At 42.1% G+C, this 538,227-nt stretch overlaps 8 protein-coding genes and 4 pseudogenes across 16 annotated transcripts; 6 read left to right on the forward strand and 6 right to left on the reverse strand.

Moving 5' to 3' along the window:
• The first annotated feature begins 25,123 nt into the window (after nucleotides 1-25,123).
• Nucleotides 25,124-51,709, forward strand: LOC135699090 (protein lava lamp-like). Its single transcript, XM_065219267.1, has 6 exons — nucleotides 25,124-25,210; nucleotides 25,668-25,816; nucleotides 25,877-28,083; nucleotides 42,430-50,399; nucleotides 50,470-50,757; nucleotides 50,833-51,709. Exons 2-6 carry the CDS (start codon nucleotides 25,727-25,729, stop codon nucleotides 50,916-50,918), a joined length of 10,641 nt encoding a protein of 3,546 aa, XP_065075339.1. The 5' UTR covers nucleotides 25,124-25,210; nucleotides 25,668-25,726; the 3' UTR covers nucleotides 50,919-51,709.
• A 10,865-nt stretch (nucleotides 51,710-62,574) lies between these two features.
• LOC135699069 (uncharacterized) lies at nucleotides 62,575-63,303 on the reverse strand. The gene has a single exon (XM_065219242.1). The coding sequence runs from the start codon at nucleotides 63,301-63,303 to the stop codon at nucleotides 62,575-62,577; it is 729 nt and encodes a 242-aa protein (XP_065075314.1).
• A 1,138-nt stretch (nucleotides 63,304-64,441) lies between these two features.
• rdgB (retinal degeneration B) lies at nucleotides 64,442-205,433 on the reverse strand. 4 transcript variants are annotated; one of them, XM_065219284.1, is made up of 11 exons: nucleotides 125,374-125,849; nucleotides 124,702-124,987; nucleotides 98,297-98,880; nucleotides 87,072-87,819; nucleotides 86,607-87,004; nucleotides 77,599-77,628; nucleotides 77,321-77,396; nucleotides 74,839-77,042; nucleotides 74,603-74,775; nucleotides 73,926-74,161; nucleotides 64,442-65,610 (listed from the first exon to the last, which is right to left on the reverse strand). In XM_065219284.1, exons 3-10 carry the CDS (start codon nucleotides 98,372-98,374, stop codon nucleotides 74,095-74,097), a joined length of 3,774 nt encoding a protein of 1,257 aa, XP_065075356.1. In that variant the 5' UTR covers nucleotides 98,375-98,880; nucleotides 124,702-124,987; nucleotides 125,374-125,849; the 3' UTR covers nucleotides 64,442-65,610; nucleotides 73,926-74,094. The 4 variants fall into 4 exon arrangements, with proteins under 4 accessions (XP_065075356.1, XP_065075354.1, XP_065075353.1 ...); XM_065219282.1 differs by lacking the exons at nucleotides 124,702-124,987; nucleotides 125,374-125,849 and adding an exon at nucleotides 204,945-205,433; XM_065219281.1 differs by having other exon boundaries at nucleotides 124,702-125,849.
• On the reverse strand, nucleotides 79,937-81,115 carry LOC135699038 (uncharacterized protein K02A2.6-like). Its single transcript, XM_065219218.1, has one exon. It carries the CDS (start codon nucleotides 80,951-80,953, stop codon nucleotides 79,937-79,939), a length of 1,017 nt encoding a protein of 338 aa, XP_065075290.1. The 5' UTR covers nucleotides 80,954-81,115.
• LOC135699070 (uncharacterized) lies at nucleotides 180,383-193,216 on the forward strand. Its single transcript, XM_065219244.1, has 2 exons — nucleotides 180,383-181,455; nucleotides 192,386-193,216. Exons 1-2 carry the CDS (start codon nucleotides 180,530-180,532, stop codon nucleotides 192,516-192,518), a joined length of 1,059 nt encoding a protein of 352 aa, XP_065075316.1. The 5' UTR covers nucleotides 180,383-180,529; the 3' UTR covers nucleotides 192,519-193,216.
• Nucleotides 193,939-212,220, forward strand: LOC135699071 (pre-mRNA-splicing factor ATP-dependent RNA helicase DHX16-like; annotated as a pseudogene).
• Nucleotides 212,221-213,031: 811 nt separating this feature from the next.
• LOC135699072 (cysteine desulfurase-like) lies at nucleotides 213,032-213,712 on the reverse strand. The gene has a single exon (XM_065219245.1). It carries the CDS (start codon nucleotides 213,710-213,712, stop codon nucleotides 213,122-213,124), a length of 591 nt encoding a protein of 196 aa, XP_065075317.1. The 3' UTR covers nucleotides 213,032-213,121.
• A 2,659-nt stretch (nucleotides 213,713-216,371) lies between these two features.
• if (inflated) lies at nucleotides 216,372-405,211 on the reverse strand. 4 transcript variants are annotated; one of them, XM_065219277.1, is made up of 12 exons: nucleotides 405,132-405,211; nucleotides 398,417-399,155; nucleotides 355,686-355,813; nucleotides 316,689-316,786; nucleotides 272,580-272,709; nucleotides 262,240-262,301; nucleotides 233,374-233,422; nucleotides 232,203-232,277; nucleotides 223,205-225,962; nucleotides 222,320-223,035; nucleotides 221,766-222,259; nucleotides 216,372-217,726 (listed from the first exon to the last, which is right to left on the reverse strand). In XM_065219277.1, the coding sequence occupies exons 2-12, from the start codon at nucleotides 398,776-398,778 to the stop codon at nucleotides 217,634-217,636; spliced, it is 4,965 nt and encodes a 1,654-aa protein (XP_065075349.1). In that variant the 5' UTR covers nucleotides 398,779-399,155; nucleotides 405,132-405,211; the 3' UTR covers nucleotides 216,372-217,633. The 4 variants fall into 4 exon arrangements, with proteins under 4 accessions (XP_065075349.1, XP_065075348.1, XP_065075350.1 ...); XM_065219276.1 differs by having other exon boundaries at nucleotides 405,086-405,205; XM_065219278.1 differs by having other exon boundaries at nucleotides 398,417-399,099; nucleotides 405,132-405,193.
• On the forward strand, nucleotides 283,271-284,446 carry LOC135699039 (uncharacterized; annotated as a pseudogene).
• LOC135699040 (uncharacterized) lies at nucleotides 284,586-286,202 on the reverse strand (annotated as a pseudogene).
• LOC135699041 (uncharacterized) lies at nucleotides 357,569-358,512 on the forward strand (annotated as a pseudogene).
• Nucleotides 405,212-429,148: 23,937 nt separating the features above from the next.
• nej (nejire) lies at nucleotides 429,149-504,730 on the forward strand. Of its 3 annotated transcripts, none has more exons than XM_065219268.1 (15): nucleotides 429,149-430,836; nucleotides 448,557-448,822; nucleotides 448,901-452,852; nucleotides 452,930-453,219; nucleotides 453,306-453,463; nucleotides 478,480-478,560; nucleotides 478,630-479,575; nucleotides 479,637-479,873; nucleotides 495,374-495,604; nucleotides 495,663-496,060; nucleotides 496,129-496,558; nucleotides 496,632-497,015; nucleotides 497,088-497,381; nucleotides 497,528-497,815; nucleotides 497,896-504,730. In XM_065219268.1, exons 1-15 carry the CDS (start codon nucleotides 430,779-430,781, stop codon nucleotides 498,583-498,585), a joined length of 8,703 nt encoding a protein of 2,900 aa, XP_065075340.1. In that variant the 5' UTR covers nucleotides 429,149-430,778; the 3' UTR covers nucleotides 498,586-504,730. The 3 variants fall into 3 exon arrangements, with proteins under 3 accessions (XP_065075340.1, XP_065075342.1, XP_065075343.1); XM_065219270.1 differs by having other exon boundaries at nucleotides 479,640-479,873; XM_065219271.1 differs by having other exon boundaries at nucleotides 429,150-430,836; nucleotides 497,528-497,800.
• The last annotated feature ends 33,497 nt before the right edge of the window (nucleotides 504,731-538,227 follow it).

The raw sequence follows: 538,227 nt of genomic DNA on the forward strand, positions 1-538,227 counted from the left end.
AGTTGGTCACTGCTAACGGTTGACTGAGCTGCTGCCTGTCACTTGTCTTTTTTTTTCTGCCATTGCTTGACGGTTTTTTTTTTTGAGTTAGTTCAGTTAAGTGTACACAAATATCGTCTCGTGATTACGTCCTGTCCCGTTTCTTGAAAATCCATCCATCCATCCTTTGCATACACGAAACGTTTAGGCTCTGAACCATTTGGTGATTTTTTTTAACTTTTGGTTAAAATTTGACAGATGGAAAGTTATCGATGAACCCTGCTATCCGAGCGTGGTTACTTCTGACAGACAAGAAGTTAAATTTTGACAACCGTGGGTCGAAAACCGGTCGATCGACAACACGGGGATTTTCGAACATAGAAAATAACTTTGGAAATGTCACTTTTAACCACGAGTTAAATTTAACTCGGCAAATGGTTCACAGCCTGGTACGCAGCTGAAAAGTAATGACGTTTCTACGTGCTACGGGATAGGACACGGAATCCTAAAGAAATTACTTTTCCTTAGCATTTCTTGACCCAGTACGCAGTTCAAAAGAAATCGGTAAAGGAAAGACCGATTACATTAGTATCGTGATCGGCATGAAGGTGGCGCATTCTGAATGAAATTTCACTTTCCTTGCAGAATAATGGTCTGATCAATTATTCCGTAAGGTAATTTTAACGTTTGTTGTAAAAATGATGTTTTGAATGCATTTTGACAACATAAAAACTGATAATTGTTTATTTTAAAATTAGACGACACCCCCCTATGATCTCAACATTTAGCAAAAGACACCTCCCTATAGCCAACCGGTGAACACTCGTGTTTATTTCAGTTACCATGGAGACGTAATTTGTGATTAGCCCCGGTCCCTTTCAAATTGTATCATTATTTATGAACGGCCTTATATTTGAAATGACGTTTCACATTCATCTAGTGATGTTCGATTTTCATTCGAATAATCGTTTAATCGATTAACGAACCGAAAAGTAAATTATTTATAATCGGTTAGATCATGCCGATATAAGCATTAACATCTCCACAGGATCATCACCGATCGTTTCAAACATGTGCTGCACTCTCATTGGTGGAAAAATGGCAGCACAGCGAACAAAAAATAATCGATTAGTTGTTAATCGAGTAATTAAAAAATGGGACATCTCTGATTTTGGTGTGATTGTTTTGATAAAAATTAGCGCAAAATTTCATCTCTTCCGAGGGGGCAGCAAAACTACAAAATTACCTTGAATACGGGGGGTTCTCATTCGATGAAAGGGACCGTGAAAGAAGACACTAAAATAGAAAGTTTTTCTTCCGACAGTTTCATCTTAGTATTCATCTTTGCTATAGCTGTCAAATTTACTTTTGGGAATATTCCTCAAAAATTACTTTTCCGTTTTCTTTTCAGCTGCGTACCAGGCTTTTTCGTAATTTCGTGATAATTACATTACAGTCACATTCCATGAGAGAGGCACCAACAAATCCTGCGTTGGTCAATTGCTGAGTTACGAGAAATTTTAAATATAATCCAGTCCAAATCCACTCGAACCATAATTCAAAGGTTTGTAGCAAACTTTGATATAAGAAATTTTCAACCTGGAATATCCCAATGGGTATTGGATGTTCTGTTAACCTCTCTGAGCCTATCTTGAACCTTTCCAAAATTTTCTTAATTTTTCATAAAGTGACCTATAATATACTTCAATCTGATTCCCTTAATTTGTGAAAGGTTTCCTGAACTTCTTTTATGTTTTAAAGCATTTTTGAGGATCCTTGATTTTTTTTATAGGTTTTCTGGACGTCTTAAAATTACTTTAGTTCCCTACATTTCCTGAATTTATTTTTAGATTTTAACAGAGGTTTCCAAAGCAATTTAAAGGTTTCCTAAACTTTGTTGAAATTCCCTAAACTTTTTTGAAAACCCTCAACTACTTGAACTAATGTTACTTTGAACGTCTTCGAGTAACCTTTCCACGGTTTCTACGCTTCTCTGAAGTCCTCTCAAACTTGTCTGATGTATTTCTTGTATATTTTTGATGTTTCCTTCACTTCATTGAGTATGCGTTCAAATGTATCTGAATTTCTCTTAAGTCCATTGATCTTATTTCAATTCAAGCAGTTTCTCCATTTGCCAGACTTCTGTAGAGTTCACTAAACTCCACTGAAATTCATCCAAATATCTTAAAGGTGATCTTTGAGCCTTTTTTAGATTTCTGCTTCTCTAAATTTCACTGAGTTTCTTTGAAGTCCACCGACTTTCTTCAAAATTAAGGAAATTTATCTAGCATTTTCTAGACCTCCATGGAGTGCTGTTAACTTCTATGAAGCTCTCTGATTTTTTCTGAATTTCTCAGAGAAATTCCTAAATCATCAGGAATAATTTAAGAACTTCTAATACATTAGGAAAACTATTGATAGGTTCAGTGAACTTCGGAGAGGTCTTAGAGATTTCAGAGTTATGAAGGGCTACAAATACTCATATTCTAAATTCAAATTCAAGTGAAATCTGCGAAGTCTCTCTCGTGAAACCCGGGTAGTCGTAACAGCTCTGATTTTTGCAAATATCTGCTGTAAAAAAGCATGCTTTAAGCAAGTCAATTCTTTACTGATATCCTTTTTGGATGTTGTTGGTTAATGTCCGTATAAATCTGCAACTTTTTATCAATCTCTGTATAATGTATGTACTCTGTATGAAGTCTGTATGCATCATCAAATGTCTGTATAAATACAGACATGTCTGTATATCTGGCATCCAGGTTTGAAACAACTTTTCGCAAAGTACACTCATGAAATAAATCACATAACCAGTGGAAAATATCCATGTGAATTTCATATAACTTTGATGTGATCCGATAATTGGAAATTGCACCACTAAATTACATGAACGTTATGTGTCCAATGAAATCTATGATTTCTCATGTAGAATTTCTTATGCTATGTGATATTCAGATAGCAATCATTATTTTTTGTTATTGGAAAAATATTATGTGCGTTCCTAATAGAAACTAAGTGGAAACATTTTTCAGTGTAGTTTTGGAAAAATCATCTTTCTTCTTCTTTCCTTTATTTAAAGTCGGTCCCTGTTGTGTAATGCCAATCACCGACACGCTCCTTCAATGTTACGCAAAAGTGAGTTAAAATCTACTCTCTTTCGGTAAAAATGGAACTGCTCTAAAGTGAGTAAACCTATAGTTACTGCTAGCATTTGTCAAAATCAGAGTAACTCAGTTCTGATTTGCGGTAAAAAAGCATATCTGAGTAAATGTTTCTCAGTTCTTGAAAAATTTACCGTTTTTCAAAATGAGTAATAAATTGATTTGATATTGATAAAATATGAAAAATTTAAAAGATAGAAAAAAAAAACAATTTTATTAAGAGATAAAAGAACATAATATCCTAGAACAAATCTTGGATACATGGGGAAATGGCCATCAAAAGCTTGTAAAATGATTTAATTAGGTGCTTTTATTTTCAAATGCCTCGTTTTCTTACCGTTTCAGTTTACGGATCGAATCCCAATCTACCACTGCAGCCACTTGATCCATTCATTTCTCCTAAATTTTCAAACTTAAAAGAGTAATCGGAAGTTCAATCACCGTCCAGATTTTTCACAATTATTTGACATTAGCACGGTAAGTAAAATTTGTGCACGATTACTCAGAAGTGAGTAAACATTGTTTTTAGACAAACAGAGTAGTAGTTACTCATTTTGCTAAATCCGAGGGGGGCGACACATCTAAATTTCAAGTTTAGATGCTTAACAAATCTCCAACTAGCGAATCAATCTTCGAAAAATCTTCTTTCATTTCTCGCATCTACTTTTTTGCAGGAAATCTTCAGAATCATCGTCAATCTTCTTTCTATCAACTCAGCGTGCACGCAGCTAGCCACAGCAAAACACAATCTTTCCTGCATCGTAGATAGAGTCGTCTCCCTCGGCTAAATCAATGTTACTTGGATTTTGACATTTTGTACAAAAATACCAAACTGATTAGAAGTTACTCACTTTTGATTAACATTGAGCGAGCGTGGACGAACATCGATTGCTATCCATTGACGTCAACCGAATATGCAGGGAGGCAGCTTCCACGTAGAATATCGCACCCATCAACACACATGGGCCGGGGCCTACGGCTTCACTTCTTTTCCGAAGGAATACGTGATCAGAGATTGTTATGCCTTATAAAAATCCCACCGACCCATTGGGGTGAAAATCAGTCACGCTTACCACTACACCAAAGGTGCCGGCACAAAAATCATCCAGGCCCGAAACAAAATAAATGTAAACAAAATTGTTAATCAAAACAAAAACAAATTATTCGCATTCCATTATATCAAGAGCTAATTTTCATTATGTCGAAAGTAACATTCGCACCGATCCGAGAAAAATTAAGTTTTGTTTTGATGACCGAAAAGTTATTCCTATTTCCATTTAAACACATCAAGCTGAACATTGCATTAGGTCCTAAGTAAAATTGATCGATTCTCTTCGTCGACTTGCTCTTTCGTTGATAACTTGAGCACAAAACCTTGTCTTGTTGTTTTTGTCGTATTAGATGCTAGATAAAAGCTTCTTTTATCGAGCTGTGTGCTGAAAATACCTGGGAATGTCTTTACATGGCCGTGGGATTACAAAGAGAAAGTCGACGAAGATAATCTGACAATGTTACTTAGGACCTAATGCAATGTTCAGCTTGATATAATCTCATAGTGATAGCAATGTTTAACATATTAAGCAGGATTTTAATAATACAAAGCAGATCGCTAGCTTTCATGCTAAAAAATACTGGTTTTTGAGTCAAAAGTTATTATACGTCGTTTGGTGGCCCCTAATGTTGCTTAAGTCAAAGTGTATTTACCAGAATATTCGGGAGAATTGTCAATCACGTCTCCTTACGTGCAGCCCATTCATCATTTTAGGACCACCGAAATCATCTGAGCAACAAACAGTTCGACTTATTCACTTTTATAATGAGAAAGCGAAACGACGAACGTACACTTTTGACAAAAAGCAATTTGACTGGTAAATAAATTTAAAAATGGTATGTGAACATCCATACCTCTCTCGCCAAAGTCACGAGTTCAAATCTCACCCCGGACAAGTCACGAATGACCCAAGAGTGTTAAAGTGACCATAACAAAAAAAAAGGATTGTGATCCTATATTCGACAGTATATCAGTATAGCAGTATTAGCTGGTCATTGGCTCCAAATAATCACGAGATAGCCCGCTGGAAGATTCTGAATATCCGTGATGCGTAAATTTGATCAAAGTAGGCCATGAAATGGTGAATTTTGAAATATTGTCCTTGGGTACGAAAGTGACCCAGTTGGCTTCGTACCACTCCAGGACAACATTTGAATAGTGGCACGAAGCTAGATCCGGCCAGAAGATCGTAGGGCCCTCGTGTTGCTTCAACAGAGGAAGCAGACGCTTCTGTAGACACTCCTTGAGGTAGATCTCCCCGTTTACAGTCCCGATAGTCACGAACGGCGCACTCCATTTGCCACATGAGCAGATCTCTTGCCAAATCATGTATTTCTTGGCAAACTTTGAAAGTTTCTGCTTCCTTACTTCCTCCGGAACATCAAACTTGTGCTGGGCGGTGAAGAACAGTAGCCCCGGAAGTCCCCCTTGACGCAAGTCTCATCATCCATGATTAAACAATGAGGCTTCGTCAGCATCTGGGTGTACAGTTTCCGGGCCCGTGACTGTCCCACCGTATTTTGCCGTTCGTCACGACTTGGAGCCTTCTGCACTTTGTACGTATGCAGTCCCTCCCGGATTTGATTCAACTTTTTGACCTCATCCCTGACCGAAGCATTGAGATTCCGCTTACACGCTTTCACGACACGCTTGTGATCCTGATCACTAATAGAACATCCATTTTGACAACATTTTTCTTTCCGTTCGATGCTCAGAGTTTCGTAGTCACGTTTAATCACACAACTCACCGTGGACTGCACGATTCCGAGTTGTTTTCCGATGTCCCGATGAGAGAGTTGAGGATTTTCCGGGTGCTGCACAAAATCAATTCGCGACGTTGCTTCTCAGATGACGCCATTTTTTCCAACTTTCGAAAAAATCACAGCGATTAAAATACAATGTAAACAATACACACTAAACTACTTCTACCCAAATGTTCAAGAAAAAATACCCAATGGGTAATTTTCTACAGCGTTTTTGTTTTCCGTTATGCAATTTGATGTGGGACTCCCTTTACCACAAAATTTTTCGCTGAAAAAATATGAGATGCATATTCCAAGGGGGCCAACTTTGATTTGCCAATATTTATTCAACGAAAAGGGGTCCATAGCAAAAATCGCTAAAGTTGAATCTCATTCTGTGCATAAAGGGTAAAAATTCGATAAAAATTCACCAAAACTAAACCGATTATCGGATTTACTGGAAATTTTCAGGGAATGAAATACTACTAATGAGTTATGATTTACAAAATTTGTTTTATTCAATTTCGTCTCCCATCCCGAATGCCCGTACCTTCCTTTTCACTCCACCCATCAAATTTTGTACAACCGATTTTCCCAGTCTTTTTCTTTTTACCCGAATTGTCTTCAACTCCAGCTCTGTTTTGGGATGTTTGCGAAGTTCCGTCTTCATAATTGCCAACACGTTTCGAGCGTAGTGGCAGGATGCTAGATCAGTTTCCAGTTCCGACGACATGACTGGAACTACTGTATGGATAAATAGATTTACTAAAATATTCTGGTTTTTCGATCATACGGTTCAAAAGTTACAGAACAGTTTCGGTGTGTCATTTTTATCGAATACACCCTTTATGAAAAAGTATAAGAGTTGACCCACATTTTTTTTATATTCACCTCAAAGCCCTCTCCCCTCCCCTAGCTACGTTAGTGCATATAATATAAACATTTTAATTTATTTTTAGAGGGGTGCGACACATCTAAATTGACAATTGGATGCTGCAAAGAATCGTACCGCTTTTTCTTAATATTAGTGTACATTCATTAGATTCCTTTCCTTAGCATACGTTACATCTACTTTTTCAACGCTGCCAACGCTGCTGAAGATGGAAGTAGATGCGAGCAAGGATATGAATGACCAAATAAAAGCGGTTTAAAATGTAAATTCAAGCATTACTGATTTTTGGCTCCGCAAAGTGTCACACACGACTGAGCCTAGTAAATAAACGAACTAGTTAAAAAAAAGTTGAGTTTGACTGCGAATGACGTCCAAACGTTTTTTTTCGATTCGATTTTCGAAGATTGTTAAAAAATAACGTATTGAGTAATCGGCTTCGATTTTTGTTGTGCAGTTAGTAACTGAATGCTAGTGTGACAATGGAAAGTTACGTTCGTTAACATGCAACAAAAAAAAAAAATGAAACCTACTTCCGGAGGAGGAGTTTTGGAAAGCAGTCGAGAAAGATGTGGGTCGGATTCCGCTTCCCGTATAGTGTGTCTTTGGCTGTGAACCATTTGTCGAGTTAAATTTAACTCGTGGTTAAAAGTGACATTTCGAAAGTTATTTCCTATGTTCGAAAATCCCTGTGCTACCGATCGATCGGTTTTCGAGCAGAACTCAGCCACGGCTGTCAAAATTTAACTTCTTGTCGGTCAGAAATAACCACGCTCGGATAGCAGGGTTAATCGATAACTTTCCGTCTGTCAAATTTTAACCAAAAGTTAAAATAATCCACCCAATGGTTCAGAGCCTTTAAGGCCCAAGCGCAATGACAGCGGAAGCGGAACGGCAGCAGCAGCGGAAAAGCCCGATCTGAGTAAGCCTACTTGTCGGATTGAAAACTAGTTAGAATCAAATCGACTTCGGTTAGGCCTCTTGATGTCATTTGTGACAACTGTCAAACTTTCCGTTTCCGTTCCGCTTCCGTCCACATTGCGTTTGGGCCTTTAGAATACAAGGGTTATTTGAACGATGCACTGAGGAATATTGAAATCAATCGCCAACATCGAAAAGGACGTTCAGCGAGTTTTAAAAAAACATCGAACAGGGATCTTTTGAAGTGGTTTGATAACAATCCCGCAGATTTCCATTTTCTTACCGGAGAAAATGGCATCATGAAGATGCTGGCGGCAACAGTCAGTAAGCGAGGAATTAACTATTTCTTTAGGAAGGAGAAGCAAACATCCAACGGAACATCTTCAAGAGCATCACAGCTTCATACGCAGCACAGTCCGGCTACAGACTATGAGTTTCCAATCCGTGAAAAAGCTGTAAAGTTCTACGAGAAAAGGTAACTAGCTTTTATATCCTTTGAATAAGTTTTATAAAACATCATTCTCCTAGGTACGATAGTTCCGAATCCGAACAACATCGAGCGTTGGGGATATGGTGGTGAAAATCAAGTGTCCTTTGTGCACCGCCGCAAGCTACATTTCATGTCGGCCAGAAAAAATCCGGACAATGGAAGTTATCGAACTACGTTGCGCACATAAGAAACGTCCACAAGCTTGAAATAACATCAAAGCCATCAGCAAGCCATCGAAAGCGAGCAATCCTTGAGCTGGAAGATACAGATCTCATCATCTCGGCTGAAGTTCCTCAGAAATCACTAAAGACGAATCCACCGGAAGTGATACATGAAAGTTCATCGAACATGATTCTCGGCCTTTGTACTATCTCCTGACTCCACCGAAAATACCCATAAGATACTGTCAATTTTTGCTACACGAAACGCTTTTAAAACGGTTCTGTTAGCACCAATTGGTTTGCTGCCTCGCTTGCTGCTTTTGCTCGTTCGGCGATAGGTACAATCGAGAAAAAATGTGAGTGGATCACAATTTGCGAGAGTAGATGGATAGATGCCACAGATAAAAACAGATAGTTCACGGTAAATAGATGATCAAAAGATATGTGAGATTTATGATGACAGGGAGATAATCTGGATGTGTCGCACCCCTCGGTTGAGTAGATAGATTTCAAACTTTTCTAGCATCGTACCAGCAACCAGATTTAAAAAAAAATGCTCCGATGCTTCATGGTTCTTCTATTCTCCAGGTGGGCTAATTTTGATTCGCCAATAGAAACTAAGCGAACGTTTCAGCTTCTGGTGGTAAAAAGGGGAACCCTCACAAGAGTGATGAAGGCTGATTAATTTATCCATTGCAGATGCTAGAAATCGTTATCCACGCGGAATATTTTGTTTTCTATAAAAAAATTACAGTGATCCGGCTGGTGCTTCCACATACATTTGTTGAGAAAAATTAAGATTTATAAAACTGTCCCAGCGGTTATGATCTTCCGACTTTTTAATATGCGGCTATTTGTGCTGTAAATCAGTTCAAATCTGTAGACAATCGTAAACTAACACCACTCCCGATGGATGTCATTATGATGTAAACAAACGGTTTGGACGACAATTCAATCTGAACAAGGCATTAGGTCCTAAGTAATATTGATCGATTCTCTCCATCGCCACTAGAAATTACACATTACATTACACTTAAAATAAATGTGATTGTGCATTTGAAAAATCAACTGTTTAAACACTTCGATCAGACGTGTGGAATTTTTTGAGTGTAGGTGGGGTCGTACAGTAAAGGGCCACTCACATCATCAAAAATCCCGACCTGTATTGAAGTTGGCACGGGGTGGTATCGACTAGTTACCTAGTGTACTCCACTAAAGCCCATTCCTTACTCTCTCCACTGCCTGGATCCCGCCGGGACCACGCTGAAGCGACTACTTCGAGGGGGCTGACACTTCTCATACTCTCAGTGCTAGCTGGCGTTGCTAGATCGCTGCTCCTTTCTCCATTCCAAGTGCCTTCCTCTGGACACATTTCATCCACGACATTCTCCACGTTAAGGACAGGCTTCTCCCTTCGCACTGTCTCGCACCTTGGACAGTCGAAGACCACATGCTCCGGCGTTTCATCCACGTTGCCACACTCCGAACAGAGGGGTGACTGACACTGCGTGTCCGAACCGATGCAGGTATTTCCTGAGGCAGCCGTGGCCAGACAGGAACTGCGTCCGGTGGTGGTTGGTCCGTGTTTTCGGTTTACCTAGGTCGAAAGAATCGGTAATAACCGATGTGTCCATCTACCGCTATCCACCGTGTTCCACTCTTATTGCCACTTTGCCAATAGGGATCATTCTGGCGATAGCGCGTACTGCTTCCGATGAGATGGATCTGTACGCACTCACGACTCGCATGGCCATGAGCCGGATCGAACTGGTAGTTTCCTTTGGTTCTGCTTCGTTTCCATTGCTGCAAACCAGGCTGGACCTCAATACCTCAGTATCTAGCCAGAAGACGTCTCTTGATATTGCTAGGAGTTGTTCAGCATGATTCTAGCTATTGTGTTAATGGCCTTCCAATCATTCTCACAGACATATTAGACGTGTTTGTTGAAGTTCAGCCGGTCATCGATCATCATCCCAGGTATTTTAACACGCACGTCGAGGCAAAGACGTGCGTTGGATCAAGGATGAAGCCTTGTGGAGCTCCCGTCGTGATCCTTATCCATCTCTTTCCCATACCTGTCTCGTTGACCAGAACCAGGCTCTGGAAGTAACTCCTCAGAATCCTGCATAGGTGCAGCGCTTTGGCAATGGCTTTTCAGCTTTTTCACGGTGCAACATCGATCTCCTATTCGCTTCTGTTGGGACGCCTTCTCGACTCTCTCGACCATTGTCCGAATTGCATCCACCGTTGATCTTCCTTTCCGGAATCCAAACTGCTTCTCCGACAATCCAAAAGAAAAGCTGATAGGGCTGATTAGGTTGAAGCATTGTCCCTTTCAATTTACGATGTTATTTATCTCCGTTGAATTCGAAAATTCTTGAAAATTGAAAGTCAATCAAAACTTGTATGTATATTATTTACACCGTTATTTACGCCAATCCTTAACATGGCAAAATAAGCTGGAATCATAGCTAGAAATAGCGCTAAAGCTGACACTGAAACGATTTAATGGAATTGAAACACTAAAATGTTGAAAACTATTCAGGGAATTTCAAGGAAATAACACAACCAAAACCAAAAGCTCTCCTTGTAAGATTGTGTTTACGATGTTTGATTTTGATCAATTTGATTACAAATTAATTTTAACTTCCAACAACTTTATTTTAAAATTCAAGGTTCTTATTTTAGCTCAGTTCCAATTTTCTGTAACATTTTAAGTCTTAAGTTCTGCGACCTACCTACGGATAGGCCGCCGACCCATAGATTGAGTAATGCTGAGTTGAAGTGAATTATTTGAATTGTTTTTAAATTTGCTTAGTTGAATTTCCTTGGAGGACATATTTCAAGTTAAACAGCAGTGGCAAATTGAAAGTAGGGTAGGAAGATAAAGTTGAGAACAAGTAGATTAGTATGAACTTTAATACTACAGTTGAGTATGCTGGAAAAACGTGTCTCAATGTTTTTCTTCAGGCTCCTTATCAATCAAGTCTATCTTCAATTCAGTTGCACACCAAATGGACACCCATTTTGCTGCCAGACGAAACAAGTGCCACGTCAAATTATTATCCAACAACCATCCGCCTACTTTCGGCGAAATGATGTCGGGCAAATCTTTCAATTTGCGAGGCGTTTTAAAATCTTTACTTAAGCTCAAGTTTTTTACCGCTCGTCATCTGGTTTGGGTTCCGCTAGCGGCATGCGTTGTGAATTGTGACAAAGCCAGATACACACACGTACCCACCCGCCCGACAAGATCAAGAGGTTGGAATCTGGCATATTTGCACGATCGCTTCTCTATGAGCTAAGCTCAACTGAGCAGAGTGGATCCAATCATAAATGTAACGATTTCTTCCCGTTCAAAAATAGATTGACTGATTTGCATTGTTTGAAATACCATTTGAAAACAAGACGCTTGTGCAGATGACCCGGATTGGCAGTTTTAAAAATAAACATTCCGGAACCACCCCAGCGCAGTGCACACACATTTGGAATTGCGTCGATTTCTTCTCCAACATCGGACAGATGCGAAAATAAACACCGCGACGACGATCGGCGAAACGCATAAAAAAATTCGCGAAGTGATTTTCACGAAAAAAAAATATTATTTATAAATTTAGCAAATATTACCTCATTCTCCGCACTTGTTCCGGTCAGTGGCCGTGGACCGAATTCGGCTGGATATGCGCAGCAACGGGCACTAATAAATAATCTCATCTCACCGGACCCCGCAACGTAGGCGCCGAAAACCGTTGACCGGTGTCTCGTGGGTGCACAAATTAGGTGCAACCACGTGATCCCACTCGTCGCACTGCACCTTAACCACCGAATGCCGGTTCACATCTCGCCGTTAGCTTCTTCGCACCGCGACTCGATGCCGTCATCCAACACAAGAGTGTGGGTTGATTTTTTGGATCGCTCTTCTGAATTTGATCACTATGCGCTTTGATGACAGATGATAACCTTCCATCACTTAACTTTTGTAATCACACTTTTGAAACACCAAATTGCAACTTCCTTATCATTTTTTTTGCACACATTGAAACATTTTAACCTCTCCGCTTCGCGAAAACAGAAACCAAAACAAACATAAAACAATGCACTCTCTATCAGCCGCCGCCGCCGCCACCTTCGTTTGTCATCTTTCACGCGGTTAGAGCTCTGAGCCGCCAGGATTGCTTCGATCTTGTTCGCGCCGCCGTCCTTCGCTCTTCTGCAGAAGGGGGAACGCTTGACGACGACGACGACGCTCGCGAGGAGCCACATTTCTCCCGTAACAAACAATGAAAACACCAACAAACGCGCGCGCAGCTCACGCGGATGAGAAACACAAAACGGCGCTCGCGGGTCGGGAAAAAGTCGTGCAGAAAACGCGCGCGCAATAAACGTCGTCACGAATCCGATTCGAACCGACTCGAACTACCACTGCTGGAAACATCAAGCATTCAAGTGTATTTCCGTCGCCGTTTCCCCGGGTGCCAACAACAGAAGAGGCGTGTAAATATGCTTGTTGTTTGGCGGTAGTGGACTTTTCGAACTTGGTCGTCAGCCAGCTCAGGAGGAGAAGAAGCGCGAAGCGATTCCATTCGTGTGCGCGGGATATGCGACGGCGAGATTTGAGACGTTTTCTCCCCGGTGAGCGAAGTCTGCGAGCGAGAGAGAGAGAGAGAGAGAGATAATTTTACCGGGCGGCTGATTTTTACTGAGCCGGAGGGGAAGTGCTTGAGGCGCCTTAGCGCATGGGCGTCGGTGAGGACGGCACGTGGTGGGTGAGATTTTTTCGGTGAGCTGATGAGTGGATAAAAATGCGCAGCTCGAATTTGCTTGCAACTCCATTGCACATTGCATTCAAGTGATGATCACGCTATTTCAAAGCTACCCAAAATTGAGTAGCATCCACCCAGATCGGGAACCTACCGAAAAATGGGAAAACTAAATTGGGAGTGACGACACGGCAAATCAATAAGACTCATATTTAAGTCCCGTTCACTCAAAATTGCAAAAGCGTGGTTCGATCGTAGAATGAGTAAATTTTTAATTAAATATGAGTTAATGTCACTCATATTTGACTTACTCATATTATATCCAATCATACGTTTTAGCGAATTTGAGTGAACGTAACTCAAATATGAGTCTGATTCATTTGCCGTGTGCACTACATCGATCGGATTCCTGTCGATGATTTTATTTGTCAACTTAGGTTACCCATTTTTGGGTAGATTCAGATTTAAGCCAACCTGGGTGCACTGTAAGCGAAACTAACCCATAGAGTGAGTAACTTTTACTCAGCTGTGCGTCATTTTAACTCGTTCGTATGGAGACATTTTTGAAAGCTAAGGTCACTCAAAGCTTTTAGTAATTTCTCCATTTGAACGAGTAAAAGTTGGTAGTAAATTTGGAGTGTTTTAAAATAGCGTGAACGTATTGCACACAATTACTTGTATGGGGAATATTGCATGAAACAAAAATTAAATATACACCGGGCAACAAAAATTAATTTCCTCCGGGAAACTGAAGGGTGATTATATAAAAAATTAGAGTCCGATTTTGTCAACAAGATTGAAAACTTAGTTTTAACAACCGGTGGAAGCTAACGATTTTACATTGGCTCACTACTTGGCACCTATTGGTCCCAAGCAAATTTATTAACGTATTCGAAATTCTAGTACTACACTATGTTTATTTTGATTCGCTATGAAAGTTTGACAGATCACATGAGGGGTTCGTGGATTTTCTTACATTTTGAGGGGTGCATCGATTAGCTTGGGACCGAAGAGCGTACCAGAGCTGAGCCAAAAAGTTGAGCACGTTTCTTCGGGACCTTCTGGTCTTAGAGTTACCTCACTGGTGTTACTAAAAATGGACCCGTGCCAACACCAGACCACATATTCATTCCAACATTTCTTTAGAGCATGTGTGCAAAATCTTGCGTTCTCCAATGGCCTTTTGGTGTATTATCAAAACTTTCGTGGCCAATGAACAAAGATAGACGACTTATTCTTGACTGTTGGCGAGTAAAACTACGATGCAATAGTTCTTACCCAGATCTTGGAGGAATAAACGTATTCTCCTTTCAGTTTTAAAAGAATTTAAGACATTTATTTCCGTTTGTTTACAAATGAAAATCTTAGTTTAGGGCACGACATGAATTGTTTTCTTCATTCTTATTTTCTTCACGCACTCACCGAATGCTCATCAAGCATCTGGCCGCCCTCCAGATGTTACTGGTTTTCACCTTCTTCACTCTGGGTTCACACAGAAACTCTCCCGTTGATTCCATTTCTTCTGGACTGAATTGTAATATTTCCGCAATACACTTTGTTTGTTTTGCTTCGCTATGAAAGTTTCACAGATAAAATTAGGGATTCGTGGATTTTTCTATGCTTCGAGGGGTGCATCGATTAGCTTGGGACCGAAGAGAGTACCAGAGCTGAGCCAAAATGTTGACCACGTTTCTTCGGGACCTTCTGGACTTAGAGTTACCTCTATGATGCAACCGTTGTCTTCGTGCATCACCGTTGAACTCTTCTGCTCCTCTTTGAAGTGGCGTAGAAGCTGTCTCAACCATACGGTCTCTTGGCAGGCTTCGCTGAGCGCCACGTACTCCACCTCCTTAGAGTATGACGGATATCTGGCGGTGGCTGGCCCACGAGTTTACTCCACCTGCATACGAGAACACGAATCCGGATGTCCGGCAGCCGACTTTTCCGGCCCAATCGGAATCAGCATAGCCCATCAGCCGTTGTTCTGGTTCTCCTCCTAGTCGGAGCACTCGTTTCGCGGCGTTCCAATCTGCTTCTTCCGGAGCGCTGAACTTGCGTCCGTGGATTGTCTGGACGAGTGTTGACAGCAATGACAGCCGATTCCGATATTTCGTTGGATATTCGAAAGCTTCGCCTGAATCGTCCGTTTTCTAAAATCCAGGCCCCATGAGTGACTTCGCCGTCTTGGCATGCTCCATCCTAAACTTCGCAACCAGCTTCTCGATGTAGTTGTGCAACCGAATCCTGTAGACTCCACCAACTCGCTGCACCTACATTCCGAGCAAGTGTCTAACCTCAACAAGACTTGTGAGTTCGAACTCTTCCTTCAGCGAACCGAATAGTCGTTTGACTTCTCATTCGTCTGTTGATCCAATCATCCACATAGACAAGCAGAAACTATCGAATTGTGCCCACAGTGCTTATATACAGGCACGAATCAGCGCCTGATGGTTTGAATCCTTACTTTGATAAAGCTTCGTCCAGTATTCGATGCCAGCAAACATGCTCCTCCTTTCCGGGTACTGCACATCCAGTGGGCTGGTGCATCAAAATCTCCACATCCAATAACCTGTTGTGATACGCGGTTTTCATATCGAGATGACGGATGACCAAATACCTGGTCGAAATCGATCCCATGCTGTACCCCTGGGTGACTAGTCTGGCTTTTGTATCTTGCGTCCTTGGGGGATGTGCACACTTAGATTTTTGCTGAAATGGTCACCACCAAGCAGTTCGGCATTTTATTTTGCTGTATCTCAGTGAAAAACTTGCCGACATTCAGCTAACAAGCATACATTTTGCTACATCTCGGCATTTTTACAGCAATGTCGAGCGAGAGGCAAGCTCTGCCATTCGGGTATCTTAACAGCTTCCTGGAAGTTTGAAGGTTCTTCTACTGCACATGCCGCGACACCTACGGCGTAATCCAACACATAGTCTTTTGGCACTGCTCCACGCTTTTGCTGACTCGATCGGCGTGACTTAGCTGAAACATCTCCGTTTTCTTCATCAGCTTCGTAGAACCATAGAGGTAACTCTAAGACTAGTAGCAACAATCAATACGAAACTAACGATTTTAAATTGGCTCACTACTTGACTAGCCTATTGGTCCCAAGCAAACGATTAACGTATCCCATTCTAGTCGAAATTCTAGTACTACACCTTGTTTGTTTTGATTCGCTATGAAAGTTTGACTGATAAAATGAGGGGTTAGTGGATTTTCCTATGTTTCGAGGGGTGAATCGATTAGCTTGGGACCGAAGATAGTACCAGAGCTGAGCCAAAAAGTTGGGCACGTTTCTTCGGGACCTACTTGTCTTAGAGTTACCTCTATGCTAGTAGGTCCCGAAGAAACGTGGTCCACTTTTTGGCTCAGCTCTGGTACTCTCTTCGGTCCCAAGCTAATCGATTCACCCCTCGAAACATAGAAAAATCCACTAACCTCTCATTTTATCTGTCAAACTTTCATAGTGAATCAAAACAAACATTGTGTAGTACTAGAATTTCGACTAGAATGGGATACGTTAATCGTTTGCTTGGGACCAATAGGCTAGTCAAGTAGTGAGCCGATTTAAAATCGTTAGTTTCGTATTGATTTTTAGTAGAACTCCTCACTATCAGCTTGTAGTGGATAAGATACAGATTTAAGAAAGCTTATTAGTTTTGGTTTGAAGTACAAAATCGAAAAAAAAAATACTTTTGGAAGCATGATGTGTCGAAAGTCGACATTGAAATATTTCGATACTTGACGTTTAACGAAATGCACGAAGTAAAGGGGAAATGAGAAGAGCTAGTGTGAAGGGGATCAAAAGACCGTGTGTTTCATGTTAGAATCAAACAAAGAGAGTGTGAGGTTTGGACCGTATCCCACCGGAATCACCCAACCCTTTTGGAGAGCAGACACAACCTACCTATTCAACTGCACTGCGACGAAAGAGGACGAACGAGATGCTTGCTGATTGAAGCGTCGTTGGGTGGTCAGATTAAAGAGGATGAATAGATTCATCCTGTTCATCCAGTTGACAGCTCTTCGAGGGGTTCATCAATGGATATTGCACTATTGACGAGTGCACGGATGGATTTGAGTTCACTCACTCGACAAAAAGTGACACAACAGCGGGGCCCTGTTTACTAAAAATGAACACATATATGTTCATTTTTAGTAAACAGGGCCCCGCTGTTGTGTCACTTTTTGTCGAGTGAGTGAACTCAAATTCATCCGTGCACTCGTCAATTGTGCACCTCACAGAGAGAATATTCATTATGATCGAGTCAATCGAACTGGGGAAAATGAAATAACTTGTCATTCTGTTGGATTTTCTTTGTGCGATTGGACGCATATTTTGGACGTTCGTATTCATAGCGGAAGGATTCGACCAGCGTCGTTTACGACACAGTTGACTCCGCATCGCTTTCGTCCTTCTTCTCCTTGAAAGGCAACAGCTTGATTTCATTCTCGTCGTTCTCCTCAGGACCGCTGGATGCAGGACACTCCACTGAAATTGTCCCATTGCCAAGCTCAAGGAAGCTGGCGTCTTGGCTCACAGTTATACAGCTTTCGCACCTCAACTTTTCTCCGTTTCACCTCTGGAATGTGTACGAAAACCTCGCTGCCAAACACTTTCAGGTGAACTACTTCGGGCTTACCATTGAACCCATTCCTCCACAGCTTGTATGGCGTTTTCTGGACGGTAAACGGCTCTGCAAATACAGTGGGTGCAATAAGTATTCGTCTAGCTGCATGCTTTTTACAAAATGGATTTTAAAATCATGTTAGGGGCAAAACAAATAAAACTAGTGATCAGATCTGATAGAAAATTATTTCAAAAATCTGTTTTATTTAAAATCAACAGAAATACATCGCTTTTCGATAACACAAGAAATATATAATTATATTTAACTGGCAGTCTAGCGCATAAAGTATTCGTCTACATACGTTTTTATTCAATGCAGTCTTGAGAATAAAAGCAAAAAATGAATATTAATACTTGGTTGGGTTTCCCTTTGAATCTATAACTGCTTGCAACCTTCGCGGCATGGATCTGACCAAATTGGTTGTGACGGAGGATGGAATTTTATCCCATTCTTCTTTCAAAGCTTGTTTCAATTCATTTTTATTTGAAATATGCCTTTTCCTGATTTCATCATGCAGTATCTTCCAAAGATGTTCAATTGGGTTGATGTCTGGGCTCTGTGGGGGCGTTTTAAGTTGTTTTGGAGTATTATATAGCAGCCACAGCTTAGTATTATGAGCTGTGTGCTTTGGATCATTGTCCTGTTGAAAGATGTAGGTTCCTTGTAAGCCCAATTGTTCAGCACTGGCATTCAAATGTTCTTTCAAAATGCTGATATACATCTTATGATCTATAATACCTTCAATAAAATGTAATTTTCCCACACCTGCAGCACTCATACACCCCCACACCATAACAGAACCTCCACCATGTTTCACAGTTGGAACAAGGTTCTGAGGCTGCATCTCAGCATTTTTTTTCCGCCATACCGTGCGTCGGCCATCTGAACCAAATATGTTATATTTGCTTTCATCCGAAAATATGACACGATTCCAAAAAACTTCATCCTTCAAACGGTGTTCCTTGGCAAAATCAAGTCGTTTCTTACGGTTTGCTTCATTCACCCAAAATTTCTTGCGAGCTACTCGGCCATGGTACCCATATTTTTTGCAGGTATTTCTAACTGTACTGGTACATACCTTGATTCCTCTTCGTTCTAACTCACTAGCAAGCTTGGGTGCACTGGTTTTAGGATTTTTCTTGATTTCCCTTACAATAAATCGCTCGTCCTTGTACAACGCCCGAGGACGACCGCTCCGTGGTTTATTTTGGAAGGTTTTTGTTGTGCAGAAGCGATCAATAATCGATTGAACGGTCGAACGGGGTCTACCTATAAGCCTGGATATCACGTACGCTGACTTGCACTCGTTATGAAGACGCAGAATAAGTCTCCGTTCGCTCTGGGTCGTCTCCTTTCCTTTCCGACCCATGTTGCTAGCTTTTCTACTACAGTGACTATACCTTCCTCAGATAGCTTTCAAAATAACAATACGCAGTATCCTGTCATTTAGCACTCCACGCCGAAGTACTACAAAACACGTTAAAAGAGCCCTAATAAACAAATATCATAAACGAACTGTATCCCGAATGGGTAAACTATCCCACAAATCGTGCGGATGATACCCCGAACACGTTGTTAAGCTCTATTTTATGGTTATTTTTATTAGGGAGGTATTGACAGTTTTACAACAAACGAGGTGACAGACGGAGCGGCTCGAAAACTTTGGTGACTAACCTGCTATTGCAATTTTTCAGTGTACCACATGGCAACACCACTACTACTGGATTGTACCAACAATCAATACGAAACTAACGATTTTAAATTGGCTCACCACTTTAGTAGCCTATTGGTCCCAAGCAAACGATTAACGTACCCTATTCTAGTCGAAATTCTAGTACTACGCAATGTTTGTTTTGATTCGCTATGAAAGTTTGACAGATACAATGAGGGGTTATTGGTTTTTCGAGGGGTGAATCATTAGCTTGGGACCGAAGAGAGTACCAGAGCTGAGCCAAAAAGTTGAGCACGTTATTTCGGGACCTTCTAGTCTTAGAGTTACCTCTATGATTGTACCACATGGCAACACTACTACTAGATTGAACTAGCATTTTCACCAAATGTACTAGAATGTTTTGGTTCTATCTCTTTCACTCTACTCAAAACTGAAATGCATTAAAAAATGATAAAATGATACGCACTCTTTGCACACTGTCAAAGAATCATTGTACACAAAATCAACTTTGTTCAAATCAAAACAAAAAAACTAACCCATCTGGTGGATGATGGCACAAGCTTCCAAGAAAATTCTGTTACAGTGAACCACATTATTTAAATGGATTTCTTCGCCAGTTAGTCGTCTGTCACTTCGTTTGTGGTTTTACATTTCAATGCAACGAATACTCTTAATGTGGACGAATACTTTTTGAGCATACAAAACAGTAAGAATTATTCAGTAATCGTACTCTTGTCACCATGAATAGACCTCCGTTATTAATTTTTAATAATTAAGATTTATTGGTTCATTTTCTACTATATGTCAACACTAATGTTTTTCCTTGTCCCCTAAACACTGAAAACGAACCCATTTCTAAGAAATATGCAGGCTAGACGAATACTTTTTGCACCTACTGTAGGTGGTGGTGAATTGTGGTTTAATGCCTTCCGCTCCAGTAGAAGTTTCACACCTGATTGGCGTTGACGGCGACTCTGTAGCTCTTTACTCCTATGAGAAAATCCATTAGCAAACGTCAGACTGTGCGTGAAACATGGCGGACTTTGTACTATCCTTTCACTCCACTGAAAATTCCCATAAGAAACTGTCTAAATTTGCTGGAAGAGCAAATTTTTCGACGGTGCCGTCAACGCCAATTGTTGTTGGATTCGCCACCTCCATCAGAGCGGATGACCTTTGGCTTCCAGCCGTGCAGGGCTTCCACCCATAGAACTTACTTCTTCGCAGTTGTGCTTCAGGAGGTACGTCACCGTAAATCGACTCTAGTCATCGATGATGACGATCACATATCGGTTGCCACTCGGGATGGCGGTCTTCATCGGGCCACACAGGTCGGTGTGCACGATGTCCAGGATTCCAGTCGATTTCCAAGTTCTCTCGATGCTGTGCGTTGGTTACCTTGAGCGAAGTCTCCGCAAGCCTCAGTTGGTACAGGCCGCTGTAACGACTACCAATCGCCACAACGACTGCACTTTTCGTCGTCGAAACTCTTGCTCAATTTCTTCTGTGCCATCCCAACTAACAATTTTAGCTGCAGACTAACTTATACAGCCAAAATTTGCCTTATGTAGCTAGTTTTTGGCTGTACAAGCTGAGCTACAGCTAAAATTGTTTGTTGGGATCTTAGCAACCGAAATCAAACTGGTCGACAGATCGGGCACAAACTTCACTTCACTTATGTATATCTTCATTACATCGTCTTCACCATCTACACCGTAGAGAACACCAAAGCCATAACCTTGGATCTGCGTTTTCTTCCCATCCGCCAAGGTGATCCATCCACCAGCGAACTCCTTCAGCGACGTGAAGAACGAGCGGTCGTATGTCATATGCGCACTCGCGTCGCTGTCGATTATCCAGCACGCATTTTCGTTCCCGACAGTGAACACAACATCTTTGTTGTCACCGTGGGTGCCCTTCGCTTGAGCATTTTTTTAAGGTAGGACTACGTCTGTTATTTCTATATGGGGGTACCCTTTGTGAAAACCAAAAATTGAACATGTAACAAAATTATGAAAGATTTTGAACGTTAATAACTCAGCTGTCCTTGGACCAATTTCAATAACTTTATCACCAATCGATCAGAAATATTCCTACGCATCTGTTAAATTTAAGACTGTATCATTTTTCAAAATGTCACTTTTGAAAATTGCACGAAAATGAAATTATTGCTATGATAATTAAAACTATCACCGTAAAGCGATTTCCCTAACACAGATTTCAAAGTTGAATTCCATCCGGTCTCACCAAACGATGTTTATTCAATCACCGCGTGGTGAGTGGTGGTGTTCCCCAGTACACAACGAAAGGCTATCTGCAAGCAACGAGCTGCAGCCCACATGAGCATCCATAGAAGGAGGAAGAAGCCGCTATTGATCGGAATCAGTAGCCCCTCATGAGTCGCTGTAGGCCATCTATGTCAAGCGCGTCCTACACAAAACATAAGCTCCTGCTGCAGTTAACAAATAAGATTTATCATATAAGACCACGTAGTCCTACGTCACCATTGCGTACCACTCCATAGGGCTGTCCCTTGTAGTTTTTTTTTTCTTTTCTGTATCTCGGTCAAGGGGCAAGACAACTGTACACAGAGTTAATATATTTGCAGTGAGCAAATTTGAGTTACTCATATTTACCCAAAAATAAACAAAGCAGTCTAATATTTTTCATCAAATGATGTTCAAAAAATCGTCGTCTGACAGAATGTTTTGATTTCAAGATGTAGTTTTCATCCATTAAAAGATCCAAGATGGCTCTTGTCCAGGCCAGGGGATGCAAGGGCTCTTTTCTTTTCTATTCTTGCTTTTCATTTGACAGTACTGTGCAATTTACGCTGTCGGAGACCAGCCATTTTGCCCTAGGTTTTCCCCTTCACGACGGGACGCACGTCTTACCTTCACAGCTGCCAAGATACGAAAGAGGCCGGAGCTCAGTGCTGCGCGGTCAAGTGAGCGGATGCGGGGTTGGGCGAACAGCGAGGCGGGCAAGGCACAAGTTGTATAGAGTTGAGTAGGGCTGTGTAGCATGGCTACGGTATATATATAGGGTGGGACCAAATGTAAATAAGCAGAGGATTACAGCTGTAATCATGCGAACTGTCAAATAATAATCACGACCCCACACAAGTACTACAATTCATTTTGAAAGTTTCAACTTTCAAAAGCAGGGAATGGGTAACTTTTGAATTAACAGTTGGTTAACTTTTGTTTTGAAAGTTAATCGCTTTCTACCAAAAAGAACCAATGCAAACTTTTAGTTCTACCAACGGTTTTTTTTTTTAATTCTAGGAACGTTTATTTTTTGTGTGTAGGGATCGATGGCTGTGAAGGGTAATATCTTTGAAGCTTTTGGTGATGTGTTGGTGTTAGTTCTTCCATTTCCGGCTATTTATGGCTACCCTGGAATCAGAAAATAACTGAAGACTCTTCCCAGGAATTCCTGGGAATCGCGAAATGTTTTTATCCAGTGATATAATTTTTGGTAGCTATTTATTAAAATTTGAACTTCGGCAGGATTTCCCCCGGAAATTTTCCGACATTTTCTGAAAGTTTCTTCTAACTTGCCCTTCAAGATTTCGACCGGCTTCTTCGGATGGATTCTTATGATTTCTCTGGGAGGTATCGTCCGCCTTTGTATGGAGGTTTCTTCCAACATTTCCCGGAAGTTTTTAAAACTTGTCCTGGAAGAATCTTCCACATCTTCTCCCGCAAATTTCTTCCATCGTTGAACGGAAGTTCCATCAACTTTCCATTTCAACACTATCTTCAGATTGCCTTCAGAAGTCCTATTGGCTACCGCTGGCAGTGGAAACTATTTTCCATTTCACCCGGACTTCCCATGGGGAACTTTTCTGAATTATTCTGAAAGTTTCATCCGGCTGCCAAAATTTGCATTGGCCTTTTTTTAACTTTTCCAGGAAGACTCTTCCAACTTCACACGGGAATTTCTCAAAAAATGCTTCAGAAGCGTCTACCGGTGTCGTATTCTCAGATTCTTTGCCTGGAAGCTTTCCTGACCTCGCACTAAATATACGTAAAATTATCTCCAGAATTATAAATAAAACTGTTTCCTGGGAACACAAACCAGTTTCCCGGGAGTCGAGAAATTATAAATATGATAAATTTTCCGGGAAAGGGAAATACTCGGTGATTTGGTTTCACGACCAAGGAAGGTGTAAGTTGGCCAAATGTTTTCAGAAGATTATTTTTAGTTCATGAAAATTAATACTCAATCGCTCAAAATCGGTCAAAAAGGATTCTCATCAACAATTACATGCCTGAAATGAGGAAACTCAATATTAATAATAAATATTAATAATCACGGTGTACCGTGATCAGAAACTTCCGTTGTTTCCCCTGGTACTCCTGAAAAAAAGACACGAGTGGAAAATGGTGAACAGGAACGGGTGGAATTTTCATCGTCTGCTGTTGTTGTGATGATCCATATTTAGGAAAAAATTAACATTCTTGAATGCGGTTTTTTTATTTAGCTGTTCATCCCAGGGATTGGCCATCAGAATCCGTACTATGCGGTTCCTAATGCTTGCAGTGCTCGAACGTCATCGGCAGTAAAGCAAAACATCTCTGACTGTTCCGTTAGGTCACCATAAATTTTCCATCGATATTGCCCTTCCATTGTTATTCAGAGTTACTCAAAATAAACTCAGATTTTACTCATGATCAAAAGCTGACTTGCCCCAAGATCTCGGTGCACTTTCACTGTCTTTCTTCGACGCCAGCAGTTTTCTACAGTTGCACCGGATATGGCCGGGCTTCTTACAGAAGTGACACGCTCGCTTCTAGCCATGAACACTTTCCGCAGAACACATTGCTTTCTCACTTTTCGAGGCACTACCACTACCACCGTCCCGTTCCAGCCGCCAATGGTACTCGTCCATCAGCCTGGACTTGTCGACATCCAACGAAATGTCATCATATCTGAACGACTATCGAGAGCCGTAACAAGATTGTCGAACGATGGGGTAAGGCTTCGCAAAAGCATACAAATCTTCGTGTCTTTGTCTAATTCGCTCGAAATAATCGTTCACTTCAAGCAAATGCTGCTTGAGATCACCGCGATCCGGCATATTAATCGCGCACAGTTCCTTCAAGAGGGAATTGATCGTCGATTCGGTGTAACTGGTAGCTCGCCCACGCCTGCTAACACTACCATCCCATAGAGGAAATTTTCCCCTACCTGATATTGGTGTTAGTATGCGTGGGTGAGCTACCAGTTACACCAAACCGACGATCGAGTAATCGAGCAATTAACCACTTCATTCGAGCAGATAAAATGACGCTTACTACCACTCGAACTTTGAAATGAAACATTATTTTAAGATTTTTTCTTCTAGAACCTCGAGAAAAGTAGCCAACATTTGTGCGTTTCACAAAAAATTAGAAATTAGTTGGTCCAGTTTTGTGAAATCGCTGGTAGAAAGTCACGCAAAAACTGCTTGACAAAGTGGTCAAATTGATTATTTATTATAAATTATTATTCGGGTCGCGTGAAACATTTCGAGATTGGATTAAAATTCTGAAACATTTCCTGTTCATAGCCACCCCCACCCTGCAAGGGCGCCCATGCATTGACCATATGATTGTCAACATTGAACCATAACAATGGAAAATAAATCCTACTGGCAACACTGCCCCAGGCGAGCTGTCACTTGCCAAATTCGAAGTGATGATGTGTAATTCTGTGTTTGTTGGATTCGTTAACCACGCAAAATAGCGAATATTCAGCGTTAAAAGTGAGTATTTCCCGGTGAATTGTGCTGTAAAATCGAGATTGGCCATCAAGTCACCGATTGTGGTTAAAATTCTCCGGGAGAAAGTGTTCTCCTGGGAGGAAAATGCGATTTGAAAAGCTGCAATAGGTACCCCCTTCTCCCCGGAGGGTTGACGTCACGGTGGGCATTGCAGTAGCAGCACCAGTTGTTGCAACAAACACCATTTTTTGTGTCGATTACAAGACTCTGATTCAATTTAACATTCCTTGCGAAACGAGGCTTGTGTGCCTCCGTCTGGCGGTGAATTCAAATGGAACGAATGGTGGAATTTATTACGAGATTTTTGAGCTTTCCGAGGAGCGAAAAAGTGAAAGTGATGTTTTGACTCTCTTCCAATATAATGCGATTTGGATCGATCTTGACCTCGATGACTTTATCATTATTCTTCGTATTTTTGTGTGTGTGTTCTGTATTGCAGGAATATGTGTGTTCCATTGTGACTAGAGCAGAAACGATTAAAGTAGCAAAGGAGGAATCATGTCCGGATACGATCCGGGCGGTGGCAATTCCGGGGCAGGGCAGACCCCGGATTTGAGCAGTCTGCAGGAGAATTTCAATCAGCAGCAGGTGAGCCGGATTTCCAAGGATATCGAATAACAGGGATTTATTTAAAATCATTCGTTTCAGGCCAGGATTACCGCTCTGCGAGAGTTGGTCCGTCAGACGGAAAGTGCCCAGGGGAAGAAGACGGCTTCGGCCCAAGAGAAGGTCAAGAACATAGCTCAGCGCCTAACGCAGTACAAAACGAAGGCGACCAAGTCCCGACTGAGTCGTGCGTCGAGTTCGGAAGTTCAGCAGGATCTGCTGACAACCCGGATCAATGAGGAAAGTTTCGACGTCAGCGGAGTGGAATATGAAGAGCAGCAGCACATGTCCCTGCCGGCGATGCCAAGTTCGGTGCCCGTCGTCCGAGCACGGTCGGAGACTCCCGGAAGTGAAAAGTTCAATTTGCTGCGACAGCAGATGGAACAGAATCGACTGAAGATGGCCGCCCGGGAGAGCCACAAGCGAGAGATGGAAGAGAGGGTGATTGAGCTGAAGCATAAACTGGAAAGCACTCAGCAGACGTTGGAAAGATCGGTGGAATTTGGACGATCGACTGGAGATTTGACCTTGCTGACGCCGATGAAGATGGGCAGATTTGAGTTCAACAAGTCCACATCGGATTTGACGCAGCTGGTTGGAAGTGGTGCGAGTTCCAATTTCGACGTCGAACGTCTGAACTATCTGGAGGGCAGAGTCAAAGTTTTGGAGCAAGAATTAACCAACAAAGAGACCGTCCCGGAAAAGGATGAAGTCGTTCGGGAGCTGGAGCGAAAGATTCTGGATCTGGAAGAGGCGCTGAAGGAAAAGGAATGCATCATCGATGCTAGGACCCAAGCCGTTTCACTGATGACTGAAAATCTTTCTCTAAAAGGGAAGAATACGGTCGATCTGCTGGAGGACACCAAGCAGGAAATGTACCGAATGCAAACAAACTTCGTCCAGGCCGAGTCCAACATGAAAGCCGAACTGGATCGGCTACAGGTCGAAGTCGATGAGAAGAATAGCAAAATTTCCAACCTGGAAGAGATGAACAACATCCTGGAAACGGCTCGGTACGATCTGACCGTTGAAAATGCCAGTCTCAAGCAGAAGCTGGAAGACGTTCAGGATTTTAGCACCAAAATCAGCGAACTGAACAAGTTGAACCAGAGTCTGCAGCATCGCATAACCGAGCTGGAAAGCCAAAAATACGACTTCATAACCGACGCTGAAGCCGAACAGGCCAAATTTGGCGAAAGCGACGAAAAGTATCAAGAATTGCTCGACCGGATCCAGGAACTGGAAGAGGAACTCTCCCGCAAAGCCACCCCCGAGGAAGATCTGCTAGAAAAGATTCGTTCCCTCGAGGCAACGATTCAAGCTCAGAAAGAGGAAATCGACAACTACAAACTGCAGCATGCGGAACTGCAGGAAAACCTTCAGGAAAAGACCGTCGAGCTGAACGTCCTGAATGCTAACTTTTCCGTTCTCCAGGAGAAGCTGAAGAATGCCGGTCCGAAACCGCTGTTCCCCAAATCTGCCGAAGAGGAAGCGGAAGTCGAAAACTCCAAGCTCAAACAACAGCTGGACGAAGCCAACAAGAGCATGATCAAATCCAAGTTGAAGATCAAACAGCTCCAGAAGCAGGTCGACTCGTTCAAGAAAACTTCCGCCGTTCATGAGGAAGTCGTTCGATTAACCGACGAGGTGCAAACCCTTGCCCAGCGCCTGGCCGAAGTCGAAGAAGAAAAAGGCAACCTCCAGCTGCATTTGGTCAACTACGATGGATCTCTGCCGGACTCGGAACTGGAAAAGCGAATCAAAATCCTCGAGACCACCTGCCAAAACCAAACGACCGCCATCCAACTGCTGGAGGAGCAAAAGCTCGACATCAACGAAGATCTCAACGCGAGCAAGCACGAGCTGGAAAAGATGCGCGATCAGGTCAAGGAACAGCAGGACCAGGCCGATCAGTCCGGCTCGGTTATCTCCCATCACATGTCGTCGATCGAGACGGAAGAGCAGCTGGAGAAGTGCGTCGCCGATCGGGATGCGTTGGGCGAGCAGATTCAAAAGCTGGAGGAGGAAAAGATCGAACTGCAGCAGAAGCTGGACCAGTACATGGTGGAGAATATCGAGCTGCTGGACCGGATCGAGAAGCTGAGTCTGGAGAAGGTCAGCTCGGCGGAGTCGATCGAGATAGTGGAGGGGCTGACGGCGAAGGAGAAGCAGGAGATCGAGAGCTTCGAGAAGGCCTGCCGGAAGAAACAGCTGGAGGAACCGCTTGGCGGGGTGGATGAAGTTGACAGGTGAGTTGTTGGTTGGCCGAGTGCCAGGCAAAGTAGCGAAAAAAATAATGTTGAATTTTTGATTCGACCTTCTCCGATTTGTATGAAACTTTGCGGCATTGTGATTTTTTTGAAAAATTTCAAGATCCAAAATGGCCGAACTTTAGCAAAAATGTGAATCATTGCCCATAACAAACAATTATGCAAAGTTTAATGCAAACCGGAGTACGTCTAGTCTGATTGATTCGTCATTTGGCGTGGAACTGATCATATTATAGATCGAGGATGGAGATTTTTTAGTAGGCAATGATTATGGTGTTCCTGGCGATCCTATCAACTCTTTATGATTTAGATTATTAAGGGAATAATCCGAAATCTCCAAGGAAATTCCAACATTTTTATAGTTCTGCATTTTGCCAGTATTCTCTGAAATTTTTCAAACTTCTCTGAGGTTCTGCAAAGTTCTCGGAGTTCTGCATACCTTTCTGAAGTTCTATGTTCATCTTGGAAGTACTGCGGATTACTCAGAAGATCTCAGTACTTCTTTGAAAACTTTTCGGAAGTGCTACCTTTCGTAGAGACGTTCGTCACGGAAGTTCTGCAAACTTCTCTGGAGTGGTACAAAGTAAGCTGAAGTTCTGTAAACTTTTCTGAAGTTTCGCAAAGTTTCCTAAAGTTCTGTATTTTTATTTTATTTCAGCGAACTTCTCCTAAGTTCTGCGAACTTATCCAAAGCTTTTCCAACTTCTCTGAAGTTATCTGGTGCTCAGTATTTTTCCCAGAAGATCTGCGTATTACTCTGGATTTCTGCGTACTTCTCCTGAGTTCTACAAACTTTTTTTTTGCCTCGGAAAATACTTTTCTGAATTTCAGCCAACAACGTCATTTTTGCTGAGATCTCAGTAAAATTGATTGGCGACCACTCGGCAGAGATGCGGCAACAAAAACTAAGTGTGCATGAAAGACTCTGAAGCTCAGCAATTTCTCTTTAGTTCCACTGTGATCTACTCAGGAGGTCTGCAAACTTTAATCTTAAGTTCAACGTTTTTCCCTGAAGTTATGTAAACTTTTTCGATTTTATTTGTACTACTCTTTAGCTCTACGAACTCCTGTTAAGTTCTGTTAAATTGCGAACTCTTCTGAAGTTCTGTTAACGTTTTTTTTTAAATTCTGTACGCATTTTTGAATCTCGCCAAACTTTCCTGGAGCTGGAATTCTCCGTTTTTCTTAAGTTCTGTGAACTTTTACTAATTACTGTGTCTTCTGTCCTATGTGCATATAACAGCAGTGAATTTCTCTCAATTCCGGTGGTCATTGCGGGCGACTTTAACGCATGGGCGGTGAAGTGGGGCAGCCACCACACCAACCAGAGAGAGGATGCATCCTACTGGAAGCAATGGCCAAACTGGACGTTGTACTAGCCAAAACCGGCTCGGTCAGTACCTACAGAAGGAATGGTGCAGAATCCGTCATTGCTGTGACGTACTGCAGCCCGTGTTTGGAGGGCAACCTACACTGGAGGGTCGATTAGGGTTACAACCATAGTGACCATCAGGCGATTCGCTACAGCGTGGGCTAGGTGAGAGGCGAGTGGCAGGAGGGAATCCTTCCTGCGCTCGAGGCTGGCCGACGTCGTTCTTTGATGAAGAGGTCTTCGGCGAAGCACTGAGGCGGGAGCGAATAACCCTTGATCTGACGGGGGAAGAACTGATAGCATTGCTGACAAGGGCGTGCGATACAACCATGCCTAGGAGAGCCTATCCCAGGCATGGTCATAGACCGGTGTACTGGTGGAGCGAGTCGATTGCTATTCTCAGGGCGTCTTGCCTCCATGCGAGAAGGAGGATGTAACGAGCTCGTACGACCGAATCTCGAGAGGAACGCCGCGTCGCTCTTCGACCGGCTAAGGCTGTCGTGATAGTAGAGAGTTATGGAAAGACGACTACTTCTGTTGATTTATTTAACTTCAAACTCAAACTCATGGCTACTACGATCTAACATATCTTAATAGAGCTACTACGATCGGTTTGCTCGTTGTTGACACCTCTCCTCAAACTGATCGTGGGAAAACTCCGATACTCGAACAGTGCTTCCGGAACGGCATCGTCGACAAACCTTTCGTCAACAAGTCAGCTTGCTGCTCACCCGTTGGAATGTAGTGAACTTCAAGTTTCTTCGAAGCTACACACTCCCGCACAGAATGTATCTTGACGTCGGCGTGCTTCAAACGCTTCGAAGGTCCGGCTGATTCCATGATAGCAATGGTTGATTGATTATCTTCATATAAAAGTGGCGGCTGCGGTTCGAGCACCCCCAAATCCTTCAAGACCTTGCCGATCCAAATGGCCTCGCACGCTGCGTCTGCTAGAGCGGAACATTCCGCTTCGGTCGACGACAAGGATACGGTGCTCTACTTCCTGGTACTCCAACAGACTGTGACTCCGTACATCTTGAACAGGATTCCCGAAACCGAACGCCTGTCGTTGATATCCGTAGCTCAGTTCGCGTCCGCATAGCCAGTCACTTGCCGGATGGGACCGGTCGACCGGTCGTACACCAGTCCGTGGTCAGCTGTCCCCTGTAGATACCGCAAAATCCGCTTGGCGTGCACCAAGTGATCTTCGGATGGATTGCTCTGGAACTGACTGAAGTAATACACCGCTGCGCTGAGATCTGGTCTGGACGTCTGGCGCCGAGATATGAACCTCTTCAGAGACCCAAGGAACGTGTTCGACGAGAGATCGCTGGCTACCTCGAGATGAACTGCTCGAGTTGAGAGGCACACAAACACCACAATGTACCCCTTGGTGATCTTAATTCCTCGTATGCATGTTGCCTTCAGTTTAAAAGGACCGGCATAGTCTATGCCGACATGTGAAAAGGCTCTTGTGGCTAGCACTCTTGCCGGTGGAAGGGTTCTCATGAGTTGACCAGCAGTCTTGTCTTTGAGTCGCACACATCGCATACATCCCTGCACTACTTTCCGAACTGCGGTCAGAAGAGACGATCCTGCGTGAAAGTTGCCCAAATGCAGATCGCGCACTAGTAGCTCCGTAACTCGATGATTTCGTGGAAGGATTATTGGATGTTTTACTTCGTATGGCTGGGCCGAATTATGTAGACGGCCGCCCACACGCAAGGTTCCCTCTGAATCCATAAAGGGATGCAATGCCGAAAGGATATGCTTAGGTTGGAGACACTTACCCTTCCGCAGCAAATCTAACTCTTGGCCGTATACCTCGTGCTGCACAGCTTGCAACAGATTAGCTTGATATAGCTCGTCCAAAGTCAGCTCTCCAATGTGTCGCTCGCTGGTGCCTTGCTTGAGTACGACAGATTTGAAGTTGTAGATCACACGGTACACGCATGCCAAGGAACGAACCAAAAGTGGAAAGCTGGAACAATTAACGATTAGCTGCTTCTCAACCTCATAGTTGATTATTTTCGTCGTCAGTGTACACAACGGTTTGACCTCCAACGAATCTTCGTCGACAACCTGTGGTGCTGGGCTTCGCTTCCAACAGGATTCATCTTCTTTCAGCCACGGTGCTCCTTGAAACCATAGCTGATTGTTGACAAGTTCATCTGGTGATAGTCCACGCGATGCAACGTCTGCAGGGTTATCCTTGCTAGAAACGTGATTCCAGCAGCTTCGTGGCAGGTAATCCAAAATTGCAGATGTCCGGTTTCCTACAAATGTCTTTCACCTTCGGGGATGCGAAGACTGCCATTGCAGAACGATGCTCGAATATGTCCATGCCCAGTGTTCGATCTGCTGGTGTGGTAAGGCTTCAGTAATCCGACGCATCAACTCCGTGAGTAGCAGCGCTCCGTTCAACTCTAAACGAGGTAGTGACACTTGCTTGATTGGCGCCACCCGAGATTTAGCCGCAATGAGTACCACCGAAACGTTGCCTTGATCGTATGCCTGTTCACCACTTCTTGGAAAAATGCACCGTGGAATTCGGATGGACTCGAGTAGATGAAGATTTTGCTTCACTGCTTGCCATTCTTGCTCGACGGCTGACGGCAACGGGTCGTCCCAGGCGATGTCGGAAAGCCAGAGGTGTTGATAGAGAATTTTGATTTTGACTATTACAGGAGCCAACCATCCGAACGGGTCGAATAATCTGGACGAATCTGATATCATCTGGCGCTTAGTGTTGACACTGTGCGGGGAAAAACTAACCTTGAATGCATATTCATCTGGAGACGGATACCACAGGATGCCCAGTGCCTTCACTGGCTCGTTGTAATCCGAAAGCTTCATATGTACGGGTTGTGCTTCGTCCGAAGAGTGGTTGGATAAAAGATTCTCACAATTAGACGACCACTTCCTTAGTTCAAACCCGGCTGAAGATAAGATTTCGACCACCTGCTGCTTCAGGCGGATTGCTTGTTCCTCGTCGTCTGCTCCGGACAGGAAGTCGTCGACGTAAAAGTCAAGCTTGATCCGTTCCACTGCTTCCGGATAAACGGCTTCGTACGGCTTAGCTGATTCTCTCATGGCTTCGATTGCCAAATACGGGGCTGTTTTCGTTCCGTACGTCATTGTACAAAGGCGATAGTGCTTCAACGGCTTAACCGGTTTCTTCACGGAAGACGATACGAAGATAGTCACGGTCCGCTGGATGTACCAGTACTTGACGGTAGAATTTGGCAACATCCGCAACGAAACTGTGAAGATATCAGCGTTATTGTTTGGTCCGGCCAACAATCTGTCATTGAGCGAAACTCCAGATGATGACACACAAGACGCGTCAAAAACAACGCGCAGTTTTGTTGTTGAGCTGTCTTCCTTGATTACGGGGTGGTGCGGCAAATAGTAGCACTCACCGCTAACCTTCTGAACTTCGGCTACCGGAACCTCCTCCATATGTCCGAGCTCCAAATATTCACGCATGAAGTTAGTGTATTGGTTCTTAAACTCCGGATCCAGATGAAATCGCCTTTCGATACATGTGAGTCGTTTCGTGGCCACAGCGAGAGAATCGCCAAGCGCTGGCTTCGAATTATCAAAGGGTAGTCTGACAATGAAGCGTCCAGTATCATCTCGTGTCAGGGTTGAACTGAAATAATTAGTAACCAGTTGCTCAGAAGGAGTAAGCGATGGTGGCTTAAACATTTCCTCCTGTTCCCAAAATCCATTTCGACGTGCAGGCTGAGAATTGCGTGGTTGCTTTGAATGACAGCTGCAGCGTCGTAGCGGCCTGCTACGATCCATCCGAAAATCGTTCGTTGGGCCACAGTTTGGCCGCTCTCGTTTTTGACTTGATCTCCCTCCAAGAGTGCAAGAAAAACGCCTGCTCCCAGAATGATGTCTATCACGCCTGGTTGATTGAATTCCGGATCCGCCAACCCGTCCAGTTGATTTAGAAGCTTCATGTTATCCACATCGAACGGCTGAGACGGTATTGTGGTAGTCAGTTTGCCAAGAACGTAGGCCTCAATGCTCAAGATTAGGGTGTCCTTGAACCGAGATGCAAGGCGCAATGTCACCACACCGCGTGTCGTTCCGACCTCTTGTTGACCCAGACCGTTGACTACTAGCTTGCCGTTCCGTCGTGGTAGTTGCAATTTCCGGACACAGGATTCTGTCACCAACGACGCTTGAGAATCGGAATCGATGAGAACTCTCGCTGTCATTAAATAGCCATCCACCTTTTGCACCTTGACAACAGCCGTTGGCAGCAACGGGATAGATTTTTGCTTGTTCTCCGGAACTTCCGCCGTCAGTGAGACAATGGCACTTTCTTCCTTTGCAGGGGCCACCGCCGAATCTTCTTGTTGTTCTGCTTCCAGTTGTTCAGCCTTCTTCACCACAGGACACAGCAGCGTATGGTGCCGTTGCTTGCAGTCGGAGTTGTGGTACACAGACTTCGACGAACACGACTTCACCGAATGGAATGGCCGTAAGCAATTGAAACACAGTTTGGCCTTTTGCACTAGTTCACGTTTGTCCTTCACACTCATATTTTTGAATTCTTCACACTGATACGTATTTGTGCTCACTGGAGCACTTCGCGCACTTTTTGTCCGTTGTTGAAGTATACAGCGTCTTCAGCTTCGTCGAGATTGGCACCGATCTTTGTACTTCCTTCTTCGGTTCATTCACTGGTTTCTTCACGAACGCAGAACAAGTTTCGATCACCTCACAGCGCTTTTTGAGAAACGCCAGCAGTTCCTCGAATGTTGGGTTCTCAATCTTCACTACTTCTTGAGACCAACTGGCTCGTGTGTTCTTGTTCAGCTTCTCCAGGTTGATATGGATTAGCCATGGATCTCGGTTTTTGAACTCCTGCCCCAAAGCATCCAGCTATTGCACAATCTCGTCCGATGTTGTAACTAGTCTGCTCAACGACTGCGGCGATGCTGGAGTTACGTTGGGCCATGAATTCGTGAACCAACGAGAACACTGTGAAACGCTTTTTATCGTAGTGGTTGACCAGTGTCTCCCACGCTTTATCGTAATTCACACCCGAGGTTGGTGAACTTGTTGATAGGATAGGAAAAGAGGTATTGCATTTTCAGCGCATCTGTAATGTCAGCCCGATTGTGGATTGTTGACACGTAGAGGTCCTTAAACGTCATCCACTGTTTACGTTCACCATTGAATGGCTGAATCTGGATGGCAGGCAACCGAACTTTCAACTGGGGTGCACCATTCGACACCTGTTCTCCGTCGGGAAGTTTGATTGCAGCAATCGGAAACTTCGACAGATTTTCGACGGTTTTTGCTGTCATTGCCTGATCCAACAATAGCTTCCTCTGTGTCTTGATGAGCAGATGAAGTGCCTCCTTCCAATCGGCCGTATTGGCAACAGTTTGCTGACTCACGGAAGATCCAACTTCATCCAGATGGCTTTCGAAAATATCCTTGGCAATGTAGAACATTCCGAAAAACTCCTCCCTGACCGAATGCACCGATGCGATGGCTACTGGGTCCTCCTGTTTCTCCACGATGGAGCTCTGCGTTTCCCGAAAACTAGCAGCAAGCTCGTTTAGCTGATTCAGTCGGTCCCGAACCTCACTTTGGGACGGATTCCGCTCTTTGATGTTGTCCGCGACTGAAAGCTCTACCTTGATTTGAGCCATGAGGGCGTTCCTCCGGCTAATCAGCTTTTGCAGGTCCGACATTATCCGGCTCGAAGGACCAATGTTTGGGTATTAGCGAACTGTACTTTTTGCGTATTTAAAGCTTGGAATGCCTTTCGGAAATAGAAAATATACTTATTTTTTTACTACGATTTCAAAAACACTGGACGAATGAAAAACTAAATTCATTTGACATTTAAAAAATTGTTTTTCCGGAAATAGAAAATTGTTTCAACCTGTACGAACCGAAACGAAAGGTCGAGACGAACCTGGACTAAAAATTGAAACCCGAGAACACGTTTTTCGGAACGGCGGGATTTTCTATCGGTTGCAACAAATAAAATGTGCAGACAAACTTGTCTTAACGTGTTTATATTTCGACTGTTCGAATACAAGTGTTTTGTTTGTTTTCTCTTCGCTTTGCGCTGGCAGATTTTTGGCGCCAGCAAGGTTAGTTGGTATTGTAGGTACGCTGATTGCTCGGGAGGTAGGGATGTCGTCACAATATCCTCAAACATCCTCCCCGCCTTGAGGTAACACCTCCATCCGGAAGTGGACACAGTTTCTGCACTGGGCGCTGATATTGCGATTTGCCTCGACGCAACGTGACAGTGCGAACTAAGCCATGCTTGTCGGTATGCATTGCGGATACCCGGGCCAATTCCCAAGCGGACGGCGGAGTGTTGTCATTTTTGACCAAGACGAGCTGGTCCAGCTTGATGTTGTCTCGAGTGTTTTTCCACTTTCCTCGTGGCTGCAGAGTTGCGATGTACTCATCACGCCAACGGTTCCAAAGCTCGACGGTATATCTTTGAACTTTCTGCCAATGGTCCAACTGGTTCACCTTGAGGTGCGTGTCATCAGGTTCGGGCAGTAAATTTAGCGGTTGCCCAACCAAGAAGTGCCCCGGAGTTAGGGCTTCGAGACTGTCCGGCGAAGTGAAGATCGGACAGAGAGGTCTCGAGTTGAGACACGCTTCTATTTGGCAGAGTACAGTTGATAGTTCCTCAAATGTCAGCTTCTCGTTTCCAACGACCGGTCGCAGCAACTTTTTCGCGCTTTTGACAGCCGCTTCCCAAATGCCACCTTGATGTGGACTGGATGGCAGGATGAACCTCCAACGAATGCCAAGATTGCTGAAGAACGGTTCGGTGTTCTTGCTGTGAGCTTCAGTTACTTCATAGATTTCCTTCAAGTATCGGTCGGCACCAACCAGGTTTGTTCCGTTGTTCGACCAGATTTCATTGCAGTATCCTCGGCGAGCAATCATCCGCTTGAATGCTGCCAAGAAAGTATCCGTAGACAGGTCACCTGCGACTTCCAAGTGAACTGCCTTGCTCGAGAGGCACACAAAAACGACGATATATCCCTTCGAGCAACGTTCACCGCGAGTTTTGCTACATCGTACCAGTATCGGGCCGGCATAATCGACTCCAACATGGTTAAACGGTCGACAAGCTGTTACGCGCGCCGCTGGTAGACTTCCCATCAATTGCTGCGACATCTTCGCTTTCTGTCGGCAGCACTTGACGCAATTCCGGATCACTTGCTTGATGACATGTTGGCAGCCTTGGATCCAGTAGGTCTGATTGATTGTTGCTGTCAAGACTGTGGAACCCGCGTGACAGTTCCGTAAATGCATCTCTTCCACCAGCAATCTCCTAAGACGATGGTTCTTCGGGAGAATAACTGGGTGCTTGACTTCGAAAGGAAACGACGATTGCTGCAGGCGTCCACCGACTCTGATCGTGCCGGTACCATCAAGGAATGGGTACAAGCCGCAGATCTTGGATTTCGGATGGACTTCGCTCCCCTTTGCCAACGATTTGACTTCTTCTTCGTAGTGTTCGTGCTGGGCCAGTCTGACGAGCTGCAACCTGGCCTCCTGCAATTCGGACGGCAGAATAGGACCAGAACGTTTCTCGTAGCGTGTTAATGCCTTCGATCCCAGGTTGTAGATAAACCGCTTCACACATGCCAACTGTCGGCAGGCTGCGCCGAAGCTCGATCGACTATTGAGGATTTGCTTCTCGATTTCGTACGTCGTTACTGGAACGCTAACAGAAATGTTTAGGAATTGGAATCGCTTACGTACCTCCATTGTAGCTTCATCGTGTTCTTCGGACAAGACACTTCGTTTCCAGATTGCGAAATCCTCCGCTAGCCACAGAGGATGATCGACTAGGTCTGTAGGAGATATCCCACGGGAAGCACAATCCGCCGGATTTTCAGTCGATGCAACATGATTCCAATGCTTACGTGGAAGAATCTAAAGTATCGAAGATGTTCTATTAGCCACGTAAGTGTTCCATTTACGCGGATGTCCTGACAGCCATTGCAGGACTATGGTCGAATCCGTCCAGGCAAACCGGTCTACCTGGAAGCGTTTGAGAGGTTCAGCAACTTGTTTCAGCAGCTTTGCAAGTAATTCAGCTGCGTTGAGCTCGAGACGTGGTAGAGACACCTGACGTACAGGAGCGACCTTGGTTTTCGCTGCAAGTAGACCAACGTGACCTCAGAAGCGTCAGAAAAGCCATGTAATTCGATGTGGTTATCGTAATTCGCTGCCCATCTTGGAATCCTGATCTTCTCCAGGTGGTGTAGGTTTGCCTTCAAATCGACCCACATTTCTTCAACGACAGGAGGTAATGGATCGTGCCAGTTTAGGTCGTACAACCAGCAATGTTGAAATAGAATTTTAGCTCGAACGATGACCGGCGCAAACCACCCGAATGGATCGAACAGCCTGGCGGAATCCGACAATAGTTGGTGCTTCGTATTGGGACCATCAATCTGCAGATTTACCTTGAGTGTGAAGACGTCTATGTCCGGAATCCAATGAATTCCCAGGGCTTTCAGCGAATTCCGTTCATCCGGAAACTGTATCTGTACTGCGGTAATGCTGACTTCAGGTAGCGACTTCAGAACCGCCGCCGAATTGGAACTCCATTTCCGTAATGTAAATCCAGCACTCTCTATGATCTCGTTGATCTCCTTGATCAAACGAATGGCTTCTTCTTCCGATTTTGCTCCCGATGTAAGATCGTCGACGTATGTATTCTTCATGATCCGTTCAGCTGCTTCAGGATACTTCCCTTTGTATTCTTCCGCTGCCGCCTTGAGCGCCGCCATGGCCAGAAATCCAGAGTTCTTGAGTCCATATGTCACCGTGCGAAGCCGGAAGTGTTGTATCGGCTTGTCCGGCGAGCTTCTCCATACCACACGTAGGTAGTCTCGATCGTCAGGGTGCGTAAGTACTTGACGGTACATTTTTACTGCGTCCGCCGTAAATACCACCTCGAAGAACCTGAACTCCATCATGATATCGAATATCTCAGTGTTAATGTTCGGGGCGTCCAGTAACAAATCATTCAGTGAGACTCCAGAAGTCGTGGCACATGATGCATCGAACACAACTCCTTTACGACCCCATGATGCGGCAAATAATATGACTTCGTGCAATTAACCAGAATCTCTGTTTCCGGAATCAGCTCCATATGGCCCAAATCCTGATACTCTTGCATGAATGCAACGTATCTCTCCTTGAAGCTGCTGTCGGTCTCGAACTTCCGTTCCATTGCGCGTAGCCTACGGACTGCTGCGGTCAGCGAATCTCCAAGTTGCTGCTTTGAATCGTTCATTGGCAATCGAACGATAAAGCGTCCATCTTTCGAGCGAGTGTGCGTCGACTTAAAATGATCAACGACCCTTTGCTCCTCTTCTGTCCATTGCTTAGCTTGACGAAGCTCCGGATCTTCCCAGAACAATCGCAGGGTGCGATCGATGTCGAAATCTTGGTGAAGATTGATTGCCGAGTGATGTGTGTGCATACACCATTGCTTCGAGATTCTTCCTGCAACCATCCACCCGAAGATAGAACGTTGTGCTACAGGAATACCGTTTGGATCCTTGACCTGGCCGGCTTGCAGTACGGACAGGAAGACATCCGATCCCAGTATGACCTCAACCGAGCTTGGTTGATTGAAGTGGGGATCCGCCAGTTGCAGACCCTTCAAGTATGGCATGCTTGCCACGTCGAAACGCTGGCACGGCAGGGTTGCCGTGAGCCTTTTAAGAACAAAAGCTTGAGTGGTAAGTTTAGTTTCCTCGTTGAAACGCGATGAAATCACCAGCGTGACAATGCCGGCAGTGGTACCGACGACTTCACCGCTGACACCAGTGATCTCCGCCTCAACCCAAGGCGGTTGGCACACGCTGTCGTGATGAGAGATGCCTGGGAACCACAATCAATTAGCATTCTTACGTCGTGTAGCTTCCCATCACCTCCTCGAAGTTTTGCCCCCACCGTTGGTAGCAGTGCGAATGCAAACGGTCCGTGGTTTTTGGCCACCGTCTGCGCTACGTTGGTAGAGATCGATGCGACCTCCAATTCCGGTTCCGGTTGCGAACTTCCTTGACCATCTTCCTGCTTTTCATCCGGTTTCATGACTTCCCGCTGGCATAGCATTGTATGGTGCCGTTGGTTGCACTGTGAAGTGCGACATACCGACTTCGACTGACACCGCTTCGCTGTGTGGGATGGACGCAGGCAATTGAAGCACAGTTTCGACTTAAGTGCCAATTCCCTACGCGGCGCCACATCCATGGCCTTGAATTGTTCGCAGTGGTAAGTTGGGTGATCCATGCTGCACTTCGCACACGACACATGTGCTGCTTGAGAAGGTGGACCGAGAGACGCGCTCACTGTGGGCGCAGAAAATCATTGACGAAGAAAATCCGAAGTTCGCAGATTTCATCGAGTTCCTGCAAAAACGCTGCGATGCTCTGGAAACTTGTTCGGCGTTTTATAGGAAGCTGGGAGAACCTGCGAAGAAGGAGATTTCGAAGGCAACTGGAGCCGAGAAGAAGTTTCAAGCCTTTCATGCTGGTGCAGCAGATGGATGAGCCAAGGATCCCGTGTTTCGTACTCGTTGCTAAGAGCTTTTAGCTGTCGTATGGTATCATCAGAAGTAGCCACCAGTTTCTTCAATCCGCTTGCGTTGGTGGCTGATGGCTGATCAACGAACTCACGAACGAGGGTAAACACCGTGTATTTTTTCTTATCGTAGTGCGTCACGAGTGATTCCCATGCTTCGTTGTAGTTTGCGTCGCTGATTGGGAAGGAATTCACCATCCGCTTTGCTTCGCCGTCCAAATAGGAAAACAAATACTGCATCTTGACGGAAGCTTTCAGATCCTGCCTGTTGTGGATCGTGCTGACAAACAAATCCTTAAACGAATTCCACGCCGTTCGCTCTCCTCCGAAAATGGGAATGTTTAGTTGCGGTAGTTTAACATTCACTTGGGGTTCCTGATTCCACACCTGACCGCCCGCTGCCGGCTGCTGCGGTGGTTGGTTTTGTCGATTCAGCATTGCCTGCTGCGTTTCCAAAAGTGCCTTGATTGCATCCCGCAGATCACTAGGCGACTCATTCCTTTCACTTTGCTGTGACATCTGGTCTTCATTTTCCCCCAGGTAACCCGTATACAGGTCTTTTACTTGAAAATATACCTCATCAAATCGGAGCCGGTGGTTGCACACCGATGCGACATCCTCCAGATTCGCAATGTTCTCCTCAATCGTCGTTTGAACGGCTTCGAAATTTGCTGCAAGTTCGGTGAGCTTCTCCCGACGTTTATGCACTTCCCCGTACGATGGGTTCCGGGTGTGAAGCGATTGCGCGACGGACAGCTCCCACTTTATTTTCGCGAACATAACCTCTCGCTTCGACAGAAACTTTTGCATATCCGGCGGATCCATTCTCCGGTTCGAAGGACCAAAAAACTATGCACGAACCGAAACGAAAGGTCGAGACGAACCTGGACTAAAAATTGAAACCCGAGAACACGTTTTTCGGAACGGCGGAATTTTCTATCGGTTGCAACAAATAAAATGTGCAGACAAACTTGTCTTAACGTGTTTATGTTTCGACTGTTCGAATACAAGTGTTAGTTGGTATTGTAGGTACGCTGATTGCTCGGGAGGTAGGGATGTCGTCACAAAATCCTCAAACACAACCCGATGGTAAAAATACGGCGCATGCAAAGTCGGGGGGGGGGGGGGGGTGCTTCGATACTGGAACACTAAAGGTTACAAGAATAGGGACACTAGGTGCAGGGATTGTATCCTCAATAAAGCGGACAACGTGGTTCAACCAACAATCAATACGAAACTAACGATTTCAAATTGGCTCACTACTTGACTAGCCTATTGATCCCAGGAAAACGATGAACGTATCCCATTCTAGTCGAAATTCTAGTACTACACAATGTTTGTTTTGATTCGCTATGAAAGTTTGACAGATAAAATGAGGGGTTATTGGATTTTCCTATGTTTCAAGGGGTGAATCGATTAGCTTGGGACCGAAGATAGTACCACAGCTGAGCCAAAAAGTTGAGCACGTTTCTTCGGGACCTTCTAGTCTTAGAGTTACCTCTATGGTTCAACGAAGTCAAGCCGATTGAGGTGAACGGCATCGTGGAAGCTGTTGGCCCAAGGGACGGGTAATTTCGATAGCGGTCCTTGAAGTTAGACGCGACAAAGAAGTAAGCCAAGGACAAGGGGGGGGGGGAGGTCTTGTTGCGAAAAACTATAAGTTGTTCTTATGGAATTCTTCAGTATTTTAAAAAAGCCTCTATTCAAATGATTGGTTTCATGAATTTTTCTTCTTCAAATATTGAAGAGGTTTTCGTTCAAACCATCAAGGTATCCAACAACGATGCCGAATAATAATGTCTGTTTATCAATTTCCAACCACAAGGCGTTCGGCCCGACGGAATTTAGCCAAAATGACCCGGAACCTCTTATTTCACTATAATTGAAATTTCAAGAACAGAACAACGAAAAACTAATTTTGCTTCTATATACCTTTCAGGTTACAGTCTGGGCTTCTAAAAAATATTCATACACGTTAAAAACAAAATTCCAAATATTCCATAGAATAAGCAAATTTTCAAAACATTTAAAATTTTAACACTGCGAGCCCCCATCCTTAACAGTGCATTTTTAACGACATGTAGGTATAGAGTTTCAAAAATGGCAAAACAATCTCAATACTGCACCTTCTCTGTGTGACGACTTCTACGTTCTGGGACGTTTGAGCTATATTCTTCACTAAGACTCCAAAATATCGCAAAAAATCAAAACCACGCTTTTCTCGAAAGTGTCCTGATGCGCATCTAATTTCGGGATTTTCATCATTACTAGCTTTCCTTCAAATAACATCCATCTCGAATTCAAATAATACAATCATTTTCTTCCCACATTCACAGAGATCGTCCCAAGACCGACGAGGACGACGACCAAGAAGACGACAATGACCGCATGGCAAAGCAGCGACGCGAAGAACCAACCGGCGACAGCGAAGGCGAAGATCTGAATTCCAGCTTGGTGAAGCTGCGCGAAGAAAGCAGCGAACTGATGCACAAGATCGAACTGTTCACCAACGAGCGCCGCGAGGTGCTGGAGAAGCTGGAAGCCCTGACGGTCGAGAATCAGGGCCACATGGAAGAGCTAGACCGGTTACGAGACGAACATCAGGATCTGTTGGAGAAGCATTCCGCTATGGAAGTGACCGAGAAGGCGTTGAAGGAGAACTTGGCGCGGGTGGAAAAGGATAAGGCCGGATTGGTTGAGGAACTGGAAGCAGCGAAGACGTTGAAGGTGAAGCTGGAAAGTGAAACGAGTACACCGAGTTCGAGTCAAAGTACACCGTCGAAGACGGTGGCGTCGGCCATCGATAAGAGTTCGTTCGAGCAGGCGTTACGTTCGGTGGATAACGAAGTGACAAACTACAACAGGAACAAGGATAAGAATAAAAAGCTCCAAATTTCGAAGAAGCTTTCTACGGACGCGAAGAATCTGCAAAAGATGGCGAACAGTTTGCTGGAGGAGTACTACAGAAACGTGACGGAGTGCGAAGTGATGAAGACGGAGATCGAACAGCTGAAGGAGAAGGTGCAGCGACTGCCCGAGGTGGATCGATGCGAGGAAGTGAATGCACTGAAGGCACAGATCATGGAAATAACTCATGCACAGATTGAAAAGGTCGAGCAGATTGATCAGTTGAGGGATGAGTTGGACAGAAAGAATGAGGAGATTGAAGAACTTAAACGGGAGATGGAAGCGGTTGCTGCTAGAGAGGCGGAGAGATCGTCCGATGAAGAACCGGAGCTGTTGAAGGTTGAACTGAACTGCAGGAACGACGAGATAAGCGAGTTGAAGAAGGAACTGGAAGTGTTGGGTTTGAAGAAGGCTGGCGAGTTGGAAGAAGTACATACAAAGTTGGTCAAGGCGAATAAGGAGATAGACATCTTGAAGGAACAGGTTGCCGCGCAGCTGTTCGAAACGCACCAGAAGCATGAGAATGAAATTGCGGCGAAGCTTAAAGATATTCAGAACTATGAGAATCAAGCGCAGAAGATGAAGGATCAGCTGGAGGAAATGAGCAGACAAGTGGTAGAGATGGGCGAGAAGTATTCGGAAGATATGAAGCGGCAACTGGAAGACTTGAAGGAGCTAACCCAAAACCAGAACGATGAGATCGAACACAAACAGGAAACTATAGATACGTTGAACAACCAGATCATTGAGTTGTACAAATCGATGGAAGAGAATGCAAACAAAATCATCGAGAAAGAAGACGAGGTGCAGTATCTTCAGGAGCTGCTCGATTCCAAGAAGGACGAAATTCAGATGCTCTACGAGAAGCTGACGGTGGGCAACAAGACGGCGGAAGACTTGCGAGCGCAACTGAATCAAGCGCTGTCCGCTCCCGTGCCAGTTGTGGATGAGTCAAAGCTGAAAGAGCTTGAACACAAGAACCATGAACTGGATGCCAAGAATAAGGAGCAACTGGAAAAACTGAAGAAGTTTGCAGCTAATCTGAAGAAAAAAAATACCCACTGCCAGGATCTGGAGCAGAAACTGGCAACGACTCAGCGGGAACTCGATGAGTTGAAGAACGCAGCTTCCGCAGGACCTTCTGCGGACGATCTCAAGGAAGAGAATGAACAGTTGTCGCAAAAAATGCATCACCTGAACAACGAATTACACAAGCTGCTTCAGCACAAGTATAACCTGGAAGCGGACAAACAAGCGGCCCAGCATGCAGCTTTGGCTCTGAAAGAAAACATTCAAACGAAAGAGCAGCAAGCGAAGGAATTGGAAGCGAAGCTGCAGGAAGTCGAAAATCAGCTAGCGGAACAGTCGAAGACCCTGGAAACGGTTCAGGCAGAAGATGCTTCAAAGGCGATAAAGATCGAAAAGTGCAAGGCAATTATCAAGGAAAAAAACAAGGAGATCCAACGATTGCAGGAACACGAGAGGAAGACATCCTACCTACAAGATGAGATCAAGATAGCGCAGAGTAAGCTGGAAGACTTCCACAAACAAACGATGACGCTCGGCAGGCTGAAGACGGATAAGGAAGAGCTAAACGAGGAACTGAAAGCGCAGTCAGAGCGATGCAAGGCGTTGGCGGAAGAATCGTGCCAAAGTGCAGAGAAGATGCGCAAGTTGGAGGTGGACTTGGAAATAAGTGAGGACGAGAACAGGAAGCTGAAGAGTAAAATTGTAAAGCTGGAACAGGGAATATCGCGGGTGGAAGAGCGAAGGAATTCTCTGGAACGGCAGAAGAAGCTATTGGGAGCGAAACTGGAGGAGAAACAGCAAGAGCTGACGCAGCATGAAGACGAACTTATGCAGCGGTTGGCAAATTTGTCCCAGCACGATGAGGCCATCGAGAACAAGCTGAAGGAGAGGGAGGAAGAACTTCTGGAGCTCGGAGGCAAACTTCGGGACGTAGAATACCAGAGAGATCAGCTTCATTCAAAGGTGAATCAACTGGAAGCGCAGATGACTGCGTTTGAGGAAAGTTCTAAACGTGCTTCCGAGCTGGAGAATGAAAATTACAACTTCGCTCAAGAGATCGGTGCACTTCAGACGGAAGTGAAACGAGTGCTGGCAGATTCCGAAGCGAAGGTTTCGGAGAAGGATTCGGAGATTGATCAGCTGGAGCTGGAGCTTACCAATCAGCTAGCGAAGATTGAAAACGAACGAAAGCAGCTACAGGAGAATTTGGAACGTACCCAAGACGGCAATACGGAACTTCAGGACGAGGTGGTTCGCTTGCAGGAGAACGTGAACTCGCTGGAGCAGTTGCGTTCAGATTTGGAGAAGGAAATTACGTGGTTAAAGATGCAGAACGAGAGTCTCAACCAGGACAATAGCGAACTGCAGACGGAGCTGGAGCACCTGAGGACCCAGTACGACACTCTGGTTCAGAATCACCAGTTTGAAATCAATGCTCTAAAGCAGCAGATTGCCGATATGGAAGCCATCAGGACGCAACTGAGCCAGAACCAGACCGACGATCAGGTGTCTGTGCAGAACGAGATGATCAAGCTGAAGGAACGGCTTGAGCAGAAGGAAGCTGAAGCGGTTCAACTGCAGCAGAGAAACTTACAACTACAGATGGCTGCCAGTGGGCCTGTGGATGATCCGTTTTCGAATTTACAGGCTAGTCCAGGGCATTCAGCGACGGTGGCGTTGGAGGAGAAAATCCGGGAATTGGAGAATGACGCAACGTTGAAGGATTCAAGAATACAAGAGTTGCAGATCGAGAAAGATCTGGTCGATGATAACAATGTAGAATTGAGAAAGCAGATGCAGTTGTTCCAAAAGTCAATGGACCGAGCATTGGACAGTAGCGAAGCGTTCGAAGCTCAACTCGTGCAAAAGAGCTCTGAACTAAAGGAGCTGAGCGAACAGTTGTTCCAAAAAGTTCAACCAAATGTTGCAGCTCCAACCTTTAGTACGTCGCAATTTTTCGGCGCTCCCGGTGATTCCAGCACGGTAACTCTGTTTGATGCCGCTGGCGATGGTTGGGGTTGGGATGAACCTGTAGCCGTGCAACAAGTTCAGAATCAGCAAGTTGCAGCAGTCCCACCGACGGACAACCTTCAAGCTCTTCGCGATCAAATCGAGCAATTTAAGTCGCGAAATGAAGCTGCTTCCAAGGAAATCCAAGAATTACAAGGCAAGTTGGCGTCGACGGTTGATCGGGATGACGAATTCCATCAACTGAAGGACGAAATTGATATTCTGCGAGCGCAGAACGCCACGTTGAGTCAACAAGTGGACGAGAAAGCGACCAAGTTGGAGAACGTTGTGCAGTCACTGCTTGAGGAGCAATTGAAGGCCGAACAACTAGAGGAACAGCTGCAGAACAAGGAATCTGCGGTCGCTGCTCCTTCCGTGGCGTCATTTTTCGCCGATTCGGCCGCGCAGGGTCCCGTTTTTGAAGACTTGATCGTACCGAAGAAGGCCTATCTGTGTACACCAAGTGCATCGGAGGAGCGTGAAGACTGGTCTGTAGAGGAACCGGCAATGGCGATTGCTACGGCAACTTCGCAGCATGCAGTTGGTTTCGTTGATCGCGAGTTGGAGAATCTCCGCGAACAGAACGAGCTCCAGTTTAAGCAAATCCGCGAACAGACCGAGCAACATTCCCAAGCGCAGGTAACTGTGGTGCAACTGCAGCAAGAATTGAGTCAACTCCAGGAACGGTACACGAAATTGGAAGCTCATCTGAACGTCACGCATCAGAAGGAAATGGAAGGCAAGTTGGCCGATATGGCTGACGAATGCCTTCAGCTCAAGGACGAAATTGACATTGTACGGGCGCAAAATGCTTCGCTGAGCTACGAAGTGGACGAGAAGACATCCAAGTTGAAGGAAGTTGGGCAGATGCTGTTTGAGGAACAGATGAAAGTCAATCAACTGGAAGAACAGCTGCAGAGCAAGGAGTCTGTAGCCACTGCACCTTCCGTGGCGTCATTTTTCACCGATTCGGCTGCCCAGGAACCAGTTTTTGAAGACTTGGTCATACCGAAGAAGACCTATTTGTGTACGCCAAGCGCTTCGGAAGAGCGCGAAGATTGGCCAGTGGAGAAACCGGCAATGGCGACTGCCATGGCACCTTCGCAGCATGCCGTTGGAAGATTGGACGATCGCGAGCTGGAGAATATCCGCGAACAGAACGAGCTCCAGCTTAAGCAAATCCGTGAGCAGACCGAGCAACATTCCCAAGCGCAGGCAACTGTGGTGCAATTGCAGCAGGAACTGAGTCAACTTCAGCAACGGTACGCGAAATTGGAAGCTGATCTGAACGTCACGCTAGCCTCGCATCAGAAGGAAATGGAAGGCAAGGTGGCCGCTATGGCTGACGAATGCCTTCAGCTCAAGGACGAAATTGACATTGTACGGGCGCAAAATGCTTCGCTGAGCTACGAAGTGGACGAGAAGACGTCCAAGTTGAAGGAAGTTGGGCAGATGCTGTTTGAGGAACAGATGAAAGTCAATCAACTGGAAGAACAGCTGCAGAGCAAGGAATCTGCGATCGCTGCTCCTTCCGTGGCGTCATTTTTCACCGATTCGGCCGCGCAGGGTCCCGTTTTTGAAGACCTGATCGTACCGAAAAAGACTTATTTGTGTACACCAAGTGCATCGGAGGAGCGTGAAGATTGGTCTGTAGAGGAACCGGCAATGGCGACTGCTATGGCACCTTCGCAGCATGCAGTTAGTTTCGTCGATCGCGAGTTGGAGAATCTCCGCGAACAGAACGAGCTTCAGCTTAAGCAAATCCGTGAACAGACCGAGCAACATTTACAAGCGCAGCAGGAACTGAATCAACTTCAGCAACGATGCGCTGCATTGGAAATGCAGCTGCATCAGCAGCAGATTGACGTGGAAGCCTTGCACAATCAACAGGCCCAACTTAGCAGCCAGCATCAAGAAGAGCAGAAGAAGCTGAAGGACGAATTGAATCAGTTGAAGCAACAGAATCAGTCCCTGGCACAGGACCGAGACGCCTACCTGCAACTTCAGGACGAGCTGGACATTCTGAAAGCTCAGAACAATTCGCTTCTGCAGGAGATGGAAGAGAAAGATGATCGGATCAAGAGGGTTTGTCGCACCCTGACCGAGCAGGAAACTCGAGTTGTCGATCTGGAGGAGCAACTGGCTAGTCGAGAGCATCAGTTCGGTGGTCTACAAGGGCAGCAAGGTCCAGCGAGTGCCGTCTTCGAAGAGATCATCACACCGAACAAGGTCCATGCAGCGGAATCCTCATCTGCCAATATCCAGCTGGAGGACGACTGCTGGGGAGCGGATGAAGCCATATTGGAAGAGAAACATCAGCAAACCTCTAGCGTTGCACTGGAACGTCGTCTCAGCGAAAAAGACGACTACATCCGGCAGCTGGAAATGGAGAAGGAGCGACTGCTTCAGGAGATCGTTGATTTGAAGGTCAAATCAGGAAAGTTACTGAAGAAAGTCAAGGAGTACAAAGCGAAAAGCGACAACTTGCAAAGACGTTCGGCTTCGATGGAAACCAGCGAGTTGGATCTAGCGATCCAGGAAGAGTTAAACTCTCAGATCAAGTCACTGGAGGGAAGATTGAACGAAGTGCAAGCCGAGCGGGAGAAGGAAGCCGTCGAGAAGGATTCGCTTCTGAAGCGAATCGACGTTCTGGTGGCCGCCAACGAACGGTTCATCGAGATGAAGGAACGGCAGGATGTGCAGATGGAGATTCAGCTGGCGAAGATCAAAGAGTTGAACGTAAAATTACAACGCCTGGAAGATTGGGGCGATGAGAGTGAACCGAAGGAGAGCAAGCCGGTGGAACAGATTCAAGGGCAAGGTGGTGAAGAAGTCGGACAGCTGAAGGTTCGTGTTCAGGAATTGCAAAGGGATGTTCAGGACCTGACAGTAGACAATGAGGAACTTCAAGCATTGCTGGATGAAGAGAAGTCCAACGTGGAGATCTTGGAGAAACGAGTGCAGCAGAAGGATCGCGAAATTCAAGAACTGATCGAGAAAATCGATGACCTCTCGCAAGATTCCCGGACGATCAAGTCCAGTCTGGAGAGTCTGAATCAACAAAAGTCAAAGGAAACCGATGATTTGAGTGTGCGCCTGCAGCAACTGATGAGTAAGAACACCGAACTGACGCAACAGATCGAGAAGATGCGCACGGAAAGCCTTTTCCAATCGTCCGAGCAGGAGACGATACTGCAGGAACAACTACAGCAGCTAAGCGCTCAGCTGCAATACAAGGAGGCGGAGATCGTTCATTTGAGCGAACGGATCGAACAGCAAGCGAGGGAAGATCAAACTCAATCACTGGTGCAGGAGATCCTCGTAAAGAATCAGGAAATCACCGCGCTGAAGGGTCGCGTTCAACAACTGCAAACCGATCGGCAAGAGATGGAACATAACCTCACCGTGCAGATAACCAAGGATCTTGCGTCGAGCAGGCCGGATGAGAAGCAGCAAAACCCTCGTATTGGTGAGCTAGAACGGCTCAATCAAGACCTCCGGAACGAGAAATGCCAAATGGAGCAGGAGTTGCAAGTTCTGAACGATCAAGTCCTACGTAGTCTAGAGTTTGAAGATCGCATGAAGAGCACGGTTCTGGAGCTGGATGCCAAGAACATCGAAATCGAAGCCCTCAAGGCATCGCTGGAGATGATGAAGCAGGCTAGTACCGCGGAGAATTCAACCAGTTCGGAACAGTCTACACCGAAGACAGGGACGAAGGGTGAAGATGATCTGCAGAGGCAGATTCAGAAGATGATCAAAGAGCGTGCCGATTTGGAGGCGAACTACCGCATTACGTTGGAGCAAAGGGATGCCCATTGGGCGCACGTCGTTGAGGAACGAGGTGCCCAGGTTGCGGAGAGCTGGAAGCAGCACGTAGATTTGAGGGAAACGGAGTTCTCGGTGATCGAGAAGAGTCTGAAAGAGGAAATCGACCGGTTACAGAGTGAGAGTGGTGCAGCACCACCGGCGCCGGTAGATCCGACGGTGATTCAGAACATGAAGGACGCTCTGGAAGCGCAAGAGCTTGAGATTGTCACCTTGAAGGAGCAGCTAGCGATCCGAAGTGCGGAGTATGCCCGTCTGGCGGCGCAGGTGGATCCGTTTGCGGTGAAGCATGCCAGCAATATGGTTACCAGTGAGCCAAGATCTCAACCACCGATGGTTGACGGAGATAAGGTCCCGCGGTCGGAGTTGGAGCTGGCACTGTACATGATCTACCAGCGGGACATGCGCTGCGAGGAGCTGGAACTGGAGCTGCGGAACCTGTTGACGGAACGGGATTCGTTACAGTTGAGGCTGTCAAATGCGTTGCGGCAGCACGAAGAGTTCAAGCGAAAGCTGACAGCGGCGCCCGGAGGTTTGTAGATTTTTCTTTCAGCTGCATTTATCTGGATTATAAGCCTAATGACCCTTTCTGTCCCCATCAGAACCATCCGGCGATTCGGCTAGTGATGTATCGAAAACGACGACGCCGGAGAAATCACTGCAGCAGATCGTGCAGGAGTCCGGTATCAGTGCGATGGCGGCGGCCACCGCCGGGAGCGACGTGTCGGACTTGAATAACAAACTGTCGGAGTTGCACGCGATTGACCACGGCCGGGACAAGCGGGTGCAGGAGGAACGGGGAGAGCGCCACCGGCAGATGACACTGATACAGCGGGATCTGGCCTACATGCCACTGGAGGCGGCGGCCAAGATTGCCGGAACGAATATCTGTGAGTTTTGCAATGATTACAGTCTAGCAGTACCTGTAAGACCTAATTTGTTTTTTTTTTAAATTTGCCAAACAGCTCAAACCGAATCGTCACCCCAGGAACCGCAGAGCGCCTCATCCGTACTGATCAACTGGATACTGGGTAAGAAGGCGGGCTCCTAAATCCCATGCTCCTCTTGCAAACAAGCTTGATTCCACCAAGATGATTCCTACCACAGCCTAAGTCGTAAGGTTTTCTAGCTCTATAATTATGTCCGTAGTTAAATGTTTGGTCGTAGCGACTATTATGTATGTCTAAGTATGGTAACAAACGAATCGGAACAGCAAACAAGCGCAGGGTACAAGCTAATTATTCATAGCGAACGATTGACCGACACAGACGACGACCCCCCGAACCCGAACGACGTTCGGGTGAAGCACTTTTTCCCTTTGGCAAAAAATCCTTCACCCCCCGATGCATAGAAAATATAAACCCCCCACCCCTTTTGGATCGGTTTGGACTCGCCCCGATCCTCGTGTGCCCTCTCTAACCCATGAAACGAAAGTTTTCTGTTCGATCTTATCTGTCAAATCAAAAGGAGATCGGTTGTAGCTGAGTGCCCGTGTTAAAATTGTAGGGATGAATGTTGAAATGGCGTGTTCGGTGGCGGATGATGAAACGAAGGGCAACGCAAATGGCCAAGTCATTAGATAGTGGAAGTTTATCTTTATTTGTTGAGTTCAGACAGAAATCAGGACGCAGACCTTGGCGTTCGTCGCAGGTCACGGTTAGCAGGTTAGTCGTGTGTATTCTTTGTAAAAATTGCATTTTGTCCTATTAGATTCTTCGATTTCTGTACATAACCTAACAGCACCTAATCCCCTCCCACTACTAATTTGTGATTGTTTGCTTGAATTGTCCCGCATCGAAAATAAGTCCATGTGTATTATTTGCCGAAAGGACGGATTCTAATAATTAAAAGTATGTCTGAAATGTTAGGGCGAATGTGTGATCATTCATCCGAAATCCTTGGGGGGGGATGTGGTTTGCCAATGATGCAGCCATCTTTCGCCTTGTTTAGGTCCTGCGATGACCTGTTGGGTTCAAATCCAGATTTCGCCCCTTCGTAGTGTCTACCTCGAGGAAGTTGAAAGTCTATTGCTACAGTGAGGTAACCACTCAAAACAAATTTCACGTCGAAGCTACGTGAGTATCTTGGTAGCTTTCTTCCAACCCTTGGATGTGTTCCCACTCACGCTCATAGCACCACGATCTCAGAACCGAAGGACATCTTCGATGAATTAGGAAAATATTTTGCCGGCCTGTCTGCTGTCAGTGGCTACGACAGCGATTACGTCCAGCGCGTCAAACCTTCCACAAGCAGCATTCGTGACTTACGAATTCCACCCGATGTTCCTGTCAAAGGGCCTCCTTGACGAACGGCAGCATGCGTTCCGGCAAGGACACGGCTCCTCTACTTACTTTGCAACCCCCGGGAAAGTACTTAAGGAAGCCCAGGACAACGGTACCATGCGGAGTTAGTCTCCCTTGATATTTCAAAGGCGTTCAACAGGACATGGACACCTGGTGTCATCAGGCAGCTCATCGGCTGGGGCCTGGAAGGTCACATCACACATTTTGTACGGAATTTCCTCCTTGATCGTACCTTCCAGGTGACTGTCGGGAACACTCGCTAGGATCCGTTCCCAGATGAAACTGGAGTGCCCCAGGGATCCGTCATAGCGGTAATGCTATTCCTGGCGGCAATGAACGGGGTATTCAGCCGACCTGCCCAAGAACGTGCACGTAATCGTTTATGCCGACGACATACTCATCGTCGTAACGGGACGAACGACTAAGCGGACCAGGAACATAGCTCAAGCAGCAGTCTCCACCGTCAACAGGTGGGTGCTTTCGGTTGGTTTCCAGCTCTCCGCGCCGAAGAATGTACGGTGCCATATCTGACACTCCGGCCATCTGATTCGAGGACCACCGATCCCCATCCAAGATCAACCGATTCCGCTCAAGAAACAGTGCGTATTCTGGGGGTAGTACTGGATCGCACCCTAAGCTTCAACCAGCACTTCAGGATGGTGAAAGAAAACTGTCGCAGCCGCATCAACATAGTCAGGACAATCTCCCGCCCGCATCGCGCCAGCAACCGTGAGATACGCCTTCGTGTCGCTCGGGCTGTTATCGACAGGCGACTTTTCTACGACCTCGAAATAACCTTCTTAACCACCGAGAAGCTCAACCACATCCTCGCTCCGGTATACACTACCTACGTACGCATCGTATCCGGCCTTCTCCCTTCCACGCCTGCAGACACCGCATGTGTGGAAATCGGAATCCTCCCTTTCCGCTATCGATCTGCTGCAGCCATTGCTACGAAAGCCGCTGCCCTCGCTGCTAAGACATCCGGGAACGAAAGGGTCTTTCTCCTCAACGAGGGGAACAGAGCCCTCCGCATTGCAGCCAACCGTGACCTCCTCCCGGTGGCCAGGGTCCACTGGCATGGAGAGAAGAGTTGGCGATCAAACGTCGTCAAAATAAATAAGCGGATTAAGCTCTGTAGCTTTGAGACGTTCTGTTGCAGAGCTTCTCTGGTCGGTTTATCCGGGCACGTTCATCACTTTACGGACCGATCGCGGTCGCGGGCTGGAGTTGGACTCGGAGTGGCAGGACCGAACACTGCAACGAGTCAAAGTCTACCGGAGGAGTGTTCCGTCTTTTCCACTGACGCAGCAATCACTCCGCCAGATCAACCGATCTTCGTGTTAACTGACTCACACAGCGTCATCCAAGCGCTGGAAGCCGAAGTCCCGAGCCACCCCTGGATACAAGCCATTACATGGTACGCCTCACCTTAACCGTCTTTACGTGGATCCCCAGACACTGCGGTGTTCCCGGAAACTAGACTGCAGTGGCGGGATCTGGCGCATCACTTTCCTGAGGAAGATCAAGGAAACCGTACGCCCCTGGCTGGACAGCGCAAAAGTACAAGGACCAGCGGATCATCTCAAGACTCATGGCTTGCAAGAAGTGCCAAAAAACCATTTCGGACTCCGAACGTATTGTTTGTCGCGGTTTTTGTGGTGACACATTTCACGTGATTTGTGCCAAAGTTGATCTCGAACTTCTCGATCAACTTGGATTGTACGAGAAGAATGTCTTCTGGATGTGCGATCACTGTGCGGCGCTTTTTTCAAACGGCCACTTCCGTAATATCGTGAGCCGTGACGTCAATCAGACTTCTGTGGCTCCAAACGCGGTTGAGTAGTTGAGAGAGGACATCGAGAAATTGAATTCGGCTGTTATTGCTCTTGCAACCAAAGTGGAATCGAAGATCCCAGTCAGCTCAACTCCACGTTGGCCTAAAAATGACCGCTTTGATTCCGGTCGTGGCACCCCGAAACGTCGCCGTACTTCATCTAGCACTGACGACAAGCCCATACTGTGTGGTAAGAAAGCACCTATCGACTCGGTCAGAACCGTGGACCTGAACGATGATCTGGTGTGGGTTTACTTATCGGCGTTTCATCCCACTACTACGAACGATGAAATTTCATCTCTTGTCTCTAAGTGTTTGTGTCTGGAAACAGACGAGAAACCTCGGGTTGCCAAGTTGGTTCCCAGAGGAAAAGATCCGTCAACGTTAAACTACGTTTCCTTCAAAGTCGGCGTCAACCAAAACAAACGGGATGTTGCCCTTTCCTGCGATTCGTGGCCGGAGGGCATTCAGTTCCGTGAGTTCGATGATTCCAAAATCAAAATCACCCGTATTGGTCCAGCACAGTGACACCAGTTCCAGGATACTTCCTTTTCAATTACTAACGTGCTGTTGGGCGGATCTGGGACGCAACAACACAGCGCTTCGGAAGCCTCTGATCCCTCCGAACCAGTCGAGCTGTTTGTAGATCTAATCATCAGAAGTCGTCCTGGCACCGGTTTTGGAATCGGTGACGAGGTCTTCCAGCCTGTACTTACAGGCAAGTATCGATACGTTCCAAAACCTTCTTTTTCTGAGCCACCTTCCGCTTCCAGCAGTGAATACTTAACGCAACCATCCGATCCAACCTCGCCTTCTGAAAACGACGTAGTAAGCTCGATGTCTTCTGAACTCTGGATGAACCAATCTGCTTTGCAACCGGGACGCATCGTGGAAAGCTTTATGGAAGCCCCCGGTTCCTCTAACTCAGTCGTGCTAATTCCTGTCAGCGTTCATCATAGTCGTCCTGGCCCTGATTTTAGATGTGGATTGGGGGTCTTCCAACTTGCTAGAACAGGCGAGTACATAATTAATAGCGCAAATAAGATGTCTGATGCCGATCCAAATTTCAGCACCTTGAATGCCGCCGAATCAACTCTCGTACCTCGGAGCCCGAAACGCGCCGTAGAAAGCCTCGTGGAAGCCCCTGATCCCTCCGTCTCAGTCCAGCCATTTGCTGCCGCCGCTCACAGTCGTTCCGGACCTGTAGTCGGATGTGGAGAGGGGGTCTTCCAACCCAGTCACTATGGCGAGTATCCGCATGGTATTGTTAATGTTCATTCGCTGCCTGATGCTTCCGTGATTTCTAGGGAGAACAGACGTTCGATTGTAAGCCGCAAGCAGGACATCGTGATTTTCTTCCAAAACGCCGGCGGAATGAATTCTGATGTTGACGACTACCGGCTTGCTGTATCGGATCGTTGCTATGATGTGATTGTCCTATGCGAGACGTGGCTCGATTCGCGAACGCTTTCCAGCCAGGTGTTCGGATCCGATTATGAGGTTTTTCGTTGCGATCGGAATCCAAACAACAGCCGAAAATCTACTGGTGGTGGCGTTCTTGTGGCTGTCCGTTCCGGATTGGAGGCGAGAGCAATCGAAAATGAATCGTGGAACAGTGTGGAACAGGTTTGGACAGCCATTAAACTGGGCGATCGCACATTATTTTTGTGCGCATTGTACATGCCACCAGATCGAGTTCGTGATCTTGAACTCATCGAGACTCACTGTCAATCAGTCTTCACAGTAATGGAAAGAGCGACTCCAATTGATGAGCTATTCATTTTTGGGGACTTTAACCTAGCAGGCGTTTCGTGGAGACCATCCCATAGCGGCTTCCTCTATCCAGATCCAGAACGTTCTGTATTTCATGCAGGAGCTATCGGCCTTCTCGATAACTATAGCGTAGCAACGCTTTCTCAAATTAACTACGTAGTCAACCAGAACAACCGTAGTTTGGACCTCTGCTTCGTGAGCACTCAGGACAATGCTCCGTTCATTTCCACAGCACCTTGTCCACTAGTTAAGCTTGTTCCGCACCACCCTCCTCTGATTGTCACTGTTGAGGACAATCTCGTTCGTGATTTCGATAGTCTTCCTGCTGCGGTTTCTTATGACTTTCGAAAGGCCGACCATCGAAGCATTGTAGATGTGTTGTCAAACATGGACTGGGAGAACATTCTCGATCATGACGACGTTGAGGCCGCTGCGCAAACTTTTTCTCATGTCTTGGCATATGTCATTGACAGACACGTCCCGAAAAGAATTCAACGCAAAGACTCTCACCCTCCCTGGCAGACGATTGAGCTGCGTAGGTTGAAGTCGATCAAGAGAGCAGCATTGAGAAGATTTACGAAGTATCGCACGCTTCCTCTGAAACATCACTACGTGAGGCTTAATCACGAGTATCAGCGAGCCAGTCGTCGATGCTTTCTGCGATTTCAACGAGGTATTCAGCGTAACCTTAAACTTCACCCGATATTTGTCGCCTTTTTTCTGTCAATTTTGCCAGTGTGTTCACTGATGAGAGACTAAGTGACGACCATGTTTCCCTCGCAGCCAGGAACATCCCACTAAATGGTCAAACGCTGAGTGCAATTGAGATGTCAACGTTGAGATGATTTCTAACGCTGCAACGCAGCTAAAATCGTCCTTCAACCCTGGACCCGATGGAGTTCCGTCCGTGTTTTTGAAGAAACATATTGCTTGCTTGTTAACTCCACTTCACCGTCTATTCCGGATGTCTCTTTCCAGTGGTATATTTCCATCCTTCTGGAAATGTGCACACATGTTGGAAGCAAACGAGCCGTGGATAACTATCGTGGAATTACATCGCTGAGTGCTGTTTCGAAACTATTCGAGCTTGTTATTATGGAACCGTTGCTCTCTCACAGCAAGCAGTATCTGAGTGCTGATCAACACGGGTTTACTGGCGGTCGCTCTACAACCACCAATCTGCTATGCCTACCATCCTTCATTACCGATAGTATGACTGAACGGGTACAGACGGACGTTATATATACCGCGGCATTCGATAAGTTGAATCATGACATTGCGATTGCTAAACTTGACAGGCTTGGGGTGAGCGGTAATCTCTTGAGTTGGTTCCGTTCGTATCTTACTGGTCGCCAACTTATGGTTGCTATAGGAGATTGCAAATCAGCTAGCTTGTTTGCCACATCAGGTATACCGCAGGGAAGCCATCTGGGACCGTTGATTTTTCTACTCTACTTCAACGACGTGAACCTGGTTATCGAAGGACCTCGATTAGCATATGCAGACGACCTCAAAATATTTTTACGAATTTGCTCGATCGCTGACTGCCACAATCTTCAACATCAGCTTAATGTCTTTGCCAGTTGGTGTACTTTAAATCGAATGGTAGTGAACCCAGCAAAGTGCTCTGCCATAACGTTCTCACGAAAAAAGCAACCGATTGTATTCAGCTATGACCTGCTGGGAACGACACTCGAACGCGTGAATCAGGTGAAAGACCTGGGTGTGGTGTTGGATTCACAGCTAACATTCAGGCAACACATTTCTTATGTCATCAATAAGTCGTCTAGGACTTTAGGATTCATCTTCAGGATAGCTAAGAATTTCACCGATGTCTACTGCTTAAAATCTCTTTACTGCTCCCTCGTACAATCGACGCTTGAGTATTGTTCTGCGGTTTGGAATCCGAATTACAACAATGGTGCCGAGAGAATCGAATCTGTTCAACGTCGCTTTCTTCGTTTTGCGCTTCGTAGACTGCGCTTCGGCTGCCCAGCTACGAGAGTCGCTGCCAACTGATAAACCTTGAACCTCTCCGGATTAGAAGGGACACCAACAGAGCTTTGATTATCGCCGACACTCTACAGGGACGAATAGATTGTGAGGCTATCCTAAGGCAAATTGACCTAAACGTGCAACCCCGACCACTCCGTAACAACCTCATGCTGAGACTGCCACTGCGTCGCACGAACTACGGGGCATATGGTGCGATTTGTGGACTACAGCGTGTGTTCAATAGAGTCGCATCTGTATTCGACTTTCACCTCACACGTGATGCGCTTCGTCGGAGATTCTCATCTGTTTTCGCCGGCCGCAGTGACTGACAGAGAAAATTAGTGTATTTCCATTTATGTTTTTTTTTTACATTCTGACCATGTTGCTTTGTTTTTCTTTCTGTGATTATTTGACATGTAATTTTACTATTATTATTTTTATGATTAGTATTATTAACATCATTTGGGCTACAGCCAGCCTGTTGATGTATGGCAACAATAAACAATAAACTCCGGACCGGTCATGGGAGGATTTTTCGGTGGGACACCTTTCCGCAAGGTTTGTTCAATTTGCAGCATTCCCGCCTCGGTGGAACACGTGCTCTGTGTCTGCCCGGAGTTCCAGAAGCTACGCGAACAACAGAAGAAGCAGTTCGTTAGAGAACAACAAAGATCTTGTAGCTATCGCCGATAGATGAACTAGGTGATACGTTAATTGATGAACCTGCTGGTGGAGATCCTGCTGAAAGTGAAGTACGCAAAAGCACGAGCGGCTGGTGGTGTTCAATTTGCTGCAAACCATGCCGAAATCGTTCCAGCAGCTGGTGACAGTGACATTCACGCAGCGGTATGGATATGATTACTCTGAAACCTACGCTCCGGTGGTGAAGATGTCGTCGGTTCGAATGGTGCTGGGATTGGCAAACCAGGAGAATTTGCTGATCCACCAGATGGACGTCCGGACGGCGTTCTTGAACGGTCATCTCTCGGAGAAGATCTACATGCGCCAACCTCCAGGATTTGAGGAGGGGGATCGAGTCTGTAAGCTAAACAAATCCATCTACGGTTTGAAGCAGGAATCGAAGGCGTGGAACGACTATTTTCACGAGTTTGCAACCCGGATCGGCCTTCGCAGGTCCGAGAGTGACAGCTGCCTGTACGTATGTGAGCGTGATGGTGAGAAGGTGTTCCTGCTGCTGTATGTCGATGATATCCTCGTCGTCTCTCGTTCCTTGGGTGTCGTCGGTACCATCAAGAAGCTGCTGAAGTCGGAGTTCTCGATGCAGGACATGGGCGAAGCGAAGATGTTCCTGGGATTGAAGATTAACCGAGACGTGTTGTCGGGACGAATGCGACATAATGACAAAAGGGCTTCCTGCTCCTAGATTTGCAAAACTGCGGATAATGCTGGGAATAATCCATTGAGGCGGGATCGGGGTGTTAGAAGTACAATTGATCACAGCAATCTATGAATATACGATTGTATCAAGTCTAGAAAATAAAACTTTCATTCCTTTGACAACCACCAAACAGTAAAGGTGTATTTAGTTTTCACTCTGTCAAAAGTACGGCCATCAGCGTTCAACAGTACGTCCGATGAACAGAGTCCAAAGTTTACCTCGGGTTCCACAGTCTACGCGAAGCTGTATCAGAATACGAACAAATGGAAATGGGCTTCCGGCACTGTCCTTAAAGCAATTGGAGGAGTCATTTTCAACGTTCTGCTCGATTACCAGTCAGGTCGGAGGAAGCTTATTCGGTCACACGTGAACCAGCTTCGACCTAGATGCGATCATATACTCAAGCCGGTATCAACACCAACTCAATTGGACATCCTGGTGTATGACTTCGAACCCATGTGGCGTACTTCAGCACAGCATAACGCTGCACAACAGAATACGAAATTGATTGAACAGCATCAGGATGACAGTTTAGACCGCGACGAATTCTTCGAGACTGGTGCAACGAACTCCAATCCACCAACAGGTAAGCCATCAACATCGAAATCTCCCAGCCACCCTAATTAAAAATACCACACCTGAAAGATAACTCAAATGATAGAACTGTTACAAACTAACAAGTAAAACGACGGTTCGCGTGTTTTACCGTACTTTGCTATTTATTTTGTCGTCGATTACAAGCAATGTTATTGCCGTTTGCTTGATATAACCACAGTAGCGCTGATAGCGCATCGGGGTAGTAGGGAGCAATCAAGGGGTATTATCGTTAACATCCTTCCCTGTTTGTATGATGCGACCAAGCCGCCATTGAAGTGGAGCCATGTTGTCCTCTCTGATCACTACCTGGATACCCTTCTTGATCAACACCTTATTCTTGCACCGCTTTCCACGAGGTTGAAGTTGGTTCAGGTACTCATTCAACCATCTGTTCCAAAAGTCCTGTTTATGTTTCTGCAGATGTTGCCATCGGAAAAAGGAAGACGTCTTCACTCAGCTGTAGCTTGGTTTTGGTACTGCAGTCAGCTCAAGATCCACTAAGAAATGGGCTGGAGTCAACGCCGAGATATCGTTTGGATCTTCAGAGAGCTGTGCTAGCGGTCTTGAATTTAGTACTCCTTCGATCCTCACCAGTACTGTATTCATCTTCTCGTTTCTCACTCGATTATTCTCCAGCATTCGTATTTCATCAGCTAAACCTTCTCTTTGCACTTGTGCAACTCATGAATTGTAAGCACTCCAACATTTCGATCTGTTTGTTGTCTTTGACGGCAGTTGTTGACAAATCGGTAAATGTAGGTCCAGATTCGCTGAAGCTACCGGAAATTGCTGTAACGTGTAAGCAGCTCACATTCCTGATGAATGGATACAAAGGAACATGTGGCAGCATTGTTGTGTAGCTCTAACTCTTCATACGTGAACGTACCATTGGTGATGTTGTTGTAGATATACTCACTATGCAGCATTGAGCCATACCACCAGATGCTTGCATTCTGCAGTCTAGTAGCTGGAATCCCACGGGAAGCGATATCTGCAGGGTTGTTCTCGGACTCGATATATCGCCATTCCCATTGTTGCGTCAGCTCTTGGATCTCACGAACTCTGGTACCAACGAAAATTCCTAGACCCAGAGCTGGCTTTTCAAGCCAGCAAAGAACTATCTGCGAATAACACCAAAGGACGACCCCCTTTATCTTCATATCCAAATACTTGATGACCGAAGTTACAAGCCTCGCTAACAGCAGCGCACCGATAAGTTCACCTCGGGGAATCGTGAATGGTTTCATCTTCTTCTTGCTGTCGTGTTTTTTTTTTGGTAACGATGCAACGCGGGTCTTGCTGCTCAACAAATGCATTAATGTACTGCCGTTCGTCTTCAGGCATCGTTGATATACGCACGCTCCGTACGCTGCCTTGCTTGCATCCGAGAACCCGTGTATTTCGAATGTAATGGCGTCATCTTCCGCAATTCTGACTCCGATTGTTGTGTGCTCTTCGATTTTAGCTTGTTGTTCTCGGTCCTTGAGAGGAATGCGAGGACGAGGAGTTCTGTGGAGTTTGCACACCACTTATGCAAATGGAAGCCTCCGCGCTGTAGCAATGCAATCAGCTGCTGTTGACATTCCTGAACTTGCTCAATCTCGTCGGCCCCAGACAGGACGGCCCATATAAAAGTCCTTTCGTACCACTTCTGCCGTAATCGGGAAATCCTTATCTTCATCGTCAGCCAGTTGTTTCAGACAAATAGTAGCACAGAATGGAGCACATGATGTACCATACGTGACTGTTTTCAACACTTACGCTTATGCGTGCGATTGTTGGCCAATAGAACTTGAAATTCCTATCCAAATCGCAGACCCAAACCTGGCGAAACATTTTGATAACGTTAGCCTGAACACAAACCGATATTTTCTTGAGCGCATCACAATGGCTACCAACGAATCCTGGAGTACCGGTCCTGCAATCAGCACATCGCTAAGCGACAGGCCTTCCGACTACGCTGACGCCGTAAACACCACGCGTAGTTTTGTGGTTTTGTGGTTTCAATACTGAATGATGGGGTAGACAGAATCCTTCACGTAGCTTCTCGCTGTGCTCCAGCTCAATGTACTCCTTGATAAATGCTGTATACTGCTCCTTCAACTCTGGATGTTGGAAGCCGCCTTTCAAGCTGCACAAACCGCTTCTCCGCCAACGATCTGGAACCGTTAAGTTGTTCAACGGAAGACCGTAACGGAAGTCGCACGACAAAGCGTCCGTTGACTCGACGTTGATTCAGTGATTGATGGCTCACCACACACTTCTTCTTGTTCCCAAAATCTTCGCACAATGCTGTCCAGAGTTTCTTCCCCTTGTCCAAAGGCTGCTACCACTGTTGGCTTCTGAACGCTGGGATACGAGCCACATACGATCCAACCAAGCTCGGTGCTCCTAAGCGTAGGTTAATCCTGTTTTCAGTCGTTCTGTTAGAAGCAGACCATAGAATAGATCCGCTCCGATGAGCATATTCACCTTAGCAGGCACGTGAAACCTTGGATCTGCCAGTTTAACTTGAGGTGGAATATGCCATTGACGTAAGTCGATCCTGCGTCCTGGAAGAATTCCTGTTACTTGTGGCACGACTAGGAATTCCAAAACCCATGCTGCATCATGTTGTGTAGATTTGACTTTCGCAATCGTCTGATAGGTTGCTGCGCATCTCTCACCGTTGATGCCAGCGATAGGGATCATGACTGCCTTACACTTGAGACGCAAAACGTTCAAAGCATGTTCGGACATGACGTTCGACTGCGAGCCGGAATCGAGAAGAACTCTCAAACGCTGATAGGCTTCTCTAGCGTCTTCAACTTCGACGACGGCTGTCGAAAGGATCACGAAATGCACCGCAACCGCTGATGGTACAAGCCCTAGATCTGCACTGACTGACTCGATGTCCTCGTTTAAGGCAGTTAAAACACAACTGTTTTTCCTTGACCTTCTCCACACGCTTGGACATGGGCATCTGCTTCAAGACGTTGCAGTTGTTGACGCTGTGTGAGTCGTCGCAAATTCCACACGTTTCCTCAATTTCCTGTTGTGCTGCATGCACTTTCACGGTAGGCTTCGGTTTGGGAACCAATGACCTTCCATGTTTCCATGTTTCGACAGGCTTTTTCGCTGCATTTGCTTCACAACGTTCGAGAGTGAAACATCTACCTCGAAGAAACTGGATCGTTTCTTTGTATTTCGGGATTTCCTTGTGCTTGATGGTATTTTCCCACTGATTTAGCGTCGCATGATCAAGCTTCGACGTCAGTAGGGAAATCATCAAATTCTCGGAAATTCCCAGCATCTTCTTGTCGTGGAACTCCAAGTCTTCAACGTGCCGGCTGCATTCATCCACAAGCTTTCTTAACTCTGCCGCACTTTCATTCTCCATTTTCGGGAGGTTTATGATTCCATTCGTGTGTAAGTCAAGGATTGTGCGCTTGTTCTCGAAACTCTTGAGGATTTGCTCCGCCGCTTTTCCTTTCAGCGAGTGCGTCAGGTAGTGTAGCTTTGTTGCGTCCGACAAGCCCGGATACTTCAGCATCAAATCTTGAAACAGCTGCTTGAAACGAAACCACCTTTCGTACGTCCCATCAAAAGATGGTAACGGGACGTGAGGTAATCTGGGTACTTAGTTGACGATTGCAGGCTGTCCCAGAGCTATGAATGGCACACAGTTACTCCTGCATTTTCGCGATCACGGCATCCCTTCTCACGGAGAACGTATTCAACCTTGCTCCCAGTTGTTGCTTATGCATTTTCTGATCCTTCTTTTTTTGAGCGATCGGTGAGTGGACGATGTTCGCTCCACCACTGCTGAATGCACCAGGCTCGGGTGATTGGTCTTCTTTATTCTTTTACACTCTCACTAATTGTTTTCTTCCGAATGATCGAAGCAGTTCTGCTTTGTTTACTTGAGCACGTTTCTTCGGGACCTTCGACATTTCGATGCGAATGGTCTGAGGTTTCATTCGATCAGAGGATGATTTTTGTGTAAAGGGTAGATGGACATTTTGGACATTTAATAATCAACACTTCCTTCACTAGTATGTTCTGCTTTTATTGCACACATTTTTTTAACAATTACTTTTTGATACATCAGTTTTCGCTTCTTTACCCTCAGTTTGCCTTTTTTTCTAGCAATAATAATCCACAATAATACTAAATTTCTCTTCCTTTTTTTGTTTGTTTGTTTGCTTATTTGTTACCAGAACCATTTGTATTTTTTTCTCTTTTCTGTTTTGTTTCCGAAAATATGTATATAGTAAAACAGCCATTTAGTTTCTAAGAGTTTCTCTTTTTCCATTGTTGTTTCTGTGTGCCCTCCTCTTGGTCACCAGATCGTTCTGCTCGTGTAATTTACCCTTCTTCCGTTTGTTTCGTCTTACATTATATCTCTCTTGTTTTCACTTTTAATGCTTTCGTTTATTGTGGTTGTAGTTGTCGTTTTTTTACCAATGTGTATGTGTGTGTGTAAAGCATTTCACAATTTTCTACTTTTGTGTTGTTTTCAATGACAACACTTTGTTCTTCAGTTTACTTCTGCTTTGCGCTTCCTGTGAGGAACATCACGTTTGTTTGGTTGTTCTAATGCTTTTTGTTTTACTTTTTTAGTTTAATTCCTGTTTGTTTTCAGGAAAAGCAATGCTTTCTTTAGATTGATATTTTTAGTTTTGGTTCACTTTTTGTTTTTTTTTTTAACAACATCAAAGTATGCTTTTGTATGCGTTTGTGAGATTATTTTCAGAGTTTGCTTCGATCCTACTAGGATTGTCCATTTAGCATTTGTTTAAATTAATTAATTAGTTTTGTTCTTGTTGCTTCGCTCTAACAATGATTCTGCTTTGATTGAGGGAGATCTTCTCGCAAGTAAACACGTTGGGCGTCATGGGTTTAACATACTCGTCGCTTTGGTAGCCACATCGAAAGCATTTACCGGCTTTCCTTAGGATTCAAACTTAGGTTTGAGATGACACTCTTCCGACGTAATAAATTCGATCAAATTCAATATGAGAATCGTAACAGTAATATCAACATGGGTCCGATGAAAAAATCAGTAGACGCAACCTGTATTCAACATCATGTTTGGTTTGTAGGTATTTAGGTAGGTAAATAACGAATAAAACCAAATTCTTTAGTTGGAAATTGAGTGAGTGAGTGTGTGGGTGTCAGTGAATCTGATTTGCTCTTACATTGCCTCTCTATTATCTCATTCAAAAATCAACAACCTTAATAACGTGGCTCGTAATATGAGTGTAACAAATACCTATTTAGAATATCTTTGTTTCTCCCCCGTCGATAATGCTAACATCTGATTTGTTTTTTTTTTTCTGTTTTTTGAACACTAACACTAAATTATTCGAGATTTTCTTTACACAATTGCTACGATATTTTGTTTGTACCCCAACCCATTTTCCATGTAATATCAACAAACACCTATATTCTTCTTATTTTAAACATTCACACAGCTGACTTTTCTTTTCCTTTCTTTTGATATTGAACTTTGACCTCCTTCTTTTTGCAAGGTTTACATTTTGTTTTAACTTGATATAAATTGCTTCACACAGCAGAGCAACAACAAGTGTGTCCGTATTTTTTTCTCTCTGCTGCAAACGGATTTATTCTGTACACAAAAAAGTCAACAGGTGTCCACGTTTACATTTACGACACTGTCGTGTTCCATTTAGGGTATATTTTCCAACGAGATTACTGCATTTTAACTTTGGTTATTTTTCTTCTGCCGAATCGCATCTTAAGATTGGATTTATTTACTTTTGTTTTTGTTTGCTTAACAGTTGAACGTACATCGTTCTTACAACAGGTAAGAGACAGTCTTCTTTGAGCCAGGTACCTTCAAAGGAGAGAAAACGGGGTGGTTAGTCAGTGTGGTGTGATTGAGCGAAGCCCGAATCGTTGTTAACTTAACGGATATGAAAAGCAGATCAACAGTTGGGTTTGGTTTTTAAATTTCCCAGAGCCTAACTAACATTTACAAAGACAATTCTAGTGAAATACCATCCAATGAACACAATCAGTTTTTGCTCATGCTCCATATACCGCTTACTTTTGTAAAAAGGGCTATATTTCGGATCAATTGCAATAGATATATAAAATTGTATACATACTTACACGTTAACAATCCTTAACATACATTGGTTATTATCACTTTACGCCTTATTACATGAGCATGGGCATGATTGACCGCCCGCAGATGCTACTCCGTTATTGCCAGATCAGCTGTAATTACACAGCGAACCAATAGACGTTGCTTGGAATTAGCAATCATCCTCATGGTGTTTGTGGGTTTGAACCCACGGTCTTCTGCTCAGTAAGCAAAATCGATCGCCACTAGGCCACCAAGCTCCTCATTTCACAAAATAATTATGATCAAGGCCTCGTTAATTTGTTGTTACCCTGTGGACGACGAGGGAAGAAAGGATAGCTCCAGTATCGGGACGGACAAGGGAAATTCAGCCCATTCCCCGAAGGATTTCGCGGGAACAAAGAAAGTCGCAGCATCTCTGGAAGATGCAAGCAACAGCAAAGTGCTAACACACCGGCCTTGCCCAAGTCGGCCAACTTAATACTCCAATGGAACGATAACGGCTTCCTGCAGCGGATTGGAGACCTCGAACGTCTATACCAAGCTGATACCCCCTGGGTCATCGCATTGCAGGAGGTAAACAAAGCCTCCGTCGAACAGATGAACCGCTTCCTCTTCGGACGATACAGCTGGACAAAGAAAAGCGGTAGAAATTTCCGACGCTCCGTAACCATTGGGGTACTAAACACGGTACCTTTCCGGGTTATCGACTTGGACTCACAATTACCCATACAACTTACAGAACCAGTCAACATCACCGTTGCCTGCATTTATTTGCAGCGAGACCCTAATGAATCTGTACCACGCATCCACGGACGTCAACGCGCACCACTCAATTTGGGGTTGCCCTCGGTCGGACCTTCGTGGACATATTCGAGAAGGAAGATATGTTAATCTTAAACGATGGTGCTCCAACGTATTTCAACTGGAGATACACATCCGCTATCGAAGTAACAACCGCCAGTCGCCATATCGCTGGTAAAATGCAGTGGAACGTTAGTTAGTTACCTGGACGGTAGTGACCACTACCCCATACAAATTCAACTCTCGGCGACCTTCGTCCCGGCGGTAACACGGGCCGCGATGGCGGTATGAACAAACGGACTGGGAAAGCTACGGCTCCACATTGGAGACTCTACTACTACAGCGGAACCCGGACAGTATCGAGGACCTCTCGGACGCCATATACGAAGCAGCAACGGCCACCAAAGCCCTCCGCTGGTGAAATGAAGATACGAAGAAGGCAGTCAAAACCCGGCGCAAGGCACTTCGACGTGTAAAGCGGCTCCCCATCGGACACCACCACGGACCCTTTGTCACAACCGTGAACTACACAACCAATGCCGACAAGAAATCCGTCATGCCAAGCGATCCTGGATGGAGTTCCTGGAAGGGATGAACGCATCGCAATCCTTGACCGATCTGTGGCAGCGAATCAACGCCCTTAGTGGGAAACGACGCACGACACCACTTCACGTCCAGGTAAATGATTCCACGGTTTCCGATCCGGAAACGGTAGCTGATGAACTCGGTACCTACTTCGCCGAGCTCGCAACCATTGACAAGTATGACAACAAGTTCAAGCAGAAAACCAAGCCATCGACCGCATCCATCGCAGACTTCATAGTACCCCCCGACACCGCCAGTACCGGTATAAACCAAGCTTTCTCTTGGTAGGAACTGCAGCATGCCCTTCGGTGCAGCAACGGGGAGTCGGCGGGACCCGACGAAATCGGATATCCTCTACTCAAGAGGCTACCGGTACCAGGACAGCTACGGATGCTAGACCTTTTCAACAAGCTCTGGCTCACTAACGGGTACCCAGCAGTATGGAAGGAAAGCTTGGTAGTTCCCATCCCGAAAGCCGCGGTAGCCACCCGTGAAGTCAGCAAGTTCCGTTCAATAGCGCTAACATGTTGTATGGTCAATCGAAGACTGAAGCAACACCTCTAAGCTGGAAATTTTCTTGATCACCGACAGCACGCTTTCCGACAAGGTTTCGGAACGTCCACCTATTTCGCAACCCTAGGGGAAGTTCTCAAGAACGTCTACGGCAGTGGTCTGCACACCGAGATATTATCACTCGACATATCGAAGGCCTTCAACAGAACGTGGTCGCCCCTCGTCCTTAAGCAACTAATCTACTGGGGTCTTAACGGACCCATCGTTCACTTCATCCAGAACTTCTTGTCCAACCGCTCATTCCGAGTCGCAGTCGGTAACACCAAATCCCGGCTTTTCCCCGAGGAAACGGGTGTCCCATCGCCGTTATCCTGTTCCTCGTGGCGATGAACAGAGTCTTCCGTCAACCACCAGTACGTACACGGATGAGAGCCCAAGTGGCAGTCTCCGCCGTCGCCAGGTGGGCCAGTAGGCTTTGAATTATCAGTCTCTAAAAGCATCAGGTGTCATGTCTGCCCTTCTCGACACAGAATTAGCGGACCACCGATCAAAATCGACGACCTCCATACATACGAGTACATACCGCTGAAGAAGACCGTCCGAGTTCTGGGAGTTGGATTCCTCAACTTTGAACAGCATTTCACTGCAGTCAAGAAAAATTGCCGCAGTCTAGTGAATCTCATCCGGACCATTTACCGACAGAATAGATCAAACAACCGCAGCATCCGTTTTTACGTGGCCAGTGCAATTACCGACAGTCGCTTTCTATACGGGTTGGAGATGACCTGCATCGCAACGGATAAGCTTTTAGCTACGTTAGCACCAGTCTACAACACCTACGTCAGGATTATCTCTGCTTTCATCTCGAAGACATCCGGAAATTAAGGGATCTTCCTCCTCGACGAGGGGAACAGACTCCTCCGCACGACTGCCAACGAAGATCTCCTCCCAGTGGCCAGGGTCCACTGGCTTGGAGACAAATGCTGGCAAACACCATTACCGAAAATCGAAAGCCGGATTAAGGACAGGTTCAAAGCCGGAGACAATTCCGTGGCTATGAAAAAGACTGTAGCTGAAATGTTAGGAGAAAAATACCCCACGCACACTCACCGATACACGGACGGATCTCGCTGTTAGCAGACACAGTTCTAGTGTTCTCTAGCTCGAAACAAGAAGGGATGAATTTTATTGTCGTCTTCGGTTTACAGTGGAACTGAACAACTGTCAAATGGGAAGTGTTGCCTGATCGGCATTCGCAGTGAAGTAAATGCTGTAAGTCGAACCTGGGGGTTCAACATTCCTCCTCCACATTGATCGGTTTGACACTAATCGCCCTTCGTAGATTCTTCAACCTAACTGTCTGTAATGGTTTGGTCAGTAAGTCTGCTTCCATATATTCAGTAGGGCAGTATTGCAGCTGCACGATGCCTTCCTGAACCAGATCCTTTGCAAAGCTGTACTTCGTATCTATATGCTTGGATTTCTTCTCGTCAAGGCGATGCAGCTTTGATTGTCTTCCTTGACAGGTATCGGGTAATCCAGTTGTTCTCCGACGTCTTCCATAAGCTTGCGAATCCATTGTAATTCTTGGAGGCACTCCGCTAGTGCGATGTATTCGGCCTCGGTACTTGACATAGCGACGCACTTCTGCTTACGACAGCCCCATCCAATAACGCCACCGTGAAACTAGAAGAGGTATCCGGAACTTGATTTGCGGTCGGACACATCACCGGCCCAATCCGCGTCAACAAAGCACTCCAGTTGCGTATTGTCACACCCAAGGCAGAGCTCCAAGTCGATCATGTTCTTAAGATATCGCAATACACGTTTAGCCTCATTCCAATCGCCTTCGGTTGGCGCTTGAACGCGTCGTCCCAAGATCGAGGCTGCAATCGAAATGTCTGGTCTAGTACTCACGGCTACGTACAACAAAGCTCCAATGAGACTTTGATATTGTTCAACGGATTCAAGTCTCTTACTCGTCTCCTCCTTTTGTTGGAGAAAACCAGGATCCATAGGCACTTTCGATGTTTTGGCCTCGCTCATCCCGAATCTTTCCAAAAGACGACTCAAGTACGCCCTTTGATTGACGCGATATTGGCCGGTCTCCTGCCGAACTTGGATCCCGAGGAAAAACTTGAGGTCTCCCGTCACAGTGATTTTAAACTGTCCGTTCAGGGCGTTAGCGATATTAGCCAATTCTTCCTCAGTCACGCAAATTACGATAATATCGTCGACGTAAATCAAAAGGAAAGTGTACGTACCTGCTGTGTCCTTTATGTAGAGGCACGGGTCAGCCTTTGATTGATGGAACCCCATGAACTTCAACACCTTATCGATCCGCTGATTCCAAACACGAGCGGCTTGTTTTAGCCCGTACAAGCTGCGTCGTAGTCGACAAGCTTCGTCCTTGTTTGCGCTTTCGTATCCAGGGGGTTGCCGCATATAAATCTCCTCCTGAAGCTGCCCATAAAGGTAGGCGGTTTTTATGTCGACGTGTTTGGTTAACATTTTCCTCGTACTAGCTAACGTCAACATCGCCCGGAACGTCACCTGTCTTACCACGGGTGCAAATACTAAGTCATAATTAGACCCGTATTTTTGGCAGAAACCTTGCGCTACTAAGCGTGCCTTGAAGCGCACAAGTTCACCATTCTCATCAACCTTGCATTTATAAATCCACTTGCTACCGATGGCCTTGCGATGTAGTGGAAGCTCCGTTAACTCCCAGGCTCCATTCTCACGATGTGACATTATTTCTTCGTCCATTGCAGATTTCCATTCAGCGCATTGCGGACATGACACTGCTTCTCGAAATGACCTTGGCTCTGCTATGTTCTGCATCGCTAGATACACTCTGCCGTTGCTTTCCTTGAACGACGCACTTGTTGCAATTGTGGTTCTTCACTCACTACAGAATTCTCTTCGTCATCGCTTTCCCAAAGACCACGTAGTAGATCGATGCCATGACCTTCGAACAATCCTTCAGGCGATTCGTCATCCTCGTTACCAAAACCGTAGAAATCTTCTGATTCTGTATCTTCTGGAACATTCGGTAGCTTGGAAAAATCCTGCATATTCCATTCGATGCTATCAGTGCAAGTAGGACTAGTCGGTTTTACTAACTGCTGTTGGTTTTCAATCAACTGCTCCTCCTTTGATCCAACTCCAAATTCCAAAAATCGAACGTCACGGCTGATCTTGACTTCCCCGGTACGAGTATCCAGCATTCGGTACGCTTTATGTTCCAATGAGTAGCCAACAAACGTCATTTTAATGGCTTTGACGTCTAGCTTCTTGCGTTTCACGGAGGGAACCAATACGTAACCACTACATCCGAAAAGTTGCAAGCGGTTAAGGTCTGCCTTTCTACCATGCCAGATCTCATACGGTGTTCGTCCTACAGCAGCTGACGGTAAACGATTTTGTAGATTTTGCTTGAATTGCTGGAATATTCGCCACCTTGATCGGACCGGATGATTCGAGGTTTTCGACCACATTGATTGTCGACCATTCGGACGTATTCTCGGATTCTTTCTTGTACGTCAGATTTCTCCTTTAAGAAATAGACGTATGTGAAGCGGCTATGGTCGTCGATCATTGTCATGTAGTAACGACAATCCCCTGGCGTCGCTACATCCATGGGTTCGCATACATCCGTGTGAATAATGTCCAGCACATTCTTCGAAATCTTTTGCGCGGCTTTCGGGAACGACGGACGCGACATTTTTCCCTCGATACAACACTCACACGTTACACGGATACCGCAATCCACTACATCTATATCTGTAACTCGCTTCGCTTGATTTCGTTCAGCACTTCTGGATCTCGATGACCCAAACGACGATGCCACGAATGCTGGCAGTTCTTCGTGTGCTGTTTTCCTTCAGCTTTAAGCACTTTTTCAGCAGTAACGCGCAACCAGTACATGTCACCAATTTTAACACGTACCGCGACGACGGTATTCGCGTACACCAGTCTACATTAGGATCGATTGAATTCGGCACGTAAGCTTGCTTATCGAGATCATGTTGCACTCCAAAGTGGGAACATATAAAACACCTTGCAACGTAAGCTTGATCGATTCTCCGACGTCATTCAAATACTCGATAAGGTAATCACCGATGCCCTCAACGCGAATATTATTACCATCCGCGACGGTTACACTCGAACGCGAACTTTCCAGACGAATAAAAGCCATTTTGTCACCGCACATATGTGATGTGGCACCCGAATCGACCAACCACGAACGCGCATTCTTGTTTACGTTTTCCCGCACCATGAACGTGAACGATTTTGCATCGTTTTCGCGCACTTGTCTCACTTTCTGCTCTGGTTTCTGCAGTTTCTTCTTCCTGCCGCCGTTTTCTTCGCTGCTTTTCTGTGCCAAAAAATCTTTGCAGCTCCACTTTTTGTGGCCAGCTTTAACACAGAAATAACACACAACAGCCGTTTTCATATCGCTACTGACTTTTAGCACTCTGTCTTCCGACAACTTTTCACTTTCATCGATGAGTTTTGATTTGACAAGCTCCATCGTGAGCTCCTCATCCGAGCGACTTTCTAGCGCAGTAGTGAGAGAGTCGAAAGCTTTCGGAAGGCTTCGCAGGATCATTGCCACTTGCATGTATTCCGACAGCCTCTCTCCGGCATTCTCCAAACGTGAATAGAGCTCCTCCATTTCGTAAAGAAACTGCTCCATACTTTCACCTTCTCTAAAGCTTGCACTACAAATCTCCTTCAGCAACGAAACTTTGCCCGTTAGCGTTGCCGTTTGATGGTGGGCCTTCAACGCATCCCTCGTAGTTTTCGCTGTCGTTTTTGCCATAATGAGATTATGCTGGTTGTCCTCAACCAGCAGCGCTATGGTTTGCTCTTGCTTTCGAGCCACTTTCTTGCCATTCTCCGGTGACTGGATTCGGCGGTACACCCGGGTCAACGTAGATCCACGTTCCCTCACGCCTCATCAGCATCTGCACTTTAAACGACCACGACCGATAATTCCGATTGTTCAATCGGATAACGTTCACTTTCGAAAAATCCATTTTCTTGCGCGAAGAATTAACCTCAAATCCGGAATACGTTACGCGCACTTTCTTGTTTCTTTTGGCCCCAAAGCTGAGCACATAACCTGTAAGCAGACACAATTCTTGGAACAGGGGCTCGGAGTTATAATAAAACACTAGCGTTCTCTAGCTCGAAACAAGAAGGAATGAGTTTTATTGTCGTCTTCGGTTTACAGTGAAACTGAACAACTGTCAAATGGGAAGTGTTGCCTGATCGGCATTCGCAGTGAAGTAAATGCTGTAAGTTGAACCTGGGCGTTCAACACTCGCTCTCGGGCCAGGGTCGGTATCGGTCCAGCCGGAAACATCACACCAACCAGCTGCAGCTTACCGCCGCAATGTTCTATCTTCTCTGCTGAAGCTGCTGCCATTTTCATCGCTGCTACAACGCTCTCTAACCGACCGATCTTGGTCCTAACGGATTCGCACAGCGTTATACAAGCCCTGACATCCGAGGCCCCGACTCATCACTGTATATAATTCGTGCTTGGTGTATATTTAAGCGGGGTCGACAAAGGCGCGAGAATCGGTGGCAATCGAACACTACTTCTTTCCGTTAGCAATAGGAAAAAACGCGCGGTTCAAAAACGACACTACTTAAGATTTATTTCACTCTCCCGGTTATCGTAAGATATAAGCGGACGACGTTTATGTAGGTACGTTTGGATTGAGATGTATATTTCGACTGATCTGTTGGTCCAGCACAGAGATCTGATCTCTGCTGGGAGAATCAACATGTCAAACGGATTAGCAAAAGGCCTTTCCGATCGATCATTGCTTCGATAGCCGAAAGCAGTGATAAGCTTATATAATGTGTGTTGCTGTATATATTGATCGACTGTGTAGTGTGATACAGAGGACGGAAATTCAATTGTATGCTAAATCTAGTGTACGAGTATATTCTTGTTAGGGTGGTGCTCTAACAGTGTCCTTATAACTGGATCTCGTCGATGCCATCAGAAGCCGATATCAACAGAAATAATAATAGGCCTTTCGCATTTGCAAAGACCCCCCTTCATTCCTCTTAATCCAACTTGATCTGCATTACATATCTCGGTTTATGATTACCCTCGAAATTACACAGTAAATACTTACCAAGTGACAGAATCCAACCATAGTTCCACTGATCGAAGCAGATAGTCCACGAATCCTCGGTGAAAGAAGCAATGTTGGATGGTGGCCGTGTTGAGATGAGATGTACATAATACAGGTAGAAGCGGCAGGCCGCTCACGGAAGTCGGATGGTTCTCCCATTATTTTTTTTTTAGTGGAGATATGTTTTCCGTTTGAGAAATCCGCTGCGCGCCGGCGAGGCCAGTCCCGCTTCATTGCTGTTTGTTTCGAATGGGGGGGTGGGAGTTTGTTTAGAGATTGCTGGTAAAATTACATGGGACTCGGAGACGGGGTGTGGAGACAATCAGTGACACACATCACATTCGGAATTGTTGCAAGTTTTGTTAGTCTGATGGGTGGGTGGGTGTGACCGTGATTGATTGCTGTATTCCTTCTGCTGGTGAGATCGCTTTCTGTTGGGGGATTTGGTGGTGGAGGTGGGTGCAATGTACTTCTACTATACGCACAACACATGTAGAGGCAGTAGGCAATAACACATAGAGATGAGGAATCGTGTGTCTGGAATCGTGGTTCAAGGGAACAAACATAGAGGCGTGCGTGGTGGTAGTGGTGGTGGTCATGACAGTACGGGGGGAATGACAGAATGTAGTGGCGGCTGCGACGGAGGCTGCGGCCATTACAATTAACCGGGAACAAACCTTCGCCTGCGAATGGATTGGTTCTGGCCGGGTAGATTGAAGCAGCCCCGTGGGATCACCATCCGCGCGTTGCCCTGTGCCGGCCGGGAGCCACCCGGTGTTATCAGGGAAGTCAAATGCGACGCGTAGCCTTCGCTCAACGGGGTCGCCAAGGGTTGCAGCTTTTTGCTCACCTAAAATAGAATCGCCCGTTAATAGGATTAAGGGTCCAGAAAATAAGGGTCGTTCGGACTTACCTTTCCAACGATGAAGATCTGCTTCGGCTTCAGTCCGATGCTGGTGTAGACGCTAATGTCCTTACTGCTGCCGTACGCCAGGTGCACAATCACACCGTGATTTTGAATCAAATTGTTCAAATAGGCCGCCTTGTGCCCCAGCGGATCCGTTGACAGCCCGTCCGCAAACGACACCAATCCATGAGGGAAGTTATGCTGGCTCAGCCAGGACATTACCCGTTGCTGTTGCATGTCCGGTCTTCCGGTGATGTAGATCAGCAGGTAGCCCAGCTCTTGCCAGTGTCGGCAGACGTCAACGGCACCGGCTCGAACTTTAGGATCCTTTCCGGTTACCGAGACCGAAGCCGTAAATGACCCGTCTATGCTGAACACGACGCACTCGGTTCTCGGAGGAACCACCGCCAGGTAGAAATCGACCGAGGTGTGATCGCCTCGCACAACCATTTTCACCGGATAGATTCCGTAGCCGAGGGACCGCTCCTCCGGCAGGACGAAGGAAATTCGACCATTTTTGTCGGTTATTTCCGTTGCCATGAAATTCCATTCGCCTCCGGGGGGATCCTTCATGATGTGGATGTCGACCTTTTCGCCCGCCAGGGTGATCATGTCCAGCGGGCCGTACATGAACCGGGCGACCATTTTCTGCGGTTCGCCGTCCTTGACAATAACGTCGTTCGCCCGGTGGTTGGCCGTCACGTTTTTCAGTTTGACGGAGGTTCGCTTTTTGTTCCACTTTTCCCGAGCTTGTGCCGGCCGGAAGGACGATATCTCCTTGTCATCCGGTCCGACCAGGGTCAAGTTATCGAAACGGCCTATCTGGCGTAGGATGAAGGCGATCACGTCGCTGGACTCCCAGTAGCTTGCATGGAACAGGTGCGGGAGGGCGTGAGCCGGGAAGTTGCTCAGACCGTCCGGGCAGTAGAGAGCGTAGTCCAGACGTTTGGATCCCCACCAGCGCTGTTGGAGTTGGTTGATCGTTGTCAGCGGGACGTTATCGATCATTCCGGAGATGGTACTTTGGATCGAAGCATCCGAGAGACGCCTGGGCGGTGGACCGTCGCTGAAGATCTGCGGACTGGACTGGATCAGTTCCAGAAGGTGGTACGGCTGACCATTTCCGAGTGGATATTTGGCATAGCGCGGAACGTTGACGGGAGGAAGCATCGAAAAGCGAGCACTCAGAAGCGGTTCCAGCCGGGATGCGGTGGGATCAGTCGGGTGGAATAGATTGTAGATTTGCGAGCAGGATGGTTTGTTGGTTCCACAACGGGAATCGCTCAATCGTCGAGCTGCCAGGATAACGGCTAGTGGACTTCCGAACATGAAAAAGTCTCCGACCTCAAAGTCGAACTTGGGAAGCCGGGAATCACTGGTCGACGAGGATCTTCTCCGGGGAGAAGGCGCCGTCAGCAGTTTGTTTGCATCCAGGTCATTCACTTCGACATAGTCCACGATGTGATCCAAGCCGGAAGCTTCGCTTCCGTGCCTCGCATTGCATCGGCCCAGCGCGTCATGGGCCAGCACACCTCCCATCGAGTCCCCGATTAATGCGACCTGTCCGTTGAATCCTTTGCCTTCGTCGCTCTTCAAGAATTCAGCAAATACCATATTCGCACTGGCGACCGATCGGTTCACGGCGTCCTGGAAATCGGGCGAACAGGTCGTCAGTAGCGGGATGGCCCCGACCGGAACATCCGTCAGGTTGGGAATGTCCGACGTCGAAGGCGAAGCATCGAACGAGTACGGGCTTAAGCTGGACAGGATTCCGAGCGCATCGGTGCACACGGACGGGCACGGAACCAGCCGGATTGCCACGTGTCCCACCAGCGAAGGGTAGTGCTGTCTCATCACGGACTCGAACGCCCCTCGGAATGTGGTCACGTCGGACTTTTTCGCCGTCATGTCCGAGGTGGCATCCAGGACACTGCCGGCGTGCATGATCAGCACCAGCACCGTCGTCGGGCAGGATCGTTGCCCCGGGGAACCGGGAGGCGAGTCCCCATTGGTTCGCTCTATACTGGAGGAGGCGCCCAGCGTTGGACGACGGCTGCCCCGCTCGGAGGCCACTCGCTGCAGGTAACTGTGACTGAAGATGGAGTCTTCTTGGTTTCTGGTGGCACTGGGCACCGGAGGGCTGTCGTCTTCCTCGGCCAGCAACTCCAACGAGCTCCACTTGGCCAGGGATGCGTGCTCGGCCATGTCGCCTGCGGGGAGGGGCAAATGACAAAAAATTTAGGTGAATCTACACATCTTTGCTTAAACCATCATGTTTGAGTGTGACACAAACGAGAAATCATCAAACGATGGGAGAAAACGGAAAACATACCACGTGCTTTGAGCGAGGAGGTTGTGTGCCGGAAATAATTATTTGCATGCAACAATGGAGATTTTCGGTTTGTTAAAATAAGTATTCCATGGAGTAGAGTAAGATTGTTGATAAATTGAATTGGAAGCAAAAATGCCGATGGGGACCGTTTCTTACCTAGGCAGTCGAAGAATTCCTCCTCGGAGCCGGACTTGGATTCGACTTCCAGCTTTTCCATTCGCCAATTGGCAACCTGCAAGATTTGTTAGGGAAGGAGGGGAATTAGTTCAAAGTTTAAGTGAAACATTTCGAAACATAAAACAAGAATAGGAAAAGTAAATATCTAATTGAAACAAAGAAACAGATTGAAGAATTACATGCCAAATAAACAAACAAAAATGGGAAAGTTGAAAAGACAAGTACATAGATAACAACAAAGAGGAAACGAAACTTACATTCTTTTGTACTAGTGTGTGGTTTGCAATCTGGTTTTTGGGTGATTTTGTTTTGGTTGGTTGTAGAAGTGGACAAAAATGAAAACGAGACCCAGAAAGATAGAAAGAGACAGGAATAGAGTGAGAAGTGAAAATCATATTTAAGTTGTCAATGTTTTAACGCTACATACTGAAAAGTGCATTTTTTTCTGATCATTTTAAAGTAATAAGGTTTTTCTTAACAGAGGATTTTATCTGCTATCAGAAGGGTTCATCATTTCGCCAGCCGGAGAGGAAGAACTCTACTACGAGGGGTTTGAAAATGATCATTTTCTGTGCAAAGCAGGCTGTTCATTAGGGTGCGTGTGGAGAAGAAATGACCATCAAATTTCAAAAAGATACCCCCACAAAATGTTTATTGCCTCGAAAAAACGAGCGTTAAATTTGAGCTCAATCGCAAAGCGGTCGAAGTTTGACCTTTTTCACTTCCGAAAATTTCCCAAGGACCCCCCCGGTTCATGCAATTTTGAGAGCCGAACCTATTTTTTCGATGCCGAATGGCTTAAAAATACATAAAACGTTGTTTTATGTCGCGAGACCGTCGCACTAAGGTGGCACTTATCCCGTCATCAGGGGCAGGAAATAAAACGCGCACGTAACTATAAATACTAATTTATTACGGCACTACTAAAAACAGTCACGCGACACAAAACAATCTAAAAACATTCTAACTTGCTTGACAACATAATGTTATTGTTTTGCTCTTTCTGTTGCTTCACACGAGTGGCAGCTATGTTGATGCCGTCGGTGAGACCTGCGATAAAGATAGGGCAACTGGCAGTGTTGCCAAATCCATTTTCGTTATGAAGAGCTTTGAGTGGGTTGGTATATTTCCTTTTAATTCCGTTATAATTGCTTATCTTTTGACAGATACGCGTATTTCGTCTACTACTTGCAGACTTCATCAGTGCCAAGTACTCAACACCACTGAAGAATCCATCTTTAATCTACGAGTTATATACTAATCAATAGGTACTAAAAATCAGCAGGTATCCACTGCCATGTCAAAATTTACCTAAACAGGTACCTAAATTCAGTCTCCAACAGGTAGAGGCATGCTACGATGTGTTGTTTTAGGTAGCATGCTAAAGAGTCTCGAGTATCCGTTTCCTTGATCTCTATTAAGCAATGTTGATGGATTATGTTTAAATATTTCTAGACTTTCGGCTACGTCTAGTTTCCAAGGTGAAGATACAGTCCGCAGGATATTAATGTTTTCCTTAGTCAAATTGTGCCCCTTTTTAACGATATGTTCTGCAACCTTGGATTTAAATTCATAATGATGCCCTTTATCCATCTCTTTTTTCTTTTTTTATCCATTTTCGTTGTCTGCAACATCTCCCCTCTTAATAGAGCTAGTAGGGGTCAAACCATCGAGGCTGCCTTCGAAGACGGGAAGAGCGCCGAGGTAGAACTTCTACCGGTTCGGTTTCAGCTGCTTGACGACATCGATGTACTCGTGGTCGCTGGTGAACTACATCTCGGTGACGGCGGCATTGATTGAGGCGTCATCGGATTCGTAGTTGATGCTGAGTAGACTGATGCAAAATTTGACTTTTTCGCTCCACAGTGCTTAAATGGTTTCAAACTGGGTCCTGATTAGCCTCTCAAAGTTACAACTCATTTGGTTAGAAACAGACTTCGCACAAGCCATTTTAAGTTTACATGTAAATTACTATAGGAAATCTCAATTTTTTGTTCATTGTCTTCTAGTCTTTTTCCATATTGAGCTGCGAAAAAGTTCGATCGCAATTATTATAGAAAATTTTCTCAGCTACAACTTTGCTGAAGATCGTTTCTATGTAAAACGAGACAGGAAAAAGTTATTAATTATTTAAGAGATTGGTAAACTTATGACATGATCAAGCAGCTGCTCTGTAGGCAACACTGTATTTTGCAGTGTGACATAGTAGCCATGATTTTTGTGTCCTATTCAACGCCTCAGAAACACCAATGTTGCCTGCTGAGCAGTTGATTGAGTATGATCATAAGACATCAGCGCATTGAACCATTGATAACTTTCGATTCTTGCATTTAATTAAAAAGTGATCTTGAGCAAAGTTGTAGCTGGGAAATTTTTCTACAAGTACAGTTGAAAGCTTTTGAAGCAGACCGATATGGTGAATTATTAAATAGACATGAACAAAAATCCAGGTTTTACCATAGTAATTCCCATACAAACTTCAAATGGTTTGTGCGATCTCAGTTTCTCACCAAATGGGTTCAAATTTTGAGATGTTAGTCAAGATCCGATTTGGAATCGTTTAAGTATTGTGGAGCAAAAATTTCAAATTTTGCATCACTCTAATGCTGAGGCTTGCGATGATGATGATTGGACGGGCTCGTCCAGTGCAAGCGACGACGGTGACTGAGGTAGGTTCCAGGCAGACATCAGGACGTTCAACGGAAATGAACTGTGTGAGCTCACGGCTTGTCTGACTGGTAACTTGGCATTCGAACTCGTGGAATTTCGACTACGCAACTGGTTGACGTGCGAGCGCAGCATCCGAGCATCGGTCCACACGTTATACATTACGTTACCGATTCGCTCGAGAACTATGCCAGGTACCCATTTCCAGGTGTTTTTGGTGTAGACCTTGGCGTAGACAGCATCGTCGCGGTTGAACGATCGTCGCTGCTGTTCTTTCTGCTCTTCTGGAACTGCCATGGGCGCGGGAGGCGGGCGTAACAACTCAAGGCTGGTTCGGATTTTACGGCCGAACATAGCCTCTGACGGCGTCTTGTTTTCTGGTACAGAGTGATTTGGCGTGCTCCTGTACGTGAGGAGAAACGTATCGATTGCTTCATCCATTGTTCTTCTTCCCTCTCGGATCTTCTTGACGGCCCTTTTGAATGTATCCACGAAACGCTCTGCTTGTCCGTTTGATTGTGGATGGAACGGGGCTGTCGTGAGGTGCTCGATGCCGTTCGTAACACAGAATTTGCCAAACTCTGCACTGGTGAATTGTGTTCCGTTGTCCGAGACCAGTGTTACCGGCATCCCCAGTCGAGCGAAGAGTCCACGCAAGATGGCAATTGTGGATATCGATGTAATGCTGCGCGTTTTGACAATCTCAGGCCATTTGGAGTAAGAGTCGACGACGATTAAGAAGTAGTCACCATCGATTGGTCCGGCGTAATCGATGTGAACGCGTTGCCGTGGGTCAACTGTTTTCGGCCACGGCATCGGTGTAGCATGAGGAGGAGACTTCGCAACGGACGCACACTGCGCACAGGCCTTGACGTAACCAACGATGTCTTCGTCGAGTGACGGCCAGTACACGTAGCTCCTGGCAATCGCTTTCATCCGCTGCATACCCGGATGGCCTCGATGAAGCTAGTCCAAGCATCGTTTTTGGTGTTTCGATGGAATTACGAGTCGTTCGGCAAACAGAATGCACCCATCCACTACGGTGAAGGATTCCAGTCTGGCGTGGAATCATTTGATCTCCGGTTCGACTTGCTTAGATTGCGGCCAGCCGTTTTGGATGTATCGGTAGACCTTGCGTAGCAGTGGATCGGCCTGGGTGCTTTGCGCGACGACTCTGAAATTAAGGGGACGAACATTAAGTGAATCCGCGGCTACTGACCTGACATCTTCCTCCAGTGTAACGCTAGCGATGATATAATCCTCTTCTGGCTTCGCATGTTGGCTAATTAGTCGGGACAGTAGGTCGGCATGGCCGAACTTTTCAGTCGGAACGTACTCGATGTCAAAGTCGTACAGAAGTAACGTGAGGGCAAAACGTTGCAACCGGTTAGCCGTATACACCGGGATACCTTTCTTGGAGCCGAAGATTCGAACCAATGGAGCGTGGTCGGTTTGAAGGCGGAAGCGCCGACCAAAGATCATTTTGTGAAACTTCGTAACTGCGAAGATGATAGCTAGACCTTCTCTATCAGGCTGACTATAGTTCTGCTCCGCCTTGGTGAGTGCTCTCGAGGCGTGCTGCACCACCTTGATGGAGCCATCGGAGAATTGATGGCTGATTGTGGCCCCGAGACCGACTGATGAAGCATCGGCGGACACGATGATCTCCTTCTTCGGATTGAAGTGTGTAAGCAGTAGGTCCGAAGTAAGAATCTGCTGGAATCGGTCGAACGCCTGTTGACACTCCGTATTCCAATCAAACTTCGATTCTGTTTTGAGGAGGTTATCAAGGGGATAGCGGAGCGCTCGCATATTAGACACGAACTTGCCATAATAGTTAATCGCGCCAAGGAAGAAGCGTACACCAGATACGTCGGAAGGAGGAGGAAGCTTATAATCGCTTCAACTTTTGCTGGATCCGGTCGAAGTCCGCTAGCGTCGATGATGTGTCCAAGATAACGAATTTGTCGCTTTCCAAATGAACACTTCTCAGCTCTGATCGTAAATCCGAAGTCTTGAATTCGCTGAAGAACGGCTCGGAGATTGCGGACGTGCTCTTGCTGGTTTTCACCGCCCACAACAACGTCATCAAGATAACCGGATGTTCCTGGTAGATCAGCTAGCATCGTGTCGATGAGTTGCTGGAAAACTCCAGGAGCAATTTTCACACCCGGCGGAAGGCGGTTGTAGAGGTAGAGTCCACGGTGCGTGTTGATAGTAAGTAGACTCCGAAATTTTTCATCGACCGGTACCTGCAGGAAAGCGTCCGAAAGATCAATCTGACTGAACACTTGGCAGTTCGCTAGCTTGGCAAATATATCTTCCGGTAGAGGCAACGGGTACTGGTTCGATTGAAGAGCGGAGTTCAAGCCTGTCGAGTAATCTCCGCAGATCCTAATTGCCCCATTCGCCTTGCGCACGACAACTATAGGAGCAGCCCATTCCGAGTAATCGATTGGCGAAATGATCTTCAGCTTCTCCAATCTATCCAATTCCTGGTTAACGGCATCGTACATTGCATATGCAATGGGCCGTTTGGAACAAAACACGGGTTTACAGCTTGTTTTCAGTTCGAACTTAACGGCCGTTTTGATGCACAACCCGAGTGTAAGCTGAACACCTTCGGGAAGGTTGACTTGAGAGTCGACAAGGATGCTGGTGAGGCAGAACTATTGCAGCAAAAATTGTCCATCGGTACTGACCAGAGATCGAAGCTGTCCACGAAGTCGGATCCGAGAAGCTGCAGTGGTTTCTCCGTCACTCGAATCACACCATTTCGTGTTGTTTCACCGATGGTAACGTTGCACACGAACTCGCCTTCAAGCAGCAAGGTATTACCAGAAGCGGTCTTCGCCTTGACCGTCGATGGAACCAGCTCCGGACTTCCGATCTTGTCCCAAATTTGCTTGCTGATGACCGTGATGTCCGAAGCGGTATCGAGTTGCAGCTGAATCGACGTCCCGCATATACTTACGGGCACGAACCTCCGTCGTTGCTGCACGCTGCATACGTCGACGATTACCACCTTGCTATCCACCGAATGCTTCTTTCTTCTCCTCATCGTAGGCTGGCGTGCTTTGTTCGCACTACTACAATAGCCTTCTCGATGTCCAAATTGACCACATTCGGAACACTTGTGCTGCTTGTAGCCGCAGTTGCGAACATAATGTAGTCCGCCATAAAACCAACACGGTGAATCTGGTTTGCATTCACTATTTCGGCATCACTCTCCGATTTCAACCCGCACACGTATATCAAGCACTTAAATTGCTCCTCCGACAACTTACCGAGCTCGAACTCCACACAAGCTTTGTTGATTCGGCAGGCGTACGCAATATGGTCTTCGGTCGGATACCGGGAAATCTGCAAACATCTGTATCGCCGACTGATCACCGACTCCTTTGCACCGAACAAATTTTTCATCTTCTCGACCGTCTGGGAGAAGGAAAAATCTTTGGGAAGCTTGGGAAGAATGAAGCTCACGTACCTTTCGTGTTCAATCGGTCCCAGCTTCCGAAGCAGCAGTCGCACTTTCGCTTGCTCGTCTAATCGAGCTGCGTCCTTCTCGAATAGCTCATCGTATCGAGTGTACCAAGCAGCAAAAGTTATGTTGCTTTCCGGTTCGTAGCGAAAATCCTTGATGTTATTTGAGAAGCAGTTCAGGGAGTCTTATTTGAGTTCATGGAATTGAATTAAGGAAACTTTGTAGAAGTAGGAACCTTCGTCTACCTCTTCTTCTTCTACCCATTTTAAGCTAATTGCTTATCGCATATTAGCTTATTCTGTGCTCTCAACTAAGTATTCTAGATACACTTCCACAGTTATTAAAGGAGTACTTTCGATGCCTGTACCATTTTTGCATTAGTATAATCACAAACGAAGTGACAGACGGAGCGGCTCGAAAACTTTGGTGACTAACCTGCTATTTCAATTTTTCAGTGTACCTCACGGCAACACTATCTACTCATATGTACTAGCTTAAAGTATATAGTTGATGCTATTGGCGTTGACGGCACCGTCGAAAAATTTGCTCTTTCAGCAAATATAGACAGTTTCTTATGGGAATTTTCGGTGGAGTGAAAGGATAGTACAAAGTCCGCCATGTTTCACGCACAGTCTGACGTTTACTTATGGATTTTCTCATAGGAGTAAAGAGCTACAGAGTCGCCGTCAACGCCAATTGGCCTTGACGGCGAATCTATAGCTCTTTACTCCTATGGTAAAATCCGTAAGCAAACGTCAGACTGTGCGTGAAATTTACTTTCAAAAACGAAGAGGTTCGCAAGTGGTGCTGGTGCTGAAGAGTATGAACTGCTGTTGGATGATCAGATTGATTTCGTCCAGGCACTCCGACTGGATGGAACTAAAGAAAAGGACCGGAAAGCACCGGTATCTGAGGCGGAAAGGAAGAAGATGGACATTGAGGAAACGAAGAAATCACTTCCAGTTTTTCCATTCAAGGAGGATCTCATAGCCGCTATAAAAGAAGACCAGATTCTTATTATCGAAGGAGAAACGGGTTCGGGAAAAACGACACAGATTCCACAGTATCTCTATGAAGCTGGGTTTACAAACGACGGCAAGAAGATTGGATGTACTCAGCCTCGTCGCGTGGCAGCGATGTCCGTGGCGGCACGTGTTGCACAGGAAATGGGCGTCAAGTTGGGCAACGAAGTTGGTTATAGTATTCGTTTCGAGGATTGCACATCCGAGAGGACTGTCATTAAATACATGACAGATGGTACGTTGCACAGGGAGTTTCTTTCGGAACCGGACCTAGCTTCGTATAGTGTGATGATTATCGATGAAGCTCACGAGCGTACGTTGCACACGGACATTCTGTTTGGATTGGTGAAGGACATTGCGCGGTTTCGGTTGGATTTGAAACTACTGATTTCCAGTGCCACGTTGGATGCGGAAAAGTTTTCGGATTTCTTCGATGATGCGAACATATTCCGTATTCCTGGTCGTCGTTTTCCGGTACGTAGTTAGATTTGACTTGCTTTGTGTTTTGCTGTAAAATCTAACTTTTTCTCTTCTAGGTTGATGTCTTCTACACCAAAGCACCGGAAGCAGATTATATCGATGCATGTGTGGTGTCGGTTCTACAGATTCATGCCACTCAGCCTCTTGGGAGACATTCTTGTATTTTTAACTGGTAAGTGGGTCTATTTCTATGCGATGTTAAAAAATTACATTTTTTTTTCGTTCCAGGACAAGAGGAAATCGAAGCCTGCCAGGAGATGCTCCAGGATCGCGTCAAGCGGTTGGGTTCCAAACTCAAGGAACTACTCATCCTTCCCATTTATGCCAATCTGCCCTCGGTCATGCAGGCGAAAATTTTCGATCCAACTCCACCTCCGCTCTGAATGGCTTCCACACGAACTCGAGGACGAATGCGAGTTGAATGCAAGAGGCTCCCAAACATACAAACTTTGCTCACGACGTTCTTATGCATAATCTAGTGTGACGTAACGTTGGATCATGCGTAAGAACACCGTGAGAACGAAGGAGTCGACTACATTCTTTCTGCCGCACCTATAGTACCGCACACGGTTCCCGCGCTGACTGTTCCTTACTTTCTCACTCTAATCAAAATTTCCTTCGATGAGTGAGAAAACAGCACCCCGTCAACGCGAGCGAGAACGCGAGTTGCCAGATCATTGCACACAAAACCAACTTGAATTAATTCAAATCAAAAATACTAGCGAACCTGGCGGTGAGCGGCGGAAAGTGGTCTAAAATTCTATTACAGAGAACCACCTTATTTTAATTAATTTCTTCGGAGAAAGTCGTCTGTAACTTCGTTTGTGGTATAATTGTGTGGCAAGTTCAATAATATGCTATGCGTGAACAGTTATCGATAATATTTTGGAACTGGATTAAAACTAACATGGTCTTTATCTGATTCAATTGCCGATTTAACTTTCAATGCCTCTCATGATGCTTCTAAAGTCTCTCCAAGAAAACTAAATTATTCCTAATTAAATTTTTAAAAATTACTCTAAAATGAGAACGTTAGGAGATAAAAGAAACGTTTTTCTACAAAGTTGCTTGAAATCAACTCAGTTACAAACTTTACTAAAAGTTATATGCCTTAATTTTCAAAAATAAAAAAAAGTTAGTTTTTGAATATCTATTCATTTAAGGGCCACCCTAATGTTGACCAGTACCAAAAGAAGGTATTTCTTAAGCACAAAAACTCCACCGACGACACCATCCGTCTGAATACTAAAACAAAAGTATTACCTAGAATACTTTTTTTTTTTAATTTATCTGAAAACCTTATTTTGCAAATATAGACAGACTCTTGAAGCATCATGAGCATACTATAAAAAACATCGTCTGTATCTCTTCACATAAATACATTTTTTATCTAGTTCGTTTCGAGCTCTCCAATCCAGAAGAGAGACCACATCATCTTTTTTGGCTAGCATTGGGCTATTTTGGGACTGGACTGGAAAACTATCATGGTCTTTATCTGATTTAAGTGCCGATATAACGTTCAATACAACATGCTAACAACCAATAAAATTTCTGCGCCGGTAAAACTTCGATACAGATTGACAAATGGCAACAACCGAAAACAAACACCCACCTGCAGATCGAAACTGTGCACCGAGCCCAGCGGCGAGTGCAGTTGTCCCTTGGATCCGCCGGCAAAGTGTTTACCCGTCGACTGACCACCGGTGGTCAGATGGTTGCTTCGCTGACTGTTCAGATTCATCTCGTCTTCATCATCGTCTTCCTCGTCATCGTCGTCTTCCTCCTCGTCGGAGCTGTCGTCCACCACCACCGGGGTCTTCTTAACCTTGGGAGGTTGCTGCAGGATCGGAATCTGGCAGCCACCGAACTGAATGTGCCTTTGCGTCGGTGGTGGCGACGGTGGCGCTATCGTCGGTTTCTTCATCACCTGAGGCGTCGAGTTCTCTTCGGTTTTTTCGATCGAATTGAATTGATTCGACTGACGGCTGTTGTTGTCCGATGCATTTGGATCTAAAAAAGGAAGAACAAGGAGTGTTAATATGCAGTTTGATCGATCCAATTGCGAGCGATGACTTACCTTCATCCTCGTCGTCCTCGTTGCCCATCTTCTTCTGCAGGGCAAGTTGCGTTTGCCGTTCGATTTCACGAATGTCATCCATGGTCAACCCGTGCCATTCGTCCTGCCAAGCCCAAGCTTGTCGATGGGCTCGGACCATGGTTTTTCGCAGCGCCACATCGTGGATGAACTTTTCCAACTTCGTCTGCATGCCCCAGTATCGGAACTCGACCCGGCATAGCTTGTAGGCACACATCAGCGACATGTTCCGCGCCGTCGGTTGACTCTTGTCTCGCACCTCGTCCCAGTACTCGGCCAGCCAGTTTTCCCCCAGCGGTCCCCTGGCGGTCTTCTCCGAGCAGTACATCGTGGGATCTTCCTTCTGGGTGTAGTCCGCCCCGTAAAGCTGATCCTTAACGATATCGATGACATCGACCAACCGATTCCGCAAGTCACTTCCGCTGAGCTTGAACACGTTCTCCTGGTGGCCGTTATCGGGAAAGTAGTACGTTTCAATCTCGAGGGAAAATTTCTCCACGAACGGACAGGTGTAGCGGGTTTTCGTGTACGGATAGGCATTCCAGGCTTCCTCCTCCACGGTGAGGGCACTCTTCGGAAGCAGGCCCTTAATCCACCCGGGCAGGTGACTGCCCACGTGATAGATTTTCCTCGTGTACTGTCCGCTGCCACCGGGGCCGTCCTGGTACGGTTCGTTGACGATGATTTCCACTCCACTTCCGGCGCCTTTGCTTTCATCGCGGCTTTTTTTCTGCACGTTCGAAGGGAAAGAGAGAAGAACTGAGTTTAGAACGTGGGTGTTTCTGGCCTGCTATAAATGTATAAAGTGAGGTTTGCTTGGTGGGTCACGGGTCGAAGGAGAAGGGCAGGAAATGGAAGGCATTATGGGCAGAAAATAAAGAATAAGAATTCTTATTCATTTCGGAAGCATGGTAATTTTTAAAAGATTTAATGTTTTCAAAGATTGGAGACTGAAATGAACTTGAAATCATTTAAAAAGCTTTGCATCTTTCAACATGTCTTATTCGTTTATGGACCCCCTTAACTGCCCAAGCAAAGATGGGACAATTATGCTTTTATTGGCAGTTAAAGTACAGCAAATTATCCAAGTTCTTTTTAGATTATTTTTTTAAATCTTTTAGATCTGAAAAGCATTTCAAATTCGCTAAAATTTCAAGTTTTGTTGACTTATAGACTCATGTATTTGTTTAGGCTTATGATCGATATTGACCAAAATGGGCCGAATTTGAACTTCCATTAATTAAGATTACGAATAGATTTGAAAATTTTCTTGTTATTGAACTTGCAGGAAGGAGTCATAATTTGTGGTTTTATCATAAGTATTTCCATGAGAATTTCTGCTGAATTTTTAGACGCACCTTAAAGGGTATTCAAGGGATAATTCTAAAGTTATAAAGATAGCTTCAAGAAAATTGTAAAGGTTGCTTCCAACCTAGATTCTAAAAACATTCTGATTCCTGGTGTAACCTAAGAATAAATCTAGGGAAATAGGGAGGAGAGTGTATCAATTTAATTCTATGGGGAATTCTGAGGTAGGGTAAATGACGACCTCGATGATACCTCTATCTATTATCGGCAGGGGGTAATCAAAGTATATCATCGCTTAATTTTAACGAAACGAGACTCTGGAAGATGATAAATCTTCATGCAAAAAAAGAGCGCTCAATGACCCCCTGACGATAATAGGTAATGTTTTTGCACAAGCCGTCCTTTATCATTTTATCTTCCTGAGGAGAATTCTATAATCATTCCAAGGGAATTTGAAGAATGGTCATTGTGAATGTTTAGGAGAATTTAGAAAAAAAGTCTGAAGAGAACTTCAACGGAACTAGAATTCCAAGATAACTATGAGGGGAATTCTAATTACAATTAATTGAAAGTACCCCAAATATGTTCTAAGGCTAGTTCCAAGGCAGTTCTGTGTAAAATTCCGGGATAATTCTGAGGAGAACTCGATGGAAATGTTTTGAGAATAATTCCAGGACAGTTTTAAGGAGTATAACTGTGACAGCAAATCAACTCTTCAAAGTCTGTAAAAGAACCACTCTGTATTAAGGGGAACCCCGTCTGGGACTCAAACTCTATAAATCGGCGAGCTCCCTTCAGCAATTCCCAGCCTTTCTAACTAGGGAAACCGCTTTGTGGGGTTTTCAGAGACTGTTCGATCGCACCATCGGCGCCGGGCTCTACTGCATTTGAATATGCAAAGCAAACAGCTATAAATGCCCCCCGGCCATATGGTAGCAAAGCCCGCCATACCGTGGTATTATTTATGTAGTATGGCGGGCTTGGCTACCATCTGGCCGGGGGGCATTTATAGCTGTGTGCTTTGTATATTCAAATGCAGTAGAGCCCGGTGCCGATGGTGCGATCGAACAGAGACGAACCAGCCCACGGCTGAAAGTCTCTTTAATAAAGAAATCTAAGGAGTACTCCAAAGGAATTATGAGAAGAAGGAAATGCCGAGGAAAATTCCAAGAAAATTTTTAGGAGTATTCGAAGAAGGATTCCAAGAGTACTACTAAGCAAATATTAAGGGAATACCAGAGAAAGTACTAAGACAGGGTCATGGGCGTTGTAGGACAAAAGGACGAAGGTCAAAAAGTCGAATCGCAAAAAGTAGAAGGACAAAAGGTCGAATGGACAAATCTAGATAGAGCTGGAATTAAGCGTAACAGCTTTGGTAAACAATGACTTCTCTCGTAGATTTCTAGGAATTCAAGATACGTCCACGCAATCCAATACAACTATGGGGTAGAGGAAGTCTTCCTCTACCCGATGGTGGTGTTGATGTGCGTGGGCGAGCCTTGATTTTGTAGAAATCATCGAGAGAAGTCATTGTTTTACCAAAGCTGTTACGCTTAATTCCAGCTCTATCTAGAAATGGTCTGAACTGGCCACATTGTTGAAGGATAAATGGGTGGCTCAATATTTTTCAATTAAGGTAACAAATAGTTACTAAGCGTGTTACTGCAATTTAAGAGATAAATAACTGCATTTCTCTAGAATATATTCCTTTTTTAACCATGAGCAGTTCTTTGGGAGTATTTTTTTTAAGGTCTTTTAAACTCTGAGCGTAAATTTTCTTAACAATATTTTATAAATTGTGATGTTGGTTTTCTGAACATATGTCCACTTCGACAAAATTTTGACCATTTGTCCATTCGAGCTTTTGTGCCTCTATGTTAAATTTGACTTTTTGTCTCTTCGACCTTTTGTCCTTCTAAGTTCAATTTGACCTTTAGTCTCTTTAAGTTAAATTCGACCTTTTGTCCATTCGTCCTTTTGTCCCTCTAATTTCAATTCGACTTTCTGTCCATTCAACATTTTGTTCCTTCGACCTTTTGTCCCTCTAAGTTCAATTCAACCTTTTGTCCATTTATCCTTTCGTCCCTATAAGTTCAATTCGAACATTTATTCATTCAACCTTTTTCCATCTAATTTCAATTCAACCTGTTGTTAATTCGACATTTTGTCCCTCTAATTTCATTTCGACTTTTTGTCCCCCTAGTTAAATTCGACCAATTCGAACATTTGTCCATTTGACCGCTTGTCCCTCTATGTTAGATTCGACTTTCTGTCCATTCGATTTTTTGTCAACTCGACATTTTGTCCCTCTAAGTTCAATTAGACCTTTTGTCGATTTTACCCTTTGTCCTTTAAGTTCAATTCGACCTTTTATCCCTATAAGTTCAATTCAAACATTTATTCTTTTAAGTTCAATTTGATTTTTTGTCCCTCTAAGGGGCTGTTCATTAACTACGTAGACGGTTTTTTTAGGATCCCCCCTCCCCCTGCGTAGACAATTGTCCATTCAATTTTTTTTTTACATTTGTATGGGCCGTGGATAATTGTCAACACCCCCCTCCCCTAAACTGTCTACGTAGTATATGAACAGTCCCTAATTTCGATTCGACCTTCTGTCCATTCAACTTTTTGTCCCTTGGACCTTTTGTCTCTCTCATTTCGATTCGACCTTCCGTCCATTCGACTTTTTGTCCCTTGGACCTTTTGTCCTTCTAAGTTTAATTCAACTTTTAAGTTCAATTTGAACATTCGTCTATTCGATCTTTTGTCCTTTTATTTTAAATTCAACCTTTAGTAAATTCGTCCTTTTGTCCCTCTAATTTAAATTCGACCTTGTGTCTATTCAACATTTTGTTCCTTCGACCTTTTGTCCCTCTAAGTTTAATTCGATCTTTAGTTCCTATAATTTCAATTCAACCTTTTGTCTATTCACCATTTTGTTCCTTCGACCTTTTGTCCCTCTAAGTTTAATTCAACTTTTAAGTTCAATTCGAACATTTGTCCATTCGATCTTTTGTCCTTTTATTTTAAATTCGACGTTTAGTACATTCGTCCTTTTGTCCCTCTAATTTAAATTCGACCTTCTGTCCATTCTACTTTCTGTCCCTTCGACCTTTTGACCCTCTATGTAAAATTCGACCTTTTGTCCCTTCGATCTTTTATCCATGTATGTACAACTTGACCTTTTGTCCCCTAAGCTCAATTCGAACTTTTGTTCGTTCGACCTTTTGTCCCTCTAAGTTCAGTTCGTCATTTTGCCTCTCTATATTAAAATTCAACCTTTTGTCCCTCCAAGTTCAATTCAACCTTTTCTCCCTCTAAGTGCAATTTGATTTTTCGTCCCTTCGACCTTTTATTCCTATAAGTTCAATTCGAACATTTGTCCATTTGACCTTTTGTCCCTCTAAATCAAATTCGACCTTTTGTCAGTCCTAAGTTCAGTTCCAACATTTGTGCATTCGAAATTGTGTCCCTCTATGTTAAATTCGACCTTTTTTTCCATTCGGCTTGTTTTCCTTTCAACCTTTTGTCCCTCTAAGTTAAATTCGAACGTTTTTCCATTCGATATTTTGTCCCTCAAATTTCAATTCGACCTTCTGTCGATTCGACTTTTTGAGCCTCTAAGTTCAATTCCGGAGTGATTTGAGATTTGGGCGTAATTACATTTGTAAACAAACTCAAAATCACCGATTTCTCACGAATAAAACCTCAATATCAAAAACTAATAACACTAACAGGTAGAGTATTGATCGCTATGTCATTTGGTATAGTATGTTTACGAGATTGAGCTTTTTTTTTCGAGAGAAATCAGTGATTGACGCGTTTGGGGTCTCCCTTAGCTCAGTCGGCAAAGGCGCAGCTACAAAGCAAGACCATGCTGGAGGTGGCTGGGTTCAATTCCCGGTCCGGTCTAGGAATTTTTCGGGTTGGAAAATTTCTCGACTTCCCTGGGCATAGAAGTATGATTGGACTTGCCACACAATTATACCAATGCAAAAATGGTACAGGCATCGAAAGCTCTCAATTAATAACTGTGGAAGTGCATCTAGAACACTAAGTTGAGAACACGCAATAAGCTAATTTGCGATATGCAATAAGCTTGAAAAGCGAAGAAAAAAAAAAAAAAAAAGAAACGCGTTTGTTTACAAAAGCAATTACGCCCAAATCTCAAATCACTCCGGAATTCCACCTTTTGTTAAGTTCAAGCTTATGTACCTCTATGTTAAATTCGACCTTTTATCCCTTTAATTTAAATTCGACCTTCTGTGCATTCGACTTTTTGTCCTTCTAAGTTCAATTCGATCTTTTGTCCATTCGACCCTTTGTCGATTTATGTTCAATTCAACCTTTTGTCCATTCGACTTTTTGTCCTTCTAAGTTCAACTCGACCTTTTGTCCATTAGACTTTTTGTCCCTCTAAGTTCAATTCGACCTTGTGTCCCTTTTATCTCCATAAGTTCAACTCGAACATTTGTTCATTCAACATTTTGTCCCTATATGTTAAATTCGACCTTTTATCCATTCGGTCCTTTTGTCCCTCTAATTTCAATTTGACTTTCTTTCCTTTCGACTTTACCGTCCCTTCGACCTTTTGTCCCTCTAAGTTTAATTCGTACTTTTGTCCCTTCGACCATTTATCCTTTCGAACTTTTGTTCTTTCGACCTTTTATCCCTATATACATTTTTATATATACATTTGTTCATTCGACCTTTTGTCCTTATAAGTTCAAGTCGACCTTTTGTCCATTCTATTTTTAATCCCAATTTGACCTTCTGTCCATTCGACTTTTTTTTTCTCTCAGTTCTATTCGACATTTTGTCTCTTGGACCTTGTATCCCTATAAACTCAATTCGAACATTAGTCCATTCGACCTTTTGTCCCTCTAAGTTCATTTTGACCTCTTATCCTTATAAGTTCAATTCGAACATTTTTTCATTCGACATTTTGTCCCTTTAAGTTAAATTCGACTTTTTGACCATTCGACTCTTTGTCCCTCTAAGTTCTATTCGAACTTTTATCCCTATAAGTTCACTTCAAACATTTTTTCATTCGACCTTTTGTTCTTCTTATTTCAATTCGACCTTCTGTCCATTCGACTTCTTTGTCCCTGTAAGTTCAATTCGACCTTTTTGCCTTCGACCTTTTACTCCTCTGAGTTCAATTCGAACAATTGTCCATTCGACCTTTTGTCCCTCTATGTTAAATTCAACCTTTTGTCCATTCGTTCTCTTGTCCTTCTAATTTCAATTCGGCCTTCTGTTCATTCGACTCTTCGTCCTTTCGACGTTTTGTCCCTCTATGTTAAATTTGACCTTTTGTCCATCTATGTTCAATTCGAGTTTTTGCCCCCTAAGTTTAATTCGAACTTTTGTCCATTCGACCTGTTGTTCCTCACGTTCAATTCGACCTTTTATCGCTTCGATATTTTATTCTTTCGATCTTTTGTCCCTTCGACCATTTTTTCATCTAAGTTCAATTCGACCTTTTGTCATAGATTCGGTCATTAGACGGAATAGAAAATTGAACTTAGAAATTCTTGTAGAAAACAATGAGATCAACGGAATGAGATTTCAGACCTCGGATTTTGAAAATTATGTGAGGAAATTTTAAAGCGGCTATGCCAGTTTTTTACAATATTGATCATTTCAAGATTTCAGATTTTTGGCGTAATTTTGAAGATATCTGATTTAAAAAGAAAATCTTTACTCTTGGATTTGGGCAACACTTTAGGATTTTAACACTTGTTACGTATTAATTTTGAGTACTATTTTGCCGATAGAAAGAGCAAACTTTGTCACACGTTGAGTAAATGCATTGAAGCGTGCAGCTATGAAATTGATGCTGCATGGGCCACGTCACTTGAAAACAGACAAGCAAAGCAAATTATATTGCTAACATCATACAGTATGGAGACTGCTGACAACTCTTCCGCCGAACACGCACACACACACGGCTTCGCAGGAGATCGGACCAGCCACAGCAAGCGAGAAGAAGAAAGACACCCGTGCAAGTAGTGCGCACATTTTGCGTGGAAAAAAAATCCGGTTCAGTTAGTTGTGTGGTTCCCTGCAGTTGCGGACGGCATAAACGCGCATCGTCATCGTTAGGGCGATAGTTTCGGAGGTGATCAAATTGTGCGGGCTGTAGTTTCGGTCGTAAACGGTAGTGCGTTTGATACTCGTTGGGCGAACTATAGCTTCCAGTTGAACTGAGCTAACATAACCGTCGGAAAAGCCATCCTACGGAAAATCAACGCGAGCTGGCAAGCGTCGCCATCGTGCAAACTGTACCAGAACGTGGACATTTTCAGAAAGCCTTCGTAGCTTCACAACGAGTAAAAGCATTGCACCACACAGACTGCACGCATACACGCACTGGGAACGAGCGGTTCACACATCGAGGATTGCGACTACTAGGAGCCAAGCACGGAGGAATCCGACATTCGGCAATCACTGGTATACCATTGGAATAACCGGTAAGGTGGTTACAGCAATATTGATGTAACGTTGAAACTAATGACGTGTTTGACGCTCACACAGATTGGCTTCCACGTCGAGATTTGACCTTGACATTGACGATCAGCACCGCAGCGAGTCGCTGCGTGAAAAGCCAAAGCCTTCGAAAAGAAGTAAGTTACGAAATGGGATGGCCGCCAACCTGGGGCTAATATGGCAATGCGCCTCAGGGCTTTTGTTTTCAGACTTGATTCGTCACCGTTCGCTGCGTGGAAGAGGATCGTAGGAGGGCCCAGCCACACAACGAGTTCATCCAGTGAGAGCAGATCATTACGCTGCGGACGTGGTTCGGTACATGCCGAGAGAATCCGCTGGTGAGAGCTGACGTCTACGGTAGCAACACTCGGCATCAGGAAACGGACGTTCGTCCGGCATTCCACGCGATCGACGTTGCTGGTAGGACCGACAGAAACTCGGAGAGCGTAGTTCCGGTAGTCACACCGGCCAGATCCGGTTTCATCGAAGTCGCAGCCTCAGGCACACACTGGTTTCCCTCGCTTTCACCCGCACCGTTCGTATCGAGGAGAGCTCGTCCTGGTTGAATGCCGAGAACGGCTGTTCACGAAGGAAGTAAGACGTTTGACGACCACGAAGCGTACCCTAGTCAACTAAAGGATATCGGCGTGAAGTTTGGTGGTGTGTTGTGTCGGCGCATCGATGACAGAAGAGGAACCGCGATTCGGGTGCACCCGGTCGATATTGTGTGAGTACTCACCTGAAGAAAATTATTTATAGTGGAAAAGAACAGTAGGTCAAGAGGGGTTGCGTAACAGTGCGATGAAAGGGGGCCAGGACAGGGAATAAGAGACAGGTAGGAGATAATGATGTGGCAGAACATGCAGAAATAAAAGTTTGCCTATGTTGATTATGTACTTTGTTGTGGTGTTCATTTTGCTAGCCGATTCGACCCAAGCTTTCCATACAAGCACAAGTCGTATGCAACACACTTTGAAGTACTGTCTAAAGAATTTTGAAGTTTGAGGAGAATTGTAGAGGAATAATTCTAAGAGGATTCAGTTCAGCTGCGGAGAATTTCAAAGGCATTTGACTAGAAGTTAAAGGTAATTTTGAGAAGTATTTCAAGAAAATTGTAAGGAGAATTTACGGCGAAATCCAGAATTCCAAGGTAGTTTTCAGGGAATTTTAAAGCAAAATTCAGCATTCGAAGGAAACTCGGGGGGAGAATTGCAAGTGAATTAAACCTTCGATAAACTTAATGATGATATGACTACAATCTTGACACCAAGCCTTAAATAATCACCTGCGGGTTGCAAGCGTTGGAAAAATTTCGCTTTCATCACTTCTTCTTCTTAATTTAACGTCGGTCTTTGTTCCGCAATCTAGTGCCAATCACCGACGGACATCGATTGCCATCCATTGGCGGCAATCGAATGTTTAGAAAGGCAGCTTCCACACCTACGTAGGATATCGCACCCATTCATCAACACACATGGCCCGGAACCAACGGCTTTACTTCCCTCCCGAAAGAAGACGTGACCAGATATTTGTATGCCTCAGAAAAATCCCACCGACCTCGGCTGGGATTGAACCCAGACTCATTGGGGTGAGAAAGCAGTCACACTTAACACTACACATACAATTAGTCAGTGTCAAATCGAAAACATCTGCACGGCCAACCAGAACAACTCAGTGACTGAACTCAATTGACCCATACTTGGAAAAACCTGCAGTTACTCATAGCTAATGAGTAACTACAGGTTTTTCCAAATATGAGTAAATTTCGTATGGAAAGAAAATGCTCTGAGTCAATTGAATTCAGTCGCTGAGTTGTTCTGTATGGCCGTGTGCATCAGCCGAAAATGGAGACGCAGCCTTCTTGATGTTTGGAATAAACGCAGCGCCGACATCGCGTCTGACCATCACCTTCTAATCGATGAGATCCGACTACGCATTGCACGGATCCAGCGGAGGGAGGAGAGGCTCGGACGGCGATTCAACACACGCCGACTGGAAGATCAAGCTGTGAAAAGATCCTTCGTTGAAAAACCGAGCGTAGAGAAGCAAAAGCTGCGGTAGAGCGGGCGAAAACCAAAGGAGCCAAGAATGAAGTCCGTCAACGATATTCGGCTCTAGAGAAGGAAGTCAAACGCTCTTCAAGACGGGACAAGCGAGCGTGGGTAGACTCCCTGGCTGACGAAGGGGAGAAAGCCGTCAACTCCGGGGCCCCATCAGTGCAGGAGATTGAAGGAGCTATCCGAAGTATGAAATCCAACAGGGCTCCCGGGGTCGATCGCATATCAGCAGAGATGCCCCAAGCTGATCCAATGCTATCGGCACAAATTTAGCATAAACTATTCTGTAATATCTGGGACACCGCGACTTTTCCGGCCGACTGGATGCAGGGCGTCTTAGTGAAGGTTCCTAAGAAGGGGGATCTTACTATGTGCGACAACTGGTGAGGCATCATGTTACTGTGTGTTGTTCTCAAAGTTCTGTGCAAAATTATCCTGAATACAAGAGAAGAGCGACGGGACTCTCCGGCGGCAGCAGGCAGGATTCCGTGCTGGAAGATCTTGTGTGGACCATTCTGTCACACTCCGCATGATTCAGGAGCAGGTCAACGAGTTCCAAGAGTCCCTCGGTTGTTGATCTTGCATTGCCAGATCAGCTGCAATTACACAGAGAACCAACAGATGATGTTTGGGACTAACATTCATCCTCAATGTGTAAAAACTGGAGATCTAATATTTAGCAATACCAGCGCCGGCCGTGTCCGAATGCAGATCAAATAGGAAATGGGAAGGAATGTGTTGACGTGTTACTCGCTGTGACGGAAACCGAGAAGTCCTCTGCGCTTCCACGAGAAATCACTGGGATGCTGGATGTGGGGAAAGGTTTGCGATTTATAGCAATCTGACCTCAAGGTCAAGGCAAAAGCGGGCAGCCGCCCAGTCCAGGATGGAAATCTTTCACACCACTAGGGGTGTGTAGAATACATAAGTAAGTAAGTAAATCGTTAGTGAGTGTTCATTATTATTCAAATATTCAATTCTTCAAGGAATTGGAAGAACGAAGCTCTCGGCTGCTTTAACGCTGGTCACTGCCTTATCTCAAAGCAACCACCCGAAACTTACTACGATATAAACTGCTGAGTGCTTTAGAGACTTGTTCCTAAAAAAGTGACTTGCTACCAGTACACAAAAGATCCCGTAAAAAGCATTTTAAAGTTTTACACATAAGTCATCATCAAAGGACCCGCACCTCATTCTCGCTTAGTAACGTACAATTTAATCACACCCCAAGCATCGTGCAATGTTCCACACACGCCAACGACTAAAAGAACCATTTTCCCGAAAAAGACGTCATAAGCAGCACCTCCCCCCCTTCCTCCTCCCTGTCCCAATACCACCACAGAAACTTACCGCTATCATGTAGAGCTGCGCTATTCGATACTCCTCCACCGTCAGCGGCAGCGGTATTCGATACTCCTTTATCAACATGGCGCTCAAGCTTTCCTTTCTTCTCTGTGCCCGGTAAGACAAGGACGCGATACCGTTGGGATGGGGGGGGGTAGGGATGAAAGTGCTGGCTTGTTTCCTTAGTTCTTTTCCTGTCGCCGCGCTCTCCTGCTCCTTGTGGTTTCTCTGAGGCCGGGCTTGGTAAGGTGTTGAATTTCCACGCCTTTTAGCTGCGGTTCACGTGCCAGCCCCGTTTCGATTCGTTTCTTGTTTGTTTTGTTTGTTGTCTTCACTGCTCTGTACTCACATCCCAGTACATGGTGCTATATGTACGGTGCAGTAGGACTAATACTCGGTACAAGTATTGCTTCTGCTCCCATTGGGGCATCTTGGTTGCACATGGCTGTTGGCGGTAGCCCATCGGATTTATTGCTGTTGCTGCTGCTGCCGATTGTTTAGCTGATGTCGACTACGACGATGATGATGGTGATGGTGATGATGACCACTCATAATTCGAAACATTTCCTCGATTGGAAGCACCGGCACACCTGTGGACAGAAATAGACACAAACAAAAAAAGAACCGTTAGAGCAAGGACTATTATGAGGGGGGGGCAAGCAGCAGGTGGAACGAAACGGATTTTGTTACGATCCGATGCAACGCTGTCTTAGCAAGCAATTTGAGCTAATTTTAGAATTTTTATTGCAATACTTTGGTGCAGAAACTTTCTCCGCAATGATGGAGTGGATATTAGATGATTGCTATTTATCATTAGGGTTACCATCTGGTATCGTATCGCAGCCATCTTCTTCGTTATTTTTCAAGTGGTTTATTTTGTTTTTAATTATACAGTTGTTTTTCAGTTTATAGATACAGAGAGAATTAAAAAAAAACAGGGATTGTCTGGAAAATATTACTACTACCCGACCAGAAGGGTATAACAATAAAATAACAAGATTAAAACAAGCCTGGTTATGGATAACTGATTATGATATAATCAAGTTCAGGAAGCTGATCACCTAGAAAATAATGTAACAAATCTTTAACAAATTCAAATATATAGGGGAAATGGATGTAATGTCGGCTTAAATGCCCCTAATTTGGGCCCATACATAAATTCAGAAATCGACTAAATTTTCAATAGCGACTAAAAATATCCATTAGTTCCGCCCCGATGACGCGTTCATCCAGATAAAATTGATAAATAGTAGATTTTTATCGATAGGCCTAAACTTAGATCCATAATCCAACATTAGAGGCAATTCCCCTATATATATATTTTTTTTTTGGCATCGGTGTTTTCAATGAATACTCAACCGCCATTCGGAAACTGAGCTAGCAACAATCAACTTCGCATTGGGGATGATTTCCGACATGCCCACAGACCATAACTTCATCATCTCGGTTAGTCTCAGTTCGATTGAGGCTATTCGGTCGATGAAACAAGCTAGGCACTCATCTTATTTCCTTTCAAATGTACCCAGGTAGCAATTCGATACTTAACAAGTGGTGTTCAATAGATTTTAATTCAGCCTTTGTTTGAATAATTGTTGTATATATATCACGTTAACCTTTGTTCAGCTTTTAAACATCTAAATCTGGTGATTTTAATCAGCCAAAAGCTTAACAGTTATATAAATTATAAGCTTTTTAAGGCATTACATAACAGTCTTTTCCAACCCTTGTTCAGCCTTCTGGTTTTATTTAGAAAAAATAAAATAATTGAAGACCGCTTCATATCTTATATATTTTATGGGACTGCAACAAGGTGCTAACTAACTAATTGGATTTAGATATTTATAGTGTTATTATAAGTCTAGAAATTACCTATGCATTTCGGGATTCGAACCGGCAGTTGCTGATTCACAGGCATCAATTATACCTACTGGACCACTCAAGCATATGTGTGGCAAAAGGTATGATCATTAACTTGAAATACGTCAAATTTAAGTTGAATAACAGCAACCGGAAGAGTATTATACAGCAATGCAGAATTGTAAACAACAACAAGTGTGCGATTTATTTCGATGGTCATGTGGACATGCTTGGCATGCACAGTTGTACACGCCAACTGGTCATTTGGTAATAACTTTTCACTCAGATGTTGAAATTTATTTTTCTTTAAAGTAATTGATAGATTAGACTCATAGTTTACTATAGATATGCGAAGATTAGGTAAAGCTTAACATTTGAATCAACACTAATCAATGTAACAATTAAATTCCGAGATGTGTAGTGAGCATTTCTCACCTCATTTTTACAACGCAAAAACAAATACAGTTTACTACTAGCGTTAAAATCTACTTTTTTTTACATATCTATAACAAGCTTACACTCTATTCTGTCTACTGGGTCAAAAAGAACTATGTTCCGTCAACTGTGTGCAAAGTTATAAGCAAATGAGCAGTTCGTGACCAAAACTGTATAGCAGTCAAAACAAATGTTAATACTTCCGACGTCGTCGCAGCCCACTTCTACCTGGAGCTATTCGTAAAAAGCTCATCTACCTTGTCTCTACTGCTGCCGCTGCTTGGGATTAAAAAGGTAGGCATTGAATTTAGAAGAACTAAAATGCCGGAAATGCAACGAGTGACACTGACTACATTTAACAAATCAGCCTATCAAAATAGTTGTAGTGCATTGCTGATTTGTGGAGCAGTGTTAAGCTAAGGCTTGTTCGATCTTTAGATCAGCTAACTATGGGCTTGAATTATGGGGAAACAATTAACTTCACGCACTACTAATCAACTATGTATTCAGCCTGCTGTTAATCAGCTTTGTACACCTTAGATCAACCAATAATCAGCTTCTGTTCTTACTGTTCAGCTTGAATTGTTACTTGGGTAAGGGAGCAGATGAGTTTGCTGGTCGAAAGATCATACAGGATTACCTTTGTATGGGTCCCCTCACATTGCTCAATCCCAGGTAATGAGAAGACAGACTCTCTCGCAAAGGTGGGCGCACAACAAGGTGAGATTTATGATAGAAGAATTTCACATGATGAATTTTTCCCATTAGTACGTCAGAGCTATCTTTTAAGTTGGCAAAACGATTGGACAAGTAACTCTCTTGGGCGGTGGTTACGTTCCATTACTCTAAATGTTTCTTCGAGAGCGCTACTCGCTAGACGCAATCTCTACAGAATAAACGTCGTCGTCGTTGTAGGTGCAGAACCGGATATGATGACATCGAGCACGCAGCTTGATATTGCCCGGGTAATGACGCCTCCAGAGAACGACTGTTGGATACCCTAGTGACCCGAGGTAGACAACCCTTCCGTGAAGTAAGAGATGTATTGGGAACCCGTGATCTTCCCTACATGCAGGCGATTTACGAATTCCTTTGTTTGTTAGAGTTTGATGTGACCATCCCCTTCTTTCCAAAAAAATTCCAGCCATTGTGTCCCAGTCTTATTATCTTCCTGTTTCTGTGCTACTTGCCCCTGCCCAGCCAGGATTTGGTCAACCGTTCGAGAGTAGTATCATAAGGAAGCTTCAGAAACCTGTTTCCTACCTAGTTTCTTCCAATCGAAATTGTTACCCATTAACCCCAAGCCCGCCTCGAGTAATTGGTACCCAATACTTGATTTTTGGCTCCGCAAAGTGTCACACGCGACTGAGCCTAGTAAATAAACGAACTAGTTAAAAAAAAAGATTTTAACGCAACCATATATCATGACCAAACCCCAATAAAAAATCAAATATATTTTTTCTTGTGGTTTTCAAGCATTATATTTTCTATAGACTTCTCTGACGTTTGTGAAATGTGCAAGTAGGGTAGAGAACTACTTCGGCCTAATCGCCCATTTTGGGCCTATCGAACAGAAAACTTCAAATAAATCCATGATTTCAGAGTTAACAAGTCAATTATGCGTTTCGTACGACACTTAAGTTAATAAGCTACCGAACGAAGTCAATGAGAACGCGTGATATGAAGGTTTGCACCCATTATTCCCAAAAACAAAAGAAGCGCTCCGACCGAATCAAATTTTATCTTCATCCGATAGGCCGAATAGAATTCATTGACGTTTCAATACGTTAGGCCGAGTTTAGAATCCGTAGGCCGAGTTTGGCGTCAAGAAGCAGCGTTAGACTTTTGACAATATCTCAACGATTGGTTTCTCTTTATCAATTCTTACGATACGTACGGAAAGGTAAATAAATTTGGAAGCTATCAGTAATAATAACATTGCGTTTGGTACTAAACTGCGCTAGATTAAGAAAGACTAAATGCGGGTTGTGCTTAATAGGCCGGAAATGGGGTAGTTAACACTATTAGTGCAGAACTTTGGTTAAATTATAAGTATTAGTGCAAGAAAACCTTTGAAATTATCCAAATTTCTGCACTAATACTTGTGCAATTCACAAACGTCAGAGAAGTCAGTTTTGTATTTCATTTACACAGTCAATCAATATGAGTTTTTGGTTTACAAAGCGAACTGTAATTAGTTCTACTTCTTACCTCTTCTCTGGCAAGTATTTGAACACTAACACATAAGCGAAGTGAATCATCAATGCGACGAGTCCGCATCGTGCTCTCTTGCCGTGCGGAGCTATTTGATTTTTGCTGAAGGAAGTGTTACTGCTACCTAAAGCTACAACAAATTTAAACAGCACTTTTCAGTGCTAGCTCAATATATCTGTAAATTTCTACCTTGTTCGACTCTTACTCCCTTTCGATCCTTGTTTGGACCCTACCCGAGGTGATCCTGTTTGGATATCGATTTGGAAAATTCCTCTTCGATCCTTCAGATTCTTATCTTAATCTGCTTGGAAGTCGATTTGGATGAACGTTTTACTGCCGCCATGGCGCCTAAACGCAGAAGAAAAGGGCAATCGCTTGTTCCCCCTTCTGATGAAATTTATTTGACCACGAATTATGAGAATGATCCATCATCCAGGCAAAATTCCAGTAAACTTTCCCGGCTTAATGCCACGAAGAAAAAGGTCCCCCTTATTGTGATAACCACTTCCGATTTCCATGCTCTTCGCACGTAACTTTTGAACTTCGTTAAATTCAAGTTTTCACTTCAAATTGGCCGTCGGGATGAACGCCGTGTATTGGCTGAAAGCATGGACGGATTCAAACGCCTTCTTCAGTATCTTACTGAGAAGCAACACAAATTTGAAAGGCGTATCCAATGGTGAATCCCTGGATCAGATCAAAGATGAACTGGCAAAATTACTTGGAGTTGTGCCATTCCAAGTAATGAAAATGAAAATGAAATCCCGTCCTGGCAATTCGCACAGCGGGATTTCTAATGATTTTTATTTAGTACGCTTTAAGGTTCAATTTACTTTGATGCTTTTTCGAAAAATTCAAGAGCAGTTTTAGTCGACGCATTAGTTCAGATTGCAAAATGCTCGCACTATTCGATTCCTTTTGCTATTCGACACAAAATCACGCGAGCTTTTAGCAATCTGAAATAATGCGTCGAAAAAAACTGCTTTTGAATTTTTCGAAAATGCATGAAAGTAAATTGAACCTTAAGTCTAGTGAACTAAACAACCTTAAGGCCTTAGGAAAAGCTAGCCTTATGCGCCATGTCCGGGTGAAGTGGGAACACTTCAGGAAGACTGGAGGAAATTTCCAAAACCTCACCCAGTGCCGTAAGCGCCAGGGATGAGGTCACGGAACTAAAAATTGCTACATGCCAGCTAAATGCAAGAATTGTGGTGATTTCATAAAACCAATTTTTGGAAATGTAAGATCTGTAAAGCGATCCTACAAACTCGTTCTAAGCGACAGGTAGGAAACGCTCGACGTTTCCGGCCAGGTACAATTTTCTCTGCTGTAAACAACGGTCAGCGAGGAACAAATTCTATATTCGTACCCGTAGGTACAAATATCACCCCTGCTTCAAATTCTTCATCTATACCTGCTCCACTCGCTGCTAATAATGTTCAGTGAGTAAATGGAGCCACCTAGGATGCTATTGCAGCGGGTAGAAATCAAAATACTAGCCAACATAATTCTAACGGAAATTTTGGCTTAGGAAGCATTACTGCTCCTAAAATGGAATTTTTACAGAAATCATTAATTGACATGATTACTGATATGCTTAAAACTAACTACATGTTTGATGCTATTCTAACTGGATTAAAATTTGCGAACAATATCGTCATGACTGAAATTCAGTAATGGATTTTAAATCATTAAATATTTTGAATTGGAATGCTCGATTTCTTAAAGATAATGAAGACGAGCTATTTAACCTTTTGAAAGTTCATAACGTGCATATTGCCGTTATAACTGAAACGTTCCTTAAGCCCGATCATAAGGTTAAAAGGGACGCAAATTATTTCATTTATCAAAATGATCGTCTTGATGGAACCTGTGGTGGCGTTGCCATCATTGTTCATAGACGAATTAAACAGAAAATTCTTACATATAGTTGAAGATGCCAAGATTAAAAAAAAACAGACAGTGGTCATTTTATACGATAAATGAGGAGATGAAAGTATAGAGTTGATAGTTCCTTAGAGTACGGCCGTGTGAAAATTGTGTATATAGAGTAGAAAGCGAGCAAGGACAACTTTAAGGAAGGTACGAATCGGGTTAATCATCTCTCTTTACAAACCCCCCCCCCCCGTTGGAGAGGAATGGTGAGGGGTATCCCCCCTCGCCACCACTGGCAAAATTATTGGAATCTTGGCATCTTCAACTATGTAAAATCGTTAACTTCATGCAGAACTAATACAAACATAAATATAGTTAAAGTCAAGAGGTACGTCGTCACTCCACACACCAATCTTGGATCAACTTGTTTGTCAGTGCGCCGCAAATGTGCCGATTGTGCTGGTCATAGAGCAAGCTGCGATTGTTTGTAAAATACCCAACCCGGCAACCCGGTATTTCTGACACCTTGAATGTGTTGGCTTGAAATCACAAGGATAAATCGGTCTAGTGGCAACCAAGGAGAAATGCAATGTCTACATCGGTTGTAGATGATGCTCAAATTCATAGTATTCGTTCGCCAGCCGATTGAGGATGACGCGGGAAGTCGCGGGTGTGCGCAATTTGTCTTGTTTTCATAGGATAATAAAAGTCCTCTAAGGCAGACCAAAAACCTAGCTTTTCGTGATGTGAAAAGCCAAAATGAATGGAACCGGTGGGGAACATTGATGGAGACCGAATATAGAGGGTGATGAATATGACTTCTGTAGTTTGTTTTGTGTGAGTTGCTGCATTATTTGAATTAAGTGAACCGAGAGGTGAACTGCTGGTCTTAGTTCCTCTGGTATATTCAATTAGAGGATGTTCCTGAATATACAGTCAAGCAGCATGTAATGTTGTGAACAGCTACAATGACAGTTGTCCAGCAGTGCTTCCATTTTATTTACAACAATCCAATGCCTTCGAGATTGTGCCGAATCTAATTTCAGCACAATGTGCTGAGTGACTTACCCCTTGGTTAAAGTACATAAAATTATTTCTTCATTTGAAACCAAAGTTTTTGAAACTTTGGGAGTTTCTGTTGAAACAAAATTTGGCCAACTTACGTTTATAGCTGCCTATTTGCCATTCCAATGCGTAGGCTAGCAAAAGAATTTGCTCAAGGGTGACCTTCAGAAACTTACCCGTCATAGGTCTAAATTCACATGATGATTTTAATGCAAAACACCGCTCATGGAAGAAATCCCTCAACTATTGATTTGGTCTTAACTGATTCAACTTTGTAGCCAATTGGTTACCCATGCTGACTTCGGTTCTGATCACCTTCCAGTAACTTTTGAAATATCCTAAGAAATAATTTCTAATCTCAACAGCTCTACTTTTTAATTACCATAGAGCTGATTGGGAACAATATCGAACATCTATGGAATATAGCTTTGATACAAACATTCCTTTGCAAACCAAAGATGATGTTAATTATGCTCTTGCATCTCTGACTACTTCTATAGTTGAAGCAAGAGCTGCCTCAGTATCAAAATGCGAGGTTGCATACGAATCAATTAAAATAGACGACGATCTTCAGCTCTTGATCCGTCTGACAAAATGTCCGTAGGCGGCAATATCAAATACGCTATCCTGCCATGAAAGTTATCTGGCGGGATTGGCAAGAAGCGATTATCTGCCCTGAGGAACGAAACCTTTGAAAATAATGTGTCGAAATTAGACCCGAGTTGCAAACCCTTTTGGAAGCTCACAAAATATAAAAAAAAGAACTCAAAAGCATATTTCCAGAAGGTGGTAAAATTTTGATCACTAATTTGGGACAAGCTCAGAAACTTGCTAAGCCATTCGAGAGTTCCAATCATTTCAGAATCAGGTTGCTCGGGAGCATCTGAATATTTTCTCTCGGGAACAGATGTTTCCATTCGGTATACTTTCCTGATAAATGTTGTTGTTCCAATGTTGAAACCGGATAAAAATCCAGCTGAAGCTTCTAACTACCGTCCAATAAGTTTGCTTTCTTCAATAGGTAAACTTTTTCGAAAGATAATTTTGAACAGAATTATGCTTCACATCAAAACGAAGTCAATTTTTGCAGATGAGTAGTTTGGATTTCGCAACTTACTCATCAACTCTTAAGAGTTACCAATTTAATTCTAGCAAACAAATCTGAAAGCTGCTCAACTGGAGTTGCTCTTCTAGACATAGAAACAGTACAGACAAACAGACATAACACGCGCAAGTTTTGCATCGAACAGGCATTTAATGGTCAATTAAAATGTGTTTTTAGTTGGTAGTACCACCACCTGTGGCGCGCATACTCAATTCCCTTGCGTTTGACGTTTGCACACTACCGCCATCTCTGCAGCGTACTGCCCTTCACAGTATACTCTGATGTCTGTGGAAACAGAATTCGACAGTGTTTGACATGAAGGTAGCTAAATGAAAACGTTGAATATTCCACTCTATGTTATGAAACTAGTTCAAAATTATTTCACTGACAGCACTCTACAGGTATATTTTATCAGAATTCCAAATTCGATCGACTTCCTGTTAGAGCTGGAGTTCCTTGGGGTAGCATTCTAGGGCCTATATTGTATAACATTTTCACCTCTGTCTCCCTGATTTGCCTCAGGGTTGCCATAAATCTTTGTTCGTCGATGACACAGGCGTTTAAGGAAGAAGTCTTCGTGTTATTTGCAGCAGACTGCAGAAAAGTTCTGATATTTTCTCTACTTATTTACAAAAATGGAAGCTTTCTCCCAACGCTTCCAAAACTCAACTTATAATGCTCCCACATAAGCCTAGAGCTTCCTTTTTGAAACCTATTAGTAGGCACGTAGTCACTATGAACGGAGTTCCAATTTCTTGGTCAAACCAAGTGAAATATCTTGGATTAATGCTTGACCATAAATAACCTTTTAAAGATCACATTTAGGGCATTTAAGCCAAATGTAACAAATATATGGAATGATTGTATTCGCTTATAAACGGGAAATCCAAACTTTTCCTGAATAATAAACTTACGTACGTACATAGTTGGGTTGACAGTATATTTCAGTTGGTTGAATAATTGTAATATGATTAGGTGGTGGTGGTGGCCTTAAAAAGTCAACATGGAATTGATAATAATTGAGATTTACCGAGTAGACGGGATTGTCGATTAGCCTGGGGCCGGCAGGCGGTTGCTTTGTATCCTACGACCCTAGCAGAAATGAATGTAGTGAAATTTTATGGAGGAGTATTTACCAACAACCAACAAATTGAACAAACATTGCCTCCGGCAGCGGAGGCAATTGAAGCTATTACTTTGGTTGTAGCAGCTGCTTTCAAGAGGGTACTTGATTGCATTCAATGGAGATGCATGGTAGCTAAACTGCATTGTAGTCAAAGTGATTCAAAGTGGATTTGAACTAATTCATTGGGATTTGTGCTGACAACAAGCGTTATCCCAAACCTACAATTCTTCAAAACATGCAGTATGCAGTCACATTATAGCTAACCCATTTCCATGCTTGAGCCATATCGGCCGGCCGCTCGACGGTGGGACGGTCCGGTATCCGTCGAAACCCCAGCCCGTGTGCAATAAGCTGATTATATTCTTACATAACCTCGTTGTTTTCTCACTCCATCCATCCGGACGTCCGACCAAATGTCAGTCCCTCGTGTGCAAGCCGTTTTTCATCATCATCATCCTCATCGTAGCAGACATTGTCGTTCGTCGCCGTCGTTCGTTATCAATAACAATAACAGCAGAAAATGACGGAGAACCGACGGCAGCCAGTAGGCCATGGAGGCAGACCAGCTGGCTTGTTCCGATATAATACAGTCAGTGGTGACATGGAAGACAACCTTCAACTCTTGTATTTATGTACAGTTCAGCTCCTCGTATGGTCACGCGATCGAGCCACGTGTACTGAATATGGCAGTCAGTATGGAAAACAGGCAACTTTTAAGTTTTCACACTACAAATGTTTATTTGTTCCAGACATGCCAACAGCGAATCCTAGTAGGTACCTAGTCATTAGTGTTGTTGAAGACAGTTGTTCAAATTTCGAAAAAATCAAATTCAACTGCCTCACATTTCCATCACTCGCATCCGCCGTTTGTTTGCACGAACATTTCCCGGCTTGAAAAAATGTTTGCCAAATTTCGCCATTTGTGTCCGGTTTAGATTGCAGTAAATAAATGAAGACTCGGACGTCAGAATGTACAGTTCTTGCTCGCTAATCCGAAACGAATTTAACTCAAATCATTCAAGTGGTTTTAAGTTATGGGTAGTTTTCGGATTATCACGATTGGACTGTACCTCCAGCGTTGATTTTAGAAGATGTTGGACAGATTGCTAGCTCCTAGGTAAATATTGCATACTGTTCGACCGCCACACGGCTGCTGGTGTGGTTTTTGCCGTTCGATGATGGGGGCGAAATGTAAATAAATTTCTCAAATCAAGGAGCAAAAGTAATGGTACTTTTTGGGTTTTTACTAACTGTGCATCTGGTGTAAATATTTATGCCACAATTGAAGGTGATGGATAATTTTTATTTCACTTGCTTGCGCTCGCATTGCTTATGCTAAGTGGAATGTATTACCGTGCAGAGATTTACGCCACAAAAGTGACTGTTATTGAAACTGTTTGATCTAAATAAAGGGTATAAAAAATAAATTTAACGATAAGATTTTCTTATGTTAAATTTACAGAAGCTTCTAAGGCTGTTACACAGGGTGTGTAACTGCCTTAGAAAAAGTTTAATCCTTCAGAATTCATTTGAGACATAACGGTTGGGAAGTGTTATTGTTATGCACCTCTTAACTATTGACAACTTTATAGTTATCGCAACTATTGAGGTGAAAGTGGATCGGTTCAAAATGACTCACTTCATCAATTTTTAGGAATTTTTATAAGATTGATTTATTATTTAAATTTTCCACAAACCATTTTCCAAGTTAAATTTTAGAACCACAATCATAGTGGTCGTTAACTTTGCTCATCAATTACACAAGTATTTAGTATGAAAGCTCATATTTGACTTGCGTATGTTTTTTTTTGGCAAGGAGAAAACTTTTAAAAAGGCCATCGTGCCACCGCTTGACGACTGGGCGCACAGTCGCGGTGACACGGTGTGTAGGATTCTTACCGCACTAAAACCTCCTTGGACGCCTTGCCCTTTTCCCCCGGCCGATTGGGATCATACCGGTGATAACGCATACTGCCTCCATCGAAATGGTTCTGTACGCACTCACGACTCGCATGGCCATGAGCCGGAACGTACTGCTCAATTTCCTTTGGTTCTGCTTCGTTTTCAGCGCTTCAATCCAGGCTGGACACACTAGCCAGAAGACGCCTATTGCTGCTGCTTGGACCGGAATTGTTCGGCATGATTCTGGCTATTGCGTTGATGACCTTCGCCGCCTTCTCGCAAGCAGCTGTTTAAGCTTAGCCGGTCGTCGATCATCACTCCCAGATACTTCAGCACTCGCTTCGAAACAATGGTGTGCACTCCAACGGTGATTTCTGCCCGCTGCACTGCTTTGCAGTTACTGACCAACATCACTTCTGTTTTGTGGTGGGCTATCTGCAGCTTCGCTCCTTGCATCCAGTTACCAATCGTACCTATCGCCTAGGCCGCCAGCATTTCCACTTCTTCCAGCGTCTCACCGGTTACCGTCAAGACGACATCGTTCGCAAAGCCAACAATCTCAACTCCTTTGAACAGCTTGAGCGTCAGCACGCCATTGTACATTCCGTTCCACAGCGTGGGACCTAGAATGGAGCCTTGTGGAACTCCCGCCGTGATTCTAAGCGATTTCTGCCCCGTGTCTGTCGCGTATACCAGGACCCGGTTCTGGAAGTAACTACTTAGAATCCTGCAGAGGTAGCCTGGAACCCTCATTCTATGGAGCGCCTTGGCGATGGCCTCCCAGCTGGCTCTACTGAATGCATTCTTCACATCGATCGTAATCACGGTACAGTATCGATTTCCTCTCCGCTTCTGTTTGGAAGCTTTCTCGGCTCTGTCAATCACTGTCCGAATTGCATCCACCGTCGATCTCCCTTTCCGGAATCCAAACTGCCTCTCCGACAATCCGTGTTCACTCTCCGTGCATTTCGTCATTTCTCCAAGAACGTCTGGATCGCCGCCTTCAACGCCACGTTGGGAATTCCATCCGGGCCGGGAGCTTTATTCGCCTTCAACCCTTTCGCTGCTGCTATGAGTTCCTCGTTGGAGACTTGTTCAACGTTGTCTTCATCTTCCTCGCCATATGGTGTAGGTGGCCAGTTCGTTGGGTCATGCTGTGGGAAAAGTCCCTCCACGGGACACATTTCAACCGGCATCGTTGGACCTCTGATCTTTGCCATCGCGACTCGGTATGCGTTGCCCCAGTGGTTGGCATCGGCGTCGCGGCACAGCTCCTTGAAACTATTTGACTTGCTCAGCTTTATCTTTCGTTTCAGTGCAGCCCTGGCCTCTCGGAACACCACCCTGCGCTCCTCTCTGTAACTTGCGTATATTGTATGTGTGTGTGTGTGTGTGTGTGTGTGTGTGTGTGTGTGTGTGTGTGTGTGTGTGTGTGTGTGTGTGTGTGTGTGTGTGTGTGTGTGTCACCCTTTATTTCTCACCCAGCCGGGGCGTTTGACAAGTACAACTGCGAATAATTTCATCAAATCTCATCCTCCGTAATGGTGCCCTTTATCTTGTGAATACTAGTACTTCCAAAAAGGTTAACTTTTGAGGCAAAACAGGATGTCCTCAACAAGTTAAGGGAACAGGATCCACTAGATATCCACAACAGGTACAGCAAAACATCATATAGACGCCCTTATTCACACTTACTACTCAGGGGGTCAAGAAGAGCCACCGCCGCCAACTAAAGCTTGAACCGGGTACCTGGAACTCCCACGCACGATATACCCGTGGCAATGGTCAGCAGACGATGCCCTGTGCGTATTTAGTATGTAATATGTTTCATTTGGATATACAACATGTTTGCAGTCATGCGTCATCAAAACCATAATTTGCATCACCACAAATACGCTTTTCAACAATCTTTAACTGGAACGTACTCACGAAATCATTGCACCCGGGAACGCATTCCCGATGATTCCACGCATATTTTTCTCTAGTCATTTTTAAACAATTTATCCTCTAGTGATTCCAATCTTTTGGTATTTCAATTCGAAATATTCTGCGAAAATAGTGCGAAAATGGGTTTCAAGAAGCGAAAGAATAATTTGTTGCCAACGCTTTTACGGTGTAATGTAGTTAGTATCAGCTGACAGATGCGAGTAGCGCTTGTACCAACACAAGCGCGCGCTTGGAGAAGAGCAAACATGTATTGGATCCAGGAGGCTGGCAACCCATATCAATCCTATAAGTTTGACAGTAGGCAACATCACGGGCCTTATTTAAATACGGCCCGCCTGACGTACACAGAAATTCAAAACAACCCAAAATTAAGTTCTTTTCACTCATCTCCCATGTTCCGTACGATAAGCCAAATTTGGGTAAACCGGCTCAAAGTAGTTTGCATTTAAGCACGGCAAAAAAAATTACCCATCGCTAAGTTATTTTCAATTTTTTCTACCCAAAATTAAGTTCAATTAACTCAAATTTGGGTATATCGCATATTACTCAATTTTGGCTTCTTGTACGGAACTAGACGGTTGAGTCGAATCTTTCGTTCTATTTTTGACAACAATAGCGAGAGGAAATGAAACGGACACAGGTCAAATAACTCAAATTTGAGTTTAAAAAACCCAAGCGGTGGGTAGTTTTGTTTTTCTGTGTATACATGATGGAAAGGGACGGAAAATCGTGTTAGAAGCAGAAAGACAAGAGCAGATGATAGCATCAAAAGCATGGCCACCAGTCAGGCCCCTGATTGGATCATAGCCAAAACGGGGGCAACTTGACAACTCCAGTACATATATTGCCAGTGTACCCCGACAATTTGGTGCTGGTGGTTCTGTCAAACTCATAAGTTTCAGAAGGGTTATCTGAATAAGGCGAATGCGGAAATGATGTACAATAAATAAAATCCAAGCTTATAATTCATCTCATCCGACGTTAAAATTAACATTAGTGACATATGAAGTCCAGTGATGCCAGCGAAAAATGTCGTTTTGATTTTCAGTCGTATGCACAATTCATAATCAGTTTTTAATCTTTTTGTAGTATCGTGTGTCTTTTAGCAGAACAGAACCAATAGTTCAAACATATGATTAGTAAAACGAAAATATGTGATTTTCATCGAATTAATCGAAACAAATGAAAATTGAGCGAGGATACTAGTGGTGATTTTAACGCTATTGCTATTACCGTTGATGATGAACAAAAAAAAATGTTTTTGCAGTGAGTAAGAGCGTACTTATCACAGTATCCCCTAATCCGACAAATTTGATAATCTGACTGTCAAGTTCATACAAATCAATGTTATCAATGTAAAAAAAGCTCCATAAGAGACCGTGATGTCGGATTAAGGAAAGTCGGAGTGGAGAGATACTGTATACACAGCTAGTACTGCAAAATGTACAATTTGAGGTACTAGCTTAAAGGAGTACAGTGGTGAACTTTGTACGTCTTTCGAAGGCCTTAAATGCATTTAAGCTAAATATGTAATATATCATGCAATTTGCAATTTCAGCAGTTTACGTTACTTACCCAGTAAGAGCAATAATCTGAAGGATAATCAAATTCAAGAGCAAAAAATAACATGATGAACCCAAAGTATTTTGATTGCCATTCGATGAAACTCGGTTCAATTTGTATGGATTTATTTCATTTCACCACGAAAATCATAAATTAGCTCTTTTCATATGGCATTCTTGGCTGTTGTTTATTTATTTATTTATTTATTTATTTTGTCAAGGAATAACGAATAGAAGATTAGGATTTCATGTAGTTAGTCGCAGTTTGATCGTACAGTTAAATAAATCGTTGCATAGAACTTGAAATGTTTCTCGGAACATAGTTTGATGTGGAAAAATAAAAATATCGGTTGCGTTTGAACGTGCGTAATTAAATCAAGTGGATCTGGAATTTAAAAAGATCGCTTGACAGTACATAATTCGTTTATCGAGTTCTGGAAATCATCCACCTTTGCCATTGATAAAAAAAAAATATATTCGAGGATATTCTGTGAAGGTGTCAGCCTATTTAATGGAAGGATTCTGATATATCTGGATATTTTTAAAAATAATTAGATGAATTGAACTATTTTAGAAGTCAACCACCTTTGCCACTGCTAAAGGAAATATTTTTTAAACTAAATTGATTCTCAATTTTCATAACTTGTTTTTTTCTTGGTCCACCATTGTGAAAATAAACCAACATCCATGGATTGAAATGGCAGGACTTCCCTGAGCTTCGTCAGGACTTCCCTGAAGTTCGGAAGGCCTCTCTTGAACATGGAATCTTGGAATTGAAGTTGTCAATTCAGTAGTAAAATTATTATAACAATTTCAATGTTTCCCATTTCGCTAATTTGCAGTGCTTGTTGGTATTGATGCATTTTGATTTTGGGTGTGAAGTCAATATCAACGGAAAAGCATTAACTTTCACCTTAAGATTTCATGGTAATGGTTTTTCTCTCTGTATAACTTCAAAATCATGAAATTATTCTAAATCTTCAAACATTTCCTTACTCAGGGATCTCAAATGTTATTCCGTAGATCTCATTCTATTGTAAAATAATGTCCATGTTCAATCTATCATTTTATAACATTAAGTTCAATACCATCTTTGTTCGATTAAATTTTCTATTCTGCCCATTTCCTTAGAAAATTTAACATAGAAAAATTCAAAAATTCTGAAACTTTTAAAATCTTTACACATTTTTAACTGCCAAAAATATATAATTTGTGGAACATAAGTACGTATACATCGGAAAACAAGATCGACGGGAAACAAATCAAGGAAAAAAATCACAGCTTCAATTTTTTTTTTAATTTGCTTGAAATTCTCCGCAAAGTTCCCATCCAATTCGCTTCATATTCTCGACCAACAATTAAAAAGGTCCGATTAGCTTTTATGAGCAAAACGGTTAGAATTATGTTGGCTAGAATTTTGATTTCGATTTCAACCAGCTGCAATAGGTAGCTTCATTTACTTGCTGAACATTGTTAGCAGCAGGATGAAGAAATTGAAATTTGTGAGTTATTTGTACCTACGGGCACGAATGTATAATTTGTTCCTCGCTGTCGTTTATTAACAGCAGAGGCATTAGTACCTGGTCGGGAACGTTGAGCGTTTCCTACCTGTCACTCAGAACGAGATTGTAGGGCCGCTTCGTGAGTGTTACATTCCCAAAAATTGGATTTGTGGTTTCACCACAATTTAAACATTTGAATTTCTTAGGATCTTCCTTTACAGGACAGTCGTCCTTTGCGTGAGAGGACTAACCAGAATTCGTGCATTTAGCAGGCATGTAGCAATTTTTTGTTCCGTGACCCCATCCCTGGCACTTACGGCACTAGGTGAGGTTTTGGAAATTTCCTCCAGTCTTCCTGAAGTGTTCCCACTTCATCCGGACATAGATCATAAGACTAGCTTTTTCTAAGATCTTAACTGCCCATAATCGCAAGTCAGTCCCACCTGTAAAAACCTGGAAATAAGAAAACAGCGTTCAAAGATTTTACAAGTTTTCTGATTTGACACTTATTATAGAGGGATAAATTTAGAAATATACATTCAATGTGATAGAATGCATCTATATTTACCAAAAAATATTAGATAAAATTTCGTGAAATTTTTATTTGATGGCCAAAATCTGAGTGGGACTGACTTGCGATTACATTTAACACCAATGTATGTTTCTGGATTTGTTCCGCTGGTTCCAGAGCAATGGCCGGAACATATTCTGGTGAGTATGGGTCTTCATCAGACCTGAGCCAAACGTGTCCAACCCAGCATGCGATAAATCAATTCACATTAGAACTCATTAAAAAAAAGATCAATAAGCGTCATGATGAGTGACCAACACCATGTTGGCCACACCCCGACATGTTCCGGGCATTCCCTGGGAACGGATAAATCCTTTTTAAATCAAAATCTATCAAGCGATACATCAAATCACATGAGAATTCAAAGCCATATCCATTGGCGGTCAAACTGAGTATCGTAAGATTTTTTTTTTATATAGTCACTTTAACACACTTGGGTCATTCGTGACTTACCGGGGTGAGATTTGAACTCGTGACTTTGACGTGAGAGGTATGGATGTTAACCGCTACACCGGGGTCGCCCCCATCGTAAGAACTATATTGGCCACATCCTGACATGTTACCCTAGGGAACGTGGACAAAATTTGTCTTGAGACAAATCTCATGATGCGATTAGTTGTCTTACAATTTTAATTCTATAGAAGAAATCCTCAGAACATATCTGCGACGTTATTTTATAGTTTATTTAATGAAATCCTTTTTTTCTAATGAGACTGACTAGCGGTTACTTTTCGTTGTGGGACAATTTGACTTGGTACTGTTTTTCATTTTTCTTGAACAAACCACCTTTTTTCAATAGCATATCTCAAAAAACATATAAAGATAAACTGAATAATGATGATAACTCAAAATTGATAAAAATGCAGATGGGACTGATTTGCGATTACCGGCAGTTAAGGTTGTTTAGACTGAAGTGAACAAAACAAAAAAAATATAAATTCCGTTGCGTGAATCACCAGATTTCATTTTCATTTTGATTACTTGGAGTGGATCAACTCCAAGTAATTTTGCCAGTTCATCTTTGATCTAATCCAGGGATTCACCACATTCACACAAATGTGTGTTCCTTCTCAGTAAGATACTGGAGAAGGCGTTTGAATCCGTTGAAGGTTTCAGCCAATACACGGCGTTCATCCCGACGGCCCATTTGAAGTGAAAACTTAAATTTAACGAAGTTCAAAAGTTCCTTGCGGAGAGCATGGAAATTGGAAGTGGTTCTCACAATGGGGGGGGGGGGGACCTTTTTCTTCTTGGCATTAAACCGGGAAAGTTTACTGGAATTTTGCCTGGATGAAGGATCATTCTCATCATCCGTGTGCATATCAAATTGATTGCTCAGATGAATTTCATCAGAAGGGGAACAAGCGATTGCCCTTTTATTTTGCGTTTAGGCGCCATGGCGGCAGTAAACGTTTCGCTAAATCTACTTCGAAGCAGATTACTACAAGAATCTGAAGGATCGAAGAGGAATTTTATAAATCGATATCCAAGCAGGATCACCTCGGGTAGGACACAAACAAGGATCGAAGACGAATAAGAGTCGAACAAGGTAGACATTTTGCAGGTGTATTGAGCTCTGAAAAGTGCTGTTTGAATGTGTTGTAGTGTTAGGTAGCCGTAACATTTCCAGACGGACGGCACGATGCGGACTGACGCTTTTGTTGTTGTTGTTTTTTTTAAATTTTAATGCATCACTAGAAAGATGAAGAGTTGACCTTGAAATACAATTAAAACTCGAATCAATTAGAGTAAGTAGAGACTAAAAATTTTGAAATATGAAAATTGAATTCAATTAACGATATAGAATGTCACCTAATTTTAAAACTTTGAATTGAATGTTTATTTCGAGGCGATTGTAAATGAAAAACTCTTTCTTCAAATTAAAAACAGAATAACTACTATGCAACATGGCTTCTTTAAAGGCCGTTCAACAACTACGAATTTGCTCGAATTAATTAATTATTCCTTGAATGCAATGGATAACGGAAACCATGTAGAAGTGTTGTATACAGATTTCAGCAAAGCGTTTGATCGAATTGACATACCCATGCTTCTTTTTAAACTTCAAAAAATGGGAATTCATTACGCACTCCTCAAGTGGCTTGAATCATATTTAACTGACCGTCATCAAATAGTAAAATACAAAGGAAAGATATCAAATCCCGTTGATGTCACTTCAGGAGTTCCTCAAGGCTCCCATTTAGGACCACTTTTATTTATTCTCTTCGTCAATGACATATCTTTCATTATTAAGAAATTGAAAGTTTTAATATATGCTGACGACATTAAACTTTTTTTTAGAAATAAAAGATGCCAAAGACATCATCACATTCAAAGAGGAAATTCAAATATTCCATACTTGGTGTCAAAAAAGCCTACTACAATTAAATATAAAAAAATGTAACTCCATTACCATTAGTAGAAAACAAAAGCTACCCGATATAACAGTCACTTTAGGAAACCAGATCGTAGAAAAGTGTGATAGAGTCAGGGATCTAGGTGTTATTTTGGACTCAAAACTTACTTTCACCGATCATTATAACACAATTATTAACAGAGCTAACAACATGCTTGGTTTCATAAAACGTTTCTGCTATAACTTTCACGATCCGTATACAATAAAAACATTGTACATTGCTTATGTAAGATCGATATTAGAATATTGCAGCATAGTTTGGTCACCTTTTTCAATCACACACGAAGAAAGAATAGAATCCGTTCAAAAGCAGTTTCTATTGTATGCACTCCGCAAGTTAGGTTGGACTGTATTTCCTCTGCCATCGTACACAGCTCGGTGTATGCTCATAAATATCCAAACATTAAAAAAGCGTCGTGAATTTGCTATGATTTCTTTCGTAAACGATATCGTATCACACCGAATTGATTCAATAGAACTATTGTCATCCTTAAATTTATATACACCATCTAGGCATTTACGAAACAGAAATATATTTGCTACAAATCGTCATCGTACGAATTATGCCAAATTTGGACCCTTGAACCAAATGATGGATACATATAATAAGCACTGCGATAACATTGACTTTACAATGACAAAAACTAAATTAAAGCAATATTTTAATTCGTCGCATAACGTCAACTAGAAGTAATGTTTTAACTTTTTCTTAAGACATATTATAAAAAATATAAACAAAGACAAAATTGTAAAAATAGCACCTAAGACAACAATTGTAAAACGGTCTACACTGATTGACGACAAATAAATAAATTTATTTTAAAATAAAACTTATAAATCAATAATTTTGTAATTATAATAAAGTTGAGCAAAAAACAACAATCTCGTAGTCCTACGTCAATAATGCGGTCGTGCTTGGGACACAACCCTTAACTTTTTTCTAAGAATTCACTGAAGCTTCCATCCATAATTCTATTTAAAATTTGCTTGAATTCTCTTTGGGATTACCATGCGATTCATCTAAGAAATATCTTTAAACTTTGCTCAGAATTATCTTAGAGTTCACCAATAAATTATTCTGAAGACTCGCTTTGCTTAAAATTATCTAGAAATTCTTTTCGAGATGTCCTTGATTCCATTAAAACACTTCTCAGATTTTTTTAAATTGTACCTCAGAATTGGTATTTGTCACGCATCCTGGAATCCTCTTCACAATCGTCATGGAATTTTCCCACAGAGCTACTTAAAAAATCTACTCTGAACTTACACAATGGGCTTGGAGTTCTAGTTCTTATCTAAAATAACTTGGTGTAAATCCTGGCATACATTCTAATATCTCCTCAAAGACCATTGGAATAACAATCTAAAATTCTCTTAATAATTCTTCAAAATGACTGTATCTTGGAAACCTAGTCCAGTCCACAGATCTTGACATTTTTTCAAGGTCCAAAATCTTATTGTTTATCGGAGAGAGCACGACGAATATATTTTTTTTTGTCATCGAAATTCACGGACTTTTCTCAGTGACTTCGAATTCCCGACGTTCATCTCAGAATTATTTTATAAATACTCTAATTAATTTTTAATTTTACTTAACAAAATTAAACATATATTTTATCAATAATTTGGATTAAAGTTTTCTTTAATTAATTAAAAAAACATTTTTTTTTCAGTGTATATTTTTTACACGTTTTAAAATCAATTCTCTTGAACAATTCCACGCCAAATAACGAATCGGAGAAACTCGACCTTCTCCGAAAATTTGCGTAATTGTTGGTTATGATTCACATTTTTCATGGTGCTTTTAAAACTGCCTAAGCGATTACTGAATTTCTTTAAAGTTCTCTAGCATGCCCTGGATGTATCAGTTTTTCTTAAGAACCCGCAACATTATTGAAATTAATTGATTTGCCTTGAAATTTCGACAATTTTCCTTAAGTATTATAACCGTTATAAACGCTCACTAATTTTCCTTGAACTTATCTTTGCTTACCTGAAGTTCTCTAAACTTGTTTCATAATCCGGAAAATTCCTTTTGGTTTGTTTTTTCCGTCGATCTTGTTTTCCGTGCTGAGCACCAATGCTACCGACGTGCCATGAAGGCAGCTCCCACACCTGGACCCTACCTATCGACCCATCAACTCATGAACCGGGGACCAACGGCTTTACTTCCCATCCGAAGGAAGGCGTGATCAGAGATGTTATGCCTCAGAACATCCCGGCGGCGCCGACAGGGATTGAACCCAGGCCTGTTGGGGTGAGAGGTAATCACTTTTACCACTACACCACCGGCGCCGTTGATCCGGAAAATTGTCTGATATATATTCATAATTCCATGACGCTTCTGACGTTTTCGGATCAATCAAAGAATTCTCGGAATACACCATAATTTCACGAAACTCCTTGTAAGTCACTGAATATTTGCTTAAGTTTATGGGATTATTATGAAGTTATCTGATCGTCCTCGAAGTACTCGGAACTTCGCTGAAAATCATGAAACTATCTAAAAATATTTATATGTTTTAGAAGTCCTCTAGAATTTCTTGAAGATATCACTGCTTGCTAAAAGTTCTCGCATTTTTTTTAATCAATGGTACCTCGTTGATGTTCTCTAATCAACTTAGCTAAATTTTCACATATTCTTTTAAGTTCTTGAAATCTTCATGATATAACACCTTTAAAACACTCTCACGTTTTCAGGATGTTCACATAATTTTGATCACGTCCAAGAAATTCTCTCGGAGCTTTGCTGAAGTTTATGGAAATTCCCTGACTTTCTCGAAACATCTTTAAGGTTTCTACAATTTCCTTGAAATTATTTGAACTACCCTTTGATTCTCTGATCTGTCTTGATGTTCTCGAAGCTTCCCTAAAGCTCTTAATTCTAATGAATTTTCCTGAAATTCTCTGGACTTCTGTGAAGTTCCTGAAATATTTCTGAAGTTTTCATAAATTTTCTGAAGGTCTCTGTACTTCCCTAAAATTCTCGGAACATCATGTAACTATCCTGAATTTTTCTAAATTCACGATTATAGATTTTTAAACTGACCCAAAAGTCTGGACTAAAGTTATGGGAACTGCTCTTAAGATCTGAAATTTGCCAAAGATCTCTGGATCTAGCTTTTCTGAGGTGGTTAGAACTTCTTTAAAAATTGCACAATACCCCTTAAGTTTTCTATAATTCTCAAGTTCTCTGAAATTCTAGGAACTTCATAAAAGTTCCGGAAAATTTGCGGATGCTAAAAGAACCGCTTTGAGGTTCGTAAAGCTTCCAGTAAGTTCCCCATATTTTCAGCTTGTTAACCTCCCCTTATGTTCACTGAAATTCTCAGCATTTCCTTTCATTCCTTAGAACTTCTCCAAAGCTTCTACAATTGTTGTGAAGTTAATGGGACTGCAATGAAGATCTGTAATCTTCCATAAAGTTAATTACGAACATGAAATAAATCATTTATTTTTTATCCTTAATTCTGGCACTTTGAAAATTTTCAATATCTTGAACTTGTGCACGGAATACGAAACTACAAGACATTGAATATTTTTAGATCTTGGACTTACTCAAATTACGTAAGTTCTTTTTTTTAACTTTATTAAAGTGAGAAATTAAGTAAGTGTTAAACTTCAACATTCAATGGGTTTGATTGTAAAGCTGTTTCAACTGATTTCCATGTCTTAAAAACGTTGTTTTTGATCTGCCAAAAAAATCATATGCGTTAAAATATTTAAAAAATAGCTTTCTTATTATAAGCCTGGAATTTATCCGTTAAAGTTCTGGAAAAAAAACCTGGAAAACTCAGGTATTTTTTTTTAGAAAAATGAGTAGACACCCTGTAGATAGAGAAAGACGATTAAACGTCACAAATCTCCTTCGAATTGTTCGAAAATTAGAACAAAATGTAGGCATCGATTGGACTATCAGATCCTACACAGTGCAAGAAGAATGATCAATCTTGAAATAAATTCACGTTAAAAAAAGTTGAAAATAGTGATTGATTACAAGAAAAAGTGACTTTAGTGAATTGGCTTGAAAAAAAATGACCAAGTCACTTAAAAGTGACTTGCTACCAACCCTGTATTTTTGGCCTGCTAGAATGAAAAAAGTACCCCACTGTACGACGTCGCCGATAAGTAGACAATCGTTAGTGAGATAGAACTGAAAAAAATGAGTTTCGTGGTAAAATATGGCATATCCTTAATAAGACATCATTTCATTTGAATAGCTTCAACAATCGTCGTTGGTTCTGTAATTTAATATTGTGTATGGGGCTCCGTTGTCGAGGCCAATCGTTTTTGCTTACTTAGCAGAAGACTGTGGGTTCTATCCCAGGTCTCTTTACATTATTTGTTTTTCCTTGATTTGTTTTCCGTCGATCTTGTTTTTCGTACTGAGTACCAATGCTACCGACGCCAGGGAGGCAGCTCGCACACCTGGACCCTACCACCTATCGAACCATCAACTCATGGACCGGGGACCAATGACTGGGTGCCGACTGGGATTGAACCCAGGCCCTTTGGGGTGAGAGGCAATCACGTTTACCACCAAACACTGGATTGATAGCACCGTATCATTTGCCTTCCAGCCTAATTTCCACGATCGCTAGTTCTCCAATAAATTCTTCTGAAACCCGCTTTCTTTAAAATTCTCTAAAAATTCTTTTCGAGATGCCCTTGGCTCAGAATTTCTTGTATCCTCAAAATTGGTATTTGTCACTAATTCTGGATTGCTTTTCACAATCGCCACAATCGTTTCCACTCACACAATGGACTTGGAGTTTAGAGAAGGTTGATTAAAAAAAACTACTAGGAACAGCCCTACGGGGTTGTACGCACGAAGAGCTGCTGATTCCGATCAATAGCGGCGTGGCTTCTTCCTTCTTCTATGGAGGAGAATTTCATTATGTACTGGAGAACACCACCACTCACCACGCGGTGATTGAATGAAAAACGTTTGGTGAGACCGGATAGAATTCAACTTTGAAATCTGTGTTAGGGAAATCGCTTTTCGTAGGAATTTGGTGATAATTTTTATTTTCATAGCAACAATTGCACATTCGTGCAATTTTCAATAGTGACATTTTGAAAAATGATAAAGTCTATAACTTATCAGATGCTTAGAAATATTTCTGATCGATTGGTGATAGATTTATTGAAATTGGTCTAGGGGCAGCTGAGTTATTAACGTTCAAAATCTTTCATAATTTTGTTACATGTTCCATTATGGGTTTTTACAAAGTGTACCCCCATATAGAAATCACAGACGTAGTCCTACGTCAAAATTGAATGTTTTACACTATTCTTCCTGGAACTGCTCTCTTTAATTCGCCTTTCGACACGATACACGATACAATCGATGGTTTATGAGATACGCTTTTACAAACAAAGTGCTCACGACAATACATACGCCCTTTTTAAAATATGATGCTTGAGTCTAAATGGTCTAAATGTCTATGGAAGACGCAAAGACTCAAATCTGGTTATTTACCTATTTCACGTGGAACCAGGCATGGAAAATCATTTGCATTCATTTACATTCATTTGTCCCTAAACTTTTTTCATCAACAGAATTTCGCAAAATGATGTATTGAGTTTTTGTAGGCTTTGTTAGCTACAACTTTTGTTAAAAACTCAAATCCGTATCTCTTATGCATGACGAACCAGAGCCAACAGAAGCCACTACTGTTTTTAAGTGAATGTATTTTACATTCACTGAAAAACAGTAACAAGTTCTGCACACTCTAGTTCGTGATGCATAAGAGATTCCACGTGCTCTGTTTTGTGGCTGTACAAAAAATCAGTCACTGCATACTCTCATGATCAGGGCTACCTTAAAGTATCACAAAGGCTGATTTAATCACCAGTACCCGAGCAGGCACGAATATCTCGATACTTTAAATTGGTATGGATGAGTCTGACATAAGAGGTAAAATACCAAAAAATAAATCCAAACAAATGTTCCCACAATAAAATTCCAATACCAGCGGCGGCGGTGGTGTAGTGGTAAGCGTGATTACCTCTCACCCTAGCATCTCTGATCACGAAGAAAGTAAAGCCGTTGGTCCCAGGTCCATGAGTTGATGGGTCGATAGGTAGGGTCCAGGTGTGGGAGCTGCCTCCCTGGCGGAAAACAAATCAAGGAAAAAAACATTCCAATACCAAATTAAGCAAATGCAATACCAAAACAATACCACTCAGGTATTCTTTGGTATTATAATATCAATTTTTGTTACTTATAAAATATTTTGCATGCCATTTTTTGGTATTATTTTTTGATAATTTACCTCTTATCTCATGCTGATCAACAGAAAATTTTGGTATCAGGTCAGAATTAGGCATTCATTAGTGTTTTCTCCTCCTCGGCTAGCATGACAATGAACGCACTTTGATGCTGCTTCACAAACGTAAATCTTTACCCAACGATAAAGCTGCTGTGATGAGAATAGCTTCAACTACAACTAAGCTTTCTCAAAAAAGATTGTTAGGTCCTGCCAGTTGTTCAATCAAAGCATCGACATTGGTAAATAAATAAACGGATGGCACCGAAATGTTTGGGCATCGTAGTCCTCCTTGTCTGCAGGCACAGATCTGGCAACACATGTGCGTGTGAGAGTGTTATCAGTCGTCGTCTTCCCAGCCTCAAAGAAGCATACTAAAACGGGGAGCCATCGTAAGCTTCGGACTTGGGACAGAGATAGAGAGAAAGATCAGATTCGAGAGTGAGAGTGGTAGAAGGAGTGCTGCTTTTCCAACTTCTCGTCCCCCCATGTATTCGCTTTTAAATTTATTATCCCCTGTGAAAACCCGAGGAAAACGAAAGGATAAAGCCAATTTACTAACCGTTCGTTCTCCGAATCCACTACTGATGCTCTGAATTGGCTCACTGACTGGACTGATGGGGGATGTATCGCTGATCCTTTTTCCTTTTTTTTCTCGTAGGAAATACTGTGCACACCCAGTAGTGAATGGCAGGCGGCAGGATATCCCTCCAAACTTTTACGACGTATTATGGCTTTATGTAACCTTGTTATCGAGTCACACTATAAACACTTTGCTACACCATTTCGACAATTACCGTCTTTCACGCAACCACAGAAGCAGTCACTTGCAGGTGAAATTTAACACTCTATTTCACGAGAGAAAAAAAAAACACGCAGAACGGTTTTCAACTAGTAGCATCCGTCCGCCACCCACTCCACGACCGACGACGACGACGTCGCTAGAAGCAGAGGAAGGAAGCCTAATTGGCAAATGTAATGCAGGAGGCAGAAGCGAGTGAGAAAGTTTTTCCTGGCTTCGTTCTTGGTCTGCCTCGTCGAACTGGGTATAATTCAAATCTAATTAAAAGCCTTCACACGACCAAGACGAAGACGAAGACGATGGCCACATTCCATCCAGGCAGCTCAAGGCCACCTCCTCCTTCAGGTTGATTGGTTCACTTTTCAAGATTATCCACTGACTGCCTGCCTGCCTGCCTGACTGACTGGATTCCCGATAATTACATTTACATACGGTTGATTAACCACTTCCCAGCAATGCACATTTTTTTCCACTTTTCCTCGCTTCCCTAACAAGCTGGCAGGAACATCAATTTCCTCAATTCACTCACTCACAATCACATCTCATCTTGCTGTTTTGATTTTCTTCTTCTTCTTCTTCGGAACACAATCCAATGATCGGGAAAGTGGAAATTCCTGCCGCAGCTGCAGTTTTTCCACTTTGATTGGCAATTAGCTGGAGGTTGCCACCTGCACCTTTGTTTTTTATTCTAACCTCAGGATGTAAGAGATTTGCACTTCAAAGAGCTCCACTAGGTACCACCTACACATAGGTGTTCTTCACCCATGACGGTCACTGACTGCTGCTGCTGCTACTTGTAGTCCTAAATCTTCTTACACTCAGTTCTGCCAGTTGTTGCTGCTGTTTCTGCTAAGAGTTCGTTTTCCTGCTCCGACGATTTGCTTGATATCCTTACCGAGTCCAGAGTACAACTGAGGGAAAATGCTGCTCTACTAGTGACGATATGCTGCTATGCGCTCCAGCCACCCAGCCAGCCAGCCAGGGGGTGTTGGATCTCAGTTCGAAGAGCAGCTACGAGTGAGAAAGAGCTCCAGCTGAGTACCGGCTGCGGTGCTTCGGATCGTCGGAGTTCTTATCAAGAGCCGGAGAGAGCTCTTTGTTGGCATACAAAAGCGGTAGCTGATGTAGATGTATGTTGATGTCGTTGGCCACAGCAACGGCCATGTGGTTGATTACAAGTTGTAAGACCGGTGGGGTGGTCCTTCGGTTGTGGGAAACCGGATTGTTGATTTATTTATTTATATACAGGGTTTGAAGAAATAGTCCTCATAAGACAAATAACTGAGAACTTTACTTACTTGCTCTATAGTTTTACACTTCTATAGAGAACAATTGGTGCAAATTTGATCAAAGTAGTCGATCGCGTTCAGAAATAACGTCAAATGGAACTTGAAAGAAGAAAAAATATCGTGCACAAACACCTGGAAAATCCAGAGTTCCAAGTTGGCTAAAGTGCTGAAGATGCCGAAAACAACAGTTTGTCGAGTGCTCAAAACCTACAAGGAAACCCTGAGTGTGGAAAGGAATCAGCGGAGCTATGCAAAAATTCCGCCAACTTTCAAACAATGCGGAACATCCAAGCCAGGGAAGGATACAAGTCGTACAAAGCCAGTAAACATCCGAACCGGCACATGAAGCAGAATTCAGTGACCAAAAAGCGTGCAAGGCTCTTTTACGGCCGTATTTTGACGGAAAACACTTTGATCGATGACGAACCATACGTCAAACTTGATTTTAAGCAGCTTCCCGGTCAAAAGTTTTACATCGCGAAGATTCAAGTTCGTGTTTGCCGACAAATTCGCCAAGAACGCCATGATTTGGCAAGCGGTTTGCAGTTGGGGCCTGGAAACGGAACCATTCGTCACATCCTCGACGATGACATCCCAAGTTTACTCCGAAGAATGCCTGAAAAAGCGTGTATTGCCGATCATCCACAAGCATAGGGACAAAGTCATCTTTTGGTCCGATTTGACCAGATGGCAATACTCCAAGGTGCTACTACATGATTTGGCAAGGAATCTGCAGTTGTGGCCTTAAAACCAAGGTTTTCATCACATCTCACACAATGACGTCGAAGGTTTACATTAAAGAGTGTCTGAAAAAGCGGATTTTACCCTTCATTCGGCAACACAAGACCAACGTTATGTTTTGGTCGGATCTAGCCAGCTGCCACTACTCTAAGGAGGTACTAGAATGGTATGCTGCAAACAATGTTAATTTCGTCGCCAAAGAGTAGTAATGTTTTAGCGACGATGTTTTACAGTGAGAAATATTCTATGTGTTATGTCTGTTTGTCTGTGGCTGTACCTTTGAAGTTTTAATAAAAGTACTGTAAAGCAACCATTAATGGACTTTTTAAACTTATTGTATGACGAATTACAGGTCTTTTTGGGCGTACCAATTTAGTAATTATTCCACTAATTACAGGTATTTTTGGACGTACTTACCTTACCGATCAGGCTAAGGCCTTGTTGTCCTTTGCTGCCCGAAGAAGTCGTCTCCACTCTACTCGATCCATGGCCACAGTTCGCCAGCCTCGTAGTCTGCGAAGGGTTCGCAGGTCACCTTCTACTTGGTCGATCCACCTTGCCCGCTGCGCGCCTCTTCTTCTTGTTCCTGTTGGGTCGCTTTCTAGAACCATTTTCACTGGGTCGTCGTGCGGCATTCTTACGACGTGCCCAGCCCACCGTAGTCGCCCAATTTTTGCAAAGTGGACGATGGATGGTTCTCCCAGCAGCTGGTGCAATTCGTGGTTCATTCGCCTCCTCCACGTTCTGTCATCCATCTGCACTCCACCGTAGATGGTACGCAACACCTTCCGTTCGAAAATACCAAGAGCGCGTTGGTCCTCCACGAGCATAGTCCAGGTCTCGTGGCCGTAAAGGACCACCGGTCTAATCAGCGTCTTGTAGACAGTCAACTTCGTGCGGCGGCGAATTTTATTCGACCGGAGCGTCCTCCGGAGTCCAAAGTAGGCACGATTCCCTGCCATAATGCGTCTTTGAATTTCTCTGCTGGTATCATTTTCGGCGGTCACCTGTGAGCCCAAATACACGAACTCATCGACCACCTCGATTTCGTCACCGTCAATCTGAACTCGGGGTGGGAGGCTAACATTGTCTTCCCTAGAACCTCTTGCTTTCATGTATTTTGTCTTTGATGCGTTGATGGCAAGTCCAATCCGTCTAGCTTCAGCCTTCAGTCTGATGTACGTTTCCGCCATCATCTCAAAGTTCCGTGCCATAATGTCAATGTCATCGGCGAAACCAAGGAGCTGGATGGACTTCCTGAATATCGTGCCACTCGTGTCTATCCCAGCTCTTCTGATCACACCTTCTAACGCTATGTTGAACAGTAGACACGAAACTCCATCACCCTGCCGTAACCCCCTTCGAGATTCAAAGGGACTCGAGAGTGTCCCCGATACTCGAACAACGCACATCACTCGATCCATCGTCGCCTTGACCAATCGCGTCAGTTTATCCGGAAATCCGTACTCGTGCATAATCTGCCATAGCTGATCTGGACGTACCAGTTTAATTTAAGTCAGCCTTTAAAGTTCTGTGTTCGGCAGTTTGTACATGAAAAATTCCATAAGTCTACTTTACTAAATACAGGGCGGCCATGGAATTTTCATTTTGAAAATTAAAAAAAAAAATCCAGGCGCGTGAACGACCGTTAATTTTTGATGATGATGATGATGATAATAGTGGTCTACCACTGTTGAGCTTGATCAAGCTTAATAATCTCTGATTGTCATCAGCAAATCGTTGTATGAAGGGCCAAAAACGGTTGTATGCAATGATAGGCAATTCGCCTATTCACATCCTTGGGACAGTAAAGAATCTCCTTCCAACAACTTGATCAGCCAATTGGTCAGAAAACGAGCCATCCAAAAGAAAGATGCCCCAATGAATGGGGAGAAGAGCCCGCCCTTTATCCACGAAATGTTAGCAACAGGGAGTTGACATCTTCACTCTCCCCATCCAAATCGCTTTAATTGCGTGCCCCGATGGTCCCTCTTCATCCTGATATTTTTTTATATATTGTAATAACATGGAGCGATACAAACAGAAGCGAATACAGCAAAACCATCTTTTCCGGAATAAGAAGCATCGCCTGGAAGAGCTGGAGTGCGAAGAAATGCAGCAGCTGTATCGTTCTCACGAAACGCGCAAGTTCTACGATAAACTCAACGCATCCCTTAAAGGCTTTGTGCCGCGAGCTGCAATGTGTCGGGATAAGGAAGGGGGTATCTTGACGGACGAACGTGAGGTGTTTGAAAGGTGGAAGCAGCACTACGATGAACATCTCAGTGTGACCAGTGAATTTCCATTTTGAAATTCCGGTTTTTTCCCGGTTCAAATCTTTAAAAAAAATCCCGGTTTTAATATCACTATTGTTATTGAGATCACTAGCCTCTTCCCAGCAACTCCTATCCCTACATCCCCGTGGTACCGGCCGGGAACTGTGAGCAACCTTAGGGAAGATCGGGTAACCAACCTTGGTGGGAACTTTGGTCATAGGCTGACAGGGAAGGGGGGGGGGGGGGTTTGCTTCGGCAAGCCTGAGCGTCTGTTCCCCATGTTAGGGGCGGCTGATCGACGTCCGAGTGCCAGTTAAGGACTCTAAGCACAACTATGCACCCTGGTCCTCCGGAAAGTTAGGGGGTTGGTGTCAGGCCCTGCGAGCCAGCCGTAAAAAAAAGCATTGCAACGGAGGAATACGAACCGAGACCAACGACGAAATAGGACTTGCGATTGGAAACTCGGCACGTGGAACTGTCGATCTCTCGATTTCATCGGAAGCACCCGAATACTCGCCAATCTACTGAAGGACTGTGGATTCGGCATCGTAGCGCTGCAGGAGGTGTGTTGGACAGGATCCATGAAGAGAACGTTTAGAGGTAATCATACCATCTACCAGAGTTGCGGCAACATCGTGATGGGCGAAATGCAGAAGCGCGTGATCGGTTGGTGGCCGATCGGTGAAAGAATGTGCAGGTTGAGGATCAAGGGCCGATTCTTCAACTTTAGCATAATCAACGTGCACAGCCCTCACTCCGGAAGCACTGATGATGACAAGGACGCATTTTACGCGCAGCTCGACCGCGAGTACGATCGCTGCCCAAGCCACGACGTCAAGATCATCATAGGAGACCTAAACGCTCAGGTAGGCCAGGAGGAGGAATTCAGACCGACGATTGGAAAGTTCAGCGCCCACCAGCTGACGAACGGGAACGGCCTACGACTAATCGATTTCGCCGCCTCCAAGAACATGGCCATACGTAGCACCTTCTCCCCTATCGTTACACCTGGAGATCACCACAGCAGACGGAATCGCAAATCGACCACGTTCTGATTGATGGACGGTACTTCTCCGACATTATCGACGTCAGGACCTATCGTGGCGCTAACATCGACTCTGACCACTACCTGGCGATGGTCAAACTGCGCCCAAAACTTTCCGTTATCAACAATGTACGGTACCGACGCCCACCACGGTAAAACCTAGAGCGACTGAAGCAACCGGATGTCGCCTTAGCATACGCGCAGGATCTCGAGGCAGCGTTGCCAGAGGAGGGCGAGCTTGATGTGCCCCCTCTAGAGGACTGCTGGAGTACAGTAAAAGCAGCCATCACCGACGCAGCCGAGAGCACCATCGGGTACGTGGAAAGAAGTCCACGGAATTAATGGTTCGACGAGGAGTGCAGAGCGATTTTGGAGGAGAAGAACGCAGCGCGGGCGGTAATGCTGCAGCATGGAACCCGACAGAACGTGGAACGGTATAAACAGAAACGGAAACAGCAGACCCGCATCTTTCGGGAGAAAAAAAACGCCGTCTGGAAGAAGCGGAGTGCGAGGAAATGGAACTGCTGTGCCGTTCCCAAGAAACACGGAAGTTCTACCAGAAGCTCAACGCATCCCGCAACGGCTTCGTGCCGCGAGCCGAAATGTGCAAGGATAAGGACGGGAGCCTCTTGACGGACGGACGTGAGGTGATTGAAAGGTGGAAGCAGCACTTCGATGCGCACCTGAATGGCGAGGAGAACGTAGGCACGGGAGACCAGCGCAATGGAGGAAACGACTACGTCAGTGCAGCAGAGGACGGAACTGACCCAACTCCCACGCTGAGGGAAGTTAAGGATGCCATTCAGCAGCTCAAAAACAACAAAGCAGCTGACAAGGATGGTATTGCAGCCGAACTCATCAAGATGGGCCCAGAAAAGTTGGCCTGCCTGCACCGGATGATAGTCAGGATCTGGGAAACAGAACAGCTACCGGAGGAGTGGAAGGAGGGGGTAATCCACCCCATTCACAAGAAAGGCAACCATTTGAATGTGAGAACTTCAGAGCGATCACCATTTTGAATGCCGCCTACAAAGTGCTATCCCAGATCATCTTCCGTCGTCTTTCACCTAAAATGACCGAGTTTGTGGAAAGTTATCAAGCCGGCTTCATTGATGGCCGATCGACAACGGACCAGATCTTCACCGTACGGCAAATCCTCCAGAAATGCCGTGAATACCAGTTCCCAACGCATCATTTGTTCATCGACTTTAAGGCGGCATACGACAGTATCGACCGCACAGAGCTATGGAAAATCATGGACGAGAACGGCTTTCCTGGGAAGCTGATCAGACTGATCAAAGCAACGATGGACGATGTGCAAAACTGCCTTTAGGGTTTCGGGTGAACTATCATTTCATTCGAATCTCGCCGGGGACTGCGACAAGGTGACGGAGTCTCATGCCTACTCTTCAACATCGCTCTAGAAGGTGTGATGCGACGAGCCGGGCTACGAGGCTACAGGGTACGATTTTCACGAAATCCGGTCAATTTGTGTGCTGTTCATTATCGCAAGAACATTTGGAACGGTGGCAGAACTATACACCCGCCTGAAACACGGAGCAGCAAAGGTGGTGAGTGCGTCAAAAACAAAGTACATGCTGGTAGGCGGAACCGAACATGACAGGATTCGTCTAGGAAGTAATGTCACGATAGACGGGGATACTTTCGAGGTAGTGGAGGAATTCGTTTACCTTGGATCCTTAATGACGGCTGACAACAACGTGAGTCATGAAATACGAAGGCGCATCATCAGCCTACTACGGGCTCCAGAAGAAACTACCCCCGCACCAAATGTACCATGTACAGAACGCTTATAAGACCGGTGGTCCTCTATGGACACGATACATGGACTATGCTCGAGGAGGACCTGCAAGCACTCGGAGTTTTCGAGCGACGTGTCCTAAGGACGATCTTCGGCGGTATGCAGGAGAACGGTGAGTGGCGACGAAGAATGAATCACGAGCTCGCTGCACTTTACGGCGAACCCAGTATCCAGAAGGTGGCCAAAGCCGGAAGGATGCGGTGGGCAGGGCATGTTGCAAGAATGCCGGACAACAACCCTGCAAAGTTGGTGTTCGCTACTGATCCGGTTGGCACAAGAAGGCGTGGAGCGCAGAGAGCACGATGGGCGGAGAATGGAGAGCGGCAGCCGCAAACCGAGTATTGTGGCGTACTATTGTTGATTATGTCTTAAATGTGATGTTGTACAAATAAATGTATGTATGTATGTATGTGATGCAAGATTTGGAGTATAAGTAATTAAAATGTGAGATTTTCAAAAATATTCAAGAGCACAGATTTGAACAAAAAATCATACTTATGGGTCGTGGAGTCATAATTGTCACGCTCTGAGACTTGGAAGCATTTTAAGGGTTATAACAAATTACATAACAATCTGTAGAATCTAACATACAAACCCTAGAATTTTTAGAAATTTTTTATAAAATTCAAAGTGTTGATTTCAAACAAATATTGAGAAGGATTCCCACACAGTTTTCGAAGGAGATGTTCTGAGCAGATTTCCAGAATTATTCTGACATGAAATCCTTAGAAATTGTTAGATGAATTTGTAAGGATTTATGTGGAGAAGAATGCAAGTTCTAAATTAAACTGTTAGAAGATTTAAAAAGGAGTTGTGAAAAACAAAACTTTGCGGAAAATTCCTACGTGATTCTGAGGAGATTTGTATGGGTATCGTGAGGAAAATGCCAGATGAATTTTAAGAAGAATTCCAAGAGAATAATGATCGAAATTCAACAAGAAACTAGTGCAAAAGATTCATCACAGAACTCCAACAAAATTGATTGCAAAAAATTTGCTGATAATTAAAAGAAATTCTTTAAAACACTCCAAGGGGTTTCTAAATAAAATTTCGAAAGATTTCTGGTGTTTTGAATAGAGTTAAAAGAAATTTTTGATAAGATTTTCAAAGGAATCCAAGTCTCCGGATAGGCTCAAGGGAATTCTAAGAAGGATTCCAATTAAATTCTTAGAAGGGGTTGCAAGGAAATTCCTAAAAGAATTCATACCTTACCTTACCAATCAGGCTAAGGCCTTGTTGTCCTCTGCTGTCCGAAGAAGTCGTCTCCACTCTACTCGATCCATGGCCACAGTTCGCCAGCCTCGTAGTCTGCGAAGGGTCCGCAGGTCACCTTCTACTTGGTCGATCCACCTTGCCCGCTGCGCGCCTCTTCTTCTTGTTCCTGTTGGGTCGCTTTCTAGAACCATTTTCACTGGGTCGTCGTGCGGCATTCTTACGACGTGCCCAGCCCACCGTAGTCGCCCAATTTTTGCAATGTGGACGATGGATGGTTTTCCCAGCAGCTGGTGCAAAGAATTCAACGGTAGTTATTACGTGGAGTGTTTTCTGGTTTATTTCAAATCAATTTCAAGATAATTCTGAGCAGAATTCCAAGTTAATTCTGGAATTCATATCATGAGAATTTTGAACAACGAAAAGTTAAAACCCCGGAATAAGAATAATTCAGTTTCGGTTTTTACAAATATTTGTTTCCAAAGTCCAGCATCCATTATCCAGCATTTAGTTCCATTAAATTGCACGAAATGTTCTGAAATTTAAAGATTTTAAATGACTTCAATTGAGTTTAAAGATTTAAGGGAAGTTGCGTGAACTTTGTGGCTTTTCTGAGAACTTCAAAATAGTTCCATGAATAACAGGAAAATTGCAGGAACTTTAGGACAGTTTCGAGAGCTTCATATATATTTCGTTAATGTTAAGGTAATTAATAGCGAGACATTTCAAGAAGTTCCGAAAATTAAAGATTTAAAGTTTTTTTTTATAAGGCTCAATCGACTTAACTTTACAAAGCTGAGGATTTATGTTCACTATACAAAACATCGTAAAACTATAGTCAAAAGGTACAACACAACAAACACTTTATCTTCCACTATCCAATAAGTCGCCGCGATCAGAACGGGTTCCGTTTCCAGGGGTTTTATTGCATGGCAGTATCGCCAACGGGGGGCAGAGCGCTTTCAATGCAACAATGGACGCAAAACGTGGTCATCACTCACACACTCATCACGAAACGGTTGCTTTCTAAAGTCGACCACGCTTCGACAGAAAGAACTGCTGATGAAGAACAATGAGGAGGACCACACAATGGTTGCTACCGAGTAAACAGACGATCGCGTGACACGCATCGAGAGTGGCCTGCTTCGATCCACAGCCGAGTGAACACTGATTTTCAGAAAACATCAGGAACGTTACAAAAACTGAATAAATATGTCTGAAACTTATCAGAAGTTCCAATAAATTCAAGGATCTGCAGAAAACGTCGGGATTTTAAGAGACTTTCAGGACAGACATAAGGATAACGAGAACTTCAGGATAGACTAGAGAACTTCAGAGTGGTCCACATATTGTTAAAGAAGATTCGAGGAATGAGGAAACACTTGAGATTTCGGGAAAATTTGACGGATAGATTGCGGGATAATCAGGTAAAGTCTAAGCATTTCTAAAACATTTTGGGCACTTTAGGGAAGCTTTGAACACTTCAAGGTAGTTCCATCAGCATCATGGAAACAGCAGAAACTTTTAAGAAGTTCTTAGATATTTATGGAAGTCAAGAAAACTTAAGAAAAGTTCAAAGACATTCCAAGAACCTCAGACAAGCTCAGAGATCTTATGGGCAATCCCAATAACTTCAGGAAACTCCAGACTTTTGGGGAAGTTTGATGATCTGTAAAGGATAATTTCTATAAATTCAGGATATTTCCATGAGTTCTAGGAAAATTTCGCGAAAACTTAAGTTCAGAGAATTCCTGAGAAATTTAGAAAATTTTATACATATTTTGAAAACGTAACATTTTCAGGGAAAATCTCCAGGTATAGAACTTTATGAGAACTGCACAAACGTCCGGGTAGCTTCAAGAATATCAAAGAAGATCTGAGAACCTCAGTGCAGTTCAATTAACGTAACTAGAAACTCAGAGAGCTTCCAAAAACTTCAGCAAAGTTCTCACATCTTCAGAGGAGCCCTGAGAACTTTAGAGAAGTTTTTAGATTTGTAGGCACTTTCATTATCTTTTGGAATGTTCAGAGTATTTGAAGGATGAGCGGTTCCACGAACAAGTGGGAAATTTTTCCAGTTTTTATTTTTTGTATTTTTTGATTTGCATGAAACCTTGCATACAAGTTTTTGGGGAAAAAAACGCCGTTTTGCATACTTGGTTCGCCATTTTGAATCTAGCCTTACTTATGAGAAGGGCCTATGAAAAATGCACATGATATCTTCAAAAAATTGTATCTCGGAAACGGTTTGTCTGATTGGTTTGGTGTCTTGGGCGAAGTTTTAGACAATTGTTGGTGTTATATGGAAAAAAATATGCACGGTAAAAAAAAGTTTGGTATTTGTGTTTTGAACTAAAATATAAATTTTCCCTTTAAAGTGACATGTCAATAGTTTTTTTATTATCCTTATGTTATAGCTGACTGAAAATGCTATCTAGTGCACAGTAGGTTGTTCTGGAGAAAAATAGGTTACAATGAAAAAAATTGTTTTTTAAAAAAATACAATTTTCAAAAAAGCTATTAAGAAAAGTCAAAAAAGTTTGTCACCCTAATTTTATGAAAGTACATCAAATTTGCAAACAAAAAGTACTACGGTAACATTTTTCTAAGATGCACCGTTTAGAAGATATTACTGATTTAATATTGTTTTTTTTTGATAACTTAATAAGTTTTGGCCCTTTTCGGATGTACTCCGTGTTTTTCCAGTTTCAAAAGTATTTTTTCGGAAAGATTGGAAAATTTTGAGTTAAAATGACACTAACAGCTTAAAGATTCGAGTGAAATTCTCTGCCTTAAAAGTATTTTGAAAAACAAGTTACAAAATCCCACTATCAGGAACAATGATTTCTTCAAGTGATTTTTGGTGCGTTGTGCTGAAAATGTGCATTCAACTCTTGCATATCGCCTAACAGTTTAATCCATTTAAACTGGATGTGTTTATACTGTGCATATTTTCTCTCTATTGCCGAACATCGCCACAGACATCTAACCTACGCCAGCAAATCTACCTCGCTCCAACTCTCCAAACTCGTACCTGAAGGTTCGACGATACCTGAGCGTTCAACTCTACCTATATTCCAACAGTCTTTACCCAGCATTCTATGATTTCTACCCGTGAGCTGTATAATAATGTCTGACTCGGTTCTGAATTCATCCAGTATCTACTAGGGAAAACCAAACAGTAAATGCAGAAAGGTTGCTAGTAGCATAGTGATTATAGTAATTTCAGCTCATAATCCTGTGTTTTTGAACGTGATCCAGTGTTGTTTGATAACATAATAATTGTAAAGGAAAGTGTAACACGTTTTGGTGCAAAGGTAAGTTTTAAATACACATTTTAATTATATGTTTTGTGATATTTTCGTACAAAACTAACAATTGGAAAATATTTTCTATGTTACAGATTACAAAATGAGTAAAATAAGATGTATTCGCCCATTCAAAGACATTCAGTGTTCGAAAGAGCTGCGATATCTCACGGATGGTATCATCCAAAAACTAAAATCAATTGGATTTTCCAAGGTATCCACACTGAACACCAAGGATTTTCGTGTTTGTTCGTCTTGTCGTCTACATATTGATTCAAGAGCTCACCTCACCCAAAACGAGGAACAAAGCGTAGCCGGCGGCTCAAGGATGCCAACTGTTCAGACCATACCTGATGTACCTGATTCGCAAAGCTATGAAAGTTTGGTCACGATACCATCAGAGTCAACGCTAAGCACAATTAAATCAAATGAAGACTTCACGATGCCTGTAGACGTCGAAATTTTCAACCGAGGAATAGCAGCTATTCGTGTTTCGCTTATAGATTTAGGTAAGGTTAAAAATGTTCACTATCCTGAAAAAAAGTGCGCTGAAATCGTCGAAGGTGTACGAAGAAATCTTTTTAAATTAGACGCGTGGAGGCGAACCAGCCTAAGGCTGAAAGCCTCCTAAATAAAGCTAAATTAATTAATTAAAATTAGACGCTAAAACAGAAAAAGCAAACGAGTTTGATGAAGTCATAGAAAATACGAAAATTAAATTTTTAAATTCAGCCACAAGGCAAGAAAAACTATCAATTTTATCATTGTTGCCAAAATCATGGTCAGTACAAAAAATTGTAGACGAATTTAAAACCAGTAGAAATATGGCATCAGATGCAAGAAAGGAAAGAGATAATGTATTTGATTCATCTCAAGGTTCAAGCTCTGGAAAAGCTTTGAGTAATGAAACAAAAGAACTGGTTTTGAATTTTTTTGAGGACGATGATATAAGCCAGCAATGCCAGGCCAAAGAGATTTTGTAAGCGTAAAGACAGGAAATAAGAGATTAGCTGTTCAGAAAAGATTGTTAATGATGACATTGAGAGAAGCTTTTAATCGCTTTAATGAAATGTACGTCAATTTAAAAATAGGGTTTTCATCATTTGCAAGCCTCCGGCCAAGGCAATGTAAACTATTGACTATCACAGGAACACATAATGTTTGCGTTTGCACTACGCATGAAAATGTCAATTTAATTCTACATAGCTTAAAAAAATACAATGTCTTGAATGATCTAAAAACATTAACGAATAGATTACTTTGCGAAAATAAGACAACTCATTGCCATCTACGAAGATGTAAAAACTGCCCAGATACCTCAGTTTTAGAAGTTAGTTTATTGAAACAACTGGAAGAAAACTTTGTTGAAAAGCTTTCATTCGAACAATGGGTTACCACTGACAGATGTGATTTAGAAACTATTGTAAAGCAAACCGATGAGTTTGTTTCATTTTTCAGCTCAAAATTAGAAAGTTTGATTCCGCATGATTTTGTAAAAACCGAACAATCCAATTTTTTGAGAACTACAAAACAAAACTTGCAAGATGGTGAATTTTTAGCTATTTGTGACTTTTCTGAAAATTACAGCTTGCAGGATGAAGTTCAATCACACCATTGGAACGTGCAACAGGCCACAATCCATCCTTTCGTAATATATTATACTGAAAATATGCAAATTAAACATTTTAGCTTCATTATAATTTCTGAAGAACTAAGACATGATTCAGTCGCTGTCAATTTGTTTATTGATAAAATGATAAACTTTTTACAAATTGATCAAAATAAAAACATAAAAAAAATTTATTTTATGTCAGATGGTGCTGCTTCACAGTATAAAAACCGAAAAAACTTTTCTAGCCTTTGTAAATTTAAGTCAAAGTATGGTATTGACCCTGAATGGCATTTCTTCACAACATCGCACGGAAAAGATCCATACGATGCTATTGGAGGTACGATAAAACGCATGGCTACCAGAGCAAGTTTAGCCAAAGAACGCGAACACCCGATAAAGACTGCAAGAGAGTTGTTTAATTGGGCAAACAAACGAAAAGAAGAAGAACTTACAAAGTTGTCATTTTGTTATTCTACTACAGAAGAATACGAAAATATGTCTTTGCAGCTAAATAATCAATATAATAATGCAAAAACAATTCAAGGAACTCTAAAATTCAACTCATTTCTTCCTCTATCAGAAAATACAATAAAGGCAAAGCTTTATTCAAACTGTCCTGACAATGATGCCAAAATATTCAATATTGTTAAGAAAGTTGTGTAAACAATAATTTTATAAAAATACAGGAATAAAAATAAACTGATGATATCCAACATATAATGTTATTTTTTATTGCGCACAATCACCATCCTTGAAAAATAAGCTTAATTCGATCTTTTGAATCTTGCTAATTGAGGAGCTTACATTTGCAGTTCTCAAAAAGGTGTATCTCGAAATCGAGTTGTCTCATCGGTTTGATGTCTGTGGCGATGTTCGGCAATAGAGAGAAAATATGCACAGTATAAACACATCCAGTTTAAATGGATTAAACTGTTAGGCGATATGCAAGAGTTGAATGCACATTTTCAGCACAACGCACCAAAAATCACTTGAAGAAATCATTGTTCCTGATAGTGGGATTTTGTAACTTGTTTTTCAAAATACTTTTAAGGCAGAGAATTTCACTCGAATCTTTAAGCTGTTAGTGTCATTTTAACTCAAAATTTTCCAATCTTTCCGAAAAAATACTTTTGAAACTGGAAAAACACGGAGTACATCCGAAAAGGGCCAAAACTTATTAAGTTATCAAAAAAAAAACAATATTAAATCAGTAATATCTTCTAAACGGTGCATCTTAGAAAAATGTTACCGTAGTACTTTTTGTTTGCAAATTTGATGTACTTTCATAAAATTAGGGTGACAAACTTTTTTGACTTTTCTTAATAGCTTTTTTGAAAATTGTATTTTTTTAAAAAACAATTTTTTTCATTGTAACCTATTTTTCTCCAGAACAACCTACTGTGCACTAGATAGCATTTTCAGTCAGCTATAACATAAGGATAATAAAAAAACTATTGACATGTCACTTTAAAGGGAAAATTTATATTTTAGTTCAAAACACAAATACCAAACTTTTTTTTACCGTGCATATTTTTTTCCATATAACACCAACAATTGTCTAAAACTTCGCCCAAGACACCAAACCAATCAGACAAACCGTTTCCGAGATACAATTTTTTGAAGATATCATGTGCATTTTTCATAGGCCCTTCTCATAAGTAAGGCTAGATTCAAAATGGCGAACCAAGTATGCAAAACGGCGTTTTTCTTCCCCAAAAACTTGTATGCAAGGTTTCATGCAAATCAAAAAAGATGAAAATTACTCGTTGCTTTAATGATATGGAACCGCTCGGATTATCAGAGATCTTCAAAGCATTTTTTTCAATTAATGTTCTGAAAATTTCAAGACTATTGCGGGGCTGAGGGAAATTCCATGAATATCAGGGAAATTGTTGGAACAAACATTAGATATTTCAAAAATCCGTTGAACATTCGCTGAGACATTACAATTTGAATACCATCATCACTCACTAGACCTCGCAAATATATCATTTAATCAAATTATAGAAAGCAAAAAGCCAATTTGGTAAAAAGTGCCGGTTTTGCCCCGCACTGTTTTGAGTAAGTAAATTTTTGTCACTGTTTTATAATAAACAGGAATCATGGTACCACAAAATTTCTATTCAAACCTGTTTAGAGATGGACTCTGCATGGGATAAATAACCAAATTAGGTGGATGGAACAACCTATTTTTGGTAATTTTCTCGATATTTTCTAAACAAAACTGCAAATTTTAGTACGCTAATGGATAACTAATTTCGGACCAAAATCCATATGGGACTGTTATGATTACTCTGTTTGTTAATACTATTAACTATTACATTTCTCGCGTTTATTTGATGCGCTTGAAGACGATTTTCAAACCGATTGACTAAGGCCGCCCATGGAGTCCAAATTTATGTTACCTGTAACGAAAATGAAAAAAAAACGAAATTAGACAAACAATTATTAAAACTTATTTAGAATTTTCCCAAAAAGTTCTTCACACGAACCCTAGCGTGTCATGTATTGGCTTAACATTTCAAAAGAACGCACTGAGTGCCCACAACAATCGACACTCACACGGCCTCACTCTCTCGCTCTCATTTTCTCTCTCGGTCGAAAACAAAACTTAGAATCACTGGAAAATAATCTATTTTGGACCCAACAACTGACTGACAGACTAACTGACAGCGAGGCAAGCATTAACATCCGTTTTGAGTGGCCCCACACCACCGGGGAATGGGGAGAATGGGGGATTGGTGCGCGGTTTCATGGTTCCTGATTTTGGTGGGGGAGCCGTTGTCGTCAGCATCATCATCATCGTCATCAGTAAAGCCTCCCCCGGGGGTGTGTGCGCGCATTATCTATATACGGACCGAAAGGCCTCTTATTCGCCCAACGACCAGACCAACGAAAAAGACACGGAGAGGGTTGGGGGTTGGGCAAATGCCGAGAGTTGATGACGTCAATCGGAAAATCGGAGTCCGTGCACACGGCAGCTACTCACAATTCACTCAGCAAGTGGAAAGTGAAGATTGGCTGCGAGCTTTGGTTTCGGACCTGCGGCTGGCTTCTATCGTTGCTTTTTACGACTTCAGCAGCTGACACGTGGAGAAGAGGATCATTTCGATTCAAAATGTAAACAAATTATCATCTCGTATGGTAGTGGAAGGACAAGAACGAGCTCAGGCAGCTAACGACTCTAAGTAAAAATGTTAGTTTTGAATCGATTTACAGCGATTTGACTGTACCTCTGCAGATTTCCACCTAAATGTCGTAAACAACCAGCAGAACTGCTCGTTGACATCAGCAAAAAAGCATGGAACAATTCAGTGCGCAAACAATCCATTTGGGATTTGTTTTCAAATTTGGCATATCACTGACGCAAACTGAGCGGGCCACAAATAAGGCATGGCTTATTTCTCCGGGGTGCAGTTCCCGTACCCGTCTGTAGACCATGCCGCTGCTGTTACAAATTAGTTTTTGATTTGATGAGCTTCCATAAGCCTCCACCATGGGTGCGAGTTATGAAAGCGCCCATCGATTCGGGTATCGGGTCGTCGGTCTGGTATGGTAATCTGAAAATGGATAAGTTTTGTCGATTATATCAGCTCCTCCTGCCCTTTGCTCCATGATCGCCGCCCAAGGGTGATTTAAGTGGGTCATAAATATTCACTGCACACAGTAGCGTGTGTGTGTGTGTGTGTGTGAGTGTGCTTTTGAACACTCCGCGTTGTTGTAAAGGACAAATTGTCCATTAGGCTAATTAGAATTGCACCATTGCACACTCGCTGACTAAGCCTGGAGATTAGCGAAATTATGACTAATACTAAGAGTGGTGGGGTTCAGGGGCACAAATTGCAATATCCAGAAGTAGTGCGGATTTGGAAATTTAACTCGAAGCTCAGTTTTCTGCAACAAGCATTGAGTAACAATTTTGGCTTCGTACTTCCGTGTTGTTTGCCTGAGTGGTGAAAAAATAGTATAAGAAAGAAATTCCGTGAACAAAGATAATTTAACTTTGAATAGGTATTTGATTTCACATAACATAGAAACAACCTACAAGATGACAGCTGTTCCACTTTACCGATTGAAATTATCGGTTCAATGTGGAATGAACGACTGTTAATTTGAACCGTTGATGGCCCCGTAGTGTTTTAGGATTTAAATTCAATCTATTGTAGGCTGAATCAGCTATCTGAATGGGAGAGTCAGGCGAGAGTCGAAATGGCCGAATTCCGACACAAACTTGATTCATTGCACCTAGCGAACAATTAGGCGGAGTTTCATGGAATTCGGAAGATTCTCTTCGAATTTTCAATGATTCCTTCAAAGGGTCTGGGTTCAATCCCAGTCGGCGCCACCAGGATTTTCTGAGGCATAACATCTCTGATCACATCGCAACGTTCGGTTTTGCTTCAATGGGTAGTGTAAATAAATCACTCTAGTTTTTCGCATCACCGCGGGTGAAATTCAACGTTTTGGAGATTTGAAACTATTTCTCGGGCCGTCGGCGAGCCGCCCCAGTGAAATAAAGTATCGACAAACCAACGTTGGCTACCAAAGGTGTAAAACGCGGCCGTACTACCCCTTCCCAATGCTTTGCTTTCAGTCACAGAACAGAAGGAGAACTTCGGATCAGAAAGTGGCTCAACTTTTCATTGGAGAACACTAGCGCACCTAGCGGTAGAAGGCATCTTCTGCCTGCAGTTAAGATAGGCAGCATGATATGATAGTGTGAGAGCGCATAGAAAGCCCGTGTGGAATGCTACAACAACGCATCGCTGGTTGAGCGGAAAAACGTACCACTTTTTGATTCACCGATTTTCTTACACTTCCCCTTCTGTTCTGTGTTTCAGTGCTACCCCTTTGGTCACACCAAGGCATGCTGCCAGGAAATCAGTGCTATTTACGGACAGTGTGCAAAGCAACATCCGATCGCACAGGGCCAGTGTTGCACTGAGCTAATGCATTGTCCGAGGTGTAACACAAACGACCATTGCATATCGAGCCGAAAATGCCTGGTCTATGTTTACGAAGATGCCATCCAGCACCTTCGAGTCGACCAGGTTATCTCATACCCGGCAGCGAGATGGCTTTTCAACGCCTCAGTTAGCAAAGGCACATTCGCCGCGGTGGCGGCGGTAAGCAAAGATAAGGTAATCGAAGATCTGTCCACAAATGTGAACATGCTGATCATGAGCAGCGACAAAAAAGATAAGAAGATCACCGCCTTTGAGAATTCTAGACAGCGAGTCCCAGGGGTTCTGAACAGCCATTGCTGAACTCCGCAAGGAGGTTCATAAAAAGGATCTGCTCGAGGCGCTGAAGAAGCAAAATGACACCACTGATCAGATCAAACAACTCCGTAAGGAGTTGCACCTTAAGGACGAGCGAATCAAGGCCCTAGAGAGAGGACAGCAGAAATACAACCGTCTGGAGCTAACAAAGAAACACGGAACCATTGAAGACCTCGTGGCCAAGGTAAAGACGCTGGAACAGACCATATGCAGCAAAGACAAAGAGCTGGCCTCCCTCCGCAAAACCAAAAGCACAAGAATAGCTACCGCACTCCAAATCCAGCGTTCCACCCGACAGACAACCAAACTCAACCAGCAAACGACCGTACTTGAATCAAATCCCAACAACCAGAAGAACATCACGCCCCAGTACTGCACACCGGCACAAATAGAAAGACGGTCTCCCAGCAACCCAGCCGTGAAACCAACGCAAATCGGTGCAAGGAGAGTTCTCCCTTAAGAATCATCAATTCCGATGACGAGATGATACCAAATGAAAACATAGTCAACGACTTTAACATATCATCCGCCGAAGAGTAAGCGTACCTTCCTAACCCTCTCATGGAAATGTAAACCTTGATATCTAAGTCCAGTCTTCGATACCTACAGTTATCCCAGCCACGAATTCCACCCAACACAGCGAATCAGATAAGGCCTCGGGCAGCCGGGGCACACCCAATGCGGAATTGTTCGGCCAACCAGAACTGGTGGACACCACCGACACTCGTTGGAAAACTCTGTGGACGAAACGGACACAATCGTACACCCAGTGGAGCAGCGAGGCAGGACGTTCTTGCCTTACCAGAACTGGTGGACACCCCTCTACCCTCGGTTGTGGCTGAAAGAGGGACGGACAAGGGAACTATTCCCCTATGGACGCCGTGGGATTCAAGACAGAAGAAAAGTACCCGGACAACGTGGGATTCCAAACAGTAGAGTCGTACACCAACGGGAACTTTTCCCTACCCCACATCACAACAAAGCAAGCAACCATCACCACCAATTCTTTCAGTCGGCTCGGATATCTCTGCCGGTAGCGGTGTCAACCGTGACTGCTTCGGCTGGTGGAGCTCTGCCAGGTTACGCCAACACCATACTAGGGTCGCGTGATCACCTTACTCTCCCCCTAACGGATATCAAGAGGGGCAAGACCAGCCAACCGAAAACAATTGAGTGCAGCGATAACTCCGCACCCGGATAACTTCGTACTCCCCCCGCTGGGCCACATAAAAGAGAGAACTCCGTCATTAAATCCCATGACCAGCTTCTGCCGGTGGAGCTCTGTTGGGATCCACCCCCAAGCACAAAGCTTCGAAACTACCCAAGCCAGGATGTCATATACACAACACGTCCACCACCGATCCGTCGACACCAACCCCACCGAGGCCCCTCACCCCTCCCCTCTGCAGACCCTGCTTTGGCGGTGCAGTGGAACTTAAATGGATTCTACAACAACCTATGTGACCATTGTGCATTGTCCGGGTAATGACGCCTCCAGAGCACGACTGTTGGATACCCTAGTGGCCCGAGGTAGACAACCCTTCCGTGAAGTAAGAGATGTATTGGGAACCCGTGATCTTCCCTACATGCAGGCGATCTACGAATTCCTTTGTTTGCCTGACGTTAGAGTTTCCTACCTAGTTCCTTCCAATCGAAATTGTTACCCATTAACCTCGCGCCCGCCACGAGTAATTGGTACCCAATACTAACCTAGATTACTGCTGTTTAAAATGTTAATTAAAAAATTACGGATTTTTGGCTCCACAAAGTGTCACACACGACTGAGCCTAGTAAATAAAAAAACTAGTCACACACGACTGAGCCTAGTAAATAAAAAAACTAAAAAAAAAAATCTATAAGACCTCGAGCTATTGGTCAGGGACCTCTCTCCTACCATTCTGGCAATCCAAGAGGTCCATCGGACCGACTTTGCAAGACTTAACAGATCACTGTCCGCCAATACCAATGGACCTTAACGAGCCGGCAAAACGTGTACCATTCCACAGCCATCGGAATTCGGGCACCACTGCCCTTTGAACTGATCCCCACCCCCTCCTACCTTCCTATCGCCGCGGTCCGCATCAGCCAACCGCTCCCAGTCACGGTCGTCTTCATATACCACCCGAAAGCGAAGATAGAAGACCTGCAGGCCAAGCTAGTTGGTACACTAGAAAATATCACCGACCCCATGCTTCTCGTCGGTAACTTAAACGGGCACCACCAGGCCTTGGGAAGCCGATCGGCAAACCGCCGAGGTACTGACATACACGACGCAGCAGAGGCCCTCGACCTGGTGCTACTTAACGACGGGTCAGCGATCGATCGGTGAATCGTCTATTGAGGCAGACCCCATCACCATTTAGTTCAACGACCGGGATCTACCAGCAGGCTGATGGTCCTACCAGGTTGCAATTGAAACCCTATGAACGGAGACCGGACCCTCGTCAATTGACGAGCTCACGGAAGCCATCGTCGAAGCGGCCACCGCTGCCAGCCCCAACCCCGGCAGGAAAGCTCTTCAGTGGTGGACATTCGAAGCGAAAACCGCCGTTAAAGCCTGACGCAAGGCCTTTCGAGCGGCAAAGAGATTCCTGGAAGAAGGCCCTCCAACACTACCGACGCAAAAGAAACGAGCTGGACTGAGTTCCTCAACAATATCAACTCTAGCCAACTGGCTTCTGAATTGTGGAGCCAACGCCCTCAGTGGTAAGAGGAGATATCAGGAAATAGTCCTAGAGATCGGCAATTCAGCAACAACCGAGCCTGCTACAGTTGCCAACATCACCATCCCTGACGACGATATGGATTCTGCCATCAACCAACCCTTCAGCCTCAGGGAACTCGCCTTTGCTCTTATCAAAGCTAAAGGGAGCTCCACCGGCCCAGATGAAGTTGACTATCCCCTTTTAAAAAACTTACCCATGGTCGGAAGGGTCAAGTTGCTTGAGCTCGTGAACAAGGAGTGGCTAAACGACTCCCTTCCGATGCAGTCCACATAAAGAAGGTTGGGAAACCCGGTCGATGGAGAGAATGATAAACTGTCGCCTCACTAATTTCTTCAACGACCGTTACCTACTAGACCACTGACAGCACGCCTTTCGACACGGGACACGGGACAAACACATACTTCGGGACACTAGGTCAAGCTCTCCACGATGCCATGGAAAACAATCAACACGTGGAGCTGGCGACACTGGACATATCAAAAGCGTACAACCGAGCCTGAATGCCGGAGGTTATCCAGCAACTAGACTACTGCGGATTTAAAGACCACCGTACTTTCCAGGTTGAGGAAACGGGAGTGCCCCAGGGGTTCTCCGTACTAGCGGTCACCCTGTTCCTTTTAAAAATGAACGGAGTGTTTACTAGCCTGCAAGCGGGGATTTTCATTTTCGTCTACGCAGACGACATAAAGATTGTAGTCGAAAAAAAAAATGCAACACTTTCTCTTCTGTATAACTTTTTATTGCATGGGTAAAAATTAATGAACTTTTGAGTAAGACTAGTTTAGAGTGTAATGTTTACATGTGCAAAATCTCGTCACAATCTGTCAAGTGTTTATCGAGATGGCTTCTGTCGTGACTGGACCGAGGTTTCCAGCCGATCGTTCCACGAATCTGCTGCTCCGCTGTATCGAAATTCCCGAACCAATCAGATCCCGTTTACATACGATATATCACGCTTCACGTTCATTCGATTCTACTTATTTCTATTCCACACTAACTCTATCTATTACAGCTTCCAAGCAAGAAGTGCTTCGACAAAAAATTATGGGAGCGGTCGTGCAAAATCCAGGCCAGTCCCACAGGTGGATCGTGAAGCAGTTTGAAATCGACAATTCGACCGTGTCCTGTGCGGTAAAATCGTTCAAGGAAACCCAGACAACCCAGCGGCGAGCTGGCAGCGGAAGAAAAGCGGAAACGACCGACCCCGTAAACGCAAGGAAGGTGAGGGATTACTTCAAGCGCAATCCGAACCTTTCGATTCGGGACGTGGCCAAAAAGGTCAATTCTTCCGTCTGGTTCGTCCAGCAGACAATGAAGCGGGCCGGACTTCATGTCTTCAAGGTAAGGAAGGCGCTTTACTGAACTGATAAACATAATGCGGTGGCCAAATCCCGCGCCAGGAAGCTGTACCGCGAGTGGTTGGAGCAGCCGAAATGCGTCGTAATGAACGACGAGACTGGAGTTTTTCGTCGGCAAGTCCCGCCTGGATGTTCCGGAAGAAGAAGGTCGACAAATTTGCCAAGAAGTACTTACTATGGCAGACGATCTATGGGTGCGGCAAATTCAGCAAGCCGTACATAACAACCGGCACCATCAACGGTCAACTGGCCTTCCTCCGGTCCCACGAAGGTGACACTCTGTTTTGGCCGGATCTGGCATCGTGCCATTACGCGAAACCGGTGATGGAGTGGTACGAAGCCAACGATGTTGTTTTTTTGCCGAAGGAGGCAAATCCGCCACCAAACTCGCTAGAACTTCGCCCAATAGAAAAATTCTGGGCAATTATGAAGGGCAAGCTCCGGAAAACAGGGAAGGTCTTCAAAAACGACAAGGATGTGAAGAACGAGTGGATGAAAGTGTTTAAGAAAGATGGCGCAAGTGTTGCACAGGATTTGGTGGGTAGCGTTAAGTCCAAGGTGCGGGCATTTAGCCTAGGAGAGGAGGTTGAATAAACCATCTTAGCAAGAACATTATATATCTAATCATATATAATAATTTTTGTCTGCTGCATTTTTTTTTTTCGAGTGCAGCCTTTAGTGCTTTTGGCCGTCAAAAATACGATAAAGATCCTCCGCATCAAATTCATACACCGTTGGTCAACTGACACTGGATTCCAACAGTCGGTGGAGAAGAGTGCCTATGTACACATCTGCGCCCATAGCCACCGGTCTCTGACGACAACAATCACCATCGACTCCCAGATAATCCGGCACCGCAAAACTATCAAAATCCTGGAGACCGCGGTCTCTCGTTTAGAGCCCACTGCCGGACAAGACTCAACCTCATCCGCTCAATCGCATGACGCCACCCGGACAGCAATCGGCAACTTCGAATCCGATCATGGACACACAACTCACTTACGGGATCGAGCTTACCTGCATGGCTCGAACGACCCTCGTTGAAAAACTAACTACAGTTTATCAAAGGGGCATCCGCACCACTTCCAACTTGCTCCCTTCCACCCCGGGCCTGACCGCATGCGTGGAGGAAGGCGTCCTCCCTTCGAAAGACTAATCACGCTGACTGTCTGCCGCCGAGCCGTCAGCTTTTTAGAGAAGACAACCTGATCAAGTATATGAGTGGCCCTCCTAGAGGAGGCTAACTACCTCCTCTTCAGCACCGCCGGCCAAGCCCTCTCTCCAGTGTTCAGAGTCCACTGGTGTTGGAACCTGCCCAAAATATCCATAGATCAAACCATCTAACACACCTTCAAAGCAGGTTCCAATCTCCAGAGATCTAATCCAACTTCGATACAGAGACCACACGATACGCTACTCCGACGATTCGGTATCACAGGGGAGAGTCGGCATCGTGATATCCAATCCCGAAGTAAGGGTATGCTACCGCCTTCCCGGTCAATTTAACATCTTCTCTGCTGAGGCCGCCGCTGCATTCGTCATTAAGGCAAACCCATCGTCCTTTTAACGACGCCGAATACCTAACACACCCGTGGATACAGGTCATTCTTCAATTCACGACCCATCTGTCCACCACTTCCAAGGCGTTTTCTCCAGACTGAGATCCAGACACACCCATCTCTCTCATAACATCCTGTCCAGCATTCCGAACTCATCATTCGCTGCCGCTGATAAGATAACTGATACTGTACGACATTCCCGGTAGCATCCGGGACGCTCTTAGTGACGACCCCAGCCGCCCAGCCGCTCTATTGAGCTTCCTCCGAAATGCAGGCCTATTTCACCGAATTTGACCTCCATCAAACCAGACAGCGCCGCAGGTAATGGACCTCTCAACAATACCCCACCGACCCCCACACGATCTTGACCACCAAAGTTTTTGACCACGGCCACTCCTGGACTTCCACCGAACCATCTCAATTATACCATGAACACGAACAAACTGCCCACTTTACAATAAACCGATCATCGGGATGAGAACGCGCCCCAGAAAACCCCCGACGAACGCAACGAAATAGGACACCCCTAGCCTAAGATACTGGATCTCCCTTCTGAAAATCTCGGACGAACCAGCCTTAGGCTGAAGGTGTCCTTAATAAAGAAACGACAACAACAACAACAACAAACAACAACAACAACAACAACAACAACAACAACAACAACAACAACAACAACAACAACAACAACAACAACAACAACAACAACAACAACAACAACAACAACAACAACAACAACAACAACAACAACAACAACAACAACAACAACAACAACAACAACAACAACAACAACAACAACAACAACAACAACAACAACAACAACAACAACAACAACAACAACAACAACAACAACAACAACAACAACAACAACAACAACAACAACAACAACAACAACAACAACAACAACAACAACAACAACAACAACAACAACAACAACAACAACAACAACAACAACAACAACAACAACAACAACAACAACAACAACAACAACAACAACAACAACAACAACAACAACAACAACAACAACAACAACAACAACAACAACAACAACAACAACAACAACAACAACAACAACAACAACAACAACAACAACAACAACAACAACAACAACAACAACAACAACAACAACAACAACAACAACAACAACAACAACAACAACAACAACAACAACAACAACAACAACAACAACAACAACAACAACAACAACAACAACAACAACAACAACAACAACAACAACAACAACAACAACAACAACAACAACAACAACAACAACAACAACAACAACAACAACAACAACAACAACAACAACAACAACAACAACAACAACAACAACAACAACAACAACAACAACAACAACAACAACAACAACAACAACAACAACAACAACAACAACAACAACAACAACAACAACAACAACAACAACAACAACAACAACAACAACAACAACAACAACAACAACAACAACAACAACAACAACAACAACAACAACAACAACAACAACAACAACAACAACAACAACAACAACAACAACAACAACAACAACAACAACAACAACAACAACAACAACAACAACAACAACAACAACAACAACAACAACAACAACAACAACAACAACAACAACAACAACAACAACAACAACAACAACAACAACAACAACAACAACAACAACAACAACAACAACAACAACAACAACAACAACAACAACAACAACAACAACAACAACAACAACAACAACAACAACAACAACAACAACAACAACAACAACAACAACAACAACAACAACAACAACAACAACAACAACAACAACAACAACAACAACAACAACAACAACAACAACAACAACAACAACAACAACAACAACAACAACAACAACAACAACAACAACAACAACAACAACAACAACAACAACAACAACAACAACAACAACAACAACAACAACAACAACAACAACAACAACAACAACAACAACAACAACAACAACAACAACAACAACAACAACAACAACAACAACAACAACAACAACAACAACAACAACAACAACAACTTTGCCTCAGACGACATTTCGATTGGAAGGGAAATATAGCTTTTCAAAAGTAAAACAACAACAACAACAACAACAACTTTGCCTCAGACGACATTTCGATTGGAAGGGAAATATAACTTTTCAAAAGTAAAATAATGTAGAGGAAAACAATAATGACGATGGTCTTGTGCAGTTGGAACAGTTGGTAAATTTTACGCATTTTTTCAAATTCAGGAAATTCAAGATCATAAAACTTTCCTAAGCTTTAATTTTTGAAAGTTTTTCAAAACCCAGAGTCGTCAAATTACTCATGAAATTCTAGCATTGTATGATGATTTCTAAGGAATTGATATTCGCAACTCTTTAGTTTAAAAAAAGCCAGTAAGGAACTGTAAATCAATAACATCATTCGAAAATTAAAGTGCCAAGCAGTGACAACTCGAGAACGATTGAAAAATGCCAACATCGACACATTCGGCGACAACGAACAATATATTCAATTACCCTTTCTTCGACGCTGCATTGAACCACCGAGCCCGAACCAATCAATCACCTCAAACACCCTCACACGCCGTGTAACAGCAGCTCATACAGTCAATTCTCCCTAGATCGATATTCTTCCTAACTCGCAGGGCTCCCTAAACAAGCTAGAGAGAGATTTGACTGTATTCCGTTCTGTTCCATCAACAAACCCACCCCTCCCCCACTGCTAGCCGAACTACATATTTTCCAATCGTCACACTGTCTGTCGGTCTGTCTGTTTCGGAGCCCTGCGTGGCGTGAGCCCATTACATGAAACAAACAAACACATCAACCATCCGGGAGATAAACAAAAAAAAAACATATCGAGAAGACCCAAAACAAACCAGATTCAGATGGATGCTCGCATGGCGGTCGCGGGATAAAACAGTTCACCTTTGACATTTCGAAAAGCGCATGCCTGGCTGGCGTTCGCGAACCAAATAAATCATCCTCGTAGGATAGTGAGATCTCCGCCGCCACCAGAAGGCGATACATTGAATCCTTTCGATGCTGTTACTGCTTCTGTGAGTTACAGGACGTAGTCCTAACGACGCGAGAGGATTCACAGTAACTTGCTGTTTGCTCGCTCTCTTGATTTCTGGGCACAGGCAATTGCGTTTGAGTTACACCGGGTCCGTAATTTGCGTTTTCTCTGGGTTGATCCTTTAGCATTATCTGTCATGAACTCTGTGGTTCCACTATCGGAATCGATTGTTGATTGAGGCATGTACATTTCATGTAACCACTGATTGGAGTTGACCGATCGTTACATGTATTTAATTCGTAATTGTTTTTGCTGATAGTCCTTGAGTTTAATCAATATCACTTGAAGAATGAAAAGAACAAGAAATTGACAAAGGAAAAAATTAGAGAGAATAAAGGACAGGATGCACTGAAGAAAATAAGGACAAAGCCAAGCATTGTGAGAAGAACGGATGGTGAGGAAAAGGGATTGACAAAAGAAATGAAGAACAGAAGTAATGATGTAGAGAATTATTATTATTATTTAGCTTTATTTAGGAGGCTTTGAGCCTCTGATGTAGAGAAGATAGACGGTACTAAAGAAAGAATGAACAACAGAAAAAATTGAAAGATGAAGCGATCACATCAAAACTAAAAACACCGCAAAAATCGTCCATTCAATTTTGTTTAGAGTCTAACTTTTATCATGATGAGATGGAAATATATTTAGAAAAATCCAAACGTTCCTTACGGTAAACTTAAACATTCTTAACCCTCCAGCGCCCCTAATGGAACCGATCCAGTAAACTACACTCACAAAATAAATCACATAAGCAGAGGAAAATATCCATGTGATTTTCACATAACTTTCATGTGATCCCATGTTTGGAAATCGCACCACTAAATTACATGAACATGAACACATAGATTTTTTTATGTAATGTGATATTCAGATAAAAATCATTATTTTTGTTATTGGAAAAAATATTCTGTGCGCTTCTAATAGCAACTAAGTGAAAACTTTTTTCAGTGTACTCTCTATTTATGCGAGGTTGTTGGGGCCTACCTTAGCTCAGTCGCTAAGGGCGCAGCTACAAAGCAAGACCATGCTGGAGGTGCCTCGGTTCGATTCCCGGTCCGGTCTAGGAGTTTTTCGGGTTGGAAGATATCTCGACTACCCCGGGGCATACACTGAACCAAATCACCCTCCATTTATAAAATGAAACATCATTCAGTTGCATCCAATTTCCATGTTTCTGAAAACCGTATGACAAAATCAGTCGGATGGTTTTCTATTCGGACACGTGTGATATCCTTTTGATTGGTGATTGAATATTGACACGTTCTTTGTATGTATTTCGTTAGCAATACATATGTTATATATAGTGAAAAACATTTAGTATGGAAACGAATGAAATATCTTTTGAGATAGTCCCATAACTAAAATCATTTGATTTCAATTATAAAATATGTTATAACCGAATAAAAATGGCAACATACGTTATGTGAAAGCTTGAGTGTATAGTTGTTATATGTTTTCAAATGTCTTATGGGAATTGAAATGCTAGATGTAAGTATAAGTATATCATTTTGCTAACCCACATGTATTTAATGTTTAATAATGTCAGCATTCGGAACGGTCAGCGCTACTGGAACATCCAGAACGTTGTGGTTGACCAATTTTACAATGACATCGTTGACAACTCCTGGGAGGTCTACGAAGCCAATATCAATCTACTGAATAACAACATCTTTGCCTTTCGGTTGGATCTACCTCGCCATCATCATTCGTCTCTCTAGGACCCAGCTCAGTTTAAATCACAGTTTGTAAATAATATAATCATAAATAAATTGTAAAATATGGCTTGATGTTTTACACCTGATTTTCATCCGAAATTCCATCATATAATTTCAGTGTTATTATTAGTTGAAAATAATATGATTATCCTATGATTTTATGTATGATTTATCACTACTTTCGTTTTCGCAAATCGATCTTAAATGATTGATTATATGGATGATTGTCGTTTGATTTATTCATTTTCCAACAGTTGATAAATCGAATGACGATCAATCGCCTGATAATAGTTATAGGGCTTGAGTAAGGCAATAATCATTCGATGCCAGGATGATGTTTTGGTTCAGTGTAGAGTATATGATTATACTTGCCACACAATTATACACTGCATCAAACCACCGTTCTCTGTTCGAATGAAACCTCAGACCATTCAAATCGAAACATTGAAATCGCCTTTTTGAATGATAGCTGCAACCGGATGACGGTTGTTTTGAAATCAGATGATTTTCCTCTCGAATACAGGATGAACATTGTTATGAAAAGGTATAGGGCCTTCAGTTGGAATGCGTAATACTCTCTGAAGAATGATTGTCATCTTAAATTGAAATTAATTTGGTATTGGCTCAGCCCCTTAACGCAAATCATTCAAAACGATGATGTAAATAATTCTTTCGAACGTAATTTGTTGCCCTGAGCAGACAAACGAGGTTGAAGCATAGCCATCGCTATCAGAGCCGGTACGAGCATTGGTTAAGCGTGGAAACTGCACCAGAGGAAATTTCCTATAGAAACCAAAAAGGAATTTTTGTATCCATTATGAATGGGTGTTCATGTGCTATTCAATACGGAAATGTAAATGAATTAATAATCTAAAGCATTTGCAAGTCATTCTACCCTAAAATTGTTGTCCTCTGAGCCCTGTATATTTTACAGCCAATTTTCAAATAAATATCATCCTTTATTTTGAGGACAGTCATATGGCTGCTAATCAGTTGATGACGAATTCAACTATAAGGAAATCAGAGCTCGAGTAATACAATAATCAGTCGAAGTATTGCGGATGTTTTCGTTCAGTCTACTAATGCAAAAATGATGCAGGCATCGAAAGCTCTCAATTAATAACTGTGGAAGTGCAATCTAGAACACTAAGTTAAGAGCACGCAATAAGCAATAAGCTTGAAATGCTAGGAGGAAGAAGAATGTGTTACCATTGTGTTTTAGTGAACCGGTTAATTTTACCGATTAGATTTTGCACCGGTAAATGCCATTATATATATTTTTTTTATATTAATTTATTTGTACAGGCTCAATCGAATAAACTTTACAGAGGCGAGTTATCATTTGCATTATACATGATTAATGTCTTAAATCTAGAGTTAAAGGAATTGAACCGATTACTCGCGGTCGTCTCGAGGTTAGTGGAGATTTACAATTTTTTGGATGGGGAAAGGGAGAAGGAGGTTTGAAATATGATTTATTATACAAATATTTAATTAATCCTAAAACATGAACTTATTTCTATTCATCTTGAACACAAACATTAAAAAAAACTACACGCACAATACGCAAACTAAACACAAGGTTAATCAAACTTACAATCTATGGTTAGTATTCTTAAAGTAAACATATATGAGTTTCATAAACTCCAGATCACGTCTAGCCAAAATATCCCGAACTGGAACATTAGGTTGTCTACCTCGAGCCCGAAGGGAATCGCAAAGCTCAGATCTGACTCCACGATGCTCAGCACAAGACCAAAGGATGTGATCGGCGAATTGGTAACCTTGTCCACATTCACAGAGATTGCTGTCTCCCAGCCCAACACGAAACAAGTGAGTGTTTAACGAATAGTGATTGGACATGAGGCGAGACATCAGACGAATGAAGTCTCGACCCACATCCAACCCCTTGAACCAAGGACTCTTCGACACCTTAGGGATGAACGAGAATAGCCATCGTCCCAAACTTCCTTCACTCCATTTATTTTGCCAGCTGGCGAGCGACTGTTGACGATAAATGAAGAAAAATTCATTGTAGGCGATTTGTCGATCGTAAATATCGCCTTGCATAGCGCCCACCTTAGCAAGTGAGTCCGCCTTCTCATTGCCCGGAATCGAGCAATGAGATGGGCCCCATGCAAAGGTGATGACAAAAGATCTTAAAGATAAAGCACTCAGAAGCTCTCGTATTTTCATGAGAAAATACGAGGAGTGCTTTACCGGCCTCATGGATCGAATAGCCTCGACAGAACTGAGACTATCCGTAAAAATAAAATAGTGATCTGGTGCAAGTGAGGTGATTGTTTCTAGCGTATGATGTATTGCCGCCAGTTTCGCAACATATACGGAATAAGGAGCATGAAGCATTCGAGAGGCGCTATGAAATTCGTTATATGAACCAAAACCAGCGGACGCCTCTATTAGTGATCCATCTGTGAAGAACGATCTTGCGGAATCAACTTGGCCAAACTTTGCAGCGTAAATTGACGGAACAATCATGGAACGATGATGTTCTGGGATTCCACGAATCTCCCGCGTCATAGATAAATCAAAACTAACTGAATTGCCGAAGTCAGAGAAGCATACACGATGGGGATTATGCTGTGAAGGGCTGACATACTGAGTTATGTACACGTAGTAAAATGACATAAAACGAGTTTGAGGGTTTAGCTCAAGAAGCTTCTCAAAGTTTTCGATTACCAGTGGGTTCATAACTTCACAACGGGTGAGGAGCCTGTGGGACAATTCCGAAAACCGATCCGATAGTGGCAACATGCCCGTCAACACTTCGAGACTCATCGTATGAGTCGAGTGCATGCATCCTAACGCGATACGAAGACAACGATACTGGATACGTTCCAGTTTGATGATGTGAGTTTTAGCCGCCGATTGGAAGTAAAAACTACCGTACTCTAAAACCGATAAAATCGTTGTCCGGTACAACGTTAGAAGGTCTTGCGGATGAGCTCCCCACCACGTTCCGGTAATTGTTCGGAGAAAATTGATCCTTTGTTGGCATTTTCGTCTCAGGTACTCAATGTGGGATCTCCAGGTGCATTTGGAATCGAACCAGACCCCAAGATATTTGAAAGACATGGAATGAGTGATCGGCCTACCCAAAAGTTGAAGCTTCGGTTGTGCTGGGCTATGCTTCCTAGAAAAAACGACCAACTCAGTTTTCTCCGTGGAGAATTCGATACCTAGCTGGATAGCCCAAGTAGACAAATTGTCTAAGGTATCCTGTAAGGGTCCTTGCAGGTTGACCCCTTTGGGCCCTGTCATAGACACTACACCATCATCTGCAAGTTGTCTCAACGTGCAGTTGTCACTTAGACAATTGTCAATTTCTCTGACATAGAAATTGTACAAAAGGGAGCTTAAACATGAGCCCTGGGGGAGACCCATGTAACTAAATCGAGAAGCTGTAGAGTTTCCATGAGAAAAGCTCATATGTTTCTTTGACAGCAAATTGTACAAAAAGTTTTTAATTAATGGGGAAAGGCCACAAGCGTGGAGTTTGTCTGAAAGGACTTCAACCGATACTGAATCAAAAGCCCCCTTAATATCCAAGAACACAGAAGCCATTTGCTCTTTTTTAGCAAAAGCCAACTGGATTTCTGTGGAAAGCAACGCGAGACAGTCGTTCGTTCCCTTACCCCTACGGAAACCAAATTGAGTATCTGAGAGTAGGTGGTTCGTCTCAACCCATTTGTCGAGGCGAAAAAGGATCATTTTCTCCAACAATTTTCGAATGCACGATAACATCGCGATGGGACGATACGATTTATGATCTGACGCGGGGTTTCCAGGCTTTTTAATGGCTATAACTCTCACTCGCCTCCAATCATCTGGAACAATACTGAACTCCAGGAACTGACAAAACAAGTTCAACATGCGCCTCTTAGCGACGTCTGGGAGGTTCTTCAACAAGTTGAACTTGATTCTATCAGCCCCCGGAGCCGAATTGCGACACGAAAGGAGCGCGAGTGAGAGCTCCAGCATTGAAAAAGGCTGGCTGATCTCGTCTACCGAATTCGTCGTTTCGCGAGGAATCATCTGTGCCGGCACGGAATCAGGACATAATTTTCGCGCGAACTTGAGAATCCACCGATCCGAGTACTCCTCGCTCTCGTTGTTTGAAGACCGGTTATGCATCCTTCGCGCCGTGTTCCAAAGCGTATTCATCGACGTTTCGCGCGATAAACCGTCCACGAATTGCCGCCAGTATCCGCGTTTCTTGGCTTTGATGAGGCTCTTGAGTTCGCGTTCAAGAGTCGAGTACGCTTCGAAATACTCGGGTGTTCCGCGTTTCCGGAAAAGCTTAAACGCGTCGGACTTTTTACGATAAACCTCAGTGCATTGCTGGTCCCACCAAGGGGTAGGAGGTTTCCTACGAAAAGACGTTCCTGCAACCGGCCGAGTTTGAGCTCGAAGCGCGCTGTCCAAGATCAGATTGGAGAGAAAGTTATATTCCTTCAACGGTGGAAGCTCTTCTACCGACGACACGGCTTCATCTATCGCGGTCTTGAACGTTGTCCAATCGATATTACGGGTGAGGTCGTACGCGACGCTAACGGATTCCGACGAATTGAACCCACTGGCAATCGAAATGCCGATCGGCAAGTGATCACTACCGTGGGGATCCTGGATCACATTCCACGTGCAATCCAACGATAATGAATTAGAGCAAAGTGTGAGGTCTAATCTACTTCCATTTGAGGATGGACCAGCCAGACGTGTTACTTCTCCATTGTTAAGAATTGTCATATTGAAGTTATCACAGAGGTCATATATCAAAGTAGAACGGTTGTCATCATACAGTTCCCCCCAGCCTGTACCGTGGGAATTAAAATCTCCCATAATCAACCGTGGAGTAGGAAGAACTGAACAGATATCTGAAAGTTGTTTTTGACTAATCGAAACTCGGGGAGGAATATACACAGAAGCAATACAAATGCTCTTGTCTTTAACAAAAGCCTGACATGCGACAACTTCAATACCTGGAAATTGTGGAAGATTCACTCTATAGAAGGAATGGCACTTTTTGATCCCCAAAAGTACTCCTCCTCCACGCGAATCCTCACGATCCAGTCGAATAATGTTAAAATCATTAAAAGGAAGATCGATATCTGAAGAGAGCCAAGTTTCACACAGAGCAAATGCATCACAATCATTATTGTGAACCAAAAACTTAAACGATTCTATCTTAGGAATAAGACTTCGACAATTCCACTGTAGAATAGTGATCAAATCCCCGACCTCGTTTGGAAAATTATCCATCGAAGGAAATGATTGCTGAGGGGCCACTTCAATGTCAATTGCTTCAAGAGGGTCTTCACAGAAGGAAGCATTGCCAGAACAATGCTTTTGAGAGGATCAGAAATATTGAGGCACTTGAGAATATCGTCCACAATTTTATCAAATGAGAACAACCCGGATGAAGAAGGGGCTTCTGTTCTTAAAAATGGGCCATCAGGGGTTTTTGATGTCCCCGGGAGAGATGGAAAATTCTGGTTATAGTCAGTTCTGCGGAAACCAGGAGGAGTTGAAACTTCCTTTTTTCCATCACTCCTTGATTTGGGCAAGCTGATTTGGGGTTCCTTATCTGCAACTTTTCGCGAACGGATGCGTTTTCGTTTCCGTGCAGAACCTTCCGGAAAACTGAAAGAAACTCCCTCCTCAGCCAAGTCAGAGTCAGACTCGTCATCAGACAAAACAGCAAAGGGATTTTTGTCGTTGGTTGATGGTGTGGCTGTTTTTAGCATGGCTGCAAAAGACTGCCTGGAACGCTCCTTAAGAGAGCGTTCTAGTTTCTCCCCGCGTTGTTTGTACGCCGGGCACGACGAGAGACCATGAGGAGTTCCCTTACAGTACACGCATTTTGGTGCAGTGCCATCCTCGTGCTTCTCCCCGCATTTGGAACAGCGTGCCTTGCTGCCACAGTGAGAGGCCGTGTGTCCCAACTGTTTGCAGTTTTGGCAGTTCATGACCCGAGGAACAAACAAACGCACAGGTAGCCGAAGTTTTCCCAACTCGATGTAGTGAGGAAGGGCTGAACCAGAAAAGGTCACCCGAAACGAGTCGCTGAAAGATACTGAGTTCAGTTTCTGGACTTCCAGTATCTCAACCGTGGGAAGCAAGGGGTTCTTGAAACGGCCAACCGCTTGCTTCGCCAAGATCTCGGGGGTCAGACTCGCTTCGGTGACCACACCTTCGATCTCCACATTACGAGCTGGGATGTACACTCTATACTCGAGTGTAAATAGCTGGGAGGCAGCAATCTCGTTAGCTTGTTTCAGGTTAGAGACGACAACGCGAAGTTTATTGTACCTCACCTTCGAGATTTCGGTCACGGCCGAGAACCGCTTCGTCAGATCATTAGTAATTTGCATTACATTCAAAGGTTTCTTTTTGGGCTGAAAGTAAACAACCCATGGGCCAGTCGAGTCTTCTGGGTAGGCTCGCGATCGGGGGCTTATCTGTCCCTGTCCATTACCAGACTGAGATGACGAAGCAGGGATGGCATCATCTGATTTCTGGGATGACAGACGTTTTCGACCCTTCTTGCTATCGCGTGGCAAAGTGGTGTCATCTTCCGACAAAACGTCCATTTCGTCTTCCGACAAAATGTCCATTTTGCCGTACTAGTGGGAGCGAAAACGCTCTACCACTGCAACGATAATCAAAATTACTCGGACACTATACACGAAGAAAAAAAATACTAACACAGAAACACAAACTTAAAATTTAACAGATGGGAGAAAGAAAGAAACAAGAAACAAAAACTTATCTGATAATCCTATACTACTACCACCGAGCGTTTACACAGCAGCAGCGGAGCGACGCGCAGCTTTGATGATCTTCGATCCGCGTGTGCGGGCGGTCTTCGTTGGTGTGTGCTTGTATGAAGCTCGGCACTCAGCTGAACACACGATGATGGATGAGCGGCTTGAATGTGGAGGCAGATGCTGACACTCGTTGACGATGATCCGTGTGCACAGGTATGCGTGACCACGCACCGATGGTGCGCAAAATGATTGGCGAATTGCCAATCGCAAAACCAATTATCGATGATGCCGAAAACACACTTTCTTCTCAGAAAAAACTCACTTTTTGATAAATTTATCGGGAATTATGCCAGGAATCACTAAGCGAGAAAAACTGATTATTTACGTCAGATAATAGCGAGAAAACTTCCAAATTAACGGAGCGCGAAACAAGCCGACCGTACTTCTTGCTAGGACGCAGTGGTGTGGATTGGATTCTGAGGAGTATTTTTTTTTTGGGGATGGTGAGAAGGATAGCAAGTGAATTTTACAAATAATTCCAAAAGATTTTTGACGAGAATTCGAAGAGATTTATAAACAGACATTAAAGAGTGTTCTGAGAATAATTTTAAAAGGAATTTACACCCCTATTATTTTTTTCGTTCAAACCGGGTATTTTTCATACAAAAAACTTTATTTTTGTATGGAAAAACGGTTCAATAGAAAACGAGAAAATGGGTGTATATTAAGGGAGTTCCAAGATAGTTCTGTAGAGAATTCCAAAGTACGAGAAAATATGCAATGGTAAAATTGTCAGTCTAACAAGAATCCGGTGATGGTTCAGAGCAGACTTTCAAGGTAATTATAAAAAAAAGTTTATGATTTTAAATAGGTTTGAAAAGCAGCAAATTTTTGATTAAGTTGAAAGATTCATTCATTCATAAAAAAATCAAAATACAACTTATAATTTAAGTGACAATTTAAGGATCTTTGATTTTTCCAGGTTCTCCCATCGAATTCCCAGCTTACCCGGTTACTTTTCAAATTCCCGGTTATTTACCGGTTCGCCGGCCACCCTGTTAATAGAATTTCCCAACAAAAATATGATTTAACTCACGTAACCTAGTTTTTTTTTTGTACCGGTTCATTCTACCGATTCGAGTCTGAACCGGTACTTATTGAACTTTGTGTAATTTCCCAAAAAATACGCTTGGACACATAGAGGAAAAGGCTCTAATGTTTACCTATGGATCTAAGATTGGGCCCATCGCTAAAAATCTGCTATTGATCAATTTTATCTAGATGAACACGTCATTTTCGGTCGTTATTTCAAATTTAGTCGATTGCTGAATTTGTGTATGGGCCCAAATTAGGGGCATTTAGGCCGACATTACATTCATTTCTCCAATATACCAGTTTTTGTGAACCGGTTTGTCTTACCGATTCGATTTTAAATCGGTAATTTTCACTTTATATGTTGTGCATTCATTATTCTTATTAACTATCAAACCCCCAACTTCCGATTTTTGATTTAGAAAAATCCATCTCTGACCGATTTTTTTATCTTGAGGTCTCATAAGAACCTAAAACTTTTCAAGTTTCGATATGTTCCAGAAAAACTGGTCACCTTGTTCCGGCGTTAAGCCGGATTTAAATTGGGTATATTTTTTTCTGGAAGTGGTGGATTACAATGATTTCTAAAAAAACAGAGGCGTACGTACGGATCATATCATATCACTTTCGAATAAAAAGAACAAAATAACCCTAGGCTACATACCGGAATCCGGTTCCCAGGACCACTTTTCGCTCCGATAGAACATGGACATGCGACACATCAATTTACGCTAATTTTCAATGACGAGCACGATGGTGCAACAGAGATCCCTTATGGACGTAATCTGGCCACGGTGGCCAGTATCCGAATCTTGTGAAATCCGTTTCCGAGAACCATTTTTCAGAACATGGGCATGCGACAGATCAATTTACGCAAATTATCAAAAGTAAGCATGATGGAGTGCCAGAGAGTCCCGCTGAACGTAATTTGACCACAGTGGCCAGTATGTGGATGTTCCAAAATCCGGTTCCGAGGAACACTTTTCGTTCCGACAGAACATGGCCATGCGACAGATCAATTTACGCTAATGTTCAATGGTGAGTATGATGGAGTACTCGAGAACCTATCCACAGTGGCTAGTATCTTTCGGAATTGGGTTCCAAGGACCACTTTTCGCTCAGACAGAACATGGGCATTAGGGTGTCAAATTCATGTCCTGTTTATTCTTCAATCGGAGAAGGGTAATTCGTACAATTTCAAAGGGCATTATTGAGAAATTTGGCGGTATATTTTTAAAATTGTGTTTCTAAATGTTATACACTTAAAATATGAACATTTTTTATGGATCATTCAAACTTTTTTTTTTGAGATTTTCACAGGAGTTTTATGGATCACTTGGGTGTTTTTTTTGTAAAGGGTCGTTTTATCAATTCTAAAGGTGCATACTTAGGCCTGCCTTCGAACAACATTCCCGAAGTCGAAAACATCCTGAATGGTCAAAATTTCAAGATATAGTTTATAAAGTGAATTGATTTGCACATTGGCGCCGTGTAGTGAGAAATTTGTGAACTACATCAGTCCTCTAACCAAAAGGTTTTGTCCCAGTGCACAACTTTACCAAAGACAGTAATCTTCTATATGGTCAAGAGCACGATGTATTTCAAGTGACCGTCTTGCCCCTAGGGGGACTTACTAAGGTGGGTCATGTTTGTAAGAAGGATCACAATGTGTGTATTGAGATTCCCCACAACGGTGCCAAATTAGAACGAATTTGATTATGATCTGGATTTGCGGGAGAATTTTAAATTTTGTATAGGAAACATATTAGTATTCGAACATATTCATTTGCTTACTAAATATTATTATATTAAATTAGACCTATTGCTTCACGCATACCTACAGGCGTAGGTATCGTAGGTGAGTACCTGTTTTCCGCTGATCTTGTCTTCCGTACTGAGTACTAATGCCACCGACGCTAGGGAGGCAGCTCCCACAGTTGGACCCAACAACTCATGGACCGAAGGAAGGCGTGATCAGAGATTTTCGGCCTCATAAAATCCCGACAGCGCAAACGAAGATCAAATTGATTTGCAGCCTTCTACAAAGTGGTTTTGTATAGTATTCTCAATCTAAGTCCGAGATTTGGTGAAATTTGAACAATATTTGTATTTTTGGTAAGCAAATGAATAGGATCATTCCGTTTCTCATACATTTACCCATACAAAATTTAAAATTCTCCCGCAAATCGAGGTTATAACCAAATTCGTTTAAATTTTGCACAGTTGTTGGGGACCTCAATACGCATTTAAAGAGCAATCGAGAAATGAGTGTAAATTAATGTAGGGAAATACTCTAAAGATCAATATTTACTTCATTAGTTTCTGCAATTTTGAGTAGATATGGTTGAATTATACTTTAAGCGTAGGATGGCCGTCCTACTCTTGTCTTCAATTTCCTCAACCTCGCTCTAAATTCACCTCAACGAAAAGTTTTTGCTTCCCACTGCCTCCATCGCATCGATCAAACTCAATGTCCATCCATTGTTTGCCATCGCTTATCCAACTACATTAATCCCTAGGTACATCTGCTGCTAGAGTTCATAGTTATTGATTTAGTTTTTGTTGCTCCGTACCACTTTATTTATGACGTCATAAAACTCGGAAAACTTTCCCCGAACCATCCACCCGTAAAATACGAACGTCATTAAAACTTCGTCCTTTCCGACATCAGTTGAAATAGACTTTGCCACCGGTCGATGTTAGTCGATAGAGCTGATAAGCAGAGCACACAGGTGAATGTCGTCATCAAACACAAGTTGTGCATCGAACGAACGGAAGCTGCCAGCACAATAAACAAAAACCATGAGTGTGTCTCGATGATTGCAGGTATTTATTGCGTCAGCGCTACAAATCGATGAGTCGAATACGTACTAAATTATTGGGAGGGGGTGGGGGACGAATTCTCTGTGCCTCTGTGATGAACTTTCCCGAGTTTTCACCGACTGACGTCACCGTCGTCAGTTGGCTCCAGAACAAACGACGACGATGATGATGGGAAAGAGATTCTCAACAGCGCAGAATGACAAAAGGAGCGGGGCCGGAAGTGGAACATCGCTGGAAGCACACAGTGCTATTTTTAGGTCCACTCCTATCAGCGCAGCGTTTCCACCATTTGGGTCGTCACATCTATCTGAGGTGGATGGAGCTGGATCTGACTGGTCTGTTGTCGTCGGATGGAAAATGTCAGCGATGGTTTGTTTGGTTTAACTTTGGTGCACATAATTAATAGCGGGAGATCCCGTTCAACAATTTACTTTGGATCCCACTGACTTTGTGGGATGGGATCTGAAAATGTAGAAATTGGCTACCGGAATTTACCCGTAATACACGAAGTTCTGGAGCTTCAAATTCTTTGTCTCAACCATCCGTCTAATCGCCTACTATTTCTTGGAAGCCTCAGTAATTTCCTGATCGACATTCTAATGCCATAAATTGAAGAGGGGGTCAAATGTCACATAATTGCATATGAGCTGAATGAGTCAGCCATTGGCGCCGCCACTTGCAGCAAATAAGTTCAGGTTCAGACTGCAGCTGTCTGTTTGTGTTTGTGTGTGTGTGTGCAAATACACAGCTTGTTGGAATGGTTTCAATACAGGTCTGTGCGATCGCCATGCGAGCAGTTCCAGGTCAAATTGACTAGATCTTCACAGATTTGAATGAAACTTCGATCAATTGTTTGTTGTGGGCAATCATTCATATTTTTTGCAAAAATTCGGCCATGTTGGATCTTGGCTTTTTTCTTCAAAATTTTTCAATAAATTATAGCACGAAAACGTCACTTCTGATCGAAATGACGTCTAAAGTCGTTCTGGGAAAATTATACACGGTGATTTTTGTTTAATTCATTTTGACTAGATTTGTCTCTACAACTTTGTCTCAGACGTCATTTCAATCAGAAGTGACGTTTTCGTGCTACAATTTATTAAAAATATCAAAGACGCCATTTTGAAATAAATTACAAAAAAAGCCAAATTTTTGCGAAAATGTGGATGATTGCCCATAACACGCAATTAGGCAAAGTTTTATGCAAATTTTTCCGATTCATCATTTGGCGTGGAACTGCTCTCATTTATCAAACCAGTGCAAATTTTTTGGCCTTTCCTTACTACATGCTTATCTATCAACAAAATAGCACAACCGACGTAAAGATAGTGGAATAAGCTATGGCATCAATACCTGTGTAGGGCTGTGTACCGAAATACATTTTATACGTCTCCAAATTGCTCCCTTGTTTGGGCTTCGTAGTATAGAGAAGGCCTGTAATCAATCACTTATCGGTGACGGCATCGGCCATCATAGGATTTGCAGAATTGAACAGCGTTGAATAGTTCACCGACATTTGTTATCCCCTCGCAAATCTACAAACGGTTGGTAAATTTAATAAGAAAAATTGTACTTTTATTTGAGTAAACTTAATTTCTTTAATTATGAGTTGGCTCATTTAGATACACTTTACAAAAAATTAAAAAAATAAACGATAAGGCTATTTTTAATTAAAAAAAAAAGGTTTTCAGAAAAATCATAGGGGAAATGGCTCTAATGTTAACCTATGGATCTAAGATTGGGACCATCGCTAAAAATCTGCTATTTATCAATTTTATCTAGTTGAACGCGTCATTAGGACGATATAATGGTTATTTTTGGTCGCTATTGAAAATTTAGTCGATTGCTGAACTTATGTATGGGCCCAAATTAGGGGCATTTAGGCCGACATTACATCCATTTCCCCTATATGATATAAAATTGATTGATTCCAAGTAACATAAAGGTTTAAAGGATTGTTCAAGACTAAATTACTAGTCTTGTAGGCAGACTATGATAAAACCAACATTGTTATTTGGGATGAGTATATATGCTCTTCACAAGCTCCTACCTCACGCTTCCACGTGTCGGATTATGACAGCCAGTATATGCCCATATATGTGATGGTAGCGGGGTGTGGGCAATGTCATCACGATTAACCCATATCGTGATGATAGCAAGGCTGAGGAGGTGCGAATCGTCGAATCGTCGAGCGTCTGTCCACCAGGAGGTGCGGCTCGAACAGCGTCTGTCTGGGATCCAGCGGCTGTAAAAGAAATGCTGTATTGTGTCAGCTAAATCCAAGATGGCAGCCCCATCAACACGATGTAGGTATCGCGACCCTGGTACGGTAGCATACTGAATTATAAAAGTACTCAGAAAAATGAAGTAAGAAGAAGAAAAAACGAACGAAATTTTCGGAAACTGACCAAACGGCAACGAACGTTAAATGAACCTGGACGAGTGGGCCTTCTGGCCCGTGAACTGCAAAAGGTGAATGTGAATGTGGCTGCTATTCAAGAAGTACGGTGGCTTAGATCTGGAGAACGTGAATTCAGGGCGGTAGATCCTATCGCCAACCACATAACATATGTGGAACTTCTTAATAAAATTGAATCAAAACCTGACCCCTTTTATTGCTGGCAAAGGTGGTATAACCGGTATAGTTGGACATCGATCTGTCACATGAAATTCGTAAACAAAAAATTAAACGTCACTGTTTGTTTTGTCGATCTTCTTGAAACTGGTATAATTAATGTCAAACCAGTATTTGCACGGAATAAAATTTCCGTATTAATAAAAAGATGCTCAAAGTATTAATTATTATTTCCTATGCACAACATAATATTTTAATGGATTACTTTAAGCGTTTGCAGTCAAACGAAGAACTTTGCAATATTATATACATTAATGGATCGTTGTACACACATTTGTTAGCTTCATATGCCGCTACTTGGTAGCAAGTTATTATGGTTCTTCAGGTGGTACATTCTTGGCGAATATAATTATATATTTGTTCACGGCTATGTGAAGGTTTCTGGTATTTACAATTAACAACATAACCCCATTGTAGGTTAAAATATGGCACATCTACTGTGTATGGTTAACATATTGAAGCCTTTTTGACGCAAATAATAACGTTCTAAATATGTTTCCCTATTTTTGCATTAGTATTATTGTGTGGTACGTACCATCATACAACAAAAAAACAGAAAGACGACTAACTGGCGAAGAAATCAATTAAAAAACGTGGTTCGCTGTAACAGAATTTTCTTAGACACTTGAGCCATCAGATGGGCTAGTATTTTTGTTCAGATTTGAACAAAGTTGATTTTGTGTGCAATGATCTTTGACAGTGTGCAAAGAGTGTTTCACTTGTCATTTTTTGTACGCGTTTCAGTTTTGAGTACAGTGAAAGAGATAGAACCTAGTACATTTGGTGAAAATGCTAGTACAATCCAGCAGTAGTGTTGCCATGTGGTACACTGAAAAAATATAATAGCAGGTTCGTCACCAAAGTTTTCGAGCCGCTCCGTCATTCACTTCGTTTGTGATCATACTCTATGCCCAGGGAAATCAATAAATATTATATCCCGAAAATACCTAGGCCGAATAGCGAATCGAACCCAACCGCCTCCAGCTTGGTCTTGCTTTATAGATGCATTTATGCCAACTGAGCTAAGAAGACCGCCTGTGAAAAGATAGATTCTTGAAATGTTGGCTGTGATTGATAATCTATTTGATTTATTGGAATAGTTTAGGACTTAAAATAAAGATATCAGTTTTTATGCAATTAAAGTTTGAGCAATTAAATTAAATTTAATCTTCTTAAAAAAAACGGTTAACTGATAAATACATGATTTAAGTGGTATTTTTTTAATCTACGTTGTAACAATGTTCAGTTTGTGAGCTTTTTGCGAGATTGATGTGTTTTTGTTCTTAGACGTAGTTTTATCCAAAAAAAATTGGCTCATTTCATTCAACTTTGCTTTCATCAACATTTTTAAGTATTTTTTAACGGTTTTTTCAAAACAAGCAGTGCATAAAAAATCTACCACATAGCTTGCCTTGATACCCTCAAAAAGTTTTTCTCTAACTCCAACTGGACTGCACTCCAATATCTTAGAGAAATTATTTTGAAAATAATGAACCACACATTTTAAAAAGTTTGTGAATTGCATTCCAGCTACAATTCTATCTGAAGTTAATTTAAATGAACTTAAAGTTTTAATCGATTTTAGAACTGCTTTGTCCTTATTCAATTTCTCGATGCACGTTTCGTGAGTAATAGTGGACAGTATCCATCCTGCAGTATAATGCACGTTTGTGATCTCGGTAGGATCAAAGATTTCTCCTAAATCGTTACACATTTCTCCTCCTGTATCTACTGAATCCTCTGATTTTCGATTCTTTTGCTTGAAGATTTTGATCCTACAAAAATTTTCTGGTTTTAGAAGTGTATCACCAATGTCCGCCTCGCAGTTAGCATTATCACTTGGTCTCAGTAGCTGTGCCATCACAACCTGACGGTAGGATGACCTAAATGAGAAGGGGGTTGGATGGCGATTGTTACATCCCTTCATACGGATTAAACTGAAAAAGTTTTCCAGGCAGTCTTGCGACAGGTTTTGCGTTGCAAGCTCGGTTACGTTATACTTTTCTCTCAACTCCTTGAACAACATTTTTATGCAAGCGATGTTTAGCAACCATCCAGTTATAAAGTATGGTGTCCTTGACTGTTTCGGTAGGGGCTTGAATCTAGATTTCTAGAGAAAATAATTAAATATTTAATATACTGCATCTTGAAGATATAAGTTTACCTCCTTAATAGATTCGCATTCCTTTGAAATGAATTCTAGATTCTTAAGACGCTTTTTCATTATGTCAAAGAATCTCCAATGCATTCAAACATCTGTTAACGGACGGCGCAATTCCTAATAAAAAATATGCGATTGCAATATTGATCGAATTAAATAAATAAATCAAGAAAAAAACATGTATAACTTATTTGTACAACCCATTCAGTTAAAAAATAGCACAATGAAATAAATAACAGAAATTACACATGCAACAGACATACCTTCTTATTCAAAATACTTTTAGCATTGAAGGCATCAAACAAACGGTCAAAGTCTTCACAAAAGTTTGCTGTGTGGATGCATTCTTTCGGTAAAATTTTAAGGTTTGCATACGTTTTCATTCCAGCTGCTGTTGTACAACTCAACGTTTCGGTAGCCATTCCTACCTTCATTTCTCCGAAAGGTGGAATTATTACATGCTTCCTTTTGAGTTTTGGAACTGATCTTGGAATCCGTTTAATATCCTCATAATACAGTTTTCGTATATAAGTCCATGATATGAGTTTTCCTCGATATACTCCATTGTGATGGTACAGGTTATTTCTTGAACTTTTCATGAGATGTGGACTATCAAACATCCCGTATATACGATTTCCATGGTCGTCAAAATAAGGGCTTTCAGCAGTAATTGACAGTTTGCTGAACAGGGAACGGTTGGTGGAATTTTGGTCGCAAATAATTATTTTGGGAATAAACCCAGTTGTATTTACAGCTCTTAGAACATGATTCATAAGTATCTGAAGCTGCATGGAAGTAAATCCTTTCTTGCTGAAAAAGTACCCAAATGCTTGCTTAAAATCAGTGTTGATGCCTTTTAGCATAAATACAAGCACTGATTTCGATCGTGATGAACAATCGACACGTTCTTGACCCGGTATCAACGAAGGAAATCCGATGATTTCATCTGGATTTGCGTTGGCCAGATAGGTAAGCCCTTCTTTCAATGTCATTTCATCGAAGCAGACAGACACAATTCGAGAGGATTCCGGAAACATTTGCGCCTTGGATTTTAGTAAATCTACAACATTGCTCGATATTCCATCATTAATGTCAACACATTGCATCCATTTTTTAAGCAACGAGACGCTTGGAAGTTTAATATGCTGACTCAATTGTCTGTATGCTTTGTTGGAACAATAGTGGATGGAAAGAGCTATGTTCTTCATCTTATCGGAATACCGGGCCCCTTTTGTACGTTTTGCATTCTTGATAAGTTCTTCTATGAATGGTGAAGTATTGCATTCAGTGTGTCCGTTCCTTTTAATCATAGCCTTTTTCAACTGCTTTTTGAACATCTGAGCTTTTTTCTTCCATTTTTGAGCCGATGTCGTTTTTTGCTTGATCTTTTGCTTTTGTTGCTCAATTTTTCTACGGAACTTAGTGAGTTTTGATTCATTTTTCCGTAAAACTTCAAAATAATCATTAACGTGTATGGTATAGTCATGATCTCGCAGTTCCAGTGTCTTTCTTTTTAGAGGTACTCCATCGTTGTTCAGAGGAATTTCGTTTTCCCGCTTTCGCTTAAACCCTACCGAGGATATTTCTTCAAACCTTCCAACATCTATGTCACAATCACGATATATCTTCACTGGAGCTGGTACAGCAAATGGTCGTAAGCTAGAGAAAATAAAAATAGGGAGTAACAGATTGCTCAAAATTCAACCACAGAAATTCTCGCGTCACCTTTCAAATATACCAATCTACATTGATCGATTCTCTTCATCGACTCTCTCTTTCGTTAATAACTCGGCTCCAAGAACATGTTCAGCTGTTCTTATCATCCAATACGCTTAATAATACTTGCTTGTAGACAAAATAGTCCTAAATAAGAATGCAGCCAACGAAGGCGACTCCGGCGTAGGGGTTAGCATCCATACCTCTCACGCCAAAGTCACGAGTTTAAATCTCACCCGGACAAGTCACGAATGACCCAAGAGCGTTGAAGTGACTATAAAAAAAATGCACCTGAGTTATTAACGAAACAGAAAGTCGACGAAAAAAATTGATCAATCTCGATTGATTTATTTGAAAAATTATACGAAAATTGCGCTGAAATCTTATATTCAAGAAATAATATTGCATAGCTTACTGTTTCTTATTTTCAAAACAAAAATGAATTGAAGAAAAAACTGGGGTCACCAAGCATTATGCAACCAAGGCGAATTGTTTTTTTTCATACATGCTTTCATACAAAAAACGCTTCGTTTGAACTTCCCAAATAAGGCCAGCTTATTAAAAAATTGCAGCGGGCAAAAAAAATCATGATTTTATATACACACTTATAAATAACTGATTTTACACGTGACGGAATCCATCTTTGACATGAAAGATGAGACGTAAACAAACATGTCAAGTAATATTAAGTGCTCCGAGACTGAATAGTTCATTGTTCTAGGGAAAGTACGTCTGATTGAGCTATATTTCGCTTCTTTTATTACTCAAATTTATGTCAAAATTTATGCTAGTATATGTCCCTCTCAATTTACATGAATTTTTGTAAGTGTCTACACAAAAAAAAAGTTGTTGAATATTACACTCAAACAGCTGCACAGGTCATTACGCTGGTTGTGTAATATTACATTGTACGATGTACATCGGTTTTGCGAACACAATTAAATCCATTGATGTAATATTGTATCTGTTTTTTGCTATTACATCATTATTTCATGTATCAGCTTGAATTGCGTTGGTCGATATTACAATTTGTTTTGCTGTGTGCAACTGTCTGGTACTTTAACTACCGATAAACCTTCAAATAAATTCCGATAATTAATAAAATAGTCTGGCCACCCTATCCATCTGAAAATCCTAGATTTATTTATCTCTTGAGATCTGACTCTTTTTACTAGCTGAATTCCAATTTAAATTCACGAATCTGCAGTATGCCAGCACTTCTTATTGAAAATTATGGCACAATCTCTGTAGTTTATAAATATATCATTTAAGTCACCTTTACAGAAAACCCTACAGAAATAGCTGTAAGTCATTAAAATAAAAATTGTAATAATTGAAGTGAATGAAATAATGCGTAGCTATTTACACCGTGCTAACTAAAGACCCACTGTAATCGTTTTTATGTTGATGGAGATTTTGTGCACTATGAAAATATTCTGCTTACCCTTTTGATTTTTCTAGCGGATTCAAATAGTCATTTTCAAGGAAATGCTCCGTACAAATGAATAAAGCCTCTTTTTCTTTTTCAGTCAATTTCTTGTCTGAATTTATCGCCAGCATCCAGCACGCTTGTACTTTTGGGCATCTAAATTTTAAAAGTATAAATAGTGAGTTTTGATTATGATTTCAAATTTTGGGGTTCCTACATACCGTTTCGCTAATGCGTGAAAAGACTGTCCAGCTTTTTTTGCAATATTGCCACAATATAGATAAGAACACTTCCTGAACGGCATTTTCTTTAGCTTAAAAAATAAATTTTCAACGACGGTGGTTGAATTTTTTCTACAGTGCTCAAATAAAACAAACCTGAAAATGAGAATTTATTCATTCCTTCCCTTTGCATTTAAGTGGAACAGCGAAACAACCTCATATTTTCTGCAAGCTAAGAATCATGAAGGAATGAGTGAGACAGCAATCTCGTGTTGGTGCATCTATTTTGTGGAACATAGAGATTGCTACAGTATGATTGTGTCAGTGATTTGTTTTCATTGGGAAAATTTTCCGCTATGAAGTTTTTTTTTCCCGATGAAAACAATTTGCGTATACGTATACGTGACGTAGTGTGCGTCCGATAAACGTCAGCAATCTCTATGCTTTTATACTAGTTTCGTTGACATTTATACTGTGCCACTGCTGTTCAAGAGAGTCGATTCACAACAATCCCAATCTGCTTGTCGCCGAAACGATGGCACGAAAGAGAATTGAAAAAGATGGGACTCAAACAACTGTTTGGTCGCTCATCTACCGGTGTAGTTCAATTTAATGCTGAACTAAAGTGAATAATCTTTAAAAAAAATACTGTCAGAAGTTTCAGAGGGGCGTATAGATGCAGAAAAGCATGCGAGTATTTATAAATTAAAATATATTGTAGAAAATTTTGTGAAATCCAGGTTATAGAACTTTGTACATACTAATTATAATTCCGTATCATGCGTGAGCATTACCGACGCAGTAAAATAAAAATTGTACACAAGCGGCTCAGTTAAGAAAACTACACCAACGTCATTGATAGGCAATCAAAAGCTTGTTCCCGTGGCGCCGTGGTGAGAGCCAATAAAATGATAATGATTTCTAAATGTTGCACTGCGAGGTTTTGATAAAAAAAAATCTGATTGAACTATGGGGGATAGTCGGAATCTATTTATTTCAACTACAAGCCATTTAGCTAAAATTGAACAGGGAAATTTTTTTCTTATATTGTGCGTCTATGGAACGTCTTAAGTTTCTTCTCTCACTGTACATATTATATATATATAAAAAAAGAACATTGGTACATAAATGCATTCTTAATTGTTTATCCTATACCAGTGTAAAATTTTAAATCATCATCGTTCTGCTGATAGCCACGGTGGCTGTGTTTTATTTTCTATGTAGGATGTCAACTAATTTGATAGAGGTAATAGGTGATGTCAAGGTGATGATCTAAATCAGGCTTGTAATTGCTCATTACAGCTAAAATGCTATTTTTCGTAATTATGAAACAATGAGATACTATAATGATAATTTTTATTTGTAAGATGCAAGAGGAGGTGGTAAAGTTTGTCTATGACATATAAAATTTTTCAATTTTGCTTTCAGAAGGTCACAACTAGCGATTTTATGATCGCTGATTGCTCGCTCATCGCGTTGCTCATCGTTACAGCTAATCGCTAGTTGTGACCTTCTGAAAGCAAAATTGACAAATTTTATATGTCATACACAAACTTTACCACCTCTTCTTGCATCTTACAAATAAAAATTATCATTATAATAACTCATTGTTTCATAATTACGAAAAATAACATTTTAGCTGTAATGAGCAATTGCAAGCCTGATCTAAATATTTTTGAAAATATTTAAAAATATCGACAAAAGTTTTTGTTCAACTTTTTGTATCAAGAAAAGTGCTCGTTGTGATACTTAACTTAAAGTTGTTTTTTACAAAACCAAAGTACAGTATTTTGATTTTGGTTGTAATTGTCTAATTTTTGTTTAATTGACTAAGTTTAAAATTTAAATTAGGGAAATCTTTGACAACCCGTAAATTTGAAGACTGCAACGGCGTAGTGGTTTACATCCATGTCTTCACACCAAAGTAACGAGTTCAAATCTCATCCCCGGAAAAGTCACGAGAGACCCAAGTGTGTTAAAGCGACTGGAAAAACATTAATTTCCATAACCTTCCCCAAAAAAAAAAACAACCATGGTAAAACAATGAAATTATAATACATTTCAGAGTAAAATTTCTGTTATATTAAAATTTAATGTTAAATTATTGTACTGGTGAAATCATGGTTTTGTTTTTCATGAAAACAATACTCAAATAAAAAAAAAATAGTGTATTGGATTTAAAATTGCTCGTTAAAAGATTTTTTCACTGTTAAGATACTTGACAACCCCTCTTTTTTGTGTTAATTGTCTCAAATACCAAGATTTTTATTATTGTCAACCATAAATTCGATGTGATTCTTTAGGAATGGACAAAAATGTCCATCGTTTTGACAATAATTATCATGGTTACAGTAAAGCGCCACCCACATTAGATCCGTTTGCGTTGCGTTGACGTAAATTTGACAGTTATATAATAGATTTAGCCGTCACTTTTCCACAATGCATCAGATCCGGATCTAATGTGGCCCAGCAGTGAAAATCATTGTATTTTTATTAGTTTTTTTTTTGACTAGTATAAAAGATAAACCATTGCAGCTTAGGTGAAGTTATGAAGTTAAACACTCAAAAGGAAAACTAAAAATAATCCTATTTTTTTCGCTATTGCAAAGCCCCTTGAAGATTTTAATGCTGGTATAATGATTTTGACATTTCGTTGCCTTCTTATACTACAAAGAAATACCGAATAGGGGTCAACTTTTTTTTCGGAGTTCCATATATGTTATGTGCGCCAACACATCGTTCAAATACCATATCTACTACAGCGGTGGCGATAGAGCAGAACACGGAGTTGGCTTCGTAGTGATTGGGAAACAGATGAAGCGGGTTATGCGGTGGTAACCGGTTAGCGAGCGCATCGGCGTTTTGAGGATTCGTGGCAAATTCTTCAATTACAGCCTGATCAACATCTACGCACCGACTAACGATAAATCCGATGACGTGAAGGACGCGTTTTATGAAAGCCTGGATAAAACCTATGATGAGTGCCCTAAACACGACGTGAAGATTGTCATCGGAGATGCAAACGCGCAGGTCGGAAGAGAGGAATTCTTTCGCCCAATCATTGGAACAGAGAGCCTTCACTCTGCAACGAATGACAATGGCCTGAAGCTGATAAACTTCGCTGCTGCTCGTGATATGGCCACTTTGCACGCAAGGATATCCGAAAGCACACCTGGAGACACCCTAATGGCGAAACTTGCTCCCAGATCGACCACGTGTTGGTGGGTGGTCGGCATTTCTCGGATGTCGTAGATGTCAGAACCTTCAGGGGTCCTAATATCGACTCGGATCACTACCTCGTTGTCGCGAAAATTCGAGCGCGTCTATCGACCGTTACGAGTTCGAGAAACCGGAGATCGATGCGTTTCAACATCCAGCGTTTGACAGTAGATGGTGTTGCTGCAGAGTACCACCAGAAGCTGAATGAGCGGATAGTGGAAATCAACGTGAACGAGAATCTCAACAATCTGTGGGAAGCTGTCCACGGAGCGGTGAGCACAACAGCACGAGAGGTGATAGGTACAGCTCAGAGGCGCCCCCGGAACGGGTGGTTTGACGAGGAGTGCCAGCGAGTGACAGAGGAGAAGAACGTCGCCAGAAGCCGCATGTTGGTGTCTGGTACCCGTCAGAACAGAGAGCGGTACAGGGTAGCAAGGTCAGCCGAGAAACGAACCCATCGCAGAAAAAAGGCAGTAAAGGGTGATACGGTCAAAATTTGGTCAATATCAACTTGACGTATTTCTTTCAATTTTGCATTTAAAAAACCTGAACACCCCTCATTTTGAAGGTGTGTGTGTGTAGAATGTTGCTCCTATTTTGATTTTGGAATTCACTCTTCAGTTGTCAAAATGCCGTCCAAGCAAGAAGAGCAGCGTATCAAAATTTTGCTCGCGCATCGCGAAAATCCGAGCTACTCGCACGCAAAGTTGGCAAAATCGCTAAAAGTTGCCAAATCAACCGTTACAAATGTAATTAAAGTGTTTAGGGAACGTTTGTCGACAGCCAGGAAGTCTGGATCGGGGGGAAATCGAAAACCGGAAGCCGCTGAGACGACAAAGAGAGTTGCCGGTAGTTTCAAGCGAAACCCTAACCTCTCTCTCCGAGATGCCGCAAATAAGCTGGGTGTATCGTCTGCAACCGTGCATCGAGCCAAAAAACGAGCCGGACTATCGACTTACAAGAAGGTAGTGACTCCAAATCGCGATGATAAACAAAATACGACGGCCAAAGCGCGATCCCGGAGGCTGTACACGACGATGCTGACGAAGTTTGACTGCGTGGTAATGGACGACGAAACCTACGTCAAAGCCGACTACAAGCAGCTTCCGGGACAGGAGTTTTATACGGCAAAAGGAAGGGGAAAGGTAGCAGATGTTTTCAAGCACATGAAACTGTCAAAGTTCGCAAAGAAATATCTGGTTTGGCAAGCCATCTGTACCTGTGGCTTGAAAAGCAGCATTTTCATAGCTTCCGGGACTGTCAACCAAGAAATTTACGTGAAAGAGTGTTTGAATAAACGTCTGCTGCCTTTCCTGAAGAAACACGGTTGTTCCGTACTGTTTTGGCCGGATTTGGCATCTTGCCATTACGGTAAAAAGGCCATGGAGTGGTACGCCGCCAACAACGTGCAGGTGATTCCCAAGGACAAGAACCCTCCCAACACGCCAGAGCTCCGCCCAATTGAGAAATACTGGGCTATTGTCAAGCGGAACCTAAAGAAGACCAAAAAAACTGCTAAGGGCGAGCAGCAGTTCAAGGCAAACTGGCTTTCTGCGGCGAAGAAGGTGGACAAGGTGGCTGTACAAAATCTGATGGCAGGGGTCAAGCGTAAGGCCCGGCAATTCGGATTTGGAAAAGCGGAAGCCTAACTGAATATTTTTCCTGAATTTTATACTAATTGAACTTGAAAAAGAAATTTAATTTGATTTTTTAAATAAACGATTTCACCGATTTACACGCGTTTTCCATTGACCAAATTTTGACCGTATCACCCTTTACGAGGAACGTGTTATTCCTGAGGTGCAAGAAAGTATGGAGCAGAATGATATGCGAAGGTTTTACGCAACTGTCAATGGCGTGAGGAGTAAGACACCGCCGTCTCCCGCCATGTGCAATGACCGTGAAGGTAATCTGCTGACAGATAAAACGATGGTGGCTGCCAGGTGGAAGGAGTACTTCGAGACGTTGCTGAACGGAGAGAACGAGAGAGCATCTACAAACAGAACACACATCGACGACGATGGTCAAGCTGTGGAACCACCAACGCTAGAAGAGGTGAAAAAGGCGATACGAGAGCTGAAAAACAGTAAGGCTGCGGGGAAGGACGAGCTCCCGGCCGAACTTCTCAAACACGGAAGTGAGCAGCTGCACCAGATGATCCACCGTATACTGCTCAAGATATGGGAGGAGGAAGAATTGCCCGCTAGTTGTCTCGTTTGTCCCCTCTACAAAAAGGGACGCAGACTGGAGTGCGCCAATTACAGAGGAATCACGCTTCTGTTCAACAGATTGAGACCGCTTGAGGAATCCTTCGTCGGCGAATACCAGGCTGGTTTTCGTGAGGGTCGATCAACGACGGATCAAATGTTTACCCCGCGTCAAACCCTTGAGAAGTTCCGGGAATACAACTTGCAGACTCATCATCTGTTCGTAGATTTCAAGGCTGCGTACGATTCAGTAAAGAGAAACGAGCTATGGCAGATAATGCAAGAAAACGGTTTTCCGACGAAACTAATTAGGCTGATTCGTGCAACGCTGGATGGTTCGAAATCATGTGTACGGTTTGCAGACGAGCTTTCGGCCTCGTTCGTGACCTTAGATGGGTTGAAGCAGGGAGGTGCTCTTTCGAACTTGCTATTCAACATCGCCCTCGAAGGAGCGATTAGGAGAGCTGGCGTGCAGAGGAACGGTACCATCATCACAAAGTCGCACATGCTCCTTGGTTTTGCGGACGACATCGACATCATCGGAATCGACCGTAGAGCAGTGGAAGAGGCGTTCGCGCCTTTTAAGAGGGAGACAGCGAGGATTGGTCTCACGATAAATTCTATCAAAACGAAGTACATGGTCGCCCGTAGAAAGCGTGGGAGCAATAGTGGTGTTGGTAGTGAAGTGGTTCTAGATGGCGAAAAATTTGAAGTTGTGGACGAATTTGTTTATCTTGGTACTTTAGTGACGTGCGATAATGATGTTACCCGCGAGGTGAAAAGGCGTATTGCAGCCTCGAACAGGGCTTTCTACGGGTTGCGTAGCCAGCTGAAGTCCCGCAGCTTGCGTACGAAAACGAAATTCGCGCTGTACAAGACGTTGATTCTGCCGGTAGCCCTTTATGGCCACGAATCGTGGGCATTGAAAGAGGCCGATCGGAGCTGCGGGCTGCGAACAATACTCGGCGGTAAACTGGAAAATGGCATCTGGCGGCGTCGCATGAATCACGAGTTGTACCAAGTATATAACGGCATGGATATTGTGAAGCTTATCAAACACGGCAGGCTACAGTGGGCTGGGCATGTGGCACGAATGCCGGAAGAGCGTCAAGCGAAGTCAATATTCAGCAGGGAACCCGGAAGAGGACGTCGGCTTCGGGGTAGGCCACGCACGCGTTGGCTTTGTGCAGTTGAGGAGGACATTAGGCGACAAGGCGACTGGAAGCGATTGGCTCAGGACCGAGACCAATGAAGACGGTTACTTCGTTCGGCGCAGATTTGAATTCAACGAGTCGTCGCCCATCAGTATGCTCTTTTTCGATTTAGGTTTTCCCGGTTTTTTATCAGTAAATCCGAATAACCGGTTTTCCCGTTTGGATGACACAAACAGCAAGGGCATTAGAGGAACAATTTCAAGGGAAATTCTCGGGTGGAATTCAAGGGGGTATTTTCTGAATTCTAGAGAGTTCTACCAAGAGATTTTTGAGATAAATATTCCATGAGAATTTAAAAGAAAATTGTGGAGCGAAATTAAAGCAAGTTCTCGCGAGAATTATTTTGAATATGAAGATAAATGTAGAGAGAAATATTTAAACGCAGAAAACCACGAGAAAGTCAAAAATGGTTATCCTAAAAAGTCAATATGAAAGTGGATGAGAGTGGGCTATTACTAGATATTCAAGTGATTTACATAGATTGCAGTTCGATATTAATAAAAGTCGACAAGACTCTCTACGCAAGATTCCCAATTATGGCACAATTATTCGTTAGATATTCAATGTCAAGATTCATCATCGCAAATGCAAATTCGCTCCCATGCCTTCACCGCGTGCCACACATAACGGGACGTAGTATATCTCGATGCAACCATACCGACGGCAGTTGTTAAATTCAATTGAAAATTCAGCTGCACACCTATCGATCTAAGCGTAAATATAGATACTCAACCTACTACAAAATACACATCTGTCTCGGTATCTGTCCCCTACTGAGCTGCGCTGCGAGTGTTGTTGGTGTGAACCGCGGCCACGACGAGATAACATTCAATACAACACACATAGCAGTGCAGAGTAGGAAAGCAAACACGTCTCTCCGGACCCCTCCAGCAACGACGACGACAACGACGACGGTGACGGTCTCCCCGACATCAGTCGCAATTAAGTCATCAGTGGAATTAGTAGTTTCTTGTTTTCGCTTCCCGATACTCAGTGCTTGCTATTTATTATAACGAAAAATTTGCAGTGCTCGGTCCCGGGTCGTCGCCGGAATGTCTCGCGAGTTGGAATTCGAAGAGCTGCTCTACTACGTGGTGGAGCTCAAGGACAAACTCAACACCAAACTGGACGCCCAGACGGTCAAGATAAATCACCAGGGCTCGATCATAAATCAGCAGGGCCAAATCGTCGACGAGCTTTGCTGGCAGTTGCGGGAGCTTAGCGAAAAAGTTCGTGACCTGCGTGCCGAAAATCGTCGCCTCCGGGAACGGGTGGACCAGTTCTGTCCGAACTGTGCCGGATGCCACTGCACTGTCACCACCTACGAGAACCACATCGTAGACAAGTACAACGAGCTGCTAGGGGTGGACAAAAAGACGAAACCATCATCTATTTCCCCGCCTGCTCTGGTGCCGAGCAGCGATGAAAGTGACAAACGTGTGAAAACGAACACAGAAGGCCATGACCAACAACAACAACAAGAAAATAGGCAGACAAACCAGAAAATCGATGAGTACTCTCAAGTAGTGAAGAAACATGATACAAGCGGGAGCACCAAAAAGAAGTGGCTTTTCGGGGGTACATCGGACAAGAAGGAACCCGTGGCCACGACGTCAGTGATGTCGACCGATAGCAAAACAATTTGGTACATTGACGAAGAAAGCATCTACGAACCGATAGAGCTGTCCGCTAAGCCGACAACCCGCGCCCAGTTGGAGAAGATTAGCGCCGAGGTTTCGAGTGCTCCCAGACCGGCACCCCGGCGGTTGTACTCGGCCCAGGCGGTGGACAATTTGGCACACTACTTCCAGGATGGGTCCAGCTTGTGTGAAATTGAAGAATTCGATGAAGAGTCCGGGGACGAGGACCGCGGCAGCGATGTTATGCTGCGACCCACCCAAGTGAAGCAGTTTGGTCCGGATTCGGCGAGAGGCAGCAGCATGGTGGCTTACAGCCGGATTGCGGTAAGTTCGGTTCGGTTCTGATGATGAGTCATGGCACGGCTACGTTTCGTCGATACGCGTGAGTCGATTCGGTGGCTTTGCGAATTGGGGGAGATAAGGACAACATGATGACTAAAGTGAAGGTAGTGTAAGGTGGGGCCACATGGGTCATCTACGTCTGTTTTTTTTCGAATGTCAAAATGAACAGGGGCAATGTACCGTAGAGTGCCATAATTCGGCGCACCTAAGGCCTGATTCCACGCAGTTTTGAAATTTTTTAGATACAATTGTACTTTGCGGTAGCCCTCGTTGGTGGTTTGAAAAACAAACCATCATTGGGGTTGCATTGAACCTGTTGATTTAGACAAGCAAATAAAATAACAAATGTTGACCCATCTTGCCTATAGTCGCTATATTCATAGTCTGGCGGATAGAATCTCGCGAACCAATTGAGCTGTCAAATAGCGGAACCAATCGAGCATATCACGACCAACAACAGAAAAGAGCACATCAGCTATTGCGAACAACATTTCGGAAACCGTTTTCTCGTGATTCAAGGCTCGCCTACGCAAACTAACACTATCTTTGTGTTTGAGAAAGATTTCTCTATCCGATGATGCCGGTAATTTGCGTTCGATTGTCGAGGAAAGAATAATCACCGTTTTGTTTATAAAAGTTAATAGGACCTTTTCAATTGTTGGTTTACAATATTTTGAATTGATTCCGCTTTTTGAAAGATCGAAATTCTATCCGCCAGACTATGAATATAGCGACTATAATCTTGCCCCGTCACCCATCTAGCCCTACCATACTCCATGTTTGTGTTTGTAGTAGTAGACTGATAATGGATTCTTGGAATTTGAGGAACTCATCGCAGAAGCTATGATTGTTGTGCAAATTGAAAGCCGAATGTGGTTTACAAACATTGGATACTGTTTACAAAACATAGGACTATTCAAACGGGGCAGGCAGAATCTCAATATGCAATGCAATTTGTGCACTGAATTGAGTTGTTTGCATGTACACTTTGAACAATCAAATTATATTCAGAGATCGAAAATTTAAACGTGCCATTGTGGGATTCAACAATTCCCATCACGTATCAGAAGCTCTTTACAGGAGCTCTGGAAAATCATTAAGAGACTCGGCTATCCCTTTCAGGGATTCAGCAACCTCTTTTTGAGGATTCAACGATTCCAGCACTCCCTTACAGGGGTGCCAGTTGTGTTTTTAGCAAAAGTGTTCAACGAGATCCATAAAATGTCTTCACCGTTAGTTTCATATCTGTTCAGCGAGGGTTATATAATTTAAAAAAAAAAGCATTTTGGTTCACATGGTTCCGGAGTTATTCCGGTTTCCGTTGGGGTCATTCTGGGAAGGCATTCGGCTTTCCTGTTCTGTAATAATTATACACACAGTGAACGTAATATTTTCTCACTCAAATGATATAATTGGACCAATGGCAGCTATACTAATGGTCCGCATGATCACATTGAGCATCTCGGAAAAGTTTCGGTGACCTCGAGGAAGTGGCCAATTCTCAAGAAGAACTAAAACCCGTCATGCGACACATCTAACTTCATGATTTTACAAAACCTGGCCGGTAATGGCTTTATCGTCTTATTGCCATTATTATTTTTATGCTAAAAACTCAAATATCTCAAAATGCTCTTAACCGATTTTTGAAATTTATTTAAACAATGCAAACTTTTGTAATGTTCAAAACTACGGACCCTTAGAATTTTGCCCGGAATTCCCTGGAAACTCTCCTCTGAATTTTGTATGGAATTTACCTCAAAATTGTTATTGAATTATTTATAGAAATCCCTTTTAATCAGGTGCCAACTAAGAGGAGGATTTGGATTTCCATTTAAAGTATAATTAAAAAGTGGGTTTTGCCCCCAACCAGGGCCTAACAAAGTCATTTTCAATCGAAAATCGTCAAGCGACGACGAAGCTGTCAACCATCATTTTCAATTGAAAGTTATTTTGTCTTCTCGTCAACATCAACAGAACCACTTTCGATCAGTTTTCATGCTGTTTGTTTTGGCTTGCCTCGTGTTCATTTCTAGACCAACAATTGAAATAGGCGGAACAACCAAACGTAAACAATGACTTTAAACGCAAATTCCTCGAGAATCAAACCACTCCCACGCAAACTAACCATGCCATTCAATAAAGCAAGTTTGTTCTATCAGATGGTGGTGTTAGATTGCTTCGATGTGTTTTGATTATCGAGGAGTTTGCATTTAATGCCATTGTTGGTTGTTCAATTGTTGGTCTAGATTTCGTCTTTCATAGTCAAATGAACTTACTTTCGCATTGAAGCAAAGCTGTTCAATCCGAGTTCGCGCAGTTTTCTGACTTTTGTTGATGGTTCACTCGGTTCATTTAAGCTTCCTAGTGCAAAGCTGTATCTTTGCAACGAACTATGAAAGAGATCTGAAATTTGCTCACTTTTCCTAACTGCTGTCAAAAGAAGCTTTCAGCGAACTCTGGGAGTGGCGGTACAAAAAAAAAAGTGACACATTATGCATTTGGGTCTAAAAAGACCCAGACTGCAACTGGTTCCCAAAAATCCATTTTTGAACCGATTCTTGATCAATTGACCTCACAAGAAAGATAAGAGTTCCTAGAATGGCATCAAGCTCAAGATTATTTTTTTTTCAATTTTGCCATTTACGATACCTGTCGCCTATTCCGATAAGGCACAAATGGACACATCCAAAACCTCATGTACTGGTACCGTCCGACGGCTCAAAACATATGATTTTTCATCCAGAAGTAAATAGACATCATGTCATGAACCGTAACGTGAATCTGGCCATATCCGGATACCCGGCACAAGTTCTGGAAGGGGGCCCAAACAAGGACACTTCCTAACTCTCATGCAGTGGTATCGTCCGACGGCTCAAAATTTATGATTTTTCATTCAGAATTCAGTGCCAACATTTCAAAGGGGCGTATTTGCTTTTGTAAACAATGACTTTAGCCATCAATTTCTCGTGAATGAAATCTTACCTCTCCAAAATGACAATGCTAACTGGTAGAGGAAACATTTCTCTACCTGCTGGTGTCATTATTTTTCATGAGTGAGCTTTTATTCACGAGAAATCGACGGCTAAAGCCATTGTTTACAAATGCAATTACGCCCCTTTGAAATGTTGGCACTGAATTGTCCTTTTTGGGGCCCTACCGGAACCGACCAGATCCACCTTTCGGTCTATGGCATGATGTCTATTTACTCCTGGATGGAAAATCATAAGCTTTCAGCCGTCGGACGGTACCAGTAGGTACATGAGGTTCTGGAAGTATCCTTCTTGAAGCCCTGCCGGAACCGGTTCCGGATATCCAGGTGTGGTCAGAACTGCCTGTTGGTCCATGGCATAATGTATTTTTGTTTCTGGATGAAAATTCATAAATTTTGAGCCGTCGGACGGTACATAAGGATTAGGAAGATTCCTGTTTAGGACCTTCCGAAACTGGTTCTGATTATCCGGATGTGACCAAATCCTCCTGTTGGTCCATGGCATGATATTTACTTCTGGATGAAAATCAAAAATTTTGAGCCGTCGAACAATACCAGTTTAGGGGTTTGGGAGATTTTTTATTTTTGAGCCCTACCAGAACCGGTTGTGATGTCTATTTACTTCTGGATGAAAAATCATAAATTTTGAGCCGTCGGACGGTACCAGTACATGACGTTTTGGAAGTGTCCATTTGGGCCAATAGACCAAGAATCGGTTCAAAAGAGGATTTTTGGGAGCGAGTTGCAGTTTGGTTCTTTTTTAACTCGCTAATGCATAATGTGTAACACTTTAACTTGCATTAGGAAGGTTAAGTGCATGCGCGTAGATCTGTGCACGTGGATGTCAAATTCATCATTGTCGGGTGGTTTGTTTACCTAGGGGCTGTTCATTAACTACGTAGAGTTTTTTTTAGATTCTTGACCCTCCCCCCATGCGTAGAAAATTGTCCATACAAAGATTTTAAAATTTGTATGGGCCGCGGATAATTGCAAACATTATGATTATGAACAGCCCCCTATCAATATGAGTATTTTTGAAATCGGAGTGACATCTAGAGTTCGGTAATCGATGACCGACGCCATATTGAAATTCAAGATGGCGGCATCCGATTTCAGAAAAAAGTGGGAAATACTGACAGCGACCCATCAATATGGATATTTTTGGAATCAGAATGACGTCTGAAGATCGAAAATCGATATGCGACGCCATTCTACAATCCAAGATGGCGGTTTCCAGTTTAAAGAAAGAGGGAAATACCACCGACAAACCGACATGAATGACCATAGCAAAAACAATCAAATTTCTGACCAAAGCACACTACTGACATCTGGCTCCGTGTTCGTGGGAAATATTCAGCTAAGCTATGAACCCGCATGCAAAAGCAAAATTGGTTCGTTTCTGATCTATTCTGGACAAATTATTTTTATCTAGATCAAAAAATCTTATGGTTTTGACAGTTCGGATCACTGCACATTTAAATCGGCCGTTTACGATTTTCGGTCATAAGTCAGAATTAAGTAAAAAAAATTAGCTTACTTAAATCTTTGGTTTTAATTAGTTAGGTAGGTTCCGATTCAACACATTGTAGTTTCATTTATATACCTGTGATCTTGACTTTTATACCTAGGGGATGAGTACTTAAGGGGGTTAGATTTTGATAAGTTCTTTAGTGGGAATGACACTGATGAAGACTGCACATTGTAGTCGAAATACGTATCTGTCATGGATACCAAAATTAATTAAGTGGAATTAAATGGAAGATAACCTTTTTTGCTGTTTTATTTAGCATTCCGCTAACAACCCAATTTCATTACTTCATTACTTCAGAATTAAGTGTCATGTCGGTTTGTCGGTGGAAATACTGTCAAATACCCATTAATATGTTCCCCCCTATTCTGCGAGTCACGTGACTCTCTCTCACCGGTGAGGTGACAATAGTCACCTCGTGTGAGGTGACTCTCCATTTGATTTGCATAGAGAGTCACCTCACACGAGGTGACAATTGTCACCTCACCGGTGAGAGAGAGTCACGTGACTCGCAGAATAAGGTGGGTTAGGTATTTTTCGAATCAGGATGACAGCTAGAGGCTGAAAATCGATATTCGACTTCATTTTTTAATCCAAGATGGCGGCTTCCGATTTCAGAAAAAGTTGGAAATACTGTCAAATACCCAACAATATTGGTATTTTTGGAATGGGGATGGCGTTTAGAGACCTGAGATCAAAGACCGATGCCATTTTGAAATCCAGGATGGCGGCTTCCGATATCAGAAAAAGTGGGAAATACTGATGCCTGATGGGTATTTTTGGAAGTGGGGTGACACCTAGAGATTAGAAACAGATATGCGACGCCATTTTTAAATCCAAGATGGTGGCTTCCGGTTCAAGAAAAAGTTGGAAATACTGTCAAATACCCATCAATAGGGTATTTTTGGAATCGGGGTGACATTTAGAGGCTGAAAACGATATCCGACGACATTTTGAAATCCAAGATGGCGGCATCCGATTTCAGAAAAAGTGGGAAATACTGACAGCGACCCATCAATATGAATATTTAGCTAAGCTATGAACCCACTTGCAAAAGTTATGAATTGGTTCGTTTCTGATCTATTCTGGAACAATTATTTTTATCTAGATCAAAAAATCTTATGGTTTTGACAGTTTGGATCACTGCACATTTAAATCGGCTGTTTACGGTCATAAGTCAGAATTAAGTGTCATGTCGGTTTGTCGGTGAAAATACTGTCAAATACCCATTAATATATTAGGTATTTTTCGAGTCGGGATGACACCTAGAGGCTGAAAATCGATATTCGACTTCATTTTGAAATCCAAGATGGCGGCTTCCGATTTCAGAAAAAGTTGGAAATACTGTCAAATACCCAACAATATTGGTATTTCTGGAATCGGGAAGGCGTCTAGAGGCCTGAAATCAAAGACCGATGCCATTTTGAAATCCAGGATGGCGGCTTCCGATTTAAGAAAAAGTGGGAAATACTGTCAAATACCCATCAATATGGTTTTTTTTTTAGTCGGAGTGACGTGTAGAGGCCGAAAATCAATATCCGACAACATTTTGAAATCCAAGATGGCGGCTTCCGATATCAGAAAAAGTGGGAAATACTGATGCCTGATGGGTATTTTTGGAAGTGGGGTGACACCTAGAGATTAGAAACAGATATGCGACGCCATTTTTAAATCCAAGATGGTGGCTTCCAGTTCAAGAAAATGTAGGAAATACTGTCAAATACCCATCAATATGGGTATTTTTGGAATCGGGGTGACATTTAGAGGCTGAAACGATATCCGAAGACATTTTGAAATCCAAGATGGCGGCTTCCAATTTCAGAAAAAAATGGGAAATACTGTCAAATAGCCATAAATATTAGTATTTTTGGCATCGGCATGTCATCTAGAGGCCGGGAATCGATCAACAAAACAAACAACTCTTCAATTTTCTCATACGAACGCTATGAGACAGGTACAATCGCGTCATCTGCCGCTCAAAGGTAAATGCTTCGAACGAATTTGATAGCAAAGATTACATCCTCAGAAGAAGGGTTTGTGTATTTGCTCATTTTTCTATGCGTTGCTTCCACCTTCACTCATGCGCAGCGCTTTTGTATCTGTCGCTTGGATTCTGGAAAAGTTGCCAGTCTTCTTGATTTGTTGTCTTCGCTAAAATCAATATCCGACGCTAATCCGAAATCCAAGATGGTGGGTTCCCTGTTTTCAGAAAAAGTGGGAAACACTGTCAAATACCCATCAATATTGGTATTTTTTGGGATAGGCATGTCATCTAGAGGCTAGGAATCTATATTCGACGCCATTTTTAAATCCAAGATGGCGGCTTCCAATTTCAGAAAAAGTGGAAAATACTGTCAAATACCCATCAATATGGGCAACAATCAATGCGAAACTAACGATTTTAAATTGGCTCACTACTTGACTATCCTATTGGTCCCAAGCAAACGATTAACGTATCCCATTCTAGTCGAAATTCTAGTACTACGCAATGTTTGTTTTGATTCGCTATGAAAGTTTGACAGATAAAATGAGGGGTTAGTGGATTTTCCTATGTTTCGAGGGGTGAATCGATTAGCTTGGGACCGAAGAGAGTACCAGAGCTGAGCCAAAAAGTTGAGCACGTTATTTCGGGACCTTCTAGTCTTAGAGTTACCTCTATGATATGGGTATTTTTGTAATCGGGTTAACGTTTATAGAATGAAAATCAATATCCGACGCCATTTTGAAATTCTTAAAATTTTGAAAAAGTGGGAAATTCTATCAAATATGCATACATACGGTTTTTTTTAGAATCAGCGTTATGTCTAGAAACCGATGCCATTGTGAAACCCAAGACGGCGGCTTCAGATGTGAGGAAAAGTGTCAAATACCTTAAAATATTGGAATTTTCAGAACGGAGATGACACGTAGATGCCGAAAATCGATGTCAGACGCCATCTTTAAATCACCGAGGCGAGTTCTTGTTTCAGAAAAAAAAAGTTGGAAATACTGTCAAATACCCACCAATGTGGGTATTTTCGAAATCCCAGTAACGTCTAGAGGCCTTAAACCGAGGTTTGACGCCATTTTAAAATCTAAGATGGTGGATTTTGTTCAGCAAAAGTGTGAAATACTGTCAAATACCGATCGATGTGGGTATTTTTGGAATTGGGGCGACATCTATCGATATCTGACGCTATCTTGAAATCCAAGATGGTGGCTTCCGATTTTAGAAGAAGTGTCAAATGCCCTACAAATGGCGTCGAATATCGATTTTCGGCATCAACGCGTTGTCCCCGTTCCAAAAATACCCATATATTAAGGTTATTGAATAAGGTGACGAAACTATGCTGCAGTATTCCAGTATTGACAAAATGACATCTTTGTCCTTTTTCAATAAATTGTAGCACACAAATGTTACTTCTGATCGAAATTGTTCTCAGAATAAGTTCATGTGAGCTGTGAAAAGAATATTAAGTAGAATTCCTATGTGATTCTGAGTAGAATTTTATGGGGATCGTGAGGAGAATAGGAAGTGAATTTTAAGAATAATTCCAAGAGAATTTAGGCGAGAATCCTAATTTATAGGGTGTTCTGAGGATAATTTCAAAATAAATAGGCTCAGGAGCATTCTGAAGAGAGTTTTCTAGTCTAGTCTAAAGAGGGTCTAGTATAAGAGAGGAGCGGATTAAAAACAAACTGCCTTGGCAACCTATGACTAGGTGATTTCTAGCAACACTGCCAATGCAATAATGGCACTGCTCGGGTGGTTCGTTTGGCTCAAAACCAGTCAGTCCTCTCCTCGCTTATATCAGAACCTCTCTTGTCGAGTCTTGGCTATTCTACAATACACTCAGGCAGTGCTGGCTAAAATCAAGATCAGAAAATCATCATCACCACGAAAATCACCAGTGATTTTCGACCAATATCAGCTGTAATCTTCAATTCCCATTATCAACCAGCATCAATATCAACCATGATCAAAATCATCGAAAATCATAGAGGATATGGTAAATTCTAGAGTCTGGGAGATTCCGAAATTCAAGTCAGCATTCCGCATGAAATTAAATGGTGGATTTCAACCCAAGATGGCTTCTACAAATCCAAGATGGCGGACCAAAATACAATTTCCCGGCCTCTGGAAAGCGAATATGCATCTAAACCCATGCAATATGGGTATCTAAGGTATGGGCTTGATGAGTAAAAGCGGAAAATCAACATCCGCCACCATTTTGGAACTAAAGATAGCGGACCAAAACCCAATATTCCGGCCTCCGGACAGTGAATATGCATCTAAACCTATGCAATATGGGTATCAACGGAATGGACTTGATGAGTAGAAGCGGAAAATCAACATCCTCCGCCATTTTGGAATTAAAGATGGCGGACCAAAATACAATTTGCCGGCCTCCGGACAGCGAATATGCATCTAAACCCATGCAATATGGGTATCTAAGGTATGGGCTTGATGAGTAAAAGCGCAAAATCAACATTCGCAGCCATTTTGGAATTCAAGATGGCGGACCAAAATCCAATATGCCGGCCTCCTGGCACCGAATATGCATCTAAGCCCATGCAATATGGGTATCTATGGAATGGGCTTGATGAGTAGAAGCGGAAAATCAACATCCGCCGCCATTTTGGAATTCAAGATGGCGGACCAAAATCCAATATACCGGCCTTCGGACAGCGAATATGCATCTAAACCCATGCAATATGGGTATCTACGGAATGGGCTTGATGAGTAGAAGCGGAAACTCAACATCCACCGCCATTTTGGAATTCAAGATGGCGAACCAAAATCCAATATGTCGGCCTCCGGACAGCGAATATGCATCTAAACCCATGCAATATGGGTATCTACGAAATGGGCTTGATGAGTAGAAGCGGAAATCAACATCCGCCCCCATTTTGGAATTCAAGATTGCGGACCAAAAACCAATATGGCAGCCTCTAAACAGTACATATGCATCTAAACCCATGCAATATGGGTATCTACAGAATGCAAAGTTACTGATATTCACTTCATTTCTCTTGTATTCGTTCATCGTGTGCGACGGTACTCGAAGCATCAGTATCTCAGCAAAACTCTTGAATGATGTGGATGCCCACATAAAAGCAAATCGCAAAGAATGCTCGGTGAGTGAGGAGTGTGCGTGCCGATGCACCACTCAAACCTTCGGAATGCGTGCTCTTCTTCTCTTCATCGTTCGCATCGCGACGTTGGAGGGCGTTCTTCGTATGCTTTAGTCTTCATGACGATGCGAATGGTTTTTCGCATCAACGCGATGCTCATGCTTTGATCCTCACGAAGAATATTTGAATATGCTCTAATGATGTCGCACGAAGCGTATTGGCACTGACAACGGGAAGCTAACGAGCTTTCTCTAACGATGTTTCTCATTAATGTTTGTGTGAATGAAACAAGAAATATTCCCTTTTGAACTTACTAACGCAAACCCACTATCAAAATCAAGACACTCGTCATTACAAGCAACCACACAAAGCCTCGTTCAATGATGCTCTTCATGATGAAGAGGATCAATCCGGGTGTATTCTTCTACGAGGTGCATCGCTCGCGAAGAACGATTGTTGGGATCGTGTTGCTGGAAATTTGAGAGTGAGTGACCCATGCTCAATAGGTGCATGTGGTCACTCAGCGAATGAAGGGAAGGGTGGGAGGAACAAAATCACACGAATTGCTTCGTCAATATAAGCGATCGCACACTAAGAATGAACTGCACACGCATTGCTGCTGATCTTCTACCGCGATGGGAAAATAATCCGATCATCGCTTCAGTGCGATAATCAGTAACCTTGACAGAATGGGCTTGATGAGTAGAAGCCAAAAATCAACATCCGACGCCATTTTGGAATTCAAGATGGCGAACCAAAATCCAATATGTCAGCCTCCGGACAGCGAATATGCATCTAAACCCATGCAATATGGGTATCTACGGAACGGGCTTGATGAGTAGAAGCGGAAAATCAACATCCGCCGCCATTTTGGAATTCAAGATGGCGGACCAAAATTCAATATACCGGCCTTCGGACAGCGAATATACATCTAAACCCATGAAATATGGGTATCTACAGAATGGGGTTCATGAGTAAAAGCGGAACCTCAACATCTACCGCCATTTTGGAATTCAAGATGGCGAACCAAAATCCAATATGTCAGCCTCCGGACAGCGAATATGCATCTAAACCCATGCAATATGGGTATCTACGGAATGAGCTTGATGATTTGATTTTGATTTTTCACATAATAAAATAATTAAAAAAAAATGATTTTTATGCCATTTGTATGTACAGCATGCTTATAGTCCATATAAACATATTTTAAAAATTTCTGTATTTACACCAAAAATTGTGATGTTGATTGACTTTACCAAGAACGTCCACTGACTAACGATTCCCTAATTTCCAGGACCTGGTGCATCTCCAGCGAGAACATCGTCCGCTTCACGGTCAGCAGCCGACCGGCGACCGTCGTACCCACAACCGGCAGCGACAAGGAAGCATCGGACAATCGACGGCATGCCATCCGTTCCTACATGTAGTTAGTGGGGCCGCACGGTACCCATCATCAACGTCGCGTGACGACTTCAGAAAGCAGCACATATCACCTCGACCGAAATTGAGTACCTGGTCGCGATTACCGAAATTTGTTCGAAAGTAGAACGACAGTTCGCTGTCGATGTCGGAACGACATGAACAAGTGCACTTTTAGTAGGCTTATCGAGGTCAAGTCCTGTCGCTTTGCACGTTTGCATTTGTAGGGTTTCTTATTTTCCAACATAATGTGATGGCACATGTCAAATTGAAATGTATGTCAGTGGCAATAACGAACGAGTACTGCTTACGTAATGAGCGCTCGACTTTGCCCGGTGTAGAATAAGGATACTCCGCTTCGCCGCTTTTTTTTTTCGAATATAGGTAGATTAAGATAATCCGATAGCAAGTGATAGTTTAAACAGAGATGTAGTGTGAAAGCACCAAATGTAGAATGTAATGGAGAAATTAACACTGTGTAACGACCTTCCGTTCTTTCGTCCACATATCACACTCCCTCGTGCTTCTTGGTCATACAAAACGAACAGCGGCAAATGCTGGCTCCGTGTAGTTGCCGATGAAGCGACATAGAATAGGGTAGTTAATATGCAAAACCACATTCGAGTGAGACCGGACCGGAGCTCGGCAGGTTGCGAAAAGTATACATTGGGGAAAGTGGGGCAGTTTGGTCACCTTAAACAATTCGAATGAGTTCTAACCAAATTTACATTATGAATACAAATTGAATGTTAAAAGTAAACGTTTCTGTTCATTTGAGGCTTTATGAAGGATCAATAATGAACAGTTTTATCATAGCAAGATTTAAATGAAACAATTATTTTTTGTAGAATAAATTAAAATTAAGAAGTACTGCGGCGTATTTAAGGGTATACTTTTCAGTTTAATGAATGACTGATTGATTACCAAAGCAGCTGCTTCAAAACGTGCTTTCCTGTGATACAGTTACATTAAAAAAAATAATTAATTCAAAATTGAAGAATTTAAGTAGAACACTTTTGAAATATCAGGGGTGCTCATATTGCTCCGAATGGACTTCAGTAATATTTTGATAAGACAAACTTTAATGTTTGTTGAAAACTAGAAAAACATCATGTCATACAAGAAACCAATGACCATTAATATAGCTGCTGAAGGAATATTAACGATAAGTTGTTTTTGGAGCGGGTGGCCACATTGACCCGCTTTCCCCTACACACAAACAGGCTGCAAGATAGTTTGCGCTTTTGCTGAAGGTCGGAAGTACATATAGCACCACGACGAACCTCAAGGTTAGTCCAAGGAGCGTGTGTTTAAATACCTGTTGGTTGGTTCACCGGAATGAATTTATTTTATCACGCCTAAATCAGTTACAGTGCACATGATCTGGTTGGTTCGCTGTGCGATAGCAACTCAATTAGTCCCGTAAGAATGAATATACGTGCATTGTGGTACGGTGTGCACTTTAAGAAAGGTGAGTCCACTGAATGCTGGAATGTGTATCGAATAAGAAATGCTACCGTAAAGTTGCAGCCCGAACAAAAATTTAGATTCATACGATTTTCTATTGATCAGTGTGTTCATAAAGAAGTCAACTTTTACTTCAATTCACTGCAAGCTGGTGGTCACTTGTGTTGAATTTAAATTTCCGGCTTTTTTCCCGGTTGTCTAACATAATTTTCCCGGCTTTATGGATAAAACTAAATATGGTAAATATACCTTAAGTAACATTTTATGTTTTATCGATGTTCGACAAGAGCAAGGTGACCAGGAAATTTTGATTATCAATTTTCCTGGTTACAATCAAAGAGGTTACTGTGCCACATGGATCATTACTACGACAGCCACCTTTGTCCTTAGGTCGAGTCAGGCGTAGTGATCTGACTGGTTGCATACTAATTCGATAATCCATTTATTCTTGTATTTTGACGTAGGACTACGTCTGTGATTTCTATATGGGGGTACACTTTGTGAAAACTGAAAATGGAACATGTAACAAAGTTATGAAAGGTTTTGAACGTTAATAACTCAGCTTCCCCTGAACCAATTTCAATAATTTTAACACCAATCGATCAGAAATATTTCTACGCATCTGTGAAATTTAGGAATTTACCATTTTTCAAAATATCATGTGCAACTGTTGCTATGATAATTAAAATTATCACCGATTGCCTGCGAAAAGCGATTTCCCTATCACAGATTTCAAAGTTGAATTCCATTCGGTCTCACCAAACGGAGTTTATTCGTGCTCTTCGTGAATCGCTGTGGGCTATCTATGTCAAGCGCGTCATACTCAAGAGTATAAACAGAGAGAACACCGCTCATATTCATATTCCCACACAAAACACAAGCTCCTACTGCAGATAACAAATAAGTAGTCCTGCGTCACCACTGCTTACAACCCCATAGGGTTGTCCCTTGTATTTTTTTTTATTCGGATGAAAATTTGCAGAAACGTTCCTTCTGTCCAAAAAGTCCATTTCAATCGTCAAATCGCAATTTTGAATCAAGCCTTATTTTTGAAAAGGCCTAGCTCATCTTCGGAAAACTGTTGCTTGAAAATGGTTTGTACGATCGGTTTTGTGCCTTGGGCAATGGATACACAATGCCATTTATTGCACTACAGATCATGATGGAAGCATGGTGGACAAACAAGTTATGACTGTTTTAAAAACTTAAGTTATTATTAATTTTTTTGTCGACTTGATATAATGAACATCAAATTTACAGTAAAAAAGCACTTTCTTAAAATATTTCTAAGTGGCACCGTTTTCGAGATGTAGAGGTTTGAATATTAACTTTTAGAAAATATTGGTAATATTTGGCCCTTTTCGAATGTATTTTGCGATTCTCCAGTTCTAAGAATATTTTTTCCCGGCAGATCAGAACATTTTCAATGAAAATGTTTTTGACGATTATATCAATGAATATAATATGATCAGTAATTTCGAAATTTGCAGGTGCTAAGCAAGTAACTAAAGGCTCTGACTAAAAGTAAATTGGTACGCACAAAAATACCTGTAATTCGTGATTCAGTCAGAGGCGTCGCGTGCCTCATTTGTTTACATGTGCACCAAACTTTGTTCGTTGTAGTTTACCACCACATATTAGATTTTGTTTTTTTTTTCTTTCAATTCTCCATGAATTCGAGGGACATATTCTTAATTACTATATTAATCACTACCTAACGTAACATTTGAAGGGCCTACCATCTTGTGTAAACAAAACTTGTATGGTTCTTTTCGCGCTAACCGAAGTAGGAGGAATTGCAAAACTTAACAGATTCTCGTTTTTATCACAAGGCTAACTCTTTCGACTGAAGACTGTAATAAAGAACATCCGTCAAACACTTGCGAAAACATTTTTTGGTACAAAACAGTTTCAAAATCTAACGGCGCCGGTGGTGTAGTGGTAAGCGTGATTACCTCTCACCCCAGTAGGCCTGGGTTCAATCCCAGTCGGCGCCGCCGGGATGTTCTGAGGCATAACATCTCTGATCACGCCTTCCTTCGGATGGGAAGTAAAGCCGTTGGCCCCCGGTTCATGAGTTGATGGGTCGATAGGTAGGTTCCAGGTGTGGGAGCTGCCTTCCTGGCACGTCGGTAGCATTGGTGCTCAGCACGGAAAACAAGATCGACGGAAAAAACAAACCAAAGGAAAAAAAAAAGAAATTTTACTGCCTTCACATATGTTCGCAGATGAGGAAGCATATCTAGAGCTCGTTCTGCTACTCGCTGGTTTTCCACCTACCTGACTCCGCAAAATTTGAGCGGCAATATGGTGCTACTAGTAACTGCTATAAAGTCAGCACATCTTAGGGGAACGTCTTTTAGCAGGTAGTACAACGACATCAGAAACTGATCGATCTTCCAGTCCGTTTTCTGCATACCGCTCTTGAACGAATTATGCACTACATGAAGACCGCAACTGCCAATGCTGAGTAGATTGAAGGAACTGCTCTCACGCATCTGTTGCAATTCGGAGGACAGATCGTTAAGGAGTCGCCAGTTCACGTTGGGTCCATCCATAGACACCTGAATAACTTTTTTCAACAGTCCGGGATATGCTTCGAAACACTTCTTGATCCCACTCATCAAGTCAATCGCTCGTGTCGATGATAGGAAAGCTGAGCCTACATATCTTGTCTGTACTTCCTGCTTGTCTTCATCCCAAAAATGAATGCTTACATCAAGTTGCTGCCGTTGTGCAATTTTGTTCAGTGTTTCGTCGAATCCAAGGACGACCTCGGAGCAACTTTCAACTTTGGTCAGTAAGATCTTCTTGAAGTAAGGTGCCAGACCATGTGTGATGAAATAACCAACTTTGGTGCGGCTCATCTCCATCTTCGAAGCAATTTGGCTGTCAGGAAACATCTGGTACCTGCACTACGGTATGAACCATGGGTGGCCACAGTTTCAAGTGCCCATAAAATTTCAGCGGACGTCACCGAATCGTTTAAAAATACTTTTTCATGACAGCCTGATTGGCGCCTACTGCCACTTCAGATGATGTTGAAGCATTTGTCTGAATTGGATCGACCAAGGTAGTTGGGATCGACAGTCAAACTTGAAGTTGAAGATATGATTTTATCATTTGTTGAACGATCTGAAATTTGAGATAGAAGATCAGTATTCAATTCATACAATTCTTGTATTAAAGTCTCAGCACATGATGAACTTGATTCGTTAGCAACCAAAACAATAATCGAAGCTTCGTTGCAAGTTTCAGTGCATTGTGGTATAATCAAGCGTGTTATTTCGGAGCTTACCATTCGTTCCAAATAAGCTGCTGATCGGCAAATTTGAGCGACGTGCTGCAGCCTGATGCTGATGGCCTTTGCTTTTTTCATGACTCCCAAAGGTCACCCTTCCCATCGTATCAATTTTGAATGATTTATTGCACCAGGTTTATCGAGCAGCAGTCGGTACTTTGGGATCCGGCGCGCTCCATGGATAATCCTTCTCATACCTCGTCGAATATTTTGTAGTCATGGTTATTTGCTCCAACTTTCTCAAATTTCACTACTCTTATTTGATAGTTTTACACTTATAAACACAGATGGAAAACGCGTCTCACTTTTTTCAATGCAAATGCGGTTTTGAACAGGCCAATGCTCGCGAAATGAATGAAAAAAACACGAAGCTTTTTCATCGACGAAGGTTGATAGCTCGTCGTCGGGTCGGTACGTTTCAGAACATACCAATACATGCGAAGAGCCGAACGTGAGGTGAACGAAAAAGCTTTTAAAAGAGAATGTCGAACGAACCCGATCGTCCAACTTTGCTGAATCTTTTTCAGACGCTTGATCGCCGTCGAAAAAAAAAAGCTTTAAGCCGCTTAATGTCGTTCGTTTTTGTTCTGGAGTAACAGCAGATCTGTACTACCGTACACCCAAATTTTTCAGGGTGTAGCTGTTTGGTGCATGTTTGTTTATAAACGAATGATGCTGAGCTGTCAATAGCTCGCACTTGTTGGCGCTCAGTGTTAGGTACACCTCGAAAACGGAATCGGTGTAAGAGAATAAAAGCTGCCATCGCCAGCCAACATCAAGGTGGGACTGATTAGCATTTTAGAATTATATTGAGCAAGTTGGACTGAGAAAGAGTGTGAACTTGTACATATGCAATTAAATTAAAATAAAATATATAATTTGATTTTTCCCGGTTTTGTTTCGGAATTCCCGGTTTTTTCCCGGTTTTCCCGGTCCATTTCAAATTCCCGGCTTTTTCCCGGTTTTCCCGGTTCTGTGGCCACCCTGCTAGTGGTGCAAACCGCCATGTATTGTGGAAAATTTGTGGTATGTTTCAAGAGGTGATAGAAGGTCTACTTGGCTTACATCACGCATTTGACCATTCACCATTGAAGCAAACCAAGGTCGAAGATTTAATTGAGCCACACTATAAAATAGTGTATTCATAATCACTAGTGGTCTGGAGTTCAGAAGTACAGCTATAATGTGACCATAAAATCTATAAAAATCGAAACCAGAGTGGCCAGCGGATTTCCATTTTCAAATTCCCGGTTTTTCCCGGATTAAAAAATATGGATGAAAAGATTTTGCTTAATTTATTTACCATTAAAAAAATACATCGTTTTTCTAACATGCAACTTAGGCTGCCGAATCTTTAATCTGCTCTGTAATTACGGCCTCCTTTTTTCAGCATCCGCCAGCAACTTCACCTTCTTTGCTGTAAGTTCTTTCAGTAGTATGTCTGCTTCACGTTTCCTTTGATTTTTGTCTTCCTCAGCTTCCGCACGACGCTTCAACTTTAAGGCATCCTTGTATCGCGAGTAGGCTTTGCCAACGTTCAGGATAATGCTGAATTCTGTTACGCCACCAGCCACGCTAATGGCATCGTAGACCGTTCGTTACGCAACTAGGCTTTCTTCCAACAAATTTTCCACAAGACATTCTTTGTTGATTGAGAAACTCAAAGTCACATCCCACCAGAACTTATCGAGACGTTGTTCATTAACACGCCAGGTCACCAGCGATGCTTTGAAAGATGTGGTTTCGGAAAGGACATCAAATTCATTTTTTTTTATTTTCTCGGCGGTGAATCCAGTAAGATGATTCCTCTGTACAAGGGAATCTAAACGATATTCAAGTCGTTATTTGCCACCTCAATTGAGTTCAAAACAACAGTGGGACTGAGGCATGAAATATATCTGGTCAAAGGATACGAAAGTGGTGAGCATTTTCTTAAGGAAGCCAACGTAATACGAACGACATTTGTGACAAAAATCAGTAGATCTTTTCAGGAATTTTCCCCCTTGCCAACTCGTTTTTTATAGCCGCTTTAGCACTAAAACCAATGTCAACTTTTGCCACAGGCAACAGATTATCATCCGTGAGCGGAACCTCAATAAGCGATCAAACACTCGGATTTCAATACCTTATGCATGATGGGTTTGATCAAACTAACAAGCTCTTCGAGCCTTTGACTTAGATTTATACACCGCTGGAAAACTTCTTTTGTAACTTGGATTGAACAGCTTTAACGCTTATTTTTAATCTGGGAAGCATTTTCAAGGCACGTCCGGCAACAGCATGATTTTCAATCCATCTTACACCACAAAACTTTAAGGGGAAAACATTTGTTTTGGTTACCGCTGAAGCTTGTAGAAAATCATCGATATTCCAGTTTGTATTCTTCATTGCTGCCTTAAAAGAGTTGTGGTCGGCGTGGAGTCCGCAACTCCCAATATTCAAAATATAGGTCGAATTTAGCTGCTGGATTTCGGTGGAGAGATCATTAAACAACTTCAAATTTACATGCTGGCCATCCATGGACATCTGAATGATTTTAAGCATAATTGATGGCTCAGAGTCAAAGCAGGTTTAAAGTGCATTGAGAAGGTCTAATGCCCGAGTAGATAGCTTAAAGTTTCATCAAATCCCACCACTATCTCCTCAGTTTCTACTAGGATATTCAACAATTGTCTGGTAAAATATGGTGCCAAACCATGATTCACCAAGTACCCTACTTTCGTGTGGCCCAAAGCCATTTTGGTTGCGATTGTACCATCCGGAAACATGATCTTGAAAAGTGATGAGCATTCTCCGGCACCGCGGAATGAAATATGCTTATACACACATACCATTGCCCACAATATTTCAGCTGCCGTAACTTTCTCAGACACTAAGAATTTCGACATCACATTGTTGCTGTCGGTATAAGTCAGGCGGTGGAGTCCTTATAGCTCTTTCGACCAATTTTAACTCAGAACTCATCATTACACCAAAATTTACAGAATTTGAGCATATTTGGGTGAAATCACACATAGCCGGTGAAACGCATGTGTTCGCCTCAGTGTATTTTCCACCAGACCATGCTCATAAAAGCACTTATGAAGCCTTCTTCCAAAGTGCTGAACAAATTCTATCTGACCTTCCTCCTGAGGTTAAAGTTCACATCTATGGAGACTTTAATCAACGCCATGCTGACTTCATTCTGGACTCTGAAAATGAATGTATCTTACTCCCAGTCGTTGGGGATAATGAAACATTGCAGTTCATTTTTGACAAAACTGCCAATTTAGGACTGAACCAAATTAACCACATCAAAAACCAACAAAATTGCTATTTGGACTTTTTACTAACGAATATTTATGAAGATTTCTGTGTGACCGAATCATTAAATCCACTGTGGAAAAATGAAGCTTTTCACACAGCAATTGAATATTCTTTATTTGTGCATGAAAACCAAAGACCCAACGACTGCGAATACGAAGAAGTCTTTGAATACAAATTAGCAGACTACGAAAAAATAAAATTTAAATTAAACAGTGTCAATTGGAAATTAATTTTAAGGAATGTAGGAAATGTCGAAATTGGTATAGACGTGTTCTACAAAATTTTAACAGAAATAATTTCGGAAGAAATTCCTTTGAAGAAAAAAAGACGCAACAGAAACACACAAAATCCAGTCTGGTATAACAGACAAATAAAAAACTTGAAAAATCGGAAGCAAAAAGCACATAAAATTTATAAAAAAACACAATAGTAGTAATAATTTACTAATTTATTTGGATCTATGCGATCAACTGAATTTAGCTATCAGTACTGCATTTGAAGAATATAATGCAAAAACAGAACATGAAATAAAGTCCTGTCCAAAGAACTTCTTTAATTACGTAAAAACCAAATTAAAATCTGACAATTTTCCTTCAATAATGCAACTCGACGAAAATGTCGGTGATAGCTCGGAAAAAAACTGCAATCTATTTGCAAAATTTTTTCAAGAAATCTATACGACATTTTCTGAAGAAGATCGCGACCGCGATTATTTTGCATTTTTTCCAGAATTTTCAAGGGACATTGGCCTCAATCAACTTCAAGTGCAGGATATTTTGCAGGCTTTAAAAAATTTAGACGCCTCAAAAGGTCCTGGACCTGACGGAATTCCTCCAGTTTTTATTAAATGTCTAGCAATGGAACTCACTGCTCCATTGTTCTGGATTTTTAATATGTCCCTGGAATCTGGAACCTTCCCAAAAACTTGGAAAAGCTCATTCCTAGTGCCTATCTTTAAATCTGGCCGAAAATCTGACGTACGTAATTATCGTGGTATAGCCATTATCTCTTGCATTCCTAAACTTTTCGAGGCAATTGTCAACGAAAAATTATTTCTCCAAATCAAAAATAGAATTACTGACATGCAACACGGCTTTTTCAAGGGTCGCTCGACCTCGACAAATTTACTTGAATTTAAAGACTATTCATTGAATGCAATGGATAATGGAAACCACGTAGAAGCTCTCTATACAGACTTTAGCAAGGTATTTGACCGCATAGACATACCAATGCTACTTTTTAAATTGCAAAAAATTGGAATTGAGTCAGGGCTCCTAAAATGGCTTGAATCATATTTAACTAACCGCCAACAAATAATTAAATTCAGCGGAAAGAAATCGAGTCCAATTCAAGTCACTTCAGGCGTCCCCCAAGGCTCTCATTTGGGACCTCTTCTTTTTATTCTATACGTAAACGACATTTCTTTCATTCTCAAAAAACTTAAATTGCTTATTTATGCCGACGACATGAAGCTCTTTTTAGAAATAAGAAATGAAGAAGACATCAATATATTCCGGAATGAACTACACATATTCTACATATGGTGCAAAAAAAGTCTACTAGAATTGAATGTAAAAAAATGTAACTTAATATCATTTAGCAGGAAAAGAACAACTTCAAATATTTCAATTGCACTAGGAAATCAAAATGTAGAAACATGTGAAAGAGTTAGGGATTTAGGAATTATCTTAGACTCTAAACTAACTTTCATAGACCATTACAACACAATTATTCACAGGGCAAATAGCATGCTAGGCTTTATCAAGCGCTTCTGCTATAACTTTCAGGACCCATACACAATTAAAACACTATATATCGCCTATGTGAGGTCAATACTGGAATATTGCAGCATTGTATGGTCTCCTTTTTCAATCACGCACGAAGAAAGATTAGAATCCGTACAAAAACAATTTCTATTATACGCTCTTCGTAAATTAGGTTGGACATCACTTCCTCTTCCATCATATGAAGCACGCTGCATGCTTATAAACATACAAACATTAAAAGAGCGTCGTGAATATGCAATGGTTTCATTTGAAAACGATATCGTTTCGCAACGCATTGACTCCACAGAACTTTTATCAAAATTAAATTTCCATGCACTTACTCGGCAACTCCGAAATCGAAATTTATTTGCCATAAAACATCATCGTACAAATTATGCAAAATATGGGCCATTAAACCGCATGATGGCCTCTTACAATCAATACTGCGAAACCATTGACTTTACAATGTCTCGGCATAAACTAAAACAATATTTTTACTCCATAAGGCATTATAACTCATAAAAAATAGGAAAGCTGACACTGCTTAATTTTTATTAAAGAAAAAATTATACTTTTAACCTTTTGTCCAAAGTTGACGAAATAAATAAATAAATTTAAGAAAAACAAAACTGTATTCTAATATGTACTAGTCTACGTTGGTTGACGAAATAAATTAATAAATAAATAAATAAATAAATAAATAAATAAATAAAATAAATCTGCTGCTTGCGTAATGTTGATCTCCGGAATTGAAGAAGGCTTGCACGGCTGAGCGGTAACTGTTGCACTTTCTCCAAGTGATTTGTGTCCTTGATCACCTTAAAAGTATCATTCATAAAATTACAAATAAACGTCTTCTCTTTTTGTTACGTTTCTCACCTTTTTTGAAAGAAAAATGCGCAATTGGCAAATTAGTTCGGCGAACAGTAATTTGATTTGCTACTGATGATTTTTTGATTTTCCGTGGCTAGTAAAAGCTCCTCGCCCCATGGTGTCGATCTTATATGATTTGTTGCACCAGACACAACGAGCGCACTTGGGGTCCTTCGCATCCGAAGAAGACAATGGAAATTGTTCCCTGTCCCGTACAGAAAATGTCGTTGCTATATTCTCTAGATTTTCAAATGACAGCACTTGCTTAACAACACATTAAAAATGATCCACTTCGCTTGAATGACAAAAATACAATGGCTCAAAATCGGACGGCACCGACAACGTTGCAGATGTTCGTTGCGCAGCAAACTTAAGCGATATGACAGCCATATCCATCCCCTGGAATTATGTAGGCCCCCTCCAGATAAATTGTCTAGCTACGCCAATGCCTATTTGAAGCTATTGTATTCGAGATGAAGTTTAAAATGCAAGAAAAAAACACAAAAATCACCAAACGCATAACTCATATAGGAATACTATATGCTCTACAACTTTGTTGAAGACCGGAAGACGATCCGAGTTGATCCTGAAAAGTGATTAGCATTTTATTGAAGCAGACTGATTTATTAAAAAAAGAAAACTAAAATGAAAGAACAAAAAAAATTGCAATGGGGATCGAATGAGACATAGTGAAAAATTGCAATCAAGGGGACAGGTCTAGGATTAAACTCCCAACCTTTTGCTCAGTAACCAGAAACGGTAACCACTAAGCTACAGAGCCAATCTTTTCAAATTCCCGGTATCTCCAGGTTCGTTTCGATTTCCCATTAGTTCTCGGTTTTCCCGATTCTTCTTCTTCAGTCCTTTAATCAACGTCGGAATCTGTTCCGCAATCTATTGCCAATCACCGAGACAGGAAGGCAGCTTCCACACCTGCGTAGGATATCGCACCCATTCAACACACATGGGCCGGGACCGAAGGAAGACGTGATCAGAGATGTTTATGCCTTAGAAAAATCGGAGGTTCTCCCGGTTGAATGGCCACTCTTCCAATAGTATTTTGAGCATTCCCAGCTGTGATCCGACATCAACAAAAACAGAGAGAAAATAACAAGCAAAAAAAAAACGCGAGTGACATGCATTGGAAACGAAACATCTGCATGGAGGAACTTCGCTTCGCTGCTATACACGGTCATTCAGGCAGACTCAAAATTGAATCGAGTCGACTCAATTCCGACAAGACTGATTTCACCTGATTTGGTCAAAAGTAAGTTTGATTTTCCTGGCGAAGGCCGTGACAAACCAGAAAAAAACTTCCCGAATATGAAGAAAATCCATGTAAATTTTACGCAGTCTAGGAGTATTGAAATTTCTATCGATTTTCCTCATATTCGAGAAGTTGTTCTTGGAAAAGCTCGGAAAATTCATCTCACTTTTGAGTAAATTCACTTCTGCCGAAATTGAGTCGATCTGAACGACCGTGCAGCAGTACAGTATACAAACGCAAATCGTAATTTCCTCGACTACCCTACTTCACTTTTCCGCCCGCTGGCGCTGACCAATCATTCATTCTGCACTCTCACTCTCCTTCATGCGAGCTTGACTCTCTCCCTCTCTCTCTCTCTCTCTCCACCTTCAGAAAGAAGATCCATTTAGCTGTGCTTCTAAAAAATGCTCAAGTTAATCCCCTTCGAGCTACAAAATTATCCAATTAAACTTACCTTTTAGCTGCTAAACGCGCATTCCTACACTGATACAGAACAGCGAAAACTCATTCCACTAGATCCGAAGAAAACTGGCGGCTTGCTTTCCAGAAGATCACTGAGGAGATTAAAATGTTTCTCTGTCCTGTTTTCCTTCACCCGAAATTTAGTTTGACACTTGGCACACAATAACACTACTTTTTTCACCTTTATTTCCCTGGAAGCTGCTTGTCAGTTCTTCACTTTTGCACTTCCTACCAAACGGTCACTTTGCACGCACTGTGCTTTTCCAGCCGTCTAATTTTCAGGCAACAAAACAACCACAAAACGCGTCGTCCACCATCATCAATCTATCAATCGTCCAACACAAGCACAAGGAGATTCGTAAGCTTTCTTCCGCCTGTGCCTAGCTGTCTGTGCAATGAGCGCAATGATAATGAATATGAATGACCGAACCGACCAGAGCAAGCGAACGGTACCAACAAACTGCGGCATCAAAGGCGGATGAGAGGCTGCCTCTGGAAAAGCGCGAGTCGCGGCGGAACGGAATGCCCGTGAAAAAAATGTGTCGAACCTGAACACTGGCTGCATCTGTGTAGGTATGCTGAGAAGTGAGAGCGAGAGAGACTTTTTTTTTGCACGTGTGTGTGGGTAAGAGAGAGCACTTCGTGCTTCGATTGCGGAGCAGCAATCAGCTGTTGCATGCATCAATGGGGGTCGACCGAAAACAGTGGAACATTTTCGGGGATCGTGGAAATTTTTAACGGAGCATTTTTAATCGAGCGGAAGTGGGGAGTTCATGAAAATAGTGAAATATTGCGTTTTGACGGTATGGCCATGTCTGTGGACGTCACAAAACAGGTCAGCAGAGCCATCTGGTGAGCAGTAGATAAACAACTTTCGTGAACTAGGGTGGTCGCACAGAATTCAGTGATAAATTAAACTATTCTCATCTTTTTTTTAATTTAATGAATTTGACATTAAACTCAGTTCAATTACAAACGAAGTGACAGACGACTAACTGGCGAAGAAATCAATTAAAATAATGTGGTTCGCTGTTATATTGCTTTTTGACGTTTAATCGGTACACACTAAAACGCTGTCCAGACTGGAGAGTTATAACACAAACGAAGTGACAGACGGAGCGGCTCAAAATTTGATTTGACGCACTTACGTTTGAAATTTTCGAGTGTACCTCACGGCAACACTATCTACTCATATGTACTAGCTTAAAGTATATAGTTGATGCTATTGGCCTTGATGGCGAATCTATAGCTCTTTACTCCTATGGTAAAATCCGTAAGCAAACGTCAGACTGTGCGTGAAATTTACTTTCAAAAACGAAGAGGTTCGCAAGTGGTGCTGGTGCTGAAGAGTATTCGCCTTGACACCAGTCCCGAAGTGACGTTTCTTCACACACATTTTGACAGTTCCTTATGGGGTTTTGCGTTGGAGTGAGAGAATAAGAAAAAGTCCGCCATGTTTCACACATAGACTGACAGATACATATGAGATTTCTCCATAGGAGTAAAGAGTTACAGAGCTCTCGTCAACGCCAATGAACTGCTGTTGGATGATCAGATTGATTTCGTCCAGGCACTCCGACTGGATGGAACTAAAGAAAAGGACCGGAAAGCACCGGTATCTGAGGCGGAAAGAAAGAAGGACATTGAGGAAACGAAGAAATCAATTCCAGCTTTTCCATTCAAGGAGGATCTCATAGCCGCTATAAAAGAACACCAGATTCTTATTATCGAAGGAGAAACGGGTTCGGGAAAAACGACACAGATTCCACAGTATCTCTATGAAGCTGGGTTTACAAACGACGGCAAGAAGATTGGATGTACTCAGCCTCGTCGCGTGGCAGCGATGTCCGTGGCGGCACGTGTTGCACAGGAAATGGGCGTCAAGTTGGGCAACGAAGTTGGTTATAATATTCGTTTCGAGGATTGCACATCCGAGCGGACTGTCATTAAATACATGACAGATGGTACGTTGCACAGGGAGTTTCTTTCGGAACCGGACCTAGCTTCGTATAGTGTGATGATTATCGATGAAGCTCACGAGCGTACGTTGCACACGGACATTCTGTTTGGATTGGTGAAGGACATTGCGCGGTTTCGGTTGGATTTGAAACTACTGATTTCCAGTGCCACGTTGGATGCGGAAAAGTTTTCGGATTTCTTCGATGGTGCGAACATATTCCGTATTCCTGGTCGTCGTTTTCCGGTACGTAGTTAGATTTGACTTGCTTTGTGTTTTGCTGTAAAATCTATTTTCTCTTCTAGGTTGATGTCTTCTACACCAAAGCACCGGAAGCAGATTATATCGATGCATGTGTGGTGTCGGTTCTACAGATTCATGCCACTCAGCCTCTTGGAGACATTCTTGTATTTTTAACTGGTAAGTGGGTCTATTTCTATGCGATGTTAAAAAATTACATTTTTTTTTCGTTCCAGGACAAGAGGAAATCGAAGCCTGCCAGGAGATGCTCCAGGATCGCGTCAAGCGGTTGCACAGTGGGGCGACTCCATACAAAGTCTGGCCAAGCAAAAAATTCTCCAAATTATGAAAAAAATCATGATTCTTGGGTAATTTTGGGGCGCTGAATCCAAATATGTCATAAGTTTTGCATTATGACTGGTATTTTTTACGTTATAAACGATTTTGTATGTTTTTTTTTGTAAAATTTTTTATACGTTGTAACTGTGAATGATGGTCATGCAACAAGTCATACAATTAAGATTTTATTTTTAAACAATGCTTATAAAACATATTTTTTTATTATTTGCTTAAAATATCCCTAACAATAAAGTTATTATAAAAAACAGCACAAATTAAAAATCACAATTGGTCAAATTTGTATTTTCCTTCTACTTAAACTTCTTCCTCGTCATCAGCATCATCATATTCTTCTTCTTCTTCTTCTTCTTCTTCTTCTTCTTCTTCTTCTTCATCATCATCATCATCGTCATCATCATCATCGTCGGCATCATCGTCATCATCATCATCATCATCATCATCATCTTCTGGTACCATTTCGCTTGAGTCAGTTTTTGTCTTCATCAGAAATTTAATTTCCTCTGGTAGACTTTTAAAATTATGTTTTTCCTTCTCATAATAAGAGTTAACCATTGGATCGGTGGTGATAAGAAGGCGATTAATAATATCTCGATTTATGTTTTCACACGAGTGAAATTTTTTTTTTTTTTGTTTATTAATTTATTTGATAAGGCTCAACCGAATTAACTTTACAGAGCCGAGGATTCTTGGTCACTATACAATACATCTTAAAACTATAGTCAAAAGGTACAACACAATAAATACTTTATCTTCCGCTATCCAAAAAGCCTCCTCCATCATAACTGGAGCCGCTTCCAGTGGTTTCATTGTATGGCAAATTGTTGTACGCCAACGAGGGTCAGAGCGCGTCCATTGCAGCAATGGACGCAAAACGTGGTCAGCACTCACACACTCATCACGAAACGGTTGCTTTCCAAAGTCGACGACGCATCGACCGAAAGAACTGCTGATGAAGAACAATGAGGAGGACCACACAATGGTTGCTGCCGAGAAAACAGACGATCGCGTAGCACACATCGAGAGTGGCCTGCTTTTGTCGACAGCCGAGTGAACACTGACACGAGTGAAATGCTCTCTAGTGTTTTTAATGACTTTGTTATATTTTTCTTGAGCCTCCTCCGTCATTCTTCCAATCGGCAATATCACCGCCTGAACAATGCTATGCCCATGAATCAAAATTCTGTGCATCGACGACGGTATGTAAAACCACGCGTACAACTCTACGTAGCGCTTTGCGGTATCAATACAGTAAATTTTGAATTTAGCTAGGTCTATTTGCTGGGAACAAGAAATTGCAATAAGAATGTTCCGAAGTCTTGTAATCAACTCCAAATCTACTCCGGTGATTTCGGAACTGACTTTAGGATTGGCGAAAAATCTACGAGCTGTATTGCCGTCATTGCTGTTGCCAAATCCTCCTGGCTTCGGTTTGTCGACAATCAGACCCATTTTGCTCTTGAAGCTTGCCTGAATTTTTTCATCAGAATGGACATCCGCGGTACATTCAATATTTCGAACTATTTGGGCGAGTTTCAGAAATACAATATTTAAAAAAAAGGCAATTCAATATTTTTTTGGATGTGACAAACTTTTCTGTCATTTGGGCATTTAGGTGTTTACTGACTTTATGATATTTTACAAATAAAAACCGTAATTTTACTTTTTTTAAACAAGTACTGAGGTTCCTTGAGTCCATTCGTTAGTAACATGTTTAACGAAAATTATTGTATTAGCCCATTTTTTTTTAGTCTTTTGACCGAACATCGATATTTTGATTTGGGGTTACTTTGATAATGCTCGATGAATATAGAAAAACATACGAGAATGTCAAAGAAGTTAGTTCAAGAAATATGAAACTTTGAATGAGTAGGTATATAATCAGAAAAATTATAAGCAATAAGAAGACAACATTGAATTTGTGATGGCCTTATTGGAAAAAAAAACATTTCATAAGTGATGGTTTGAGTGCTTTTTCAAACAGGCGAAAAGCAAGAAAATTGTTTTTTAATATGTTTGGAAAATATGTAACACATGCTTTATAAAAACTCTTTACGATATCAAAGGTAATACCCTAAGGTACAATATGGAACCAATGTTTTCAATTCAGAAAAAGTGCAGCGAGTAAATTTAATAATAATATTATACCATCAAAGTTACCCGCATTATCAAAGACACCCCGTTTTACGGTATCTTTTTACTGCTGCGCTACTACGTTTGGGAGAGAGATGAATTGGTATGAGCACTTTTTATCATTCCTTTTACAAAAGACTCTCTGCCTTATCACTGCTTGTTGAAAGACACAAAGAATAATGCAGATTGAAAACGGGCCTTTGCAGATTAGTGCTGGTTCAAATTGAATAATTTCTATTTTTCGATGCTGTGTTCAACTTCTTAGGAGGAGATAAATTTAGCCTAAGGGTCGTACACAAAATGCGTTACACATTTTCTATGATTTTCAAACCCCGTCCTTAAATTTTTTGTTACAAATCCTAAAAAAAAATATGGCACGTAAGAAAATCTTAGCACTCTCTGTGCTTGCATAAACCATTACTTAATTAGTGTATGAGCCGTAATAACAGAAAATGGTTCATGAATGATGCATAGATATAGCAAAATTTGCTGTTTTTATGCACTAAAAATGCGCAATCAACCAATCTGCTGATCGTGATTCTAATTTAAAATTGTAGAATGCCACCTGAGTACAAACACTTTTTTTTTCATTTCGCACTATCAGCATCCTGCGCAAGTCTGCGCAAGATCAGGTTATGCTCATTCGAAACCTTACATTTTAAACTACCTTTTACAACTGGTGTCAACCATGGCAAACCCTGGCTTCATAACTTTGAAGCTTCATTTATATGGAAAAATCATTATTTTTTAATCAAATAAAGATTTAGGCCTACTTTAATAATTTTCTACAAAATTTAATGAAACAAATTTGTTATGCATTGTTTTTAAAACAACTTTCTCTCAGACGTCACCATAATCCAAGCTACCGTTAAACCTCCAGTTGATTGAGTAATAATGATGTTTTTTTCAAAAAAATGCGAAAAAAGTTCAAGGTGACCAACTTCAAAAAGGCATAAAAAATTCAAATTTTCTCGTATTGCGTTCATATTTTGGATTTGAACGGGTCAATAGTACAGAATGATAGAAAAAATAGAATGGAGGAGGAAATGCAAATTTTTCAATTTTGTCTAATGGCCAGCCATTCCCCACTGTGGGTTGGGTTCCAAACTCAAGGAACTACTCATCCTTCCCATTTATGCCAATCTGCCGTCGGACATGCAGGCGAAAATTTTCGATCCAACTCCACCGAACGCCCGGAAAGTCGTACTGGCCACCAACATCGCCGAGACATCACTAACCATCGATAACATAATGTACGTGATCGATCCGGGCTTTGCAAAGCAAAATAATTTTAACTCCAGAACCGGGATGGAGACCCTGATGGTCGTGCCCATTTCGAAAGCGTCTGCCAATCAAAGTGCAGGTCGAGCAGGGCGCGTTGCCCCTGGCAAGTGCTTTCGTCTGTACACAGCCTGGGCATACAAACACGAGCTGGAAGACAACACCGTCCCGGAAATTCAGCGCATAAACCTGGGCAATGCCGTGCTAATGCTCAAAGCTCTTGGAATCAACGGTTTGCTTCATTTCGATTTCCTCGATCCTCCACCACATGAAACGTTGGTTTTGGCATTGGAGCAACTTTACGCCCTAGGGGCATTGAATCACCACGGTGAACTGACCAAACTTGGACGACGGATGGCGGAATTTCCGGTCGATCCCGTGATGGCAAAAATGCTACTTGCTAGTGAAAAGTACAAATCTAGATAGAGCTGGAATTAGGGCCTAACAGCTTTTGTAAACAATGAATTCTATCGATGATTTCTAGAAACTCATGGCTCACCCACGCAAACCAACATCCTCATCGGATAGGGAAAGACTTCCCCTATCCGATGGTTATGTTGGTCTGCGTGGGCGTGCCTTGAGTTCCTAGAAATCATCGATAGAAGTCATTGTTTACAAAAGCTGTTACGCCCTAATTCCAGCTCTATCTAGAAATGTTCCGAGGAGGTGGTGGCCATCGCTGCAATGCTATCGGTGAATGGAGCCATCTTCTACCGACCGAAAGATAAAATCATCCACGCAGATACGGCCCGGAAGAACTTCAACCACATGCACGGGGACCACTTGAGTTTGCTGCAGGTCTACAACCAATGGGCCGAATCGGGCTACAGCACTCAGTGGTGTTACGAAAATTTCATTCAGTTCCGTTCGATGAAACGAGCTCGCGATGTCCGGGAGCAGCTGGTTGGGTTAATGCAGCGAGTCGAAATCGAAATGGTTTCCAGTCTGCCGGAAACGACCAACATCCGGAAGGCTATTACAGCCGGGTACTTTTATCACGTCGCTCGGCTCTCCAAAGGGGGGTCACTACAAAACGGCCAAGCACAATCAGACGGTGATGATCCATCCCAATTCGGCACTGTTCGAAGAACTGCCTCGTTGGGTGCTGTACCACGAGCTGGTGTTTACGACGAAGGAGTACATGCGGTCGGTGATTGAAATCGAAAGCAAGTGGCTGCTGGAGGCGGCACCGCATTACTACAAACCGAAGGAGCTCGAGGATTCCACCAATAAAAAGATGCCGAAAACGATCGGTCGGGCCACGCTGACCGAGGCGTAGGTTGTGATGAGACGGTTTGGGGTAATTCAAGAGCATTTTTCGCACTATGTATTCAACGGGAATTGTTGTTATTTGCGATGACATTATCCTACCTAGGGTGTCGGGTGTAAATTAGTGATCTTTAGGGACAAATAGGTGAAATATAAGGTTGCTGCAACCATGCTATATTGTATGTCAGTAGAGAGCTTCATAAGGCTAGCCCGTCTAATCCCAGTCGCGCTCCTTTCCGTTTCTTCAGGTCCGGTTAGGTGGATTAGGTATTCTCTGGCACGCCGAAGCCAACTGCAGGGCTGTTACAAGTGTCGCAAATTTTGTGCGGTTTTATAGCTTTTGAAGTGCGGATTTTGCGGAAAGCTTATCGACATTGAACACATTTTTTTAAATGATATTTTAGCTTGCCCAACCAACTATTAATAACTTTACTGCTTTACTTCTTTATTAAATAATAGAAGGTCTTTCTAAACGTAGATTTTCCTGGAGTCTTCAAATAATTAGAATCGAAACTTAGTTGAATTAACCCTAAGTGGAACTAATCCGCGCCAAAGCAAATCTGAGATGGCAGTCCACGAATACCTCAGATTTGCGAATTTAGCGTAGTCGTAACAACGCCGTCCTTGACGGGAACTAACAAAGTTTATACTATTTCAAACAATCGCTGATAGGAAGTTTTTTCGCCAAGTGAATGATGAAATACTCACAATGATTTCACTGTCTTAAGATTTATTGCTGTCTCTAATAGCATATGTAGCAAAGCTATACATTATTTTTCTCTCGTCTCAATACCTACTTACTACCAAAAGTGGATGTGTTAATAACACAATCAATGATTAACAATTAAAAAAAACCCTCACTGAATTCAACCATACACAGCAGAACATACAAAATCAAATCTCTCTTTAAAATATGCCCCGACCCGTCCGCTCTAATGCTGCGACCACTGGATCGACTTGATGTCGATACCTTCCTGGACCATCTCCCACAGCGGGGACATCTCTCGGAGTCGAGTCACGTGCTTGATGCACTTTTCAGCTATGTAGTCGATTTCCTCGATGGTGGTAAACCCTCCGATGCCAAAGCGAATCGAGCTGTGAGCCAGATCTTCGTCGGCACCAATCGCACGCAGCACATACGACGGTTCCAGCGAAGCCGAAGTGCAAGCCGACCCACTCGAGAGGGCAACGTCTTTCAGCGCCATCAACAGTGATTCACCCTCAACGTATGCAAACGACAGATTGATACATCCGGGATAAGAATGAACTGGATCGCCATTGCGGATGACTTTCGGTAGCGATGCGAAGATTTGGTCCATCAGGCGTTTCGAGAGGAACTCCATCCATTTGTGATCGTACTCCATTTCACGGCTAGCGATTTCACAGGCTTCCCCCAATCCAACGACCAGTGGAGTCGGAACGGTTCCACTTCGAATGCCACGCTCCTGGCCACCTCCGCTCTGAATGGCTTCCACACGAACTCGAGGACGAATGCGAGTTGAATGCGAGAGACTCCCAAACATACAAACTTTGCTCTTTCATTATCACGACGTTCTTATGCATAATCTAGTGTGACGTAACGTTGGATCATGCGTAAGAACACCGTGAGAACGAAGGAGTCGACTACATTCTTTCTGCCGCACCTATAGTACCGCACACGGTTCCCGCGCTGACTGTTCCTTACTTTCTCACTCTAATCAAAATTTCCTTCGATGAGTGAGAAAACAGCACCCCGTCAACGCGAGTGAGAACGCGAGTTGCCAGATCATTGCACACAAAACCAACTTGAATTAATTCAAATCAAAAATACTAGCGAACCTGGCGGTGAGCGGCGGAAAGTGGTCTAAAATTCTATTACAGAGAACCACCTTATTTTAATTAATTTCTTCGGAGAAAGTCGTCTGTAACTTCGTTTGTGGTTATAACATGTTATAACGGTTGTCAACTAATTGCAACACAGAAACCACCATCAAGATAGCGCTATAACATGTTATAACTCTGTAGTCTGAACGTACTATAATGCACCATTTAAATCGAGCGAGTGCGAGAAAGAGGGAAACAGATTAGTGGGAAAACAAACCGTCCATTCATTTAGTGTGCTAGATGGAAAAGACGATTAAACGTCAAAAAGGTCTATACAATTTTCTTAGAAACTTATGCCATCAGCCACCAGATGGGCTGGTATTTTTGTTTTGATTTGAACAATGTTGATTTTGAACAATGAGTTGGATTACAGAGGTGAAGCAATCACTCACACAACCACTGTACGATACACGCAAGTACACGCAAGTAGTGACGTCACTACTTGCGTTTACGTTGATTTTTTGGTTTACTAATACAACCCTATTTCACGATCTGCGCCACCTCTCTCTGTATCTCATTGGATTTTGAATGCAATGATCTTTGGCAGAGTGCAAAGAGTGTATCATTGGCAAATCAAAGTTGGCACTCGTGGAGAATATAAGAACTATGCAAGTGATGTCTGTTTCAAAATTTTTCACGAGGAGGTATAAGAGTGCAATCTTAAAATGCTTTTATATTGCAAATGGAGCATTTTATTTAAATCTGGTTGCTGCTATCCAGCTTTCCATGCTCGGTAATGGCGGCCTGTTTGTATGAATAAATGTATCCTTCACTGTACTTTTTGACACTAACTGGAGGGCGTATGTTGGTTGAACAATTACAATTACTAACTACGTATACGTAACTACGTATGTTGTTCCATTTTCTTCTGTTCCTGGGAGAGGGAAAGGGAAGGGGTTGAAATTCGAACATCCAGATAGTGTCAAAAAGCACAGTGAAGGATACATTTATTCATACAAACAGGCCGCCATTACCGAGCATGGAAAGCTGGATAGTTGTAGAAAAGCTGAAATCTATGTATACAACTAAAAATCTGAAAAGAAATTATTTTATTTTATATTATATGTCTATTGAGTAGCCCTTAAATTTTCTACTAACGTAGCATCAACCAGATTTTATTAAAATAATATGTTCGCAAAGCAAATACATTTTAAAATTGCACTCGTGTACCTCACCGTGTAAAATTTTGAAATCATCATCACTTTCATAGTTCTTCTATTCTCCACAAGTGCCAACTTTGATTTGCCAATTCTGTTATTTTTTCATGCATTTCAGTTTTGAAGAGTGCAAGAGATATAACCAAAACATTCTAGTACACTTGGTGAAAATGCTAGTACAATCCAGTAGTAGCATAAAGGTAACTCCAAGACAAGAAGGTCCCGAAATAACGTGCTCAGCTTTTTGGCTCAGCTCTGGTACTCTCTTCGGTCCCAAGCCAATCGATTCACCCCTCGAAACATAGGAAAAACCACTAACCCCTCATTTTATCTGTCAAACTTTCATAGCGAATCAAAACAAACATAGCGTAGTACTAGAATTTCGACTAGAATGGGGTACGTTAATCGTTTGCTTGGGACTAATAGGCTAGTCAAGTAGTGAGCCAATTTAAAATCGTTAGTTTCGTATTGGCAAATCAAAGTTGGCACTCGTGGATAATAGACGAACTATGAAAGTGATGATGGTTTCAAAATTTTCCACGGAGAGGTATACGAGTGCAATCTTAAAATGCTTTTATTTTGTAAATGGAGAATTTTATTTAAATCTGGTTGCTGCTACAGTGGTAGAAAAGCTGAAATCTATGTATACACCTAAAAGTCTGAAAATAATAATTTTTTTCTATATTATATGTCTATTGAGTAGTCCTTAAGTTTTCTACTAACGTAGCATTAATCAGATTTAAATAAAATGCTCCATTTGCAAATTATAAGCATTTTAAGATTGAACTCGTATACCTCACCGTGTAAAATTTTGAAACCATCATCACTTTCATAGTTCTTCTATTCTCCACGAGTACCAACTTTGATTTGCCAATTAATTGTTGGTAGTAGTGCTGCCATACGGTACACTGAAAAATTGCAATAGCAGGTTCGTCACCAAAGTTTTCGAGCCGCTCCGTTTGTCACTTCGATATCACTTTAATATCTGATGATTATTTTTTCAGCAAGAGATAATTAATTTTTAATCATTCGATATGCTTGAACCACGCACCCTTCAATTTTCATAAATCGAGATGCCAGATGCCGCATATTTGAGACATCCAGCTAGAGCTAGAACATTTCAAGGAATTTCACAACTCCAATCAATCTGGAACCCCCCGAAAGGCTACAGGTGTTATTCATTTATTTTCGTTCATCCATTCGATTTTTTTTCTGTTCGCTTGCACAAAAATTATTTACAGTCATCGTTGAAGATCATTATTGGTTAAGTTGTAGAACAAAAAAATAAAACTACAGCGAAAATTAATTTTCTGCTCGCGGGAAGAAACATGGCTCAGTATTTACCTTACCTACAAAACGAGTCGCTAGTTTAAGTAAACAATTTACAGTGGAGAATATTGTACACTTTTCCGTCCGCAAATTTAACGAGATTCAACAGTTTCCAACTCTTGCCATGGCACCAAAATTCTTCATAAAAATTTCTTCAACACTATTTCTACTACAGTTTACATTGTTTTGTTTCGTTTTTTAGGCACTTGCTTTCACTTATATAAAAATATTCTCTCCTACTAATCCTAAACAATAAATAACTACAGAAAGGGCAGCTGCCCGGTCACAACCTAACCTAGAAAGAAAAAAAAAAAGTCAGCGCCTACTATAAATTGTCCTTCAAACTTCCACGTAAGTATATTGCTCTGATTTGCTTTGAAATTGGTATTTCCAATAAGATTTGTCATTTGTTTAATTGCACTACCATACATGTTTAATCATTAATTTATGCTTACATTTAAAAGTAGTAGGGATGAGGGCAAATTCAAGAAGCTGCAGGTGAGATTCGGTTATGAAGAATTATTCAATAAAAAAAATCAATTAAATTGACTAGTTAGTTTTACACCTTATAAACAACCATATTACGAATCGCTTGTTTGCAAGAACATTCACTAATTATGTGTAAACAAAAATTAAATACCTTTGATCTATTCCTACTACGCCCAACCACAACTGTTGGTCCTCCTCTCAAATTGGCAGGCAACGAGTTTTTCGTCGAAAAATTAAAAAGGAAAATAATAAGTTATACACGCTTAAGTCAAAACGATCGAGTAAGAGTATAAATTACAGTTCGAGTTCGATACTTTATCTCTTGTTTCCTCTGGGAGGAACCTAACCCAACAGCCGGCAGATCTTGGAACCATAGCGGAAAGCGGTCTGCCTTCACTACTAATCTCAATTTTCTTTTCACCCAAAATCATACTGTTCTACAGTACTTGGGGGCTTTCCACTTTCGGCCTCCTATTCGCTGCTGCTGCTGCCACCTTTGTTGTTGTTGTTGTTATTGCTGTCGTCATCAAAATTAAGCGTTTGTTTATCTGCTGCTGCTTTTCCGCGTGAACATCTAAAACAAAAAAATGAAACATTTCTTTCGCTCTACAGGTGCTCGTCACCGTGGTAGTTGCCGTTGCGATTCAGCGGTTGCCGCTCCTGCGAGTCCGACGGTCGATTTCGGTTGAAGAAACCGCACTGAAAGAAGGAAGTTGATTTGTGAAAAGAAAACTGGCAACACTGCTGATGAGTGACATGTGTCCAATTGACAGCTTGAATTTTGAAAAATGATTGCTAATCGACAGTGAGCATGCATAAGGGCGAATACGCGATGATCGATTCTCTTCATCGACTTTCTCTTTGCATTGCTACAGCTAAGCGAAACAATTTTCTAGAATTTGTTCAATGCAGAGTAGTAACAGGTTGTATTGGCTATCAAAAGCAACAGCAAACGCACCGAGAAACGTCAAATCTAGCGAGTTATTAACAAAAGAGAAAATCGATGAAGAGAATCGATCATCGCGTATAGGCCCTTATGCATGCTCACTGTCGTAATGCTTTTAGGATGAAACCATGGATGAATCTGAAAAGCCTTCAAACTTGCTCCGGAATTCTTTGGACTCCTCTCGAAAGCCATCTGCTCGACCACTCTGAAGCGCTCATAATTTTACTGCAGTTCACTGAACTAGTATTTCCTTTTCCCGACTTTTTCTGACTTACCCGAAAGTCGGGAAATTGCAGTTGGTTCGGAATTGAGATCCAGTCCATAATAATGTTCAGTTCTGTTGAACGATACATGAAGCATCCTCATTTGGCTTCCTGTGGAAAACTTCTCGTGGAAGCCCTTTGAAAGCTTCCTTATATTCCATTCTATAACATTTACAAGATGCCATTGGACCTGTTCCTGACAGACCTTCGTACTTTACCTGAATGTGGCTTGGACTTCTCCTGAAAGTCCTAAGGCCTTCTCAAACTTCTCCTGAAAGTCCTTCGAACTTCTTCCCAAAGTTTATCGAACTTGAAGGTACTTTGGAATAATTCTCCTGAAAGTGGCATCTTCTGAGAGTTTTCCTGAAAGTCATTTAGACTTCCTGCAAGTCCTTCGAACAGCTCCTGAAGGTCCTTCGCACTTCTCCTGCAAGTCCGTCGGATAATGTCTTGAAAGTCCATCGGAATTCTCCTTAAAATCTGTCGAAATTCTTCTGAAAGAAGTCCGTCGAACTTCTCCTGAAAGTCTGCCGTACTTCTCGTGAAAGTCTGTTGGACTTTCCTTGAAAAACTGTTGGACTTTCCCTGAAAGTCTGTCAGACTTTTCCTGAAAGTCTGTCGGGCTTTCCCTGAATATATGTCAGGCTTTCCCTGAATATCTGTCGGACTTTCCGTGAAAGTCTGTCGGACTTTAATTGAAGGTCTGTCAGCCTTTCCCTGAAAGTCTGTTGGACTTTACATGAAAGTCTGTCGGACTTTTCCTACAAGTTTGTCGGACTTCCCCTGAAAGTCTGTCGAACTTTCCCAACAAGTCTGTCGGACTTTCTCCAAAAGTCTGCGGGACTTTCCCTGGAAGTCTGCGGGACTTTCCCTGAAAGTCTGCGGGACTTTCCCTGAAAGTCTGCGGGACTTTCCCCGAAAGTCTGTCGTACTTTCCGTGAAAGTCTGTCGAACTTACCCTGAAATTTTGTCGGACTTTCCCTCAAAGTCTGTCAGACTTTCCCTGCAAGTTTGTTGAACTTTCTCTGAATGTCTTTTGGACTTTTCCTGAAAGGTCTGTCGGACTTTCCCCGAAAGTCTGCTGGAATCTCTGTGAAAGTCTGTCGGACTTTAATTGAAGGTCTGTCAGCCTTTCCCTGAAAGTCTGTTGGACTTTCCATGAAAGTCTGTTGGACTTTCCATGAAAGTCTGTCGGACTTCCCCTGAAAGTCTGTCGAACTTTCCCAACAAGTCTGTCGGACTTTCTCCAAAAGTCTGCGGGACTTTCCCTGAAAGTCTGCGGGACTTTCCCCGAAAGTCTGTCGTACTTTCCGTGAAAGTCTGTCGAACTTACCCTGAAATTCTGTCGGACTTTCCCTGAAAGTCTGTCAGACTTTCCCTGCAAGTTTGTTGAACTTTCTCTGAATGTCTTTTAGACTTTTCCTGAAAGTCTGTTGGACTTTCTCTGAAAGTCTGATGGACTTTCCCTGAAGGTCTGTCGGACTTTCCCCGAAAGTCTGCTGGAATCTCTGTGAAAGTCTGTCGGACTTTAATTGAAGGTCTGTCAGCCTTTCCCTGAAAGTCTGTTGGACTTTCCATGAAAGTCTGTCGGACTTCCCCTGAAAGTCTGTCGAACTTTCCCAACAAGTCTGTCGGACTTTCTCCAAAAGTCTGCGGGACTTTCCCTGAAAGTCTGTTGGAATTTCTCTAAAAGTCTGTCGAACTTTCTCTGAAAGTCTGATGGACTTCCCCTGAAAGTCTGTCGAACTTTCCCAACAAGTCTGTCGGACTTTCTCCAAAAGTCTGCGGGACTTTCCCTGAAAGTCTGCGGGACTTTCCCTGCAAGTTTGTTGAACTTTCCCTGAAAGTCTTTTGGACTTTTCCTGAAAGTCTGTTGGACTTTCTCTAAAAGTCTGTCGAACTTTCCCTGAAAGTCTGATGGACTTTCCCTGAAAGTCTGTCGGACTTTCCCTGAAAGTCTGTTGGACTTTCCCTGAAAGTCTGTTGGACTTTCCCTGAAAGTCTGTCGGACTTTCCCTGAAAGTCTGTCGGACTTTCCCCGAAAGTATGCGGGACTTTCTGTGAAAGTCTGTACGACTTCGCCTGAAAGTCCGTCGGACTTCTCCTGAAAGTCTCTCTAACTTCTCCTGACCGTTGAACTTCTCCTGGAAGTCCGACAAATTTCTTCTGAAAGCCCATCGAATTTCTCTTGAAAGTCGATGGGACTTTTTTTCTGAAAGTCGTTTAGACTTCTCTTAGAAATACAGCGGACTTCTCCTGAATCTCTGTCAAAATTCTCCAGAAAGACCTTCAAACTTCTCTTGAAAGTTATTTGGACTTCTCCTGAACGTCCTTCGAACTTCTCCTAAAACGCCTTCGAACTTCTTCTGAAAGTCATTTGAAGTTCTCCTGAAAGTTTTTCGGACTTCGAACCTGGAAAATCTCATGAAATTCCGTTGAACTACTCCTGAAAAATCGTCAAAATCCTCCAGAATGTTTGTCAAAAATCTCATTAAAGTCGGTCGTCTTTCTGTCGTCTGTTGGATTTCTCCTGAGAATTCTCCTAAAAGTATGTAAACATTGTCCAAAAAGTTTTTTTTTCATCATTCAGAATTCACCTGAAAGTCTTTTGAACTTCTCCTGAAAGTTTGTCGGACTTCACTTGAAAATCGGATTTCTCCAGAAATTTTATTAAACTTCTTCCTCTGGATTTCTCTAATAGTCCGCCGAAAATCTCATGAAAGTCCGTCTCACTTCTCCTGAAAGTTGTTGAGACCCCCTTTGAAAATGTGTCGGATTTCTCCTGAAGGTTCGTTTAAATTCTCCAGAACTTTCGCCAGAAAATCTCATGAAAGTCCTTCGGGCTTCTTCTGAGAGTCCATCGGACGTCTCCTTAAAGTCTTTCGGACTTCTCTTGAATGTCTTTCGGACTTCTATTAAAAGTCTGTCGAATTTCTCGTGAACGACATTCCAACTTCTCCTAAAAGTTCATCGGATTTCTCCAGAAAGTCTTCCGAACTTCACCTGGAAGTAATTCGGGATTATTTTCTGTAAGTCTGTCGGACTACTTTTGAAAGTCCGTCGGACTTCTTTCTCGTGAAAAGCCTTTCTCCTGAAAGTCCGTTGGACTTGTCCTGGAAATCATTCGGAATTCCCCTGAAAGTCGAAAGTATTTCTCTTGAAAATCCGTCGGGCTTCTCCTGACAGGAAGTTCTTCGGATTTCTCTTGAAAGTTCTTTGGACGCTTGAAAGTCGTTCAGACATCTCTCGAAAACCTGTCCAAATTCTCCAGAAAGTCCGCCGGAAAATCTCTCGAAAGTCCTTCTTCTGAAAGATCTTCAGACGTCTTCTGAAAATCCGTTGATCTTCTCCTGTAAATCCGTTGAACTCCCATCACAGTCCACCTGCCATTTTTACAAAACTACCCAGGCAGATGAACACATAAGGCCTTGTGATCTTCCAAAAAGATATTTCTTAGCTTCCGCAAAACTTCATTGATCCCAGCTGAAGAAGAATCCACCTCCCTAGAAAAACTCCCCAACCCACTCACCTTCGACAGCAGGTAGATGAGCAACAGCAGGATAATCGTACCGGCGCAGGCCGCCAGCACCACGATCCACAGCGGGATGACGTCCGGCTTGGGAGTAGGTTCCGGCGTGGCCTGGACTTGGATCTCACGTGTCTTCAGTGGCATCTCCTTCGGCCGACCGATGTACGGTAACCGAGTGACGCGGGCCACGGTCATCGTGGAGAAGTTGATCGTCGTTCCGGACGAGATCTTGTGCAAGGTATGGGCCACCACTCGGGACCGCAGGGCTATGAAGGCGACGTCCTTGTCGCCGATCGGGCCGGCCATACACCGAATGATGGCACATCGGGTAGCACGGCACTGCAGGGCCTCGTTCAGGGCCCGCTCGTTTTCGTCTTCCACGCCGGGCACTTGACGCCGCTGTCGGCGGTCAAATTGCTGATAATACTTGAACTTCTGGTCCACACTGTCGTGACCTTGATTCAGCTGACCAATAGAGTGATGAGCTCGGTAATCTACAAAATAAACAAATGCAATCAGTGACTCGAAAATTCATTCTGGCTCCGAACACTTACTGGAATCTGAAGTCTTCTGGGTGTTATGTTCGTAGTATTCGTCATACTCATCTACGTATTCATCACCATCATCGCCGTAGGCAGCATTCTGCTGGTTGTGCACATAACTCTGCTGACTGCCACCACTGTGCTGATTGTGGCTAGATCCGGACGAGGCATGCGAAGAACTGGAATAAGTTCGGCTCGACGAAGATGATCCTGTTGATGATCCTGCCGCCGCTGACGACGCCGACGACCCTCCCTGTTGATGCCCACCGTAGTGACCTGAACTACTATGCGACTCGTAGCCGGATCCTCCGGAAATCCTTCCTCCACTGCTCTTCCGCACATTTTCGTCTACGTTCTGCCGATTGAGCGTTCCCAGATCCAACGTAGACGTTTGGAAACCTCCATGACCTTGAGCCAGTCGTCCGATGCCTGAAATCCCGGTAACCAAATCCGGTCGGGCGGGCTCCCCATCCTGTTGGCTCTTCATGCGCCGTCGGCCACTGGAGGAACCTTCCGCAAAACTGGATTCACTTGCTCCCTGGAAAGTTGCGTGGCTGCGCGAACCGAGGTCGGAAATATCCTGATTGACCTCTTCGGTTCGGACCGATTCGCTCTTGTGGATTCCACTTCCATGACCGGAGGACGAAGCGGATGATGATGATCCGCTAGCATAACCAGCGGAAGAGCTATGCGATGACGCCGATGAACCAGATCGGGATGCGTCAATGCTGTGAATTGAAAGCACATAATTAGAATCTAGTACGGAGCTACTGGGAGGGCTAACCTCGCATACAGGCTCGCTTCGAGCCCAGCATTCCCAGTGCAAGGCCTTAGAAATATATTAAAAGTTAGTAGCCATCACACTTACAACTATTCCAAAAGAAAATCCATACTCACTTTGCACTTTGCCGATAGCCACCGCCACTTCCGCTTCGGTACGATCCAGTGCCACTGGAAGCAGACGAACTTCTGTTAGCTTCCTCCTGTCGGTAGATGTCACTGAAGTCCTCTTTGTGCAGCACTTGACCATCGGCAGCAGCACCGGCACCGATGCCAGCAAACGCCGCGACCGACTTCCCGTAATGCTCCGTGCTACTCTCCGAAACCTGTACTCGGCCGTCTTCGCCACGGAACACCGTGCGATTACGACTGGCACTGTACGTCACCGCTGGGCCCCCATTGGCGCTCGTCGAGTTCCAACTACTCGAATAAACATATTCCCGGGAAGATCCAGCACCACCACTGCTGCTTCCTTGTCCGCCGTATCGCTGTCCACCACCAGCGGCGGCTCCCGCTGCGTACTGTGAATGAGCCTGGGCCGAGGCACTTTCCGCTCGCTGTCTGTGAACGTAGGAGGCATCTCCCGTCGATTCCTGATTCTCCTCTTCATCCAACCGGCGACGCTCCGTATCGGTGAGGACCTCCTGCCGATGTCCTCCTTGTGCTACCGCTGCCCCTCCAGCACGAGAGGAAGACGACGACCCGGAACTGGAACTCGAACTGGAACCGGAGCTCGAACTGGAACTAGAGCTTGTACGGTAACCGGAACCGGCGGAACCGGAAGAAGAACTAGTGTGCGTAGTTTCACGAGCAATTCCCGTAATTGCACCTCCCGCAGAAGAGCCGGAAGCTCGGTATTCCGTCCTGTAAGCCGATTCATGGTGACCCGACGAGGCTCCGACCTTTTCCAAGACACTCTTCCGTGGATTCTCAATGGCCAGATCCTTCGGATTGATGTAGCTGCTCGGTTGACATTTGATATTTCCGCTGGTTTCTGGCGGAACCAGCAGGTACATCAACGCTTCACCCTCATTGGATTCGTAAGGCCACAGGACGAAAAATTCCGCCTCGTCAATGGTGGACGGTCCTACGTTGCGGATTTCGTAGATGTGAACAACCTGAGGACCGAGATGATGCTCGGTTTCGGCTTCCTCTAACGTGCGGTACTCTGTGTAGTTGTAGATGAACTCCTCCGGCAGGGACACTCCGGAGATGGAAAGGTCCGTTTTGATGGTGATTCCGACACTTTTCTCGAAGATGTTGTCTGAATGGGATCCTTCGATCTCTGGGTTCGTGGAGTTGGCTTCCATGTAGAAGTCGTAGCTCGGGGCCATTCCGACCTTGATCGATGGCGATAGAAGCACCTTGAAGTTGACGACCTTTCCGCTGGACAGAGGATTTCCGATGTCACACTTGAGTGTACCGTTGGTGGCTCCCGGAGGCGTGGTGCAGAGGATGGGTGTATCCTTGATTTCTCCGACCTTCTCGACTCGTCGGAAGTTCAGTTCCGAGGGGATCGTCATGTAGAAACCAGCTTCGAAGGCGTCTTCGCCAAAGTTGGAGATGAGGATGTCGATTCCGAGGTGCTTGCCGGAACCTAGCAGGTATTCGTCGACCATGTTGACTTGCAGCCGAAGATCCGGAATGCAAACATTATCTGGACCGCAGTTCTTCTGGATGTTGATCGAGTCCTTCTGAACGGTTCCTCGGTTCTGATCCAGAACCGGTTCAACGGCAGCTCGTCGGCGTCTCTGGGTACTGTAACTGCTCTGTCGAAGGTTATACTTCATTTCCACTTCCAAGGGAGTGATCTTGTCTCGGATGTTCTCCCCAATGTAGACGCGTTCGCTCTTGCACTCCAGCTTGCCTCGGTACAGCCTTATCGACTGATTCCGGATGTTTCGACCTTCATCGTTCATGAAGAACATGCGTGGGTTTCGGGATTTTCTCGAGTCCAACACCCAGGAGACTTCAATGTCCAGAGTGGGTGGTACGTTGATACCGTTGTATTTCATGCATGAGTTGACTACGGTACACGGCACTTGCTTCCGATCACGGAGAGTGCAGTTGTGATCCTCCAGTGAGATCAGTTTATTTTCAGTCTCAAACAAGGTACTCGCTTCCATCACGGCTACCGGGCGAGACTTAAACACCAAGGCTTTGTCCGAATCGTATGCACCCACCACCATGTCCGGATATTGATTACCGTCCAGATCGATACCTCCAGCGACTGAGAATCCAAACGTAGATATCCTTGAAGCTCCGGAGATGTCCTCAGCCATGATAACCTGCGACGGCTTCGGCAGGGGACCGCTCGGAGATCCATGGTACACGTATACGGCTCCCTTTCCATTTGGTCCATCGTATGGTGCTCCGACAGCAAAGTCTCCGAACCCATCCAGATTTATGTCACCAAGCGAACACACCGATAGTCCAAACCTGGCCTTGGAGTTCACGCCGTCGCGGGTTTCCACCTCCTGGAATTTGTTCACCTTGTCCTGGTAGATAATGTACACCCGTCCCGTCTCGTACTTGCCCTCGGTGTTCGGTTCCGTGTACATCGGAGCTCCCACGATCAGATCGTCCAGCTTGTCTCCGTCTACGTCCACGACGGCGATGGCGTACCCAAAGTACGCCCCGATCTGCTCGCCGGTAATGTTCTGCTGGTTGGTCATGTTCCACGAGAAGATCAACACCTTGCCGAGCAGTCCTCCGCCGCGGGGCATGCCGACCGCTACGCCCATCGTGCCATCGCCATTGAAGTCCCCGGTAGCCGAAGAGTACCCGAGGTAGGAATCGTCCTCCGACGAGGTGCTCTCGCCCGTCGCGTAGACCTTGTCCCGGGGGTTGTTCAAACTGAACGAGTAGATCTGACCTGGATGGGCGGGCGAGAAAATGGGAAGCATTAGCACGGGGAAACTCACCGAATGGAGGAAGGCAGGTTGTCAGTGCCGAGAAAGGCGAACGAAAGATTGATCCCGAAAGGTGGTAGCTTTCCGGCATTGGTGGGTAAGTTGGGTTAGGAAGATTTGGACTTAAGCGCGGAGAGTAAGTAAGTACTGGAAGCAGGTCGCCGTCGCACGTCTGCCCGTTGATTTGGCAGGGTTCGTGCGCCGGTGCGGTAGGGGGTTAGAGGCACCGATTTCCCGTACTGATCGGATTCGAGAGGTTTGGTTGGTTGGTTGGTTGGTTGGAAGCCGCATAGTTGGTTGTTAAACAAAAAAAAATCGTTGGTAGATCTACGAACTAATTTGAAGTTCTTTAGTTTGAAGGTTATACCAAAAGCTTGACGGGAAATAATAGTGAATGTACCTTGAATTTCGAACATCGAGTAGATAGAGTCCCGTTTTGATTGGTTGAAAGGTTAGGGTACTGTTCTACTGACTACGGACACGGGGTTACTGTACATGATTGGTAGATCTACGAAGCGGAAGGTTTTTTTTTTTTGCGGAAATGTAGTTCATGGTTTTGTAATGACCAGTTTTGCGAATAATGGCGATCGATTCGCAGCGAAGCAAGGCGAAAGCAGATTTCGATGGATGTTGTTGGGTTCATGAAGATCTATGAAGCGTCGTTTTGGAGGTGGAATGATATTTGAGAATTATGGTAAGGGAATATGCGTAAATGACGTAGCATTGGGGAAAGGGGGGTGGGGGGTTCAGAAGATGTGACCAACCATGTATTAGGTATAACGAAATACGCTACGAGGGGGGAGGGGGTATAAAATTGGTCAAAAATATGCTACGTCATTTATGAATGGTCCCTAAATGTATGCTAACAAAGAAGCCATGATTGTTTTAGGTTATTTGGAGATTCAGAGATGAACTATGAAGTTGAGTTTTTATAGATAATTCAAAGAATTGATCTCCAACAATCATGTTAGTAATTATTTAAAAATCCAGCTTTGGATTTCTTGCATATCTGAAGTTGTTAATCGAAGTTATGAAATTTCCCAAACGTATTCAGGAACCTATGAAGATCTTTAAAACATTCTGAAGGACTTCCAGATAACTTGGCAGTCATTTTGAGTAACTCAACGCATATCTAGGTGCTCAACTGCAGAGTCACCTAGAGGAGCTTTTCTGAATCTATGGGTCGCGACCCACCGTGGGAATTTTATGTTTGTCAAGCTGATTCAAAAAAAGACCATATGCAAAATTTGAGCTCAATCGTTTGTACTTTTTTCATCTGATGATTTCTCCTTGAAATTCTGCAAATTTTGAGGTGCCGCATGAGTTAGTTCTGTCAAAATTATAAATTGGTCACCTTTCCAGGGCTCCATGAACTTGTTCCGAGACCACCGAATGGCCACTGTTGCCCCGAACATGTTGACATGGCCTCTGATGAATTGTTCATGAAATTCTGCAAATTTTGAGGTGCCACACGACTTCGTTCTATGAAAATGATAAAAACTACCCGCATTTACGGTGCCTCTGGAACCTGTTCCGGGACCAGGAGATGGCCAATTTCGAAATAGACAGTACTCACAGTCTCTGAAGAATTTTCCTTAAAATTCTGCAAATTTTGAGGTGCCGCATGAGTTGGTTCTGTCAAAATTATAAATTTGTCACCTTTCCAGGGCTCTTTGAACCTGTTCCGGGACCATCGGATGGCCACTTTTGCCCCGGACATGTTGACATGGCCTCTGATGAATTGTTCATGAAATTCTACAAATTTTGAAATTCCACACGACTTCGTTCTATGAAAATGATAAACCGGCCATATCTACGGTGCCTCCGGAACCTGTTCAGGGACCACGAGGTGGCCAATGTCGAATTAGACAGTACACACAGTCTCTGTTAAATTAGTTATGAAATTCTGCAAGTTTTAAGGCATGAATTGGTTCCGATAAAATTATAAATTGGTCACACTTACGGTGCCGCCGGAACCTGTTCCGTAGTCACCGGATAGCCCATGTTCTCCTAGACAGTACACATGACCAGTGATGCACGTTACAACATACTAAAGATAGGTGCAAAGAATTTGGAATTTGGTATGAAAATGGCTCCGAAATCGTTGGCTCAAATCCGGGTCAACATGACCTGAACACCTTAAACGTAACATTTTTTGTGGAGCCTTTCAGAAACGTCCAAAAATTTCGGTCAAAGTGGACAAATTGAGTTTTCCATAAAATATTAAAAGTCAAAAAATTTGAGAGCGAATAATTGTAACCGTCAAAACCAGTGCTGTCAATTTTCATATCATTCGATTGAAGATGAACCAATACCAACCATTCAAAACAAATTCTCACATGACCATAATTCGAAGAGCCCCTTTCTCATTCGAAGCTCATCGTCACTCACTTTCATTTGATATACGACAGTGGAGTATGGAAGAAACCCAACAAAATGGTCCCGAACAGACAAGTCGACTCCATGTCGGATCAATGTAAGGCAAATTTAAGGTCGATGTCGTCCCAATGTCGTGTTTTTATCAGGTCAGTTTTGGATTTATGTCGCGTTAATGTCGGGTCAACATCGGGTTGGGGCTTGGTAGAAGTCAGGTTGGTGTCGGGTTGGCTTAAGTCTTTCGCCGGAATGTCGATCAGAGCTCCGTTTATTACACTCAATTGAATGATATCAAGCGTTTCTCAAATGAGAATGATCCATGCCTTCGTCAAATGACTAAGCAACTGATATCACCCATTCGAAGGAGGTCTTCTTTGATAGCGGATAGCTGCTTTTCTCATTTTCATCACAAATGTTCAATTTATTTTGAAAATTTACAGCACTGGTCAAAAGTTATAACTGGAATCGCTTCGGAATGTTCTGAATAACTTCAGAAATGATCAGAATCACTTCTGAAACAACTCACCCTAGAAATATTCGGAATCAATTCAAAAAGTACAGATTCACTTCAGAAAAGTTCGTAATCACTTCGGAAAGTACTGACTTACTTTAAAAAAAAAATCATTTAGGAAAGTACTGAATCACTTTAAATAAATTCGGAATCACTTCTAAAAGAACTTCACTTCAGAAAATAATAAAACACTTCAGAAAGTGGTGAATTGCTTTTGAAAAATTCCCTTCGGAAAGTTCTTATTGACTTCAGAAAAGTTAGGAATCACTTCGGAATGAACTGAATCAATTTAGAAAAGTTCATAATCACTTTGGAAAGAGCTGAATCACTTCAGTTATCATCGAAATCATTTCGGAAAGTACTGGTTCACTTCAGAATACATTGGAATCATTTGGGTAGGAACTGAATCAATTCAGAAATGTTTGGAATCACTTTGGAGAGTAATGAAGCACTTCAGAAATGTTTGGCATTACTTTGGAAAGTACTCTATCACTTAGGAAATGATCGAAATCACTTCGGAAAATGCTGAATTACTTTAAAAAACTACAAGGGACAGCCTTATGGGGTTGTACGCAATGGTGACGTAGGACTACGTGGATCTTATATAATAAATCTTATTTTTTAACTGTAGCAGAGGCTTGTGTTTTGTGTAGGAATAGGAATTTGAGCGGGTTCTCTCTTTAGTATTGCGCGCTTGACATAGATAGCCAACAGCGACTCACGAAGAGCTACTGATTCCGATCAATAGCGGTGCGGCTTCTTCTTCCTTCTATGGATGCTCATGTGGGCTGCAGCTCGCTGTTTGCAAGCAGCCTTTCGTTGTGTACTGGAGAACCCCACCCCTCACCACGCGGTGAGTGAATAAACGTTGTTTGGTGAGACCCGATGGAATTCAACTTTGAAATCTGTGTTAGGGAAATCGCTCTTCGCAGGCAATCGGTGAGAATTTTAATTATCAAAGCATCAGTTGCACATTCGTGCAATTTTCAACAGTGATATTTTGCAAAATGATAAAGTTTTAAAGTTAACAGATGCGTAGAAATATATCTGATCGATTGGTGATAAAATTATTGAAATTGGTCCAGGGGCAGCTGAGTTATTAACGTTCAAAATCTTTCTTAATTTGTTACATGTTCCATTTTCGGTTTTCACAAAGTGTACCCCCATATAGAAATCACAGACGTAGTCCTATGTACGTCAAAATTCGGAATCACTTCAGAAAGTACTGAATAGCTTCAGAAATGTTCGAAATCATTTCGGAAAGTATTGAACTCAAGTCAATAACATTAACACCTTTCAGAAAGAATTCAGTCTTCACCCGGCTGTCGACAGAAGCAGACCACTCTCAATGTGTGTCACGCGGTCGTCTGTTTACTCGGCAGCAACCATTGTGTGGTCCTCCTCATTGTTCTTCATCAGCAGTTCTTTCGGTCGATGCGTCGTCGACTTGGGAAAGCAACCGTTTCGTGATGAATGTGTGAGTGCTGACCACGTTTTGCGTCCATTGCTTCAATGGAAGCGCTCTGGCCCCCGTTGGCAAATCTGCCATACAATGAAACCACTGGAAGCGGCTCCCGTTCAGGTGGAGGAGGCTTATTGGATAGCGGAAGTTAAAATATTTATTGTGTTGTACCTTTTGACTATAGTTTTAAGATGTATTAGTGAACAAGACTCCTCGGCTCAGTAAAGTTAGTTCGATTGAGCCTTATCAAATAAATTAATATACAAACAAACAAAAATCAGAAAGTATTGGACCGAATCTAAAGGCGTGTCCTAACACCGAAAAGAAAAGTTTGGACTCAGTTCAGAAACTATTGAATCACTTTAGACAAGTTTGAACTCGTTTCGAAAATCGTTGAATCAGCTCAGCAAATCAGGGACTTGCTTCGGAAAAGTATGAACTCATTTAGAAAAGTATTGGATCACTGCTGATAATGACCTAAGCTCGGAATCACTATAGAAATGTATTGAATCACTTCGGAATGTATTATTTAAAAAGAAAGGTTCAGACTCACTTCGGAAAAGGATTGATCAGCTTAATAATCAGCTTATCTCAACGGATATTCAAAAAATATGTTAATGCATGGTTGTTCATCAGGGTGTCCCAAAATAGCACTTTGCCATGAAACGGGGGGGGGGGGGGGGTCTCTTCCTCCAAATTATAGCGTAGGGTGTGAAACTCCACTAGCACACCTACCCTATAGGAAACTATTCCAATTTTCTAGATTAATGTGTTCTAAACAGGGCTGTCATCTGATCACTCAATGTGTGCAATGTACTGATTTTCTGAACTAAACAAAGTGAGAATCAAGCGAACACAAAGTTTGGTTGTCTTTCACCCTGCGCAAGTGTAAAGCAGCGGAGAAGAGAAGACAGAAGACACACACCCAGAAATAACGAAAGCTCAATGTGTAGCCATCGCACCGACGGCTCCGACGCAAAGAGCGCCACTCAGTGTAGGGTTACGAATGGAAAAACCCAGCAAAAAGACAAAATTCTTCTTCGTTATGCCCTTCTTCATCTCCTATGCATGCAGTCGTGCGCTTGTATTATATTCGCTCCCTGCGCGGCACGGAGTGTACCGCTCATTGTGTGGGATCGCTTTCTCATAGATTAATTGGAAAGCAGAAAAGAATACAGTGCCCTCCCGTTAATCCGGCATCAGCGGTCAAACTCCGTCGTATGGCAAAATATAAATATTTTTTTGTAAACAATGACAATGATTTCGCTTTTTTTTCGATAGTGAATAATTTTCAATTAGTAGGCAAACTTAACTAGATGCAGTAGGCATTGGCGGTGGTGGTGGTGGTGTTTGTGCGTGCGAGTGCATGACTTTGTGATTGGGTGAATTGGTTTGACACAAGGTGCGCGCATTTGCATTTGCGTTTGCTTTGGGTGTTTGGTTTAGGATAAAGCAGTACTGAATGGAGATTGTTTTTTTCGGTTTCGGTATCCAAAACAAGCCAACGATTGTCATCTTGAATGGTTGGTTGAGAATCACAGAAGTTAAGGTAACCCTTGATGAGTTTGTGGATAGGAGGAGCTCACGATAGAAATGAAGTTTTGTGTTTTAGCAAATGATGAGAGGTTAGGAAAACAATACGACAGTATGTTTACATGATTCGCGAGGTTGAAATTGAAGCAACACGATTCGGTTTAACTTTCCCAGCTGTCAAGTGGTTTTATTCGCGAATGAATGGATGTGAATTTTAGAGGTTTGTTTTTAAGTTTAATCTTGGATAGAAACATTGAAATTTAGATTGGATAGTTATGGAAATCATCTTTGTTGTTGTTGTAGTTGTTGTCGATAGGTTACCTCCTTCGCCAAACTGACCATATCGCGGGGGTTTATAGGGGAACACAGCGTCGGTATTAATGGAATACACTTGTCCTGAAATTGATTAAGATTGGTTTTGGTTTTGTTTCGCGGGGTATTTTTTTTTTATTTTTTGGTATAAATGGCGGTGGTTGTGGTGGTGTTGGTTGGTATATACGAGCACGTGCACAACGCAGGTGTGGGCAGGAGAGATGTGGCACAAAGGGGAATGACATAGAAAACAAAAGAAGAAAACGAAAAATATCGGTGATAACACTTGCTGAAATGTTTTGATTTGTTTTTCATGATGATTGTGTGTGAGTGGATTGTGTTTATTTGCAGGGTATCACTATGTTGGAGAGTGTTTAAACTTTTGCAGGGTAAGCCTTAACTACAGTTAAGTGTGTAAAATGTGACAGCACAGTTCATCGCTTGCTGCGATGGCAAATCAAATCTCACTGCCTACTAGGATCTAGGGAGCGCAAAACTACACGCAGCGCATCAGTCAACGCACTCAACCCCTCACTGAACTCAGGAGCAAATACTTACCAATTTAGATGGGAGGTTTCGATTAGAGCATATGGGGGCAAAATTTCACACCAAGTGCGTAACTAATCGGGTAATTGAGGGAAGTTAATCATGTGTTGAAGAACTAGGGAAATGGGAGAATATTGGCGGGTTCAAACTGCACTGCAAACCTTCTAATTTGCCCTCTTTCATAAAAGGGGGACCGCTACACAAAACTCTATACAAATGGAGCTGTCATAATGTGGGGTTCATCAATATCGCTCCGTTTCAATCAAACTCATCACAAACCTAAAACGCGCTGAAAATCGTGCACTCTATGACCGAGAGGGCCAATTGAAAGAGTGGGGGGAAGGGGTGTAATTTGCTTTTGCCCTCGTCGGATTGTGAGACAATAATGAATGATGAGTTGTACAACTTGGTGGCTCCGCCCTGAGGGCCCCCTTTGCCCCTCGTGGTAATTCGCAGGGCATCTGCATCTTTCAATCAGCGAGCGAACGAGCGAGCAATCAAAAGATGGCAGATGTCGTCGGGCAAATGACGAGTGAAAGGGGCCCCACCGACCGTCAAGAGCGTGGTGTAACTCCGAATGGGTTCGATGGGATGGTTCTTATCGCGGATAAATATGAGAACATGTGTCAATTACCTTGCCAGTAGTAGCTTCCGGGGGCGCCCACAAATACTCGATCGCCAGTCTGGAACGAAGGGGGAGAATGGAATTATGATTAATATTAATTGCATCGGAGAGTGAAGCGAGTTGAGTGAGTGATGAGGAGTAATTACATAATAACTGAGTGAGTTTGGACCGATAAACGTTGTCGTGGAGGGGGGTAATTTTTCACGACACTTGAAAAGGGTTATCGCGAGGAGACATCCAACGGAGAGGGAGTTAAATTTCTCGGGTGACAATTGATTGAGTCACGCGTCTTCTCAATCGGTCTACGAACTACGAGCCCGCTCTCCAAGACTTCTTTGATTAGACAGCTCAAGCTAAATTAGGTAAACGTTCGGTACACTTGTCGAAAACGATTTGGAGGATGAGTGCATGATTGACTGCCGTCTTTCGCTATTCCGTTACTGCCAAATCATCTGGAATAACACAGAGCCACGAACGAATCTTGAATGTGAAAGGGTCTGAGATTAAATTCATGATGTTCTGCTCAGTAAGCAAAGACGGTCGCTCTAAAGCCACTGATCCCCTCAAATCACATTGCACCACTTATGACCGAGTTGTTGTTGTAGCAATTCAAACCCGGCACCGACGACGACAAGTTTCACAAAAATGGCTGTCTAAGGCAGCCGAGGGCGTTATATCACAACACATCACTTATGATCGGGTTCATCCTATAACCATTTAAACCCGATGACGGCAACTGTCTCATAAAACACAAGTAGCCAGCAATGTGAGCATGAGTAGAAAGTAGAAAGTACGGACACAACCACATATAAACTAAATAGAAGAATTCCGTCTCGGGTAAAGTTGTTCAAATGGACAAGACCTATCCTAAGGTAAACATATTGATTCCAAAATTCACTCACCAGGTAGCGCTAGTGTGATTTTCATTTTGAATTGTTTACTCTAACTTAATATCTTGACTAGATAGAAGGTTCCCGTCTTCGGCAAAGCTGTTCAGATGAACATGGTAAATAATTCAGCTCAAAATTGACTCACCAGGCGGCGCTAGTGTGACATTCTTTTTTCATTGTTTGCACTAACTAAACATATGGACTAGATAGTAGATTTTCGTCTTCGGTTAAGGTATTCAGATGGACAAGACTTATCCTACGGTAAAGAGTTCAGTTCAGAATTCACTCACAAGGTAGCGGTAGTGTGACATTCATTTTGAATTGTTGTCCAAACTTAACTTATGGACTAGATAGACAGTGGTGCTCATCCAACGGCTTGTTCAGCCGAGTGAGTTTGTTCAGCCCGCGGGATGCTTTCAATCTGTGGATGTATGCCCTCCAAATGACTATACTCTTCACAACTTGTTTTGTGATTTCAACTTCCTGATGATTTTGTAGGAACTCACCATAACTTTCTTTGAAATTTGTAATCATTTCAATGGACTCCGTTTCAAAAGTTTGCTTAATGTAACTTAAAACTTCTGCTAAATAACTTCTCCTTGACACTGTCAAACATATTAAATTCTTCCAAGGATTCCATTGAAATCGAATTAACTTCTGATTCAAATTTCTTTCGAATTTGAATTACAATTTTATATAATAACCTTTAACTTATGCCAATTCGAATTGAGATTCCATTGCCTTTTTCATCTTTCTGTAAATTTTTTCAAGCTAAAATTCCAAGTTCTTTTTGCAGCTCAAGTTTTCTAATAAAATGTCTTACTACAATCTTTCACTTTCCAAAATTCTACCCTTCTGTCTTCCTCCCCAACCTTAAGTCTTAATGAGACTTTGGAAATCATTCGAGATCTTGAACTTCAAAATATCAACAAAATATCAAAAAAATAATCAACAACTCATAAAATCTGCACATTTTATATGAGAAATATTGTTTGTGATTCGTGGAACTAAAATTAAAATATTTGAATTCACCCCTTGGCATCTGAGCACTACTGAGATAGTTTCCGTCCTGGACTATTGATGAACAAAAGAGACTACGTTGTTGAAAGCTTAAATGAATTGCGTATTTCTCTCTAAATTTGGATGACATGAATTTCCTGAACAGATTTGTCAACTACTATAATGACCAAGATTGTTGAAGAGCGATATTCTTATTAGTTAAAATTTCAAATAAAAGCAACAAATTTAAACAAAGCTAAGCTCCATCAATTTCTGGGGAACGAATTTATATGATTATTACCATCTCATTGTTTTAGTTCATTTTAGAAACTTTGCCGAAAACAGAAACCTTCTATCTAAAGGCTGACTAAAAGAAAATTGGTACGCCCCTCACGCGCCGCTTTGACGAAACTCAAGGGCTGCACTTTGATCGATGACGAAACATACGCATTTTAAGCTTCCCGGTCAAAAGATTTACATCGCGAAGATTCAAGTTCGTGTTTGCCGACAAGTTCGCCAAGAAGGCCATAATTTGGCAAGCGATTTACAGTTGTGGCCTGAAAACGGAACCATTCGTCACATCCTCGACGATGACATCCCAAGTTTACATCGAATAATGCATGAAAAAGCGTGTATTGCCGTTCATCCGCAAGCATAGGGGCGAAGTCATCTTTTGGCCCGATTTGACCAGCTGCCACTACTCCAAGGTGGTTCTGGAGTGGTATGCTGCCAACAAGATCGATTTTGTCCCCAAGCTAATGGGAGATTCCCAGAATTTCGACGAATCGAAAAATATTGGGCAATTTCAAATCAGCGACTTCGACAAAGCGGCGGGGCATCAAGGACATCCAGCAAATGCGGGCAAAATGGAAGAAATGCGCTGATTCCGTGTCCGTTTCAACTGTTCACGAGGAAGGTTCGAGATTTCGTTCGAACTGGAGAAATGTAACCATCTAATGCTGTAACTTTGAAGTATTAATGGACTTTTTAAACTTATTGAATCACGAATTACAGGTCTTTTTATTCGTACAAATTTACTTTTAGTCAGCCTTTAGACAAGCTGTCAAGTGAAATCAAAAAAAAACACGAAGCAACAGTGAGAACTGATGATTGATGAGCCTTCTATCTGGTCAAGATGTTAATTAATGGCAAACAATTCAAAATGAATGCTACACGAGCGCCAGCTGGCGAGTGAATTCTATGCTGAACTGTTTACCACAAAATAGAACAACTTTGCTGAAGACGGAAACCATTTATCTAGTCCATCAAAATGAATGTCACACTAGCGCTGCCTGGTTAGCAAATTCTGCGCTGAATTGTCTTACTTAGGATAGGTCTTGTTCATCTGAACAACTTTGTCGAAGACGGGAACCTTCTATCTGGTCAAGATGTTAAGTTAGGGCAAACAATGAAAACTGAATGTTACACTAGCGTGACTTGGTGAGTGAATTCTGAACTAGACTCTGTTCCTTAAGATAGCTGCTGTCCATTTGAACAAATTTGACCAAGACGGGAACCATCCACATCAAGCTGAACATTGCATTAGGTCCTAAGTAACATTGACAGATTCTATTCGTCGACTTTCTCTTTGCATCCTTACGGCCACGTTAAGACATTCCCTGGTAATTTCGGCGCACAGATCGATGAAACAAGCTATTATCTAGCTTTGTATACGACAAACACGACAAGAAACTGTTCAGTACCCAAGTTATTAACGAAAGAGAAAGTCGATGAAGAGAATCGATCAATGTTACTTAGGACCTAATGCATTGTTCACGCTAATGCGTTTTAGCATCATTTACTGAATAAATTCTAAGGAGTGTCCCACATCAAATTGCATCACAGAAAAAAACACTGTAGAAAATTACCCATTGGGTATTTTCTCTTGTAAATTTGGGTAGAAGTAGTTTAGAGTGTATTGTTTACACTGTATTTTTATCGCTGTCAGTTTATCGAAAGTTGGAAAAAATGGCGTCACCCGAAAATCCTCAATTCTCTCATTGGGACATCAGAAAACAACTCGGAATCGTGCAGTCAACGGTGAGTAGTGTGATTAAACGTTACTACGAAACGCTGAGCATCGAACGGATGGAGAAATGAGGTCAGAATACATGTTCTATTAGTGATCAGGATCACAAGCGTGTCGTGAAAGCGTTTAAGTGGAATCCCAATGCTTCGGTGGTCAGGGATGTGGCCAAAAAGTTGAATCTGTCCAAGTCTTCCGTTCAGAGAGACAAGGGCCGGGAGGGACTGCATACGTACAAAGTGCAGAAGGCTCCACATCGTAACGAACGGCAAAATACGGTGGGAAAGTCACGGGCCCGGAAACTGTACACCCAGATGCTGACGAAGCCTTATGTGTCATCATGGATGATGAGACTTACGTCAAGGCGGACTTCCGGCAGCTTTCGGGGCTACTGTTCTTCACCGCCCAGCACAAGTTTGATGTTCCGTAGGAAGTAAGGAAGCAGAAACTTTCAAAGTCTGCCAAGAAATACATCATTTGGCAAGCGATCTGCTCATGTGGCAAACGAAGTGCGCCGTTCGTGACTACCGGGACTGTAAACAGGGAGATCTACCTCAACGAGTGTCTACCGAAGCGTCTGCTTCTTCAGTTGAAGCAACACGAAGGCCCTACGATCTTCTGGCTGGATCTAGCTTCGTGCCACTATTCTAATGTTGGTTGGACTGGTACGAAGGCAACGGGTTCACTTTCGTACCCAAGGACATGAACCCCCAACGCACCGGAACGCAGGCCCATCGAAAAATACTGGGCTATTATGAAGCAGGCACTATGGAAGCGTCCCAAGGAGGTCAAATCTGAGGAAGACATGAAGCAAAAAGCGGGTTTCCGTACAGAAGAAGCTACAGTCAGATGTTGTACAGAACCTAATGAGTGGAGTTCAGCGTATGGTGCGAGCGTACGGTATTCAAGTGAATGAAATTAATATGCCAAAAGCTTACTAATGGGTTTATTTTATTGTCTGAAAGTTTGAAAAGGATCGGTCAACTAGGTATCATTCTACAGCGGTTTTTTTCCGTGATGCAATTTGATATGGGACACCCTTTAGGTACTGGTAGTAAAACCCAAAATATCAGTAATATTTAACGATAAATAACGTTACTTTTTACTAAGATTATGAGTAAAAGCATTTTCAAGTATTGACGGCATTTCTACCTAATATTGGTTTAAAATGTTGTCACTGATGTGCTTTATCTTAGAAAGTAACGAGCAGCAACGCTGACGCTAAATGTTTGTTTACAAGTTAAAGTTATTTGGTAATAAGTTAATTAAAATTTCTTCTATTTGAACGACGACTACTATGAATGGTGAGTACAATTACCTATTAGAAACCCAAAACAAACATAAAATACAAACTATCTGACTTTGCAGGCCATCGCAAAAGTTAACATAAACTTTTATGGGCTTACAAGCAAACTGAGTCAAACTTATGATTTGCTATTTTTTTTCAAATTCTAGCTATCATCAGTGGCCGATCGCATTTAGTTATCAGACTATCAGTTTCTCGTTCTTCCTCAGCTTCCTCGACCTCCTCCTGCTGATGCTGCTGCTGTTGAGTCCCATTCCGGAAAGGTATTTGTTGCTGCCCACCGCTGCGGGACTGAACTAAGAGGTATTATCACCGATGAACCGACGTGACAGCTCATTGAAGCTACTTTCAAAATCTTGCCAAGACGCCATATTTAAAATACGTTAAACACTACCGCCACATATCATGAGCAAGGACACGAACTCACGTTTGACAGATCTGATCGCCCGTTGGACAGATAAAATCGCTCATTTGACAAATCGAATTGCGGACAAACGAAATGTTCCAATGTCATGTCGGTTCGTCGGTGGTATTATTTCGGGTATTATACAATTATTTTGAATATGCTTATGTGTTTTTTAATATTATTCTGATATGCAGAATGTTCAACAAAATCCGAAAAAGATCTTAAAACTACATCTGCATTATTCGTGGAAGCATATTCCAGGATCATAAAACAGAAAATAATACCTAATTTTCGATAAAAAGTAAAGACTAAAAGTAGGTAATTTTTAACGTTTACGCTTTCCTCCACCAGTACCTAAATTTAGGTTTTCGAAGTTTACCGATAATGTACACGAAACGAAAATCAATTATTTTATTCATATGTTTCACTTATACATTTTTGCCAAAACAACAGCCTTATACATTCCATAAGACATATCACATAGGTCCTATAATAATGCATAAAAGGAATGTGTGACCGCTTATACATTTCATTTGACACATGATCTTCATTAACTTTTTGCAAGGCGTCTGCTTATTAGTTGACTTATACATTTTATGAATAATCAGCAATAGAAATTTGCCAAAAGGTATAAGGAGATTTCTATCCGTGTAGATATGTGCACTTTGGTGCGATTAACAGTAATGTTTACCGACTTTTAGACTTCCTATCTTAGCGTGCTAGGTACAGACAAAGGGTTAATGCCAAGAGGAAGAGGTGACAATTGGCTTCTTCCTCTTTTATTTCTATCTCTATCTCTATCTCTATCTTTATCTATCTCTATCTCTATCTTACGCACATGGAATCGGCCAATCAGGAGCTGGTTCACGTTTGACAGAAAAGTGGACAGTGAGCATGCATATGGGCGTATACGTGATGATCGTTTCTCTTCATCGATTTTCTCTTTGCATTGCTACAGCTAAGCGAAACAATTTTCTAGAATTTGTTCAATGCAGAGTTGTAACAGGTTGTATTGGCTATCAAAAACAACAGCAAACGCACCGAGAAACGATAATTCTAGCGAGTTATTAACAAAAGAGAAAATCGACGAAGAGAATCGATTATCGCGTTTACGCCCTTATGCATGCTCACTGTCGAGGTCAGCGAAAATATTGTTTGCATTGGCATCCAGTGTTGCTGCATTTCGGGAATAATCGACATTTCAGTTTGAAGTAGTGCTGAATGGCTGTTAAAAATTATGATGATGCCGTCCCTAATATAAAAATACCATACCTGAACCATAACCCATATGATATAACTATTCCACAAATTGTTTGGATGATACCCTGAACACGTCGTTTAGCAAAATAACCATACAAATTTTATTAGGGGTGCTAGGCTCGGTTATAAGTATTGCCGAGCTCGAGAATAATGTTTAAGAACAAACGAAGTGACAGACGACTAACTGGCGAAGAAATAAATTAAAACAATGTGGTTCGCTGTAATAGAATTTTCTTAGAAGCTTGAGCCATCAGCCACCAGATGGGCTAGTATTTTTGGTTTGATTTGAACAAAGTTGATTTTGTGTGCAATGATCTTTGATAGTGTGCAAAGAGCGTATTTTTGACGTAGGACTACGTCTGTGATATCTATATGGGAGTACACTTTGTGAAAATGGAACATGTAACGAAATTATGAAAGATTTTGAACGTTAATAACTCAGCTGCCTCTGGATCAATTTAAATAATTTTATCACCAACCGATCAGAAATATTTCCACGCATCGATAGCAATGAAACTAGAACTATTGAAAAGTGGTAAAAGTCAAGCATTGTCCAAAAGCGTCGAAATAACTAACAGATCCACCAATTACGTACATGCATATGCTGCTTCCCCAACACAGTCATCAGAGAATCGTTTCTAGACGAAACATGTCGAAGTGGCATTCGTCTCCGATCTTCGGGCGTGTGCAAATAGGGAGGATGCAATAGCGGAACATTTTGCACACTCATCACCATATTCAGAACCACACGGCCCCAACGACCACTCAAAATTTTAATGCTCTCCAGAGTTGTAATCTTGTAACCAAACTTGAAAGCAGGGGTGTAAGTGATTTTGATCGATTCTCTTCATCGACTTTCTTTTTCGTTAATAAGTCGACGGCAAACACATTCATTGATACATTTGTTGTTCTGGGTGATAGAAGAGCATAGCAGAAATAGTGCGAAATAGATTTGTGAGGCCATGGTCATCAAAAGAGGAAATCGATGAAGAGAATTGACTTTCACCCCTCGGCTTGTAAGCCCCTTAATTCAGTCGACGTCATAGCAATGAAAACTAGCATGGTTGCATTTCTGCTGTTCGGTTGCAATTATTCGATTAACGATCAATCGTACAGATTTTTCTAGCTATTGGATTAAATATTTTAAGAATTTTCAATTTTTCGAACGCGTAACCGACATTCGTTCTTATTTCTACTCGTTCGATTTAGCGCGGTAGAGAAAATAAATAAAAGTACTAATTCATCTGAAGAGGCATAGATAAGAACCATGACGTTAAACAGGATCATAAATTCGCCCAAAAAAGTGTTAAGCGTCTTTAGCCTTTAAGATTTACCAACTTGTTGAGAGAAGGAGAAACGGAGAAACGAGAGAAACGAGAAAACTAAAAAGGGGAGGAGCTTTGGCTTCCAACCTGTACAGCAGCAGACGGGCCTAGACTCTTGCGAGTACCCAAAACCGATTTGTACCTTCCTTAAAAAGTTGTCCTAGCTCGCTATTCTAATATCTATATGCAATCTTCACACTGCCGTACTCTAACGGAACTATCAACTCTATGCTTTCATCTACTCCATCTATCGTATAAAAATTACCACTACAGTATGTTATTTGAAATTAGCATCTTCAACTATGTAAATTGTACTTCACATAGAAGTAATACTAAAACATATAGTCAAAGTGCAATAGAAGGTTCGTCACCAAAGTTTTCGAGCCGCAACGTCTGTCACTTCGTTTGTGGCTAAATCACATGAAGTTCCTCTACCTACCACCAGATGGCACTGTTAACTGGATTTGAAGGTCATAAGGAGTGGTGGCATGGACCCAAAGGGTAAGGACCTCCTTCACGCGATTTTTTTTTTTGGTTCACCTAGCTGTTTTTTTTTTAGTGTACCTGGTGCACCCGGTACTAGAGCAAAAGAAAAGATCATATATTTGGATTGTCCCCAGGAGGATTGTTCGAAGAACTATTGTACCCAGGAAGATTGTTCGAATAAGGATTGTCCGCAGGAAGATTGTTCAAAGGAGGATTGTCCACAGGAAGTTTGCTCGGGAGAAGGTTGTTCGAAGGATTGTTCGGAGGAGGATTGTCCGCAAGAAGATTGTTCGGGAGAAGATTGTACGAAGGAGAATTGTCCGCAGGAAGATTGTTCGGAGGAGGATTGTTCGAAGGAGGATTATCAGCAGGATTGTTCGCAGGAATATTGTCCGCAACCGACGAGTCGAGGAGAAAGATTATCCGGAGGAAGAGGATTGTCCGCGGGAGGATTGTTCGAAAGTGGATTGTTCGAAGAAAGATTGTCCGCAGGAGAATTGTCCGCAGGAAGATTGTCGACAGGAAGATTGTTCGAAGGAGGATTGTCCGCAGGAAGATTGTTCAGAAGAAGATTGTCCACAGGACGATTGTCCGCAGGAAGATAGTTCGGAAGAGGATTGTCCGTAGGAGGATTGTCCACAGGAAGATTGTTCGAAAGAGGGTTGTCCGCAGAAGGATTGTTCGAAAGAGGATTGTCCGCACGAAGATTATTTAGAGGAAGAGAATTGTCCGCAGCAGTGATGGAAAAGTTCATCAAAGTTCCCTATGACTCGCGAACTTTTCCCTTGGTGAACTTCGTGACATATCGCGAACTTTTCCAACACTGGTCCGCAGGAAGATTGATCAGAGGAAGATTGTCCACTGGACGATTGTCCGCAGGAAGATAGTTTCAGGAAAGATCTTCAGAAACAATCAATGACGTTCAAGGAAAACATTGGGGAACGACACTTATCCTGTTCCTTTTTTCTTCAAAAAAGATATGGCAACACTGTGACGGCATGCGAGCGGAATTGAAAGAATTTTCGGAATAGACAGAAGGATCAACAGGGATATTCAGGATATACTGAAAAATAGACAAAAAATCGAATAAGGATGTCTGGAGTAAAAAAGTTCTGACTGATGTTCTGGATATATAAGCAGAATTTTATGGATAAATTTGATGGGGATACAAGATGCATCCGAATGCATCGTTCCCCCTGGAACATATAAAGAGCTTCAGAGTTCCGGATAATCTTCTTCCTCCACGTACTCCTTGACTCGTCGGTAGCAGACAATTCTCCTTCAAACAATCCTCATGCGGACAATCCTCCTTTGAACAATCTTCCCGCGGACAATCATCTGACTGGCGGGATCTGGTCCATTCGGTCCTCGCTACACAAGGATCGTACCTGGGTCCGCCTTGCATGATTTCTAGTTGGACCCCCAACAATTAAGTGATAAAACTGATTCCATTTTGATCAACATCAACAATGACATTAATCCTAGCTCTGAAGTTCAGGTTAGGAAAAAAGTTAGGTTAAAACAAAACGTCAGCTATTGTTGGTAAACAAACCGACAGCATTGTTGACAGCATTCCCCCATGCACTCAAAAATATAACTACCCACAAATCTAAGAAACCTACTACCATAGAGGTAACTCTAAGACTAGTAGGTCCCGAAGAAACGAGCTCTACTTTTTGGCTCAGCTCTGGTACTATCTTCGGTTCCAAGCTAATCGATGCACCCCTCGAAACATGGGAAAATCCACGAACCCCTCATTTTATCTGTCAAACTTTCATAGTGAATCAAAACAAACATAGTGTAGTACTAGAATTTTGACTTGAATGGGGTACGTTAATCGATTTGCTTGGGACCAATAGGCTAGTCAAGTAGTGAGCCAATTTCAAATCTATAGTTTCGTATTGATTGTTGCTACTACTGCGTGCACTTCCATTCTATTACCGAGAATCATGATTTTTCGATAAATTCCTTCCACGCTATTGGTCCTGACCTTTGGGTCCATGGTGGTGGCATAATGGGGGCCATGATGAGGCGAACTAGGGCGGATGGACGATGGCTCATCGAGAAGGAGGGACAATAGGTCAGCCGCCATCGTTGAGAATCATTTGCTTGGCGATTATTAACAGCGATACTTCGTAAATTAGCAAGTCTGAAATTCAATAAGAACCGTGAGGACGGGAAAGAAGTGAAGAAGGAGAGTGAGGTGCAGAACCATCCAGGTAAAATTCCCTTCTAGAGAAGCACCTTCTCGATCGTCAATAATCGCCATCATGATTTCCCACTATGTCCACAGGACCCCGTAGTTTACCGTTGGAAATTCATCCACGGCGTGGTCAGACCCCGTAGTGTCCGTCATTAGGCATACGGCGCGGGTAGACCCATCGACCGTTAGACGCCACGAGGATAGCGAGGAGAGAGAGATAGAAGAGCCGTCGCGGAAAGTCCCAAAGTACGCGACCGGCTTGAGAACCAAGTCGAGGGTTCAAAAACGGAGTGTGAATAGTGAAGAAAAGTGACCAGAAGGAAGCTGAGGAAGGACCAACAGCGGCCCCTTGCTAAATAACAAGAAGAAGAAGAAACGTTAGGCGAAACGAGGTAGGAGATATACAGTAAGGAAGTTGGACGAAAGGGTGAAGAATAAAGGTACCTGTAGTTAAACAAGAAATACAGTGGGAGTTTGTTGTTTGTGTTAGATATTTGAGTTTTTTCTTGGCCGCGATATTCAAACGCGTATGCCGACCATGAGGCAGTGTAGAGGGGGGTCTTATAAGTGCAGAGGGCAGGGAGTACCCCACCTGTTACAAAGCTCAGTTTAATCATGTCGAATGAATAAAAATTATTTATCTCTTGGTAGAAAATAATCGGATCTGATATACGCCTTTTTAATGCACCACCAACGTAGTGTGCGCCACGCGAGTTCGAGAAGAAACGTCAACCAAACCGTTTGTTTACATCAGAATAACTATTTTCCCCAACGCAAATTAAAGCATTTTCATTCAACATCTTGCCAATTTCTATCGGTAATTGTCGTATTGTACGATTTTCCACAGATCTGAACTGATTTGTACCTTAACTATTCACACACAAGAAATCCGGAAGATCATAACCACTAAGGCACTTTTCTAATTTTCCATTTTTCTCAACAAAAATATTCCTGAACACCAGCAGGATCTTTGCAAAAACGTTACAAAATTAAATTTTTCAACTGTAGATTAAGTTCTCGAGCATCTCAGATGAATCAATTTATCAGGAAAAGTAAAAAAAGTGTTCCGCTTCCTATGTCTCAAGGCAAAAATTTCTGCTCACAACACTCTTTTTGACGTTCTCCTATTCACCACCAGAGGCTGAATCGATCGTTTAGTTTCAATTAAAAAGGCCTATTAAAGTCAGTTTAATCATGGTTCATGGTTCATCTTGTTAGAATAAATTTCAATCATTTTTGATTATATATTTATATTCTAAATGAATAAAATTTAATGTTGAAAAGATAAATTTTTATCACAAGTGCTTATTTCGAATTTAATCAGGCATGGCTACTGCCGAAGTAATCATGGTTCGGACTCAATAAGGCGAAGCGGGAATTGGCATACTTTTTAAGCTTTTTTGATTTAATTTATTTTTAAGAGTATGTTGGAGGCGAACCAGCCCCAGGCTGAAAGCCTCCCTAATAAAGATAAATCAATCAATCAATCAATTTTTGAGTGTAGGAAAATAACGGCATTCTGGCAACTCTTCTCCTTCCAGACAAACGGTAATGCCTCAATCTTCGCAAGAAAAGCATTTGCACCCGGACCAGAGCTACGACCTCACCTCAGAACCATACGACACGCCATCTGATAGGAAGACCTCCTAGACAACGCCGAGCATAGAAGGCCATGGCGACGGTCAAGGTTGCTAGCGCAAGGGCTCCGATACCTTATTTGTGCATGATCATACCACTCTTATGTGTCGTCTACTGCTGGCCGGCTTCTACGATCATCAACTTTTATTCATTCGGACAGAACAATGGACAATAAGATGCGCAGGAAGAGAAATTATGAAGCATTTCGCTTGTCTTAGGGGGCAGATTAATTCGCTCTCTGTTCCGGCGATATGTTATTGCTATAAGCTGCTTCCCGTTGGTACGAACAAGTTCATAAAATATTTATTGGCTTCCAATAGATTTGCGTTTTTATCATTAGGTGTATGCAAATTGTTCACTGTTCACATCCATACGATTCGTTCCGGCGCCGTAGCCGACTCCGACTCACAGACAAACAGACGTTCATGGGAATTTAAGGTTACGCAACTGTCAGATTCTTCGCTGGCAACACTGCTAAAACTGCAAACGCCTGCCATGTCCGGAATGCTTTCCTGAACGGTTCGCATAACTTTGCCGGATTAATCGTAGCGGGCAAAATCGTCTCACGATTTCGGAACAAGCCATGTTTTGTTTTCGGGCTTTTGGCTTCTGGTCAGCGCTGCATCGGGTCCCTATGTGTGATCGACCAAATGGGCAGATAACCAGCGATGAAGAGGCACACCAAAGTGCCAGAAAGAATCAAAAAGAGATTAGCATACATGGCTTTTAACATTCTTCCGTACAATGTTATCGCCGTTTCTCGCTGTCCTCCTTCATCCCGAGTTCCCTTTTTTGGAACATGGATATTCGCTTTTCGAATTCACTTACCACCGTTTAAGGGCTGACTGACTGCGCTGCTGTCCGCACCCGCAACTCCCAGAACAATAAACGTAAAAGTGAAAAGATGCGAAGAAATTGTAAAACCGATTCAAGTCGGTCTTTTTTTTTTCGGCCCCAAAACACAGAACAACAAATCCACTGAAGCAACAACAAAAAAACATGACAAATTGAGAACCTTTAAAATACATTAAGAGGTACGACGACATGTGAATTATATCTGGTTCGTGTCGTTCGTTCTCCGGGTATTTTTTTAGCGAGCTGATTGTACTCTTCCCTGTAATGCGATATTGAGATCATTGTGATGACAATCTTTATCGGTTTGCTCGCTGTGGGTGAGATGCTGCCTCGACGAGGGGTGATTCGATGGTGTTTTGCTTCTTTCCAAATCAAAGTAGGCCTAATGTCAAACCGACAAAAGCAACTGTCGTTGATCCAACATCCAACCATCCAACGAACCAAAAACCGTCAAGATCTGTCATATTCTACGTTATCCCCCAAAAGCAAATCTTCGATTTGTCCATATTTGTACAAAAATGTAAACAATCCGACTGTCAATGGCCGAGGATCCGAAAATAGACATCCGAATATGTTTATATTTATGCGCCGCCGGAACGATGTGCAATTCCCACAGCAGCAGCTTCCATCATCACATTAAACACAGACGACATCAGACAATCACAAATCGTGGCTGCTGAAGACGAACGAATTGGAGAAAGTGGGAGGGGGAAGACACTGCGTAAAATGTTCCTCCCGGAATACAATGTGTGCGGAATTCCTTTTATGTTGCAGCATGTACTTATGCTGGCCCTCAGCAGCTCCCAAGCATACTGCAGCGATGAGCGATAAACTGTGTGCGCAGACCTCTTTTGTTTATAAATCTGTAAGGTGCGCACGGTCGGCCGGCGGGAGGAAACCGCGCGCATATCGCCGCAAAGCCCCCATTTATACACACAAATATTACAATTCAATATAAAAATTTATATTTATTACCTTGTCGATTGTTCCTGCTCAATCGATTTGTATACAATGCACCGAAATGGCATGTTTTTCTTCCTTTCTCGCGGTGCAATGCGGCAGATCGTCGTCGTCGCCGGCGTATTTTTTTTTTATCGCAGAGCTGTCAAAATGTGCTTTTTGACAAGCACCGCCTGCTTTGGTTGAGCTGAGCGCTACATTGAATCTCGCTGAACAGGCGATGACAAACTTATTGTTGTTCGGCTGATGCTCCGAGTTGGGATCGGCGATCGATCGGTGGTTGATCGGGACGATAAATTTTCGCAATAAATGTACAATAACGCGAATTGATTGCTGGTTATGGTGTATTTATAGCTTATTTGCGAGCGTTTTTTTGTCAGCTTGGTCGATGTTTATTCAGGATATTTTCTGCACTTGTAGTTGGAAGTGATTGAGTTTGATGTTGAATAGGATACATAGAATAAGTGAAATTTGCATCCATTCACGACCTCTAAAGATGGTCCACAAGGCGTTTAGGCTAAATCTACCTTAAATCATTTTAAATTGATCCATGAGATTTGAGGAATTGAGCTGCACTGACTTGTGGACTTAAAATCTCTCTAATGATAATGTCTCTAGATTAATGTCAAGTCCTCTGAAGCAAATTTATGGGACCAGTGAACAAATCATGTACCTTCTTACCTGTAGCATAGAGGTAACTCTAAGACCAGAAGGTCTCGAAGAAACGTGCTCAACTTTTTGGCTCAGCTCTGGTACTCTCTTCGGTCCCAAGCTAATCTATGCACTCTTCGAAACATAGGAAAATCCACGAACCGCTCATTTTATCTGTCAAACTAGTGTAGTACTAGAATTTCAACTAAATGGGGTACGTTAATCGATGTACTTGGGAGCGATAGGCTAGTCAAGTGTGAGCCAATTTAAAAACGTTAGTTCGTTCCACCGGTTGTTTGTACCATAGAGGTAACTCTAAGACCACCGGGTCCCGAAGAAAATCATTATTATTTTTGGCTCACTCAGTACCAGAACAACGGTCCCAAGCAGTCCCAAGCTATTTCACTCACCCCTGCATGTTCTGCATGAATCCACACACCCCTGATGTTATCTGTCAAACAAAATCAAAGTGTACAAAGTGTAGTAATAAAATTTCAACTAGAATAGGGTACGTTAATCGTTTGCTTGGGACCAATAGGCTACTAAAGTGGTGAGCCAATTTAAAATCGTTAGTTTCGTATTGATTGTTGGTTGTACCGTCTTTCGTTCAGCTCACGATCTTAAACTAAAACTAGCCCTGATGAAGATCCCAACCCCTGGATCGAAACGCTGACGATTATAAAACAGTATAATTTTCATGAAGATTGAAAGCCGATGGCTAATGACTAATTCTTCAAGGTTTTTAAACTACCCCGAAAGTCTAGACTTTTCTGAAGATTTTGAAACTACCCTAAAGATCTCTAAACTTCAATAATGTTCTCTAGACCCGAATTTCTCATAGGTTTCTAAAGTTGACGCAATTTTCTGCAGATAATTGAACAGCCTTGAAGTTGTTTGATCTATCCTAAAGCTCCCAAAAACTTTTTGATGTTTTCGATACTTTCTTGAAGCTCATGGAACTTCCATTAAAATCTCAAAAATTCCCTTTGAAGATTTCTAAATTCTCAAGAAGTTCCTACTATTCATAGATTCCCTGAAGACCCCACATATTTACAGGAATTTTTAGAGCATTCCTGAAATTCTTGGGATATTCCATAATTCTACGGAACATCTTGAATGTTCCTGCAATTAATTAATGAAACGGCTCTGAAGATCTCAGATCTTCCTCGAAATACTTGCAACATCTCTGAAAATAATGAAACTGCTTAAAAATCTGACATTTGTGCTATTAAAGTTTCACGCTAAGTTCGGTAGTCTGTCCATGAAACTTCCTCAAAATCCTCGGTACCACCATAGAGGCAACTCTACGACTAGTAGGTCCCAAAGAAACGTGTTCAAATTTTTTGGCTCAGCTCTGGTACCAACAATCAATACGAAAATAACGATTTTAAATTGGCTTACTACTTGACTAGCCTATTGGTCCCAAGCAAACGATTAACGTACCCCATTCTAGTCGAAATTCTACTACTACACTATGTTTGTTTTGATTCGCTATGAAAGTTTGAGAGATAAAATGAGGGGCTAGTGGATTTTCCAATGTTTCGAGGGGTGAATCGATTAGCTTGGGACCGAAGATAGTACCAGAGCTGAGCCAAAAGTTGAGCAAGTTATTTCGAGACCTTCTAGTCTTAGAGTTACCTCTATGCTGGTACTATCTTCGGTCCCAAGCTCAGTCCCAAGCTAATCGATGCACCTCTCGAAATACAGGAAAATCGACGAACCTCTCATTTTATCTGTCAAACTTTCATAGCGAATCAAAACAAACAGTGTAGTACTAGAATTCAAACTAGAATGGGGAACGCTAATCGATTTGTTTGGAACCAAATCGTTAGTTTCCACCGGTTGGTACCACTCTTATGATAATGTTGTAGGAATTGCCCTGAGATTATTAAAACTGCCCTAAAGACCTCTAAATTTCGCAACGTTTTCTGCAGTACCTTGATTGATTTTCTGTCAGTGAAATTTGCGACAATTTTCCTAATGTTCTCTAGAATTTTTTGAATGTCTTGAAGGTTTTCTCTATTTTCCTGAATTTAATGAAACTGCTCTACAATACTCAAAATTCACTTGAAGTTTTCGGAAGTTGTTTGATTTTCCTGATAATCATGAAACTGCCCTGAACTGTCAGAACTACCCGAGATGACGTAACTTCGCATAAGATCTTTAAACTCAACTGAAGTTTTTGCAGCTGCATCTGCTGAAGTCCCAGAAATTTTCCTGAATTTAATAGAACTGCTCTGAAGCTCTTGGATCTTTGCTGAGCTCTATGGAACTTTTGAAAGCATTCGGAACCTACCCTAAATATCTTAAAACTTCCATGTTGCTCTGAACGTGCTGGATGGTCTTGATGTTTTTGGAATTTCCACGAAACGCTCAGATCTTCCTGCAGGTTCTTGCAAATTTTCTGATGTTAATGGAACTAACATAAAGTTCACATTTTTTTTTTCCAAAACTCATTGGTACTTCATTAAAGTTCCCGGGACTCTACGACGTTCATGGGACTCTTAAAGTCTTTAAAATTATCTGGACGTTGTTCTTGGAACATCGGTACAGTTCCAAAACTTATTATGAAGTTCTCAGAATACTCCAGAATTTTTTGGAACATCCCCCAAGTTTTCACAATTTTCCGGATGTTCATGGAACTGCCTCAGAACATTCCCGGAGGTCTTGTAAAGTTTCTGAACTTTTCTGGAATTTAATGGAACTGTCGTGAAGTTCTCTGATCTTCATCTTAGTTCACGAAAATTTCCTAAAATTAATTGAACTGAACCGAATTTCTGGGGATCATCCCTTAAACATCTTGTCTGGACTTTCCTGTAGTTTTTTGGTCTTTTCATGCAGATTTAGAAACGTCTCTGAACGCTTCGGATATTCACTAAAGTTCTTGGAACATCAAAAAAGTATTCTAAATGAATCTTAAGAGCTCGGAATTTTCCTATTTTTTTCTGGGGTTCGCTGAATTTATCAGAATAATAATGAAAATCATTTTCATAATTTTCTCTAAATTCTCAATATTCTCGCAAAAAAAAAATTCCTTCAAATTCAATCAAATTGACGAAAGAAGTAAAAAGCAACTGGAGAATGTCGTCTTCAGTGATGATCCATCACCGATCTGGTCATTCCCGGCAATCACAACACTCATCTGTGCTCGTTTTGAAGCAGTTGCTGCTTTGCTTGCTTATGTGAGTGTGTTGGTGAGTGAGCCCAACAGCTTCCGTTTCATGTTGCCTGCTTTGTTTGTAACTCACACAGTCGCGCCTGCCGAGACGAACTTGGAATGCGTAGGCATTGTTTTCATTTTCTTCTGTCGTTTCGCTTTTTCTCATGATCGTACTGCAGAAGTCTTCACTGTTTTCGTTGTGCTTTACATCATCAGTGACCATTACTGGTGATTGTTGTTTTCCATGGCTCTACCTCTCACTGTGTGACAAAATGTTCTGTCAGCGATAGTCAGATGATGCGTTGAAGAGTGTCGAGTGAATGTCATGATATTTTGCATCACTGCTCTTCTTCTTATTTCCTTTATTTAACGTCGGTCTCTGTTCCGCAATATAGTGCCAATCACCGACATGATGGCAATCAAATGTGCAGGAAGTCAGCTTCCACACTTGCGTAGGATATCGCACCCATTCAAACACACATGGGCCGGGATCAACGGCTTTACTTCCCTTCCGAAGGAAGACGTGACCAGAGATTTTTATGCCTCAGAAAAATCCTACCGACCTCGGCTGGGATTGAACCCATACCCATTTGGGTGAGAAAGCAGTCACGCTTACCACTACACCACCGAAAAACCGACATGAATGACCATAGTAAAAACAATAAAATTTCTGACCAAAGCACACTACTGACATGCGGCTTCGTGTTCGTGGGAAATATTTAGCATGCAAAAGTTATGAATTGGTTCGTGTCTTCTCTATTCTGGATAAATTATTTTTTTCTAGATCAAAAACTGCTGTGGTTTTGGCAGTTCAAATCACTGCACATTTAAATCAGCCTTTTACGATTTTCGGGCATAAGTGCGAACACAGAGAACAGACATCCGCCATACGGAATGTTGCGACTCGAGTTATCACTTTTTTGGATTAATGATTAAACTGAACTAAAATTTGGGTTGATCTTATTGACCGTGTATCCAAAGGAACTGTCGAATCAGTTCAAAGCAAACAAGACAACACAACGTAAATTAATCGAGTTTTGTGCGGAACCATTATTTTCGAATAAAAAACTAAGTTTCCTGTAGATATACAACCGTTTTTCGTTACAATTTTAACTGGGCATAGTAGTAAGGAGCAAAACTGACTTTTCTTGAGTTCACTGGCGGCGAATCTTCAAATGATTCAGTGAGGGTGTGAACTTCAATTAGCCCTCATTTAAATTCAGATGGAAAAAGTGGAAGCGGAGCTTCGAAATTTTTTTGGAAGTAAATAATGTGACGAATGCAGTTCGTAAACGTTCCTACTTGCTGCATTATGCCGGCAGCGACGTACAGGACATTTTCTTCAATTTGCGGGGAGAAAATGAAGTGGAGGTTCCTAATGGCTCGGACATCTACAAGGAGTCGGTCAAGTTGCTCGATGATTACTTTCTTCCGCTTAAATGCTTACCGAGAGAACGTCACATATTCCGAAATCTCGAACAGGGCCCGGAGGAGTCAATCGAAAAGTTTGTGCTGCGTGTCTGCGGGAGCAAGGAAGCCTCTGTGAGTACGGCGAGTGGCTAGAAGACAACATTAAGGAGCAGATTTTTGAGCGAGGATACTCAGATGAGTTGCGAGCGAAGATTCTAACCAAAGGAAACATGACATCGGCGCAAACCATTGAAGAAGGTCGCTCTCTGGAAACCATCGCAAAGCATCGGAAGAACTTGCAGCGAACTGAAGAAGTCAACCGGATCGGGAAGTCGAAGGGTGAATGCTTTCGGTGTGGTTGTTCTGGACACTACGCCAGTGATGAAGACTGCCCCGCCCGTGACAAAAAGTGTGAAAAGTGTCATCTGCTCGGGCATTTTAAACGCTGTTGTAAAACTAAGGAGGCGAGCACGCGGAAGAAGGATGGGGACTGGAAGAAGCGTCAGAAGAAGAAACTACGGCAGGTTGTAACTGATGATTCCGAAAGTGACGTAGACGAGGACCAAGATGACGAAACGGATGATGAATGTGTCAGCTACGTGTTTGCGATGGTTCAACTTGATTGGACGATCGATTCCGGCGCCGGAGCTAACGTGATTAGCGTTGATGATGTGTGGGAGTTTTTGAAAAGCCGAAAAGTGAAAGTGGAGTTCCAAACCAAGAAGGTTGCCAAGAAGATGTTGACCTACGGCGACCACAAGTTTTCGATTGAAGGAATGTTCATCGCAGAGATATCGAACAAAAAGTCTTCGATCAGCGACAGGGTGTACGTCGTCAAGGAGGGCGGTGCGAATCTTCTTGGGAAAAGAGCAGCCACTAAGCTTGGAATCCTGAAAATTGATACGTCTATTTGTACTGTACAGTCGGCTGAGGAGAAGATCGGTAAAGTAAAAGGTGTGGTAGTCACTGTTGAAGTAGATCCCAAGGTAAACCCGATTCAGCACACTCAAAGTCGTGTTCCTAGCCCGCTACAACCTAAAGTAGAGAGAGAACTTGCGAAGCTGCTCAAGCAAGACATAATCGAACCAGCTCCTCGTGACTCGCCGTGGATTTCACGCTTGGTCGTTCGGCCGAAGGCTGGGAATGCCGAGGAGATACGCATTTGCGTTGACATGCGTGATGCCAACAAAGCAATCATTCCGCAGCACCACCCTCTACCAACGTTCGATGACATAATTCCGCATTTGCACAGCTGTAAATATTTTTCGAAAATCGATCTCAACAAGGCCTTCCACCAGATCGAACTCGCTGAGGAGTCTCGGTCAATCACAACGTTTGCTTCGCATAATGGCTACTTCCGCTATAAGCGTCTTACTTTCGGAATGAATTGCGCGTCGGAGGTTTTCCAAAACATCATAGAACGGGTGCTGGTTGGAATTAAAGGAGTGAAAGTTTTCATTGATGACATCTTGATCTTTGGACGCAACAAGGAGGAGCACGATCGAGCACTGCATGCTGAACTTGATCGTCCGAAGGAATACGGAATAACAATCAATGAGAAGAAGTGTGAGTTCGGGAGTAAGAAAGTCACATTCATGGGACACCAGTTGAGCAGCGAAGGTGGATGCCATCCGACGTTGTCGTAACCCTGAAACGGTAGAAGAGCTGAGGAGCTTCCTTGGACTTATCAACTATCTTGGTAAGTTCATACCAAATCTTTCTACCTTAACGGCGCCTTTGAGAGAGCTTTTGCATAAAGATATTCGATTCAAGTGGGAACGGCGGCATACTGAGGCTTTCGAAGCGGTAAAGAAGGTATTAGTAGATCCGAGAAATCTTTGGTATTACTCTCCTTACGACGATACGATCCTGATAGCAGATGCCAGTCCGGTTGGCATTGGGGCTGTGCTGTTGCAGGAGAAGAATGGGAAAAAGAGGGCAATCTGCTATGTTAGTAAGGGTTTGTCGCCAGCCGAAAGAGCTTACGCGCAAAATGAGAGGGAGGCGTTGGCCCTTGTCTGTCATATTTACGTGGTTTGGAGTTCAAGTTGGTCACTGATCACGAGCCACTGAAGGTGATGTTTGGTTCTAAACGAAAGCAGTGTCCAAGAATAGAACGCTGGGCACTGCGGCTGCAATCGTTCAGGTACAAAATCGTCCATGTATCTGGAAAAGCTAACATCGCTGATTCTTTGTCAAGGCTGCCGAGAGCGTTGAACACTGGCCGATGGTTGGACAAGCTGAAGCAGTATTTTGCGTTTCGTGAAGAACTAGGAGTTGTGAACGAGATTTTAATGAGGACTGACCGAATCGTAGTACCGGAGAGTCTTCGTAAACGTATACTGAAGCTGGCTCACATTGGTCACGCTGGGATTGAGAGAACGAAGCAGCGGATCCGGGGGAAAGTTTGGTGGCCGAACGTTGATAAGGTGGTTGAAAAGGCAGTAAAAGCGTGTCTGGAATGTCAGTTAGTCAGTACTTCGGCACCTCCAGAACCTATGTCTGCGAGGGAACTTCCACAACAGCCGTGGCAGGGGTTTATGCGAATGGGTTTGCCTGCAGTATTATAAGCCGATAACGCACAGAACTTCTCAAGTCGAAAAATGGAAGAATTCTGTGCTAGGTTTGGAATCGGACTTAGGCACACTACTCCGTATTGGCCTCAAAGTAACGGAGAGGTTGAGCGCCAAAACCGATCCATTTTGAAAACACTGAGAATTGCGAGGCTGAATGGCACTGACTGGAAGAAGAATTTGCAAGAAGCTAACTACGTGTACTCTCTTTTGAGCCAACCAGCAACCGGTCGTTCGCCGGCAGAGTTGGTCTTCGGGAGAAAGTTGCGAGATTGGATTCCCCAGCTGGCAGTGAACACAAATGAGGACAGTGACTTGGATCTTCAGGTTCAGGATCGAGTCTCATTTGCTGAATGCGTCGACAATTATTAGAAGCATTGAACCTGCTACGAGGCCAGCGTAATCAACGTGGATACGTTCCCATTGATCGTTCGGATATTCCCAATGGTGGCTGCTGAACTTCGGTGGTGCCGCTGCATGACGGGCGCATTGACTTCACAGTTCTCTCGATGTCCGAATCGATTCCAGGCCAATAAACGTAGGATCGTGCCAGAGCTTTCATTTTGACGATGCCAACGTGTGCTACGTGTAGGTCGTTTAGGATTGCCTGACGAAGAACAGCTGGTATGACCACTCGGTGTTCGAAGAGCAAGCAGTTGGCAGCTATTGTATATTTGACTTCCGGAGCTTTGAAGCCTGCCTGTGCAAGAATCCGACCCAAGTCCAATTCTCGAACGATTTCTCCAAGCTGAGGGTCCTTCCGTGTTTCACGTGCTATATTTTCGGCTCGCACTGGCAGTTGCTGTATTTGGAGATGAGCAAACTGTTCGAATTCATCCTCGATATTTCCTCTCTCGGTACATACGGCGTTGACATCGGATTGAGTTGTTCTACTCGGTATTCGGGAACAATAATCCGCGTTGGTGTTCAGGTTGGTTGGCTTGTAGACGATGTTAAAGTTGAAATGTGCTAGATAGTCAGCGTAGTTTGCCATTCAACTGATGCAGAGCGTAGGAAGCGACTTCTCCGGATGCAGAATCTGCGTTAGCGGCTTGTGGTCCGTAATTAGGGTGAATTTGCGGGCATACAGGTAATGAAAGAACCTTTTGACCGCCCACACGATCGCAAGGGCCTCCTTGTCAATTTGAGGGTACCGTTGCTCCGTTTTCGACATGGTGCAGCTGGCATACGCTATTGGCCGCTCCGTTCCGTTGCTCAGCTGATGTGAAAGGACGGCACCAAGTCCTGTTTTGCTCGCATCCGTCGCCAAAATTACTGATAATGCTGGATCGTACGGCATCAAAACTTGCGGTGAGACAAGGGCTTGCTTCAGGTCTTGGTATGCTCTGTCAGCTTCAGGTGTCCATCCAAATGTGTCACTAGCCAGCATATCACGCATACTTCGAGCCCTAGATGAGAGATTCGGGATGAAAGCACTATAGTAGGTTGCCTTACCCAAGAAAAACTGCAACTGCTCTGAGGTTTCCGGACGTGGCGCATCACGGATTGCTTCAATATGCTTGTCTGACTTGTGCAGACCGTGGCGATCAATTCTATGGCCCAGGCATTCGAGAGACGACGTAGCGAAAATACATTTCGAACGGTTGAGTCGTAGTGCGTGTTGTTTCAACCTGTCCAAGGTAGCTGTGAGGGCTAGTAGAAGATCATCGAAGTTGTCTGCCGAAACGATGATGTCGTCGTAAAAGCTGACGACGTTGTCCAAGCATTGAAGAACGGTCTCCATGCGTCGTTGCCAAATAGCCGAAATATTCGCAGCACCATAAACAGCTCTCGTGGGGCAAATGAGTCCATGCGTTGCAGTATTGAGTGTGAGCACATGACGGAAGTCACTGTCGATCGGTAGATGGGTGTAGGCGTCGGTCAAGTCCAGATGACAAAACAAAGAGGCACCCTTCATTTTTGTTGAAAATTGTTTCGGTATTGGGTGCTCGTCGACTATCATCCTAGGATTGACGGTAGGTTTATAGTTCCCGGTGATCCTAATGTTTCAGGTTTTCTTCACCACGATGTGAGTCGGTGATGCCCATTCCGAAAAGTCCACCTTTTCGTAGAATCCTGTAGAGATTTTCTTGTCGATTTCAGCTGCATAGCGATCACGCAGAGCAAGAGGTACATCCCGAGCCTTTGCAAAAATTGGAGTTACTCCTGACTTCAAATGCACTTTTGCTGGCGGTCCAATCAGTTTACCGGGAACTTCACTGAAGATTTCTTCGTAGTTGTCCAGTAGTCCTGACAGTTGCGCCCGTTGATTTGGAGTAATTTCGGTGGATGTAACCGTGTTGACAGATGAGTCTACAGCGAACATTTGGTTCAAATTTATCTGGTCAGAAAACTGAGAAATCCACTCGCGCCAAAAGAGAGGGTCGGAATCTCCTGACACCACGTACACGTTCAGTCTGCGCGATGTTGATCCGACGGATACATGCACAGGAAGGCGACCAAGGCAGTTGATGCTGTGACCAGAGTAGCTTGAAAACTGTCTGTTTGTCGGCAGTAACGCAAATCTTGTCTTGATTCCTCTCAGCTTCGATTCCGAAATGATTCCACACGGTGCTCCAGTATCCAGCTCTATTTGAAGGTGTTGGCCATCGATTACAACGTCGATCATTTTCTTCTTGGAATGACTTTTGTCGTCAACTTGACCCAGTGTCTGTAGCACATCGTTTTCGGTAGCTGAGTTCTCCGACGACTCTACTTGATCAGTGGAAGAGTTTTGGAACTTCGACCTTCCCGATCGACACACCTTGGCGATATGGCATTTTCTATTGCACGTGTTACACCTAGCATCGCGGAAACTACATTGATTCCGCATATGTTGCCCACCACATCCGTTGCAGGAACTTGATCCACTGTACTGCTTGCTGTGAGTTTGTTTTTCATCCGATGGTCCCCGCTGGTACAACTGATGTTGCGGTGTTGATGCGTGACGACTGCCCTTTCTGGTCCTTGGTGTTTCATATCCGAGCTTGTTCGTAGCCTCAGGTTCCGTCGATGAGGTTCCCGTGTTGACTTGCCTTGCTCTGTTACGGGTTGCTTCCAGCGTGTGCGCGATGTCGTACACAGCCTTAAATGTTGCCGGATTTTTCGCGATGATTTCGTCGCACATATCCCTAGCTTCTAGCCCGTGCAAAAACTGTTCAATCAGCATCCGATCCAAGAATTCCCCGTATTCGCAGTATGCAGCGCCTTGCTTCAAACGAAGAACGAACTGGGGAACAGATTCACCCTTATTCTGTACGATGCGTCGAAATTTGATGCTCTCGACGAATTTGTTCTTGGTGCGATCAAAATGATCGGTGAGAGTGGCGCATAAATCATCGTAGCTAATCACGGGGACTCACAAGGAACTTCAATACGTTGTTGAGCTCTGCCCCCATGTTTACTCAAGCATAATTCGCGTACTGTGCTTCCGGAATGTGACTCAGCTGCAATGTCCACTTGAACTTCTTGAAGTAGTCAGCGACGGATGCTTCTTCCGTGGAGCGGAACTCTGACATGGAGAACGGGGGTACCTTCGGCGACGGAGCGGCAGCTTCTCCTGCCTGATGCGGGTTCGCTTGTTGGACGACACTTCCCATTGATGCTCTCAGAGCCTGCGCGATCATTTGGGACAGAGCCTCCATGAGCTCTGGAGTCACTTGTGCCATTTTTCCGGAGTATGAATTTTTCCGACGATCCTAACCTCACATTCGGAACGCTAAAGGTTTTTCCGAACTATCCCACTTCTGACACCAAATATAACGTATCAGTGGGTGTTTCTGTGAGGAAAGTAATAAACCGGTTCTACTAACGCGAGAATTTACTTTATTGATTGGTACTTTGAATAGAAATATAGCTTTCAACATAAAGCCATTCGAAATTGAACTCGCGGTTTTTATATTCTTCTTTTGACTGAAAAACGTAGCATACACTGATTGAAAACGGTACATGGAAAATGAAATGAACATACATAATAAGTAGTACAGTGAACAATTACATCGCAGAAAGAGGAATGTGTTATATTGTATTGAAATTATACTGGCAACACGGGATCTGACATCGGGAAATAGGGTGGGGAGAAAGATGAAGAAAAATAAACGAAGTTAAACCAAATGGTTGAGTGTTCTATTTCTTGGGAAAAGAATTAAATTCTTATCGAGTTTTTCTGGTTACAACAGTTTCCAGCACCTGCGATGGATAAATTAATCGGAAAAGGTAAAAATATGTCCCTCTTCCTATGCTTCATGGCGAACATTTCTGCCCTTATCACTCTTTTGATGGTTCCCCTATTCACCACCAGAGGCTGAAACGATCGCTTAGTTTCTTAGTTTCACACACAAGCAATCCGAAAGATCATAACCACTAAGGCACTATTCTAATTTTCCATTTTTCTCAACAAAAATATGAATGAACACCAACAGGATCCTTGTGAAAACAATACAGAATTAAATTTGTCAAGTGTAGGTCAAGTTTTTGAGCATCTCAGATGAATCAATTTATCAGGAAAAGTGAAAAAGTGTTCCCCTTTCTATGTCTAACGGCAAAAAATTCTTCTCACAACACTCTTTTTGACGTTCTCCTATTCGCCACCAGAGGCTAAATCGATCGCTTAGTTTCTATTAAAAAAGGCGTATTGATTCTTGTGAGCCTTTTTCTCCAAAAGTCCCAAAACCGTGAGGCTTGGATGAAATAATCCTACATTTTCCGAATCGAAAATGAAAATTCTGCTTTTGAAGAGCAGTGAGCGGCCGAAGATTAGAACAATTTCACCCCCTACAGCGCTTCATCGAAGCTGCCAAGCAATCACCGATATAACGTTCCTTCCACCGTCAACATGACAACCAACAATGACTCGGCAGTTTATGTACACTCGACTAGTGCATTTCAAAACCGGGATCAAACATTCCAATCAACCGTCCATGATTGTAAAAAATCATCCCGATCCGAATCGGATAGTTCACCGTAATTTCGCTCTCTATCTCTCTTCTTATCGATACTACCACAGAAAAAAAGACAGTCAGAAGGGCAAGTTCTTCGTCTCGGCTCTTTCTTGTTGTGTTCCTCCGTCGTCGTCGTCGTCACCCTATTAGCTAGTTAGCATGGATGTGCGCGGACGGACGACGATAATGATGAATGATCGATTCATCCGGCCTACTGCTGCCATCGAACGTCTGTCGTCGTCCCGGTGCCTTGTTGTGGTATTCTGAATGATCCATGATAATTTAATTTCCTCTCTTTCTCCCGCTTCAACGGGGCTCTATCTTGTAGCGATATGGTTGTATCGAATCGATATTTTCCTTTCACGCTGTCAATCATGGCATGCGGCGGATGGGTCGTCAGCGCTCGACGAACTATCATTATTCGACGTTTAGTTTCGTTCTGCGGCATTTGCATGGTGGTTATCATTAACACCTAAACGGTTCGTCAAAGGCAGGTTCAACAGTGCGCCCTTTTGGGCTGATTTGAATCGGTCAAAGAGTTCGAACCGATTCGGTGGCGAGCATAACGGCAACGGATTCGAAAGGGTTACTACGATGGTAATTAATGTTAATCATACCGAATTATGTAGAATCATGGACGTCCTATTTATGGTAATTAGCATGATGGTTCAATCATTGGGCTTATTTGGTGGAGGAGTAAATTCCCGAGAAAATGGACTGTCATCAGTTCGAGTATGGCACCCACGGGCGAGCTAATCCGATAATGCACTTGTCCCGGTTTTTTTTTTCTCTGCTCGCCCGAGACTGCCGGCGGCTGATGCCCACTCAGTTATTGCCATTTTCGTCAAATCCGATTATGAATAATTTTTGCATATTATTTCGCCAATGGAGGAAGCGAGCGAACGAACGAACGGGCGCGATCTCACGCCGTGCCTAGAGTTTATACGATCATGATTTTTGTTTCTGCCTTCGATCCACACCTCCCCCACATGAATATGGTTCTGTCCGAAAAACCGTAAAACGGGGCTGAAAATGTGGCAAATGTTTACATATGAGACTTTATGGCCGTCGTCGTCGCCATCGGTATTAATATTCAGGAGCACTTATTGGGAATGTCCGATTGCACAGTTCAGTGGAACATCGTGTACTGGAGGTGAACTCCCGTTGTAAAGAGTTGGCGATTCTGTTGCTTTTTCGTGTGCCGAATTTGCATAAATTCGTGGAATACAAAAGCGATCTGCCCCTGCTGCATTTGGTTGTAATGTGCACGCAAACATTCCCGCGGCTGAGCAGCAGATGCAGATTTTGTTTTCGAATGCATTTCGAACAGGGTGAACGAAAAATAGTTTCGCAGGGTTGCATGCATTGGGTAAGTGCCATCGCCATTGCAACTTTTAACTCTGTGGAGGCTCAACTAAATACGCCTGTTTCACCTCCACAGATATCCGAAAATCGGGGCTACTTTCAAGACACACCCGAATTCATCCCTGCGCACCAATTGACTCATCACGAGATCCAACTGGAATGATTCCCCCTCCGGATTTGATATACCCTTAGCGTCGTGGTCGGTGCCCAACATTGGAGGTTCCGAGAGGTTCACCCAAGACAGATGGAGTCAGCCAAACGGACAGATAGACAGACAGACAGACAGACGGTAGCCTTCTCGGTTGGATTCCATGGAAAAAGAGACATTTAGCTTGGCTTAGGGACGCAAAAGGGCAAACCGAACCGAAAGATAGTTCACCCGTGTGATGTTCGTTCGTCTTCGTTCTTCTGATCTTACTTACCTTAGTCAGCGAGGCACTGAAACCAGCTTGACATGATCCTTGCCGGTGATAACCCCAGTACACTGGAACGAGACGGAAACAGAAGAAGGAGAAAAGATGGTTAAATTAAAACATATGTTTGAAAAAATCTTGCCTGTCTCTATTTGACTTTGAAGAGGTGAATTTAATGACGACGACGACGACTTCCGAACGCCGGATGTTTATGGATTTCGGTGGAAAAGAGGAAATGTGTTCCAAGTTTTCGGCAGATTAAAACATGTTCTTTAGGAAATTGCTCGCTCCCGCTTTGTTTCGCGGATCCGAGCCGGAGCGAAACAGCTGAATAAACGTTTAAGCCGAGCGGAGAGCTTCTTCTTTTCACACATCGACGTTGGATACGACGCCGTTAAACTCATTATCTCGTAAAAGAAAGTCGAATGATAATCCCATTTAAATCCAGTCAGGCAGTCAAGTCAGCTAGGGCAGTGCAATTGGTGATGCAATTCTTCTTTTAAAGGCGCGATGATTGTAGACACAAGAATCGTCGTAGGATTTTATTACGGGCTTGGGATGTTGGGGTCGTTAAAAGTGGTTCGTTAAAGTGCCTGGATGACCCGTTGGTGGTTGCTGGCAGTGCAGTGGCAGTTAGACGGGATGTGGTGTGGATGTAGAGTAATTGAAAGATATGTTCTAGTCTGCATTTGATTGAGCCAGTTAAGATGTTTATCGGAACGGTGCTTCTACTGTTTGAGGAATGCTGATCTATTTTGAGATGATTTACAATCCAAAAAGTTTGCCGTAAGAAAGTTAACGAGATTTCTCTGAATAGATTCGAGTTCGAAATCCCATGAAGCTGACTCGATATTTTGGAGGACATTTGTGAGCCGTGTACTGGCTTTGGCAGATCCTGAGGTGTAGTTCCAAAATTTCTGTGGAGCTGCTCCCAATTTCCCTGAAATATTGTGGAGTTGCCTAACAAGTCCTAATTCAATGCCATTGTCTCACAAGCTCTGTGGAGTACCCAAGAACCAACAAGCCCAATAATCGCTAATGTTACAGTGTAAGACTCCAATCTTTATATCAGTCTTATATTCCAAAAAAATACTGGATTACACTCAATATAATTCTGGTCACTTCCCCGCGGGAACGCAGAACATGTCCGGATGTGGCCAATGTAGCCAATATGGCCCTAGACACTCAATAAGCCTACCAATCTTCTTATTTTTGAATTCTCATGTGATTTGAGGTGTCGCATGATGGGTTTTAAATCAAGTCAGATTCTGGCCACTTCCCCGGGGGAACGCAGAACATGTCCGGATGTGACAAATGTGGCCCCAGACACTCAATAAGCCTACCAATCTGCTTATTTTTGAATTCTCATGTGATTTGAGGTGTTGCATGATGGGTTTTAAATCAAGTCAGATTCTGGTCACTTTCCCGGGGAAACCCGGAACATGTCCGGGTGTGGCCAATGAGGTCATATATACTCAATAAGACCACAAATGATCCTAGTTTGGAGTTCTCATGCGATTTAATGTGTCACATGATGAGTTTTAAATCAAATGAGATTATGGCTACTTCCCCGGCAAAACCCGGAACATGTCCAGGTGTGGTCAATGTGGTACTGTACACTCAATAAGACTACCATGTCCGACTGTGGTCAATCTGATCCTGAAGACTCAATAAGACTACCAATGATCTTATTTTTGAATTCTCATGTGAATGCAGGTGTCGCATGATGGGGCTTAAACCAAGTCAGATTTTGGCCACATGCCCGAGTTAACCCGGAACACGTGCGCATGTGGCCATTGTGGTCCTAGACAGTCAACAAGACTACCAATAATCTTATTTTTGAATTCTCATGTGATTTGAGGTGTCGCATGATGGGTTTTTAGTTCATGTCAGATTTTGGCCACATGCCCGGGTTAACCCGGAACACATCCGGGTGTGGCCAATGTAATCCTGAAGACGGAATAAGATTACCAATGATCTTATTTTGAATTCTCATGTGATTTGAGGTGTCACATGATGGGTTTTAAATCAAGTCACATTCTGATCACTTCCCCGGGGAAACCCGGAACACGACCGGATGTGGCCAATGTAATTTTAGAGACTGAATAAGATTTTCAATGATATAATTTTTGAATTCTTTTGCGATTTTATGTGTCACATGATGGGTTTTAAATCAAGTAAAATTCTGACCACTTCCCCGGGGAACCAAGAACACGTGCGGGTGTGGCCATTGTGGTCCTAGACACTCAATAAGACAACCAATGACCTTATTTTATGATTCTCATGTGATTTGAGGTGTCGCATGATGGGTTTTTAGTTCAAGTCAGATTTTGACCACTTCCCTGGGGAAACCCGGAACACGTCCGGGTGTGGCCAATGTAATCCTGGAGACTGAATAAGATTACCAATTATCTTATTTTGAATTCTCATGTGATTTGAGGTGTCGCATGATGGGATTAATGCCAAGTCAGATGCGGGCCACTTCCCCGGGGGAACCCGGAATATGTCCGGGTGTGGTAATTGTGGTCCTAGACAGTCAATAAGACTACCAATGATCCTATTTTTGAATTCTCATGTGATTTGAGGTGTCGCATGATGGGTTTTAGTTCAAGTCAGATTCTGGCTACTTCCCCGGGGAACCCGGAACATGTGTGGCCAATGAAGTTTTGAGTTAATAAATGATCATATTTTTGAATTATCATGTGATTTAATGTGGGCCAGGATGTGTTTTACATCAAGTCACACTCTGGTCACTTCCCCGGAGGAACCCGGAACATGTCCGGGTGTGGCCAATGTAATCCAGGAGACTGAATAAGATTTTCAATGATCCTATTTTAGAATTCTCATGCGATTTTATGTGTTGCATGATGGGTTTTAAATCAAGTCAGATTCTGGCCACTTCCCAGGGGAACCCGGAACATGTTCGGGTGTGGCCATTGTGGTCCTAGATACTCGATAAGACTTCCAATGATCCTATTTTTGAATTATCTTGTGATTTGAGGTATCGCATGTTGGGTTCTAAATCACGTGAGATTCTGGCCACTTCCCCGGGGGTACCCGGAACATTTCTAGGTGTGGCCAATGTCGTCCTAGACACTCAATAAGACTACCAATGATCCTATTTTTGAATTCTCATGTGATTTGAGGTGTCGCATGATGGGTTTTAGTTCAAGTCAGATTCTGGCTACTTCCCCGGGGGAACCCGGAACATGTCGATGTGTGGCCAATGAAGTTTTGAGTTAATCAATGATCAAATTTTTTTAATTATCATGTGATTTAATGTGCCCCAGGATGTGTTTTATATCAAGTCACGCTCTGGTCACTTCCCCGGAGGAACCCGGAACATGTCCGGGTGTGGCCAATGTGATCCAGAAGACTCAATAAGATTGCCATTGATATTAGTTTTGAATTCTCATGTGATTTGAGGTGTCGCATGATGGGTTTTAAATCATGTTACATTCTGATGACTTCCCTGGGGGAACCGGGAACATGTCCGGGTGTGGCCAATGTAATCCAGGAGACTGAATAAGATTTTCAATGATCCTATTTTAGAATTCTCATGCGATTTTATGTGTTGCATGATGGGTTTTAAATCAAGTCAGATTCTGGCCACTTCCCCGGGGAACCCGGAACATGTTAGGGTGTGGCCATTGTGGTCCTAGACACTCAATAAGACTACCAATGATCCTATTTTTGAATTCTCATGTGATTTGAGGTGTCGCATGATGGGTTTTAGTTCAAGTCAGATTCTGGCCACTTCCCCGGGGGAACCCACATGTCGATGTGTGGCCAATGAAGTTTTGAGTTAATAAATGATCATATTTTTGAATTATCATGTGATTTAATGTGGGCCAGGATGTGTTTTACATCATGTTACATTCTGATGACTTCCCTGGGGGAACCCGGAACATGTCCGGGTGTGGCCAATGTAATCCAGGAGACTGAATAAGATTTTCAATTACCCTATTTTAGAATTCTCATGCGATTTTATGTGTTGCATGATGGGTTTTAAATCAAGTCAGATTCTGGCCACTTCCCCGGGGAACCCGGAACATGTTCGGGTGTGGCCATTGTGGTCGTAGATACTCAATAAGACTTCCAATGATCCTATTTTTGAATTATCTTGTGATTTGAGGTATCGCATGTTGGGTTTTAAATCACGTGAGATTCTGGCCACTTCCCCGGGGGTACCCGGAACATTTCTAGGTGTGGCCAATGTCGTCCTAGACACTCAATAAGACTACCAATGATCCTATTTTTGAATTCTCATGTGATTTGAGGTGTCGCATGATGGGTTTTAGTTCAAGTCAGATTCTGGCTACTTCCCCGGGGGAACCCGGAACATGTCGATGTGTGGCCAATGAAGTTTTGAGTTAATAAATGATCATATTTTTGAATTATCATGTGATTTAATGTGACCCAGGATGTGTTTTACATCAAGTCACGCTCTGGTCACTTCCCCGGAGGAACCCGGAACATGTCCCGGGTGTGGCCAATGTAATCCAGGAGACTCAATAAGATTGCTAATGATATTAGTTTTGAATACTCATGTGATTTGAGGTGTCGCATGATGGGATTTAAACCAACTCAGATTCTTGCCACTTCCCCGGGGGAAAATGTCCAGGTGTGGCTAATTTAGTGCAATATGTTGTTTTTGAATTCTTTTGCGATTTAATATGACACATGATTCTGGCCACTTGTTTAAAATTCTGGAATAATCCTGGGTAGGAATCGGGAAAAATCATGACCAGCATTCTGAAAGAAACCTCAGCAGTGTTTGGGTAGCAGATTTCTGAGATTGTTTAGTATTCAGGAAGAATTCAGAACAGTATTCTGCAAGAATCGTGAAAAGTAGTCGGAAAGAATCTTGTCTAAAATTCCGGAATGATCTTGGCTAAGATTCTGGAACAATCCTGACAAGGATTTGGGAGCTCTAGAACAATCCTGAATATAATTCGTGGAGACTCTAGATTAGAGTTCTGGAACAATTCTTAATAGGATTCGGGAGCAAAGTATTCGAAAAAAAATCAAAGATTTCGAAACTTCTTTGATGCTTAGCAAGTCTAACATACAATTGCGCAGGCTAAAATCTGTATAAGCTTAAGTTTTTAGTTGTATAAGGCAGATCTGCAGCTAGTATTGTTTGTTGGGTTCTAAGACCTTCCCTGGAGTTTTTGTTGATTTCCTGAAGTTCCCTAAATTGACAAGTAGTTCTCGGAACTTCCTTAATGTTCCGGCAATTTTCCTGATATTATTGAAACTTCCCTGGTGTCCCCGCCGTTTTCCTAAATTTTTAAAAAATTCTATATATTTTCGGAAATTTCCATGATTTCTTGAACTTCTTGATAGTTTTAGTAATTTTCCTTAAGTTCGTGGAAGTGCTCTGAAGTTCATTGATCTTGCGTGAAGTACACGAAACTTTCCTGAAGATAAAGAAACTTCCTAAAAATCTCTAAATTTCTCTGAAGTTCTTTGGACTTCCCTGAACATCTCGGAACTTTTTTAAAAATTTTCTAGGGTTTTTTTTCCTGAAATTAATGGGACTGCGGTAAAGTTTTTTGATCTTCGCTGAAGATCCCACAATTTGAAACTGCCATAAAGTTATCGGAACTTCCCATAAAATGTTCCCGCATTTTCCTGATGTCCATGGAACTAACTCAGAGATTCCGCAATTTTCCTAAATCTCCCGGAAGATTGCTAAAGTTTCCAGAAATTTCCTGAGTTACTCAAAACTTCTTGGAGAGTCCTGTTGTTCCATTGCTGTTAATTGAGCAACCCCGAGGTTCTCAGATCTTTTTCTGAGCTTTCCTGAAGTTTTCGCAAGTCTCCTGAAGTGTTCCTTTAAAGCTCTGAAATAAATGAAAATTACCGAAAAATCTTGAAACTGACCTTATTTTTTCGAAACTTGCCCTTACAGACTATCAAACTTTCCAAAAGTCTGGACTTTTCGCAAATTCTAGGAACATACCTGAAATTATTGGAACTGCCCTTAAAATCGTTGCGCTTTCCTGAAAATATATGAAACTAGCTTCCCTGGGCTTCTAGGAAGTTTTTACAATTTACTTAAAGTTCCCTGGACATCTCTGAAGTTTTCTTGACTTCCTGGAAGCTCTCCGAATATCCCTGAATTTCTCAGAACTTTCTAAAGTTGCTGCAGTTTTTCTGAAGCTTATTTGGACCGCCTTCTTGGAGCTTCCTCATTCATCATCATCAATCAGGCTAAGGCCTTAGTGTCCTCTGCTGTCCGAAGAAGTCGTCTCCACTCTACTCGATCTATGGCTACAGTTCGCCAGCCTCGTAGTCTGCGAAGGATCCGCAGGTCACCTTCTACTTGGTCGATCCACCTTGCCCGCTGCGCGCCCCTTCTTCTTGTTCCTGTTGGGTCGCTTTCTAGAACCATTTTCACTGGGTCGTCGTGCGGCATTCTTACGACGTTCCCAGCCCACCGTAGTCGCCCAATTTTTGCAATGTGGACGATGGATGGTTCTCCCAGCAGCTGGTGCAATTCGTGGTTCATTCGCCTCCTCCACTTTCCGACATCTATCAGCACTCCACCATAGATGGTACGCAACACCTTCCGTTCGAAAACACCAAGGGCGCGTTGGTCCTCCACGAGCATAGTCCAGGTCTCGTGGCCGTAGAGGACCATCGGTCTAATCAGCGTCTTGAAGACAGTCAAGTTCGTGCGGCGGCGAATTTTATTCGACCGGAGCGTCCTCCTGAGTCCAAAGTAGGCACGATTCCCTGCCTTAATGCGTCTTTGAATTTCTCTGCTGGTATCATTTTCGGCGGTCACCAGTGAGCCCAAATACACGAACTCATCGACCACCTCGATTTCGTCACCGTCAATCTGAACTCGGGGTGGGAGGCTAACATTGTCTTCCCTAGAACCTCTTCCTTTCATGTATTTTGTCTTTGATGCGTTGATGGCATGTCTAATTCGTCTAGGTTCAGCCTTCAGTCTGATGTACGTTTCCGCCATCATCTCAAAGTTCCGTGCCATAATGTCAATGTCATCGGCGAAGCCAAGGAGCTGGATGGACTTCCTGAATATCGTGCCACTCGTGTCTATCCCAGCTCTTCTGATCACACCTTCTAACGCGATGTTGAACAGCAGACACGAAAGTCCATCACCTTGCCGTAACCCCCTTCGAGATTCAAAGGGACACGAGAGTGTCCCCGATACTCGAACAACGCACATCACTCGATCCATCGTCGCCTTGACCAATCGCGTCAGTTTGACCAGGAAATCCGTACTCGTGCATAATCTGCCATAGCTGATCTCGATCGAGTGTGTCGTATGCGGATTTGAAATCGATGAACAAATTTTTTTTTTTTTGTTTATTAATTTATTTGATAAGGCTCAACCGAATTAACTTTACAGAGCCGAGGATTCTTGGTCACTTTACAATACATCTTAAAACTATAGTCAAAAGATACAACACAATAAACACTTTATCTTCCGCTATCCAAAAGGCCTCCTCCATCAGAACTGGAGCCGCTTCCAGTAGTTTCATTGTATGGCAAATTGTTGTACGCCAACGAGGGTCAGAGCGCGTCCATTGCAACAATGGACGCAAAACGTGGTCAGCACTCACACACTCATCACGAAACGGTTGCTTTCCAAAGTCGACGACGCATCGACCGAAAGAACTGCTGATGAAGAACAATGAGGAGGACCACACAATGGTTGCTGCCGAGAAAACAGACGATCGCGTAGCACACATCAAGAGTGGCCTGCTTTTGTCGACAGCCGAGTGAACACTGCGATGAACAAATGATGTACGTTGTATTCGCGGCATTCTGCAGAACCTGCCGAATCGCGAAAATTTGGTCCGTGGTAGCGCGGGTACCCTGGTATGGCAAATGGTGACAGACGGTGGCATAGAATTTGAGAGAGTAGCTTGTAGGCGGCGCTCAGCAGTGTGATCGCGCGGTAGTTGCAAAAATCCAACTTGTTCCTAAAAGAGCTCTAAACTTTTCCAGAAGTTCTCCAGAAGTTTTCCTCGTGTTCCCGAAGAAATTCTCGGAACTTCCTTTCATTTTTCGAAACTTCATCAATATTTTTTTATAAATTTTCATTAAGTTAGTAGAACTATCCTGAAGTTCTTGGAACTTTCCTGAAGCTCCCACACATTTTCTGATATTGACGGAACTGTACTGAAGTTTTCAGAATTTTCCAGAAAAATGTAAAGTTCCATGCAATTTTTCAAAACTCAATGCCCTGAAATATTTGTATGTCTCTAATCATCACAAAATTTCTAGACATTTTCCTGAAATTTATGGACCTGCACTGAAGCTATTGGAACTTACCCCTTTACGATCATTTAACTTCCCCCTGGAAACTTTTCAGACGATCTTTTCTGACGTTTTTGGATATTTTATAAAACACTAAAAGTTTCTTAATCGGTCCCAAAATAATTTTCCTGAAGTAAATAGAACTATCAGAAAGTTCTCAAATTTGTTTTGAAGTTCTCGAAACTTCCCTAATGCTTATGATGGTCGTGAAACTGCCCTGAAGATCTCTGAAAAGTTTTCTGGACATATTATTCTTTGCTCTTAGAACATCCATAAATTTCCTACAATAAATCTGATGTGATGGAAATTCTCTGAAGTTCTCAGAAGTGTTCCAAAGTACTCGCGTCATTCCTTAAGATCTTTAAACATACATCATGTTCTTAAAACTGCGCTGCAGTTATAGAAATCTACCCTTTGAAATATTCACACTTCCCCAAGTAACAATTTTGGTTTTATGAGGGTTCTGTAGACCATGATTTATACTTGTAGAATGCTATTAAACCTCGATAAAGCCTGCAATATTACTTGGGAAAAGCCTTTTGAAAGAAGGAAACAGCTTAAAATGGGAAGGTTTTAATTGCACAAAATAAATCATTGATTTATAGGCACTGGATGCATCAATCATAAGACGATTAGACAACTCCATTACCCCACAATCGGATCAAAAGGAAATCCTCCTCGCGAAGATCACCCTCACAGCCGTTCCATCTTGGGACGAGCGAGATGCTCCAGTTGCATATTTTAAAAACCCACGAATCACCCCGGATGAACGCGTGCTAATGCTTTTTCGGTGTTTCCGACAGAAAGAAGGTTCCCATCATAATATGCCCAGTTCCTGCATGCTCCGTCAAGGTGAGGTCTGCTCCGGTTTCAATGCCATAAATCTGTTCCTGCTCATTTAAAAAAAAGTTGTTGTTGTTGTTTGAAGGTGATAGTGCGGCTCAGAGCTCAGACCGTAAAACTTTCCCTCGGTAATATCTCACAGCTCACAGCCAACGGCATCATTGCATCACAGATTGCAGCCTTCTAGATCCAAGCCCTACAAGGTGTGTAGATGTTCACGGCCTACTGAGCAACGGGAGAATTAACATTGACCGGAAGATGTTCTCTGCTCGCCATATGAGATCATCTAAAACCGACGGAGAGTGCTTTGAACTTGCACTGCTGCACAGTAGATAAATTGGAGTGTTTGTTTTCATGAAGGACGCGGGTGCTAATCGTTTATGCTGGTTTATGCTAGTCACACCTCTTCTACGACGACTACGACCACGACCGAGTCAGCCAGTAGTGTAATCAACCGAAGCGCATCTTCCCCAGCCACGCATGCCGAGAAACGATGCATCTTCGTTGGATGCTGCGGTGCAGCATAACGATGGTGAAGGCGAGCATAATTTATGGGATCATGTTTGTGTGTTTAATGGCGTTTTTTTTTCGGGAAGGTGCACAGATGTGAGAGGTTTACAGAGTGTAACTTCAAAAAGAATTTTCACCGGGGTGTTAAACAATGCTAAACAGGTTATGTCTATGTTAGCTTCTGCGATGTCGGGAGTCACTGGGAGAAGTCCTAAAATGCATTGAATAGAGAAGTGATAAGGCATTCCATGAGACAGCTTCGGTCAACTGATTTTTAATTTACCGAGAATTTTTGACAGTTCACAGTTGAACTGACAGATCTTTCCCACATAGACTTCGCTGACACCGTTAGGCCGTTCGCAATGTTGTTGTATTTTATATGGACTACTTTAATTTGAAACAAGCAGAAACGCATCCTTCGCAGTGCTGATTTGCAGTTTCATCATTCGAGCACTAATTTGCACCATATTTGCAACTGCTCGAAACACAAATGGAACTCTGTTTCAAATTTCTTTGTTTGTTTTGTGGAGCTCTAATCAGACAGACGGCAAAGTTATTAACAAATGAGCAATTTGTGCGAAAAATTGAGCAAGCCAACACTGGTTCTACGGATACTTTTGTTTTTAAGTCTAAGTCAAGAAAATTAAAACATGTCCCGCCCCTTGCCACCCCAAGTGATAAACAAAACGGCTACTTACTCGTTCGGCAAGGCGAATATTCGTCAAACTGCTGCATATTGTTCCGGGCAATGTAGCACGTCCCCACCGGTTCCACCCGTTCCACCTTCCGGGGCTGCAGCTGATGGAACACGTATCGCGGAGCACAGGCCTGCAAATGTCACCAGAAAAAAAGAAAACGAAAAAAAACGCCCTCCATAAGTAAATCGCTTCTGACAGTTCTTTCGACGACGACGAGGCCAAATTTCAACCGAATGAAATCTTCCAGCGTCGTCAAAATGACAATATAAATATATTTCTTTCGTTCGGTGGATACAAATCACAACATGAAATGGAAGGATGGATGGCTGGCATGCCACGGATGCGAAAACTTGATACCTACCAGCTCGCAACGGAGAGAAACAAACAAACGAAAAAACTGACCATTTTCAAATAAGGCAACCAGTATCGAACGGTATCATCATCATCATCATCGGCAACCGGATAAATATCGCGAACCGGCTGCGGCCGCCGACCCTAGATGGTCAAAACAATGCGATTTTATTGTTGTTGGTTGCTCTTTCGCTGTCCCTTGGTCCGGCCAACGCGCGAGCGAGCGGCACCTGACTTGACCATAAATAAAGTCGCATCGCTCCAAGTCCGGCAATGCAGTAGGCTACGATGAGTTTCGGTTTGGGGGATGGGAAGATTCTCGCTTGCTATGATTTTTCGCTTTTCCTGATGTCACGATGTCAGGTTGTAAGCGAATTTTCATTTCACTCACTCCGGTTGGGCAGTGATTTTCTGCTTTATTGGATCAAATGTAATCCAATCCCGCAGCGCGAAAAAAGGTGTCGAAAATGTTAATGGGTCAAACGGTTTATCATTGGATGGAGAGGGGCGGAAAACTATTCGCGATGTCAAAAGCCATTATCACGTCACGTTGCACTCTGTTTTGTCGCTTTTAATGGCATCCGCGAGCGACACACAAACGGCAAACGGGGACAAGGCAGGACGACCGGGCGGATCCTTACTCCTATACGACGGAAACTGGTTACCTGGTTAGGTAGGTTGGTGGATGGTGGCCTTGTAGCTCGATGTCACATTTATTATGGCATAGTTTGAACGGGACCATGTGCCGGGGTTAATTAGGACCTACCGGGTTTCTTTATGATACGCTGGTTGAGGTGATGGTTATCTGCTAAATGCGATGGTATCGGGCTCATCAATTTCATGGAATTAAAGCCTCAGAATGGATGACGGAGTTTCGATAGGTGGTGGTTTCATGGATTCAACGATTAACTGTAATACGATGTCGCAACAAATATCTAAAGATTCATCATTTAAGGCATATTTAACTTGAATATAGACATATAAAACTGATATAAATAAAAAAAAGATTGTGATTGTGAAAATATTGAAATTTTCTTTTAAAAGTTCGCTCAAATTTGGTAAATCAAGATGAAAAATCGTATTCCTAGAATAGATTATTTAAATCAAAAGTGAAATCTGGTTAGTTTCCATTTAAAAGTGTAAAATTTCAAAATTAGAATAGGTTTCAGTGTGACATTGATGCCAATTCCATGCGTCAGTCTTTTACCATCAATTCTGCATGCACTGTTCTGTATTTTGCATAACAACACAAACACGCGAGGTGTGAAGATTATGACATCAACCTTTGTCAGTTGTCAAGGACAATATTTTCTGGAAAACCATGCTCTTTTTTATGTGCATTGATCTGGTGGTGAAAAGCTGCCTAGTGTTTGGACTGGACTTTTCTCCATATAATGAGCTGTTTTGGGTATTCGTCCGAACACACTTTCTGAAAGAAGAGAAAGTGAAACACTTCAAATCCAGCGGCATCATCAACCTCGAACACATCCTACAGCAATGATATGCTTTATTTGCAACTCAAGTTTCAGCAAGACAGCGATCCGGATCAAACATCTGAAGAAAATTCATGGTACACCGAGCTGTTTTACATATAAGTGCGTTCATTGCAATCCTAATCTTAAATTTCAAAATATCTATTGTTACCAAAGACATCTTAAATCTAGACTTTCATGGAGAATTTAGCTTCTCAGAAAAACAAGTCGCAGAAAGTCACGAAAGTACAGAAGAGACAAATGTAGGCGTTCATGTAGAATCTAACTGTAGATCTGTAAATAAACTTGTAGAAAAGGATGAATGTGTTGCGAACTAGAGATGACATGTTAAAAAAAAAGAGGGAATCGATTTTTTTCATTTACCCTTGGACTTCATAACAACAGTAATTTAACTAGAAAAAATGTGATTGATATACAAACCGATGTGACCAGTAAAATAATACGGCCAATGCTACAAACAATATCAGATGCTACACTACTTCATATACCAGATGAGAGCAAAAACAAAATCGAAATTCAATCTCTATATGATAGATTATCCAAACTATTTGATTTCATTGCAACTGAGCATCGCATGTTTTCTCAATTGATAAAGAATGATTTGTTCAAGCCACCAAAACATGTACACAATTGGAAGTGAACTTGTGGAAATGGTGATGCATGGAGAACTCACAATCGATTTAGAAAAAGTGAGGGGATGCATCCTGCCGATTAAATTCCAGATAAAAAGTGTTCCAAATTTTTAAAGCAGCAACTTTTTTCGATGCAATGCTTAAACTGTAATTTATTTATCATCAATAAATAGTCATCATAATAATTAAAGTAAATTACTCACAACAAAGTGGTTTCCTTTACCACTAGACTCCGTTTTCTAATTTCCCTCAATTGGGCGAACTTGAGTACCGCTACCCTAACCGTTATCTGTTTGGTGGGTTTTCTGGGAGAAACACGTAAGTAAACAAATTAAATGTTTGGTCACTAATCTCACTTCTTCTCACTACTTACAGCTTTGAACCTCGATTTGAACCGACGTCTGATTCTTGTTGCACTAACTGTAAGCTAATTGCGAAATCGAACTCAATAAACCACTTTTAACTGTTGAATTAACTGCTATAAATTGCACCGTAAACAACCGACTTTCTTTGCAATGGCGAACTTATCACTTTCTATCTGTTTTGTTTTGTTTACCTTATGTACTATCTCCACTATCATCTGTATTGTTTTGTTTTTTTTTCTACTACTACCACTCCAGCGCGCGAGCTGTCATGCTGCAGCTTTGCTCGTTAACTAGGAGTGTCCAAGCGGCGTCGCAACACCCCGACCCGTAACATCCGGCATTCCCGGATTTACCTTACCTCCAGCGCCGCTAGGTTCATCACGCTTCGTCTCTGCACCTTTGCATCAGCGGACCTCACGTCCGCCTGTCGAACTCGTCCATCCGAGCCCTTCATCACCACCTCAACGATACCTCGTCTCCATGCCTTCCGATTTTTCCCGTTGACTACGAACACTAGGTCACCTTCCTTCAACGGCTGTTGATCGTCGAACCATTTCGACCGTCGGTCCTTGCTCCATCTTTCCCACATTCGGTCTGCAAGAAACTGCGAGCGCTGGTATAGGTTTCGCAGCGCTTCTGCGGTATCCGTTCCGTCCACCTTCAAGTCTGCACCAGACACCGTTCCCCGTAGGAAATGGTTTGGAGTTAGTGCTTCAGTCTGATCCGAATCCTGCGGCAAGTACGTCAGCGGGCGTGTATATATCATATCGGCCGCATCCGCAAGTGTTGTCACCAGGATCTCATCGGTCAGCTTTCTCCCGTCGTCCAGCGCGCGCATTGCCTCTTTCACCGACCGAACCATCCGCGCCCAGACTCCTCCCATGTGTGGGGTTCCAGGCGGGATGAAGTGCCAGGTGGTTGTGGAACTGCTTGCGCTCTCTTGGTTAATTTTCTCCATCTTGACCATCTCGTTGTTTGCTCCCTGGAAGCACGGAGCATTATCGGAGAAGATTTGATTTGGCTTGCCGACTCTGTTGTGAGACTATGCACGACCTCCAGATGCACCACCCGCACGGCCAAACAAGTGAAGACTGCCACCCAACGCTTCTCCTTACGCCGTCCCATCGTAACTTCGAATGGACCCAGGTAATCAATGCCCACGGAGCTGAAGGGCCGAAGATAAGGAGTGACTCGCTCAACTGGAAGTGGAGTCATCTTTGGTGATCGTGGACGACATTTGTTAACCTTGCACCAGACATTGATAACTACCTTCTGTATCGCCGGCCGCATTTTCGGAATTTGGAACCGCTGTCTCATTTTGTTGAGCACGGTCTCCGAATTTGCGTGTCCGAAGTCTTCGTGATAGTGCTGAATCAGTTTCTGGGTCACGTAGAAAAATCGGAACAGAATGATCGGATGCCTTTTGTCGAAAGAACTCCCTTCGGCATTCGCAAAGTCGACCGTCCATGCGTAATACTCCTTTGCTATCCAACACCGGTGAACATTTGTAGATTGAACTACTTTTCTTGACAGTCCAGCCATTGTTCCGTCCGGATGACACTTTAAGGCTGTGAACCATTTGCCGAGTTAAATTTAACTCGTGGTTAAAAGTGACATTTCGAAAGTTATTTTCTATGTTCGAAAATCCCCGTGCTGTCGATCGACCGGTTTTCGAGCCACGGTTGTCAAAATTTAACTTATTGTCTGTCAGAAATAACCATGCTCGGATAGCAGGGTTAATCGATAACTTTGCATCTGTCAAATTTTAACCAAAAGTTAAAATAATCCACCAAATGGTTCAGAGCCTAAGGCTCTGAACCATTTGGTGTATTATTTTAACTTTTGGTTAAAATTTGACAGATGGAAAGTTATCGATTAACCCTGCTATCCGAGCGTGGTTACTTCTGACAGACAAGAAGTTAAATCTTGACAACCTTAGCTAAGTTCTTCTAGAAAACCGGTCGATCGACAGCACAGGGATTTTCGAACATAGAAAAAGCTTTCGAAATGTCACTTTTAACCACGAGTTAAATTTAACTCGGGAAATGGTTCACAGCCTAAGTTGTTTGTGAGCACACTCATTTCGTCCGGAAAACTGTCCCACTGTGCCTGCCGCCAAAGAATTGTTTCCGCCTGCTGGAGCTCTTCCTGTCCGAGTGATGCTTTCACCGACCCGTAATTTGCTGATGTCGCTTCGATCAGCTGCCGCTGCTTCGCCGTAGCCCTTGTAGTCACTATCGGCTCTCCTCTTATTTTTCGTCAGCAGCTGGCGATAAAGCGTAACTACACTGGCTGTCACCCGCCTACACGATAACCGCAAAATACCCAATAATGACTACATAGTAAGCATTTTCGAGGGACACTGGGACGGTGCTCTCTTGCCGTGCGGATCTATTTGCTTTTTGCTGAAGGAAGTGTTACTACTACCTAAAGCTACAACAAATTTTAACAGCACTTTTCAGTGCTCAACCTGTAAAAAATTTCTACCTTGTTCAACTCTTATTCCTCTTCGATCCTTGTTTGGACCCTACCCGAGGTAATCCTTCTTGGATATCGATTTGGAAAATTCCTCTTCGATCCTTCAGATTCTTATAGTAATCTGCTTGGAAGTCGATTTGGATAAAAATTTACTGCCGCCATGGCGCCTAAACGCAAAAGAAAGGGGCAAACTCTTGACCCCCCTTCTGATGAAATTAATTTGAGTAATCAATTTGATTTGCTCACGGATGATGAGAATGATCCATCATCCAAGAAAAATTCTAGTAAACTTTCCCGGCTTAATGCCAAGAAGGAAAAGATTCCCCCTATTGTGATAACCACTACCGATTTCCATGCTCTTCGCATGGAACTTTTGAATTTCGTGAAAGTTAAGTTTTCACTACAAATTGGACGTCGGGGTGAATGCCGTGTATTGGCTGAAACCTTGGACGGATTTAAATGTCTTCTCAAGTATCTTACTGAGAAGAAGCACAAATTTTTTACTTACGACACCAAAACTGAACGTGTGTTCAAGGTTGTCATGAAAGGACTGCCCAGTGGTGAATCCCTGGATCAGATCAAAGATGAACTGGCAAAATTACTTGGAGTTGTGCCACTCCAAGTAATCAAAATGAAAATGAAATCCCGTCCTGGCGATTCGCGCAACGGGATTTCTAATGATTTTTATTTAGTTCACTTCAAGTCTAGTGAACTAAACAACCTTAAGGCCTTAGAAAAAGCTAGCCTTATGCTCCATGTCCGAGTGAAGTGGGAACACTTCAGGAAGACTGGAGGAAATTTCCAAAACCTCACCCAGTGCCGTAAGTGCCAGGGATGGGGTCACGGAACTAAAAATTGCTACATGCCAGCTAAATGCATGAATTGTGGTGATTCCTCTCACGCAAAGGACGACTGTCCTGTGAAGGAAGATCCTAAGAAATTTAAATGTTCAAATTGTGGTGAAAACCACAAATCCAATTTTTGGGAATGTAAGACTCGCAAAGCGATCCTACAATCTCGTTCTAACCGTCAGGTAGGAAACGCTCCACGTTTCCGACCAGGTACAAATTCCTCTGCTGTTAACAACGGTCAGCGAGGAACAAATTCTACATTCGTACCCGTAGGTACAAATATCTCCCCTGCTTCAAATGTTTCATCTGTACCTACTCCCCTCGCTGCTAACAATGTTCAGCGAGTTAATGGAGCTACCTATGCTGCTATTGCAGCGGGTAGAAATCAAAATACTAACCAACGTTCTAATGGAAATTTTGACAATTTTGACTTAGGAAGCATTACTGCCCCCAAAATGGAATTTTTACAGAATTCATTAATTGACATGATTTCTGATATGCTTAAATCTAACTCCATGTTTGATGCTATTCAAACTGGAGTAAAATTTGCAAATAATATTGTCATGACTTTAAAATTCAGTAATGGATTTTAAAGCATTAAATATTGTAAATTGGAATGCTCGATCTCTTAAAGATAATGAAGACGAGCTATTTAACTTTTTAAGAGTTCATAACGTGCATATTGCCGTTATAACTGAAACGTTCCTTAAACCTGACCATAAGGTTAAGAAGGACGCAAATTACTTGATTTATAGAAATGATCGTCTTGATGGACCCTGTGGTGGCGTTGCCATCATTATTCATAGACGAATCAAGCATAAAATTCTTTCTTCATTTGAAACCAAAGTTTTTGAAACTTTGGGGGTTTCTGTTGAAACAAAATTTGGACAACTTACGTTTATAGCTGCCTATTTGCCATTCCAATGCGTAGGCCAGCAAAAGAATTTTCTCAAGGGTGACCTCCAGAAACTTACCCGTCATAGGTCTAAATTCTTCATTATTGGTGATTTTAATGCAAAACACCGCTCATGGAATAATGCTCAAAGCAATTCCAATGGTAATATTCTGTTTGATGATTGTTCTGCAGGTTATTACACTATTCAATATCCAAACAGCCCAACATGCTTTTCTTCTGCAAGAAATCCCTCCACTATTGATTTGGTCTTAACTGATTCATGTCAACTTTGTAGCCAATTGGTTACCCATGCTGACTTCGGTTCTGATCACCTTCCAGTAACTTTTGAAATATCCCAAGAAATAATTTGTAATCCCAACAGCTCTACTTTCAATTACCATAGAGCTGATTGGGAGCAGTATCGAACATTTATGGAATATAACTTCGATCCAAACATTCCTTTGCAAACCAAAGATGAAATTAATTATGCTCTTGAATCTCTGACTACTTCTATAGTTGAAGCAAGAGCTGCCTCAGTACCAAAATGCGAGGTTAAATTCGATTCAATTATAATAGACGATGATCTTCAGCTCTTGATCCGTCTTAAAAATGTCCGTAGGAGACAATATCAAAGAACACGCGATCCTGCCATGAAAGTTATCTGGCGGGATTTGCAAAAACAAATTAAAAAGCGATTCTCTGCCCTGAGGAACAAAACCTTTGAAAATAATATTTCTAAATTAGACCCGAGTTCCAAACCCTTTTGGAAACTCACAAAAATTTTGAAAAAACCTCAAAAGCCTATTCCAGCGCTTAAAGAAGGTGGTAAAATTTTGATCACAAATTTGGAAAAAGCTCAGAAACTTGCTAAGCAATTCGAGAGTTCCCATAATTTCAGTTTGGGTCTTACTAGTCCTATTGAGAATCAGGTTGCTCGGGATTTTCTGAATATTTTCTCTCGGGAAAATATTTTTGATGATTCCTGGGGGACTGATTTGGACGAAGTAAGGTCTATAACTAAAAATTTTCAAAATATGAAAGCTCCAGGTGATGATGGAATTTTCTATATCCTCATCAAAAAACTCCCAGAGAGTACCTTGTCTTTCTTGGTAAAATTATTTAACAGATGTTTCCATTTGGCATACTTTCCTGATAAATGGAAAAATGCAAAAGTTGTTCCAATTTTGAAGCCGGATAAAAATCCAGCTGAAGCTTCTAGCTACCGTCCAATAAGTTTGCTTTCTTCAATAAGTAAACTTTTTGAAAAGATAATTTTGAATAGAATGATGCTTCACATCAATACGAACTCAATTTTTGCAGATGAGCAGTTTGGATTTCGCCATGGGCATTCAACTACTCATCAACTCTTAAGAGTTACCAATTTAATTCGTTCAAACAAATCTGAAGGCCACTCAACTGGAGTTGCTCTTCTAGACATAGAAAAAGCATTCGACAGTGTTTGGCATGAAGGTTTGATTGCTAAATTGAAAAAGTTTAATTTTCCACTTTATATTATGAAATTAGTTCAAAATTATTTAACTGACAGAACTCTTCAAGTAAATTATCAAAATTCCAAATCTAATCGACTACCTGTTAGGGCAGGAGTTCCTCAGGGTAGCATTCTTGGGCCTATATTGTATAACATTTTCACTTCGGACCTCCCTGATTTGCCTCAGGGTTGCCACAAATCTTTGTTCGCTGATGACACAGGCATTTCCGCTAAAGGAAGAAGTCTTCGTGTTATTTGCAGCAGACTTCAGAAAAGTTTAGATATTTTCTCTTCTTATTTACAAAAATGGAAGATTTCTCCCAACGCTTCCAAAACTCAACTTATAATATTTCCACATAAGCCTAGAGCTTCGTTTTTGAAACCTAGTAGTAGTCACATAGTCACTATGAACGGAGTTCCAATTTCCTGGTCAAACCAAGTGAAATATCTTGGATTAATACTTGACCAAAAATTAACTTATAAAGATCACATTGAGGGCATTCAAGCCAAATGTAACAAATATATTAAATGTTTGTATCCTCTTATAAACAGGAAATCCAAACTTTGCCTGACGAATAAACTTCTAATATTTAAACAAGTTTTTAGACCGGCCATGCTTTACGCTGTGCCAATATGGTCTAGTTGTTGCACTACCAGGAAAAAAGCACTTCAAAGGATTCAGAACAAAATTCTGAAGATGATTTTGAAGTTGCCTCCCTGGTACAGTACTACCGAAGTACATAGAATTTCGAATGTTGAGACTTTAGCACAAATGTCCAACAAAATAATGAATAATTTCAGGCAAAAATCGTTGCAATCCTCAATTGCAACGATTAATTCCCTTTATACTTAGATAAGATTTAGTTTTAGTTTTTAGTTTTAAGATATCAATTGTTATACTGACATGCAGGTTAAAAAACCTGTTTAAAATACTGAATTGCCAAGACATGAACAATGTAAAAACACTTAGATATATATCATAACAATTAAGGCTGGTACGTTACTGCAGTAACTGGAGCACCTAGGTTAAAATGAAATGTAATTTATTTTGAATTTGGAACAAATAAAGAGTTAAAAAAAAAAAAAAAAAAAAAGAGGGACACTGGGACTACCCATTAAATGAGTAAACCTAGACTTGTTAAATACATGAGATGCTTCAAATTTGAAGAAGAGCACCAACAACACAAGACAGTAGCACGAAATTTAAAGACAAGAAAGAATATTTTACAAACTATATCGATTAAAGCATGTCACAAATTTTCAAATAAAATTTATACCAATAGTTTCTTCAAACATGACATTCAATGTGAAAACTAGGTACAGTTACAAATAAGTCAATTAGATTATTTTAATAAACTTAATGTTTCTAATATCGAAAATATGTAAATCTGTTACATATAAGGGTACGTTTCATCAAAACATGATTTTTTATTGTACATCTCACGATTAATCCAAAAGCAGCAGCTATCTTCGATGACAGCTGGTTAACAGCGAAATAATACCCGCAAAGTTCCTCAACATCAGATGTGGACCGTACACGATTGCTTTTATTGACAATAATCGTATTGTCAATACATTCAATATTGACGTCAATACATCGGTATTGACAATATTTCTGTATTCACATCATCAATATTAATGTCAATAATTCCCCTTCGCGTCAATATATTGATACGTGTGGGGTTTGCTAGAGAATGACTCTTACATAAGCATTACTATGGAATCACCAAAAACATACTGTTTAAAAATCAGTCACTCTTGTATCACCCAAGGTGTTCTCAATATGAAAGGTGCTCCCAACTGCTCACTTTGAAGATAAAGCAAAAGTAGGGAGCGGTAAGCAGCGGAATAAGAAAGGTGAAAGAGACAAACAATTTGCTCACGCACACTCAAGATGCTGATTGGGTGACGTGCTGAGTCAGCTGTTAAATGTTTGTAAGCAGAATATACACCAACGCACTACAAGAATAATAATTATTATTATTTGACTAGCAATGTCAATTTGATTTGGAACACCTTTCATCCTATAAACATCTTGAACTTTCCCAGAATAATCATTTGTTTATTTATTTACGTTTTGTTTTGGATATTCGTCTGCCCTTAGTTTAAGAATATTGTGCGAGTATCAACACGAAAAATGAGTTATTCTGGAAGTGTATCCTCATTAAAATTCGAAAACGATGCAAAAGAAAGTGGAGGTCGAGATGGATATTCAGATCCACTCAAAATCGATTACGATATAAGCCTAGATTCGGCTGGAAAAGCATCCGATTTCTCCCAGGAGTTCTACAATGAAGAATACCTTCTGGATGTGGAACCAGAACCAGAACCAGTGGTCTCATTGATGGATGAATTGGAACACGTAGCTTCAACATCTTCAACAAAGGTATTTCGCATTGAATGATTTTATCTGTAACTTGAATCATAGCGTGTGTTTTGTTTTTGATTCAGAGAAAGTACCCAGATACTGAGCGTCCTGCATCAAGAAAACACAAACTGACATTTAAGGGGTCAGTTTACGAGAAACGCTTCAAGAACCAGAAAAATCAAGATCGTTGTGGATCTCTTGCTGTGGGAGGCGACAGTGCCGATGATGTTGTCAGACAAATATGGATCTACTGTTCGAAGTTTGTGCACCGGGCGGCTGTTTTCCATGACACCATTCATGAGAGTATGGAGGTTGAGACTAGTGCCTCTTTTGCAAAAGTGTCGTGGGACGAAGAAGCTCCATGCTATGAGAACTGCGACAACTTTCTGATTTGTCAAGACAAAACTAGCAGCGAAGGTCGATGAAGCAATGCTGCAAAGTTGGATGTCAAAGGAAATCACTGTTATAGTGTACAGGTATTCAGACTCTGTAACAAGTCTTCACAGGTGGAACTTATTGGAACAGAGCTTGATACGGCCTTTGGAAAAAGACCGCGCTGGAGCAGAGTCTTTGGTTTCCGTGAATAATATTAAGGCTGAGCTTAAAGTAAATCATGGACAGTACTTGAGCGGCGACGATGTAAACTGGGGTTGCTGGGCTAGCTGGATTGCTACTAAGCCAGTTGACGTCAGAGAAAAACTGATGCACGAGACACCCCCTGAACAGATCGCAAACAATATCAACAATGCCTACAGCAGGATCTTGAGAGACCTGAAAAATTACCATGCTGTCATGGGAAAAAGAATTGGATTAATGGAGGATAAGCAAAAAGAATATGCAGAGATGCTACAGGCCATGAATAACTCCGTCGCAGCGAAGGAGAATCGCTTTTCCATGGAGTTAGCCAAAACTGTGAGTGATTGCATCGATGTTGACCATGCATAGACTGCGATTGACTCCGAATTTTTTATGTTTCCGAACGCTCGAATAAAATTATCAATAAAAACATTTTCGTAAAGAGTATTTTATTACACAAAATCACATATCAGAAATTACTTAATCAGTTCACCAGCACTAGTCAAATTCACCTCGAAAATCCAATTTCTCTCATGTTTTGGTCCAATCCCACACTAGGATCAAAAGTTCCCCCAGGCAGATACCCGCACGTTCGGAAAATATTCACACAGCTTCTGTCTTTGAAATCATTGAAAGTTTTTGCTATAGTTATTGGAATATCCTTGGAACTATTTTCCACGTATGTCCGTCTCAGATATGCCTTCAAATAGCCGAAGACCAACTCAATAGGGTTAAAAAAGGGTGCGTACGCCGGCAGAAAGATGACTACGATTCCCAATGAACGAAGGTATTCCGTTATGGATCGGTGGCAATGGATTCTGGCCCCGTCGAGTATCCATACGGAATATTCTGTGGGATGTCTTTTCACTTTTCCAGATCCTATTAGCTGTCGAACACAATTGAAAAATATAGCTCGTGTGAACGTACCTTCCGTTGAAAAAGTTTCCAGTATTCCATTGACACCGAGGAAGCTTACACTCAAAAATATTACAAAACGAATATAGATTAAATTTTATGCATTTTATGGTTTTTCAAAATGTATACATTGGTTCGATTAAAATTTTCGTCAAAATTATACTAAGTCCGAATAACGGAGTGGAATTCGCTCAGTGTTTACTAAAATGACAGAAAAAGAACATCTGGATTTCCTTCGGAGCTTCGTGCTGATGAAGAGCTTTGTCCCGGCGGATTTCTACTGCGCCTGTGATTTGCTGGGCAGCATCGAAATTGTAAGTATTTTTTTTTAAATAATATTCATAAAAAAATAAACTTATTAAAAAGGCTTCCTGAGACAATTTTTATTTTTATTTGAAAACAATAATATTTTCCATAAATAAAATAAAGAAGCGAAAAATACGTTCTCTCGAATAAACCGTATCTATGCATTGAAAGTATATTTCGATTTTATACTATGGCACGCATAAACAATTTTTATACTAAGTTTGCATTCTCTCCTTTTATACCGACCTTTGCGTCGGTACGGAGAGTTGCGATTTAGCGTAACTTTTATACTATTTAGGTTTCAATATTTTTTGGGTGTAGAAGGGAACAACGTGGACGTCTCACAAATTCTCCTCTGTACATTAGCTATTCACCAACCTTAGCATAACCTTTAGTGCGAAGCATGCTCCTATTGTCGCATGAGACCTCATCCAAGAATAGTAAATTGTGAATATCCCAGCTGGTCTCATTCAATTCAGTAAAAAAGCGATAGATCTCCTCCTGCCGTAGTTGGATTGCACGTTGCTCTAGGACCTTCCAGGTATAACCTTCTGATAGAAGAATTCTGCTGATGGAGGCGGTGCTGATAGATTTATGAAAATATTGCATGAATTTGTGTTTCGCTTCATCGAGGAACATAACCGGATTCATTTTGTACAGATTAATTAGCCACGTTCTTTCCTCGGCTCCAAAACGAAGGAAAACCTTAGCTTTTTCCTTACGGGAAAAAACCTTTATTCTGCTCGTACAATGTAATCCAGTTTGAGATTGTCGACGGATGTTTCGCATATATTTTTGCCAGCTGGCTTTTTTTAAGGTCCAAAAAGTAGAACCCGTATAAACAATGTTATATGGTGTTGGAGGATGCATGTTGATGTGAAACTCTCTCCTGAATATCGGCCATAGACTTGAGGTTGAATAAATAATTATTGAAATCTAATCTACGAATCTGGAGCAGTCTATCTGCGTATCAACTCCACGTTAGGTTTTGTTTATTTATCAAAAGGAAAAAAAAAATCAACTGAAAAGCAACAATGACTTTGACGTTGCGGCTGTCATGCGAGTATATTGACAAGCGCATTATAATCGCCGCCAGACTCTAATAAATTATAAGCGGGGCAATAACAATATCAAATGGACAGAGTGTAAAACTGTACGAAATTCATGACACAATCATATTAACAGATAACAAATTCCAGTTAGTTGTTGCTGAATATCAAATCATAGGTTACAGAGATCATTTTGTGTCCTACGAGGTAGGATCAAAAACGGATAATTTTGTCATGTTAGACGCAGATGTTTTTAACGGCCCCCAATTCATGTTTACCTACTGAACAATGGTAAAAGCTACATAGGGGAATTTACGTATTCTCGGCAACCTAAGCAGCAACCTTCTTTCTATAGCCTTTTTCTCTAAAGAACGCACGCATATGCAGTATTGGTTTGTTTACAATCTTTTGCTGCCAGCTGCTCTAACAATTTCAGTCGAAAGAATTGACAAAAACTGTTTTGAAACGCTTTTACAAAGCTCCAAACTTCTCTAGTGAGAGCGAGTATTGTCGGCAACCAGTTTTTCTTCGGCAACCGTTCCATTTGAACTGCATGTAAATTTGCTGTTCTATTATCGGCAACTCGAAATCAGCTACAATTTGTAGTGCGTGTGTTTCATTTCAAGAAAACCCTGCTAGATTGCTTTTTCTCAGTGGTAAAAATATAGTCAAATTGAAGCTGAAAGCATAAAGAATCGTTTGCATGCATTCAGCGAAGTGTTTTCGTAAGAAAATCCAGTGAAAATAGTGTTTCAATTTGGGTTGCCGAAAATAGTCTGTCATGCCGAAGCTGTCATTTCCCCTACGTGTTAAGAAATATTTTAATTAGTATAGTTAATAGCCTCTATCAATGCTTAAATATTATCTTTCTGAAACCTTTTATTTATATTAGAATCACATTTTACAACAGAATTATGAAATTATTCATGTCATTTCAAAAAATTTATCATTTTATTATGAGAGTACATGACAATTATTTCGAATGTCAACACCTATAAAATAAGCAGATTTTAACATTAAACACGAAATGCTTTGGATTTGACATTTAAAAGTTTGGACGAAAGGAGCCCCTTTTAAAATAAAATTATGACCAAGCTCTTGATGTGAATGTTACTGAACCTTTGCAGGGAAAGCTTTGAACTCTCTACCAAAAAGAACTAATGCGTACTCTTATTTTAACCAACGTTTTTCTTAAATCGGCAAATGTTGTTTTTGTGTGTGCAGGGTAAATAAACTAACTTCCTAACTTCTTTGGAAAGCTTTCTGCAATTTCTGGACTTTTAGCAACACTGGTTTTCGTCAGCACAACCGTTTGTCTTAATAAATTTACATCAAGTAATCTTTCTATTCCTTCGAACCAATTTGAACCTTAAGTACCCTGGGAAAAAAAGCCGACCGAAAGCGAAAGGATTACCTAATTGAATGATTACTGCTTCTGACGGGGACCGCACGTCTCCGTCGTAGCCGAAAGAGTGTCTCTGGTTAGCTCGTCAATCATCATTATCCGCGTACTCGCGAGCTAGGCCGAAAAGCGTAAAGCGACTCCTCCTCCTCGGGACGCAACCAGCGAACGTCCGGTAGCCAGCAGCACGAATTTCAAACTCCGAACGCAAGAGTCAGAATGTAAAATGACAACAGAATAGACGAAAATCATCGAAAAGTATCACGCGAAGTGACGGGAAGGGAGAAAGGAAAACGGCTTTCAATTTCAACAAATTAAATATCAACTTGAAATCGCTGCGAAGAAGTCAATTTAAAGTCCATTCAGTTGTCTCTTTGCTGGTAATTCCAATGCGGGGACAATGTGATTATCGTTAGGGTTCTCTTTTCGAATGAAGAGTCAGCCGAAGTAGGCGTCGATGCCTTGATCCATAATAGAACGGAACGGAGTCGTTGCTATGGAAACTGGTGTCGGTCAAATTTAAGTAGCGGAATTATCACCTATAATCCGGGAATTATCAGATCGTGATAACATATGCTTCCGAGTCTGTTCCGAAGATGTTTCAAACCGAGCAAACAAAGCTAATTTGTGCAAACAAATGATACACATTTGCCGATATGAATCGGCATATTTTCTTTCCCTACTCTTGTGGATCGTTGATTGACTATCGGCCACACCTCAACGCCAAAGTTAATGGATTCCTACTCATGCTGTGTGGCGTCAAAAAGGACGGCAATTAATCGCCTAATCATCAATATGCCATCATCATCATCGTCATCACGTATGCAAATCGATCCGTGTGCATTAGGAGGAGTGTCCGCACATTACGAAACCCCTTCACGTTCGTTTGTTATGGTGTGATTTATGGGCCCTGATGGGTGGTGGATTTAGCTAATGACCCGATCGGTGAATGTTAAGAATCGCTCATCAATAAATGTTTTGGAAATCGCAAAGGAAATAATAATGCTATAAATCTACTTTTTTGATGCAGTCGTTTTAAAGTTTTTATAATAAAATTTTCGTAAGACTTTGCGGTTTTGTATCTGGCAACACTGCTGTCAATTAATACACGCTAAGATTATTAAATTCAAAGCTAAAGGGTGTCCACGATGAAATTGCCACACTATGAAATTGCTCTAACTTTTTAACCGTTGGGTAGAATTTAATGAAAATTTGGGTGGATTTAGTTCATAGTGCATTATTTACATCCTGCAAGTTTTAAAGTCCTGTGATCAAAACTCGCGGAAATGGAGTCGAAAGAACAGCTCGTGCGTGATAAAATCTTGCGCATTCATCACGAGAACAAGGATCTCTCGCATCGTTCCATCGCTAAAACGTTGGGAATCGCGAATTCCACGGTGTCGCGAGTGATTAAGCGGTTCGAGGAACGGTTGACCTGAAAATTTGATGGCAATCGGATGAAAACTCGAATTTTGCGAATCAATTTTGTGTGTGGCAATTTCATCGTGGACACCCTTTAAGTAAAGTTCATCATCAATCATTTAACTAAGCTGTGGGTATGCGGTGTATGTCCTAAATTCAATAATTATGTCTTTGTTAATTTTACTATCAACAGTAGTTCAATTTTTGATGAACCGATTACCTAAATTTGGGTACCATTCTGATGTAAATATACTCAATTTCAGAAAAATTTCACAGCTTTTAGCAATAATTTCCCCATCCAAGCACCGCAAAGTGTTCTTTACCGTTCTTTGTGAAATGTCATGCAAGTCATAAATCCCACCACCCTCTCCTTCATCAAACCGATAAAACTAGATAGCGGGAAAGAAAGCTATAACCTATGCGGAAAACTTGTACGATACTTCCATGGCACATAATATCAGTCGAGAGAATGACCTTGCACTGGTTCAGCACAATCGACCGCGCTCGCTGAGAATCTAGGTCAGAATCATCATCACTTTACCGATACCGATGAAATGACACCACTCGCGGTGGTGCAAAATCAAACTATACCAACTCAGCAAACTCGATCACAACGAAGTGACCTTCAACGATCGATCGATCGATCATTGCCAGTGGTGTCCAGGCTGTATCTCTCTGGACGCACATCGGATTTCCAACCGAAACCGGGACACAGCCGGGTTTCTACGTCTGCCGAGCTGAGCCGGCACTGCGCTGCATGGCCATGTTCGGATGCTTGCCCCGCGCCAAAAACGGGTGAATCTCCATTATTATCATTTGTCGATTTACGGAGTTGACAGTTATGGCGTTGTTGCCATGGCTACCGACCCGGTGCGATTTCTTCTTTTCAGAAGCTGATGACGGTTGTCGTCGCTACTGTCACTCTTGCATGGGCTGGCGGACTGCGGTCAAAAGTTTTCGGACGTGACACTAAACCGAAAACCACACCACGACCACGTCGGGTGTATCAGTTTCAACCCTCTGGGAACGGACAGCAATTTGTTGGTGGAGGTAATCCGGACATTTCGTTTAATTCCGTTTGCTACCTTTTGAATTCTGATGTCAGGCGAGAGGTGATTAAATTACGAGACGGGAGATGATGAGAAAAAATCGACGATAAATTGGTGCCGCATTCAGCGGCTGCGGACCGGAAAGGAGCGGAGGAAAGACAGAAGTAGGGAAGACTTATCAATGCTGAAAATTCGTCTGTTTTTTGATTGGTAGGGTCAGCTTTAAGATGAATCCAATTTCATTGTCCAAATGCAATGGAATTTAGGGCGATTCTTGGGATTTGAGGATTGTTGACTTTGGATTACTTTTTCTATGACCACAAATGATGGCTAACACGAGAAAAAGGCCTAATATTGGTGATTGGTTCTCTAAATCAATATTGTCTTTTGTGAATAACACGACTGCAAGTGCATTTCATACCGAGTTGTTTCAGCGACTAAAAGCTGCTGATGCGACGTTTTCGCTGGCAACACTTGAATTTCTAATGTCACCAACCAGTGAAGATTTTGACGTCGGAAGTCGCAACTCGGACTCGCGAACTTTTAGTAGTGGCGTGGCAATGCAAACATGAAACTTTGGACTTCAGCTTCGAAAGTCACAAATTGGCTTGTAAATTGGTTTATGCGTTCACTCGCGAGTCGTAAAATCGTTGATTGTGACTATCTAAAAGCGGATTTGACTGGTTTTATGTGTCAAACACTTGCCTTTCAACCTCTTCTTGTATCTAACAAGTACAAAATATCACTATAACATCTAATGATTCCGAAATTCCGAAAATCATTTTTTTATAGCAAGTGAGTGGAAGCACCATTCAGTGTGTTGTTTCAGGCGCAAACTAACATCCATCTTCTGCCGTAGTAAACCAAAGAGAAAGTCGATGAAGAGAATCGATCAACGAGGATAGGCCCTTTTCAAATGTTAAGCGAGCATTGTAGCACCAAAGAGAATCGATCAACAAATATAATATCACACACAAACAGGCGTAACGCTTTGAATACAGTTTTCTTAAGAATGTCGTAACGGAAAACACTAACAACATTCGTGGAAAATAAGTTTGCCTACCAAGTTACCAAGTCTCAAACAATGTTGCAAACAAGCGTTGTGGTGGGGAATTCGAGAAACTTATACTATTTTCATTAAATGCATTAAAAAGTTACGTCTGTTTGTCTGTGAATAGTAATTGTGTGTGCGTCTGAATAGTCATTTCTAGAGAGGATCTATAGCAAACCCCACACGCATCAATATATTGACGCGAAGGGGAGTTATTGACAATAATATTGATGATGTGAATTCAGAAATATTGTCAATGTCGATATATTGACGTCAATATAGAATGTATTGACAATACGATTATTGTCAATAAAAGTAATCGTGTAGGGTCCACTTATGAGAGTCAAGTCAAGAGAAAAACGGTGGAACTCGCATTACGGTTTTCGAAAGATCTCCTTTCCATTCATTCGGCAACATAGGAACTCTGCATCCACTTCTAATTAGTTCTATAGAGAAAGAAAATTAGCGGCTGTAGTCGTGGGAGGGACAGTGAAAAATTTAGAGCAATCTAGAGTTACTCTGAAAAACTCTATTGCTCTCTGAGCAAATCTTTCTCTCATTTCTAGTTCATTTTTAAAAAGGTCTTATTTATTTCTTGACAACAGTTCATGTTTAAGGTTCGTTTAAGGCTTTTTGAAATCTTCAGCTGGATATTTAACCTCGTTTGTTTTGAAAGTGATGAACAGCAGCAGCAGACTTATATTTTTTCACTGTTGTCGATTTTAACTGTCTTGAATATTAAAATCCGAATCAAACATCGGGATACAGAATTATGTTTCCTCATCATCGGAGTCACACTCAGGTTGCAGCTTCAAGCAAGCCGGAAAGCGGACAGTAAGTTTTTATTATAAAACAAACCATAAAATGGTTTGCAAATAATATCTACCTTTCTCTCGACCTTTTTAATCATTTTAATTCCTATCTCGCGTAACATTTTAAAAAGGCCTACAATCGAAATATAAACAAGCTAGAAAATGGGTTGAAAATAATCTGCCTACTTCTATTCCTATACAAGAAAATCTAAGTTTTTATGTTAGCATTTCTACAGTTCAGTACACAACACCAAAATAATACATGATTGGCCGTTTTAGCGTGTGGGCCAATAAATGATTCGATTTATTTGATCGGCCGTTTTGAAAATGGATTTATAATAATTTTTGCCGGTTATGCGGAACATTCCTACATGATTGGTAGCTATTAAGCGGTGCTATAGAATGGTATCAAAAATCTATTTGTTTACATTTTGATTATAGGCCCTTTTCAAATGTTACTCGAGATATGCCTTTTTCTTTATTTTTTTTCGATGCAGATCAGAGCAAATCAGAGTTACTCTGAGTAACTTTCAGCTAAAGAGACACTCGCATTAAAGCCGTGCTCCCCCTTGGCTGTAGTAAATCATTATATCAGTGATATTGTCGAATTATCTTAGCAACAAATATTACAAATCCTCATTACTGGTCATAACCAAACGTATCCGAGGACAATTTAAAGCTCACTGCGTGTTTATGGTTATTTATTCGCTTATATTCTATAGTCTATTGCAATACCTTTCGTGGAGCTCTCATTAGCATCATAATGTATGTTTACTTTGCACGATTGACCAATGCACGGAATGAACTCACGAAAAAATTTGATATTTGAACGGTGCCGTGTTTACGAAAAATGAACACATAATACGTCACCTAATTGATTAATGCACGGAATGAACTCACGAAAAAATTTGATATTTGAACGGTGCCGTGTTTACGAAAAATGAACACATGACACAATGCTCGCGTAAATTTAGAAAAGGGTCCATCAACTTTAATAAACAACTTGCAATATTAAAAAAAATACAAGGGACAGCCCTATGGGGTTGTACGCAATGGTGACGTAGGACTACGTGGTCTTATATAATAAATCTATTTGTTAACTGCAGCAGGAGCTTGTGTTTTGTGTAGGAATAGGAATTTGAGCGGGGTTCTCTCTGTTTATACTCTTTTGTATGACGCGCTTGACATAGATGGCGCATAGCGACTCGCTGCTTGCGGGGAGCCTTTCGTTGTGTACTGGAGAACTCCACCACTCATTACGCGGGTGATTGAATAAACACCACATGGTGAGAACGGATGGAATTCAACTTTGAAATCTGTGTTAAGGAAATCGCTTTTCGCGGGCAATCGGTGATAATTTTAATTATCATAACAACAGTTGCACATTCGTGCAATTTTCAATAGTAACATTTTGAAAAATTATAAAGTCTTAAATTTAACAGATGCGTAGAAATATTTCTAATCGATTGGTGTAAAAATTATTGAAATTGGTCCAGGGGCAGCTGAGTTATTAACGTTCAAAATCTTTCATAATTTTGTTATATGTTCCATTTTCGATTTTCACAAAGTGTACCCCCATATAGAAATCACAGACGTAGTCCTACGCCAAAACTGTCAACGTAGTTAATGAGCATCCCCCTATCAGTATACTGCTGAACTGAGTAAAATTTACGACTATTTTCCTCAGGGCAGATTTTGTGAGGAGATGCGTTTGCGATGCGGAGTGCATTTTGACGGTTCGATTGGAACAACTTTTGACAAACGTCAAGTCCACACTTTTACTTAGAGGACTTTAGGACAATGGAGGAGGACTTTCAATGTAAAGTTTTTCATTATAAATAATCATAAAATCGTAAATGAGGGACACAAGGAGAATGCTGCCCCTTTAATACAGTATATACATTTTACGATTAATTTAGCAACATTGAATTGCATAAAACGTTGTAGGACAAAAGGTCGAATGGACAAAAGGTCGAAGGATAAAAGGTCTAATGGACAAACGATCGAATGGACAAAACTTCGAATGGACAAAAGGTCGAATGGACACAAGGTCGAATTGAACTCAGATGGACAAAAGGTCGAATGGACAAAATGTCAAAGTGAACAAAAGGTCGAAATGAGCAGTTCCACGCAAAATAGCGAAAAAAAAACATGTTTTTGAATCTCTTATTTGTATGAAACTAATTGCGTAATTTTTTTTTTTTTTATACGGGCAATGATTCACAATTTTGCAAAAAATTCTTCAATTTTGGATCTTGCAAAATGTTCAAAATGGCATCCATGAAGTTTTACGAAAAATTTGTAGCATGGAAACGGAATTGCTGTTCGAGAAAGCTTGTATTTTTAGAAGCTTTTTTAAGTTCAAAAATCAGTCATAGAGATTTAAGATTAAACATCTATTAACACAATTTTTTTTAAATATTTACTTAAAACTACAAGTCACATTTTTTGTATATATTCCCCAGAAAAATATTATTATTCTCTACAACTTTGTTTCAGACGTCATTTCAAGTTTTTGAAAATTGTCATAGACGCCATTTTGAAAATTTAACAAGATTCAAAATGGCCAAATTTTAGTAAAAATATTAATCATTGCCCATAATAAACAAGTATGCAAAGTTGCATGCAAATCGCAGGAGGTCGAGTTTTACCGATTCGTCATTTGGCGTGGAGCTGCTAAAATGGACAAAAGATCGAAATGGGCAAAAGGTCGAAATGAACAAATCTCGATAAGTTTTTCAACAGTGTTCACTCGGCTGTCGACAAAATCAGGCCACTCTGTGTGCTACTCGACCGTCTGTTTTCTCGACAGCAACCATTGTGTGGTCCTCCTCATTGTTCTTCATCAGCAGTTCTTTCGGTCGATGCGTCGTCGACTTTGGAAAGCAACCGTTTCGTGATGAGTTTGTGAGTGCTGACCACGTTTTGCGTCCATTGCTGCAAGGGACGCGCTCTGACCCTCGTTGGCGTAACTGCCATACAATGAAACTACTGGAAGCGGCTCCAGTTCTGATGGAGGCGGCTTTTTGAATAGCGGAAGATAAAGTGTTTATTGTGTTGTACCTTTTGACTATATGTAGTTTTAAAATGTATTTTATAGTGACTAAGAATCCTCGGCTCTGTAAAGTTAATTCGGTTGAGCCTTATCAAATAAATTAATAAACAAAAAAAAAAAGTTTTCAAAGGGACGTATCAGCTTTTGTAAACAATGCATTTGATCGTCGATTTGGTAGCTCGCATGCTAACACTACCATCAGATAGGGGCAATTTTCCCCTACCTGCTAGTGGTGTTAGTAAGCGTGTGCGAGCTACCAGCTACGCCCAATCGATGATGAAATGCATTGTTTGCAAAAGCTGATACGTCCCTATGAAAAAGTAATCGAGAAATGGGCAAAATAGATAAACTGGTCAACTCTCAAATATTTTCCCTGAACAGTTAAGGTAACAATTAGTTACTGTGCGTATCACTGCTATTTAAGAGACAAAAGTACTGCCTTTCTCTAGAATATATTCCTTCTTTAAATAATGAACAGCTCTTCAGAAGTATTTGCATGGCATTTGTTTTAAAGTTATTTTAAACTCTGAGCGATAATAATAATATAATAAGCAATATTTTATCAATTTGGAATATGGGTTTTTTCAACTTAACTCCACTTCAACTTTTTGTCCATATCGACCGTTTGTTCAATCGACCTTTTGTCCATTCAAGTTCAAGTTTTGTCTCTTTGATCTTTTGTCCCTTCGAACTTGATTGATTGATTGATTGGTCTTTATTTAGGAGGCTTTCAGCCTGAGGCTGGTTCACCTCCAACGTCCCCCTCCCCCTTCGAACTTTTGTCTCGCTAAGTTCTATTCGACCGTTAGTCCATTCAGCGTTTTGATCCATTCGACGTTTTGCCAATTCGATTTTTTGTCCCCCTTCGAACTTTTGTCTCACTAAGTTCTATTCGACCGTTAGTCCATTCAGTGTTTTGATCCATTCGACGTTTTGCCAATTCGATTTTTTGTCCCTCATAGTTCAATCCAACATTTTTTTTCCATTCGAACTTTTGGTCTATATAATTGTTATCTATTAGACCTTTTGTCTCTATAAGTTCAATTCGACCTATCGTCCATTCGACCTGTTGTCCCGTTGACCTTTTGTCTCTTTGACCTTTTAACCCTTCAGCCTTTTATCCATTCGACATTTATCCTTCAAAATTCTATTCAACCTTTTGTCCCTTCGACCTTTTGACATTAGACCTTTTGTCCTTCCACTTTTTGTCTTTAGACCTTTTGTCATATATTCGCATAAAAATATCAAGAGGAAAATTCTGTCTTCATTCAGATTTCTCGATGAACAATTCAAAAGGTCCTATCTGCTTTGGTCGATTCTCTTCATCTAACCTTCAATGAAAGCATCACTTTTTTCAATTGAGAGCTCTGTGTCTGATATCAAGGAATCGGGCCCAAGCGGCGTTATTGTATAGTCAGCGTCTGTGGTGTCCTGTTTCGGAGACACTGTCATGGGAGTATACTTTGATAGGAAAGTGGTCGCTGCCATATGTATTAGGTTGATGCAAAATTTGACTTTTTCGCTCCACAGTGCCTAAATGGTTTCAAATCGGGTCCTGATTAGCCTCCCAAAGTTACAACTCATTTGGTTAGAAACAGACTTCGCACAAGCCATTTGAAGTTTACATGTGAATTACTATGGGAAATCTCAACTTTTTGTTCGTTGCCTTCTAGTCTTTTTCCATATTGAGCTGCGAAACAGTTCGATAGCCATTCTTATAGAAAATTTTCTCAGCTACAACTTTGCTCAAGATTGTTTCTATGTAAAACGAGACAGGAAAAAGTTATTAATTATTAAAGAGATTGGTAAACTTATGACATGATCAAGCAGCTGTGTAACAGATATCAGAAACCTTGCCCCTACTTTATACATGCTCCTCTACATACCCCTATCTACTCTATGTATACACGACGCCACTGTATCTCGATCATGAAAAAACCGATGAAAATATCGCGGATACGGGAAAAATAGTTCGGAAACGCGAAACGTAAAGTTGGACAACGTAAATATTGATTGGATACGGATCGGTAAAGCGTAAAAGTTGCGAAAATGGTCGATCTCCACCACAGCCACCGCCTCAGCAGCAACAGCTTAAGCGTACGCACATAACCCCATTCAAAGTTTCTCAGCCCAGCCGCCGGAGAGAATCAACATTCGGAATCAAATTGACAAGGCGAGAATCTGGAAAGATTGGAGTCAGCAATACGAGTGGTTCGAGCTAGCAGCAGGAATTAAACAGCTCCCGGCGGAAAGGCAGGTCGACATCCTCATGAACAGTCTGGGACCGGATGTAATAGGAACGTTTACGGGATTCCAACTGACGGAAGAGGAGAAAAAAGACCCGAATGTGATCAAGCGAAAGTTTGCCGAAGCGTTCAACCCTACTGCTAACCCTACGTACAGCACGTACATATTCCTGAAGACTGACCAAGGCCCGGATGAAAGTTTTGACAGCTTTCTTATTAAGCTGCGACAGGCTATTGTGGATTGTGATTTCAATACTCCACAGGAAGGTATGTCTACGGAAGATCGACTGCTAAAGGACAAAATCGTGCTGGGAGTGCGCAGTCAAAAAGTTCGGGAGAAGCTCCTCAGTGACTCCAAGTTGACCCTTGAGAAAGCAATTCAAATCTGCAGATCCAGTGAAAAGACGACAGAAACGTTGCACCAGATCAGCTCTGACACGAAGAGTTGCGATGCCATCAAGGGAAGAGAAACTGATAAACCTTTCAACTGCCGTAGGTGTGGAACTAAGCACGGAAAGAAAAGTTGTCCTGCATTCAAGAAAACCTGTCCTGTTTGCAACAAAACTGGACACTTGCCAGAGTGCTGCTTCAAGAAGAGCAAGGACCGGGAATCGTCTAGCAGTAGCAGCAAGAAGAATAAGGAGAAGAAAACAGCGTCTATCGTACAGGAAACAGAAGATTCGTCGGAAGAGGAACATGTGGACCTGCATCTGCACTTAATTCAAGCTCAGGAGAACTCCAGGACGGATGATGACGATTGGTTCGAGTTGGATTGTGGAGCACAATGCAATGTTGTGCCATTGGATCTGGCTAGGAAAACTGGCGCGAAGTTACTGGACTCATCGACCAAGTACATCGTCTCGTACAATGGACACCGGAACAAGATGGAAGGCGAATTCACAATGAAAAGTGTAGTGAAAGGTAAAGAAGAGAACATAACCTATAAAGTTATGGATCTAGACGTCGTTCCTGTTCTTGGAAGGACCAGCTGCGTGAAGCTGAATCTGCTTAGGCGAGTACACGTCGTGAGAGAGGACACCAACATTTTCAAAGGTTTGGGCTGTCTGAAAGGATTTGAGTACGAGTTGGACTTTAAGCCCGACGCAAAATTCGAGATTTGACCAGCAAGGATGATTCCGCACAAAATTCGAGGAGAAGTGAAGGAGGAACTGGAAAACATGGTGAAACTGGGAGTTATAAGGAAGAACCAACAGCAGTGGTAAGCAACCTAGTAGTGGTCCGGAAGAATAAGAAGATTCGACTGTGTATTGATCCGACAGACGTGAATAAAAGCATTCTGCGCAGACACTATCCACTCAGGACGATTGAGGAGATTGCGGCAAGGATCCGTGATTCAACTTGGTTCACCATACTGGACTGCAAGAAGGGCTTTTGGCAGATCCAAGTAGCGGAGGCGTCCCAAAAATACTTGACATTCGGAACGCCATGGGGCCGCTACTCATGCAAACGTCTTCCATTCGGTCTCGCATCAGCACCAGAGGTGTTCCAGAATCAGATCTCAACGCTGCTGGATGGACTAGATAACACGGATGTCTCGATGGATGATATATTGATATATGCAACAAGCGAAGTGAAACTAAAGGAGATCACAGCGAACGTTATTGACCGCCTAGATCGCGCTGGATTGAAGCTGAATAAGGAAAAGTGTCGCTTCGCCGTTAGATCCGTGAAGTTTCTTGGACACATCGTATCGGCGGAGGGACTGAAACCAGACGACGAGAAAATTGTGGCAATCAGAAGGCTGAAAGTACCGGAAACTAAGAAGCAGTTGCAACGTTTGCTTGGAATGGTAACTTACCTTTCGAAATTTATTACTAACCTCTCGCAAATTACAGCTCCTCTAAGATTGCTACTCCAGAAGGAAGTTGCTTGGGTTTGGAGCCACGAACAACAAGCAGCATTCGAGAAGATAAAAAGACATCTCTCAAGTCTCCCAAAGCTGAAATTCTATGACGTGAATCAGGAAAACGTGGTATCGGTGGACTGCAGCTCACACTCGATGGGAGCAGTTCTCCTGCAAGAAGGACGCCCGGTACCATATGCATCTAAAGCGCTGACTCCATCTCAACAAAATTATCCTCAAATCGAAAAAGAGGCCTTTGCAATTAGATTCGGATGTCAGAAGTTTCATCCTTATATCTTCGGGAGGCCGGTAACAATTGAAACCGACCATAAGCCTCTTGAATCGATATTCAAGAAACCATTGGATAAAGCCCCACCACGACTGAAACGCATCATTCTCGATGTCCAACCGTATGCACCGTCGATTATCTACGTAAGAGGAGAGAATGTACCAATTGCTGATACGTTAAGCCGTGACGTTGACAACCCGAAGGAGAAAAACGAGGATGAGCTAGAGGTTCACGTGGTACTCAACGTGACGAAGCCGTGGATAAATCAAATTGTAGCTGAGACTGAAAGGCCTGAAGTGTCGCAGAAACTAATTCGCTGCTTACTCGAAGGATGGCCAGAAGAACTAGCACATGTGGATGGTGATCTCCAGCCCTATTGGAACTTCAGAGATGAGTTATCAACGTATCAAGGTGTGATTTTCAAGGGTGACTGCATTCTGGTACCAGAATCGCTTCGAAAGAAAGTACTGAGCCTTACGCATGCTGGACACTTCGGAATCCAGTCTTGCATTAAACGTGCGAAACAGTTAGTGTTCTGGCCTGGCATGGGCCGTGACATCCAGCGGTATGTGGATGAATGCAGCGTGTGTCAAAAGCACAGTCGAAGTTGTGTAAAGGAACCGATGATCGTCAAGAGGATTCTTGACTATCCATTCCAGATAGTCGCTTCGGATATTTTCCACTTCAACGGAGTAAATTATCTGGTACTCATCGATAGCTATTCGGGATGGATTGACTTTAAGAAACTGCGCACGATGGAGTCATCGGAGGTAATAGAGAAGCTGGAAATATGGTTTGCAGTTTGGGGAGTTCCAGAAGAGCTCAACAGCGAGCGATAACGCGAAGCAGTATACGTCACAATTGTTTAAAAAGTTTTCATCAACGTGGAATTTCGAACACGTAACGTCGAGCCCGTACTATCCACAAAGCAACGGTCTATCTGAAAGAGCAGTTCAAATAGCCAAGAACATTCTAAGGAAGTGCAAAGAAGACAACAGCTCCGTACAGCTTGGTTTATTGAACTACCGCAATATTCCACGATCTAAGGAACTATTGTCGCCGAACCAAAGGATTATTAGCAGGATAACAAGAACTCCGCTGCCGATAGTAGAAGAGAAGCTAAAACCAATTGTTGTCGAAAACGTCAAGGAATCCCTAGAAGCTGCGAGACAGAAACAGAAGGACTACTATGATCGAGGAGCTCGGAAACGCCTGGAATTGGATGTCAACGATAATGTACTGGTGCAGAATCAGTTGACTAATATCTGGGAGTCAGGTAAAGTGATCGCCAAAACGGACACTCCACGGTCTATTATCGTTGAGAAAAACAACGGTGACATCGTTCGACGCAACATGAAGCATGTAAGGAGATCCGTTGTCTCGATTACACCTAAACCCGAAGCCATTAGTGAAGATGATCCCGAGAATCCCGAAGGAATCGATCCCGATGGACCGTCATCCGAAACTGGAAATACGCCGTCATCGTCGCCAGCTGTATCACCACAGGGTCAACCTTCTCTACCAGTTCTTCAATCCAATGATGATAGCGACCTTCAGCCATACGTGACAAGAGCAGGAAGAACGATCAAACCAGTAACCAGAATAAATTTGTAGTTGTTCTTTTGAAAAGGGAGATGTAACAAATATCAGAAACCTTGCCCCTACTTTATACATGCTCCTCTACATACCCCTATCTACTCTATGTATACACGACGCCACTGTATCTCGATCATGAATAAAACGTAATAAACACCACAAGCTGCTCTGTAGGTAACACTGTATTTTGCAGTGTGACATAGTATCCATGATTTTTTGTGTCCTATTCAACGCCCCAGAAACACCAATGATGCCTGCTGAGCAGTTGATTGAGCATGATCATAAGACATCAGCGCATTGAACCATTGATAACTTTCGATTCTTGCATTTAATCAAAAAGTGATCTTCAGCAAAGTTGTAGCTGGGAAAATTTCCTACAAGTACAGTTGAAATTTTTTGAAACAGACCAATATGGTGAATTATTAGATAGACATGAAAAAAAAATCTTAGTTTTACCATAGTAATTCCCATACAAACTTCAAATGGTTTGTGCCATCTCAGTCTCTCACCAAATGGGTTCAAATTTTGAGAGGTTAGTCAGGATCCGATTTGGAATCGTTTAAGTATTGTGGAGCGAAAATTTTAAATTTTGCATTACTATATTATGCATGTTGTGTTAGTTTTTCAACCCCTGATGCACAAACAATAGTAATAACAATTAATAGCGCCGACATATAAAGAAATTAATTTTTGAACCTTAAAACTCAGCGGTGATTTTTGCGACATTGAATGTTGGCAGGCGCATAACTCATGCATGAGATTTGAGTTTTTGAGTTTTTCCGAACACTGGTATCACCAGGGCTGGCATCTGTGTAGCCATCGCTCCGACGGCTCCGACGCTAAGAGCGCCACTCAGTGTAGGGTTGCAAATCAAAAAATTCTTCATCGTTATGCTCTTCTTCATCTCCTATGCATGCAGTCGTGGTAAGCAAAGTCTGCAAATAATTCAAAGAAGACATTAGCCCTTGTTGTATTATATTCGCTCCCTGCACCGCACGGAGTGTACCGCTCATTGTGTGGATCCCTTTCTCACAGATTAGTTGGAAAAGAGTGTGCGAAGCAAATGGGAGAACCACACACTCTTTGTCGAGTGTTGTGAGATGCATGCACAAAGTTGATTTGCTAACGCTCTGAGGTGCTTTCCAGCCCTGGGTCTCACTGTTAACACTGTTAACAATAAGTTTGGAGAATTTTACAAAAGTTCCAAGAACTTTAAGGAAGCACTGAGTTTCTAGGCAGATTTCAAGAAAATTTCGATAACGCTCTAGAAGTTCCAGGAATTTCATAAAAGTTAAAAAAAAAACTTAAGAGAAGTTTAGAAAACGTTCGAAATATTTCAGAATGTTCATAGAAATTCGGAGAACTTCAGGGATCCATAATGATTTCTCGTACATTTTTATTTATTCCATAGGTTCGTTCAGAGAAGCTCATCAGGAGAATTGCGTGAACTTCAGGACAGCTCCGAGAAAATCGGAGCAGATCAAAGAACCTCAGGGCATTTCATTTAACATGAATATTAAAAAAAAAAAAACGTCAAGGCAGTTCGAGAGCTTTCAAGAAGTTCCAAAATCTTCGGGGAAATCCAAAAAACTTCAGAAAAGTATAGATATTTAGAGGCAGTCTCTAAATCAAGAAGTTCTAAGAAGTTCCAATGAACTATGGGAAATTCCGAAATTTTATTGGAATGTTCCGAAAATTTCAAGTTATTGACGAAGTCATAAAATGGGAGCTGGTTACCCGGGAAGTCCATCACGCACATAACGGTTGTTATCAGGAAAATTGTCGGAAAATTCAGGAATTTTTAAGAACTTCTTGGGAAACAAAAAAAAAACAATTCTAATTGCAGATCAGCCTTAAAGGGTGGAACGAGCAAAAAGTAGTGAACTGAAATCTAATGCATTTCTGTGTAGCATGCACTTCTAAAAATAACAATCGTTGATCTTCGAAGGTATGTGTCTACGAAATCTCTTGTCATTGTAGGTTTTAGAATTTTGCATTTAGTTTTTAAGATGGCTACCATTTTAAAATTCTGCATGCGCATTCGTTAAAACAGTGTTCACTCGGCTGTCGACAGAAACAGGCCACTCTCAAGGCCCATGCACATTAGATCCGGATAGGATGCGTTGCGGCAAAGTGACAGCTAAATCTATTGTCTAACTGTCAAATTTACGTCAACGCAACGCAAACGGATCTAATGTGAGTGGCCCTTCAATGTGTGTCACGCAATCGTCTGTTTACTCGGCAGCAACCATTGTGTGGTCCTCCTCATTGTTCTTTATCTGCAGTTCTTTCGGTCTATGCGTTGTCGACTTTGGAAAGCAATAGTTTAGTGATGAGTGTGTGAGTGATGACCACGTTTTGCGTCCATTGCCGCAATGGAAACGCTATGCCCCTCGTTGGCGATATTGCCATACAATGAAACCACTGGAAGCGGATCCCATTCTGATGGCTGATGGATAGCGGAAGATAAAGTGTTTATTGTGACTATAGTTTTAAGATGTATTGTACAGTGAACAAGAATCCTTGGCTCTGTAAAGTATTCGGTTGAGCCTTATCAAATAAATCAATAAGGAAAAGAGCATACAGCAAGAGCTTCAACTAAAACCGAAACAGAACTAGTTCAGGACGCTTAGGCAAAAAAATCATATGACATTTTCAAGAAAACTATTTGGTTGGGCAGGTGATTTACACTGATGAGCTGAAGAGCAATTCTCTTTATGACATCTGGCATCATCATCCAGAATATTTACGTGAGCGAGTGTTTGATCAAATGTGTCTTGCTTTCTATTAGAAACCACTGATACCCTAAGCTGTATTGGCCTCTCTTAATTGCGGTAAAGTAAACATGAAAATTGTATGAAACCAACAACGTTGCAGTTGTAGCCAGAAACTAGAACCCGCCTAATTCATTGTACTTCGACCATTTTTAAAATGTTGATAAATCCGGAAAACTTCGAGATTAGGGCGTAATTGCTTTTGTAAACAAACAGGTTAATCGCCGATTTCTGGCGAATAAAAGCTCAATTTTACGAACAGACTATACCAAATGATAGAGGAATCATTCCTCTACTTGTTTGTTTTGTTGATTTTTTAGATTGAGTTTAGATTCGCGAGAAATCGATGATTAAAGTGTTTGTTTACAAAAGCAATTACACCCTAATCCCGAAGTTCTCCGGAAATCATAACGAGAAACCTTAAGAAGGATCCAGAATAAATTGACAATGTGAAAAAATCGAAACAAAATGACGCACAATGGTCAAATGACTTAATTTGACAATACGATACCCGCATAAACAATAACCATAAGAAGCGCCTAACCACCAATTCGGGATATCATCCCAACTTTATGTGGGATGGTCGTACCATCTATGATATCGTTAGAGTATAGTACCCGTTTATTAGGGTAAGGTTGTGCAAAACTAAGTGGAAGGGGTCAACCGTGAAGTTCGTTAATTCGTGTTTGGCAAAGCACAGAGTGAACTCCACATTATCAGAGCTTCATGTGAGAGTAAGCTGCTAAAATAACATAAAATAGATAACTAATTTATTAACATTATTAATCTACACTTAATTTTGTGTGACTACTTTTTGCTCGTTCCACCCTTTATGATGATAAAAACAGGTTTTTTAGTATTTAGCTTTCCAAATTTTTTATTAGGAAATTTCCAAGTTCCAAGAAAATTTGGAGAGCTACTGAAACATTTCGAGAATACTGCAGGGAAGAACATAGAAATTCAAGAAATAGGATTGAAATACCTAAGTTAAGCCTAGATAACTTTAGCAAAGCTCAGAGAACTTTAAGACTGTTTCAATAACTTCATGAAAACACGGAAAACGTCAGAAAAGGCTAGACTTTCGGGGAAGATTATAGATCTTGAAGATTTACTTCTGTGCAGTTTCTTTAACTTGAGTGGAAAACTTCCCATCCTGGACCACTGTACAGTGTTGCCAGCATCAAACTCCATTTGACAGTTGAACGAACTAACGGCAACACACCAAAATGAAAAGCTGAGATCAAGATGAAATGTCTACTCAGGCACGTATTTTACCTTAAATATGTATCAACAACATTCCTAAATCAACGAAATATCCCCCCCTTCCGCACAGTTCACACATCTGTTGCAGTGCAATACACCGGCAAACCGAGCGAAGATTTACGATCCTCTCACGTGTGCACACATGCTCTCATTTGCATTCCAGCACACAGGCAGCGCAACCGCAATTCACAGCTCGCGGTAGATCACCGAGAGTCAAGTCAGCACGATAAGAGCAACGATATTTCATTGGACTAAAACGGCAAATAAAATGGAAAGGCTTGTTCTTGAGCCGAATCGTTTTAATCACTCGAAATGGATCAGCCATTATCGCACTTTGCTGTCATCCACTTTTTATGACACGAACCATTCAATTGTTTTCAATTTGCCCAAGTCTGCAGACCTTGACTGCGATGTGGAAATTTTGATTTTCATTAATTTTCGCCGCCAACTGCGATTTATTGCCCTGAAGAGCGAGTTGACACTGGGGGCCAACGTCAATGTGACAGCTGGTGGCGCAGTGAACGTACATGAGCTGACCGTGATCGTGGTTCAATCAATCGTAATTACACCACCAAGAAACTTGCAGGCAGATATCACTTCCGTCTTGTCTTAATTGTTAATGCATTGCAGAAATTTTGGACCTCCTTCTAGGAATGGTTAAAAGCAAAAAAAGGCGGCGAGCTCAAAAAAGGCAAGTAATTTAATCTGACTGTCGGTATTCGGTTAGGAGTGGGACAGCATCATCTTTTCCACCAGAGCGCAGCTTTGGTTCAGTTGTTCAGAAATCGATTCCAGAAGGTTATTTAACAAACTGATTCGATAAAGGATTGATTTTCACTTTAAAGTGTGAAATGTGTCAAAAGCGTCAAAAATGGATTTCTCGACAAACGGTAGTCATTCTGAACAGGCAATCCTTTCAGCACCATTCTGACCGGATTATCAATGCCGCACCTTTGCGAGGAAATTGCGAGCCAATCTATTTCACATATCTATCATGTCATCGTTTCAGCTCTTTTCGCGTGCCATCGACCTGGAATCGAGTGGTGAATTGACCCCAAACTAGGACAAACGACTTCGCTCTGATGGACGTCGCTCGGACCGAACCGGGCTGGGGAATATCGATTGCCAGCGCCGGTCGACCATTATCATTAAACGAACTAATTTAACTTTTACGAAAAATGACCACGGAGCGCGCGTTCCTTCGTGAGGTGGTCATTTACAGCCGTTCGCGGACATTTATCGCTGTCAGCCAGGAGCACACAGATAAGTAATTGTGATGTGGTGTGGCTTTCGCCGCATGTCTCTCAAGGGAGGGCGCGTTTCGTCTGATCAGCAGTTGTTACCCTGGTAAATAACTTAATTTGCGAGCGTAAACGCATAATCATCAACCGCCGCAGCCGCCGCCGCCGCCGACGACGACGTGGGTCTCTAGATTAATGGAATTATTTGTGTTGCCCTCAAGGGGTTTGTCAAGGCGGGGACACTCGGTTTGAATAGGGAAGATTGATTGAGCGGGTTAATTTATTTTTTTCGGTAGAGCAGGGATGAAGAATGCCAATATATGTACATAATTGTTTCATTAGCAAATAAGATATTACGGTTGAATGAAACGAGGTTGTTTCCTGTAAAAATCAAAAATAGGAAATAATTGAGTTTTAGGTAACACAATGACTGACAAACTCATTCAAACATGGTAACAGTTACACAGTTCTACGGGTTTCTGTTTTAGAGTGTAACATAAGCTGTCAAACCAAGTCTAACCTCAAACCTTCCTCACAGAAAAAAAAAACAATTCTTAAGATCCAACGAGCTACGATTCAATCACACGAATCACAGTCGACAATTTAAAGACGTTCCGGCTATTTTGGACACACATTTCGATGAAAAAAGCCATTGTTATTATCTGGAAAAGCGTTTCTCAATCTATCCAGCTATCAACGCTCGGTAAAAGCGGCATGCATGGGTTTTAAAATGCAACGTTCACTGTAAGTTTTGACATTAACTGGAGGTTGTAAATCGTTTAATTTTCCTGTTCATAGGAGAAGGGAAAGGGAGGAGTGATCATCCAAACCTTCAGCTAGTGTCAACCCGATGCGTACCTTCCTCAAAGTGGTCCTTGCTCACTTTTTACTCTCTATATACAATTTTCACACTGCCGTACTCTAACGGAACTATGCACACTCCTTTACCTAGCTCATACATTTTTGGATGAGTGGACTCGAGGTATTTCCTCAAATCCACAGGCATCGAATTCAATCATAAAACGTTTTTGCTAGCTTTCAATGTGGACAAAACTGTGTTAAACAGTTTTAAAAAGGTTTGAATTACTTTGAAGGAAGCAAATATTAAAATACAAATGCTCTTATAATTATTGGGGCTCCTCCTGGATGCATTGCAATTTTATGATGGTTGACCGGAAGCACACTAGTTTTAAATAAGGTTTTATGATGCTTTCTATGCCGACAGCTAAAGGCTGACTAAAAGCTGATTGGTACGTCCCTCGCGCGCCGCTAGCACGCCTCTAGTGTTGAGAATTGAAAATCTTTGACAGTGGTTGGTTTACACTTCTACAGAGAACGACTGGTGCAAGTTTGATCAAAGTAGTCGATCACGTTGAGAAATAACGTCAAATGGAACTCAAAAGAAGTCAAAATATTGTGCAACACCCGGAAAATTCAGAGTGGTCCGGTTCCAAGCTGGCTAAAGTGCTGAAGATGCCGAAAACAACAGTTTGTCGAGTGCTCAAAACCCACAAGGAAACCCTGAGTATGGAAAGGAATCAGCGGACCTACAAAACATCTGGAACCAGGGATCGTCAGCTGCGCAGCCAACCCCGGTATTTCGATCCGAGATGTGGCCAGAAGGTACAACGCCAACTTTTAAACGGTGCGGAAAATCCTTGCCAGGGAAGGATACAAGTCGTACAAAGCCAGTAAACATCCGAACCGGCACATGAAGTAGCATTCCAGAGCCAAAAAGCATGCAAGGCTCTTGTACGACCCTGTTTTGCCGAAACACAAGGGCTGCACTTTGATCGATGACGAAACATACGTCAAACTCGATTTTAAGCAGCTTCCCGGTCAAAAGTTTTACATCGGGACTAAACGTGGGGATGTACTGGGAAGATTCAAGTTCGTGTTTGCCGACAAGTTCGCGAAAACGGCCATGATTTGGCAAGCGATTTGCAGTTGTGGCCTAAAACGGGTCCATTCGTCACATCCTCGACGATGACATCCCATGTTTACATCGAAGAATGCCTGAAAAAGCGTGTATTGCCGTTCATCCGCAAGCATAGGGACAAGGTCATCTTTTGGCCCGATTTGGCCAGCTGCCACTACTCCAAGGTGGTCTGGAACGGTATGCTGCCAACAAGATCAATTTTGTCCTCAATCTAATGAATCCTCCGAATTGCCCGGAATTTCAACCAATCGAAAAATACTGGGCAATTTCAAAGCAACGACTTCGGCGAAGCAGCGGGGCAGTCAAGGACATCCAGCAAATGCGGGTAAAATGGAAGAAACGCGCTGATTCTGTGTCCGTTTCCACTGTGAGGGCGCTGATGGGCTCCATCAAAAGGAAGGTTCGAGATTTTGTTCGAACTGGAGAAATGTAACCATCTAATGCTGTAACTTTGAAGTTATAATAAAATTACTGTAAAGCAACCATTAATGGACGTTTTGAACTTATTGAATCACGAATTACAGGTATTTTTGTGTGTACCAAATTACTTTTAGTCAGCCTTTATAACGTTATTTTAAAACTAGAGCCACCTTTTGACCGTTGGGCTAAACCCATATCTCACTTAGCGAAAGGCTTTCGTTAGTTGGGCTGAGCTGTCAAATTGAAAATTGGTTGACGGATACACCGATTGTTTAATATCGTCACAATACTTTAGCAAATATTTATATTGTTCAACGATGTGCCCTTCGAAAACAAAATTATGAAAGATTTTGAACGTTAATAACTCAGCTGCCCCTGGACCAATTTCAATAATTCTATCACCAATCGATTTCCCTAACACAGATTTCAAAGTTGTTGTCTCATCAAACGGTGTTTATTCAATCACCGCGTGGTGAGTGGTGGTGTTCTCTAGTACTCAACGAAAGGCTCCCCGCAAACAGCTAGCTATCAAGGCCTCAACCGCTGATCGGATTCAGTTCCAATCACCGTGTGTGGTGGTGTCCGATCGTCGGCATCAGCAGCAGCAGTGCTTTCGACGCGTGACGTTGAACATTGTTCTCCAGTACACAACGAAAGGCTGCCTGCAAGCAGCGAGCTGCAGCCCACATGAGCATCCATAGAAGGAGGAAGAAGCCGCACCACTATTGATCGGAATCAGTAGCTCTTCGTGAGTCACTGTGGGCCATCTATGCCAAGCGTATCACCTTCAAACAACATACAGCTCATCAGCCTCATCTGTGTTTAACACCCTTATAGCTCAGCATTGCTCAACCATCACGACAAAACGGTCCTTTTCAGGACCACCATAAATTAGTAAAAGAGTATTTTTTGGACATTTGTCAAGGTCATCAATCGGATGTCAGCTCCCATATCAAAATAGAGCTGGAATTAGGGTGCAACAGCTTTTGTTAACAATGACTTCTTTCGATGATATCTTGAAAGTCAAGGCTCTGGGTGTGGTGATGTAGCAATCGCGGACGGAGTTCTTCTGCAGTTTCTTTATTGATTGATGCTTCCGGCCATTCCGATCTCGGCTTCGACAAGAATGGTGGACCTGCAAACCAGCGGCAGCTGATGTCGAAACTCGGTAAACGATCCCATTTCGTACCTTCATCGGCAACATTGATTTTTCCTCGTATCCACCTCCACTCTTCAATGTCTGTAGCTTCTAAGATTTCCCCGACACGAAAGGCGACGAACTGGGAGTATTTTCGGTGATCCGACTTGAGCCAACACATTACATCACGGGCGTCCAAAAAATCCGTCGATCAATCTTGATCGAATGTCCATCCTCAACGCTTCGTGCTAAACGGGTGCCTATCACCGCTGCCTGGAGTTCAAGCCGTGGAATTGATAGAAATTTGATCGGGGCAACTCTACTTTTCGATCCGACTAACAAACAAGAGATTTTATCTCCTTCAATGAACCGAAAATAGCAAACCGCAGCGTATCCAAGTTCATTGGCATCCACAAACGTAAAGGGTGATACGGTCATAATTTGGTCAATATCAACTTGACGTATTTCTTTCAATTTTGCATTTAAAAAACCTGAACACCCCTCATTTTGAAGGTGTGTGTGTGTAGAATGTTGCTCCTATTTTGATTTTGGAATTCACTCTTCAGTTGTCAAAATGCCGTCCAAGCAAGAAGAGCAGCGTATCAAAATTTTGCTCGCGCATCGCGAAAATCCGAGCTACTCGCACGCAAAGTTGGCAAAATCGCTAAAAGTTGCCAAATCAACCGTTACAAATGTAATTAAAGTGTTTGGGGAACGTTTGTCGACAGCCAGGAAGTCTGGATCGGGGGGAAATCGAAAACCGGAAGCCGCTGAGACGACAAAGAGAGTTGCCGGTAGTTTCAAGCGAAACCCTAACCTCTCTCTCCGAGATGCCGCAAATAAGCTGGGTGTATCGTCTACAACCGTGCATCGAGCCAAAAAACGAGCCGGACTATCGACTTACAAGAAGGTAGTGACTCCAAATCGCGATGATAAACAAAATACGACGGCCAAAGCGCGATCCCGGAGGCTGTACACGACGATGCTGACGAAGTTTGACTGCGTGGTAATGGACGACGAAACCTACGTCAAAGCCGACTACAAGCAGCTTCCGGGACAGGAGTTTTATACGGCAAAAGGAAGGGGAAAGGTAGCAGATGTTTTCAAGCACATGAAACTGTCAAAGTTCGCAAAGAAATATCTGGTTTGGCAAGCCATCTGTACCTGTGGCTTGAAAAGCAGCATTTTCATAGCTTCCGGGACTGTCAACCAAGAAATTTACGTGAAAGAGTGTTTGAATAAACGTCTGCTGCCTTTCCTGAAGAAACACGGTTGTTCCGTACTGTTTTGGCCGGATTTGGCATCTTGCCATTACGGTAAAAAGGCCATGGAGTGGTACGCCGCCAACAACGTGCAGGTGGTTCCCAAGGACAAGAACCCTCCCAACACGCCAGAGCTCCGCCCAATTGAGAAATACTGGGCTATTGTCAAGCGGAACCTAAAGAAGACCAAAAAAAAAACTGCTAAGGGCGAGCAGCAGTTCAAGGCAAACTGCCTTTTGCGGCGAAGAAGGTAGACAAGGTGGCTGTACAAAATCTGATGGCAGGGGTCAAACGTAAGGCCCGGCAATTCGGATTTGGAAAAGCGGAAGCCTAACTGAATATTTTTCCTGAATTTTATACTAATTGAACTTGAAAAAGAAATTTAATTTGATTTTTTAAATAAACGATTTCACCGATTTACACGCGTTTTCCCTTGACCAAATTTTGACCGTATCACCCTTTATGCAGTTCTACTGTACGTTCCCTGCCACGCGAATAAGATAGATGATAACATCGTGGAACTCGCACCGATTCCGCCTCCGGTAGAAGCTGCAGCCAGGTCTTCCACTTCATCAACTGCCTCACGCCGATTTCGTCATCCCATGATGATCCCTCTCTCCAAATCTCTTTGAACAGCAATTTCAAGTATACTATGTAGTGGGATATCAAGCCGAGAGGGTCGTACACCGACATCATTACGGTATCCGTCTTGGTGTCCCACCACATTCCGAGGACCTTCTCCAGTACTGCTTCGTTGTTCACGTCCAAACTTTTCTCAGCTGTTCCAGTTTCACCTAGCGCTTGCACAACTGATGGAGAATTTGAAATCCAGTTCCTCATGGTGAACCCGCACTGTAGATGGATGTAATGGATATCCTTCGCTAGCTTTATTGCTTCTTCTTCGGTGTCGACGCTTACCAACATGTCGTCGACGTAGTGACCTTTCTTGATGATTTCAACAGCCTCTGGAAACTGTACTGCGAATCGTGCTGCGTTTTCGTTGATAATGAACTGGGCGCAGCTCGGTGAGCACTTAGCGCCAAACGTACCATCCCGGTTGCACCAGAAAATCCGTTGACAGTGCTGGACAAGCGGGTTCATCAGCATACGGAGGAACATCTCAGCGATGTCCCCAGAAACTGCAATCGGCCACTCCCGGAATCTGTACAGCACAAACGGCAACGCTGTCAGAAGATCTGGTCCTTTCATGAGGACAGAGTTGAGGGAGACTCCATCCACAGTCGCTGCTGCATCCCAAACGATCCGAACTTTGTTTGGCTTGTTCGGGTTGAATACAGGGAGTATTGGCAAGTACCATATGCGATCCCTGGGTTCTCGTAGTTCCTCTGGAGACAATTTGCGAACGTAACCCTTCTGCATGTAATCGTCCATCTTGGCTCTAAGTGTTTCAGCCAAGCTCGAATCACGTTCCATTCTTCTCATCAGGCAATGGTGACGTCTCAATGCCATCGGCCTACTGTCAGGTAGCCGAATGTCGTCGAATTTCCACAGCAGTCCTGTTCGAAATCTTCCAGTCTCGAACTTCATCACTGAACGCATCATCTTTGCAGAGCGTTCATCCTTCGTTGACAAAAGCAGCTTTTCCAGCTTCGCAATGCCCAGGTTTTCGAGTGCAAAATGATCCTTGACCGCTGAATTCAGTTCGACGTCAGCTTCTGAAGAGTGATGACACATATGGAAACTATGCGGTGCGGTATTTGAGCACGCTCTGCCTCCAGCAGGGCACGTTCCGTACACCATCCATCCCAATCTGGTCTTGGCTGCTATGGGTTCGTGTTCTGCACCCTCACGGCTTTCCAACGGATAAACTACTCGTATGTTGTTCATACCAATTAGGATACGAGGCTGCATGTTTGTGTACGAGTCCACGGGTATCCCTTGCAAGTACGCATGCTTCGTGGAAAGCTCCTCAAATGGTAGGGACTGAGAAGGTAGCTTCAATTCCTTCACGGTGTAAACGTCAGCGAGTCGATGTTTGACTTTTTCAAAAAAAAAGTCCTCGTCCTCGTATCGGCATGTATCAGCGGTCCACCGGAGACATAGCGGATGCTTCTCACCTTGCAGCTGTAGCTCCGACGCTAGCCCCTCTTCTAGCAACGTTAACGAAGACCCACAATCGAGGTAGGCGAAGGTGCTGATTCGTGCTCCTTTATTGTGAAGCGTGACGGGAATGTACTGAAAAAGTACGGAATTGCTGTTTCCTCGATGAGTGTTGCAGGTATGCTCGGCGGCGTTTTGATGGCTTGAACCTCTGGTTTCGGAGCAGTTTCAGTGTGAGCATTCAAAAAACCGTCATCCTTTCGTGCATGCCGGGGCTTTTCAGGAACACTCTGAATTTGTGGGATCGTTACACTACTAGCCGCCTCAGCGAGATTATACAGCCAGTCGCTGAACTGTGAGAGTGTAACTCGGTACAGATTCTGGCGGTGAGTTGCCCAGTTGAGGCGGATCATTGGTGGTAGGCGATCCACAAGACTTTGTAGAAGAGAGATGTTGCAGAGATGCTCTTCCAAATCACAGTTTTGCACTGTCGCTACCATGTTCCTCACGGCGATAGCAAAGTCGACCAGTATGCCAAGTTTCTCTGCTTTCGGTGATGGCAGGAGCTGAATCTTCTGTATGAGGGAATGAACTATAATCTCGGGACGGCCAAACAACATTTTGAGGGTTGCCAAAACGTTTTCTAGGTTCCTTGGGTGTAGCAACTGACACCTCACTGCTTCGAGTGCCTTGCCCTTGAGACATTTCTGTAATCGTATCATATTTTCTTCCGGGGTGTAGCCACAAATACGTGTTGTACTGTTAAATGTAGCAATAAATAACGGCCACTGTTCCGGATCACCGTTGTACTCCGGGAGGTCCTTAGATACGGCTTGGCGCGCAGCAATTTGACTTCTGTTGAGTAAAGCCGATTCGTTCTCGAATCCAGTTGCTTGCAGATGATCTTCATTACGGAATCCTGGAATGCTCGGACGAGTTTGTTGTACTGGTGAAGGTTGGAACTGCGAACTGGTACCAGTCTGAAGCGGCCTGCTAGACCTTCGTGGGTTTTGAACCGGGGAAGAATGGTACTGTGGGTTTGGAAAAACTGGAGCGGGAGGTGATTGCACAATATGCACTCGTGGAAAATCCGGGAATGACTGATGCTGACTGGTTGGGTGTGCTGAATCACTGCTGTGTAATCCAACCAGTGGAATTGTTGTAATCGGCGGCTCAACTTGTGGTGCGTCCATCAATAAACGGTACCGTTGTAGCAGATGTCTCCTTTCGAGAGCCTGTTCTTCTTCCAGGTAACGGAGCCTCAAATCCATAGGCATCTGAGAAACAGGATTCGGTTGTAATGTTGGTACGGACGGAGCAGTTGTCATGATTGGTTCAATCTGCGGAAAGTATACGTGACTACCACAGGTATACCTAGGATCGTACGCCCTATTATAGGTCGATGTCGTCTGGCTGACTGGTGGAATGTATGCTTGACTTGTTGGGCATTCACAAACGGGAGCTTCATAGGACGTACTTGGTCCTCCTGGTGGAAGCTAGACTAGAGGTGGTACTAATGGCTGCGTTTCGAATTCAACGGCTGGTATATGTACTGGCGGCATCGAGAATGACGCAGTTGGTACTGGAGCAGGGAAACTGGCGCTACGGCATCTCTGACAGCTCCAATCGTAATCATCAAGGGCGTCACTCACATCAGCGCACAGAGAGGACAATTTTGTTCCAGGCTGTCTTCTTCCAGTGGTTGCGGCCGACGTGGCATCGCTATAGATACTTGATCCTGGAAAAACGAAACTTTAAGATGTTGCTTATGCAACTAATAAAGAAGTCAGCTCCGAAATTTTAAACGTATTTATTATGTGTTACGTGTTAAAGTTTCCTAAAAAAAATTATGCGTTTTAGAATACAATGTTTACTATGATCTTATAACTTACGTTTTGTAATTTTCTTTCATTTTTTAACCCGGAATGGGATCTATGTAACGCTAGGCTTAGGGAATCCTGAATACAATTAATCAAATTTAGGAAGTATTCAAATTAAACTTTTAGTTAACAAATTTATCGGTTTGTGCAGAATAACTATAGTTTTCTTTTCTTGTTACTCTTGTTTAGATTGGAACCAATGTTTACTCCCCAGCATTATTCCTGAAAGTAATCTAACTGAGAATTTCAGAAGAGACGTGAGTGTCGCTAGTATCCAATCTACGAAGTATATCATAACAACGCTAACGCTAACGCTAATAACTATAGTTTTCTTTTCTGTCTAGAGGCGGCTCAAGGCAGAGTGCAAATCAAAGTTAAGGTAACAATTTCTAGGATAATAAATTTAATTTTAATTAGCACTTCAATAAACAAAACTGTTATTTGTTCAACTCACTGCATGTGTAGAATAACAAATTTAGGTTTAAATGTAAATATATGCGCGATAATTAGGCAAATAAATTACGATAATCTTTTTCGACATCGTGTAACACCAATTCAGCTTTGTTATAAGCACTCTTTGTTCTTCTCCATGATCTCGTTTTGTCAGCTTTCGCTTGTTCAGTTGGTACCGAAGTGTTGATTTGGAGGTAGGCTCACAGACGAGGGGCGTTCGCAACAATCATTTTTCACCCTCTATTGGTCACTATTGAAAATTGCACGAACGTGCAACAGTTGCTATGATAATTAAATTTATTACCGGTTGCCTGCGAAAAGCGATTTTCCTTACACAGATTTCAAAGTTGAATTCCATAATTACATCCGGTCTCACCAAACGGTGTTTATTTATTCTCCAGTGTGTACTGGAGAACACAACAAAAGGCTGCCTGCAAGCAGCGAGCTGCAGACCACTTGAGCATCCATAGGAGGAAGAAGCCGCACCGCTATTGATCGGAATCAGTAGCTCTTCGTGAGTCGCTGTGGGCCATCGATATCAAGCGCGTCATACTAAAGGGTATAAACAGAGAGAACCCCGCTCAAATTCCTATTCCTACACAAAACACAAGCTCCTGCTGCAGTAAACAAATAACATTTATTATATAAGACCGCGTAGTCCTACGTCACCATTGCGTACAACCCGATAGTCTGTTAATGTCTTGTTACCACCTCTGACCGTCTAGAGCATGTTATTCATTACTGTAAACCGTTACTTTGAAGCGACCATCAGCTTAACGAAACAGGTCACAGCGCCTTCAATCAGTTCAATCCCACAAAAACCGCAAATTACCTTACGTTGGAACAATTCCGGAATCACATATACCTATAGCAGTTAACGACTAGACGACGGCAATAAATATGAATTGTTGCACACATTCTGGACAAAACCGCAAAACCGCGAAACGAGCCATCCTCATCCTCATTCAAGTTGTGATTGTTGCCTACACAAGCGTCGAGCATAGGTGTGCTGTGCGACCAGATGTCAAGCATAATGAAAATGTAGGCCGGTAACTCAGAAAGTCTATAGTTGATCAATCGATCAATCGATCGATCGATCGATCGAGATCGAGATGTGTACTTACCACCAGAGGACCGTCCACGCCGGCACTGGCCACCGTCGCGCCGAACCATTGGTTCGATTTGGTGTCAACCTGTTCGTTTTTATCGTTGAACGAGTTTCCTAAAAAAGGCGTCCACGGGTAGAGGGAAGAGAAAGAAAGAAAGAAAAAGAACCAGATTGAGAAATTTGATGATCAGGATTGATGGCATTCGGTCGGTTCGGAAATTACGGTGGCAGTAAAATATTGTGTGAGCGTCTAACTGCGTGAGAGAGTGTTGGTTGTGTATTTGCATTTGGCGAAAAACAGGTCCTTAATTGATTGTATATAAATTTAATTTGGGCGACTAATTGGAATGTGGTGTTTTTTTTTATTTAATTCAGAAAGGCACTACTAAATCGCTAATGAGTGTGAGGCTTATGTACAGTAAATAATTGGTTTTCGCATTGTCTACGTCTTTTTGTACATAGAAATTATCCAACGAAAAAAAAAGAAAATATACTGCGCGATTTGTTTCAGTGTATGATCAGCAAAATAGTAAATAAAATTAAATCTTTACACACAGAAATAATTTCTATTTATACACGGTAAGGAAAAAGTACCCAAAAGTAAGTTCTTTTCACTCATCTCGGCACTATAGTGCAGGAACTCAAAAGTAGGTAAAGCGGGTAAAAGTAGTTGTTATTTACTTGTGTGCAATTTGTATGGAATTTTCCACTTGCTTTCTACCCAAAAGTAAGTTGATTGTACCGAAAAGTAGGTAAATATGATTATACTGATTTGTAGAGAGTAGCTAAAGACGTCTGTCTTTAGTAGTGGTTAGAGAAGAACTAATATTATTTAAGACGTTTACAATTAAGTATAAATGTCAAGGCTTGCTTCGATTGCTAACAGCTTCGCTTCAACGCTCCTCCTCAAGCCACAGAGATTCCCATCATCGTACGGCTCTCTTCAAACTGCGTCATCTGCAATGGTTTGGTTAATCCATCAGCGATCTGCTCCTCCGTACCAACGTAAACCAGTTTCACCACACCACGATCCAAAGCGTCCCTGATGTAGTGATGGCGTATGTCGATATGCTTCGTGCGAGGATTATAACCACCACTCTTGGCGATTGCAATACAGCTTTGGTTGTCGCAGCGGATTTCCATTTCTCCTTCTTCGTTGAATAGCACAGAAAGTCCTCGCCACCAGGACGCTCCCTGTACCGCAGCCGAAACGGACATATATTCCGCCTCACACGTCGATAGCGCCACGCCTTGAGCCATGAAAACGTTGCCGCTGGTTGACTAACGTTCGTCCGAATCGGATTCCCAATCCGCGTCGCAGTAGCCGACTATGCTTGAATCAGCATGTTTGTTGTAGACCAACTTCAAGTTTGAGGTTCCACGTAAGTAACGCAGAACATGCTTCACCGCATTCCAGTGCTTGATACCGGGATTATTGTTGAACCGGCTGAGGGTATTCACGGCGAACAGTATGTCCGATCGAGTGCTTTGCGCCAAATACATAAGACACCCGACAGCTTCCTGATACGGGACATCCTTCATAGCAGCAGATTCTTCGTCATCCTTCGGGCTCGCATCCTTGGAAAGTTTCTCGCTAGTGTTCATCGGTACCTTCACTGGTTTTTGCACCGATCCATGTTGAACCGCTTCAAAATCGTTTCGATGTAGGCTTCTTGATCCAACGTTATCCCGTCAGTTGTTCTACCGACCCGGATCCCAAGACAGTGTTTCGCAGGTCCCAGATCTTTCATCCGGAAAGTGTTGCTTAGCTGTTGCTTCAGCATATTTTTCCATGTCTCGTCGTTGCTGAATATCATTAAATCGTCTACATAAATAGCAACAATATATTTAATGCAGACGTAGACGCAAGGATCGTATTGCGTTGATACCAGGCTAAATCGCCGCAGAGCCGCATCCACCATGCACACCTCGGTCTTCCTTCTTCCGTCAACGAAGCATGGGGGCTGTTCCATGTATATTTCCTCGTCGAGGTCACCCTGCAGGAAAGCCGTGAGGTCGTGCTTGACAGCCAGGGCAAAAGGTATCGCAGCAAACTATAGCGAACAACGGGAGCATACGTTTCATCGTAGTCTACCCCCTTTCGCTGTGAATAGCCTTTGATGACCAACCGCGCCTTGTACCGTTGAACTCCTCCTGCAGCATCACGTTTCGTTTTGTACACCCATTTGCACTTGATTGCCTTCCTTCCCTTCGGAAGCTTGGTGAGGGTCCAGGTGTTATTGTCCACCAGTATGTCGAACTCCTCTTGCATGACACGCTTCCATGCACTGCTATCGTCCCGAGCCAATGCTTCTTGATGAGAAACGGGGTTGTCTCCGAATTCGCCATCCATGCCAGATGCTAATGCCACTAGACCGTCGCGACCAGTGCTATCGTCAACGGGGAAACCATGGAAGTCGCTCGATTCATCGGAGATTGGCTGTGAAAGTGAGATACCAGGAAGGCCAGTACTATCAACGTGAAAATCTTTGTACTAGCCTGGAAGCACGTGCTCCCGTCCGCTGCGCCTCAACACTTTTGACCGAGGTGGTTCTGAAGTTTGTCGCAGAGGGAGCACAAGGTCAGTCAATGTGGATGTGTTGGTATCGTTATCGCCGCTTGAATCATCTGCTTCATGGTTCTCGTCTTCTGACTCCGATTCGCAAGGCTCGGTCGGATCAATTGGAATGATGGGCTTGAATACGGTCTCGAACGGTTCCTCGACTTCCAGTCTGCCTTGCTACGCCGAGCATCGGGACCTACAGCTTCAGATGGGATTTCTTCGTCCAGGAAAACGTCTTCACGGCTCTTGATAGTTACCTTCTTCTTCGGGTCGTATAGACGATATCCCTTGGTTTCTCCATCGAATCCCGTCAGCACGCATTCGTGGGATTTGGGGTCCTACTTGCGTCGTTTCTGCTTTGGAATCTGGACCATGGCGTTCGTTCCAAAAACACGAACATGTGAAAGGTTTGGCTTTCTTCCACTCCACGCTTCTTCGGGGTTACGGGTAGGTGATCGGTTGATCAGATAAACAGCTGCTGACACAGCCTTGGCCCAGAAGCCTTTCGATAGCCTGGATTCGAATAGGAGACATCACGCTTTCTCCACGATGGTCCGATTGGCGCGCTCGGCCAATCCGTTTTGCTCGGGAGTGTAATCGTTCGTTGGTCGTCTCGAGTCGGATGCCCTCTTTCTGCAAATAACCTTAGAAACCATTGTTCAGATACTCCTTACCATTGTCAGTCCGTATTGTTTTAAGCTTCTGGCCGCTTTGCCGTTCGGCCATCACGTGGAAGTTCTTGAAAACTGCTAACACCTCGGCTTCTGATTTGGTTTTCTGGAAGTCACACGAACATGCGTCTAGTTTTGTCATCGATGAAAGTAATGTAGAACCGATTACCGTCAATCGAATTCATCTCCATCGGTCCACTGATATCCGAATGAACCAGTTGTAACACCTTCGACGCACGGGATCCGCTTTTTGGAAACGGCAATTTCGACTGCTTTCCCGTAGAGCAAACGCGACAGCCTGCAGTGCTAGCTTCAACATTCAGTGTAATCTTTGTCGCAAGGCCACCAGCAAGCTTCTTCAAATTTCCCACTCCAAGATGACCCATGCGTTTGTACCAGAAATCGAGCAGCATTACATGACAAAACCTGTGTGTTCTTCGCCGCCTGGTCCAGCTTGAATTGATTGTTGGAGTGGCTCCCGGTTGCCACCAGCTCGTCGTTTGCGTTGTGCACTTTGCAGCCATCGTTGTTGAAAGTTCCGGAATACCCCTTCTGCACGATTCTGCTGACCGAGAGAAGATTCGCCGTCAACCCAGGAATAAGCTGCACGTCACTCACTGCAACGTGTCACCGATAGAAGATTTGCCGTTCCGCAGGCAACGATATCCATCCTGCCACCGTTAGCTGCAACAACCTTACCGTCTGCTTGATCCAGATTTGTGAGGAGCTCTCGATTGCTCGTCATATGTGCAGAATCGAAAATCCAGTCGTTCGCATCCTTCTTGCCAAACGTAGATAGAACCGTGCAAAATGTTTCACTTTTTCTGCATTTCGGGCCCTTGGATGCAGTAGGCTGCTTCATTTGCTTCAAGGTTTTTTGACGTAGGACTACGTCTGTGATTTCTATATGGGGGTACACTTTGTGAAACCCGAAAATGGAACATGTAACAAAATTATGAATGATTTTGAACGTTAATAACTCAGCTGCTCCAGGACCAATTTCAATAATTTTATCACCAATCGATCAGAAATATTTCGACGCATCTGTTAAATTTAATCATTTTTCAAAATGTCACTATTGAAAATTGCACGAATGAAATTTATCACCGATTGCCTACGAAAAACGATTTCCCTAACACAGATTTCAAAGTTGAATTACATCCGGTCTCACCAAACGGTGTTTATTTAATCACCGCGTGGTGAGTGGTGGTGTTCTCCAATACACAACGAAAGGCTGCCTACAAGCAGCGAGCTGCAGCCGACATGAGCATCCATAGAAGGAGGAAGAAGCCGCACCACTATTGATCGGAATAAGTAGCTCTTCGTGAGTCATTGTGGGCCATCTATGTCAAGCGCGTCATACTAAGGCTCTGAACCATTTGGTGGATTATTTTAACTTTTGGTTAAAATTTGACAGATGGAAAGTTATCGATTAACCCTGCAATCCAAGCGTGCTTATTTCTGACAGACAAAAAGTTAAATTTTGACAACCTTGGCTCGAAAACCGGTCGATCGACAGCACGGGGATTTTCGAACATAGAAAATAACTTTTGAAATGTCACTTTTAACCACGAGTTAAATTCAACTCGGCAAATGGTTCACAGCCTAAGGCTCTGAACCATTTGGTGGATTATTTTAACTTTTGGTTAAAATTTAAAAGATGGAAAGTTATCTATTAACCCTGCTATCAGAGCGTGGTTACTTCTGACAGACAAGAAGTTAAATTTTGACAACTGCGGCTGAGTTTTTCTCGAAAACCGGTCGATGGACAGCACAGGGATTTTCGAACATAGAAAATAACTTTCGAAATGTCATTACCCCTGAGGTAAATTTAACTATGGATTATTTTAACTTCTGGTTAAAATTTGACAGATGGAAAGTTATCGATTAACCCTGCTATCAGAGCGTGGTTACTTCTGACAGACAAGAAGTTAAATTTTGACAACCTTGGTTAAGGCTGTGAACCATTTGCCGAGTTAAATTTAACTCGTGGTTAAAAGTGACATTTCGAAAGTTATTTCTTATGTTCGAAAATCTCCGTTCTGTCGATCGACCGGTTTTTGAGCCACGGTCGTCAAAATTTAACTTCTTGTCTGTCAGAAGTAACCACGCTTGGATAGCAGGGTTAATCGATAACTTTTCATCTGTCAAATTTTAACCAAAAGTTAAAATAATCCACCAAATGGTTCAGAGCCTAAGTTCTTCTCGAAAACCGGTCGATCGCACAAGGATTTTCGAACATAGAAAATAACTTTCGAAATGTCACTTTTAACCACGAGCAAATGGTTCACAGCCTAAAGAGTATAAACAGAGAGAACCCCGCTCAAATTCCTTTACGTTCACAAAACACAAGCTCCTGCTGCAGTTAACAAATAAAATTTATCATATACGTCCATGTAGTCCTACGTCACCATTGCGTACAACCCCATAGGGCTGTCCCTTGTAGTTTTTTTATGCCGTTTGTTGGTTGCGAAGACCTAGTTGTTTTTCTTGCTGCCTAGCAGCGGTTGCTCTTGAAGAAGTTTGGTCTTGACAAAATCGCCGCTTATGGCAACTCCAGAGTTTTCCAAGGCCATAATCATGCGTCGGTAATCGTCCGGGAGGCCAACTAACAAAATCAGAACAATCCAGAGATCCGGAAGCTTGAATCCGATGCCGTTCAGCTGGTGCGCTGTCGAAATTACCTGGTTCACGTATTCTTCCATTGATCCACACGAATCCAAATCCGACTTGATGAGCCTGGTCCATGCAGCTTCGGCCGATTCCGCGTCCTCAATGTGCACATAGATTAGCGGATCGAGAAGCAGGATCAGTTTCAACCGCGGTCGCACATCCTTCTGCACTTGCACCGGTTCGAATGTTCCGTCTGGTTTCTGCTTCGGCTTCACTGCATCCCAGAGTCCTTCCAGCTGAAGAAAAGTTTTCGCTGCGAACTTCCATGAGGACCAGCTGTCCCGTTCAGTCAACCTCTCGATGGGAGGAATACTTGAGGAACCGCCTTGAGAAACTCCGTTGGAGTTCGAACTTGTACTTATTTCTCTATCTTCTTTCACGACAGGCCCATAACCTGTAGAGAGTAGCTAAAGACGTCTGGCTTTGGTAGTGGTTAGAGAGCTTTTTGACGTTTAATCGGCGCACACTACTGCACCATTTAAATCAAACGAGTGCGAGCAAGAGGGAAACAGATTAGTGGGAAATCAAACCGTCCATTCATTTATGCTAGATAGAGAAAGACTATTAAACGTCAAAAAGGTCTAGAGAAGAACTAATTTTATTGAAGGCGTTTACAATAAAGTATAAATGTCAAGGTTTGCTTCGATTGCTAACAGCTTCGCTTCAACATGATTGGGTTCCCACACTTTACTACCCCTGTTGGGTGGTTTTGCCCCTCCGTTTTTGACAACATTAGAAGGAGAAAAGGAGACGAACTAGTCAAAGTAGGTAAAACTGAACTGGCCGTTGGGTACTTTTTTGATTGAAAAATCCGGAGAACTTAGGCTGTGAACCATTTGCCGAGTTAAATTTAAATCTTGGTTAAAAGTGACATTTCGAAAGTTATTTTCTATGTTCGAAAATCCCTGTACTGCCCTAATAAAAATAACCATAAAAGAGAGCTTAACGACGTGTTCGGGGTGTCACAAGGGGCAAGACAACTGTACTCAGAGTTAATATATTAGCAGTGAGTCATTTTGAGCTACTCATATTTACTCAAAAATAAACAAAGTAGCCATTTTTCTTCAAACGATGTTCAAACAATCGCCGTCTGACAGAATGTTTTGATTTCAAGATTCAGTTTTCATTAATTAAAAGATCCAAGTAAGATGGATCTTGTCCAGGCCAGCGGATGCTTAGGCATCTTTTGCTTTCTATAGATCCATGGGTAAAGTGTAAAGTCTTTGAAGTTTTTGGTGGTGTGGTTATGTTTGTGTTTGAATTTTTCCAGCCATTTCTAGCTACTCGGGAATCTGAAAATAGCTGAAGACTCTTCCCGGGAATTCCCGGGAATTGGGAAATATCTTCAGCAAGTGGACCAGTTATAATTTACGGTAGTTATTTATTAAAATTTGAACGTCGCCAGAATTCCCTTTGGAAGATTTATCCGAAATTTTCTGGAAGTTTCTTCCAACTTCCCATTGAAAATTTCGACTGGCTTCTTCGGAAAGGTTCTAGGAGGTTTTGTCCGACTTTGTATGGAAGTTTCTTCAACATGTCCCGGAAGTTTTTTTAAAACTTGCCCTCGAAGAATCTTCCACCCTCTCCCGCAAATTTCTTCCATCGTTCAACAGAAGCTTCATCAACTGTCCGTTCCAACAGTATCCTCAGATTACCCTCAGAAGTCCTACTGGCTACCACTGTAAGTGGAAATTCTTTCCCATTTCACCAACTTCATAGTTGATTATATTCTTAAACTTATATGAAGTTTGTCAATGAGCGATTGTCGATGGGATGCAGGAACCACCACATTAATTGCATTAATCATTTTGTCAAGCTTCTGCATTCATGTTCCATCAGATGTCACTGCTGTTGTTTGCGGTGACATCTATCGGAAACTACACACAATCTGTTTTCCTATGATTGTTCACAGAGGACACTGCAGTGCAAAACATGTCTGGTACCTCTATATATGCATTTAGATTATTATTCGAAGTCCCTCCTTTTTTACACATTCTGCACACAAAATAGCTCACCCCTCACAGAATTTCCCGCCGAATTTTATGTATGGGGCGGGGCATAAAGTATCTTTTGCGCCGAATATGTAAAAAAGGAGGGACTTCAAATGTTAAAGCAAATGCATATATAGAGGTACCAGACATGTTTTGTAGTGTCAGGTACTCTATTTTGTAATCTGTGAAAGGGAAATCACAAATCGAGTGTCAACAAAATACATGGCATGTTGAGAGATTGAGCTCGTGAGAGAGAATTTCTCTCTCAAATTTGAATTTTTTTGGCTCTCTGAGGACTGGTAGTAAAGCAGGTAAAATTGTATGGGGAAAAATCATTTTTATTTAATTGTAGCTTGTTTAGCATTAATTTCCGGGAAAAACCTGAACGACAAAGCCCCTGACTAATTTCTTTAGGTTGTCGTTCACTTTTTTTGACCTGAATATGCACCGAAAGCGAATTATTCCCACTTCTCTCAATTTCTATATGGGGATTTTTATCACTTCCTACCAGTGGAACAGCGCCATCTCTGTGGAAACTGGTCGAACAAAATGATTAATTAACTGGATTGTATGGAATCCCCCCTGATGGACTGTCATGAATCCCCCTCAATATTGAGTGAAATCCTCCGTGGGATTGTCCGGAATCTCTCTTGGGATAGTCCATCTTCCCTCTTTGGATTGTCCGAAGTTCCCTTTAATATTGTTGGGAAGCTGCACTGGGATTGTCCATCAGAATCCGGTTGCTAATGTTTGCAGTACTCGAACGTCGTCGACATGGCAGTAAAGGCAAACATCTCTGACTGTTCCGTAAGGTCACAATACAAATCTTCCATCGATTTTGAGGGGCAGCTTGTAGTTCCATTCGTACACGTACAATACGAAAGTGCAATTGCCCTTCCATTGGCGAAAGTTGTTGAAATACGTAAATTTGCATTGCTTGACAGTATTGGTTGCTATGGGTATTTGATGTTGAGCAACGCGAGTTACTCAAAATTAACTCAGATATTACTCATGATCAAAAGCTGTCTTGCCCCAAGAGGTATCATCCAAACCATTTGTGGGATAGTTTACCCATCCGGGATACAGTTCGTTTATGGTATTTGTTTATTAGGATGTCGATCGACCGGTTTTCGAGTAGAATTTAGCCAAGCTTGTCAAAATTTAACTTCTTGTCTGTCAGAAGTAATCACGCTCGGATAGCAGGGTTAATCGATAACTTTCCATCTGTCAAATTTTAACCAAAAGTTAAAAAAATCCACCAAATGGTTCAGAGCCTTAAGGCCCAAACGCAATGTGGGCGGAAGCGGAACGGAAACGGAAAGTTTGACAGTTGTCACTAATGACATCAAGATGCCTAACCGAATTTGATTTGGATCTAATTAGTTTTCAATCCGATAAGTAGGCTTACTCAGATCGGGCTTTTCCACTGCCGCTGCCGTTCCGCTTCCGCCGTAATTGCGCTTGGGCCTTTAGAGATTTGGGCGTACACTCTAAGATTATAGTACCCATTAATGAGTGCAATTTCACCCATTTTGAAGTCAAGTAGGTTAACCCATTAAATGGGTAAATTTTTTATCCATTAATGAGTAACGTTAACCCACTAATGGGTAACAATTACTCATTTATGGGTATTAGTTACCCATAAATGAGTATTTTTTTTACCCATTGGATGGGTTAACCTACTTTACTTCTAAATGGGTGACATTATATCCATTCCAGTTACAGTGTAAATGCTTTTGAAAACAAACACCGAGCAATCACCGATTGCTCGCGAATATAAGCTCAATCTCACGAACAAACTATACCAAATCAAACAACACAAACAGGTAGAGAAATGACTCCTCTATAGTCATTTCTCTACCTGTTTGTGTTGCTTGTTTTCCAGATTGAGCTTTAATTCGCGAGAAATCGGCCAAGAATCATAAATGAAAAAAAATGATTCAAAGATCTAACAAAAATATTCTTTTGTACAGATTATAGAAACTGATTCCTTTCAAAGCCCAGAACAAGGGACCTTAGTGTTAAATTTTGCACGAAAAACGTGCTTTTCATTCGGTCATTACCCTAACAATTCCAATGAATAATAAATAATTTCCCCAGTTTGCATTTCCGTCCATCACAATAAACCGACACCAATCGATCTGCAACTTGTCACCCACGGCACAGAGAGTGGTCGCATATTTATGACAGTGACGCTGATTGACGCAACTTGGCAATTCAAATTCAGTTGACCATCCCCTCCTGAAGTGTCACCCAGGAAGCTGTGCAAATAAAGCTCAAAAAGAAAAAACAAACGTCGTCCACGAGCGTAGTAGGCACCGGTATTTGCGCTCACATCCGATTGATCAATGTTACAGTTTTCGCAGCCTTCTTCGTCGTTTCGCTTTCAATATTTATTATTGAATATTGAAATAGATGCGAGATCTACATAGTGATCCGCAATATGGTCGCCATGGTTGTTGACGGACGCACCAGTAGGCGGCAGCAGCGGCAGTGGTCCCGTTTCAAGTGTTATCTCTCTAAACATTCAAATTCGCTCGATTTCCTCCTGTCAGTAGTGGCCTACTCTGTTCAAACACTTGAATCCGATCGATGCTGGTGGGTACACCCAAATGGACGTTGTCTGCGAATCCCTAGGAACCAAGCGTTGCTGTCAATTAACCAACTACGTTTGGGTGTATGTACCGGGCTTATTTACACTCAAAAAAAAACGAGGAAAAGTATGTATCAACAGAAGCGGAAAAAACTGCAATCTGCTGCTGGCTCTACGCTACATCTACCTCTAAACCTTGGAAGCTGCGGCGTGTCATTTGTGTGTGTCTCCTCTATGTGGAGAGGTGTGACTACTGGTGAGATTACTTTATGGCAGATCGTTTGTCAACCCACCTTTCAGCGAGAGGAAGCACTGATCCAGACCTGGAGAGCGGGGTGCGCATAAACAAATGAGATAGATTTTGGTTTTCGGCTGTTTTTTCCCAGTTGGGCTTGCTCTCATATAAATGATGCTCTAAACTATTTAGGGGCATTTGCAGGGCGTGTGCGCGTGTTTTATGAGTTTGTGGTGTTCAGCGAATAAATTATACCACCGACAGATGCCGCCGTGTCAAAAACCAAAATCCAAAACAAAAATGTCCATAACAAATGTGGCAACTGAGTGAAACGTTCTCACAAAGCAATCATTTTTAACGGCTCCAAGAGAAAATATCAATGACAAAGTGTCTTTTCGGAATGCTACTACTACGTGGGTTCACGCTGGAACTGGTTCCGCCCATACAACAGAAACCATGGAAGCAGCGAACAGAAAAAAAACGACTACTATTATTTTGGTACAGCAAAAAAAAAGCCATTTATCAGCACTTCAAAACAATCTCGAAACGAAAAAATGACAGTTTTGGAAAGAAGCGCCCAGCAAGCCATGCCGCCGTCACTACTTGCCGTAAATGTCCAGTTGCACGTGCGTTAGATTGAAAGTGAGGTTATGCAGCGTCGTCAGCTGAATCAGACTCGGCAACTCTGTGGAATGTAAACAACAGTATATACGAAAACCGAAGCGACACGACGGTTTATGAATTATCAGCAGAAATCTGTGCAAATTTTGCACCTTCCTGTTTGTTCTAGTGTTGCGTACACCTTCAAAACGGCCAGTCAAAACGGTGACGGTTGAGTCAGACTGTTTTTACCGAGAAGTCTGGTTGAGAGCTCGCTCGGACGGACGGACAAGGTTACACCTCCTACGAGCGGAAGACACCTACGCCAATGATTCGATCTTTCCAATGACTCCTTATGGAGAGCCGGACTGATTGGCTGAATTGCAAACTGTTTGTGTGTCATGTGAATCAGCGGGCGCGGATGGGTTTCGGTTCAATGTCGCTGGAGTTAAGTAAACCATATGGCACAAAGTTCGCTACTTTTACCATTATTGTTCGGAGAAACACACATTTCACGTTCAATTTAAATATTATTAGTTGCGCAAATCCCCCACCACAACGCTGGCATTGCAACATTTTGACGTTTCAATACATCCTATCGAACAAGTATGCAACATTGTTTGAGATTTGAAGCAAGCGTTTTTCCCGTGATTAGCTCGCGAGATGTCGTTAGTAAATTCCATGAAGATACAACCAACAATCAATATGAAACTAACGATTTTAAATTGGCTCACTACTTGACTAGCCTATTGGTCTCAAGCAAACGATTAACGTACCCAATTCTAGTCGAAATTCTAGTACAACGCAATGTTTGTTTTGATTTGCTATGAAAGTTTGACAGATAAAATGAAGGGTTATTGGTTTTTCCTATGTTTCGAGGGGTGAATCGATTAGCTTGGGACCGAAGAGAGTACCAGAGCTGAGCCAAAAAGTTGAGCACGTTATTTCGGGACCTTCTAGTCTTAGAGTTACCTCTATGATACAACTGTTTGTCTGTGATTGTAACTTAAGATTGTACACAATACTTTGTTTCCTCAAATTAAGACGGGTAAAACTTGCCTGTAATTAGTTTAACAATTCTAAATAATTTGTATATTGGTTATTCAGTTTAAACGAAGTTTTATGACCAAGGTTTTGCCCTTTAAACTTGGCCTAATAGCCTTAAGATGTTTAACTAAAGCTTCCCTGATGAAGATCTCAAGATCGAAACGTTGATGTTTTTATTCCATTATTTCATGAAGTTACCTCGGAACTTCTCTATCGTTTAAACAATTTTTCTGATATACTCTGAAAACTCCGCAAATTTCTCCAAAAGTAGTGTAAAATTCCGGAAATTCTCGGATTTTTTAATTCCTCTGAACTTCTTGAAAGCTCCTGAAAGTAATTAATGAAACTGCTCTGAAAATCTCTGATCTTCCTTGAAGTACTTGGAACATTCCGTAAAATAATGAAACTGCATACAAATTTCATAACATCTCTGAAGTTCTCTGGGCTTCCTTGAAAATCTCGGAACTTAGCTGAAGTTTTCAGAATTTTCATGAGATTCTCGGCATTTTTCTTAGAAATTAACTGAACTACTCTGAGCTTCTCTGATGCTTTCTGATGTTCTTAAAGCTACCCTGAAGTTCTAACAGTTGGTAATGAAGTTAGAGGTCCTACCATACAGAAATAAATGAAAATATCCCTAAAATCTTTAAACTTCTCTGAAAATGGACTTCTTTAAAGTTCCCATAAGGCTTGTACTCGAAAAAAATGCACCATTTTTATCCGCGTGTAACTTTTTTATCCGTGGGTAAAAATTGATGAAAATCTGGGTATAACTAGTTTGGAGTGAATTGTTTACATGTGCAAAATTTCATAACAATCGGTTCAGAGGTTATTGAGATGTCATCGAAACAAGAAGAAAATCGCCGGAGAATTTTGCGCGCCGTCATGGAAAATCCGACTGCGACCATGAGATGGATCGGAAGACAACTGGGAATCACCCATACAACTGTGTCTCGGGTGGTAAAATCGTTTAAGGAGTCCCAGACGACCGAGCGGCGGGTTGAAAGTGGAAGAAAATCGAGGACAGCTGACCCTGTGAAGGCCCGGAAGGTGTTGGATTATTTCAAGCGTAATCCGAACCTTTTGATTCGCGACGTGGCTCTGAAGGCAAAGTGTTTCGCCTGGTTCGTTCAGCAAACCATGAAACGAGCTGGGCTTCGTGTATTCAAGGTCCGGAAGGCACCGAACCGGCGTGATCAACAAAACACGGCGGCCAAATCCCACGCAAGGAAGCTGTATCGAGAGTGGTTAACGAAACCGATGTGTGTGGTTATGGATGACGAAACCTACATCAAGGCAGACGCAAAGCAGATACCGGGGCTGGAGTTCTACGTTGCCAAATCACGGTTTGATGTTCCGGAAGACATAAGGAAGAAGAAAGTGGACAAATTCGCCAAAAAATACTTGCTCTGGCAGGCCATATGCCAATGCGGTAAACTGAGTAAACCGTACATCACAATGGGTACCATCAACAGCGAAATTTACCGCACCGAGTGCCTCCAGAAGCGTCTGTTGCCCTTCCTGCGGTCCCACGGAGGCGAGACATTATTTTGGCCGGACCTGGCATCATGCCATTACGCGCGATCGACGTTGGATTGGTACCCCTAAATTCACCAGAGATTCGTCCGGTGGAAAGATTTTGGGCCATAATGAAGGCCAAAGTTCGAAAACCGTCCAAGGTGTTCAAGAACGAGCTGGAGTTGAAGAAAGAATGGATGAAAGGGACCAAAAAGGTCGGCTCCACCATTGCACAAAATGTAATGAGGGGTCTTAAGGGAAAGGTGCGGGCTTTCAGCGATGGAAAGGAAATTGAATAAAGTAATTATGCCGAAACATAATCCATATGTATAAGTTCATTCCCTGAACGTTTCGAGAAAATCCGACTTTTTTTTTTTATCTAGTTCGTTTATTTGGAAGGCTCAATCGCGTTAGCTTTACGGAGCCGATAATTCATTGTTCACTGTGTGTAACAAAATTCACTTAATTCTATGTCTAGTAGGAGTTGGGCCGATTACTCGCGGCTTACTCGAGGTTAGAAGGGTACATTTTCGAAGGATAGGATCAGGGGAGGAGCTTGGGGTAGGGTTTCGTTGTCTCATCAGAGCGTTGTCGCCAGTATGAACGGTAGTGCTGTTCTAGCTTCGTCCGGAGTTCGACCGGCTATGGTGGGTGACCAGTGGGCGACGATGAGACTCATCGAGACGGGGGGACAAGACAAACAAAAACTAATAAAGAGAGACAAAAGACAAAAGGAATTAAATTCTTAGACATTTGAAGAAAAACATAAACGGACTGCATATAGCAGAGATCACGGGTTGCCAACACGTCTCTGATAGGAACATAGGGTTGTCTTCCTTGGGCCTCGAGGGTATTCAAAAGTCGCTCTCTGGCGGCATCATTATCCGTACATTGCCAAACTGCGTGTTCGATGTCATCGTAACCGTTTCCACACCGACAGATGTTGCTATCCACGAGGTTTATTCTATTGAGATGAGCATCTAGCGAGTAGTGGTTGGACATAAGTCTACTCATCACGCGAATGAAGTCACGACTTAAGCCCAAGCCTTTAAACCACGCTCTCGAAGAAACATTAGGAATAATTGAATGTAACCACCGTCCAAGATTTCCAGTGTCCCAATCGGTTTGCCAACTCGAAAAGGTACTCTGACGCACTAAATGGTAAAATTCATCATGTGAAATTTGCCTGTCATACAATTCGCCTTCCTGCGCGCCCACCTATGCGAGAGAGTCCGCCTTCTCATTGCCTGGGATCAGCCCAGTGGCAGGCGCGTAGGCAGCATGTTATACCGTGACAGCGGGCCCAGAACAGCAAAATAAATGATTTGAGCCCGGGACATGCTGCCTACTGTCAAACGCTGCTGTTGGTATAGGCCTTGTCACTGGCCTGCCTGGGATTGAGCAATGTGAGGCGACCCATACAAAGGTAATCATATATGATCTTTCGACCAGCACACACATCTGCTCCCTTACCTTTGAAAGGAAATAAGATGAGTGCCTACCTTGTTTCATCGACCGAATAGCCTCAATCGAACTGAGACTATCCGAGAAGATGAAGTAATGGTCTGCGGGCATGTTGGAAATCATCCCCAATGCGAAGTTGATTGCTGCCAGCTCAGCAACAAAAACGGAACAAGGTTCCTGAAGTTTGCGGAAGGCGCTAGAGTTTTCATTGAAGACACCGAAGCCAGTGGATCCATTGAGACGGGACCCGTCTGTAAAATATCTTTTCATGCAATTGACTTGTTGTTACTTTTCAGTAAAAATACGTGGAATAATAATAGGTCGAAGTTGATCGGGAATCCCATGAGTTGCTTGTTTCATGGTCAGATCATATTCAATTGAGGAACTGCGATTGGTGAAGTGAACACGGTCTGGAGTATAACAAGGAAGACACATATCTGATGATATGTAGTGGTGGTAGATTCTCATAAATCGAGATTGTGTGTTCAGCCCAAGAGTTTCTTCAAAATTAGCAATTATAAGTGTGTTCGTCACTCCGCATTTGATTAGTATTCTGAGAGAGAGCTCCCAGAAACGGTTCTGGAGGGGTGTTACTCCTGCCAGAACCTCGAGACTCATGTTATGCGTTGAGTGCATACAGCCTAGAGCAATACGCAGACAACGATATTGAATTCGTTCCAATTTTATTAGGTGACTTTTTCTTGCCGAGAGAAAGCAGAAAGAGCCGTACTCTAGAACAGAGAGAATAGTTGTTTTATAAAGCGTTATGAGGTCTCCCGGATGACCACCCCACCATGTGCCGCAAATTGAACGGAGAAAGTTGATCCTCTGCTGACATTTTTGCTTCAAATACGTAATATGGGCATTCCAAGTGCACTTTGAATCAAACCAGACCCCAAGGTACTTGAAAGACAATGATTGAGTAATGTTTCTGCCCAAAAGATTAAGATGCATTCGGGCTGGGTACCGCTTTCGAGTAAACACTACCAGTTCAGTTTTCTGCGGCGAGAATTCGATCCCTAGATTCATAGCCCAAGAAGACAAGTTATCTAAGGAATTTTGCAATGGTCCTTGCAAGTCCACGGCATGTGGACCTCTTACGGAAACCACACCGTCATCTGCAAGTTGTCTTAGCGTGCATTGTTCTGCCAAACAGTTGTCGATATCTTTGACGTAAAAGTTATAAAGAAGAGGGCTGAGACATGAGCCTTGGGGCAGGCCCATGTAGCTAATTCTGGAAGTTGTCAGTTGTCCAAGGGAAAAGTTCATTTGCTTTTCTGACAACAAATTGTACAAGAAATTATTTAAAATTCCAGAAAGTCCACATCTGTGCAGATTGTCTGACAGAATTTCAATGGAAACTGAATCAAAAGCCCCCTTAATGTCCAAGAATACTGAAGCCAATTGCTCCTTGTGTGCAAAGGCCAGTTGAATATCTGTGGAAAGCAGCGCTAGACAATCGTTTGTTCATTTGCTCTTGCGGAACCCAAACTGTGTATTTGATAGCAAGTTATTTGATTCGACCCAGTGATATGCACGAAAGCATAGCAATTTCCAATTTCCTAATGCACGAAAGCATAGCAATCGGACGGTATGAGTTATGGTCAGACGCTGATTTGCCAGGTTTTTTAATGGCTATTACTTTGACCTGTCTCCATTCAGGCGGTACAATGTTGTTTTCTAGCAAGGAATTGAATAAATCTAGCAAGCGTCTTTTAGCGATATCTGGGAGATTTTTCAGAAGATTGAATTTAATCATATCGCTTCCCGGTGAGGAGTTGTTCGATGAAAGAAGAGCCATAGAGAAATCCAGCATTGAGAATGGTCTATCCAGAGAGCCGCCGCTAGGAGACGCTTCTCGAAGAATATTTTGTGCTGGAACTGAGTCCGGACAGACCTTTTTAGCGAAATCGAATATCCATCGGTTGGAGTATTCTTCACTCTCATTGAAAGATGAGCGGTTACGCATGTTGCGAGCCACCCTCCACAAGGTGTTCATTGAGGTTTCTCGTGAGAGTCCCTCGACGAAATTGCGCCAATAACCGCGTTTTTTTGCTTTGATTAATTGTTTCAGCTTTGTCTCAAGCTTTGAATATTCCTCGAAGTAAGTGGAGGTTTTGTGTCTACGAAAAGCTTTGAAAGCATCAGATTTTTCTACATACAATTTTGTGCATTCTTCGTCCCAACCAGGTGTGGCTGGTCTCCTTTTAAAGGGTGCACTTGGAACTTTTCTTTTTTGTGCTTCCAGTGAGCTTTTGTAAATCAAATCGGCTAGGAATCGATATTCTTCCAATGGTGGAAGCGCATCTATTGATTCGACACCGATTGTCACCGCCTTTGCATATTTCTGCCAGTCGATGTTCCTTGTAAGATCAAATGGAACCCGAGATGGTTCTGCAGAGTGAGGGCCACACTTTATTGAAATGATGATTGGCAAATGATCGCTACCATGGGGATCATTGATAACCTTCCACTGACAATCCAATGATAGCGATCTTGAACACAAAGATAGGTCGAGTCGGCTTTCTCGAGCCGGAGGTTTTGCTATACGTGTCGCTTCACCAGTGTTCAAAATAGTCAAATTGAAATCGTCGCATAAATCGTAAAAAATAGCCGCTCTATTGTCGTCATATAGATCGCCCCACCCAGTACCATGGGAGTTCATATCACCCAGAATTAATACTGGGGATGGAAGAATCGAAACTAGATTCCAGAGTTGACTACGGCTAATGGAGGTTCTTGGTGGAACGTATACTGAAGCTATGCAAAGATCTTTGTTCTTCACATTTATTTGGCAAGCAACGATTTCGACGCCGGATAGAGCAGGAAGGGAAATTTTGTAGAAAGGGTAGCACTTTTTGATCCCTAAAAGTACTCCTCCATAAGAATCGTCTCTATCCAGGCGAATAATGTTAAAATCGTGGAAGTTGAGTTCTTTATCGGAGGAAAGCCATGTTTCACAGAGAGCAAATATATCACAATCAGAATTGTGAAGTAAAAATTTGAACGAGTCTAGTTTAGGCACTAGACTACGGCAGTTCCACTGTAGCACAGTGATCATATCTTCAACCTCATTCGACGAATTATCCATCGAAAGATATGATTGATGCAAGGAGGGGCCATGAAACAGTCAATTGCTTAAGATATGATTCTAACGTTGGAAGCAAGGCAGAAACTAAGCTTCTTAGAGGGTCTTGTATGTTGAACATGTTTAATATGAATTCCACAATGTCCGAAAAAGCTAGCAAACCTCGTTCGGACTTGGATTTCTTTTGAGAAGTTTGAGGAGCAGCTTTTTTATTTTTTTTATCTTTGTTGGGCAATGGCGGAAAATTCTTGCTGCATCCAGGGATTGGATCAACAGGAGCCTTCGGTTTTGTTTTTTCATCCCCATTACCCTGGGAATTTGGCAATCGTCTGGAGGTGACTTTAGTTTTCTTACGGCGCACTTTCGGGGAGGGGCATTTTCTTTTTGAGGAACCGTCTATTTTTGAAGGTGCGTGTACCACCGTAGAATCACCTTCATCGGATGAGTCAGAGTCCGATTCTTCAACTGACAAAACCGAAAATTGGTTTGCATCTTGGACGGCTGATGCAGCCTTCAACATTTGAGCATATGTCTGCTTGGAGCGTCCAGAGATTGAACGCTGCACTTTATCGGAGTGCTGTTTGTACATCGGGCACTCCTGCAAGGGGTGAGGATTCTCGCCACAGTAAGCGCATTTTACTGATTCTTTGTGGCAAGAATCCTCTTTGTGGTTTTCACCACATTTGCCACAACGAGTTTTGTTGCCGCAATGGCTGGCCGAGTGTCCCAGCCTTTTGCAGTTGGTACAATTATATACCCTCTGTACAAACAGTCGCACCGGAAAAAAAGCACCATCAATTTTAACAAAGTTTGGGAGAACTGAACCTGCGAAAGTCACCCGGAACGAGTCTGAATGTTTATAAACTTTTTTACCGTCTAGCAAAGATGCTGAATGCAGTTGCCTTACATCCAGTATCTTCACTAGCGCGGTAGCGAATGTCGAGTTTTTAAAAGTTCCCGAGGCATGTTTCAAGTCCTCGACAGTCAGACTCGCGTCGGAGACCACGCCTTCTATCTCCACATCTCGAGAAGGGATGTAGATGTTGTACTCAACACTAAACAACTCGTGATCAGCAATTTTATTTGCCACATCATAAGTCGGTGCTTCTACACGCAGTTTGTTGAATCTTTCTTTGTGTACCAAGATTCCCGGATACTTACGCAGCAAATCTCTCGTTATGTCGAGAGTTTTCAAAGGTTTATTTTTGGGCCGAAAAAAGACAACCCATGGTCCTTTCGAAGACGGTTCATAGTATCTGGTTCGCGTAACGTAGGCATCGCAACCACTTAAGAAGGAAAAAAAATAAAACCTTCACTAATTAATTAATTTTAATTACTAGTAATTAAATTTTTTGCCCGACGTACGAACAAATCAAAAAGAAAAAAAAAATCGAAAAAAAAAAAAAACTTATATCTACTTGCAAAAAGTTGTCTCACTATGACCCATACTCCCCTACCAGGGGTGAGAGACAGAGTCACGCGCCACGAGGCAAAATTGAACTACAATAGGGAGGCAATGGACTTGCAAAATGTATTGTCTAATACTTATGCCGGTTGTAAACAACCTATCAGCCGTTGCAGCTAGATGGTCCGTTTGCTGCTGCTGGTGGTGATGATTGGTGTTGGTGGGTCGGCACGATGATGGAAAAAATGGCTTGACGACCGGATGGATTACCGGGGTGGATTAAAGCTGGATGGCAACTCCAAGGGGCTCGGCCCATGGAATTCCACTTCCTCTGTTGCACACTGGTCACTTGGGGCACCCAATGGGGGGTGAAAAAACCGCTCGGGCGGAAAAAAACACCGAAAAAAAACTAGATGCCGCGCGACTGAGACCGGGACGTTGTTAACCGACTGAGTGTTCAACTAGGAATGCATAGAAAATCCGACTTAAAATAAATTTTTGGCGAACACTTTTGTCTGGTGCATTTTTTTAGAGTACAGGCCTTAATATGTCTGAAGATTCCTAATCTTCTCATGAATTATCTACACTTTCCCTAAATTTTCGAAACTTCATATTGAAATTTCCAGAAAGTCTGGACTTTCTTGAAGTTATTGGGGCAGAGGTTCTTGGAATTTCGGTTCCCCAATTTTTCTCAAGTTCTCTGGACTTCTCTGAAGTTTCCTTGAAGCCGAAGGAACCGCCTTGAAGTTCTCAAAGGTTCCCAAAAGAGCACCCAATTTAATAGACCTTCTTGGAACTTCCCTTAGTACCCCGCAAGACATCCTTCGTAATGGCTTTGATCATGGCATGGTCAACAAAACAGTATGCCAAACATGCCAAGGTCTGAGAGCCTACTAAGAATGTTTTAGAGCTTCAGAGAGGTTGGGAGATCTACTAAGAAATTTGTTGATCTTCAAGGTAGTTCATAGATTTTGATAACAGAACTACAAAACTTCAGAAAATTTTACAAAAAATAAATGAAATTTGCAGAAATTCAGAAAAATTCACAAGAGAGATTCAAGCAAGCTAAAATATATTCAGATCAATTTCTAAAACTATAAGAGAAATTTTGCAAATCTTCAGGGAAATTTGCAGAACTTCAGACAAGTTCAAGAATCTTCAGTGAAAAGCAAAGAATTTCACAGAAGTTTGGAGATCTACTGAAAAATTATTGAACATCATAAAAGTTCGTGGATCTTCAAAACAAAGCTACAGAAATTTGAAAAAAAAATTACAGAACTTCTGAAAAAGTAACAAGAATGGTCATAGATCTTCAGATAAATTTGAAAACCTTTAAGAAAGTGTGTAGATTTTCTGATACATTTTAAAAATCGCAGAAACTTTAATGAATCTTCAGTAAAATTTGCAGAACTTCAGGGGAGTTCGGCCATTTAAAAAAAAAAATATTTATACGATTTCAGGGAAATTTGTAGATGTTGAGAGAAACATTTAAAACTTCAAGGCTTAACTATTTTCTATTTTGGAGAACTTAAGGTAATTTAGAAGATCTTCAGGGAAATTTTCAGATGTTCAGGGTAGCCTGAGAGCCTACAGAGTAATTTACAAAACTTCAGACAAGTTGGCAGATCTACTGAGAAATTTATTGTGCCTCAAGGTAATAGGTAGATCTTGAGATTAAAACTTCGGAGCTTCAGACAACTTTACAGAACTTCAGAAGAGTAGATATTAAGAGAAATATGTAGACCTGCAAGGAATTTTGTAGACCTTCAGAGACATTCAGTAGCTCAAAAAGCTTCACAGTTTCAGAAAAATGTAAGGTATTCAGAAAAATACGTAAAATTTCAGAAAAGTACTTGAATTCCAAAAACAAATCTCAGTGAAGTACGAAAGTCCAAGATTTTGCAGAACGCCATGGAAGTTGGAAATAGATTGATCTTAAGAGAAGTCTGTAGAACTTCAGAAAATTCGTACATTTTTAGAAAAAAATTGCAAAACTTTAGCAAAACTCACAGAGCATCGGGAAAGTTCGCCGATCTTTAGAAGTATTCACACAATTTCAGAGAAATTTGTAAATCTTCAGAGATAATTTGCAGGGCTTTGGGGAATTTCAAAGAATTTCAGATAAATCTTCAGAACTTTATGGAAGTCCAAGAATCCACAAAGAAATTATCAGAACTTTAGAGAAGTTCGGAGATGCAACCGACTGCATCGTAGTGGACGATGAGACGTACATTAAAGCGGATGCCAAGCAGATCCCTGGCCTGAAGTTTTTCGTCGGCAAGTCCCACCTAGATGTTCCGGAGAAGTTCCGGAAGAAGAAGGTCTACAAATTTGCCAAGAAGTACTTAGTGTGGCAGGCGATCTGTGGGTGCGGCAAATTTAGCAAGTCGTACATAACGACCGGCACCATCAACGGCCAACTGTCCTTCCTCCGGTCCCACGAAACCGGTGATGGAGTGGTACAAAGCCAACGATGTTGTTTTTGTGCCGAAGGAGGCAAATCCGCCAAACTCGCCAGAACTTCGCCCAATAGAAAAATTCTGGGCGATTATGAAGGGCAAGCTCCGGAAAACAGGGAAGGTCTTCAAAAACGACAAGGATTTGAAGAAAGAGTTGATGAAAGTGTGTAAGAAAGATGGCGCAAGTGTTGCACAGGATTTGATGGGTAGCGTTAAGTCCAAGGTGCGGGCATTTAGCCTAGGAGAGGAGGTTGAATAAACCAACTTTGCAAAAACATAGCTAATATGTGTTTATTTACTTCCTGAGAGTTTCAAAAACATCCGACTGAAAATGAATTTTTGGTGATCATTTTTTTTTTCGAGTACAGCCTTTATTCAAGAAATGTACCTAAAATTCTCACAATTTTCCTGATAATCATGGAACTGCTCTGAGCTCTTGGAACAGCCTGAAGATACGTAACTTCCCTAAAGATCTTTAAACTCAACCAAAGTTTTGGAAACTTCTGTAAACTTTTTTTTTCTGACTCCAAAAAAATCCAGAAATCTGTGGGAGTGTCTTGAAGCTACCGGAACTCAACTTAAAAGAACTTAAATTTTCCCATAGTTCAGGACGCTCTTGTAGTTCTTGAAATCACCCTGAAGTTTTCGGAAACTCCTTTAATAATTTATTGGATTTTCGAATAAATTTGCTGAACTTTTTTCTGATGTTAATGGAACTCACATAAAGTTTCCGCAATTTTCCTAACTTTCATAGGCCTCCAATTCTTCAATGAAAACGCCTGCCGATTGCGATCTGCCTCAACTTGTTAGCATTCTTTGTTTAAATGAAACAAGAGACACTCGAATTGACAGCTCCCACCGCAAAGTTCGTCGACTGCGTGCAAACGCCCTAATTATCCACCGACTTCTGCGATGATGATCCTCTCGATCTTCTGCTCGGACAGCTTCTGGAATTAATCAAATTGAAACGTCAACTCACACCAAGCGCCAAGACGCCGCGACGAAGCAACGGAGAAATTCTTTAAGCGCATCTCGCATACGATCCGATCGTATCACACATGTAAATGCGCTCGCTCTCGATCTCAATGGTATTGCATGGTTTCAAATTGCCCTACATAGTACCAAACATTCGCGGGCGCACTGAGGATCATCATCAACATCAACGACGACGACGCAACGTTGAGGGATTTAACCGCAGACCGAGATCCGAATGCAAATGCTAGACGGCAACAGTGTCCCACGTGAGTGCGATCGCGATTTGCTCGTGGGACACTTCTCCGACCACTGGGCCCGATTGACAATTCAAACTATTTAACGATCATCTTGCACAAAGTGTTGTAGATCGATGTTGCAGCGGAGGGTTTTTATTTAACGAGGAGGACGTGTTTCAGGAAAATCCACGGACGAACCATGCGGAGACCGGAGTGCCAGCCCACGGCTGTAAAATGTGCGCACGATCGCATCATGTGAGCGCAATCTACACATTTTTACACATGTAGGTACTCACAGACAGAGAGAAGAGATCCATTTAATGGGAATTGGCGTCGAACGGAAAGATTGCGATAAATTTATCAATTTGCATATCATGTGCGAAGGAGGTAGGACAATCCGGTACGTGAGAAGTGTGCCGCTCGGAATTGCTGGAAAGTGATCCTCTATTACTGTGGAGCAAGTGGTTTCGCACAGTGGAGCTTTTGTTAGGCAAACCTTAAGTCCGGCAGCACTGCTTTATCAAATTCGGCAACAGAGAAAAATATGAGCCTATAGCAACACTGTTTGAACTGTTTTGACAGCAGAAAATTACGCAGTGTTGGCAAATGTTTTGTATCAACTGAACAACTTGACATCCACATTTCCTCATCACATCAAGCTATCAGCATTTCCTCTGATAGGCCTATAGCAGTCTGCCGCCCGGCCAAATTGGCATCTACTGCCTAATGGCAGCGGCACATTCTTTTTCTTCTTGTGAAACTTGTATTTAGTACCGCCGGGCGACACGTCCTGCATACTAAAACGTGTAAAACGCGGACCGACGATGACCGACGTCCATTCGGCATCAGTTCAACCGAAATCCAAACAAAAATAAATAAAACTGCTTGTACGGTTGTATCGTATATGGCGTTGACAGCGCAACGCGACGACGAGGCATTGATCTTTGGGTTGCTGCGATCGTGAAATACCTCTCCATGCGCCCAACAGTGTTGTTGTTATTATTATTATTATGGTTGTTGTTATTGCTACCGATGGTTTGCTGAAACAAGCAATCGATCATGATGGCAGAGCAGAGGTCGTTATTATTTTGTGTAAATATGCTCATTGGCGGCCTCCACCGGGTCGGTTCTCAATGGACCGCTGCGCTAGCTTCACTCGTATTAAATGATAACGTTGGCCATAACGATCGTATTTAAATGATTATGGTTCGCAGGGTGGCATTAAATGTAACCTGCTAATTACCGCAATTACTTGAAAACAAGGCCGTTGACATATGGCGCCACCCTGCCAAAACGGTTGATATTTGAAGACTGGCAACATTGCTACACGGTAAATCATGATTGACATCTGCCTTGTACAACTGTTCATCATTGACCCCCTCCATGGCATCGGATAAACGACACCAAGCAGCCATTTATTGTATTCATAAAACAAACAGCGATAAATTAGTGACAAATTGGTCTATTATTATTTCGCCACCATAAAGAGTAGTTGGTGGAACCCTTTTTATCTGATTTATGCGATCGCAGCTGGCTGTGGGGGTCTCAGCCTACTGCGCTAGAGGGAAAAGTCATCGTTCCAACTCTGGGCGACGGCACCGCAATTTGCAAGGGACAAAAGGGGAACCACCCCCCCCCCCCCCCCCCACCCACACTTTCGTCTTCTATACGGTAGCGCTTCTTAAGACCGAGCGCGGCAAATGGCACACGATCAGGTACCAAAGAGGATTAAATTTCTCTATTTAACAGAAATTTACTGCCCGCTGCACTCTCAATGCAGTGGAGGACGTGTGGTGAGAAAAAAAAACCGTCCAAGATAGCGAAAATTGATAGTCCGCGGCAAAGCGCAGCGGTCATTTGTTAGGTCGTTAAAAAGGGGTTCGACATTTGCCGCTTCGCTTCTGTCGGATTCAAACGTTGAATAAAAATGTATATACAGAGGTACAATGTCGGAAGGTGGTGCCTGCATGCAAGTGCATGGGGGCTTATCAAGATGTTTGTGTGTACAGTTTCCTAGAATTGGAAAGTGCCGGCTAACCTAACCTAGCAGGGGACGTGACGTGCTGTAAGCTAGGTTAATTTGGTGCATTCCAACGTGCAAAATTATGATGGATCGGTGTACTGAGAATGTCTATATTTTGATCTATAGATATTGTCACACAAACTTTAAATCATATGTTTAAAGCCGGGATTTTGCACAAACCATTCGAAGCTAATATGGAGATAAAAGAATAGACAAACAAACATAACATCCATCAGTTGTTAATCGAGCACGCATTTAACGGTCAATTCAAATGTTTCTTAGTTGGTAGAATCGATACCAATGGCGTGCACAATAAATTCCTTTGAGTTTGACGTTTACACACTATCTCCATCTGTTGAGCGTTCTGCCCGAGGGGCAAGACATTTTAATATTTAGATCTAAAAGATTAACTAACATTTTCCAATACATTCCAATATTTTCTTATCTCGCCTAATGCACTGAACGAAAACAACCGCAATACTTCGAATGTTTATTGCATTGCTCAAGCCCTTTAACAATATGCTTTCGATGATCGGATGATTGAATTCGTCAGCAGCTGATGAACATCCATATGACTGTCATCCAAATAAAGGATGATAACAGTTTTGGGATCTCCCTTAGCTCAGCTACAAAGCAAGGCCATGCTGGAGGTGGCTGGGTTCGATTCCCGGTCCGGTCTAGGAATTTTTCGGGTTGGAAAATTTCTCGACTTCCCTGGGCATAGAGTATGATTGAACTTGCCACACAATTATACTAATGCAAAAATGGTACAGGCATCGGAAGCGCTCAATTAATAACTGTAGAAGTGTATCTAGAACACTAAGTTGAGAGCACGCAATAAGCTAATATGCGATATGCAATAAGCTTGAAATACGAAGAAGAAGAAGAATAAGAAGAAGAAGACAGTTTAAGAATAAGATGGCTTACAAATGCTTTAAATTAGATTTATAGTTTGATTGTATGTACATTTCCATTTTGAATAGCCATTCCATCATGGATACAAAAATCTTTTGTTGTTAGAGGAAACTTCCTCCACCATGAAATAGACAATCTTCGGTTTCCACACTTTACTAACGTTCGCAGCACCTCTGATAGCGATGGCTATGTTTCCACCTCGTTTGTCAGATCAGATCAGCAAATGACATTCGATACCATATGCATTTCAATATTGGATAACAATCAAATAAATACGAATTTCAACTGAGGTCTATTCGCTTCTCGTCTCAATATTCATCCTGTATTCGATAGGAGCATCATTTGATTGCAAAACAACCGTCATCCGGAATCGAAAAAGCGATTTAAATGCTTCGATTTGAATGGTCTGAGGTTTCATTCGAAAAGAGCATGATATTTTGGTACAGTGTACTGATTCGATTTTTGGGTTACTTTTGTGTTCAGTGTTCTATTCTGTCAAAATTAATACGCGCGCGAAACGCTACACGGCGAATGAGAACGACCCAAATTTGAGTTTAGTTCACTCATAATCGCCAAAAGTGCAGGAACTCAGCGATGAGTTAATTTGCCTCATGTTTTCCCAGGTTTTTCCAGGATTTTCCAGGGAAAAATTCCTAAATTTGAGAAAAGTAAAGATTGGATTCACTCAGTCTATCGGTACTACTCCGAGACTGAATAAAATTTTCGTCAATTTCCTCATTTTCCGGCAGATTTTTTAGGTTTTCCACAGGAAACCATGAGACAAATTTTACTCATCGCTGAGTTCCTGCACTTTTGGCGATTATGAGTGAACTAAACTCAAATTTGAGTTGTTCTCATTCGCCGTGTAGTCAAGAGTATCGAAGACAAAGTAATATTTAGGCTGTGTTCCATTTGGTGAATTTTCACTTAAATTTGACAGATGGAAAATTCTCAAATAAACCTGCTATTCGAGCAGACTTATTTCTGATATATCAGGAATCAATTTTAACAACCACGTTTTCAAAAATCGGACGATCGACAAGAGAAGGATTTTCGAAGAGTATAATTTACTTTCGAAGTGCCAAATTTAAATGAAAATTCACCAAATCAGGAGAAACAAGTCAGAAGGGTATAACTCGAAACGTAAACAATTACTTTGAACGTCGATTTCTCTTGAATGATCACACACCCACGGAATCTGACTACACCAGCTCATAGAACAAACATTTCTCTGTCAGATGATTTAATTAGTCTGAGTGGATGTGTTGTCATTCATAAGAAACCGACGATCCAAGTCATTGTTTATGTTTTGAGTTAGAGCCTTCTGACATGTTTCCCCTGGAAATTTGGTGAATTTTCACATAAATTTGACACTTCTAAATAAAATATTATGTTCGAAAATCTCTCTGTTGTTGATCGTTCGATTTTCGAAAAGGTGTTTGTCAAAGTTGATTCCTTGTCGGTCAGAAACGAGGGGGAAGACAGTGAGAAATTAAGAGCAATCCAGAGTAACTCTGAGGAACTCTTTTGCTCTCTGATGAACGATTTTATTATCTCGATTGTTTTGACAGCGCAGTCCAAGCAATGAATGTTTTTGGTATAAAGGAACGTTAGTTTTTTTTCAGCCGGTGATCTATGCCGTAAAAATACACTCAATTCATTGGAGAACCTGCTAGCAAAACAAACATCACGCAATAGCATCGTTGTTTTAATACAACATAAATGGGGCTAGGTGGGCGTCTGTAGGGGTTTGGTGGAATAGTTTGTACGTTTGTATTTTCCTGTTCTAGCAATCGAGACCCTCACAGGATTCATCTTCAAGCACATCCCAAGTAACAATTTGAGTTTAATGAGGTTTCTGAAGACCATGAATTAGACTTGTAGAATGCTTTAAAACTATGATAAAACTTGCAATGTTACTTGGAATGTCCCCACCGGAGCGGGTAGCCGGAAGGAAATATCCATTCGCTTGCTCTAAGCATCTGGATGCCCAGTAGTACGGTAGCAAGATCCTGGTTAATTTCATTACCATTGCAAAGAGAAAAGTGCCCTGTAGAAAGCCATCATCAGTGTGATTTAAGAAAATAGCCAAAACTTCAATGAACGGGTAGAAAACATCATTTTCTTATTTAAATATTGCATCCATTTATTTTCTTCATTCATTGTTTTCGTTTCGTTATCGAACTGACATTTGCATGGTCAGATTCCAAAACTATAAACCCTACTAATTAGTTTTTCGTCACAAATTAGATCAGATCCCAGAGCAAACCAGAGTAGCTCTGAGCAACTCTGAGTAAAAGAAGTGCTCAAATGAAAGTCGTCTTCCTCCTCGGTCAGAAACAAGTAATTTCTGACCGACAAGGAATCAGCTGTGACAGACGCTTTCTCGAAAATCGGCCGATCAACAGCAGAGGGATTTTCGAACTTCTTAATTTATTTTCGAAGTGTCAAATTTAAGTGAAAATTCACCAAATGGAACACAGCCTTAGTAGTGCGCGATCTCGCACTAGAATCGGTGAATAATAGAGGAGTGCACCGTTGTATATCATAGAGGCAACTCTAAGATCAGAAGGTCCCGAAGAAACGTGCTCAACTTTTTGGCTCAGCTCGGGTACTATCTTCGGTTTCAGGAACTAGCCAATTATGATGCACCCCTCGAAACATAGGAAAATCCACGAACCCCTCATTTTATCTGTCAAACTTTCATAGCGAATCGAAACAAACATAGTGTAGTACTTGAATTTCGACTAGAATGGGATACGTTAATCGATTTGCTTGGACCAATAGACTAGTCAAGTAGTGAGCCAATTTAAAATCGTTAGCTTCCACCGGTTTCGCCTAACACTCCTCCTCAACGTAATGCCATCGGTCAGTCACAGTCCGATCATCTGAGCTTCACCGCCCCAAGCAGCTTCGTGAGGATATCTGTCTTCATTACTTCAGTCAGTCAGGTTTACCACACCACGATCAACCAAGTCACGAATGAAACACTGTTTAGTCTCAATGTGTTACTAATTCTCTCAGACTGCACAAAGCTCAAACACCCTTGACTGTCCTCGTGCACCAAAATAGGGTCCGTCGCCTTGTCCACACCACCTCTTGGCACGCCTCACCAAGGGCGACGTACTCAGCCTCCATCGATGATAGGCTAACACAGCATTGTCGTCGGCTCGTCCATGTCATAGCTCCTCCTCCAAAGAACAAAACGAATCCAGTCAGGAATTTCCTGGTCCTGGGATCACCAGTCGGAGTCGGAAAACACTTCCAACTTGCAAGCTCCCCCAAGTCGTAACCGCCCGTCCGCTGTCCCTTTTAAGTAGCGGACAACGCGCTTGGCCGCAATCCAGTCAACTTTCTTCGGGGTTTCGAAGCTTAGTCCAAATATAGAAGTACTTGTCGCGATATCGGGTCGAGCACAGGTAGCGATGTACACTACGGTATTTCGTATAGTCGGTGAATTCTTCGAGTTTCTCCTTCAGCTTCAGGTAACCGGTATCCATTGGAGTCCGTGCAGTTTTCGCATTCTCAAGTCCTGGACTTCGAATCAACTTCTGAATGTATTGCTGTACTCCCAACGCTGAACGCTCCATCAGCATCTCTGCGAATCTCCAATCCCAAAAAGAACTTCGGATCAGCTCGAAGTGGTGCTCCAGCTCTTCGTACACCCGTGTAATCGCCTCCTCAACTGCGCATTCGATCAACAAATTACCCACCTATACGAGGATATACCGTACGCGTGATAATGTTTGCACCATTGAGCAATGCCAAAATTAAAAAAATTCTCACAAATTTCGTTTCCGATTTTTTTTATTTATTCAAAGGAGGATGTTTCTCAGAGTCTTAAACTATGTTAATCATCGATCGAGTTTCAACTTGCTGCAATTACGGCCTCCACACGCTTCCGGAATGCACGGCAGGTTCTAATAATGTAGTCTGGATCCATTTCTCTTCAGGTACGGGTCAATGTTTGTCTGAGGCTTGCTGTACTCGGGTGGCGTTTAGAACAGGCCTAGGCCTTCATAACGCGCCATATTGAGTAATCCAGCGGATTAAGATCGAGGCTGGATGGCGGCCACATATCCGTCGCCCAGAACGGAAGATGTTCCTGCAACCACTTCTGAGTGCGGTTCGAGGTGTGGCACGGAACCCCATCTTGTTGAAATACAACATTTGGCTTCGGACCGTACTGTTCTTTGATCCACGGAAGAACATACTTACTTAAAATCTCGATGTAGACCTCCGTATTGACCTTGTCGCCTTCTGGAATGAACACCGGGTCCATTTTTTTGCCATCGGAAGCCACCAAACCAAACACCATAACGCTAGCAGGATGCTTGGTCAGATACACATTCTTGTGCTCGTCGGCCACGTCTTCTACCGGAAGAGAACTAATATAGCGGTCGGTTCTGGAATTTGATACGGGATCAACGGTAAACATGCTCTCGTCGGTAAACAGGATTACCGGATTTTTTCTCTTAAGGAAGTTCAAGATTTTCTTGCATCGTTCGACTCGTAGCTCCCGGATGCGGTTGGTAATCCTGTGAGTTTTTTTCCGTGCCCTCGACTTCGCCCCGCAATCTTCCTTTACAATCTTCCGTGCCGTAAAGTCACTGATCCCGTGTTTGCCATTTTCCTTATTGAACGCACTAGATTCACCCGAATCTTCGTTTTGATAGTAGCGATAACTCTCGGAACCCGAGCTGACATCGGACGACCTGTGGCCACCTTCGCGGATAGTTGTCCTTTCTTTTCTCGGTCTAAAACCCTTTTGACGGTCCACCGGGACACTCCCACGGCGATTGAAATGTATTTTTGCTGTCAAACTAAGTAAATCATTTTCTTTTATACACAGCCTACTACGGTATGAGCTATAGGTTACGTGCATGCAAAGAAAACCAAGGCATTGTATGCACAGGTGCAGTGTTGGCAAAATCAGAAATCAATTGATATTTTTCCGCTCTCATGGGCTCGCAATATCACGCGTGATATTGGAACAAAATATCATGCTTGATATTGATTTTACAAGCTCCTTTGATATTGCGAGACTATTCACAACGTGCAAACATCAAGCTGGGAGTTGACTCGACACAAAAATGATTCCATTGCACATAGTTTTCTTAGAAAGAGAAAGCATAGTTTGCTATCTCTTTTTAATCTTCACCGATGGCAGACGCGAAGGGACTGCTGCAAGCCGTTATGGAAGTTTCGGTTGCAATCGGGTATAAAGCAAAAATCATTAAACTCAATCTCACCACAGTTTGGTGAGATTTGCAGTTAGTGAGTTTTGTTAGCTTGATATTCTGAGCTGCGATATCACAGCTTGCAAAATCAACCGCAGTTGTTTGCTTGTTGATTTTTGTTTACGAAAATCAAGCGTGATCTTGGGCGTTGGTGAGATTTGATTTTTTGATATTTTCCCAACACTGCACAGGTAAAACGGGAACCTTATTTGTACGATGATGCAAACATTATCACGCATACGGTACACCTTTCTTCCATTCCGGGTTGCAACCTAAGAGAAGAGGTGACAATACGGGGGCGAAAATGAACCACTTTTCTGTCAAACGTGAACCAGCTCCTGATTGGCCGATTTCATGTGCGTAAGATAGAGATAGAGATAGATAAAGATAGAGATAGAGATAGAAATAAAAGAGGAAGAAGCCAATTGTCACCTCTTCCTCTTGGGTTGCAACGAACAAGCAGAGGTTGGTGGAACTAGCAGTGAAGCCTTCAGCACACTGGTCATCCTGAAATAACAATTTTGTTTGTTTGTGATTTTGTTTACGACAAATACACTGGGAAAAAAAATCACTCGCACAACTCGGGCTTAGTTTCAAATATATGGTGAAGATAAGTATACTTTTCAAACTATGCTACATACTTGCAGACCTCGCGAATGACAAAAAATATAAAATTTTAAATTACCAAAGGCTAGTAATATTTCAAAGTGCACGCTATTTTGAATCTACAGTAACTGGGTAGATGGCACCCAGTCTTGTAGCCAGTAAGGAGTTGTCAAAATCTGGGTAAACTAGTTTTGTTCTGATGAGTAGACTCTACCCAGATTCTGGATAAATGGTTCTAATTGAAATTTTCCCAAACTTAAACATGGCGCAGGTTTAAAAAGGGAGATTGTTGCTCTGCCAGTGAAATTTTTACTGCTCAAAATATACAATTGTGACGCTAGAAATGTTACAGCTACGGAGCTGTTTTGATTGCGGATGCTACCAGCAGCTATAGTTAGTAAGTATATTGTAAGTTTCTGAACTTTAAACTTTCTTACAATTCAAGGTTATCCAGATATTCTGTGCCACTTTTCTCGGTGACCAATGTTTGTTGTTGTTCTTAATTTATGAAACTTATTTAAAATCAAATCTCAATAAATGGTTAGCATTTGTAATGATATCCTTATTTTGGAATTGCAATGCCGTATTCCGTAGTTATACATTTTTTCGACAATCATTAACAGGCTAGATGAGCCGAGAGATGAGCTATAGTCGGGTGAGGTTATGTTAGATAAAGGGCGAACACGAAATTATTGCGACACCGAAAATGTCATGCCAATTTTCTTATAATGTTTAGAATCAAACCAAAATTTTAGGGTAGTTTTATACATATATTTACTTCAAAAATCAAAAGAAAAGTTAATCGATGGAGCCTTGAGTGTAAAATTGAACGCATTTTCGCTTGATGCCCTCCATCAAAGTCTGTACAGTGTCATCCGGTACCAGTTTCTCAGTTTTTTTTCCATTTTCTTAACATGTCCTTCTCGTCTATGACTGTCTTCTTGCTCTTCCGAAGTTCCCGCTTCATTATTGCCCAGTACTGCTCCACCGGGCGCAGCTCCGGACAGTTTGGCGGATTCATGTCCTTTGGAACAAAATGGACAGAATTGGCCTCATACCACTCCAGGACACTTTTAGAATAGTGGCATGATGCCAAATCTGGCCAAAATAGCGGAGCTTCGTCGTGCTGCTGCAAGAACGGCAAAAGGCGCTTCTCGAGGCACTCAGATTTGTAGATCTCGCCATTTACTGTGCCCTTTGTCACGAAAGGCTCACTCCTCAGTCCGCAAGAGCAGATGGCCTGCCAAATGAGATATTTGTTAAATTTGTCGTCCACATCGAACTTGCTCTTGCCAGTGAAAAACTCCAACCCCGAAATTTGCTTAAAATCGGCTTTTATATACGTTTCGTCGTCCATCACACAGCAGCCATATTTTGTCAGCATCTTCTCGTAGAGCTTCCGTGCCCGAGTTTTAGCCGTCGATTGTTGCCGCTCATCGCGGTTTGGGAAGTTCTGTACCTTGTATGTATGTAGTCCAGCTCTCTTCTTTGCATTCTGGACGTAGCTCTGCGACATGCCGATCTTTTTAGCCAAATCACGGCTTGAGACGTTGGGATTTGCTTTAATCATCCGCTTCACCTTTCCCTCCGTCTTTTTGTTCTCCGGTCCCGGTTTTCTTCCAGCTCCTTTGCCGTGGTCCAACGTCAACCGCTCCTGGAACCGCTTCAACACTCTGGAGACGGTTGAATAGTGAATGTTCAACATTTTTCCCAACTGCCGGTGCGACAGGTCAGGAAATTCCAGGTGTTTGGAAAGAATTTGTTCTCTCAACTCGCGTTGGTTCACCTCCATTTTCGTTGAATCGAAAAATACGACTTCGAGTTTGACAGCATGTACACAATACACATCAAAGAGAAAGTGTGCAAAATTTGGTTGATTTTTACCCAATGGTAAAAAAGTTATGCCCTGTTGAATGTGTCGCAATAATTTCGTGTTCGCCCTTTAGAGCTGCTGCAGCGGTCATATCAACAAATTTCTATTAAAAAGCATGAAGTTTGGGGAAATTCTTTCGGAATCTCGAAGAACTTTGAAATTCAGAACACTTTTACTTTAAAGGATTCTTTGAAATGCAGTTCAAGAATTATCTTATACACCAGTTAAATTGCCACATAAAATATTAGACAACCATCTTTCTTAATTTTTCCCCACGAAAAAAAAGAAGATCAGTGTCAATTAAGTTATAAACCTTATCACAGCCAACGTGTTACCACCACGAGATAATCTATTCCGCAGCCGTCATCGAAGATTTCGTCGACGCAACACGGAACCAACCAGCATTCATCAGTAGCAACAATGCGCACACTTCCACGATTAGAACTTTGAAAGAGTGCCGTCCGATTGTCATGAATATAGATAGCCTCGAACAACCATCCAATAAACAGCGCATAAAAGCCGATATCATAAATTTCCGATACCCCCTTCTTCGCCGTCCCTTCGCTGGAGCTCCTCTTGGATATGCGGTGTGGTATTGTTGTTGTACTCCCATTACAGTAAAATACACAACATGCGCGCATTCAGTTCACAGGAGAAGACGTAAAAATAGCCCCTCGAGAAGATGCTGTTGAAAATTAAGATGAGATTACGTTCGCGTTCGTGCCAGTTCAATTACCGATGGCGATTGAACGCCGCATAGGCAGCAGAGAAATAGATATTTACGAGTGCCCGTTGTCATTCACGTCGTCACTATGGTTTCATTCAAATCGAGGGACGAAGGTCGTAAAGGGATTAATCGTTTTCGACTGGAATCTTTCGTCATCAAATAAAACGAGACGACGCGACCTGGCAACACTGTTCGAAAAGATGTCAACAGTACACTGCGATCTAATTTTTATGCACTTTCCGTTAATACTTACCCTCTTGTCCCGCACATCAGAGGTTAGAGGTATCGGTAATGTTTATTGTCCATTGTTTATGTCGCACCTCCGAGGCACGTTACGTTCTCAGCTCTGTCCGTAGTGAACATGTCATAAAAATATTACATTTATAACCCGCAGCCATTGTTCCGAGTTCGTGTGCGTACCGCACGCACATGGACCGCCCACAATCGGCGGCGGTTGCTCGGAACATCGCCGGAAGCGTCCAACCTTATTAATCATATTTCCAGCTAATAAAACCGTTCCCTTTTTCGATGGGATTAGTTTTCGGCGGGTTCGAGCTCGGATTTCTGCTACCGAATTTGATTCAAAACAAAAGCCGCGTGCACGACGACGACGGCACCGACAACCTGCAGCATAGCCTTAACTGTACTCCGCAGCTGATGAGCTGAGTCACGCGCAGCTTGATCTTTGCGCGATTAGAAGCATGTGTGTCATGTGTGGGACCGGCCTTTTAAGGAGCTGACGACGGCGTCGACTACGGGGTATTGCGCAAATCTTCAAAAGGACTTGAGACGCTAGCGCCCATCATCGTCGCCGGCGGTCGTGGTTTTGATTGAAATGTGAGACGCCACTTGTTCGTTGGGCACGATTCTATCCTTTGGCGACATAGATCTAGCGGAGGCGCGACTCCGTTGGAGTTTTGACCCCAAAACGATTTCGTGAGAATTGCGCTCACTTTTGCTGTAAAAATTGACATAGAGTTACTTGAATCTCCTTCAAAATCAACAACTTTCCTCTTTTCAAGGCTTGAACGACAAGTGCCAATATGTTATTTTGCTGCATAAATGTTGAGGACAACCACGTTGCCATTCGCCTACTTTGTTTTGCTCCTTTTGTCCAGCATCGCTGCTGTCACTTTATCACTGCCGGAGTCACCATGCAAATTGTAAATATGCAATTTAGAACCCTTTTACGTACTATATACCTTCCTCCTTGCATTGCAAGGCAACGCGGCGAAAAAATATAAATACCCGGCAATCAGTCCAATTATGAGTGCCCATTTGTGTTTACGTTGTTTTGTTTTCGTGGCCGTGCGCGATCTTGACTGCGCCGGGACAAGACCAATAAGATCAAAGTAGTCAGTCAGTCGGTAGCAGTAGCCGCGGCAGTAGCAAATTGATGATCGTAAATTTCAGCGAGATGTTCAATTTATTTATCGTCATGTAAGTGCCAGCACCACCACACACGATCATTTTAGTTGGACACGCTGCGCTGATTTAGAATTTGAGAAGTAACCAACACAATCCAATTCGTAAGAACTTCTTTGAAACTTATTTGCTATCACACTTATAGCGAATTCGTTTATTATTCAGTTCCAACCTGGATCGGGTATCAAGATTGGGTCTGCTTGTTTTCTGACAAACGTCAGTTTGCTCGTTTGTTTTTAAAACCTAGCTCAGGTTGAGGTTCGCACTGACAAAAAGTTCGGTTTCGCACTGGGTTGGAACTGGTTCCAACCCCGATAATAAACGAATTCGCTATTAAGGTTTCACCAATTTGTTGCTGTGTGTGTGTGTGTCATCCTCTACCCCTCATTCAGCTGGAGGCGTGGGACAAATAGAACTGCGAATAGTTTGATCAAATCTGATGCTCCTTGATGGTGCCCTTTATGTTGTGAAGATCAGTACTTCTAAAAAGATAACTTATGAGAGGCAAGACTGGGCGTCCTGAAAAAGTTTAAGGAAAAGGATGTACTAATGTCCACAACAGGTACAGCAAAACATCAAAAAGACGCTCTTATTCGCACTATCTATTTAGTGGTAGAAGGAAAAGAAGAGCCACTACCAGGGCGTAAGTCACTCTGACACCTTGTGTTATCAAAAACACTCTTCGACTCACTGAAACACCCTTCAACCACCATGAGAACCAATTTTTCAATCTTTTCTGGCAGCACTGCCTAGAGTCAAGAATGTTTACATTATTTTGATGGCCTTTTTTGTTTTTGTTGATTGTCCAGCAATCGGAAGGATTCCACCGTGGATTCCACAGAAAACTGATCGGGACATGGAAGTAACACTCACTCCCGCAATTGGGACATTGGAAATACAGACAATTTAGTCTCTAGAACAAGCTAAACTGCGCGAATTTGGAGCTTCGCTTCAATGCGAAAGTAAGTTCATTTGACAATGAAAGACGAAATGAACACGAGTCAAGCCAAAACAAACAGCACGAAAACTGATCGAAAGTGATTCTGTTGGTGTTGAAGGGGATCTACTCGAAGAGAAAACAGAATGACTTTCAATTGAAAGTGATGGTTGACAGCTTCGTCGTCGCTTGACGATTTTCGATTGAAAGTGACTTTGTTGGTCCCTGGACGAAATACTTGAATCAACTTATAGAGAGTACGCTTCCGTTGGACCGCACAACTCCAAATTAATCAAATCAAGTACAGCCGTTGACTTCTTCCCTGTGGATTTTGGAAACGACGACACGGTTCGCAAACGTCATGAAGTCCGCTGTCACGCACCTGAATACCCCTCGCCAAGTCCTTACTGATGATTTGTTGAATGACAGTTTCCAGTTTCCTCTCGATGGCCCAAACGTCTATGCCATGTGTGCTGGCAATTCTGCGTATGGGTTTGTCCAGCAACCATCGCTCGTTTGCCGGGAATCTTCTGTTGATACAGACCACCATGTTTGAATGCTACAGCTACCTACTACCATAGAGGTAACTCTAAGACTAGAAAGTCCCGAAATTACGTGCTCAACTTTTTGGCTCAGCTCTGGTACTCTCTTCGGTCCCAAGCTAATCGATTCACTCCTCGAAACATAGAAAAATCCACTAACCCCTCATTTTATCTGTCAAACTTTCATAGCGAATCAAAACAAACATTGTGTAGTACTAGAATTTCGACTAGAATGGGATAGTTAATCGTTTGCTTGGGACCAATAGGCTAGTCAAGTAGTGAGCCAATTTAAAATCGTTAGTTTGGTATTGATTGTTGCTACTACTTCTTGCTTGAACTAAGTTTGACATCCGTCCGTTTCAAATTGAACAGTTGCTCCTCTTCCAACAACCTTACTCACGGAGATAAGGTTCATTTCCAATCCACACAAAACTTGTTGCCGGTAGCTCAACACTGTTCAAAACTTGGCAGAAATTGCCGAGATTCGACAAATAAAACTAAGTGTGTGCATTCATAAGCATATCCTGTGACACGTCAACAATGCATTTGATTCACTTTCCTCCGAATAAGAATTACTCAACTCTCTGCAAATTTGAACCGAAAACCGCCGATGACTTCACACCATACTCAGCAGCCAATCGCGCCTGATGAGCAAACTGAACAAAAAAGATTGTGACATTTTGTGTCTGTTTATCTTGCGGGCGTCTAGACTGTCAATTTTAATTTCAATTTCGCATCGTGACTGACCATGTTTTCCCGCTTGTCCGCCACCCTCCTCTCTTATGATTGCGCTTACTTTTCCAACACAGCGCACTTCCCTGTTTAATTGCCCCGATGACAAATTTCTTCTGCAAATACGCGGCGCTAACGAAATAACCATTTCCTCTATAGTTACGACACAGTTGACAGTTGTTCAGGGAAGAGCGGAACACAATGAAGCAATAAAATTCGCATCCGCGCCTGCTACGACGACGATGGCGATGGCGAGCGGAAAAGCGCAAGTCGTTAAAGGTATCGCACTTTGCATCGGTAATTGAAATTATAGAATGATGGCGATGGGGACGTTCCGACCGGAGTCAATAACTTCTTACACGCTTTCGTCAAGTTAGCTCCTCTCATTGCGCGCAGTTCGGGCAGCAATTTTTGTCGGTAAAATTAGACACATTAATCGGATTGGGCGAAATTAGACGGGCAACAAACAACTTACCTTTGGAGTCAAACGGAATCAGATTGCACCGGTTGTCATCGGAAATGTCACACCGGTAGACAGCGCCACCGTTGATGACGCCTTCCTGATAGGCGGATGTATCGGCCGTGGGTGCGCCGATTATGACCCTGAAACGAAAACAAAACAAAACCGATTTTTTAGAGTACCGTCTTACACGTGGGATGACAGAATCACTTATGGCGTTAAACGGAGCGGAAAATCGATTCCATCTTTTTGAATCTACCTTTAGCAGCAGCAAGCCAGCAAGCAGGCTGCCGCCGACAGACGACCATTTGTTCTGTTTTCAAAACAAATACTAAAAATAATCCCGCACAAACGGACTCCGATCGGGAGGATTTCGAATCTGGCAGCCGCAACGCACACACTTCCGCCGCGTCCGTAGCCGTTCGCGCATGCAATAATTGAGCAATGTGCACTAAACCTTTTTTTTCTTTATCCAACTATAGGCGGTACGTTAGTATTCGTCATGAAAATTAAACGATTTGTTGATACAACAGAAAGCGCAAGCACGTTCTACAGCCCCCGTCTCCGAAAGTCATATAGACAGCTATTTTTAGACCGGACCGATGAGCCGTTCCTTGTTCGTTTTTCGACATTAATTCGATGACGTATGATCGATCGCAGCAAGCTGTTTAGCTGTGCTTGTGCGAGAGTGATCATCGTATCACTGCACGCCGTAGCTGGCAACCATGCACGGCGGTGCGTCAATCAGCTGTCAAATTCTTTCGGTCCAAAAAAATGGACCAATCCATTCCAGAATGACCTAGCCGTGAGAAAGCCGTTAGGTTAGGTTGATTCTCAGAACACCGCATCGCCGTACACCGGCTCATATATAAATAGGTAAATAAGAATGATTCATCAGCGGCGACGACGACGGCGTGATGCTGCGTGAAAATAGAAATTGGCAACGGGCGCTGTCAGTCGGTTTCACTGAAAATTCACGTAAATCACACGGGGCCACGCACGTTCAATGTCTCTTGGCACGGTGACAAATCGGTGACCGGATATCTTCGGTGAGTCAACCTGCTGTATAGGATATGCGAAATTTGCAGCCGCGGATGGGAAATCCGCGCGCGGATTATGGAAAAATAGATTACTTTGAGACAATATGGCAACACTGCTTGAATCACTTTGTTTTGGCGTGACTGTCTGCTAGCGAACAAAACTGAACCAACAAATTACCGTAGAACCCCGATAGTATGAATATGACGTGTTGCTCGACATGAAATGTTTGTTCAGCGAAGTTCACAATGCAATGTAGCCTTTGGTACGATATGAAAATTACACTGAATATATGAAAAATAGCTTTCTTGTCAATTTCATGTTAATTAGTTGAAAATCATAGGCATACAATCATGAAAAATAAAAACAGCATTGGTATGTGTCATAAATTCAAATTGAAAAAAAGGACTGAATAATCATCAAATATTAAGGCTGTGTTCCATTTGGAAAATTTTCACTTAGATTTGTCACTTAGAAAATAAATTAAGATGTTCGAAAATCCCTCTGTTGTTGATCGGCCTATTTTCGAGAAAGCGTTTGTCAAAATTGTTTCCTTGTCTGTCGGAAATAAGTCTGCTGGAACAGCAGGTTTATTTAAAAAAATCCATCTGTCAAATTTAAGTAAAAAATCACCAAATGGAACACAGCCTAAATATTCAAATTTCAAATTTTGAAAAGCATATCAACTATAACCAAGACAACACAATGTGCGTGATACACTATGGTTTTGATTTGCGTTTACGTTGCATTGTTTTGATTTTCCTAAAGATGTTCTTCGAAATCGTCAACACAGCCATATTTATTTGTCGTTATCTGTTTGTTTTCAACAGTTACAGTTTGAAATGTAACGCGATAAAATCATGAAATGGAACCCCGACCGTAAGTAGTAGTCAAACTTCATATTACCTTATCTAAAAACAGCACAATTTCACACAGGTACGAAGATGAGGAACGTTTAGGAGAGGAGAGAGTCAGGCACTGGTGATTTGCGTGGAGATGATATCCATTGGTTAATGGATATCATCTCCACGGTCTTCCTCTTCCTCTTTCTGATAATTTCGAGGATGAGATCCGAGTACGCTAGATGCAGCTGAGGAAAGTTACTTGTACTTCTTCGAAGCATCAATTTTTCGACGGCTTTACCGAGGACAAATGCGCCCAAGAAATTAATTTGGAAGTTTGCTGCGAAGCATGTATTGAGGCAAATTGATTTCGATGATGATGGACCACATTGGGCCGACAAGAAAAAACCGGACCAAGAAGATATTGAGATGTTTGTTACTTTGCAATACCAGTTGGAAAGGAAGGCGTACACTACTTTTGCTGTGACTGCTCGATTGCTTACTTACGTCGTGGAGAGGTAAAGAAATCCAAAATTTTGTCTATGCATATTCAGTAAACGTCGATACCAACTCAACACCAAATGGTCCTCAAACAGTTGATTTACCGAATAATCCCGACCATGGTGGGTGGGTATATAAATGGTGATACAGCTTTGTCACTATATAGGCGAGGAGGTCGCGGGGGGGAAAGCAAATTGTAAACAAACTCGGTCGCTGTCCCATACAAAAATCCAACATGGCTGAATCATGAATTTAACACATTAGAACACCTATATGTAGTCACCTTAATCCCGACCGTTCTGGACGTTCTGGAGCACATTCTACCGATGATGATGAGGTGCTGGCAACAGAGTTGAAAGAAAGACATCCTGAACTGGATGGGCACCACCGTTCTTGGTTGTTGTGGGCCAACACAATACACTGATCAGCAAAACCATTCTTACTTTCCCGAAACGGACAATTGGCGTTGACGGCGACTCTGTAGCTCTTTACTCCTATGAGAAAATCCATAAGCAAACGTCAGACTGTGCGTGAAACATGGCGGACTTTGTACTATCATTTCAGTCCACCGAAAATTCCCATAAGAAACTGTCTAAATTTGCTGGAAGAGCAAATTTTTCGACGGTGCCGTCAACGCCAATAAAAAAAATGATTTTGTTGTTTTCGAATAGAGATTAGTGACGTCAGCCCAGTGGCAGGCGCGTAGGCAACATGTTATATTATGACAGCGGGCCCAGCACCAGCAAAACAAACGATTTGAGCCCGGGGCATGCTGCCTACTGTCAAACGCTGCTGTTGGTATAGGCCTTGTCAGTGGCCTGAGTGACGTTTAACGCACGCACACTACACGGCAAGAAAAAAAATACTCAAAATTAAGTTAAAAAAACTCAACGTTGGGTTCTATCATTTGAGGTCCGCCGTTGAGTGAATCAGAAAATCGGCGTTGGGTAAAATTTACTCAACTATTGAGTAATAATAAATGAACTCAAATATAAGTTTATTTTCATTGAGGCCCTTAACCATTTCATTTTCACAAGCGTTGATAGACGAGTGGTCAACACACGGGCCCCGTAATCTCAACGTCCATTGTTCGGTTCCAGTCTGCTCCGTTTTATTATTTTTTTTGTCAACTTGGTCAACGTGGATTCATGATCAGGATTACTCAAAATTGAGTTTTCTTCTTTAACTTAATTTTACCTAGCCCCACGGAAGCCACGTGATGAGTGAAAGGAACTCAATTTTGGGTACTTTTTTCTTACCGTGATAGAAGGAGAAACGCCGTGTTAAGTTGTTTTTTATTTTCCTCTGGCTAACCTAAAAAATGTATGAAAGTAGATCTGTCAAAATGAGTTTGACATAGATTTGTTATGTCAGTGCTAACATTTGAAAACGGCGCAAAAGCCATTTGTAAACAAATGGTTTGTGGGCCCTTTACTCGCTACCCGAAGAATGCCCACGCAAACCAACAGCATCGTCAGGAAGGGGAAAATTTCCCCTACCCGATGTTGCTGTTGTGTCGCGTGGGTGTACTTCAAGTAGTGAGTAAAGGGCCCACAAACCATTTGTTTACAAATGGCTTTTGTGCCGTTTTCAAATGTTAGCACTGATGTATTTTCCTCGGATATTCACTAACACGCTCTCACATATCGCACCAATACATCCGAACGTGAAAATCTCTATTGACGAGCACAATTTGCGTGGCTCATGCTTTCCTATAACGATATCTAGAAAACTCTATCTATTCAGGCATAACATTTGATAACGGCACAAAAGCATTTGTAAAAAAACTTTCTAAGGCCCTTTCAACGCGAACCAAAGTACACTCACACAAACCAATACCACTTTCGGAAAGGTGATAGTTGCCCCTATCCGATGATGTTGTTGGTTTGCGTACTTTGGTTCGCGTGTAAAGGGTTTTAGAAAGTTTGTTTACAAAAGCTTTTGTGCCGTTATCAAATGTTATGCCTGTATTTTCCGACATGTACCAAGCTTAAACATAGAGGAAAAGGAGGAGCTGTCAAATTAGCGCCAGAGCACCAGAGACGATGTTAAGCGAACCCCACACGTATCAATATATTGACGCGAAGAGGAATTATTGACAATTATATTGATGATGTGAATACAGAATTATTGTCAATACCGATGTATTGACGTCAATATTGAATGTATTGACAATACGATTATTGTCAATAAAAGCAAACGTGTAGGGTCCACTTTATATAAAAGACGCGTGGAGAGAATAAAAGTAAATCTGGTTGCACGGCCAACTAATTTCTTTTTCTGCAAGGTTTGGCAACCCGCAATTTTGTGTTTACTTCAAGTGACTTTTAATTTGAGCGAATGTCGTCTGCTTCAGCAACCCGGTAATATGAATAATTTTTAACCGTATCGGTAGTATCGCTATTCAATGGAAGTATATGAAGACTCAATTGTTGACACCTCTGAGTGAAACCAAATATACCACATTGGAGGGTTTATTCTACAGAGCGTTGCACAAAATTATTCAATGTGCGATTGCAGCTTCCTATCATGTATGAGTGAAATCTCTCTTTTGAAATCTTTCACAAATTGTACTATCTTGAAAAATTACACCGATTTTTGTAACAGAGCCTATGTAGATGTATTTCGTTGTGCTGGAGCAAATATTTCGTGAGAACATAACGAGAATTCAGCTTATGAATAACAATAATATTCCCTGTCCAATTTCACTTTTCATACGCAAACTTAATTATATATTTTTTTTAAATCGGAACGGTTAACCAGCGTCTGGCTGAAAATCTCCTTAATAAAGACAACCAACCACAAAAATTAAATTCAACCCCAATCTCAATACCTCCCACGCTTTTCTTCGTGAAGCGCTCGTGTTTATTTGCATTGCTTGATTGGAACCGCGTTTGACGGTTCAATTCAGGGGAAACATATCAGAAGGGTCTAACTCACAACGTAAACAATGACTTGGATCGTCGGTTTATTACGATTGACCCACTCAAACTAACTAAATCATCTGACGAAATGTTTGTTCTATGAGCTAGTGTAGTCAGATTACGTGGGTGTGTGGTCATTCAAGAGAAATCGACGTTCAAAGTCATTGTTTACGTTTCGAGTTATACCCTTCTGACATGTTTCCCCTGAATTGGAACTTTTGACTTCAGTATTCGCGCGTCTCTTGTTTAACATCTTCTCTGCAGAGCACAGAGAAATTTAACTTCACTCGAGTTGTTCGCAGATGACAGCCCGAAAAAAAATAACAACAAAAATACATTAAAAAACAATGTAACAATAAGACGAAAATTATTGTCTTAACAATGATTTATATTGTTACGTCTACAATAAATTTACCTTGATTTATGTTGTACAAAACAATAAATTTCATGGTAAATGGAAAATTTACAATAAAAAAGGGGGGTTGTTAAGTATCTTAACAATGAAATTTTCGTGATTTTCCCATATAATTTTTTTTCAATAACATTATATATTATTGTTATTTTACTGTTGGTTGGCGAATTTATTGATTAAAAAAAATAACAGTGTACTTTAGAGTGTATGTGTTGGCTTGACAGATCTACTTTATCGACTTTAAAAATAAATCGAAAAAATAAAACATTGCCCCGGGAAGGGAAGGGGGTGGTATGTCTGTTTACGGGTGGTCCTTTTTTTACTGGTTATGGATCGAGATTCGATCCGGAACTTGTGAGAAATGCAGGCCAACTCCCCTGCGCTCGATATCCCTAGGTCACGTCTCCTTGGTGGTTGAGCGTCGTTGATAAGTTAATGCATTCGACTGGAGAGAATCGCCCATGAAATATGCTTCCACCTGACCTGACATCTTCAAGTGGTGGAATTTTTTATTATTATTGTATGATTATTGACTGCACGGAAAAGGTCTCCATTAAGCTTTAGAGAGGGTCTAGGATAAGATATGAGCGGACGCGGACTGCCTGGTTTTGAGCCAAACGAACTGTCAAAGCCAGAGCCATACGAGCAGCGCCTACCTTAATTACATTGGCAGTGTTGCTGACCCTCTCATAGTCTGCATGCTTCAATCAGATTTATTTTTATTGTTCGTGAAGTAACCCACAATGAAAATACACCAATATTTAATGTAACAACAATTTTTATTGTAATAGAGTTGTTCATTATTGTTCATGATCGAATCATGTTAACAATAAAATAAATGAAAAATACGATAAAAAACATTGTAACAACATTTTATTATGTACATTCATTGTACAGCTAGGTAGCAGTTTTGCCGTTTTCGGAAGAGTACAACATTATAACAATCATTTTTATTGTCGACAATAAATTTTAATGTTAGAGCATTGTTTCCACTGAAAATTTCACTGTATTTTTTTTTTCGGGAGGCGTTGCAGTCCATGGACTCACAAGAGACAATAGTCGAGAGCACGGATGGATTTGAGTTCACTCACTCGACAAAAAGTGACACAACAGCGGGGCCCTGTTTACTAAAAATGAACACATGAATAATACTCGCGTAACATTTGAAATGGGCCTATCAACTTTTGTACACAAAACTTGTTAAGCCCTTTTCGTGCGAACTGAATACGCCCACGCAAACTAACAACACCATCGGGTAGGGGAAATTCTCCCCTTCCTAATAGCAACAATCAATACGAAACTAACGATTTAAAATTGGCTCACTACATGACTAGCCTATTGGTCCCAAGCTAACGATTAACATACTCCATTCTAGTTGAAATTCTAGTACTACGCAATGTTTGTTTTGATTCGCTATGAAAGTTTGACAAATAAATGAGGGGTTATTGGTTTTTCCTATGTTTCGAGGGGTGAATCGATTAGATTGGGACCGAAGATAGTACCAGAGTTGAAACAAAAAGTTGAGCACGTTATTTCGGGACCTTCTAGTCTTAGAGTTACCTCTATGGTATTCAACCCGGGGGCAACTTGACAAGTCCAGTACATTTCCAGTGTACTCCGAAAATTTGGTGCTGGTGGTTCTGTCAAACTCACAAATTTCAGAAGTGTTATCTGAATAGGGCGAATGCAGATATGTAAATAAAGTAAATAAAATACTGAACATAAAAACAGATAGCCTCATCTGTTTCTTGAAACTTCAAGTTGGTGGGGAACAATGTTAATTAAACGGACGGGTGTAACAAAAGACAATCACTGAAATTTATTCGTTTTAGAAGCTCATTATGAATATCTTTTGTTGAGAGACGCTTATTTTAATTTATTTTATTTATTTCTTCATGTTTGAATGAATATACGAAATGTTAGTGTTCACACAGCAAACCTGCTACTCACCGCGAATAAGAATCAATTTTGTATTTTTTTTCACCCCTCAATAGAAAGATGGGGAAGTAAACTGTTTTTAATGATACGGCTTTTTATTGCAAGTCTTCACCGCACAAGTATGCTCAGAAACATTATTCTTAAGACTGATAATATTCAAGAGCAAAATATAATAAAATCAACCAATGTGTTTTTATTTCTATTTGATTATATAAGAAAAACTTCCATCAATATGTTCCAATTTGTTTGGATTTATTTCATTTCACCACGAAAATCATAAATCGCTCTTTTCACATGGCATTCTTGCTTGTTGTTTGACATCCACACATGGTGAAACAAAAAGTTGCCTTCCCATAAAGAAATACCATTGCGGCGGTGAAGGGCAGTTCCTTTGTTTACGTTGTGTGGCGACATCTACTATTTGCAAGTGGGTACGTGAAACTAAGATTATCTGTCACCTTGCCGGGGAGTTGATGGTATTAGCATAGAGGTATACCTCTAGCGAATCAAAACAAACATAGTGTAGTACTAGAATGTTGACTAGAATGGGGTACGTTAATCGATTTTCTTGGGACCAATAGGCTAGTCAAGTAGTGAGCCAGTTTTAAATCGTTAGTTTCGTATTGATTGTTGGTATTAGTGCAGAACTTTGCGTGAATTTAAAGGTTTTCTTGCAATAATACATGTAATTTATCCCAAGTTCTGCACTAATACTTGTGCATTTCACAAACGTCAGAGAAGTTGTTCGATCGTGGAGATCAAATTCGGATACCGGAGGTATTACTACCCGCTATTTCCAATAGCGGTACACCAAACCACGGGAAAGGGTAATTCGCCACTATAGCACACTTCACTATCGCACTATCTTTAATGACCGTTGTGGGGTTTGTTCGTCACGAATCACTCACTGTGATTATCACGCACGAAACATACGCACTCAATCGATTCCGTAATCGATTTGCCACCTTTGGCCACCACCGAGATCAGTTTCGGATTTTGAAAGATCACTCGAATTTACTGCACTGAGGGGGTTTGCCTTATTTGCTCGGAATAAAGGGAACGACTTGAGTTTGCTACCGGTTGCTTTGGCTTTATATTTTGTACTGATGGGATTGTGTAACTTTGTTTTCATTGAATGGGTTTTGCGTGTACAATAGCTTGTGGGTCGATCGTACAGTGTAGTGTATTATTGTGGTGACGGTTGGTGATTTAAATCTGTTTTCTGTTATTTAAATTTGTGTTAGGCTTAACTACTTTAGTTTGTTTTGGTTTGAATTCAATGTAACTTAATGCTAAATATTTACAAATGTTGGGTGAAATTTACAGATATTTACATGTGACCGTATACTTATCAGAAGTCTATAGTCTAAAACTAAGAGAAGAGGTGACAATACGGGGGCGAAAATGAACCACTTTTCTGTCAAACGTGAACCAGCTCCTGATTGGCCGATTGCATGTGCGTAAGATAGAGATAGAGATAGAGATAGAGATAGAAATAAAAGAGGAAGAAGCCAATTGTCACCTCTTCCTCTTAGGTCTAAAATTGTGCTAACCGCTGTTCCGCTGCCGCTTTGCCACATTCCTACCCACAATGCATGCGCGCAAAATCTATTAATTTTTCCTCTTCCGCTGCATGTTGTACGTAAACAAACCACGAAAACGGGATAATTTTGATTGCAGTTTAGAGTTTGGGCTACTGATTTAATGCCGGCGCCGGTGATGTAGTGGTAAGCGTGACTGCTTTCTAACACCCCAATGGGTCTGGGTTCAATCCCAGCCGAGGTCAGTGGGATTTTTCTGAGGCATAAAAATCTCTGGTCACGTCTTCCTTCGGAAGGGAAGTAAAGCCGTTGGTCCCGGCCCATGTGTGTTGTGAATGGGTGCGATATCCTACGCAGGTGTGGAAGGTGCCTTCCTGCACATTCGATTGCCGTCAATGGATGGCAATCGATGTCCGTCGGTGATTGGCACTAGATTGCGGAATAGAGACCGACGTTAAATAAAGGAAAGAAGAAGAAGAAGAAGAAGAAGAAAAAGACTGATTAATTGGGCGGACTAATTTCGGATTGAGAAAACACGTAAAACACCGTAATGCAGCACATAATCAGACGGCTTGTATTAATAGCCTTTTTATTCTATCAATCATGGAACTGTGTACTTTCTTTGAAAAGTACACGTTTATCGGAAATTGTATACTTTATCATGATTTGGTTTTCGTATGGTTTTGTAGATAAGTAGAGTCGGTTCTTGCACTTTCAATCAGTTGGATATCTTCAACTTAGCTAATTGTCATGAAGTCATACGGTTATTTGAATAATCTCTGATTCAGCTGACAAAGTGAAGAATTATGTGAGGGATTATCTGATTGAATAGTTGATCAGTAGAAGGTCTTCTGAATAATTGATCAATCTTGTAAAAATTTCCAAGTGGCTGTGAAATTCTCCAAAGTTCAGTGATCGTCTCTGAATTTGCATTAACTTCAAAAAATTTGGAAGCACTTTGAAGAAGTACCATGAACCGTCGAGGAATATCGAGAGCTCCCTAATAAAATTGTTATGGTTATTTTGCTTAACGACGTTTTCCGGGTATTATGCAAACCATTTGTGGAATAGTTCTATCGTTTGGGTTATCATTCGTCTATGGTATTTTTTTATTAGGGCTTTGCAGAAGAATTATGAATATAAGGAAAACTGCGAGAGCTTAAGCAAAGTTCCATGAATTTTAGGGAAGTCCAGAGAACTCCCCCGTGGGGAATAATTTTGGAGTGCCCCAGGGAAGTGTATTAGGGCCCCTGTTATTTATTATGTATATTAATGACTTGCGACGTGTTTTACGATTTTGCGACATTAATCTTTTTGCAAATGATAACTGTGTTATTCATTGCATCATCTAAGGATTTAGATGATGCCGTTTTACACTTGAATGAAGATTTGCGTTCTCTAAGTAGATGGTTGAAGTATAAGCAGTTGAAATTGAATACAAGTAAAACTAAATGTATGGTAATTTCGCGGAATAGAGTAAATGAGAGCATCTCTGTTGTAATTGATGATGAGACTATTGATCGCGTTCGGGAGATTAAATATCTTGGCGTGATCTTGATGACAAACTTAAGTTCAACTCTCACATTGACAATGTCATCAAGAAGTATGGAATTTTATATCGACTGAAAAACGATTTAACCATAACCAGTAAAATACAGCTATGCAAATCAATCATCTCTCCTCATCTAGACTTTTGCCCTTCCAAATTATTTCTGGCCAATGAAACACAAATATCGAGATTAAAGCGCTTGCAGAGTAAAATAATGCGATTGATTTTGAGATGTAATAGATTCACTTCCTCAGCTTTGATGCTGGACGCTTTACAATGGTTGTCGGTGAAGCAAAGAATTGTATATTTGACTACGGTGTTCATTTTCAAAGTAGTTAACGGTTTGCTGCCTCGATATTTGTGTGATCGAATTGAAAGAGGAAGTGACTTTCATAGATATAATACTAGAAACGCGGTTGACAATAGAACATCTTCAAGAGAATATTCAGACAACTTCGTACATTTCAGGAAAATGTTGAAGACTTCATGGAAGATCTAGAGTAGTTTTAGGAGAACTTCAGAGTAGTTCTGACGAGAACTTAGTTCTGAGGAGAACTTCTGAGTAGTTTTGAGGAGAAGTTCAAAGTAATTCTGAAGAGAGCTTCAGAGTAATTCTGATGAGAACTTCAGAGTAGGGTAAACGCTCCTATAGTTACGGTACGTTAGAAGTGTTAGGTTCCTATAGTTGTGTATGGAGACTTCGTACACAACTATAGGAACCTAACGCTTCTAACGTACCGCAACTATAGGAGCGTTTCCCCTAGTTCTGAAGAGAATTTCAGGGAATTTCTGAACACTCCAGAGTAGTTCCATTGGCCTCAGTAAAATTTCGGGAAATGTATGAAATTCCCGGGAGCACTCGGAACATGTCTGACCAGCGTGGTCCTCAGTACTAAATATGGCCACCAATGTTCTTATTTTTGAATTCTCATGTAGTTTGATGTGTCACATGAGGATGTTGGTCCAAGTTTCACTTCTCCGGAGGTATCCGGAACGTGTCCGGATCTGGCCAACGTGGTCTTCAGTACTCAATATGGACAAAAATGGTAAAATTTTTGAATTCTCATGAAATTTGATGTGTCGCATGAGGGTGTTGGTTCAAAAAGAATCTAACCACTTCCCCGAGGGTAACCGGAACATGCCCTGGATGTAGCAAACATGGTCCTGAATACTTAATATGGTCACCAATGATCTTATTTTTGAGTTCTGATGTAGTTTGATGTGTCGCATGAGGGTGTTGGGTCAAGAAGAAACTGGCCAAATCCTCGGGGGTACCCAGAACATGTCCGGATGCGGCCAACATTTTTCTGACTACTTACTTACTACCTTGAATGATTATTTGATTCACGTCTTGAAGTTTGTGGTTAATTCAAAGTTACAAAAAAATACATCTGAAAACATTGAGCACTTCTCAGGTTGCCGCTCAACCGCACCACCGCCTTTTACCAAAATGTAAAAAAAAACGAGTTTTAGTACAATGCCCAAGATGTAGGTCACTCCACCCACCATTCTTGGGTCATCTTTTTTTTTCAGTGTGCCGCAAGTGTGCCACAGGTGTGCCGATTGTGCAGCTGCGATTGTTTGTCAAATACCCATCCTGACAACCCGGTATTTCTGACACCTTGACACGAGTGGCATTTCGGATTTAAATCTATAAGTGAACCGAGAAGTGAACTGCTGGTCTGAGTTCCTCTGGTATAAGGGAAATGTATGTAATGTCGGCCTAAGAGTCCCTAATTTGGGCCCATGCATAAATTCAGCAATCGACTAAATTTTCAATAGCAACCAAAAATATCCATTAGTACCGTCCCAATGACGCGTTCATCTAGATACAATTGATAAATAGCAAATTTTTAGCGATGGGCCTAATCTTAGATCCATAGGCCAACATTAGAGCCATTTCCCCTATTTAATTAGAGGATGTTCTTGAATATACCGCCAGACAGCACGTAATGTTGTGAACAACTTCAGTGACCAGCAGTGCTCCCATTTTATTTGAGATTGTGCCCAAGCTCTAATTACGGCACAATGAGCTGAGTGACTTACCCCTTGACAGTGCCGCTTTTGCCGCAACGCGCTCATTGTGGGTTGTCAAACGGATTTCAGTGTTTTGGAAAATATGCGTTTGCCGCTATGCCGCTATCATTGTGTGCAGCCCTTTATGCTTTTATGGGAAGTGCGGATGCTGGCAATTCCCGATCAACCATTTCAAGCGTAACTATTCAAATCGACGTAACTGCTTTTGTAAACAATCTCTTCAATCGACCCTCATTCGGTTCAAAATGCCGAGAATTCTACCACGCTTGCTATCGCTGATTCTTAAGAAATGGCCGAGAGCGTATCGACGTAAACTTAAAGAACTATAATGGCAAACATTTGTATAATCGTGGCCATCGATCAGTCTTCCCATTAATTTTCTGGCAGATCGTGCTTCGATGAAGAACCAAATTTGTCGATAACTAATATAAACATTGCCATCTGTCATCTAGTGTGTATCAAACTCTCTTTACCCAGCGATGCAAATCGATAACAAGGAGATTATACATTTGCATCGATGGCAATCTTTATTGTTCTTTGCCAAAGTTCAACGTTACGATGGTATCAGATTCAAATATTTTTAGATGAATATTTATAAGGAAAACTATCGAAATTAGAAGAAATTTAGTATGGCTTAATAGATTACTATCATGCGACCGATAAAGAAATTATCTTAAATGTGAGTATCGATCAATAAAGGTTTTTAAATATATTCATCCGGATAGTCTCAGTTCGATTGAGGCTATTCGGTCGATGAAACAAGGTAGGCACTCATCTTATTTCCTTTCAAAGGTAAGGGAGCAGATGGGTTTGCTGGTCGAAAGATCATATATGATTACCTTTGTATAGGTCCCCTCACATTGCTCAATCCCAGGCAGACTCTCTCGCAAAGGTGGGCGCACAACAAGGTAAGATTTATGATAGAAGAATTTCACATGATGAATTTTTCCCATAAGTATGTCAGAGTTCTCTTTTAAGTTGGCAAAACGATTGGACAAGTAATTCTCTTGGGCGGTGGTTACATTCCAGTATTCCAAATGTTTCTTCGAGAGCGTGGTTCAAGATCTGGATGTAAGTCGGGGATTCATTCGAGTGATGTCAAGACTTATGTCCAACCACTACTCGCTAGACGCACATCTCTATAGAATAAACCTCGTTGACAGCAATATATGTAGGTGCAGAACCGGTTATGATGACATCGATCACGCAGTTTGGTATTGCCCGGGTAATGACGCCTCCAGAGCACGACTATTGGATACCCTAGTGGCCCGAGGTAGACAACCCTTCCGTGAAGTAAGAGATGTATTGGGAACACGTGATCTTCCCTACATGCAAGCGATCTACGAATTCCTTTGTTTGTCTGATGTTAGAGTTTGATGTGACTATCCCCTCCTTTCCAAACAATTTCCCGCCATTGTGTCCCAGTCTTATTATCCTCCTGTTCCTGTGCTACTTGCCCCTGCCCAGCCAGGATTTGGTCAACCGTCCGAGAGTAGTATCTGAAGGAGGCTTCAGAAACCAGTTTCCTACCTAGATCCTTCCAATCGAAATTGTTACCCATTAACCTCGAGCCCGCCACGAGTAATTGGTACCCAATACTAACCTAGAAATACTGCTATTTAAAATGTTAATCAAACATTACTGATTTTGGCTCCGCAAGGTGTCACACACGACTGAGCCTAGTGAATAAACGAACTAGTTAAAAAAAAATTATTCATCGAAATCAAAGAAACTTGAAAGTAGAGAATTACCGAAAATTAATCTTTATTTTTGTATAAAGAACTTTGAAGAAGTTTCACGAATGGTTGGTCGAGTGGTTGGTCGGGTTCTGTTAGCAACGAAACCCTAAGAGGAAGAGGAGACAACAGAGGGACTTTTATGAACCAATTTTCTGTCACACGCGTACCAACTGATTGGTCGGACGAACGTATAGTAACGCAAGAATTTTCACCACAGGGAATCTATTTTCTTGTATTTTGACAGTCGACTGCGTCGCCCGTAATGAAATAATTTTTGCACTGTCATTTCGGCGAGAGAAGAAGAACACGTCACAGACAAAAGGAAGCCAGTTGTCTCCTCTTCCTCTTAGACGAAACCGTTCTCGTTCTCTTCGAGTTCTGTTTTGCGGTATTGCATTTCCTGCAAATTGTGTTGTTTTCTTTATTAGATAGAATTCAGTGAAGAGTTTTAGTTTAGTCTGACTAAAATCGGTAAATATGAAGTTGCAAGTGGAGAAGGTAAGTAAAACCAAATTCTTCTCCCACTGCAAAAGAATTTAGAAGAAGTTCTGGAGGTGTCCGACGATGAAACTGAGCATTTGTGAAAGCAGCAACTATTGAGAACTACAATTTCCTAGGAGATTGAATCTTGTTCCCCGATCAAGCATCGCGATTTGTTCGAGGGATACCCAAACATCATTACACGCATGACCGGCAAAGTCAGTCCCATGACTGCATTACAGCGATTGTTTAGTAAACAAACTTTTTTCCGTATTTATTTACAAATAAATATTGGGAAATCTAATGCCCAAGTGACTTCGGGTCCATTACTCTCTCTCTCTATCGAGAGCCGAACATCATAAAAATGCATCAACACGATTGCATTTGTAGTCAAATAGTCAATGTTGCATGTCCCGGAGCCCGGCACTGTACCTTCGACAACTTTCGAAAGGGCGCGCGCACATGTGTTTCTATTTTGTAGTACAACCATGTTCCAAGTGACGGTGACGACGACCGGACTCGTAGTGCGCTGGTCGTGTTTCTAAACAAATATCCGTCCATCTGCACAACATACAACTCCTTGTTGCTCATTGCTGCTGCTGCTGCTAAGAGAGGTGCATTATGGAAATTGGTGCATGTCGTGAAAAACTTTTACAATGTCACACACCAGTACAACCAGCCCACATGGATCCCCCTGTATCTCTTATGCATCCCATCCGAGAAGGAGAGTCGAGGCAAACATAAATCATCTCACTCCCCCTTTTATTGCTACATTTATATACATTGTACTCACCACTTTCGAGCAACGGACGGCACGGCACATGCTGCTTCCGTTTTGCCAGGGAGTTTCTATTTCTGCCGTGGATTCCAACAGAGCCTACAGCGCGGGAAGTTCACTCGAGGGCATCCTTCCAAATGTCTTCTATTCTAATGCATTTTACGGACTGCGAGAGAGCCATTAGCACTTCATTTAATTGGATGTGACATGATTGGGTTTTATTGACTGTGGTTTTGAGGCGCCCTGATAAGTTCGTTTCTGATTGAATCCGATCGGATTTGTTTTTGTTGCTGCTGTTGTTGTTGTAGGTCAGGAAGGTTCGCTCCGTCAAAGTCGACGCCCGAAGACCACCTTGGTTGCTGCTACGCTGCTAGATTGAATCTAGGCGTTTGTTTACAAACAACCTGAACCGTCGCTACTTTGATGATGCACTGCATGTTTTGATTTATTTAATAAGTCAAATTATTATGGAGGCAATGTAAACAATTCCGGTAGATTCTGGTACGATGAAAAAGATCGAGGTTATAATTTTGACAAATCAAAGCCACCTTCGTTCCGGCACCGATAACGTCATTAGGTAAATATTTGACGCTTGCGCACTTGGGTTAAGAAGTTGCGGTTCTGGTTCCGAGCTAACACATGCCAACGGCTGTTAATAGCAGCCAGATTGAGCAAACATTTCATATTTGTCGACTTACGTCATCGACCGACGAGCCGCAGGCCAGGCAGGAGAGGAATCGACGTTTTCGTAAGTTACGACCGTAAATTCATCCCGATCCTCTTCAGACGACAAACAAGACTGACAATCGAAATTGAATTTCATTCTTGAAGAGACGCGACGCGGCGGGAAGATTATGACACTGTAGACGGACGGAGTTGCGCAACCATATGAAGTAGATCAACATGAGTCAGTGATCCTCGATTGCGTAACACGCACAAAGCAAACATCGACCACCAACGGCCTACTATGTAATGCGGAGTACAAGTACTTGTATTTAATAAACTCGTTTCGTTCTTGATCGAACGCGGTAGATATCAACGCAGTAGCGCATCAATCGAAGATCTGTGTCAAGTGAGTACCAGAGTCGGTTGTTTATTTGCGGTTTCAATGATCGTTCGTTTTCTGGGATAGCATAGTTACAAAGAAATGTTGTTAGAAGTAGATGTTCGTAAACTGTAGCAAACGTTGATATTTTATTCATATTCAAAGCCAATCTTCCTGGACGCACATCGATCACGCACGATTGCAAACATTCCCATTAGTTTACTGCTGTCATTGAAGAATGTAAACATAACCACATTAATTGTGAGTGTTAGATTTTCCACCCGGTTGGTGCAAGATTGTGCTCACTACTGATTGTCAGTGATTCCAGATGTTTTTCCTAGGTCAACTCCGTAGGTGTCAGAACTTTTGAATGTGATGAGCAAGGTGCCCATTGAGATTACGAATGAGTGCCCTTGACACACTCCATTCGTTGATTTTGTCGACGGATCCGTATTTCCGCAAAAATCGATCGTTTCCGTTGATCTACGAAAAATTCTGTAGATCTGACATGGCTGTTGGTGGCAATTTGCATGCCATCAACCAATACAACCACCGGTCTCATATATTGAAAACAACATTTACTGGAACCGGCGGCACCCGGCACGGCGGCTATTATTCCTCAACCGGTCGTTGTCGAATGTAGGAGTTAATAGTCATTTCTAGCGATCAGAATCATAAGGATCTAACCAACCGGTGGAAACTAACGATTTTAAACTGGCTCACACTGGACTGAACATCGATGAACGCACCCCATTCTAGTTGAAATTCCAGTACTACACTATGTTTGTTTTTGATTCGCTATGAAAGTTTGTGGATTTTCCTATATTTCGAGGGGTGCATCGATTAGCTTGGGACCGAAGAGAGTACCAGAGCTGAGTCAAAAAGATGAGCACGTTTCTTCGGGACCTTCTGGTCTTAGAGCCGCCTATATAGAGATTAGTGACGTTTAACGCACGCACAATAGCGTCCTCTGGATAACCTAAAAAAAATATGAAATTAGATCTGTCAAAAGGAGTTTGACAGGTAGCAGAAGTACCATCAAACGCACCGAAAAATGTTAATCCAACCGATTTAGTCAAATCGATTAAGAGAATCGATCATTGCAGTTAGGTCCTTATGATACTGAACGCTCGATTTAGCGTTCTTTATAATATGTAAATCAAAGCAATCGGCGCAACCGGCGGCGGCGGCATATGCGATTTGCTAATTTTGCGGAGGTGCTGTCGCAGCACAATTTGGTTCACCTCCACACATTCGTTGGGGGGATTGATTGCGGCACGTTGCGTAGGCAACCGATCCGATTCGATCGGTGCTCTGCTACGTGCGGCAGCCGCTTGAAACTCGGACAATTTGTTTCGTAGTTGATATTATTTTTATGAATGAATAGGTGGAATCTAAGCGGAGCCGCCTTGAGTCCAAGTACCTACATTGAGAAGGAGGCGTTAAGCGAAAAGGTTGCTAGGCTGCCTGCCTGTGTGGCACCCAATATGCAGATTCCGAAGGGCAATAGCAAGATTTATGGCCGGCTTTACTGAGGGCTCGCTAGTTAGCCGGGTTCGTAAATGAGAGATTTCAGCGAGAGAAAAAAAAGCATCTGGTTACCAGACGGATGGGCTTTTTGGGTTTCGATTTTTAACAGTTTTCTTTTATTGCAGATTTAATGAAGCTAAACCGTTTGCGGCTAATTACAGCAGGAATTATTTGAGCCTCTTTGAAACATTTAGATTCATTAACTAGAAAAGCAGGCAGAGGAACCAATATGACCATAATGGTTATTTGACATTTGACAGTGTTGCCGGAAATGCTTGGATGAATATAAAGGCCCATACACAATTCATCGGTCAGTGATAATTTGCAGACAAATGAATTGACAGCTAAATCTGTACACTTGTCTGCCACCGTTAGTATTAGAATAAAGGTAACTCTAAGACCAGAAGGTCCCGAAGAAACTGCTCAACTTTCTGACTCAGCTCTGGTGCTATCTTCGGTCCCAAGCTAATCGACGCACCCCTCGAAACAAAGGAAAATCCACGAACCCCTCACTTCAACTGTCAAACTTTCATAGCGAATCAAAACAAACATAGTGTAGTACTAAAAATTCGACTAGAATGGGGTACGCTTTTAGATGTACTTGGGACCAATAGGCTAGTCAAGTATCGAGCCAATTTAAAATCGTTAGTTGCCACTGGTTGGTATTAGTGAGCAGTTTCAGTAATACATGCGTTTTACTGGTTGAAAATAAATAACAAACCGCTGTCAAGTCGAAAACTTTGATAGCTGATTTCGTGGTTAAAAATAATAAACAAATCGATTTTACACTTGTCACTCCCAACCTGAGTGGTGCGGAGAAACACGAAATGGTTGTCAAAAAGAATCCAACGATCTAGAGCTGCTAAAAGTGATACTTTTCTCATACAATCCCCGTCGGCAGAGAAAGTATTGTGGTCAATGTTGAAAATATTGTCATTTCGGCATTTTTTTACTAATATTCTTCAACAAAAAACTTGCTCAAATACTCGGATGTAAACAATGTAACGAACGAACGAACCTGCACGAACTGCTGAAGGAAGAATGCAAACAAACTTTATAAGAGTCATGTGGGTAGGTGCACTCCCAACACCATGTACACGTTATTTATGGAGCAAAGGGTGAACTTTCGACAGCATGTATATGCAAATTGTGAGCAGTGCGTTAGCAAAACAATTTGTGATATCGGAAAATTTTCAAGTTGTTTCCTGCTGACTTGCAAAACAAAAACGGCTGTGTTCGCAGTACCCAGCTCCCAACTAAGCTTACCTATGTTTGGGTAGGTTCAGTTTTGCCGATCTGGGTGATTTCTACCCAAATTTGTGTATTCTTTAAATAGCGTAGTAAACAGCATTTCGTTTCGATTCGAAGATTTTTTCTTAACCCAATTGACATCGCTGCTACATTCAGAGTAGATCACAAGCATCAATATTCATGCACAACCAGCTATGGATGACGATACACACGGTTTCCAGCATTGCATTGCATTCTTGCTCTACTTTTGCACCGGACTGCATGTCCACCATCACGTTCATTTGACGGTACATGTGTGGCACCCTTCCGCCGCCGTCGTCGTCCGGTCTAATCGAAGCAAACCCGTAAATATTGCGCCTATACGTTCTAGACTTCCGAACCAGCAAACAAAGCCAGCTGCCCAAGTAGAACTAAAAAGCCAATTGCATAATCTCCGCCGCGCTGGTTGAACACATTTGGTTGAGTACCATTCTTCGCACACTGCGTTTTTTTTTTTCGTAAAATCAAACAAACAATACAGGAAAAATTATGGCTACATTTTTCAAACTCTCAATTGGAACGCAAACAGAACCGAAGGAGTCGGCGAAAATCGGCGTCCCTCTCTGCCTGTCAGACTCATTCATGAGCGCAAGGCCTACTATGCTGCACGGTAGGTCGGTAGGTACTTAGCAAACGAGAAGAAGAAGAAGCTGCGAGTGCACTCGAGATGGCTTGCGACGCACATGGTCGGTTTCTGGATGGATGGGTGCGCGTACGATTTTGGAAGACGGAAGAAGATGTCGTAAAAACCGGGAAAAGGAGGTTGTTATGAATTACAGTTGCAGGGCAAAAATAGAATGCGTGCAAAATTGCGACAAGAGGGGAATGCATTCGGCGTTCAAACGCCTTCGAATTAAGTCGGTCGCATACGGCGGATGGATGGACTGTTTGCAAGTTTAAATGGGATAACAGTGTAACTTTCCTCAAATAAACCAATAATGGGGCAGTAAATCAACTCCGCTGTCTCTATGCCTGCCTGGGACGGTTTGGCTTGTTTCGGGAAGTGTTTTGCAGTTAATTTATGATACCTGAAGTTGGAAAAAAAAATGCATTTCGAGGGGATTGTAATGGAAGAACCCTGCTCTGTTTAAGGGAAGAATATTTCCAAAACTGTTCTCAAAGACTTGAAGGAAGTTGAAGATGATGGATTGTGTTCAGAGATCAACATAGTCTTTGCAAAATAAGTTAAAATTCACAAAATTTCAAATTTTGTCCATGTATTTGAACAAAACTTGCGTTTGCAGTTGATGTAATGATTGAAAGCCATCGTGAAATGAAGGGAGGTTTTTGTTCGATAAATACTACAATTGAATACTTGTAAGATACATTTTAATACTTCTATCAATTGCCGATTTCGTCAACAAAAATTACCACCAAATTTATGTTATTTAAGCACAATTTTGATCACAACATGATTTCAAAATCAGATAAATTCAAATCAACGCTGGTCTACTAAGCTTAACAAACCACTGCAGTATATTTAGAATCCTAAAATTCCGTATAAATTATTAAATGTTCCCTAAATTATAACTCGGTCAAGCCAATTTTGTTTCACAATACACATAAATTGCAGTCCAAATGAGGGCATTTATGGACCACTAAGGACACTGAGGTAGTATTACCATAGAGGTAAATCCAAGACCAGAAGGTCCCGAAGAAAGGTGCTCAAGTTTTTGGCTTAGCTCTGGTACTATCTTCGGCCCCAAACTAAAACTTCGTTCCGATGTCAACCGCTAACTCCCGCTGCTTGAAAGGGACGTCCTTTGAGCTTTGTATTCTTCAAAGTACTAGTTTTGGATAACCCAATTTTCACTAACACCGTTACCAAAAATGGATTCTGGCCCAGTTTTGTCAGCGTTGCCCCATTCGAGCCTCGCCTTCGGAAGTAGCAATCAGCTACTGAGCTTGTTTTCTCAGGTAATTGCGCAAATTGTATATGTCCTGCCGAAGCACTACCTGGCGTAAAAAGTCCTTTCGCAGTTTCAGTCGCTTCTCACATTTTTTGGTCATGAGGGTCATGAGAGAGTTTGGCCGAAAAAAAAGTACCACCAGTACCGCAACGACTAACCCGTTTGAACAAACCGTATCTTCTGGTCTCGGAAACCAGTAACGACTTGAGCCTTTGAGGCTGCAGCCGCCTTCGAACAGCAGATGATGGCTAAGAATTATTGGAAGCCAATTCGTCAGCATCACCGATTGACGGAGATGCCGGAGGATGTTCCCGAGGTTGATTAAAAATCCGTGCTATTTATAAATTCCTAGCAGATCAGTATTTCATTGAGCTTTTTCGATATGGTCACCTGTCCTTCATGCAGATAACATATCTGGAGCTTCCCTTCACGGCTGGATTGTTTCACAAAGGCGCTTCTCACCTTGCGTTTTTTTTTTCGAAGGAAGTACTGAAAGGATTCATTGCTTCCACTGGAGAAGGCCTCTACTACTGCATTTGGAAGTCGAGGTCTTTCACTTTTTGACTTTGGCACGTTTGGGTTTCACTACTTTCCGACGGCGTTTGCATGATTTCCCGGAGAAGCAAATTTCCGATCGTTGGGGACACTTTCTGGAAGTCATCCAAGATGAAATTGCTGTCGCCATGATATCCGAAAGTGCAACTAGTGCTAGAATTGCAGCTACTGCACGACGAACTTGCTTTCAGAGTCGGAAGTTGAACTCTCGTCACTGCTGTCTGCGCCACCGGATGGGATGCAATGTCGGCGTTTGGTGGCTTTATGCTTACGAATGGTAGCCGTGAGTTGAACATCAGTCACAGTCCGTCGTGGGGAATCCAAAACACTAGATAATTATGCTCGGTTCCCCTCGCCTTTTTTTCGACCCACTTTGAAGATTGTTTTAGAAACTGGTCCCTTCGGCGTGATGGTTCAGTCGAGGTTTAGGCTCTGGTTTAGCGTAGTTCTGGAGGAAGTACTTCGGTGACTTGTCCTTGTGGATAAGATTGAGTACTGCGGTTACTTGATCGTTAAGGAAGGGATTCATAAGATCCGGAAAAAGGTGCAACAATGCAGGATATGCCAAGGCCGAAGAACAAGGATGAAGTTCGGTCATTCGTCGGAGTCGTAAATTATTACGGTCGGTTCTTCGAGAACCTGAGTACGGTCCTGTATCCTCTAAAAACCTGCTCAAGAACGATGTTCCATTCAGATGGACCAAGCTATGCGAAGACGTGGAAAGTGAACGAACAGATGCCTTCTCGATAAACATTTCAAATGGTCCTATCTGCTTTGATCGATTCTCTTCATCGACTTTCTCTTTTCATAACCACTGCTATGCAAACAGATTTCGCGCTATTTCTACCTGGGGTGGAACTTGCTGTCAAATCAGCCTACTGATCATTCTTATATGAAATTGGTCAAACGCAAACAAACCCTGTAGGTTTCTTATGGCTTGTTTACGTTTGGAACCAGTTATGCGAGGTAGGCGACGATTGTTCGTATTTGACAGAGGTGGCCCCCTTGAATTCTACCCCATAGATCGATAAAGGAGGTTCTTATCTAGCGTCCAAAATGTCAAATACAACAGGAAAAGGTTTTGCAGCTGAGTTATTGACGAAAGAGAAAATCGATGAAGGGAATAGATCAATGCAGATAGAAGCTTTTGAAATGTTTATCTAGCCTTGTTCACTATTCATCCGAACTGCCACTTTCTACGGACGCTTCACCCTACGAAGTAGGAGCCGTGCTGAGTCACGTGTACCCAGAAGGCACGGAACGTCCAATCTTCGGAGAGCACAAAGGGTTGCCGGTCATGTCAACATTGAGGATGCAACACTACGCTACGTATTTGGAAAGTTTCGGTTACGAGATCCGGTTCCGGAAGTCTACGGATCATGCGAATGCTGATGCCATGTCGAGGCTTCCGTTAGGAATAACTGAGTTCACGAAGTAACACCAGTTATAAAGTCACGCACAAAACTGAAACATTTTGCTCCGCGGCATGTGTTGGCAGCTTTTGTAAACAAAACAAATCACGTTGCCAAAACGTCTGATAATATTTCCGCTAATCTCTGTACATAGGATTATTGTGTGTGGCAGGATAATTACTCAAAATGGGATTATACCATATCAGGCATAACATTTGATAACGGCACAAAAGCATTTGTAAACAAACTTTCTAAGGCCCTTTTCACGCGAACCAAAGTACGCCCACGCAAACCAATACCACTTTCGGAAAGGTGATAGTTGCTCCTATCCGATGATGTTGTTGGTTTACGTGGGCGTACTTTGGTTCGCGTGTAAAGAGCCTTAGAAAATTTGTTTACAAATGCTTTTGTGCCGTTATCAAATGTTATGCCTGATATGTTCTCTCTTAATGGTCGTACGACTGTGCTCATTGATTTAACACACGGCGGCTCGTTATCCAAGATTCGCTCCTCAAGCCGCTGGCATAAAATACTATCTAATAGCGAATTCGTTTACTATCGGGGTTGGAACCAGTTCTAACCCAGTGCGAAACCGAACTTTTTGTCAGTGCGAACCTCAACCTGAGTTGGGTTTTAAAAACAAACGATCAAACTGACGTTTGTCAGAAAACAAGCAGACCCAATCTTGATACCAGATCCAGGTTGGAACTGAATAATAAACGAATTTGCTATAAGTTACACACCTGTGTAGAATCTTCATGGGCGGGGTTGCAGCGCGCTTCGACCGTCACCAAATGAGAATTTAACATAAGTGCGACATTACTATACACACTTAAAAATTATTGCCGACTTCGGTAATTTTTACCGAAATCTGAACAGCTGAACTGTTCGGTAAAATTTATGCAATTCAATTCAATTGCTTTTCAGCTACTTTGAAACTAAATCTCCACTAAAATGACAAGATTTGATCATTTAAGCAAAGGTTGAACATGTTTTGAAATTATTTTCAAGTTCAATAGCCTTTAAAATGAAGGTCAATGTTTTACCGAACGTTCAGTTGTTCTGATTTCGGTAAAATTTACCGAACACGAAATCTTAGTGTGAATATGCCTTTTTAAGCACCACCAATGAAGAGTATAGTCGCTATATTCATAGTCTGGCGGATAGAATTACGATCTATCAAAAAGCGGATATATTGTAGACCAACAATTGAAAAGGCAATATCAACTTTTGTAAAGAAAACGGTGATAATTATTTTCTCGCCAATCGAAGGTAAATTACCAGCATCATCGGATAGGGGACACTTTCCACAACCTAAAGATGGTGTTAGTTTGTGTAGGCCAGCCTTGTGTCACGAGAAAACGGTTTCCGAAATTTTGTTCGCAATAGCTGATGTGCTCTTTTCTGTTGTTGGTCGTGATTTGCTCCATTGATTTCGTTATTTGACAGTTCAATTGGTTCCCGAGATTCTATCTGCCAGACTATGAATATAGACCTTTTTAATGCACCACCAACGTAGAGGGTACCGCGCGAGTTCGCAAGGAAACGTCAAGCAAATCGTTTGTTTACATCAGAAGAAGGATTTTTCACAACGCATTAAAGCATTTTTCATTGAACATCTTTCCAATTTCCATCAGTTATTGTCTTATTTTACGATTTTCCACACATCTGAACTGATTTGCACCTTAACTATTCACACACAAGAAATCCGGAAGATCATAACCACTAAGGCACTTTTTCCATTTTTCTCAACAAAAATATTCCTGGACACTAGCAGGATCCTTGCAAAAACGATACTGTTTAATACTAGAGTCGGTGTATAATGAGTCACGCCAAGAGAAAAACAGTTGAACTCGTATCACGGTTTTCGAAAGATTTCCTTTATTTTCACTTGGCAACTTCAAATGACTTCTATCGAGAAAAAAAATAGCGGCTGTAGTAAATCATTATATCAGTGATTTTGTCAAATTATCTTAACAAAAAATAGTAGAAATACTCTTTACTGATCATTACCAAACGTATCCAAGACAATTTAATGCTCACTGCGTGTTTATGATTATTTCCTCGATTATATTTTATATTTTATAGCAATACCTTTCGTGAACCTTTCATAGCATCGTAATGTTTGTTTACTTTGCACGATAGGTAGCCGGTTTGACAGTTCATCAGGTAGACTTGGCTTCACTCTTGGCGTGACTCATTATACACCGACTCTACATTGATGGTGAATCAAAAGAGCCTATTATGCGTAATTTTAAAACGGTGGAGAAATTGAAAAACAAGATTGTTTTAACAGCTGACAGTGTTGCTAGTTTTACATGAAAACTGTAATAAACTATGATAACAGAACAGAAGTGGAACTTCGTATCAGAAAGTGACTGTGCTATGATGCAACCGGGCGAGAAACGACCACCAACGATCTGTAGCTAAATATATCAACTAGTCCATCGCACATATTTGGTTCCATTTGATTAATGATGACGCTCTCAATGATGACGATGCTTATCAAGTCGTTAATATGCAAATACGATAAAAAAAAACCACACAGTCAAGTCAACACCGAATGCAGCACATCACCAACGACGACGACGACGAACACGGCTACTGCGACCGGATATGCAGCTACCTCTGCTGACTGGATGACAGCGACCAGGCGCCGCTTGCTTTGCCAGAGTGAGGGAGGACTGCCAGGTAGACAGATAATTATCACCGGACCGGCTGAGCTCTGGAACCGCTTGTTCATTGTTTTCGTATACCCGAGCTCCCGTACCAGAGATCAGGTAAACAAAACGGGCAACGAAAGTGACTCACGGGTGGTAGGTGGCTTATTTAGGTTAGTTGTTCACACCTTCCTTCGCTGCTGCAAGTCATCAGGGCCTACTACGACGACGACGACGACGACAACGACAAGAAGCATAATAAAGGTAGGTGTCAATGATGCGTGCATTGGGCAAGGTCGTCACCGTAGTCGTGGTCGTTCAGGATGATTTATCTCGCTTGCTTTCGATTGCACTGGCACGCGAGCCCTGCAGAGGATCGAACACGTGAGGATGAGGATGTGGGAAGAATCTGGAGATAAACGAAGGGAGAACACAGGTAGATGGAAGATGATGATGTCATAACTGAGTGCAGCATCGCCGCTCGGGGAATCTCGGTAGGGTCTTTTATGTACGCTTTGAAACGATAATAACAGGTGAGATAATCTGGGCTCTGTGGCGTGTTTACATTGTAGTTCTTCAAAGTGGCTTTGTAAAGTGAACAAACAAAACCGAATTAACAAATTATACCACCGGAAATTGATAGGTATCGTCGTTTTCCCGACGTGCAATCATCGGCTACTGCGATCGGCCATATGTCAGCAGGAAGTCAATTTTCTAATGCAATTGATTATACCCGCAGGAAGCCGAGCGAAAATGGTCTGACGGTTAGAAAATAGCCAAATGGAACCGCACTTTTCGTCTGTCATCTGGCGTTATGATGAAAGCGAGATACGTAAAAAGATGCATCGTGGGCGTCACTAACCCAATTCTGATGGGAGGCCCTGCTTTCGTCATGCACCTCTTCATCCACTAAAACCATTCGTCACACGGTAGATATCACGCGCGGTAGAAGACGGTACCTTGGATCATCATCATAAATCAAGCGAACCGACGACGTGCAGTGGTGGGATTGTGCTTCATTTATATGAAAATCTTACTTCTCGAGTGATTCGTTACGCTCAGTCAGTCAGTGGATTGAATGGAAAGTTTTGAGTCGTAAATTTCAGATGAAAATGTCCAAGTTTTCCTTTCCATCAAATGGGATGACAGCCGCCCCTTGTTGATGCAACATTGTTCGATTCATACCTATTTGTAATCGTCTTGGTCGTCGGAGCACACTTTACCATCAACATCTGGCAGTTTGAAAAGTCGTTTCAATTAACACTAAGTGTCAGAAGAAAATTAAATGATCCAAAAGGTGCTAAACACTACAACATTAAGGATAGTTTCCGAAACACTAATTAGCCGGAGATGGGTTGAAATGTTTGCCGAACTAACAAACTCAAGTTGGTTGGCCGAAACTATGACTGTGCTCTGAAGAATGTGTTAAGTGGTTAAACCAGCCAATCAACTTCACCTAGGTAATATGATTTACAAACTTTTAAAGGTCGTTTTGCTTCGTTTCCTTTATTTAACGTCGGTCTCTGGTTCCGTAATCTAGTGCCAATCACCAACGGACATCGATTGCCGTCCATTGACGGCAATCGAATGGCCAGGGAATGGTCCAAAGAACTTCAAAGAAGTTAAGACAACTTCAGAAAAGATTAGGGAACTTCTCAGATGTTCCGAGAAATTCAGAAAAATATCCGGAACATCAGATAAGTTTCATTGGAAACTTCAGAAAAATCCAAAGAAGTTCAAAAATCCAGGGAATTTAAAAAAAAATTGAAATAACTTCAGAGAAATCCAGAGAGCATCGAATAGTCGATAGAAACTCACAAAAGCTTAAATATCTTTACAGAAGTTATGTTAAGTTCGGGAAATTTCCGAGAGTTTCAGGAAAATTAGCGGATCTTTAAGTTCGATCAAAGGACATCTGGACGATTTTGGGAACTCTAGAGAAGTTCTGACAACTTTCGGATAATTCTTACCAATTGGCATGTGATTTGTTGAGTCGCATAAGGATTTTGGTTTCAGAAGAATCTAGACACGTAAAACAACTATTTCAGGATAGAACAGTGGTCTGGACACAGACAAACAGACGTAACCCTTTCTCCTCAATCGTCTTACACGTATTTATCCGTTCAGTTTAAATACCCCTCGAATAACCTCACCACAGCGCGGATCATTTTGACGTTTCTATACATTCTAACGAACTTGCATACAACATTGTTTGAGAAAAGCTATTTTCCGCGAATTGCTCGCGAGATGTCGTTAGTGAGTTCCGTTACGAGAATTTAAAGGAAAATGTATTCGAAGAGTTACGTCTGTTCGTGTGTGGTTGAGGGATTGGCTAAACAGGGTTTGGATCTGAATTCACATCGTACTGAGTACCAATGCTACCGACGCCAGGGAGGTAGCATCCACACCTGAACCCTATCTGTCGACCCTTCAACTCATGAACCGGCTCATGGAACGACTTTACTTCCCTTCCGAGTGTATGCCTCAGAAAATCCCGGAGGCGCCAACTGGAATTGAACCTAGGCCCTTTGGAATGAGAGGCAATCACGCTTACCACTGCACCACTAACACATTGGGTTGTTTAAGCAGTGGAAAGATGAGGAGAATTCCACAGGAAGTTAAATGGAGAGTTTCAAAGGAATTCAGTGGAGTATTTCAACGCAATTCCTAAGGGAATTTCAAAGGAACTCAAAAGAGAATTGCAGGAGAATTATGAGGAACATTTTAAAGAATTGCTGAGATAATTCCAGAAGAATTCTAAGCAGTAGAACGATGAGGAGAATTTTGTAGGAAATTAAATTGAGAGCTTCAACGGAATACAATGGAGTGTTTCAACGCAATTCTGTCTGTGCAATATTCCAAAGAATTCCTGAGATAGTTGCAGAAGAACTATAAGCAGTGCAATGTTTAGAGCTCCAAAAGAATTCAGTGGAGTATTTCATTGCAATTCCTAGCAGAATTTCAATTACACTCAAAGGAGAATTCCAGTAGAATGATGTGAAATATTTCAAAGAATTCCTGGGATAATTACAGAAAACTTCTATGCAGTGGAATGATGACGAGGATTCCGGACTTTAATTGAGCTTAAAGGAGAATTATGTGAAATATTTCAATTAATTCCAGAAGAATTCTAAGCAGTGGAATGATGAGGAGAATTCTGCAGGAAATTAAATAAAGGGTCCCAAACGAATTTATTGGAGTATTTCAACGCAATTCCTATGGGAATTTCAATTGAGCTTAAAAGAGAATTATGTGAAATATTTCAAAGAATAGCCGAGATAATTCTAGAAGAATTCTAAGCAGTGGAATTGTGAGAAGAATTCCACAGGAATTTAAATGGAGAGCTTTAAAGGAATTCAGTGGAGTATTTCAACGCAATTCCTAGGGGAATTTGAATTGAACTTAAAAGAGAATTCTGTGAAACATTTGAAAGAATGGGATAATTTCAGAAGGATTCTAAGCAGTGGAATGATGAGAAGAACTTCGCAGGAAATTAAATGCAGAGTTTCAAAGGAATTCAGTGGAATATTTCAACGTAATTCGTATGGGAATTTCAATTGAGCTTAAAACAGAATTCTGTGAAATATTTCAAAGAATTCCTGTGATGATTCCAGAAGAATTTTAGGCAGTCGAATTATGAGGAGAATTCCGCAGGAAATTAAATTGAAGCTTCAAAGGAATTCAGTGGAGTATTTCAACGCAATTTCTAGAGGAATTTCAATGGAGCTAAAAAGAGAATTCTGTGAAATATTTCTAATTATTCCAGGAGAATTCTAAGCAGTCGAATTATGAGAAGAATTCCGCAGGAAATTAAATAGAGAGCTTCAATGGAATTCAGTGGAGTATTTCAACGTAATTCCCAGAGGAATTTCAATAGAACTTAAGGGAGAATTCTGTGAAATATTTCATATAATTCCAGAAGAATTCTAAACAGTGGAATTATGAGGAGAATTCCACAGGAAATTAAATGAAGAGTTTCAAAGGAATTCAGTGGAGTATTTCAACGTAATTCATAGGGGAAATTCAATGGAGCTTAAAACAGAATTCTGAGAAACATTTCAAAGATTTTATGAGATATTTCCAGAAGGATTCTGAGCAGTGGTAGGGGAAATTCAATGGAGCTTAAAACAGAATTCTGTGAAATATTTCAAAGAATTCCTGGGATGATTCCAGAAGAATTTTAGGCAGTCGAATTATGAGGAGAATTCCGCAGGAAATTAAATTGAGAGCTTCAAAGGAATTCAGTGGAGTATTTCAACGCAATTTCTAGAGGAATTTCAATGGAGCTTAAAAGAGAATTTTGTGAAATATTTCTAATAATTCCAGAAGAATTCTAAGCAGTCGAATTATGAGAAGAATTCCGCAGGAAATTAAACAGAGAGCTTCAATGGAATTCAGTGGAGTATTTCAACGTAATTCCCAGAGGAATTTCAATAGAACTTAAGGAAGAATTCTGTGAAATATTTCATATAATTCCAGAAGAATTCTAAACAGTGGAATTATGAGGAGAATTCCGCAGAAAATAAAATAAAGGGCCTCAAAGGAATTTATTGGAGTATTTCAACGCAATTCCTAGGGGAATTTCAATGAAACTCAAAGGAGAATTATGAGAAACATTTCAAAGAACTGCTGAGATAATTCCAGAAGAATTCTAAGCAGTGGAATGATGGAAAGAATTATGCAGGAAATTAAATGGAGAGCATCAAAGGAATTCAGTGGAGTATTTCAACGCAATCCTTAGGGGAATTTCAATTGAGCTTAAAATAGAAGTATGTGAAATATTTCAAATAATTCCAGAACAATTCTAAGCAGTGGAATGACGAGAAGAATTCCATAGGAAATCAAATGGAGCGCTTCAATGGAATTCAGTATAGTATTTCCAGGCAATTTCTAGGCGAATTTCAATTGAGCTTAAAAGATAATTCAGGGAAATATTTCAAAGAATTCCTGGGATAATAATTCTAAGCAGTGGAATAACGAGGAGAATTTCACAGGAAATTAAATGGAGAGTTTCAAAGGAATTCAGTGGAGTATTGCAACGTAATTCATAGGGGAAATTCAATGGAGCTTAAAACAGAATTATGTGAAATATTTCAAATAATTCCTGGGATGATTCAAGAAGAATTTTAGGCAGTCGAATTATGAGGAGAATTCCGCAGGAAATTAAATTGAGAGCTTCAAAGGAATTCAGTGGAGTATTTCAACGTAATTCCTAGCGAAATTTCAATTGAGCTCAAGGGAGAATCCTGTGAAATATTTCATATAATTCCAGAAGAATTCTTAACAGTGGAATTATGAGGAGAATTCCGCAGGAAATTAAATAAAGGGCCAGAAAGGACTTTATTGGAGTATTTCAACGCAATTCCTAGGGGAATTTCAATGAAACTCAAAGGAGAATTCTGAGAAACATTTCGAAGAACTGCTGAGATAATTCCAGAAGAATTCTAAGCAGTGGAATGATGGAAAGAATTATGCAGGAAATTAAATGGAGAGCATCAAAGGAATTCAGTGGAGTATTTCAACGCAATTCCTAGTCAATTGAGCTTAAAATAGAATTATGTGAAATATTTCAAATAATTCCAGAATAATTCTAAGCAGTGGAATTACGAGAAGAATTCCATAGGAAATCAAATGGAGAGCTTCAATGGAATTTAGTATAGTATTTCCACGCAATTCTAGGCGAATTTCAATTGAGCTTAAAAGATAATTCAGGGAAATATTTCAAAGAATTCCTGGGATAATTCCAGAAGAATTCTAAGCAGTGGAATGAAGAGAATTTCACAGGAAATTAAATGGAGAGTTTCAAAGGAATTCAGTGGAGTATTTCAACGCAATTCCTAGGGGAATTTAAATTGAGTTTAAAAGAGAATTCTGTGAAATATTTGAAAGAATTCTAAGCAGTGGAATGATGAGAAGAATTCCGCAGGAAATTAAATGGAGAGCTTCAATGGAATTCAGTGGAGTATTTCAACGTAATTCCTAGCGAAATTTCAATTGAGCTCAAGGGAGAATCCTGTGAAATATTTCATATAATTCCAGAAGAATTCTAAACAGTGGAATTATGAGGAGAATTCCGCAGAAAATAAAATAAAGGGCCTCAAAGGAATTTATTGGAGTATTTCAACGCAATTCATAGGGGAATTTCAATGAAACTCAAAGGGGAATTCTGAGAAACATTTCGAAGAACTGCTGAGATAATTCCAGAAGAATTCTAAGCAGTGGAATGATGGAAAGAATTATGCAGGAAATTAAATGGAGAGCATGAAAGGAATTCAGTGGAGTATTTCAACGCAATTCCTAGTCAATTGAGCTTAAAATAGAATTATGTGAAATATTTCAAATAATTCCAGAATAATTCTTATCAGTGAAATGACGAGAAGAATTCCATAGGAAATTAAATGGAGAGCTTCAATGGAATTCAGTGGAGTATTTCCACTTAATTTCTAAGGGAATTTAAATTGATCTTAAAAGATAATTTAGTGAAATATTTCAAAGAATTCCTGGGATAATTCCAGAAGGATTCTAAGCAGTAGGAATGAAGAGAATTTCACAGGAAATGAAATGGAGAGTTTCAAAGGAATTCAGTGGAGTATTTCAAAGCAATTCCTAGGGGAATTTAAATTGAGTTCAAAAGAGAATTTTGTGAAATATTTCAATGAATTCTAAGCAGTGGAATTATGAGAAGAATTCCGCAGGAAATTAAATGGACAGCTTCAATGGAATTCAGTGGAGTATTTCAACGTAATTCCTAGAGGAATTTCAATTGAACTTGAGGGAGAATTCTGTGAAATATTTCATATAATTCCAGAAGAATTCTAAGCAGTGAAATGATGAGGAGAATTCCGCAGGAAATTAAATAAAGGGTCCATAAGAAATTTATTTTTTGGAGAATTTCAACGCAATTCGTAGGGAAATTTCAATTAAACTCAAAGGAGAATTCTAAGAAACATTTCAAAGATTTGATGAGATATTTCCAAAAGAATTCTAATCAGTGGAATGATGAGAAGAATTCTGCAGGAAATTAAATGGAGAGCATCAAAGAAATTCAGTGGAATATTTCAACGCAATTCCTAGTGTAACTTCAATTGAGCTTAAAGGAGAATTCTGTGAAATATTTCAAATAATTCCAGAATAATTCTAAGCAGTGAAATGATGAGGAAAATTCCGCAGGAAATTTAATAAAGGGTCCCATAGGAGTTTATTGGAGTATTTCAACGCAATTTTGAGGGGAATTTCAATGAAACTTAAAGGAGAATTCTGAGAACATTTCAAAGAGATGCTGAGATAATTCAAGAAGAATTCTAGGCAGTGGAATGATGAGGATAATTCCACAAGAAATTAAATTGACAGTTTCAAAGGAATTCATTGGAATATTTCAACTCAATTCCTAGGGCAATTTAAATGGAGCTTAAATAAGAAATCTATGAAATATTTCAAAGAATTCCTGAGATAATTCCAGAAATTTTCTAAGCAGTGGAATGATGAGAAGAATTTCACAGGGAATTAAATGGAGAACTTCAAAATAATTCAGTGAAGTATTTCAACGCAATTCCTAAGAGAGTTTCAATTGAACTCAAAGGGGAATTCCAGGAGAATTCTGAGAAGCATTTCAAATAAATCCTGGAATAATTCCTGGGATAACTCCTGGGATAACTCCTGGGATTATTCTAGAAGAATTCTAAGAAGTGGTATGAGGAGGAGAATTCCGTTGGAAGTTAAATGGAGAGCTTCAAAGCAATTCAATGAAATATTTCAACGTAATTCCTAGGGAAATTTCAATGGAATTCAAAGGAGAATTCCAGGGGAATCCTGAGAACTTTTCAAAGAATTCCTGAGCAGAAATCAAAAAATTATTTAGTGAGCAGTTCCATTGAAGATTTCTGTATTTTCAGGACAATCTAAAGGGGAGTTTCTTGATTTTGTAGAGAATTTCTAGAGTTCTATGAATAAAATAATAAGGGAATATTAGAGAAAGTACTGAAATTCAAAAAATCATGATCCAGATTTCGGAAAGTTTTTAAGGTTTCGAGACTTTGAAAAGTTTGGGAAAATTATCATACTAAAAAGAAATGTAATACCTCACTTTATCAAGACTCTGGGACTCGATTGATTGAAATGCTGGACTTTCCAATTTATAACTTCAAATAAACCAAATGTCTGAGACAAAGGATTATGGATCTTCACAAATTTTCAAAAACCATGGACTCAAAAAACTTTTTTGAAGCTTTTATGGACATTTAAGTTTTTTAGATCTAAGATTTAAATCAATTTGCAGGTTCTTTTCCGGTTTTCCTGGTCAATAGCTCGAAAATTTCCAGCCTAAGGCCGATAGTCTCTCTAATAAAGAAAATAATGATTTCGGAGCTATGCTGAAGCTACCTTAAATTCTCTAAGTCTCTCGGGCCTTCTGTAAAGTAATTTCCTGAAGTAAATGAAACACCTTGAGGTTCTCTTCTTTCCTGATGTTCTCTAAACTACCCTGAAGCTCTCGCAATTCTCTTGAAGTTTTTGGCACTGTCCCAAAAATCTTCAAACTTTCCTGAAAATTTCAAGCTCCCAAATTATGTTTGAAGTTTTTTTAGCTTCGAGTTAACTCCCAGAACTTTCTTAAAGATCCTCGATTTTTATTCTGAAATTCATGGAGCTGTCTTGAATTTATCGAAAATAACCTTTACATTCCAATAAACATCCCCAAAATTAGTTGCTAAAAATCTCTGGACTTTCCTGAAGCTATTGGGACTGCCCTTGAGATCTCTGAGCTTTTCTGATGATCTCTAGACGTAGTTTCTCTGAGGTTCTCGGAATTTCTTTAAAGTATCCTCACAATTTCCTCACGATCTCTGGACTTCTCTGAAGTTTTCTAGACTTTCCTTAATTTCTCTGGATATCTCTGAAGGCTTTAGGCAGTTTACCTGAAGCTCATTGAACTGCCTTTAAGTGCTGGAAACTTCTCGAAGGTGCCCGAGTTTTCAAAGAAGTTATCAGTACTTCTCTTACCATCGCGCATTCCTGAAACTTTCCCGAAATGATCGGTATTTCCTTTCGGTCTTCGGAACATCTACATCTACTACATCTACTTCGGAACATAAGTACCTTAACAATTTTGTTTTCTGCACTTCCCTCATTTCCCGGAGCTTCTGTGAAACATATGATTTTTTTATTAAGTTCTCTGAACTTCCACGATGCTCTTTAACTTATCTTTAATCTTTGGAGCTCCTGGAAGGTTCTCACTATTTTTCTGATTATAATGGAGCTGCTTTAAAATTCTCGAAATTTTCCTAAACCACCGCTGTTTTCCTGAATTTCCTAGGACTGCTCCGAAGTTCTCAGAACTACGCCGATGATCACGTAATTTCCTTTATAATCTCTTAGGTTTTGAAAACTACGGTAAAATTCCATGCAATTTTCCATGTCGTCAAATCTGGCATCCCTGAATGCCAATCAAATCCCTGCACACTAAAACGAAACCAATCAAATCTAACCAAAAATATACCTTGATTCTTCCGAATGTTCGAGTTAATCGCTCAGGAAGCAAAAAAACAATTTTCTACAGTATATTACACCATTACGGAGCAACTCCACTCCACCGATCAATCTTCCACACAACAATCTTCAATTCAAACGAAACACGCCGCGTAAAATATGCCGTCATCGTTCCCAATAGACATTTCGATCCGATCTACCATTCTGCCCACGCCAAATTGTTACCACATACACACACACACTCACTCCATATCCGTTCGGTGGTTCTCTGTTTTGAACACGGATAAAAATTCGATTTCACACCGAACGGAAACCGAATTGCACGGAACGGCCGGTCGCTGGTCCAACTTGGAGAGAGCAAGATCAGCTGCCTAGGACCGGCCGCCTTCGTCGTCGCGGTGTGCCAGAACCAAGCTTCAATATTGACTCAGCGGACGATCGGACTGACGCGACGACGGTAAACAACATTACGTCAGAGTTTGACATTGTAGGTTGCGCGTGCGCCAACGGCGCGCTAGAACACCACATTTCAAACAAATGGACAATATGTTCCTTTCTTCTGCGACGGCCGCCAGTTTGCAACGCTTGCTGTGTCGACCGTCGATGCAGTTGATCCATTACTTCGGTAAACAGTGCAATTAGTGAAGTTTTGTGGACTTTTCATTAGTCAAAACCACGAAATTGAAGACAGGTGAAGCAAGCTTCAAGACCAGAGGAAGTCGTGATTGTTGTCGGCTCGGTCATTTTCAGATCGCAGTTGCACAACTGCAGACTGTATATATGACAATAAAGCGATGTAGAAGGACGCCCATGTAGGTGTTAAGTGAGCAATCAATTCTAATTAATATGGCAAATTTCGCTCCGTGTACGTCATTTGGAGAAACAACGCACACAGGGCATCCCATTGTTGGTATTTTGAGATCATCGTCATGAGGATCAGCTGGTTTGGTCACGGTCGCACCCAACGTTTGACAGTTGTTTCGTGGGGCATATTTTGATTATTTTAAATGACATTATGACAGTGGCGTCGTGCCGAACCGGTTCGATCTTGCGTCTTCCGATGGTGATCAAGCTCGGCGATGGGCGGAATAGCTTTCACACTGTGCGGGTTGGACGCGCCCACACGCACGCACGCACACTCGGTGTGTCGGAGTTGAAGTCCAATATTAATGGGCCATGTTCACTTTAGTGTGGTAGCACTTGAGATGAATTACAAAATCAAGTGATCCAGGGTGCCAGATTGTCTGAAGATTGCAAATGTTTTGGCCTACTGTATGCCAAAAAATATCGGAAACCGAAACACCAATTCCTGCGTGGTAAAGCCTGCAGGCGGTTGCAACAGCTGTCACTATTTTACTAGAAACTAGCAACCGGGTTGCTGCCTCACCGAGAGCAAGGTGTGATGTTGTTAGTCTGTCGGACTAAAATAAACAACAAATCATGATCAATTTACATTCACACACACCGCTAGAGCTCTACCGGCGCCGAGGATTAGTGCAAAACCTGAAGGAAATATGAGTTAAACAAATTCATTCGAGGCGAACTTTTATCGGTTTCCGTTTCGGATGATAAACATATGCGACTTTTTGGCCGCAATCGGGTTCTGTTTCGAGCGAGCTTAATTGTCGAACGTATGCGTTCGAGCAACAGCTCGAAACGAAGAAATTTAACGAATCCAAATAGTTGGCGATATCTGAAGTTCAAGGCTAATCAGCGCTCCGAATGGAATTTGTTGCAGAGAGATGATTCATGTTTCAGTTGAAAGGGTAAGTCTAGAAATGCTTCATAAAAAATTAGCAATTTGATTTCACAACATTCCTTTACGCCCATGGAGGGGCAATCGATCGTCACTGAAAAAGTTTGGGTGGATGAATTGCATCAATGTGCTGCGCGAAGCAAACAGCTTAAATTAGTTTGCGATTGACGCCGGAAAATAATACTCACAAAGTTTGTTCCACCCAGAATTAAGTTCAACTGACTCAAATTGGAGTAAACCCCAATTACTCACTAGTACCTTATTGAATGATAGGCACGAGTGAGGCGAATATCTCGTTTCTTTTTCCGCACACCAATCTTGGGTCATCTTTATTGTCAGTGTGCCGCAGTTGTGCCGGTCATAGAGCAAGCTGCAATTGTTTGTTAAATACCCATCCCGGCAACCCGGTATTTCTGACACCATGAATATTTTGGCTTGAAATCGCAAGAATAAATCGGATTTAGGATGACGCGGGAAGTGGCGGGTGTGCGAAATTTTAGTGAATTAAGGGTACTAATGGGGTCTGATGAACTGCCTCTTTCTCTTGAGCCCACTCTAGAACCTACGTTTCGTATTTAGATCTATAAGTGAACTGCTGGTCTGAGTTTCTCTGGCATATTCAATTAGAGGATGTTCCTGAATATACAGTCAAACAGCACGTAATGCTGTGAACAACTTCAATGACAGTTGTCCAGCAGTGCTCCAATATTTACAACAATCCAATGCCTACGAGATTGTGCCCAAGGTATGTCGAAGGTATGCCAAAGGTGTGCCGATGGATGTGCCCAAGCTGTGCCGAATGTAATTTCGGCACAATGTGCTCAGTGACTTACCTCTTGGGCTCAACCCTAAATTAAGTTAAAAGAATTCAAATTTAGGGTAGTTTTTATTTTCCCTGTAGGAAGCATCTTGGTTCTGTCAACACGTCAGCTGTGCTGGTCAGAGATGTCAGGTGTATTTCGAAAAAATCTCCAACATGTCTTCACATGTCTTCAGCGCTACTTTTACAAATTTGCGAGCGGGTAAGGCTGTTCAATATTTCAGATTTATTAAACTGAGTCATTAGCGTCATCAACGCCCTACTTGGAAGGCAAGAGCAGCGAAATAGTTAAAGAAACATCATTTGACTTCAGGGAACTTAGTAGTACAGTCGAAATTTGCTGGTTGGGCCACCACTAACGAATTCGGTTCGCCATTTAGAAAATTTTACTAGATCCAAAATGACCGAATTTTAGAAAAAAAAAGTGAATCATTGCCCGCAACAAACAATTACGCAAAGTCTCATACAAATCGGAGAAGGTCGCTTCAAAAATCCAATTTTTGTTTTCGCTTTTTTTGCGTGGAAGGGCTCTATTTGGTCTGGAACTGCTCTAAAGAACTTCAAGGAACTTTGTAGATCTTCACAGATTTTCAGGTAACTTCGAAAAAGTTCAAAGATCTTTAACTTTATTGAAGTGCAGCCAATTGAAGTTCCCGGAACTTTGTAGAAGTTCCCGGAACTTTTTAGAAGTTCCCGGAACTTTGTAGAAGTTCCCGGAACTTTGTAGAAGTTCCCGGAACTTTGTAGAAGTTCCCGGAACTTTGTAGAAGTTCCCGGAACTTTGTAGAAGTTCCCGGAACTTTGTAGAAGTTCCCGGAACTTTGTAGAAGTTCCCGGAACTTTGTAGAAGTTCCCGGAACTTTGTAGAAGTTCCCGGAACTTTGTAGAAGTTCCCGGAACTTTGTAGAAGTTCCCGGAACTTTGTAGAAGTTCCCGGAACTTTGTAGAAGTTCCCGGAACTTTGTAGAAGTTCCCGGAACTTTGTAGAAGTTCCCGGAACTTTGTAGAAGTTCCCGGAACTTTGTAGAAGTTCCCGGAACTTTGTAGAAGTTCCCGGAACTTTGTAGAAGTTCCCGGAACTTTGTAGACGTTCCCGGAACTTTGCAGAAGTTCCCGGAACTTTGCAGAAGTTCCCGGAACTTTGTAGAAGTTCCCGGAACTTTGTAGAAGTTCCCGGAACTTTGTAGAAGTTCCCGGAACTTTGTAGAAGTTCCCGGAACTTTGTAGAAGTTCCCGGAACTTTGTAGAAGTTCCCGGAACTTTGTAGAAGTTCCCGGAACTTTGTAGAAGTTCCCGGAACTTTGTAGAAGTTCCCGGAACTTTGTAGAAGTTCCCGGAACTTTGTAGAAGTTCCCGGAACTTTGTAGAAGTTCCCGGAACTTTGTAGAAGTTCCCGGAACTTTGTAGAAGTTCCCGGAACTTTGTAGAAGTTCCCGGAACTTTGTAGAAGTTCCCGGAACTTTGTAGAAGTTCCCGGAACTTTGTAGAAGTTCCCGGAACTTTGTAGAAGTTCCCGGAACTTTGTAGAAGTTCCCGGAACTTTGTAGAAGTTCCCGGAACTTTGTAGAAGTTCCCGGAACTTTGTAGAAGTTCCCGGAACTTTGTAGAAGTTCCCGGAACTTTGTAGAAGTTCCCGGAACTTTGTAGAAGTTCCCGGAACTTTGTAGAAGTTCCCGGAACTTTGTAGAAGTTCCCGGAACTTTGTAGAAGTTCCCGGAACTTTGTAGAAGTTCCCGGAACTTTGTAGAAGTTCCCGGAACTTTGTAGAAGTTCCCGGAACTTTGTAGAAGTTCCCGGAACTTTGTAGAAGTTCCCGGAACTTTGTAGAAGTTCCCGGAACTTTGTAGAAGTTCCCGGAACTTTGTAGAAGTTCCCGGAACTTTGTAGAAGTTCCCGGAACTTTGTAGAAGTTCCCGGAACTTTGTAGAAGTTCCCGGAACTTTGTAGAAGTTCCCGGAACTTTGTAGAAGTTCCCGGAACTTTGTAGAAGTTCCCGGAACTTTGTAGAAGTTCCCGGAACTTTGTAGAAGTTCCCGGAACTTTGTAGAAGTTCCCAGAACTTTGTAGAAGTTCCCGGAACTTTGTAGAAGTTCCCGGAACTTTGTAGAAGTTCCCGGAACTTTGTAGAAGTTCCCGGAACTTTGTAGAAGTTCCCGGAACTTTGTAGAAGTTCCCGGAACTTTGTAGAAGTTTCCGGAACTTTGTAGAAGTTTCCGGAACTTTGTAGAAGTTCCCGGAACTTTGTACAAATGCCCGGAACTGTGGAGAAGTTCCCGGAACTTTGTAAAAATGCCCGGAACTGTGGAGAAGTTCCCTGAACTTTATAGAGAAGTTCCCTGAACTTTGTAGAGAAGTTCCCTGAACTTTGTAGAGGAGTTCCCTGAACTTTGTAGAGAAGTTCCCTGCACTTTGTAGAGATGTTCCCTGAACTTTGAAAAGAAGTTCCCTGAGCTTTGTAGAAAAGTTCCCTGAGCTTTGTAGAGAAGTTCCCTGAGCTTTGTAGAGAAATTCCCTGAATTTTGTAGAGAAGGTCGCTGAACTTTGTGGAGAAGTTCCCTGAACTTTGTGGAGAAGTTCCCTGAACTTTATAGAGAAGTTCCCTGTACTTTGTAGAGAAGTTTCCTGCACTTTGTAGAGATGTTCCCTGAACTTTGTAGAGAAGTTCCCTGAACTTTGAAAAGAAGTTCCCTAAGCTTTGTAGAGAAATTCCCTGAGCTTTGTAGAGAAGTTCCCTGAACTTTGTAGAGAATTTCCCTGAACTTTGTAGAGAAGGTCCCTGAACTTTGTAGAGAAGTTCCCTGAGCTTTGTAGAGAAGTTCCCTGAACTTTGTAGAGAAGTTCCCTGAACATTGTAACGAAGATCCCTGAACTTTGTAGAGAAGTTCCCTGAACTTTGTAGAAAAGTTCCATGAACTTTGTAGAGAAGTTCCCTGAGCTTTGTAGAGAAGTTCCCAGAGCTTTGTAGAGAAGTTCCCAGAGCTTTGTAGAGAAGTTCCCTGAGCTTTGTAGAGAAGTTCCCTGAACTTTGTAGAGAAGTTCCCTGAACTTTGTAGAGAAGGTCCTTGAACTTTGTACAGAAGTTCCTTGAACTTTGTAGAAGTTCCCGTGCACTTTGTATGGACCTCGGAACTGGATCCGGTGGCATCGTAAATGTGGCCAATTTATAATTTTCATTGAACCAATTCGTGCGACACCTCAAAATTCGCAGAATTTCACGGAGAATTCATCAGAAACTATGTGCACTGTTTCGAATATGAAGAAAATGTGTAATCAATCCACGAGTGACCTGCGTTTTAGCGAATTTGAGTCGGATTCTACAGCCGTGTGCCACGAAGATGTGACAATTTATTATTATTGGTTGCAATTAAAACTGGACTGCTTAAAAAATGCGATCAAAGTGCACGTTTACGTCAAATCGATTTGTTGTCTTCCGAGCACTTAGTCTGGCTTCATACAGAATAAGTTCACCGTGCACTTTTATCAAACTTTTTAACAAGTGAAAACACGCTTATTTATTCAGTTTACCCGCAATCTGCTCGAAATACACGCAAAATTGGGGGAAATTTTCCCCTACCTAATAGTGGTGTTAGTATGCGTGGGAGAGACAGTTACGCCAATTCGACGATCAAATGCATTGTTTACAAAAGTTGATACGTTCCTTCGAAAAATTAATCGAGATTTTGTGATTTTTCCTTCTAGAACCATGAAAAAAGTAGCCAACATTTCTGGAATAACAATAGAAAAGGACCCATCAGCATTTGTAAACAAATAGTTATAAAGTGCTTTCCTCACAAACCAAATGCCACCCACGCACACCAACACAATCGTATAGGGGAAACTTTCCCCTATTCAATGATGGTATTGGTTTGCGTGGGCGGCCTTCGTTTTCTGAGGAAAGGACTTCAGAACGGTTTGTTTACAAATGCTGATGGGCCCTTTTCTATTGTTGATCCAGATTTGTGCGTTTCATAAAAAAAATAGTAATTTGTGAAATTGCTGGTAGAAAGTTACGACAAAACTGCTTGACAAAGGGACCATTGGAACAGTCGATTATCTGTCAATGGCTTGGTAATCGGCACAAGACCTGTCAAATGCCGGACATGACGTCATTCTACTTACAGGCACTCTACACACTTAAAAATTTTCGCCGAGATTCCAACAGCCGAGTGATTCTGCAATTCAATTTGCTTTGATTCAGTAAAACAATTGCCGACACTCAGCTAATAAATAACATTTTGCTGAGATATCAGCTAACAAACAGATATTTTGCAGAGATATCAGTAAAAGTAAATGCCGAGGTAATCGGCTGTTGGAGATTTTACCGAGCTAGATTAAGTGTGTAACTAAGATCAGCCATATTCCACGTTCCGACTTTTTTTCGCTTGAAAACAATCCCATTGAAAACATTTGCTAACGCAGTTGGTGAAGAACGCTCTATCGACCACTAAACTGACCCACTTCAAACCCAACCCACAGAAGCTAGAAAAGGGAAACGGAGTAACTCACCAGCTTCGCTGCTGTTCCTGGTGCAAAACGACGCTGAACCCGAACATCGAATTGGCCGTACCCTCGTGCAGGACATAGTTCACGGTGTCCACGTTGAATCCCTGCACTGGCGAGCACAGTAGGCACGCGGCCAACCACGCTATCGCCACCGACAGGAACAGGTGCAATTTGGCATTGGTTCTGCTGACTTTACTACCGCCTTCGCTCCATCTGCTACTACTGATGCTGTTGCTGCTGCTGCTGCTGCTACTACTACCACCACCACTAGCAGCGGGTCCAGGGTCGTTTATCGTTGCCATTTTTGTGTCTCTTTCGCGCTCAATCCGCCTGTCGCGGTTTGAATTCTCGTTCTTCGTTCTCATCGAATCGATGCGCGACCACCACGGAAATTCCAGCCTGCTGCGATACCTCAATACTAATCTTTGTCTCCTTTTCTGTTGTTGTTGTTGCTCTCGCACCTCACGGCGCCGGCGATGACGACTAACAAATATTGACGCGCCGCGTCAAGATCGCGAGATTTTTGAACTTTGACACCACGCACTACAACCTATCAATGACTACTGCCATTCTTCTTCCGCTGCTTCTTACTCACTCACTTCGATTCCGGCTGGCCCGTTTCTTTCATACTTCCCTACAGGAAAACTACAATATTCCACTTCCCCACTTCGGCGCGCTTTTCTTTCCTGAAAAATTATTTACAACCTCACCAACTGAAACATCGCACTTGTTATCTCGCACGCTGAAACAAAATCGGAGAATGTGAATCACATCCCATTTTTTCGGTTTTCGGTTTTCAGTGTTCTTGTTCTATCCGATCGAGGAGGATCAGCTGTGGCGGGTTGGGAGTTTTACGAGCAACGTGCGTACCACGATCGTCGGAGGCTTCTTATCAGGGCTTGAGCTACCTATAGCTAAAAACTTCTATGACGACGACGACCCCGATAAGGAAAAGTGAAAGAAGGAAGAAAGCAAAAGGATGCTTATCTGCTCTCACACGATGACTGCTGGCTGACGGACGACCCTGAACGGTGAAATGATGTTCTAATCATCGTAGGATGCTTTGATTGGCCGTTTGATTTTGCGCAAATTGACGAAGTGTAATTTGTCATGTTTCACAATTGGACAGTAGCTATACTATGGGGGATTGAAATGAAACATTGATTCCGGCGAGATTTTGGTTTACACGGCGAATGAGAACGACCCAAATTTGAGTTTAGTTGACTCGAAAATCACATAAAGTGCTAGATGATTAAATTTGCCTCATGTTTTTCCAGGGTTTTCATAGTTTGTCCAGGAAAAACTTCCCGAATATGAGAAAAGTGACGAAGTGTAATTTGTCATGTTTCACAATTGGACAGTAGCTATACTGGGGGATTGAAATGAAACATTGATTTCGGCGAGATTTTGGTTTACACGGCGAACGAGAACGACCCAAATTTGAGTTTAGTTGACTCGAAAATCACATAACGTGCAGGAACTCAGTGATAAGTAAATTTGCCCCATGTTTTTCCAGGTTTGTCCAGGAAAAACTTCCCGAATATGAGAAAAGTAAATATTGGATTCACTCAGTCTATTGGTACTACTCCTAGACTGAGTAAAATTTTCAGCACAAACTTCGTCAACTCCGTTTTGCTAATACCACGGTTACTGGCATAGACCAATTCATAGAATTAGTAAAAATCTGCTCCATTTTCAGTAAACCTCACTCATATTCGAGAAAAATTTCACATTTCAGTGCCAACATTTCAAAGGGGCGTAATTTTATTTGTAAACAATGGCTTTAGCCGTCGATTTCTCGCGAATAAAAGCTCACTCATGAAAAATAATGACACCAGCAGGTAGATGAATGTTTCCTCTACAAGCTAGCATTGTAATTTTGGAGAGGTAAGATTTCATTCGCGAGAAATTCACAGCTAAAGTCATTGTTTACAAAAGCAATTACGCCCCTTTGAAATGTTGGCACTGATTTGCTCAAATTTGAGCGACTCTTGAACTCCCTGGACGTCCTTTGAACATTGTTTAATATCAGGAAACTTCCTAGTAGGATAGAAAATGTGAGGGTTTTTCAGGAAGTTTGGTGAAGTTTATACACGGCGTTTCCACAGGAAACCATGATACAAATTTTACTCATCGCTGAGTTCCTGCACTTTTGGCGATTATGAGTGAACTAAACTCAAACTTGGGTTGTTCTCATTCGCCGTGTAGATGTTCTGCGAGCTTGGTAGATTTAAAAGCTGTCGTCAAACATCTTCACCGAATTTCAAATGTCTTCAAAATGAAGCCATATCCTCAAATCTGGCACCCCTGACTGATTGGAACAGCTTTTTTTGGACGATCATGTATATACTAGAGGGCTTTAACCAATAAAGCAGTTCCACGGCAAATTAAGAACCGGAAAAGCCCGATCTTCTCCGATTTGCATGAAACTTTGCATGATTGTTTGTTATGGACCATTTGGCCATTTTGGAGATCGTATAATTTTCAAAAGGGCATCTTTGATTTAAAAAAAAAAATTGTGGCACGGAAACGGCTTTTCTGATCGAAATGACTTTTGAGACAAAGTTGTAGAGGAAAACAAATATTAGTAATTTTAAGTAAAAATAACAAAAATATGTTTAATTCTAAATATTCCCAAATGCCTTTACAGGTTATTTTTAATTGGATTGGTTAAAATTATGCACAACTTTGTCTGAGACGTCGTTGCGATCAGAAGAGTTGTTTCCGTGCTACAATTTTTTGAAACATTTCGAAGAGGCCATTTTGACATTTCACAAGCTCTAAATTGGCCAAATTTGAGCGTAAATGAGAATCAGTGCCCATAACAACCAATGAAGCACAGTTTTAAGTCGGAGAAGGTCGAGTTTTTACGATTCGTCATAGCGCCATAGTGAAGGATACGTTATTGAGAAACGGGAAAAGTTTCTCCCGCCGTTTAGCACGTCGAAGGAAGCCAGCCTGATCAGGGATGAGCTGGCCAAGCATCAGATTTATCCGCTGTTCAAGGTCTGTAGCGTGAGTGTCATTGCTCAAAATCATGAAATCAGGGCTGGAAAGCACCGCAGAGCGTTTGCATAGCAACTTTGTTCATGCATCGTACAACACTCGGCACAGAGAGTGCGATTCTCCCATTTGCTTCGCACACTGTTTTTCAACTTATCTTCGAGAAACCATTCCCAAATAGTTAGCGGTACACTCCGAGCTTACCACGATGGCATGTATAGGAGACGAAGAAGTGCATAGCGAAGAAGAATGTTGTCTTTTTGCTGGGTTTCCCAATTGCAACTCTACACTAAGTGGTGCTCTTTGTATCGGAGTGGTCGGAGCGGTGGTTACACTTTGCGTTTTCGATATTCCTGGGTGTGTGTGTATTTCTTCTCTTCTGCGCTGCGTTACGCTTACACAGGGTGAAAGGCTAGCAAACTTTGTGTTTGGTTGGTTCTCACTTTGTGGATTTCAGAAAATCAGTACATTGCGTGCATTGAGTGATCAGATGACAGCCCTGCATAACATCATAAAAGAGTGGAATGGGAGAATGCTACCCCTATACAGTAACTTGATAAATTTTCAGAATTTATAAAAGATTTCGTAAGTTCAAGAATCTTGAAATATTTTATAATTTTAGGTAACTACTAGAATTTATGATAACGCTACTGGGATAAACATGGGTCATAAACATGAATTTAAAAAAAAAGAAGGAACAAGTTTGAAATCGCCTTAGACATTTTGAAATGGAATTATTTTAAGGTCTGAGACACATTTTTAAGATTTAATTAATTGAAGAACTTTCAAGATTGTGAGATTTAAAAAAAATTCAAATCATGAGTCAGATTTCTCAGATTCTAAAACAAGACAATTTTATAGGGATGTCAAAAATTTTCAATTCCTGGACCTTGCAAAAAGAACAATCCAAGCTTGAAGAAATTTTCAAGATTCTAGATCGAAGATTCAGATGTCGGACCGTGAAATTTTTCAAAGATCCCTGATTTGATAACAAATATCATTTCAATGGATCTTAGAAAATGTTCAAGACTCATGGGCTTGAAGAAAATATTCATGATTCTGGAATTTCGTGGCATTATCTTGAAAATTTCTGAAGAATTAACTTAAAGGGAATTCTATGGAGCATTCGAAGAGATCAAGACTAACAATTGAAAAGGCCTCAACTCCATTTTGTAAACAAACGTTATAAGGCCATTTTCTCACGAACCGAATCCTACATTCGCAAACCTAGCACACAATCGGGTAGGGGAGAATTTCCCCTACCTGTTCATTTTGTTGGTTTGTGTTGGCGGACTTTGGTTGGCTAGAAAATGGTCTTACAATGTTTGTTTACAAAATGGAGTTGGCGCCATTTCAATTGTTGGTCTTGAGATGTATTTCGACTGGAATTCTATTCTAGAATTAAGAAGAACTTCAAGCGAAATCTATGGAATGCTTCGAAGGTAATTAAGGGCAGTTTTGAGGATAATTCCATCGAGAAGAGCTTCAATTTAATTCTAAGGAGAATTCCAAGGTGAGAAGAAAATGCAAATGAATAATTAAGCATAATTACTAAGCCAAGGTAATTCTGATGAGAAATTCAAAACGAAATCGAAGCATGATTCCACCAGAGAAGAGGAAAACACTTAATGAATGCCAAGGAATATTCGATTAGGATTGTGAGGAGAGTTATAGCTGAATTTAAGAAGAATTTTAAAAGAATGCTTAAGAGAATTCCAAGGCAGAACTGGCTATAATTTCAGGAGAATGATGAGAAGAATTCAATGGAAGTTCTGAGGATAAATCTAAATTAAATTTAAGGTGTATTCCAAAAGAATTCAGATGAGATTTCCAGGGGAATTCTTAGGAGAGCCTGAAGGTAATTCCATGGAGTATTCCAATGCAATTGCTGTGAAAATTTTATGGAAACTAAAAGCGGAATTCCATGAGAATTCAGTGGCATATTTTGAGGAATCAAAAGTAATTCAAGGAATAATTCCATCGAAGTTCTGGAGGAATACTAATGCTGCAGATAATTCCAAAAGGATCAGAAGGATTTTAAGGTAATCATGCTACAATTATTAGAAATTCGATGTGAATTCAGAGCGAATTTCAAGTGTTTTTTTTTTAAGAAAATTATATGAGTTGAATGTATTTGATTATATAAACAAAAATCTTTAGCAAATCCCAACGAAATCCTGTGAATAAATCTCCCGAATATGGATGATTAACAGAAATATTATAAATGCTAGACTTTTAACATTGCTAATTTAAAAAAATCAAATGTCTTAGACTTCTTAGCATTTTAGGGTTCTTATACTTTGATAATTTTGAAAATGCTGAACTGAAACAAATTTTCAAAATTCTAGGGCACTGGGAATTTGTGAGATCTGAGATTTCAATCTCCAAGGGTCTGCATATGGCTTCAAAAGTTTTCACAAAACATGAAATATCTTCAAAATGTCTGCGGAAAATAAAAGTCTTCACTGAATTCCAAATGTCTTCAAAGTGAAAACATGTCTTTAAATCTGGCATTCCTGGTGATAATTAATCAGATTATCAACATTATTGTAAAATGAGTTCCATGAGTTTCCTTTTGTGGAGATTTTCGATTTAAAAATTGGGCTAATTTGAAAGGAATTCCAATTCTTTTTTATGGGGTGGTGCTTCGCATACAAAAGTCGGTAGCAATGGCATCACTGGTCACTTCCTTTTCCACATAAAAAAATATTAAATAAAAATTACATAATCCTTCTCAATGAACGCCTCCTCGTCCACCTTCGCCAATCGCACGCAATCAAAGCAGCTCACGAAATAAACACCGAAAATCACACAGATCACAGCCAACTCCGCGCTGCCAATACAATCGCACTCGCAGCAGAACAAACGCTCGCTCTAGTAGGCATATCTAGCAGCTCTCCGAGGACTATGCTCCGCCGTGCCGTGCCGTGCGTTGGAGGATTAGTCACAGAAAGAGTCACACCGACGACGACGCGCCTTGAACCGTTTCTCTGTGTGATGAAACGCACGTGGGACGTCGCAACCAGCATCCCTTCCCTCGCACACACTTTTCACCTATATGCGTCGCGACGCGCGCCAAGTGTAACGGAAAATCGACATCCTCCCTGATCCGATCGCCGTGCACAGCGCACACATGTTTTCCCATTTTCTTCATATTGCACACCACAAACGAAAGCTGTAACAGCAGTATCAGCACACCGTCTTCGTCTTCATCACCGCCAACAACCGCCGCCGCCTTTATTAATAGAACATCATTTTCTCACCACACCACTAAAAGGTAGCGAAGCAGGCGGCGAACGATGGGAGTTTTGCACTTTTCACGGCCTGCTTCTCACTTGATCTTCGCTCGTCGCCAGTGGAAAATCGTGAAAATTTTCCTCCCCAGAAAACACCCACAGCAGAACGGCTGCTGCAGGCCACTCAGAGCGACGATTAATCGATCAGTTACATCAATTTACACCACAATCAACGATCTGTTCGCTCGGCTCTGTCTAAACCACTTCACCGATCTTCACTCATCTTCGGTTTAGCACCCATTCGCTAATTATTACTAAATAAGGCAAATCAACTGAGGAAAACTAGTTGCGCTCCATCCCCCACACCGCCGGAGTGTAAGTTGTTGAGGGGGTAGAACCTGCTAAAACCGCACCCCCACAATGAGCCACCCACCTACTACTAGTAACCAAAAACCAACGGCTGATTGCTCACTACTCACTTCCACTAAGTGCAAGCTACTAAGAACACACTAAGAATTCCGAAAAACGGCGGACGAACGGCTTTTCACGCGTCCAAACTTCACGACGGCTGGCAGAAAACTGAATCTCGAATGAACGCACGCGCCTGCTGCTGGCTCTGGCTGCTGATGAATGAAAAATAATGCAACAACCGTCTCACTGCTGCTGCTGGCACGGGAAGAACATTGAGAAATGAACGACCGACGGATCGACGATAATAATGATGATCTTCGCTTGTTGTGCTGTCAGTTTAAAGGGAAATAGCTAAAAAAAAAGTGCTGTCTCTTTTCACGGTCGATTAAATCTCCTCCAATTTGAATTTCGTTCACTCAAATTCGCAAAAATGTATAGGTTACTCATAGACTGAGCAAAATGTTCCTCGATTTTCCAGGAAAAGCTTTTCGACTGTTGGGAAAATCGATCGAGGTTTCACTCAGTCTATTAATATACTTCTAGACTGAGTTAAATTTTCGTCGAATTGCCTCATATCCGAGAAGTTTTCCCTGGAAAAGATCGGGAAATTTTACTCACAGAAAACGAAAACCAATCATTCATGCTTCTTATTTAGGCTGTGTTCCATTTGGTGAATTTTCACTAAAAAACAAAATATATTATAATGTTAGAAAATCCCTCCATTGTTGATCGTCCGATTTTCGAGAAGGTGTTTGTCAAAATTGATTCCTGGTCCGCCAGAAATAAGTCTGTTTATTTGAAAAGGTTCCATCTGTGAAATTTAAGTGAACAATGGAACACAGCCTTAATCATTTCCAGAAAAATGTCGGTTGCTTGTACAACCAATATTGGCAAAAAAAAGTATTGAAATTTATTACAAGTAACCGACATTTTTCTGAAAATGATCAAAAATGAATAATTTATTGGTTTGAATTCAGTTTGTTCATAAATCGCAAAAAGTGCAGGAAGCGATGAGTAAATTTGCCTCACGTTTTTCCAGGTTTTTCCAGGAAAAACTTCCGGAACATGAGAAAAGTAAAGGTTGAATTCTCTCAGTCTGTTGGTACTGCTCCTAGACTGAGTAAAATTTTCATAAATTGTCCTCATTTTCCGGCAGGAAACACGGGGAAAATTTACTCATGGCTGAGTTCTTGCACTTTTTTGCGATCATGAGTCAACTGAACTAAAATTTGGGTTGATTTCATTGGCAATGCGTTAATGAAGAGTGACAGCAAGCATGCACTCTCTGACGGTGGAGAGGCGAAACGCTGCGATTAGGAGTGCGCTATCATCCGCTAGGTGGCTAAAATTCACGGCCGATGTGATTACTCAAAATTTAGTCGTAATACACACGGACGATGTGATTGCTCAAAATTGAGTTAAATTCGACTAAATTTAGCCAAAACTGGATTCAATGTGTAATAATAGCAACCGGTGGAAACAAACGATTTAAAATTGGATCACTACTTGACCTTGTGGAAGAGACCGGAAGGAGGTTCAGGTACTGCATCCAAGAAAATGGAGGACACATAGAGCAACTATTGAAATAAATTTGTGAAAGAAACGAAGATCAGTGTTTCAATTTGATTAATCATTGGAAAATACCCAATCAGTGTTCAATGAACTGATCTGTATACGCCTTTTTAATTGGCAAATCAAAGTTGGCACTCGTGGAGAATAGAAGAACTATGAAAGTGATGATGATTTCAAAATTTTGCACGGTGAGGTATACGAGTTCAATCTTAAAATGCTTTTATTTTGTGAATGGAGCATGTTATTTAAATCTGGTTAGTGCTACGTTAGTAGAAAACTTAAGGACTACTCAATAGACATATAATACAGAAAACATAATTTCTTTTCAGATTTTTAGATGTACACATAGACTTCAGCTTTTCTACCACTGTAGCAGCAACCAGATTTAAATAAAATGCTCTATTTTCAAAATAAACGCATTTTAAGATTGCACTCGTATGCTTCCCCGTGGAAAATTTTGAAACCATCATCACTTTCATAGTTCTTCTATTCTCCGCGAGTGCCAACTTTGATTTGCCAATAGAAACTAAACGATCCGTTCAACCTCTGTTAATGAATAGGAAAACGTTAAAAAAAGTGTTGTGAGCAGAAATTACTACCGTGGGACAGGAAACGGAACACTTTTTTACTTTTCCTGATTAATTAATTTATCAGAGATGCTCCAAAACTTGATCTACAGTTGAAAAATTTAATTCTGTAACGTTTTGGCAAAGATCCTGGTGTTGTTCAGGAATATTTTTGTTGAGAAAAATGGAAAATTAGAAAAGTGCCTTAGTGGTTACCCAACTAACATTTTCAGCTTTGTAAGCCAACTTTTCCAGCATTGTGCTGTAAAGTAGCTGAAAAGAAGCTGCAGATACAGCCCCGAATAGAAATTGTAATGTAGGAAACATCAGCAGACATCTTCAATACATTAAATTTTAATGTGTATTGCTGTACCCTTAATGTATTCAGACTTCAGTGTGACATCCAAGTACATAAAAATACATTAGCCTCAAACGTTACATCAGAATCAAACGTCTTGACGATGTAAAATTTGACATCAGAATACATCCAATGACAACAGAACCTAACGTTACATTAGAATCAAACTTCATCACGATGTAAATTGTTGTCCTTCGGTCCCTCGCCGCATGCAAAGTTTGTTTTTTCCTGAGTCAGCACTACACGGCGAATGAGAACACCCAAATTTGAGTTTAGTTCACTCATAAATCGCAAAAAGTACAGGAACTCAGTTTTGAGTTAATTTCCCTCTGTTTTTCCAGTAAATTTTTTTTTTCCGAATATAAGAAAAGTAAAATTTGATCTTACAAGGAACATCGACTGGCAGAAATATGCAACGGCGGTGACAATCGGTGTCGAATCAATAGATGCGCTTCCACCATTGGAAGAATATCGATTCCTAGCCGATTTGATTTACAAAAGCTCACTGGAAGCACAAAAAAGAAAAGTTCCAAGTGCACCCTTTAAAAGGAGACCAGCCACACCTGGTTGGGACGAAGAATGCACAAAATTGTATATAGAAAAATCTGATGCTTTCAAAGCTTTTCGTAGACACAAAACCTCCACTTACTTCGAGGAATATTCAAAGCTTGAGACAAAGCTGAAACAATTAATCAAAGCAAAAAAACGCGGTTATTGGCGCAATTTCGTCGAGGGACTCTCACGAGAAACCTCAATGAACACCTTGTGGAGGGTGGCTCGCAACATGCGTAACCGCTCATCTTTCAATGAGAGTGAAGAATACTCCAACCGATGGATATTCGATTTCGCTAAAAAGGTCTGTCCGGACTCAGTTCCAGCACAAAATATTCTTCGAGAAGCGTCTCCTAGCGGCGGCTCTCTGGATAGACCATTCTCAATGCTGGATTTCTCTATGGCTCTTCTTTCATCGAACAACTCCTCACCGGGAAGCGATATGATTAAATTCAATCTTCTGAAAAATCTCCCAGATATCGCTAAAAGACGCTTGCTAGATTTATTCAATTCCTTGCTAGAAAACAACATTGTACCGCCTGAATGGAGACAGGTCAAAGTAATAGCCATTAAAAAACCTGGCAAACCAGCGTCTGACCATAACTCATACCGTCCGATTGCTATGCTTTCGTGCATTAGGAAATTGTTGGAGAAAATGATCCTTCGGAGACTCGATCAGTGGGTCGAAGCAAATAACTTGCTATCAAATACACAGTTTGGGTTCCGCAAGAGCAAAGGAACAAACGATTGTCTAGCGCTGCTTTCCACAGATATTCAACTGGCCTTTGCACACAAGGAGCAATTGGCTTCAGTATTCTTGGACATTAAGGGGGCTTTTGATTCAGTTTCCATTGAAATTCTGTCAGACAATCTGCACAGATGTGGACTTTCTGAAATTTTAAATAATTTCTTGTACAATTTGTTGTCAGAAAAGCAAATGAACTTTTCCCTTGGACAACTGACAACTTCCAGAATTAGCTACATGGGCCTGCCCCAAGGCTCATGCCTCAGCCCTCTTCTTTATAACTTTTACGTCAAAGATATCGACAACTGTTTGGCAGAACAATGCACGCTAAGACAACTTGCAGATGACGGTGTGGTTTCCGTAAGAGGTCCACATGCCGTGGACTTGCAAGGACCATTGCAAAATTCCTTAGATAACTTGTCTTCTTGGGCTATGAATCTAGGGATCGAATTCTCGCCGCAGAAAACTGAACTGGTAGTGTTTACTCGAAAGCGGTACCCAGCCCAAATGCAGCTTAATCTTTTGGGCAGAAACATTACCCAATCATTGTCTTTCAAGTACCTTGGGGTCTGGTTTGATTCAAAGTGCACTTGGAATGCTCATATTACGTACTTGAAGCAAAAATGTCAGCAGAGGATCAACTTTCTCCGTTCAATTTGCGGCACATGGTGGGGTGCTCATCCGGGAGACCTCATAACGCTTTATAAAACAACTATTCTCTCTGTTCTAGAGTACGGCTCTTTCTGCTTTCTCTCGGCAAGAAAAAGTCACCTAATAAAATTGGAACGAACTCAATATCGTTGTCTGCGTATTGCTCTAGGCTGTATGCACTCAACGCATAACATGAGTCTCGAGGTTCTGGCAGGAGTAACACCCCTCCAGAACCGTTTCTGGGAGCTCTCTCTCAGAATACTAATCAAATGCGGAGTGACGAACACATTTATAATTGCAAATTTTGAAGAAATTCTTGGGCTGAACACACAATCTCGATTTATGAGAATCTACCACCACTACATACACAGCAAAAAAATAATTTTGATATCACATCAAAGTGGATGCACTACAATCATGTCGAAAATTTCATGTAATTTTTATGACCACATAAATAAACAAATGCAGTAAAAGCAGCGTAATGTCAGTTCATGCATTGTATTAATGATAATTTTGTCCTTTTTAGCAAGTAATATTACACCATATTTTCGACATAATTGTAGTGCATCCACTTTGACGTGATATCAAAATTATTTTTTTGCTGTGTATCGTCAGATATGTGTCTTCCTTGTTATACTCCAGACCGTGTTCACTTCACCAATCGCAGTTCCTCAATTGAATATGATCTGACCATGAAACAAGCAACTCATGGGATTCCCGATCAACTTCGACCTATTATTATTCCGCGTATTTTTACTGAAAAGTACCAACAAGTCAATTGCATGAAAAGATATTTTACAGACGGGTCTCGTCTCAGTGGATCCACTGGCTTCGGTGTCTTCAATGAAAACTCTAGCGCCTTCCGCAAACTCCAGGAACCTTGTTCCGTTTTTGTTGCTGAGCAGGCAGCAATCAACTTCGCATTGGGGATGATTTCCAACATGCCCGCAGACCATTACTTCATCTTCTCGGATAGTCTCAGTTCGATTGAGGCTATTCGGTCGATGAAACAAGGTAGGCACTCATCTTATTTCCTTTCAAAGGTAAGGGAGCAGATGTGTGTGCTGGTCGAAAGATCATATATGATTACCTTTGTATGGGTCCCCTCACATTGCTCAATCCCAGGCAATGAGAAGGCGGACTCTCTCGCAAAGGTGGGCGCACAGGAAGGCGAATTGTATGACAGGCAAATTTCACACGATGAATTTTACCATTTAGTGCGTCAGAGTACCTTTTCGAGTTGGCAAACCGATTGGGACACTGGAAATCTTGGACGGTGGTTACATTCAATTATTCCTAATGTTTCTTCGAGAGCGTGGTTTAAAGGCTTGGGCTTAAGTCGTGACTTCATTCGCGTGATGAGTAGACTTATGTCCAACCACTACTCGCTAGATGCTCATCTCAATAGAATAAACCTCGTGGACAGCAACATCTGTCGGTGTGGAAACGGTTACGATGACATCGAACACGCAGTTTGGCAATGTACGGATAATGACGCCGCCAGAGAGCGACTTTTGAATACCCTCGAGGCCCAAGGAAGACAACCCTATGTTCCTATCAGAGACGTGTTGGCAACCCGTGATCTCTGCTATATGCAATCCGTTTATGTTTTTCTTCAAATGTCTAGTATAAGAATTTAATTCCTTTTGTCTTTTGTCTCTCTTTATTAGTTTTTGTTTGTCTTGTCCCCCCGTCTCGATGAGTCTCATCGTCGCCCACTGGTCACCCACCATAGCCGGTCGAACTCCAGACGAAGCTAGAACAGCACTACCGTTCATACTGGCGACAACGCTCTGATGAGACAACGAAACCCTACCCCAAGCTCCTCCCCTGATCCTATCCTTCGAAAATGTACCCTTCTAACCTCGAGTAAGCCGCGAGTGATCGGCCCAACTCCTACTAGACATAGAATTAAGTGAATTTTGTTACACACAGTGAACAATGAATTATCGGCTCCGTAAAGCTAACGCGATTGAGCCTTCCAAATAAACGAACTAGATAAAAAAAAAAAAAAAAAAAAAGAAAAGTAAAGATTGGATTCTGTGGATTTTCGTCAATCCTAATTTTCCGGAAGATTTTTGAAGTTTTCCACCGGAAAACATGAGGCAAATTTCGAAGCAAATTTACTCATCGCTGCGTTCCTGCATTTTTTGCGATTTTGAGTACACTGTATTCAAATTTGGGTTGATCACATTGGCCGTGTACAGTTTTTTTTTCGCGGTGTCCGTCGCGAGTTTTGGTGGCGATTCGGTGTCCAACGTTGCGGCAAATCCTTTGGTTTGTTTTTTTCCGTCGATCTTGTTTTCCGTGCTGAGCACCAATGCTACCGACGTGCCAGGAAGGCAGCTCCCACACCTGGACCCCCGCCAGTTTCGAAGATTGCGAGTCCCGCGATCGCCCTTGGAAAAGGAAGGCTGTTTTTCAGGTAAGTAAATGTAAATTAATGTACTGTAATTATGTTTTTTTTTAGGAAAGTGCACCAGTGCGAAGCCGGATCCCGGTAGGGGGTCCGAAGCTGGATCCCGGCGGGGAATTTGAAGCCGGATCTCTTTGCAGGTTAGTGAATGTGTTTATTTTTTTTTATTATTTGATTGACGAATAAATAAATAAATAGGGGGAGAAGGGGCATAGTGAGCATCCCGCAGTTTGGCTTTGGATCTCCAGCTGCATGAAACAAATCAACTGGTAGTAGGTTCAATATCATTATGATATTGATCCTACCACCAACCATTTTTTTTCCGAACAGCCGGAAGTTCAAGCTGGATGCTCACTATGCCCCACCTGTTCACTATGCCCCTCTTACCCCTACTAAAAGCTAAAATAAAGTGGAAGATGACGGGTTCCGTACGCGGATCCCGATGACGGGTTCCGTAGACGGATCCCGATGACGGGTTCCATCGACAGATTCCGATGGGGAAACCGAATACGAATCCCGATGGGGAAACCGAATACGGATCCCGATGGGGAAACCGAGTACGGGTCCCAATGGGGAAACCGAATACGGATCCCGATGGGGAAACCGAATACGGATCCCGATGGGCAAACCGAATACGCATCCCGATGGGGATACCGAATACGGAGCCCGATGGGGAAACCGAATACGGGTCCCAATGGGGAAACCGAATACGGATCCCGATGGAAAAACCGAATACGGATCCCGATGGGGAAACCGAATACGGATCCCGATCGGGAAACCGAATACGCATCCCAATAGGGATTCCGTAGACGGATCCCGATGGGGAAACCGAATACGAATCCCGATAAGGAAACCGAATACGGATCCCGATGGGGAAACCGAGTACGGATCCCGATGGGGAAACCGAATACGGGACCCAATGGGAAAACCGAATACGAATCCCGATAAGGAAACCGAATACGGATCCCGATGGGGAAACCGAGTACGGATCCCGATGGGGAAACCGAATACGGGACCCAATGGGAAAACCGAATATGCATCCCAATGGGGATTTCGTAGACGGATCCCGATAGGGAAACCGAATACGGATCCCGATGGGGAAACTGAATACGGATCCCGATGGGGAAACCGAATACGGATCCCGATGGGGAAACCGAATACGGATCCCGATGGGGAAACCGAATACGGATCCCGATAACTCAAATCTTCTAAATATTAATTTCTTTAAATTAAATCAAGAATTTTATTATTCTCTTCCGCAATCGTGGGGATGGGAATGATAGGGCTGCAGATAGCAGTGGTGGGGGACTTGGTGATTAATCCGATGAAACTGTTACTTCTTGAAGCTAATCTTTTTCGTATTTCTTTCATTCTCTTTTCGCACTTTGCATATGACACCACACAGCAAAAAAATAATTTTGATATCACGTCAAAGTGGATGCACTACAATTATGTCGAAAATATGGTGTAATATTACTTGCTAAAAAGGACAAAATTATCATTAATACAATGCATGAACTGACATTACGCTGCTTTTACTGCATTTGTTTATTTATGTGGTCATAAAAATTACATGAAATTTTCGACATGATTGTAGTGCATCCACTTTGATGTGATATCAAAATTATTTTTTTGCTGTGCATCTATGTACATTGATAGCTACATATCTACATTGATTCAATGATGTGTGGAGAGCTCATTCCGAATGATCAGTGGACCAGCCTCATCCCAGATGACCATGGCAATGCAAGAAAATTAGTTTTCATTGAAGGAAGTATCACAACACAGGTAACTGCTATTAAATATTTTTGCAGACAACACAGATAAAAATTCTGAATTTTAATTGTGATGTAAACATTCATTCACGTAAACTTAAATTTAATTTCACACAACCGAGCAACTTGTAAACAATGTTGTTTACAAAGATGGGCTTTTGTATACAATATTTGCTACATTGCATGAATTGTGCTAGAACTTTACATGATATATAATGTAAACTTATATGATATATGACGCTCCATTTGTGTGCATCATATTTAACAGAAATTTACACTACTTTTCGAACTGTGAATGACAGATGGTGAACATGACGATCCAGTTATGCTGTTATATCCTGGGGGGGGGGACGTGCTGTCAAATCAGCCTACTGATCATCTTGTATGAAACTGGTTCCAAACGTAAACAAACGCTGTAGGTTTCTTATGGCTTGTTTACGTTTGGAACCAGTTATCCGAGGTAGGCGACGATTGTTCGTATTTGACAGCCACCTCCCCCCCCTTGGTTATATCACAAACGAAGTGACAGACGTCTAACTGGCGAAGAAATCCATTTAAATAATGTGGTTCACTGTAATAGAATTTTCTTGGAAGCTTGTGCCATCATCCACCAGATGGGTTAGTTTTTTTGTTTTGATTTGAACAAAGTTGATTTTGTGTACAATGATTCTTTGACAGTGTGCAAAGAGTGCGTATCATTTTGTCATTTTTTTATGCATTTTAGTTTTGAGTAGAATGAAAGAGATAGAACCAAAACATTCTAGTACATTTGGTGAAAATGCTAGTTCAATCTAGTAGTAGTGTTGCCATGTGGTACAATCCAGCAGTAGTGGTGTTGCCATGTGGTACACTGAAAAATTGCAATAGCAGGTTAGTCACCAAAGTTTTCGAACCGCTCCGTCTGTCACTTCGTTTGTGGTTATATAGTACTATACGTACATTTAAAATTAACCATCAATCGCAGAAACTATACGAATTATCGCGTATCTCTGTTGTTCATTACATACCAAGTGAAAACCTAATCATATATTGTCGTGGAATGTTGGCAAACGTATAAGATACTTACTTTACTTTTGCTGGTCCGACGTCCCTCAAGATTTGACCTGTATAACAAAGTTGCGCCAACTAACTCGGTCCCTGACTGCTTGTCTCCAATTTCTCGAGCATCCCACACTTCCTACATCTTGCTCCACTTGGTCTAACCACCTAGCACGCTGTACTTTTCTGCGTCTTGTACCGGCCGGATTTGAGGAAAACACCATTTTTGCGGGATTGTTGTCCGGCATTCCTAAGCACTCGTCGTTCGAAAACTCCCAGTGTTCCTCGAGCATTGTACATTGTCATATTTTTCATGCACAATAATTTTGTTTATTATATATTTGCAGTTCGTCAATTAGGTAGAAGACTGGTAGCCCAAAACTTTCCGCATTTGTGGATCATCCCGATCCACGTCCAAAGTGTCATGCATTATTGACAAATTGGCACAGTGGGTCGATTTAAAGGGAGATCTGGAGGCGCAGCGATCTTTTTGTCATGATTGTCTGGTAGTTCACTCAAAAATGCTATAACAATCGCCAAGCTCGCTGTAATGTCACCAAGTGCCTCGTCACCCACGAATAGGCGCCTATGTCAGTGGTCTAACAACTCTTAGCGCGCTAATGGCATAGTTCCCCTGCCGCATAAAGAGTTGCCACAATGATATTAGGTTAGCTAAGGTCAGTTAACTGACTGGTGGGAAACGGGAGCTTAAGCAATGGCTATTCTGTATGCATTTTTATGATGTTATCTAACAACAATGGTGTGTAGTGTTTACACGATCATGTTTCTAATTCTAATGTGTTGTAAATATAATTGAAAGCATTTGAAAAGTAAGATTCTAGTGTTTTGTATATCTAAAAACATTAGTAAACATCTACATTTGAAAACATTCAAACAACGTTTACTTTAAACGTTTTGTACATCTGAAAACATCAGAGAACAACAAACACGAAGTACAATTGAAAACATCCGAACAACGTTTAGTTCTAACGTTGTGTACATCCGAAAACATCCAAAAAACGTTTGGTTCTAGCATCGGGAAACATCTACGTTAGAAAACATCAGAATACATTTACATATAAAAACATCCGAACAACGTTTAGTTCTAACGTTTTTTACATCTGAAAACATCCTTAAAACGTTTGATTCTAATGTCAATAGATTGAAATTTTTGACGTCAGACCGACATTAGAATGGCAAAATTTTGTTCCAAAATTTCTGATGTATACACCATGTTACGTTGCTTAAATACAACTAAATCATAATGTTTTCTAATGTTTGACATCAGGCATACATTTGATTTCGATGCTGATGTAGACATCAAAATCAAACGTTGGGCTAATGTAAATTTCTATTCGGGGCACAAACTATTCGAAATTTGTATGGAAATTACTATGGGAAAACCAAACTTGTTGTTCATTGTCTTCTACCCATTTTCCATATTGCTTTTTCGAAAATTTCCGAAAATTTCTATAGCGGGAAAATTTTCTAAGCTACAACTTTGCGGAATATTGTTTTTCAGCCAAATGCTAAATTAAATTGTTATTAATTGTTTATGAGCTTGATAATCTTATGGCATGATCAAGCAGCTGTTCTGTAGGCAACACTGTATTCTGCAGTGTGACATAGTAGCCATGATATTTGTGCTCTATTCTTCGCACCAGAAACACCAATGTTGCCTGATGAACAGTTGAATGAGCATAATCATAAGACATCAGTGACTTGAATCATTAGAAACTATTGTTCCTTACATTTGATTGAAAAATGGTTTTCAACAAAGTTCTAGCTGAAAAAAATTGCGACAATCACTGCTATCATTGTTAAATGTACAGTGATGTGGTGAATTGTTATATATATATATATATATATATATATATATATATATATATAGGGTTAACTACCCCATTTCCGGCCTATTAAGCACAACCCGCACTTAGCCTTTCTTAATCTAGCTCAGGTTAGCACCAAACGGAATGTTATTATGGTGGCTTCCAAATTTATTTACCTTTCCGTACGTACCGTAAAATTTGATAAAGAGCAACCAATCGTTGAGATATTGTCAAAAGTCTAACACTGCTTCTTGACGCCAAACTCGGCCTACGGATTCTAAACTCGGCCTAACGCATTAAAACGCCATTGAAACGCCAATGAATTCACTTCGGCCTATCGGATGAAGATAAAAATTGATTCGGTCAGAGCGCTTCTTTTGTTTTTGGGAATTATCGGTGCAAACCTTCATATCACGCGTTCTCATTGACTTTGTTCGGTAGCTTATTAACTAAAGTATCGTACCAAACGCATAATTTACTTGTTAACTCTGAAATCATGGATTTATTTGAGGTTTTCTGCTCGATAGGCCCAAAATGGGCGATTAGGCCGAAGTAGTTCTCTACCCTATATGAACAAAAACATAAGTTTTCCCATAGTAATTCTCATATAAACTTGAAATGGTTTGTACCAAGTCAGTTTCTTACTAAAGTAGTTCAAATTTTGGGAGGCTAAGGAGGACCCAATTTGGAACCGTTTAAGCACTGTAGAGCGAAAATTTTAAATTTTGCATCAGTCTAATAGGCATACTTTGATTGAACTTGACAGGCACGTTCGGCACAGTGCTTGGCACAGCTTTTGGTACAACCATAGAGGTAACTCTAAGGCTAGAAGGTCCCGAAAAAACGAGCTAAACTTTTTGGCTCAGCTCTGGTACTCTCTTCGGACCCAAGCTAATCGATGCACCCCTCAGAACATAGGAAAATCCACCAAACCCTCATTTTATCTGTCAAACTTTCATAGCGAATCAAAACAAACATTGTGTAGTACTAGAATTTATATTAGAATAGGGTACGTTAATCGTTTGCTTGGGACCAATAGGCTAGTCAAGTGGTGAGCCAATTTAAAAACGTTAGTTTCGGATTGATTGTTGCTGGTACTCTCTTCGGTCCCAAGCTAATCGATGCACCCCTCAGAACATAGAAAAATCCACCAAACCCTCATTTTATCTGTCAAACTTTCATAGCGAATCAAAACAAACAGTGTAGTACTACACTGCTAAAATTTCAAAGATTGTTTTTATGTGTCCCACACATGAATTTTTGCAATGTGATCAACAAATGATATTTATGTGTCGGACACATACTTAATATGTGTACACATAAAAGCCATGTATAACCACACATACTATTCATTTGACTCATAAATTTCATGTGTGCTTCTGGGTGGATTCTGTTTATGTGTGGTCACATGAAAATCATGTGGAATTTCACATGGAAATTCGTCAATAAAAATGTGTGGAATTTTATTAGTGTAGAATTTCAACTAGAATGGGATACGTTAATCGGTTTGCTTGGGACCAATAGGCTAGTCTAGTAGTTAGCCAATTTAAAATCGTTAGTTTCGTATTGATTGTTGGTACAACTCAATTACCCAACTAACATTTTCAGCTTTATAAGCCAACTTTTCCAGCGTTGTGCTGTAAAGTAGCTGAAATAAAGCTGCAGATACAGCTACAAGCAGAAGCTAGCAAAATAGTTTTAGAGAGCGTTTACTCAACTTTTTCACAACCATTATTCAATTTGTCAGTCGCACTGAATAACATCACCCAATAAACGTTAATGTCACTTCTATGCAAATATTAATTGTGAGGTTTGGACCGTATCCCACCGGAATCACCCAACCCTTTTGGAGAGCAGGCACAACCTACCTATTCAACTGCACTGCGACGAAAGAGGACGAACGAGATGCTTGCTGATTGAAGCGTCGTTGGGTGGTCAGATTAAAGAGGATGAATAGATTCATCCTGTTCATCCAGTTGACAGCTCGTCGAGGGGTTCATCAATGGATATTGCACTATGACTGAATGGTAATCCATTCAGTCAATTGTGCACCTCACATTAATCAAGTTTAAACTTTTAGCTTCAAAACAAAGCTAATAAAGCGAACATATTACTTATTTGATGGCTTCTACACAACCAACAACTATTGCTGAATAACATAAACATCATTTCAACCTAAACAACCTGTTCTCAACTAATAAACTGTGTTAGCGCTACTTTGGAAGCTATTTTACAGTCAACTAGGTTTATTTTTAAACTTGTGCAGTTTTACAGTTTTTACTCTGCTTCTTTACAAAGCTGAAGTAACTAGTCGAGAAAAGTGATTCATGTGTACTATTATAAAGCCGCTACTCAGCGATCTTGTTGTAGAAGGGCATGTAAATTTGATTACGTCAGTTCAAAGTGTTGGCGTAGCAAATTTGGTAGTATCAACATAGAGGTAACTCTAAGACTAGAAGGTCCCGAAATAACGTGCTCAACTTTTTGGCTCAGCTCTGGTACTCTCTTTAGTCCCAAGCTAATCAATTCACCCCTCGAAACATAGGAATATCCGAGGGGGACGACTCTATCTACGATGCAGAAAAGATTGTGTTTTGCTGTGGCTAGCTGCACGCACGCTGATTAGATAGAAGGAAGATTTATGTCGAATTTGAAGATTTCTTCCAAAAAGATGAAGCGCGATGCAAGTATATGCGAGAAATTAAAGATGATTTTTCGAAGATTGATTCGCTAGTGTGAGATTTTTTGAGCATCTCGAATTGAGATTTAGATGTGTCGCCCCCCTCGGGAATATCCAATAACCCCTCATTTTATCTGTCAAACTTTCATAGCGAATCAAAACAAACATTGTGTAGTACTAGAATTTCGACTAGAATGGGGTACGTTATACCCCGTTCACATTACAGTCTATATCACGTGATATACGCTGTCTTGCAATGAGCACTCATACATCTAGTTTTCACTGGAAATCCTATGTATGAGTGTTCATTGCAAGACAGCCTATATTACGTGATATAGGCTGTAATGTGAACGGGGTATTAATCGTTTGCTTGGGACCAATAGGCTAGTCAAGTAGTGAGCCAATTTAAAATCATTAGTTTCGTATTGATTGTTGGTATCAAGGTTCGCCAATGCGGTCGTCTCGAGTTCGATTCCAGGTTCCGGTACATTGTAAATAATTTGGTGCTGTGGCTTATAACTAATTTCGATTAATTTGATTCGCAGTATAATAAACATGGTAAATTCCTCTAACAGAAAAAAAGCGTAAACAATATTTAACCTGGCGTCAAGAGAATGCTGTTTAGATATTATTGGATAATCGGGTAAAGATTGAGTAAGCGCCTTTCAAGTTCACACACAACTAAACAGCAGGATAACAGGTGTATAGAACCGTAAATAGATATGCAATAAGAGCTTGTCCCAACCGTCCCAACAGCCATAAGTAGCTGACTAAGTTCGCCAGATATGCTTGTATAGAGGTTGAGTAAAGGTTTCCTCATATTGTATAACATTTGAATACAGCTTGAGGCTGTATAAATGAAATGAGTATAGCGTTTACATTGCGAAAATTGTTAGTTGGGTACTCGGCACGAATTAATGTGTGCAGAGTTGAATACCCCTACGTCCACGTGGTATTAAAAGTTGTTAATTGTTTCTCGTGAAATCATGGCATTTTATTTTATGAATGAGAAACCTTTTATTCTAAAATAAGGCAAACTTGTTTAAACATTTTACCACCGACAAACCGACAAGAATAATCATACAAATTACAAAGAAATTGCTGATCAAAGCACAAAACTGACATCTGCTGCCATATTCGCAGGAAATATTTATCCTTGCCACGGTCTTGTCTAATCTATTTCAGACAAATTATTTTTTATCAAGATAAAACATTTCTATGGTTTTGATGACAGATGGGATCGCTGCACATTTGAATCGGCCGTTATGGATTCTCAAGCAATAGTTAAGTTTAAGTTTCATGTCGGTTTGTCGGTGATTTTACCACACGCAAACAGACATAAAACTCGCAAGGGGTTCATCTAAAAGGCATTTAACTGTCAAATTAAATGTATTTTAGTTGGTAGTACCATAGAGGTAACTCTAAAACTAGAAGGACCCGAAATAATGTGCTCAACTTTTTGGCTCAGCTCTGGTACTCTCTTCGGTCCCAAGCTAATCGATTCACCCCTCGAAACATAGGAAAAACCAATAACCCCTCATTTTATCTGTCTAACTTTCATAGCGAATTAAAACAAACATTGCGTAGTACTAGAATTTCGACTAGAATGGGGTACGTTAATCGTTTGCTTGGGACCAATAGGCTAGTCAAGTAGTGAGCCAATATAAAATCGTTAGTTTCGTATTGATTGTTGGTAGTACCGCCAACTGTGGCACGTATAGTCAACTACCTTGCGTTTGACGTCTACACATTACCGCCGTCTGTTGGCGATTGTCTTTTAGCGACGATGTTTTGCAGTGAAAAATATCCAAAGTGTTATGTCTGTTTGTCTGTGATTTTACCATTTCATTGGAAAAATATGATTTAATAGTTGTAACCAATTTCGTCAGAAGTTGTATGAAATTTCTTTTTTTTTTTCAAAGCTATATATTATTTTACTCGAAACTGTGACGAATTTTGAATTTATAACGGTCCATTTTCATTGCAAAAGCTTGTAACCGATTTTGTTAGAAGCGAGGTTAGAAGTGACGGGAGATTTTTTTTAAAAATTGCTAAAATTTACTTGAAATTTTCACAAGTAATTGAAGTATTTGTATTTTGCGAGGTATTTTGTTGAACTGGAGTCGGAGTCGATGTTCGAGACGTTTAATTTCAAATCAGAGGAGTCGCTCGATCTTCATCCGACTTAGATTGGTTGATTTTTGCTTGCTAGGTTGAAGGAATTTTACATTTGTTTTTATAAAAATTTTATTCACTTTTTGTGAGCTGATTGGAGAAAAATATATACAAAAACTATTGGGATCTTTGAGGGTATTGAGCTAAATGCATATCCCAACAAACAATTTTAGCTGCAGCTTAGCTAATACAGGCAATAATTAGCTGAATAAGGCAAATTTTGGCTGCATAAGCTAATCTGCAGCTAAAATTGTTTGTTGGGATTCGTCATCTGCATTAAAAATTGAACCAAAATCAAAAATTTCATCAATTTTGGTACATTGGAACTGTTTTAAATAAGTGCGAATACATTAGCAAAAATCACCATCCTAGCGCCCCTCGATGGCACCTTGTATGGGAGCGAGCTGTCAATTTGTTAGTTTAGTGTCAAACAGTGAAGCTATTATTTTGCTTTGAATCTTGATTTAAACATCTAGATGAAAGTTCATGGGTTCGAAAAAATATCGTTGTGCTCAGAAAACAAAGCTCTTTCAGATGATGTATAAAAATCGATTTTTTTTTTCAAATTTAAAGAACTCAATTTCGAATTCTCTTTTTTATCAAGGAAAAATTTAACGTTTCACAACATAACGTAAATGTTGTTTACGAAAAATTGCGAAATTGCTGCCCTAATTGATCTTGTCAGTGGTAGGTACAGCTACCTTAGAATTAGGAATGATTCACCGTATCGACTTATTTTTCATCCTTCGATTTTAGGGATATTTTATAAAAAAAAACATTAAATATAATTTTCAATTTTTAATTATCTCACACCCAAGTTTTTAAGTCTTCAACGAAAATAAAACCCAATCTACCACAATAGCGAGTTACGCCCATGCGACGGGACGGGACATTCTGATGCAATATTTGACGACCGCCCTTTCCAGCACTATTTTCTCCAGCCAAAATTCTTTCAGTTCCAATTTTCACGCCAAAATCCGCTCCAAACAGTCCCGTTACGTAATTAAAGATCCCAGATGTTTGGCTCGGACAAAAAGGAACATTATTGCTCGGACCAAGAGTCCAAACGAGGGATGTGGAAGTGGATGAATGTTTCAGAGAGATTCAAACAATTTCGAACTGCGACCCACCTCGTCTCTAAATCAACCGAACTAAAACCGAAAACACGTAGCGCACCGAAATGTGATCATTTGAGGGCAGATATTGCCATTTTTATTCCATACGGAATCCAATAAAATCAATTTTTCTTTCCAAGTAGTGCCAGAGCTTTCGCGTGCAGACATATTTTTTTCCTTTTCTCTTCTTGCGCTATGTAGCTTGCTCATGGTCGACTCGATGCGGTGGTGGTGACTCGGTCGGCTCTGTGTCGGCTGCTGCTGAGCGAGTATAATCGACGATCGCACACTGTGCTGTGTGTATGGGTTTTGAAAATTTCGGTTCGGAGTGGTCAAAATTTCCCGCATAATCAATATCTGTCGCTCAATAATAAATTAAATAAAGTATGCAAATTCCCGCTTCACCTTATTGAGTCCGAGTCATGATTAGTTTGGCATTAGTGATGCATGATTAAATTCGAAATAATCACTTGTGATATAAATTTATCTTCTCAGTAAATATTAAATTTAATTCTTTTAGAATATTGTTATATAATCAAAAATGATTAAAATTCAATCAAAAAAGATTAAAGTTCAATCAAAAATGATTAAAATAGATTAAATAATCATTAACATTTATTCGAACAAGATAACTTTCAATTTAATCAACCATGATTAAGCTGCACACCAAATTATATTTTCATCTTCCGCAAAATGGTTTGCTGAAAATGATCCAGCAAAACGATTTTAGCTGAAACAACAGCTAACAACTTTTCAATTACTGAAAATCCAGTAATCAGTAGTTTTTGCCGGAAACCAGCAAATCAGGAACTGTCAAAAAGACTTGTGATTCTAGTTAATCAGTTAGACGACCGCCTACACATAAAATTATGCACAAAAAAAGGATTGTGTTTTAAAATTATAACTGGATTTTAACTGTTTGTAGAAGACTATACTATTTCGCATAATAATAGCGATAAGACAGGGGACGGAAATATTATCTTGTAACATATTGTAACCTTTTATTCTAGATAAATTTGGTAGAAAGATGGAGAAGATGTTTACGTGCGAATGGAGAAGAACTTGAAGATAATCAATAGTTTTGTGTAGAGTTATTTTAATAACGACTGAATAAATGAGGATTTAAGTGATTTCTCTAACTATTTGATGCATTGATTTCCTGTTTTTCTTATTAAAACGAGAAAAGCTTCTCTAATTGCGTTTTTTCTGAAATTCCAGCAAAATCAACCCTATATTTTTCAGCAACCTTCTGTCAAAAAATATTTGTTGGAAAACCAGCAAAATTTACTTTGCTGGGAGGATTGCTGGTTATACCATAGAGGTAACTCTAAGACCACTGGGTCCCGAAGAAAATCATTATTATTTTTGGCTCACTCAGTACCAGAACAACGGTCCCAAGCAGTCCCAAGCTATTTTACTCACCCCTGCATGTTCTGCATGAATCCACACACCCCTGATGTTATCTGTCAAACTTTGATAGCGAATCAAAACAAACATAGTGTAGTAATAGAATTTCAACTAGAATAGGGTACGTTAATCGTTTGCTTGGGACCAATAGGCTACTAAAGTGGTGAGCCAATTTAAAATCGTTGGTTTCGTATGTTAAATTGATTAAATTTTAAGCAAAATGAGAAAAGCTTAATTTAAAAGCGATGAGAAGCGCCTAACCATGTGATTACCTCTCACCCCAGCAGACCTGGGTTCAATCCCACTCGACGCCACTGGGATGTTCTGAGGGAAGTAAAGCCAACAATCAATACGAAACTATCGATTTTAAATTGGCTCACTACTTGACTAGCCTATTGGTCCCAAGAAAATCGATTAACGTACCCCATTCCAGTCGAGATTCTATGTTTGTTTTGATTCGCTATGAAAGTTTGACAGACAAAATGAGGGGTTCGTGGATTTTCCTATGTTTTGAGGGGTGCATCGATTAGCTTGGGACCGAAGATAGTACCAAAGCTGAGCCAAAAAGTTGAGCACGTTTCTTCGGGACTTTCTTGTCTTAGAGTATAAGCACAGACAAACAGACATAACACTCACAATCACATTCATCGCAAATAATGTTTAGTTGGGAATGTGCTTGCATTTTTCATGATGGCGCCACTGAAGCATTGAGCAAGCCACCACATTTCGAACTTATCAGTGATGCCAGTTCTTTTTCACGTCTAGTTAGTAGATGTCAGCTCTTGAAAACGATAAGTGGTCAAGGCATCCCACTGAAGACACATACCAACAATCAATACGAAAGTAACGATTTTAAATTGGCTCACTACTTGACTAGCCTATTGGTCCCAAGCAAACGATTAACGTACCCCATTCTAGTCGAAATTCTAGTACTACGCAATGTTTGTTTTGATTCGCTATGAAAGTTTGACAGATAAAATGAGGGGTTATTGGTTTTTCCTATGTTTCGAGGGGTGAATCGATTAGCTTGGGACCGAAGAGTGTACCAGAGCTGAGCCAAAAAATTGAACACATTATTTCGGGACCTTCTACCCTAATAAACGTGTACCATATACTGACGATATCTTAGATGGTGTGACCATACCACCACATAAAATTGGGATGATATCCCGAATTGGTGGTTAGGCGCATCTTATGGTTATTGTTTATGCGGGTAGTCTTAGAGTTACCTCTATGCACATACCACACCTGACGAATACAAAAAAAAAGTTGTTGAATATTACATCAAAACTGCTGCACATTAGTCATTCCGTTCCTATCATTACGTTGTACGATGTACACAGAATTCGAGAACAAATCATGTTGATGACTGTAATATTCTATCAACTTTTACCAGTTATTGATGGTCAATACTTCACCATGAATATCATTGATTGATACATATTACATTGACACATCTACATTTAGAAAGGGCACTAAAAAGTGATGCATTACCTCGTTTAAAAACTTGTTTCCAACAAAAGAAAAAGCACAATAAACAAACAAAACAAATCCCTAAAAAAAAGGCTTAGTTTCTGTGAATTTTTCCTATGGATCCGTATTTCTGCAGAATTCAATCAATTCTATAGATATACGGAAAATTTCGTAGACCCGACATCACTGACTTCCATTTGTTTTGTTTTTATTCAACACAGCTGACGCGTTGACCGAACGAGGGAAAAGCAACTAGTGAAAAAATTGCATGAACGAGGGATGCTCCGGTTGCAAAACAATGCTTGGGAATGTGGATGATAGATGGTGCTAGCATAGAGGTAACTCTAAGACCACTGGGTCCCGAAGAAAATCATTATTATTTTTGGCTCACTCAGTACCAGAACAACGGTCCCAAGCAGTCCCATTTCACTCACCCCTGCATGAATCCACACACCCCTGATGTTATCTGTCAAACTTTCATAGTGAATCAAAACAAACATAGTGTAGTAATAGAATTTCAACTAGAATAGGGTACGTTAATCGTTTGCTTGGGACCAATAGGCTACTAAAGTGGTGAGCCAATTTAAAATCGTTAGTTTCGTATTGATTGTTGGTGCTAGCTGTGTATCTGTCAGATACTGTTGCTGTGTATCTGTCAGATTTTCACTTCACCGGAGGTGTAAACTGATCGATTTCATTTCACGTGAACTGTGAACTGCGAAAAGAGAAAATTGGAATGTGTTCCACAAACATTCCGATCTGCATTGGAAGCCATCGTCCACAGATAAGCTCACCGCATCTGCCGAAACAATGGATCTCCTGTGGTTGTTCCGCTGGATAAAGTCCAAATGGGGACTTCAAACGGAATGTCTCTAACGGCCAAGAATGGCGTTGCGTTAGACCATCGGGTCAAAATCGAATTTCACTAGTAGGGCACCATATTGTAATTGTAATTGTAGCAAGGAGTAAGTCACTCAGCATATATTCGGCACAGCTTGGGCACCTCCATTGGCACACCTTCGGAACAATTTCGTAGGCATCGGATTGTTCATGAAATAAAATGGGAGCACTGCTGGATAGCTGTCATTGAAATTGTTCACAACATTATAGTACGTGTACGTGACTGTGTATTTCAGAAACATACTCTAATCTCGACTCTAATTTAATATACTACATACTTAATCTAGCTCGGTAAAATCTCCAGCAGCCGATTACCTCGGCATTTATTTTTGCTGATATCTCTGCAAAATATCTGTTTGTTAGCTGATAAGGGAAATGGCTCTGATGTTGGCCTATGGATCTAAGATTGGGCCCATCACTGCTATTTATCAATTTTATCTAGATGAACGCGTCATTGGGACGGTACTTATGGATAATTTTGGTTGCTATTGAAAATTTAGTCGATTCTTGAATTTATATATGGGCCCAAATTAGGGGCATTTAGGCTGACATTACATCCATTTCCCCTATATCAGCAAAATGCTCTCGGCGAAAAAATTTAAGTGTGTAGAGGAACTCAGACCAGCAATTCACTTCTCGGTTCACATTTAAATTCAAAATGTAGGCTTCCTAGGGCTATCGATTGCTATCGATGCTGGTCACAAGCCTTTCAGCTACTAAGCAAATGGAGTTTACTACAAACCGGAATGCAAGAACAATTTGGATGGATTGGATCAATGCAGTGGTGGCGTTTAAATGCGGAAAACTCAAAGTAGAAGATTACTGGCTAATCAAGAACTCCTGGTTCAAACACTGGGGCAACGATGGATATGTTTTGATGGCGGTGAAGCGTAACAACTATGACCTTATCACCGATGCGACGTATGTAAATTTGAAGTAAGATTGCTGTTTGAATTAGAATTAAAGCTCGCAGTGGTTATATGCCCTAAAGGCCCAAACGCAATGTGGGCGGAAGCGGAACGGAAACGGAAACTTTGACAGTTATCACAAATGACATCAAGATGCCTAACCGAAGTCGATTTGGTTCTAACTAGTGTTCAATCCGACAAGTAGGCTTATTCAGATCGGGCTTTTCTGCTGCCGCTGCCGTTCCACTTCCGCTGTCATTGCGCTTGGGCCTTAAGTATCGTTTCCCATTTATAATAGCCCATGTCATATTAACTACAGTCAAAATTCAACATTTGCAACATTTGAAATTTACCTGAAACGTTTGAGTTTTATTGTATATTCTAAAATTAAACATGAACAAAAATTGAGCACATAATATGTTTTGTCAGTTTCAAGCAACTGGTTTCAATCCGCTGTGATTGAATCCGCTTTTAGTGTAATCTTCTCAACCACAACAAAAGATGCGTACACCGCCGGATAAATTTTAGCCTTCTGTCCGAGCTTCTGTCAGTTGACCCAACTAACTAATCGAATTCGTTACTAGGGCCGAGGTGGTGGCCCAACCAGCGAATTTCGACTGTACACCACATTTCCTGTTGAGAGTATATTTTGAAATCAGAATAATCCACTTTTAATTTCAACACTGCAACTTTTTTAATTTGACTGTACCTACTACAATTCATTCTGAAAGTTTCAGCTTTTAAAACTAGAGAGCGGACAATTTTTGAGTTGAGAGTTGATAGATTTTTGTTTTGAATGCTACCTAACTTTCTACCAAAAAGAACCAAAAACTTTCAATTCTACCCAGGTGACCGTCATTTCGACTAGAAGTGACGTTTTCGTGCTACAATGTATTGAAAAATTTCAATCCAAAATGACCGCATTTTTGCAAAAATGTAAATGATTTGCAATAACTAACAATTATACAAAATTTATTAAAAATTAGAGAAGGTCGAACTGGAACTACTTGCATAATATTTATGATTATGATATTGTTGGCTTGTCGGTCAAATTGGACACCGGAAAACCCCACACGCGATACTTTATTTTACTCTCGTGCTGTACGTTAAAAATAATAATCAGCGCAACATTATCATCTAAAAGAACTTATTATCTCGATATCTTATAAAGGGTTGAAAGAAAGCAACATTCTTATACATGGTTACCATAACGGGGCCCACTAACATGATCATTTTCATACAAAATTACAAAACACCACGCGCCACGCATCGCCAACGTCCGCTTCGAACCGGCTTCCAATTTTGACCACCATTCAATTCCAACTTTACCCACTGTTCCACGTCTGTCGCTTATCGGATCGACTCTCGACGAACTGCGCGCTGCACTCTCCTCGTCGAGTGGTCGACGAAATCGCACAAACTTTTTGACCATATCGATTTCGAGAGGGTGTGCCCCATCTGCGAGCTCTGGACGACGGCCCATCCGATTCGATTGCTACCGTCGGAAAAGTGCGATTGTCATTCCGGTCGGTTGCTAGGAAGTGTGTCCACTGAACGGGGTGGTAAATTTCCGGTGAAATGGAACTGCTTCGGGGGATGCAGTGGGGTAAAAATTTCGCATTGGTCGATTCGTCCAGAAACTTCCTGCGGGTACAGTCTCTCGCTCTTGCACGACGGTCGACGTCGAAGAAAATGTTGATCGATTGAGGTGGCGGCCAGTGGCGCCGTCACGCGTTCGTCAGCTCGAGTCGAGGGTCGTCCGCGGTCGACGCGTCACGTGAACAAACTTTTTCTTCTTTTCGACCAAATCGCGCAGTGTTGGTCGATTTTTCCCGTGTGCGATGGGCCGATCGGGGGAGAGCGACAGCGAGGAGTCGACGGAGAGAGAGCACGGTGAGAGAAGTTGGTGAAGCAAAACGCAGCAGCACGGCAAGCAAAAGCAGGCAGTCGATTCGGTCAGTCAGTATAGTGAGTGAGAGCGAATCCGCAGCCAGCCAAAAGCAAAAGCAGCGCTCCTCCTTGTGTGTGCCAGAGACTCTTGTGTGTCACAGCAGCGACGATTCAGGCAGGCAGCAGCTAGAGCACAGGCCCCAGCACAGCACCACAGCAGCAGAAGGAAGAGTGTGTGTTGTTCGTTCGCCTCATCAAACAGCCGCCATTTTGACTTGTTCGCGACTTTGGTTTGGTGGAAAGGTTTTTTCGCTGGACGTTCCGTGGCCGATTTGGCGTCCCGGAGTGGCACTAGGTGGGTCTGGGCCGGGTTCAATCGACGCGCGCCGGCATCCCCGACCGTTTAAGGCCAGTTCCGGGGGTAGGTCCGGTAGTAAAATTTCCGAAAAATCGCGATCGAAATTTTGTACCTAATTTTCTTCTCGTCGACACTGGACCGACACCATTGCTTGTGCTGTGTGAGCGCTCACCGATGTCGGACGCACATCGGGCCACTTCCGAAGACTGCGACGTCGACGGTGAAGAGAAATACGACGAAAGCAGCAGCAGCAGCATAGAAATCGAAAAGCAGTCGAGAGAGTCGCGCATTTTGAGGGAAACATTTTTGCGGAGTTAAAAATTGGCCGTGGACAAATTGTGTGTATTTTCGGGAAAATTTCCGGATCAGAAAATTTTTCAATTTCCATCCAGTGACTTTTGGAAGCCCAAGTTCGCAAACAGCAGTGTTGTCTCGGATCGGAGTGAAAGGAAAATCGTTATCATTGCCGGATCACGTACGTCCTAATAAATAAGACTCAAGAGTGCGGTTCCCCGGGGTAGGGCCCCGAAGATGTGGCCATTCAGTGTGTACGTTCGCCGGAGGGCCACCAAGAAGAAAATTCTTTAAATCTATCGTCATTTCGGTCCGGGGCGGAAAAGCAGTTCCGATTCCACCCGGATCAATCAGTGCGCGCGTGTGTTTACGTTTTTGTCTCCCAGTGGTGGATCGCTCGCTCGCAGCAGCAGAAGCAATCGCTGTCAAAAAGTGACAGCGCCAAAATAATTCGCGAATAAACAAACAAAAAAAAAGGCCAGGCGCGTTTGGTTAACAGAGCAACAACACTGATAATTATTTTTTAACAGTAATGTCCACTGCGAAATATTTACAGGCGGATTGTGACGTTCTTTCCACCAGCTTGTTGTTTACACCGTTTGGGGCCGATCGCCGTCGTCGTCGTCGTCGTCACAGTCAGTGTTTATATTGTGCATGTTTTTCGATCGATTCGAGCCGCGGCGACAACAACGGTAGTGTTCTAGTACTAGCAGCGGAAGAAAATAGTATCAACCATCAGAATGCCAGAAAAGATGAAAGCAGAGACAGTGAAAGAGTGCGTTGTTTTTCGTTGTGGAAAGAGGAAAGTGAAACCGAGTATTGGCGGTCGTAGTGAACAGCAGAAGTAAATTTTGGTCTAACAAAACTGTGTGCTCGAAGGAAGCGCAATCCAAAGGATTAATCTCTTCGGGAGTGTTCGAGAGTAGTGTTTTTTTTTTCGATCTAAACGGAGGAGCGCAAGTGCATTTTTTTTTCTTGTTTTAGTTGTATCGTGTCGCGCGCGGTGGTAAACAATGGCCGATCACATGGAGGAACCACCGCTGAAGCGGGCCAAGATGCGAGATGCGTCCGGTAAGTTTCCAGATTGTTTTCCTGTTCGAAGTTGGTCCTTGATGGATGGAGGAGCAGCTCGATTAGTTCGGTTCCCGTTCCCGATCGGACGGACGTCTTTCTGGTTGCGCTCCTGTGATTGCTGATCTGCCTGTGGGAGTGTGAGTGTGAGTGCGAGCGCGAGCGCGAGCGAAAAAGGCGACGTGTGTTTTAACACGCTCTCGGGGAGTGGAATGAACGGGAGATGGAGCGATTCGCTCGCGCTCACCTGTTTTGTGTTGATAGTCGCAGCAGCACAGAAGCAGCCGACATTGCACTCATACACTCGCACGCGCAGCTTGAACAGGTTGTGTGCGAGAGCACGAGCACGGTGCGAGTTTTGGAGGGGAAATGGGAGAGTGAGTTCCTTCGCGGTGTTCATTCGCATGGAGCTCAAGTGCCTCAGATTGTGATTGGATGTTGATGTTGATGGTCGAGGCTTAGGATGGTGGGACAGGGAGATTTTTTTTTTTCAAAATCTCGTTGATAACGTTTTTGAGTCGTAGTTCGGAAAAGCAGCCGTCTCTCAGTGGATTGAGGAATATTGTGAATTTGAATGCATTTCATAGAGATTGAAAAAACGCATCTGTTTCTTCTAGCATTCTTGTGTTGATGGAGATCCGCTGTTCAAGAAGTCGTATTAACTCGCAACCCACAATGCATGGGTATTTTCGGAGAATGCGATCACAAAGTGTAAGGATCTTATAAATTTAGCCAAAATCAGTTTTAACATGATTGGAAACCCTGTAATCCTCAGGGAATTCTACTTTTCCTTGAAAAACCTGGAATTCTCAGGGAATTTTTAAATAAATATATGCATTTTGTAATACAATCAATAATAGATCATCGGAGCAGATTTATCTCCAGTAACAACATTAATTTTAAACTTCAGTGGATTTGTTTGCAGGTTCTGGAGCCTAGGTATTTTTCACAGATTTTAAACTTGAACATTTTTTTTAAATACTGGATTTAAAAATAATTATACTTGCCTTCCTGGGATGAGGACAAATATTTATGATGTTGGACATAAATAAATTAAAAAAAATCCTGCAAAATGTTCAAGGATCATAACATTGAATTAATTAATTGCATAAAGAACATGATGATAATTTTTCGGGAACCTATTCCAAGAGAGTTCTGGGAAGAATTATTGTGAGGAAAACATCAAGTGAAATCTGCTTTTTGAAGTTTCGAGTAGAGTTCCAAGAAACAAGAAACCCTGAATTAGAAATTCTGAGGAAAGATTGGAAGAGAATTCTGAGGATTATTTTAAGATAATTCCTAGGAGAACTGCAACGCAATTCAAAGGAGAAATCTATGAAAATTCTGAGGAAGAAAAGGAATCCAGAGCACAATTCCTCTGGGAGTTTTCGGGGAATACTCGAGGGGGTTATGCTAAGGAGAATTGCAATTAAAGCTGCGCACAATTAAGGGAGATCTTCAAAATAATTTGGTAAAGGATCCCAAGTTTTAACTTGAATGCTAAACGCATTTTGAGGAAAATTCGAAGGGATTTGTGAGGAGAACCTAGGAGAACTTCAAACTTGTGAGTTGAATTCCATGCAACGGAGAAAAAATCATGAAATTAATTCATTTAAAATTCTGAAAATAATTCCAGAAGCAAATTGATGGAATACTCGAACGAAATTCAACCGCAAATTTGATTTGTACCTTAAAATATGTTTAGTTTTGTCTTTATTAACCGAATTGTATTAATAAAAAAAGTTCAATACATTGAATATTTCATTCTCGAAGTTCTTTACTTTCTCTTAGTACGAGATACCAAAAATTAATTGTCTCATAGTTTAATAAATTTGTCTAGTAAAAGACCTTCTCAATTTTTATAAATGATTGCAATGAGAATCCTAAAAAAAAAAATCTAATTCACATACATTTGAGTTTTGGTTAATTTCGATACATCAAAAGTTGTTTGATAGCCTAACTTTGTTGGTTTAAGAACCTTGAGAGCTTTTCGTGTCACAGAATCTAGAAAACTTCTCCATTCCTTACCACGGCATTCTCCTCAGAATTACATAAAAGTTTTCCTCGCAATTTTTTTGAAATTCTTACCATAATCATTTAGGAAATATTCTCAGGATTCTCCTGCTCTAGGAATTCACCTGAGGTTTCCCAAAGTATTGTCTCAAAATTATTTTGGAATTTACAGCAGAATTCTTTGGGATTGTTTCTCAGAATTCTTCTTAAAATCCCTTGAGAGAATTTCCTTTCTATTATTCTGAGAATTCGATTTCTTTAAAATTCTTCTCGAAATTCGCTTGTAACATTTTTCTGGATCTTTCTGGAATGCTTCTCAGAATTCTTTGGAAATTTGCTCAACAATCTCTTCGAATTGCTCTAGATTTTCCTGGATTTTGCCTCACAATCCCCGTAATAGTCTCTTCAGAGCTATCTTGGAATTTATCTTGATTGCTTCTTAAAAATTTCTTGAAACACTTCTGAAAATTACCTGGAACATCTTCTCAAATTTTATATTTTGTGGGGTCTGGTAAAGTTCAAGAATGTGAAAAACTAGTCTAGTCTCAAAATATCGAAATTTTTCAGTCCGAGGTTCCAATGATTTTACATGGATCTTTTTTTGTTTTTCGTAATAAATTTCCAAGTTCAATTTATCATCCGGTGCAACGATCCACCTGGACTTCGAAAAACTTACATGTAATCAGGTCAAATTTAAAAATACTGAGACACAAATTTTTAAATTTTCGATCATATGAATACTAATTTATTTAAATTATAGAACAAAATGTCACAATTATTTTTACCGTATGTCTTCTTCTTCTTCACATTTCAAGCTTATAGCTTATTAGCGTATTCCGTGCTCTCAACTTAAAGCGAATTCGTTTATTATCGGACGAAGTGTGAAACCTCAACCTGAGCAATCTTGATACCCGATCCAGGTTGGAACTGAAAAAGAAACGAATTCGCTATTAGCACTTCCACAGTTATTAATTGAGAGGATGAGAAGGAAAGGGGTGTAAGTGACTATGATCGATTTAGCTGCAAACACATTCCTTGATTCGTGTGCCATTCTGGATGCCAGATGAGAACCTCCCTTATTAAACTATGTGGCAGAAATAGCGCCAAATCTGTTTATAAAGCTGTGCCTATCAAAAAAGAAAGTCGATGAAGAGAATCGATCATACCATTTTTGCATCAGTATAATTTTGTGGCAAGTACAATCATACTCTATGCCAAGGAAAGTCGAGAAATTTTCCAACCCAAGTCTTGTAGCAGGTCACTTTTTAGTGACGGTCACTATTTTGAAGCCAGTCACTAAAAAGTCACTTTTTACACAAAAAAGTCACTAAAGTCACTATTTCCCTAAAAATAGTCACTAAAGTCACTTTTTCACTACTAAAATAGAGTAAAATTTAGAATATCAACAAAATATTTAAATTGAGTACTTAGCACTAAGAAAGTCTGAAGTAGTTTTTTCAAGATATACAAAACTGTTAAAAAAATTGCAAAGTTTAACCAGGGTGACCAGTGAACCGTAAAACGTTAGAACACCAGGAAAACTATTGGGAAATGCCTTCAATTTCTATTAAAAATAGGGGAAAATATACCTCCTTCCCAGAAAATAAATTGTGAACATTGGAAACATACCAAAGGTATTTGTCTGTGATAGATTTTCAAAAGTCTTTCAAGGATGATTAAGAACTTTAAAAAATCCAAAGTAAACTTTAAGAGAATTTTAAAGGATTCTAGGGATGACACCAAGATATATCAGAAAAGAATATCAAAGTACAGACGACGAAAATCTCATGTAAAATTAACTGCTCTGAGGACCAATTTCTTCATCTCCGCTTAAATCTTAAGCCAGGATTACCTATATAGTTAAACTTGGCTTAACACATACGAGCGTCGCTTTTGAATATTGTTTAAATTATTAGAGACGCAAAATTCAGCTCCGAAACAAGTTTGGAAATACAGTAATGCCCCGTTTTAGTCGCCCCATGATGAATTTAGGGCTAAAAAAAACGGGACACTGACAAAATCGGGACATTTTTTTTTTCGCTTAATTTTTTAACAAAATATCTTCAAATGCTGTTTGATAATGCAAGATTTATGTTTTAGGAATCATTCAATATATACGAGCCCATTTAAAGGGGCGGGGGGAGCTGGAATTTCAAACTTTTTGTAAGTGTCATATAAGAAAAGACATTCTTACATTGATGGTGTGGAGGGGGGGCGGTTGCATAAATGGACTTAGGTAAGAATTGAATGGCCACTCAATGCATATGTGGTTAAATTTTCTGGAAGAACAACAATAATAATACATAGTGCATAATAAAGACTTGCATATGTCCCATGGACGCCATATTAAAATTCTCTGAATGAAATTTGTAAAGATTTTCACACACACACACACACACACACACACACACACACATACATACACTCAAACAGCCGTGCTATTCTGCTCCCAAGAAGGGTGACACCTTCTTGAAATATGGCGAGTGGGCTAATAGTGCGGCTGTCCCTGTCCCGGTAAAACTTTGGCAGGCCTCCGGATACGTTCAAAACTCGTCACCAATTGGTGATTGGTGAGTAGTAGGCTCAGATGTAACATTACTGACTTACGCCTATTTGGCTCTGAAAACGGCCCCCATGAAGGACCGTGTCAACCATAGCATGGCTTCCCTGCTTGCATAGATAACCATGGGATCACGATAGGAGACTACATACAAAGAGTGGAGATAGCCCGGAGGGGGAACCCATCAGAATGGAGAAAAAAACAAAAAAAAATATGAAGGACGACGGCAACACGCCAGACAGTGAAAACGGAGGAGCGAACGTGTTCGCAAGAAGCGGAAAGCTGCAGAGATCACCAGCGTCAAACCAGGTGACACAGCGAGTTCCAGTAGTAGCATACCCCAAGTGGAACAGCATGGACCCCAAAGAGAGCAGCTAGGTGCGGTGCCATGCCAAATATTCACACCGAAATCCAGCAGTGGCAAACAGCAAGAATTGCAGCTTGGGAGAACCAAAATGACGGAGGTTAGGAGGAAGATCGATGAACTCTATGTGTTCGTGAAGGATAATAACAACATACACAAGGAGGTCAAGCTACTAGCGACGATCATCAAATCCGGCATAACTGTGGCAGATCGGGAACTGCAAGAATGGAGAAGAAGAGCTGAAGCGGCCGAAAAGGCTCTGCTTGAGGCCAAGGAGAATGCAATGCTGGCTGAAGCGCAGGAGACGCTGAAGGGACCAACTAACCCAGGTCCGGAGAAAAGAGATAGGGAAACGCCATGAGACGAAGAGGACCCCAAAAACACAAGGACGACGAATACGGGGACAAGGAGCAAGAAGATGGAGAAGACAGTGATTGGCGTTAAGTCGAAAACCAGAAGGAGAAGAGGAAAAAACTGAAGGAAGAGGAACAAAGGAAGAAGGAAAAGAAGAATGAAGAGAAAGAGAAGAAGAAGAAGACGGAAGAAGGAAGTCAAGAAGAAGGAAAACCCCAGGCATCGTAGGGAGAGAAGTAAGGGCGACGCTCTGGTTATCGAGGCGAAAGACAAAACGACATACGCAGCACTCCTCCGGAAAGTGAGAGAGGATCCGGAGTTGAAGCAACTAGGCGAGAACGTGGTGAAAACCAGGCGCACCCAGAAAGGCGAGATGCTCTTCGAGCTGAAGAAGGACTCGTCGGTGAGGAGTTCAGCCTTCAAGGAATTCGTCGAAAAATTTTCGCTCCACAGTGTTCAAACGGCTTCAAATCAGGTCCTGATTAGCCTCCGAAAGTTTAAACTCATTTGATAAGAAATTGACTTGGCACAAACCATTTGAAGTTTATATGGAAATTACAATGGGAAAACAAAACTTTTTGTTCATTGTTTTTTAGCCTTTTTCCATATTGCACTGTTAACAAATTCTATTGCTATTCTTGTGGGAATTTTTATCAGCTACAACTTTGCAGATAATCGTTTTTCAGTCAAAGGTTAAATTAAATAGTTATTAATTGTTTAAGAGATTGATAATCTTATGGCAAGATTAAGCAACTGTATTGTGAGCAACACTGTATTCTGCAGTGTTACATAGTAGCCATGATTTTTGTGTCCTATTCAACGCCTCAGAAACACCAATGTTGCCTGCTGAACAGATGATTGAGCATAATCATAAGACATCAGTGACTTGAATCATTAATAATTTTTGTTCCTTACATTTGATCGAAAAGTGGTCTTGAACAAAGTTGTAACTGAAAAAATTTTCAACAGGCTCAGCTATCATTTTCTAAAGTAGAATGAACTGGTGAATTTTGAGATCGATATGAACCAAAATTATGGTTTCTCCATAGTAATTCCCATATAAACTTCAAATGCTTTGTGCCAAGTCAGTTTCTCACTAAATGAGTTCAAATTTTGGGAGGCTAATCAGGGTCCAATTTGGAACCGTTTGAGCTCTGTGGAGCGAAAATTTAGAATTTTGCATCAGTCTAGTGGTCAGTATGCCCCCTGAAAGCTATCTCTCGGGTTACCAAGCAAATGGAGAGATACTTTAAGTGCATGAACTTTGGTCACCAGGCGAGAAACTGCAAAGACCCTGATAGATCGGAGCTGTGCAGGAAATGCGGAGAGAAGGGGCACGTTGCTAAAGACTGTATGAAGCAACCGAGGTGCATGCTCTGCAGAAAGGAGGACGGAAACGGTCATAAGACGGGAAGTTTCAGATTCCCAGCTTACAAAAAGGCGATAGCGGGCCAATAGTATATCTCCATTACATAGTGACCATCAGGCGATTAGGTACAGCTTTGGCCAACGGATACCTACGGCAATGTGGAAAACGAAAGTAAGCAAGCGGAGGTGGAAGACGAAGGCATTCGACAAGGATCTCATAATTTCCAACTAGCCCCTCAACCCCCCTCCCCCTGCTTTGATCTTGCCACCACCGCACATTTAATTCTCAATTCAAATTCAATTCAATCTCAAAGGAATTCTGAGAAGAGTTTCAAAGTTATTCTGTGTTGGATTTTTGTTTTGAGAACTCTGAGAAAATACTATGGGAATTCTACGGAGAATACGAATTGAATTTTCAATTTAATGCAGAGGAGAAGTCCAAGATTATTATAAGCAGAAATTTATGTAATTTCTGTGGTTACTTGCATGGGAATTTTAAGGAGAATTCAAATTAATTTAAAATGCATTTATGGAAGGAGTCTTCAGAGAGTTCCTTGAAGAATCAATAAAAAATCGAAAGTAACCTACTTTAACTAATCATGTGTTATTACTCCATGCGTGAATTTAACGATTTGCACAGTCGGAGATACTTAACGTCAAATATCAGACTTAACGTGGACATTTCATACGATAGATGAGGAGTTATAGTACGGCAGTGTGAAAATTGTATATACAAAGTAGAAAGCGAGCAAAGAACAATTTTGAGGAAAATACGAATCGAGTAGTTGTTTACGTCACGTTACGTTTACGTGTGAAACAATCGATAGAACTGTTTCTGCACAACGGATGAGCTTGGTAAAGAAGATGATCTACCTGATTCGCTCTTTGTTCGCTTTCTACTTTCTATACACAAATTTCACACTGCCGGAACTATCAACTCTTTGCTATCATCTCCTCATCTATCGTATAAAATGTCCACTTTAATTCTGATATTTGATGTTAAGCATTTCCAACTACGAGAATAATCTATTTCCAAGAATTTTGTTGATTGTTCTACAAAGAATTTCAAGAATGCAATATTTTTTTTTTTGAAAAGCTTATTTGCCTCGAATTTAAGAGAAGGGGAATTATTCTGAAAAAAGTTCTCGAGATCATTCTGAAGAAATTCTATGAAAAGTTCTAAGTGAATTATCAAAGTTATCTATCTAGATATATCAAAGTTCTAAAGATTTCGAACGCAGAATCAACTTCAAGATCGTAAAAAAATGGGAATTACTATTTGCTAGTCATCATAAGCAAAAGTAAATTATTGAAATCACTTCAAATGCTCTTCACAGGAGATTCCGTTGTGAGATTCGATTAAATGAGAGGAATTTATGAAATTTTGATTTTAAGTTTAAGCTTAAGAGCCGTATTTGAATTTCTAAGTTACCATATAAATGGTTACTTATTAAATTTTTACAAGTCACTATTTCCGTAATTTTAGTCACTAAAGCCACTACTATTATATCGCATCAGCACTACCAGCCCTGCCAACCCGAAAAAATCCTACACCGAACCGGGAATCGAACCCAGCCACCTCCAGCATGGTCTTGCTTTGTAGCTGCGCCTTTACCGACTGAGCTAAGGGAGGCCCATTTACCTTATGTAGCTTATATGAAACCGGTGATTTAATTTCTTAAATTCAGTGACCATGCTGCATCTAATGTTTGAGGAAAATTCCAAGGAAATCCAAAGAGGAGTTTCAAGGGAATTCCTAGAGATGCATTCCATGGTAATTCCAGCGATATGTTTTTAAGAATTCAAAGGAGAGCTCCAAAAGAATTCAGAGGAAGATTTCAAAGAACCTATGGGATCATTCCACGAGAATTCGGAGCAGATGTGAAATGGAATTCCGAGGATAATTGCATGGGAATTTCTAGAGAGAGGTCGAGGAGTAGTCCAATTGAATTTTCAGGAGATTTTGCCAGGAGATTTCCAAATAATGCTGCAAGAATTTTTAATAATTTTAAGAGAATTCTTTCAGTGATCTTCGGGAAGATTTGCAGGTTCAAGAATATTATGGAGCAAATTGTAAGGGAATACAGTTAAGATGAACTCTAAGGATGATTCGAAGGAAATTCATCAGAAAATACTTAAGAAACCATGTAAAGAGTTCCAAGAGTATCAAGATGATTTAATTATAGATTTGTTTTTCAAGATCCTGTTAAAAAAAAATAAAGCCAAAATCCAGGGTACAGGACAGGTAGCAGGTCACTTCTTAGTGATTTGGTCACTATTTTGAAGCCAGTTACTAAACAGTCACTTGTTATACCAAAAAGTCACTTTTCACTACTAAAATAGAGTGAAATTTAAAAATATCAACGAAATGTTTAAGTTGAGTAGTTCTAAACGTTAGAACACTAGGAAAACTATTGGGAAATGCCTTCAATTTTAATTAAAAATCATCGGGGAAAATATACCTCCTTTCCCAAAAAATAAATTGTAAACCTTGGAAACTTTCCAAAGTTATTTGTCTGTGACAGATTTTCAATAGTCTTTCAAGGATGATTAAGAACTTTAAAGAATTCAAAGTAAATTTTAAGAGAATTGTAAAGGATTCTAGGGATGACACCAAGATATACCAGAGAAAAATACCAAAGTACAGACTACGAAAATCTAATGTAAAATTAAGTGCTCTGAGGACCGATTTCTTCATATCCGCTCAAATCTTAAGCCAGGTTTACCTATATAGCATCGCTTTTGGTTATTGTTTAAATTATTAGAGACGCAACATTCAGCTCCGAAACAATTTTGGAAATAATTCCAATATAATTGAGAGTGCATTTTAACGAGAGTTCTGAGAAGAATTCTATGATGATTGGATGAAGATTCTAGGTCCAATTCTAATAAGAATTCAAAATTAGTTCTGAAATTTTGCTTAAAAGAGCTCTGCTGAAAATTCCATGTAAATCCCGTGAACTCCAAAAATGGTCTCTGCGGATAGTTCTAAAAGAATTCTGGGGTGATTTCTGAAGATATTTCCAAGAGAATTCTAAAGAGTTCAAACTAAATTCCGAGAAGAATTCCAATGGAATCAAATTCTGAGAAGAGTTTCAAAGTTATTCTGTGATGGATTTTGAGAATTCTGGGGAAATACTATGGGAATTCTAAGGAGAATACGAGTTGAATTTCCAATTGAATGCAGGGGAGAAGTCCAAGATTATTCTTAGCAGAAATTTATGAAATTTCTTTGGTTAATTGCATGGAAATTCTAAGGAGAATTCAAATAAATTTAAAATGGATTTATGGAAGGAGCCTTCAGGGAGTTCGTAGAAAAATCAATAAAAACATCGAAAATAATCTACTTTAACTAATCACGTGTTATCACTTCATGCGTGAATTTAACGAGTTACATAGTCGGAGATGCTTAACGTCAAATATCAGACTTAAAGTGATAGACGATACATGAGGAGATTAAATTATTGAGTTGATAGTTCTGTTATAGTACGGCAGTGTGAACATTGTATATACAAAGTAGAAAGCGAACAAAGGACAAATTTGAGCATGCTACGAATCGGGTAGTTGTTTACGTCAGATGGCGACTTAAGTGTGAAACAATCGATATAAATGTTTCCCCACATCGGAGGTACATGAGCAAATCGGCGATCATCCCTTTTGCCAGTGGTGGCAGGGGGAAACACCTCTCACCATCCCTCATTAACGGATGAGCTTGGTAAAGGAGATGCTCTACCCGATTCGTACCTTCCTCAAAATTGTCCTTTGCTCGCTTTCTACTTTCTATATACACATTTCACACTCCCGTACTATAATGGAACTATTAAATCTTTAGTATCATCTCCTCATCGATCGTAAAAAAATGTCCCCTTTAATTCTGATATTTGCCTCTAAGTTTAAGAGAAAGGGAGTTCTTGAGATCATTCTGAAGAAATTCTGTGAAAAGTTCTTAGCGAATTATCAAAGTTATCTACCTATATATATTTAAAGATCTTGAACGCAGAATCAAATTCAGGATCATAAAAGAATGGAAATTACTATTTGTTCGTCATTTTATTTGTCCTTAAAATACCTGGAAGTCTCAGAGAATTTAATAATTTTCTTACGAAGAATATATTAAAAAGAAAAGAATGAATTTTAAAATTAAAGCATTTAATTTTTCTCGTTATTTTCATTCACACTTTGAACTTCATAGATCCACAGTGGATTAATCTTCAGTGACAAATAAAACAGAAGGATCTGTGGCTAGGGGCACGAACGGAAGCTTGACGTAGGACCGCTTGTTCACAGAACAAATGTGAAGAGCATTTAGTTCTTTTAATTAATCATATCGTCCGGCCATGTTCCACAGAGATGGCGCTGTTCCGCTGGTAGGAAGTGATAAAAATCCCCATATATAATTTGAGAGAAGAGGGAATAATTCGCCATCGGTGCATATTCAGGTCAAAAATAGTGAACGACAACCTAAAGAAATTATAGTCGCTATATTTGTAGTCTGGCGGATAGAATTTCGATCGATCAAAGCGGAACCAGTTCAATATATTGTAGACCAACAATTGAAAAGGTACTATCAACTTTTAAAAACAAAACTTTGATTATTCTTTCCTCGCCAATCGAACGCAAATTACCAGCATCATCGGATAGGGGAAACTTTCCCCAACCCAAAGATAATGTTAGTTTGCGTAGGCGAGCCTTGAGTCACGAGAAAAGGGTTTCTGAAGTTTTGTTCGCAATAGCTGATGTGCTCTTTTATGTTGTTGGTTGTGATTTGCTCGATTGGTTCCGCTATTTGACAGCTCAATTGGTTCTCGAGATTCTATCCGCCAGACTATGAATATAGCGACTATAAAATAAATTAGTCAGGGACTTTGTCGTTCAGTTTTTTCCCGGAAATTATTGTTAACAGTGGCGTCGCGTAACCTCACTTTTTACCTGTGCACCAACTTTCAAAACCAGATTTAATGCCATATTCATACTCGAATCGGTTGAAAAATACACTTAATCTTCTAGTTTACTCAATATCTATCTATTACAAGCAACATTTTGATAATTGTTTATGTTTTGAGAGTTGGTGCACAGGTAGATTGAGGTTAAGGAACCGCCACTGATTGTTAAACAACCTACAATTAAATAAAAATGATTTTTTTTCCCATACGATACAGTTTTACTTGTTTTACTACCAGTCCCCAGAGAGCCAAAAAATTGAAATTTGAGAGAGAAAATTTGCTCTCACGACCCCAATCTCTCAAAATGCCATGTATTTGGATGACACTCGACTTGTGATTTCCCTTACACAGATTACATAATAGAGTACATGACACTACAAAACATGTCTGGTACCTCTATATATGCATTTAGTTTAACATTTGAAGTCCCTCCTTTTTTACATATTCTGAGCAAAAAATACTTTATGCCCCGCCCCATTCATAAAAATCGACGGGAAATTCGGTGAGGGGTGAGATTTTGTGTGCAGAATGTGTAAAAAAGGAGGGACTTCGAATAATAATCTAAATGAATATATAGAGGTACCAGACATGTTTTGCACTGCAGTGTCCTCTGTGAACAATTATAGGGAAACAGATTGTGATTTTTTTTTCCTAAATCGATATTTGACTCCGTTTTTGAATAAGGTAACAGTTGTTGAGAAATTTGAGACCCCAATCAATAGAAGACACATGGTTCCTGAGAGTTTCCGGATTCCTTGGGTCAGTAACTTGAAACTTTAGTATCCCAGAAATTCCGATATATCAGGTTTCACCATGTTCTACGCGTTAATCTAAACGTAGAGTCCTTTTTGATATTTTTTTTTTCGCGGCTGTCGGAATCAACGCGCTTACGTCTACGGAGCTTACGCAGAAGTGATTCGCAATGCGGTAGAGCTCACCAAAAGTTTTTTTGAGCTTCTGTAGTATAGAATTTGTTCGGTACGGTCGCGAAATCTTTAAATGAATGATACGTGCGGTAAAATAACTAAATTGAAACAAAGCTATAGTATAATAAAATAGTTAAATAAGTAGAATATCTACTATATATATAGTAGATAGTTATAATAGTTAAATAAGTAGAATATCTATGGAGGAAACCAAAATTAATCAACTTGCCAACATAGGCTATCACATTTATTTTGGTGGCACTCTTTAAATGATAATAAGCCTTTTTTTCTCGCTTCGGTTGTCTCGCACGGCTTTCGGAATTCGCGCGGATTTCGCAACTTACATAATTTAGATATTTCGTTCGAAACGGATTTACTTATTCAATCGGTTTACTACGCGGACGTATCTACGCGCACACGTCACAGCATTTTTTCTATAACTATCTTGAAACAATACATACGGAATACAGTGTTCAAGCGGCCAACATAGGCTGGTCCTTCTGCTGTATTGTCAAAGATAGAAGCAAAATTTATTCAAATGGGTCAAGTCTTGAAAACTAAGCTGTCACGCAGCTCCAGCTTGATACCCAATTAAAAAAAAAAAAAAAAAAAAAAACGTTAATTTTTGAACTTCCTGAAATTTCTTTCATCTTTCCTTTGAAGTTTCTTCCAAATTTCCCTAGTAATTTCCGTCCACCTTACCCTGTAAGTTATTTTCCGATTCCTTCCGGAAACCTATTTCAACTTCCCTTGGAAGCTTCAGGAAAACTACAGGAACTTTTCAGAATAGTTCGGAATTTTGGGTAGGTTCCTATAAATTTAAGACAGTTTCATTAACTTCTGTTCAAATTCGAGAACCCGGGAATCTCAGGAAAGCCCAGAGAACTTCAATAAACTTAAGGAAACTGAAGTATATTTTGGAAACTTCAAAAGTCCAAAGAACTTCAAAGAAATTGAATGGTTTTCAGGATAGTTCCGTTTATTTCAGGAGAATTGAGATAACTTTAGGGAAGCTCTGAGAATATCAGGGCATATAAATTCAAGGAAATTTCTGAACCTTTAAATGAGTTCCGAGAAACTTCAGTAAAGTTTCGAGAGGTCCATTAAAATTTTGGAAACGTAAGGGAAGTTACATGAACAGTAGAAAATTGTGAGAACATTATAAGGAAAGTTCTGTGTTTTTTATCGGCAGAACTTTAAAAAAATTAAAAAATCGAGGAGATCAGAGAACTTCAATGCTGCTGTTCATTAATTTAAAAAAAAATGAAAGCGCTAAAGAAGATACGGGGTAATTTCATAATAATTAGGGAAGTTTCGAGTACTTCGAGGATGATTAGAGAACTTCAAAACAGCCCCATTAACTTTAGGAAAATTGCAAGAACTTTCAAGGAGTTTCGAGGAATTATGGGATAGTCCGAAGTACAATTCAGGAATGTTGCGAAAGCTTCAGGGACATTGTGGGGTTTTCAGGGATGTTTTATGAATCTGAAAATTGCTGCATCTGCTCCTTAAAGTATCTTTCGACTGTTCCGTAAGCCTGGCGTTCGACTTTTCCAGAAGTTTCTTCCAATCTACCTTAGGAAGTTTCTCCCAGTGTCTCCTGGAAGTTTCTTCCGTCTTCTCCAGGATTAAATTAAAGTTCTACCGGATGTATCCATCGAGTTCTACCAGAAGTTTCTTTCGTTTTCCTCTGCACGGCGAATGATAACGACCCAAATTTGAGTTTAGTTCACTTATAATCGCCAAAAGTGCAGGAACTCAGCGATGAGTAAAATTTGTCTCATGGTTTCCTGTGGAAAACCTACAAAAATCTGCCGGAAAATGAGGAAATTGACGAAAATTTTATTCAGTCTCGGAGTAGTACCAGTAGACTAAGTGAATCCAATCTTTACTTTTCTCAAATTCGGTAATTTTTCCCTGGAAAATCCTGGGAAAATATGAGGCAAATTTACTCATCGCTGAGTTCCTGCACTTTTGGCGATTATGAATGAACTAAACTCAAATTTGGGTCGTTCTCATTCGCCGTGTGGAAGTTTCTCTATACGTCACTCTCCGTGGGTTTTTTTCGATTTATTTTAAGGTTTTTCCGAGCTTCGCTTGACTTCCGATTTCCACACTTGTCTGGCTTCTGGATTTTTCCATAAGTTTCAAAAAAAATTCAAGAAGTTTCTCAATATTTGAGATCCCTATCGGATATTTTCCGACATCTCTTCCTTATTCTTCGTCTGGAAGTTTTGTCGGTACCTCTAAAAGACAAATTGAAATATTTGCCAGAATTTTTTTCTGACTTACATGGAAAGTTCGATTTTAGTTCAAAAGTTTGAAAAAAAATATACAATTAATTAATAGTGAATACCGATAAATACCGATTTTTAATCATTTGATACCGATCACCATGAAAATAATCTGGCAACGCTGGTTTGCCATACGTGGCAAGATATTCATTATCGTCTGTGCAGTTGTCAATATTAATATTCGTCTTCATCTTGGTGGGGATGATTTTGAGGATCAAAAGCAAAATTATTATTTTAATATTACACCACCATATAGCACTGTAGAACGTGTTGTGTTGGTATTTACGCACATATCGATGGAAAATTATTGTCTCATGCTGAATTGATGATAATATCGAGGTTTTAGGCTGGCCAACAATATTCAAAATAATGATTTTGCCCAAAATTAGTTTGAGGATCGCTTCTGGTTTTGACAATTTTGGATTGGATAATTAAGCGCTGGTGAATATCAACAAACGCGTATTCTTTGATGTATAATGAACACATTTGTTCGCTTCGCTCGTACGCCACAGCGAAGATATTCAAAATGGACGCCGCTCATCTACACTGGGTTGAAACAGTACTCCTCACGTGTGATGGTAAATGATAAAAACAGACACTGGTGAGAATTTTAAGAAAATTCGATAGCTCAGACACTTTTGAGGTTTGGTTAACTTCGATATCTCAAAAGTTTGTTGATGCCCTATGTCCAACAGTTTTAATAGCTGTATAAGTTTTAGAACCTTGTGAACTTTTCATGTCATAGAATTTAGAAAACTTCTCCATTCCTTATTTCGGAATTCTTATCGGAATTCCATGAAAATTCACCTCAGATTTTTTTTTAAATTCTTATAATCATACAGGAACTATTATCAGGATTCTCCTGCTCCTGGAATTCAACCGAGGTTTCCCATAGTATCGTCACAAAACTATGTTGGACTTCCATGAATTTGTTTCTCAGAATTCCCTTGAAATTATTCTTAAAATCCTTTGAGAGAATCCCTTAGAATTTTTTTCAACTATTCTTTAATTCTTTTGGAACATTCTTCCCAATCATAGCTAGGAACTTTAGCTCAAAAATCACTTTGAATTGCTCTAGAATTCCCTGGAATTTTGCTCACAATCCCCGTAATAGTTTCTTCCGAAGCGTAAAATTATTGACTGCTTAGGTTGAGTGTGAAAGAACTGTTCTATCCAGACCGTATGTACCAAACGGTCAAGGACGAGGCAATGAAAGAGCCAACAAAAACATTCAGTCACTCACGAACAGGCGACTCAGCCCGCTTGCTTTCGCTCACACAACATGTAATTGAGGCATTTTTCCATAACAAAATGTAGCTCAGTCATTCAAAACAAGGATTGGGTACCATCACGGAAGAATAAACGTGCTGACTGAGTGCTCTGTTGTCAGTGACTCGTTTACTTCCCAATCATTCAGACTCTCACGAGGCAGTGAATGATGAGTATATCATATGAAAATGATTCATTGAGCCTGAATGTTTTGGGCACTGGTCTCTTCAGAACTACCTTGGAATTTGCCTTTAATGCTCCTTTCAATTTTCTTGAAATTCTTCTCAAATTAACCTGCAACTTCTGGAATATCTTAAAATTTTGTCCAAGCGAAGATTTTTTTTTGTATCTGAGATCTTGATAATTACGTCATATTTGATATTTGTCAATGCCACCTATGACGCCAGGGAGGCAGCTCCCACACCTGGACCCTACCTATCGACCCATCAACTCATGAACCGAGGACCAACAGCTTTACTTCTCTTCCGAAGGAAGGCGTGATTAGAGATGTTATGCCTCAGAACATCCCGGCGGCGCCGACTGGGATTGAACCCGGGTCTGCTGGGGTGAGAGGTAATCACGCTTACCACTACACCACCGGCGCCGCTAAGTCTAAATCCTTGGAGTATTTCTTTTTGCCATATTTATGACTATGATGGGCCTACCGAGAAGAACCTGGAAAAAACCGAGGGGAGCGACACATCTAAATCTCAATTCTAGAGGCTCGAAAAATCTCACCCCAGCGAATCAATCAATACGAAAAACCCTCTTTCATTTCTCGCATCTACTTGTATCTTTTACCACAGCAAAAACCATTTTTTTGGCTCGTAGATAGAGTCGCCCCTCCTCGGAAAAACCTGGATTTTAATTTCCTAACTTTAGTGGCCACCCTGTAATTCGCTTTTAAGGAAAGAGGCTCCGATTTCCATTAGAATACTCCCTGATTTTATATTCGATTTGCTTTAGAGTTCCCCGGAGTTATACACGGCAGATGAATCTGACTCATATTTGAGTCTCGTTCACGCAAATTCGCAAACACGTTGGTCACTCATAGATGAGTAAATGTCACAATTTTCTCATTCTGAGTGACCTACGTTTTTTCAAATTTGAGTGAACGGGACTTAAATATTAGTCAGATTAATTTGCCGTGCATTCATCACCCCCATAATAATAGCCCTTAACATTTCTCAAAATTACCTGAAATTAATTAAATTCCATTAGAATTTCTCCAGAGTTCCTTTAAAACTATCACTAGATTCCCTCTTCAACTAACCTCAAAACTCATTTGGCATTCTCATCATATCTCGCTAGCCAATTGCTTCATAATGCCAAAATCCTAAAATGTTATCCAAGTCCAAGATCCATGACTTTTTTTAGTCAGATCTTCGAAATAAGAGTAATATTTGAAGTTAAAAAAATCGCTAAGTTAAAGAATGTGAAAAACTGATCTAGCCTTATAATCTTAATAATAATTTTGTCATGCAATCTTCGAACAAAATTGCAATTCGTAGATCTCATTGTTTTCTAAAAAAAATCGAGCTCAATCGATTAATAATTTCCATATAATTCCGAGACTTCCAAGAATATTTAACTAATCATTCCCCTTACCTCTCCCGCCCCTCGTTTCAGAAGTGATCCTCGACCAGATGTTCGACCTGGAGAGCCACCTCCCGGACGAGCTGATGGGCGACAATACGTGGGTCGATTCGCTGGCCGGAGGCAACAAACCACCCGGACCGGGTCCGGGGCCTCAAATGAACGGCGGCGACGACCCCGGAGGAACGTCCAACATGGCCCAGCAGATGGCGCTGCGGCAACAACAGCAGCTGCACCAACAGCAACAACAGCAACAGCAGCAGCAACAACAACAACTGCACCATATCATGCAGCAGCAGGTAAGTGGCCTATCCCGGCTCCATTCCATCGGAGGTTGGTTGAATTCTGAAGTGAAATTTTCCCGAATGAACTCGCAGGGTAACAAAAGCATGGCCGGACAGCAAATCATCGGAATTGGACCGATGACCAACAAGAGTCCGAATCTGCTGCCGATGAACCAGAACATGGCGAACAATGTGGTGGTAGGATCGATGGGTAGTGCGGCGATGCTGGGGATGAACAACATCCCGCAGAACAACGGCGGAGGACCGATCATGACGAACACGGCCATGGGTCTGAGTGGGGGAGTTATGAGTGGCGGCATTGTGATAAATAACAATATGAAGCAGGGTGGACCGAATCCGGGAATGATGCATCAGTTGCCGAATGCGATGCAGAATGGCCCGATGACCAATCCCGGAAGGATAGGGATGTCAGGTCAGCCGGGACATATGGCGCGGGGTCCTGGTCATATGACCCAAGGGCTAAGAAACTTGATGCAGAACCACAGCGTCGGAGGCATGGGCAATCAGATGAACCAGATTGGACCGGGAGGACCGTTTGGGGGCTACCAGCAGGGACCCAACGTAGGTGTGATGAATCCCGGAGGACTAGCTCCAGTGCGGGGGTCTCCAGCGGCGATCAATCGGATGCCTAACATGGCAATGGCCGGAGCGAGGATGGGAAACCCTTTGGCTGGTAATATCATGCCCGGAGGAGGAATTGGTATGAACGTCGTCAACGAAGGAGGAGTAGCGGCGCAGGCGCAACCTCCGACACCGTCACCGGCACAACCTCAGTCCGGAATTCCAACGGCCACAGTCCGGCCGCAAACAGCTACTCAGAATCAACCAATGAATCAAATGAATCCAGCAGGTCCGGTTGGAGCTGCAGGAACGACACCCGGAACAGCCGGTCAGCAACCTGGTCCCACTCAGAGTGGTCCCGGCAATCCGCTGCTAGCAGATCCGGAAAAGCGCAAACTCATCCAACAGCAGCTGGTGCTGCTATTGCACGCTCACAAATGCCAACGAAGGGAGACGGAGAATCCCAACAGCAATAATTGTACCCTGGCGCACTGTCGGACGATGAAGGAAGTCCTAACGCATATGCAGTCCTGTCAGTTGGGAAAGAACTGTCCCAAAACGCATTGTTCCTCGTCGAGGCAAATTATCAACCATTGGAAGAATTGTCAACGACAGGACTGTCCGGTTTGTTTACCTTTGCGAGATACGAACAAGTACAAGCAGAGTCAACAACAACCCGGACAGCAACAGCAGCAACAAAATCAGCAACAACAACAACAGCAGCAGCAACAACAACAACAACAACAACAACAACAGCAGCAACAACAACAACAACAGCAGCAGCAGCAGCAACAACAACAACAGCAGCAGCAGCAGCAACAACAACAACAACAGCAGCAGCAGCAACAACAACAACAACAACAACAACAGCAGCAACTTAAGAACCAGTTGCAGCAGGGCGTTGGACAGGATCCAAGCCAACAGCAGCAACAACCCGGCCAAGGTCCACAAGGTCAGCCCGGTCAGATGCCAGGTCCGTTCAACCAGCTTGGCGGCAATCAAGTTCAGTGTCCGTCCTCATCGGCGCCGAATTCGATGGGTGGAAACATTCAAATGCCTCCGCAAGTTGCCGGTGGAATGCCAGGACAACAGCAGCAGCAACAACAACCCGGTGGTCCCGGAATGGTCGGAGGTATGAGGAGTATGCCCTTGGGGGCCAATCAACCGCAAGGAGCCGTTCGAATGATGATTCCTTCGAATCAGATGATGAACAACGTACTCCCGAATGCCACCAGTGATGCTTCCAATGTTGGTCCAGCAGGTGGACTTCCGATTACCAGCCAAGCGCCTGGTGGGTCTAACCAAAGTATAACTCAAATGGCTGCAGCTCTTCAGCAACAACAACAACAGCAGCAGCAGCAGCAGCAACAACAACAGCAACAGCAGCAACCCAATGCTCAACTGCAACAGCAACAACAAGGTCAAAACCAATCTCAAAATATCATTCCACTACCAGGTAATGTCCTGTTCAATCAGGATGGCCAGGGGCCAGTCCAGCAACAGCAAGCTGGAGGGGCAAATGCTGGCGGTCCCGCTGGAGCTAGTGGCAACTTCCCGGCCAATCAGATGATCGCTGCTCCGGTTCAAGGCACTAAAGATTGGCACCATTCCGTAACGCCTGATCTCCGAAATCATCTCGTCCACAAGCTAGTGCAAGCCATCTTCCCATCGCCGGATCCCTCGACCATGTTCGATAAGCGTATGTACAACTTGGTGGCGTACGCAAAGAAAGTCGAAGGAGACATGTACGAAATGGCCAACTCCAGGTCGGAATATTACCACCTACTGGCGGAGAAGATCTACAAGATCCAGAAAGAGCTGGAAGAGAAACGCCAGAAGCGGAAAGAACAACAAATGCAGCAACAACAGCGGCAAGCTCAGGAACAGCAACAACAACTTCAGCAACCGGGTGCGAATGCCCAAATCCGGCCGATGAATCCGAATCAAGCACCGGGAATGATTGGTCCGGGCATGGGCGCCAACAATGTGATGCAGATGCCTCGACAAGTTGGACCCAACATGCTAAATCAAAACAACCTCATGCAGCAGAACCGCATGCCTCTGAACGCTGGTCAACAACCTCAGCAACAGCTGTTCGTATCCCAACCTGGTCCCAGTCCGAACAGTATGGGCCAACAGCAGCAAACCGTGCTGCCGGGTGGTTTGTCCCCATTTACCTCCCAGCAGCAACAGCAGCAAGGCCTCAACAATCACCCTCCAGGAATGACGCCGCCTTCATCGCAACAGAATGCTACCCAGTTCATGAATGGTCCTTCCATTGCCGACAGCTCACCCATTGGGTTGCAGCAATTTAATGACATTATGAAGGCCAAGTACAATGCCGGACAAGCGGCGGCGGCGGCAGCAGCAGCCCAAAACAACTCCATGGCTGGCTCTGCCGGTGGCATGAATCAAACCGTAGCACCTTCAATTCCATCACCATTCGGCAGCAGCGGATCCAACTCAATGCAATCGAACAACAACAACACCTTCAACGGTAACCAAATGATGAACAGCAATTGTTCCAACAGTGCTCAACAGCAGCGGAATAGTCTAGGTCAAATGCCGGTCACGCCAACCAGCGGCGGAGATCTCCTGAACTCATCAGGAAATAGTGTTCCCATTCCGTCACCATCGCCGAGCTTAATTTCAAATGGACCGATTCCACCTCCGCCTGTCAGCACCCCGAATACACCAAATGTATCGGCTCTGATTGCATCCGCACCGGAACCGACTCCTCCACCACCAATCTCGTCACCAATCCCGATCTCGACACCGCCTGCACTGGGCGGACTATCCAACAGTAGCAGTAGTAGTACTCCAGCGCCGCAGACGGCATCAGGAACTTCAATCACAAGCACCGCCTCCAGTGGGCCGACGACAACGACAACCGCTTCCACAGGAAGCACTACCAGCACAACGCCATCGTCGTCCCTCACCTGCAGCACCACCGCCACCACCAACAGCAGCTCGACGAATCGTTCCTCATCGTCTTCGTTTAGTTCGCAATTGGCCGCCCTGGAAGCGGCAGCACGTGATCAGGATGAAGACTCCCAACCCGGTGGGGCAAACAACTCCGCTGGTGAGTCGAGCGCCAAAGGAGGCAAACTGGAACTGAAACAGGAACAGGACATCAAATCCGAACCGGACACGAATCACATGGACACCTCGGACAGTGGGTCCGGAGCGGGGGCCGGTGCTGGCAAAAGTGTCAATAACGACAATTGTCCCAGCATCAAGCAGGAAATTAAGACTGAACCGATGGATACGAGCGAAAGTCAGGACGGAACGGAGAAAAATAACAGCAAACTGGACGTCGTCAAGTGCAAGGAAGAACCGATGTCACCGTCGGGTACGAGCGGGAATGCCACTAGCACCACCGTCAACGCCGTCGTCAAGACGGAACCGAAGGTCTTCCCCGAACCAATCAAATCGGATCCGGCCGACACCAAGAAGAAGTGCTGTAAGTATCATCCGCAACGTGTCTACTGTCCCCTTTGGCAAGTGTTCCCAATCCTAATTGTATTTACCCTCAAATAGCCTTCAACCCGGAAGAACTGCGGGAGGCGCTCATTCCGACGCTGGAGAAGCTGGTCGCACAGGAACCGGAATCGATTCCCTTCCGGTTACCGGTCGACCCGACGACGCTGGGCATTCCGGACTACTTCGACATCGTTCGGAAGCCGATGGATTTGAGTACGATCCGCAAGAAGCTGGACTCGGGCCAGTATTCCGATCCGTGGGAGTACGTGGACGACGTGTGGCTCATGTTCGACAATGCATGGCTGTACAACCGGAAGACGTCCCGCGTCTATCGGTACTGTACGAAGGTACGTTGCTGGTGTTGCTTGATGGGGTTTGGACCGTTGGTTAACTTTAAACTTTTTCTTTTTCTTTTGTTTATTCGACATTTCAGCTATCGGAAGTGTTCGAGCAGGAAATCGACCCGGTGATGCAATCGTTGGGCTACTGCTGCGGACGGAAGTACACCTTCAATCCCCAGGTGCTGTGCTGCTACGGGAAGCAGCTGTGTACGATCCCGCGGGATGCCAAATACTATAGCTACCAGAACCGGTATGTTGGAATGCGTTTTAGTTTTATTTATTCGTTTTTGGTTTGGTATTTCATCTGTAGGCTAGATTTAGGCAACGAAATTTCGGGTCATGAGAGGAGCAATATCTCGGGAGAATATGTCAAAGCACGGGAAACATGACTCAGGAACCGGGAGTCTTCATTCAGGGTGTAGAATCCATTGGCTTCGCAGACATTTCCGATCAATCTGGCTGTTTGTCCGCCGTACGAGGACTGCTGTGCATTGTTTGAACTTTCAACATACGCAGTTAGGGAAATATTTCTGCAAGGGCTGTTCGATCCGGTGCTAAGTTTTGTCACGCGATATTGACCAAATTATTTGGAAGAATTAACTCTCACGTAAACCTTCGTGAAAATAGTTAGTCTCATAGTCTCAATCGAACTGAGACTATCTGAGAAGATGAAGGGGGATGACAATGCGAAGTTGATTGCTGCTAGCTCAGCAACATAAACGGAACAAGGTTCCTGAAGTTTTCGAAAGGCGGTTGAGTATTCATTGAAGACACCGAAGCCAGTCGATCCATCAGTGAAAAATCTTCTATTGCAATTGACTTGTTGGTACTTTTCAGCAAAAATACGGGGAACTGTGATAGGTCGAAGTTGATCTGGAACTCCTTGAATAGTCTGTTTCATGGAGAGATCATAGTCAATGGAGGAACTGTAGTTAGTAAAGCGTACACGAGGGGGGCACGGAAGGTTAATATCCGATGACATAATTAAGGTTGATTCGCACGAATCTAGACTGGGTGCTCAATACGAGCATTGCTTCATTTTGATCAATACTCTTAATAAGAGAACCTGTTGATGTTGACAATCAAAAAAAAAAAATTAAGCTGATGACTTACGCTAATTAATAAGTGACCCATAATTGTGGGATAACTGTGATCGAATATAATGGATCAACACATCGTAAAGATAAATGGTTTATTGTTTAATACATCAAGAGAGCTATTTAGCTGAACTATACTTTCAGCATTATAAAAAATTTCCTGCAGTTTCACTATTGAAGATATTTTTTCTAGACCTGTGCGCCGATCAAGCGGCTTTGTTACTCAACAAGCGGTAAAGCTCCACGAAATACGGAAAATTGCCCCATTTTCCCTCGAACATTCCCAAAGTTTCTTCATCTTATTTCTTGAAAATTTTCTGAACCTCTATGAAAGACCATCATCTTCTTACAAGTTCCTTAATTATTATTTTTACACGTTCTCTCTATTCGTCAACCTTTCCTATGCATTTCGAAACGATGATCCGAAAACTTCTTAAGTTCTTAACTTGTGAGGCATAGCAGTCCCATTAGTATTTTTATCGAAAGTTACTTATACATTAGAATCGATTGTCGAGTACCATAACTTTACAATGTATTCGCTAAGTTTCTGAAAATGTCGAAAAAAATATCAAAACTATGTTGTCCCATCCATAAGAGCCCATAGTGAACAAAATCTACAACCGCGTCTTAAATATTTCCTGAGCTATTACGAAATTCCCTAAACTTCTAAAAAGGTCGAAGAATTTTTAAGAAGTTCCTGGAACTTAAAAAAAACATGTCAGCACTTTGAAATTTCTCGAAGTTTCTCGTAGTGCTACGTATGTAGCTACTACTAGTTGACAAAGCTCTTAGAATTCCTAATAACTTCGCCTGTACTCCTGCGAAGTTCTCTGAACTTTTTAAAATCTCGTTCATTTTCTGCGAATTTTTTGGAAATTGTACAAAGTTTCCTGAATTTGCACGGAATTTCCTGATCTATTTCAAGTTCGTTAAACTTAATAATTAAAATAAATCTAAATTCCCTTAACTACAACGAGGTTTCCCAAACTTTTATGATGGTCCCAGTTCATAGACTTCATAGACCTTCAAGAAGCATCGTAGCACTTTTGAAAACTACGTAGATTGATTGAACTGCGTTGAAGTTCTGAAAACATTCTAGAAGTGCAGCGGTTCGGGAAATTTAGCTAAGTTGATAAAAGCCCAGCAAACTTTGTAGAAGTTCGTTCAACTTCAGAACATAGAACTTTAGTGAAATTCAATTGAACGTGAAACTTCACATAATTTTTGTAGAAGTTCAGAGAAACTTGAAAAACTTCATCAAATATTGTGAACAATTAGCGAACTTTAAAGAGATTTAGCGATTTTTTTTTAGAAAATCAAGGAACTATGCTGAAGTTCAGTGATTTTTCTTAAATCTCATTAGAGATGTTCAGACGACATCTTCGAAATTCAGGAAATTTATACTAAATTCGGATAATTTCGCAGCGAATAAATTCAGTGAAAATCGGAAAAATTGGAGGTGCTGTGTAGAAATTTGGGAAAACTTCACACAACTGGGAATCTTATAAAGGGAACTTACTTAAGGGTCCTGTACACCACCGGAGGTGCAACGGACCAACGTGAAAAACTTCCATCCTGGGCGGCTGCTCGCTTTTGCCTTGACCTGGGCTCAGGTCAGATTCCTATCGACTTGCTTTATTTCCTTGTTGAGGCTCCGCCGCCATGAGCCCCTGGGTCTGCCTCTGCTGCGATGTCCGATGTCCGATATCGAAGTGTGTGGCCGACCCATCTCAATTTTCGCTCTCGAATTTCTGTTACTATCGGCTTCTGATGACATCGACGATGGAGCTCGGCATTCGAGATCCAGTTGTGAGCCCGCCAGGCACGAATTATATACCGCAGGCATCGGTTGATGGAGACCTGCAGCTTCTGAGTGTTCTCCGCTGATGCACACCACGTCTTGCTGGCGTATAACAACACAGATTTCACGTTCGAGTTGAAAATTCGGATTTTGGTGCGTTGACTTATCAGTTTTGATCTCCATACGTTTCGTAAACTCGCAAAGGCAGCCCTAGGTCGCTCTTGGTCCCACCGTCCGACGCTATTTGGCTGTCAAGATATTGGAAACTTTCGACCTTCTCCACTGCTTGCCCCGCTACCGTAAAGTTGGAAGGGTTGCCCGTGTTGATATCCAACGATTTGGTCTTGTTGGCGTTGATGGTGAGACCCGCCGCAGAGAAGCGTTCGGCTAGGTCATTGAGCTTACTCTGCATATCAGAGCGCCGTTGTGCTAGTAGAGCAACATCATCAGCCGAAGCAGCCCACGGTTCGGTACACGGTCAATTGCACCCACCATGATCTCGATTACGATGAGGAACAGTAGGGGTGATAGTATACATCCTTGTCTCACACCAGCGACTACCCGGATAGGGTCAGACAAGGCGCCGTTATGCAGAACTCTGCACGTAAAAGCCTGATACTGCGCTTCGATGAGGTTTTCGATTTTATCCGGGACTCCCTTGCGTCTCAAGGCGCCCCTCAGATTCTCGTGATTGAGACGGTCGAAAGCTTTTTCGTAGTAAATGAATACCAAATAAAGGGAATTAATTGACCTGCTCCAGGATGATGCGGAGCATGCCAATGTGGTTCACACCAGATCTTCCGGCATGGAATCCTGCCTGCTGCCGCCGGAGAGTCGCGTCGATCTTCTCCTGTGTTCGGTTCAGGATAACTTTGCACAGAACTTTGAGAACAATACACAGTAACATGATGCCTCGCCAATTGTCGCACACAGTCAGATCTCCCTTCTTTGGAACCTTCACTAAGACGCGGTGTCCCAGATATTACAGAATAGTTGATGCAACATTTGAGCGGATATCATGGGGTCAGCAGCTTTGAGCATCTCTGCTGATATGCGATCGACCCCTGGAGCCTTGTTGGATTTCATGCTTCGGATAGCTGCTTCAATCTCCTGCAGTGATGGGGCCTCGGAATTGACGCGAGTGATGCACCGCACTCTAGGCGGATCATGCCGAGATGTTGATGGCTGGTTGGCCGTCGAAACTTGAAGAAGTTGTTCGAAGTACTCAAACCAGCGTTTCAGCTGGTCAGTGGGGTCGGTAAGCAATTTTCCAGTCGTGTCCTTCACTGGCATACTCGGGTTCATCCTTGCTGTACTTAGGCGTCGTGAGATATCGCAGAGGATCATATAAAGGGAAAATTCATTTAATTAAAGGGAATTTTGTGTATGTTGACAGAACTTCATTTAGCTAAAAGTTCATTCAGCTTCAGTGCTCTGATAAGTTCAATAGACTTAAAATATCACTTGTAAACTCCGTAGATGGAAATTTTTAAGAACTTCAGGGCACTTTGAAGAAATGTTGCTAACTTCATAAGCAAAGCGAATTACGTAGAAATTCCATGAGCTTCGTAACACTTCATAGAAAAATTGTAGAAGTTTAGCAAACTTTCTAGAAGTTCAGCAAACTTTGTAGTAGTTTAGCATGCTCTTCAAAACTGCAGGCGTTGGTTTGGGAATTTACTTGAAGTTTTGGAAACTTGGTTTCGCTCAGATATCTTTAGAAAAAAATCGTAGAAAAGGTTCAAGATCATTCCTGAAGTTTGGATGTCATGGGTGATCCAATATCTTGATAGAATTGAGAGAACTTGGAAAAAATGTGGGGTTAGAAAATTTTCAGGAAGTCCAAACTAAGGAAACTTTGTAAACATTCAAGGATCATTAGAGCAATTTTCCGCCCTTCAAGATTTTTTTTGCAGATGACATCTTCACCTAATTGTTAAGTTATAAAAAAAATCTACATTTGTCAGCAACACCAACTGGGTGTATCCTATAACTTACCTTCGCTACTAACAATTCCTAAATTCCCGAGACATTTATGAGGGGTCGTAGAGTTCTCTGCATCTCTCTTAAGTAAATGTTGAACTAACATGCCTTTCCTATGCCTACCAGAACGTGGCCAGGACAATCCTTAACTGTTGGAGCGGGATATGTCTTTATCTGGGAGATAGAAATTATTTCCTACTAACTACCAGTCTACTAATAGATATCCGTCTTGCTCTTAATAGTTTTGAATTCGTACGACCTACGATATTGTGCAACTTGTTCGATGCTAATGCTAATGACCTCTTCACCTAATTGTATAGTAAAGTGAACAAGAAATTTCTCCATACCTCTGAGTAGAAGTGACTCTCCCTCTGAGTTATTCTCATTGGCCATGAAGAATTTCAAGCGAATCCCGAGAAGAATTGCGATGAGAATTCCAAGATAATTTTCAGAAGATTTCAGATACGAACTCCGCAGAATTTGAAGACATTTCAGAATAGAAATTCTATGAAGAATTTTGAAAGGAAGTTTCAGCCGAGGCTTCAGCGAATTCTTGGGAGAATAGGTAAATAATCGAAGAGAATTTTAAGGTGAATTGAAAGAAGTTTTTGGAGTGTTCTACAGATAATTTTGGGACTGAAAATTACAAGAGAATATCAGCGATAATCTCATGCTTAGGGAGACCAGACTTAGGCTGAAAGTCTCAATAATAAAGCAAAAATCGTGAATTTTCAAGATAGCTAAACATAGACAAATGTTGAAGCTTTCGGATTCCGAAAAAATCACAATCCTGGAAACTGCTTTTTTATAGTTGACACATTTTAGGTCGTTTCAGGCGTAACATTTGAAAACGACACATAAGCTTTTGTAAGCATAACTTGTAAGGCCCTGTCCACGCGAACCGAAGAACCCTTTAATGCCAACCAATACCTCTATCGGAAAGGGGAGAATTTGCCTTACCCAATGCTGTTGGTGGTTTGCGTGGGCGTTCTTCGGTTTATGTGTAAAGGACCTTACAACTTTTGTGCCGTTTTCAAATGCTACGCGAGATTTGTGGCTTGTCCACTATAAGATTTAAACTCGTGGCCAGGGCACGTCCCTAGGAAAAATGTTTTGTCGTAGTCATGGCGCATTTACTTCGATTCAACCGGTAAAATTTCCAAAGCTCCTAGAATAAATCGAGAAAAACCGGGAAATTGATAATCGACATTTGCTGCTTACTATGAAATTATTTTCTGAACGCTCATTTAATTCGGTTTTTAATTCTCTTTGAATTCTCCAAGAGAGTGAACTTCTAGGCGAATTGCTAGCTTATTCTGAGAAGTATTGTATGGGGACCGTAAGGCGAATAGCAGGTGAATTTTAATTAACATTCCGAGAGTTATGCTGAGCAGGCATGGAAAATCATTTACATTCATTTGCCTCTAACTTTTTTCATCGACAGAATTCCGTAAAATGAAGCAGGAAGCTTTTGTAGGTGGTATGATTAGCTACAACTTTTGTAAATAATTCAAATCTGTATCTCTTATGCAGGATGAGCTAGAGCGAACAGAACCCACCATTGTTTTTCAGTGAATGTAAATTACATCCACTGAAAAACAATAATAAGTTCTGCCCGCTTCAGTTCGTCATGCATACAGAGATACAGATTTGAGTTTTTCACAAAAGTTGTAGTTAATCATAAAACCTACAAAAGCTTCATACATTATTTCGCGGAATTCTGTTGATGAAAAAAGTTAGAGGCAAATGAATGTAAATGATAAACCATGCCTACTCAGCTTAACTCTCGGAATGTTAATTAAAATTTACCTGCTATTCGCTTCACGGTCTCCATACAATTCTTCTCAGAATAAGCTAGCAATTCGCCTAGAAGTTCTCCTTACACCTCTCTTTGAATTCTTCTAAGAATAACCTAGGAATTCTATTCAGAACTTGTTTTCTTCTCTCCACAAATCCATTGGTATTATGCAAGAATGCCTTAGGATTTTATCTCAGAATGGAATTCTGGTCAAAACTCCTTAAGATTTCGATCCCTCCTTAACACCTTATTTGAAATTCTTGACAGAATTCTATGGAAAATTCCTTGAACTGTTCGAACCCTGAACATTTTCCAGGGACCGTAATATATTTTCTAGTCTAGGATCTTGGAAATTTGTCAAAATCCCACATCTTGAGTTTTTTCTCAGCCTCAGATTCTTAAACAAATAAATCCGATTCTGTGTTTTTGCCATCATTACGTTTATTTCTGTTGATTATGATTGTACACTGATTTGACATTTCAATTGCTTAGCCCAACTGGCTCTTCATCTTTGTTTAGTTGGATATTCTATTTTAATTATAGCGTTTTTTATCTTGTTAACCGGGGGTGTGTTATTACCTAACTTTCAATCGCAGGCTGGTTCATCTTCTATATGTTTTTTATTAAATCGAGGCTCTCGAAGATTTTTAAAAGAAAGTCACAAATCTACAAATCACAAATGTGAGAAATGCCAATGAGCCGATTATGTAAACAATTACTTTAAACGTCGATTTCTCGCGGATCAAACTATATTCAGGCAAACCAACAGTAACGTGACTTGGAGCTTATTGACGCACATTGTTGATCCTTTTTGGTCGCTTCAGACAAAGCAGGCCCTTCCGACGAAGTTATTGCTCTTGGCGATTTTGACCTACCGGACATTGCACGGACTCCAACCCATAGTGGTTTCTTTTGTCCTGATCACGAGCGTTCATCTTTCCACGTAGGAACCATCCAGCTCCTGGACAGTTATAGTGCCGCAATTCTGTTACAAATCAATGGCCTGTTGAATGAAAACAACCGCACCCTGGATCTCTGCTTTGTGAGTGCTCGTGATACAGTTCCTTTCCTCTCCACGGCACCCGAACCTTTAGTCAAGGAAGTGTATCATCACCTTGCTTTAGTTATCGTGATCAAAAATAATGTTGTCGGGGAAAAGTTGGCTTCGGCAATACCTTAACCTATTATCGTCAGGGGGTAAACAACGTCCTTGAGAGCTCAATTTTCGCATGTGGATACATTGTGTTTCAGAGCAACTATTGGCCAAATTTGAGTGCTCTAGAACTTTGTTTTACCCCCTGATTATAATCTTCTTCTTCTTCGGATTTCAAGCTTATTGCATATCGCATATTAGCTTATTGCGTGCTCTCAACTTAGTGTTCTAGAGACACTTCCACAGTTATTAATTGAGAGCTTTCGATGCCTGTACCAGTTTTGCATTAGTATAATTGTGAGGCAAGTCCAATCATACTTCTATGGCCAGGGAAGTCGAGAAATTTTCCAACCCGTAAATTTCCTAGACCGGACCGGGAATCGAACCCAGCCACCTCTAGAATGGTCTTGCTTTGTAGCTGCGCCTTTACCGACTGAGCTAAGGGAGGTGATGATAATAGGTTAAGGTATTGCCGAAGCCAACATTTACCCTCCATGATTTCATCAGCACTCCAAACGCTGTGTCACATGACTTCCGTAGAGCTGACCATCGCAGTATTTTCCATGTGCTGTCTTACCTAGATTGGGAGCATATTCTAGATCCTGTAGACGTCAACATTGCTGCACAAACCTTTTCTCCCGTCTTGGCATATGTCATTGACAGGCACGTTTCCAAAAAGATCATCCATATCGACTCTCGCGTCCCGTGGATGACGAAAGATCTGCGCTCGTTGAAAAGAACTAAGAAGGCTGCTCTCAGAAGATTTACTAAATTCCGCACACTGCCGCTGAAATGCTACTATGTCAGACTCAAGAACGAGTATAAGCTGAAGTCGTCTCTGTTTTCAACGCTATCAAAGGATGATTCAACGGCGGGTAAAATCACACCAGAAATCCTTCTGGAACTTCGTAAATGAGCAACGTAGGGAAGTTGGCTTACCCTCTTCCATGATTTTTAATGGGAAATCAACAAAACATTTGCAATCTATTCTCAGCCAAATTTGCTAGTGTGTTTGGAGACGAGCAACTCTCCGCTAATCTCATTACTTCTGCGGCCAGTAATGTTCCTTTGCTCAACCAAACGCTCACCACTACAGATACGATTTCTAGAGCAGCATCTAAACTTAAGACTTCAGCTAAGGCTGGACCCCATGGTGTTCCGTCGATTATTCTTAAAAAGAACATCACTTGTCTTTTAGCGAAGACAACAAATCAAGAAGACTGGCAACTCTTCCATTTTCTCATACGAACGCTATGAGATAGGTACAATCGCGTCATCTGCCGCTCAAAGGTAAATGCTTCGAACGAATTTGATAGCAAAGATTACATCCTCAGAAGAAAGGTTTGTGTATTTGTTCATTTTTCTATGCGTTGCATCCACCTTCACTCAAGCGCAGCGCTATTGTATCTGTCGCTTGGATTCAGGCAAAGTTGCCTGTCTTTGATATGATGTCTTCGCTTTTAGATTCACTGCGCCGCATATTCCAGCTCTCTCTTTCCAGCGGCATCTTTCCGTCTTGTTGGAAAACTGCGGATATGTTTCCTGTTCATAAAAAGGTAAACAAACGCGACGTAAACAACTACCGGGGAATCACATCGCTGAGTGTTGTATCGAAACTTTTTGAATTGGTTGTCATAGAGTCTAGAGTCCCTAAATGCGCATTGCCAGCAATATCTATGTATAGATCAACACGGATTCATAACTGGGCGTTCCACAACTACGAACCTGCTGTGCCCAGAGCTGGTAAATATCACGGCCGTCATGTGACGATGAGAAAACAGGTCCTCTCACTATCACGAGCTATCGTGTCATTTTTCAATGATCAAGCACTCATGAGAATAATTCTTATGCGGTTTTGATATCAACATTTCTATCTGATTTAGATGAATTTAAGCAAACCAACCGTATGTAATCGGTAGTGTGAATATATTATTAAGATTTCCTTGATACAAGTAACTTTAATAGCATTAAATGATCTGGTAATTACGATGATCACAACACTGTCACGTTCTGTCATGACCAAAAATTCGATGAGATTTTGAAGAAAATCTCAATCATCGTTTTCTCATCCCATCATAGTGACAGAGGTATCTCTGTAAATATCGCGTGAGATCTTTCATTGAAAATGACATTTGCCAGCCCTGGCTGTGCCTAACGTCTTACATCACAGACAGTTTGATTGCTCGGACCCAAACGGACGTTATTTACATCGATATTACGATTGCTAAGCTTGATAGGCTAGGGATCGGTGGTAATCTTTTGTGATGGTTTCGATCATACCTTACAGAGCGCCAACTGATAGTAAATTTGGGTACTTGTCGCTCAGCAAGTTTCTGCGCAAAGTCCGGTATACCTCAGGGTAGCCATCTGGGACCATTGGTATTTCTCATTTACTTCGACGACGTTCACCATGTTATCACAAGGCCACGATTATCGTTTGCAGACGATCTGAAAGTTTTTCTGCGCATCCGCTCACTCGCCGACTGCCGTTCTCTCCAAACTCAGATTGACGTCTTTACTGACTGGTGTCGTCTAAACCGACTGGTGGTCACCCCTGCTAAGTGTACAATCATTACTTTCTCACGCAAGAAACAACCGATTATTTTCAACTACAAACTACTAGGCACGACTATCAAACGACTGCATTGCGTAAAAGACTCAGGCGTTTTTCTGGACTCAAAGCTGACATACTCACACCATATATCGTATGTCGTCGACAAAGCGCCCAGAACTCTTGACTTTGCCAACAAGATTACTAAGAACTTCACAGACATTTACTGCTTTAAATCTCTCTTACTATCTACGTTGGAATACTGCTCTGGTTAATAGGTTAGTTCTCCAGTTGAAGCAATGGTGTAAAAATTACCCAAAACCATGATGCCTCTAGGGTTTTTGTCTTCACGGGCATAGTAAAGGCACAGATGTGAGTGGACAAAATTTTTATCGACCGGTAGATTATAATTATTATAGTTTATGATATTAATATCATATATTTAAACTTCATTCGCAACGGGCCGGAGTCGGTATCGGTCTTGCCGGAAACATCACACCAACCAGCTGTAGCTTACCGTCGCAATGTTCTGTCTTCTCTGCTGAAGCTGCTGCCATCTTTATCGCTGCTACAACGCCCTCGGACCGACCGATATTAGTCCTCAAGAACAAGCTCTGAAATCCGAGGCCCCAACTCATCCCTGGGTACAGGCGACGATGAAGTCCACGCCACCAAAAACGGTATTCTGTTGGGTTCCAGGGCACTGCGGAATACCAGGCAACTCTGAAGCTGACTTTCTGACTGGGGCAGAGCCATCTGCCCCTCGATATACCAACGAAGTACTGTTACACGATGTCAAGCGCTGGATCATGAGCAAAGTGTGGGAAGCTTGGGACGTGGAGTGGGTCCAAACCCGCTCCCTTTTCATCAGACGGATCATAGGGACGACGAGGAAGTGGCCATAACCGTTGAACCAGTGGGATCAGCGATACCGGTCACAGCAAGATCTCGCACAATTTCGGTGGAACGCCGTTCCACAGGACTTGCGTCGGTTGTAGAACCCCAGCCTTAATCGAGCACATTCTATGCGTATGCCCTCAGTATCAGAACCTGCAGGAACTCCACGGGCTACCAAATAGCATACGCAACATGCTGGGTGATGATCCCTTCACACTGGTAGCAGTAATGCGCTTTTTAAAGCATGCTGCATTGTATTTTAAAGTTTAGTCTTCCCGTTCTTTAATGTTCATTTGGAGTAAACAATCCTTAACAACGGGTAAATCGATTAGAAAAACTTCAGCGATCAACAGTGTGGCCGTTTTATATAATTTTGTTCGTGTCAGCGTGTGCCTTAACGTGCCGAACAGAGTGTCATACTGTGTTTCGGTACAGTGTGCAGAGTTGATTCCCCCTTGGGTATAGCCGTATTATCACTGGCAAATGAAATGGCATCCTTTGAAGATCATTTTCATTTTGTGATAGTGACGAAAGCTGTTTAAAAAAAAAATATCGTCGTGTACGTTCGAGATTTTGCAGTATTGATTCGATCCGACTTCTGCACTGGTTCGAACGAGAAAATTCATTTCAAGTCTCTAGTCTTGATAAAGTCTGTTGGGGTTGGCTTCTTAGTGGAAATTAAAACAACTTGGCTCCGTTGCGTTCAATCGAGGTGTTTATTTCAGAGGATTTTTGCTACAATTGATTTCGTATTGCGAATTAGGGCGTCAGCGTCAGGGGCAAAAATCTCATCATCCAGATGCCGTGCAAATCTGAAAACTTATGTCGATGCTCGTTTCTCTGACTTCTGAATTAATATGCGACAGTTATGTCTTTATTTGCAGTATACGTACCTCTTAGTTTACAAAACGTTGGCGGCAAGCGATCATTACGAACGCGCGCTCTTCACACACCGCCGCCACGACGAACGACGAATCTTCGTATAGTTTTGCTAATACAGGGAAACAAGTGCGCGCTCGCGCCGCTAACAACAAGAAGAGAAACTATCGCGCGCGTAATTACTTCTCACCCCCAATAATAATATATGGTTGGCGTTTTTCCTGCGATCTCCACCTTGCCTCCTAGGGTATCTCGGAAACCAATGCATTCAACAGACTCGAACTCAACCAGCATCTTGGCAAAATTTTTATGAAATGAATTATTATGCACTACAATAGAGCGGGGCTCTCGTTCTTTTTGATTTTGGAATTCACTCACACACATGCATGTGGCAATGAACGAATTCTCTCATTCTCTTTTTTTTTTGTGAAATTCAAAGTTCCAAATTTCAATCTCGGAACTCACGAGAATCCAATTTAATTTTTTTCCTCCCTTCATCCTTGGGTAACATCAAATAAATAAAATATTACGTTTGAACTTTAAAATTTCGGAATTGAATGTTAAAAAAAGCCAAAGATTGCGGCAGCATTCCAACATATCAAGGAAAAGCATCCATCGAAAAGAAAGGAGTTGCAATCGTTTCGGAACGTATTTCAAGCTGAACATTGCATAAGGTCCTAAATAGCATTGACAGATTCTCTTCGTCGACTTTCTCTTTGTATCCCCACGGCCATGTAAAGACATTCCCAGGTATTTTCAGCACACAGATCGATAAAAGAAGCTTTTATCCAGCATCTAATACGACAAGCAAAACAAGAAACGGTTACCTGCTCAAGTTATTAACGAAAGAGAAAGTCGACGAAGAGGATCGATCAATGTTACTTAGGACCTAATGCAATGTTCAGCTTGTCTTGTTTGGAGAAGTTCATCGTAGTCGACTTTGGTTGAAAATGATGAGCGTAACAACAGCGGCAGCAGCAGCAGCAAGGTGGAAAAGTCGGCCGACTGGAAAATCGAAGTAGGTGACTGTGTGCGAGTGGGAGAGGCACACATAAGCAGAGAGGGAGAACATTATAGGAATTATATACATCTAATAGACTCGGATTGAATCGAAAAATATGTTTGCGAAATGTCGAATCTTACCCGACGCAAGTCGTCCACAGACACTCAGGGAAGAGCGGAGAGCAACGTTGGTTGTGCGGGCCATTGACATGCGTCTATCCTTCTGGTGGTATGTTGTGCTGGAAAACGGGATGCGTGATAAGATGATAAGGATCGAATTGGAAAATCGACAGGAGTCAGATTTGTAGGAAGAAAAAACTGTAATTCTCACGGAACGCATGTACAAGAATAAGTGTTGTCCAGTTGCAAAACTTTTCGTTCATTTTTGAATCCAGCCTCCAAATTGACCGGTTTAATTTATAACGAAAGGATAAGTTACTCGATTTGAATAATATTTAAGACCGTTTGAAACTTTAAGGTACCGAATATTGTTCAAAATGTCCGAAGGAATTTTATTCTTGTAATATTCTATTACATGTGCTTCCTAAATTACAATCATATATGAGTAAGGCTTTCTTCAGGTGATTCATTGAAGCGTCCTACAATGACCGTCATAATGGCTGATATTCCCTATCACTTCAAGATTTCTAGGCCAATACAACCTGTTACAGCACTACATTGAACAAATGTCAGATAATATTCAAGCTGAACATTACATTAGGTGACCTAGGTCCTAAGCAACATTGATCGATTCTCTTCGTCGATTTTCTCTTTCGTTGATAACTTGAGCGTATAACAATAGAGGTAACTCTAAGACTAGAAGGTCCCGAAGACACGTGCTCAACTTTTTGGCTCTGGTACTATCTTCGGTCCCAAGCTAATCGATGCACCCCTCGAAACATAGGAAAATCCACGAACTCCTCATTCTATCTGTCAAACTTTCATAGCGAATCAAAACAAACATAGTGTAGTTTTAGAATTTCGACTAGAATGGGGTACGTTCATCGATTTGCTTGTCAAGTAGTGAGCCAATTAAAAATTGTTAGTTTCCACCGGTTGATATAACCGTTTCTTGTTGTATTTGTCGTATAAGATGCTAGATAAGAGCTTCTTTTATCGATCCATGTGCTGAAAATACCTAGGAATGTCTTTACATGACCGAGGGGATACAAGGAGAAACTCGACGAAGAGAATCTTGTCAATTAATTAGGACCCAATGTTCAGCTTGAATTGTTTCGCTTAGCTGTAGCAATGTAAAGAGAAAATCGATGAAGAGAATCGATCAATCAAGGTAACTAATCAAAATGAAAATTGGAAAAAAATGAATCACGCTAAAAATTTGGAGGTGCACATTCAACTGAAAATTTTTGGTGGAACATTTGCAACACTGTGGTGAATGTAGAAGCAAGGTTTATTCATGTTTCTGGTGCATAATTTGCATCGTTCTGATGAATGCAAGCTTCATTGCAAATTCATGGTGGAAAATTTACAGCATTCTGCTGGTGCATGAAGAGGCAAAGCCTGAAAATTGCACCACAAAGGTGCATGGTGAAACAAACTTCCCTGAAAATTTTTGGTGCATCGCTCTGATAAATGAAATGAACGGAAAATTTCTGGTGGAAAACTTGCACTGGTCTGGTAAATGAAGGCACAAGCTTTATTGAAAATTTCTGGTCGAAAATCTGCACCGTTCTGGTGAACGGATGGGTAAGCTTTTTAGAAAATTTTTGGTCTTAAATTTGCATTCTTCTGCTGAATAGAGAAACAAATTTTAATTATATTTTCTGGTGTAAAATTTGCACCATTCTGACGATTGGAGAGAAGCTGCTTTACTGAAAATTTACGATGAAAAATCTGGAAATATGGCCAAGCTTTATTTGGTGGAAAACCTGCAACATTCTGATGATAGGAGAAGCAAGCTATATTGAAAATGTCGGGTGGAAAATGGAAAAAGGAAATCTGCACCTATCAGAAGATTGGAGAAGCAATTTTTATTGAACATTAACGGTGGAAAATTTACATCGTTCTGATCATTTTAAATTTTCTGGTGTAAAATTTTCTGGGGGCAAGTTTGTATTAAAAATTTCGGGTGTAAGATTTGCAACAATTTGCTGCATGGAGGGGCAAGTTGAATTGAAAATTCCTGATGTAAATATTGCACAGTTCTGGTGAATGGAGAGGCAAGCAACTACAACGTTTTGGTGAATGGGCGGGTATTGAATTCTGAGGACAGCTCTAAAAGAAAAGATTTCTGGGGATGATTCCATGAAAATTCTGCGAATAATTTCTAGTGCTTGCAGATAGTTCCAAGATAATTTCGAAAGGAATACCGAGAGAATCAAATTTTGAATGAAATTTCAAAGGGTTGTTGAGAAAAATTTCAAGGGCATTCCGAGGATAATTTCAAGTTTTTCTGAGAAAAAAATCATAAAGAGTTCTAAATATAATTCCAGTGGACTTCTGAGAAGAATTTCAAAAGAGCTCTTAGGAGAGTTCTAAAAAAAAATCCAAGAAGAACCTCAAGGATATTCAATTGTGAGGACAGTTTCAAAGGATTTCCAAGAAAATTTTGCGTATAACTTCTGGTGATTCTTGCAGATAGTTCCAAGATATATTCGAAAAGAATACCGAGAGAATCAAATTTTGAATGAAATTCCAAAGGGTTGTTGAGAAAAATTTCAAGGGAATTCCGAGGATAATTTCAAGCTCATTCTGGGAAGAATTTCTGGAGAATGCAGAGGAAATTATTCTGAAACTTAAGGGGAATTTCAGTTCCAAGGTGTTGTGAAAAAAAAAACAAAAAGTTTTAAAATATTCCGAGAAGAACCTCAAGGATATTGAATTCTGAATTCTGAGGATGCACTTTTTCGCAACTACACAAAGTTTAAAGACAGCTTTTAGATTCCCTAATTGAAAGGTGGGTATTAGTTTGCCATTGAACCTTGGTCTGTTGTTGTTTTAGTAGTTTTTTTAATTCAATCAATAGATAAAAGATGTACCGAGAATTAAATGGAGGAATTTCAAGCTAAAATGTTCTGATCGCGAGATATTCACGATCAACACCGAAATTTCGTATAAATGTCAAATCCGTTTTGTGTGTGTGCTGCTGATTTTCACTGCTGCCCAATGCTTGGGGATCTTTCATAAATAACGTAGTAGTTGAGGGAGGAGAGCTATCAGTTACACCAAACCGACGATCAAATGCGTTGTTTATAAAAGCTGATATGAGTTGAGTCACAAAAACAGCGCTGTTTCATAACTTTTCAGATTCAAGCGACACGATGTGCAACCAAATGGTACTCGATAATGACGACTGGGTTTGGGGAGAACGTTTATTTCATGAAAACAGTGATAAAATTAGCACTTTTTATTTGTACATTTTAAAACAGTTTTTTATTGGAAAATTTAAAAAAAAACGTTCATAGTAGCAGATTGTTAAAGAGCTATTTCCTATCGATTGGTGTATTTGGATTTTAATTTCATCTATAAATGACAAAGTTATAAGCGTTCAAAACCTTACACCTTTTCGTGACGGTCGCAATTTTAGATTTTCGATTTACCCCCAGTACCTTCCCGTAAGACGTAGTCTCTGATCGGGTTGTCTTTCTTGGGCCTCGAGGGTTTTCAAAAGTCGCTCTCTGGCGGCGTCATTATCCGTACATTGCCAAACTGTGTGATCGATGCATCGGTATCGTTTCCACACCGACAGATGTTGCTGTCCACGAGGTTAATTCTATGGAGATGCACATCTAGCGAGTAGTGATTGGACATAAGACTTTAAATCACACTCTCGAAGAACCATTAGGAATAATTGAATGTAACTACCGTCCAACCATTGTCGCAACCGGTTTGCCAACTCGAAAGGGTATTCTAACGAAAATGGCCTCTCCTAAAATTTGCCTTCCTGCGCGCCCACCTTTGCGAGAGAGTTCAGTTCGCCTTTCTTAACGCCTGGGATTGAGCAATGGGAGGAGACCCATACAAAGGTAACATTTAATTTTCCTAGGGGAAAAGTGTTATTTTTTATGGGTAAATTTTCTATTGACGTAGGACTACGTCTGTGATTACACTTAGTAAAAACCGAAAATGGAACATGTAACGAAATTATGAAAGATTTTGAACGTTTACAACTCAGCCGCCCCTGGATCAATTTCAATAATTTTATCACCAATCGATCAGAAATATGTCACTAGTTTTGACTGTTGATTTTTCAACAACTTTTGAAAAAGTGGTAAATGTCAAGCATTGTCCAAAAGCATCGAAATAACTAACAAATCCACCAATTACGTACATGCTTATGCTGCTTCCCCAACACAGTCATCAGAGAGTCGTTAGCAGACAAAACAAGTCGAAATGGCATCCGCCTCCAATCTTCAGGCGTGTGTGAATGGGTAGGATGCAATTGCGTAATATTTTGCACACTCATCGTCATATTCAGAACCACACGCTTCCAACGACCACACAAAATGCTCTCCAGACTTGTAATACTGTAACCAAACTAAGAAGCAGGGGTGCAAGTGATTTTGATCGATTTTCTTCATCGACTTTCTGTTTCGTTAATAACTCGACGGCAAACACATTCATTGATACTTTTTTTTTGTTCTGGATGATAGAAGAGCATAGCAGAAATAGTGCGAAATAGGTTAGTGAAGCCATGGTCATCAAAAGAGGAAATCGATGAAGAGAATTGACTTTCACCCCTCTGCTTCTAAGCCCCATAATTCATTCGTTCGACATTTTCGAAAGGGCCACCAAAAAACATGATATTACACTATTTTCTAGGCATGCCTAGAATAACGATTAATCGTAAAGATTTTTCCAAGATATTTCGATTAAATATTTATCGAATTTTCAAAAAAAAAAAATCATTCTAAGATAAAATTTCCTGAGTTTTCCAGTTTTTCCCAGAACTTAAACGGATAAATTCAAGGCTTATAATAAGAAAGCTTTTTTTTTTAAATTCGTTCAAAATAAGCTTTTTCTGGAAGATCAACAGTAATTAACCCAAGTGTTTTTAAGACCTGGCAATCAGTTTTAAAGAAACAAGTTTGTAATCAAATCAAATGAATGTTGAACTGAATTTTTCACTGTTCACAGTTTAAAAAAAACGTACTTAATTTGAGTAAGTCCAAAATCTAAAAACATTCAATGTCTTGTAGTTTCGTATTGCATGTACAAGTTCATGATATTGAAAATTTTCAAAGTGCCTGAATTAAGGAAAACATTAAATGATTTATTTCAAGTTCGTAATTAACTTTATGAAATATTAGAGGTTTTCATTGAAGAAGTTCTGAGGAATGAAAGGATATTCTAAGAATTTCAGTAAAGCTCCATAAACAAACTGCGGGAACATAAGGGAAGTTAGCACACTGAAATTATGGGGAACTTACTGGAAGCTTTAAGATACTCAAATCGGTTCTTTAAACATTCTAAAATTTTCAGAAACTTTTATGAAGTTCCTAGAATTTCAGTGCACATCACAGGTGTTAAGCAAACTTGAGAAATATAGAAACCTTGAGGGACTTCTCAGAAAAGCTAAATCTAGAGATCTTTGAGGAATTTCAGATCTTAAGAGCAGTTCCCATGACTTTAGTTCAGACTTTTTAGAGAAGTTTAAATATCTATAATCGTAAATTTAGAAAAATTTAGAACCCTTAAGATGTTCCGAGAATTTCAGGGAAGTACAGAGACCATCAGATAATTTATGAAAACTTCATAAATATTTCAGGAACTTCACAGAAGTCCAAATTTTTTTTTTTTTTTTTTTTTTTTCTTTATTAGAGAGATTTTTAGCCTAAAGCTAGTTCACAGAAGTCCAAAGAATTTCAGGGAAATTTATCTTCAATAGAATTGAGAGCTTTAGGGAAGCTTCAAGAACATCAAGACAGATCAGAGAATCAAAGGGCGGTTAAAGTAATTTAAAGAAAATTGTAGAAACCTTAAAGAAGTTCCGGAAACTTCAACAAAGCTCCGATAGAACTTCTGGAACGTGATAAAAATTATGTGAACATCCGGAAAACGTGAGAGTATTTTAAGGGTGTTATATCATGGAAATATCAAGAACTTTAAAAAATTCAAAAGTTTAGCTAAGTTGATTAGATAATATCAACAAAGTTCCTTTCATTTAAAAAAAAAATGCGAGAACTTTTAGCAAGCAGCGATAAATATCTTCAAGAAATTCCAGAGAACTTAGAACTTAGATAGTTTCAAGATATTCAGCAAAGTTCCGAGTACTTCGAGAACGATCAAATAGCTTCAGAATAATCCCATTATCTTAAGCAAATTTGCAGTGACTTACAAGTAATTCCGTGGAATTATGGGATATTCCAAGAAATTGATTTTCAGAATTATCAGGGAATTTTAAATATATAATATATATCAGAAAATTTGCCGGACAAACAAATTTAGAGAACTTCAGGTAAGCATACACCCAACCGGTGGATGTAAGATTCGCTTACAATTATGTGGGATTCATCATCAGAGGATGTAAGTGGAGACCGCATGAACCGAGGATGCGATATACCTAGCTGCGGTCCGATGTAAGAAAATTGGAGACCGAAAAATGTGGAGTTGTATTAGTGAGTGAAATTAATTATGTCGAAAAAAATAGAAAAAAGGTTGCCGACTGGACTCGAACCACGGACGTTGCGACTATCAGACCTGTGCTTTCTCCTTTGCTATCTCTATGTTTCTGAATTTGGTCAGCCTAAAAGCAAACATGAAGCGCTCATTTTCTCGCATGCTCGACTTCGTATGCTTTTTCTGCTGGAGAGATTCGAGTTAAGTGTGTGCGTCGTTCTACAAGCTTACTGGTACCTATAGTCGAAAGCGTAGATGCAACACGAAATAAAAATGCTCGACTTCGTATGCTTTTTCTGCTGGAGAGATTCGAGACAAGTGTGTGCGTCGTTCTACAATGTTCTACAATGTGCGTCGTTCTACAAGCTTACTGGTATAGTCGAAAGCGTAGATGGAACACGAAATAAAAAAAGACAAAAACCATTACATCGCCTGCATGGTCAATTTCTAACATTCGTTGCGATGTTCATGAACAGAGGATGATAGGAAACGGAACTAACATTCATTGTAATAGATTTTTGGTTTGCGTTTGGTTAAGGGAAAATTGTCCAAACTTCAAAGCAAATCAATTAATTTCAGTAATGTTGCGGGTTGTTAAAAAATACTGATAAGTTCAGGGCAACCTAGAGAACTTTAAAGAAATTCGTTTAGGCAGTTTTAATAACACCCGGAAAGTCTAGACTGTTGAAGAAGTTTTAAATTAGTGTAGAACTTAAGTGAAAATCATAAAACTATACTAATTATTTCATTCTAATTCCATGAAGCTATCCTCCGAATTAAATTTTCTTTTAGTTTTTATCGTAATTACCTTGAAATTCTCCACAATAAGACACCCTTTGGAAAGATTATCAGAATATTCATTGAATTCATTTCAGATTTCCTTTTGAATCCCACTCCTTCCCTTGGAATTCTACTCACATTGAAAGTCTCCTAAGAATTCATTGGCATTTCTACTCACAATTTCCTTAGATTTCTTCTCATAATTTGTTTGGAAAACTCTCCTGAATTTATTTTCCGAATTCCTTTGAAGATTTCCTGGAGTTATTCTCAGATTTAATTGTAATCCTTCTTTTAGTATTTTCAAACAAATTCCAAGGATTTATGCTCCGAATTTGTTTTCTCCCACACACTTTATGAAATTATTCTCAGAATGCCCTTGAAATTTTCCTTTGAAGTTCACAGGAGTTGTGCTCCTCAGAAATTCCTAAGAGTTTTCAATAAAATTTAATTTTAATTCAATTCAGGGTCACTTTTTAGTCACTATTTTTACAACTATCAGTCACTATTTAGTCACTTATTTCTTCAACATGGTCACTAAAATCACTATTTTTGACAGCAGTGATGGCTGCCAGCCCTGCTTAGGCTAAACAAATATCGAAGTCTCGGAATCTTGGAAATATTTTTATTATTTATATCTGTTAATACAGATGTGTTGAAACCTTTACTTGCTCCGAGAACTTTGTATCAAGCTGAAGCAATTTTTGCAATTCATGCTAAAGTTTATTATAATGACATGTTAATATCATTTTACCATAAACTCAACAAGTGGGTGAAATTTCATAGTACTCTGAGAACCTTCGGCCTATTTTTTTCCGATAAATGAAAAAAATGCCCTTCGTAAATTCTGGCGCTTTAAAATCATAAAAGAACTCGAGTTTTACTAAGTTATTCAAATGGATTCTAAGTATCTTGAACACATAACAGCACGTCACTATTCTCAAGTCAGTCACTAAAGTTACTATTTGGTAAAATTTAGTTCCTTTATTCCGAACAATGGTGAGAGTAAAGAATTAGCCTTTTAAAAATCACATCAATTCACAGTTTGATTTGACAACAAATTTGTGTTAGAATGATTTATTAAAAATCAACGTCTAAAGTCTGACGGTTAATGTTGACCAGGCATGGAAAATCATTTGCATTCATTTCATACATTCATTTACATTCATTTGCCTCTAACTTTTTTCATCAACAGCATTCCGCAAAATGATGTAGAAAGCTTTTGTAGGTTTTGTTATAAGCTACAAGTTTTGTTCATAACTCAAATCTATATCTCTTATGCATCATGAACTACAGCGGGCAGTACTTGTTACTGTTTTTCAGTGAATGTAAAATACATTCACTGAAAAACAGTAGTGGATTCTGTTCGCTCTGCTTCGTGAAGCAGAGGAGATACGGATTTGACTTGTTAACAAACGTTGTAGCTAATAACAAAACCTACAAAAGCTCTATACATCACTTTGCGGAATGCTTTTGAAGAAAAAAGTTAGGGGCAAATGAATGTAAATGAATGCACGAAATGAATGCAAATGATTTTTCATGCCTGATGTTGACTGAATCACTAATATTGTGATTTATTTGATTTATTTTTCAACTTCATGATCTAGACATTCAAGTTCGTTATCTTCAATATTTGTCCGGATTGTTTATCATTTTTTTTTTACTTTCCTGCAGAGGCGTCGCGTCACCTCACTTTTTACCTGTTCAACAACTTTGAAAACGTTATTTAGGGTCATGTTTACATTCAAATCAGTTTCAAAAGGCATAGGGTCTTCTAGTTTCACTGATTTGTATCCATTGGTACCAATATTGTTTTGTTTGTTTACGTTTTGAGAGTTGTTGAACAAGTAGATTGAGGTTAGGGCGATGCCACTGCTTTCCTGTGATCTATCATAAATTTTCTGAAATTTCGAAAAACAAATCTAGACCCAACATCCTAGCTTTTTCACTTAGTAACCTTGAAAATTTACCAAGCCTAAGGTGTCAAAAGGCCAGGAATGTAAATAATCTTGTTTTAGTATTTGCCAAAAATTTGAGAAAAAATTCATGTCTCTCAATTTTGAGCTCATTTTTAAGCCGATTAAATTGGATTGTATTCTTTTTTGCACTTGTAATCCGGAATCAAAACATTTCCAAACCCAAAAAAGTCAATGCCCAAGATTATTCCTGTCTTCACTGTTTTCTTAATTTGTGTGTCTTGATGATCTTGTAATTTCAAGTCCCAACATTCAAAAAATGGTCCAAAATATCTTAAATTTCTCCGAATATTAGCATTTTTTTTAGAGAGATTTTTTCCGTGATTTTGGAAAATTTTCCTCGTTTCAGAATAGAGCAATTACACACCAAATATAAAATCGATAATCATTCAAATTTCTGCTAAAATTTGACCATTTTTGAATCTTGCAAATTTTTTCAAAATGATGTCTTCGACATTTTCAATAAATCGTAGGACGCTAACGTCACTTCCAATAAAAATGTTGTCTGAGACCAAGTTGTAGGAACAACTAGTCTTTCTAGGAAAAATATATGCAGTATTTTTTAAGGTAATTTTGTGGTATTTTGGATTTTTCTTAAAAAAAAAAAACTCATGGAAAAAGCAAACTTTTAGAACATTGAAATCCGTGGACGCTTAAGAAATTCTCTCAGCTTCCGGAATAGCTTTTGATTTGCAGGAAATTTTTCGGAAGGTCCCATATCTTTCCGAAATAGACCCTTATGAAAGACCATAGTCGATAAGAGTAAAAAAAAATAAACAAACAAACACGACACGACTCCCCAATGTCACAGTGCCAGTCAGTATAGTGAACCAGAAGAAGCAGTCGCAAAAACATTCTCTCCTCAAACAAAATACACAATAATTTCTAGCATAAACGCCCAACATGCATACAAACTCGAACGATCAAACTCGCGAGTAGAGGCGACGATCAATGAACAATAAAGACGACGGACGACTGCGGCGGCGATGGGAGAGTTATGAATGCATTGGTGTTGGTGGAATCAGTGCGATTCAAAAACTTTCTCTGCGCTCGTTTTCTTGAATGATGGCGAGCGAGAAGAGAGATATTTCCTATCATCACAGGTATTCATTTCTCCCACCACTGCCTCTCTTTCTCTCTGTGTGTGTGTGTACCATAGCAAGCGAAGAACGAGAGAGTAGTTCCATTCGGCGATCAAGCGCATTCATGGCAAGCAGTGTGTTCTCCTCTCTCGTTCTCTCTTGTCCTCCTACGAATGTCGAAATATCGAGAGGGAATCGATTTTTTTCTTCTCGATTCGATGAAGAGTGGGGGTGACTGAAATGAGAATGAACGTCGGTCGGTCGGTCGGATGATTTTGTCGGTAGTTGTGGTTGCAGGGGAATTTCTGTAGAAGAGAATGAAAAATAATGTCCAAAGAAACTGTACTGAAAACAAAGAGCAGTGCGGTGCTCTGCTCTCTACGCGTGCAGATGTGTGTTGGTATATGAATGGGATTTTATGATGGTGGTATGTTTGATGGTTTTGTCTCATTTTTCGTTGTTTGATGGAAAACGGAGATTTCTCTTTTTTCCTTCTGATGATGATTGGCAATAGTTTTTTCTAGGATGAAAATTGTTTAAAACGTTTTTTTTTGTTTACTAACAGAAGGGAATATTAAATTTGAGGGAAGAATTCTTGTTGTATTTAACGGTTTACGTGCAGTCAGGACTGTTTAGAAGGCTGAATAACATTTTTAAATGAATAAATTAACGTTCATTTGATGTTGACTTTCGATATATAGGGTAAGGTGGGGCAAGATGGGTCAGCTAGTACATTTATTGTTTTATTTGTTTGTCAATATCAACAGATTCAATGCCTTTTCAAAACAGCATTGGCCTGTTGGTATTGATAAACAAAAATGTGTATAAATCAAGTATTAGGACCCATCTTGGTCTGTGACCCATCTTACCCTACATCAACAGTGACCGTGGGAAAACATTGTTTGTAATTTAGTTTGTCTAAGCAAGCTTTTGAACAGTTCCTTGATCCCATGATAGTAAAATATTGTATACTGCCGTTATACAAATAAAACTTCAAATGACAGTGATATAAGCATAAACAAGCATGACTAAAAGCTTATAGGCACTAACAGTTTTAAATAAAGACGTTAGTAATGCTGAATAAAAGCTTGTTATAATTAAAGCTGCCCACTCATGAGAAAATGAATAAGTTATAATGAGAGCCCTAAAAAGCGAACTCGCGCTCTACGACCATAATGATATTGCTCCTCTCATCACCGATTAGGCTTTCCTCATTTACCATTATAGATCCTGGATCATTTTAACACTCCCTGCGAAAGCCCGTAGCTACCCAACTAACAATTTTAGCTGCAGTTTAGCTTATACAGCCAAAAATTGACTTATACAGCTAATTTTTGCCTGTATAAGCTAGTCTGCAACTAAAATTGTTTGTTGGGTACCCCCCCCCCCCCCCCCGCCCCCTAACCAGTGTCACCCCTAATGTAATAATTATCTTGTTTCATTCTATGAACTTCACCTGTCATGTGTGTGTGTATGTGTGAACAATTGCATTCTGCGTCCCGCGCGTCGTCAACTCCCTTAATTTGCGCTAATACCCTCCTCTAATATCGGACTCGCGTGCGCACGCACCTTCTTCACTTCTTCACCGCCACCACCACCACCCATATACATTAAATCACCACCCATATCACATCACATTTCCATCGATTCGATGATTGACACTAAAGCTCTTTTGGACAACTATCTACCAGATACACGTACTGCCAGAAGTGCTTCAACGATATCCCTGGCGACATGGTTACCCTCGGTGACGACCCGATGCAGACCCAAACGTGAGTATACCAACTTCTCCTGCAAGATTCGCTCGCTCTAACCTGTCTCCCTCCCTCCCATTCGTCTAGTCAAATCAAAAAGGACCAGTTCAAGGAGATGAAGAACGACCACCTGGAGTTGGAACCGTTCGTCGTGTGCTTGGACTGCGGCCGCAAGCAGCACCAAATCTGCGTCCTCTACCTGGAGTCCATCTGGCCGGGTGGGTTCGTGTGCGACAACTGCCTCAAGAAGAAGGGCGCCAAGCGGAAAGAGAACAAATCCAACGCCAAGCGGTTACCCACCTCCAAGCTGGGAACCTACATCGAAACGAGGGTCAACAATTTTCTCAAGAAGAAAGAGGCTGGCGCCGGCGAGGTGCACATCCGGGTGGTCTCCAGCTCGGACAAAATCGTTGAAGTCAAACCGGGCATGCGGAGTCGGTTCGTCGAAAACGGCGAAATGCTGCCGGAGTTCCCGTATCGAGCGAAGGCCCTGTTCGCCTTCGAGGAAGTCGACGGCATCGACGTGTGCTTCTTCGGTATGCATGTGCAAGAGTACGGTTCGGAGTGCGCAGCACCGAACACGAGGCGAGTCTACATCGCCTATCTGGATTCGGTACACTTCTTCCGGCCCCGACAGTACCGTACCTCGGTGTACCACGAAATCCTGCTGGGGTACATGGACTACGCCAAACAGCTCGGCTATACGATGGCCCACATCTGGGCTTGTCCACCGTCCGAAGGCGATGACTACATTTTCCACTGCCATCCACCGGAGCAGCGAATTCCGAAACCGAAACGCCTGCAGGAGTGGTACAAAAAGATGCTCGACAAGGGCATGGTCGAACGGACCATCCAGGACTACAAGGACATCCTGAAGCAGGCGATGGAGGACAAACTGCAGTCGGCTTCCGAACTTCCCTACTTCGAGGGCGACTTCTGGCCCAACGTGCTGGAGGAAAGCATCAAGGAGCTCGACCAGGAAGAGGAGGAAAAACGCAAACAAGCGGAACGCGAGGAAGCGGCTGCCAATGCGGTGAGTTTTATGTTCTTCCCCGTCCAATCAACATATCATCAACTGTTTTTCACCTTTTAAGCAGATAATGTCCATGAACGACGACAGCGACACCGGTACCGATGGCAAGAAGAAAGGTGGCCAGAAGAAGGCCAAAAAGTCCAACAAATCGAAGGCGGCCCAGCGGAAGAACAACAAGAAATCCAACGAACAGAATGGGAACGATCTGAGCGCCAAGATCTTCGCCACCATGGAGAAGCACAAGGAGGTGTTCTTCGTGATTCGGTTGCACTCGGCGCAGTCGGCGGCTAGTTTGGCGGTAAGTGATCCAACCCGTTATTATTTTGCCATATCGCATTGAAAACGATGCGAAGGATTATTTTTGAACGTTTTATTCAAGTGCGTGTTATGTTATACTCCAAACAACATGTTAGCAATTGTTTATGTTATACTCCAAAAGCACACATCGAATTATGGCGATAAGCATTAAAATTTCAAAATTGTACTGGTGTACTGGTGTCGAACAACTGTGGGTGTCCATCTCTCTACAATCGAAAGTGGTTTTCGTCTGTGTGCTGTATCTGCCCCCGGACCGCCTTGGAGATTCCGAGTTGATTGATCAACACTTAAACTCTCTCTCTCTTTTGGATCATATTCAAGATGAATGCAAATGACGACATCCTCGTAATTGGGGATTTCAATCTATCGTCTATCAAATGGTCCTGGAATGACGCCGGGTTCCTCCATCCTCAATCCAGTTGCTCAAACATTGCACCCTTGGCAGCAGCTCTTCTGGACAGCTACAGTACTGCTGATCTCGTGCAACTAAATAGTGTTTCTAATGAGAATGACAGATTGCTTGATTTATGTTTTCTTAGCCATGAAGTGGCTTCTAGTTGCTCGATTTATGAGGAGCCTGTGTCACTAGTTAAGCGTTGTAGACATCATCCACCTCTTCTGATATCATTGAAATTGAACCAGGCATTTTCTTTTCGTAACACTATGGATAACATTTCATATGACTACTGGAAGGCTGACTACTAGAGTGATGCAAAATTTGAAATTTTCGCTCCTCAATACTTTTTTTTTTTTTCATAATTACTTTATTTGTACAGGCTCAATCGAATAAACTTTACAGAGCCGAGTTATCCTTTGCGTTATACATTATTACTGTCTTAAATTTAAAGTTAAAGGAACTGGACCGAGTACTCGCGGTTGTCTCGAGGTTAGTGGAGATTTACAATTTTTTGGATGGGAAAAGGGAAGAAGGAGGTTTGAAATGTGGTTTACGATACAACTATTTAATTAATCCTAAAGCATGAAATTATTTCTATTCATCTTGAAAACAAACATTGAAAAAAAAAAACCCACACGTACAAAATACAAACTAAGCACAAGGTTAATCAAACTTACAATCTAAGGTTAATATCCTTAAAGTAAACATATATGAGTTTCATAAACTCCAGATCGCGTCTAGCCAAAATATCCCGAACTGGAACATTAGGTTGTCTACCTCGAGCCCGAAGGGAATCATAAAAATGTGATCTGACTCCACGATACTCCGCACAAGACCAAAGGATGTGATCAGCGTCCTGGTAACCTTGTCCACATTCACAGAGATTGCTGTCTCCCAACCCCACACGGAACAAGTGAGCGTTTAGACAATAGTGATTGGACATGAGACGAGACATCACGCGTATGAAGTCTCGACTCAAGTCCAGCCCTTTGAACCATGCAAACTTCGACACCTTAGGGATAATTGAATGTAGCCATCGTCCCAAGCTCCCTTCACTCCATTGATGTTGCCAGCTAACGAGCGACTGCTGACGATAAATAGAGAAAAATTCACTATAGGCGATCTGTCGATCATAAATGTCGCCTTCCATAGCGCCCACCCTCGCAAGTGAATCCGCCTTCTCATTGCCCAAAATTGAGCAATGCGAAGGGACCCACGCGAAGGTGATGATGAAAGAGCGAACGGATAAAGTACTAAGCAGTTCTCGTATTTTCAAGAGAAAATACGAGAAGTGCTTTACCGGCCTAATGGAACGGATAGCCTCGACAGAACTGAGACTATCCGTAAAAATAAAGTAGTGGTTTGGAAGAAGTGAAGCAATAGTTTCCAAAGTGTAGTGAATTGCTGCCAGTTCAGCCACATACACAGAACAAGGAGCTTCAAGTTTTCGAGAGGCGCTATGAAATTCATTAAATACACCAAAACCAGCGGACTCCTCTATTAGAGATCCATCTGTGAAAAACGTTCTTGCAGAATCAACATGGCCAAACTTTGCAGCGTATAATGACGGAGCAATCATAGGACGATGATGCTCTGGAATTCCGCGGATTTCCTGCGTCATAGATAAATCAAAATTCACTGAATTGCCGAAATCGGAGAAGATTACACGATTGGGAATATTTCTTGAAGGGCTGACATCCTGTGTTAAATAAAGGTAGTACAAAGTCATAAAACATGTTTGAGGATTTAGCTCCAGAAGCTTCTCAAAATTTTCGATCACCAGTGGGTTCATTACTTCACAACGGGTGAGGAGCCTAAGAGATAACTCTGAAAAACGGACGGATAGTGGCAACATGCCCGCCAGCACTTCGAGACTCATAGTATGAGTCGAGTGCATGCATCCTAACGCGATACGAAGACAACGATACTGGATCCGTTCCAGCTTGATGATGTGCGTTTTAGCTGCCGACTGGAAGCAAAAACTACCGTACTCTAAAACCGATAAAATCGTTGTCCGGTACAACGTCAGAAGATCTTGTGGATGGGCTCCCCACCACGTTCCGGTAATTGATCGAAGGAAATTGATCCTTAGTTGGCATTTTCGTCTCAGATACTCAATGTGGGATCTCCAGGTGCATTTGGAATCGAACCAGACCCCAAGATATTTAAAGGACATGGAATGAGTGATCGGTTTACCCAAAAGTTGAAGCTTCGGTTGTGCTGGGCTATGCTTCCTAGAAAAAACGACCAACTCAGTTTTCTCCGTGGAGAATTCGATACCTAGCTGAATAGCCCAAGTAGACAAATTGTCCAAGGTATCCTGTAAGGGTCCTTGCAGGTCAACCTCTTTTGGCCCTGTGATAGACACTACGCCGTCATCTGCAAGTTGTCTCAACGTGCAATTGTCACTAAGACAGACATCAATTTCTCTAACGTAGAAATTGTACAAAAGGGGGCTTAAACATGAGCCTTGGGGGAGACCCATGTAGCTAAATCGAAAAGCTGTAGAGTTTCCATGAGAAAAGCTCATATGTTTTTCTGACAGCAAATTGTACAAAAAATTATTCATTAATGGAGACAATCCACAAGCGTGGAGTTTCTCTGAAAGAACTTCAACGGATACTGAATCAAAAGCCCCCTTGATATCCAAGAACACAGAAGCCATTTGCTCTTTCTTAGCAAAAGCCAACTGAATTTCCGAGGAAAGCAACGCGAGACAGTCGTTCGTTCCCTTACCCCTACGGAAACCAAATTGAGTATCTGAAAGAAGGTGGTTCGTCTCAACCCATTTGTCGAGGCGAAAAAGGATCATTTTCTCCATCAATTTCCGAATACACGACAGCATCGCGATGGGCCGATACGAATTGTGATCCGACGCGGGTTTATCAGGCTTTTTAATGGCTATCACCCTTACTCGTCTCCAATCGTCGGGAACAATATTGAGCTCCAAGAACTGATTGTACAAGTTCAACATGCGCCTCTTAGCGACGTCTGGGAGGTTTTTCAGCAAGTTGAACTTGATTCTATCAGATCCCGGGGCAGAATTGCCACACGAAAGGAGAGCGAGTGAAAGTTCCACCATTGAAAAAGGCTGACTGATTTCGTCTACCGAATTCGCGGTTTCGCGAGGAATCAACTGCGACGGCACGGAATCCGGACACACTTTTCGCGCGAATTTAAGAATCCATTGATCCGAGCATTCCTCGCTTTCGTTGTTAGTAGACCGGTTACGCATTCTTCGCGCCGTACTCCAAAGCGTATTCATAGACGTTTCGCGCGACAATCCGTCTACAAACTGCCGCCAGTAACCTCGTTTTTTGGCCTTGATGAGGCTCTTGAGTTCGCGTTCAAGAGATGTGTATGCGTTGAAATGCTCGCGTGTTCCGCGTTTCCGAAAAAGTTTAAACGCGTCGGACTTTTTACGGTAAACCTCCGTGCATTGTTGATCCCACCAGAGCGATGGTGTTTTCTTACGAATAGACGATCGCGGCACCGGTCGTGTTTGAGCTTGAAGTGCGCTGTCGACGATGAGATTAGAGAGGAAATTATATTCCTCCAACGGCGGAAGCTCTTCCACTGACGATACTGTATCGTCTATCGCGGATTGGAACTTAGTCCAATCAATGTTACGGGTTAGATCATACGCGACGTTAACGGATTCTGACGAGTTGAACCCACTGGCAATCGAAATTTTGATCGGCAGATGATCACTACCGTGCGGATCCTGGATTACATGCCAAGTGCAATCCAACGATAGTGAATTGGAGCAAAAGGTGAGGTCTAATCTGCTACCATTCGAGGATGGACCAGCCAAACGTGTTACTTCTCCATTGTTAAGGATTGTCATGTTGAAGTTGTCGCAGAGATCATAAATCAAAGTAGAACGGTTATCATCGTACAGCTCCCCCCAGCCTGTACCGTGGGAGTTAAAATCTCCCATGATCAACCATGGAGCGGGAAGTACCGCACATATGTCGAAAAGTTGTTTGCGATTAACAGAGACTCTAGGAGCAATATATACAGAAGCAATACAAAGCTACCTTTAATGGTAGCCTGACATGCGACAACTTCAATACCGGGGAATTCGGGAAGATTCACTCTATAGAAGGAATGGCACTTTTTGATCCCCAAAAGTACCCCTCCTCCACGTGAATCCTCACGATCCAATCGAATAATGTTAAAATCATAAAAAGGGAGATCAATTTCTGAAGAGAGCCATGTTTCACAGAGGGCAAATGCATCGCAATTATTGTAATGGACTAAATACTTGAACGAATCTAATTTCGGGATAAGACTTCGACAATTCCACTGTAGAACAGTGATCAAATCCCCGACCTCGTTTGGAAAATTATCCATCGAAGGAGATGATAGCTGCAAGAAGGGGCCATTTTGAAGTCAATTGCTTCAAGAAGGATTTCACAGTGGGAAGCAATGTGAGGACAATGCTTTTCAGAGGATCAGAAATGTTGAGGTATTTGAGAATACCGTCCACAATGTCATCAAATGAGAACAGCCCAGATGAAGAAGGGGTTTCTGTTCTTAAAATTGGGGCATCAGGGGTTTTGGATGTCCCCGGAAGAGGTGGAAAATCCTGGGTATAATCAGTTCTGTGGAATCCAGGAGGAGTAGAAGTCTCCTTTTTTCCACCACTCCTTTTTTCCACCACTCCTTGATTTGGGCAAGCTGATTTGGGGTTCTTGATCTGCAACTTTCTGCGAACGGATGCGTTTTCGTTTCCGGGCAGAACCTTCCGGAAAACTGAAAGAAACTCCCTCCTCAGCCAAGTCAGAGCCAGACTCGTCATCTGACAAAAGAGCGAAGGGATTTGTTTCGTTGGTCGATGGCTTGGCTGTCTTAAGCATTTCTGCAAAAGACCGCCTGGAACGTTCCTTAAGGGAGCGTTTCATTTTGTCCACGAGCTGTTTGTACGCCGGGCACGACGAGAGAGCATGAGGAGGAGTTCCATTGCAGTACACGCATTTTGGTGCAGTAGCTGCGCAAGCGCCATCCTCATGCTTCTCCCCGCATGTGGAGCAGCGTGCCTTGTTGCCGCAGTGGGAGGCCGTATGTCCCAACCGCTTACAATTCTGGCAGTTCATGACCCGAGGTACAAACAACCGCACAGGAAGACGAAGTTTTCCCAGCTCGATGTATTGAGGAAGGGCAGATCCAGAAAAGGTCACCCGAAACGAGTCTGTGGGGGTAAAACTCTTTTTACCCTCGCTGAGCGATACTGACTTCATTCTATGAACGGCCAGTATCTTTACCGGAGGAAGCAAGGGGTTCTTAAATCGGCCAACCGCTTGCTTCTCCAGTATCTCGGGGTTCAGGCTCGCCTCAGTGACCACGCCTTCGATCTCCACATCAGAGGCTGGAATGTACACCCTATATTCCAGTGTGAAAAACTGGGAAACAGCAATTTCATTGGCCTGTTTCAGGTTAGCGACGGTCACACGAAGTTTGTTGTGCCTAACCTTCGTTATTTCGGTCACGGCAGAGAATCGCTTTGTCAGATCATCAGATATCTGAACAACATTCAAGGGTTTGTTTTTGGGCTGAAAATAGACAACCCATGGGCCAGTCGAGTCATTCGGGTAGGCCCGCAATCTGGTGCTTTTCTCATCCTGCCCATTGACAGACTGAGACGACGAACCAGGGATGACATCATCATTATTCTGAGATGAATGGTCATCCATGTCGTCTTCTGACAAAACATCCATTTTGTTCAACTAGTGGGAGCGCAAAACGCTCTCCCACTGAACGCACAGACACAATACACAGAAAACACTACAAACACAGAAATACAAAATGAAAATTTAACTAATGGAGGAGGAAAAGAAACAAAAAAAAACAAAAACTTATCTGATAATTCTATACTTCTACCACCGAGCTTTATATGTGTAGGCGTTTACACAGATGGCTGGAAGAGACGCGCTGCGTGGATGACCTTCGTTGTGGTGCACTTGATCGAGGCTCGGTACTCAGCGCACACAGGCGCACGATGATTGATGAACGATGTAGATGTAGAAACGGGTGCTCACACTCGATGATGATGATACGTAAGCGGGTATGCGTGAGCGCGTATGCGTGACCACGCAACGATGATGCCCAAATTGGTTTGCGAATTACCAATAGCACGGATTAATCGTTCCGAAAATGACACTTCCTACTAAAAAAAACTCACTTTTCGATCAATTTACCGGGAACTATGCCAGGAGTCACTTAGTGAGAAAAAACTGATAATTTATATCAAGCGAATACCGAGAAAACTTCCAAAACAACGGAGCGCGAAACAAGTCGACCGTACTTCTTGCTAGGACGCAGTGAGATGAGCTCCACAATACTTAAACGATTCCAAATCTGATTCTGACTAACCTCTCAAAATTTGAACCCATTTGGTGAGAAACTGAGATGGCACAAACCATTTGAAGTTTGTATGGGAATTACTATGGTAAAACCAAGATTTTTGTTCATGTCTATCTAATAATTCACCTGGTTTGCTTCAAAAAATTTCAACTGTACTTGTAGGAAATTTTCCCAGCTACAACTTTGCTGGAAACCATTTTTTGATTAAATGCAAGGATCTAAAGTTATCAATGGTTCAATGCGCTGATGTCTTATGATTATGCTCAATCAACTGATCAGCAGGCAACATTGGTGTTTCTGGGGCGTTGAATAGGACACAAAAATCATGGCTACTATGTCACACTGCAAAATACAGTGTTGCCTACAGAGCAGCTGCTTGATCATTTCATAAGTTTATCAATCTCTTAAATAATTAATAACATTTTCCTGTCTAGTTTTACATAGAAATGATCTGAAGCAAAGTTGTAGCTGAGAAAAATTTCTATAAGAATGGCTATCGAACTGTTTCGCAGCTCAATATGGAAAAAGACTAGAAGGCAATGAACAAAAAGTTGAGATTTCCCATAGTAATTTACATGTAAACTTCAAATGGTTTGTGCGAAGTCTGTTTCTAACCAAATAAGTTGTAAATTTTGGAGGCTAATCAGGACCCGATTTGAAACCATTTAAGGACTGTGGAGCGAAAAAGTCAAATTTTGCATCAGTCTACTGACTACGATAGAATGGGAGGAGCCTTGAGCGCACCACTAGCATTCATATTCAACCTTTCGTTGAATTCTGGAATCTTCCCTGATGGCTGGAAGAATTCCTTTGTTTTTCCTGTCTTCAAGAAAGGCGATAAACAGTCAGTAATCAATTATCGAGGCATTGCAGCTTTGTGCGCAGTTCCAAACTTTTTTAGCTGATAGTTTTGGATTATTTTTAATCACACTTGCTCCAGTTACGTTGCCTCCGAACAACGTGGATTTATACAGAAGAGATCCACTGCATCAAATCTCACATCTTTCATAATTCGCGAGCTTGAAAAAGGCGAACAAGTTGATGCTATCTACACGGATCTCTCTGCTGCGTTTGATAAAATGAACCACAAGATTGCTGTTGCCAAATTAGAGCGATTAGGATTCCATGGTCCCCTTCTTAATTGGCTTCGTTCTTACCTCACGTCACGTCAAATGTCAGTGAAAATAGGTGACCGAATTTCTCAGTCGTTTCCGGTTTCTTCTGGTGTACCCCAAGGTAGTCATATTGGGCCGTTCGTATTTCTGCTGTATTTGAATGACATTCACTATTCAATCAGGTGTCCGAAGCTATTGCGGATGATTTTAAACTGTATTTTATCGTAAAGGATCGTAGTGATTCAGTTTTCCTTCAACAACAGCTGGACGTTTTTGCTACTTGGTGTCACAAGAATAGGATGGTATTGAATGCTTCCAAATCACTTCATGGTCAGACACTGAATCGGGAGACTATAGTGAGAGACTTAGGAGTCATGTTAGATTGTCAACTAAGCTTCATATGTCGCCAGTAAAGCATCTTCTCAGCTTGGCTTTATTTTTCGCTTTGCTAAAGATTTCAGAAACACTTCGTGCTTGAAAACGCTTTATTGTTCACTAGTCCGTTTGACACTGGAATACTGTTCAGTAGTTTGGGCGCCGTTTTACAACAATGCCACGGATCGACTTGAGTCTATTCAAAGGAGATTTGTTCGCTATGCTCTTCGTTGGCTACCCTGGAGAGACCCTGTTAACCGCCCTAATTATGAAAGTCGATGTAACTTGCTGAGCCTACAACTTCTCAGTGTTCGCCGTGGCGTCGCTAAGGCTGTCTTCATCGCCGATCTCCTGCGTTCGAACATTGACTGTAGTCCACTTTTTCAACAGCCTCACGCTCCGTTACTCGCGCTGTCGTACTTTGTACAACACACATGATTTTTCCATTGCCATTTTGTTGCTGAGTTACCAATCGATCTGAAACCAACGAGTATTCCTCAAAAAACTTGTTTTGATCTAAACAAACTAAACTTTGAATACAGTGAACACCTGAAAATGCGGATAATAGGGAAAATGAAAAATGAAAACCGCGTAAACTGTGACCATACTACATGGGATTTGACTTAACTGATTACATACTCACCTTACCAATCAGGCTAAGGCCTTGTTGTCCTGTGCTGTCCGAAGAAGTCGTCTCCACTCTACTCGATCCATGGCCACAGTTCTCTAGCCTCGTAGTCTGCGAAGGGTCCGCAGGTCACCTTCTACTTGGTCGATCCACCTTGCCCGCTGCGCGCCTGTTCTTCTTGTTCCTGTTGGGTCGCTTTCTAGAACCATTTTCACTGGGTCGTCGTGCGGCATTCTTAGGACGTGCCCAGCCCACCGTAGTCGCCCAATTTTTGCAATGTGGACGATGGATGGTTCTCCCAGCAGCTGGTGCAATTCGTGGTTCATTCGCCTCCTCCACGTTCCGTCATCCATCTGCACTCCACCGTAGATGTTACGCAACACCTTCCGTTCGAAAACACCAAGGCCGCGTTGGTCCTCCACGAGCATAGTCCAGGTCTCGTGGCCGTAGAGGACCACCGGTCTAATCAGCGTCTTGTAGACAGTCAACTTCGTGTGGCGGCGAATTTTATTCGACCGGAGCGTCCTCCGGAGTCCAAAGTAGGCACGATTCCCTGCCATAATGCGTCTTTGAATTTCTCTGCTGATATCATTTTCGGCGGTCACCAGTGAGCCCAAATACACGAACTCATCGACCACCTCGATTTCGTCACCGTCAATCTGAACTCGGGGTGGGAGGCTAACATTGTCTTCCCTTGAACCTCTTCCTTTCATGTATTTTGTCTTTGATGCGTTGATGGCAAGTCCAATCCGTCTAGCTTCAGCCTTCATGTACGTTTCCGCCATCATCTCAAAGTTCCGTGCCATAATGTCAATGTCATCGGTGAAGCCAAGGAGCTGGATGAACTTCCTGAATATCGTGCCACTCGTGTCTATCCCAGCTCGTCTGATCACACCTTCTAAGGCGATGTTGAACAGCAGACACGAAAGTCCATCACCTTGAGATTCAAAGGGACTCGAGAGTGTCCCGATACTCGAACTACGCACATCACTCGATCCATCGTCGCCTTGACCAATCGCGTCAGTTTGTCCGGAAATCCGTACTCGTGCATAATCTGCCATAGCTAATCTCGATCGATTGTGTCGTATGCGGATTTGAAATCGATGAACAAATGATGTGTGGGCACGTTGTATTCGCGGCATTTCTGCAGAACCTGCCGAATCGCGAAAATTTGGTCGGTGGTAGCGCGGGCACCCATGAATCCCGCCTGGTATTGCCCCACGAACTCTCTTGCAAATGGTGACAGACGGCGGCATAGAATTTGGGAGAGTACCTTGGCGCTCAGCAGTGTGATCGCGCGGTAGTTGCAGCAATCCAACTTGTCGCCCTTTTTGTAGATTGGGCTTACGACACTTTCCATCCACTCCTCCGGTAAAATCTCCTCGTCCCAAATCTTGGCAATTACCCAGCGCTTGACCACCGTATTTCATTAACTCACTTGGTAGTTGATCTACACCAGTTGCTTTGTTGTTCTTCAGCCGACCGATCTCCTCCTCAACTTCTTGAAGATCAGGGGCCGGTAGCCTGTCGTCTTCTGCGCGTGCTCCAAGGTCTGTTGCCGTGTGCCACCTTCGTTTTCTGCTGCATCACCGTTGAGGTGCTCGTCATAGTACTGCTTCCACCTCTCAATCACCTCACACTCGTTCGTGAGAAGGTTACCGTCCAAGTCCTTGCACATATCGGCTTGCGACTTGCGTAGCCTTTGCGCGATTAATTGATTACAATATGGAATATATCGAGATCCTGATCAGATAGAAAGTTACTGTCTTTAACAAATTTTTTTCAGTATACACGTGAAATTATCAAATAAAATATCTCGAGTTCCCAACCAGATAGAAAGGTACTGTCTTCGGCATAGTTGTTCAGGAGGTCAAGGTTTTTTCACAGGTGGACATTAGTTCAGAGTTTTCTTACTTTGCGGCGCTACTTTACATGTGAAACTCTTGCATATACAATGTCTCTAGATCCCGACCAGATAGAAAGTAAATGTATTCGGCAAAGTTTTTCAGGAAGTCAAGATCTTTTTGTTGGTGGGTGACAATAGTTCAGAATTTTATCACTATGCAGTGCTAGTATACACGTGCCTTTCTCGCATATTCAATAGTTCGAGATCTTGATCAGCTAGAAAGTTGCTGTCTTCGGCAAAGTTGATCAAGACTTTTTGGCTGGTAAACAGTAGTTAAGAATTTTCACGCCATGTGGCGTTAGTATACATGTACACTTCTCGCATTGGTTATATCTCGAGATCCTGATCAGATAGAAAGTTACTGTCTACGGCAAAGTTGTTCAGGAGGTCAAGGTATTTTGGTTGGTGGACAGTAGTTCAGAATTTTTTCACTTCATGGTGCTAGTATACATGTGAAATTCTCGCATATAAAATATCTCAAGTTCTTGACCAGATAGAAAATTACTGTCTTGAACAAAGTTGTTCATGAGGTTAAACCCTAGAATTTGTGAGAAAACCAGAAAATACTTTGACCTGAGTCTGAAAATTCTGAACTATTGTGCACCAAGCAATAGGCATTGACCTCATGAGCAATTTTTTCGAAGACAGTAATTTTCCTCTTAATTTTCAACCTGTTCAGAATCTTGAGCTTAGTATACGCGAGAATTGTACACGTTGAAATTTCTGGGCTACTGTCCACCAGCCAAAAAGTCTTAACCCCCTGAACAAGTTTGCCGAAAAGAGTAACTTTCTATCTGCTCAGGATCTCGAGCTATTGTATATGCGAAAATTTCTTCGTATATACTAGCGCCACGTAGTGATAATTTTCTGAACTACTCCACCAACGAAAAGGCTTTGACCTTCTGAACAACTTTGCTGAAGACAGTAACTTTCTATCTGGTCAGGATCTCGACATATTTTATATGAGAATTTCACGTGTATACTAGCGCCGCGTATTGAGGAAATTTTGAACTATTATGCACCAAGAAATAGGCTTTGATCTCATCCAAATTTTGTCGACGACAGTAACTTTCTATCTGGTCATGATCTCGAGATCAGGGCCCCACAAAGTCACTTTCAATCGAAAATCGTCAAGCGACGATGAAGCTGTCAACCATCACTTTCAATTGAAAGTCATTCTGTCTTCTCTTCGAGCAGATCCCCGTCAACATCAACAGAACCACTTTCGATCAGTTTTCATGCTATTTGTTTTGGCTTGACTAGCCTTAATTTCTTCTTTCATTGTCAAATGAACTTACTATACATTGAAGCGAAGCTGTTCGATCCAAATTCGTGCAGTTTTTATGACTTTTGTTGATTGTTCACTCGGTTCATTTAAGTGTATGCGCATAGATCTGTGCACGTGGATGTCTAATTTATCATTGTCGGGTGGTTTGTTTACCCATCAATATGGGTATTTTTTAATCGGGGTGACGTCTAGAGATCGAAAATTGATATGCGACGCCATTTTTAAATCCAAGATGGCGCCTTCCAGTTTAAGAAAAAGTGGGAAATGCTGTCATATACTTATCAATAAAGGTATTTTTTTGGAATCGGGATGATGTCTAGAGGATGAAAATCGATATTCGACGCCATTTTGAAATCGAAGATGGTGGCTTCCGATTTACGAAAAAGTGGAAATACAGTCAAATACACATCAATGTTAATATTTTTGTAATCGGTATGAAGTCTACAGATCGATGATGGCTTCAGATTTTAGATTAAGTGGGAAATACTGTCAAATACCCATCAGGTATTTTTGGAATCGGGATGGCGTCTAGTAGAGAAGGGCGATCCGCTCCCGAGCTGTTCTAAAGACCAGATTCACTAAAGTGAGCTGGTGACCCGCGGTTCATTTTTTTTAGGAACCGCAGCTCATCAGCACTCTGTCATCACAAATCTAAACCATTCAATTCGTCACTTATTGCGGAATTTTTCAAAAAAGCACGCATTGCTCCTTTGCGCATTGAACAGCCACCGCGTAAACCAAGATGCGCGCGTAATTCAACATGTACCTACGATTAGACGATCTTAAATTTCTACTGGTATTATCCAATGCATTTACGTACACGGCTCTTATTGCTGCAGTTATTCCTCCAGTATATGTGCTCTTACCTTTCCTCCCATCATTCTCTCCAGCTTACCAGCTCGAATGATTCACTGACAGTACAGCTCTCGGACCCGTCCAGCTCTGTGGATCTTTTTTCTCTCAATTCTTCACGATTCAGCTCCGGATCCGGATCTGAGCTGATGATCTGGAGCTGAAGCCGTGAATAGTGGGAGCAATTGTGCTGGAGAATTAAGATGGATTCCGTCCTGAGCGATATTTCACGCGCGGGGTGAGATTTTTCGAATTTACGAGAGGCACAGAAGTACTAGTTGTCTCTCTCATTCCTACGCAAATTCTGCTCCGCTCCGCTAATGCACGCTCAAATCTGAATACACCATTAGACTTATAATATCAGTGAGCTGATGAGCTGCGGTTCCTAAAAATGAACCACGGATCATCAGCTGATTTTAGTGACTCGAGACTATAGAACAACTCGAGAGCCCATCTCTAGATCTGAGCTGATGATCGGGAGCTGAAACCGAGAATAGTGAGAGCAAATCTGCTGAAGAATTTACATCAGAAATAAAATCTGTATGTAGACTGGATTGCATAGCTTGAGAAAAGGCGTAGCATCATGTAACACGATGTCGATCATATCATCGCGTGTGACATTTGTGTCAAAATTTCTATAATTTCAAGGTGAGCTAAAGAGCTGTCCCAAAGAATCGACTCCCTTTAATGAGCTGGACGGGTCTGATCCGCTCAGCCAGATGAGCTAATTTACCCACCTCTAGCGTCTAGAGGCCAGAAATCGATATCCGACGCAATTTTGAAATCCATGATGGCGGCTTCCAGTTTGAGAAAAAGTTTTAAATTCTATCAAATACCCATACAAACGTTTTTTTTTTTTAGAATCAGGGTAACGTCTAGAAGCCGGAAATCGATATCCGATGCCATTTTTAATCCGATTTGCGGAAAAGTGTCAAATATCCTAAAATATGATTATTTTCAGAATGGGAATGAGACGTAGATACCGAAAATTGATGTCACGCCGTCTTTAAATCCAAGATGGCGGCTTTGGTTCAAAAAACTGTGAATACTGTCAAATACCGATCAATGTGGGTTTTTTGGAATCGGGCTGACATCTAGAAGAAAGAAATAGATGTCCGACGCCATCTTGAAATTCAAGATGGTGGCTTCCGATTTCAAAAGAAGTGTTAAATAGCCTACAAATGGCATCGAATATCGATTTTCAGCGTCTACGCGTCGTCCTCGTTCCGAAAATACTCATATTGTAGGGTATTTGACACTTTTTCTGAACCCCTATGGAGTCCAACATAGCATCGGATATCGATTTTCGGCAGCCACGCGTTGTCTTCGTTCCGAAAATACCCATATCTTAGGTTATTTGACACGTTTTATGAAACTTGATGTCCACCATTGGATTCCAAAATGGCGTCGAATATCGATTGTCGGCATTCCCGTTCCGAAAATACCCGTATTGTAGGGTATTTGAGACTTTCTCTGACCCCGATGGCTGCCATCTTGGACTCCAGAATGGCCTCGTTAATTTAATTTTCGTTTAATATAAAATAATATATTATAACTACATATAATCCGGATGCCATCCCTATCGGCAACCGATATTGTGTGGCTACTTAAGATAATTTTTCCACAAATTCGATGATTCGTACCGTTCCGATTCAAATTTCGGACGATTCAAATTTCGGACACTTTCATTTTTAATTCAATATTACATCCAGTTAGAAACAAAGTAATAATGTTAGATGATCGTGGAGGGCACTAGTCAAAAAAAAATTAAAATTTACAAGACATGTGGATCATATTCGACCGAGATAATCAACTTTTAAAAGTGTCCGAAATTCGAGTTTAAGTGTCCGAAATTTGAATCGGCACGGTATTTGAATCACGTTGAAAAAAATTAGTCATTGAATATTTTCGTTCCTTGCTGAATTACCAACCGGGAAATTTTCGAGATTTTAAGCGGGAAAAAAACTGGAATTTCACCAGGCCTACAGGGCAAACTTTGAAGAACATTTAAATTCTTTAGAAAATTTTCGGGATCTAAGACTTTAAATAAATTTAGTTTAATCTCAATATCTTGGGGGTAGAACAATTTTGACGATCTTAGACATCTATAGAAAACTTTTGGAGATTAACCAGCCAGTTCGCTAAAAATCTCCTTAATAAAGCTTTATGCTAATTTCCTTCTAGGAAAGGGGTGTAAGTGACATTGATCGATTCTCTTCATCGACTTTCTCTTTCGTTAATAATTCAGCTGCAAACTCATTCCTTGATTCGTGTGCCATTCTGGATGCTAGATGATAACCTCCTTTATCAAATTATGGCAGAAATAGCGCAAAATCTATTAATAAAGCTGTGGCTATCAACAGAGAAAGTCGATGAAGAGAATCGATCAGTCACTTACACCCCTTTCCTTCTAACCCCCTCATTTAAGTCCATAACTGTACTAAAGTTCGACCCACCAGTCAATACATGTTTGGATGAAATGCGCCTTTCCAATCTCTGGTTTGAATCCACCAAATCTAAGCGTTCCAATCTCCTCTTCTATCACTCATGCAGCCCATCCAAGATCCGGATCCGCTCATCAACTGTGACCTGATGGACGGCCGGGACGCGTTCCTCACGATGGCCCGCGACAAGCACTTTGAGTTTTCGTCGCTTCGCCGGGCCCAGTTCAGTACGCTGTGCATGCTGTACGAACTGCACAACCAGGGCCAGGACAAGTTCGTCTACACCTGCAACAACTGCAAGAACCACGTCGAGACGCGCTACCATTGCACCGTGTGTGACGTAAGTTGCCATTCCTGTTTCCGTTTGTGGGCATTTTCATTCAATTACGCATTTCCAGGACTTCGATCTGTGCCTCACGTGCAAGGACAAGATTGGCCATCCGCACAAGATGGAGAGGCTCGGCTTCGATCTGGACGACGGTTCATCGCCGACCGATATCAAGCAAACCAATCCGCAGGAAGCCCGGAAGCAGTCGATCCAACGGTGCATTCAATCGCTGGTGCACGCTTGCCAGTGTCGCGACGCCAACTGTCGCCTGCCGAGCTGTCAGAAGATGAAACGAGTGGTCCAACATACGAAGCACTGCAAGCGGAAGACTCACGGCGGGTGTCCAATTTGCAAGCAGCTCATTGCGCTGTGCTGCTACCATGCCAAGCATTGCCAGGAGGCTAAGTGCTTGGTACCGTTCTGCCCGAACATCAAGCACAAGCTGAAGCAGCAACAGCTACAGCAAAGGTGGGTTCGAGGTTATGGTTGGAGTTGGAAGAGGGTGATTCTAAAGTTGGACTTGTTTTGTTTTACAGGCTACAACAGCAGCAATTGTTACGGCGTCGTATGGCAGTAATGAACACGACACGAGTAGGAGCTCCATCGCAACCGCTGGTATCGAGTAGTGCAAGCACTTTGCCAGGATCCAGTGGGCCGGCCAGTTCGGCGGGAGCTTTGAGTCCCGCTGGACCGAATGGAATGGGTGCGGGAGCCGGTGGAATCGGTCCCAGTGGAATAAGCGGCCCGGGAAGTGTCGGTTCAGTGGGATCCGCTGGTGCAGGCGCCGGCGGAGGCATGGTCGGTCCGGGCAGTGTCGGTCCCGTTGGAACGCCCGGTGGCATGAGTCCTTCGGCGGCACCGAGTCCGGTGTCGCAAATCGGCGGCTTGGGTAGTCCCCATCCACCGGGTATGGCGATGAAGGCGGAAGCTCAACCTCCGCCGAATGTGATGCAAGCATTGAAACAGGTACGTTGTGATTGTGACGCGATCGGAATAGAATGGAGGATTGATATTGGAATTGTTGTTGTTGTTCGTTTAGGTTCAGGAGGAGGCGGCGCGGCAGCAGGCACCCCACGGCAGTTTCGGCAAGGTGAACCCGGGTGGAAGTCAAATGCCACCGCCGGTGATGCAACGGGCGATGGCCGCCGGTGGTCACATGGGTGGAGTCAGTGGCGTGGGTGGTGTCGCCGGAATGGGTGGCCCCAATCAGCAGCAACCGGGCGTCGTCGGAGGTGTTCCGATGGGAGCCGGTGGTCCGGTGGTCGGTGCCGGTGGACAGAACGTGATGGCCCAGATGGATCAGTGGGGCAATCCGCGGTATCCGAATGCCGGTGGGCAGCAGAATTCACCTGGCATGCGACCGAATCTGCCCGGTATGATGCAGGGCCAACAGCAGCCGCAGCAACCGAATCCGATGCAGGGCGTAAGTTTTTTGAATGGATGGTGGTTGTCGATGTTTGAGTGGTTCTGATTGAATGTTTTTTTTTTTAAGCAGGGCATGATGGGTGCCGGCGTGGGTAGCAATCAGATGATGGGTGGAATGCGACCCGGACCGGGTGGCGTGTGCATACAGGGACCTGGTGGAATGGTTGCCAATCCGCAGCAGGTGGGTCAACAGCAGGGACAACCGTCGCAACTTCCGACGAATCAACCGAAGGCGGCGATCGCTCAACTCATGGCAACGCTCAAGAATCCCCAGGCCGGACCGGAACAACAGCAGCAGCTGCTGTCGATACTGAAGGCCAATCCGCAGCTGATGGCGGCGTTCATCAAGCAGCGGCAGCAAATGGTAAGATCCAACTGTAGAGTTATTAAAAACGAGTATCAACACTATTACTAGGACGAAAGTGTTCAAAAATATAGAACCTGTAGAATTAGACCGGACGGTGTTTGCTTTTGTTTTTGTCTGAAATTGAAAACCATGTAACCTTGCAGGCCCAAAACCAACAGAACCAGAACCAGGGTGGAATGCCCCAACAGCAGCAGCAACAGCAACAACAGCAGCAACCTCACAACGTGATGCAGCATGCGGGTGCCGGAGGCGTTCAGGGTCAGCAGCAAGGTGTCCCTGGTCAAGGACCCGGTGGAATGCCGTACAATCCGGCCGCAGCCGGTGGCCCGATGGGACCGAATCGCATGCAGGGCGGTGTCCAGGGCATGGCCGGCGGTGGTAAGCCGGGAGGAGGCAACCCGCAGATGCAGCTACCGGTAAGTACCAGCCAAGTATGTAGTTTCGCTCTTTTCGACGACACTTGTTCGGTAGACAATTTGGGTAACGGATTATTCCACCCGTCTGCCCACAGATTCAACAACAAATGTGGTACAAACAACAACAGCAGCAGCAACAACAGCAACAGCAGATGATGCTGCAGCGACAGTTGGCCATGGTGGGCGGTGGCAACATGCAACCGGCTCCCCCGTACCAGCAACGACCTCGACCACAGCAGCAGATGGGAGTCGGAGGATACGGCCAGGGAGGCATGTTCCCCGATCAGCAGCAGTACATGCAGCAAGGACTGAAGCCAAACCCCGGCCAGCAGGGTGGTGGAGTGGGCGTTAACGTTCTCTCCCAACAGCTCCAGCAGGGTCCCGGTGGCCAAGTGATGGGTCCTCCCACGCCGCAGCACACGATGCAACAGCAACTGATGCAAACCGTACGGTCACCACCTCCGATTCGATCTCCTCAACCGCAGCCGTCTCCGCGGGCCGTTCCATCGCCACGGGCACAACCCTCGGCATCGCCCCGGGCGCAACCCTCACCGCACCATTTGCCTTCCCATTCGCCAGCGCCGGCCGGTCCCGGTGGTGAAATGCACAACCACATGCACCCGCACCAGTCGCCGGTCGGCGTTGGGCCCGGTGGAGGTGCCGGTGGCCCAGGCGATCCAAACCAAATGGGTGGCGGTCCGGGTGGAGCCGGTCCCGGTGGCCCCAACGATACCAGTCCACTGACCGCACAGGATCAGCTTACCAAATTCGTCGAGCAGTTGTAGTAGTATCATATGTACTAGCAGCAACAGGAGCGTTAGTAGCTCGACCGCAGCCTTATTACCTTCTACCACACACACACACATACACACACACACTGACAACAACAGCAACACCACACAGACATACAATCAACACAATTGGATGTAAGCAAACAAAATCAAACCGACGTTTTTTTTTTCGTTTGAACGCTAAGATGTATAAAAAGTTAATGTAAATATCCCTCTAAAACCCAAGGAAGATTAAGTTAAAATATAGTCTACGATTCCCACTACTGTGGAAAAGTATGCTTAATTTAAGCAGCAAAGCAACTTTGGGTATTGGCGACCGCGAAACAAGTATTTATTTGGACTTCATTTATGTCCCGCCCACTCTGTGTCGGATTTTGTTCCCAGCAGCAGGAAGAAGCCTATCATAATAATAGGTAGAGTAAATAGTGAATGTTGATAGCGGTGTATATCGGCCTGAATCGGTCGTCTTCAAAAGGGACGGGGAAAGGGGACGATAGTCGTCGCCTATCTCTTAGGTTAGGTTAGAATTTTTAATAAAAAGATAAATCGTGAAAAACTACGCAAAAAAAATCGAAAAACTCTTCAAATGCACGGTGAACATTCGTCTCAGTGTGCCCAGAATGTTTCTCCGAAGTGTGAAACAGAACCCTCAAAACTAAATAAAACAAATAGTGAAACCGGCAAACAAAAATTCAAACCACAAAAGCACTTGTGTGTGAGTGTGTAAATATTGTCGATAATAGAGATTAGAGAAAGCGCGAGGTACTATTCTATAAGCAAGATAACACAGCAAAAGAAAATGATAAACTCTCTCAGTGTGAGCGATCAACACCAACACCAACCCCAACCCCAACCATCAAACAAACAGTAGGAAGAGCAAACGTTAGTATTGAATTTTACGAAACGTCAAACGGATCTTAGTTCTGGAGGAGGGAAGAATGGTGGGTGGTCAAATTCTCCGGATAGAAGAAGCCGTGAAAAGTGATATTTTTTTCCTGCTATTGTAAATGTGTGTGTGATGCAGTTTATCGTTTTTATTTTTTTTTTATTTTTAAATATGAAACTCGATGCATTTGCTTTGTTCAATATGCTTACATATTTATTCCGTTTTTCGTTTGTTTTGGATCATAGGTTTTACGTCAACTTTGTGTATTGAAATGTGGGAGTGCTTTTGCGCTGTCAGCGAATTCAGGGAGAAAGGTGGATGAGGCGTCATTATGGTATTTAATAAAACTTCAGCGCTGTTTTGAAGCTTACAAATGGGATGGTTTTTCCGTAATTTGTTTCATTTGAAATGATGGTCGATTTATTTTTCAGTTCGCATCAGCCCTACTAGACCGAGGTTTTTTTGAATCATCTGTGCTCAAATCTATGTCGCTTCAGGGTCCAGTGATTAGATTTGGATTTATGGGACCGTTTTTCATCGGCCTTCGAGAAACTCAGGAACGCCTCTGGACTCGCTTCAAAGACCCTCGGATTATCTAAGAAGACATGTTTATCAAGGAAGGTCGTCTGAAGAGAGGATGATTTCCAGTTGGATCTAAATACATAAACTAAACTTTAGGAAGTGTGTAGTTTTTGGCGAACCGATGTTCACTCCCGTGACTCTAATTAGCAATTGCTCCTCTCGGGTGGTCCAAGGTAATTGAAGCATCTAAAATCAAACCAGAAGCTCCCTCACAACGTTCTATGGTGCAGGAGACTGTTAGAATGCCTTAGGATTTGGATCTATATGAGCTCTAGAAGCGCCGGAACGCCTCTGGAAGGAGTGAAGCATCAGTTGGTGTACAAGAAGGTGCTTAGATCAAATTTCGACTTTGACCTGGTATTGCGTTTTCCTACCAAAATAATGAATAAAGAGGCAAAAGTTTCCAGTGTGAAGTGTGTTTATGTCAGACCGGATAACATGGTACCTTTTGCTACTAAGGCCCTACTAACTTGACCTGCCAAGCCTCATCCTTAAACATAACACTTATGAATTTTTCCTGACTCATGGCTACGCCTGCATCCGCTTCTTTCTTCTACATGCAACGCCAGCAAGCGGCATCAAATTGGCTCACCGGATCCAGACGTCAATCAGGATTGCGGCGACACTGATGTGGCCCTCACGAAGACACAGGAGTAAACACGAGTTATGGAAATGCTGGTTACCATCGCCGCTACTAGGCCGCCAACGCCGTTGACGCCTTCTGCGGCCTCTTGTTGAGGGCTTCCTTTGTCGGGAACCAAACGATGGGGCCTTGTGTATGTCGTGCCAGTCCTCGCTGTAGAAATATTGGTTTATTGGTCAATCAAAGCCACTTAATTTGTGCCATTTTTGGTTACCTTTTCGCCAACTCGCCCTTGCGGTGCTCCAAATTTTCGTCTGCTATCGGGTTGATGCGGTGACGTGGCTCTGCTGTTGCTCGGGAACTGCAGTGAAATAACCCGTTCTCAACAGACTTTCTATTTTCAATCGGATTAATGTGGCTCCGCCGATCTGCCGGATCCCTGCAAGCGGACGCCGCCCGTTGGTTTTCGATGCAGGCCTACGTTGGTGGTCTGTTACTGCACTGCACTTTCACTGCGGGCCATACAAATTTTCACCGCGAACCGACGACTTTCACTGCCACCACGTTGAGCCACCAAATCAAGACTGTTCTGTTCCTCTTCGTTTTCTTCTTTCCCTTCGTCAGCGGAAACCATCTCGGTTCGCCTTCTTTCGATGCGTCAGCAGAAGACAGTGACAGTGACGTTGACTAATTTCTCTTTCTTGCCCATCTTGATTATAGCTGCGTTCTTTTTGCTTATATGTTAGCTTACACTCTAAAGGTTTTTTATTTGATTTAGAGTTAAATTTTGATCGTATTAACATTACTAAAAATGAACGCCTGATTCTTTCAAAAGAGATATCTACACAGCTGGATCTTCTGTGGAGAAAATGAACCACTTGGATACACATCTACTGGCTAGTTGTCAAGAGAATTTTGTAGTTGGTACACCCATCAACTATCTGATCTTTAGTCAGATACTTACGACTTGCTACCGCTTTGTCAACTTCTTTAAAGCCTTGCAGTATGCTAAGCGATTTAAGGCATCACTCCAGGTTCAGTATGATTAGGGTCCACCAGGGCACCCAATTGAAGCGGAATGGATGGAGAGAACCTCCTCATCTTTATAATTTCGTGAATAGAGGGTGGGCCGTTCTCCCTACTCGTTGGGGCATCCTCCGATTGGATGGCTTGTGGGCGATCTTGCCCAACGTTTTTGACCCTTCATACAGGGCCTTATTACGAGTGTCACTACACGGTGATAATGAAGTGATACTCAGAATAAGAGCCGTGATTACCGTACAAATCAAATGGAAATGACTTCACCGCGACGACAAGTGACAAGTTTTCACCGTGAAGTGACATCCGTAATCAACCCCACAATGGCAGGTTGAGTACAATCAGAGGTTATTAAACTTGATCAAGTTGAACAGCGAGGACAGTCCATAGAGTCTACTGACAGTTGTCTTGCTACAGTGAATGGTTGTGGTTCAGTATGATTCAGAGGTGATCTAATATATTGGACTCCCTTTCACCGGAGGAGGTATTTTCACAATCCTTCCAAAGTAGTTGGGACTTTGTGCTTCCCGACTATGATTAAAAGGATCAGGCGTCTTTCAGGTTTTCAACTCTGCTGTTTGGAACAACTTCACAAGGACTTGTGTTGATGATCATCCGACTTTTTCGGCGACTTACACTCACAGCAAATCTACAGGTTTCGTTCTAGAGGCTTTGTAGATTGCATTGCGGAAGTGTTGTAAGGGTTATTTCAGATGTGTTTTGAAAGGTGTTCTCCATTTGCCGAATGCCATCAGGTCGAAATGGAAATCTTTTCTACTGTTCTATGAAACCCATGCGCTTTGTTAGTGTTTCTATTGGTCTAAAGTATACCTTAAACATCCATCTTGAAGATGAATGAGAAAGGAATGGAACTACGGTTATGTGAAATTATTGACTGATAATAGTCTGAGGGGCTGCCAAAATTGGATCAACCATCACAAAAAATGCCTGAAATTGTTTTTTTAAAACGAAACTCCCCACATGTCTAATTGAGCCCAACTTTGCATAGGGTCTTTTTTCGAGGCAATGGACATTTGGTATGTGGGTCATTTAAAAAATTCGATGGTTTCTTTTTCCCATCTATTTTATTGGCACCCTAATGGCCCATATTTCATAGATGGAAAATTCAGCTGCAGTAAATTTTAACCCGAAAAAATCCTCCACTAAACGGTTTTCATATGGCTTACATTGTCTACGTCCATGATCTTCAAATTTACCAAAGTTCCAGAATCTACGAAAATTTTACAAGTCAGATATCTTAAGAATTATCGAAAATCTTGACCAAACTTTAAAACTTTTTAAATTCGGCCTAATGATCTATTCGGCCTGATGGCCCTACAACTATTTTCAATCCCAAATCCGGACTTCAATTATAAGATTTTTCAGAACTCGGAAAAGTCTTTCAGGTGTCTTCCGGAACATTCCAGGTTTGGCCTTGAAACTAAACTATTCCTCAACCCATTCGAAAGGGTCGCTCCAGATGGACTTCAGCGTTTCAGAGGCTTTATGCAGCAGTGGGACGCTTTTGGAACTCTTGTAGGGCAACGAACTAGTCCAAAGGCAAAGGCCTGTGGGAGAAAACCCCGAAGTCTTATGGGATATTGAGAACTGCTCAGAGGCCCTAATGGAACATGTTCAAACGCTTTTAAAAGACAAATCCAGAGGAAATTCAAACCTTGATCGGTAAAGGCGCATTCTGGTTCTCACAGCTTCAGAAGAATCTCGATTTTCTGGTTGTTTGGATTTCTAACGAACTGCTCATGTTTCAAAGAAGCAGAAATGCTCTTGGAAAAATCATTGCCCAAAAAATCCTCAACTAAACGGTTTTCATATGGCCTACTTCTTAAAACATTTGTCTACGCCCATGATCTTCAAATTTATCTAAGTTCCAGAATCTACGAAAATTTTACAAGTCAGAGATCTTAAGAATTATGGAAAAACTAAACTTTGAATTTTCTAAATTCGGCCTATTCGGCCTAATGGCCCTACACCTATTTTCAATCCCAAATCCGGACTTCAATTATAAGATTTTTCAGAACTCGGAAAAGTCTTTCACATGTGTCTTCCGGGACATTCCAGGTTTGGCCTTGAAACTTCACTATTCCTCATTCCATTCGAAAGGGTCGCTCCAGACGGACTTCAGCGTTTCAGAGGCTTTATGTGCTTTTGGACAACGAACTAGTCCAAAGGCAAAAGGCCTGTGGGAGAAAACCCCGAAGTCTTATGGGATATTGAGAACTGTTCAGAGGCCCTAATGGAACATGCTCAAACGCTTGAAAAGACAAATCCAGAGGCAATTCAAACCTTGATCGGTAAAGACGCATTCTGGTTCTCACAGCTTCAGAAGAATTTCACACATAAGTTGACGATCTTGCGAGTCTTGAGCACACAACAAACTTCGGTTCAAAGTCCTTGTGGAGGCTTCGTAGATTAGATTAGATTTCTTTATTAAAGAGACTTTCATCCGTGGGTTGGTTCGTCTCCGAAAACCCCAGAAAGAGGTTTCCCTAGTTAGAAAAGCTGGGACTTTCAGAATTGAACTCCCCAAATTACAGAGGCCTTTGCCTGGTTGGAATGATTTTGTAGGTTCAACTCCTTACCTTACCTGTCAGGCTAAGGGTCTGAGTTTCCTTTGCTATACGCAGAAGTCGTCGTGGTCCAGAGAGTCACAGAGTCGGAGCATGGAAATTAAGCTTCGAGCTCCAATCCAAAGACTTTAGAAAACAAGTTCTAGATGTCCTTCAGGCTTATTCCAAGAGACTCCAGATTTGAACAATAACGTCGTCATTTCTCATTCCATTCAAATCGATCTGTTATAGCTGATCGAAGAAAAAAATCCCAGGTTTTGTTGGACAAAATTATAGGCCTCTGAGGCCTATTCTGCGCCTCGAGTGAGGTGAGGTGACAAAAGTCACCGCGAGTGAGGTGACTCTCTATTTGATTTGCACGGAGAGTCACCTCACTCGTGGTGACTTTTGTCTCCTCACTTGTGACAGCGAGTCACCTAACCTCACTCGCAGCGCAGAATAAGGGGGTTTATGGGACCAATTCGGAAGCTCAAATCAAGTCCGTAGACATGACCAGAGACTTCACATGGTAAATCTACCTAGCAGTCCGGGTTCAAATCAAGAGCCCCATCTCCCATATTCTTCGAGTCGTGTAACTAGTGAGGTTTCAGAACTCAAGTCGCGTAAGGTGACTATCCGTGCAATTCAAATGGACAGTCACACGACTCGCAGAATAGGTCTAGAGGTCCGAAGCCCTTACTAAACAAATTCAGAGGTTCTATGAGACAAGCGCAGAGTCCTTTATGAAAAAGCTCAGATGCCTTATCAGACAAAATCTGAAGTCTTGGGTTGTCACCTAAAGGTCTTATGTGGTCTCGCACGGCGAGTTCGGAAGTCTCCGAATCCAAATTAGGCAGCACAGGTCCTGTGGCCTCATAGGACATGCTATCAAATATGAAGGCAAATCGAGTGGAATTCATTCGCTGTTCGTATCGGGCAAGTCCATAGACCTCATAGGATAAAGATGTCACAAGCCCTTTTATGGAAGGCCGGCCGGGACTTCGACTTAAGCGACAGGTTTACAGACCTACTGGCGATTGTTTTTTAAATTAATTCAAATTAAGAAGGCTTATTAGGATGCTTACGGGACTAGTCCGGAGTCCAACTATCCAGTCAAGAACAAGTCTAAAGATCTTATTGGACAAGCCATGAGGCCATGTAGGTCGTCGAGTCCAAATAGGTTTTGCAGGACAAGTCAAGTGACCTTACAAGACATATCTGGAGATGATGAAAAGCTCTTGGATAAGTTCAGCAGCCTTATTCGAGGTCAGAGGAGTCAGACGATTAATCGAGATGGATGAATGGATGAGTTCTTGTACAAGTCCATAGGCTTCGTATGACAGAGTAAGCCTTGTGACCTTTTATGGTACAAGTTTATACTAAGTCTCAGATATAGAAGGATACCATATTAAATCAGACCAGGTCTTCTGGGATAAAATCATCAGAGACTTGAGCTATATTTGGATGAATTCAGAGGTTTTGTTGGACAAGTCCATGAGTTCAACAAAACTTTTATTTGTGGGATATGTTCTGAAGCCTCTTTTGAGATACATATGGAACAAGCTATAAAAGAAAAAAAACCTCAGAGTCGAAATTCAGAGACCTCATCAGACGAAACCATTGGCGTTATGGGACAAGTCCGGAGTCCACCTTCAAATTCTAGTAGAACAAGCTCATAGGTTCTGTCAGGCGAAATCCAATTATCAAGTTCAGAACAAGTCTAAAGATTTTATTGGACAAGCCAAGAGGCCATGGAGAAGTCGTCGAATCCAAATTAGGTCTTGCAGGACAAGTCCAGTGACCTTATAAGACATATCTGGAGATGATGTAAAGCTCTTTGATATGTTCATAAGCCTTATTGGAGGTTAGGGGGTCAGACAGTAAATCGAGATGGATGAATGGATGAGTTCTTGTCGTACAAGTCCATAGGCGTCGTATGACAGAGCAAGCCTTGTGACCTTTTATGGTACAAGTTTAGACTAAGTCTCCGATATAGAAGGAAACCATATTAAATCAGACCAGGTCTTGTGGGATAAAATCATCAGAGACCTTACGGTGCAAGTCCTGAGCTACAGTTGGATGAATTCAGAGGTCTTGTTGGACAAGTCCATGGGGTCTTATGGAGTTAAACAAAACTTTGTGTTGTGGGATAAGTTCTGAAGCCTCTTTTGAGATACATCCGGAGGTCTTATGGAACAAGCCTTAAAAGAAAAACATCAGAGTCGAAATCCAGAGACCTCTTCAGACGAAAACAGAGGCGTTATGAGACAAGTCCGGAGTCCAACTTCAAATTCTAGTAGAACAAGCTCATAGGTTCTGTCAGGCGAAGTCCAATTATCAAGTCCAGAACAAATCCAAATTAGGTCTTGCAGGACAAGTCAAGTGACAGTACAAGACATATCTGGAGATCAGTGATGGAAAAGTTCGCGAAAACTCACTATGACTCGCCAACTTTTCCCTTGGTGAACTTCGTGAAATATCGCGAACTTTTCCAACACTGTTAGAGATGATGAAAAGCTCTTTGATAAGTTTAGAAGCCTTATTGGAGGTTCCGATGGGTCAGACAGTAAATCGAGATGGATGAATGGATGAGTTCTTGTCGTACAAGTCCGTAGGCTTCGCATGACAGAGCAAGCCTAGATACCTTTTATGGTACAAGTTTAGACTCAGAGTCCAATACAGAAGGATACCATATTAAATCAGACCAGGTCTTTCGGGACAAAATCATCAGAGACCTTACGGTGCAGATCCTGAGCATTAGTTGGATGAATTCAGAGGTCTTGTTGGACAGGTCCATGGGGTCTTATGGAGTTCAACAAAACTTTGTGTTGTGGGATAAGTTCTGAAGCCTCTTTTGAGATACATCCGGATGTCTTATGGAACAAGTCTTAAAAGAAAAACATCAGATTTAAGAGTCGAAATTCGAAAACCTTATCAGACGAAATCAGAGGTTTTATTTGACAAATTAGGAGGTCTTGTGGAATGAATTCTGAAGTCCAGTGTAAGGCCTTCTTAGACACATCCGGAGATGATGATAATCGATCGAATAAGCTCTTGTGCGATGAATTCGAAGTTATTGTAGGCGATGTCTGTTGGTCTTATAGGACAAAGGGCGATGAATCATGGCACAAGCCCAGAACCCTTCTACGGAAAAAATCCAGACGCAGAGTTCAATTTAGAATAGAGACCTTCGTAAATGAACCCAGAGGCTCTTGTGAACAAGTCTAAAGGTCTTATGGGCAAGTTCCGATGTCTTGTGGAACGCATTCGGAAGTCTCCGAGTGTAAATTCAGTCTTTTGGGACAAAGTCAGAGGCTCCCGAAGGTGAATCCAACTCCAGAACACCCGTATGAAGATAAATCAAAAGGTCTTGCTTGACAAGTTGAGCTGTCTTGCGGAATGGATTCAGGGGTCGTGTAGGACATGTCCCGATGGCTCATGGGACAAACAAGCCCAGAGACGTTTCATTGGGGGGTTTTGTGAAACAAATCTTGATGTATTAAAGAATCCGAGCCCATTTTAGGAGCTCTGTTAGAACAAATCAATAATCCTAATGAGATGGCCAATTCAACGGTCTTGTAGAACAAATTTTGTGGTACAAGTCCAGACTCGGAGTCCATTTGAGGAATGCAATTCAACGGTCTTTTAGAACAAATTCTGTGGTACAAGTCCAGACTCGGAGTCCATTTGAGCAATGCTAATGAGGTAAGTTCAGATGCCTTATTAAATGAGTCCAGTGGCTTTATAGGGAAATTTCTGTTTCCTTATAAGTATGTCGTATGGGGACAAGTGCAAAGGTTTGACGGCACAAATCCTTGGACCTTCAGGACAAGTTCAGAGGTCTTAAACAAGCAGCCAATTCAAATTGGTACACGTCTAACCTAGGTTCTCTTTTAGTAGAAATCCAGAGGCCTTATCAGATGAATTCAGATGCAAACTTCGATTCTGTCGCTTTACAAAGACTCCAATGGTCTTCTGGGACAAGTTCAGAGATCTTACGGCGCAATTCGGGAGGTCTTGTAGGACAAGTCCAGGCGTCTGAAGGAGCCTTTTAAGATAACTCCGGAAGCCTTATGGAACAAGCCTTAGCACAAAAGCACGCCGCTTTGTGATTCAAATTTGACAGACAAAGCCGGAGGCGGGCCAGCCGTTGAGTCGTCATGTTAAACGAACCTCTTATGGGGCAAGTTCTGACGTCTTGTGGGACGTACTCGGAAGTCTCACAGACAAATTCTAAGAGGTACGATAAGTCCAGCAGCCAAGTTGGGAAAGGGCTTGGAGGCTTCACAAGGCAGGAGATGCATTCGAATTTCTTGTAGGACAAGTCCAGCGGCCTTATGGGAGCACAATTCCACGCTAAATTACGAATCGGAAAAACTCGATCTTCTCTGATTTGCATGAAACTTTGCGTAATTGTTTGTTGCCTATACACTTTTTTGTTAAAATTCGGCCATTTAAATCATGTAAAATTTTCAAAATGGCGTCTTAGAAATTTTCCAAAATATTGTAGCACGAAACGGCACTTCTGATCGAAATGACTGCTAATGGGACAGTCATATAAAGGAGGTCTTTTAGAACAAATTTACCTCATTGAAATAACTTTAAATGAGTCCAGTCCAGAGAAGAGAGGGTCTAGTATAAGAGATGAGCGGACTGGCTGGTTTTGAGCCAAACGAACTGTCAAAGCCAGAGCCAATCGAGTACCGCCTATCTTGATTACACTGGCAGTGCTGCTAGAAACCACCTAGGCATTTCTAGTCCAGAGGCATTATAGGACAATTTCTGTCGCCTTGTAAGGCCAATTTGATTTGGTTTTTTTGTTATTGATTTGTAAAGTTTTTGATCTTACGGAACAGGGTCTTTTGAAGGCAAACAAGTCCGGAGATGTCTTGTGCGATGAGTCCTGAAATTCCTTAAATCCAGATGCCTTATCATACCAAACCAGAGGCCGTATGGGACAAGTTCTGAGGTTCTGTGGGTTGAATTCAGTGGTCCCAAAATCCAAAATGAATCGTGTGGGGAAAGTCTGGAAAACCAATTGGAAAATCCAAAAGTCTCCTAGGCACAAACCAAGTCGAGATGCCTTGTGAGACATGAATTCGAAGGTCTAGGAGATATTGTGGGACCTCTTATGAGATAAGTTCAGAAGCCTTATTGAGTGAGTCCAAACTTGTCATGGCACCGATTCAGTTGCCTTATTAGACAAATCCTTCAGCAGGTCTTCTAAGTTAACTCGAGTTGTCTTGTAGGATGAGTACAGAGGGCCTACGGGTTACTCTTGAGATATGGGATATGGGAGATGGGTTATCCCTAATAATCATAAAAGAGAGCTTAACGACGTGTTCGGTGTATCATCCAAACGATTTGTGGGATAGTTTACCCATCCGGGCTACAGTTCGTTTATGGTATTTGTTTATTAGGGATGGCACAAGTCCTGAGAGCTTATGGAATGAGTCAGGTCAAATCCATTTTAGGAGATATTGTGGGACCCAGAGGCCTTACGAGATAAGTTCAGAAGGCTTATTGAGTGAGTCCAAACTTGTCATGGCTTCGATTCAGTTGTCTTATAAGACAAATCCTTCAGCAGGTCTTCTGAGTTAACTCGAGTTGTCTTGTAGGACGAGTACAGAGGGCTTACGGGTAACTATTGAGATATGGGAGAAACGGAGATGGGTTATGGCACAAGTCCTGAGAGCTTATGGAATGAGTCATGTCTAATCTATCCGAGACTATTTTAGGAGATATTCACCCATATTCTTGTTTTCGTTCTAACCGTATTTTCCATACAAAAAAACTTTTTTTTGTATGGAAAATACGGTTCGAACGAAAACAAGAATATGGGTGATTGTGGGACCCAGAGGCCTTACGAGATAAGTTCAGAAGCCTTATTGAGTGAGTCCAAACTTGTCATGGCTTCGATTCAGTTGCCTTGTAAGGCCAATTCTTTCTGCAGGTTTTCTAAGTTAACTCAAGGTGTCTTGTAGGACAAGTACAGAGGACTTACGGGTCGGATATCGGAGGTCCTGTGGGACAAATCTGGGCTCCGTATCAGGTTGAGTCAAATTTTGAACCCTCTAAAGCAGTGTTTCTCAATCTATAGGTCGCGGATTGCCCTTAGGTGCGGAAATTCAAACAACTCGGTCGGAAGCATTTGCAATTAATGGCTATTTCAGGCCATTTTGGAGATCATTGGGACATTGGAAAGTCAGTATGGAAAGTTTAATTTTGACTTTATCGGGCCATTTCTACCGTCTTTAGGACCATTATTATCATTTAAGATTATTATGATAGTTGTCGTTTTCAAGAATAATTAAAAGGCTTAGGGGTTTGATGGCCATTTTGACCTTTTTTGCAAGTTCTTTTTGGCGGTAACTTTGGCGTTTTTAATACTATTTTGAAGAGCAATTATAACGATATTAAGTGGAAATAACTCAACCCACTCTAAAGCTCTTCATAACGGATTCCGTTATCGAAGTTTGGACCAAATAAAAAGATATTATTTTAAGATTAAACGTTTTTGAGATCCATTTTAGTGTTTTGAGGCAACTTTTTGTGATTTAGGACGCGTTTAGTTTTCATAGTACTTTGTTGTTTTATGGCTACTAAGGCGTTTTGATGACCCTTAAGTGATTTGGCGGTTTAGCGCAATTTTGTCGTTGTTATGTTTGGCATTTTAAAGACCTTTTGGAGTTGTTAAAGTTATTTTGGCCCTACAACATCTGTATTCAATATGTATTGGTGGGTGACGAGCTTATGGAATTTCTCAAAGTGGGTCACAGTCAACAAATGTTTGAGAACCGCTGCTCTAAAGTTAACCTTATAGGGCACATTCAGAGGCCTTACAAAACAAGTCCTCCAATATTAGTGTCCCAACAAAATTTAATTTTGATTTGCCGGGATCGTAGAGGATAGAGGCCTTGTGAAAATTGAAAGCCATAGAGTTTGTGGATTACGGAGAGTCTTTGAGCAGGAACGTTGAAGTTAATCATATGAAGCAGGGATGGACAGAGGACGTCAAAAATGACCAATCGATCCAATCGACCAGCCCTGCGGAAGTTTTGCTTGCATGACAAGTAGGTATCATTAAGCTGGGTTTAGACTAGGCAAGTCAAATGATCAACTCAGTTGAATTCAATTGGCTTGAAAAGTTTATCAAGTAAGTTGAATGACATGGTTTACACGTTCAATTCGCGTTCAAGTCAGTTGAATTCAACTGACTTGATCAATTGACTTGCCCTGTCTAAACCCAGCTTCAGGGCTGGAAAGCACCTCAGAGCGTTAGCAAAGCAACTTTGTGGGTGCATCTCACAACACTCGGAAAAGAGTGTGTGGTTCTCCCATTTACTTCGCACACTCTTTTTCAACTAATCTGTGAGAAAGCGATCCCACACAATGAGCGGTACACTCCGTGCGGCGCAGGGAGCGAATATAATACAACAAGCGCACGACTGCATAACGAAGAGGAATTTTGTCTTTTTGCTGAGTTTCCCATTGGCAACCCTACACTGAGTGGCGCACTTTGCGTCGGAGCGATGGCTACACATTGAGCTTTCGTTCTTTCTGGGTGTGTGTCTTCTGTCTTCTCTTCTCCGCTGCTTTACACTTGCGCAAGGTGAAAGACAAGTAAACTCTGTGTTTGCTTGATTCTCACTTTGTTTAGCTTAGAAAAGCAGTACATTGCGCACATTGAGTGACCAGATGATGTCAGATCTTTCCACTGTCTTGTCTTAGAAATTCTCTTAAGATCTCTAATCCTGTTATTTTTTCGAAGGAATTTGAAAAGATTTTAGATTGAATGTCACGGTATTTCAGAGAAAATTACAGGGAGTTTCGGAAAGCACTCTGAGAGATTTTAGACTTTAACTACAAGTCGATTGTGAAGAGGAGCCCAGGATCCGTGGAAAATACCAAGGGAATCGAATTTTGAGTGTACAATTCCAAAGGAATTCTGAGAATAATGTTAAGGAAATGCCAAGGGCATCACGAAATGCAGCAACATTTCAGAAAACTTTAGAGGAGAACTCCAAAATAATTCTGAACAAAATAAGACAATTCTAAAGAGGATTAATGCGGATTTTAGATAGAATTATGGAAGGAAGCTTCTAAGAAAATCTAAAGATGAATATCATGCTTTTTTTGGATTGCATTGCAGAGAATTTTTAGACTAATGTAAATACATTTTTAAGGACTCCCAGAGATAATCTAAAACTTATTTTAGAAGAATTCTGTAATGAACTCTAGGAAGGAAAATGATTCCAAAGGAAATGCTTGAGAATATTCTAGTAAAATCCTGTACGGAGTTTTGAGCTAATTTTCAAGGTAGTTAAAACATAGGCAAATTTTGGAGAATTCGAACGCAGAACCAAATTCATCCCAGGAATTTCAGAAGACAGTATTGCAAAGCAGAAACCATGCTACTAGAAGATGGCAGGTGTTTCCTTTAGTGACATCGGACTTGTCTCTTGACTGACAGTTTATCGGTGACTACACGGTAATCGCAAAACACTCAATAATTACTGTAAACCACGCATTTTTGATGGAAGATGAAACACTCATTAAATGAGTAAATTTTTAGCCATTAATGAGTAGTTGTTACTACAGAAATGAGAAACAATTATTTTTTTGTGAGTAACAGTTACTCATTAATGGGTAAACAATTTATTGAGTATTTTGCGGTTACCGTGTGGTCACCAATAAACTGTCAGTCAAGAGGGGCAAGTCAGAGGTCACCAAAGGTTTCTGCTTTAAAATACTGTCTCCTTAAATTCCTGGCTCAAATTCGGTTCTCGAAAATGCCTACCTTATAGCGAAGACATCAAGTGAAGAAGACTGGCAACTCTGCCAGAATCCAAGCGATAGATACAGTAGCACTGCACTCGAGCGAAGGTGGAAGCATAGAAAAATGAGCAAACCTTTCTTCTGAGGTTGTAATCTTTGCTATCAAAATCGTTCGAAGCAGTTACCTTTGCGCGGCAGATGACGCTGTTATGTTGGTCTCATAGCGGTCGTATGAGAAAATGGAAGAGTTGCCAGTCTTCTTTATATGTTGTCTTCTCTTATAGTCATTATTGAGCATTTTGCGGTTACCGTGTGGATCTAGAATTTCTCTGGACAGGTTTTTTTCTTTAAGGGACCTCTTAACTTACATTTCAAATACTCTGTAGCACTGCCCTTGGTTTCAGAAGTTCTCCGAACTTGATCTTAGAGACCGCTAATCCTGTTCTAGAAGTCCTCTGGAATAGCAGTTGAAATCTGTTGGAAGGATTCTGGTTTGGTCGTTTGAAGACATTGAACTGTTGTGGCCTTTGAAGTGTTTAGTCTTTGGAAGAATCTATTGAAGCTCGTTGAACTTGCCCTCTACACTTCTGTGAAATGTTTTTAGATAAGAAAGCTCGGTCTTGAGAACCACTGGACAACCCTTTGAGGGTCTCTGGGATGATTCAATCTTTAAAAATCGCGATGTGGACTAGTCCGTTCTTGAAATTCTTTAGAAAACATCTCTGGGTTTACCGCGAAAGTCTGCTGGTCGGATGCCTACCAGTGTCTTCCTTATAAAGAAAACAACAAAAGCCGACAACTTCCGGAAGGGTTCTTTGTTGACTCACAGGGAAATCATTAAATCAACGTCATCCAATTCAAAAGTCAACCTGATGAAGACCACCAACGATGCCCGAAACGTACCCGATTTAATGAGAGGGTGAAAGTACTCACACACCCACAAATACATTCAAATCACATTGAATATAGCGAAGAAAGCGAGAGCGAACGAAACCGTACTCATACAAAAAATAAAATAAAAAAACACACACACACACATAAGTGTAATATTTAAATAAAGAAAAAAAAAATATTCGAGAATGGCTGTGCTCTGTTTGTGTTTTAGGACCGATGAGAGGCGTATGTGTGTGTGGGTGTGTACCTGTATGTATGCGTTGCCCTTCCCTCTCACTTTCCCACCCTGTTAACCATGGTTCAGTAGAACAAAAATAAGCCCACCCAAGAAGTTTGTAAATAGCTTTAGACCCATTATTTTACTCCCCTCAAATCAACCCTTCAGACTCACCAAATCTTCCTTGTTACTCGTAAATTTAAACAAATTTATTCATAGATACGTTCTTTTTGCCCGTTGCCCAAACACAGTTCTAACTATAGTTTAGTTTATTTTTTTTTGTTCTCGTTCCATCGAAAGTAGAAAATCGTAAGATCTCTCTCTCTCTCTTAATTCGCCAGGAAAATTAACCCTTATACAAAACAAAACAAAAATCGCAAAAGTAACAATGTATGTTCGTGTCAGCAGGAATTGTAGCATAAATTACCCTATCTCTCTAATTGGAAGAATGTTTGGTAGAAGGCGCAAAATTCAGATCAAAACTTCTGCCAGAATCTCAATCCTAGGTTTGATGAACGAGCGTGTCGTGTGCGGCGAAACGGAAGCGCTTTGTTCCTCCCGGTGGGAAGTGGCTTTCCCAACTACTGGGAGGAAGAACTCCCTTAAGACGTTCAAACCACATACACAAAGAAGAAGAGAAAAGAAGTTAGGCGGGGGAACGCCGCTGAGGTCGGTTCCGGTCTCAAAGAGACCGACCGTCTCCCTCCGAGCGTGTTTATTTCTAAAATCAACTAAAACGGAAAGCAAAACAAACTGGTTCTTCGTATAAAGTATTAATATATTTAATTAGTTTTTAATTAGTTCTTCCCGCATCGGAGCATGTCAGAAGGTTCAGTCCGGTTTACACTTACGCCAGAAAACAAAACGGAAAGCTTACGCGTGTGTGTGTGTGCTGTCGCAATGGCACAAATATTCTAAGAATATGAAGAGATTGTCAATCGCGAGACGCCATTATGCCCTACACTGAGCGAAATTGTTGTTTTAAATTACCAAGCAAAGTTAGCTAATAAATCGTTGTGTGGGAGAGGAAGGAAGAGGAAACAAAGGTATCAGCAGCTTTTAAGGTGAAATCTTTCATATTCAAAGAAGGAAGCATGGGGGGGAAAAACTTCGAAAGCGAAAGGGAACCCTTAATCGAGATATTTTTAAAAAATATGATCAAACAGTGTATAAAGCTATACTTAGGCTGGATTAGTAAGCAACAAAAGTAAAAACTGATGATTAAAAAGAAAACAGTTACTAAAACGGTTCATGTTTTGTCTTTAATTTATTCTAGATTTTTAAGGCTAATTGAAGCATAAGTGTCTGTATAAATAAAATTAGAAAAAAACAGAAAAACAAAAAACACACACCCATACATCTTACACTAAATATACGACTTAACTGTAAGAACATTTATGGAGGAAAAAAAAACCAACAACAAATGGAACAGCACTAGTGCTTGCGAGTTAGTTTTATACAATCTTAATCGGTTGGAGATCGAAGAAACCGGTGGGCAGTAAAGAAGCGGAGTACTGGCTAAGAAAGAACTCTCCCTCACTCATACAAGAGAACGAACATGAAGAAATGAAAACATTCACTCACCCATCTACTGACACATCTGTCACCCCAAAACGCTAGGAAGTAAGGGAAGGAAGGAATAGAAAAACACACATCATTTGTTTGAATATAGAGAAGCAAAGATAAGAAAACTAAAAAGAATAAAGCGCAATGTATCTTATTTTAGAGAAAAAAAAAGAAAGATAACATAAAAATCTAAGCTTACGTGTAATGAATAGGAAAGAAGCGAAACGGCAAATCGTGTGCAACAAAAAAAATGGGGTTGAAGACAGCGATTGGGATCGTTTAGCAACTAATATGAAATGAGTAAAAGAAACTAGGCAACATAATATTATTATTATCATTATTATTATTATTATTATTATTATTATGGATAAATGCAAGCATATAATTCATTACTGATAAAGAAGAAAAGAAAAAATGAAAACCGAAAATAGTAAGCAAAATCCAAGGAAAACAAAACTATATTTGAATGTATAAAGTAATTAAAAGAAGCCCTATGGAAAATAAAAAAGTAATTATATAAAAAAAAAATGCTACCTCTGTCCGTCGAAGATAGATGGAAAGAAATGGCCTGCCCTTCATGGAAGTTCATGGAGTTCATCACATGGAATTGCAGTCGAATTTCGCTCGTTGGCCTATCTTAAGTGGGCTACGTTTTAGTTGGGCTCCCCTTAGTTGGGTTGTAGTCGACCTAAATCGAAGTTAAACGTCATTTTTGACATTGCAGATTCATTTTCGAGGGGCTCATGGATGAGCAGTTTTGATAGTTGCTAAACGATTTTGGTGATAATATACAATCGATGCAAGCAATTTTCAGCTTTTACAGCTCAGCCCAACTAACGAACAATTGAATTTCACCGCCAATCAGAGAATTTTCAAACAACAATTCTAGATAGAGCTGGAATTAGGGCGTAACAGCTTTTGTAAACAATGACTTCTCTAGATGATTTCTAGGAATTCAAGGCACGCCTACACAAACAAACAGCACCATAGGGTAGGGGAAGTCTTCCCCTACTCGATCGTGACGTCGATTTGCCAGGGAGAGCCATGACATTCGAGAAATCATCAAGAGAAGTAATTGTTTACAAAAGCTGATGCGCCCTAATTCCAGCTCTATCTAGAATTATATTTTTTTTTTAGATTTCTTGATTGGTTCTAGTTTTAGGTTTCAGAGTTTCCTGGACTTTTAGATTTTGTATTTATCTTTAAATCAGATATCTCAAAGAAGTTTCAAAATTTCCAAGACTTTTGAATGTCTGAGATCTCAAGTTTTAAGTCCTAGAATAATGAAACATATTAATTGAAGATCGAAGTGTGCTATGCTCGCGAGTTTGTTTTCGTGGTGGTGTTTGTTTTTTTCGCTCGTTACTGTCACTCTGCTAATTTTTAATAGTGGAGCTTCTTGAAATAGTTTTTTGTTTAACTGCAGAAGGATATAAATCTTTGTGAGTGCGAATCAATTTTCACGACTATCAAACCGTCGTTGGAGTAGTCCTCAGAACTGGCCAAGTGGCCTCCCCAAAGTGCATATCCCTTCAAGTGTTTTTATCAAACATGGGTGGAGAAAATTGGATCACTCGGGTAAGACGCTTCCTTTTTGTTGGTTTAATTTTTATTTTAAACAGGAATTTAAATTGAGAAGCTGGGCTAGCTTAGCGGCTGCCGCTTTTGTTTACTGAGTAGAAGATCGTCGGTTTACTCCCAAGCTCCTCCAGAACAAAACAATTAATATGGTCGTATCGCCTGCTTAAGCGAATCGTGGCCTATCTCCTATCCAACTCCGTGCATCTATGAGGGCGTAATATAGTAATAACTTCGAGTATAACTTAACCTAACGTGCTAGATCACGTATGATCTGATGATTTGATCTCAGACAGGTGTCTCTGAACCTTTCCAGGATGAATACTCTTCGTTCTTCTAATGTTTGAATTCCAGCCAGGAAGTGGATCTCAGAATTTCTAGTCCGCGGGGGACTGTTTAGGACCATCCTAAGGATCTTGTTCTGGATCCCTCCCAGATTGGCATACCGTACTCGATTACAGGAAGGATGATTTGTTTGTAGACAGCAAGCTTATTTTTTAGGGACAGGGTTGACTTCCTGTTAATAAGTGGATACAACGATCTTATCAAGATGTTGCACTTGGTTTTGGTTTTGTCAACGTGCTCCCTGAAAAGAAGCTTGCTGTCTAGTGTTAGCCCGAGGTACACGACCTCTTTGGACCATTCCTCCACTGTGCCGTTCAGGCAGATCTTGTTATTCTCCGACGGAACAAGTCTGGGAGATTTAGAGTGTGGAAAGATAATGACCTGGGTCTTAACCGCGTTGATACGGATCTTCCAGCTGTTGAAATATTCAGACAGGACGTCCAGGCCTCTCTGAAGTTTGGCAGTCAGAGCTCCGATGACCCTACCCTTGTAGACGATGGATGTGTCATCTACGAACAGAGACAACGATCCACCATCAGGGAGAGCCGGCATATCGGAGGTGAACAGGTTGAATAGGATGGGGCCAAGAATGCTTCCTTGTGGAACCCCGGCACCGAAGTTGAAAGCATCCGATGAGATGCCATTCAGAGAGACTCGGAACGTCCTGTCTGATAGATAGTTGTTTATGATCTTCACTAGGAAGATTGGAAGACCGTACTGCTGCAATTTGAACACCAGGCCATCATGCCAGACATTGTCGAATGCTTTTTCAACGTCCAACAACGCCATGGCAGATGTTTTCGAAACATACTTGTTCCGTCTGAGAATGTTTGTTACTCGAGTCAGCTGGTGGACGGTCGAACGACCTTTCCGAAAACCAAACTGTTCCTCGAGTAACAAGTTGTTTTCATCGGCAGATGTTAGGAGCCGGTGGTAGACTGCTCTTTCGAACAGTTTTGACAACCCTGAGAGAAGGCTGATTGGTCGATAACTTGAAGGAGAGGACGGATCCTTCCCAGGTTTCCGGATGGGTATGACTTTAGCTGACTTCCAACACGAGGGGAAGTAGCCAAGTCTGAGGCACTGATTAAAAATCACTGCCAGATGGTTGTAGAATCTGGAACTCAAGTGTTTGAGTTCCAGATTCAGGATGTTGTCGAAACCTGGGGCCTTCATGTTTTTAGATGATTTGATATAGGCCAACAGTTCGTCAGCCGTAATCTCGGATTCCTCTGGAAAAATGTTAGGAATCTGAAGAAGATTGGTTGCATGATTCAGATTCATGAGGGCTGACGATGTTTTGTCCGAGATTATGGGAGCTGACGAAGTGTTGACCTATCGCGGCAGCCTTCTCTTCAGGAGTTATCAGATGAACCACTGGGTCTCCGGAACGATCCAGTGGGGTCAGTGGGGGAATGGGCCTAGGCTTGTTTTTAAGAATTTGTGCAAGCTTTCAGAAGGGCTTAGCACAATCTGGGAGAGAGCGGATCTTACTAGCAAAATCGTTATTTCTGAGATCCACCATCCTGGCCTGAATGATCTTTGTTAATCGATTACAATTGGTCTTCAAGTTAGGAAGGCCAGTACGCTGGTACTGCCTACGAATGATGTTACGGAGTCTAATGAGATCTTTGGTAGGGCTGTCAAGGTTCAGAGTGTTACTCACCTGTCAGGATACTGGCACGTGTTGTTCCCTGGCCCGGGAAGTCACCTCCTCGATGGTTTGTAGACACCGGTCAACATCTTCCGACGTCCCCGGTTGGACATCCTAGTCGATGGTTGTGTCGACGCAGTGTTGATATTGCGCCCAGTTGACTCGATAGTAGTTGCGCCGGGAAGCTTCGAATCGGTTTACCGAGGATCCAACTTCGGCCACCACCGGGTAGTGGTCCGAGCTCAGCTTCTGGAATGCCACAGGTTGCGAGACATTGTGTCCCATGTTGCTTACGAAGATGTCGATGGTCGCATGGACCCCTCAAGCGGGTGGGAAAGTCCGGGGCCAAGATGGTATAGTGGCCCTCTTGCAGGTCTTCATTCAGGATGATGCCGTTTCTATTGCTCCGACCGTTGCCCCAAGCTTGATGTTTTGCGTTCAGATCGCAAGCGATGATAAAGTTCCCGATCCTCCGGGTGAGTTTGATGATGTCTTTGCGGAGGGCCACTGACGACCCGTCCCTGATGTTGGTTTGCTTGGGGCAGTAGGCCGCGATGATGGTGATTGGGCCAAGTGATGTGCTCACCTCCACTCCGATGGCTTCAATTGTTTTCAGCTGGAAGTTTGGTAGCAGTCGGCAACTGATGTTCCGTCTTGCAGCGATGGCCACCCCTCCACCTCCAGAGCAGGTGCGATCAAGTCTGATGAGCCGGAAGTCGGGAAGGAATACGTTCAGTTCGGGCTTCAGATGCGTCTCGGTGATGATAGCAATGTCGACCTCCTTGGTGTTGAGGAAATCTAGAAGCTCTCTATGCTTGTTCGTCAGTGAGCAAGCGTTCCAATTTGCAATATTTATAGCTTCACGGTCCATACTTGGTGACGAGTGACAAGGCAGCATGAAGCTGTTCAGATCGAGTCTTGCAGGTGCGCAGAGTGACGATCACCTCTGCAACCAGCGTTACTAGTTCCTCTGATGTTAACGGAGATTCGTCAACTGAGTCACCTGAGGCAACACGGGGATACGATAGTCCAGGTGCCGAGACAGAAGCTTGATTTGGCAGAGCTGCAGCAGCAGTGAGGCGATGCTGAGCTGAGGGGGCGGCTCGTTGACTGTTGTTGAGAGGTAGCGGTGGACGATTTGGGACCAGACGACGAGGATGGATTGCCGGGTATTGTTCGTCCGCGATGGCTGGTGTGGCTAGTGATGAATTCCGTTCGCTTGGGACAGTCCCGAGTAGTGGCACGGTGAGTTCCGCCGCAATTCACGCACTTCGGGTCGGTGTCATCAGCTTGAGCACAGGTCGCCGTCGAGTGGGCCATAGCACACTTGTCGCAGCGTGGTTTCATATGACAGTTCTTCGTGCCATGGCCAAAGGAGAGGCAACTTGTGCATTGGGTCAGAAACAGTTGGTCACGATAGTTGGTATTGGGCATAGGCCGTCGATGCATTGGGTGGACTGCCTCTGGTTTCAATCCGAGCCTCACCAGCTCATCTTTTACGGTAGCCGCTTCGTACGACGGCATACCTCGTAAAACAACCTTCAATGGTTTCATCGAAGGCAAATCATGAGTGTAAAACTCCACTGTGCTGTTCTTCAGCAGGTCACCGACCAACTTGTAGCCAAATGCAAACTACTATAAGCGGTTTACTGAAAATTAGCTTATTGAACGGAACATGGGAGATGAGTGAAAAGAACTTAATTTTGGGTAATTTTTCGGTTCCGTGTATGCAATATACGAATTACTCGGTTTCACACGCAACGCAACGCAGACTAATGAAACATATTATTATCTCACAGAAATGCGTTCTATTGAATGTTTGGCGATCTAAATTTAATATCAACATCTGTTGAGATCTTTAAAAAAGGGTGGGGAAGCTGCCTTCCTGCACATTCGATTGCCGTCAATGGATGGCAATCGATGTCCGTCGGTGATTGGCACCAAGGTGCCTACATATAGGTGTTCTAATGTGTCAAATTCATAATTCAGCCATGTTGGATTTTTGTATGGGACAGCGACCGAGTTTGTTTACAATTTGCTCTAAAACCGCACTTTTTCCCCCGCGACCTCCTCGCCTATATAGTGACAAAGCTGTATCACCATTTATATACCCACCATGATTGGCACTAGATTGCGGAACAGAGCCCGACGTTAAATAAAGGAAAGAATAATTTCAGCCCCGTAACGTGGGTAGATCACCTTTTCGTGGTACGTTACGGGTTGTAAGATCTACCACCAAGACCCTAGTCCTGACTGCTTCAAACTAGGGGAACAGGATTTTTCTGTAATCCAAGGAACCTATCTTAGTCCTTGTTACTTTTTATGCCTTGTCCTTGACTCGGCTTTGTCCACCGAGAATGATCTTGAAACAAGAAAAAATGAGTTAGTTAGTCTTCACCTATGTGATTCCTAATCTTCTATTCGTTGTTCCCTAGTTTGAAGTGGTTAAGACTAGAGTTCTGAAGCATGGTCATTATCGGTGTCATTGCTTAATTTGGTTGCTAAGGAATCCAATTTTGACTGACAGAGGGGCGCGCCTTTGGAGGGTGCTCTGACTCTTCGAAGGGTATAAATAGCGGGACCTTTCTATTAGAATCGATTCCCTGCGATGAAGGCAAGAATGACTAGAAGGTCCCGAAGAAACGTGCTCAACTTTTTGGCTTAGCTCTGGTACCAAAGATGAATACTAAGATGAAACTGTTGTAAGAAAAACTTTCTATTTTAGTGCCCTCTTTCACGGTCCCTTTCATGCAATGAATACCCCCCGTATCACAAATTACGTCCCCATGGTAACTGAAATAAACACGAGTGTTCACCGGTTGCTGGTACTCTCTTCGGCCCCAAGCTAATCGATGCATCTCTCGAAACATGTGAAAATCCACTAACCCCTCATTTTACCTGTCAAAGTTTCATAGTGAATCAAAACAAACATTGTGTAATAGTAGAATTTCGACTAGAATGGGGTACGTTAATCGTTTGCTTGGGACCAATAGGCTAGTCAAGTAGTGAGCCAATTTAAAATCGTTAGTTTCGTCGAGGGGGGCGACACATCTAAATCTCAATTCTAGATGCCCAAAAAATCTCACACTAGCGAATCAATCTTGGAAAATCATCTTTCATTTCTCGCATCTACTTGCATCGTGCTTCATCTTTCTGCAGGAAATCTTCAAAATCGACACAAATCTTTGTTTTATCTACTCAGCGTGCGTGCAGCTAGCCACAGCAAAACACAATCTTTTCTGCATCGTAGATAGAGTCGTCCCCCTCGAGTTTCGTATTGATTGTTGCTTGTAGGGTAGAGCGCTACTTAGTCGTAATCGCCCATTTCCGTACTATCGATCGGAAAAGATCAATAATATCAATGATTTCACAATGCACAAATCAATAATAGGTTTGTTCCGATTAGTTAATGAACTAAATTAACTACGACATAAATCCTATTAGAGCGCATTGTATGAATATTTACGCTCATTGTTCTCAAAACAAAAGAAGCGCTCCTAGCGAATCCCCTTTTTCTACGTTTATCCGTAGGACGAAAACAATCTAATGGCGTTTCAATGCATTTGGACGGAATTGAAACCCGTAGGATGGATTTAGAATCAAGAAGCAGCGTTAGATTTTAAACAATATCTCAACAATTTGTGACTCTTTATCAAATTTAACGGTACGTATGGAAAGGTGAATATATTTAGAAGTCATCTTTGACAGAAATATTCAATTTTTTGTTCATATCCGTTCAAAAACGAAAGGTAAAACGCGGGTTGTTCTTAGTAGGACGAAAATTAGATCAAAAACCCTATTGTTATTGCAACCATTTGTATCAGGCGTTCTTATTGACTATGTTGGGTAGCTTTTGAACTCATGTATGGAACCAAACGCATCATAATTGACTTGTTAACGCCGAAATCATGGATTTATTTGATCTTCTCTGCTCGAGAGGCCCAAAATAAATGCAGTGTCCAAAAATATTCCAGATTTGAGGGCTTAAATTGGACATCCCGAGTTCAACTAAAATTTTGAATTTAGAAACACATTTAATACAAAAAAAATGCTCTCCTTTTTTTTAACTGATTTAAACAATTAGGAAAGGGGCATCATTTTCATGTTTCGCCAAAGCCGTAGCAAACCCTCACTTCGTCTCTGTGAAGAACGTATCAACTAGTCACGCGTCGTGAACCTTTGCGCACCTAAAGACTGGAACGCCCAAAAATTGATCAACTTCAAATTGGTGTATTTCTGTTAAAAATGCATAAAAACCCTGAAATGTTGCATTTGGAAGTTGAGTGTACAATGGTTGCTATGACGAGTTTTCACCGTTTGCTCTCCAGTTTTCAAAATGACGTCCAAGCAAGAGGAGCCGCGTGTGAAAATTTTGCTCGCGCAGCAAGAGAATCCGACGTTCTCACACGCCAAATTGGCAAAATTGCTGGATGTGGCCAAATCGACCGTGACAAACGTTTTAAAAGTATTCGGGGAGAGTCTGTTGACCGCCAGGAAGCCTGGAAGTGTTGGCAATCGTAATCCGGACGTGACAGCGACGACAAAGAAGGTGGCGGTGAAATATAAGCGGAATCCTAGCCTCTCCATCTGGGACGTCGCTGGCAAGCTCAATGTCTCCCATACTACTGTGCGGTGGGCCAAAAAAACGAGCCGGGTTGTCGACGTTTAAGAAGGTGAAGGTGGCGAAACGAGATTACAAACAAAACACGACGGCAAAGCAGCGGTCCCGAAAGCTGTATACCAATCTGCTGAGAATGAATTGTTTGTTATTTAAGTAGGGGTAGTAGCTGAGTGGTGCGAAGACGGACCTAAAATCGAACCACTTTCGAGCTGTCAAATCGAACCACTTTTTTATCATTGTGGTTCGTTGAAATAGATAGAAGTATTGTTGTCGTCCAAAATAAAAAATAAATATTTTTCAGTAATGTTTTTGATCTTTTTAAAAACGTGATTCGAAACGACTCAAACAATTAAAAATAACAGTATTATTGCGTATTTTGGACCAAAGTAGACTCCTGCGCTGAAAAAAACCCCTCCGATTTTTTTTCGCTCAGGAACGACTGTGACTTCGGAGAACGTTCTAAGGATATTTGTGATGATAGTACAAAAGTTCCAGGAAATGTCAACAGATTTTTCCCGCGACAGAAGAGGTTTCAGTGGATATTTTAGTTGCTGCCAGCGAGGTTCTACGGGGGTTCTATAGAGTTTTCATGTTCGAGTTTCACACGATTTGGAGGGAAGTCAAATCGTTGCCATTGGAGGTCCCAGGGAATTTCGACAGCACTTCCATAGATATCGTCGGCCACATTAAATTTGCATCTGATTTGCAACAATTTATATGTTTCACTGATAAATGGACCATCATCATATGTTCGCAGCGTAGGGATTGCATTTTTATCACGATAAGCAACTGAATTCAGATGTTTTTCACAATTTTTATCAAAATTAATACTGCACAACCGGTCACTGGGTTTGATTTGAAAATTGAGATCCACCTCACAGAAACTGAGCCACTCTTTTCGTACTGCTGAATCCTTGGGAAACCTGAATAGGCTTCGCTTTTCGTCGTGTCCATCTTTATAATTGCAAAAGTGAGCAAAACACTTCATTCTGAATTTTATTCCACTCCGTAAAAACTCCAGCTATGAACAATGTCAACAAACAATCACAAAGTCACGAATCGGCTCTGCACAAAAAGCCGTTTGACACTTCTCTCTACCAACCGACGGTGATGAAACGTTTATTTCAACACTACCAACATGAAGAAAATTTCACTTCGCACCCACCACTCAGGGTAGTAGCATAGAGGTAACTGTAAGACCAGAAGGTTCTGAAGAAACGAGCTCAACTTTTGGCTCAGCGCTGGTACTATCTTCGGTCCCAAGCTAATCGATTCACCCCTCGAAACATAGGAAAATCCTGGGACGGGACTTGACAATCGGGTAGCGATTTCGAGCCAATTTTCTGTCAAATCCGAGCCAGTTTCTGATTGGTCGATTTGACAGTAGCAATCGTGGAATAAAAAGGAAACAGGGATCGTATCAATCTGGCTGGCAGTGATGCCGGAGTCAATGTTGACGTCAATGGCGTTGTTAATTGTTTATATTTGCGAAAGGAAAGTTGAAAAATCCAGTGCACTGAGTGTTTTAAGCAATGGATATTGTTGTTGGTTTATGGTTGTTTTTATTGTGTTGAACAAAAATGATGTACAAGCTGCTAAACTGCGGTAGAAACTCCGAATAAAATCCAAATTAAAATAGAATAATATTTTACATTCCTGGCATCATTGGTCAACTCCGTCAAACACCACACCACAAACGAAGTGACAGACGACTAACTGGCGAAGAAATCCATTAAAATAATGTGGTTCACTGTAATAGAATTTTCTTGAAAGCTTGTGCCATCATCCACCAGATGGGTTAGTTTTTTTGTTTTGATTTGAACAAAGTTGATTTTGTGTACAATGATTCTTTGACAGTGTGCAAAGAGTGCGTATCATTTTGTCATTTTTTTATGCATTTCAGTTTTGAGTAGAGTGAAAGAGATAGAACCAAAACATTCTAGTACATTTGGTGAAAATGCTAGTTCAATCTAGTAGTAGTGTTGCCATGTGGTACAATCCAGTAGTAGTGGTGTTGCCATGTGGTACACTGAAAAATTGAAATAGCAGGTTAGTCACCAAAGTTTTCGAGCCGCTCCGTCTGTCACTTCGTTTGTGACCACACACAACTTTCCGAAGAATATTCTTCAAAAACATTAAGAAGAGTGAGAAGCTCGATTGTCAAGTCCCGTCCCGGGGAAAATCCACTAGCCCCTCAATTTATCTGTCAAACTTTCATAGCGAACCAAAACAAACATAGTGTAGTACTGGCATTTACACTAGAATGGGGTACACGAAACGAAAATGAATTATTTTATTCATGTGTTTCACTTATACATTTTTGCCAAAACATCAGCCTTATACCACAAACGAAGTGACAGACGGAGCGGCTCGAAAACTTTGGTGACTAACCTGCTATTTCAATTTTTCAGTGTACCACATGGCAACACCACTACTACTGGATTGTACCACATGGCAACACTACTACTAGATTGAACTAGCATTTTCACCAAATGTACTAGAATGTTTTGGTTCTATCTCTTTCACTCTACTCAAAACTGAAATGCATAAAAAAATGACAAAATGATACGCACTCTTTGCACACTGTCAAAGAATCATTGTACACAAAATCAACTGTGTTCAAATCAAAAAAAAAAAACTAACCCATCTGGTGGATGATGGCACAAGCTTCCAAGAAAATTCTATTACAGTGAACCACATTATTTTAATGGATTTCTTCGCCAGTTAGGCGTCTGTAACTTCGTTTGTGCTTATACATTCCATAAGAGGTCACTATAAGAATGCAGAAAAGGTATGTGTGGCCGCTTATACATTCCATTTGACACATGATCTTCATTAACTTTTTTCAAGGCGTCTGCTTATTAGTTGACTTATACATATTATGAATAATCAGCAATAGAAATTTGCCAAAAGGTATAAGGATATTTCTATCCGTGTACGTTAGTCGATTTGGTTGGGACCAATAGGCTAGTCAAGTAGTGAGCCAATTTAAAATCGTTAGTTTCGTATTGATTGTTGGTAGTAATAGGTTAAAAAAATTGATTTTTTTTTGTCTTAAATGATAGTTTAGAGTCTAAAGAATACAGGGCAATTGGTTTTATACCCGGGAAGACTTTCATTCACATTATTTTGGGACGGAGACTATCTTTAATCGCGTTTTTCTCGAAAACATGTTTTCAAAATAAACTATCTCCAAATAACTATAAAATAAACTATCGTATGTAAAATAGATGAAATCTGGCCAATAAATGATAGAAAATACTAACATTATTTAACGAAACTATTTGGTGATATTTGGTGATTTTGTTTTAAAACTTGATGTCTTAAAAATTCAATACATCCCGAATGACAACTATCGTTTTCTGTCGATAAGTGAGTCATAATGTGAAATAGTCTGCTGTTCATTTGGGCATCGTTGAAATTCGAAAAAAAAGCTAGAGGCATTTTAGGAAATTTTTATTTAATGTTTTCAACTGCAAAAACGCAAAGTTGGCAACACTGGAGAACAAATGATGATGATGATGATCCCACCTCTTACCCCTACAAAGGTTTGAGCTGGACGATTTATCTTTAAGATAATTAAATATGGTTAAAATAGGTTGGCAAGCAAAATCGAACTGGTTTCAGTTACAGATATAAATTCCCTCTAGAGTTTACAGTTGCTTCACAGCGATATAAATGTGGAAAAGCTCAGGCGTCCACCTCTTAGTTCGCCTTTTTGTCCACCTAAACTATTCATACGTATTACAAGCAATCAAGAGTTAATGAACAATCAACAAAGCATCCTATTCCTATTACGCTAGTAACCCCGCAATCTGATGCTATCATAATTTTCAGCAATGTCAGGAATGCTCACGAAGTATGGAATCTTCTTGGCAATTTTCTTGATGACATTGCCGATATGAGAATTGAATTTGAGTTTGTCAGGACGCTGCGATAACCGAAAAAGTGTGTTCCAATTCTAAATGGACCATGCTTCCGTTCAAACTTGTTGTAATGTAAGTTCTGGTAATTTGAAATTGGAAATTCAGTCCAGTTGCACGCCAATCCCAAACTTAGCCATAAATTCAAGCTGCCAAGCAAACAATGAGCTGACCCTGCTGGATCTAGGCCACCGCTGAACTGAACCACAAGGGAATCGTTTAAAGTTCTCATTTTGTACACTACCCATGAAAGCTATATCTTTTCCCCCGGTTTACCTACCAAACACAATATGATAGTAGATATGTCGGTGCACAATATTCCGTATCTTACTCGCATGGCGAAAAGGACGTTCCACGCCACGCAGGTAGCTGCGGTGATGATTCGGAAACTTTTCATAGCCACGTGTGCACTCTGCTTTCGGAAGAACGGGGGTTGGCCAGTTCTTTCTCGATTAGGTCAGTAATTTAAAACTTGTTAACTAATTGGCAAAAGTTTGGCTCCTGCTTTTCGGCAATGACGTTTTTGCCGAGTGCAAAGTTCGCAAAGGTTTGTCGAACGACGTGATCTAGGAAAGTTTAAGCAATAGCGACCAACCAACCAACCGCTTGCTGTGTTTTAATTAACGCGTGCCGGAACAGGGACATGCAATATTTTACCAGTGCTGTTCTGATTAATAAACATTGGTCCTGTGCCTTGTTATTAGGTACTAAGTTTGCTTCCCTTCCTCTCCTGCAGACGTCGGATTCATCAGTCACAAACCACCCGAAGAGGGTCAATACACTGTAATGCTGGTATACTGTTCCACACCTTCCTGAACGGAAACTGCAAAAACCTCATTTGCATTTAAATGTTTTTTTTTTACGAACGTTGCATGCCACATTGCGGCATATGATATGTGCGCCTCTCCGTGCGCTATAAAGTTAAGTTGGTTTTTCGCTAATTGTAAAATGCAAAGTTGCTACATTATAAAACTTTGCCACACTAACTGCGGAATGGAATGTATCGACCGTGGCTAGTCTAATGGAACTTCCGTAGAAAATATGAAAAATGTAAAACTTATTATCGTGCAAAATAATGAAGAAGACACATTCTACGTGACGTTACAACGGCTATTGGCGAGCTGTATGTTGTTTGGAACGAGGGTGACGCGCTTGGCATAGATGACTCATAGCGACTCACGAAGAGCTACTGAATCTGATCAGTAGCGGTGCGGCTTCTTCCTCCATCTTCGGTGAATTGAGGGCTCATGTGGGCTGCAGCTTGCTGCTTGCGAGCAGCCTTTCTTTGTGTACTGGAGAACAATGTTCAATGCCATGCGCCGAAAGCACTACTGCTGCTGCTGCTGCTACTGATGGCCACCACCACACACGGTGATTGAATAAGCACCGTTCGGCGAGACGGATGAAACTCGATTTTGACTTCTGTGTTAGGGAATGCGCTTTTTGCAGGCAATCGGTGCTAATTTTGATCACCATTGCGACAGTTGGACATTTGTGTAATTTTCAATAGTGACCTATTGAAAATTGATAAAGTGTTCATTTTCTAATCGATTGTGTAGAATTAACATCCATCCGCTATTGACAGAGTTATAAGTGGGTAAAACCTGACCACTTTTCGTAACGCGGTCGATTTTAGTTTTTGAAATTGCACCCCCACAATATGTTAAAGAAAGACGTAATCCTACGTCAAAAAAATGAAAAGTGTAGTACGTAAATTTAGACGTTTCTCAATTACTTGTCACGGCAACGTAAATGAAATAAAACATGTCCGAATTTAACTTCATGAGAATATGAATGCATCGTTATTGACTCTTTCTGTGTGGAATGATCAAAAGTCTACACGTTGTCTAAACATAGTTATGGGAATAACATATGTTGTCATATAGATTTCAGTTTCGGCCTATAGTTCGACCATCCTGATTATTCGTCCTCAATAGGATTTTCTATTTCTACTACAATGCCAAAGGAAACTTACATTTTATGGTAGTACTAAGTGAAACTGTTTACTCGTGGCTACTCAAGGTTAAGGGTTTACATTTGTGTTGTTGTTGGATTTCACTGCTAACTGCTAACTAATTCCTAATCTAAACTTCTCTGAAAAATTCAAATTATTCTACTAATCCACTTGTTTTCTTCTTATTGCTGCTGATGCTGGTCTTAGATGGCTGCTTTCTCGACGACATGGGATGGACGCCTGCTTCGGGATGACTGAACGATTACACGTCTACCTTCACCAACGCATGCTTGTACCTCGAAATTGGAGCTCAAGTGGACAAGGGCTTGGACTCAAGTTCGAAAGTTGGCTCCGTGCGGTGGAACGTTCCGCGGTACAACAGCGGCGATGAGGTATGAAGCTTTTATTAACTTTTTGAAATACTGATATAATACAAAACTTAACGCCACCGACCGAGAAGCACTAGTGCTCCTCGTTGGTAGATGTTGCGTTATCCCGAATTGGAAGCACGCAAATCTTCGAGATTGCTCTTCGACAGACCTCATTGCTTGTGCGCACTGCTACCACCCGGATGTTGTCGTCAGAGCCTCGGAATACTTCGGTGACTCGACCAAGATTCCACTTCAGCTGCGGTAACCGCTCATCCATCAGCAAGACTATAGTTCCGTGACTGCAATATTGTCACGTCACCTTGTCCATTTCGTGCGATTAACTATGCAAGTTCTAGATATACAGAGTATCTCCAGAGTCCAGTGCAGATAGCAAGCTCACTCATTATGGCAAAAGGCTAGGACGAGGACAACAAAAAGTTCTCCTTTCCTCTTCCCTTTCCCATCCAACATTTTACGAGCGCTTATGGCCGCCACAATCTGGCTGAGTTTCTGGTAGGGAACATATGGTTTGACGTTTGGGTTGTGTCGTTTGACGTGTAAACGTTCATATTTCTAGATAGAGCTTGAATTAGGGCCTAACAACTTTTGTAAACAATGACTTCTCTTGATGATTTCTAGAAATTCAAGGCTCGCACACGCAAACCAACATCCTCATCGGGTAGGGAAAGGCTTCACCTTAGGTTGGTCTGCGTGCACGTACCTTGAATTCCTAGAAATCATCGATAGAAGCCATTGTTTACAAAAGTTGTTACGCCCTAATTCCAGCTCTATCTAGATTTGATCGTTTACACGTCAAACAGCACAACCCAAACTTCAAATCTCATGTTCCCTACCAGAAACTCTACCAGATAGTGGCGGCCATAAGCGATCGTAAAATACTGGATAGTAGTTACCGTGTAAACTTCCAAGGGCCAGTGCAGTATGAGTTTGCATCCAAATGAGCTCAAATTTGGGGAGAACACTCACGGCCTTATTTGAAATCGATTGAGCTTGGTGGAGCAAAATCTATATTTTGAATATATATAGCGGATAGACAAAATGATCGGGACTAGCAAAATTTTGTCAAAATTGAAATGGCATTATCTTTTCGAAAAATAAACCAAATTTGATGTAACCGGATGCATTTGACGGGAAATTTATTGAAGAAATCATTTGAAAATTTGTGGTGGCCAGTAGCCGGAAATGTTGCGGATTTTTGGAGGGTATGTCAAAAACTGTTTTTTTTTTCATCGCTTGTATTTTTTTCTGATATGAAAATTAATTTGAATTCACATTTTTTCCTGATACTAGAATCAATTCTAAGTTCAATGCTGGCCACAAAACCAAGATCTGTTGAGAAACAGGCGAAATCTAGCCATTTTCTTGCAATTGATTCCAGTAAAGTGACCAGTAATGTTAATCTTTTGAATCACGTTAATATGGGTATCAATTCTCATTTTGGCGCGGTGTCTCCAGAATCGTTTTCAGCGGCATTAGTTGCAATGGCCATGCTGGAACAGGTTCTGGGTTCCCCGTAGGAAGTGGCCAATTTGGGACACGACCGGAACCATATCAACATGGGTGTCAAACTGCAATATTTTGCAAGCCAATGCCAATGGTAGCTTTTTCATGTCCACAGCTTGCCCTGGTTTCCTTGGAGCAGGTTCTGGATGCTCCGGAGGAAGTGGTCGATATGGATTTTGCAAATTGGCCACTTCTCCTGAGGCACCCAGAACCTGTTCCAAACTGTGGATATAAAAAACAAACTTCCATTGGCATGGCTTGCGAAAACTTGAAGTTTGACACCCATATTGATATGATTTCGGTCATGTCCCAAAGTGACCACTTCACCCGGGGAACTCAAAACCTGCTCCAGGATGGCCATCGCAACTTGTGACGCTGAAAACGATTCAGCGGCGATCTGCAGGAAGCGCAGTACAGTACAACATCTTGAGTCCGGACACTTCCACCCGGTTGAGTAGGTCCGGTGCTCACGCCACCATCGATATCTACATCAGCACCATGGCCAACAACATTTCGCAACCTGTCGTGTATCAGGAACTCAGCTCGGACTACTATCCGGTGGTGGCTGAAGTGGGTTCAATCAGCAAGTTCCAAGTATCATGGTGAAACTACTCAATGATGAAACTACCATCGGGTAGAATGGAAGCAGTTCCAACACTGCGTTGACACCAGTATCGACTATGACGTCCACCCAGAAAGGACCGACGACATCGACCGGTGTCTGCGCTCCATCGATGAAGCGATTTCCCGGGCCAGGGAGCAACATGTGCCAGTATCCAGACAGGTGAGTAATACTCTGAACCTTGACAGGCCAACCTCATTAGACTCCGCAACACGATTCGTAGCCAGTATCAGCGTACTGGACCAATTGCCAATTGGATCTCAGAAATATCGATTTTGCAAACAAGATTCGCTCTCTCGCAGATTGTGCTAAGCCATTCTGAAAAATGACAAAGATTTTAAAAAATAAGCCGAGGCCCATCCCTCCCCTTTCCTCTCCTAATCAGAATTTGGATCCATCCTTACTCATAACCCCAGTGGAAAAGGCCAATGCTCTTGGTCAACACTTTGTGAATTCAAATAACCTTGGCCAAGCGATGGTGAGTCCCTACGATCCTGCAGTATTGGAGGCAATGTCTAGAGTCGCTGTCACCCCCGTATTTGTCCCTGACGAAAGTAGGATATCGGCTGATGAGGTGATAGCAGCGATTAAATCAACCAAGATCATGAAGGCCTGGTCAAGGTGGTCAACCTCGAGTTGATAAACTTGAATGTTGACTTCTTCGAGCACCTTGCAACGGTCTTCAATAAGTGTTTGGTGCTTGGCTACTTCCCTGCATGCTGGAAGTTAGCCAAAGTCAATCCAATCCACAAGCCTGGCAAAGACCCTACCAGTGCCAAAAGCTATCGCCCCATCAGTCTCTTGTCCTCCATCTCGAAGCTATTCGAAAAGTTGATACTCAGCCGTCTGCTGGTGTTTTCAAATGATAATAACATCTTTCTCAAAGAGCAATTCGGGTTTAGGAAGGGCCACTCATCATCAAGCGGAACAAGTCCGTTTCCAATACATCTGACATGGCATTGTTGAACGTCGAGAAGCCGTTCGACAATGTCTGGCATGATGGTCTAGTGTACAAGCTGCATCGATACAACTTCCTGATCTTCCTTGTCAACTTGTCGGGCAGATCATTCCAGGTCTTCTTAAACAATTCACCTTCTGATACGTTCAACGTTGATGCTGGGGTTCCCCAGGGTAGCCTCCTTGGTCCTATCCTCTTCAACATCTTCACGTCAGATGTTCCTCCCCTTCCGGTGGTGGTATTTTGTCCATGTTTGCGGATTACACTGCCATCATCTATAAGGGTCGAGTGATCCGAGCTCTGACGAAAAAACTCCAATCAGGCCTGGATGTTCTGTCCGACTATATCAAAAGTTGGAAGATTTGTATCAATGCAGCTAAAACACAGACCATACTATTTACACTCTCGAATTCCTCGGCTTGTCCCACCTGGTAACTTAAAAGTCCACCTTGATAATACTTCCATTGAATGGTCAAGTGAAGTCATCTACCTTGGTCTCACCATTGATAGTGTTGGGCACAGCCAACAGACACGAACGAACACGATTTTTCTTGTTGGCTCACTGCCAACGAGATCGACGGACAGACTGATTGTTGGCCACTGCCAACGATGAACACGAACTATGCTTCGTTGGCCCACTGCCAACGACAAGCGATGGAACGGATTGCTGCTCCCGGAACGGAGTGGGCACTAGTTCTGCTGGTGAAGCCACTTACCACACGATATCGGAAGTTCTGAAAAGAACTCCGATGAAATAAACTCTTTTGGAAAAGTGATAATGTGGAAACACGCAGCAGAAAACTAGTAGGACCATCTCAGAGCAGGACGCTGACGACCGGAACTTCAAACAGCAAGCAGACGAAACCAATCAACAGCAGGAGCAAGCAAACTGGAAAACGTTTCTTCTTTGAAATAATACTGCGAAACCTTTTTACTTGTTGTGGTTGAATTATTCTCCAGGATGCAAGAAAGACTGACATAGTTTTTTTTTTTTTTTTAAATGATCTTTATTTCAGTTTAACTTGGATGATTACCATATACATTTTACTAAGTGATTTAATTGCTTTCTTCATCTTTAGGTATGGGCAAAATTCAAAATTTGTTTTACAGAATTAGTCCTAGACTTAGTACACGGTCGACCACCTTGGTGGGATTGGTTCGTTTTGTTTTTAGAATTTGAAGAGAAACTACTTAATACTACTATTTTCAGCTTAAAACTAACCTACTCTACTATATACACTTAACCTACTATGTACAAATTGCTTATTAAAGCATGTTCAGAAAGATTGCATTTTTGGATAAATTTGGTTGTCATATCCTCAATTTTGGAATCTACTTTGGGAATTTCTGCCTCTTGATGGAGGTCTGCTATTCTTGTGTCGAATGGACGATCTAGGATCATCCTCAACACTCTATTCGGTGCAACCTGGATTTTGTTCCTGTGGGTCTGAGCGCACGATTCCCACACCGGGGCGGCATAGAAGATCGCGGGGGCTATGATCTGTTTGTAAACAGCCAGTTTGTTTTGCCTTGAGAGGCGGGATCTGCGGCAAATGAGCGGATACAAACACCTAACCAAGGCGGAGCACTTAACTAGGGTTTTCTCTATGTGCGAGCGGAACAGGAGCTTCTCATCGAACAACATCCCGAGATAAGTAACATCAGTGGACCACTCGACCCTTGTACCATCAATTATTACGGTATAGGAGGGAGACGGTTTAAGTTTTGGCGATTGTCTGTGAAGGAACATGATCGCTTGGGTTTTCGAGGCGTTGATTTTGATTTTCCACGTGGTGGCATAATCAGTAAAGGTGTCAAGGCATCGTTGGAGCTTGTTCGTAATTTCACGAGGCATCCTACCCTTGACGGCTATCGCGGTGTCATCTGCAAACAGAAAGAACACGCAACCGTCTCCTAGAGGAGGGATGTCCGACGTGTAGATGCTGTAAAGCAGTGGTCCCAGCAGACTCCCTTGCGGAACACATGCTGGGATCGGAAATTGTCCCGAAAGGGAACTATTCAACGACACCCTGAACGACCTTTGCTGGAGGTAGTTACGGGTGATTTTCACAAGGTATGGTGGAAAGTTAGAGTTACAAAGCTTGTATATAAGTCCGTCGTGCCAGACATTGTCAAACGCCTTTTCGACGTCTAACAAAGCCATGGCTGTGGACTTGGATACAGCTTTGTTACTTCGGATGTTATTCATCACCCGCACTAGCTGATGATTGGTGGAATGCCCCTTGCGGAACCCGAACTGTTCCGGAAGAAGAATGTCATGTTCCTCCACAAACTTGTTTAGTCGGCTGAGGATCAATTTTTCGAACAGCTTGCTCAGCGCTGAGAGCAGGCTAATCGGTCTGTAGCTTGACGGTAGTGAAGGGTCTTTCCCAGGTTTGCGGATCGGGATGATTTTTGCCACCTTCCAGATGCTTGGAAAGTAGTGCAGCTCCAGGCACCTGTTGAGGATGGCAGCCAGCAGCGAGTGCACCCTCGCGTTGAGATTTTTCAACTCTAGGTTGAATATTCCGTCAAACCCGGGAGCCTTCATGTTTTTACTATATTTCAGCGCTGAGCAAATTTGTTCCTCTGTAATCCGTTCTTCTGGAGGGACGGCACAAGGGGAGGCATCTAACGTCTGGACGCACTGCGCAACCTGGTTCTCGAGTGGACTTGGGATTTTGGAGCCAAGCAAATGCGACTGGGCAATGTGCTCCCCAATCGCATTGGCTTTCTCTTCGTTGGTGATAAGCCGTTTGTCATTGACTCTAAGTGGTGGAATGGACTTGGGGTGAGACTTCAGCACCTTGGCAACCTTCCAGAATGGTCTGGAACGGTCGTCCAGGTTCTGAACGAGCCGCCCGAAACTCTCGTTCCGGATTGAGACCATTTTGGAAGCGATCTGCCGATTCAGATCGACCATTTCGTATTTACGCTGCAGATCCCCAGTCCGCTGGAACTGGCGTCTACGAACATTTCTGAGCCGAATCAAGAGTTTGGTGTGGGAATCAATTGCTTGAAACTTACCCCTCACAGGAACTCGTCGAACGCACTCTTCGTCAGCCACGGATATGGCTTGATGGAGACCCTCCAGGGCCCGGTCGATGTCCTCCACTGTGTCGAGCGGTGGGTTCTCGACGATGTGGCGGTCGACCACGAGCCGAAACTGGACCCAGTTGACTCGATGGTAGTCCTTCCGCAGGCACGGTGCAGGGGCCACGTTGCAGCCCAGCTCGGTCAGCACCGGTTGGTGGTCCGAACTCAGGTCGTTGACGGCAACCGACTTGGCTAATCCAGTGTTTGCCAAGAACAGGTCCAGCGTCGATGGGTTGCCCGCCGGTGATGTGAAGGTTGGTTCGTCCGAAAACCAGACGGAATAGAGACCATGCTGGGAATGGTCGAATAATAGGCGGCCGTGGTTCTGCTGGTAGTTTCGCCAGGCCTCGTGCCGGGCGTCAGGTCCCCTCCGATTACGAAGCGGGCATTGGTGCGGGTTATGATGGCAAGGTCGTTCTTGAACTGATGTGCTGTACCATTGCTAACGGTACATTGCCGGGGGCAGAAGGCGGCGATGAACCGGACGTTTCCGGTCGATGTTTCCACCTCTACGCCGACGGCCTCGATGATGGAAGTGCGGTAGTGGGGTAGGGTGCAGTACTTGATGCTTTTCTTGATGATGACCGCGACACCGCCCCCCCTGGAGCTGGTGCGATCAAGCCGGACAATGCTGTGGTCGGGCAGCCAGAGGCTGTCACCGGTCTTGAGGTGGGTCTCGGTGAGAAGGCCCACGTCGATGTCGTGCTTACGGAGGAAGTGTGCAAGCTCAATGTTTTTCGCCCCTACTGAGCGAGCGATCCAGTTGGCGATCTTTATGGCTTCACGGCGACGAAGGAGATGATAGCTTGGAGCTGTTGTGTTCTTGTAGCGCAGGTGCGCTTGATGATGATGGCCTGGGCCAGCAGTGTGACGATCTCATCCGTTGACAGCGGAGAATCGTCGGATGGCCAATCCCGGAGCAGGGGGATCCGTCGATGGGCCGGAGGCTTGACCAGGTACTGCAGCGGCAGCCGACTGGGCAGCAGCCAACTGTTGGTTGAGCGGGAGCGGCGCCAACACTGGAATTGGCCGTGGTTGGACCGGTGATAACGGAGGAAAGTTCTGCGCGTTGTTTTCCGGGACCTTCTTGCGACCGGGCTGGTTGTTGGACGACGCCTTCTTCCGGATCTCGGCGTATTTGGCCCGCTTCGGACTGGCCTTACTCGTGGCCTTGTGGGCGGCACCGCAGTTGGCGCATGTGGGAGCGGCTTCGTCGATGCTGTCGCAGTCGTCGATCTTGTGGTTTTTGCCGCATTTGATGCAGCGGCTGGCCATGCGGCAGTTCCTGGTGCCGTGCCCGAACAAAAGGCAGTTCGAGCACTGAGTGACGCCACGGTGGGTCGGCTTATACCGCTCCCACTTCACTACGATGTGGAACAGTGTGCGTGTCGTCTGGAGATTCTTCACGGTTGTGGAGTTCTTCTGCAGATGGACCAGGTAGAGCTGGTCATGATACTTGATGGCCTTGCTGCGAGTCAACTTGTGGATTTCGACCGGCTTGAGGCCGTTCGCCTTAATCTCGTCCATTAAGGTGGTGGTGTCCATGTCGTGGAGCCCGCGCATCACCAATTTCAGCGGCTTGGTGGCCTCGACGTCGTGGGAGAAGTACTCCAGCTTCATCCTGTCCAAGAGGTCCTGGACTGCGTTGTAGTGATTTTCGGCCGAGACCATCAGTTTGTAGCCTTCTGTGCACCGTTGAATGGTGCAGCGAAGGCCCTGCTTAATGTAGAAATCCAGCTGCTCCCATAGCCCGGGAGGGATGCCCTTCACATAGAAGGGTGGCAACTTAACTTTTTTAGGCACCGTCTCAGGGCGGAGAACGGATTGTTGCTCAGCAGCTTTTTTGCTGCCGATGCGGTGGCGCTGCTGTCTTCAGGTC

This window comes from Ochlerotatus camptorhynchus, unplaced genomic scaffold, assembly GCF_037179485.1.
Source record: "Ochlerotatus camptorhynchus isolate MF236.1 unplaced genomic scaffold, CSIRO-AGI_Acam_v1.1 ptg000102l, whole genome shotgun sequence".
Classification (NCBI taxonomy): Eukaryota; Metazoa; Arthropoda; class Insecta; order Diptera; family Culicidae; genus Ochlerotatus; species Ochlerotatus camptorhynchus.

Coding starts and splice junctions, on each gene's coding strand:
- nej (XM_065219268.1), top strand. CDS start 430,779: ATGGCCGATCACATGGAGGAACCACCGCTGAAGCGGGCCAAGATGCGA. Junction 452,853..452,929: donor CGACACCAAGAAGAAGTGCT/GTAAGTATCATC, acceptor ACCCTCAAATAG/CCTTCAACCCGGAAGAACTG. Junction 497,016..497,087: donor AACCGAATCCGATGCAGGGC/GTAAGTTTTTTG, acceptor TTTTTTAAGCAG/GGCATGATGGGTGCCGGCGT.
- if (XM_065219277.1), bottom strand. CDS start 398,778: ATGAGAACGAAGAACGAGAATTCAAACCGCGACAGGCGGATTGAGCGC. Junction 233,423..262,239: donor TCAGTGCCTCGCTGACTAAG/GTAAGTAAGATC, acceptor CCTTCGTTCCAG/ACTGGCGATCGAGTATTTGT. Junction 222,260..222,319: donor CCAGAAGACTTCAGATTCCA/GTAAGTGTTCGG, acceptor TTTATTTTGTAG/ATTACCGAGCTCATCACTCT.
- LOC135699072 (XM_065219245.1), bottom strand. CDS start 213,712: ATGTTTGGGAGTCTCTCGCATTCAACTCGCATTCGTCCTCGAGTTCGT.
- LOC135699090 (XM_065219267.1), top strand. CDS start 25,727: ATGTCCGGATACGATCCGGGCGGTGGCAATTCCGGGGCAGGGCAGACC. Junction 28,084..42,429: donor GGGGTGGATGAAGTTGACAG/GTGAGTTGTTGG, acceptor CCACATTCACAG/AGATCGTCCCAAGACCGACG. Junction 50,400..50,469: donor GCTGACAGCGGCGCCCGGAG/GTTTGTAGATTT, acceptor TGTCCCCATCAG/AACCATCCGGCGATTCGGCT.
- LOC135699069 (XM_065219242.1), bottom strand. CDS start 63,303: ATGCTGAAGTATCCGGGCTTGTCGGACGCAACAAAGCTACACTACCTG.
- rdgB (XM_065219282.1), bottom strand. CDS start 98,374: ATGTTGATAAAGGAGTATCGAATACCGCTGCCGCTGACGGTGGAGGAG. Junction 87,005..87,071: donor CGAGGACGACGAGGATGAAG/GTAAGTCATCGC, acceptor TTCCTTTTTTAG/ATCCAAATGCATCGGACAAC. Junction 77,397..77,598: donor ACACACTAGTACAAAAGAAT/GTAAGTTTCGTT, acceptor CAAATCTTGCAG/GTTGCCAATTGGCGAATGGA.
- LOC135699070 (XM_065219244.1), top strand. CDS start 180,530: ATGTCTCGCGAGTTGGAATTCGAAGAGCTGCTCTACTACGTGGTGGAG. Junction 181,456..192,385: donor ATTGCGGTAAGTTCGGTTCG/GTTCTGATGATG, acceptor CCTAATTTCCAG/GACCTGGTGCATCTCCAGCG.
- LOC135699038 (XM_065219218.1), bottom strand. CDS start 80,953: ATGCAGCGGATGAAAGCGATTGCCAGGAGCTACGTGTACTGGCCGTCA.